General features: G+C 38.3%; 3 protein-coding genes across 4 annotated transcripts; 1 reads left to right on the forward strand and 2 right to left on the reverse strand.

The window, feature by feature from the left end:
• The first annotated feature begins 53,296 nt into the window (after positions 1 to 53,296).
• On the forward strand, positions 53,297 to 67,970 carry LOC5570839 (traB domain-containing protein). 2 transcript variants are annotated; one of them, XM_001653296.2, is made up of 4 exons: positions 53,297 to 53,493; positions 53,663 to 53,847; positions 54,269 to 54,771; positions 66,667 to 67,970. In XM_001653296.2, exons 2-4 carry the CDS (start codon positions 53,742 to 53,744, stop codon positions 67,597 to 67,599), a joined length of 1,542 nt encoding a protein of 513 aa, XP_001653346.2. In that variant the 5' UTR covers positions 53,297 to 53,493; positions 53,663 to 53,741; the 3' UTR covers positions 67,600 to 67,970. The 2 variants fall into 2 exon arrangements, with proteins under 2 accessions (XP_001653346.2, XP_021693036.1); XM_021837344.1 differs by having other exon boundaries at positions 53,668 to 53,847.
• Positions 67,971 to 69,209: 1,239 nt separating this feature from the next.
• Positions 69,210 to 380,537, reverse strand: LOC5570837 (metastasis-associated protein MTA3). Its single transcript, XM_021837345.1, has 13 exons — positions 379,141 to 380,537; positions 286,889 to 287,050; positions 218,248 to 218,355; positions 86,767 to 86,981; positions 86,315 to 86,635; positions 86,065 to 86,253; positions 85,664 to 85,942; positions 78,830 to 79,158; positions 78,505 to 78,767; positions 77,802 to 78,341; positions 77,610 to 77,737; positions 77,427 to 77,542; positions 69,210 to 70,632 (listed from the first exon to the last, which is right to left on the reverse strand). Exons 1-13 carry the CDS (start codon positions 379,166 to 379,168, stop codon positions 70,209 to 70,211), a joined length of 3,102 nt encoding a protein of 1,033 aa, XP_021693037.1. The 5' UTR covers positions 379,169 to 380,537; the 3' UTR covers positions 69,210 to 70,208.
• A 44,038-nt stretch (positions 380,538 to 424,575) lies between these two features.
• On the reverse strand, positions 424,576 to 519,167 carry LOC5570841 (protein hairless). Its single transcript, XM_021837346.1, is given in 5 exon segments — positions 424,576 to 426,605; positions 437,133 to 439,273; positions 439,275 to 439,686; positions 447,022 to 447,168; positions 515,893 to 519,167. Coding segments are annotated over 5 exon segments (3,237 nt in total). The 5' UTR covers positions 516,401 to 519,167; the 3' UTR covers positions 424,576 to 426,576.
• Positions 519,168 to 557,839: the final 38,672 nt, after the last annotated feature.

Here is a 557,839-nt window from a genome sequence, read left to right on the forward strand (position 1 = left end):
CTTGACTTCAGCAAACGAATATCGATGTATTTTGAAAATGCATCTACAATAATTAGAGCGATATGACCCTCGAAGTAGAACAGGTCTAGGTGAATCCTTTGAAGAGGACGTTCACACCTTGACCACGATGATTCTATTTGTTCGCGTGGCACTGATTGCCGTTGCTGGCAAACAACGCACTTCTGAACTACTTCGTTGAGGTCTTTATCCATATGTTTCCACCAAACATAGCTACGACCCAACATTTTCATTCGGACTATTCCATCGTGATTGGAGTGCAGTTGCTTAATGACAGCAGACTTTAAGCTTTCGGGTATTACTACTCTGTCGTCAAAGTAGATAACACCATCATCAACTCCAAAATGAGATTTTAGACTTGAATAGGGTTGTAAAAAAGGTTCAACTTGGTTCGGCCAACCACTTTGGAGAAAATTATACATTTCAGACAAAACTCGATCTGACTTTTGATGAGTACGAACAAGATCGAGGTTTACTATGCTAGACGCATTATTAAGGCACTAGATACCGAGACTGACGTGCTCAATATCAGTTTTTTCAGGAAGTGGTAATCGAGATAGAGCGTCCGCATGATTTAAAAGTTTTCCAGGACGATGCTCTATGACATATTGGTAACCTGCTACCAATAGAGCCCATCGCTGTAGTCTTGCAGCAGTGATAACGGAGGTGCCTTTAGATGGATTGAAGATTTCCTTCACGGCAGTGTTATCGGTTACCAAGGTAAACTTAGCACCGTACAGGTACTTGTGAAACTTCGTAATTCCAAACACAACAGCTAATGCTTCCTTATGCACCTGGGCATAATTCGCCTGAGCAGGTGTGAGGGTGGAAGAAGCGAAACATATAGGCTTCTCGACATTGTCCACTAAGTGAGAAAGCACGGCTCCGACACCATAAGAACTGGCATCGACAGCTAAAATGATTGGCTTTAATGGATCATACGGTTCTAGCAAATTATTTTCAACTAGAAGAGACTTTGTTTTCAGGAAAGATTGTTTTGGGGTCCAATTAAAATGACAGTTTTTCTTCAACAAATCGTATAAAGGACGTAACTCAATCGACAGATTGGGTAGAAAACGGTGGTAATAATTAAGCAACCCAAGATAAGCTTGCAGTTGAGCTACATTATTGGGTGCGGGGGCGTCGAGTATTGCCCTTACTTTTGATTCACTGGGGCGTATACCATCACTTGTGATAGTGTAGCCGACGTAATCAATACTATCTTCAAAGAAACGTGACTTGGTCAAATTTATTTTGACATTGTGGTCGTTTAGCTTCTGTAGGACTGACATGAGATTCTTTCTACAGTCTTCTACAGATGATCCACCTACGATGATATCATCCAGGTTGGCAATACCTGGTGTGCCATCTAAAATCTGGTCAATGATTGATTGAAATATCGCGGGCGCGGAAGTGATACCAAACGGCATTCTTGTGAAGCTGAAGAGACCGCGATGAGCATTTATCGTACAAATCGAACGCGACGTTTCTGACAACGAAACTTGCAAATACGCTCCGGACAAATCAATTTTACAGAAAATCTTCCAATTCGCTACACTAGCCAAAATATCGTCAATCCTTGGAAGAAGGTAATGTTCCGCGGTAACGTACCGATTTAGAGTGGCTTTGCCATCGAAACAAATGCGCACTGAGCCATCCTTTTTGAGGACACTTACGATTGGACTACTGCCCATACTCGCATAACAGTCCCATTTGAATTTTCATCACTTTTGAGATTTCTTCGTGAATCATGTTTATTATTAGTGTACTTCTAGGTATCATTCCTAAAATTGTATTTTTGTATGGACGAAATGCGAAAAAAATATCAAATCAGGTGCGTCCCATACTGAAAGTACCCGCATAACAGTCCCACTAGTAGTTTACGATGAAATTCAAGCAAACCTCTTCATGTTATGATTTCTATAATATTGGATCGTAATTTTCATCCTCTAAGAAAAATAAATAGTACAAATTACAGTATTTTGAACCATATTTACTCCATAACAAATATTGTTATTGCTTGAAATAACTTATGGTGCGATAAGTGATAGAAAAAATATCTCAATGTTAATCCTTATAAGAGTCTAAACTAAAACTAAGATAAATCGCTACCCTCCAAGTCAAACCTACAGCTGTCATTGACCTCGTCTTCTGACCAATTATCAACGAAATCTTCGGTAGGTTCATCTTTCTAAGACATGGATGGGAAGCCTTTTTGGGCCAACATGGGAATACGCTAATTACCACTACAGCGCACTGGTATCGTCAACTGGTCAAACTATGCTGAACAATTAATAGATCCAATAAGAAGGCAGCATTATGGGTTTCTAAGAAATGTCGAATAGCTCTGCCGAAATCAAGCTAAATAATACTTGCCCGCCTGGGTACCTGTGTTTCAAATCCAATATAAACGTGCTGCAAGTGAATCCAGAGTACCTTTCCTATCGGCCGGCCGCAACGCTTTCATCAAATCCAGGAATGTCTTCAGGACTGTCGCTATCTACCGTTAAGATTAATATTTTTCAAGAAGTTTTGTAACTAGAAGATAAGAGCACTAATAGTAGCAAAAGTAAAAGTGCCTTGGAATCTATAGTAAACTTGGCTTTAAATATATCAAGGTGCGCGATAACAAAGTAAGCGAGTCCCAAGTAATGGGACTGGTATGCGGGTATATTTTAATATGATGAGAAAAGTACTCGGATAACGAGTCCCACTTGCAAGTATCTTGGATTTGTACATTAAAAACAAACGTATTAACAATATTTTGGTTGTTAATCATTTTCTTATACTCTAATGATAATGTGTTGAGGGATGCCACTAAAATTTTTTGCTGCAGGCAGCGGCGTTAAGATTTTTTTTTTGCAATAATATTCAGTTGCGTTTTTCTCGACATGATGATTTTCCTAATGGGACTGTATTGCGAGTATGGGCAGACTAGCCCATGGAGAAGTTTTTACTGGAACCAGAATTCCTTCTGAGACCAACTTCTCTAGTCCACTGTCGACTTTTTCGCGCAACAAAAACGGTACCGAATAAGCTTTATGAAAGACCGGCGTCGTATTAGGCTTGAAGACAATTTCCGCGGTAAAACCGTTGATTGCATCCTTTGCGCTTTCGGACACAATCTTTGGAAATTTCGATTTGAGCTCAGATTCAAAAGACTATTGTAAGGTACTCACGGACTTATCGGAAAAGATTCTCCGCCATTCTGGATAGATGAGATCCAGACCATCTCGACCTAACAGCGGGTTCATCTCTCGATCGGTGGGAATCACTATCAGGCCCAGACGACCGGATATTCCAGATGAAGCGACGACGCGTAATGTGACACTACCCAACGGACGTATTTTTTGACCTGAAACGGAAAGATATTCTTGAGAAGTAGAAATTAAAGGAAAATTCGAAAAATGATTTCGATAAGTTCCTGCCGATATCACGCTACGACATGCTCCACAGTCCGCTTCGAAGTCAAGACGTTGACCTTCGCACACAAGAGGTACGAATTCTGGTAGATTTAGGCGGTTCAGGCCACTTGGACAGACTGCATTATCTCCGGGAGTGGACCGATATTCCTGGACACATGGTTCCGGGCTGGTAGGACGACACGAATTTGATGCTGGTACGTTTGCTTCTGGAACTTCAAACAGGTTCAACCGTAAGACCTCGAGCGCTTCAGACATTTCCGCTACACGATTGTTTCCTTTGGACTTTTTTCCCTGACCTTGACTCGTTGACGACTTTCTTGACTGACACACTCTTGACGTGTGACCTTGCTTGCCACATGTGTAACACATCCAACTCTGAGCAGGACACGTGGTTGGATCATGCTGCCGACTGCAGCGAAAACACGATTTCCAAGACTTTTGGTTCGCCGGCACTTTCCTCTGATTACTGGGTTGACTGCTTCGCTTATTTTGTCTTCTGTTTTGTTGGTGGACTGCTGCGATCTTCGACGACGACGTTAGACTGGACATTTCTTGGTTTTGGTTGAGTGCTGCTTCCCAACTCCTGGCTAGAGAACACGCACTGTCGAACGTTAGCTGGGCTTCCGTGAGCAACCGTTTACGAAGACTTTGGTCGTAAATTCCCGCGACGAACTGGTCACGTAGGGCGTCAGGTAGGAAATCTCCATAGTTGCAGGATTGAGACATTGCTTTCAGACTGATGATAAAATCCGTGATGGACTGCGAAGAGTGTTGCTCGCACTTCCGAAACTTGTATCTTTCGGCGACTACATTGGTGGTGGGTGCGAGATGCTGCTTTAAAAGATCTACCAGGACTTGGTAGGGCTTGACACGGGGATCTTCTGGTGCACACAGCCTTACAGAGACATTGTAAAGACTGGGACCGGCGACAGTAATTAACACAGGCACTTTCTTATCTTCCGGCGTATCGTTGACAAGGAAGAACTTTTCCAAACGATTTATGTATTCCACAAAATTTTCCCCTACGACAAACGGCTCTATCTGACCAAACATGCCAGCTCGAATGACTGGAGCGACCGTAACAGCATTTCCTTCCATTTTCACAGTATTCGATGATGTACCACTTGCACCACTACCTTGCGTATCAGTGTTCGCCATTTGGAGGTTAGGTTACTAACACGTGTTCAACTGACCGCACAAATTTCACTGTGCGAAACTTTTTTCGCAACCTATTCACTTTTCACTGTGAGGTTTTATCCTCGTCGCCAAGTTATTATATCTTCGGTTAGACAATAACTGCACGCGGACACACTTCTTTTAAACTACTTTATTACTTTAGAAATAATACAAGGGTTGAAGGAACTAATTAGGCACGACTGATCGGTCCAACCGCCGGATGGTAAAAGAGACCGTTCTCACTCAACGTGGAAGGAAGTAGCCTTTAGCCATAAAAAAACTAATATGATACTTGACGGTTGGTACCTCATTTATAGTAAGGCGAGGGACACTACACCATCAAAATTACTGGTATAAAATACATATAGAGTCGATGTACCATGTACATGTTGTTTTTTGAAGCCGCACAACCAAGAACAAATATAAGAAAAAAAATACAGAAATAAAGCCAGTGGCATTACTTTTCGGCATCTGAATCACATGTGCCTATAATACAAAGCAAAATACAAATCAAAACCGTTTTTTACAAAACTTTTATATTTTTCTTTTAAAGTTTATATCAAAAGCTTTCGATTGATATAAAAAGTTCTTACTTAATTAAATATTTTGTTTTGTGAAAAATTAGTTTATCTTAGTAGTGCTACTATAGGAACAATAGGTTTGCTATAGATGCAAGAGAGCTCAAATTATAATCAAAACTATACTTTGATATTTTTTGTAACAAAATCGAGTTGTAAGGGTTCCTTCACATATTTCAAAACGCTGAGAATGGCCAGTTTTGACACCCACTCACCCCCTCGTAACGGTTTTTGTATGAAAGGTCAACAAATTTTGTATGAGCCGTAACAACATGAGAACACCCACCCACCCCCTGTAGCGTTATGGAATTTGCGAATGAGCCCTAATGGTACTTAGATAAATAGTTCCTGAGCTTCATGTCAAAAAATATGTTTGACGATTTTCAGCAAAACGGCCGTATAAAGCCACTAGTGCGACTATAGGGAACTGTCTACTAAGGGAACATCGACCCTACACGAAAAACGAATAATTTGAATAAAAAAATTCCACCAAATTTGCTTTATTTTCACGTTTTTCAGAATTTCCCGGGAAATTAAAATTTCATTTCCCGTTTCCCGGGAAATCGAATCCCAGGAAATTTGAAAACTCTAGTGACTTCAATGCCAAACATCGGTCATGGAATAATTCTCAAAGCAATTCCAACGGCAGAATTTTATTTGATGAGTGCTCTTCAGGATATTTCTCAATTCAATACCCTGATAGCCCTACATGTTTTTCCTCTTCTAGAAATCCATCTACGATTGATTTGGTCTTATCCGACTCTAGTCATCTTTGTAGCCAATTAGTTACTCATGATGATTTTGATACTGACCATGTTCCTGTTACATTTCAAATATCCCATGAAGCGATTCTCAATACTATCAGCTCCACTTTCAATTATTTTCGAGCCGACTGGAATATATATGAAACATATAATGACTCTAATCTTGATGTTAACATTTCTTTACAAACAAAACTTGATATTGACAATGCTCTTGAAATGTTTACGAATTCCATTGTTCCAGGAGCATTGCAATACCAGAATGTGAAGTGAAATTTGAATCCGTGATTATAGACGATGATCTTAAACTCTTGATCCGTCTTAAAAACGTGAGGAGAATGCAATTTCAACGCTCTCGCGATCCTGCTATGAAAGTTATATGGCAGGATTTGCAGAAAGAAATCAAGAAACGTTTTTCACAATTGAGAAACAAAAATTTTGAAAACAAAATTTCTCAATTGGACCCTAGCGCTAAGCCCTTTTGGAAATTATCTAAAATTAAAAAAAAAAAACCTCAGAAGCCAATACCGGCATTGAAAGAGGAAAACAAATTATTATTAACTAATTGCGAAAAAGCTCAAAAACTTGCTATGCAGTTTGAAAGCGCGCACAATTTTAATTCAGGACTTACTAGTCCAATTGAAAATCAAGTTACTCAGGGCTTCGAAAATATTCTCAATCAAGAGAATTGATTGATTGACTCTTTATTAAGGGGAAATTCAGCCCGAGGCTGGTTCATCCCCGACAAATCAAGAGAACGTTTTCGAAAATGCCTGTGAGACTGATTTGGAAGAAGTGAGAACTATTATTAAAAAAATCAAAAATATGAAAGCTCCTGGCGATGATGGAATTTTCTACATCCTCATTGAGAAACTTCCAGAAAGTAGCTTATTAGTTGATATATTTAACAAACGTTTGTAATTAGCATATTTTCCAGACTAATGGAAAAATGCTAAAGTTGTACCAATTTTAAAACCAGACAAAAATCCTGCAGAAGCTTCTAGCTATCGTCAAATCAGTTTGCTTTCCTCCATCAGTAAACTTACAGTACAGTAGATATGTTGCAAAATATGCCCACGTACAGGCAATTAGAATACTTAAACCTAAATTGACCACAATCCATCGATTACCGAGACCAATCACCGGCATCAATAATGCCAACACCAAAAGTGTCAAGTTCAAAATAACACTCCATAACAGAAAGAGGAATCGTACATCGAAACGCTTTTTGCCAAACGCCAAAAGGCAAACCCCTTGTGCCCGAAAATGCGGGTCATTTGCAGAGGACTAACTACCAACCCATTTGCAATCGAAATATTGATTACAGCGGCGGCAACCATCATCCGACCGGTGTGCTACACGATTTACACATTTCGCTGTCCGAATTGCTCCCATCATTGAACCTTGCACTTACCTCTTATTTGCCACGATAATTCTTTGCGCCGTGCCGTGCCGTGAACTCCCGGGAGGCCACTCCACACGGTCACTCGGAGTATGGTCATTTGGTTTTCCCCGCGAAATATCCCCAATAGAGTGGCCCATAATGATTTAACATCAAACATGTTGTCATTCCCTTAATTTGAACCCCCAGAAGTGAAAATTTGGACGAAACAAGTCAACTCTAAGCGGGGCTCATGTATTCGTTCGATTCTCTGCATACAAAGTTTAAACTCGTTCAGGGATGATGAATATCGCCTAAATTTTCACAGTAGTTTCCGGTAGTCCGAATGAACAAATTCTGAGGGCTTAACTTAAGATTATAATTATTCGATTTTTTTTTTTCATTTACAATTGGGCCACCTCAATTCCCAACTTCACAGTATTATCCGGCTGTCCGAGTGCACACAGTTAGTACATAAATTATAGCAGCACAAACCCGAAATCGCATCTCATTCCCTGAAATAGCCTACAGTATTGGTAGTAAACCCCTGGTCCTGTTCCCCCTCGACCATAGCATCCCAACAATGACGATTCACGTTCACAGGGCTGGTAGTGACTGAGTGTTTCAGCTTTGGAGACCTCAAACTGGAAGAAAAAGATCAAAAAGAGAGTGGAAGGTATTCATAAAGAAATCATACAAGAACCAAGAAAACGAAAATAAAACAAACCAGGAAATTACAGATTTTATGAAAAGTTTTATGAGAATGGGACCTTCTTTAGCCTAATGGTAACGTCCACAGCTGCAAAGCGAAGCCATCGGGTATTGAGTATTATCGTGCCTGCCTCACGATATGCTAATGCGAAAATGACAATTTTCGCAAACAAAGCTCTCAATTAATATCTGTAGAAGTGCTTATTGAGCACTAAGTTGAGAAGTAGGCTCTGTGTCAATAGAGGCGTAATGCCATGAAGAAGAATCCAGCCAGACATTTCTACAAAACTACTTAACTCCTGAGGTAGTCTTGGAGGTAGAGCATCCTAATTAAATTGTTTTGATAGATAATCGAAGAAATGAATTTCTTAAAAAAAACTCTGGAATATAATCCTTTGAAAATTTTCATGGAGAACTTATGTCAAAATCGTTGGAAGCTCTGCTGAATAGAGCAGCTACTGAAGGAATGTGGAATCTAAGGCATGCGCACAAAAAAATCTAATCAAAGAGAAACTGGCAGTAAAAATAAACTGTTACAATTTATTTCAAAATCCAATAAACTATGACCAATAAACAGGTAAGTTAACGAAACATTCACCTAAGAAAAATCACCATTCTGCCTTGTTCTTGCAAACCTTTCGTTCGATTCCATGCATAATATTTTACACCTTGCCCTTAGTTACAGTTTCAAAATCCTTATCAAGCTTTTTGAACAAAAAAAAATTAAATCAATATTTGTCCCTCCTTACGTTTACGAGATTTTGCTTCACGATGACCTAAAATTTTTCAGTTGGTCATAGCTGTGGGACTGGGATTGAATTCTTAGAAAATTGGGAATATATTTATCTCACTTATTGCTCTCTGTAACATTCATGATCCGCAACACATCATGAGACTCTGTGTATCATCTTCTGCTTCAGCTTTGAGCTTTGGTTTGATTGGAGGGATAACAGTGTATGATAAACCCCATCTAAACAAGCTTCCAACCTGGGGGATACCATTTCCTTTACATGTTTGGAGCTTATTTATCATATTGGTAACATAAAACACCTACCCCTATGGTGAATAAGTGATAGAAATAGGTTTATCCTCGCTCTCTCTTTGGGGCGCTCGTTCACTGCTGTTATTCATAAAGCTAGTTACAACTTGCGAAACATTGCCGATCATGGACTGATACAGATAGTATACTTGTTTCGTTTGATTTGATCGTGTTTCAAAGCCAAATGAGAACGAATTCTGCAATGCCTGAGGTGTGTAGAGGATTATAATCTTTTGGCACAATTTTATTGTTTTTTTTTTCACATCACCTCTGAGTCATTTTTCCATAATATCATGACGCAAAACCAGACAGAATAATACAAAAAGCGTGTACCGTAATCCGGGGTAACATTGATCAGCGGGGTAACATTGATCGAGATGACTCATCTTGTTAAACGTTCAAATAAAGATTTATTGATGAAGCATTTTCGAACCATGAATGGTGCCTCTCTTTCGTATATTCATAAGCTAATGATAATTAAGGTTTTTGCCAAAATTGCGTTTAGTTCATGCGCAAATTTGTCAACTTTTTGAAACAATGATTTCTATCATTTTCACTGACACTACCGAAAATTCATGTCTCACATGAGTTCTGCAGACGATGTGATCAAGGAAAATGCGGGTGTTACTAAAAATGGCATCGCCGAAAACGATTCCGTTGTCAAATCTTTCATAAGTTTATTCATTTAGGCAACATTTACTAAATACTATTACGAATGTAGAATTTCCAGAGGAAATTGCTTACTTTTAGGCGTATTACGCGGTTCAAGGTGTTTTTAATTTTGAAATAACTCAAAAAGTAAATGACTTGTAAGAGTTTGGTCTTCATATTCGGCTTCAGGGGCCCTGATTTTAGTAAGTAACGACATTTCCAATATTAGCGAACATTGTTTACTTGGGTGATCAATGTTACCCCATATCAGCTGAATCGAAAAATCACTTAAAACATTTATTAAAACATGTTTAAATCTTTCGAAAAACAAAATAAAGTACATAGCTAGGAGCGGTGGGTGCCAGTACTTGTTTTAAAAATATGAAACTTGTAACATTTGTATTGTGAAATGAAAAATTTAAGAAAAACTAAAAAAAATGATCAATGTTACCCCGGATTACGGTACTTCTGATTAAACGGCAAGAGCCATTTCTGCAGACACTCTTTGACTTGAATTTACTGATTAATTGTGCCAGGGGTTATGAAGATCATGCTATTCATACGACAACTACTCATATCTTGCCAAACAAAGTAATCTTAACAAATTTCGAAAACTTGTTGGTCTTGAAATGATAATAGACCTTGCCTAGCTAAAGTGCAGTACAAAATGCAACACTTGAAGCTGCTTAAGCTCTGCTTTTACGTTTGTTTTGTCATGCATTCACGTTATACACGCTTTTGTGCAAATTTTTTTTAACGCATCTGACTCGGTTTTGAAAACTACAGTGAAATATCAGAGCACTGGATTTTTAGATGTTCATACATACAATTACATTTAGTTACTGGTATTGTTTTTGATTACATTATGACAAATTGCAAAGATTTAGCTGAAAACTTGTGGCTAGATTTTGATGTGCGCATACCTCACTGAAGTTAGATGCACATTGGTTTCCTGGAGCCAATATTGGAGACATTTTTGAAGAAATCTTCAGAAATGTTTTCTAACAAAAAGTAAGCAGACCCGTGATTTATAATAAGTGATTATTTATGGGGAAGGGGCGTTTTTTTCAAAGACCACGGTAGGGGTAATGGGTGTCTTAAACCATATAAAACCTCCACGTAGTTTATGGACAGCCTCTAAGTTACGATGAACCAGAGAAATAAGAAATGTATAATTTACCTTTATTAATTCTAAGGGCTCCTGGTCATCCAAAAATATTAGCCAGTGATCAGCATTAGGTGTCGTCCATGAACGACGAGGTCATTGAGGGAGAGAGGGGGGTGTCGGCGAAATGATCACCAAATGATAGGTGGATAGCAAGGTCAACCATGTGGTGTTCAAGGAAATATTGTTTTTTTTTTTTGGTAAATAATATTGTTTTTTTTTTTGTCGGGTATTCATCTGTCCATTTTGTCCAAATATTCTTGAAGGACTAGTCATACATAGTTAGTTGATAAATTATTTTGAAATTATCTTAATCCTAATATGTCTTAAAGTCAAAATTTTTGTAGGAAGTTATTAGCTTTCCAAATAACACATAATAATTTTAGAATTTGCCTTATTATACCAACGGATCCCGAATGGCCTTAGAAAAATATGTTTTTTTTTTCAAATAAACTCATGTTGTGATGGAAAATATAAAAGAAAATCGTGGAGCAAGTCTCCAGTATTATATCAATTGATTATCATAAAACTTTTAGGAAGATGTTTATAAAATTCTCTTCAAAATTTTTGGATGGAGTTTTGGTAGGTAACTTTAAAAATGTGAGTGAAGCTTTATTAAAACCTCTCGCAAATCAGCTTAATTCTCAGAAAAGTTTCTGACAAAGTTAGTGAACCCAGAAAAATCACCACAAGAATCATGGTTGATATTTGAGAAAAATCGCTGATTATTTGTTTATAGAATTGAATGTATCCAGCTTTTTACACTGGCTTTAAAACTACGAGGGGTGTATTGATTTTGACATGTTTTGCCAACACAGTTTATAGCATAATCTTAGTAAGCTATGTCTTCAGATTGTTGATCGAGCTGTTAATAATTTGCACTGTATATGATTTGGATATCATCTTGTTGTATTCGGAATAAACTAAATTAGAAGTTTATCATTTTTCCCAGTAACTCTATTTTTATACCATTTTAGATACCAGACATCGGAAGACCTTTGAATCTATAAAAAAGAGCTACTACTGAAGGATAATATTGTAAACACCATTGTTAGCTCAATTATTTAAAACGAAGTACAGGCAGGCCCAGCAAAGCTATGTTTGAACCGTGGATCACGTGAACATTTTGGATATTATATGAAATCTCGCCAATAGTCCAATAAAATTGTCATCCAATGTGTTTGTGTTTCTAGACAACCATAATGGCCAGTCCTTTCTCACCGATTCACGCTGAGTTTCACCACATGCCTAAGCCTGAAGGCAGCCATTTTGGCCATTATTTTGTCTAAAGTATGCAGGGCAGAAATGTTCTATATTTAAATATTTGAAAATTGCTCTACGTCACGGTAAAACTTGAAATTGGTATTTCCGGTTTTGGCTAGTACCGTAATACTGTTTATGTTAGAATGTAGGAAGCAAAGGCGGGGTATCATTCCGCACCTTGATCTGTCTTGTTTAATGAAAAAACTTGATAATGTATACAACGTCGTTCAATAATGGTGTGTAACAGGGGAAATTTCGGTAAAAAATTATTTCACAATAATTTCGGTACCGTTGTCTTAAATCCATCGGTAGATAAATCACAATATTCACATTAATATTAGGTACTCATTGTTCAATCCCAACTAAAACCAATTTCTGCATTATTAGGTAAAGAAAATAGGAAATTAAAATTGAATTTTCTTCAAACTCAGCTAACAAAAAAAGGAAAATATTTGACGTTACCTTGTCAACATAAAAATCATCATGAGCCTATGCATGCTATAAAACGTTTGACTTTCACTGTGCACCCTGTTTTTTTGAGTTGCCCGTGAGAGAGAGTGAGACAGCACCAACACATGGCGCAAAGTAAAAGTCAAAAGAACAAAAGAATTTGTGGCACGTACAGAGGCTCATGAGTCTCTGTACGTGCCACAAATTCTTTTGTTCTCATGACTTTTACTGTGCGCCATGTGTTGGTGCTGTCTCACTCTCTCTCACGGGCAACTTGAAAACAGAGCGCACAGTAAAAGTCAAACGTTTTTTAGCATGCACAGGCTCATAAACCGCAAAGCTTACTTCGACCTAGCTATAAAAATTATAGTGTCCGCAAGAAATGTCAGAAAGGATTCAAAGATTATAGCAAGCTAGCGTAAAAAGCTGGATAGGGGTTAGTAGAGCAAAGTTTGCAATCAACAAATAGCTTCTCATTTTTGTTGATTATTTTAACGATAGAACCTATGGCTTAATTTTTTTGAGTTCAAAGTATTGCTACAAGTTTACCGGACATCTTTATATTGTAGAAATCTTTTTGTCAAGAAACTTCGAAATAGACCTGTAGGAAGTAGATTTCTTCTCAACCACAACACAAATTCAAGCTGAAATATTAATTAAGCACATTAGTGTTATGTTAATTTAAATACAACAATTGTTCCATCAACCGATTGTTATCAATCTTAAAATATATTTACTGCAACGCTAATTATATTTTATGAAATGAATTCAACGTGTATTTTGTTTTGAATTAAGGTTAGGTTTTTAGGATTTTGGAATCTTTCACAAAGACCATTTATTTATTACTAGTGGTCCCGGCAAACTTCGACTCGCCATCAAGTAGGCTATTGAAAAATGCCCTGTAACGTCCCATGCAAAAAGATAGTTCCGTTCATTCTCGTTTTATCAAACATTCCCATTAATTATCCTATACTTTTTATACATACAAACACGTCGGAACACTTCAGGAACATAACTGTAAATGAATTTTCAAAATCCGATAGCCCGTTCTCAAGCCATTTCGTGACATACAAACACCATTCCATTTTTATTTATATAGATTCAACCCTTTCTTTCCCACAGCTTTGTTCGAAAATTTAACTATCAAAATGGCGTTTCTGATAGTTCCGCTTAAACAAAAGTTTTCGCTCATTGGCTAAATTATTCAAAAGCACTTAAATAATGTTTGTAAATCAATAGTAAGTTGACTGTGTTTCAATAGTTTTGCCTTTAGAACACTTATTTCGATGTTTGATGAAACAAATTAGCGGATAAATTTATTCCAATCATTATCGAGCTAACCGTACCAACCGTACCTGTGCTACCATGATAAAGAGAGGGTTAACAAAGCCTAAGAATTCAAAGGAATACGAAATAATCTTATTTCTTAAAACTACTCGTATTTCAAATACTGTTGTATGTTTAAATACAAAATATTCCATTAATAAAAAAAAAACCTGCATAAAACACCTGAATGGAGAAAACTTTCCTCGCTGTCAAAATAGTGCTAGACTGCTAGGAGTATATCTCACAAATTATAGCTTTAGAGAGGTCCTAACCGTTTTGTCCCTTTCGACGTTTTAGCATTCGACGTTCTGTTTTTCAACGTTTTGTCTTTCGAACCATCATAGAGAACTACCTGGATGAATTCCAGGACGAACCTCTGGTGGAATCCCTTGAGGAATTCCTGCAGGATTTTTAGTTGGAATCTCTCTAGGATTTTAGGGCGATTTTTATTTGGAACCCTTTGAGGAAATCCTAGCGGAATTTTCGAAGGAATTTCTGGTGGAATTACTGAAGGAATTCTCCCTGACAGAATTCCTTTTTTGCATCTCAGGAGGAACTCTTCATAGAGTCACTGGAGGATATACTGGTCGATTCCCAAATAACTTGTGAAATCCTTATAAGAAATATTTGGTAAAATTGGTGCAGGAATTCCTGAAAACCCCGAGAATCTCTGGAGACTTCCCGCGAGAAATTCCTTGAAAATTTCCGCAAGGAATCTCTTGAGTAATTCCGCTAATCAAATCCCTACGAGAAATTTCTGTGAAAATCCCAGGAGGAATAATAACCCTTGGAGATATTATATCCTTAAGGAATTTTGGAAGGTATCCCTTGATTAGTTCTGAGAGTACTCCCTTGTAAAAATCCCTAGGAAAACCCCTGGAAGGAAATTCTGTTCGAATCCCTTAATAAATTCCGGGAGGGATCCGTACTGAACAGCTTGATCGAACCCAGAAAAACACTAGAGGAAATCCTGAAGGAACCTTCAGAATAATTCCTGATAGAATCCCTGCCAAAACTTCTGATGGAATCCCAGAAGGTGTTCATGGTGGAGTCCCATGAGGTTTTTATAATGAAATGTTAGAAGTATTTCAAAACGAATCCATGGAAGAACTTCTGATGGAATCCCTGCAGAAACTTCTTATGAAAGCTATTGAAATACTCCTGATAAAATCCCTAGAGAAACCTCTGATGTAATCCTTGCAAGAATCTCTGATGTAATCCCTGGAGGAATTTCTGATGGAATCCTTAGAGAAACCCTTGATAGAATTCCTGTAGCAATTACAGGTAGAATATTTGAAAGATCTCCTAAAGGAATTCCTACAGTAACTTTAAGGAACTCCTGACAAAGAACACCTGATGTAATGCCTGGAGGAACTCCTAATGGAATCTCTCAATGAACTCCTGGTGGGATCTTTATAGGAACTCCTGATGAAATCCCGAAAGGGATTCCTGACAATATGCCTGACGAAACTCCTTATAAAACCCCAAGAAGAAATCCTGATGGAATTCCTTGAGGAATCCCTGATATAATCTCTAGATAAATTCCAGGTGCAACCTCCGAAGGAACTCCCTTCAATCCTTAGCGAAACTTCTAAAAAAAACCCTGTAGGAATTCCAGGTGGAATTTCTGTAGGAACTCCTGATAAAACCCCTTGAAGAACTCCTGATGTAATCCCCAGAATGACTCCTGATCCCTAGAAAAATTTGTGATGTAATCTCTGAACTTCTAGGTGGAATATCTAAAGAAACTTCTGATGTAATCTATTGATGAACTTTTTTATGCAACTCTATAGGAACTTCTGTTGAAATTGCTAAAGAAATTACTGATAAGATTCCTGAAGGAATCCTGATGGAATCCCTAAAAAGAATCCTGATGCATTTCCCTGAGGAAATCCTGATATAATCTCTAGAAGAATTTCAGGTGGTATCTCTGCAGAAACTTCTGATGGAATCCCTGGAGGAATTCCTGATAAGATTCCTGATGGAACTCCTGATAGAATCTCTAGAGGAACTCCTTATGATATCCCTAGAACAAATTCTAATGGAATCTCTCGAGGAACTCCTGGTATAATATCTGGAGGAACTCCTGATAGAATCTCTTGATGAATTCCAAGTGAAATCTATGAAGGAACTATTGATGGAATCCCTGGAGGAAATGCTGGTGGAATCCCTAGAGGAATTCCTGCTAATATTCCTGAAAAAAATCCTGATAGAATCTTTAGAGCTCTGAACGAACTCCTGATATAGTCTCTGGAGGAATTCCAGGTGAAATCTCCGAAGAAACACTTGATGGAATCCTTGGAGGAACTCCTGATGGAATCCTTGGAGGAATTCCTAAAGATATTATTGAAGGAACTCCTGGTGAAATCGCTGGAGGCATTTCTGATAAGATTCCTGATGGAACTCCTAATAGAAGCTCCGGAGGAACTCCTAATATAGTCTATGAAGGAATTCCAGGTGAAAATTCTGAAGAAACTTTTGAGCTTCTGATGAAATCTTCAGAAGGACTCTGAAAGGTACTCCTGATGAAATCCCTAGAGGAATTCCATAAGGTATTCATGAAGGAACTCCGGATGAAATCATTGGAGAAACTTCTGATGAATTCTCTAGATTCCTGATGGAATTCCTATAGTAACTCCTGATGCAATCCTTGGAGGAAATCCTGATAAGATTCCTGATAGAACTTCTGATACAATCCTAAGATCAGCTTCGTAGGATGTCTCTAGTAATAATTCTGATGAAATTCCTCGAGGAACTCCTGATGTAATCTCCAGAGGAACTCCTGATATAATCTCTGGAGGAAGTACAGGTGGAATCTGTAAAGTAACTCTTGTTGGAATCCCTGGAGGAACTCCTGATGAAATCCTCAGAAGAACTCTCAGAGGCACTCTTGATAGAATTCCTATAGGAACTCCTGATGGAATCCTTAGAGCAACTCCTGATGGAATCCTTGGTGGGGTTCCTTAAGATATTATTAAAGGATCTCCTGATGAAATCCCTGATAAGATTCCTAATGGAATTCCTGATAGAATTCCTAGAAGAACTTTTTATGATATCCATAAAAGAAATCCTGATGAAATTCCTCGAGGAACTCCTGAAATAATTTTTAGAGGAACTCTTCATAGAATCTCTTCCAGGTAAAATCCCAGAAGGAACTCTTGATAAAATTCCTTAAGGAACTTTTGATGAAATCGCCTGAAGGACTCTGATGGAAGCCCTAAAAATATTATACATTGATTTGGCTCCACTCACCAGTGGTCTGAGAAAAATCAAACTCGTTTGATGTAGGCAGGGAGTGAAATTATCGGTCACGGCGATAATCATAAGCCTATCGCTCAAGCCGATTTTCCGACGAAAAGAGACGTGCGATAATATCCTACCCGTCCAGTACTGCGAGAATGTGCTCTCACGAGATCTGCAGCAGCGAATTTATATTATCACCAGCAATGAAAAGTTGGCTTCCTTCTTTTCTTCTCTTGTTTCGTCGTTTTGAGTGTCCATCGCTTCCGCATGTAGCTTTTATATACCAAATTTCTCTCCCCCTTCGTTCAGCTGGCGTGGCCGAGTGGTTATGGTGCACGCGCATTTTGAAAACGTTTTTGTTCATGGGCATGGGTTCGAACCCCATCGGCGGCAAACATTTTTGTTATTTTCCGTCTGATAATTATCGCGATAAGTTTAGAGCCGATAAAGTTGGATCAGTGCATATGATCGGATCGATCTTGGCTTTTCGTCAGCACAATGATCAACAATTATAGCAGTTCACGAAATCTGTTTCTCGCAGATAAAGGCGGTAACTAATTGTGGGGTTGCTTGAAAAATGCCTATTTTCGTCTCATTTTCGCGATAATTTCATTCACTGGATGTAGGCCGACCGAATCGCCAAGCGTCAAATCGGTTTCACAAAATGTCAGATTGCTTCGTCAAGCAGCATCACCCACGGTCAAACATAGTACCAACATGAACATCAACCTGGGGGCGAAGTCAATGTTGGTCAAACCGTCTGAGCGTCTGTGGGGTGCATCATGCAGCCCACAGACGCTCGGATGGTTTGACCAACATTGACTCCGCCCCCCAAGTTAGTCAAACCGACGACATGGCTAGTGGATATGTGATTGTTAATTTTTCGTATTCTGTGGCTGTAGGGAACTTCCTATGGAATCCATTGAAGATAATGACGATAGAATCCCTAGAAAAACTTCAGATGGAATCCCTAGAGGGACTCCTGATGGAAACCACGACGGAACTTCTGATGGAATCATTCGTGGAATTCATGGTTGAATATTTAGAAGTATTCATGATGGGATCCCTGGACGAACTCGTGATTAATGCCCTAGAATAACTCCTGATCCGTAGAGGAACAGTTGATGGAATCCCTGTAGGAACTTCTGATGGAATCCTTGGAGGAAATTTAAATGGAGCTCCAGGTGGAATCATCACAATAACTCCTGATGGAAACCTGGAACCCTGGAAGAACTTTTTAAAGGATCCCTAGAAGAACTCCCTTGACGAACTCCTGGTGAAATCCCATGAAGGTGAACTATCGGAAGGAATTTCTAAAGGAATTCTTGCAGGAATTCCTTGTTAAATAACTAACAAAATCTCGATTAAATTTCTGCAGGAACACCTGGTGGAATAATGAAGGAATTACCGATGAAATTTTTGAAGAAATGTTGGTGGAATTCCTTAAGTAATTCCTGCAGCTTTACCTGGAGGAATGCCTGATAGATTCCTTGTAGGAATTCCTGGTACAATCCCTGGAGGAATTCCTTATTGAACTTTTGATGGAACCACAGATAAAACTGCTGAAGGATTTGCTAAAGAAATAAGTTAAAGATTGTGGGAAATCGCTAGCGGAATATTTAGAAACAACTCAAGAGTGCACATTTGCTAAACATATTTCATGTATTTTTACACTTGCAACCCACCTGCATTGGCAGTGCATGGGACGTTGAAGCTTCAATTTGACATACTGACGTCGATGTTTGTGCAGCCTCCCTACAGACATTACAATCAGTTCGTCAAACATTTGGCTCTCCCCACCGTTGATTTGAGCTAAATAAAACTCATTTGATTTTGGCCGACCGATTCGTCAACCGACAAATCGATTTCACAAACTGTCAAATTTGTTCGTCGAGCAGAATCACACACGGTTTGATCGTGCTTCAAAATCAAACGAGAACGAATTCTGCAATGCTTGCCCTACATTAATTTCTAATAAAATAAAACCCTTGAGAAATATCTGATGAACTCTTGAAGAGGAGATCTTTTACAAGGATCTCAGATGAATATTCAGATTCTTAAAAAAGTGTTGTTAGATCAAAACTTCCACGATTTACTTCAACAATCGTCGTAAGATTGCCTAGAAGAATTCTTGTAGGCTTATTTGAGAAAAAAAAAACTCCTGTGAGAATCTTTTGAAAAATGGATAAACCGGTTGAATTTTTGGAGGAATTTCTAATGGACATAGTAAGAGCGGGGGTGGCCCGTTTCGCATAAAAACGTTTCGCATAAGGCCATTTGGCATAAGGACGTTTGGCATAATGGACATTTGGCATAACGAGAATTATATGCCTTCTTTGAAATGCTACCTGTTCTTGTATGAGACTGCTTTATGCGAAACGTCCATTATGCCAAACGTCCTTATGCGAAATGTCCTTATGCGAAACGTCTTTATGCGAAATGGTAAGAGTAAGAGCACCCTTGAGAGGATTGTTGCAACAATACCTGTGGAAAATTCTGGATGTGCCCTTCAACGTATTTCTGACGGAATCTTTAGAATAACCTAATGAAATCCTGAATCGTTTGCTCGAGGATTCTGTGAAACGAACCTCGAAGAATCAGGGAAGGAGTCGGAACATTTTAAACTTCCACCAAAATTATGTGCAATAATCCAACAATCGCATACCATATCCAACTCAAAGCTTGTTCGTTCTTTGTAATTGTAGTTTAGCTTGAAAGCTATGTGAAAAAACAGCTTTGAGGTTATTTTGTCTACCCTACCAAATATCAGAGGAAATTTACTTGAAGAAATTAAAAAAGTGACTATAGAGACCTTCCGTCACAAATAGCGACTCTTCATAGACTCGCATCAATATAATGACCAACTCTCTAAAAAGAGACCTGCTACCAGCCCTGAATGTTCTCACGGTTGCAAAACACACGCACTCACTCGTGTTGTTCGGTTCATCCTCTTCCCGCCAGCCATACGTAGCAGCATGATCCTCCATGATTACATTGCGCCAAAAAACAGACCCAGTGACCCCTTCCTGCAGCTCCCCCGCCCCATTTCAGTGAGTAATTGCGACATTAATCATATTTCGCGCCACTTCCTATCTGTGTTACATTTCGCTCCGTATCTCTCTGTCTCGTTATATGGGCCAAAGTAACTCTGCTATCCCACTGCTGCTGAGCTGGTGGCGTGCTTCACACATAGCGGAGGCCGTTTGTATCGCCAAAGGTACTTCCGCTCGGTGTTTCGAACCAGGCAATGGCAACATTCATCAAGTTGTTTTGTCTCTACCGGTTTTAGGAAATATGTTGGGAAGGATACTGGGGAGGGTGAGAATGAAACATCGATAATCCACGATTAACTGTTTCCCCCCACACCTCGATTCGTAACGAAAGTTTTCGAACCCTCCTAAAGGGACATTCGAGTACCGTGAGAACTATTCTGATGCTTGATGAATGTATGTTAGGAAATCAGGAGCTGAAAGAACCAGACGCCTTCTGCACGTCATGTTCCACTTGGCACTGGCTTTGGCTAGGATCCAGGACCAGGATGTGTATCGGAATCCGTCTACGACTGGAAAGCGCTCGGGTTTTCTGTTTCCCCTCCAGGACGATTCCAGCCGACAAATGCGCAAGTCCGAATACGAACTGAAAGGCCTTCCCAGGGATTCAAACGAACATAAGTGCAGAAAAGTGCAAACGTGATGCAGACGCAACTGTTCTGTGGTTAACCTTATAGCAAAACTTTGCATCGCGACCTGCATCAAACTTATTTTGGGTGGTGAGGCCGCGTGGTGAATTGAGACATCGTATGCAGGTGCACTGCCAAACTCAGTTTATTCTGCAGTCGTTGGAGTTTTTGATGGAGACACATGGTTGTTTAGATCGTTCACGTAGTACAGCATTTGAGAATACGTTAACTTAATAATACGTTGAGTGAAATTATGCATTCATAGAACGCTATAGAGACCGAGATAGATGTTGCATCAACAATGTTGAAGGAATTTTAAGAAATCTTTCTACGATTGATTTGATCCTAACCGACTCTAGTCAACTTTGTAGCCAACTGTTTTGTCACGTTGACTTTGACTCTTAGCATGCTCCTGTTCAGGCTCTTTGATTCAAGTGAGGAAGTAAGTTGTTCCGAATTTGGGGGATTTAGGCAGGAGATCTTGAACTCCATTAGGGGAATCCAGGTTTTCTTCCAAATCGCAAAGAAAGGAGACTGTCGCGTTTTGCCGGAAACTCTTAAAGATCGCGAATTTCTTCTCAAACATCTTGAGGAGAAGAAGCACAATTTTTTACTTATGACGACAAAACTGAACGTTTGTTCAAAGTCGTCTTGAAAGGTCTCTCAAGCGGCTATAAGTCACCTGAAGAGATCAAAAGTGGAATAAATGATTTACTTAGATTTTCCCCAGTCCAAGTAATCATTATGCAAAAGAGAGGCCAATCTGGCATTCTTCGGAAAGGGCTTTCTCAAGAATATTATTTAGTTCACTTTAACAAAAAAGAACTAAATAATATTAAAGCTTTAGAAAAGCAAAACTTTTGTTCGATGTCCGTGTGACATTTCCCGAAACCTGGAGGAAATTACCAGAACCCCACTCAGTGCCGTCGGTGGCAAAAGTGGGTCATGGTGCAAAAAATTGTCGCATGGATGCTAAATGCATGATTTGCGGAGGTTCTTCTCACGCTAAGGACGTCTGTCCAGTGAAGGAAGATTCCACCAAGTTTATATACTCGAATTGCGGGGCCATTCATAAGTCAATTTTTTGGGATTGCCCTTCACGCAGGAGAGTCATTGAGGCTCGTGCTAGGCAGATGAATGATAATGTCCGTTACGATAACGGTCGTTTCCGGAATTTCCCTGGTAGAATACCGAACAATAGTCATGTTTCAGTTAACGATCGCTTGATCATGAATCATACCCATCAGGAAGATCATAATCGTGCTCATTCACAAACTAATTTTAATCCGTCGGGTAGGCGTTCGAATCTTTTAATTTCGAATGTATCTACCCATGGTAAACCCTTTGCCGATATCGTAGCAGGTAATTTGAACTCCTCCCTATTCGTACTATGAGTACCCATTCTACTTGTTTCAAATCAAATGAAAAAAAAAAAACTTACCGCCACAGGTAACTCCTACTCCGCCTCTTCGTCTAACGAAAATTCTAACGGAAAGCCATCAAATGTACCCACTTCAAATGATATGTCTGCCTCTGATTCTAATTTTATAACTGAACAATTGAATCTAATGATTGATGCAATGTTCAAAGCCACCACTATGACTGATGCAGTCCAAGTAGGTGTAAAATTTACAAATCAAATTGTTATTGGATTACGTTTTTCCAATGGATCCAAATAATAATTTAAATATTTTAAATTGGAATGCTCGTTCTCTGAATGGTAAAGAGGACGAGCTGTTTAATTTTCTTACAGCTAATAACGTGCATATAGCAGCTATTACTGAAACGTATTTAAAACCTGGATCTAAACTCAAAAGAGATCCTAATCTTTTTGTTTATCGTAATGATTGACTTTATGGGGTATGTGGGGGAGTTGCAATCATCATTCATAGGCGTATAAAACATCAACTGTTTTCGTCATTTGAAACTAAAGTTTATGAAATTTTAGGTGTTTCTGTTGAAACACAGCTTGGTAAATATACTTTCATTGCTGCCTATTTGCCTTTTCAATGCTCTGGAGTTAATTTGCTCCAAACTGACTTGCGAAAATTGACTCGCAATAAGTCAAAATTTTTTGCATTGGTGACTTTAACGCCAAACATCGGTCATGGAATAATTCTCAAAGTAATTCCAACGGCAGAATTTTATTTGATGAGTGCTCTTAAGGATATTTCTCAATTCAATACCCTGATAGCCCTACATGTTTTTCCTCTTCCAGAAATCCATCTACGATTGACTTGGTCTTAACCGACTCTAGTCATCTTTGTAGCTAATTAATTACTCATGCTGATTTTGATTCTGATCATGCCCCTGTTACATTCCAAATATCTCATGAAGCGATTCTTAATCCTATCAGCTCCACTTTCAATTAATTTCGAGCTGACTGGAATATATATGAAACGTATATTGACTCTAATCTTGATGTTAACTTTTCTTTACAAACTAAACTTGATATTGACAACTTGAAACTTTAACAAATTCCATGGTTGAAGCCAGGAGAATTGCAATTCCAAAATGTGAAGTCGAATTTGAATCCGTGATTATAGACGATGATCTTAAACTCTTGATCCGTCTTGAAAACGTGAGGAGAAGGCAATTTCAACGCACTCGTGATCCTGCTATGAAAATTATATGGCAGGATTTACAAAAAGAAAAAAAGAAACGTTTTTCACAGTTAAGGAACAAAAATTTTGAAATACAAATTTCTCAATTGGACCCTGGCTGTAAGCCCTTTTGGAAATAATCTAAAATGTTAAAACAAAGCCTTAGAAACCAATTCCGGCCTTGAATGAGAAAAACAAATTATTACTAACTAATTGCGAAAAAGCTCAGAAACTTTTCTATGTAGTTTGAAAGCGCGCATAATTTTAAATTTTGGACTCACTAGTCCAATTGAAAATCAAGTTACCGTAATCCGGGGTAACATTGATCATTTTTTAGAATATTTCTTAAATTTTTCGTTTGAAAATGCAAATGTTACAAATTTTATATTTTTAAATCAAGTACTGCCACCCATAGCTCGTGACTATATACTGCATTTTCTTTTTTGAAAGATTTAAGCATGTTTAAAAAAATGTTTTATGTGATTTTTTGATTGAGCTGATATGGGGTAACATTGATCACCTATGTAAACAACGTTCGGTAATATTGAAAACGTCGTTACTTACTTAAATCATGACCCCTGAAGCCGAATATAAAAGCCAAACGCTTACAAGTTATTTACTTTTTGAGTTATTTTAAATTTAAAATCACCTGGAACCACGGAATACGCCTAAAGGTAGGCAATTTCCTAAGGAAATTCTATTTGTTTTACAGTAATTCGTTGATGTTTCCTAATTGAGCAAACTTATGAATGTTTTGACAACGGTATCGTTTTAAGCGATGCCATATTTGGTAAGAATTGCATTTTCTTGCGCATATCGTTTGCAGAACTTATGTGAGACATGAATCTTCGATAGTGTCATCCCTACCCATTGAAATCATTGTTTCGAAAAGTTGAAAAATTTACGCATAAGATAAACGCAATTTTCGCAAAAATCTTCACTTTCATTAGCTCATGAATATGAGAAAGATAAGCACCATTCATGATTTGGAAATGTTCCATCAATAAATGATGATACGAACTTTTTACGGGATGAGTCATTCCGATCAATGTTACCCCGCTGATCAATGATGCCCCGGATTACGGTACTTAGAGTTCCAAAAGCATTCTAATTCAAGAGTATGTTTTTGAAAATTCCTGGGAGAATTCCTGATTTTGAAGAAGTGAGAACTATTATAAAAAAAATGAAAAATATGAAAGCTCCTGGCGATGATCGAATTTTCTACATCCTCATCAAGAAACTTCCAGAAAGTAGCTTATCATTTTTAGTTGATATATTCAACAAATGTTTTCAATTAACATATTTTCCTGACAAATGGAAAAATGCTAAGGTTGTTCCAATTTTGAAACCAGACAAAAATCCTACAGAAGCTTCTAGCTATCGTCCAATCAGTTTGCTTTCCTCCATCAGTAAACTTTTTGATAAGGTCATTTTGAACAGAATGATGACCCACATCAACGAAAATTCAATTTTTGCCAATGAACAGTTCGGATTCCGCCATGGACATTCGACCACTTATCAACTGTTACGTGTAACAAATTTGATCCGTTCCAACAAATCTGAAGGCTATTCTACTGGTTTTGCTCTTCTAGACATAGAAAAAGCATTCGACAGTGTTTGGCATGAAGGTTTGATCGTAAAATTAAAAAAACTTCAATTTTCCAACATACATTGCTAGAATAATTCAAAGTTATCTGTCAAATCGTACACTTCAGGTTAATTATCAGAACTCCAGATCTGAAAGACTTCTTGCAAGAGCTGGTGTTCCTCAAGGCAGTATTTTGGGACCAATATTATACAATATACAATATACTTCTGACTTACCTGAGTTACCTCAGGGATGTCAAAAATCTTTGTTTGTGGATGACACAGGCCTCTCCGCCGAAGGACGAAGCCTGCGTGTCATCTGTAGACGATTGTAAAAAAGTTCATACTTACAAAAATGGAAGATTTCTCCTAATGCTTCCAAAACTCAACTAATAATATTCCCACATAAACCAAAAGCTCTTTATTTGAAACCTTCAAGTAGACATGTTGTCGCGATGAGAGGGGTTCCAATAAATTGGCCAGATGAAGTTAAGTATCTAGGGCTCATGCTAGATAAGAATTTAACTTTCAAAAATCACATTGAGGGCATTCAAGCCAAATGTAACAAATATGTAAAATGTCTCTATCCTCTTATTAATAGAAAATCAAAACTTTGTCTTAAGAACAAGCTTTTGATATTCAAACAAATTTTCAGGCCAGCCATGTTGTATGAATTCAAAATAAAATTTTGAAAATGATTCTGAAGCTTCCTACTTGGTATAGTACAGTCACCCTACAGTTATGGATCAACTAAGGGTCATTTTTCAGAATAAAATATGATTAAAAAACATGGTGAAGCTGTACAAAACAAAATTACCTCCCTGGCACAGCGGAATATAGTTGTTTTTGAGAATACACCTCAAAATACCCGATTATTTACGAAAAAGTGTCGATTTCGATAGAAATAGCGAACGATGTCTACCCCACAGATGTGGATCAGTGGGAGTGTAGGATCCGTATTATCGACTCATATTATGGATCAAAACACTATAACAGCAATTTATCTGCGACATGAACGAATGGTGTACTAGTGAAATTTCGGAATCGTCTTATTTTTGATTCATAACGGTGGAATGTTTGCCAATGCCCCACAGTTGTGAATCAACGCTTCTGGGAAGATGGTTGACATTTTATTTCCTGCGGACGGAAAAAATATACTTAAGCGTATTATAATTGTTTGAGATGCTGTACAGATTTATGGTTCACGTAGGAACAATGTGTTCTGCGTAGTTGCAACTCTATTTGATAAGATATTCCCGTTGTAGTTCAACTTTGATCCATATCTGTATGCTATCCATAACTGTGGGGTGACTATACCAATGAGTTACATAGAATATCCAATGTTGAAACATTGGAACAAATGTCAAATAAAATAATCAATAATTTCAGGCAAAAATCGTTACAATCTCTATTGCCACGATTAATGCGTTATATGTTTAGGTTAAGTTAGGTTAAGTAAATTCAAAGCGTTTTTTTCTCTTATAAGCAGGTGAAATCAACTCACCTGTAAAAAATCTGAACTGCTACGGCAAATGAAATGTAATATGTTGTTAACAACATGTTTATAAAATCTTAAATTTGTTTTAACAAATTAGGATGATAGTGTTGTCTAATAACACAGAACACCTAGATATAAGAAATGAATGTAATGTTTGGAATAAAACTAATAAAAAAAAATTAAAAAGGGTTTTTGTTAAGTGCAAAATAATATTCAATTTAGAAGCATTTTGTTAGATCTAATATTTTCATAACATCGTAAAATTGTAGTTGAACGATGCGCAGAAAAAGATTTCATAAGAAAAGATAAAGCGTAAATATGGTGTCCAATTTATAAAATGAACAGTCCTTAACTTTGTTCCAATATCCTCTATTATAATGATGGACGTACGTCGATGGTCGCAAGTTTCTCGTTAAACAGTCAATGAGTGATCAAAATTCTATAGAAATGTTTTCAGAAATTCACAAAACTTTTTTTTTAAGGTTTCCTCTAGATTTTTTGCATGATATCTGCAGACAAATTATAAAAGATTGCTTGATGTCATACTTGAATTTTTTTAGATTATTTATTGAAGTTTCTGGCGAGATTCCTGAAGCAATTCGACGTTGAATTTTTGAACGAATTCATGAACAAAATTTTCAAACGGATCTTTTCGGGTTGGAAATTTTCTCGACTTCCCAGGGCATAGAGTATCTTCGTACCTGCCACCCGATATACGCATGCAAAAATGGTCATTGACACAGTAAGCTCTCAGTTAATAACTGTGGAAGTGTTCATAAGAACACTAAGCTGAGCAGCAGGCTCTGTCCTAGTGGGGACGTAATGCCAGAAAGAAGAAGAAGAAGACATACAAACTTGGAGGTATATGCTGGGCTTCCAGTCTGTGTACGTAAGGCTTATACCTTCCTTTCGCAAAATTCAGTTTATGGATATCAGTTGTCGTCACCGACTGTCGAGCCTGCACTTCCATCGTGGGAGCCTCCAGCAGGTATGACCCGCTGTAAATTGATCGTACACGAATATTGAGTGATTCTCCAATATTATTACCGCATGGAATCCTCGCCCAATTACACTGCGAAGCACGTTTTTGCCTCACGCACCAAACAACCACTATTTACTTAATTAAGGGCTGAATCCATTGCCGTTTTCGAAAATATCATAGAACGTCTAGTTTTCATCAGCCAATAGAAAATGCCAAATTTGACTATTTAAGCCAACTTGCATGCAAGATTGACAGGTTGTATAACAATGTTTTTGTTTAATTTGCCACAGAAAACAAACTACATATGTATAACAATACTTATCAGCAAAGTTCATAATACCTGCGATGATCAAACGTTATTTTTTGGTGATTTGGAAAAGTAGTGTATTTTGCCATATAAGAGAAACGATGAAACGATTTAATCTAAATTTCATCGTGCAGTTTTAACCAAATTATACCTGAAAAGAAATTTAAAGTCCTATTTTTCATACTATCGCAACTCCGAGTGAAGATGAGGTTGAGAGAAAATTTGGGTATTACTGTTGGTCTAGTTATAAGATAGTCACTCATTTATTGTATTCAAAATTGTAAGCAAATATTCCTATTTATATTCCGATAAGAAAGAAAATTCTTGATTCACTCCCACCGCCAACTGTTGGTTTGAAAGAAAAAAAACGATTGTAACGCTCATAACACATGGCACACCACATACACAAAAGGATACTGGAGTGGGAGGAGAAGTGGGCATTATTGGATCAAATGAAAGGAGATGGAAAAAGGAGGTGCGGGTTAAACCAAGTGGAATATAACAAAAAAATAATTTGATGAATCATACTTTAAAATTCATGTAAACATCAACTAAACCAGTGTTTTATACAACTTTGACGACCTGTAGCTAAAAATTGTGACGTGCAGGGACAGTTCTGAGAACGGCATCAGATTCAATGACCTAAAATCTACTAGTGACACATAATTTAATCCTTGAGACACGCAAAATTCTGTTTTTTTTACGCTGTGCAATTTATGCGGTTAGTTTGAATAGCTCTTTCTGTTCCTGCAGAGCGATAATAGGGCGATTTTAAAAATAGAAAAGGCAATAGATGGCTCCTTTTCAGTGGTAGTAAAAACGAAATCCTGAAGCAAAGAAAACACCAGGGAAGATGAACTTAACACAAAAAGATTTGTTTTCACATTACGCTTGATTTCTTATAACTAATTTTCGGACCAGTTTCCTAATGGATCATTAAAATAATCAAAACGGCCGCTATTAAAAACATAGATAGCGCCACCGTAGTCTTGTGTGCTTGACAGAACAGCAATGATGGCACAATGTTAAACAGTGCTTGATGCGTCACTCCGTCACACTCTCAATGCTGTCCATCGACCAACTTTTTAACAATCGATTCGAATATATCAATCCACCCGCAGCGCTTGCGTCGTTTTTGTTCGTGTTTGACGTTTAATAGAGATGGTCTGGTCTCGGGTTTTCAAACAGGCCGGGTTCGGGTTTGAAAATTTAATATTTTTCGGGTCGGGTTTGAAGGCTACAAAATAATCGGGTACGGATCGGGTTCGGGCTTGAAAAAAGTCGGGTTTAGTTGGGTTTGGTGAGAATGGTGAACAGAGTAACAACCTAAAAGCTTCCCTATGCATCAGAAACGATGAATTTATCATCTTTTCAAACTCGGGTTCTATTCGGGGTTTTTCTTAGAAAACATTTTCGGGTTTCGGATCGGGTTCGGGTTTGAACAGCGAAAATTTTTCGGGTTCTGGTCGGGTCCGGGTTTACTTTTCAATTACAGTCTCTTATTCGGGTTGGGTCCGGGTTTGAAGACATAAAATAAGTCGGGTACGGGTCGGGTTCGGGTTTGAAAAATGTGAAACCCGACCATCTCTAACGTTTACACACTACCGCCACCTGTTGGTCCATCGGCCACCTACAGTGGTTTTAGCATTGGGGTACATGTTTCCGTGACTATGATTTTGATCGCAATTTGTTCTAAGTGTTACGTCTGTTTCTCTGTGGAGTTACCTTCAATTATCGAATGCAAGTAATTTACGTTTTTTTTATTATTTTCCATACGTTTTGGCAGTTTTCGACTACCATTCTTCCATGCGCTTGTGTTGGAAATTTGAGAATCCAACGTAGCGCGATCACTGAGTGGAATACAAACAGAGAAGAAACTGAATGTTCAAAAGGTTGCTGTCTGTACTTTTTACCACTGGCGCCAACTGTTAGCGAGTAAGCAAAAAAAAATTACATGCATGAAATGGTCGAGAAAATCACATTTCTCTGATCGCAGTATACGCAGTCTAGAAGAAGTGCCATTACAAATGAGGCTCTCTGTAAGAAATTTCTTGATCCATTCAGTCAAGGAATTTGATTACATTTCTTGAACGAAACAGCATACTCAGCTTTATATAAAAAAGCTACAAAATAATTCAATGTTGCCTAAGGAATTTCTACAGGGATTGTTACAGAAATTCATCAAGGAATTTATCCAAGAATTCCTCTACGTATTCTTCTATCAACTTCAGCGACTTCCAGAATTTCTACATCAACGCCATCTTGGAACGTTCCAGAAATTCTTCAGAGATTTATCATGGAATACCTACAAGGATTTCTCCTTGGACTCTTTCAGAGTTTCCTCTACGAATTCCTTCAGATATTTTGTTCAGAATGCCTAATTGCTGGTCCTTATTACTCTAAGAACACTTACAGAGATTCCTTCAGTGAGTGGTTACGGATCTCATTAGATTCCTCGATTCTCCAAGAGTTCCTACAAGACACAACCAAGGAATCCTTATAGGAGTTCCATCATATATTCCTCAAAGAATTGTAGCTAGTTATTATAGTATAGGAATCATAGTCAAAGAAGTTTTTCCAGAGTTATCTCTCATATGTTTTTTTATTGGAATCTTCTAGTGATTTCTCTCTGCATAATTTCACAAATATTTCAAAGATTTTTGTTAAGAAACTCATTTGAAGTATCTGTAGAAATTCTTCGAAACATTATCTCATTAACAACTACCGAAAAGCTAAACATTAGGGGTAGGGGTAACGCGCCCTAACTAGAGATCAGGGAGTCGTGAGTTCAATTCTCACTGAGAAGACGTGTAACTTTTTCGTAAAACTTCACATCAATTTGTCCATTTAATCCAAATGCAAAGTATTTGTAATGTTTAGCTTTTCAGTAGTTGTTAAACTTCCACTCGGCTGGTTAGCCGTAAACCACGATTCATAATTAAAAACAAGTATTATCTCATTAATTACTTTAGCAGTTTTTGCTGCGATCTCTTTTGAAAACAATCGTGTTATAAAAGACAGTCCAGAGATTTCTTTAAAAAAAATCTTGCAGCAATCCTATAAACCTAAAAATAACCCTTCCGGATTTTTTTTCCATATGTTTCTGCACGAATTCCTCCAATCATTTATCTAACAAAAACTTCAAAAATTCCTTTAGTTATTACTCCGAACGTTGTTATAGGAATTCATCGAGAAATTATAGCAAGGATTCCTTGAAAAACCTTTTTTTCTGGAATGTTTAAAAGATTACAATTTAATTTATTCAGAACATTCTCAATCAAATCTCTTAGAGTTTCTCCAAAAATATTATCATGGATCTCCTCCATCGTTTCTTCAGGAATACTACCAAAGATACTTTTTGGACTTCTGTCTATTGTTCATGCAACATTTTTTTTTCCAAGGTTAATCCATTAAGGTTTGTTCCAGGATTCTTTAACAGTATTCTCTTGTAAAATCTCTATGATTCCCCATACTGTTCTTTCTAAAATACCTTTGGTAATTTTGACGAGAATTCTTTCAAGAAATTTATTAGGTATTTCTAAAAACACTATTAATTCTTGGCTATGGAAATTTATATAAGCGCACCTATATTTTCAATAATAATTTTAATTGAATTGATAGACTAAATGAGTAATCAATGCAAAAGAAAGTCATTTACTTGGTTTTTCATCAGAAAAATGTAAACTTTTTTAGTTGTTACACAAGTAAAAATTATCACATTTTATACCCAAAAATAACGTTAAGCACATTTTTATCACTTTCCGAGCGGATGGGTGAAAGATTTCTAAACTTTTTACTGACTTGACTACTTTTGTTGAATTAGGAATTGTATTAAGAGAAAATAAAAACAACAAATTGTTTATGAATTAACTTGATAACCAAGTCTATACCTTTTTTAGTTATTCATCGCCGCTCGAGTTTCGGATATTTTCCATAGTATGTATACAGTATTTAATATTGATATGCGTTGCGAGAAAAATATCGCCTATGATTCCGCATATAAATTTGTTAAAAAATGGTCATGATGCTCTAGTTCATGAATTACTTCACATTAATTTTCCCAAAAAAAGCAAACCTCTTCTATGCATTTATATAAAAATATTTCCTAAATTTTTTTTAACAGGGAATTTATTTAAAAAAAAATGTTTGTTTTGTTTTTGAACTGAACCGGAGATTCGTTTTAGAGTCACTCTAAGAACTCCTCAAACAATTGTTTAGGGATACTTCAATATTCTTCTTTAGGTAATACTCTAGTAGTTCTTCCAGAAAATGCTCAATGCGTTTCTTCAAGGATTCGCTCAAAAACATCTCTTGGGATTCTGAAACGATTTCCTCTAAGATATACCGTAATTTCGGGTGAAATTGATCACTTTTCACTGTTTTCCATGACTGTTTTCTATAATGTTGCCAATTCCAAACAACTTAATGCAGGAAAACAAGTACGACGGTGAGCCTCATTGGTTTATATGCTAAAATTTTCATACAGTTGTGATTTTAGTGCTGAAAATCATCTCTAAAATAAAAAATCAAGGATTTCCATTTCAGGGTGAAATTGATCACCTGTCAAAACAATTACTGTTAGATTTGAAAACAACTTTACTTATTTAATTTGGGCCCCCTAAATCTAAATATGCTTGCCAAATTCTTAACAATGCAAAATTTATGGAAATAATAAACAATTAATTTTCAACAATACCGCAGAAAACGCCTAAATGTAGGCAATTTCCGAAGGAAACTTCTGATATATATGAAAAAATTCAATTATTACAACAAAATGAACAAATTGGTACGAATTTTGATGATAAAAATCGTTTTGGGGATATATTTCAAGCATCCTTACAAATTTTCAGGTTGACACCATGTCCAAATCCTTGTTCAAAACTATAAGTTTATTGATGTCTGCCAATACCACACAGAACACGATTATGGATTATTTTCATAGAAATAAACATTCCTTAACACAAAAAGCTTCACAACATGCAATTCTACAATAGTTAAGACAAACAACGTTCATTTACAAAGGTTGTATTGATTTCTGTGCTCTATTAGAGGGAAATAAAATCGTGTGACACAGTGATCAATTTCACCCTACTGATCAATTTCACCCGAATTTACGGTACTCTTAAGATTCATCCCAGTACTCCTTTAGGTGAATATGAATCGAAGCCAAACCTCAAATTTTCAAGAGCACGAATCTGGAGAACCAAACATCCGTGTAAGCTGAAAATTTAATCGATTGGTCACTAGCTGGTGGTGACCAATCGATTAAGTTTTCAGCTCAAACGGGTGTTCGGTGCTCCCGATTCGTGCTCTTGAAAATTTGAAGTTTTTGCTTCGATTCATCTTCACCTTAAGTAATACCTACAATAATGCTCTCAAGATTTCTGCTTGTATTTCTGAAGGGGTTCCTACAAAGTTTTCTCCGGAACATCTTCCATGAAAGTCTTTATTAGCACATACATTGCAAATAGAATTTTGAAAAGGTTTTTTTTATTGCTTTGAGGATTTCTACAATCATTCGTGCAAGAACTTTTTGAAGAGTTCTCCCAAAAGTCTAGCAAAAAAAATTCCAAAGATTCTTCTCACAAACTTTTTTGATAAATCATTTTTCTGGTGTATTTCTCCAAAATATTCCTGCGAGTTCCTTTCTGGTTCTTTGAGTATTGTTTGTGGATCCTCATTGGTTTTTCTCAATGATTCGTCCAGGAACTATTTTATTTTTCGAGGTCTTCAAGATGCTTCAAAGATTCAAAGCGAATACGGGGCAACAATTGCGATCGCTCTTTCACCGATTCTCCTGTAGTTCATATTTATGCGCCTGAATATCCCAAGCGCTGAACGCGAAAATATTCAGCATGATCTTGGGTGTCTTCTTCAGGGCATAGAGTATGGTAATGTCCGCGGATACAAAGAAAAGCCATGCTGAAGGTGTCTGGTCGATTCCCGGCCAATTCAAGATTTTTCGTATAATAGGAAATTTCCATGCTTTACTTGGGCATAAAGCATCCACACGAAACACGTATATGAAAATGGAAACTTTGGCAAAGAAAGTTATTTAACATCTGTGAAAGTGCTTGTAGAAAACTAAGCCAAGACGGGTTTGTCCCAGTAGGAACGTACCGTCTGGAATAAGAAGAAAATTTTCAAACTTTTTGATGTCCAATTTTCTCCACGCCGATGTACGCCGCTGTCACCGCCGCCGAAACTTGTTAACGGTGTAACGCCGATGACGCCGCCACCGTCGGTACAGAAATGTCCTCACGCCGCCGACGATTGAAAATATTTCGGCGCACAGGTCTACTGCCACGCGATATACGAATGCAAAAATGGCAACTTTGGCAAAGAAAGCTCTCAGTTAATAACTGTGGAAGTGCTTATAAGAACACTGTAAGGACGTAAATGCCAAAAAGAAGAAGATATGATACGTTCAAAAAAAACCTGCCGAACTTACAGTCACCCCACAGTTATGGATCAACTAAGGGTAATTTTTTAGAATAAAATATGATTTCAAATCATTGTAACCTTGTACAAAACAAAATTATCCATTCGGCAATGCCGAATATAATTGTTTTCGAGAATACACATGAAAAATCGTGGTTCTTTACGAAAAAGTGTCGATTTCGATAGAAATTTAAAACGTTGTCCATCCCCATAGTGGAACAGGAGGGTCTTTATTATGGATCAAATCGACTCATATTCTGGATCAGAACACTATAAAAGCAAATAAATCTGTGAAGCAAACAAATGGTGTGTTAGTGAAAGTATACGTTTCGGCGTTTCTTTCGGAATCGTCTTATCGTTGATTCATAACTGTGGTACGGGTTTCAATGCCCCACCGTTATGAATCAACGATTCTATGAATACAGATAACATCCCGCATAGCCGGGAACCAAATGCGTACTGTTTGCTGAATTATCCACAACAATATCTAACCATTAATGAACAGTTCCACGTGTCATCAAATTTTACTATATCCCAACACTACAGTGAATTGTTTTTACAATACGGTATATTGTAATTTGTCAAATTACTATGTGGGGAATAGGCGGTTAAGTTATGTAACAATAAAAAAATGCCAATTTTCCCACACAAAATTTTGCCTGAACGGTTGGGGAAATGGTTGACATATTATCCATTTTTTCGTAAGATTGACTATAAGTGGAACGGTTGCGATTAAGTTGAACAATAAAAAAAACAAGCACTATGATCATTAATGAAAACATCGATTTATGGTGAGATACAGTAATCTTACCATTTACCTTGTTATTATGTTGTTGTTATACTATTTAAAACAATACCCCGTACATTTAGGTTATATTCCAACAGTTAGATCTAAAATAAATTAATTGACTATATATACATGCAATGGAATAAATAAGGACGTGCGGAAAACCTACTTCACTGTAAACAAAAACAAATAATGTTGAAAGTTACTTGTAAAGAGCACGCTTCAACGATATTTGTTTGTGAAATGAAGTAAATTCTAACCACACGTACTCACATATTCCATTACATCTGAAAGGGGGTTTTCCAACAGTGAATAAATGAACGCCAGGATTTCTCTGTTCAACGAACGAATTTATTTAGACGTTAACATATTTTGATAACAATGTTTTCCCATCACCCATTTGAAATGGTTAAATAAAATATCGAATTCAATACAATATATAACAGTACAGAGATTCAATCAATTTGACACTAAAGGCCCAAACGCAATGATAGCGGAACGACAACGGAAAGCGGATCCGGTACGCCAGCATGAATCACACCATCTCGACTGAGCTGTCAACGAATGAATGTGAAACAACACTGAATCGGCAAGCATATTATTGTTTATGCTGGCGAACTGGTTCCGCTTTCCGGTGCCGATTCGCTATCATTGTGTTTGGGCCTCAAGTCAGCATAAGCTTACTTCAAACTCGAATGTTTCCAGCATCTTGTCCGCTGCCTTCAACAATTCCCCGAGATTTGCGGACCTCGGCTGCTTTGCGCAAATTAGCGATTTTCTGGCAGATGTATTTTCTGATTAATGTTACATCCGAATGTTTTCGGATGGTTGCCATATTGTCGGGCCCAATCCTTATTGCGGTACGTTCAGCAACCTTATCTGTGAAAAAACATAAAAAAAACACTTAAAATAACTTGTGATTTTAATTAAATTATTTCGTAACCTACCGCAAACAAACTCGATGATGTTTGGGTCGATTTTCTCGGAGGCTGGATGGACCAAGCTTCCATCAGGGTTTTACAGATTCATGAAGCGGCGGCTAGCCTGTCCCGTCACACTCATATTTGCCAGCCTCGCTGGACCGATCAGCCGCGTAACTAAAAGACCAACAAATAAGCTATCATTACCGGCACGGCCGTTCAGTTCCTCCAGCTCATTAGTTGTGATTGCGATCCCGTCAGCCTCGGTAAAATGAACCTAAGAATAAAAATATAAGCTGTTATTTAATTAATACCAAATTTGGAAACCAATCATACACACCTGAGGAACCTTCTGCTTGTCCTTAAGTTGCATTAGTTCCTTGCCAAGACGCAAACCGTAGTCGTCTGATGATAATTTCTCTTGTTCCAGATTGGAAAACTTCTGTTTGAGTTTCTTATGCCTTGCAAATAGTTCGTTGCTGGGAACAAAAGTATCACCTTTTGGAGAAACGGTACCGTAATTCGGGGTGTAGTTGATCAGTGGGGAGAAGTTGATCATTCCCGTACCCACATGTATGAACTGCCAAGAGAGCTATTATCCGTTTTCAATTATCACAAGTTGTGTCATATCGTATTACCTGATTGCTGCTCTTGATGTTTCTGAATTCGGTTCGTCGTTCAATATAGTTATGCCATGGAAAAACAGATTTTTAAGGAAATGTTCGATGAACTGTTAAAGGGTTCTACCCCAAACATTCGTCTATTGCCAAGGCTATATAAAGACACCATTTAAATAAACTGTTTCGTACATTCCATATATTTTCTGTGAACCCAGTTTTATATTTGCATTGAGCACGGCATAAAAATTAACAAGGCAGTCTCTTCACTGATGTAAATATCGAGTTTCATTATAAACATGTGACGTCACTCCTATCGTACCATATATCTTCCGGACCACTAGATCATTTTTTTCGCAAATTTGTTCGAGGTGGATAGGAATGACGTCGTCAAGTAGCTGTCAGTTTTCGGAGTATATCACCTTCTTAATTTTAGTACACCGTGGCATTGAGGATAAAAAATCATTTTCAGAGATAAAAATGTTCTTTTTGTGAGCGAGTTGCCAATTTCAAAGAAAATTACATACCTTTAGGCGTTTTATTTGGAGTATTCTGGATTTCACAACATTTATTTCTAAAATTGACCGATTTATCAACAACTTGTAAGATTTTTGAGACTTGACCAATGTCTCCAGAAATGCCGCTAACAAACATCCAAGCCAGAAGTTCCATTCACACTCGAGAAAATCACATGCAGCCACCTGCATCTCAGCTACCAGTACCGACAGCTGGAAATACTGGCAGGACTAATAGCATTTTGCTGGAGATCATTCCGGCGATTAATATTCAAAACTCTCAAAACGACAAGCAACATGACTCACAACGCGTGTTTGATCAGGACAGCCCACAATTTAATGATGATCGTTGTCTCGACAGCTCTCAGCCACGGGTTGTACAGAACCGTTCTCCTTTGGTTGCGAAAAATACAAACCCACTTTCAATCCCATCAAGTGCTCAAATCGAAGTTCAGAAAAACACCGCTTCTCAAGTAGTTGTTATTGAACATCATAACTGTGAACAAAAGTATCACATTTTGGAGTACCGTAAAATGGGGTGAAGTTGATCACTTTTGAGCGATTCTGTTCTAAAATTCCTTGTAGGATGCATGTATTCTCATCCAAATATTTTTAAAACCTGTAATGGTTGGATGTTTATCGAATTATAGAAACGAATTTTTTACGAATTGTTATCATAATTACAAAAATATTTTTTAGAAATCAAAAAGTGGAATTTTTGATTCCGGGGTGAAGTTGATCAATTACTGTGACATGTTTCCTAAAATAAAGAGACATGCTAATTACTAAATTAGGGATCACTGATCCCGAATCAAGTCTCAAAAATCTTACAAGTTGTTGATAAATCGGTCAATTTTAGAAATAAATGTTGTGAAATCCAGAATACTCCAAATAAAACGCCTAAAGGTATGTAATTTTCTTTGAAATTGGCAACTCGCTCACAAAAAGAACATTTTTATCTCTGAAAATGATTTTTTATCCTCAATGCAAATATAAAACTGGGTTCACAGAAAATATATGGAATGTACGAAACAGTTTATTTAAATGGTGTCTTTATATAGCCTTGGCAATAGACGAATGTTTGCGGTAGAACCCTTTAACAGTTCATCGAACATTTCCTTAAAAATCTGTTTTTCCATGGCATAACTATATTGAACGACGAACCGAATTCAGAAACATCAAGAGCAGCAATCAGGTAATACGATATGACACAACTTGTGATAATTGAAAACGGATAATAGCTCTCTTGGCAGTTCATACATGTGGGTACGGGAATGATAAACTTCTCCCCACTGATCAACTACACCCCGAATTACGGTACCAAAACGTAATTTAGTAGATACGCTTCGGGCAGTCAGCAACTCTCGTGAAGTACCTGTTAATGGAGTTAAAGGAATTTCGCCATTAATAAGAACTCCTGAATTCGATGTAGTCCGTAACTGCATGCATGGCATACTTCTCGGGGTGTGCCGGCAATTCTGTCGCACGTGGTTTGAATGTCCTACTAGCCCCTGTTATATTAAAGATAAAATCTGCAGTATAGATGACATGTTAACAACGATAGCTCCATTCGGGGAATCCTCAAGAAATGCAAGAAAAATTTCAGACAGACATTCATGGAAGGCCAATGAATGGCTACAATGGCTGCTCCATTATAGTCCGGTTTGTCTCAAGCTGTATTTGCCAAAAGAATATTATGATCACTTTTACTTACTAGTTTCGTCAATCACTTTGTTGCTAGGGGATGAGATATCTACAGATGATTTTAAAATGAGCGAAACAATGCTTCAACAGTTTGTTCAACAATTTGAGCAACTCTACGGTTTGGATGAAATGACTTACAATGTACATCTTGTTTCTCACCTGGTTGACTGCTCGAGAGATTATGGACCTTTGTGAGCATTCTCACTATTTGTTTTTGAAGATATAAATGGTGTTTTAAAGACATTTGTGAAAGGTCCAAGGGAACCAATTGTTCAAACAAACAGATGTATCATGTCACATACAAAAAACAATGCTGATATTAATTTCATGAGTCCAAGTGTGAAAGCTTTTTGGAATAAGTTAGGTAGAATGCCACAAAATCGCAAAGAAAAAAAAGGTAGTTAACTTTCATTTGCATAAAAGCTTCGCCAACAAATACAGTGAAAACCGCATATTCAAGAAACAAAACTCATATACGCACAACAACTACATTTTTAAACCAAAAAGTAAAAATTAATATCCACATGAGAAAAAGGAACATAATAACTGTTATTTTTCGATACTTGAAGATTCTGAATTTCTGTATGGCGAAATTCACTGTATATTGAATGACACATTAGGAACGTACTTTTTTTACAAAGCTATTCAACCAGAAGAGATCACCAAACATTATTGTAAGGCTTAGATTTTAGAGGAATTTTATTTAGTAAGACTGAATGCGTCTCTAACGAAACAAATAAAAATGCGCGTAGATGGAAACGATTACCTAAGTAAAGTACAATACAAGTTACATATAGATTGAACGCAGAATATGAAGTGTATTCCTTCATGTATAAGACTTTAAATAAAATAATAAAAATTAACAATCTGAAAAAATATACACCTCTTTGTTTACATTTCCATAGAGCTATCTGACTTAAAAAAGAAAGCGATTGGAAACGCAACATTGCATCAGTTGATTTGATTAGTGTTTCCCTATTTTGCCATAACAAATCTTGAAAAATTTCGCATTTTGCTTAGTTTTGAATGCTTTAGATCAATATGTATATTTTCGGTATAAAAAATAAAATACCGCCGTGCGGGGTGACATTGGGCCTAGGGGTGACTTTGACCGCCCTTTTTGGTGCATCTCACGGCTAGTAAGGGAGTCAAAAAACTAATCCATGACCATCCATTGACTATTTCTAACGTATTCTTGAAGCTTGCCACATTGTTTTCATTATTCTGGTTTTAGTTTGCTGTAAAAAACTTGGCCCAAAGTCACCCTTATGGCCCAATGACACCCCGCACGACGGTACACAAAATGATTTAAAATTTGAAAACAATCATAGAACCACGTATAGCGAAACAGGGAAGCATTATGTTCATAACTAGTACACCTACCCTAATTAAGGATACAAAGTTTGACCTACGTGAGTCGTATTCGAACTTATATTCCATGATGGACTTATGGAACCACAGTGAAAACAAGATTTACAAGTTACTTTGATGCTCCCATTTCTGTTCCAAAACTATATTTCGATGAGCCGATGATCCCTTAAATATCGACTCTTACTTACAGGTTTGAATGTAATAACAGATGGGTGTTTAGATGAAAAGAAATCGTTTAAAAAGTTGTTTTAAATTGAATCTTTCAAAAGAAAATATCTGTTTACATCACACGATGATATCGAAACGTACCATAACTCTACCCCGTTTTGTTACTATTACTCAAATGGCCTCCATATTATATTTTACAGTCAAGAGGTTTGCTTTGTCGATATAGTAACACAATATTTGAATATTTTTACATATTGTCACAATTTGGAATACAGTATTCAAATTATTTTGTATAGCTGAGATGCAGGCTCTGTCCCAGTGGGGACGTAACGCCAGAAAGAAGAAGAACAATATACCGTAGAAGATTCTTATTGTTTGGATTTCAACCGGAATAGTTTTTTTCTATGCGGGATTTTATTTCATACGGACGAAGAAAATATGCTAGAAGATGCTATGATTGATTGCAATGCTGTACAGATTTATGGATCACGTAGATAAAATGTGTTCTGCGTAATAGGGTAACGACTGTTTATTTCGTTCATAACCACTAACAGTTGGCGCCAGCGGCAAAAAGTACAGGCAACAACCATTCGAACATTCAGTTTATTTCACCGGCCGCCGAGCGACGACACTGTTGTTTGTATTCCTCCCACTGATCACGCTACGCTGGATTCTCAAATTTCTCAAACTTTCAACACAAGCGCATGGAAGAATGGTAGTCGGAGAACTGTCAAAACGTATGGAAAATAATGAAAAACGTTAATTACTTGCAATTTGGAAACTGAATCAAAAAAGTAGTGATTAGAAATCAAGTGTAAAGTGAAAACATAACTTTTTGTGTTTAGTTCATCTTCCGTGGTGCTTTCTTTGCTTCAGGATTTCGTTTTTACTACCATTGAAAAAGAGCCATCTATTGCCTTTTCAGTTTTGAATATCGCCCTATTGCAACTCTATTTGATTAGATATCCTCCGTTTAAGACAACTTTGATCCATAGCTGTGGGGTGACTGTAATCCAAAGTGCCAAGAATAGAATCTGGCTCCATCTTCGTCTTCTTTCTGGCGTAACGTCTCAACTGGGACAAAGCCTGCTTCTCAGCTTAGTGTTATTTCGATTCGGATTCGAACCCACGACCTTTAGCTTGGTCTTGCTAATTAGCTATCTGGGCCCCTAATCTGGCTCCGTAGTCCCTAATAAAAATGTCATACGTCTTCTTCGTTCAGAAACTCTACTTTATGTTTCTTATGTTCCCAAACCTCGATGACGCGTTCTTATGCCTAGCTGAAGCAAAACCACGCAACGAAATTCCCACTGAAGAATATAACCCCATACTTTGGAAAAAATTAAAATCGAGACATGGGTAATGAATGTAATGAGCAGCATCTCCGTCGCTCTTCCTCGCATTTTGCGTATTCTTCTCAAGGAAACGACGAAGTGCTAGCTCTTTTAAATTTCATTTTCATTATGAGAAGTGACAGATAACGGAAGTTCACGAAAAAACACCACCGTGAATCAGTTCATCCTCTATCTAGAGACGTTGCTCATCTCCTGGCAAAGGAACGTGAACAATCAGACCGACAGAGACACTTCACACCAAGTTGATCCTGACAATGTCGCGCGGTTGGTGAGGCGCCTTTCTCTACTATCAAGCTGATAGGATCTTTTCTGGGTGCGATCCCCGAATAAAAAATGACAATGAATTTAATAGTTGAACCTATTGAAACACCATTAGTAGGAATTTTACCTTCAAGAATTGCTCATCTTTGATGGTCTTCTGAATTCCGAGATACAATTTCAAGAAAGACAGTTGAAAACAATAGAATAGCTGTTAAAACTATTGTATTGGACTAAATACATAAGTGTAACGAATAAAGTCATTGGGGAAGACGAGGTAAGACGGACCACCTCCAGTTTGACTTGAAAATGTACAGAGAGCGATAAGTGATAGAAACTCTCAATTTTCTCAAAATTCAACAATCGATTATTATTATATTGCGATATCTGCATTTCGTTTCATAAACACATCTCAATCAAACAAATCATGATATTAATATCAACAGTTGATATAATTGTGTATTTATTTGTTTTTATCCTGATCGGGTTCTCCCACAATCAAGTTGATAGGGTCTTCTTCGTGCACGGTCGTGCACCATCACACCCTGCAGAGAAAGGTGACGCCGAACGCAAAAAGAGAAGAAAGATTTCATAATCACTCGGATTATGTGTTAATTTAGGAAAGTTTGCTACTTATATGGAGAAGTTGACGTGGAAATTTCGTCTTCTTATCGTCGACGGCATCATCGTTCGTTCCTTTGGCGGCGGGGTGGAATTTGAATAAGAGTTCCACGCCACGAAAGTGGCAAAGGAAACGCAGTGAATTAGCGTTCCGATGACTTGGAAGTGTGGAGTGAGACGCATTCAATGAATAAAGCAGGAATCCAATTCTTTGTGGGGCTGACTGATTCTATTATTGCCATGCCATTGTCGTTACCATCAGACAGATGAAGATAGCAGGGAGTCGCTAGCTGGGAAGTTCTACTGAAGAACTGTAGAAGCATAATCGTAATGAGAAGGTCATCAAATAAAATAATAATTACATTTTTTTTATCTTGACTCAGTTTGATGGTTTAATTTGCGGTGGTCGAAAGAAGTTGAATTTAATAGTTCTAGAGTTTGTAAGTAATAGACTAATTCAGTTTTACCAAATTAAGATGATAGTAATGAGTAATGTTTGATCCATTGAACGATAGGGCCGGAAGCACACTCGTTTGACATGCAATGCATAATCGAGTAATATCACGAATCCGGTTAGGCGTGATTAAACTATTATAACACCATTATCACCTTCGGTTGAAGAATGGTTTTTTACTTAGGAATGATAAGTTCTACTATAACTTTTCTGTCAGGTATAAGCGACTAACTCTTTAAAATTTCATCAAATAATGGTTGTAGAACAGATTGTTTGTAAGGGTTTCAAAATTGATAAAATTCCATCAATTTTCAATATTCCAATATAAAGCTTCATATGTTATCGCTTCCAACAAAAATATTTCTGACATGAAGTACCTACATCGTCTTTGGGTCATCTTTAAATCCACCTTAAAAGCTGAAAATTACATGGTATAAAAAATATGGAAAATTGTATTTTCAAACTTGTTTAAATTTTGAACCGCTCTGTCAATATTGTAGGTTTTTGTTTTTTTCTCTAATTGTTATTTACACGACATTCATTTTCAAATTTATGCTATAGATCGTTGCACGCCTGATATAACCTCGAAACTCCATACAATAAAAAATGTCAACAATTCCAGCAGTGAATGTCAAAGAGCAGGACAGTCAATTCAGCGTGATGAATAAGCCCCAAGCACAATAGGCCTATTCACATGACGTCTCAAATCAGCTGATCGGGAAGCACTTTGACAGCTCTTCTATGAAAATGACAGGCCCGTGTTAGCACCGGTCCTCCACCGATGTAAACAAATGCATAGACGGATCTGTCACATGAAAAGGCCTATGTGAGCGGCAGCGCGGTACAACGGCAAAACGGCAAGCCTATCTTGAGCTACACTCTACTTGTCAAGTCAATGTTGAAAAGGATTTAGTCAACATGGGTACGGTACCGCTAGTTCTATTAGAGGCTATTTTTTAATATTCATGCCGACAAATGGCTTAATCTATCTGTAGGCTGTTGATCCGGAAGATTTCCGCCTTGAGGCAGCAGCAGCCGCGTAAGGAAATTTTGAGCGACTGTTGCTGCCTCTAGGCGGGAATCAGGCACAAAGCAGAGAGATCAGTCATCTGTCGACTACAATCATTGCGTTACAGAACCGTGTAGTGTTCGCCGGGTGCGGTCATAACCGGCCGAAGCGGTGAAGGTGGTTTCCGCGGTGATTACGGAGACTTCAGGAGCCGTGAAGGAAGGTGGGATCGAAACCACAACGGAGCCCATTATGATGAATGAAAACATAAACAAAAATCATCTGGTCATGCCAGCTGATCGTAAATTCACCACAACGTGGTGGCAAAATCATAGGGGAAAAAGGGGTCTGCATTATTTCGAGGTGAAACAAATTGTAGGGGACCGAGGGGTGAACTAACGTGCCGCAAGTTTTTCATTGTTTTCTAACAGTTAAAGGCTCCAAAACATATCGGTTCCTTAGGAAAGTTTATTCAGTAAATTGACAGAAAGCATATAAGCCAATAAAAAAATTTCACGGAAATGGTCTATTATTCCGCAAGTAAAAGTGACATTTCGCTCATACTGGATCAGCTGTCAAAATTACTTCGGGAAAAAGGAGAAATTTTACTTGAGCGCTTTACGTTTCAGGTGCATACCACGCATTAACGAGAACTTGCGACGATCGACGCGCCTCCATCACTCATATAACGGTGGGTATCAGAACTAAGTTGGTGGTGATGATTTTGCGTTTTGGAGGTAAACATCCTCTTCCTCTCCAAACACTTGCGATTTTGTGGTGTGGTGATAACTTTTAAAACGAATAGAAATGTCTGAAACAGAGAAGATCAGGCATCTGTCGACTACATTCCTTGCGTTACAGAACCGTTTAGTGTTCACCAGGTGCGGTCATAACTGGCCGAAGCGGTGAAGGTGGTTTCCGCGGTGATTTCGGAGACTTCAGGAATCGTGAAGGAAGGAGGGAGCGAAACGAGCGGAGCCCATTATGATGAATGAAAACATAAACAAAAATCATCTGGTCATGCCAGCTGATCGTAAATTCACTACAACGTGGTGGCAAAACCATAGGGGAAAAAGGGGTCTGCATTTTTTTGAGGTGAAACAAATTGTAGGGGACCGAGGGGTGAACTAACGTGCCGCAAGTTTTTCATTGTTTTCTAATAGTTAAAGGCTCCAAAACATATCGGTTCCTTAGGAAAGTTTGTTCAGTATTATTTTTCAAAATGTGGTGAGTATCCATGTTTTCAAAAATTTGTAAGAAAATCAGAAGTGCATATAAACAAAATCTGAAAGCGTTAATATTCATTGATTGTCTTTCGAAGAAAAATACAAAAACTGGGAGTTAGATCTGACGGAAATGGTCTATTCCCGAATTTTCAAAAATTTATAATAAAATCAGGAGTGCATATAAATTAGATCTGAAAGCGTCAATAATCTTTAAAAATAATCGTCTTTCGAAGAAAAATATAAAAATAGGGGGTAAGGTCTGACGGAAATGGTCTATTGACAGAAAGCATATAAGCCAATAAAAAAAATCACGGAAAAAATGTACTATTAGTACGATGATAGTTGATTGCATATAGTTCTCGATGGCGTAAACGTCTTGATGGTACATAAAAGTTTAATTTAGATAATAATTCTGGTGAATCAACTTTATGAGAAACAATATCATTTATAAATGAAATCATAGCATATTCGCGACGCTCTCTCGCTTATATTTACCCTCAAGCAGGAAAGAAGTTCAATACAAACTTATTCTGAACTTTCTAGTTGTTGACAGGTTCACGAGTTACTCTTTCGAGAATCAGGTTCCGTAGTGTACTCTTAATCAGCGAAAAAGTTTCACTGAAACTAGATTTATACCAAAAGTGATCTTCGGAGTTCACTGCTTAAGTACTATCCGAACTATTGGTTGCTTGGGCTCCTCTCTTCGGTGATTGATTGCTCTACAAATACAGTGGGGATTCGCTCGTTGGGGGTCCGCTACATGGAATGACTCGATAGATGGATGTTCACTGGTTGGCAAATATTCCAACTAAAAAGCACTCGAATGTCAAGAGTAGTTGTCAAACTGACTTTGACGTCTGAGCACCGACGTATTGAAGTCTCCATATATAGAACACATGTGTATGTATATGTGAGAATCGTGACGTTTTGCTCTCTCGATGCGTGAGTCTGCAGCATTTTCACCAGCTGTCCGTCGTTCCAACGAACGAGTCGGATTCGCTAGCTGGAAGGTAGTCGTGTTCCAACCAGCGAATCCCCGCTGTATGTGTGCGCAAGCCACGCATGCACGTCGAACGTGTTGCTGCCGGGAAGCATATGGTTGATCGACCATGGATCTGAATCGGATTGATACAATAAGATCATGATGCTCAATATAATTTCCGTACATGCACTGAATACGCTGAGACTACGAAAAGAGAAGAGGCAGCTGATCCAATCCAGCGAAAGCATAAAACATGATTCGGCAAAAAGACCGAAATACAGTTTTGTGTACCTCATTCCCTTTTTGTTACTTGAGCGTATTCAATATTGCAAGACAGTGTGACTCTGAAAATATCGGCTAAAATTATTGAGAAATAGTCATTGTGGAATTCTATATTTCTAAGCAGTGTCTCAGACACGCTTTTACTAATCATTCCACCGTTTGAACTATATTCCAAAGCTATATTCACGAATGTCCTATGTAACATTTGAATCGTGTTTATTCATAAACGTTACACTGTAAACTTGGCATTACCCTTTAAGGTGTAAAAAATACCCACTTTTTTCTGATATATGAAGCTGTCAAAAATAGGGGTATTTCAAATTTTTGCATAATGGGTAAATTTTGCCCATTTGTTAGTTCCAATCGTTTATTCTTTAATGAGTGAAAAAAATCTTTATCTTTCGTTGCGACCGAAGTCGTATCCTGATTGCAGGTTATTGAGCAGTATCTTGCAGGTTAGTGATAAATCGAGATTTGTTATCCATCTCGTTCTTAATTAAAGAAATATTGAAATTCTTACATGCAGGTGTGATATGGCATCAAAAATCCTCATTACGGTCTGGAGCGAGACGCCGCACAGAAAACTGCGACCATGTCCGAGGGCTAATTATATGAATAGAAGCACGTTCAGAAGAACGTTAATTAGTTGTTAATTAATAAGATTTATTAAATAAAATCCTAATAAACTGCAAAACAAAACGCCCAAATGATTAGTGTCCCAACTAACATTCACTCATTTAACAAATACCATTATGGCAGTTTTATCCAGCATCATGTTTTATAACATTTTAATAATTTCCATGGCCAACCTTTGTTAAAGCATTGTTCACACAATCTGGAGATACTTTAAAGCATGTCGTTGAATAACAACTTTATTTTTCAGCTTTAAAAACGTTTTACAAGCATTTAGTTCAGCTTTTATACGGCTGGTCTAAAAACAATTAAAGACTAATAAAAACAAAAAAATATTTTTCTAGGCACTTTATAAATGTAGTGTGCACTATTATTATGATAGTATAACAATCTTATTTAAAAATCGCCTGTATACTGGATTCGAACTCGAGGCCTTCCAATCGTCAGCGGTATGCCTTGCCATCTGCGCCATCCTAGAATTGATGATTATACCGTCCAGTGCAAAATATAAACTTCTCATAGCTGAATATTGACCATGTTCGAGCTTCTATTCGACAACGTCTAATCAACACATGGTACGCTAATCTACACCTGAACAAGCATATTATTCAGCTGCTGTTTAGTGCTGATCCACGTTGAGTTCAGTCGGCTATTTTTAGCGCACAGTGAGAAAATTTATGTCGATGTTGGTCAAAATAATGTTTATTTACACAAAGTAAAAACAGCCTGAAATGATTAATCTAATTTCATAATAAGTTTTAGTTTGTCAAAAATGATTAAATAACATAAATATTTTTATAAATAATAGTTTGATTATTTTTTTATTTGTATTTTTCATAAACCTATTACATATGTATTGAAGTTAAAGTTCTCTGTATAAATATATTTGAATCATTTGAAGGGTTAGTCCTCAGAACCCACCTGAATAGAAAAATATTCGAATATCTTGATGCGATTTTTATTTTTGGAAATGGCCAAGTAAATCATTTTTCTTAGAGCGCAGTATTTATTCAGTTGTGAAGAAATGTCATTTCAAATGTAGCTGGCTATAGAAATTTATTTAATCAATTCTGTCAAAGAAATTTCCATTTTTCTTGTACGGCAAAACATCCCGAGCAGGCGAAAAAAGCTTAGCAATAGAAAATATAATATGGATAGCTAAAAGTGATATTAACTTGATAGATATATGATATAAAATATCTGGAAATGATATCTAAAATAAATTACTAGAACAAAATTGGCATGTCATATTTAGATTCTGCAAGATTTTACCAATAGCTGCGAGCTATTCATTAGATCTGCGTGCATCAAATTTTTCACAGGTTTAGAAGTTCCAGGAACAAAATTTTGATATTGTCTTCAGATATTTTATCTCTTATGTCAATCAAGTCAATATCACGCTTTGTTTGTCAGTACTTTGCTCCTACTCGGAATACTTAGCTTAAATGTTTATTTTTGTTTTTCACAATAATTCTGCATTTCTGGAGACTGACCATGTTTATTTTCTGAACAGCTATTTCTAAAGTTTTAAGAAAACATAATTTATGAGCTTTGAAATGCATTCGGAACTCAACACGAGTTTCGGATATTTTGTCCATTTTATGAAATTTAGCTATAGTGTGATCGCTTTTACAAGGCTTATTTATTGCTGAACAATGTGTTTGTTAATCGTCATTTTGGCCTCTATTGGATCAACTGTTCTTATAATATACTGAAGCTGAATTAGGATTTTATAAGATACTTATTCAGCTTTTATTCATGCTTATGTTAAACATGTGGGAATAGCTGAAGTGCGACGCAAGTAAAACGTTAGTTCGTCTTCTGAATATCCTTTTATACATATACATTTGTTTAGTGAAATATTGGCTTTTTAATTGGGGGAAACATGTCTTGTTCAGCTCATTTGTAGATCAATCTTGACTAGTCGAATGAGAATCTTTGGAAACGTTTAATAAGTGGCGATTCAACTTTTGTCCATTCTAATGCATAACGTTGAACATTGATCTAAGTTTGTGTTAAAAAAGCACCTTCTCAGCTCTTTATAGAGCAAATTTTTTATTCAGCTGCCATTACCATTATTGAACAATAATTAAACATGCATGCTTGTTTGTGGCTCTGAAATTGTTAGTTGGGGTGCACATTATTCATAACTATTAATTAATTTCATATAATAATGAAGTCATAAAGGAGAGTAAAATTTACTCTCATTCCAAACAAAATTCATTTGGAATAAAGGGTAAAAATCACTCGTTGACTTGACGTACAAGCGGTTTACTCTTTAATGAGTAAAGGCCTTTTACTCTTTTTATGAGTTAAACTAGTTTCTCTCAAAGAGGGTACTTTTTTACCCTTTAAAGGGTACTTTAGTCTTACAGTGTACATAGGACATGTCGTATAGGTTCTCTGGTCAAAGGTCCGAGTAGTAGTAAGCACCAAACAAATACATAAATCTAGCTTCTCCTCTCTTTGGTGATCAATCGCTCTGCAAATGCGCGTGCAGGCCGCGCGTAAATATTGCTCGTGCTGTTACCGGGAATCACATGCTTGATCATCTCTGGATCTGGTTCGGATCGATACAATGACATCAGTTTGCACAATTTCATTTGCACTCAATACGTAAACTATGTGAAGAGAGGAGTGGAATCTGAGAAAATGTCGATCCCATCCAGTAAAACATTTAAAAAATTATTTTGGCAAAACGACCAATATTCAGTTTTACATACTTCATTCTTTTTTGGTTACTTGAGCGTTTACAATTTTGGGATGCAGTGCTGCTGTGAGAATATCGAATAAACTGATTGATAAACTATCAATGTGACCTTTTATTCTTATATACAGTGTCTTAGACACGCTTGTACACATAATTCTGGCATTTGAACTATATTCCAATATTCCAAAGCTATTCGAGGAATGTCGTAAGTAACCTGTTTGATCATGGTGTTCATTTACGTTAAAATCGATAAGTACCAAATTCGAAAACAAACTTGACTGCTAAGGTTCGATTCCGCCTCAGGCCGAAAAACTTTTCGAGAGGAACGTTTTCCGTCTGTGCCACGACGTTGAATGCTAGCCCGTTGTCTAGTGTGGTGCTTCCTTCAAAGGGCAAACAGAGCCTGTGGAAGCTAAACCTATACCTAAACTAAACCCCCTGTAATTGCGAAATCGTAAACGTATTTATAAATAAAAGTGCGGGATTACCGATGTAATCCGATTCAATGATCGGTCTGGTGTATTTCCCGCACTTTTATCCCCGGTCTGGTATATTTTTTCCCCGGGTTGGTGTTTTCCTGCACTTTTATTCTCAATTCCGCACTTGTTATATGCGCAATCTGTCGTATATTTTTTCTATAGTTGTTGATAGATATCAGTTGAAATTCTGCAATTGGTACAATGTTTTATAATACGATTGTCTTTTATTTTCCGTTCAAGTTTCATTACATTTTAGTTATTATTTAGTATGTATTATTGTTTAAGATTTTCTAAAGCCAAAACTGCATGCCCTCCATAAATGGCATTTGGCGCAGAACATTATCCAGCTCAGCATGAAATTCAATAAACTTGAGTTGAACTCATTTTTAATATTTGCACCGAAATCACTTATCGCAAACCTTCAAATTCCGCGCGGAAACAATTAAAAATGATTTGTTCCCGCGCGGGAAAGTTTGTGCAGAGTTTCATTTCCCTTCGCAGAGCAAATCCCGCGGTAGCGTCTACACTTCAGGAAAACTGTCATGCTCAAAATCCGTCACGGGATTTCCAAATCCCGCTCCCATTTAAAATACATGGGGGACAAAATCCCGTGACACGTTTTCCGAACTGTAAACCAGCCTTTAGGACGTATGGTTGATTCTCTGATCAAAGGTCCACATTAACAACTGGTAAAAAGCGATGCAGATTTGAACATTGGTCATTTTTTCAAGCTTTTAATAGATTATTTTATAGTATACGTATCATTATGAGTGTTCTAATGTGATGTTAAGTGGTGCGAAACGAATGCTTTGTAATGAAAATCTCGACTTGCTTATATTTGTTACTTAGGATACGTTTTGAAAAGTTACGCGAGAATTAATCCCGAAATTATGCAGTGTCTTGCTCCTAGGGTATGATACCATTCGTCATCAAACGTCAACATCCCACCACAAAATCGCTAGTGTTTGGAGGGGATTTTAACCTCCAAATTGCCAAATAACCTCCAAATGATCACCTCCAAGTTAGTTCTAATACCCTCCGTTATATGAAATATGGTGGCGCGTCGATCGTCGCAAGTTTATCGTTAAACAGTCAATATTGCTTGCTAAATTTTTTTTCCTTCCATACTACTTCATCTTCTGTTTGGTAGGAAGGTGGTTTTATTTGTTCTAATCCCCAATGAAACGTCATTTTCGAAACGAAGAACATTTTACCTTGACTCAAATGCCTATGTGACAGAGATTCAATCAGGGTTCGTTCATTTATTTCATAACGCCAAAAATGGTTATTTTTGGACACCCACCCCCTTTAGCGTTATGAAATTTGTGAATGAGCCCTCATGGGATTGAATCCTTGCATAAATCACGCACGCTGATATTGACTGTTTAAGGCTGGTTTGCTACTGACAAGAAAAGGAATCGCCTATCTCGATGCGTGGAAAATTTCTTTGCAGAAATGGTCCAGAAAATCACATTTTTCTGATCGCAGTACGCAGTTGAGAAGAAATGTCATTTCTGTAGGAAATTTCTTGACCCATTCAGTTAAGGAATTTCTTTACTTTTCTTGAGCGAAACAGCATACTTAGCTTTAGCGATAAACTTGCGACGATCGACGCGCCACCATATTTCATATAACGGAGGGTATTAGAACCTGAGACGAGACTCGCGAAGACGGTCTTCCTTTTCTGTGATTGCTGAGTTTTTTTCTTATTCCACTTTGTGCATACCAATTATGCGCATGCTGTTCAAATCCTCACATGAACCTCTCAGCAAAAAATGATTAAGTTTGCATCACATCAAATCATAAATAGCCATTTGAGTGAAATTTCATGCCAGCAAACGTAGCAGACATTAGAAATAATTAATCTTCTGCTTAGATTTATCAGCAACTTTGGAAAAAACTGCTCCGCCGACTGAGGTTTTAAATAACAGTTTACTTTGAACACAATACTTTTCACTTTTTCAGCCATAAAAACGGTGGGCTGCATTTGACGTTTCGTGAGAGGGGAATCTGGGCTGCATATGACGTTGATAGTTTTCCTCTTCGCGAGTCTCTCTCAGATTAGAACTAACTTGGACGTTATTTGGAAATTTGGAGGTTAAAATCCCCTCCAAACACTAGCGATTTTGCGGTGGGATGTTGACGTTTGATGACGAATTGGAAAAATCAGGATTCAAAACGCTCCCGCGCTTTAAGATGATTTCAAAGCATGCTTGTTCAAGATGAAGATAAATCGAAGTCAAACCTCAAATTTTCAAGAGCACGAATCTGGAGAACCGAACATCCGTTTAAGCTGAAAACTTAATCGATTGGTCACTAGCTGGTGGTGATCAATCGATAAAGTTTTCAGCTCAAATGGGTGTTCGGTTCTCCAGATTTGTGCTCTTAAAAATTTGAAGTTTGGCTTCGATTCATCTTCACCTTAAATCTGGGAGCAGAAGGATGCTCTTAGAAGACCGATTCCGCATCCATGGAAGGGAATGCTATCTGGTACCGACTTGATCAAATTCACCCCAATGATCAATTTTCACTCGGATTACGGTACTGTTACATTGGAATGTATGGTTTTTCTACATTGCTTTTATTCGGATATTTTGATAGTCTTCTACATTCAATTAAAAAATCAAGAATATTCTCAATTTAGCAGATGGGTTTCTTATTACTAAAAACGATTAAAAATTTCTAGCAATATTTAGTTTATTTGCTGATTTTTATATAATACTGTTTGAATGTAACAAAGCTAAAGTGCATTTTTCTACAGTGAAGCCTAACGTAATTCCCGCCACTGTGTGACGCTCTTCATGTAGATGCCCCTCGTTCGATTTCAATTTGAATCCACACCCCTGCAGCGGGAATCTGACACAACGACCTACACCCCTGCAGTTGGTTCTTGTCATTTTTTTGTTTGGTTTTGTTTCTCACTGACTGACAGGCAAACGAGTAAACAAAACGGTTTGTTGCTGTGAAAGGTCCATTTTTTTATTGTGTCGCGTGAAAACGAAACAATTTTTATTTTTATACCTACTCGGTTTTTATCTCACTATTTGACCGCAAATTATCAGCAGCGGTGTTATTTGACCAGCAGGAATTGAAATTCAGTGGATGCCACCCACGGATTGTAAGTATTTTGCGATAGAAATTTGTCCATATTATTTTGTGTTTTCGTCTCGAGCCAATGTTTTCAAAGTGGCACTAAAAATAGATTACGTGGAATGTTTTCCCATTTTTGCGATAAAGCTGATGAAACTAGTGAAAACAATCACTATTGTGTTTCTCGTTTGTTCCAGAGCAGATTTCACTAGGAATTTGGAACAGGAAAACGGATCCCCATAAGACAGCTTCGAGAAAAGGGAAAGTGCGTAGAAAATGTCCTCCCCGATTAGTTCTGCTTCCGAATATAACAGTGCTCTGGATGATACCATAAACTCGTCGCTCAGTCCGGAGAAGTTGGATTTTTCGTTGACGGAATCAGGTAAATCCTATTTTCAGAGCTGGTAGCAGGTATCTCTTTTAGAATTCTGGCGAAACTGACTGACTGACTGACTGACTGTTTTACAAAAAGAAAAAACAATACAAGTTTTGACTTTGAATTTTACTTGAGAGTGCACAACCAACCATATTGCAATGCTACAGCTCTGCCTTAAGGTGAAGATAGGTAAATCGAAGCCAAAACTCAAACTTTCAAGAGCACAAATCGGGAGTATCAAACATCCGTTTAAGCTGAAAACTTAATGGATTGGTAACTAGCTTGTGGTGATTAATCGATTAAGTTTTCAGCACGAACGGGTGTTCGGTTCTGCAGATTTATGTTCCTGAAAATTTGAAGTTTGGCTTCGATTCATCTTCACCTTAACGCTTTTTGATTTCTATTAACCACAAATATTTTGCTACAGATATAGAGAACTTGAACGTTTCCAAAGAGTGGAAAGATTTCATGAAATCCAATCAACCCAAAAATCAAGACCCTCGCGAGTCTTCCCGGCTGCTTCTGGACAGTTTGAAGAACAACAATGTGAACAACGCAGACGCCACAGGCCAACCGCAGAAGAGCCCTTCCAAATCGCTAAACAACGAAACACTGGACAGCACTTTGAGCACTGTAAGCTTGGACATGAGTGGAGTCGGATCCGCTAACGCAAGTTCCACGCTTTCGTTTATGTCCAGCTCGGATGAGGCGTCCGCCTTGTTGAGCGACGAAGAGGTCAGCGTTACCAACGGAGTGACGACCAGCAGTTCCAGTGTGACTGCTCCGAAGCCATCTCCGGTTAGCGGAACGGGAGGCGGAGGGGACGATAGTATGACCACGAAGGATTCCAAGGACACGACACACAATGTGTCGTTACTGCCGGCGGATGATGACCAGCCGACGGAGCCGGGGCACAGTCAAAGTCAGAAGGTAAGGTTTCCCATTTCTCTGCCTGGATTGAGAATTTAATTTAAAAAAATCACCCTGATGTTAATTTTGAACCGATTTATCAGACCTCCCTCAGAGTCAGAAACAATATAAAGCTTTTTTGAAATTCATAGGACACGGCATACACTGCTGAGCAGTAACATAATTTAATCTCATCAAATATTATCATAATTCACTGGGCTTGGAATTATAAATATTTTCCAAGGAGCGATGATTTCATATATTTGATTGCTGTATTTTATATTGTTGGTTAGAAGTTGATTAAACTTCCAATCAATGACAAAGCTTTTATTAAAATAAGATTTTTTTGGGTAGTCTGATTTAGTGATTTTTTTTTTTTAGTGTTTGATCCTTCGATTTTGACGCTTGCTCCTGTGGGGGCGGGCGATGAGGGCTGGATCAAACATGTCGCACGTCAGTCGAATGAAAGTGAAAAAGTGCAGCGTTCGATTAGTTCTTTTTGATACTTCGACCTTGACGCTTGCTCCTGGGCAGTGCGTCAAGAAAGCCCGAAAAGTCGTCAGTTGTTTTCCCTCTCGGGTGGCGCGCCTATTTTCTCTGAGTGTTTTTATATAGCCGAGCAAACAAGTGAGGCTGAAAGTAGATTGTTGCTGCTCAGTCAAGGATGACGGATCAATTGATGAGCTCGTTTCATGCTACTATTTCTAACCTATAAAATATGTATGACTGTACATTTAATCGTTACAACAACGGTGGAACGTAAATATGATTTTCCTACAAACTATGAATGGTTCGTCACTGTGAGCTACGACATAAACTCTGATTCATGAATTATTTATGTTTAACATTTTTTTTTTCAAAACACCCCTTTCTTTTTACATTTATTTTTGTAAATAAAAAAAAATTAAATGGTTCGATACTACAAGTGTAGACTTGCGAAAGGATCACTTTATTCAACAAACTTTGGATGGTTCGCCACTGTAAGTGTCAGCATAAGAATAAGAATGTTACAGTTAGATATTTGTTCAACAAACATTGAATGGTTCGCCGCCTCAAATGTCGGCATAATCACATAGAAATTGTTTATATCAAATGAAAATATTATATTTACATATATGCATTTTTATATCTCACAAACAATTATTTATCATGGTCTAATCGCTTATCAAAGTGAATCCTGTGACCCAACGATCCTCCCCATTGACAAACATCCCTCCCAGTAACATTTGTGGAGATGCAGAGGCAAACACGGTCTCGAAATAGCAAAGGTTCCACACTTACATTCCTTCCCCCAATCCCACCTGACTGCTAGGACGTGGCCGGCGCCGTTATTGATCCTGTATAAATAGACGTACTGAATTATGTACACTGAAGAAGATTATGGCCAATCCCAGCCAAACTTCTAGTTGATTCTTTGTGCATTTTCACTGACTTCGGTCAATCGCGGAATAGCAACCATTGATATGTGTAGTCAGTCTAAGGTCTAAGCTAAGCTAAGCTAAGTCTGATTTAGTGATCCTTTTCAAGCTACTGCATTATACAGTTACCATTCATTGAAATAATTTTTACTCCAGAAAAATACAATTTCAAGCTGTTGAGAAGATTACAAACTGAGGGTGGATTAAGAGTACAATCAGACCCTTGAATGTGCAATGTGGGTTAGCATACGGGAAACGCCATTGGCGGTTTATAATCTTCTACGAGGTTTTTCGAGTCTCAACAAGGCGCGTGCACCGGGTTGCGGATAGGTTGCAAAGGGCGCACAGTAGCATCAACTTAAAACAAAATGCCGTATGACTAGGTGATGCTATGTAATCTCCTATGGTGTTGTAGTACTGTAAAGCATTTCACTCTATGGGAATTCTGGCCTTGATATCTTTTTTTTTTCATTTATTAATTAAATAAAAGAATTTAATAAATATAATAAAATGGTGATGCTAAGCACATGGTGATGGCCAAGAATGGTTTTTGTTAGTTTGTTTTTATTAACGACACTTTACACCTACATGGTGCATTCGTGTCGGATTTTAATATTAATTCATTAATTAATTATTCTATCTACCTAATTAAATCACATTCAAATATAAACTTTTCTACATTTCCCAGACCTAGTAAATCTCCAGCCTAAATCGGGAGACTGGTCCCCTTCTATTTCTTTTTCCGATTCTTGGCCCAGACTGCGTGTGTGCGTTACTTCATTCTCTTCGCTCGATGGTCTTGTCGACAGCCGCCGTTTCGTGGTGGTTTCCAGTTCGTTGTCTTTTTCGCAATCGTCGTTTTCGTCGTCGTCCTCGTCGTGCGGTGATTGTGATTGTTTGTCGTTGTTGTTGACTTGGTTCGGCCAAGAATGGCCGATACAATTGTTATGTAATGATTCATTACGCAACTCAAAACGTTTGCGTAATGTAAAGGCGTTGCGTAATATTCATTACGCAACTGATTTCAGTTGCGTAATGACTATTACAGCACTGCCTAATTCAGTGCAGGAAAGCAGGACGCTTCATGCCAGATTGGCGTGATGAAAAACAGCCTATTACGATGAGAAATTGCAAAAATGTTTATTCAATAATTATAAGATAAGGACTACTAAGATGTGTTATTCTATGTTGCTATGCTCAAGGCTATCGGTTGCCATCCAACGCCCCTGCTCAACCGAATAATCCTAGCTTGAATCTTTGTGTTTCCAAAGGTCCCTTGATGAACAAGTCTGCCAACTGGTCTCTTGTTGGAATGTACTTGATTTTGAAAGTACCATCTTGTAGCTTTTCACGTATGAAGTTGTACCGTCCGTATGTCCACGTGCTTCATCCTTCTATGATCACGTGACTCCGGGGCAAGGTAGATGCACGACCGGTTGTCTTCGTAGAGAATTACAGGCTCCAGTTTCATGCCGAGATCGATGACAAGGTTTATCAACCAGATGGCTTCACATACCGCATGACTGAGTGAAACGTGTTCCGCTTCAGTTGATGATAGGGTGACGGTACTCTGTTCACGGGTCATCCAGGAAACCGTTTCACCAAATATTTGGAAAACGTTGCCAGACATTGACCGACGATCTCGATGGTTCCGATTCAGCATTCTTCTGGAAGGCCAGTACGTGATCAAAGGTTCCTTTAAGTATCGGAGAATGCGCTTCAGATGACTCCAATGTTCGCTTGAAGGATTGGATTGATATCTGCTAAAAAAGTTAACAGCTGCACCAATATCTGGCCGGGGTGCAAGAGCCAGATACGTTAAACAGCCTATCAGCTCACGATACGGTTCGGTAATCACAGCTCCATTTCTTCGTTCTAGCTTGAAGTTTGGTTCCAGCGTCAGGTCTACAGTCAGTCATGCCAAACCGATGTACAGTCAGTGACATAAATTAGTAACCAAATCCTGTTTTTCCATACAAAATGCCCAAGTTTGGGGTGCTGTATCTCAGCTTCTGGTAGTCCGAATTGGTTGAAATTTGGATGACGAACTACAAATAATTTGAAGTTTTGCCTGTAAGAGAATTATTACAGTGCAGTCATTTTACATAGAGTTTCAGAGGGTTGTTCAAAGACAAAAGTAAGTAACCGCGAGACTCTTCAATTTAATTCGAAAACAGTAAGTCGTGGAGAGTTGGTGTGTTCCACAAAGTTGTTCAATTTCAGAAGTCACGCAAATTTGCAGAACATACCAACTTTCCACGACTCACCGTTTTGGAATTAAATTGAAAAGTCTCTCGGTTACACCCTGTCCTTTGGTTCAGAAAGGGGTATGGGCGCGTTCTGCCAACTCGGTCGAGGCAGATTTCTTGTGTGGACAAATTACAACATGGACGTTCTAAAGTACTAGAATGAAGTGTTGTGCTTGTGGGGAGCACTTGAAGATGGGATGGAAGGTCATTACTTCGCGTTCGTGCTTTACTCCTGCTTATCTTAAAAGTTATAACAACAACCGACCCTAAGTTTAACTATCGAAATTAACAGTTGCAAATACAATAATCGTTCTGAGTTCACTAACATGTCGTCGCGTTAATTTTATCATAATGATCTTTTATCTACATCCGTCGAACCATTCTGAATGGCCGTTGTGAGAATATCACCAAGAACTTCTCACATGCATTAAAGCTGAATTGTCCTACATTGAAACATTGAGGTTTTCGCTCTTTTGGATTCATTTTTTGTTGTTCGTCCTCAGTATTGTTGAGATGTCCTGAATGCCGCACATGGCGTACAGTGATCATTGCCATGGAGTTTCTCGTAAGCTGCATGGGGATTGTTATCATGGGAATCCAAAGAGCGAATTTTCTATGATTTCATTGTAGGCCAATACAGCAATAAAGCATGTAACAATCACTAACATTTTTTCTCTCTTTATCCTTGTTTTCATATCTAACCCGCCATAACAACGAGAAAAAATCCATTGGAGAGGAAAGACATGGCAGCGTATTGGCCGAGAAAAGTTAAGTATCATGTTTTTGTAAATATTCTTATTACTGATTGCAAGGTGAATCACATTAACTAAATTTTGAACTAATAACAAACTTGTTCCACAGAGCTATTTACAAAACACCACCCAAAATCCCTCCTTTCCCATATCCTTAGGCAAAACACTTCACTACCGCTATATGTATGACTGATTCATGTTCTTTTGGCCTTGCATCATTCATACGTGTATTGCAAGTCAAGAGTAGAAGCAAAACTTAAAGAACCTTCTGGTCAAAGATGTTGCGTTGCCTACATCCTAAACTCCAAAACCCCCCGGTGTATTATGGACGGTGTGAGTTTTCAAACTTATGCTGGAGACTTCACAGTACCCCATCTTCATCGAACACCGGCTTCAGCTGATACAGCACGCTCTTCCGCTTCAGTAAATGTGACTGCCTTCCCTTATTGCGCTCCGTCTTCAATGCATGCAACTTGTCCGGGAATCCTTCGCTCTGCGCTTGCTTCCACAGCACCACCTCCGCCTTCTGGAACTCAGTCTGCTGAAACGGTTGCAGAACTACCTTCATCCCCGCTTTTATCTTCTTCACGTGCGCCTCCGATGCTTTGATCGTCCAAATTAGCTCTCCTCCAGCTTTTCGCCGACAGTTTCCAACGAACTGTAGCACTGCAGCTGTGATTCGCTCCAACTTTTTCCACCGATTGGTAACTCCCACATCAATCACCGGACCACCGCGAATTGCATCGTGCAAAAGGAAACGCGCCTTCATATCCTCGACCGTGTTTGCCGTTGGTATGTTTGGAACAGGCCTTCCTTAACCGAGTGGTTAGAGTCCGCGGCTACAAAAGCCATGCTGAAGATGTCTGGGTTCGAGTCCCGGTCGGTCCAGAATCTTTTCGTAATGGAAATTTCCTTGACTTCCCTGGGCATAGAGTATAATCGTACCTGCCACACGATATACGAATGCGAAAATGGCAACTTTGGCAAAGAAAGCTCTCAGTTAATAACTGTGGAAGTGCTCATAAGAACACTAAGCTAAGAAGCAGGCTCTGTCCCAGTGAGGACGTTAATGCCAAGAAGAAAAAGAAGAAGGCCATTCTTCCTCCGCTCCGTACAGAAATTCTGGTCCCCTGAACCGTTGGCTGTCCGACACCAGGGGAGGACCATCACCCCACTTCGTCAACACGTCCGCAATATTACATCGGGTCGGGACCCACCGCCAATCCGCTACGCTGGTACTTTCCAGAATCTCGCCTATCTTGAACGCTACTGCCTGTTTATACTTGTGCTGATCCGATCTTATCCAGCTGAGAACGGTTTGCGAGTCCGTCCACAGGTACTGCCTATGAACAGTAAGCGAATGATTTGTTTTTAGTGTTGTCAACAGCTTCGCACCTAGTACCGCCGCCATCAGCTTCAATCTTGGAATGGATTACTGCTTCAGAGGCGCCATTTTGGATCTGGCCATCACCAGAGAACACCGGACGTGATCACCGACAGCCACGCGAAAATATTCCACAGCTCCGTATGCGCACTTGCTTGCGTCAGTGAAGATGTGCAGCTCTATCGATCGGAGAGAAGAAGAGTAGAAATCTCCGAAGTACCTTCTGGGTATTCGCAGCGCTTCCACAGCAGACAGCAATCCAAAATTTTTTTTCGGTGTAAATTATTACGGGAACCGCAGTTTGTTGCTGATTTTATTGTTAAGGGCCTTGCGTGAATTAAACAAGTCGTTTTCATGTATTCATTAGTATTATGTATATTATATGTATAAATATTATGTATATGTATAAATATTATATGTATATGTATATATGTATAAATTAAAATGAATTAACAGATTACACGAAAACAAATTTTTTTTTACCAGGATATTTTTTTTTTTTTGAGTATGATCGATGAGTTTCTAAATGTTATATATAAACTTTAAAAGTTTTGGATTTGGGTATGCGTTATGAGATCATGAAACCGTTTTATTAATACTTATAGGTATATTTATTTATTGTTATTCAATTTTTTTTACAATATCGAACACTTTTGCATCATTATCAGTACAGTTCGAGTATAGTTTTGCTTTAATTTTATTTTCTGACAATGGAATGAAACAGTGAAATGTTTGGGTTCCTTGGATCGTTTTCGCGTTATTATATTGCTCGCTGAGCTCTGATGCCGTTAATTCGTACTCTTCAGTAGTAGTAAAACAAAATGATAATTTTGTTAAATCTTCTTCTTTTCTGCGATTCGCCCAATCAAATAGTTCTTTTGCAGTTTTAATTGGATGCTCACGTTCTTTGGCTAAACTTGCTCTTGTGGCCATGCGCTTTATGGTTCCTCCAATAGCATCACAAGGACCTTTGCCATGTGACGTAGCAAAGAAATGCCATTCTGCATAAATTCCGTACTTTGATTTAAATTGACATAGGCTCGAAAAATTCTTACGGTTTTTGTACTGCGATGCTGCTCCATCAGACATGAAATATATCTTTCTGATTTCTTTATCCTTATCAACGCGTAAAAAGTTAATCATTTTGGCAATGAACAAATTTACAGATACTGAGTCGTGTCTTAAATCTTCGGAAATTACAATAAAACTAAAATGTTCAATTCGCGTACTTCCATTGAAATAAATAACGAATGGATGAATTGTAGCTTGTTGTACGTTCCAGTGATGGGACTGCACTTCATCTTGCAATACAAAGCTATAGTTTTCAGAAAAATCACAAATGACTAAAAATTCACCATCTTGTAATGTATTTTTCGTATTTTTTAAAAAGCGGGATTGCTCTGTTTTAATAAAGTCGTGAGGAATTAAACTTTCTAATTTCAAGCAAAAAAATGACACAAACTCATCTACAGGTTTTACAATAATTTCTAGGTCACACCTATCCGTGGTCACCCATTGCTCAAATGATAACTGATCAATATAATTTTCTTCAAACTCAGCGATTAAAGTATTTTCCAATGATGAAGAATCTGGACAATCCGAACAAGATCGTAGATAGCAATTTGATGTTGTATTTTCACACAAAAGACTACCAGTTAACATTTTAATATCCTTTGATAAATTGATTCTTTTCAAACTATGTAAGATTAGGTTAATATTTTCGTGTGTTGTGCACACACAAACATTATGTGTTCCTGAATTGGATAGAAGCTTGCATTGCCTTGGACGAAGGCTTGCAAATGAGGAAAAAACTACCTTAATATTTTCGTTAATTTCCTTGAAGCGTGTATACGCTTCTTTCAAAGTAGTCATCATTAATCGTTTCTGGATTGCTTGACGCTTTCCATCTCTTTTTACAGATACATAATCTTTTTGGCCAGGCATAGCTCTACTTACTTCATCGTCTTCAAAATATTGAATTATTTTTTCTTTTGTCTCATCTGTTAATGAAGTACTCGACCTAGCATTTTTGGTTGCAAGACAGTTATTTTTGAATTGTTTTGCCTCTTTTGCTGTATTTCTATTGGTTTTGAACTCATCAATGGCGTCTTGAATAGACCACGAGCTTGGCAGCATCGACAAAATCAATAATTTTTCTTTCCTTGTCGTGGCTAGATTCGAGAACCTTTCCTTCATATTCATAATTACCTCATCGTAGTCTGTATTTTCCACATCCTCAGGTCCTAATTTGAAGAGGTTTCTTCGTACAGCTTCGTTGATTTCACGGTATTTTTTCTCGGGATAATTGACGTAATCCATCTTCGTCCATTTAATCGGAGTCACTTTTATTCCAGCTATCCCTTCGTTGAAGCGTTCGATGTTGACCTTCTGGATGCACTCATCTTCTGATTGATTTGTTGAAACAGATGTCGCTGATGGTACCGTGGCAAGACTATCTGCACTTGGTACTTCTGGTAACTCCTCAGTTGTTGTCGGTGCATCTAGTAATTCCTCAGTTGTTGTTGTTTTCGAACTTCCTGCAACCTGATCCACCGATGATGTACAGATTGCCCGTTTGTCAACGTTTAAACGGCAGGACGTACAAATGCGTAAATTTGTATTCAATGTAGACATTGGAGCATAACCAGCCGCATTCAGTTTATCTATGGTGCTTTCGGTGAGATTTCGTAGCTCTTTCGAACACTTTTTTTCTGCAAACGGCCTGCAACAGTTGAGAAAGCGACTACTCATGTTGCTCGTTACATTTTAATAAACAAAATCACTTTTAAGTTTTTACTGACTAGTTTGGTGTCGTTTGCTTGACTGAAGAAAAATTTTACAATTAAATCTTTTATAACCATAGTGGTAGTATATTTTTAGCTTTTTCGTGAGTATGTTCATGGTATGTACCTATCATGTTTTTGATGTTGTTGAAGTTACTCGCTTTCTCCCAAATATGATTAACAAAGTCTATTCTCTACCAAGGCGGGTCTATACCCAGGTGTAATCAGATTTTAACTTTGTGGAGAAAACCAGCGCCGAGAAAACCGACCTGCTTTACGTATACTAGATCACCTGGGTATAGACCCGCCTTGTTCTCTACGAGGTAAACTTTTTGCAGGTAAACTAGTCGTATACCTGTATAGAAAACTTTTTTTGTAGCTTTTGTCTTCAATATTAGATTTCTTATAGGTTTCTTTTATCAAAAGGTTTCAACACTTTTGAGAGAATTTTTCTTCAGTTACGTACAATAAAAAATATGACACTATCAAGACTTTAGATCACAACACTGGATCGCGTCTAACTTTCTAATAGATGCTATAATAGTTAAGAATAATTAAATAAAATATCATGAAAACAACTTGTTAACCTCATGTGGTACCCTTAACAAAAAATTCAGCAACAAACTGCGGTCCTAAAAAAAATTAACAATGAAAAAAAAAAAAAATTTCACTAAGTGTCAAATTTGTGAAATATTTGAAATGTCATAACTTTTTTGTTTATTGGCTTACCATCACCAAATTTTTATGGTAGATAGCTAATATAATGGACCGTTTTCCCTCAAAAAATTGATATTCCGATAGGGTTTTGAGATATTTGAGTTTTTGTGACAAAAATGATGTTTTTTAATGCAACAAAAAAATTTTTTTTACTGTTTTTATTTTTTTTTTTTTTTTGGATCTTTATTTAGTTGTCTAACTTTGTTTCTTTAGTTGTCTAACAATCGAACGAACCGTTTTTGCTGTGCAGCTTTTTGAATATTTTTGAACCATTTTCACATACACCCTTTTGAAAAGTTAGTCGTGACTCAACTTGAAGATTTGATATCGGAAAATGACGATTTAGATGGAACTGAAAAACTGTGCAAAGTTTCAGATATTTTTGAAATGGTCGATCAGAATCGACTTGCATGCCTCCGTGGAATCCCTCTCCATTCACAGAAGCACGGCCGTCCCACACTAAGCGAACCTTCCCTTTCAATGGATTCACCACGACGTCCAACGGTATGTACCACACTTTGTTGGGATTGGCGTTGGCGAGTTCCTCTGGTGTCGCCAGATGTGCATACCCTTTACACTGGTACTCCTCGATCTGCTTATGCACGCTCTCTCTGAGTGCCGGATTTTTACCAAGCTTAATCTCCAACTGCTTGCTCCGACGCAGGGCCATCGGATAGCTGTCTGGAAACTGTGGATCATCGGCCTTCCATAACAATCCGGTTTCAAACCGATCTCCAACTCTAACGGTCGTCGTCTCCAGAATTTCTTGGGCTCTTCTGTCTTCTTCGGACTCCTTCACCTTACAAATTACCGATTCCTCCAACGCATACTGACTCTTGATGAGATCGTGAATCTGCTCGTTGGTGACTTCACCGTGGTAACCGACAACATGAGCATTAGTCGATTTTGCTCCACGGTTTGGACTGTATATGGTCCAACGATGATTTGACTGGATTGCGGGCCCTTGGATGACGTAGCCTGCTGTTTTTTTGAAATTTCTCTTCCGTTTGTTGATTGCGAAAACTTGACTGTTATGCTGGTTGCTATGCAACGGTCGCTCCTGGGGAAGTTTTGTTTTCACGAAATCCCCCGTTTTTAGCGCCATTATCAAAAAAAAAAAAAATATAGCGCCATTATTATCGGTCGATATTCATCCGGGAGACCAGCCAGGAGGATCATTCCGACCCACCGATCCGGCAGCCTGAATCCAATGCCGCTCAACTGGTTTGCAGTCGAAATTATCTTTTTCGCGTACTCTCCCATCGAGCCGCACGAATCCAGATCAGACTTGATGAATCAAGACAATTTGCCGAGATAGTCCCTTGTCTTCGAAGGCCGTTTCCATTTTTTTCCTATGCCATACGCGCCGACTCCGCTTCTTCGATGTGCCGGGTCCAGGAGCAGAATGAACTTCAATCGGGCTTGAAGGTTCTTTTTCTTTTCGACCGCTTCAAATGTTACGTCTTCATTTTTCTTGGGCCCCATGGTTTCCCAGAGTCCTTCCAGCTGAAGAAAAGTTTTTGCCGCGAAATACCATGACGCCCAATTTTCTCGTCCTGCCAATCGCTCGAAGAGCTTGAAGATCTGCCGGAACTTGGAGTTGGAGTCGATGGCATTTTCTAATGCGACAGTCCCATAACCTCTAGAGAGTAGCTAAAGACGTCTGTCTTTGGTAGTGGTTAAAAAGGAACTATTTTTTTTTTAATTTTTTTCGTCCCGGAATAGGCGGGTTTGCTGTTTTTGCTTCAGTCTGTATCGTTCAACGTTTTGCCACGTACAATGCTGCAGCATTTCAACACGCGCTGTTTTCTTCTCCTCCAAAACCTCCTGGCACTCCTTGTTGAACCAATTGACTGTTTAACGATAAACTTGCGACGATCGATGCGCCACCATATTTCATATAACGGAGGTTATTGGAACTAACTTGGAGGTGATGTTTTGGAGGTTATTTGGCAATTTGGAGGTTAAAATCACCTCCAAACACTAGCGATTTTGCGGTGGGAAGTTGACGTTTGATCACGAATCGTGTCTTGAACTCCGTTCCACGTATCCGACAATGGACCGATGCACGCGTTCACTTGTTGACGTTTGAGCAGTGCCGTGTTATTTACGTGACCATGGCAACCAGTGAATTCGGCACCGCTCAAACGTCAAATTAGTGAACTCGTGCATGGACCGATGCACGTGTTCATTAATTTGACGTTTGAGCGGTGCCAAATTCACTGGTTACTATGGCCACATAAATAACACGGCACCGCTCAAACGTCAAATAATGTATGGACCTTTGCACGGGTTCACTAATCTGACGTTTGAGCGGTGCCAAATTCATTCGTTGCCATGGTCACATAAATAACACGGCACCGCTCAAACGTCAAATAATGAACTCGTGCATTGGTCCATTCGTGCATTGATCCATGCTCTCGGCAGCGTCGTTTATGGCTGCTTTGACTGTTCTCCAGTAGACATTTATAACATTTGTTTTAAGTTGAGCTAGAAATCTTAAAAAGAAACTCATGCCTCACTCGAACTTTTACCCCACTTTAATCTATGGGACAACTATGCTTTTATGGACAGAACAGACGTGTTCTAACGTAACCCATCGTTTCGTTACAGGACACCATCAAAATCTACAACAGCGTAGAGGAATTCGATAAAAACCTACCGGACACCGTCACACTTCTGACTACGCCGTTCGGCAGCAAGGTCTACCTGGTAGGAACGGCACACTTTAGCGAGAACTCCCAGAATGACGTTTCTCTGGTGATGCGCAATGTCCAGCCCAACGTGGTCATGCTGGAACTTTGCCCGTCGCGTGTTCACATCCTCAAATACGACGAGAAGGCCCTCCTTGAGGAAGCCAAGGACATCAATCTGGCCAAAATCCAGAGCATTGTCAAAACGAATGGTACCATCAACGGGCTGTTTTACATTCTTCTGCTCAACATGAGCGCCAAAATCACCAAAAAGCTGGGCATGGCTCCCGGAGGTGAATTCCGTCGGGCTGTGGACGAAGCTTCGCGCATTCCAAACTGTCTGATCCAGCTGGGCGATCGACAGATCAACATTACGTTGCAGAGAGCCCTGCGAGGTCTCTCGCTCTGGCAAACGGTGAAGCTGATTCCCAAACTGCTGATCATGGACGACGACATCAGCGCGGAAGAGGTGGAACAATGCAAGCAGAAGGATCTTCTGGAGGAGATCATGCTGGAAATGGCCGGGGAGTTCCCTGCCTTCGGTAGGGTTTTCGTCGAGGAACGTGACCTTTATCTATGCCACTCACTGCAGGTGGCTGCCTTGCCCCAGGAACTACCCAATGGATTGCTACGACCGGTGAACGTGGTCGGAGTGGTGGGAATCGGTCACGCCGCTGGAATTGTCAAGCACTGGGGTAAGGTCGAGAGTTCAGCCATCGCATCAATCGTTACCATTCCGCCGGCCAGTTTCAGCCACAAGGCTGCCAAGTTTGTGCTCAAGTACGGCACGCTGGGCCTCTGCGCCTACGGAGTGTTCCGGTTCGTGCGACCGAGGCTCAGCAAATGGTTATGATCCGTTGTCTACATCCTAGTTCTCGAAGACTTTTGAGAACCTGCTGCTGCACTAGAGTGGGGGTTTATTTTTGAAACATTTTTTTTTCAATTTCTGAAGGCCACAGTTTGCCAAACTGCATCGAAAGACAATTGTTGAAAAAGTATTTCCGTGTCCGACACATGTCTGTTCCGAAAGTTTGACTGTACAATGATAATAAAGGTACATTACACAATTAGCAGAGCACCGATCGGATTTAAACCGTTCCGTATCATAGGATAGTAGGAATGCAAATCAAAATATTGTATGATTTGATGTTGATAACATAATATATCGGTTAACATAATTAACTTGTTTAGGTACTTATCAATAAAATCGTTCATCTAATCAAATGGGGTCAAATTTATCATATTCGAAATTCATGTTGCTGTGTCTTGTAGCAGGGGTTCTCAAACTTTTACCGCAATTTTTATCCCCGCAATCCATCTCCAAATGCATGGTCTTAAAAAACTTGAGCATTTTTTCTCCCTCTACGTTGGACGCACCGCACACTATGAAGTCTTCATGCTTTATAAAACAAATGGGCTTATTCTTCGAGTGACGTGAGGTGAGAATTGTCGGTCTTGTATAATGAGGTGACAGTACTCGACTCGAGTGAAGTGACTCTCCATTTGATTTGCACGGCGAGTCATTTTGTTATACGAGAGCGACAATTCTCACCTCACGCCACTCGGAGAATAAACCCAAGTATTTTTTTTTAGTTGATTGCTCAAGATTCACAGCACAACGGAGCGAAATGTTTGAAAGCAGATTTAACCCTCTAATACCCAAATTTTTATTTTCGATCTAAATATCATTTATAGTTATCTAAAATAGCGTTATCTAAAATCGTTCTAAACACGTTTTGGGCAATTATTTATTTGTATTCGCAAATCTATGAATTTTGGTTTTTGATTTTTATAATTTTTATTTTTAAGCATCCCTACCCTTTTCCATTTTTTCTTGAAGCCTCTTCTAGTTACTGATTTTTTGCAATAATAAAAATTCAACTTTTTACGGTACTTTTTTACAATATTAAATTTTTAATATTTTTCTGGGAATATTTTTATTTTCCGTGCAGTTAACGGAAAAACAGGTTTGAAATTATTTTAATACCATCAAGCTCTTCTTTTGTGATAGGTTGATCGTAGAAAAATATAAAAGGTACGATTTTTTATATTACACGTTAAATGAAGCCCGGGCATTTATAGGTTACATAAGAATACAATTTTTCGAACAATTTTCAAAAATACAAAAAAGTTTCAAAAGTCATAAAAAAACTTTTCTTATTTGCGTGTTATGAGTCAAGGTTTAAGCCAAAAATAATATCATTTTGATTTCCGAGCTACGAAAAAATACACAAAATTCCAAAATGTACCCCGTCTTAAGGCGGTGTTGGGTATTAGAGGGTTAAGGTCAAGATGAATCGAAGCCAAACATCAAATTTTCAAGAGCACGAATCTGGAGAACCAAACATCCGTTTGAGCTGCTTAAGATACTGTGCCATCACAAAAGCACATAAGCTTGCTCATAATCTGTGATACATCACAAACTATTGAAACAGAAAGAACGCATCGCGTCCGTCAAGGTTGTTGTTTTTTCAATATTTGCTTGTATATTTTTGAGAGAGGGTTTCACTTTTTGTTTCTTTTCTTGTTTTCAATAGAGGTGGAAAAATCAATGATATTCCTTTCTGTCTCACACCACCAGTGTGTTGCCTTACTTTCTCAATCCTTGCCTTCATTCTGTTATTCTTTTTTTGTTTCGTTTTTGCTTTAGTCTGTATTCTTCTAAATTTTTGTAGTAAATTGGATTTAGCTTTTATTATCAGTTTTTGCTGTGTTCTTTTATTTCGTCACACCGTTCACATATCTGTTGAAAATTTTTCTGTTTTGAGTTTGTTTTTTCTTTCGTTTCACAATTTATTTTAAGAAGTTACTCTTAATTAAGAGGGAGCGATGTTTGTTGAATTACTTTTTACAAAAAATATATTTAAACTCACATTCCAGCGATCTGCTCTCGGCTGGGAGCAGACTTTTTCACACTGTTTTTAGTTTCCTTCCTTCCAACGCATGCAACACAGAGCATGCCTTCTTAACGCTTTCTTACCTTTTTTAGTTTTTTAACCTCTTGTGTTTCACTCTTTCTAAAACAATGCTCAGGCATTGCCATTGTTTTTTGTTTATTACTCCATACTTTTCCTTTTTTTGCTACTACAGTTTTTTGTTGTCTCACAGAGCATCAATAGTTTACAGTTTAGTAATATTTTAAATAGTTTTTTGAGGCATGTTTGCTCAACAGCCTCGCGTCCTAAAATTAAGATAAAATCGAAAAGAAAAAACGAAAACGATTCCTTTCTTTCATCATCATTATTACCATTAAAGAGCATGCTAGCTGTTTTTAAAGTGTTTGTTTGTTTCAGTGTTTCTTTTTACGAGTTAATTGAGCAGTGCTTCCATGGTGTATGGATGTGGCGGCGGCGGCGGCTGATGTTGTGTTGTCGGCTGCTGCTGTTGAAGTGGTGGCGGTTGATGCGATACCACCGCCGGATGTGCTTGCTGATTCTGTTGCAGATGTTTCCGAGGTTCGGGTCAGTCTAGGATTACAACCTGAAGATCACTGTTCGCTTTGTTATTGCTACTACTGCTATTGTTGTTTGTGCTGCCGGTGCTGTTGCTACCAGCGGTGACGAGTTGGGCCGCCAGCGGGTGGACACTGGCCAGGGCGGCCATGTTCGTTGAGTTGAGATTAAGGTTAGCCGCCGCAACGGCTGCAGGATGCGGAAGTTGACCCGTGGCGGTCAGTTGCGCCGTCAGCTGAGGTGGAAGCGTTGAGGGTATCTGAGGAATGCCGGCTGCAGCAGCGGCGGCGGCCGCGGCCGCAGCTGCCGCCGAAACTGGCGCAACCGGTGGCAGCAGAGTGGCGATGATTGCCGCATACTTGGGCACTAGATGGCGCCAGGGCTTTCGCGCCGAACGTCGGAGTTCGACGATCGGTATCTTGCGGCGGGTTTTTCTGCAAGTAATGAAATGCTGTTATAGTTATGACTCTTGATGTATAATACGCATTGTAGTAATGGCAGAAATTGGGCAACTCCTCGACAGAGCTATTGAAAAGTGTTGATAAGAAGACTGTAAAAGTAGTTTATGGAACAAGTTGCAGAATGATGATTTTTACAGTACGAGTTGTAAAGTTATCCTACGAGGCTTGCCGAGTACAACAACATTTGCAACGAGTTACGTACAACATTTTTTGCAATTTCGTAGAAGACCACTTGAGAGTATCAGAAATTATATCAGAATGCATTCACCATTATTTTATAATTTCTGAAAAAAGTTGTATTATGATTCATAACGCAACTCAAAACAATTGCATAATGAGAAAGCGTTGCGTAATGACTATTCCCGCACTGCATTCTTCAGTGCAGGAAAGTAGGTCGTTTAATGACAGATTGGCGTGATGAAAATCAGCCTATTACGATGAGGTATTGCAAAAAAATCAAGAGTCAATCGTCTATGGACCAATGCACGAGTTCAACCGTTGACGTTTGAGCGGTGCCGTGTTATTTACGTGACCATGAAAACTAATGAATTTGGCACCACTCAAACGTCACATTAGTGAACTCGTGCATCGGTCCATAATCACGGATTCACTTCACATTTTGGAATTGCAATGCTCCTGGCTTCAACAATGGAATTTGCTATAGTTTCAAGAGCATTGTCAATATCAAGTTTAGTTTGTAATGAAGTGTTAACATCAAGATTAGAGTCAACATACGTTTCATATATATTCCAGTCGGCTCGTAAATAATTGAAAGTGGAGCTGACAGGATTGAGAATCGCTTCGTGGGATATTTGAAATGTAACAGGGACATGATCAGAATCAAAATCAGCATGAGTAATCAGTTGGCTACAAAGATGACTAGAGTCGATTGAGACCAAACCAATCGTAGATGGATTTCTAGAAGAGGAAAAACATGTAGGGCTATCAGGGTATTGAATTTAGAAATATCCTGAAGAGCACTCATCAAATAAAATTCTGCCGATGGAATTACTTTGAGAATTATTCCATGACCGATGTTTTGCATTAAAGTCACCAATGACAAAAAAAAATGACTTATTGCGAGTCAATTTTCACAAGTCAGTTTGGAGCAAATTAACTTGCTGTCCAGAGCATTGAAAAGAAAAATAGCCAGCTATGAAAGTATATTTACCAAACTGTGTTTCAACAGAAACACCCAAAGTTTCAAAAACTTTAGTTTCAAATGACGAAAACAGTTGATTTTTTATACGCCTATGAATGATGATTGCAACTCCCCCACATGCCCCATCAAGTCGATCATTACGATAAACAAAAAAGTTAGGATCTCTTTTAAATTTGGATCCAGGTTTTACATACGTTTCGGTAATAACTGCTATATGCACGTTATTAACCGTAAGAAAATTAAACAGCTCGTCCTCTTTACCATTCAGAGAACGAGCATTCCAATTTAAAATATTTAAATTATTATTTGGATTAGAAAAACGTAATCCAATAACAATTTGATTTGTAAATTTTACACCTACTTGGACTGCTTCAGTCATAGTGGTGGCTTTGAACATTGCATCAATCATTAGATTCAATTGTATAGTTAGAAAATTAAAATCAGAGGCACATCACTTGAAGTGGGTACATTATCTGATGATATTTTCCATTAGAATTTTCGGTAGACGAAGAAGCGGAGTAGGAGTTACCTGTGGCGGTAGGGTTTTTTTTCCATTTGATTTGAAACAAGTAGAATGGGTACTAGAGTGATGCAAATTTTGAAATTTTAGCTCCCCTATGCTTAAACGATTTATATTATGGTAAATAGCATCCTCCCGAAGTTTGAAATGATTCGGAAGAAATTTGGTTGTGCACACGTCATTTGAAGTTTATATGGAGATTTATATGGAAAAGGCCAATCTTTTGTGTTCAGCTCACTATCTCTTCGTCATAATATTTTACGGAAAAGTGAACACACTCATCTCATGTGAAAACTTCCCTGCTACAACTTTGCCGAAGACCACTTTTTGATTGGATGTCAGGATAAATTGTTATTCATCATCATAAAGTTGGTTAGCAAGTAACATGCTTCACCAACTGTTCGGCAGGCAACAGTGGTGCTTTTGGCGGGAAGAATAGATCAAAGTAATCCAGGCTACTATGTTCTACAGCAAAAAAGCAGTGTTGCTTTGAAAGTAATCGAATGATCATCTCAGCATGATATAGACTTTGGTATCACTAATAACAAATTATCCTTACGGCCCATCAAAATGTGCTCTTCGGCAAAGTTGTAGCTGGGAAGTTTCCACATGAGATGAGTGTGTTCACTTTTCCATAGATTATTATGACGAGCTGTTAGAGGACTGAACACAAAAGGTTTGCCTTTTCCATAGTAATTTCCATATAAACTTCAAATAGCGTGTGCACAACCAAATTTCTTCCGGATCATTTCAAATTTTGGGAGGATCATTTCCATCATAATTGACATCGTTTAAGCATAGGGGAGCAAAAACTTCAAAATTTGCATCAGTCTAATGGGTACTCATAGTACGAACAGAGGAGGAGTTCAAATTACCTGCTACGATATCGGCAAAGGATTTTCCGTGGGTAGATACATTCGAAATTGAAAGATTCGAACGGCTACCCGACGGATTAAAATTAGTTGAGCATGATTATGATCTTCCTGATGGGTATTATTCATGATCTGAGAGAGAGGAGACCGCTGGCTTTGATTGAAAGCGCCCAAAAGTCAAGGGAACCTGTCATTAACTGTCACTGGAAAACCGTACATTCGAAGGGCAGAACGTGATAAACCGTCAAAATTCAAGTAACCGTAATTGAAAAATCTAGATGTTTTTCGATGATTTCACATTTCAAAAAGTTGAATACCTTAATATAATTGAGTGTTGGCAGACTGCTATAGATTTTTTTATATTAGGATCTTTTTTCATAGCGAATGACAAGAAGGTAATTTGATTTTGACCAAATTTAGTTCATCTCACCGTTGTGCACAACCGAAGAATTAAAGAAAGAACTAAAAGAAGGCAAGAAAACATGCCAACTGTCAGTGAGCTGTCTCCTCTCTCTCAGTTCATGATCAAGCGATCATTATCTGAAAAATGAGTATTGTTCGATACTCTACCAGGCAAATTCCGGAAACGACCGTTATCGTAACGGATATTATCTTTCATCTGCCTGGCACGAGCCTCAATGACCCTTTTGCGTGAAGGCCAATCCCAAAAATTTGACTTATGATTAGCCCCGCAATTAGAGCATATGAACTTGGTGGTATCTTCCTTCACTGGACAGACGTCCTTGGCGTGAGAAGAACCTCTGCAAATCATTCATTTAGCATCCATGCGGCAATTTTTTGCACCATGACCCCACTTTTGGCACCGTTCTGGAAATGTTCCCATGTCACACGGACATCGAACATAAGTTTTGTTTTTTCTAAAGCTTTAATATAATTTAGTTCTTTTTTTGTTAAAGTAAACTAAATATGTAATATTCTTGAGAAAGCCCTTTCCGAACAATTCCAGATTGGGGTCTCTTTTTCATAATGATTACTTGGACTGGGGAAAATCCAAATAAGTCATTTATTCCATTTTTGATCTCTTCAGGTGACTTATAGTCACTTGAGAGACCTTTAAAGGCGACTTTGAACAAATGTTCAGTTTTGTCGTCATAAGTAAACAAATTGTGCTTCTTCTCTTCAAGATGTTTGAGAAGAAGTTTGCGATCTTTAAGAGTTTCCGGCAAAACGCGACAGTCTCCTCTCTTTGCGATTTGGAAGGAAACCTTGATTCCCCTAATGGAGTTCAAGATCTCCTGCCTAATTCGCCCAAATTCGGAACAACTGACCACGATAGGCGGCACTCTTTGCTTCCTCACTTGAATCAAAGAGCCTGGGCTAGAGGCTGCTTCGATTTGGTGTTCGGAAAATTTGTCTAGAGCATCGAACTGATTGCTCATTTCGATACAATTATTCATTTCACCCTTGGAAGAAAGTTCGCATTCCGGGGAAACGTCCTTTCTTCCATTCTTGCCACGTTTAGTGACAGTTTTAAATCCCACTTTTTTGGAAGGAAGTTGTGAATTCAGAGATTCACCCTTCCTTTTGTTTGTAGTTGCAACCATGTTTAGTGAATAAACGAAAGAAGACGTGGCCTCTCGAGAGGTTTTTTTTTCCCAAGACGGTGTACAAGAAGGATTACCACCGCTAGATTTCGCCAACGGGTCCAACGAAAAATCGAAGGCACGTAGGACAAATCTACGACTCGTGCTGTAAAAATCATCATTCTGCAACTTGTTCCGTAAACTACTATTATGGTAAGTTGACACCTACGAGACCACCCAAAACTATCCGTCATCAACGATGTGCGGTACCGACAACCGCCTGACTGAAACAACCAAATGTCGAAAAAGGTATTCACGCAGCATATTTGGGCAGCTATACTCGATGAGGGCGAGCTCGATGAAACCCCTCTTAGAACAGTAAAAGTAGCCTGTTTACGCAAGTTCAGATGGAACCAATGAATACAGATTAGAATAGTCAGACTGTAGTGTAACCGTAACTAAATCTCATGGAATTGTTATGCACTCAGTCACTCAGTACTGTTACCGCCAAAACTTAGCATTATGTACAACAAACTTCCAGTAATAGGTCACTGAACTCATCAGAATTGTTTTTAGAAATAGTTCAGAACAATTAGTCTGTACAGCAAGATCAAAGTTGAGTACATTACAGTTAATAACCAATCAATAGTTAATGTAGTTAGTCCGTGCGCGTCCAGTTTGTAATCGTCCAGAAATAAGTGAATGTTCAAAGTTTATGTGAACAGTTTACAGTACAAAACAGTGGTTAAATCCAAATCCAGACAGAATAAACCGTAGTTGAAGCTAAGTTTGCAATAAATAGCCGTATTAATACAGAAGATTATGTGTGCCACTTCTCCGTCAAATAAACGTTGTGTTGTAGTTCAGCAATTTCGTATGCTAATTCTGCTACAGTTCCGATTATCACCGCGACCATGAATGAAAGGTGTCCGACAAGATTCCGACTACCACACAGACGCTCTTATGTGCGCAAACATAGCCATCACTGATGCTACCAAAAGCATAATAGGATACGTGGAACAAATGTTATGGAACGATTAGTTCGACGAGGAGTGCTGGAAGGTTTTGGGAGATAAGGATGGTGCAGCTTAGTACGCGTCAAAGGTTTCGTACCGCGAGCTGAAATGTGCTGGGATAAAGATGGGATCATCTTAACAGAAGGACGCGACGTAATCGAAAAGTGGAAGTTTTTTTTTTATCTTTATTAACGAGATTTTTAGCCCTGGGCTAGTTCATCTCGGGAAGTTGACTACGATGAACACCTGAATGGCGTAGTACACAAGCACAGAGAGAGGGTGATGGCTATAATCAGCTCTCACGATGGGGGAAATCGATTTCAAGGCGGCATACGACAGTATTGATCAGAGCTATGGAAGATCATTGACGAGAACAGTTTTCCCGGCAAGCCCACAAAATTGAGCAACACTGGACCTAAAACTGGACGGACTGCGTCAGCTAAGAAATGTCAATCCAAGTTTCAACGAAAATGAAATGCTGTTGAGTGGTTATGGTTGTGTCAAATATTTCGATTTGCCGACAAATAAGAAACATCAGATGTTTCATAGATTACGTCATCGAAGCACTTCACAAGGAACATTTGAATTATTGGCAAAAATTCATTTTTTGCTGGTGAACGCAATGCGCACCATCAATGGAGTGCAAACTTCTTGTTGTCTGGGTTGGTAATAAGAAGCGAATCTAGCTCACTACAATTTCAGTTTGATCTATGCAATATTTAACGTCGGTCGTTTTAAGTAATCGTGCAATTTGTTATGAAAAAGTTTAGTATCAAAAATAGTTCAACCCTTATTTATATGATCCATCCGATCCGATTCATCCGATAATCTTAGAATGAATCATAATTTTAATTTTAAAAGGTCACACAGACTTAGTAGACTTAACAACGAATTTATCAATTGTTCAACATTTCGTTCCATGTTCATCAGCATAGACATCTGTGTTTACCCTTACAAACCTAGAGGTTTTTCTCAGGGCAATTATTTCTGACAAAATATAACATTTTTAATTCTGAAATGGATTATTTTTTATATGTTATTTGTGCCATTCCCAAACAAGAAGTGAATGGCAAATCTTTAACAAAGATCAAAGGTATAAAATTAATCAAGTATTTCAAATATATTCGGCAAGATGTTTTTCTAAAACTCGTGAAAGAGGTGTTTCTATATCTATATTTATATGTTGAGTTCATCCAATACATGCTTTTGAAAAGTTAGGTAAACTTTCCCATAAGTTGTTTCCGATAAATGGTAGAAATAATGTTTTCTAAGCACTTCTTACTAAGATTCATAGAAAGTTGTAAATTCAATTAATTTGACCTTTGCGAATTGAAAGCTGTTTAGATTAATGTAATTGATAACATTCAAACATTGTAGTATGTAACATGAAATGGTTCATAAAACTTAAGAAAAAAAAAAACACTATTCGGAAGATGTTCTTCATTAAAAGTTTTTAACTTACTTACTAATTAATTACTGCATTAGAGCAAATGGTAATATTTGGTATGTATGAGCAATTCAGCGAGAATTGTCATGTATAGTGCACGGGCTGGTGTTAGTGGGTAGTCGGTAATGCGGCATCCCCACACTCCCTGAGTTATCTTCTCCAAGGGTTTAACGACGTTTATCGTTTGTATTTGCCAGATCACTTACCTGCTAGCTTCGGTTGATCGGTAGTACACATCGTCAGGGGCATCCATCCAACTGATGACCTGCTTGCGCCCAGAACCGGTCCGGGCCATTTGTGCTATTTTTGGTTTACCATTCATCTGAAAGTCAGTCATCAAAAAATTGAGTTAGATGCCAGATGCTCTAGGAATATCATTGGCCACTTACATGATGTCGCGGGAGGGGTTGTCCTGCTGCCTGGGCAGCGGCCATCATAGCCGCGTACTGTTCAGGCGTAGGTCGATGAGACGGCATTGGGTCTTTGTTCGGTCGTTTCGTTGGAGGCGCTACAGGACCTGTAATTACAATAAAGGTTAAAGACACCCCCCTTTAACGATTTCCTTCTAGCTTAGTTCTCACCATCGATTCCGTTGGCATCTTCATAGTTCCGCCGCTTCAGTGATGCAGGTGGGATGGGGGTTATGGGAGTGCTCGCTACCAGGCCAGGGCCAGTGGTGGCTGCATTCGGTGTAGTACGTCCAGCTGTCACGCCCGCCGTGCTTCCTAGGGTGGGTATTCCTGGTGGCACCGCAGTCGATCCTACTCCTCCTCCACCTCCGCCCGGTCCTCCGATTGCATTGACCGTCACTCCAGGCAGGGTACTGGCAACTGCCGCAGCAGTCGCTGCCGCCGCATTCAGCGGTTTCGGTTCAGCCTCGACTTTATTTGGTATCCGATCGTAGATTAAGCTACCATCGGGAGCCTTCGGTGGCTTCGGGAATGCAACCACTTCCGGTTTTGGCATTTTGTCCTTCGGGGTCAGTATGAGCCAGTCTCCGACGGTTGGGCCGGGATTGCCGAGACGGTTCGCTATGTGCGTTACGCTTCCTCGATCTCGCTTCTTGTAGGTGAGCAACCTTCGGATGTCCGCTATACTCTTTCCAGCCTCAGCGATGGTGACTAAAGGAAATCAAATATAAATTTCACCGTTCCCGAAATCGATTCTAGAGCATTCCACCATTGCACCATACCCAAGAAAACTATACACAGTATTGCTGAGGAATTGTTTCCTGGGGTATGATATAGAATCCCCGAAATCACAATATGTAAAAGACAAACTTACATTCCTGTTTCACGGCAGCGGTGTTGATTGCGTACGACGGTTGGCGGGCGGCCTTTTTCGATCGGACAATTTGTCGACACAACCGCCTCGATAACCGCGTCGTCAAATTGGTGAACAGATAGAATGCCGTCCGGGTTTTCATGATGGGCCGGGGCGATCCCGATCGGATCTGAATTCCGTGTGCCTGGGCATAGTGTCGACCTAGTTGCGCCTTCAGCTTGAACTCCTTACCACAATTGACGATGGAACATTTGAACGATGGACTGGGGATAGAAAAGCGAACATTCAGAACAAGAAACCCCTCATGTCGAAGTGTCGCACTTACCTATGCGGTCGATGATTGCTCAGCCCGCCGGTTCCTAAACTACCGATCGGTCCACTACTCGCCACAATGGTCAGATCATCGTCGATATCACTTCCGGCACTGCCACCGCCGGTTCCTGGGCCACCGCTGGTTCGTTGTTTCTTCAGCGACACGGCATTTCCGCCGACAGGAGGCGTCGTTCCGGTGTTTGCTGCCGTCGTCGTTGTGTCGACAATATCACCACTATCCGCTAACCGGGATGCTACTTTAAGGCCTCCGTAACGCTTCCAATAGGTCCAACAGATCTGACACAGACGGCAGCTCATGTGCGACGGACCCCACGAGTACCACTGGGAAGAAATGAGAGATGAGATAATCAGTGGTGTTATAACAGACGATTATGTTTTCGGCTCCGTAAAGATAGAAACGCGATTCAGCCTCAAATAAATGAGAATAGTTTAAAAAAAGCTCTAAAGCTTCTGTGGAGAAGCTTTCAGTCTTCTGAGGAGAAGCTTCTAAGCCTTTCAATAGAAGCTTCCAAGCTTCTCCTCAGAAGGCTGAAAGCTTCTATTGAAAGGCTTAGAAGCTTCTATGGAGAAGCTTGGAAGCTTCTATGTAGAATCTTGGAAGCTTCTATGGAGAAGCTTGGAAGTTTCTATGTAGAAGCTTGGAAGCTTTTATGGAGAAGCTTGGAAGCTTCTATCGAGAAGCTTGAAGCTTCTATCGAAAAGCTTGGAAGCTTCTATCGAGAAGCTTGGAAGCTTCTATCGAGAAGCTTGGAAGCTTCTATCGAGAAGCTTGGAAGCTTCTATCGAGAAGCTTGGAAGCTTCTATCGAGAAGCTTGGAAGCTTCTATCGAGAAGCTTGGAAGCTTATATCGAGAAGCTTGGAAGTTTCTATGGAGAAGCTTGGAAGCTTCTATCGAGAAGCTTGGAAGCTTCTATCGAGAAGCTTGGAAGCTTCTATCAAGAAGCTTAGAAGCTTCTATCAAGAAGCTTCCAAGCTTCTATCAAGAAGCTTCCAAGCTTCTCCTCAGAAGGCTGAAAGCTTCTATTGAAAGGCTTAGAAGCTTCTATGGAGAAGCTTCCAAGCTTCTTGGGAGAAGCTTCCAAGCTTCTTGGGAGAAGCTTCCAAGCTTCTTGGGAGAAGCTTCCAAGCTTTTTGGGAGAAGCTTCCAAGTTTCTTGGGAGAAGTTTCCAAGCTTCTTGGGAGAAGCTTCCAAGCTTCTTGGGAGAAGCTTCCAAACTTCTAGGGAGAGGCTTCAAAGATTCTGGGCGAATCATCAGGAATCTGATCGAATGTTCAGAAGAGTTCTGAACGAATGTTCAGGAGGTCGAATCATCTGGACGAATCCTTGGAAGTATTCTGGACGAATCTTTAGCAAAACTCTTAACGATTCCTCGAGGCAATTCTACACAAATCTTCGGGACGGTTCTGGGCGAATCCTTCGAAGAATTCGTCAGGAGGACTTTGAACAAATCCTCAGGAGGATGTTGGACAACTCCACAGGAGGATTCTTGACAAATCCATAGGAGAACTCTGAATGAATGATCAGGAGATTTTTGAACGAATCTTCAGGAGGGTTCTAAATTAATGTTCAGAGGGATTCTGGTCGACTCATTATTAGAATTCTGGACCAGTGGCGACTCGTAACCTAACTTTCTACCTGTTCTACGACTTTAAAATTGACTATTTTGGCAAATTTAGATTATAAATCAAAAAAATAATTATTGAAATCGTCTTTTCTAACAAATCTCTATTCATTACATGCAAATTTGTTGCTGAAATTCAAGAATTTCTATTCGTGGAACAGGTAGATTTGAGGTTAGGGAATCGCCACTGTTCTGGACGAATCTTTGCAAGGATTCTGGAAGAATCTTTGAAAGTATTCTGGATGAATTCTTGTAAGGATTCTGGGCGAATCCTTGGGAGGATTTTGGACGAAACCTTGGAAGTATTCTGGGCTGGGAGGATTCTGGACGAATCCTCGCAAGGATTCCAACGAATCCTCGAAAGGATTCTAACGAATCCTCGAAAGGATTTCAACGAATCTTCGAAAGCATACCAACGAATCTTCGCAAGGATTCCAACGAATCCTCGAAAGGATTTGATTTGATTTGATTTTTATTTCTCCGATAGCTTAAGACTAATGTCTTTTTAAATGCTACACAGCATACTGGCATGGATTTTCAAGCATCTCATCAAAGAACATAAACAAAAATACAATAAAATACACAATTTTGATTCTTGACTAATTAAAATACTCCTGACATTGCTTTTTGAACACATACACAGATTGTTGATTTTTCATGTAGTTCGGTAATGAATTCCACAGAACAACACCTCTAACAAAAAATGTTTTGCCATAAGCGGAGGAAAAGTGCGTAGGAATGATAAATTGTTTTGCTCTTGGACTATGAAATGGTCGGAGTTTATCATAGAGATACATTAGGCATTTTGGCATTTTGGTTGTGCTTATTTTATGCAATAATATGCAGCAGCGAGCTTTTATAAAATTTTGAAACGAGTATCCCAGAAGCATAGGTTGCAGGTGCGAAACAGGATCTAATCTACGGAGATTAAAAACAAAGCGAATACAAGAATTCAAAGCTATTCTCATTCTACTCTGAACATGAACAGAGGTAGAGCCGATTAAGAAATCGCTCGATATGAAATGAGGCAAGATAAAGCTTTTGAATAGTTTTATTTTGGTAGAGCGATTTAACAAATTTCCGTTTGCATACAATACTCGAAGGTAAGCGTAAATTGTACCACATTGCTTCAAAACATATTTATCCCACTTGAGATTATTCTGTATCGTGAACCCTAGAACGTTTGCCGAATCTACGAATTCGATGCTTTCATTGTCGATTCTCAGTAAAGGTTTTTCTACATTGGTTTCTCGACTGATCATTATACCATAAGTTTTTGTCGCATTTAGTTTGAGGGTATTTTCTAGTGACCAATATCGAATTGCTTCGAGGTCAAAATTTACCAGTCTTGTGATTTCTTCAATACTTTTCTTGGTGCAGTCTAAATATAATTGAACGTCATCTGCAAAAAGGTGAAGAGAACAATATTTTACAACGTTTGGCAAATCATTAATATAAAGACTAAAAAGAATAGGGCCAAGAACAGACCCTTGGGGAACACCAGAGGAAACGGGATGGAAACTGGAATGAGTATTGTTACAGAAAACAGCTTGTTGGCGATTATTGAGATAAGAATGTATTAAAACCACTGCATTTCTGCTAAAGTTGAAAAGATTTTCTAATTTGTGACACATAATAGAGTGCGAGATCGTATCAAATGCTTTCGAAAAGTCTAAAAGTACAAGAACAACTTTACTATCTCTATCTAATACGACGCCTATATCGTCACAAACTTTCAACATCGCAGTTTTGGTACTATGACCCCTACGGTAACCAGATTGCAAAGATGATAGCATGTTATTTTCGTGAATAAAGCAGCATATCTGGTTTCTCAGAATTCGTTCAAATGCTTTTGATATCGCACTTATTATACTTATGGGTCGTAAGTTGTTCAATGAACAAACGTTAGATTTTTTCCTGAATGGGATTATTTTTGTTAGTTTCCACACTTGAGGGTAAACACAGGATTCAATGATATTATTGAAAATATGTGAAAGGGGTGCCAACAACAATGGTAGTAGACTCTTTATCAGTTTTATTGGAACATTATCAAGCCCAATCGCATTTGATTTAACTTCATGTACTGCGTTAATAATCTCGAAAATTCGAACCGGCTGGAAGGCAAAACGTCTGTCATTGTTATTTCTGGGATCATGCGTAATAGTGCGTATCTGCGATGTAAAATGCCTTTGAAATGAAGCATTAATTTCATCTGCATTAAAATCGCTTTCTATGTTGGAATTTGGCTTACCTAATCCTGTTTGACGAATTCTGTGCCAGAAGTCTTTTGTAGTCATCTCTCCACTAAATTGCGCATTATAATAACTTCGCTTTGCTTGAGTCACTAGTCGATTTGATAAATTTCTAAGTATTTTATAGCGTGCAAAATCATCTGAATCAGCAGAATGCTTCCATTTTTTATAAGCTCGATCTCGATCTATGAAAGCTATTTGGATTTGACTGTTGAACCAAGGGTTAACCTTATTCTTAGATTTTCTAACTTTACGTAGAGGAACACATTCTTCATGGATTGAATTCAAAGTATTGTTAAACATATCGATTAATACATCAGGATTAGTGATTGAATAAAACCGCTGCCAGTCAGATTCGTTAAATTTGTTGAGAACAATTTCCGGATCAAGTGCCTTATAGTCTCTATAAAAAACATCATTATTGGTCTTCGTAGTATCGAAGTCAAGCGAAGCGAAGATAAGATCGTGATGGGATATGTTGGGAACACTGATTTGATTGAACCTAAGAACGTTTTCTACGTTGTCTGTTAACATAAGATCTAGTTGGGACGCACCAGTGGGGTGAAAAAAGGTGGGTTCCAGTCCAACATTAAATAGTGAAAGAGACATGAGGGTATCTTTGAAGCGATTTGATTTGGGACTTGCTTTCATAATATTTGTATTGAAATCTCCTATCAGAATCAAATTATTATAGTGAGTGCCATATTCGATCATTTTGTCACTAATAAGATCGGAACAGTCCAAGTCGGGGTGGTTGTAGAACAGACCTAATAATATTTTATCACTTGCGGTGGAAAGTTCAACGAACATGAATTCTATAGTTTTCCTGCGGGTATCTACAAAGGAACATTCTAAAAGCTTGTATTTTAAAGATTTCTTCACGTAAATTAGGAGTCCTCCTCCGATTTTCCCCACTCTATCACTTCTCAAAGTGTGGTAACCTTCAACTTTGATCATGTCACTTGATTTCGTTTCATTCAGCCAGGTTTCGCAAACACATGCAACGTCAACCTCTGAGATATTCAAAATCTGACTAAACTCTTCAAATTTTGTCATTTGTCTAGCACACATACTTTGCATGTTTAAGCAACAAATAGAAAGCTTTCCGGGAATGAGAGCTGCCTTGACAACAGCTCCCGGCAAACATATGTTTGTTGAGGCGTTGTTTAGGATCATACTAGCCATTATCTCTGATAATTGTGTTCAATGAGCAATGCAAAGCAATCAACTGGTCAAGAATCATATAACTACAGTCTACTAAATTAAACATATTGATTTCCATTTTCGTTTTCGCGATGCCAATAGACTTGAAATGCAACTAATCTAGTGAATTTACAATGCAAACAATTTTCAACAAGAGTATAATTTTGCACAAACGTACGGTATGGTTCTTCCATTCATTAAATTTCATATTACGAATTGCACACAAAGCAGCAGCAGCAACAGCAATGATGTCATCCTCTCCGATCCAACGCAACAGCAATAACAGCAACAACTTTTAGGAGTGGATACATGAACTATAGTCAGGAAGGATTGGAAGGACAGAGGCCACTTCGCAGGAAAGGCAGTTTATAATTAAATCTTGACTTTTAGGATTGGAAACATTGGAAAATTCAAGGATGGTATCAACAAGGAAAGAGATGGCTTATTAGGAAAGGTCTAGCATGTTTGTGTGATCTTCAGTAGTTCATCTTCAGTTTCCACCCGGCGGCTCTCACTCTCTGAGGTCTTCTTGACGTAGATAATCCCATCTCGCGTGATGACCGAGTACAGCTTCCCATTCTTCTTGGCCAAGAGAGCCTTGCTTTTGATAGATCTAGCAGTGACGGTCAGGTTTTCGTTGACAAAAATCCTGTCCCTTGAAGAAAAGCCTAGTTGATCCAATGTAAACGATCTTGATTGTAAATACTTGAAGTAAAAATCTTTGCGATGGTTTGTGATCGCAAATTGGACCAGTATCATATAGGTTTTTCCGGGAACCATAACTGATTTGTGCAGCCGGCGGATATCCACACTAGGATGATCATTGTTGTTAAATCCCAATGCTTGGCACCACTTCTCGAAGTACTCGCGAAGATTCTCTCCCTGCACGAATGGTACTCCGCTGATAACAAGATCGTTTCGTAGATGAGAACGTGATATAGCATGGGCATTGTGTTGTATGCTCTCCTTGTTTAGATCAACACAGCGACTTAGCTCGGATACCGATTTCTCCAATGCAGAGCGCATTTCTTCCAAATCAGTTTTGATGGTTTTTTTAAGACCACGAACCTCATCATACAGTTGTTGCGATATTTCTCTCTTGGTGTTGGTTAGCTGCTCCGATATTGAGCTAGCTAATTGGGAGATAGTCATTTCGTCGGTATCATCGTTGTACACCTCACCAGTCTTCACGTTGCCCACGCGCTTGGACACTGTTGTATCTCTCCTCGACATCATTTGGAACTCAGCAGTTCTCTTCGGTTGGATATCGAAACAAGTATCAGCGTAATGGCGTCGACGATAACTACAGTGATTCTGACGATTATTTTCCAGCTAATATCACAGAGATATAAGGATTTTGGCCTGGTGCACCGCTTTCCCTTTGTGGTATATAATATGACGTGAGTATCTAACTTCACTAGGAGGATATTTAGAGCGTTTTTCACGATTTCAAGCAATTAGCATCGCGAGCAAGAATGTTACTACCACTCCATACCACAGTCACTCAACCTTTTTTTTTTTTTTTTAGAGATTCCATCGAATTCTCGACAAGATTCTGATAAATCCTCGAAAGGGTTTGTACGAATTTCCGACAGCATTCCGACGAATCCGAATCGAAACGGTTTCATAATTTCATCTAATTGTTACGAAATCTCGACACAAACAATAGAACAGTTATCTCCTTCTATTGTTTCGAAAGCGAATTTAGCATGAAGGTCATTTGTCCCTACAACGGAATAGTCTCTTACCTGTGGCGACGCTAGCGTCGAGCAGGACTCGCACGGCTTTCCGCCACTGATCGTGAGCACCTCCACGCCGCCACTGCTCCCGTTCGAGTTGCCGTTCAGAATGTTCTTGTTGTTGTTCGTGATCAGCGCCGGGCTGGGTTTGGTGTAGTTGGGAATGTAGACCTGCTTCAGCTTCGATTCGGCCTCGACGGCTTTCACCCGCTTCTGCTGCACGTACCGGTCCGTCGTCTTCCACATGTAGTAGTACTCCACTATGCTTTTGAGCGTTTTCCACGGAAGCTGCAAATGTTCGGCAAATGATGTAAAAAGGTTAGTAAGTTCTGAGGCGAGTGGAAAAGGGATTTTGAAGGGGCTGGACACCGCATACCAGTCGGAACCCTTCCTCGATAGGTACTACTCACAAAGTCGTTTCGAATGTCGTTGAAGTCTTTGCCGTACTTTTCCAGCGCGTCCTCGAAGAGATTCGCCTCGGAAGCACTCCACTCCTCCATCTCGTCTCGACATAGCACCGGCCCACTGGAGGGCACTAACGAACACATGGCGTTCTCTATCGAGTAACTATGCTTGTGCAGGGTATCCATTGCATGAAACTGAAAAGATTTGGATGGTTATTTCAAATCAACGCAGTATTTCGGAATTTCCAGGCCTTACCAAGGTAATATCACGACTAGCGGCCGCAGCCGACATGTGCAGGGACGGTTGCTTCACTGAGCTGGTGCAGTCCAGGGCTCGGGCAAAGGTACCAACGGACCGGGACACCACCAGGAACTGGTCGATCTTCTTGTCGCTGAGCGAATGCCGGGGCGTCCACACCAGCGTTTCCATGTCTTCGAGATTTCGCTCGTACTTTTCGCCGTCCTTCAGCATGGCTTGCACCTCCGTCTGGTACCGACTCCCCACGCGAATCTCCCCCTTGTCCGCCAGCAGCGTTTTCTGCGTCGGATCAAATACTAGGCAGTAGAAGAAGGTATCCTAAAAAAACGAGATGTTTGATGAGTATGCGTTCAACCGATATCTTAGGGTTTGAACTATTCGACGACGTTCGGATGTCGATTCGCTTGCAATCGACTCGTGTTGGAAATCGATCCTTTACTACTACTCACGTCTTTGTTCAGATAGCTGAGCAGCGATTCCTCCTCGTTGAGCAGCGTCACCGAGCACTTGCCCCGGATCTGGGTGGCGGGCAGGGTTTCCACTTGGCGGGACAGGAACAGTTCGCGGTGCTTCATCTGGTGCCGTTGCTTTGGATTCAGCTGTTCGCCCCGGTCGTTCCCGCTGCCGGTGCTGTTGGGACTATTTCGCTCCTCCTCGAGGGCAACTGAGGAACAGAGGGAGAAGGAGAAAATAATTGATCATTAGAAAATTGCAGAACAGAATAGGATAAGTTTTTCAATTGATTACGACACAAAGAAATGTGACAAAATTAAGGTTTATGTTGTAACTTTAATTGTTGATCCCGGTGGTGTTTGGTCCATCGATTGAGCGTTTGGCATGCAAAACGTAATCGATAATATCAGGAATCCGGCTAGGCGTGATTATATCATGAATCGCATAACCATTATCATCAACTTATCCTACTAACCCAATATACTTTCCATGACAACTGTGGAGATGCAGAGGTATATTCGGTCTTTAGTAACAATGGTTGTCTAACTAACATTCCTTCCCTTCTCCGATTACCGCATTGGGCGTGACCGATGCCGTTATTAATTTTTAAGCTTCAAACTCTCGATTTATGCACTTTGACAATGGGTTGCCAATCCCAAGCCACATTCATTGAATCTCTGTGCAACTTCGATTGTTCTGGTCAATCACGCAACTACAAACCGGTCATCCATGCTCAAGCTCTCATGCTCATGCTTTGGTAATTTTTGTTTTCCAGTGTGTTTTGTATTTGAGAACGGGGTTGGTGGTCTAATGGCCTACCGCTTCAGCTTCATAAACAGAACGTCCCTTCTTCCCCCGTACTTTGAAGTTGTGTCTTTCACCTGTATCTATTTTCCACTCAATCTATCACATATGGAAATATTCGATCATAGCATTTCCTACATCCGAAGATGGACAAAAACCGTCTCCCTACGCTTCCATTCTTCCATAATTATTGCACACCTTTCCTTAAGCCTCATACAAAGGCAGTCTGCCAACCACAGGCACGCCTATCTGCCATAAAATTACCTTAACCCTACACCTTCCCGCATGAACTGGCGTAGATGCCAGGTTATATCCGGTCTAAGGACAGGACTCGGAAAAAATAGACACACAAAAATGATCACCAAAAATTAATTTTAAATCGGATACTTCTCAAATTTTCAGGGATTAAATAACTATACATTAGCTATGTTTTGGCATAACTTATTTATTGAATTTCCTCCCCAAGCTGAATTCTCGTACATTTCTTTTAACACTGCTCATGAGATCTTGGGCGAGATTTTGCCCTTTTTTTACACAATCTCTCCAAGTTTTTCTTCAAAGCTTCATCGGTTTTGAATGTTTTTCCGCTTTTGTTCAACTTCTTCTTTATTATAGCTCGAAACTTTTCGATCGGACGAAGTTCGAGTTTATTTGGCGCGTTCCCCTTCTTCGGAATCACATTAACGCTCTTCGCTTCGTACCAATTTGGCTTGGCGTAATGGCACGAAGCGAGATCCGGCCTCTGCAAGCATTCCTCTCGATAAATCTGCCCGTTTATGGTTCCGGTTGTAACGAACGGCTTGCTGTACCGTCCGCACTCGCAGATGGCCTGCCACAACAAGTACTTCTTCGCGAATTTGTCCATCTTTCTCTTCCGGAACCTCCATGCGAGACGTACCGACAAAAATCTCGAGGCCGGGGATTTGTTTGGTGTCCGCCTTGATGTATGTCTCATCGTCCATGACGAGACAGCCACTCACGGTACAGCTTCCGCGCAGGCAATTTGGCCGCCGTGTTTTGCTTGTCAGTTCGTTTTAGCGCCTTCCTGACTTTGAAAACACGTAGCCCATATGATGTCAGTACATGCTGTCTTTGAATAATTCTGCTTTTCGGTCTTTTCGGTCATTTCACTCTGCCTTGTGATTTCCTGCCTTTCGTTGATAGATTTCAGATCTTTGTGGCCATCTCTCTGGTCGTTTGATGCCAAATGACACGCCAGAAAAACATTAGGAGAAAGAAATTTTGAATCCGATCTGCACGTAGTAGAAGTTAAATTATAGGTCCAAGGACAATGTTTAGAGATGGTTCACGATTAGCCCTCTAGAATGAATATTCACGATTCCGGTTTTTTTATTTTTTTTTTTTTAATTGGCAACACTGGTCAGTTATATCGAGGCGTTACATTGAGGTACCGTCGAAATCAGAACATTATGACTACGAATGGTTAGTTTTAAAGTAGAGGTTGTATACCATCAGTCTGCTGATACACAATGTTTCATATAGCTTGAAATAGGTCCGAAACGTAATTGGAATAAGCTAAATATCCGAAACTCACAAAAAGAGAGCAAATAAAAGTCGAATATCATATAATTTTCAACGAACGTTATAAAAACATTTGGTAACTGGCAACATTCCTTAAGTGTACAGGGGGACAGGAAGCATGTTTACGAGAAAATTTGCATTACAAGTAAAAAAAAATCAAACAAGAACTGCCTTCTGTGAAGCTGTTTGTATTTGTCAAGCCCTTTGTTAAACATAGTGGTTCATATTTTCAAAGAAATAGAATAGTCAATTTTATTATTTGTAGAAATTATAAGAATATGAACTCTTGCAGGACAACTTCAGCAAGGATCTGAATTCTAATTTCTGATTATTTCTCGCATAACAATTCGAAAGAGCCAATAATCAAATTGTAAACAAATCGGGTTTTGGTATCATTAGCATCTCCTAACACTAAACTATGCAAGCATTGTCAACATTAAACAAACTGTTGGTCATTCGTTGAAAACTAAAAGGGCCTAGCCTTGGGCTAAGGCACGCAAACAGACTTCAAGTTGGAAATCGAATTCACAATTTTTTCCACATTTTTGGCACTTTTCAGAATAAAATCGATTATTAACGTATAGTGACAAGAAAGAAATCACATTGATTTAATAAAATATTGCTGTGTGCATTTGGAATGCAAATATCAAATGCGGGAACATCAAACACGGTAAGATTTTTCACAAGAAATGCGATGGCAGAGATAGATTTTTCTTACTAGGGCGGCGGTGATTTATGTAATCGTTGCTAGGTGTCCTTTGATTATTTTGTGTTACCGCATTTGGAGGACTTTAACTCAATATATGCGTCTCAAATGCAAACAGCAATACTAAGAAATAGGAATTGAGAATGTGGTGAACAGTATTCACATATTTTTTTCAGAATCAACGATCTGAGGATTGGCCCTTTTGAATTGTTATGCTAAAATTCATGGATTATTCTCCAGAAAAATTGCAATAATAATGATTGGAAAAATTTCTAATCGAAACCCTAAAACCCTAAGGGATTTTCTTTAAAAAAAATCCCTGATAGAATCCATCTGAAAAATTCTTGGAAGGAACCCTTGAAGAAATTGTGTATGCAATTTATCGGGAAAATTACGGGAATGATTGATCTGGCATTTTCTTATCTGAAACCCTATATAAAATATTGAAGAATCCGTGAAAAATTTACTTAAAAATAACTCCAAGAATCTTTTGAAGGAAATTGAATTTATTATGAACTTTCCGCAGTTGCTACTCCGTCATTGCAAGAACATCTGTACTTACACAGGGAACTGATAGACGCTACTCGGGATCAGTAGCTGTTCCGTACGGAACGAGCCATAAACATGTGCGACTCAAAGTGTATCCGAATGTAGCCCCTTCTCGACCCACCCTGACTACGCCACTGAGTGCACGATTATCAACAGTGAGCGTGAGTACCATGTGAGTTACCAACAGGAACTCAAGTGCCGTGAGTTCCCTATGAGTGATGTATCCCCGACGAGAGTTCCAGTGAGTTCCGTCAGTGAGTGCTTTTTTAGAAGCTTCGAGAATGAGTACCTTCGAGAATGAGTACCTTCGAGAATGAGAACCGTCGAAACTTCTAGAACAGGAATGCACTGATATAAATACCGAACTGCTTCGCACTAGGAGTTAGTCTTGTTTCAACCGCCGCGAGTATACTATCGACCGAAAGTGACCAAAAGTGAAAGTAGGTGAACAGTAGTGTAAATAGTGAAGAGTAGTGTAGTGTAGTATTGCAGTAGTGTACTGTGGACTAGCAGAATCAGTGGTGTTGTTCCTTTCATTCCGAAAATACAGTCCACCCCGACCCGATCGGAGTTGGCCACGGTTAACGCGCCAACAGTAGCATCACAGACAAACAGACGTAACACGAGCGCTGCGGGTGGTGGATTGACCACCTACCATATTTTCAAATTGATCGTTTAAGAGGTGGTTGATGAACAACAACGATAAGAGTGTGGCGTCTATTTGTATGTTGTAGCATCCTCAATGTTTAAGTACTAATGCTCTCATTATTATAACAAACAATAACGGCGCCGGCTACGTCCGAATGCAGGTCAATTTGGGAATGGGAGGGTAATGTTGACGTGTTACTTGCTTTATGAAAGCCGAGGAGCCCTCTGCACTTTCACAAGAAAACACTGGGAGTTAGGATATGGAAAAGAATTTGGTTTTGGTGAACCATAAAATATAATTTGAAATGAATACGTGAGCATACACACGGATGACCGATACCGATAGTTCAGTTACAACGCAAACCGGACACGATCCACTGATTTCGAGCATGCAAGAGATTCAACGGATCAAACACTACTCCGTAGGAGAAAGTTTCACGGAATAATCCCTGGAAGAAGTCATATAGAAATACCTGCAAGGGTTCATGGAAACCCATGAAAATGATTGGAAGATTTACTGAAAAAAATCGGATACAGGATTTCCTAGAATAGTTTCTGAACACTACGATGAACCTTTGTGGATTGGTCCAGGAAGAATTGCTCAGGGTGTCTACTCATTTACAGAAATGAAATTCCCTGAGATTTCCAGGTGTTCCAGGTCAAACAAATCAAGGTTGTATAAATTCTTCAAAATGCATAAATGATTAACGAATAGTTCATTTTCATTATTTTAATAAACAAAATTTTTATTTTCGGTTTGTTCTAAACGTGTAAACAGCATCAGAAAAACAAAATTAATATTCGGTGATTTTTTTTTTTAATTTCCACAAACAACAATTATTTTTATCAAATGATCTAAAAATACCTTTAATGATCAAAATCAGACATGAAGAAAATAGTCTATCCGAACTTAAGGGATAAACCTTTCCCTTGAAATGGAATTTTGAATTATGGACATCAGCGATACACCCACAAAATTTCTCTAGAGTGCGTTTTGTTTTATTTTTTTCAAGATTTTGTCTTGAACAATGCAGAACCGGCATGAACCAAAAAGAATACAAAACAGACATGAATCATGAATATTAAAATAAACCCAACATGAAACCACGTCATGAGATTTTGGTTCCTCATTTGAACGGACAGTCCTCTAAGAATGATTTTAAGACTTTTTTTGAGTCCCTTGAGGTTACGACAAGTTATCTTGCTTGTTTTACTGTGGATTTCTTTCACATCTCACTCCAACAATCTATCGAGTTTTTTTAGTGGTTTTTCAAGAATTTTCTAAGAAACTCATCCAAGAATTTACTTTTGGATAATTTCAAGAACTCAATCTGCAGCTTTTCTGGGGATAACCATAGAAACTATTTCGGATATTCCATCAGGAATCCCTACAAAGACCGAGGAGAAACTTCCAAAAGAAGTCTCAGGTTCTCAAGAAATATGTCCATTGATTTCCCTAGGACTTTCTTCAACATTCCCGTTGAGAGCATCTTCAAAATTCAAAATTCATTCAGAAATTCCTGTTATTTTTTTTTTATTTCCCAATTTCTGTCTTGCAGAAATTTTACTAGGGAAATGTCAAGGATTTGATTCAGATTTGTTTGGCAGAAATTTTGAGAAAAAGCCGCGTGGAAATTTTTTGTTTGTGTTCTAAGTATTCCTTGATGAATTCTTACGAGGATCTCTGAGAATACTACTGTATTCTTAATAAAGTTATTCTTAGGATTTTTCGATGCGAAACCTTGAATGAAGTTTTGAAGAATCCATGGAGATTAGAAATATTATTTGAAAAATTGTTAGACAAATGTTTGAACCACAGCAATAATAGTTTTTTGAAATGCTGAGAGAAAGTTTTGGAGGAACTTAATGAGGAATTCCAGGTCAAATTTTTCAAGGGATTCTTGGAAAAAATCATAAAATATTTCATCGAATAATGTCTGAAAGAAGCAATTCTGTGCAATTTCTGAAAGTAATCGTGGCTGAATGTTTTATAGAATACATATGAAAAATGAAAAAATCGGCGTTTCCGAAACTATGGAAAAATCCTTTGTGGAAGAATATCATTAGGATATGTGAATGAATCAGTGGAAAAACATTTGGAAGAAATCCTGGGATAATCACTGTAATTTATTTTCAGAGTGATCTATGTGAAAATTACTGGAGGTAATAATGTTCCAAAGCTCTACGATTTTCTTGGCAAAATTTTTGAAGAAATTCATTTGAGCAAATTGCTGATAGCATCCCACGAGAAGTTTATAAAGATATTCCAGAAATAATCACTAGAATACCTGAAGCATACCTGGAAATTTCCTTCAGAACTTGTGGAAAAGTCGAAAAACATTTTTGTGAACAAATTTAGATTGTTTTCAAATAAGTTTTATATGCTCATGAACGACACCCAACTGTAAATGGGAACTGTACTTGCCTTTCCCAACTTTTTAATCTTAAGTTAGGGTTAGAGTTAGGTAAGCAGTTAAGATAAGGACGCTATTATCTATACATGTTTTTTGTCGGATAAATAAAAATCGTTAAAAAAATTTGAGGACTGAACATATCTAGTAGCTTCTTGACAGCGGTGCAGCCGAAAAATTTTATGATTGAAAAGATTTTCTGTCACAAAAAAGATATATTCTACCTTGTATCACTGATTCAACAAAATTTCCCTGATTATGGCCGAAATTCCCTGAGAATTCCAGGTTTTTCCAGGTTGAAAAAAAAAATCCCTGATAATTCTAGGTTTTCCAGGTTTTTCCAGGTAGTAGACACCTTGATTGCTGTATAGGAATATTGGGAAGATATCCAGAGTAACGACTGAAGAAATTGACAAAACAAACTACTGGAAGAATATCTGAAGGAAACACTGGAAGAATTTTCGGAATGAACCCGGTAGATATTACAAAAGGTATCAACGTCGGAATGCAGAAGAATGTCGTGAAGCAAATGCTGTATTAGGGCGATTCAAAATTTAAAAATGTTTGAAAATTCAATCTCCCATATGCTCCTTACCATCCTCACAAAAAAATAGTGTTCTGTGAAATTTCCAGCTTTCTAGGTGGTCCAAAGACAATGTCGGTTTATATGGAAATTACTATGGATAAATTTTGGAAAATGTTCCAAACACGCTAGTACTGTAATGTAAGTAGAAACATATCATCCCATATTGAAAACTCATTCTTCAAACCTTAATGAAGGATGTTGCTGAAGAAACAAATCCCTTTTGAGCTAATTTTGTTTGGGATTTTTGTACACGTTTGCAGGGCTATAATCCCATATTGAGCTGAATAATAACAAACAAACTCATGGATATCTGCTGCTATCCTTCGGATTGAATTTCTCTCTTCAGCAAATTTCTTTATTATGGTTTGAAGAACGAGTTTTCAATATGGGATAATAAGTTTATATTAATATTACAGTACTACCGTGTTTGGAACATATCTCAAAATTTCTCCATAGTAATTTCCATATAAACCTATATTGTCTTTGGGCCACCTTTAAATCACCACATAGAAAGCTGAAAATTTCACAGAACACTATTTTTATGGTAGGGATAGTAAGGAACATATGGCAGATTGGGTTCTCAAACATTTTTAAATTTTGAACCGCCCTAATGCTGTATGAACAGCTCTTGGAGGGATCCCTGGAGGAATCTCTGAATGTACTCCTGGATAACCTCATGGTGAATTTCTCGAGGAATCTGTAAAGAAATTGTTGAAGAAATTATGGAATAGTCTCGTAAGAATCTCTGAAGCCTCAAGAATTTTAACCAAGATTAACGGCAAGTATTAAGAGGAATAAAGAGAATCTTCTTCTTTCTGGCGTTATATCACAACTGGGACAGAGCCTGCTTTTCAGCTTATGGCTTGTTCATATATTTCATAGCGCTTAAGTTAGACACCCATCCACCCCCTCGTGACGCTTTTTGTATTGCTACTCTACAATTTTTGTATGAGCCGTAACAACGATAGGACAGCCACCCACCCTCTAAAGCCTAACAAGGCTCTTTAAACAGCTTTTAGAATGTTTTGCGAAAGTGCAGTGGACATTAAGTGCTTTTCAATAAATTCCATTGTGAAGCTGAATATTGTCTCTTCCGAAAATGCTAATATAAAATGAAGAAAAGCTAAGATAACAAGATAGCAAAAACTTTACAATTAAAACAATTAGGAGTGGTAAAGCACTATGTAAACTTAACCTGCTTGATTCTAAAATATTGTAATTTTAATCAATGTCAGATGTTGTTAAATGTTTCTAATTAGGTATAACCAAATTTCTTGAGAGAGTTTCAGATATCTTTTCAAAAGATGTTCAATGAATTGCTCCAAAAATTCTCGTGGCTTTTTAAAATTCCAAAATCAATGACAGAGCCTGCCCCTTAAAAGATTGCTCTCTGCAAAATATCTATGAAAAATATTGGTTTTTCGATTATTGACTATTTTTCTAATTTTACTGACATTTTCGGTAGCCCATATACCCAGTATGATTTTAACAGTTTTAGTGAGTATTCTTTCAGGGATTTCTGAATCTTTCAGTTTTGATGGACTTGCTCAGAGATACATGCAATCTTTCAACGTCAAGGGCCAAAAGCCGTAGTGGTAGACGCGCATCTATTTAACAAGATCATGCTGAGTGTGGTGAGTTCAAATCTCACTAGTCAAAAATATTTTCGAGTTGAAACTTTCGGTGAGAGTTTGTTTTTTGCTTTTATTCAGGTCCATACGGGTTAAAAAAGACCGCAGCGGCATATTACTCACATCGATCTCAAAGATTTCCTATGGACTATGGACTACCATGCAAAGAAGGTAGGAATTAAAATACTTTCTTGAATGTTTTTATCTTTCAAAATTTGTAATTAGTACAGCAAAGCCCTATAGCATACTCCATCTGGCTTTTACAGTCAAAGTACAGACTAGGTTACTCAAAAGGCTCACATTAATTAAAGGAAACCAAAAACCTCTCAGTCGCTCTATTGAAGGCAACTCATCATGAAAAAAATCGAAACATCAAATGTTTATCTGTAGCTGTTTCCCTTTCGCAGAATTCCAGTTTCTGTCCATTCAGATCCTGAACCCAAATGTGAAACTGATGATAGCGCACCATAAATTTCGTCAGGATAGTATCAGCACATAGCGAAAAATCTGGAGAGACAAAAAATCTGCACCAAAAAGAACGCAATTGATGCACCTCGCAAATAAATGAATTTCGCGCCATCCTCCGGAAATCTCGCACAACGCACGTATGAAACGTACGAGAGCAAAAAAAAAACGCATTCCTAGGAGCACCCTGGCCGGGGCAGAACTTTCCGTTTTCTTTTTTTTTTGCGTTTCCCGAAACTTTTTCGGTGTTTTATATGACCGACCAAACTCTAAATTACCACCCGCCACTGCAGGAACGACATGGACAGGGTGGTGCTTTGCTTGCATTGCTCGAGTTCTATCATTTCACTTTGGCTCACTACTCTTTCCACTAAAAGGTTCGCAAAATACGCGTGTAGTTGTTTTTGTGGGTCTAGGAAAGGGTCAGGGCCGGATCTACGCTATTTACACCAATGTCGGATGAAAAAATAATGTGTTTTCCAATTGATTCTTGCATGCTAAAATTCTGATGAGATATTCACAGCCGATGAAAAATCGAGCTGTAATAATACCAAATAAAGTGCGAAGCTGTTCATAAACCACTTGGTCATTGATTGCCCTTACGAAATTAACAGTATTTTAATCTTATTCACACATACAATTGCATATTTTCTCAATAATCATTTATGTTTCAAGACCAATTCGAAGAATTACAAATGTTGGGAAAATTTCTAGAGAAATCTTTAAAAGAACTCATCTTGAATTTATTGAGAAATTCGTTTTGAATTTTTAACAGATTTCCTCCTTGGAGGAATTTTTGAAGCAATTCCTGGAGGAAAATTCAAGGAATCCATATTCTCTAAGGGAAAATGTGAGTTAAAACTTAACTATGACTTAATTGTGTTATAATTTTGTTTCTTCATCTCTACATCCAACCCTGAACTCGCTAGGCACCGCAACATACCGTGAATAGTGGATATGCCTGTACTGGCTATTCAATTTCCGCATCACAGTTTCTCACTACGAACAAAAACGAAGAAAAAAAAACATCTTCACCCAAAAAACCACCCTCAGATGGCCACACAGCTTCTGCCCATTCCACCAATAATGCAGGAATATCATGCGCCTCCACCATCATCATCATCTGCGTTCGTTACTTCGCTCGCTTGCCACCCTCCGTCACTCACCCAGCATTGCCCAGATCCTGGATCAGGCTAGTTCAGTGCTACGCCCCGAGAACCCTTCTCTACGTCCAACGGTGGACGGACGTTGTCGTCGAACCGTCGGTACCGGGAATTCTCATTTTATAATAAACCCCAAATGATAGAAAACCCGCACGTCCTTTTCACCTCCCGGCCATCCTTCTTCTCCACCAGCACTTTTCAACCGAAAAACAACCCAACTTGGTGATGCACAGTAGTTTCATTTGTTCTACGAAGCGACCATAAATTATCTTACACAATATCTAATGAAAAATACCAGAAGGAATTACCAAATCAATTAAATTTTGATTAATACATGCTCGAGGTTGTTATCATTGAAATCACTTCTGATCACAAAAAACTGATTAGGAATTTCTTTACAATAAAGAAAATATGTGAATGAAGTGACTTTTCCCTTTCTCTGTTCGAATATAATTCACCAAAACTCGAGATTTGCTTCTGCAAAGTTTTGATAATAGTTGTTAGAGTGAGAAAAAAAAGATGAGGAAAATAACACGGTCTCCCGTGTCACATTAATAGAAATTTCTGCTTGTACATGTGGATATATGAAGCTTTTATAAACTTTTTTTGTCCAGTGCGTTTTTGCGCTCGCTTTTTTTTTTTTAACTAGCGCTTCCGGTGGACTCGCAACACTGCTGTGATTCAACATCGATTTCATCGCACCACTTTCGGTTGCAACGAACCTTTTTCTGACATGTTAAGGATTTTTTCAATAGTAGAAAACGAATACGAATTCGGTGAACCTGCTCAACGTTTTATCATGAACCGTATTAGGCGATTACAACTAGTGTTGACGTTAATGTATCGCTTGTTGCATTTTTTTTTATTTGCTGTCTTTATAGAGCTCGGACCTAGTTGATCCATCTCGCTCATGTTGCAGTTTATTGCTACTTCAATTATCATTTAGACTCATAATTCCGATGATTTAAACAAACCAATTCGGTTGGCAGTGATCTGCGAAGACCCAAGCTTTCTAGTTCGTTTTGGCAGCTCTTTGGAGCGATTTTATATCTCAGTTTATGCGTGTTGATGCCGAGACTGTGACTGTTCAGTCGAGGATGGATTACCAACTGGTGAGCTCGTTTCATGTCTGTGGTAACACATTTGTATCATGGCAACGTTACTTCTATGTATTTGTGTAACAAACTATTAATGGTGCGTCACTATAAGTGTCGGCATCAGCGCTTATTAACCCCTCTACCGGCAGCTTCATTTTTTACCACTAAAAAAATATTCATATTGCAATAACTTTTTTGTTTCTCGATATTTTTGCACCATTTTTTCACAAGCCCTCAAAAAACTCTTCTAGTTTGAGAATATGTGTTGATATTGATAATTAGTCGTGTGGATCCGGAGATATTCCAAAATTCCTTGGGGAACCGACGCGTATCCATAATTTACTTAAATATCTCAGGCCACAGAATTTTTATCGTATTCGGATATTCACTCCATGGAATGATATATTAATACGAGTGAAAAAATGAAGCATATTGGTGCAGCCGTCTTTGAGTAATGAGCATTTGTATTTTTGGTACCGTGCTGGACAAATCAAGATCTTGAAAACTCTAAAAAACCTCATTTCGTAATTTTCAGATATCTCGAAGAATACTGAACAGATTTGTATGATTTTTTCAGGGTAGTTCCTTATAACCTGCCATTGTATAGTACACATTTTATTTTATTTATTTTTTTTTTTTTTTGATAAATTGACTAAAAACAAATTGGCCGCAATGACATTTTGTATGAAAAATGTCGGTCCTCCAAGGAACATCGGAATATTTTCAAAACTAGATCAGCAATGATTAATAACGACACGGATTCTCAAACTAGAAGAGTTTTTTGAGATCTTGTGAAAAAATGGTGCAAAAATATCGAGAAATAAAAAAATTATCGCGAACTGAAAAATTTTTTAGCAGTAAAAAATGAAGCTGCCGGTAGAGGGGTTAATGTTTCATAAAGTCGATCCTTTGCATAGTTCGACATTTAAAATTTCGACGTACATAATAAGGTGTCTACTTGTTTACTGAAATGAAATTCCTTGATATTTCCAGGTTTTCTCCAGGTTTGACATAATAATTCCAAGTTTCATAAAACTATTAAAATACATACAGTATTGGACAAAACATTTGCAACTTTTTCGATTTTCCATACAAAATAACCAACTTTGGGTAGCTATATCTCAGTTATTTATAGACCGATTTGAATGAAATTTTGGCAGAACATCAGACATAACTTGAATTTTAACATATATTTTTGAGTAATTTTTCCAATCACAAGTTAAAAAGCAGTAACGGTTTGACTAAAGTCAATTTTTTGACGATTTTTTATAAATGACATAACTAAACATATTGAAGGAATAGCTTCATGGTATCTTCAGCAAAGTTGTAGATTTTAACGAGGTGAACAAGTTTGCTGAAGACAGTTTTTGTGTGGGGCTATCAGATTTTGAGATAAATAGTTTTGAATTTTTCGTCGAAAATTACACTTTAGATAAACCGTTATAATTTATAAACCCGTGATTGAAAAAATCACTCAAAAATATATGCTAAAATTCAAGTTATATCTGATGTTCTGTGAAAATTTCATTCAAATCGGAAGATAAATAACTGAGATCTAGCTTACCAAAGTTGGTCATTTTGTATGGAAAATCGAAAAAGTTGCAAATGTTTTGTCCAATACTGTAGGTGATCAGCGAAAAGATATTTTTAGGTGAATTAAATATCATTTGCATTGATAGTTCTTGCCGAAACCTAACAAAAAAAAAAGCAATAACAAATTTCAAAGTGTTTTTGATTAGCTTTTGAATATCTTTTTCTATATTCTATATAAATACAACTGAAACGGTGTGAAACTCGTGACATAAAGTAAGGTGGAATGATCAATATTTCCTGAAAAACTATAACCGATAAAAAGAAATAAATACCGCACAGTGCACCTTGAACATATTGGCTACAATTTTGCTGAACAAAACTTGTGGCGAAGAATTTACCCATTTTAGCCATAATAGTTTTAAAATTCATTGTCTTAAACGAACTTCGAAGAATCTCCCCACACTAGATTCGAACTTCGTTTAAGTTCGCTGACTAAAACATATTTTTATGACAGTCAGGAACACCTTTACATAAAAATTTCAATTTAATTTTATTCCATGCAATGAAAACTTCGACCAAAAATTACTATATTTACATCTAATAACAACAAACAGTCATATTTTTTTCTAAATCTCAATTGATTTCTATGATTCACGAAATGGATTGGAAGCCACATACTTGAAAAGCATTTGAACCGCGATGACATTTATAACAGTTGATTTGGATTGAGCTAAAAAAGCTTTACTCTATAGTTGACGATAGAACGGTCAACGGATTCACGAAAATCTTCCACTGATGGATTCGTAGGAGAAGTGTTGGAAAATGAACAGGGGTGGTAATATGAACACCGTGCCTTCCATCGAAGAAAAACGAATTACAATGAATTTTAGCACGCACGGGCGATTTAGAGCAAAAATCAGAATGTTCGGGTTGATACGGGGTCAATTGAAGTAAAAATATCAACGAAAATAAGGATTTTAGAAAACCACGTTTGAAAATTAGAACTGACGTAACTTTTAGCTTAGGTTTTTCAGTATGGTGAGTATCGTTATGTTATTAGGTCAAATCCAGTGAATCAAATTATCATCAAAAAAGACGAAAAACAAACAACAAAGCAAGCGCGCTCACAACCGTTTGTCGCAACTGTTGCGGATGACAATCACAGAGCGCAACATTGTTCCAACCTTTTCAACTCGCGAATACCTAATCAGTTATTCTAAACACAAAACCAAATTTGTTTTATGGATGCTGCTTGATAATGTGTCAATGTTTACCAACACGAAGAAAGTTCTCGAAAATTGCAATGCGGAGCCCAGAAAATCGCTGCGCACGTGGTGATCGATCTTTGTCATATTCTGTTCAAGGGACGATAAACTCATGTTGCGGAATAAAATTGTTGCAACAAGAATAGGAGGTGACAATGTTTGAATGGGTTACAATTTCGTTTTGAATGGGTTACAATCTATTATGAATATATTTTCGGAAATGTAATGAATTGTTTTTAAATAATTGTTTTGCTCAGGTTTTTACCAACATAGTGCAGGTAAAATGAACACTTGCATGTTTTTTCTGTTTCCGATAAAAATATATGAAAATTTATCTATTTTAGTCTGAATTCTCAGAAATGTTCCAGCGCGTCACAATTTTGCGCTGCAGGTCACCAGAGTTTTATTGATGTTATTGATGTTTACATGGTACGATTTATCAAAATAAAATCGTTATCTAATGCATTATGTATGCGAAAAAGGACTTCAACTCTTGTTTATGATAGCATTTGCTTTAAAATACACGATAAAATTAATGTAAAACTCAATTTTTTGACATGTTTGCAGTCTGAATACAAAATTCTTAATTTGTTTTATATGGCAAAATACAATACTTTTCTAAACCATCAAAAAATTAATTTTGGGCATCAGCAATTTTATGAACTTTGTTGGTACCGTAATCCGGGGTAACATTGATCATTTTTTTTAGTTTTTCTTAAATTTTTCATTTCACAATACAAATGTTACAAGTTTCATATTTTTAAAACAAGTACTGGCACCCACCGCTCCTAGCTATGTACTTCATTTTGTTTTTCTAAAGATTTAAACATGTTTAAATAAATGTTTTATGTGATTTTTTGATTCAGCTGATATGGGGTAACATTGATCACCCAAGTAAACAACGTTCGCTAATATTGGAAATGTCATTACTTACTAAATTCAAGGCCCCTGAAGCCGAATATGAAGACCAAACTCTTACAAGTCATTTACTTTTTGAGTTATTTCAAAATCAAAAACACCTTGAACCGCGTAATACGCCTAAAAGTAGGCAATTTCCTCAGGAAATTCTACATTCGTAATAGTATTTAGGCAATGTTGCCTAAATGAACATACTTATGAAAGATTTGACAACGGAATCGTTTTCGGCGATGTCATTTTTAGTAACACCCGCATTTTCTTTGATCACATCGTCTGCAGAACTCATGTGAGACATGAATTTTCGGTAGTGTCAGTGAAAATGATAGAAATCATTGTTTCAAAAAGTTGACAAATTTGCGCATGAACTAAACGCAATTTTGGCAAAAACCTTAATTATCATTAGCTTATGAATATACGAAAGAGAGGCACCATTCATGGTTCGAAAATGCTTCATCAATAAATCTTTATTTGAACGTTTTACAAGATGAGTCAGCTCGATCAATGTTACCCCGCTGATCAATGTTACCCCGGATTACGGTAAATACTGTTCATCACATAAAGTTTGAATTCTGTGGCAAACTAGTGAATTTCATGTAAGTTGGCTGGAATCGACAAATTATGCATTTCCAACAGCAAATATCTTAAAAACTTGACGTGTTATGATATTTATGAAAACGGCAATGGATTCAGCAACCCAAGATTAGGTAAATAGCGGTATTTTGGGAATTGAGAAAAAACAATGTTGCGCAGTGTTACCTATCGCCGTCTGGGATTTGATTTTTATAGAGGTCAAATGGAACCTCTGGCAATTTTTCAATGTAAAAGTAAGTTTTGTCACAGTTAATCTCCTTCAAACTTTGAACGTCTCTGGTGCTGAAGGTTCGCGTGGTACGAGTGCGCAAAAAAGAATCGCGTTAGTAGAGTGTGGTCTTTCGATTCTGTTGCATGCTCCTGTAGGGTGAGCGATGGAATCAAGACCAATCGTATTCAGTTCGCTTGGTGCGAGGGCGGAAAAAAGAATCGCACTGTATGCTTTAAGTAAAGCTGAAAATGGATTGTGGTTGCTCAATCAAGAATGAAGGATCCGTAGGTGAGCTCATTTCATGCTATTATGTCAAATCTGTAAAATATGTGTGACTGCACAATTAATCGTTACAACGGTGGGACATAAATATGATTTTTAGCAAACTATGAAAGGTTCGTCACTGTGAGTGTCGGCATAAACTCTTATTCATAAAATATTTGTTTCACACTTTTTTTCCAAAACACCCCTCTCCTGTTACTTTAATTGTGTAATTATAGAATGGTTCGACACAGTAAGTGTAGTCTGTAGGTTCACTTTATTCAACAAACTTTGAATGGTTTGCCACTGTAAGTGCCGGTATAAGAGTGTTCTGTGATGGTCCAGCCAATCGAGTTTTATTTCTTTTTATGTGAGTAAAATATGATAACTCATGCTTTCGTCCTGACAGCTATAGGAATGTTGCGTTTAGCTATTTGTTCAACAAACTTTGTTCACACTTAAAGCGTCGACATTTTTTCTTCTATTTGGAAATCACATTAATTGAAAATGTTATATTCATAAGCATGTTTAAATCTTACAATTGTTTATCATGGTCTAATCTCTTATCAAGATGAATCCTGTGACCCAACGATCCTCCCCATTAACACTTCAGTCGTCGCGCTGTTGTATTTTGTACAACACTGGTCAAAAAACCTCGCTTCTCGTTCACAACACCAGCGTGGTGGTTCTGACGGTGTCAAACCGCGCGACGACTGGAAGGTTAACAAACATCCCTCCCAGTAATCTTTGTGGAGATGCAGAGGTAAACACGGTCCCAATTAGCAAAGGTAACACTAATATTCCTTCTCCCAATCCCACCTGACAGCAAGGACGTGACCGGTGCCGTTATTGACCTTGTATAAATAGAGGCACTGAATTATGCACACTGAAGAAGATTATGGCCTACCCCAGCCGAACTTCTAGTTGATTCTTTGTGCATCTTCACTGACTTCGGTCAATCACGGAATACCAATCATTTATATGTGTGGTCAGTTTAAGCTAAGCTAACTAAGCTTCAAACTTTGAATGTCTGCTTCTCAGCTTAATGTTCTTATGTGTACTTCCACGGTTATTAACGAAGAGCTTTCTTCTCCAAAGTTGCCATTTTCGCATTCGTGGTAGGTACGATGATACTCTACGCTCAGGGAAGTCAAGGAAATTTCCATTACGAAAATATCGTGGACCGACCAGGAATCGAACCCAGACACCTTCAACATGGCTTTGCTTTATAGCCGCGGACTCTAACCACTCGGCTAAGGAAGGCCCTGGGCTATTGCAATACTCAAAACTGGCGTTGCAATACTCGGTTGAGCGATTCCGTACTTTTGGTGGGTAGTGTATGTGTTTCTACATTTTTGAGATCATAATTGATCCGTGAAAAAGTGAGGAAGTGGAATACAAGGTTTTTCTTATATTTTTGACCTATGTTCGATGCCACTGTGCTTTGGCTACGTACGACGACTACGGCAAACGGACGGAGAGACAGCAGGCTCGGGATCCATTTTCCGCCTGAGCCTTTATTGCAATATAGTTTTCCCTCCTCTTGCCACCCCCGGCCCATCGCCCCTTGATTCAATCTTGCTGCATGCACCCACCGTTCGCGAACTGCTGGCTAGTACGGTGACGAAGCTCTTACCACCACTCTGGTTTGATGTCGCATTTTCGGTCGAACGAGTTTTCGGTGGGGGATGATGGGCCGCTGCAGCATAACCCGGACGGGAACGAATAACTCGTACCTATCTGTGCATACCATACTTTGGTATTATTATATCTAAACTAGGTATTGTGCAGTAAAGCAGGTATGGTCAAACCTAAATTTGGTATTATGTTTGTTTTGCAAATGTTGTTTAAAACAGTTAAAAATATTTCATTGAGGTATTAAAAAGTTGCTTGAGGTATTAAACTACAATTACAAAATTTCACCACTAGGGAAAGTGTACCAGTTATGGCCATAGTGGTTCCCTATTTGGCCATACGTGAAATTTCGCTAACTTTCACATTTTAAATCTTTTTGAATGTTTAAACATCAAGATATATCTCAAAGTTTACAACTACAACACAAAAAATCTTTCAAAGTGTGAAAACATTCAAGTAATCCCGTATGGTGAAATAGGGAACCACTATGCCCATAACTGGTACACCTACCCTATATGAAAATGAATTATGTACTATTTAGGTATTGCAACACCTAATCCAATTATCGGTTTGGTGTTTGTAGAATATGCATCAGATATTATTTGAGTTATTAAGCCATTTACGCAGGGCTCTTTCATACCTTATTCAGGCAGTAAGTATTAGAAATTATCTGGTATGGAATACATACCGTTTTGATTCATATTACGGACAGCTTCGAATTCCGGACACTCTACTTTGTATGGGAAACATTTCACGCAACATGTTTCAATTTTTGCTGTTCAAAAGTTCTCAATTTCAAGGCTCTTTTTAGTAAACTTTTTCCATTAATATCTTTTAAAATTTATAACGCCCAACTACCTTAGATGTCTCTTTGGTTGTTTAACGATTTCGATTGATGATTTGACTGTTCCATTGATGATTATCATGAGCTGTCCGGAATTCGATTCAAAGTGTCCGGAATATGAGGCAAAAGTGAGAAAGCGTCCGGAATAAGAATCATGAAAAGGCCACACATTTTGATTTATTTAAAATTATTGAAGTTGCGGAACCGTATTCTTCACCCACCGTTCGAAAGTAAAGGGCTTCCGACGCTCGATAGTGCTAAGGAATCATACAGAATGATTTATTTTGTATGCTCTATGCTGGGTTATATTTCCCTGAGTCCTTAAGTGTCCGTAATATGAATCAAAACGGTACCTTATTTTGGTATTTTCCAGCAATTTTCTTCTGCTCGGGAATCAAGGTATCTACCTAGTACATGCATACGACCGACAGGACTGTGGTTCTGCTTCCCACTCTTCCGAAATTATGTATTAGTTGATGAAAACCTGCAGAACCCAGAGTAGCAGACAAACGGTGACAAACCCAAAGAGGGCGAACTGCGCGATAAAATATTGAAAACAACGACAGATTCTCGATCGTGATAAGTTTCGGGAACTTTCTCCGAGATTATCGTTTTTGGTTCGTTGCTTGGAACTGAGACATTATGAATGGGGCTCACTAGGTAATTGGAATAATCTTTGAAGGTGCAGGGAACTATCGAACAAACTACAAATTTGTATCAATTTTGTTGCGGCTGCGTATGTAAGATAATCCATGAATTATCATCACGAGACAGCTCCAATACTCTGATGGAAGCTTTTCCAGCTTTTGGCTGGAAGCTTTTCCACCTCTTGGCTCTTTTGGCTGGAAGTAATTTCAGCTCTTGACTGGAAGCAATTCCAGTTCTTGGCTGGAAGCTTTCTAGCTCTTGGTTGGAAGCTTTTCCAGCTCTTGGCTGGAAGCTTTACCAGCTCTTTGCTGAAAGCTTTTCCAGCTCTTGGCTTGAAGCTTTTCCAGCTCTTGGCTGGAAGCATTTCCACATTTCCAGCTGAAAGCAATTTCAGCTCCTTGCTGGAAGCAATTCCAGTTCTAGGATGGAAGCTTTTATAGCACTTGGCAGAAAGTTTTTCCAGCTCTTGGCTGGAAGCTTTCCAGTTCTTGGCTGGAAGCTCTTCCTGCTCTTGGCTGAAAGCTTTTCCAGCTCTTGGCTGGAAGCTTTTCCAGCTCTTGGCTGGAAGTTTTTTCAGCTCTTGGCTGGAAGCATTTTCAGCTCTTTGCTGGAAGCTTTTCCAGCTGTTGGCTGGAAGCTTTTCCAGCTCTTGGCTGAAAGCTTTTCTTACTCTTTGCTGGAAGCTTATCCAGATCTTGGCTGGAAGCTTTTCTATTTCTTGGCTGGAAGCTTTTCCAGTTCTTTGCTGGAAGCTTTTCCAACTCTTAGCTGGAAGCTGTTCCAGCTCTAGGCTGCAAGCTTTTCGAGCTCTGGCTGGAAGCTTCTCCAGCTTTTGACTGGAAGCTTTTCCAGCTCTTGGCTGGAAGCTTTTCAAGCTCCTAGCTGGAAGCAATTTAAGCTCTTGGCTGGAAGCTTTTCCAGCTCATTGTTGGAAGTCTGCAGGAAAATTTTTCAGCTCTTTGCTTAACGATCAACGCTCCGTCATTGTAATCATCGTCATCATCGAAACTTCAAAAGCAGTTTTTCTGTTCAAAAATAAAAATTGTTCGATGAAAATGTGTTCACTGTGTTTTGGTTGGGGAATAGAGTACAGTGAACACATTTTCATGTATTTTTTCTTGATTTTGAACGAAAAAACTGCTTTTGAAAATTCGAAAATCAATGACGGATCCTGCCCCCTTAACCTTCAGGCTGTCACGCTGTTGTACTTTGTACAACAGTTGTGATTTATATGCTATCATTTTGTAACAAAGATATCTATCGACACCAAACCAAAATGTATTCCTCAAGAATCTTCTTAAGAATAATACTCGACGGTTTTTATTTACAGTATGATCCTTTATAATGCGGTAAAATCAACAAATGTACATGCAAGTCGCATAATAATGAACGCACTATATATGGTTCGAGTAAACCACAGTTTGAAATCGGTATATCTCAAAATCCAGATAATATAGAAACTTGAGGTCTTTGGAAAAGTTGTTCTGGATGTGAAGCGTTATCTGTACCGCATTTAATTCGAAATTTGACCGCTAGGTGGCACTAGTGAGCAAGGAAGTTTTACTTTTGTTTTGCAAATATATCATGATCATTTAGAAGGATGGCACCTTCGGCAAAGTTGTTTAGTAAGTTAAGGACTATCATTGTTCGAGCTAGTTGATTCAAAATTTTGCCACTAGGCGGCGCTAGTGTGCATGAAACTTTTGTTTGCAGATATCTCAGGAGCCTGACCACTTAGAAAGATAGTGTCTTCGGCAAAGTAGTTCAGTAGCTCAAGGACTATCATTATTTGATGGAAGAAATAAAATATTCTGCCACCAGGCGGCGCTAGTGAGCATGAAATTTTTGTTTTTCGGATACTGCAGGATCTTGACTTTTTAGACAGGATCCTTCAGCAAAGTTTTTCAGAAGCTCAGGAATTATCAGTATTTTACAAAATCTTGAACTTTAAGGACTAAATAAAGAAATAATTTGAACTACTGAACAACTCTGCCGAAGACGCCATCTTTCTAAGTGTTCGGGCTCCTAAGATATTTGAGAAAACAAATGTTTTATACTCACCAGCGCTGCCTGGTGGCAAAATTTTGAATCAACTAGCTCTAACAATGATAGTCCATAAGTTACCGAGCAACTTTGCCGAAGACGCCATCTTTCTAAGTGGTCAGACTCCTGAGATATTCGCAAAACCAAGGGTGTTGTACAAAGTACAACGCGCGACTACTCGCGTTACAAAAATTCGCGCGACGACCGAAAGGTTAAAGTTTTTCCAGTTCCTTGATGGAAGCTTTTCCAGCTCTTTGATGAGAGCTTTTCCAGCTCCTTTCTGAACACTTTCCAAGCTTTTCCAGCTTCTTGATGGAAGCCGTTCCAACTCCTTAATAGGAGCTCTTCTTGCTCTTTTCTGGAAGTTGTTTTTTCAGCCTCTTTGATGAAAGCTTGCCCAGTTTCTTGATAGGAACTTTTCCAGCTCCTTGATGGGAGCTATTCCATCTTCTTTTTGGAGATAGAAATCTTGATGGCAGCTTTTCTAGCTCCTTGCTGGAACTTTGTCCAGCTCTTAATTGGAAGCTTTTTTAATTCATGGCTGGAATATTTTCCACCTCTTGCCTGGAAGCTTTTCCAGCTCTTGGCTGGAACCTTTTCCTAGATGGAAACTTTTCCAGCTCTTGGCTGGAACTTTTTTAGCTCTCTGCGTTTCTGGCTCTTGGCTGGAAGCATTTCAAGCTCTTAGCTGGATGCTTTTCCAGCTCTTAACTGGAAGCAGTTCTTGTTCTCGGCTGCAAGCTTTTACGACTGTTATAATTATAGCTTTTCCAGCTATTGATTGAAAGCTTTCTCAGCTTTTGCCTGGAACTTTTACAGCTCTTGGCTGAAAACTTTTCCATTTATTGGTTAAGGATACAAACTCTAAAAAGCTTTTCCCCCTCTTGGCTGGAAGCTTTTCCAGTTCTTTGCTGGAAGATTTTCCAGTTCTTTGCTGGAAACTTTTCCAGGTCTTTGCTGGAAGCTTTTCTAGTTCTTTGCTGGAAGCTTTTCCAGCTCTTTGCTGGAAACTTTTTCAGCTCTTTGCTTAAAGCTTTTCTAGTTCCTTAAGGAAGCTTGCCCAGCTCTTTGATGAAAGCTTTTCCAGCTCTTTGATGAGAGCTTTTCCAGCTCCTTGATGAAAGCTTTTCCAGGTCCTTGATGAGAGCTTTTATAGTTTTTACTGAAAGATTTTCCAGCTCCTTGATGAGAGCTTTTCCAGCTCATTGCTGGAGGTTTTTCTAGCTTCTTTCTGGAGGCTTTTGCAGCTCCTTGCTAGAGGTATTTTACATCGTCATGCTGGAAACTTTTCCAGCTCCTTGTTGGAAGCGTTTCCAGCTTCTTAATAGGAGCATTCCCAGCTTCTTGATAGAAATTTTCCCAGCTCCTTGATGCGAGCCCTTTTAGCTCTTTGGTGGAAGCTTTTCCAGTCTTTTTGATGGAAGCTTTCCAAGCTCCTTGATGGGAACTTTTCCAGCTTTTCCATCTTCTTGTTGGATGCTTTTCCATCTCTTGATGGCAGCTTTTCTAGCTCCTTACTGGAACTTTTTCAAGCTCTTAATTGGAAGCTTTTTTAATTCATGACTGGAATATTGTACAGCTCTTGGCTGGGAAGCTTTTCAAGCTCTTGGCTGGAAGCAATCCAGCTCTTGGCTGAAAGCTTTTCCAGCTCTTTGCTGGAAGCTTTTCAGCTCTCTGCTGGAAACTTTTCCAGCTCTGGATTTTTTTCCTGCTCTTTGCTGGAAGCTTTCCCAGCTCTTTGCTGGAAGCAATTTTAGCTCTTGGCTGGAAGCTTTTCCAGTTCTTGACTGGCTTTTTAGACTTTGTTCAGAAGATCATTAAATTGAAGATGAAAGCCATATTTCAGTCGAACAATAAAGCCACGTTTAATGAGCATGTTAGTCAAAACAAGTTAAATAAGTCAAATTAAATGGATGATACGAAATAATATTCAAACTCTAACGCAATCTCATTGTGGAAAAAAAAAACAAAAACATAATAACTACATAGCTTATAAGCATCACAAATAACTGTTTCCCTTTCCCTCAATTTTCTACTCATTTCTGCATGGTACGGTGGTATAATGTGTCGAAATCGAAATTTAAAAATTGGCTAATTGATATAAACAAAAAACGATATTGATCATATGAATGGGAGGTAAACGGTCGCCGCACAAATATTAAAGGGCCGAAACAAAAATGCGCTTCCACGAAAAATATTAAAAACCTCGGTCACACACGTGCTCATAACAAGCGCTTGCAAACGTTTACAAACAAGTGTCCATCTGGCACACAGGTAATTCACCCAATTTCGAATGGTAGAGAAGCACCACCATCATCGAAATCGATCATAATAATGCACCCTCGCACAGTGGTCGCACTCCATACAACTGTTGGCCAAAAGTCAGAATCTTATTCAAACTATCCAAAAATCATAATTCATTGACAAAACTTGATTTTTGAAGACAATTTGATATAAATGAAGAAAAATCGATATTTCTGGTACTTCCTGGTATTTTACGCAACAATAAAGAACACCCTTTATATAAAATCGCACCACGAAAAAAAAACGTTGTTAAAAATTACCCATAGGGTATTTTCTTTCAAAACTTTTTGTAAAAGTAGTTTAGAGTGTACTGTTTACGCTGTATTTTTATCGTTGTCAGTTGTTCGACAATTGGGAAAACTGGCGTCACCCGAAAAGCAACGTCACGAATTGATTTTGCGCAAGCACCTGTAAAATGCTCAACGCTCTCATCTAACCTCGCTTTTCCCGTGTTTCAATCTGATGTAGGATACCCTTGATTTCAAATTTTCATGCCTTGACCAGGCATTGCAGAATTCGATCTCAATTGATTTCGAAGCTCGATCGAAGCAAGTAAAGAAAAACATCGCATCTGTATGGGTCCATGATCGGCACTGTTTCGCAAGCTGTAACAAACTTGAGAAATAGGAGCAGCGGGGTCTCCCAAAGAGAGAGCGATGAAAAAGACTATTTTTCTCGCTTATTTGCCATTGGGGGTAGTGTTTTACTTTACTGACATGACAAAAAAAAATCCCAGAACATCCTATAACAATAGTGTTAAGATTTATCATGCACTGTTATCCCCCCGATATAATCAGAGCTGTAGCAGGAGTTGATAAACAGACTCCCATGATGTGTAGCGGATCATGATTGTTGCAGAGCGCGATAAGTGAGAGATACTCTCAATTTAATTCCTGATATTAAAACAAGCAAAAAGAGCATCAATGTAAATAATTTAAGCTTCATTTTTTAATCTTTTGGCTAGCTTTGGACCACTGTGCACCACCGCGGCATGAATGGGGTCCGATTGCCCGCTCTGCTTTTAATTGACCATTTTTTGGCACAAAATCATCCAATCACGAGCTATGAGCAAAATCACGGCCACGGTCATCGGTCTTCCCGGCCGGCGCCCCACGCAGTTTGCTCCATTTTGGGGGATAATTCGTTCCCGTGGGGGGCTCGACTCGTTCGATGTGATTATATTTTGATTGCCGCCTCATTGAAACACACAAAAAGGCACACTACACATACAAAAAAGGCGAAAGTGATTTCGATTTTTGTCTCCATCCGAGCGCGATTGTGCGAATCGGTGATGTAATACAATTTTGGTTCAGTTTTGCGCGGATGGTGACATTCAGTGTCCACCACCAGCTGATGATGTGTGTAGGTAGATATTTATGAGTAATTGAATGACGAGAGGAAAATGTGTTGACAGTGAATTGGCAGGTGAGCTGACAGTCAAGCTGTGGAAGGAAAGTGCGGAGGACGAGGTTTCACCGAGAGCAGGCACTTGTACGGTAATTGCTAGTAATGAGTTTAAATGCGTGTGAACACATTGACTGGCTATATGGGTTACTGACCTGATGTAAACTATAGTTTACTATATTTAACGATGGCAAAGAGGCAATTGGTCTGTTTGAATATTTAAGCCGACGTATCTAGTGATAGTATTTTGGTCTTAAATGAAACCACTGAATTGGTAACGACTGAAAAGTAGGAACTTCAGAGAGCTCATGCCTGAAAAAGGCAATTTAACAGAAACCAAGCAAGGAGCAAAAAGGGACTAAAAGAGGCCAAACTGGAACAAAAAAAAACAAAATGAAAACAAATGAGAATTATTCAGAGAATCTAACCTTACGCTTCACTAAATATGTTTCTAAAAGTTATTTATTTTGCATCTCTTGCGAAGTTAAGACTAATATTACTGTATTTATTTTTTATGATTTTCCCAGGAATTTCATCAGTAATTAATTCAGATGTATTCCCAAAAATTGTTTCAGATATTTTTCGAAGATTTTTTCGAGAGTTCTTTTAGTATTTTTTACGGATTTCGAGAAGGGTTCCTCCAAGAAAGGATTCAAAATACCTTCAATAATTTTACCTGGATTTTTTAAAGAATAACTTCTAGACGTTCAACCAGAATTATCCACGATTTTTTTTAAATAAATTTCCCAAGAATGTTTTAAAATTACCAGGAATTTATTCGGCGATTCTTCCATCAATTTCCCTAGTATTTGCTCCAAGATTTTCATTATGGACATCTCTCTAAAATACCCACATGCATTTTTAAAGATTTTCTCCAAAATTGGTGTTCAGGATTTCGTTAGATTTTCAGTCATAAATTTCTCTAAGGACACTTTTAGAAATTACTCCCTCTTTGTCTCCAGGTAATTTATCGGAAATTATTAGAGTGATGTTTGAAAACATTCGGGAAGTATGTCTAGAGAAAATCAGATGTAATATTAGATGAAGCATTTGTAGAAATTCCTGATGAACTCCTGTAAATATTTCTAAACAGCTCCTGGGCTCTTGAACAATTTTTGGAATTTTTTGATGTTCTTTAATATAAAGGCTTTCAGCCTTAGGCGGGTTCTTGGAAGAGTTTCAATACTATTATTATTGGAAAAATAATGAATTGAATCTCTGGATAATACTTATCTTATAGGATTCTCAAAGAAATTCATTGAACAACATAGAATGGAATTGCTAAACAAATATGTGGAGGAATAAGCTGCAAAAACTGTGGGGGAATAACAACAAAATCTTATAAGGTCTCTCCAAGAATTCATTGAGATTTAACTTTAGAAATTACTCGAGCAATGTTTGCAATAACTGCAGGAGTAATCCCTGTATAAGTTGCCCGAACCTTCTATGATTTGCAGGAAAATTCCAGACCATTGATTTGTTTTTCAATTTGAATCAAAATAAGTATGTGTGCTTTCACTAGGTATATTATAATATATTGTTAGAAACCAATAGATCCATTTTAAGAAATGTTATTTTTTTACAAACAGAGTTCAGTACTCTAATTTTTTGGGACATATTCTATTGACACACAACACAGCAATCAGCAGAGCAAGTTGAAAACAATAATAATTCTCAGAATAGTACCCTATAGATTTGTGAACAGACTCACATTCTAAGCATCGATTTTGTAAGATACTCTCTTTTCTATGGTAGTTCAAGAGCTCCAATAACTTTCAACGAAAGCGAGTCAAATCGATTCAGATGAATACTATGTCATACTTTTCAGAATAAGATTCTATGTCCATCAGACCAATCTAATATCAATCTAATTCAATAGACTTGTATTAGTTATTATTTAAATAGTGAAACTGTTGCTGAACAAACAAATTACTATTGATAAACAACTAAACCGATTACAAAAAAATTGCTCTTATGTAACATTTATTTGTTCCACCACTTTCCAAAGAAAAGGTTTTTTGGTGTACAAATAATTCATCCAAGCTGTGGGAAAAAGAGGGTTAAGGAGAAACATTTTGGAATCCAAATTCAATAATGTGCCAAAACTTTGAAGTCACAAATCTTGCAAAAGAAGCATCAAGCATGTGCAATTTCTATTTTGGCTTTGTGCACTAGTAGATAGTTCAAAATAAGCAGATCGACTTCGTACGTTTATTATTTATGCAGATTAGTGCTTTTAAAATTGTTAGTAGAAGCACAAGTCGGCCTTTGTGACAGCCATGTTTAGACTCCGATATGTTTCACCTTAACCTTTTCAAGCATCCTCAAGCAACAGATTAGCTAAATGAAAATCCTCAATAGGTGTATTTCAAATGCTGTTCTTGGATTTACCTAAGAAATCTCTAAATATTGATTTCAGGAATAACACTAAAAATGTAAATGCTTGTAATTTTCGAAAATTAAAAATTTTGTGAATAATTCATTTACTATAAAATTGACTGTTACTCGCTTTGTCAAAATCAGGAGATTATACAAATCTTATGTACAAGAAGAGGAATTCCATCCAGAATGAGTCGAAAAACATATGAAATTGTGATTTTCGAATTGAATCATATTTTGCACATTTCTTTGGTATGGTAGAAGTGGTTTCCATTGAAAAATCGATCATTTCGACTCAAGAATAACTTTTGAAAATGACCTATAAGTTTTTTCATGCAATTTATATGAAAAATGAGTTAGAATTGAAACTGTTGATTTTATAGAATAATGTTGTATGAAGTTGGAGTGAATCGTTTAGACTACAAGAAAAATATATACTCTGAAAAAATATAATTTTTTTTTTCATGAAAAATTGAAAAATAAAACTTTAATTGTGAATTACATAAAACCTCTATTTGTAATATTTTTTAAATTTAAACCATAGAATCTTGACAGGAAATAGATGTTTTTTTTCCTAAGAACAACTTTTGCTCGATTTTCTACACCTGTTTTTTTTTTTGTCGAAATAAATACGTTCTGATTTTACAATAATAATCCTAAAATTATTCTAAACCATAATGATTATTATGATCACTTCTTTAAAAGTAGCAATTTATAAATTATATCAAGTTCAATGCAATAAATATTAGAGAAACTTTTCTTTTCGCGTATTTCGACTACCACTTGCATTACGCGTATCTGTCAAAGATAAGCATCTAGAAGCGGAATTAAAAGGTACACGGTACTCCATCTTCTTTTAAGTTTCTCTATTGAGATTCTGCTCAGAGGATTCGAACATTAATAAGAGGATAAATATTAATTAGATATTAAAATAGGCCACTTTCATTAGTTATTCGCGATCCTCCATCAACAAGAGTGGAGAAAATGTGGCCTATACTCTCAAAAACGCATTTCTAGATGTTAATCTAGATATTTTAAACGATTGTACCCCGTTTGGCATGAAGTCTTTTGACATAAGGTCGTTTGCAAAAAAGCCGTTTGGCATAAAGACATTTGGTATAATGGCCGTTTGGCATAATGATTGACTTAGAATGAATATCGGCATTTTCGAAGCTTTTACCGAGATCAACACCACCGAGCCCATAGCAAACATTTTTCGTAGGTTCTCAATAAGCGTGGTGGTTGTTCAGAAATATTCCAAACTATGAATGTCAAAAGTTGTAGTGAGTGTAGAGAGCAGAACTAAATAAAACTAGTGACGGGTCTGGTGGACAATCTTTTCGGAATAATGATTTTCTCCACATCCCAGAACTTGAGCTATACATAATATAAAATGGTAAATTGACAAAGAAAGTTCACAGTTATCAATAAAGGGAACGCTCATAGAATATTTCGCTACAGATCAAGCTCTGTCCCAGGTTGGACGTAACACTTGATGAAAATTACTTGATAAAAGAAATGAAAATTTATTTGCAAGATATTAAAAGCTTTTATCCAAAGATATATTATTGCAGAATAATGCAAAAAGAGCCTATATACGAGAGCAGATTATTTTTCGTACCAAATGTTTAAGACTCTAACACAAAAAAAAATCTTCTCACAGCATAACTCAAATGAACAACACATTTTTGAAAGAAAATATATTATAAAATAAAATATACATCAAAATTTGTGATTGAAGTTATATTTTTTCATGTGATTGCAACAAAAAAATGTTGAATATTGGCAGGTTCTTAAATAAATATCATTCTATTAGCACGTCTTGCTAGAATTGATAAAACAGCAAAATTTAAAAATGTGTAACATTTAGCTTAACTAAATAATAAAATTTTAAACAGTGAAATTATAAAGAACAGCCTATATTTAAAACAAGACAAAATTTTTGATTAAACCAATAGAAGACTGGACGCCAAAAACTATTGCGACATAATAATACGAAAAGACATCAATAATTGCGTTCAGAATCATCGAATTGATTGTGTTACTATTCCCCGAATGCCAGTTCCCCGAATGACCCGTTTCCCCGAAAAGTGGTGCAGTTTAAATAAGTGCTATAATAGTCTTCAGTGGCTGCATGGTGAACTAGAAATAACAATAAGCAATCAAAAGAAGGAGGTATTCTGTCATTCTCGGCTCATGCTGAGGGTGGTAAAACTCGAAAGAACCGCCAATTAAATAAAGAAGGGTGCATATCAGATGGCCAGTTCGGTCACCACACTGAAATGTATAAAGTTACGACAATTATGAATGCCAAAAACTTTTCTGGAAAGTGGGTTATTCGGGGAAACGGGTTATTCGGGGAAGCGGGATATTCGGGGAACTGGCATTAGTGGAACTGGCGTTTGGGACACGACATTCGTGGAAACGATTTTGGGGGCAAAGTAGCACAACCCATCGAAGAAACTGCAGTAATCGCTTTTTCGTAATTTCGTATTTTTTTTCGCTGATAACTTGAGGAGCTCAATTCTATCGATGTCAGTTGGAAACAAAAAAATATCTAAAAAATATAGCTCCAAAGAATAGCCCACGTATAAAAGAAAGTGAAATTCATTTACATTTACCAATAAACAGTTGTATACCTCTAATTAAGTATAATTACATCATATTTAGAAATGAAAAAACATGGAAATAGAACATATATGTTTGAAAGAAGGGTAAATTTGTGCTAAATATATCAACATCTTCAGTGCAAAAATTTATTTCAATAGCGGAACTCAAAAGAAGAATTAATATTTAAAAGAAGGGTAATTTCTGGATTAGTAATAAAATACTATTGGCAATAGCTTTCTTAATATGGTATAGTTTATTCAAGAGCATGTGATTGTTGAATAAAGTGATAAACGTAATAAAGTAAAAACGAATGTCATCTTAAGAAATTCTTTATTTCAGACTTATTATGCCAAACGACTTTTATGCCAAACGACCATTAAGCCAAACGACCATTAAGCCAAACGACCATTATGCTAAACGACGTTATGCCAAATGACCATTATGCCAAACGACCGTATGCCAAACAGCCTTATGCCAAACGACTTTATTACAAATGACTTATCACCATTTTAAACCTATATCGAGAGATTTGCTAAATTACTGTCCTTGCGACAACCAAATTCTCAGTTAAATTATAATTAAAGGTGTCATCCAAAAATGACGTCCATCATTTGGAGGTGGGGGAACCTCCCTTTCATAGAAACCAAGTGTGACAGTGCATGTATTAGATACTGGAAAAAGCGTGAGAGAGGGGGGGCGTCTAGAAATCCCGAAAAACGATGGAATATTTGAATCGTCCCAAAGGTTTTTATCTCATTGACATTGGAAACGCTTGGATATGAAAATATGGTTTGTAAGCATTTTTCCCAGACCTCAAGTAAAATTTCGACTGTTCTTGACATTCCTGAACAAAAATAAAATTCTCTGACTTTCAGATAGTCGATACCTAGAATATCTTGAAAAAAATCTGAATATGCTACTGCTACATGAAGTATTCTTGATAGATTTATAAAAAAAAATGGTGCAATGGAACTCGGGATGACTTCTTGAAGGAATCTAAAAAATCGCTGGCTGGCTGAAAAATCGGCGTTGGGACTCATGGAGGACATCCTACGCCACAAAAACCTTAAATCCCAAACGATTTTTTTTAAACTCTGGGATAAACCTGTGTAACTTTCTTTGGAAGAATGCTCCTGCAATTCTTGAAAGATCTCGTAGAGAGTAACATCTGAGAAAACCGGTCGAAAAGTTGGTGAAAATATCTCCGGAGGAAATCCTGGTTTAGTCCCTGGGAAAATTTTCAAAGCAATTCCTGTAGAGTAAGAGCAGCTATTAGGGGTAGTGGCGTAGAAGTGCGCAAGAATTTCCTGGAGCAAATTCTTCAGAAATTCCTATAATTCCATGAAAATTCTTAATGTATCTGTCCACGATATTAGTATATCTTCCAAAATACATGCCCAACATTTTTTTGACTCGGCCTGTCACCAACATCTATAAATCTACTAATAATTTCAAACACAATTAGCCAAGGACCTTTTCTAGAACCTACTAAAAACCTTATTATTAACCTTATCTACTAATGATCTATCCAGTGATCATTGAAAGAACTTTCAATAAACAGCAAAATTATCGGATTTCCCTTGGAAACCTGCAAGGATTTCATTTAGAATTTGCCATAAATCTAAATGGAAATCTAACAAGCACCTTGCCAAGAACCTTTCCACGAATTCCTAAGTACTCTTCTAGATGTTTCAAAGATCTTAAACTTTTTCTCTACCAACTCATCAAAAGTTAGTCATGATGAATCGATTGACAAGCAGTCGTAAACCTTCTGAAAAAAAATCTAGTTTTGCCCATAGTGCTTGACTTGAAACAAAGCGGAAATCTAAGTACATAATTTTCCGGTAAATGTAACTACATAATTTCCCGGTGAGTTCTCCTAATTCCCGAATATTTCTCGTATTTTTCCCGCTCATTGGTAACTCCTGGGTTTTTCCTGCTTTTCACGGATGAATGGGCAAGTAATGCAAGTAATCTTAATTTTGTTTTTGAAAAATCAATGTTGAATTGACCTGCATCAGTTTTGAGACTCATGCATACAAAGGCAAAAAATGGTCAAATTTCTAAGAAAGTTCTCATGTTAGTAATGTTAAAGTGTGATGAAGTCAGTTCACTTTTGTCTGAAACATCATGATATTCAAGCTGCTATGCGACAACGGCAGAGTAGGTTCCTTAATTCCCTTTATGCAACCTTATCTGAATTTGCCAACGAATATCCGGAAATTGTCAGAACCACTTAATGAAATGATATTCAATTACTTCTGGATGAAAAATCAAGAATTTTGGACCATCAAACTGTGCATCACACTCTGGAAGTGTCCCTTTAATCCAAACCGGAACCGATATCCGGTTTCTCGGGTTTTCCCATAATTTCCATTTCGACATACCAAAAGTACCCCAAAAAAATTGGACCTAAATCCGGAACCATCACCGAATTCAAAATATTTAACTCATATATCGAAAATATTACTCATATGTGATTTTGCCTGAAAATCTAATCAAAATCGATCGAATGAATTTTGGAGCTTTGAAGTCGGTACCCTACTGTGAAGGCAAAAAAATAAATCAACAAAAACTGAACTTATCAAACATAGATAAAAATCTTCTGATTTATTTCTAAGTTTTAACTGTATTAAGTCAGTGGTCCTCAACCTAACTGATAATGCGGCCCCCCTGAATGCTCTTAAAACATAGCGCGGGCCGCAAGATATGAATAAATTTATTTAAATGGCTTCCAAGAAATATCATTACCGGATGTTGCACAGAAAATTCTCGGGCAGAAGATCTTGAAAACACTTGTAGGTTTTCACAGTTATTCAAAACTTTTTTCACAAGTGTCGGCTTGTTCAATAATATTCTTCACCAATCAATGTATGGACATTAATGTAAACCACTATTAAGGTGATGATGAATCGAAGCCAAACATCAAATTTTCAAGAGCACGGATCTGGAGAACCAAACATCTATTAAAGCTGAAAACTTAATCGATTGGTCACAGTAATGGAGGAAGTGCTTTTTTGAAAGATTCAATGATTTTATTATTCTTTGATTATTTTTTACGTGAACAAGTATAGAAAAGCTATTAAATGGCTTATTCAGATATGAAAAACGAGCTTTCGTTCTTGTTTGGCAATTTTTTATTCCTCAAACCGTTACTATTTCCTCTATCACTGATACATACGTCCAATCTAGATCTGTGATCAGAATTTTCATAGAGGGCGATGGGCGACCTCTGGCGATATTTCTTTGAAAAATTATGTTTTTCCATAGTAAATCCCATACTAACTCTGAAGGCTGGCGCCAAATTATATTTTCACCCATCGAGCTTAAATTTTGCACAGTTTTTATGGATCCCAAAAGCAATCCAAAAAGTGGACTGGATCGAGAATCCGACACTAGTGATCATTCCTTAGACAACTTGGAATAATCATCCAGAAGACACCGAAAGAATGGCAAGTAAATGCTGATATCCAAATACATGAGGTATGCGCCACGAAAACTTTTGGCGGGATGCACAATATGAACACAAAGGTGAAATCTCTGGGTTCTCCCATGCTCTTCCCATAAGAAACTATTGAAGAGATCAAACATCTGGATTATCATGAAGTACCCGTAACTTTCAAAATCTCTCAAGATTATCGACAAAATCTCGACACCAGAATTGCTAATTCAATTTAAGCGCCGATGCAACTTAGGAAAAACGTTTCTTCGATAGAAATTAAAAGACATCAACAAGCAGAAAGCAAAAGTTTTCGCAAAGTCATCCAATATTTGGAGATTCGAAAAAAAATCTGAAGCCTTCAGACTACCAAAGCTTTGTTTGTAGATTCCAGAAAATTTCGAAATTGGACGAATAGGGCTTTAGACAGAATTTCCAACATGGACAACGCAGATGCAGACTGATTTGAAAGACAAGTTTTCCGAGAACTTAGTTGATGAAACAATCTAATATAACCCCGGTCACCAAGTAATTACAGTTTACGGGCCACATAACACTACTATTCAAAATCCTTACGCGGGCCGCGCTTTGGTGACCACTGGTATTAAGTACTCAAAGTTATATGATCAAGTTCAAATCTCTTAAGTTATCTATCAGTACAATATACATTGGATAGGTGTTTGAACCCCATCCAAATCGTTCAAGTGTATCCATAAGGTTTCAGAACAATTTGTTTGTGCATATGAGCGTTCAAAGTGTATAAAATTAACATGATCCGATAATCTAGTAATCTGGTAGATTAATCACGATTGGAAATGTGGTTCTTTAGTACAAAAAATATCCAAGAGACCAAAAGTCCAAAGAACATCTTGCATTACATTACACAACATACATTAAGAAGATACACAGCTAAAATATGTTGTAAATTTAAGTTTATTTTCATGCATATATTTGGAGCATTAAAATAAACCTAAATTTCAACGACCAAACCATTATTTTTCAATCGAATTCACTTTAAATTTATACGATCATGTAATATTCAAGCATTTTTAGGTGAAAATTGAATGTATGTTCATTGGAGTTTACATGATGCTGTAACAAAGCACGAACTTGATTTATTTTTACAGTAGACTTCAGTTTACACTACATTGAAACTTAAATATTTTTTCCGGTGTATGAACTCTTTCAATGTTTCTATTAATATTAATATTAATGCATATTAAAAGCAGTTATTGTGATTATCAATGCATCTTAGAAGGGTTACGAAAGCATCATAGATGGATTTTGAAAGCGTCTCAGAAAGAGTTCAGAAAAAACCGAAATATTTCGAAAGCATTCTTGAAGGATTCTGGGCATCGAAGAAGGTGGCTAAAAGTATCAGAAAACATCTCAGAAGGTTTTTGGAATTATTATAGAATTATTTTCGAAACATCCTGAAAATGATTCCAGAAACACTTTTTGAAGGATAGAAAAATAAAGTATCATATAAAAATTCTGCAACTAACTTAGAAGAGCATTTTGGACGGATACGAGAAAGCATCCTCCGTAGAAGGATTTTGTGTTCTACAAGTATGGCAGAATATTCCGGAAGCGTTTCAGAATAGATATGCAATTAAGTTAAATATGGCCGAACCATGTGTTTGAAAGCAACCCCTAAAATACGTCCTTGAAGGACTTTGGATTCTCAAGAACAAGATTCCGAAAACACGTCAGAAAAATTCAATACGAATGCAAGTGCTGAAAGGCAACTTGCTTCTTTCTTTTTTTGGAAGCTAGAATTGGAATAGCTAGATTTGCCGTTTTTATTCGGCTTCTCAGTTATATGAGTATCCTATGAGCACTTCCACAGTTAATTATTAAAAACTTTCTTTGCCAAAATCGACATTTTCGCATTCGTACATTGCATGGGGAATGAACGAACTCTATTCCCAAAGAAGTCAATGAAAATTCCATGGCCCGGTCGAACCCAGACACTCTCAGGGCTTCGCTTTGTAGCTGTGAACGTTACCACAAGAATAAGGAAGGACCCTAGACTTTGCATTGTTTATATACATTGACAAAAGTAATTGATTTGTGATGAGTTGACGGTTGAGCTCACAAGATTGATCAGAGCAACGATGGACGGTGTGCAAAACTGCGTGAAGATCTCGGGTGAACACTCCAGTTCGTTCGAGTCTTGGCGGGGACTACGACAGGGCGATGGACTTTCGTGCCTGTTGTTCAATATTGCGCTTGAAGGTGTCATGCGGAGAGCCGGACTTAACAGTCGAGGCACGATTTTCACGAGATCCGGACAATTTGTTTGCTTCGCGGACGACATGGATATTATTGGGAGAAAATTTGAAACGGTGGCAGATTTGTTCACCCGCCTGAAACGCGAAGCAACAAGAGTCGGGCTAATGGTGAATGCGTCGAAAACAAAGTACATGCTGGTTGGCGGAACTGAGCGCGACAGGACCCGCCTAGGAAGCAGTGTTACGATAGACGGGGATACCTTCGAGGTGGTGAACGAGTTCGTCTATCTCGGATCCTTGTTAACGGCTGACAACAATGTTAGTCGGGAAATACGAAGGCGCATCATCAGCGGAAGTCGTGTCTACTATGGGCTCCAGAAGAAACTGCGGTCAAGAAAGATTCACCCCCGCACCAAATGCACGATGTACAAAACGCTCATAAGACCGGTAGTCCTCTATGGGCATGAGGCGTGGACTATGCTCGAGGAGGACTTGCAAGCTCTTGGGGTTTTCGAACGCCGAGTGCTAAGGACGATCTTCGGCGGCGTGCAGGAGAACGGCGTGTGGCGGCGAAGGATGAACCACGAGCTCGCTCAACTCTACGGCGAACCCAGTATCGTGAAGGTAGCTAAAGCTGGAAGGATACGCTGGGCAGGGCATGTTGCAAGAATGCCGGACAACAACCCTGTAAAGATGGTGTTCGCCACGAATCCGGTCGGAACAAGAAGGCGTGGGGCGCAGCGAGCTAGGTGGATTGACCAGGTACACCAGGACCTGGAGAGCGTGGGTCACAGTCGAGGATGGAGAGAAGCGGCCATGAACCGAGGGAATTGGCGAAATATTGTTGGCGAGGCTTTATCAAGATAATTGATGTAAAGCCAAATAAATAAGTAAGTAAGAGTTGACGGTAAGCCCACAATCAATTCGGTTTCGTTATCATTTACATGGTGCCGCATCGCCGAATATATTTATTCAGCAAATCGAAATTTTAAATCTACACAGAATATAATTCTATCCCGAAACGATATCGCTTTCGTCACATCCATCCCACAAACTGATTCTCACCAGTTCGCGTATCCTATTTGCGTCCCCGTTGTTTTTGTTCCTTCTTTGCAATCAACTCTCCAATACTCAATTTTCTCGCGAGTGCTCGCATTCTATCCCAATAAATTGTCGTTGTTTGCTGCAGTCGCATCGACGAACCAACGTCACAAGCACACTATGCTATGTTAGTGCTGCTTCCACCCATCCGAATATATAGAAATACCCCCCCCCCCTTCCTACGCACTGACAACTTCAAGCACCCTTGTTCAAACCTCGAAACCCCACGCAAAACATCCTGGTTGATGCGTTGAAGATCTACATTTTCTCTCCGTACATACAGTTCCGCTTTCCTGCCTTCCAAACGAACCCCCCACCTTCCTCTTCAGCACAGACAGCATCCGCGTGTCGCACGTGTATTCGACAGAACCGCCGCTGCTGCAAAACTCTACCCCCACCCCACCCCACGATTCTCGTTCCCACCGTATCGACATAGGACTAGCATAAATTCCACTGCCATGCCGGTACTTTCTCCGATCCGGGCCCACAACAACACAACGGGCAACGAGAATTGCGCTTAGGGGCCGTCCTTTAACTACGTAAGGAGTTATGTGGGCAAGGAGGTTTTGAGATTTGTTATGCGTTATACAAATAAGTTTTATTTTTCATACAAAAATCTCACCTAAATATTCACTAAAATTATCTTGCGTAATTAATGGACGACCCCTTACTGGCTGACTGCCGCCATCCATCCGATGCACACTGGGTCAGGTACATAATTTAGCCAGACAAAATTTGTAGTGCAGGGTTTCCCAACGTACGGCCCATTTATAGGGTGTCCCAGAAAGTATGGGCACTAGCCTGGGACACGGTTATATGAAAAATTAGATTCTCGCTCCAGTCCACTTTTTGGATTGCATTTAGGTCCCATACCAACTGTGCAAAATTTCAGCTCGATCGGAGAAACTATATTTTATCGCCAGCCGTTCAAAGTTTGTATGGGATTTACTATGAGAAAACTTACTTTTGCAAAGAAAAATCGCCTCAGGTCGCCCATTGACCTCTATCAAAATTCTGAACACAGATATCGATAGGTATTTCTACGACGAACAACATTGCCGAAGACCACAAAGCAATCCGATATTGGGGGCCCAGATAGCCGTAGCGGTAAACGCGCAGCTATTCAGCATGACCATGCTGAGGGTCATGGGTTCGAATCCCGCTGGTCGAGGATCTTTTCGCAATGGAAATTTTCTCGATTCCCAGGGCATAGAGTATCTTCGTACCTGCCACACGATATACACATACAAAAATGATCATTCGGCAAAGAAAGCTCTCAGTTAATAACTGTGGAAGTGCTCATAAGAACACTAATCTGAGAAGCAGGCTTTGTCTTAGTTGGGACGTAACGCCAAAAAGAAGGAGAAGAAGAAAGCTCTAGTAGACGAAATAAAAGAAGCTTGTATCACAGCGCCACCAATGCCAAGAAATTTCCAATCAATTGTTATCATCAAATTAAAGAACCCATAAATCCTAGATAAGTCTCCGAAGACCTAACCCGGAAAAATGCACTCCCAAGATTTTGTCAGATTAAAATTGGTTTCTGACCTAGTGTGTAGGTAATGCTGCTCTGTGCTTGGAAACTACACGATGACGATACGGTAAGCAGCGTTCGAAGGGATAAGGGATGGCAGGTGGTACTGGGTGATAAAGAAACGGAGCGCATCAGCAGCAGCAGCAATGTCGATGTGGAGTAGTTGACTTGGATGTGCAGCGCGAAGCGAGGGGTTTAACAATGGTCATGTCCGTTTTGATAACGATTGTGTCTGATTTTTTTGTGTTTTATGAAATTCGTTGCGGTTTAAAAACTTTAAATTGTATAAACTTATGAAATAAGTTTCCATAGCAGATTTTATGCGATTCATTTTCTGGTTTATAATTTTCGTCCATAGATAACACTGCGGAACACGTTTTTGTCTCCAGAACCAAAATACCGCTATTCACTTAATTAAGGCTTGCTGAATCCATTGCAGTTTTCAGAAATATCATAGCACGTCTAGTTTTTGAGATATTGACTGTTGAAAATGCCAAAAATGACTATTTCAGCCAACTTACATGCAAGATTGCGAGCTTGTAAGGGCAATTTATTTGCTTAATCTGCCACAGAATTCAAACTTTATTTGTATAAAAATACTTATCATCAACGTTTATAATATTTTCGTACGGAAAAGTTATTTTTTGATGATTTAGAGAATTATTGTATTTTGCCACATAAGAGAAACGAAGAGTTTTGTATGGAGACTGCAAGCATGTTGAAAAAATCGTCTTAATCGAATTTTTTTCTTTCAATTTCAATCAAATTATATCTGAAATGAAAGTTTAAGTTCTATTTTGCATGCTTGGTGGATTAGATTACAGAAAAGATTGATGAATTGTACTTTAACTTTAATGTAAACATCAATAAAATCAGTGTTTTATACAACTTTGGCGACCTATAGCTGAAAATTGTGACGTGCTGGAACATTTCTGAGAATGACATCAGAATCAGCAACCCGAAATCTATTAGAGACACATAATTTGATCCTTGAGACACGCAAAAATGCCATTTTTGTTACGCTGTGTAATATGTAATGTAAGTGTACCGGTTTTCACCATAGTACTTTAGCTACTTCAAATATACACCGTTTTACGATGTAAAATAGCATACGACTCACGCTTCAGCCACTGAAGCTTTTCGTCAGGAATTTTTCTCGGCTATGCCATTGGAGCATGCTTCTTTGTTGTTTGTTGTCACACTAAGCTCTTACGGTGAACTTCACCGTAATCTCAACAGCTGAACAGTTCGGTAAAAAAAAACACCGTAACTTCGTCGGAATTTAACGGATTCCGGTGATTTTTTTTACCGAATACTGTAAAAAGTTATCGTACTCCGTTAATTTATGTTACCGAACTGTTCAGCTGTTGAGATTTTACAGGGATCCGTAAAATAATTTAAGTGTGTAGTGTTAGCCCTCTCTTTTCCATGGTAGCTCCAGAGTTCCATTGATTTTCTAGAATATGATTCCATACTCGTCAGATAAATTCAAAAGTCAACTAACTATTTTAATAGTAAAAATATTTATGAAAATCAATTTACTATTGAAGAACAACTTTCTTCCAATATCGAAAAATTTAGCCTATTTGCAACATTGTTCAAGCACTTTTTTTTATTAAAACGCTTTTTTCGTAAAGGAAATAGGGTCCTGTCCAAATTTTAGTACCAAACGCTTAAGTTTAGGCCAGAAACACATGTTTACTCAATTTTGAAATGTTTATCGTAGGTTTAAGTCCAAAAAAAAACAATTTTTATGTTTTTTTTTTTAATTTTGTCACACCCCTTAGTTTCAACTCAAATTTTGGGTATTTTTTGTTTTCCGTGTCTCTTCCGAAATGTCAGACAGGAACTACCCCAGTGTTAAAACTATAACCCCTGTGGCGTTTTTGTCGACTAAATGAACGTCAAACATGATCAAAAATGTCAAAGGTCATATTTGGACTCATTTTTTAAATTAAAGTTTAAATATGACATAACCGTTATTTGAGCGGGAAAAATTGCTAAAGTAGTTGCAAGAACTTGCTCTTTCATTTTATTAAATAAAAACAAGATTTCAATAAACATTTTAAGACCAAATTGTCGATCAAAGTCGTGAGAAGAATTGGCAGTATGTGCAGCTAAATGGCTGAAGACGGAGACCGTGTCTTTTTAATCTTTCAATATAACAAGTGTCACTAACAGGAGCCATATTTGAACAGACGCAGAGAGAAAGGAACCCAACTAAGAATATGAGATACGAATTTGCGTAACAAATTGATTGTTTAACGGATATGAAACTTCATTGGTCAGTGAACCCTTGATACTTGCGCTCAATCCAAATAGTATCCAACGAAATGTATCCAACGGATGATGCCTTACCTGCAATAGAAGAAAAATATATTTTTAGTAATTAAATCTCATAAGGAATGTAGAATTTATGAATGAAGGATTCTAATTTATAATAAAAATTCAAAAGCCAAACGTCGAAAAGCAAATAAAACTGGAGGGACAATTCAAAAAAAGGGAAGGGATTTCCGACCAAGCAAGTGATAGTCGAAATACGCGTATCTGTCAAAGATAAGCATTTAGGGTGGAATTAAAGGTGCAAGGCACTCCCATCTACTTTTAAGTTTCTCTATTGAGATTGTGCTCAAAGGATTCGAATACATTAAAAAGATTTAAACCTATCTGCTTGAAAGATATCTTCAATGTGACTTTGGGAAATGTCTAAGGACAGCAAGTCGAAGAACAAACAGTCGTAGGAACAAATCCCCAAAAGGCATTCAAAAAATACAAGAAATAGGAAAATTTCTTCCAAAGAAAATTTTACGTATCATGCTTGTGGTTTTTTTGTGTTATTAGAAAAGCGTCAAGAAAATAAAAAAAAAAAAAAACGAAGGAAAATTTCAAACAAACTGTGAAGCCAGTATGACAAAATTTATCAAGAAAAAATACAATGAGATATGAACGGGCATCATTTCGAGAAAATAGAATCTAACATGAATACCTTATAATTGTTTTCTCTCAGTGTAATTTCAATAATAATGCTTGTAATTTCCCAAAACTTTTCATTTAATACTGGCAACCAAAACGTCAAAACCGTTGCGTTGAGTCTCGGGGTCAAAACCATCTTTTTTTATCGGCTCACCTCAGCAATGGTAAAATCTATTTTCGAAATTCTCTGTTCTCGTGTCTTTATGATTGAGTAGATGAAAAACCCGAATTTAGTACTATACCATTTAACTCCACTAGAGTTTGTATCCTTTGACAGATACCGTAAATTCGGGTGAAATTGATCACTGTGTAACTCGATTTTATTTCTTCCTAATAGAGCACAAATATCAATGTAACCTGCAGTGAATGAACGTTGTTTGTCGTAAGTATGTCCAAATTGTGTGTTGTGAAGTTTTTTTGCGTTCAAAAATGTTCATTTCTATAAAAATAATGTAAAATTTCAAAATCTTGTACGGTGCAGTGATGACAAACATCAATAAACTTCTATTTCTAGACAAGGATTTGGACATGGTATAATCCTGAAAGTTTGTGAGGATACTTAAGATATATCCCCAAACTAGATTTCATAACCAAAACTCGTACCAATTCGTTGATTTGGTTGAAATAATTGAATTTCTGGTATATATCAGGAAATTCTTAGGAAATTGCATACATTTAGGCGTTTTCTGCGTTATGCTTGAAATTTAAACATTCATTATTTCTATAAATATTGTATTGTTAAGAATTTGGCAATCATATTCGGATTCAGGGAGCTCAAATTTATTATGTAAAGTTGTTTTGAAAACTAACAATAATGGCATTGTTAAGTGATCAATTTCACCCCGAAATGAGATCTCCCGATTTTTTATTTTAGACATATTTTTTTAGCACTTAAATTACATTTGTTAGAAAATTTCGATACTTGAGTCAATGAGGCTAACCTTCATACTTGTTTTCCTGTATTCAGTTGTTTGGCATTGTCAACATTATAGAAATCCGACAAGAAAAACCGTGAAAAGTGATCAATTTCACCCGAAATTACGGTACGTGTATTTCGCCCTCAACTGTAAATCCGCCTTCAGTTGAGGTCGAAATTTAGTAGTATTCCACTAAACAGCTCGAAGATTTATTATCTTTATTTTTGAGTTTTCACGATTTAAAAAAAATGTTCCTAGAGAGTTTAAATTTACCTTTTTTTTAATTGGCTACATCTTTGGGACTAATAAGAACCGTTTGATGGCTTTCAGAACTGTCCCATTGAACACTTGGTAACTAATATATGCCTGAATTACTAACATAATAAATGGGTACCGTCAAAAGGGGTAACTTGCAACACTTTTCAACTTCCATGTTATGGGGATGAAAAATTTAGGGATTCAGGTGTACCAAAAACAATCTGGTATCCTAATCGCCACGTAAAGAATACCACGCGGTATTTGTCCTGGGATCAGGAAACACTGAAAACATACATTTTTCATACTACTCCTGATGTGGGGTAACATGCAACACACAGTGCTACCTAAAGTTAACCATCAAAATCTTTACTAATACTTTTCATTCAATAATTTACTACAGTAAAAACATGACAATTAGCAAAAACAAGATACCATACTCTTTGAAAACTAATTAAAGATGCTTTAATTAAGAGTATTTGACCTATTGGGATATTGGGAATCCACACGTGAAACTTTTGACAAATTACAGCCGTGGCGACTAGTGAAAAGCTATTTAAATATTTACGAGCTACTTTTTCTACAAATACAATAGTTTTAAGGTTATGCATTACATAATTTATTGTTTATGCATTTTTTAACCAAAGTAACGTATCATCAGCAAGGGTTCGAATCCCACCGGTCGAGGATCTTTTCGGGTTGGAAATTTTCTCGACTTCCCAGGGCATAGAGTATCTTCATACCTGCCAGACGATATACACATGCAAAAATGGTCATTGGCATAGTAAGCTCTCAGTTAATAACTGCGGAAGTGCTCATAAGAACACTAAGCTGAGAAGCAGGCTCTGTCCCAGTGGGGACGTAACGCCAGAAAGAAGAAGACAGGTCGGACTCGATTATCCGGAGACTCGATTATCCGGGGACTCGATAATCCGGGATTTGATTATCTGGAATTTTAAACTCGATTATCCGGAATTTGTTTTTATGTTCCTGTTTTACAATTTTTATGCATAAATTTGAGATAATTTGGTATTGCAATATACAACATGAATGGTTTTGCAGTTTTGAACGTATTTAAGGAAAGGGGGGTTTGAAAAAGTGTTTTTTTGTGTATGCTGGTCAATTTTTTTTTTTTTAGTATAGACCCCTACTGTTTCTAGAAATACTTTCTGGCTACACCACCGCTCCATATAAAAAAATAACAACAAAAAATAATATTTAGGTTCTTTTATCGAAGATTTCAATTTTTTTCTTAGTGATTCGATTATCCAGAGGATTCGTTTATCCGGAGTGAAAAAAAATCGATACTCCGGATAATCGAGTCTGACCTGTACTACAATTTTAACGTAATTCATCGATCAAACAATCAACTGATGGAACATACACTTCGTAGTTGCTACTCCGTGATCAATCAGGATATTGATATTGCACAGAAAACCATTCAGATGAAGCTTGGGTTTTAGTTTTCATCTTCAATGTACAATCACACTACCCTTGATATTTTTCGATTGATAACGGCGCCGGCCACGTCCTTATGTCCACCGGGGAGAGGAAGGAAGTTAGTTAGTTAGCTGTTGTTACTAGAAAACCGGAGAATCTCCTGCATTTCCCACAGCTACCTTGGAGGTAGGAGTGTTTTGTTAGTGATGGATGAGGTATTCGACCGTATGGATACCACTGTGGTAAGCGGTTAAGTCGATATATTCAATTCTAGCGATAGATCGAACTGATGATGTTTGCACCATAATGACGCAGAGAGATAGAAAAAGACAGCTATTAGAAAGAGTGTTACAAATATGTGAAAGGGACGGGCCTGGGATTGAACCCACGACCTTCTGCTTGCAATGCAGAAGCAATAGCCATTAGTCCACCAACCCCGTCTTGTACTACAATTTTAACGTAATTGTACAAATAAATGTTAAATTTAGCTTTTTCATATGTTTTGGATGACAATCGATGAGGAATATGGTGCAATTGAGAATAAAATTGCTGTTGCAAGTTACCCAACAGGGGTCGTCAAAAATGTTTTTGAATTTTTTTAGTGTTTCAGCATGAAATTTTCAAAACTTGTATGTAGTCATTTTGTACATTATAAAATACTGTAACATATAGCAAGCACCTCAAATTGCATGATTCTACCGTTTGTGTGGTACTGAGAACGTTTTTCAGTCTTGTTTTTATACGATCAACCGTGTGATATGATTTTCACCTCCAGCAAACCAACCAAAATAGAAAACATACTCAATTCATAGCCAAAATCTTCTGTTTTATACCTAAGGTAAATAACCAGTGTAATAAGTTGAAATAATTTTGATCCATGCTATAGAAAACGTCAATTCAATTACATGTCAATGTGTTGCAAGTTTCACCCCTGTTGCAAGTTACCCCGTTTGACGGTATCTTTGTGAATGCATTCACCATACAGTAAATCTTGTTTAAGCAACAAATGGTGACATGTATTCAGGAAAACGGTGGCATCGAATAATGAGACACGAGATAATCGTTGAACTCTACAGCGAATCAAGCTTATATAAGCAAGCCAAAAAATGCTGGAAAGATTCGTTGGGTAGGGCATGTTGGAAGTATGCCGAACAAAAATTCTGTACATATGGTAGTCAATCGATCAAGATTTCAGCGCAGAGAATTGTTATGTCCTCTGAATTTGTGCTTCGTTTTAAGCTTCACCTTAACAATTTAATTAACAAAGCATTGCGTCACCCCTTGTCAAAACAAATTCCCCCCTCACCCTTCCGCAAGGATTCACCGCTATCCTAACTTTCACGGCTCTTCTTCAACCTGCGAGTGGTTGGTTCACCCCCCAGAACTGAAAGACACAACCGACAACGGTGCGGTGGCCGCAGCACCGTACGGATATTTGGCAGAAAGAAATCGATATTGTGCCATGCATTCGAGAATGGTATGTATACCGATGTATATAACGTTTTAAAATAAAAGAAGAGGAATGCAAAAATAACGAAAGCAAAATAAAACACGTGAAGCAAAAACAAAACATCAAACGCGTGGCAGGCCCACAGTTCGATTGATGTGATTTATACGATTTTTGACACCGGAGCGGATCGCGGCGGTATCGATGCTTTGTTGTGTAGAATAGCAATGGATAGAGGGAAAAGTTACACATTAGATATTTATCGCGTTGGGAAACCTAATAATTTCCAATTCGATAGCAGTGTCAATATCATGTTTTGATTGCAAAAATGTTAACATTAATTAAGATCTCTATCACTAAAGCTGTTAAAGTGAACTCAATGATATTCTTGAGATGTCAGATTGGGTTCTCTTTTTTATAATGATTAATTGGACTGTGGGAAAACCCAAGTAAATCATCTATTCCATTTTGGTCTATTCAAATGACTTGAGAATCACTTGAGAAACCTCTCAAAACGAAAAAAATGTGCCTATTCTCTTCAAGATGTTTAGGAACAAATTCGCCATCTTTAAGAGTTTCCGGCAACAACGCAAGCAAATCACAAAGAAAGGAGACTGTCGAGTCTCCTTTCTTTGCGATTTGCTGGAAACCTTAATTCCCCTAATGGAGTTCAAGATATACTGCTTAAATTCTCCAAATTCGGAACAACTGACCACGATTGGCGGCACCCTTTGCTTCGAGCCTGGGCTAGAGGCTATTTCGATTTGATGTTCGAAAAGTTTGTTTAAAGCATCGAACTGATTGCTCATTTTGAAACAATTATCAACATTAACCGTTTCACCCTTGGAAGAAAGCGCGCATTCTGGAGGAAACAAGAAGGATTTAACCGTTAGCTTTCGCTAACGTTAGTTTTGCTTGGGATTTATATGCGGTGTCAGTCAGCAGTCCGTATATTTGGAGTGCATAACATTGCATAATTTTAAAATTCAACAAAAATCTCGCAAGGTACAAACCCGGCTGATTATCCTACGAAATCAGCTAGAAATCTCTTGTTTCTGCGTACCGCGCATGGTACCCACATCCGATGCTCGCTTCTGTGTGTAATCAGTGACCACCCAACTTCCGGTTCAGTCATCTAAGTTCATGTATACCAGAGCAACCCCATACTCCCGACAGGCTCGATTCCTGGTTCCGTTTTCGTCCACATGAGCCTGGCTCAATTGCGGTATTGTTGGCACATGCTGTATCTTTGTGCAAGGGTAGTAGGACGAAAGTTCTCTATAGCAGGATCCACACTAAGGTGGCTCATTTTTATATGGGACAATCAAACTTAAGTTAGACCCCCAAATTCGCTTATTTGGATCCCCAGAAACTACTGAGAAAGTTTTAGTGAAATATGTAAACTCTATGCGCCAATAGTTGAAAATGTAGTTAAAACTGTTTTTCCCATATATTTGGTCGATTTTCTCCATACAAACTTCTAGTTCGTTTAGCCCCCCTTACAGTTGACGGATTCCACTCAAACATTCATAGTAGCTTTTTAGTAACTTAATATTTCCGTAGTTTGATCATAATGGACCACCCTAATCCACACGGTGTGGTTACCAGTAGCAGCAAGCAAGCAAGCCGATGTCGAAGCTGGTTGCCACCGGGAATGGATGGTCATGGGTGTACCTACCTACTACCTATACCTCAAGCTATCGTGAAACATTACCCCGGTCTAGTGTGTATTCGGTGTACACCATCATAAATCTCCATTTAATTCATTGTTCATCTTCTGGTCTTGGTACTCTTCCCGGTGTGCTTGGTCGTAGTTATCAAACATATATCGTATCCTGTTTTCGATGATCCTAGTTTTTTTTTCTCTTGTTCGAGCTTTATTGTCGATATAATTATGGCAAATGTTAGGAGTAGTTAAACAAGGATGAACTTTAGTTTCGATCATGAGTGCACCTTTAGGGTAGAAAATTAATTTGCTTGTCCATATCTTCATTGTGTCTTATTATTGCACTACCATCAGAGCTCATTTCTAACATATTATTTTGTAAACTGCATAATTTCTGTCCGACGGAATGATATCCTCGCACACGAATTATCTGAAATTTGTATCTCTTGCGAGGTTTCACTGTAGTCTAAACATAACTCTTTTTAGGGGCAACCGACAAGCACTGAATTTCCTAAACGACACACTTTCTAGAAGAGATGTCGATTTTTAGCATTTATTAAAATGCACATGTGTAAAGATAGACAAATTATGATTAAAATTATGAAAAAAATCCACGTACTCAGGCGGAATTTGTACAGATGACTCTTGTATGATAGACGGGTGCTTTACCAACTGAGCTACTGAGCCACTTGATGACTCAATAACTCAGAAGCTTCTCATATATAAACATGCGCGCATGTTTTGTGTTATACAATTTTTTTTTTCAATTTTTGTTTCGTAGATTTCTTCACGAATACTTCTTCTATGGATTCATTAAAAGAATGTCATAAAAATTACTTTAGGCAAGCTACTTTAGCATAGCTACTCCATATTGAGATTTCGTAAAAGTATTTCTCCAGACATTTTTGCAGAGATTCCTTCAGAATTTTGGAGCTTTTTCCAAAAAATCTTACACAAATTTGCCTTTTGATTCTTGCAGTTATTTCTTAAGATGCTTTTCCAAGAAAGTTCATCCAAATAAATACCCTTATATTTCTACTGAAATATCTGGGGGTATTCCTTTAGGAGTTCCATTAACTTCGAAAATCATATGAATGTAAATTAAATTAACTCATTACGCGTGGTCAGGCTTTGCAGAATTCGCTCTCATTTGAGTATGAAGCACGATTAAAGCAAGCAAAGAAAAACATCCCATCTGTTGCGGTCCACGATCGTCATTGTATCGCAAGGTGTAACAAGTCTGATAAATGGAAGCAGCGAGCGAGAGCCCCAAAGAGAGAGCTATGATAAAACCCATTTTACTCGCTTGTTTACCGTTGGGGATAGGTGTTTTTCTTTACTGGCACGATAAACAATCCACGAACTTCCAATAGCAATAGTGTCCCCAGGCTTGGAGCATGTTTAGAGGGGTTTTATCATACACTACTATCCCCCCAATCTGATCAAAGTTGTAGCAGTATACGATAAACAGTCTCTCATAATGTGCAGCATGTTATGATAGTTACAGAGAGCGATACGTGAGCGATTCTCTCAATTTTCTCAGGATTCAATCCCTGCGCGTGGTAAAGATGGATAAATTATCGTACCTACATCGCTTCCACAACAACTGTATTGTGGAAGAGTAAAGATGCGGGAAGGCTATGAGCTTGTCGTTCTCACTCAAGTGACGACATGACTACTACAGAGAGGCAGTAACACTCTAGGGTTCATTCATTTATTTCATAACGCTGAAAATGGCAATTTTTGACACCCACCCACCCCCTCGTAACGCTTTTTGTATGAATATTCTACAAATTTTGTATGAGCCGTAACACCAGCAGAATACCCACCCACCCCCTTCAGCGTTATGGAATTTGTGAACAAGCCCCTAATATAAATTGAGGCTTATATTGAGCTGTTCGGTAACCCAATCCGCATGGTTATTAAATTAAATTAACTCATTACGTGTGGTAAAAATGGATAGTTTATGGGTGAAATTATGAAAAAAAATCCACGTACTCGGCTAGGATTCGAACCCAGGACTCTTGTTTTTCATAATTTCTCCCATAATTTATACATCTTTACCAGACGTAAGGAGTTAAATAATTTAATAACCCTGCGGATTGGATTACCGAACAGCCCAATATAAGCCTCAATTTATATTAGAGTGTTACTGCCTCTCTGTAGTAGTCATGTCGTCACTTGAGTGAGAACGACACGCTCATAGCCTTCCCGCATCTTTACTCTTTACAGTTGTTGTGGAAGCGATGTAGGTACGATAGGCAAACAGTTTCAACACTAAACATGAATGTGGGTTATGAAAAAAGGTCTGCGTGGTCTGTGAGGATTGTAATTCTAAACTTGTAACCAACTGAGTTATTAGGTCACCAAATGGCTCGGTAGCTTAGTTGGTAAAGCACTCGTCTAGCATATAAGAGTCCTGGGTTCCAATCCCAGCCGAGCACGTGGAGTTTTTTTTTCATAATTTCACCCATAAACTATCCATTTTTACCACACGTAATGAGTTAATTTAATTTAATAACCATGCGGATTGGGTTACCGAACAGCTCAATATAAGCGTCAATTTATATGAATGTTTTTACTTTTTGGCACAGGAAAAAGTTATAAAATGCACTTTATAATACATTTTATAAAAAGTTTGACCAAAATAAAAAAAAAATCACAGACCTTTAGAAAATCTACTCGCTTAGAAGTAAAAATATGTGCTCAATCTATGCAGTAACGATTCATACTAAGAGTTCTCGTTTGAATTATTTAATAGGCACGTGTTTATGAAAATCTTAGCCGACGTATCTTCACTGTTAAATTCTTGCAGAAGTTGTCAAGAATTCTTCTAGGATTTCCTCCATACACTCCATAATCTTATAAGTAAACTAATCATACATCCTTAATCAGTGGTGGAAATGTTTGCATTACGAATCACTTCACAAGTGTAAAACAACGCAAAAAAAACATGACAGGCTCGCGAACAGACTTGGTATGAGTAATTTCGCGAGTATCCAAACAAGGTGTGATTCATAATGGGTTTGACAGACAAATCAATTTATATTCATCAAATCGACAGTAAACTACCAGTGTGAAGACAAAAACCCTATAAAACTAGAAATCTCGGAGAGGAAATAGCTTTTTCCAAAAGTGCAATTGACTATGGATTGCCCAGATAACGTTCACGAATCACTTTAGCTTCGTTTACTCGCGAGCATGGCAGATGTTCGTGAGCATTTTGTTTTGTTTTTGCTCCGGTTCAGCAGATATGCTCGCAACTTCCCATCACTGCCCTTTTTTTTTTTTTTGTTTTTTACAAGGGGGAAATCTGCAAACAGATCCCCTGAGAAGATAACTCAGGGAATGCGGGGATGACGCACCAACGACGACCCGCTAAAACCAGCCTATGCACTGTGCATGAGCAATTCATTTAGAATTGCTCAAGTGGTGAACAGTGCATCGACATGACCCTTGGACTCAGACCCTCATCTCCCCGGAACCACCTTACGGTATTTCTTCGGGAAGGGACCAGTGCATATAGCACAACACGTGTAGCAGAAGTAGCCTAGGCAAACTGCTTCTCCTAGCCGACTTAAACAATGTTACAAGGGACCAGCCTCGGCAGGGCTAATCCTCTGCAGCCAACTCTTGGTCGGCGCGCCATAGACGCTGTAATTCTAACATAATGTGAGTGACAGCTGTAGTTACTGCATTCCAGCACTCGGCATCCGCACACATTCTCTCTATAATATTGTCGGGGGACGTGTCCCCTCCGCATGTAGTGAGCATGCGACCTCTCACAACAATGAAACGGGGACAATCGAACACGACATGCTCCGCTGTTTCCTCTACACCAGCACAATTGGGGCACGCAGGAGATTCTGAGTGCCCGAACCTATGCAGGTACTGTCTGTAGCAACCATGTCCTGACAGAAACTGCGTCAGGTGGAAGTTCACTTCCCCATGGCTTCTACCATACCAATCTGACACATTTGGTATTAGTCGATGGGTCCATCTACCCTTAGTGGAGTTATCCCATTCCTGCTGCCAGCTTCTGAGCGTTTCCTCTTTACACGTGTCGCGGACTCCTCTGGTACCCCTTTGGTTGAAGCATTGAACATCTTCCTTGATGATGAGCCCGATGGGCGTCATCCCGGCTATGATGCACACGGCCTCTTTAGATACCGTCCGGTATGCACTTGCTACTCTTAAGCACATTATCCTGTACGTGCTTTCCAACCGCTTTAGGTTTCTGTTCGTTCTAAGCGCTTTTGACCAGATTGGTCCTCCATACCTTAGTATGGATAGCGCCACGCTTGCCAGCAGCTTGCGTTTGCTGGCAATTACAGCAGAGCTGTTAGACATCATCCTCGAAAGCGCCGCTATAGCCGTAGATGCCCTTTTACAGGCATATTCAACGTGGCTAGCGAAGCTCAGCTTGTCATCGATCATTACCCCAAGATGCCTAAGGGATCGCTTGGACTCTATGGTGCAATCACCTACCGAGATAAGCGCCCGTTGCTCGGACTTGCGGTTGTTGACCACCACCACCTCAGTCTTGTGACGGGCCAGTCCTAGTTTCCTAGACTTCATCCACTCCTCAACCAGGGAAATAGAGTGCGCTGCTGTCAACTCTACTTCCTCCATCGATTCACCATAGACCACTAGGGTGATATCGTCGGCGAAGCCAACAATCTTAACACCCGTCGGAAGGGGCAGCCTCAGTACGTCATCGTACATCGCATTCCATAACAGCGGGCCCAGGATTGAACCATGAGGTACTCCCGCGGTAATTCGAACGCTTTTCTGCCCCTCCTCTGTGTCATACAGTAGAATCCTACCATCAAAATAGCTTTCTAGAAGCTTACACAACTGCACCGGTACCTTGAGGCGGTGAAGCGCGTGTGCTATTGCTTCCCAGCTTGCGCTGTTGAACGCATTCTTCACATCCAGAGTGACAACCGCGCAGTAACGGATGCCGCTCCTTTTATGCTCGATTGCCACCTCAGCTGTTTGAACGACCGACTGGATGGCGTCCAGAGTAGATTTACCTTTTCTGAATCCAAACTGGTTGTTGGACAGGCCGTCCGCACTCTCCGTATACGGTACTAGTCTGTTGAGAACCAACCTCTCCAATAACTTGCCCGTCGTATCTAGTAGACAGATAGGTCTATACGCCGACGGGTCACCTGGTGGTTTCCCCGCCTTTGGTAGTAGCACCAATTTCTGTCGCTTCCATACATCCGGGAAGATTCCTTGATCAATGCAGCGTTGCATCGTGGTTCTGAACATGTCCGGATCCGTGTTCACTGCCGCTTTTAAGGCAACATTCGGGATACCATCGGGTCCCGGTGCCTTGTTTGACGCGAATGATTTCACGACTTCTGCCAGCTCTTCGTTCGTCACTCTCGCCACTTCTTCTCCTTCATCTGCCGCATACGGCGCTGGGGGCCATGGGCTTATGGGATGGTGCGGGAAGAGTACATCGATTATCGATCGCAGCAACTCGGGCGATTTCTCTTGGGGCGCTATGGCTCCTTTGGTCTTAGCCATTACCACTCTGTAGGCGTCACCCCATGGACTAGAATTAGCACTCTCACATAGACTTTCAAAGCATGCCCGTTTTCGACTCTTGATTTCCTTTTTGAGAGCCAACTTTGCCTCTCTGAATGCTGCACCGCGTTCCTCTCTTTGTGCTTCTGTGCGTGCGCGTTGCATTCTTCGTCTAGCCCGAAGGCAGATTGCTCGAAGATTTGCAATTGATTCGCACCACCAATACACTGGCGGCCTGTTCTCTCTAGGAGGGGCTTTTCTCGGCATGGAAGCATCACACGCTCGTGATATCACAGCAACTAGCTCTTCACCGTTTAGGTCCAGAGTGTTTCGTTCGCGCCTCAGGGCTTCAGTGAATACTTCGCCATCGAAGCGCGCTGTTTTCCATCCTCGGGCTTGGGTCGAGTTACATCGCGCTGCCTTCTGCCCGCCTGGTATTATACTATAGCGAATCGATTGATGATCGCTATGAGTATAACCGTCATCAACGCGCCAGTTCATGGTACCTAAAAGGTTAGGACTACAAAACGTCACGTCGATGATCGATTCTGCACCATTTCTGCGGAAGGTACTCACTGTACCCACATTTGCCAGCTCTACATTTAATGCGGCCAGGGATTCCAACAATAGCTGGCCTCTTTGATTGGTGCAGCGGCTACCCCACTCCACTGCCCATGCATTAAAGTCGCCAGCTATCACTACTGGCTGCCGATTAGCTAGTTCGGCCATCATCCTGTCAACCATGTGGGAAAATTCCTCAATCGACCACCTTGGGGGCGCGTAACAACTGCAATAGAACACGCCGTTGATTTTTGCTATCGCAAAACCGTCATTTGAGCTAGAGACTACTTCTTGGATTGGGTATCGTCCTGTCGTCCCTATAGCTGCTAGCTGTTGAGACCTATCCGCCACCCAGTTCCCGTTGTTGGCTGGTATGCGGTATGGGTCCGATAATAACACCACGTCAGTCTTGGTTTCCGAGACTGACTGCCAAAGCAGCTGCTGGGCTGCATCACAGTGGTTTAAATTTAACTGTGTTACTTCCGTTTTGGCTGCTTTGATACTCCGCTTGTGCCCGGACATTTGGGTCCGCCCGTTAAGTGTCCGTTGTCTGCTCTGTCGACACATATTAGGCACTTAGCGATTTGCTTACAATCGCTTGCCCTATGGCCTTCAGCGCCGCATTTTCTGCACATCTTACTTCTGTCGGGACCATTGCAATTCCACGACTTATGGCCCTTCCCGAAACACTTGAAGCAAACTTCAGGAGGCTGTTGTATGCTCAGCCGGCAAACCGACCAGCCTACCTTGAGTATGCCCAAGTTCTTCGCTTTGTTCGCCTCTGCGACCGGCAGCCTGATCGCCGCCACCTGGGTTCCCTGCGGGCCCTTTCTAAGGTGGATGGCCTTACTGGCTACGTCGATGTCACACTGCTCTTTGAGGGCAGCCGAGACCTCCGCTGCATCGGTGACCTCATCCAGATTTTTACACTGGAGAGTCGCTTCAGCAGTAAGGGATCTTACATCAACCTCGTCACCAAGTACTTCTTGTGCCAGTTGCTTATAGACTGCACCCTTTTCCTTGGCGTCCTTCTTTAAGACTAGGATCATTTCACCAATCCTAGTTCGCCTTATGCTTCGCACGTCTGCGCCCAATGGCGATAGCTTCTCTGTGCTTCGCATCGCCTTCAGAACCTCGGCGTATTTTGCTTCCTCCGTTTTGATAACGAGGGCTTCGCCTAAATTCCTACGTTTCGCTGTTTTCGGTTTAGCGCTCTCCTTGGGCTCCGTTTTCGGTTTCCTCTGTTTTTTCTTATTTCCAACTCGTATCCACGGGTTGCTGTTGCCTTGCGCCCGTGGTTCCTGTGGATGCACTGCCTGGTTCCGGTTAACCCGTGGCTCCTTTTTCTTGGCTTTCTTGGCCTTAGGATTGGTGTTGGCCTCTCCTTTGTTGCCATGTCCTCTTGATCGCGGGGCTTGGCTCGTGCCAGCTTTTCCGCTTTGGAGGACGGCCGCGTAGGTCACTTTTCCCTTAGCAACCATACGTCTTTTCGCCACGTATTCATCCCCGGAAGCTTCCCTCTTCCGCATCGCGTATCGAATAATATCATCAGATATATTCGCGTTGCCTGTGAAGGAAAACACTTCGGTCTGACACGACCTAGTGTCTTTTTGGCCTTCTACCTTGCCAAGTTGTTCCTTGGCTTTCTCGTAGTCCTGCTTTGCAGCTAGGACTGATTGTCGCAATTTCAGTAGACTTGTTTTCAAGTCTTTGCTGATATTTGTTTTGCTTTTAACATATTCGATGATGACATCAAGTTGCTCAGCAGCTACCTGCATTTTAGGGAGGTACTCCCTATTGCGATCCATGGCCTCGATTAGTCCCGGGCCATCGGTCACCACACATGTTGCACTGGAGCGGCCAGTGCCTGCCGTCGTCACAGTATCTAGGCTTTTGCCCACACTGTTTCCAATAAAGTTGGTCGCCTCCTTCCTTGGCGGGAACCTTAGCCGGTTACTGATAGGTCCAGAAGCCTCTCCTTCACATTCCGCTAGTTGTTTGTTTTGGTTGATCATCTCATATGGGTCCCCCTAAGAGCCGCTATCCATCTCCGCTGGAATAGTCGCCTTTATAATCCCATGGTTATCTATGCAAGCAGGGAGGCCATGCTAGGGTTGACATAGTCCTTTATGGGGTACTATGTTCAGAGCCGGATCGGCGCAGGTCAGGTAATGGCATCTGAGCCTACTCCCGCCCAGTTGGAACAACCAGGCGACGGATTTGGAACGTACTCTAAGGCCTGCCACGGTTTTACGGGACGGGGGCAGCCTGCGCCATTAACCCACTCGCCGTTTCGGGCCAGTGTCACCCGACCCTACTAAGGGAGTAGAATGTCGCCGCTGTCAGCCTCAAAGCATATTATCCAGTACATATACCGTTACTTGTCCTTTGTCGTGCGCTGCCAGTATACATAATTGGGGCCGTACTGGCGTTGGTCCCAATGTGCTCGAAGCACTCCTACTCGTAATTCCATGCCTTGTCCGTTTGTATCGCGACCAGTATGCCATAATCAGGATCTCACTGGTATCAATCCTGATGTGCCGGTTGGCACTCCTGTTAGTTTGGGCTAGGGTACTTTAAGCGGCACCGGTCGCTGTGACAGAGTTGCATTCGGATTTTTGTGGTTTTTATGAAGGTTCATCAGAGCCCACTGCGAACTTCACCACATCCTGGGCAACTCCCCAACTCGCAGAGGTCCTGGGGGGGGGGTCCGTTAAGCCCCTGGACTGTCGTCCCTGCTGCCCCAACAAAAAAACGCATAATGCGAAGCCATAAGGGTGAAAAATTTAAACTAATTTACAACATCCTTATAATCCCACCCTTATTTAACCTCAGGTTTGAGACTGAAGAAGGGAAGCCGATTGTCTCGGAGAAACACAAGGTCACCTGCACCATTGCTCCGGGTAGCACAGGAAGGGCACAATACTGTAGAGGGCGCCCTGGTACTCCACAGGCTCCGTTTTCGGTTAGGTTTTGTTTAGACCCCCCTAACCATTCATTCTTAGGCACGGTAAGCTTAAAGCGGCATGAATTAGGGGTCACCTGTGAGATGGACTTATACCACCGGAACAGGCAGTCCGTAGTGTTAATTCTTAGCCAATTGAAACAACCGCTACCGACACTACACGGCTATCTAGGCTGTTCGGGAAAAGGAAGTTAACATTGATGATTAACTCCTGACGTGCCCAAACAGCCCATAAAAAACCATCACTGCCCTTTATACCATTCAATCGTCGTATATGAAAAAAATGACGGTCGATTATATCGACTATCCTTGGCTCAACGGTGATAGAAGGTAATATTGATGGTAGACTTGCAGCGTGTCTGTAAGAGTACAAGGACTTTATAATTATGAACCTGAACAAATAAAACTAACCTTACTAAGTGGTCCAAAAAAAGTCAGAGAATCAATGGAATTGTTTCAAGAGTTCTTCCAGTGAATTCACCAATATTTCTTTTTTTAGTCCATGGAACTCCAGCATGGTTTCCTTTATAATTATGTGAGAGTCTCAGATAATTACTTCCAAGGATTCTATCAGAAATTTCTCCAACAAATTTTCCAGATTGTTCTCAATCAATCAATTTCTCCAAAGATTCATGCAGTTTTTTTATTATTCTTACGAGAATTCCTTCAGAAATTCGATTAAAACATTCGAATCCATTAAAAATGCCTGGAAATTCGTATTGGATTCTTCCAAGATTTTTTTCCAGGGAATTGAGATTTCTAAGAATATTCCGTAAAGGGTTCTTCTAAAAGCTTCTCCAAGATTTCCTCATGAAAAAGTACTTCAGATTTGATTAGCAACTTTGCAAATCATGTCTCTATAAATCCCGCAGGATTACAAGGATTCATGCAGAAATCCTACCAGGTATTCCTCCATCATTTTCTCTACAAACTCCTATAGACATCCCATTACTTTTCAAAAAAAAAAAAAAAAAACTTCTCAGATAGATCTCTAAGAAGAATTTTTGCAAAAGAAGAATTTTTGCAAAAATATGTCCTAAGATTTTAGTAAGAATCTCCACAAACATTATTCCTCTACAGATTCTATCAAGGATACCTGACGATTTTTTTTTCTTAGAATACCTCCAGCATTTCTCCAGAAATTCTTTCAAAAAATCTCCAGAAGAAAACACTTCAAGAATTTCCATAAAAATTTCTTCATTTCTTGACATTAATTTTAGCTTCAAGAATTTCTTGGAAAACAAGATTTTTTTTCAGACATTGTTCACGAGTTCTTTCAATTGTAATAGATGGGATTGTTTTTCAACGCGAAATTTATCATTTTTTTACCCAATGATATTTGAAGTAATTCATCGTGATGATTCCTGAAACATTTCTCATGAAAATTCTTCTGGGATTCTACCAAGAATAACTCCATAAATTTTCCGAAGGATCCTGTAGAGGTTTCGGAATATATTGAATAGAATAAAAATTATATTGGTAATAGTTGTATTGAAGTAACTTCAGGAGTATGTCCAATAATATCCCTTGAAATTCCTCCAAGGAATAATTGCAAGGGTCAATTTGAGCTTTCTTCTTCAGAAAATCCTACAGCAAATTCTTATCTCAGAGATACCTTTGGACGATTGTTTTTGAAAAAACTTCGGATTCATTATAAATCTCCAAAAGAAATTTGTAAAAAGCATTGCTACTTTACAAATCGATGATTCTTCTAAAAATCGTTCATGAATTTTTTGAATAATCTACAAGAATTCTTCAGAAATTCACTCGAGCGTTTCTCTTGAAACACTTTCAAAAAAATCTCCAGTAACTTTCCAAGCATTGCCATAACAATTTCTTCATTTCTTGACATCAACTTATAGACAACCATCCTTACTAAATTTAGCCAGGCTTGATAATACTCCTCAACATCATCAAAGTTCGGTGAAATATTCAAGAGTAGCGTGCTACCTTTGCCTCTTTGCGAGGGAGCGAAAAAATGCAAAGAAGAGAGGCAACGAAAAATGATCGAGGAAGATCCAGCACAAAACACAACAGAGTAAAATTCCATCAAAAAAGGGTGCTCTCACAACTCCCCGAGGACTGTCTTGTTCGGGCGGCAACTCAAGAGTTCTTGTGAAGTGTGAGTAAGGGTGAGCATCGCAACAAGAGAGAGAGAGAGTACCTGAAAAATTGCTCGCATTTTTTTGCACTCTCACTCGAATCGCTTGAGGATCTGTGTTGAAAATTTTGAGTTCAGCTTTTTCTTCTCAGAAAAACGACAAAATCGCCTCCTCTTTGCATCGCAGATGAGTTTCTATCAAGCCTGACTTTAGCTTCGAGGGTTTTGTCGTAAAACAAGATTATTTTCGGACATCGTTCACGAATTCTTCCAAATGTAATGTCCGGATTAATTCTAAGGGAAATTTCATACTTATTGTGAAAATTCTTCGCAATTTTTTTTTTTGTTAACTACACACTTAAATTATTTTACAGGAATCAGTGAATTTCACCTCAATAGCTGAACAGTTCTGTAAAATTAAACACCGTAATTCCGTCGAAATTTAACGGATTCAGGAATTTTACCGTACTCCGTTAATTTATTTCAGTGAATCTTTCAGCTGTTGAGATTACGGTGAAATTTACGGATTCCTGTAAAATAATTTAAGCGTGTACGGATATCTTAAATAATCAATCGTGATGATTCCTTAGAAATTGTACCTGGCGATTCTTCTGGGTTTCTACCATGGAAAACTCCATAAATTTTTCCGAAGTGTTATGTAAAGGTTTCGTGAAAACATTGAATAGTCTAAAAAATCTATTGCCATTGGCTGTATAGAAGCTACTTCAGGTACACATCCAAGAATTCCTGTAAGGAATTACTGTAAGGGCCAATTAGAGATTTCTCACAGAAAATTCTACAGCAAATTATTATCTCAAAGGTATCTATGGACGATTGTTTTTAGAGAATTATTTGGATCCATGATGAAATTCTAAAAGAATCTCTTAAGCAAAGAATCTATAGAAAAATTTTTGGTCAAGTTCGGGCTTAGTGAAATATTTTGAGAATATCTCAAGAGACGCATAGAATGAATTTTAGAAAGAATTCCTGTAAATCTTGAAGTGATTCCTGTATAAAATTTTGAAAGTATTGCTGACATTATTCATAGAATAAGTTTGGGTGTAGTTCCTGAAAGAATTCTACAGGAAATACCTGAAAGGATTTTATTTATGAAAATCTATTTCTAAGATATTCATGGAAGTGTCATAAGCGAAATTATAAGTTGGCAAAACACATTTGAAAAATCTCTGAAGCAATCCTTGGATTTGGACGAATATTTGCGAAAATGCTTGAACAATTTATGCACTATTTTATGTGTTATCAAGGCCATACTTTTGGTGAAATTTTTCAACGAACTGCTGCAGGAACTCCAATACGAGTTTCAGTAGAAGTATTTATACATCAAAAACCTTGAAGGAAAAGTATTTAAATTCAAAAAAAAAAAAATTCCTAGTAATTTGATCAGAAATTTATTTAGGTATTTGCTTCAAGTTTTCTTCATATTTTATCAAGCAATTTTCCTGGGAAAATTTAAGAGGTATTTATTTGGGAAATCTTTAAGTAGTACTGTCGCAACTTTCGAATAAATACCAGATGAACTCCTGCAAGGTATTCTAAAGGTCAAAGATCCTTGAAGACGTCTTGAAAACGGCCAAACGAAATCTTGCAGAATGTGCTGGAGGAATTCTTTAAAAATCTCCGGCGGATCCACTGGAGAAATTTATAAAGGAATAAAAAACCTTTAATGAAACTGAAAAATCCTTAGAGAAATTTCTCTTCACCTAAGGAAGCGTCATAAGGAGTCCCTAGAAGATTTCTGGTAAGAATCCCTGAAGAAGTTTCTGGATCAATTCTTGGAAATATCCGTGGAGGAAGTTTTGTAAAAAATAACTGAAAACCCTAGAAAAACAATTGGATAAATCAGCAAAGCAACTGTTGGATGATTTTCTAGAGAATTTTCTGAAAAAAAAATCGTAAACAATTTTCTTAGAATACCCTGTAAAACATCTATGTGGGGTTTCGTTGAAAAATTCTTGGAGGAATCTTCGAAAGATTTTCGAGCGTAACAACTGTAGAACTCCATGAAAGAACTACTGAAATAATCTCTGCTGGAAATCCCTGTAAAAATTACCGGAGGTATCAACATTGAACTGTTAAAGCGTATGTAGCAAATTCTGGATGAATTCCTTTTAACATTCCTTGGGAAATTGCAGGAGAAGTTTTCGGATGAATTCCTAGACTGATTTCTGAAGAAATGTTTGCACGAATTTCTCAAGGGATCCTGGAGGAGTTCCTAAATGTATTCCTAAAGAAATCACTGTATGATCTTCTTCTTCTTGGCATTACGTCCTCACTGGGACAGAGCCTCCTGTTCAGCTTAGCGTTCTTATGAGCACTGCCACATTTATTAACTAAGAACTTTCTTTGCCAAAGCTGCCATTTTCGCATTCGTATATCGTGTGGCAGGTACGATCATACTCTATGCTCAGGGAAGTCCAGGAAATTTCCATTACGAAAAGATCCTGGTCCGGCCGAGAATCGAACCCAGACACCTTCAGCATCACTTTGCTTTGTAGCCGCGGACTCTAACCATTTGGCTAAGGAAGAACCCTAGTTGCAAATTGTCTATTTGATTCGAACAGCAATTGAACTCACAAGATTTTTTTCCAAATCTCAAAATGTATGGAATCACAAATTTGTGCTGCTCTCCTATTACTGGCATAGTAACTGAAACAAACACACATTCTTCTGTTACAGTAGCCACCATACCATTCTGTAGAATCGGTTTATGCCAACTGAAACATATCTTCATCATCGGATAATTACTCAGGTGGAATGACTGTAAACCACTTCCTAAAGTGGAACTATGCAGTATGCAGCACAGCATGCGTAGAGCCGTTAGGAAGTGCTTTTTAATGTTTCGCTTCTTACTTCATTGCATTCGTATGATAGCATAGCACAGCGTTGCGTATAGCAACATCTTAGGGTAGGTTGGAGCTTTCTCGCGAGAAGGCGAATGATAATCCGAAGTAAGTAACTATCATGATAAATACCTCAACGTACACGTGTTGTCGCATAAATCTTACCTGAAAAGAGAAGAGGGAGAAAAACGTAATATTAGAATCATAAGCCTGTAATAAGAACATCTTTATAGCTGCGAAAAAAACATGACTCTTCAAACATCTTCTGTAATATAGAAACTAAGAACACTGTTCTCGGATGCTTTCCTACTCTCTACCAGTAACTGCCTTCAACAGCTAACAGCTATGCTCAACCAATAAAACCACTGAATCCCCGCCGAGACGTAATGGCTTACTGAGTGCATTCTGCACGCCTTGTACTCATAATCGGTCAGTCGACACAAGTCACGCTGCTGCTGCCGTGAGCCGAGAGCCAAGTGAACCAAATCGGCACAAGACGTCATAACTCTACTTCTTTGCACCGCACCTGATTTGAAGCTAACTACATGCGTGGTCTACAGCTACTTCAGTTATGTCAACGAAGTTAGTTCAGCATTCTGGCTTTCAGTACTGATTTGGAATCATAAATTAATCAATAAAACCATGATATAACCAGATTGATGACTAGAACTAGGGGTCCATACTTAGCCATTAAGCTGCAAATCCAATGTAAGGCAGTTTTCACATGTTAATGTCGCATTTCAGCTTTTAAAACTGTTTTATAAGAGATTTCTATTCATGAAATGGCCTTTAAAACCTTCTTCTTCTTCTGCTTCTTCTCAGCTTAGTGTTCTTATGAGCACTTCCACAGTTATTAACTGAGAGCTTTCTATGCCAATTGACCATTTTTGCATGTGTATATCGTGTGGCAGGTACGAAGATACTCTATGCCCTGGGATGTCGAGAAATTTTCCAACCCGAAAAGTTCTTCGACCGGTGGGATTCGAACCCACGACCCTCAGCTTGATCTTGCTGAATAGCTGAATAGCTGCGCGTTTACCGCTACGGCTATCTGGGCCCCTTTAAAAACTTATTAAAACAAAATTACAGAATTGTTATCATTTTCGGTTCTTCGCGATTCAAAATAATACTTTGATGAGAATCTGCTGCGTAAAAAATAAAAGAAATTAGTGCAATCGTTTTAGAGTAGTGAGCATTTATGTTTTTGTTACCACTCTGCTGTTGCATCGTAAAGTCAAGTAGGCAGCTTTGCAAGTAGGGAAAGATGAGGTAAGGGCATTATTCCGAAACAGTTCTGTTGATATTTATTACAAATCTTCCCTAACAAAAAAAAAGATTTTGTTAGTTTACTGAAACTGATTTGAAACCTGGATCCAAACTCAAAAGAGATCCTAACTTTTTTGTTTGTTGTTATGATCGAATGGATGGAGCATGTGGTGGAGTTGCTATCATCATTCATAGGCATATAAAACATCAACTTTTTTCGTCATATGAAACCAAGGTTTTTGAAACTTTGAGAGTTTTTGGTTGAAACACAGATTGGTAAATATACATTCATAGCTGCCTATTTGCCTTTTCAATGCACTGGGCAGCAAGTTAATTTGCTTCAAACTGACTTGCGTAAATTGTAGCATGGTCACTTTTTTGTAAATATTATTTAAAGATTTATTCAATATAAATATAGATGTACATAAATTGTTATATAATTATATTGTTTTTCATGTTCTTCAATGTTAATTTATTATTCGTGTTAATTTATTTTTCATTTAATCACATATTATTTCATTGTCAAATTTAACAAATTCAAGAGTTCACTTAAATATATGCGATATTCAATATCACAGTTCAAAATGAAATGCACTTTTCCAAAACCGCATACAAAACTTGCATACAAGTCGCCATCTACCAATACTATATCAAATAAAAGTCCCTGTCGCCTTACACACTACACCACGAAACACGAATAAGCCTAAGGTTCAAAGTTCAAGCCCGAACGTTAACGATCGTTATAAATAGATCGGAGTCCAAAAATAGACGGAACGATACAGGTCATTCAGATGGAATGGTAGCGAAAGAGATAGCGCTTCAATCGGTTCTCATTCGTAGTTGATGAGGATCGTCGTTTGAAAAGGTCGTGAAATTACTTCGGTGATTTTACGTACTTCCGTCCACGAAGATGTAAAATCACACCTTATCTGAGGACTTTCAGAATCTCTACTCGTCCATTTTGACCTGGACCGTGGAAGAGGCGAGAGTGCGTGAATAATCGTTAAGTGTCGCGGTGTGTTTCATTTGGTAATAAATTAAAATGTGAGAAGTTTGTAGATTGAAATTAATGTTACTTTTTGTTCCTTTTCGTTAGTCAAGTAAAGTTCGTTAGCCTAAAGCCAAGAAGGTTAAGTGCGGTCAAGTTAGTTTGTGTGTGCGTTTGTGAATAAAAAAGGTAATTGTGAACTTTTTTTGTGTGGAGAATTTTTTGTTAATGCGTCGAACAGCCGTTCGACGGCTTTTTATTTAGGATCGGAATCTAGCGATCTACGGCCCAAGCTCGGCACACCGCATCTGCAAGCTAAACGCTACTCTCGACCCCACGCTTCAGCGTTCAGAAGTCCCGGTTTGAGGGGAAAGCCGGAAGGGAACAAACCGTTCCGACAGAGCGGCCACCACCATTTCTATTACCTCGTGGACAGGCCACGTGTGAAGCCCCCGACGATCCCCACCGTCGTCAACTGCGTCATACGTCACCGACGCACGTGATTTCCGGCGTGCGACACTTCATCAAGGAGTAAATCCAAAAAGTCGCAGTTCGTTGCCGTATTTGGAGTAGTAGCCGCAATACCACCATCGTCGATGTGCTAATTTCGGAATCCTGCTTTGCCGTCCCATTCTTCGTCCAGCACTTCTGCTTTGCCAGCCCATTGAACGGCCGTCGCTTCTGCTTTGCCGGCGGCATTCATCGCAGCATCTAAAAGGGTCCGTGAGTACAAGCCAACCAAACTAACCATGCGCATGCGTTAAAACTCCACACAATAACCGAGCTCGAAGATAAGAAGAAGATGATCGATAAATGTCGATAGAATTAGTTTAGCAAATCCGCACACACATTAGGGAAAGTAGGAAGAAGAAGTAGAAGGGGAAAGGAACACACAATTATGAATAAAACCTAGGTTATCAAATTTGAATAAATTTCTAAATGTTTTTGCTGTTCTCAACCAGATTATGTATTTTTGTAATATGTTAGAGCTTTCCCTGTAACAGTTTTTTTGGTCTTCGAGATTTCTCACGTTTCGCGTCGTTCTACCTGTTTCTTTTTCTGTTTTTTGTACGCCAGGATAGACTGCCTGGGAAATCAGTCTCTCCACTCACGTGTCTGAAGCGGACAGGGAAATTTGAATTAGTGAGTTCTTCCAGTGATGATACTCGTGAGTGGTGTCCTTTTTGTGTCGGTAGAACGACGGTCAACATCAACTATTTTTTGAGAATCGCTTAAGGCGACCTCTATAACTGAGAAATCTCGATCCACTATTCCTTTGAGTTTTCTGTATCGTTTCCTAAATTGCTATTTGGACTCTTATAAAACAAACCCGCCCTGAGGTTGGGTTTCTTGCCGGGCAAACATAACTCGACAGACGGTCCTCTCCGGAGGTGGCGCTAAAGCCGTCTGTTTCTTGAGCCAGGGAACGAAACAGGAGACGGAAAACCTTTAGCCGTATTTTTACGTGCTACATTTTGGCGCCCAACGTTTAGAAGGCAGACACATTTTTTGAATTTTTGGCGCTTATTGGACAATTGCACATTTTTGAGAATTTCTTTCGTTTTTTGCACATAATACTAAAACAAAAACATACATACACAATACAAATCAATTAATTTATTATCGTATGCGGTATTTTTCATATATAATCCTTTTCATAATTTTTTTTTACACATAATTCACACACATATATATATATATATATTATCATATTTATATCATTACAATTATAAGCATTTTGTTGTGTGAAAGAAATATTCGTAGTTGTATGTTGTGTACAAATTTGTGCCGTTCTAAAATTTTCTTTGTAAATAGACATTTAAAGTGAACTTGTAGTTATTTTTTTTATTATTCATAAGCCTTGCACATTCTCTAATAATAATAAAAATGTCGTTTCCACACGCTGATTATTTGACTAATGAGGAAATAAATTATGAGCTGGTTCTGCGAAATTACAAAGAGGAAACTGACAAGGATATTCCAACAAAATTGCGGTTGTTGCGTAAACTGTTTCAAACGGATCAAAAAGAGGGAAGGGATTACAGATCACCTTACAGGTTTGAACAGGAGGTAGACATAATCTCCAATAGGGTTCTACTGATTCAACAGGAATGGCAAGGGAAAGAAGGGGATCCTAGGCTAGTCTCGCGATTAAAACATTACTACTTGCGAGTTCGAAGGGGGAAAACTACAGACAAAGAAGTAGAAAATACTAGGAGGGAACTTCTTAGGTCTATTTCAGAGACTCTTCGCACCGTTACCGATAAGTACCCAGGCGATGATGAGAGCAAAACGAACCCGGGTACACTGCAAGGTAACGAGAATCAGACTGCTAAGGATTTGGGTGCATATCCCAAGAACTTGCCGTTGCAATCGAAACCAGACGATGACTTTAAGGATCCAAAATCATCTCAACCGACATACGAAGAACTACAGGAGAAGATTCGTGAGCTCCAATCTGCTATTCAACAGATGCGAACACAGGGTAGCCAAGGCCATGAACGGAGATCTCGAAATTGGAAGCAATCTGAGCCGACTGGTCTGATCAGGACAATTACGGAACGAGATGACATCGGTAGCGGCATCAGTGAACCAGAAATGGTGAAACAGCACGATGAGGAACGCAGGTCACACCGGCACAAATTGGGCAGTAGTCAGCGTCACAGAGCAACGAGGACTCTTGAGGGAAGGTCCGACGAATCTGACAGCGAATGTGAGGAGGTGCGTCAAACAAACCAACAGTTTCCGACAGCGAACCAGATTCCGAGTAGGAATAGGAATTACAGGTCTAACCCGAACCGTATGCATGAACAGCGGAGGAACAGAACACCGAGCGATGATCGGTTTAGCGCAAGAGGTTCATATTCATCGGATGGTTATCAGCACAGGAACGGTCGACAAATCCGAAGGATCGAACATTGGAAGCTCTCTTTCTCGGGAGATAACAGGACAGTTTCAGTCGAAAACTTCCTGTACAAGCTGAAGAAGATCGCTGCACGTGAAGGAGTATCTCAGCAGAATCTGCTTCGAGATATACACTTAGTCCTAGAAGGCCTAGCCTCGGACTGGTTCTTTACGTACGTGGACGAGTTTGAAGATTGGGAAGATTTCGAGGAGAAAATAAGGTTTCGGTTTGGAAATCCAAATCAAGACCAAGGGATCCGTCAGAAAATCCACGAGAGGAAGCAACTCAGAGGCGAGTCTTTCAGCGCTTTCGTATCGGAGATAGAGCGTCTAAACAAGATGCTGTCGAGACCACTCTCCAAACGGCGGAAGTTCGAAGTGGTGTGGGACAATATGCGCCCACACTATCGTTCAAAGATCTCCATTGTTCGAGTTCGAGATTTGGAGCACTTGATTCAACTCAACCATAGAATCGACGCAGCCGATAGCAGCTTCCAAATTCATAACGAATTCAGGAATACGGAGCAGAGGAATCAGCGAAACGTCCACCAGATAGAATGTGCATCTTCGCAAGACGAATGCGACGAACCGGAAGGAGTAGATGTGGTAGATGCAAGAATGGATCATCGGGGACAGATGTCGAGAAGAAGAGTCCAACCAACGTTTGCGCAGAACACGAGCAAAACGAATCAACAGCAAACCAGCGAATCAACAGGGAATGCATGTTGGAACTGTCGGAAAACAGGCCATAACTGGCGGGACTGTAAAGAGCCACGAGCAATCTTCTGCTATGGTTGTGGGGAGTTAGGGCGAACCATCCGTTCATGTCAGCGTTGCGCTGAATCGAACCGAAGATGGAATGCACCAATCCAGGGAAACCAGTAAGGGAATGTGCGATGGGAACTACGGACATTCCAATAGAAATTAAGGTTCCCACCGAAAAAGGCTATTTCGACCCAGTTGACCGCATACATACGATCAAAATTCAGACAAAAAAATGTCCTTATTTAAGAGTAAACGTTTTCGACACCGAGATCCTAGGATTATTAGACTCAGGAGCGGGAATCAGTGTGGTGAACTCGTTGGAGTTGTCGGAAAAGTACGGTCTGAAGCTCCAACCAACCAGACTTAGAGTTTGTACTGCCGACAACACCGAATATCGATGCCTAGGATATCTTAACGTTCCGTATACATACAAGAACGTGACAAGAGTTGTACCAACTGTAGTAGTCCCACAGATATCTAAACCCATCCTTGGCTGCAATTTCTGGCGAAGTTTTGGAATTTCGCCTATGGCAGATTTAGGGAACGGGCCGGAACAAGTGGGAAGTTTCGCGGAAACCGAAGAGGCATTCGCTTTCACCCTTGAACCGATAGGAGAACTTCCAAGAATAGAGTCCACGGGAAATGATACGACACTTGATGTACCAACCTTTGACATCCCAGAAGAATCGCAGGAGCCAACGGTAGAAACGCTGGAGGTAGAGCACGAATTAACCGATAAAGAGCGTCAGGAGTTAATTCAAGCTATCAAACAGTTTCCGTTCACCAGCAGTAATAACTTAGGCCGGACGCACTTGATCGAACACGAGATTGTGCTTAAGGAGGGAGCAAAGCCTAAAAATCAGGTAATGTACCGCTCAGCACCGGCTATACAGAAAGAGATTGATGCAGAAATCCAACGATTTAAGGACATGGACGTCATAGAAGAGTGCTACAGCGAGTGGACGAACCCCTTAGTGCCGGTCAGGAAATCCAATGGCAAGATAAGGGTTTGCCTGGACTCGCGTAGACTTAACACGATGACGGTTAAGGATAGCTATCCCATAAGGAACATGTTGGAGATTTTCCAACGATTAGAAAATGCGAAATATTTTTCAATCATAGATTTGAAAGATGCCTACTTTCAAATCCCGCTTAAAGAGGAATGCCGGAATTACACAGCCTTCCGGACGACTAAGGGACTCTTCCGATTTAAAGTTTTACCATTTGGAGTGACCAACGCCCCTTTCACCATGTGTAGGTTAATGGACAAGGTCATTGGTTTCGACCTGATACCTTCGGTGTTCGTCTATCTTGACGACATCGTGATCGCGTCTAGAACTTTAAAGGAGCATTTGAGACTACTGAAAGTTGTGGCTGAAAGGTTGAAGAACGCCAACTTAACAATATCCCTCGAAAAGTCTCGATTCTGCCGAAAGCAGGTCAAGTATCTAGGGTATCTGTTGACCGAGCGCGGCGTGGCAATAGACGGCTCTAGAATCTCGCCAATTTTGGACTACGCAAGGCCAAAAACCGTTAAAGATGTACGCCGATTGCTGGGGTTAGCAGGTTTCTACCAGCGGTTTATACAAAATTACAGCCGAATCACCGCACCCATAACTGACCTTTTGAAAAAGGCAAAGAAAAAATTTGAATGGACGGAGGCTGCGGAGGACGCGTTCATGGAATTGAAGTCAGTTCTGACTTCTGCGCCAATACTGGCCAATCCAGATTTCGCTAAACCGTTTATAATCGAAAGCGATGCTTCAGATACAGCGGTGGGCGCAGCTTTGATTCAAGAACAGGAAGGGGAGAACAGAGTAGTGGCGTTTTTTAGCAAAAAGTTGAGCCGAACTCAGCGAGCGTATTCGAGCGTAGAAAAGGAGTGTTTGGGTGTGCTACTAGCGGTTGAAAACTTCCGCCACTATGTTGAGGGGTCACGTTTTAAGGTGATTACTGACGCACGAAGCCTTTTGTGGTTGTTCACCATCGGAGTAGAGTCCGGCAACTCGAAACTTCTCCGATGGGCCTTAAAAATACAGTCATACGACATTCAACTTGAGTATCGGAAAGGAGCGAATAACATCACTGCAGACTGCCTGTCCCGTTCGTTGAATGTGCTAGATTTATCATCACACGATGAAGAATATGAAGAACTTGCCGAGAATATACAGGCCGAACCGGAGAAATTTCCTGAATATCGAGTGTCCGATGGAAACATTTTCCGCTACGTAAAAAGTAAGCATCGAACGGAAGATAATCGGTTTCGATGGAAGCTGATACCGAAGGAGGCAGAGCGAACCGAGATCATTAAGAGAGAGCACGAGATAGCACATTTTGGGTTTGAGAAGACTTTGCAGGGGCTCAAACGTCGGTATTACTGGTCGGGAATGGCCAAAGAAGTCAGGAATCTCTGTCAAAAGTGTTTGAAGTGCCAGACGTCAAAATCAGGAAACACTAACGTTAACCCTCCGATGGGAGGTCAGAAGGAATTTGTAGAGTATCCCTGGCAATTTGTGACGCTGGATTACGTTGGTCCTCTGCCAGCTTCAGGGAAGGGAAGACACACGTGCTTACTCGTTGCCACCGATGTTTTTAGCAAGTTCGTGTTAGTCCAACCGTTTCGTGAAGCGAAAGCCAGTTCACTGGTTGAATTCGTACGAAATATGATTTTCTTGCTCTTCGGAGTTCCAGAAGTGATACTGACGGACAATGGAACTCAGTTCACTTCCAAAGCGTTCCGAGATCTCCTGTCTGAATATGGGGTCAATCATTGGCTTACCCCGTCGTACCACCCACAGGTGAACAACACAGAGAGAGTAAACCGGGTGGTAACGACAGCGATACGGGCCACGATTAGGCAACACAAAGATTGGGCGGAAAATCTGCAATCGATTGCGTGTGCGATTCGAAACGCAGTACACGAGTCCACCAAGTACACCCCGTACTTTGTAGTGTTCGGTCGGGAGATGGTGTCGGATGGGAAAGAGTACCAAAGATTGCGACAAGGTTCGGGTAACACAAGTGGTGAAAATTCTCAAGACAAGCGAAAGAGACTGTATGAGGAGATAAAACAGCATCTCTCGAAAGCATACGAACGCCACAAGCGAACATACAATCTGCGATCGAATGCGGAATGTCCTACTTACATCGCTGGGGAAACGGTACTGAAGCGAACCTTCGAACAGTCGAGCAAGGCAAAAAACTTCTGCGCGAAGCTAGCACCGAAATACGAACTCGCCGTAGTCAGGAAAACTTTAGGAAAACACTGCTACGAGCTTGAGGACCTTCAAGGGAAACGGCTAGGCGTCTTTTATGGGAGTCATCTGAAGAAGATGCACCCACAGTCTTAGACAACTTTTTTTCAAGCTATGAACCTCTTCGGAGTGACCTTTTATAGAAAAACACGCCTACGGGTTCATAAATCACCGAGTCACTAAGGTGACCAACGACTTTTTTCAAAGCTATGTAACGTGAGAGACTATTTTCAAAAATACCTTCGGGGAAAGTCATACGTCACAGTCGATTTGATTAGGGTGAGGAAATGGTTTAGGATCACCACTGTCGATTAAAGAGTGTCCCTGGGCGATGATTTCTCACTGAAGTAGTAAGAATCATCAAGCATAGAAGGAGCTGGGCGATGATCTGGTAAGGAGTAGTGGCAACACGAATACTACAGAGAGCCTAAGTGATGACTTCCGATCCTTAGTACTCAGTACTAAGTTAGTACTGATTCTTATGAAGCAAGGAAGGAGCCCATGTTTGACCTCTGGCCCCAATTGACCATACGGTGGCTCTAAATCACCCATCACTGTGATTGATCGCCTATAATGACGTCATCTCACATGGAAAATTCGATGGACATTGATAGCTCAAGCTATGAACACTTCCCCCCGAAGCAACTAAGGCATTTCCATGAAAATCTCCACGAAAACACCTTCAAGGGCAAAGTAATCCAAGCATATAGGGAGTTGAGACTACGAAACGTAATCCTCCCATGTACATAATGTAAATATTAGATAAGTTAGTTAGTACGCGCCTAACGCCCTACGGTAATTCTATTATTAGTAGCTTACACTTAGATTAGTTAGTAAATTGAATTCACTCACGATTTCTTATTAGAATTAGCCCATGTTTCGTACTTCAATTATGAGCCCAGTCCTAGTTGCGTTTTTCGTATTCGTCATCGTTTTGGCTGTTCAGTCCTTCTTTATCGTCATTGTTGTGTGCATATTCGTCCGTCGTCATTTGGGTCAAAAATAGTCCTCAAGTCCATCCTTTTCGTCATTTTTCCGTCCTTTGTGCTATTCGAAGCAGTTCTAATCATCATTCATAGAATCTAGTAGTCGCAGTAGTGATCGTTATCCATCGCTAGAATTAGCTTCCAATTGCATCATGCCATGTTGATTTACTTTCGCACTCGTTGCTCAACCTAAAAAGATAAAAAAGATCCCTCCCCAAACCCAAAAACAGCTCAATTTACAAAACAATCACAAGATACAGTAAAATTAATACTTTCCGTAAAGTTTTCTCCATCCTGGTTAAGTTTCCATCCAAAAGTAGAAATTTTCTTCGCCAGCTCATAATCCAACTTGCACTTTTCCAATTGTTTTTCACATTTTGTTTTGTTCGTGTTTAGTTTTGTTCCGTTACGTTGGCAGCGCATGAGTGGGTGAGTTACAAGGGAGTGAGTGACGGCTCGTTCCCGGAGTGACCGATCGAGGGGTGATTCATTGTTTGTGGTATTGTACGTTCTCATAATATTTCGAATGAAATATTTATGATGAAGATTTTAAAACTTATGTTGTTTGTGTGTTGTGAAATGTATTCGGACTTATGTCTGGAGTATTTTCGCAGCACACTGTTTAAAGTGGAAAGCGGCTGTGATCATATGTTTCGGGTAGAATATCTGGAGAGATCGCAGCCAGGATTCACTAGTCCATTTATTGTGGAAAGTGAACACAGTCAAGGATTCGGAACATGTTCTGGAGTAGACTGACGTTCAGGATTCACAGGTTCTTGTTGTGGGAGTTTTACGGACACTGTCTTAGTTTTCGGCTCATGATGGCTGGAGTAGAAGACAGGGGTCCTAGTTCATGTTTACTTCTCTGGAGTGAAGGCCTACTCCAGATGCAAGTATTTTACTGTCACGTTTTTTTTTTATATGTTGTTGTGTGTATGCGTTGCCTGCCAACTGTCATTTTTTCAATTCAATAGCCCAATCACTTTTCTTCAATAGAGTCAAATATCAGCTGGAACATTTTTTAAGGTTTAACCCTACGAAAATTTGATTGAAATTTTCTCAATTTCAATCAAATTTTCGTACCTTTAGTAGAGGATAATGTAGCATGGTCACTTTTTTGTAAATATTATTTAAAGATTTATTCAATATAAATATAGATAGCATAGCATAGCATAGCATAGCATAGACTGACTGTACATGTCAATGGTTGCTACTCCGTGATTGATCGGAACTGGTAAGAATTGCACTACGATCCAAATGAATAAGGGATGGGAGTTTCCGCTTACTCTCGAAGTGCAATTTTAGCAGATCTAATATTATTGATCAATAACGGCGCCGGCCAAGTCCTTACAGTCAGTTGGGATGGGGAAGGAATGTTAGGGTGTAATGATTGTTGCTTCTAGAGACCGAGAATACCTCTGCATCTCCACAATCACCACGGGAAGGGTGTTTATTAGTGAGGGAGGAAAAGATCTGGGAGTCACCTCTGGTCGGTGATGCGATCCATGGACAAGGGGGAAATATACGACTTGTATTTAAAGCTAGTTTTGTATTTTTGTCTCGAGAAGTTTTTGGAAAAATACGTCAACATCTATAATGTCGAACAATTCAAAAGACGTTTTTATTAATGACGAAAACTGAAAATTACATGTATATATTTTAACTTATATGAAACAGGAATAATGCCGACACTTGTAGTGACGAACCATACATAGTTTGTTTGAAAATTACATATAAGTATTACTGTGCATTTTGTCTCGATATGGTAGAAGTTTTAGAAAATACGTCAACATTCACAATGTCGAACAATTCAAAAGATTTTTTTTAATAAATAATTTTTAATAATGTCAAAAAGAGAAAAATATATGTATATTCAAATTGTATAAGAAAAAAGCATAATGCCGACACATATAGTGACGAACCATACAAAGTTTGTTTTAATATTACATAAAAGTTACGCTTTCAAGAAAATATGTGTTATCATAAGCATGAAACGAACTCACCAGTTGGTAATCCATTCTCGACTGAACACAAAACTGACACTGACAGCAAAACTTCTTGGCGTCCCGAAAATAAACCGTCTTGCTTGGGCCTTCCCAAATACGTACCCAGCAAGACGCTCCAAAACAGGTGAAAAAGAAAAAAAAAAATTCTCCGGCGACGAAAACACGCGCGAATCCGTCAGCAAAATCAATCGGACGACGCAAAACCGAACTGTCCTGCTTGGGCTTCACGAAGCACTACCCAGCAAGACGCTCCAAAACGGGGGAAAAAAATTCTCCGGCAACAAAAACGCGCGAATCCGTCACCAAAATCAATCGGACGACGCAAAACCGAACTGTCCTGCTTGGGCTTCACGAAGCACTACCCAGCAAGACGCTCCAAAACGGGGGAAAAAAAATTCTCCGGCAACAAAAACGCGCGAATCCGTCACCAAAATCAATCGGACGACGCAAAACCGAACTGTCCTGCTTGGGCTTCACAAAGCACTCATTTAAAGATTTATTCAATATAAATATAGATGTACATAAATTGTTATATAATTATATTGTTTTTCATGTTCTTCAGTGTTAATTTATTATTCGTGTTAATTTATTTTTCATTTAATCACATATTATTTCATTGTCAAATTTAACAAATTCAAGAGTTCACTTAAATATATGCGATATTCAATATCACAGTTCAAAATGAAATGCACTTTTCCAAAACCGCATACAAAACTTGCATACAAGTCGCCATCTACCAATACTATATCAAATAAAAGTCCCTGTCGCCTTACACACTACACCACGAAACACGAATAAGCCTAAGGTTCAAAGTTCAAGCCCGAACGTTAACGATCGTTATAAATAGATCGGAGTCCAAAAATAGACGGAACGATACAGGTCATTCAGATGGAATGGTAGCGAAAGAGATAGCGCTTCAATCGGTTCTCATTCGTAGTTGATGAGGATCGTCGTTTGAAAAGGTCGTGAAATTACTTCGGTGATTTTACGTACTTCCGTCCACGAAGATGTAAAATCACACCTTATCTGAGGACTTTCAGAATCTCTACTCGTCCATTTTGACCTGGACCGTGGAAGAGGCGAGAGTGCGTGAATAATCGTTAAGTGTCGCGGTGTGTTTCATTTGGTAATAAATTAAAATGTGAGAAGTTTGTAGATTGAAATTAATGTTACTTTTTGTTCCTTTTCGTTAGTCAAGTAAAGTTCGTTAGCCTAAAGCCAAGAAGGTTAAGTGCGGTCAAGTTAGTTTGTGTGTGCGTTTGTGAATAAAAAAGGTAATTGTGAACTTTTTTTGTGTGGAGAATTTTTTGTTAATGCGTCGAACAGCCGTTCGACGGCTTTTTATTTAGGATCGGAATCTAGCGATCTACGGCCCAAGCTCGGCACACCGCATCTGCAAGCTAAACGCTACTCTCGACCCCACGCTTCAGCGTTCAGAAGTCCCGGTTTGAGGGGAAAGCCGGAAGGGAACAAACCGTTCCGACAGAGCGGCCACCACCATTTCTATTACCTCGTGGACAGGCCACGTGTGAAGCCCCCGACGATCCCCACCGTCGTCAACTGCGTCATACGTCACCGACGCACGTGATTTCCGGCGTGCGACACTTCATCAAGGAGTAAATCCAAAAAGTCGCAGTTCGTTGCCGTATTTGGAGTAGTAGCCGCAATACCACCATCGTCGATGTGCTAATTTCGGAATCCTGCTTTGCCGTCCCATTCTTCGTCCAGCACTTCTGCTTTGCCAGCCCATTGAACGGCCGTCGCTTCTGCTTTGCCGGCGGCATTCATCGCAGCATCTAAAAGGGTCCGTGAGTACAAGCCAACCAAACTAACCATGCGCATGCGTTAAAACTCCACACAATAACCGAGCTCGAAGATAAGAAGAAGATGATCGATAAATGTCGATAGAATTAGTTTAGCAAATCCGCACACACATTAGGGAAAGTAGGAAGAAGAAGTAGAAGGGGAAAGGAACACACAATTATGAATAAAACCTAGGTTATCAAATTTGAATAAATTTCTAAATGTTTTTGCTGTTCTCAACCAGATTATGTATTTTTGTAATATGTTAGAGCTTTCCCTGTAACAGTTTTTTTGGTCTTCGAGATTTCTCACGTTTCGCGTCGTTCTACCTGTTTCTTTTTCTGTTTTTTGTACGCCAGGATAGACTGCCTGGGAAATCAGTCTCTCCACTCACGTGTCTGAAGCGGACAGGGAAATTTGAATTAGTGAGTTCTTCCAGTGATGATACTCGTGAGTGGTGTCTTTTTGTGTCGGTAGAACGACGGTCAACATCAACTATTTTTTGAGAATCGCTTAAGGCGACCTCTATAACTGAGAAATCTCGATCCACTATTCCTTTGAGTTTTCTGTATCGTTTCCTAAATTGCTATTTGGACTCTTATAAAACAAACCCGCCCTGAGGTTGGGTTTCTTGCCGGGCAAACATAACTCGACAGACGGTCCTCTCCGGAGGTGGCGCTAAAGCCGTCTGTTTCTTGAGCCAGGGAACGAAACAGGAGACGGAAAACCTTTAGCCGTATTTTTACGTGCTACAAAATCGACTTGCAATAAGTCATTTTTTTGTCGCTTATGGAAAAAATCACAAAAGAATTCCGAAGGCAGAAGTTTGTTTGATGAGTGCTCTCCATGATATTTATCAATTGAATACCCTGATGGCCCTACTTATTTTTCCTCTTCTAGAAACCCTTCTACGAATGATTTGGTCCTAACCGACTCTAGTCATCTTTGTAGCCAACTGGTTACTCATGCTGACTTTGATTCTGATCATGTCCCAGTTACATTTCAAATGACGAAAAAAGTTGATGTTTTGCACTACTATGAATGATGATAGCAACTCCACTACAAGCTCCATCCAATCGTTCATTACGATAAACAAAAAAAAAATGGATCCAGGTTTCAAATAAGTTTCTGTAATAATAGCTATATTGCTGTTATTAGCTGTTAGAAAATTAAACAGCTCCTTTTACCATTCAAATAACGAGCATTCCAATTGATTTGTGCTCTTGAATATTTGAAATATGGCTTTGATTCATCTTTACTTTAATTGAAAGCAAAAAAAAAATCTACCACACAAAAGTAGCGAACAGCAATCCAAAAAACCTCCATTCCAAACCATCCCCGCTGTGCAGAAAGGAAATTTGATGCAATATTTTCCCGCAACCGCAGTGCGTTTTTTGCGTTTCGCCAAAATTTGCATATTTGCTGCGATAATCAAATTACTAATTGTCAAGGCAGTAGGTACCTAGTAAAATCACAACCAGGGGATCAGCAAATTCCAACCATCGTCGTCATCGTCGTCGTCGTTTCGAACGCATTCGTTGTTGGTCGATGCATGTGAACTTTCGACATACGCACGCATATGCTGCTCGGCTCGGCTCTGCTCCGCTTCTCACCCACTGCTGCCACGAAATTGGGAATGGAATGAGGCATTAGGTGCTCTCCATCGTATCCTGGGGCTACGCAAAGTGCATTCGCATCCACTGAGATCCGTCCATGTGTCTAATGCTGCTGCCACGGTGCTCCCCAGATCGATTTTATCAGGAAAAATCTCCATCAATGGCTGCATGCATACAGGCTCAAGTACTACAAGGAATTACGGAACCGATTTCATCATGTACAGTAGGTCCATAAAAAAGTGCAAAAGTTGTTTTTAACGTGAATTTAGCATACACAAACATTATTTTTATTGTTTTCGTGAGTGTATGTAATTTCTGATTACTGTAGTATATTATAACATAACTTCGATATATGATACAATTTTTGTCATATTTTTATTACTAACCTAAATAATGTACTGAAGCAGAAAAGTTCTCTAAAAGTCAGAAAAAGCGTTTGTCCGACGTTTACTCTGGTGATGAACTTTCCACTTTCAAAAATCACATTTAATTATAGAAAACACTAGTTTCTTTGGTATCAGAGGATGGAGGAGTTCTTAGACAACGTGTTTCCATGTTCACAATAAATATGGTATGGTTTTGATGTGTCTTTACTAATTGTTAAATTTTAATGAAAAATTAATGCAGACGTCTATAAGAGTATTATGAGGAAGTTTGTTCCTCTAGTTAGAGACAACTTTGATGAATACCAGCTCATAGGTTTAAAGCAAAACAGAGCCGTTTATCAAAATTATATGAAGGTTCAACCAGGGTTATCCAGAATGAACCATTTATTCTAAAATATGCATAAGTCTCCTGCGCTACATGTATAAATCCATTCTATCATTCGACATGGGCGAATGTTCGAGACAAAGCCTGTGAAGAATCTCATCCAATTTTTGACGTTTTAAAAGCTTCCATCACAAAGATATTGAACTCAATGTCTGCAAGATGACCTTTGAAGGTATGCTTCCAATTCCTCTCTAGTAAGGAAAAAGTAACAAATAAAAATCATTTCAAAGGAGAAAAACAAATTCCAAACAGATTAAACAATACAGATAATGAATAACTATGTTGTTTCGTTTTTTTCATATAAAAACTACCATATAACATGATATGATGATTTTCTTATGGGCTATACTGTAACTATGTTAGACATAGTTCTGGATAGTTTGGCGAACCCATGTACTCACGTTACAATATATTAACATGCAACATGGGTACATGTTATAGAACAAAATTCAATTATACACAGAAAGAATAATCCATGTAAGTTTCAGCATTAACTCATACACATAGAGGGAATCACATATGTCACAAATTTACATGACACATCGTGTAAAATTACATCAAAGTCATGTAAATTTATGCGAAATAGCGTGTATCCGATCAGAATCTATGCCAGATTACACCGATGTAAAACGGAAACTTACATGATGTTATCTTAATTTTACGCGGTGTGACGTGTAAATTTGCGGCATATTTGGAATTCTATTCATGTGCATGATTTTACGCTGAAATTTACGTGGATTTTTCTCTCAGTGTTCCTCACAGAACACGTCCGGACTTTGGGATTCGATTGTAGGCAGCTAACCATTATACTCTTTTAGTTTTGTCTATCCGATTGATATTTTGATTTGAGTCCTACTTAGCCATACAGAAAAATCAAATGTTGTTATTATTGAAAATTTAGTTTCGGCAGTGTATAAAATAAGAGGAATAATGCAACTGTATAAAAATGAATAAAAGTGTAGAGCATCCAATATTATTTTGTTGCAGCTCACAATTAAACAGCTTGGGAAAAGTTTAGTTTCTATAGTACGCCTATAGTTTGTGGCTACAGGTTATAGAGACTCTTGTACAGTGAACAAATTGGAGTCCGACATGCAATTTTGTTCAATTTGTTGGCTGAGTAATGGATCCATCTAACGCATTGGAAAATTACAGATGTCAGGAAGAGGTCTGAGAGATCGATATTGGTAGAGTTCCCTTTGACTTACAGTTTCAACTGAAACGGCATATGAGGATTTCATATAGTTCCTCCAAGAATTCCCTACGAAAGATTCTGCCAGCATTTCTTCTAAGAATAACTCTAGTTTTTCTTAGGCATTCTCATATGAATCCAGCAGAAATCCCCAGGAAAATGTCTACAGATAGCTGCATAGATATTTCTAGGAATTGTTTTTAGTATCCCCACCGGATAACTTGATCGATTTAGAGACAAAATTCATTAGTTCAACTATACTAACATTTATTGTACTGCTTAAACTACTCGAACATTTTAATTTCTTCCAGGATTCAACTAAATATTCTGTACAACATTCAATTTAGTAACAAGCTACACTCGAAATTCCTCTAACGATTGATTCAGGGGAACTTTTAATGTTATTCAGGAATCAGTTCAAAACTTTTTCAAAGAATGCTTCCAAATATCATCGAACTTATGGGTTTAGGGACAAAATATCGAAAGACAAAACGTCGAATGCCAAATCTCAAAATGTCGAAAGGGACAAAACGTCGAAAGGACAAAACGTCGAAAGCGGCGAATTTTAAACATTGCTTGTCAGACTTCTTCTTTCACATCAGGACGGATTGAATATGCTATGAATAACGTTTGGCAAATAATGTTTTATTTATTCTTTCGAAAAAAAAAATTTATTCAAGAAAATTCGTTTCCTTCATTTTTTTTTTTACTTTTTGACGTTTTGTCCTTTCGACGTTTTGTCCTTTCGACTTTTTGGCATTCGACGTTTTGTCAGCCAACCTTTCTTGAGATGATATTTCTTTAGACAATAGTCTTGGTAATCTTTCATTTGGTCTTGGAATATAGTAGAAATACAATTTAAACGAATTTCTCCAGAATTTTATGTAGATTTGGCTTCTACATAAATTTTCCAAAAATGCTTCGAAAATATCTCAAGGTGTTTCATAAGGACCTGTTCTAGAACTACTTTTTGGAAATTCTCCAAGGATTTCATCAGATTTTTTTTCTGACACTTTTGGCAAAATCTTGTGAAATCCTAGAAGCAAAATGTTGGAAAATTTTCTTTGAATTATTCAGATGATTTTTGGATGTTTTTAATGGTAACCATGACAGTAAATCCTGAAATAAGAATTAGAAGAAGCTAAGAAAAATCTCTGAAATGATTCCAAATGTATGTTTGGAAGAATCCGGAGAAAAATGATCAGATTTAAACATGAGGAAATCACAGGTTGATTTCTACTCAAATCAATGTGATACGTTTTAGATAAGATTTCTGATTAAACCCAAATTATATCACTTGTGGTTAAATTCTCTACAATTTTCCCCAAAAATACTTTGAAAGTTTCCGATTTCTCTATAAGAATAGTGGGAAAACTTTTTTAGAGTACTCAAGGCAAATCTATGGAAAATTGCTATGTTATATTGTTGAAAAAAAAAATCTGATGGAATCTCAAAGGAATGTCTGGATAAATTTATGCAGGAATCGTCATAGGATGTTTTTGGACAGAACCAGGAGCCATAATATTTTTACCTGTACAATAAGAAGGGACACACAAAAAATGTATAGGAGAATTCCTTAGCAAATTCCAATTATCATGCAAAAAAGATCAACAGGAATATCTTGGGAATTTCCTAGGATAGTGTCCAAAAACTATTAAAGACAAAGTACTTTGAAGAATCCTTTCTTGAGGAATCCTCTACTTAGTAATGCTTGAATTATTCATGAATTCCAATAAGAGTTATCAGGACTAACTTCTAAAGGATTATCTGGGAGAATACACAATATGCATAATGAAAAACATGAAAAATTTACAAGGAATAAATAAACTTTTTTGATTCCATAAAAAAGTTGGGAGACAAGACGTCGAAAGACAAAATTTCGAATGACAAAACGCCGAATGTAAAAACGTCGAAAGGAAAAAACGACGAAAGACAAAATGCCGAATGCCAATACGTCGAAATCCAAACGTTGAAAGGAAAAAACGTTGTAAAAATGAGTGTAATGTCAAAAAAATTCGAATTATTTCATTAGTACGGAAAACGATAAAAACCTATAAAAATATAAGGTATAATCCAAATACTCAACAATAATGTAAGCAGTTAAAACAGTTAAATGAAGTATTGGGCAGAATAACGTACAAATAGGTAATTTTTCATTCAAAATGGGTAGATCTCGGTTTTTAGTGGTCCGATTGAGGATAAATTTTAACCACAGCTCAGAAATAACATGAATTTCACCTAATTGGAAAATCACAATGTTTGAAACACAAAATTTTCAAGTCATTGAAAATCTCCCCATTTTACAAAATCCAGCATGAAATATTTTGAAAACGAAGTTGCACTCAAAAATCTTAATCTACAAACTTGTGTGACTTATCATTTATTTTTTTTTTTTTTGCGGGAGGGCATATAGCTATTTCCATTTAAGAATTATTTTCAATTCAAGACTTTAATCATTTTTGTCAAAATTGCAGAGTTGCGTTAACTCAGTTTGATTATGAAAAGCTCTGAATTTTGAAACTGCGTTGAAAATTTTAGATCAATCTTTGCACTAGAAGGCGAGATCCATGTTTACAAACTTGACCATTTTGTATGGAAAAATGGCCATTTTTTAGCTGGTCTCGGAAGCGAAATGAAAATTTGTAATTAATGAGTTTTAAATACATTAATTAAATCAACAAAGTATATAGGAGTCTCTCATCAAAATGCTACTTATAGTCAAACAATAAAAGGAGGATGCGAGGGAAATCTTTTGTTTAAAACTATCAATGGATGCTTGCTTTTTTCTTACTAGTTGGTAGTTATACAATATGACTTTATACGCTCCCGTGCAAAAGTTTGGGTTTTTTTGGGCGTAACTCAAAATTTTGTTTTTGTTATCATTAAAAACTTAGAAATTAGAGAATTAGAAGGTTACTAAAGAAACCCACTTTGAACTGTTTACGCATCTCTGATTTGTTTCCAATTTATGGACTTAAACCATCAAAAAGGCGTAACTTCAAACCGGGCCCTAAGATGTATTATTAAATTTTGCCCAGACATGCGGCTTTGCCATAGAAAACGACTAATGAGTACAGATTTGATGGAAACTTTTTTCTGATAATTACAATCTGGGGAGCACCGTGACTGCAGCTTCTATATTGCTGCATCTGCTTCCTCTAGTATGATGCACCCGGCATCGAGGTATCCCTTTCCTCACACGGCCTGACAGGAGGTGGAATGAGACGACTACATCGGACACAGCCTCCCCCGACAACGGAGAGAGCTTTGTTGCAAATTTGCAGGTCTTAGTTACGACTAGCAGCCAGCCGGAAGTGCGTTGGCGTTGGCGGCGGAAACGGTGACGACGCATCGTCGTCCTTCCAAATCAAGCCTGATGCTGTCCGGCCTGGGCCCGGGATGATGTGCACTAATACAGCGAGGTTTACGCGCACGCACGCACGCACCCACACACAAGTGCAGCTGCATCGACATCACTGGGAAAAGGATTCCGGTGCAATATGCAGTTTTGGGCGAACCATGTGCAGTGGCCTCCCTGAATCGATCGATGCCACCCACCGTCGTTAACGTCATCGAAATAACGCAGAGGTTCAGCTGGAGGAAGCGGGTAAGTTTCAACAATCCGCGAATAGTTTCGCGATTGGGGTGGCAGTCTTTTGGTGCGATTTTTCGTCAAATCGGATGGGCTTTTTTCCTACTACTCGGGTCTGGAAAGGACGAGAAGCGTTTTGGATCATGCGGAGCGCACGCATTACGGAAGGGCAGGGGTTCTCAATGCAAAGATATTCGCAAGGGCCTTTGGTGACAATCTGAGAATTAGTCAGTCAGATAGATAGATAGATCAATCAGTTCAATGGTCTTTGAGTGATACTCTTCTTGGCATTACGTCCTCACTAGGACAAAGCCGGCTTCTCAGCTTAGTGTTCGATGAGCACTTCCACAGCTGAGAGCTTCGTGTAGCAGGTACGATGATACTCTATGCCCAGGGAAATCAAGGAAATTTCATTTACGAAAAGATCCTGGACCGACCGGGAATCGAACCCAGACACCTTCAGCATGGAATTGCTTTGTAGCCGCGGACTCTAACGACTCGGCTAAGGAAGCCCCAAGTGATACATATTCTACTGCAGAGGTTTACTGCAGAGGGAAATGTATAAGCAGTTCCACAGTCATTAACTGAGACCTTTCGTCGCCTATTGATCAGATATATCCGAAAAGATCCTCCTACTTGGCAGTACTAAGTATCCCAAGGCAATAGTTTGTAAATACAAATTGAAGTCTATTATATGTAGAGAGCGGTTCCATTTGAATTCGAATGTCGGTTTACTTTTGTATTTTTTGATTTGGATGAAATTTTGCACATGCTTTCTTTATGCCCAAAAATGCCTTTTTGCATCATCGGCTCGCCATCTTGACTCTAGCCTTACTTTTGAGAAGGGCCTAAGAAAAAAATCCTTAATAATTTTCAAAAAAATATAACTTAGAAACGGTTTGTCCGATCAGTTTAGTGCCTTCCGCAAAGTTTTAGGTTATTGTTGGGATTATCTGGAAAAATATACACTGTAAAAAAAATGTTGTAATATTTTATATATCGAAAATAAAGCTTAAAAATCAATTTTCTCAAAAATCGTATTTTTGATTTTTTTATTTTTTTATATGTTAAAGTAGACAAAAAATGAAGTCTTTTGCACAGTGGGGCAAGATGAAGAAATCATGGACAAAAAAAATTATGATTTTTTGAAAATAGGTTAATTTTTGAAAATAGTCATAATAAACTTTTTAAATATTTTTAAACTCAATTTTATGAAAGTACGCAAAATTTACAACAAAAAAGGTATACGGAAAAATCAGGCTAGTACCGTTTTAAAGATACAGCGATTTTAATACAAAATTGTGATATAATTTTCAATTTTCGGTCATTATAATATAACTTAGAAACGGTTTGCCCGATCAGTTTGAAGTCTGCCGCAAAGTTTTAGGTTATTGTTGGGACTATCTGGAAAAAAATACACACTGTAAAAAAAATGTTGTAATTTTTTATATATTGAAAATAGAGCTTAAAAATCAATTTTCTCAAAAATCGTATTTTTGATTTTTTTTTATTTTTTTATATGTTAAAGTAGACAAAAAATGAAGTCTTTTGTACAGTGGGTCAAGATGGAGAAATCATGGACAAAAAAGTTATGATTTTAAAAAAAAGGTTGATTTTTCAATATGGTCTAAATAAACTTTTTGAATGCTTTTCGACCCGATTTTATGAAAGTACGCAAAATTTTGGGAAAAGTTCCAACGTTGTCTTGATCCGTATGAGGTATATAAAATTTTTAATGTAAAAAACGATATAACGATGATCTAGAGGACGATTGAAAAAAGTGCAAAGATTGATGTTAAAAAATACTAAAAAATTTAACATATTTTTCGTTTGAATTTGGTTGTTTCTTATTTATTTTTATCCCACTTCATGCAGTATTGGACATTTAAAATGTACCAAATACGTTTCCCATAAAAAATGATCAACTTCGGAGAGCTATGTCTCCGTCGTTTCTCAACCGATTTTTTTTTTCATTTTTGCTGTGACGAACTACTAATTACTTCAATTTTTGATAACTATTGAAACAGTTCTGTGAAAACTACTGATTCAAAAGATACAGATTGGTTGAATTTGGATATCTCTTACCAAGGTGAATCCTGATCTTGTAGGTTTTGAATCCTCCCGCTAACAAAACTTCTTACTGTGCAAAACATGGAGATGCATAGGTGTTCTCGATCTCTAGTAGCAATGGACGTCATACTAACATTCCTTCCCTCCCTCGATGACCGTAAGGACGTGGCCGGCGCCGTTATTATGATTACTAAGTTTGGAGTTCTCGAAATTGTACATTGAAGATGGTATGCTAATCCCAAGCCGCGTCTGCTGGTTCCCTCGATCGATTATCGATCCATATCCATATCCAATATCGATTATTCTGGTCAAACACGGAGTAGCAACTACGAATTGTACGGTCATCAATGCTTAAGCTTATGCTATACTATCGTACAAAGTTTATTATTTTTGTGGAATAGGCGAAAACACATTTTGGTAAAGAAATTGAAATGTTCTCAACTATGTTTCACATGCTCATGAGCGACAAACACTGTCGAATGTCAACGAAAACGTGTTGACTACCATTATTGTTAACAAAATTGGTTTCGAGTAATTAATTTTCGATGTGCTCGACCTGTTGAACATTTTTTTTTTGATGATGGTACCTTCAGATAATGGAGATTTCGGGATATATTCAGCTTGAGCTTGAGCTTGAGCTTGATTGGCCGCCCGTGGATGCTACTCCAGTATCGCTAGATCAGCTGCACTTACACAAGGAACCAACCGAATGACTGCTTGGGACTAACAGGCATCCTCAGTGTATAAGTGCTGGTGATCTTCTATTTTTAGGCGACAATGGTGCCTGCCACGTCAGAATGCAGACCAATGTGGGGAAGGGGGAGGAATTGATGATGCATTATACTGGCTCCCACGTAGACCGTATATACCACTGCATCTACGCCAGTTCATGCGGGAGTGTATGGATTGGGGAAAAGGCACGGCAGAGAGGTTTGCTTTTGTTGTTAGCAGACTGCCTATGAATCAGGCGTAAGGAAAGGCATGCGGAAGAATGGAAGCGTTAGGGAAACGGTTTCTTGTCCGTCTCTGGTTCTAGCGTTTGCTATGAACGAATAGTTTGAGTGTGATAGATTTAGAATGGAAGATAGAAGCAAGTGAGAGATATACACCTACAAAGTACGATGAAAGGGACGGGCCTGGGATTGAATCCATGACCTTCTGCTTTTGAAGCAGAAGCGGTAGCCATTAGACCATCAACCCCGTCATTTCGGGATATATTCAGTGTGTTTGATTGCAAGTATTGCGAGCCTGTAATTATGGCTGGTGGATTAGCTGGAGGAATTAGTAGAAAAAATTGTGAAAATATTCTTCGAGAAAATCCTACAAATCAGTTTAACATCGTCAACGCCTGAAGAAATAATTCGAGGAAGGGCGAACACTGGGCATTATAGGTGCAGGAATCTCTGTAGGATGTATAGGTGCAGGAATCTCTGCAGTAAATTTATTTTATTTATTTATTTATTATCGTTCTGATTTAACGGCTACGCAGTCTTTGAGGGAATCAAACGAGGTTTATTACTTGCCCAACGTTTCGACACGGGGTTAGTGTCTTGTTCAGAGGGAAACTAATTTTGTCGTTTTTGGTCTTAAGTTTTGTCTAACTGTAACTGTCTTGTAAATTGGTTTTTGGTACATGATTTGGATGGTTTCTATTAACAACACAGTTACAGTTAGACAAAACTTAAGACCAAAAACGACAAAATTAGTTTCCCCCTGAAGAAGACACTAACCCCGTGTCGAAACGTTGGGCAAGTAATAAACCTCGTTTGATTCCCTCAATGACTGCGTAGCCGTTAAATCAGAACGATTAAGAGTTACAGTCGAACTTCCACCAGTTTATTTATTATATTTGAGGGAATCTCCTTCTTCTTCTTGGTATTACATCCTCACTGGGACAGAGCCTGCTTCTCAGCTTAGTGTTCAATGAGCAATTCCACAGTAATTAATTGCCCAGGCGTGTGGTCGGCCCCAAAATGTGAGTGACGTTGCAGAGACAAATTGCAGCCAGATCCAATAGAGCAAGAGGTGACGAAAAGGCGTAGAGGCATCAACATGCCCTCTGCTTCCTGAAGTAATACCATGAGGTAGTTCCATGAAGACATCGGACTTGTAGCCCAAGCCAAAGAAAAGTGGCGTTGTATAGAGTTGTTTTCCCCTTTTTTTCTCTGTTACCGCACTCGAGACGTGCATCCGCAGTAGACTCTTTTTTTACCAAAGTTGCCTTTTTCACATTCGTATACCGTGTGGCAGGTACGATGATACGCTATGCCCAGGGAAGTCAAAGAAATTTCAATTACGAAAAGATCCTTGATCGACAGAGAATCTAACACAGACACGTTTAGCATAACTTTGCTTTGAAGCCGCGGAGTATAACCACTCGGCTAAAGAAAGCCCCTATCTTTGAGGGAATGGCTGAAGGAATTTCTATAAGAATTACTTGAGGAAACCCCGGAAAAAATCTACAATGAATTTCTGGATGAATTTTTGGAAAAAAAAACCCTGGTGTTAATGCACTGAAATTATCATAAATATCCGTTTCCTGATTAAAGCACCAGTGAATCAGAACTCTGAAATAGTTTAACAGCAAGTCTAACATTAGTGTAGTTACATCAGTGTCTTTGTAAATTGAATACTCGCAATATTCTTTTGATAATCTCATTTCTAACTGTCAGAGTGACCCCGTTCTACAACATGACGAAGTTACAAGTCGCCTTACTTCCCACGACCCAGTCAGAATCAGCTGTTGGACACCCTTCCAGAGTGATTCGCAACTTCCCTGATGAGGAACTTCTGCTACTACGAGGGCGCTTTCGTGACCGCACTGAGCTGTGCCCATTGATCCGTGTTGAAATGCGAGTAGAAAGGTCGTGGCATGTGATGGGCGTTGAGGTTTTTCGGATGTTCGGCAACTAAGCGGTGCCGACCGAATCCTCGATGTGTCGGGGTCGGGGATTTTAAACTAGATGGGTTTACTTTTACCCATTCCGGTGGCCCGTGGAGATGCCGGGGATAGCCTGAGCCCGGTACGGTACGTATGTGCGCCCCGAGTTTGGGTGATTTGATGGGTGGTGGGTTGGGTGGACTTTTTAGGAAAACTCCACGCCGCTCGCCGAACATGCAGCCAAAGAGCCTCCCGTGCTATAAATACAACTACAGTGAATATATTTTATACATGGTTCCGGCGGAGAGTGTGTGTTGTGCACATATATTATTCCGAGCAGTACCGTCATCGTCATGCCAGACACAGAGGGCATAAATACAATCCCTGTCTCTCTCTGGTTCGTTTGTTCGTTGCACGTTGTTGGAGGAACGCTTCTATGCCAGCGCACCTTCTACATCCCACTAGTTTCCTTCCTACTCTGGGGCTCTGCACACGAATTTTCTTTTACCACCCACAAAATATCCACCCACGGCCATCCATTCCCAATCTCTCCCGGACAGCGCAGGCAGATCTCCCCACTTCAATTTGGTTGTTGGAACCTTTGTTGGCATGAAACGAGAAGCAGCAGCATCAACAGCAGCAACACCATCACCCCCATTCGTTGTAGCTCTTCGATTCCATTATCATCACAGTCAAGTGAAAACACTCATACACACACCGAACTCACCCTAACTAACCGAGGACGAGCAGCTCCGCAGCAAGCGAGATGTTTTATCCTCGACCCTCGACCTCCCTACTCCCCCAACCCCTCGTCAAACTACTGCATTTCTCAAGATACAAGGCTCGCGATGTCCCAGTTGCCACCCGTCAGCCATCACACCCTCAAATTCTCAAACTACAGTTTGCATCATAGTTCTTGGCCAAGATCTTCTATGCACGAATAATGTAAACTGCATCTTGAATCCACTATCGCCACCCACCTGCCCCTTAACCCGTAAATACCCAGGCAGGACGATCTTTATTTTCAAAAAGAGCTATAATTTCATGGATTTCAGATACAATTTTGTTTAAAATCAAACGGATCAGTTGTGCTAGTATGAACATGGTGCGTGGCACTGCACACTGCTTTTTTTTCTGGCTTCTTTTCAATTCGTCCAATCATATGTGTTATACAGCGGGGGACCGAAATCCGTACAGGCTCAAAATCCGTACATTTCATACAAATAGTAGGCATTTGTATGAAGTGGACGAATTTAGATTCATTTCTCAGGTGTTTGGATTTCGATCCAGCACGGTAATTGTGCATTGTATCATTGAAGGTTTGTACTGATTCACAGATAAGTAATTAAATACTACCCTTTATAATCCATTCTAATTTTTGATATCAGACTTATCCTAATGCCTCCAACATACTTGAAAGTTTGTACTTCAATTGAAATTAATAAAATTAATTGCAAGACGAGTTTGCTTTCATGGTTCATACATTAGGGTGATTCAAAATCCAAAAAAGTTTGAAAATCCATTCTCCCATTTCTTCGTTATTATCGTTACCCTAAAAATAGTGCTCTGTGAAATTTTCAACTTTTTCTGTGGTGATTTAAAGGTGACCCAAAGACGATGTAGGTTTATATGGAAATTACCACGGAAACATTTTGGAAAATGTTCCAAATACGTTAGTACTGCAAGCTGGCGTACGAGGGTCCACCAATTTGACAATACCGAGAGGACCACCCTCTAGTTTTAGCATATGCTAGTGATCAATTACATAAAATTGAAATTCCAACGATGATGTTATCAGCGAGAATTGCTTAAGTATGCCTTCACTATGATACAGTCATACATAGATATAACGTACTATTACTGCAGAAATTCCACCATTAAATTTTTCAAGAATTCCTCCAAAGATTTTTTCTTAAGTTTCTCAAGTAAATCCTAAGTTTTGTAGAAGTCATGAGGGGGTGAGACATTTCGGATAAATAAGTTTCGCATAAGGTCGTTTGGCATGACAAATGTTTGGCATAAAGGACATTTGGCATAATGAGAATTATCTGCCTTCTTTAAAATGCTATTTGTTCTTGTATGGAACTGCTTTATGCGAAACGTCCATTATGCTAAACGTCCGTATGCGGAACGTCCCTATGCGAAACATCTTTATGCGAAATGGGCCACCCGCAAATCATGAAGTGATTTTTCTATCTATTCCGCTAGAATTTTGTCCAAGTGTCAACTAGTAATTTCTCCAGTAATGCTTTTACTGATTTCTAAATATTTCCTTCGAAATTGGCGTTACATATTTTTTTAAGTTTTCAACAAGAAATTTATCTTGTTTATTCAGGAATGCTCCCAGGGATTATCATAGATTATATTTGGAAATTTTTGGAGAAATTCTTTTAAAAATTCGAGACATCTAAAACAAATCCTATCTCAAAAAAAAAACTTCTATAGAAATTCCTGATGAACTCTCGGAAGGATCTCTGAAAGAAATCACTTACTAATCAGAAAGTCATAGTGGTTTTTCTAAATAAATGCCAAGATATTTATAAAGATAATCAATCAGATTAAATTAAATTTGAAAAAAAAACTATGGTGAATTAACTTGGAAAATCACTCAGGTATGATTGGACGAAATTTTGGAGAAATTCCTAGAAAAAAATCTAGAGGAACATAATTAATGAATTCTTGGAAGAGCCATCAATATAGTTCTTGGTAGGAATGTTTTTAGCAATTCGTGAGACAATGACAAAACATTGATGAAACCATATGAAAAATATTTTGAAGACGAAATTGAAAAATAAGCGTAGGAACTTCTTGAAAAGTTTTTGTATGGTTTTCTGGAAAACGCCCTTAACGAATTTCTTGAAAAACACTATCTATATTATATTAGGAAATGAACCAGCCTATGGCTGAAAATCTCGATAATAAAGATAATAAAAAATAAATATATATATATATACTAGTGGTCCCGGCAAACTTCGTCTTGCCATCAAGCAGGCTTTTGTAAAACGTCATGCAATTCTTCATACAAAATGACACATTAGTCTTCTCTCGATTTCCCGAATATTCCGGAGACTTTTCCAAACTTTTTCCTCGCACGAACACGTCGCATCTCTTGTCGAGTGCAACAGTGAAAACCTTACATCAATCCGCTGATCCGTTCTCAAGCCATTTCGTGACATACAAACACCACTCCATTTTTATTTATATACTAGTGGTCCCAGCAAACTTCGTCTTGCCATCAAGTAGGCTGTTGAAAAACGCTTTTGATCGTCCCATATAAAATGACAGTTTCGTTCGCGCTTGTTTTTTCAACTTTCCCGGTGAATATCCTGGGATTTTTATACACACAAACACGTCGGAACCCTTGACGAACAAAACTGAGTAAGATTCATTCAGATCCGTTGACCCGTTCGTAAGCCATTTCGTGACATACAAACACCATTCCATTTTTATTTATATAGATAGGGTCAGTGTTCCCTTAGTGGACAGTCCCCTATAGTCGCACTAGTGGCTTTTTACGGCCGTTTTGCTATGAATCTTTTCAAAATATTTTTTGACATGATGGTCAGGAGCTATTTATCTAAGTACCATTGATACACAGCTTGATTTTGTTCAAAAAAAGATCGAAATAATTAGTTTTGCTTAAAATTTGAGCTCCCTTGCGCCTATAATTAACCTATTGTTCCTATAGTAGCACTACTGAGAGAAACTATTTTTTATTATACGAAATAATTAATGAATTAAGTACTTTTTTTACATCAAACGAAAGCTTTTGATCCACACTTTCAAGGAAAAATATAAAAGCTTTGTAAAAATTCGGTTTTGATTAGTATTTTGCCAACGCTGTGATGCTAGTGCAACTATAGGAACAGAAATCAGAAATAGTGCTACTATAGGCACATGTATTCCTATAGTGGCACAAGCGATAATAAATGCAAACATATGAGTTTTCGCAGTTTTCATATTTTTCCCACAAAACCAAGATAAAAAGCTTTCAGATGATGTAAAAATAATGACGCTAGCGTTATTTTTCGATTTTATACGAATATTTGTTCTTAGCTATGCGGCTATTGGTACATCGACCCTATAGATATTATTAATTATTGAGGATTTTCTTGTAAGAATTGTAGAAACTTTGGAAGATCTGATAGAGAACTACTGGGGTAATGGGTGGAATAAGTAGAGGAAAAATCTCTGGTGGAAATCCTGGAACAGTGTCAGGGAAAATTTTCAGGGTAATTCCTTTGAAAAATACCGGAGAATTTTTCAGGATTAACCCTTTTAATTGTACCTTATAAAATCGTGTTAATTTTGCTTTTGTTGCAATAAACGTTGACTGTTGAATGTGTGTATATTTGCATGAACTGACCAAATTATCTACGAAAATCTGTTAGTACAATAACATAGAATCTTACAAAGGTAATTACATAAATTCTCAGAGAAATCTTATTATTGGTTATGTGGTCGAAAAGCCGAGTGGACAATTAAATTTAAACTATAATTATTCGGTCCGCTATATTTTGGAGCAGTATGAATAGTGCCTTCTGACCACAGACATCATATTGCTGATGGCCAACAGATAAATGACATCAAGAGTGCCCTGTAGGAATCGGAGTCCTTAAACACATTTTAGCTATAAAGACAGTATAGGATGAGCTGTCGACTAAAAGTACTAAAGCTTAGAAACCATAACCATGCTTAGGACCCATAACATTCTATAATAAACATCGTTATCCCGTTGGGTTCGAAGAGTGACGAAAGAATTATGAACTAAAATTCACTGCAAGGAGAAAGAGGAAAATAGTAACTTTAGAGATCGTGTTCTTAAAAAAATGGAGACCTTGCATTTAAAATAGAGACTTTTTAGTGACTTGCATTTAAATAGAGACCAATTTTCTGAAAACAGACCTGCTACCAGCCCAGTAAAATGTCGATAAATAAAAGTTAGAACATGATTTGTATAGAGGGAATTTCATTCTTCTATGAAATAATATGTTCCACCTTTTGTCCCTTTATTTTCCGCTCTTCGATTTTTTGTTCTTTTGGCTTTCGGCCATTTGTCGCTCGATCTTCTATCTAATCGAAGTTTTGTCTTTCGACTTTTCGTCACAGAATCGTCAGAGTCATACGATCATTGAATACAATATGGGTTTTCAAACCGGAATTTTTGATATGTTCGAGCGGGGATCGAACCCAGACACCTTCAGCATGGCTTTGCTTTGTATCCGTGGACTCTAACCACTCGGCTAAGGAAGGCCCCTTTACGTGATCAAAAACATACAAAAAGCTTTCGATAATTGTTTGAGCCTAAGCGATTCAATAAAGAAAAAGAGCCACAAAAACCGCCCTGTCTATTTACGGGTTAACCTAGTTCCGGACCGCGAAGACACAACACACACCGCGGAGCGAGCGTCAAAACTCTCCGAGCTCATCTCGTCCCTCTGATGTGACATGCGGTTTCATGTTCCGGAAAGTCTTTGCCCGACCCGGCCCGGCCAAGAGCTGTAACTGTGTATGATACCGAAGCGAAGATGCGCCCCGTGGGATACTGCTGCATATTGCGGTGAAGTTTCCTCCAGTAGTGTAAAGGTACCATTTGCCAGTCAGCCAGTCAGTCAGGTGCAACCCCCGATGGGGGGGGGGGGATTGAACGCCCGGTCGTCCTTTGAAGTGGTTTATTTCGGGGAAATTTCATTGTCGTAACCAGCTGGGGATGGATCGAAAAGGTTAATATTGTGCATTGATGTGAGAATGTTGAGGTACACGCTTTAGATTGACGGTGCATAATTTGTAATTTGTGTACTTTCAATAACTTTGTGTTAGCAGCAGTCGTTCGAGGAAGGCGAGCAATAATTATTTCCCGGGATGTTGTTGGCGAAGGATATAGTTACACTGTAGTTTAAGAAATGGGAAATGAGAACCTAATTCATCGGTACTGAGAGATGGATAAATGTGACATCGATCCTCTCATGATACGGAAACACAGAAGCTTTTCTGAAAGTCGAGCAGTTCCCCTTCTTCTTCATGGAATTACATTTTCACTGGGACAGAGCCTGCTTTTCAGCTGTTCAATGAGCACTTCCCTAGTTATTAACCGAGAGCTTTCTATGTCATAGTTGCCATTTTTGCATTGGTATATCGTATGGCAGGTACGATGATACTCTTTGCCCAGGGAAGTCAAGGAAATTTCCATTACGAAAAGATCCTGGGCCGACCGGGAATTGAACCCAGACACCTGCAGTATGGCTTTGCTTGGTAGCCGCGGATTCTAACCACTCGGCTAAGGAAGGCCCCGAGTAGTTCTCATGTAATACCCCAAACATGAGTTCAGATCCTATTAAACATTTCGTGGGTGTCCAAGGGAAGTAGCCCAACAAGCTGAACTTTGGCAGGAGACATACTGAAGTAGGAATCGATCCCGATAGGAAGAATATTCCAACTTCTAATTGAGGAGTGGATTGATCATCCATTCTACCTTCTGGAAGAGACAACAGATCAAAGAGATGAGATGCTACTTGGAGCATGCTTTTGGGAACACCTACATCAGCGTTTTGAACGTTTTGGAACTTCTTCATACAGTAATGGAAGAACTAAAGAACAAAATTGACTGTTTTCCGTACAAACAACATCCGTGCAATTAATGTCATACATTTCAATCGAAAATATGATCAAAACAACCAGATTTACGAAAGAATTAGTTGTACAAACTTGATAGTCTTACCAAATTAAACAATTTTGTAATAAGGATCATCCATACCTACAATTTTACACTTAGTTTAAAATTTTGTCAAAATTTACGATTTACGACAACTTAAAATTAATATTAATATAATAATAATAATATTATATATTAATAAGTACTTATTTTCGAGCTGTGGTAAAACATTTGAGGCCCATCGGGGCACTAGAAACCGAAATCCAAAATAATTAGCTTGCCTGTTTTGTATGGGAAAACAGCCAATGCATACTATTGTGTCTATCGTCGATGCATTTTCAAAATCATGCTAAATTCAAATTCAAATTCATGGCTACCTCGATGATCCCTTGTATCGCAGTTGCACTGGTTTCATGTTCTATAACTCGATACCTCCCTAACTCGATAGTTCCTTCAATATCGAGTTATGGAGAGTTTACTGTATGACAATTCCTGTTCCTTAATTTTAAGAAAACATTCTTGGCTAAAATTAAAAAATTACCGAAATAAAAAGCAAACAATTGTTTATAAAATTTATAGAAATATGGAAAAAAATAAAGAACGAGCTCACCAATTATTCCACGACATTTCCATTCTTAACTTCAACTATCTACACAGCGAAGAAAAGGTATTGTTTACGCCGAAACGCAGAGAATCCTTTTTTAGCATACAATCTTGACATACACTGCCATAATCTGGCAGAAAGACGTAAAAGCAGTGTCCATTTATTTCGTAACGATAGAATCGAAAAATCCCCCACTTTGAGGGAGGTTAAGGATGTCATTCACCAGCTCAAGAACAATAAAGCTGCTGGTAAGGATGGTATCGGAGCTGAACTCATAAAGATGGGTTCGGAGAGGCTGGCCATTTGTCTGCATCGGCTGATAGGCACAATTTGGGAAACAGAACAGCTACCGGAGGAGTGGAAGGAAGGGGTAACATGCCCCATCTACAAGAAAGGCGACAAGTTAGATTGTGAGAACTTTCGAGCGATCACCATTCTAAATGCGGCCTTCAAAGTATTATCCCAGATCACCTGTCACCGTCTGTCACCTGTAGTAAACGAGTTCGTGGGAAGTTATCAAGCCGGCTTCGTTGACGGCCGATCGACAACGGACCAGATCTTTACTGTACGGCAAATCCTCAAAAAATGTCGTGAATACCAGGTCCCAACGCATCACCTTTTCATTGATTTCAAGACAGCATACGGTAGTATCGACCGCGTAGAGCTATGGAAAATCATGGACGACAACAGCTTTCCCGGGAAGCTCACGAGACTGATAAGAGCGACGATGGAAGGTGTGCAAAATTGTGTGAAGGTTTCAGGCGAACACTCCAGCTCGTTTGGATCCCACCGGGGACTACGACAAGGTGATGGACTTTCGTGCCTGTTGTTCAATATTGCACTAGGAGGTGTTATTCGAAGAGCCGGGCTTAACAGCCGGGGTACGATTTTTACGAGATCCAGTCAATTTGTTTGCTTCGCGGATGATATGGACATTGTCGGCCGAACATTTGAAAAGGCGGCAGACCTGTACACCCACCTGAAACGCGAGGCAGCAAAAGTTGGATTGGTGGTGAATGCGGCCAAGACAAAGTACATGCTAGCTGGTGGGGCCGAGCGCGACAGGGCTCGCCTAGGTAGCAGTGTTACGATAGACGGGGATACTTTCGAGGTGATCTACGAGTTCGTCTACCTTGGATCCTTGCTGACGGCTGACAATAACGTTAGCCGTGAAATACGGAGGCGCATCATCAGTGGAAGTCGGGCCTACTATGGCCTCCACAAGAAGCTGCGGTCAAAAAAGATTCACGCCCGCACCAAATGTACCATGTACAAAACGCTCATAAGGCCGGTAGTCCTCTACGGGCATGAAACGTGGACGATGCTCGAGGAGGACTTGCAAGCACTTGGAGTCTTCGAATGTCGGGTGCTTAGGACGATCTTCGGCGGTGTGCAGGAGAACGGTGTGTGGCGGCGAAGGATGAACCACGTGCTCGCCCAACTTTACGACGAACCCAGTATCCAGAAGGTGGCCAAAGCTGGAAGGATACGATAGGCAGGGCATGTGGCAAGAATGCCGGACAGCAACCCTGCAAAGATGGTGTTCGCGTCGGATCCGGTTGGTACAAGAAAGCGTGGAGCGCAGCGAGCTAGGTGGGCGGATCAAGTGCGAATCGATGTGGCGAGCGTGGGGCAAAACCGAGGATGGAGAGATGCGGCCACGAACCGAGTATTGTGGCGTGAAATTGTTGATTCAGTGTTATCTGTGTAGATGTTAACTAAATAAATTAATGAAGAATCGAAAAATCCTGAAGAAAATTCGACTGGAATCCCTGAAGTAGTTGATAAAGCAAGTCCATGGTGAATTCCAGGAGTAGTACCTAAAAGCACTTCTAAGTATTCACAGAGGGATCCCTCAATGGTTTATAAGAAAAAAAAACTGTACAGAAATTGTTCAATCAATTTTCGTTGGTTTTTTAAAGTTATTCATAAAGAAATATTTCGAAATACTTTAGATGTTATCGTATACCTATCCTAGTATCAAAGAAGGAGTTCCTGACAGATTTTCAAAAGATCACCAGGAGCAATTCCTCAAAACACACATTGAGGGACCGTTTAGAAACTTTTGACAGGAATCCTGAACCAAAATGTGCAGGATGGATTTCTGATCAAAGAATAACACTTTCATTCTCAGATCAATCATTTTATTCCTGGGAATTTTTGAGAATACCATGAGAAGTCTCTAGAGGCTTGTTTGGTCTAATACGTGGAGGAATTCTAGATAAGTCGCAAAAGTGGTTTTAGAAGGAATCTTTCCGTGGGCGTAGCCAGGATTTCCATCAGGAAACCCAATAGACCCCAACATTTCATTCACGCAATACGATTAATATAGACGATATCTAGGGGCCTTCCTTAACCGAATGGTTACGAGTCCGCGGCTACAAAGCAAAGCCATGCTGAAGGTGTCTGGGCTCGATTCCCGATCGGTCCAGGATCTTTTTTCATAATGGAAATTTCCTTGACTTCCCTGGGCATAGATTATCATCGTACTTGCCACACGATATACGAATGCGAAAATGGCAACTTTGCCAAAAAAAAGGTCTCAGTTAATAACTATGGATGTGCTTATAAAAACACTAAATTGAGAAGCAGACTCTGTCCCAGTGAGGACGTTAATGCCAAGAAGAAGAATAGACGACATCTGCACCCTGTTTGCATGAAGCGTTAAAATATGAAGAACATACGCCTTATCTTTTGTTTCACAGTAAATTCTTCCATCGATCTCTTTGCTGAGCAATTTTCTGAAGATTCTCAATGAAGTTCATACAAGGGTTTCAGAGTTGCCTCTTAGTAGTTCCTACAGTTTTTTTTATTATTAAATTAAGTTTTTTTTTAAATAGTTCCAACAGAAAGTTTTTCTCGGAACTCCTTTAGGTATAATTAAAAAAAATCTTCTGAGTTTCAATCAGGCATTTCTACATAATTTTTCCCAAGAATAAGCCATTTAAGGCCGTTTTTAGGCATTTCAAGCAATTTAGCCGTTAGTTAGTTAGTCTTTAGCCGTTTTAAACTACTTAAGCCAGTTTAAGCCATTTTGAGCTGTTTTTAGCCATTTTTAACCATTTCGTATTTAAACCCGTTTTTAGCCATTTTGAACCAATTCAAGCCGTTTTAAATTATTTTAAGTCATTTTAAGCCATCTTAAACCGTCTCAAGGCCATTTTAAGCCATTTTAACGGCCTAAATAAAAAATAAATAAAATGGCTTAAAACGGCTTAAAATGATTTAAAATGGCTACAGACGGTCTAAAATACATACAATGGTTCGAAATGGCTTGAAACGGCTTAAAATGTTCCAAACGGCTAGAAACGGCTTGAAATTACTAAGAATTGCTTAAAATTGCTTTAAATGGCTTAAAACGGCTTAAAATGGCTTAAAAGGCATAAAATGACTTAAAATGGCATGATTTGGCTCAAAAGGTCAAACATTGTTTTTTGGCTTAAACGACTTACACCTTTAGTGATTTTATATAATTCCTTCTATAAATACTGCAAGAATTCTTTCAGGCCTTGGAGGAGTCATCTCCATAAATTCCCTTGAAATTTAAGAAGCAATGTGTTGAGAAGTTTCCTTTGATTTTGCAGATGATTTTTGGGTGTTCCAAGTGGTATTCATAGATAAATGATTGTAGAACCTGAAGTCATTTAATGAAGTCCTGAAATTGTTCCTAATGCATTATTAGAAAATTACAGATTCAAATTTCACTAGCGGTTTGCCAGAGATTCATCCAGGAAAATTTTTTGTTCGCTACCAGGTTTTCTAGACCGGTTCGGATCGGGCCTTAAAAATACTTTCAGGAATTTTGCCAGGAGTTTCTCCAGGGATTCCTCCTGTAATTTTTGCAGGGATATTTTTAAAGGATTGTTCTAGAGATTTCACCAAGTGCTTCTGTCGGAATGTCTCCACTCTTCATTGATTCCTACAGTTGGTTGGTTGGTTTGACTTTATTAACGAGATTTTTAGCCCTGGGCTAGTTCATCTCGGGACCAACGGCTTTACTTCCCTTCCGAAGGAAGTCGTCACTATAACTTTTTACGTCATAAGTGACTATGTCGGGGATGGGATTCGATCCCAGGTCCTCGGCGTGAGAGGCGAGTGTTCTAACCACTACACCAGGTCCGTCCCCCATTCCTACAGTAAAATCTTTACTGAAACTTCTCCAGGAATTTCTCTAAGGATTACCCAGTGAACTTTTCCAGGATTTATTGCAGAGATTTTCAATTTCTTCAAGGATTACTTCAGATATTTCTCCAGAATTTCTTCAGGTAGTCCTCTCGAGTTTACTTTACGAATTATTCCTGAAATTTCCCCCTGAGATAGCTCCAGGAATGTATTCTTCCGAAGATTCCACCAGAATGAATTCATGAATTCTTATAGCGATTCCTCAAGAATTTCTTTCGAGAATTCTGCCAGGGATTCCTTTATTAAATTCTCCGAGAATTCCCCTTGAAATTTCTTCAGAGATGCGTTCTAGGCCTCCAAAAAAGGAATTCTTTTTTGAAGTAGTTTTTGAGAAATCCCTGGATAAGTTCCTGGAGCAATCCCTGGAAGAACCACTAGAAAAAATCTAGATAAATCCATGGTTAAATTATTTGAAGAATCCCTGGAGAAATTCATGCAGGAGCCTATGGAGGAATTTCCGACAAAATCTCTGACTATCCAGTCTTAAGGGGGCAGGATCCGTCATTGATTTCGGAATTTTCAAAAGCAGTTTTTTCGTTCAAAATCAAGAATGTTTTCAGGAAAATGTGTTCACTGTATTGTATTCTCCAACCGAAACACAGTGAACACATTTTCATCGAATATTTTTTCGTTTTGAACAGAAAAACTGCTTTTGAAGTTTCGATGATGACGATGATTACGATGACGGAGCGTTGATCGTTAATTTTTTCAACGCGTTTTCTAATAAAGACTGCGTTGTCAAAAAACATATTTCATTAAAATTAACAGTCGATTATCTACCAGCTCACCTCTGAAGCAATTTCTAGAGGAAGCCATGTAGGTTGTTTTCTGGACCAACCCTTGGTTAAATTCCTAAAAAATAGTTTGGAAAATTTTCTCAGGAATCCTGATATAGATTTTCTTAGAGAAATTCCTGGAGGAGTCTCTGGAGAAACTCCTGTACGAATCTCTGAAGGATTATCTAAGTTAATTAGTGAAGGATTCCTTGAGGCATCTCTGGCGGAATTCAGCGGAGTAATATCTGGAAGATTTTCCAGCAGAATCTCTGAAGCAACACTACAAGAAATTGCTAGGATAACCCCTGAGTATGCCTGGAAGAGTTTCTGAAACAGATCCTGTAGGAAGCTTTGGAAGTATCCCAGGAAAAAATTAACTGGAGGAATCAATGCAGGAACTTCACGCGAAATCTCTAAAGGAATCCTTATAGGAAGAATTCCTTATCGAATCCCTGGAGGAATTGCTGAGGTATTTCTGGAGCCCTATCGGAACTGGTCTGTATCATCATCTGTGTGCCTGTATGTATCCAAGATGTATCTCAGGCAAACGCCCTAGTGGAGAAATCGGTTTAAGGATTACGGTAGAGATTATCTTTGAGAATGTTCTGGTAAAATCCCTGGAGGAATCTTTGAATAAATTCCTGGAGAAATCTTTGGAAGAGTCACTGGAAAATTTTCCAGAGTAATTTTTTAAGGCCCCCCGGGAGGTTTTCCTGAAGGAACTCCTGGAGCCCCATTTAAACAGATTCCAAAATTGCGATTTCTGTCAAAAATTAAATTCGTCAGTATTTTTACTTATACATAAAAAAACATGAATTATGATTTGCCGAATGATGCCTATTCGTTGTATTTTTTTTCTAATTTGCCCTTAACGGAAATGAAAATTGGGGAACCATATAGCCGTAGAGGATTTTTCGTCAAGCATGCTATCGAGATTCGAATCTGTCATCCTCAGAATATAAAATTGCTGGAAAACTTTCTGTGGAGTTTCTGAGGTTATAGGTGGAATTACTAAAATTATCATTGATTTGTTTGGCAAAATACCACGGTCCATACAATTTTTAGCGGAATTATATGGCAAGATTTAAGTGGAATTCCTTAAAGAATATCTGGTAAAATCCTTGGAGAAATATTTGAAGCCCTTGAAGACTTCATGAAAAAATACATTGAGAAACTCTGAGGAAGGCCGTTCTCTGGAGGAATCATTGAAGTAATTTTCTGGAAAAATTGTGTAGTGTTTACAGAAGAAATCTCTGGCGGAAACTCTGGGAGAAATCCCTGGGGTAATTCTCGGAGGAGTCTCCGGAGCAATTTCTGGAACATGTCAGAATTTCTTTCTTTGTGAAATATTTGAAGAAATTCTTGAAAGAAATACTGGAATCCATGTAGAAGTTCTCGAAAATATCTTATTCTTTGCAAAAAGATCATAAAGAAATTCCATGAGAAATACTTTTAGTAGCTTATGGAGAAATACCAGAGGGAATCCTTGGAAAAAATCCATAGAATTCTCGGAGGAACCCATGGAAGAGTCTGTGGAGAAAATCCTTGAAGAAATTTCTGGAAAATGTCAACGTTCAATCTACGGAGGAATTACAAAAATCTCTGCAGGAGTTTTCAAAAAATTTCTTTATTATTTATTGCTTTGACAAATTCCTAAAGGAGTTATAGGAATTCTGTGAAGTAATTCCTGAAAAAAATGCTGGAATTCCTGAAAAAAATGCTGGGATTTCTCGGAAGAATTCCTGGAAAAGGTGTACCCTTTTCGAAAATATCTGAAATATTTCATGGAGAAACTTTTGAAGAAATTCTCTGAAGGATTTACTGCATTCTCTGGACAAGTTTTCGAAAAAATAATTGAATCATTTCCTGTTGAAATATTCCTATAGAAGTTGAGAGCTCCCTGAAAGAGCTTCTGGAGTAACTCCTGCAAAAATCCTAGGACAAATTCCTAAAAAAATAGTGGAGAGATCCCTAGAAAAATTTCAGAAAGAATTCCTGGAGGAATCTGGTATCTCTCGAGGAGCTCTGACGGAGTGCCATGAAGAATTTTCGGAGGAATCTCTGGACGAATCCTTGAAAAAATATCCAGAAATTGAATTCAGATATCCGTCCATTTGAAATCTTCGAATGAATTACTGAAATGCCTGAATTATTTCAGTAGGGGTTTCTGAAGGAAACTGATGAAGAATCCTTTAGAGAGTTCTTTGAAGATATCTTTGGAAGAATTACAAGAGTTTTCTTTAGAAGAATGTATAGGAAACATCTGAAATATTTCTTGGAGAAAACTTTAAAGGAAATCCTTGGAAAAAGTAGTGTAATCCCTGAAGTAGTTTTCGAAAATATCTCTGAAATATTACCTGGGGGAATGTTACTAGAAAAAATCGTTTAGAAGCCTCTGAAGAAGCTCTTTGTGGAATGCTAGGACAAATTGCTTTTGAGAAATTCTTTAGAGCAGTTGCAAAATAGAAAAAGTGCAGATGGAATTCATGGAGGAATCTTTGGAGGAACTCTGGAGGAATTCTTGGAGAAATTTCTGGAGGAATAACTTAATTATGTCTAGGTCCAGATGAAATCTTTGAAAAAATAACTGAAATCCAATCTATGAATTATTTCGTGGTGAAATTTCGCTAGATAAATTCCTTTCCCTGAAGGATTATTTTGAGGAATACTGTGGAGATATCTCTGGAGACATTTGCATGAAGGATTTCTGGAGGAAGCCTTGGTGAATTCCTAGAGGAATCTCCATGGGAATTTTCGGAAGATTCCCTAGATAAATCTTTGGTAGAATTTCTGGAGTACTCTCTAGAGGAATTCCGGGTGGGTTATGTTTAAATTATTTCTTGGTGAATTCTTTGAAGAAAGCCTTGAAGAAATTACTGGAACACCCGAAGGAGTTTTCGTAAAATATCTCTTATTTCGTGGCAAAATGAACTTAGAAAAAATCCTCGAGATATTTTTGAAGTAGATTTTTGAGAAATTCCTGAGGGAATCACTGAAAAAAATCCAGGAGAAATGCCTGGAAAATCCTTTTCAGGAATCCCTGGACAAATTGAGGAAAAAAATCTTGGAAGAATCTCTGAAGGAATCCCTGGTGAAATTCTAGAGGAATTCCAGGAGGAATATTCGAAAGAATCCTTGGAGAAATTTCAAAATATTTGAATTATGTCGAGGGGAAATCTATGAAGTAATCACTGAACTCCCTAGAGGGGTTTTTGAAAAAATCTAATTATTAGGCGGTGAAATGGCTGAATCAGTTACTAGACGCATTCCTAAAGGAATTAAGTAGATTAATTTTTCGAGAAAATGCAGAACACGCTGATGGAACCCTGAAGGAGTCGCTTTGGGATTTCTTGGAAGAATCTCTGGAGAAATCTGTGGAAGAATTCGGGAAGGAGTATCTGGAGAAATCCTCGGAGAAATTGTTGGAAAGCATCTGAAATATGTCAAAATATTTGTTGGAAAGCATCTGCAATATGTGAAGGTATAAATTTTTAAAACAATTACTGAAATCCTTGCAGAAGTTTTTTAAAGAATCTCTGAATTGTTTGCTTAGCTTAGCTTAGCTTAGACTGACTACACATATCAATGGTTGCTATTCCGTGATTGACCGAAGTCAGTGAAAATGCACAAAGAATCAACTAGAAGTTTGACTGGGATTGGCCATAATCTTCTTCAGTGTGCATAATTCAGTGCCTCTATTTATACAGGGTCAATAACGGCGCCGGCCACGTCCTTGCAGTCAGGTGGGATTGAGGGAAGGAATGTTAGTGTGTAACCTTTGCTATTTGGAGACCGTGTTTGCCTCTGCATCTCCACAAAGGTTACTGGGAGGGATGTTTGTTAATGGGGAGGATCGTTGGGTCACAGGATTCACTTTGATAAGCAATTAGACCATGATAAATAATTATTTGTGAGATATAAACATGATTATGCCGACACTTGGGGTGACGAACCATTCAAAGTTTGTTGAACAAATACCTAAATGAAACATTCCTAACACTCCTATTCTTATGCCGACACTTACAGTGACGAACCATCCAAAGTTTGTTGAATAAAGTGAACCTTTCGGAAGTCTACACTTGTAGTGTCCAACCATTCAAAGTTTTTTTTATTACAAAAATAAAGGTAAAAAGAAAGGGGTGTTTTGCATAGCATAGCATAGCATAGCATAAACTGACTGTACATGTCAATGGTTGCTACTCCGTGATTGATCGGAACTGGTAAGAATTGCACTACGATCCAAATGAATAAGGGATGGGAGTTTCCGCTTACTCTCGAAGTGCAATTTTAGCAGATCTAATATTATTGATCAATAACGGCGCCGGCCAAGTCCTTACAGTCAGTTGGGATGGGGAAGGAATGTTAGGGTGTAATGATTGTTGCTTCTAGAGACCGAGAATACCTCTGCATCTCCACAATCACCACGGGAAGGGTGTTTATTAGTGAGGAAGGAAAAGATCTGGGAGTCACCTCTGGTCGGTGATGCGATCCATGGACAAGGGGGAAATATACGACTTGTATTTAAAGCTAGTTTTGTATTTTTGTCTCGAGAAGTTTTTTGAAAAATTACGTCAACATCTATAATGTCGAACAATTCAAAAGACGTTTTTATTAATGACGAAAACTGAAAATTACATGTATATATTTTAACTTATATGAAACAGGAATAATGCCGACACTTGTAGTGACGAACCATACATAGTTTGTTTGAAAATTACATATGAGTATTACTGTGCATTTTGTCTCGATATGGTAGAAGTTTTAGAAAATACGTCAACATTCACAATGTCGAACAATTCAAAGGATAATTTTTAATAATGTCAAAAAGAGAAAAATATATGTATATTCAAATTGTATAAGAAAAAAGCATAATGCCGACACCTATAGTGACAAACCATACAAAGTTTGTTTTAATATTACATAAAAGTTACGCTTTCAAGAAAATATGTGTTATCATAAGCATGAAACGAACTCACCAGTTGGCCATCCATTCTCGACTGAACACAAAACTGACACTGACAGCAAAACTTCTTGGCGTCCCGAAAATAAACCGTCTTGCTTGGGCCTTCCCAAATACGTACCCAGCAAGACGCTCCAAAACAAAGGGAAAAAAAAAAAATCTCCGGCGACGAAAACACGCGCGAAACCGTCAACAAACTCTATCGGACGACGCAAAACCGAACCGTCCTGCTTGGGCTTCTCGAAGCACTACCCAGCAAGACGCTCCAAAACAGGGGGAAAAAATTCTCCGGCAACGAAAACGCGCGAATCCGTCAGCTAAATCAATCGGACGACGCAAAACCGAACTGTCCTGCTTGGGCTTCACAAAGCACTACCCAGCAAGACGCTCCAAAACAGGGGGAAAAAAATTCTCCGGCAACGAAAACGCGCGAATCCGTCAGCTAAATCAATCGGACGACGCAAAACCGAACTGTCCTGCTTGGGCTTCACAAAGCACTACCCAGCAAGACGCTCCAAAACAGGGGGAAAAAAATTCTCCGGCAACGAAAACGCGCGAATCCGTCAGCTAAATCAATCGGACGACGCAAAACCGAACTGTCCTGCTTGGGCTTCACAAAGCACTCTTAAAGAATCTCTGAATTGTTTGGCGGCAAAATTACCCTAGAGAAATTCCTTGAAAGTCCTAAAGTATTGTCTAAAGGAATTCCTGTAGAAATTGCAGAAGGAAATCTGGAGGAACCCTAGAGATACCTCTATGAAAATCACTGGAAGAATTTGTGGTCGAATAGGTAGAGAAATTTTTGGTTTCTGCAGGTATTTTTTGAAGAATTTGTAGAAAATATCTGAATTATTTCTTGGTGAAATCTATGAGAAATCTTACAAGAAAACACTGGAGTGCCTAAGGAAGTTTTCAAAAATATCTTTGAATTATTTCCTGGCAGAGATCTTTGTGAAATCCATGAAGAAACTTCTGGAGAAATTCCTTAAAAAAATCTCAACAGAACTCTCATGAGGAATCCAGGTTGGTAGAGTACTCGGAGAGGTACCTTGAAGAATCCATAGATAAAATTCTGGAAAATGACTACACTATGTCTAGTTGAAGGAACTATTGAAATCCTAATAAGATGTTTGCGAAAAAAAAATCTCCGAATTAATGGTAGAATTTTCCAACACAAAATCCTTGATAAATTACCGTAAAGCAATTCTTGAAGGAGATTCTGAACAAAAAATTGATACATTTTTTTGAAACAGCAGAAGATTTTTCGTAAGAATCTCTCGAGGTATTTGTATTGTATTGGAGAATTTCTGGAGGTATTGGAAGAATTTCTGAAAAAATATCTGACATATTTCTTGGTGAAATTTTTGAAGAAATCATTGAAGGAGATACTGCATTATCTGGACGAGATTTTGAAAAAAATATCTCAGAACTATTGCCTGCATTGTTCTTGATAAATTCCCTAGCAAAATTTTGGAGAAATGAATTTTTACTCTGATATGGTTTATATTGACTCTTCCCAGCTATTGTTGATATGGTAGACAAACAAGACATTCCTATCACCCAATGAATTTTCATTTAGAATATGCAAGATGTCCAACTTTGGAAGTTGAGACTATGAATGCACTTCAGACTACGAGAAAAAAAAACGTACCGCTTCCCAAGTCGGATACGTCGCGCACTTCGAGAAAATCCATTCTTGGTTGATAGAAAGCAGTAATCGCCGTATGCGCTATCACAGATCGCTCCAAAAATGTTTTTGATTTTGTTTCACTATTAGACAGGAGAGCTGTGGTTAAATAAATGAAAAAAAATATTTGAAACTGAATTTAGATCAAACTACGGTGGAATCGGATGAAATTTATTCTATTTTTGGTCTACTTTTTTGAAACGGTTACACAATTGGATCAAAATAATGGAGCATATGAGAAAACGACCTTAGTAGAGTAAAGTGGGGCAAAAGTTCGAGTGGGGCAAGAGTTTCTTTTTAAGATTTCTAGCTCAAATCAAATTAAAACTTAGAAATGTCATGGTGGTTCGAATGCTATTCAAGTAAGAGACTTTCACTCCAAATATCATAAAAATCGATTGGATCGATTTGGAAAAGTTATGGTTATTTGTTGTTTTTCGACGCAAATATTGTAATATTTGGTCAAACTTTTGCTGCAAATATTTTATGTAAGGGCGTTTCTAGGCCTATCATAAGGATTCTTTGACGTATCGGAATCAATTTTTGGCCCATAGCGGGGCAAAAGTTCGACCCATGTATAAATCCACGGAAAAATTTTCAAATATCCTGAAAGCTACATATTATCTTCAAATTTAGCAAAATTTGCCTGATCATGCGAAAAATGTCACAAAAATTTTACATTTCCACTTAGTTTTGCAAAAAACTGCTATTTTTTGGGTGTATTACAATTAACCCTGTTTTGGGCATTTTTTTTATGAAAATTTAGTGTGTATTTTTCGGCAAACATAAGTATGCCTGGCATAAAAGTATTGATATTTTGTGTTTTAGCCAACGAACTTTTGCCCCACCGGGCAAAAGTTCGTTTAAGACAATTAATTTTGAAACTGTTAAAATTATAGCCAATATGTTGGAGGTGCGCTGTATGGTTTTTGTTTTGTTTCATCTGCTATTATTTTCCTGGAAACTTTGATTATACCACTAAGGTCGTGCCCCACCTTACTCCACTCCGAATATTTTTTTTTGTAGATTTAACTAATCTACATTTAACCCAAGTATGGGATATTACTGCGTATGCCAAACCACATTCCAGTTACAGGGCAGCCACCATGTTTCTATGATTTCCGAGTGTGTAACGAAATTAGCCACCACCACTTTTTCCCAACAACCGGAATTGATTATCATTATTATTGCGCCCATTGTGACCGAAAGCGTAGAAGTGACGCTATTTGCACCTACTCTCTAAAATAATGATACACAAAATGGGGCTCTTCTGGACCAACACACTATGTGTTTAACTTTAACATCCTGAAACCCCGATTTTGTGTTGATTTTTGCTTCAGAAGCAGATTTGATAAAATTACACACATACAATTGTGTTGGTTCTGAAGAGCCCGATCTTGTACAAATCGTACTCAATTTTGAGTAACTTCGTTCAAGCGTGTAGCTGCGTTCTGATCCATTCTTTGGTCGCCGGCACAAAATGTCACACTCCCCATTTAGCCGACATCGTTTCTCTTCTGATGCGTGCACTGAATAATTCATGATTTTCTGTTCTAGAACAGCAGAACACCGGATTCGAAAGAGAGCTCTAAGTCTTGGTTGAGCGAGAGAGAGGAAAAGTGACCGAGCGCCACCATCCACCAGATATCATATGATTGGTTTTCATTGGGTTACGTAGGGATTCTGTTGTAATCAATTATCCGAGCGCGCAAGGAATCGACCCGGACAACATGAGCAGCCAACCTCAAACCGATAATTAAGTTCGCGTGCATATCGGTAATCTTGTCGTTCGAAGCCCCCTCGTCGTAATGAATCGAGTTCCAGTTCACCAACCAAGGGCTACCGTAGTTCACATTTTTCTCGTGACCATCATTGGCTGTTACCAACTGACCATGATCACTGTATAGCATGGTTTCCTAAACGATGGGTCGCGACCCACTGGGGTTATTTAATTTATTCAAATTTGTTAAATTATTCAACAAGTTAAAAAAAAAACAATTTTTTTTTTTTGGAGAAATCGTACAAACATTTAAGAACTGTCGCGAAAAACAAATCTAGCGGCAAGCTGGACCGCGTGTCCAAAAAGTTTGGACACCTATGCTGTGTACAGCATATGTAAGGGCGTACGGGAGCGGATGCCTCCACTGAAACAACCTCATCATAACTGGTCGAACGTTGATGATGATTCGCAAGGGGTCTGTGCCTGAGATGGATCTTCGGTGCCAATGATGCTTTTGGACGCTTAGTGTCGTGACGTGGAACAACTTTCTGGATTGACCCACAGTGGCGGTCCTTCATACAAAGGTCGGACAAAACCTCAAATACGTCTCAAAATGCTTGATAATGGCAATCTAATAATAATCTTGCATACCTGATATCATCCCGTTGAAAATAACAGTCAAATTGAAAATTCGATTTTCTTGTGAAATTGGTCCAAATAAAGTTTTTTCATCTAATCGTATAAAAAGGCTATTACTACAATTTTTTTTTGTTGTAATGCAGAAATTTGAGGATAAACCCAAACTAGAGATACAAATTTAACTTCCTTTTAGTAATTCCACTAAAGTTTCAAACGAATTATGGCAAATAATATAGATTTGAATGATGATATCGATAAATTATAATATAAAATGAAAATGGAATTTTCACCTCTAGGGGCAAAGAGGGGCAAGAAAAACTATTGCACGTTTGAAAGTATGGATGATTAGCTGCTTCATATTGAGTGACTCATTTTTCCGAAACACTTCACATAAAACGTACGAAGTTTTGAAAATTTAACAAAATTTTGGAGAAAGATTGTTTGAAACTTTTTTTGCTACAAATAACAACTTGATATGTTAAAATTTATATAATTATAGCCAAAACTAAGGCTTATAACTACGCTTTCAAATGGAACCTATTGAACCTCAATCGGTTATGATTTCGTTGAGATACAGCTGTTTGAAGTTTGCTAGGTGAATCATAGTTGATGAATTTCGAGCAGTCCAACTTAGCTGACTTTCCCACACTAACGATGCTGCCAAAATTCGAAAACAGAACAGATCAATCTCAAATTTTGAGAAATTGTCGCTCAATAGTATAGAAGTCTATAAAAAATATTGACGAGTGATTTTGAGAACATGAATTTTCGAGGTTTTGTCCGGCCATGCGCCACTGTGTGACCTCGCAACCAAACGCAACGTAAGCTCTAGCTAGCAGCCAGCGTCCGAATCTATTTTAGCTATATGATGAGATGAAGCCACCGTACACAGAGGGCGGGGGAAGCTTTGCGCATAGTAATTAAAAGCAAACAAAACATGATTTATATTTCATTATAACGCGGATAATTTGCATTTTCAAACCGGCGATTGTTTCCGGCCGGCGGTCGATGTGCGTATTGTTTAGTTCCTCCGTTATGGTTAGCATTTGGTGAAGTTAGCTTAGAGGCGTTTGGTTGCTAATTGAGAAGAAGCTATTGAATAGGATTGAAGATTTTGAATGCTATCTACTATTCACTAGAAGGGCGTTTTAGATTCGAGCTTTTCTCCAAATATGCCAAATTATTGTCCATAACTTCAACCAGAGATATGACACTAGCGAATATAAAATATCCTTCCGTCTGTTTCAATTACTATTTAGAGTAGCCCCCAGAAAGAAGTATCTTGTACATATTCTCTCAGCATCTCAACAAAGCCCAATCGGTCAGCCAGCAATCTTTGCCAACCTTCAACCCATCTAGCGGCCTTTCGAACCCAGGGAAGGTAGCGGCTAAGTGGTTTTAAACAAATCGTCCACTGGAAGCATTAACGTGTCGGTGTCTTTTTTTTTTTTAAACTAGGATCTCTAAAACTAGGGTCTCTAAAAAAGAGTCCAAAATATACCAAACGAAAACCGTACAAGAAACGAGGAAACAAATATTATCAAAATACGAATCAGAACATTAGAGTTTTCATATGAATTTTTCGTAGAATCTTGCCAGACATTTTTTTATGACCATTTTTAATTTTTGGGAATTACAAGCATTACTGCTCGAGGTATTTATTAAAAGATTTCTACAGACATTACACCGATTTTTTTAGCTGCAATTTATTGAATGATACTACAGAGGGATCCTCCCTTGAATTAGGTTGAATATACAGTGAGTGACCAAAATTAGTAATGACGAACTGCAAATTGAAATTATGTCAGTAGTGTATTCATTAGATTGCAGTTATTATTCAATAAGTTTCGGAGGGTTGTTTAAATACAAAAGTAAGTAACCAAGAGAATATTTAACTTCATTAAAAACGGTAACTTTTAGTGGTTAGTTTGTTTGGCAAAGTTGTTCACCTTCAAAAGCAGGGCAAATTTGCAGAACCATTGTTGCAAGCAATCACGGTACAAACGAAAGTACGAAAGAAAAAATGTCAATTGTATGCAACTGACCACGACGGCGTCACGGTTTTGTTTATTTCTATTTTTCGGCCGTTTGACATAACAAGAAACATATCACTTCTTACAAAAGACGGCTGTTCTTGATGAGAAAATGTATGCCAAATGACATTATGCCAAATGGCATTATGCCAAACGACCCAGACCCTTCGGTAGTATACGCTTTTCTTACGTGAAATACAAATTCTCTTTGAGTGCTTTGGCGTATCATACCATCAACTTGGTACGGGTCGCATTGCTAAATTCCTAGTAGTGAGAAAGCGGACGCACTGGCCAAGGTGTTCATTGTTTTATTCGAATGTGGTTTGCGGACAGTAATCAATGTGATCGTGGAGCGGACATCAAATCTATACCTCAGGAGCCGAGAAAAAAAAACAGGTTAGACCAACAACAGATATGTAACTAGACTTTGATTACAAGTTCCTTTACAAGTTTAGTTGACATGTTTTTGATTCCTCCTGAATTTTACACTGAGTTTTCTTCAAGAATCCCTTCGGGATTCAATTATTTTTTCAGAGATTGCGCACAAAGCTCCACCTAGAATTAAATAAATTACGCAGAAGTTCCTTTCGGAATACTTTCAAGGATTCTTAAAAGCTACTTCTAACAATACTATCCGGGATTCTCGAAGAAGTTTCTCCACAGGCCTCTTCAGAAATTGCTCTAGGTGTTCTTCCGAGAGATCGCCCGGCGGTTACTTCATTAAACGCAGCAGGGATTCCTCCAGGAATTCCTTTTGGAAGTCAACCAGGTATTGCTCCATGAATTCACTCAAAGATTTATCAAGTGTTTTATTCTCTTTCAAGGAATCCTACCAGAGATTCCTCTAGGAATCCAGGGACTCGTTCTAGTATCACCCCAAGGATTTTATTTTTGAGAACCATACAATGTGTTCCAGAAATTTCTACATTGACTTCTCCGAGGCAGGAATTCCTCAAAATAAATATCCTGGAATCCGTCAGGAATCTATCTAGGGGATCTGCCAAGAATTTAATGGTTTTTTGAAGCAGACATTCTGAAAATCATTTCATCTCGAATGCTTCCATGCATATCTCAAAAGAAAAATTCCAGAAATTTTTAAGCAGATTTTTTCATGATTTTCCAGGGATCCTTCCAGGAGTTAAATCTGGAATTTGTCCAAATTTGTTTTTTCAAAGGATTGTTCTAGAAATATGTTAAAGGACTCCATTGGATTCGGAGGAATGCTATCGACTGAGGGAAACTGGCAGTAATCTGTTATTGGCGTTGCAGTCAGTGTAAATCAAAAGCTGATTCGTTTCAATTGTCCGACGTTTCGATGTATTTAACACCTTTTTCAAGGATTCTAAAATATAAACATTTAGGTACATAAATATCAGTTGGTCAAGGAATTTTACAAGTCTTACAGAAACAATAGCTTTTTCGTCAGGTGGCTCTAACTGTCGAGCAGTGGTCATTACACATTTAAACATTCAAAAAAAAAAACTTCCTACAAACATTACAGAAAACATTAATCATTTATACTAAGTCAAAATATTCTAAATATTATAATTACTGGCACAATAAACTCTTAGTTGTAAAACACTGATTCTAATTTAGTTTTCTTTGTCGTAAATCTACTTGTCCAACTGTCGTTTCGTTCTTAATTAACTATACTATGTTGTATGCAAGCCGGCTTTCAAGTTTGGTTGTGTGTTGGCTGTTCTCGGTCTTCTGCAAGCAAATGGCGTTCATCTCTCTCTGTGTCGTTGTGTTCTCTTCTTTGGGTTTTGATTGTGTGTAAGACACCAGCATACTGTGAAGATAAACAGTCAACATCTGATCGTTTGTTTACCGTATGATCAGTGTTGACTATATGGCAAACTTCCAATATGGGTAATGCAGAGGAGCGACGATGTTGGTCAAGTATTTTGACTTTGTCGAATGCGAACCTATGATCCTTCTCTATGCAATGTTGGAGTAAGGCAGTTTTCTCCTTCAAGTGAGCAAGATCATATGATGTTGTCGGACTTTCAGGATTGCGTTCTGTCATCTTTTCCAATTTGTTTATGTCTGATTGGTGGTTGGAAAGACGTTGTTTTAGAGTTGTGGTAGTGAGTCCAACGTAGCTCGCATCACAGCTGTTGCATAGAACTCTGTATATGACATTTGTTTTCATGAGAGGTGGGATGACGTCCTTGGTATTGGTGAAAAAAGATCCTACGGTCCGTTCATTCCGTGTTGCCAAAACGATGTTTGGATAGTCTTTCTTAAATAGCGTTTTCAAACGACTGGTTAAATGTTCAACATGAACCAAAGGTTTGTACAATACTTCAGTTGTAGGTATTTCAGACAAATCTCGATCCCGTCTACTTTTTTGATTGATTAACCTTTGTCTCAGTGACCTTGGATAATGGTTAAGTTTTAATTGCTCATCGATGATTTTATCCACTGCATTTTCTGTTAAGTTTGTGCTTAACAATCGAACTCGTTTTATAAAATTGTTAACCATGTTAATTTTCATGTGCAGTGGATGGTTAGAAAGAAAATCTAGAAAACGTCCGGATGCCATTGGTTTGGTAAACCATTCGGTAGAGACAGATTGGTCCTCGTGGCGCACTATCACCATATCCAAGAAGGGAAGGCGTCCATCTTGTTCAATTTCGCAGGTAAACTGAATGTTTGGATCGAACTGGTTGAATATTGCAAGAAGCTCGTCAATCTTGTCTGCTGGTATTGCATATTTTAGAATCCTTGAAAAAGGTGTTAAATACATCGAAACGTCGGACAATTGAAACGAATCAGCTTTTGATTTACACTGACTGCAACGCCAATAACAGATTACTGCCGGACTCCATTGGATATATTTCAAAAATGTTTTCCAGATTTCCACCAGACGAATTCCATCCAGAATAAGTCGAAAAAAATAAATAAAAATCGTGCTCGATAGTCTGCGATTTGGATTAAATTTTGCACATATTTTTGGTATGGTTGAATAAGTGTTTTCCATAGAAAAAATGATCATTTTGACTCAAGAATAACTTTTGAAAATGGCCTATAAATTTTTGCATGCAACTTATTTGAAAAATTCTAACTCCGAAACTGTTGATTTTAGAGAAAAATGTTCTATGAAGAAGTTGTAGTAAACTGGTTGGACTATAAGAAAAAAATAAACACTGAAAATATATTTTATTTATTTTCATTAAAAGATCAAAAATAAAACTCAGTACTGTATAACTGACCTGATTTTGTCTGCCCCCGATTTTGTTTACCCCCGATTTTGTCAGTTTTTTGACCCGATTTTGTCAGCCTATTTTAAATTTGTCAAAAAATTGTAATCGTCATAGAATTTCGATAGTAAACAGATGATTGGGACAAAGTTTCCTAATGAAATTTTTTTAATAAAACAGTTTTTCTAAAAACAACTTTTGGCCGATTCTCAAAACTTTGATTTTTTGTCAAAATAAATACGTTCTGATAAAACAATAAGAATCTTGAAATTAATTTGAACCATAATGATTACATGGATAATTTCTCTAGAAGTGGTCATTTTTGAATTATATCAAGTTTTATGCAAAAAATATCAATTCTATATTAAAATAGGCCATTTTTATAGTTATTCTCGATTCTTTATCAAGGGAACTAAATATGGTCTTCACTCACGAAAACGTATTATTATTGATAGAGAATCGCAAATAACTAATGAAAATGGCCTATTTGAATATTTATATAATATTTTTTGCATTAAACTCGATATAATTCAAAGATGGCTTCGGCTAGAGAAATTATTAATACTCATTATGGTTAAGAATCATTCCAAGATTCTTATTATATCATCAGAACGTATTTATTCTGACCAAAAAAACAAAATTTTGAAAATCGACCAAAAGTTGTTCTTGAAAAAACTTTTTTTTTATTACAAATGAAACTTTGTCCAAAACATCTTTTAACTATCGAGAATCTATGGTAAAAATTTAAAAATATAAAAAAATGGGTTTTTGTGTAATTTAAAATTTCGGTTTTATTTTTGAATTTTTCATGAAAGTAATTAAATATTTTTCAGTGTATACAGGTCGGACTCGATTATCCGGAGTATCGATTTTTATTTCACTCTGGATAATCGTATCCTCCGGATAATCGAATCACTAAGAAAAAAATGAAACCTTTAATAAAAGAATTTAATTGTTATCTTTTTTCGTTGTTTTAGTTGTGGCGTAGCCAGAAATTATCTCAAGAAAAAAAAAATTGATCAGCATACACAAAAAATACTTTTTCAAACCTCCCTTTCCTTAAATACGTTCAAAACAGCAAAACCATTCATATTGTGCATTGCAATACCAAATTATCTCAGATTTGGTTATGCATAAAAATTGAAAAACAAGAACATCAAAAAACAAATTCCGGATAATCGAGTCTAAAATTCCGGATAATCGAATCACCGGATAATCGAGTCCGATCTGTATTTGTTTTCTTGTAGTCCGAATGGTACGCTACAACTTCTTCATAGACCATTTGTCTCTAAAATCAACAATTTCAACAATCAACAATCTAAGATTATCGAGCACGATTTTTATTTTTTTTCATCTCAAACTGGATGGACTTCGCACAGTGGCGGTCCTTCATACAAAGGTCGGACAAAACCTCAAATACGTCTCAAAATGCTTGATAATGGCAATCTAATAATAATCTTGCATACCTGATATCATCCCGTTAAAAATAACAGTCAAATTGAAAATTCGATTTTCTTGTGAAATTGGTCCAAATAAAGTTTTTTCATCTAATCGTATAAAAAGGCTATTACTACAATTTTTTTTTGTTGTAATGCAGAAATTTGAGGATAAACCCAAACTAGAGATACAAATTTAACTTCCTTTTAGTAATTCCACTAAAGTTTCAAACGAATTATGGCAAATAATATAGATTTGAATGATGATATCGATAAATTATAATATAAAATGAAAATGGAATTTTCACCTCTAGGGGCAAAGAGGGGCAAGAAAAACTATTGCACGTTTGAAAGTATGGATGATTAGCTGCTTCATATTGAGTGACTCATTTTTCCGAAACACTTCACATAAAACGTACGAAGTTTTGAAAATTTAACAAAATTTTGGAGAAAGATTGTTTGAAACTTTTTTTGCTACAAATAACAACTTGATATGTTAAAATTTATATAATTATAGCCAAAACTAAGGCTTATAACTACGCTTTCAAATGGAACCTATTGAACCTCAATCGGTTATGATTTCGTTGAGATACAGCTGTTTGAAGTTTGCTAGGTGAATCATAGTTGATGAATTTCGAGCAGTCCAACTTAGCTGACTTTCCCACACTAACGATGCTGCCAAAATTCGAAAACAGAACAGATCAATCTCAAATTTTGAGAAATTGTCGCTCAATAGTATAGAAGTCTATAAAAAATATTGACGAGTGATTTTGAGAACATGAATTTTCGAGGTTTTGTCCGGCCATGCGCCACTGTGCTTCGTCTCAAGCAATATTTTTTCCAAAGATGCCTACACTAATTTTTTGGGTTCTCCTCCAGAATCGTCGTTCAGTTTTTCTTCAGCAGTCCAATTAAAATTTTTTATAAGGAAATCTTCAGAAATTACTCCAAAGATTCCACTTATGATTACCTCAGGAAGTCCTGAAGAAACCCCTTAAAAGATCGGAAAATATTAATATAACATATCCTATCTTTGATGAAACTTCCCTAGAAATTACTTATAAACTATTGTGAGGTTCTTTGAAAAACTCCCTAACTTCGAAAAAAAAAATCATGTAGTTCAAGTTAAATTGCAAAGAAAATTATAGAAAAATATATCAATAAAATCCCAGGATTTTCTGAAGGCATTCCTTTAAAACATTGAACCAAATTGCTGCTGAAACTTGTTCAGAAATTATTGGAATAATTGCTCTATTTGCTGGTGTGAAATCTCAAATGAAATTGCAAAATGCAATTTCTATTGCCACTAGCAAATAACCATTTTGATCACACACATCGTTATCGTTATCGCATATTGAAATAAATGTCAAAATTTTAGTTTTGATGTATTTTGAAAAGTATGAATTTTACAGAAAAAATTGGTTCTACATACTTGTTTCTCATGTTAAATCAAACATTTTTGCCAAAGGGTAATGTAATCAGAAGACCCAAGATGATTCCTTAGAAATATTTCTGGAACAATCTTTGGAGAAATGCAATAACTGGAGGAATTATTTCAGTATTGCATGAATCCTTGAAGGGAATCAAGCAAGAGGTCTTTAGCAGGAGTCTTTAAGAAATCACTTTGAAAATTTTGTGGTAAAGTCATTGAACAAATGCTTTAGTGACCTTTTGTAGGAATAGCTAGAAAACACATAGCTGAACTGAACACTTGGAGGATTTCCTTAATAAATGCATGTAGCTGACATTTCTGGAAGAAACCTGGGAAGCTTTTTTTTCAGAGTTTTGCAAGAATCCCTGAAGAAATTCAGGAATAATAACTTCTAGATTGTTTTCTAAAAAAATCACTAAGAAAAATGAGGAGGAATTCCTGGAATATTTCATGTAGAGATATAAAATAACAATCTCAAGGGATCCCGTTAAAAATCTTGAAGCAATCTGAATTGAATGGAACTACTGAAAACAAATTCTGGACATAATTAAACTTTGTGAAATTCCACGAAGAAGCCCTAATGCAATTCATAGACGAATACTTCAATAATTTCTTGGACTAATCCCTTCAGGATTAGAGGAAACTTTGAAAAAAAAAAACCCTTGTGGAGATCCATGCAATTACAGTCCACTCTCCATAACTTTATATTGAAAGGACCACCGAGTTAGATATCGAATTATAGAACATTATACAAGTATAAATTCAGGTTATCATAGATACCTCGATGGTCCCTTGGATTGCATTTACTCTGGTTTAACCCTCTAATACCCAACACCGCCTTTAGACGGGGTGCACTTTGGAATTTTGTGTATTTTTTCTTAGCTCGGAAATTAGAATGATTTAATTTTTGGCTTATACCTAGGGTCATAACACGCATATTAGGAAAATTTTATACGACTTTCTTATAGAAAGTTTCTATACATTTTTGTATTTTTGAAAAATGTTTGAAAAATTGTATTATGTTATAACCTACAAATGCCTCGATCTAATGTAACGTGTAATACAAAAATGTGTACATTTAATATTTTTCTACAATCAACCTATCACAAAAGAAGAGCGTGGTGAAAACAAAATAATTTCAAATCGATTTTTCCGATAGTTACACGGAAAATAAAATATGCGCTTAGAAAAATTGTTCTCGAAAGAACTGCAAAAACTCAAATTTTTATTATTGTCAAAAATCGGTACCCTAAAGAGGCTTCAATAAAAAATGAAAAAGGATAGGGATGCTCAAAAATAAAAATAAAACAAAATTGATAAATGTACGAATAAAAATAAATCATTGTCCAAAACGTGTGTAGATCGATTTTAGATAGCGAAAAATGATACTTAGATCAAAAATAAAAATTTGGGTATTAGAGGGTTAATGATCTATTGCTCGATACCTCCCTAACTCGATAGTCCCTTCAATATTGAGTTATGGAGAGTTTACTGTAATTGCATGGATTACCACAAGGAGTTTTCCAATGTTTCCTCCAATATCTCTTAAAGGAATTTCCCACGTGGATTTCCCCATGACTGATTTTCTCAATAAATTTTCAGGAATTTGATACGGGGGTACGTCTAAAATATCCTTAAGAGATTGGTCAAAAAAAAAAAAAGAATGTTGAAATATTCGTTAGGAATTGCACTAGGGTTTCTCCAAAAATTTCACAAAGATTATGTCCAGATTTTTTTTTCAGTAATTCCATTCAATGCAGGGTTTTTCTTTAGAATTTTTTTTTTTCAAGTGACCCTTTAAGGTTTCTTTACTATGATTCTCTAACTCGATATCGAGTTACGAAATATTGAGTGAAGGAAAGTTGACTGTTTATCTGAATCCATTCCTAGTACTACTCATAGATAATTCATTAGAGGAATTCCTAGAGAAATTTCTGACCGAATATTTTTATGGATGCCTAGTTGAATATATTTTGATATTCTTGAAATAATCCCTGAAATAACCTATGAAACTTTTTCTGGAGAAATTCTTACAGGAATTTCTTGAGAAATCGATGTAGAACCCTGGAATTATTCATAGAGAAATCTCCGTAGCTGCAGAAATCATTACAGCAATCCCTGGAGAGGGAATTCTTGAAATGATTCGGTGTCGTGACGTGGAGTCGCACAAGTCTAGCTTTCAAGTGAGTAAAGTAGTGGATCATCTTTATCGAAACGATGACACTAACGAGGTGGAGGCATCGAAACAAGGGGAAATCGGCAGCTATATCGCGACAATGTGGCTCTGATTTGAGTATCACATCGGCGGGTCATCGACTGTGTGTTGAGCGTGGTCGAGAAGAAACCATCGCAGCAGGAGAACACTGATACTGATTTGCATATATCTGCCAACATTTGGCGGCGGCACTACGTTGTTTCTTCTTTCGCACATTGCGCAGCGTTTTTTTTATCGATTTTTGGAAAGCAGTGAGATCCACAACCCCTACGGAGGCTATCCATAAATCACGTGGTATTTTTCCCCAGATTTTTAGACATCCTCCCCCTCCTTCTGTTAAAATTTGATATTGTTCAATACTTCTCTACAGTCATTTTAAATATTATTTTTAATCTCTTATCTCCAACTAACCAACAGCTGTTTATGATCTTCAGTAATTTACTTTAGAACAACAAATTATGATCCTTTTTAGCTTTTTACGTCATCTCGGGTGGTCAATGGCCACACACCTCCCCGCTTATATGGCCACGTAGCTTATTGACGGCCCCTTAAACCGTTTCCCAATTACCCACAAATCTTTCGGTTGGAAAGAAAATGTCACATTCAGAACATTCGGAACACCCTTCAAATGAGACAATATACAAATTCAGGAAGTACGCTGCAGGTACACATTCTACGTCAACCACCTTCTCGTTTTGGGGAAATTTCGAGAACAAAAAATCCCTCGCCGAGCAAAAAAAAAACTCGTTTATCATTCACAAGCGAGCGACCACTTCTTCCTATCCCTGCACTTTCCCCCATTCCCTCGGAAGGTTTGATACAGCCACATTTATTTCCAGAGTGGAGAAGGCACCGCCGTCGAAGAACTCGGTGCTACAGGAGAGAAATTTTTAAATTAAAACTTACGACGACGAGAGCCCTGGATGCTGCTGCCGTTTCTGTGCTGATACCATTTGCTCACTCGGATGGATAAATGTGAAATTCAGAAAACAAAAAGGATGAAACCGGAACAGAGACATGAAAACGGTGAACATGCGTGATATTGTGTTATCTGCTCGGTATTTTTCAATTGTTGGATGTTCTTACACACCAAATTTTTATTGCTGACAACCAGCAAAAAATTGCTGATTTTTTTTGTGCTGTAAGTCCAGCAATCCTTCCAGCAATATATATTTTGCTGATCGTTCAGCAAACTGGATTGTCAGGAAATTGACAGATCTTATGCTGAACTTTCAGCAATGCGCAAACCCGTTTGCTGAATAACCAGTAATTAAATCCCAAACAATATTTGCTGTACAACCAGCAATTCGTGAATTCGGTTTGATAAATCAATTACAATTTGATTCCACATAAAATAACATATTTAATTGCGATACATATTTAAATTATACAAACATTTCAATGGATTACTTTCAGTATTTGGTTTTTCATTACGCTGTGACTTTCCCGTTTGCCACAAAGGCCTCCGTGATGAATCTCTTGTGTCCAATGGGTTTTTATCTTAGAAATGACAAAATCTTCAACTTTTCTATGAAACCGTGTAAGACTAGAATCAATGCCTGGAAATATAAACAAATGTCTCCAATTGTTTGCTGATTTTACATTTTGAAACAATTTTTTATACTTACAAACATCCATTGTTACATGGAGAAGACATCTTTTGAACGAGATGAAAAAAAAACTACGTTTTTGACAGTTGTTTTGCTGATCATTTCAGTAAACTACTAGTTTGCTGATTATGCAGCAAACAATATTTACTTTACTGAATAACCAGTAAAATATAAATTGCTGAAGCCCTTCCAGCATTTCATTTTGCTGGAAGGCAAACTCAAAATTTGGTGTGTAGTGTAGTTCATAATATTTTCATCATCCAGCAAAATGACATCTAATTTAATAATCAAACGATTACCGTACATTCTCCTCAATTACATCAATTTTGCCTAAATCTATGAAATTCTAACCATCAAGCACTGACAACGTATTGTATCATTCATGGAAACTGGAGAAAATGCAGAGGTCTTTTCGGCTTCCTAGAAGCAACTGCTGTCTGACTAATATATCTATCTCTTCTTAGAATAGGAAGATGTTTCGCATAATAGACATTTGGCATAACGAGTATTATATGACTTATGTAAAACGTTACCTGGTCTTTTATTTAATTCTAATACAGTGAAACTTTCATAAGTCTATGTTCAGATATCGACTCATGGAACCATACTAATAACAAAATTTCATAGTAGCTATGATGATTCCTTACAAATGGATTCAAACTGGGTTCAAACTACATTATAATCAGTTGTATATCTATAGGTTTCACCTGTATCCATGAGTAGTCAAACGAGGAAGCTTTAATATGGCCATTAGTGTGGGACAAAATTTAGATCCTCGCTCAAGTCCACTTTTTGGATTGCATTTAGGTCCCATAACAACTGTGCAAAATTTCAGCTCGATAGGTGAAACTGTATTTACGCGCCAGCCCTTCAAAGTTTGTATGGGATTTACAATGGGAAAACTTACTTTTGCTAAGAAAAATCGCCAGAGGTCGCCCATTGACCTCTATAAAAATTCTGAACGCAGACTTCGATAGGTATTTCTACGATGAAGAATATTGCCGAAGACCGCGAAACAATCCGACACTTGTGAAAAAAATTATTCAATGAAAACCTATTTGCAAGTTGACGTTGATTAATACGTAAAGGAATAACAATAATAATAAAATTGGGCAAAATTTACAAATAATATTTGTTTAATAACTTTTTTCACAAGCATCGGATTGCTTTGCGGTCTTCGAAAATGTTGTTTATCGTAAAAATACCTATCGAGATCTGTGTTCAGTATTTTTATAGAGGTCAATACGCGACCTCTGGCGATTTTTCTTTGCAAAAGTATGTTTTTCCATAGTAAATCCCATACAAACTTTGAACGGCTGGCGCGTAAATATAGTCTCACCGATCGAGTTGAAATTTTGCACAGTTGTTATTGGACCTAAATGCAATCCAAAAAGTGGACTGGAGCGAGAATCTAATTTTTTCATATAACCGTGTCCCAGGCTAATGGCCATATCGGCTTTTTGTATTGCTGTTTGCGTTTGACGTGCAAATCTAGTCTAACTGAGCTTCAAATGCGGTAACACAAAGTAACCAAAGGATACTTAGCAACCATGATGCATATCACCGGCAACCTAGCAAAGAAAATCAAATTCTGACTTCGCCTTCCTTGTTGAAAATCTTACCGCATTTGGTGTTCCCGCATTTGATATTTGCATTTCAAACGCACACAGCAATACCATTTAGAACCCTATTGTCTTTGAAAAAGTGAAGGGTATATGGGCATATGAAAAAATGTACCAATTATGGCTATATTGAACAACAATACGTTTCAATAGCTTGGTTGCAAATTTTCGAATGTCAACTTTACCGACTAATTAAACTTGGTTAAAATACCGGTGAATAATTATGCTGATTGATTTGTGGGTGTAGGCACTAAATCATAAATAAAAGTTTGGTTTTGAAAATTTGTAGAACGATGGTGATTATTTTCCTCATAATATGCTTTGAACGGCTCAAAAGACACAGAAGACTCAGAAAATCAGAATACTAAGAAAGCTCAGAAGACTCAACAGAAACAGAAGTCACAGAATAGAGATGCAGGAGATTCAGAAGACGCAAAAGACTATCAAAACTCAGATAATTAAGTTTTCGGAGAACACTCAGAGGATTCAGAAAACTCATAAGATGCATAAAATTATAAAACTCAAAAAACTATGAAAAAAATTGACTTAGGAGGCACAGATGGCTGAGAAGACTCGGAACCCTCAGACTTAGAAGGCTAAGAAACTAAGCGAGCAGCAAACATGATATAATTAAGCATTTTCAACTAATATATGACCAACTCTAGTAATATATAGTAACAAACTCAATGGACTTGGTAGAATCAGAAAGCTTCAGAGCCTTCAATCAGAGGACTCTCAATAGACCCAGAGAACACAGAATGTTCAAAAGACTCAGAAGTTTTGGGATACTCAAATGTCGCGGAAGCTTCAGAAGACTCAGTAAAATCAAAGGACTAAGAATACTTAGAAGGGAATAGAGTAATAAAGAGAAGCTTCAGACATTTAGATGGACTCAAAGAACGCAGAAGATTAAGAAAACAAAAGAAAACTAAGACTCTGAAACCTTGCAAATCTCCGCAGAGTTAGAACACTCAGAAAACTTGAAAAACTATTATCTTCTCGTCTTCTAGTTTTCTTGTCTTATCGTCTTCTCGTCTTCTCAATAGTTTCGAGATACTCAGATGTCGCGGAAGCTTCAGAAGAATCAGAAGCCTCAGAAGATCTAGAAAACTCAGAAAATTCAGAGGACTCAAAATACTTAGAAAAGAGAACAATTACATGGACTCGCAAAACGCAGAAGACTAACAAAAACCAGAGGAAGCTAAAACTCTGAAGCCTTACAAATACCCGTAGAGTTAGAACACTCAGAAAACTATAAAAACTCTTGTCGTCTTCTCTTCTCATCTTCTCGTCTTCTCGTCTTCTCGTCGTTCCGTTTTCTCGCCTTCTCGTCTTCTCGGCTTCTTGTCTCCTTGTCATCTTGACTTCTTGTCTTCTTGTCTTCTCGTCTTCTCGTCTTTTCGTTCTCTACGCTTCTTGTCTTCTTGTCTTTCCAGTTTCTCTTCTACTCGTTTTCTCGTCTTCTCGTTTTCTTGACTTCTCGTCTTTTCGTCTTATTGTCTCATTGTCTTATTGTCTTCTCTTCTTCATGTCTTCTCGTCTTCTCATCTTCTCGTCTTCTAGTCTTCTCGTCTGCTCGTCTTCTTGTCTTCTTGTCTTCTTGTCTTCTTGTCTTCTTGTCTTCTTGTCTTCTTGTCTTCTTGTCTTCTTGTCTTCTTGTCTTCTTGTCTTCTTGTCTTCTTGTCTTCTTGTCTATTTGTCTTCTTGTCTTCTTGTCTTCTTGTCTTCTTGTCTTCTTGTCTTCTTGTCTTCTTGTCTTCTTGTCTTCTTGTCTTCTTGTCTTCTTGTCTTCTTGTCTTCTTGTCTTCTTGTCTTCTTGTCTTCTTGTCTTCTTGTTTTCTTGTTTTCTTGTCTTCTTGTCTTCTTGTCTTCTTGTTTTCTTGTTTTCTTGTCTTCTTGTCTTCTTGTCTTCATATGTTTATTCCTTTTTGCGTTTAGGGATCTATTCATTCCACAACGTTGTTTTTATTATCTACAGTTGTGTTCAGAATAATAGTAGTGAAAGCCGATTTTCATACAAAATGGTCAACTTAGGCATGCTGTAACTTTGTTTCCATACGAGCACTCGGCATGAAATTTTGGCAGTGAACTACAAATATACTCAATTTCATTATCACAAAATTTGAAAATTTTCACACTATCGGCTTAAAAGTTAAACACCAGGTGAAATCGCTCAAAATAATAGTAGTTTCAATAATTTTCGGTTATTTCTTCTGATATGCCTCCAAAATTTTCTCGTCTTTATAAGAGATGTTTTCGTAAATTTTCGAGTTTTGCAGGAATATCATCGATGATTCCTTCCAACATTCCCCCAAGAATTTTAAAAGAAACTTTTTTTTTTGTTTCCAGAATTCGTGAATGATGCTTTGAAGCGTTTTCCTACATTTTCTTCAGGGAATTCTACAAAATTTTCTCAAGAGACACTTGTAGGAATTTTTTCTGTAAATTTTCGAGTTTTTCAGCTTTCAGGTATTCTATCGATAAATTCTCCCTACATCCTTTCAAAAAATAACTGAATTTCTTCCATGTCCATGTTCATGTCTGTGAGATTTCACCAATTTTTTCACAAAGAGTGGAGCTTTTGATTTTTTCCAGAAGTTGTTAAATTTGGTTTCTGCTTTTCGTTTTATGACCACCAAACTATTTTTCTTCGATTTTTTCTAGAGATTTAGCGTAAAAATATCACGAACATAAAATTTTGCTCATTCAAAGACTGATAACATAATTTCAAATCTTTTTTTTTTACTACAAATATAAGTGGTTTCCGCATACCTCCACACCTTGTTTAAAAAATTGCTGAGGAGTCCATGGTGCGAGGATGAACAATAGTTGTTTAAACAAACATGAATGAACTTCTTAGCCTTGTTGCCAGTTGATCAGTGCTATGTATAGTGCTAGTTTTTTTTTAATATTCGAACATTTGGTTTTCAAGTCAATTTCGAACAACGAGTCTGAAAATAAGAGAATCTTAACACCCCTCAGAAACCCAATTGATCAAAAAATCCTTTTACAAATTGCTGGGGGAATTACTCCAAATATTCTTGTAGGATATTTTCCAGATTCCTCTATTATTTTTCAATAGATCATAGGTACTATCTCAGAACTATGTCCAGAGATTATTACCTGAATTTTCGAAGAGTTGTAAATGAAATTTGTAAACAGAATTAATCCCACAATCTGTTTAAGTATTTTTGCAGGAACTCATACAAATGCGCAACAAGTATTACTTCAGGAATTCCCGTAAGATTTTTTTCCGAGATTTATGGGTTTATCAGAAATACTTCCATGAGTTCCCGTCATGTGAACTCCAGCATAGATTCCTATAGGGCTTTCACCAGAAACAAGTAATTTTGGGGTTTGCTGCATGAGCCTTCTATAGGAGTTTCCAGATATTTCAGAAAGAATAATTACTATGGTTTTATTCAGACATCATTTCACCTCCTAGGATTCCGCCAGTGATAACAGTGATGCATTCAAATCAGGAATCTATCTAAGGATTTCTTAAAGAAGTTGAACCCTTCTGAATCTTTTCATGAATTTTAACAGAGATTGATTCAAGAATTATTTCAGCGATTGCTTTTTAAACAGCTTTCTTGATAGTAATTGCTGATTGAAAGGAAGACAACTGAACGTTATCATTTGAATAGAAATTTTAACATTTTTTGTTGTTTATTTATTATTTTGTTTAGAGGGGTAGAGGGGGTTTACCGGCAGCTTAATTTTTTACTGCTAAAATATTCAAATCGCGATAACTTATTTGTTTATGGATATTTTTTCAACATTTTTTCACAAGATCTCAAAAAACTCTTCTAGTTTAGGAATCCGTGTCGATATTTTTCATTGGTGATCTAGTTTTGAAGATATTTCTATGTTCCTTGGGGGACCGACATTTTCCATATTAGAGGTGAACGATCACAAGATAATTAAAACCTCTCTAATAAAAAAAAATCACCGTATATTTTTTTTTAGGTGGCCATTTTGTTTTTGGTTTTATCAAAAAAAAAAAAAAAAAAAATATGTGTACTATACAACGCCAGGTAATAAGCAGCTTCTGAAAAAATCTTCCAAATCGGTTAAGTATTATTGGATAAATCTTAAAACTACGATATGAGGTTTTTAAGAGTTTTCAAGATATTCATTTTTCCAGTGTGGTACCAGAAACACGAATACTCATAACTCAAATACGGCACCAAATTGCTTCATTTTTCCACAACATAGGGGAACTTACGTATTGTCGGCAGCCTAAGCAGCTGAACTTTTAAGGACATATAGGAAGGAATCCTTGTCATGGCAGGAAGAATGGCTTCCTCACACATACAAACACATTTGATGCTGGTTCACATTTTTTTCTCAAATTATTTCACTTACCTATAATTGCTCACTCCCAAAATGCTAAAGGAACATCAGAACACTGCTACCTTACATTTTTTATAGTTTTGTAACTAGTAACTAGTCTAACTTTCACAAATCGTGCTAATTTTCAACACGAATGGCAAACTTTCTACGTTTGATTACACTTATTCACCCGCGAACGGAGGAAACTTTTCGCACAATTGTATCATTTTTGCTACACGTAGACCACTGTACACAGTTTACTTTCATTACTTGTTTATTGAAGAACACTTTCTAACTGATTTCTGAAGAAAACTACTTGAAACTTTGCAGAACCGTGCTTGAAACAATCACCCGATCACAACTTTTCACTTTTTTTATTTTTCTAATTTTGGGTCGGTTAACCAAATGCAGTGCTGTCAGGATTATTGATGATTGAGTATGACATCAAGCAATATTATTTAGTTGAAGTGAAAAATACTCAAACTGATGCATTGATAACTGGCAACTATGCATTATTAATTATAACTTCACTATTACCAGCATGTTTCTTGTGTACCACTACTTTCACACGGAAATGTACGGATTCAACGGAGTTTCACCTTAAGAAGGCAATTTTACGCAACAATAGAGCACAACAATTAGCAGGAGACACCTAAACTACACTTGAGCACTTTTCTTTTATTAATTATTATTCATAAAACACTATTTTGTTCTCTAAATCTTCTATTTTTCCTCACCAAAGCCACGAGGCACTTGTTCTTTTATTGGCAATGCAATTACTATTGTCGGCAACAAAACTGTTCACTTCGGCAATCCAAAACTGCGCAGAAACTAGTTTATGTATTGGTAACATTTCGTATTTGTTGACAATTCCTGAAATTAAACGTCACTCATTATGTTCTACTCGTTGAAAGGGTCAATGCAGAAAAATACAGACTGCACTGAGAAAAGAATTGCAGTTATAAATAGAATAGCGGAGAGTCAAATTGAATACACAACGCCACTAAATTTATGCAGACTAAGGCGGCGTCCACATATTACGTAACGCTCTAGGGGGAGGGGGAATAGGCTCAAACGTTGCGGCTCAAACACAACTTTTTTTTTTGCATGGTTTTGAAGCTTATTTAACTGTGTTCAAACTTTTTATACGCCACATTTTACTGTTTTGACCAAGTTATTCAGTTGCACAAAAACATGATTTTAGACGAAAAACGTCAGTGTTTTTTAAATTTTGTCAGTTAAACAATATTCTTAAAGCTGAAACTGGTTTTCCTCATTTGTTAAACCTTTGAAAAGGACTTGGCAACATTTTTCAAATAATTTTTAAACAATAATATATTTGCGCATGCTTACTAGCGCCGCCTGGTGGCAAAATTTTGAATTTCATAACTTTTATAATGATAGCGCTTGAGCTAATGAACAACTTTGCCGAAGACGCCATCTTTCTAAGTGGTCAGAATCCTGAGCTATCCGCAAAACAAAAATTCTATGCTCACTAGCGCCGCCTGGTGGCAAAATCTCGAATCTCTTAGCTAGAATAATGATAGTCCTTAAGCTACTGAACAACTTTGCCGAAGACGCCATCTTTCTAAGTGGTCAGGATCCTGAGATATCCGCATAACAAAAGTTGCATGCACACTTGTACTGCCGGTGACGCAATTTCACTTAAGCAGTGTTGCTAGCTACGACAAAATTTTGAACCCTTCATGAAAAACTGGATTACATTTGAAGAGTATTGCTATGTTGCTAAGCATTAATTCTATTTATCTGTTTCGCTCAAGTTTTATGGTTTTGATCTTTCCTTTATTCTTCTTGAACAGTGTTTCCAGCGACATGAACATTTGTGATTCGGCCGACTGTATAGCACGCAACACTTCCTTCAACTTTGGTGAACATTCGGTACCGTCATCTTTAAAAATTTTTGGTATTTGCATATCACACCCCCATAAAATTGGCTCTTTTGATAACAATCGAGCAGTGTTGCCATCTATTACCAAAATATGAAAACTTTAACGGCCATTTTGGAAAGTTCTCAACCCATGCTTCAACTTTGCCGAATATCTCGAATCAGTATTTCCGCATATAGACGTTTCAAAAACATAATTATTACGCTGATTTTTTTAACGACCGATTTTTTTACGACCTCCCGATAACGGTCGTAAAAAGAGGTTGGGGTGTATTAAAAAAAATCCGATTGCGATGTCCCAGATTTTTTTTTTAGTTTTTGAATAGCACTCTCCGAATATGGTTCGATCAGCTAATTCGGATCAAAATCCAAACCTTGCCAGTAACTTTTAAGGTTCATATTATTCTCAGTGTATTAGAAAATCAGAATAGACCCTTTTCAAATCTACTCACTTTTGATTTGACACAATTACATCATCCACTGATTGCCTGTAGAACAACAGGAGTGTTGCCAAAATAGTTAACCTATTAACAGACGTATATTTTATATGTTTCTCAGTATATTGAAGTTTATGCGCTACAATCTTCAAATAAGGAAGGCATTGAAAGGCTCAATTATTACCCATGCATGCTTTGTTGCCTAATTCCAATAAATTAATTAGTTGTGTTCGATCTTTTCTGTGAATTTAAATCATGAATAATAATTACACCGCAATTGAATATGGTTTTCTGGCAACCTGGTGCAGTAATAAAAAGTGATTGCCGAGGAAAACAAAGTTCATTAATTTTAACTTGTGATTTGTAGCATAAAAATTAAGTATTTTTGAGTGCTTTATAGACCAATCAAAAGTATAATTGTGTATAAGTGATCGGTGCGTATATTTTGTGAAAAAATTGGCATTAGAGCGGAGAATTGGACCTTTCGAAGTGGTGAGTTTTTCTTAAGCTGTTCTTGTGTTGTTCTATTCGGCAGCTCACGAATGACGATGATTTCGTAAGCATTTATTTCATTTAATTATAAAACCCATGTTATATAATATTTTTGTGAAGGATGTGATTTATATGGAAGATTATAGTTCAAGGAACATGTTGAGTACATTGAAGGTAACCCTTGTTCCGTAGATAAATTCTAACAAGGACGATAAGTTTGTGTTGCCGAAAATACCCTCAGGGTGCCGAAGCCATCATTTATCCTACTACATTAATGTATCATTTCATTGAGTGAATATCCGAATACGACAAAAAATTGTAGCCTGAGATATTTACGTGAGTTATGACTACGCGTCGGTCCCCCAAGGAATTTTGGAATATCTCCGGATCCGGATGACCAATTATCAATATCGACACATATTCTTAAACTGGAAGAAATTTTCGAGGACTTGTGAAAAAATGGTGCAAAAATATAGAAAAACAAAAAAGTTATCACGATTTGAATATTTTTTAGCGGTAAAAAATGAAGCTGCCGGTCTACCTAAAGCAACGGAGACTTTATCGTCGGGTAATCGTTGTCTGTTTAGAGGTGAGAAAGAAGAATAAGAATCACGATAAGAAACTCCTATACGTCGGTGACCGGCCGGTGAATGCCACTTTCGATCGACGGAAGATGGATTTCTCAAGACGAAACACGACACGCCCTTGACGCGCATTCATTTCTTGCCTGGTCGCTTTGCAGCAGCCCGCGTTTGCCAAAACGCTCCTCGCTTCTCAAAACGACCAACCAACGATTCAGCGTTGTTCTAATTTATAGAGTCGCCGCAGCCGAATGCACGCATATAATTATAGACATCGAACGGCATTTCGAGACAAAGAGTAGGAAAACCAAAAAGTAGTTTAACCCTTTCGGGACTGGTGAGGTGGGATGGGGAAGGAATGTTAGTGTGTAATAACTGTTGCTTCTAGAGACCGAGAATACCTCCGCATCTCCACAATCATCGTGGAAAAAAATCAATGAGGCTTAGAAACTCCAATCCGTACGTAATCTACGTGTGGAAAAACTTGTCTTGAAAGGGTTAAGAGACTAGTTTGATTTACTGAAGAAACAAGCAAAAAAATGACCCGAGCCCAAACGTGTATGTGTGCTATTGGCTGCATTTGCAACAGCCAGCGCATCGAACTGCATCGGTTGCAAACTTTCGATCTACTTTTCTGTTGCGATGATCGACGACGACGATGCCCACGGTAGACGGCAGACGGCAGACAAGATCATGGTCATTCTCATGACGATGATAAAAAGCTCACAAAGAAGCAACTAATAGCGTGATTAGCTCCTAATAACAGGTTTTGTCCCATGGATGGTAGCCAGCAGCAGTGGTGATGCCTTGTTTTAAGCGTTTTTTTTTCTTGCTTCAACGATTTCATCATGAGCCAACGGGAGGTTGACCGTCGAAGACTACACAGCAAAAAAAAATCAATTAATATCGAGCGACGTGCTTATTTTGATGCTTAATTTATGCTTAATTTATTGCTATGTATAAAAAATCGGACATAAATTGATTCTATCGCATCCATTTTACAACAATCTTCTTCTTCTTTTTGGCGTTGCGTCCCCACTGGGACAGAATCTGCTTCTCAGCTTAGTGTTCTTATGAGCACTTCCACTGAGAGCTTACTATGCCAATGACCATTTTTGCATTCGTATATCGTGTGGCAGATACGAAGATACTATATGCCCTGGGAAGTCGAGAAATTTCCAACCCGAAAAGATCCTCGACCGGTGGGATTCGAACCCACGACCCTAAGCTTGATCTTGCTGAATAGCTGCGCGTTTACCGCAACGGCTATCTGGGCCCCTTTACAACAATATTCCACTCAAAACGTAATCGGACAGAGATGGCCGAGAGGTATCGGATGCGACTCTAACTCGCTAGACCAGGATTGAAATTCCCGGTCAAGCTTTTTTACATTTTTTGTAAACTTCTCAAATCGGTTCTGTTGACTGTAATAACTTGCTTGATTTTCAGCAGTCACTGCAGCAGATTTACTTGTGCACCACATTAGCGACGGGACTGATCCACAACTGATATGACGTGATATTACAACTTATTTTTCGCTGTGTACGGTCAATAGAGAGATGGATGGCGTGCACTTACCTAGGGCAGGATCTAGTACTACTTGGGCGGCTTGTTCCTCGCCGACCGGTGTTTTCAGCCACATCTTTTTCAGCTTCATTGCTACGGGGGATTCCTCCGATGTGGCCACTATTGGGGAAAAGTAAGAGAAGGGAAACGGAATTAGAAACGAATGGTGTGATGATACGATTAATTTGGTAAGAGCATTAAGATGGCACGCACACGTTGCTCCCGAGTGGTTCAGAAGCAATATTGATGGGATTTAGAAGTCTTGTCGATGATCCGATCAAAAAATCTATTTGACATAATCTTTTTAAAGCGATAGCTTGATAATAATCTGCTAAACAATATCTATTCGTTGAATGGTTTTGTATTTCTTGGCAGGTCTTTGCCACCAAGCTCCAAAAAGAATTTTCAATAAACTTGCTAATGGCCTAGCAATTGCAACCTACTTAGTTGTTGTTTCGTTGCCAAATAATATCAAAAGCCCACTAAGTGTCATTGTTGTTCCATCAAACATGCAATTCATCACGTGTGTGACAACTTACACATCCATTCAAATGACATGACTTTCTGCTAATGATCTCTACTGGCAGCATTAAGGTCAAGTTTCCCCAGATGTTCACTGTAACGAATCATACACATTATTGCAACAGCTTCAAACAAACTGATCTGTGTGTTGTGTTTTATTCTAAGAAATCATAACCTACGTTGTTGCATTCAAGTTGCGTTCATACACTTTTTACTTTTTATTTTTCGTCACCGTCACTGATAGTCTGTCGAATCCGGCGACTAATAACAACCCTGCCCTTTGCAACTTGTAAGCAATTTCATGGAAAACGAAACATGTTGCAAACAGGCTCTACCTCCAACAATTAACGGATCTGATTTTATTTGAAGATATTCTGCGTTTCTGCAAACTGTGCTCCTTGAGATTTTTATGTGAAATCATCAGAATAAATCAATCTGCACCCTATTTTATTGGGATTTTCGTAGCTATCCGTATGAGGCGAGTGGTGCATTCAAAAACTTTGACATGACGTGTAATCTTCATTATTTTTAACTGTGCAGACACCCTCAGCATGGCTTTGCTTTGTAGCCGCGGACTTTAACCACTCGGCTAAGGAAGGCCCTAGCCAATCATTATTTTGTGAATAAGTAAAGAAATGCAACATTCATACCGTTTTCGTCATAAAGATATGTGTAAACATATTACACTCATTTGAAATTGAAGCATGAAACGAGCTCACCAATTGATAATCCATCCGGCTTACTTAGGCTTTGGGAATCACTGCCCGGCAAAGCGCACGAGAACAACGACGCAAAAGCGAGCCGATATGCTTGGACTTTTCAAAGCAAATAAATTGAAAACATATTTAATAGTTCCAAAAAAGTAGTGAGAGAACTTATACTGAGAACTTCCTTTGCTGATTGACCATTTTTACATATGTATATGGTGTGGCAGGTACGAAGATACTCTATGCTCTGGAAAACCGTGAACATTTCCAATCCAAAAAGATCCTTGGCTGGTGGGATTCGAACCCATGTCCCTTTGTTCTGTCTCGCTGAAAAGCTGCTCGTTAACTGCGGCTATGGGCCTCCAAAACATAAAATAATCAGGCTTGAATACCAAAAAAGATAATGTAAGGAATCGGCGTTATTCGACAAGTCATAATTCATGTTTTTTTTTTTATCTATAAGTAAAACGACAATTTATCGCTGACAAATTATAACTTTTGACTACAAATTCAATTTTGGGACTAGTTCAAATTGGGCTCTAGGAGTTCTTTCAGGAAAACTTCCAGAGATTCCTGCAAAAAATCCTCTTCTAGAGATTTCTCCAGGATAATCTTTACAGCGATTTCTCCAGTATTCCTCCAGAGATTCATCCAGGTCTTCTTTTGCGTTCGTCATGAGACTTTATAGACCAGTTCTGAAAGGGCTCCAGGATTACCTTCAGCAATTCTTCTAGAGAATTGTCAAAAGATTCTTGCAAGAAAATATGTACAGGGATTGCTTTAGAGACTTCGCAAGGATTTCCTTCACGAATATACCCAGTGGTACCATCATAGATTCCTCCAGTAAAATCTTTAAAGGAGTTCTTCCAGGAATTTCTTCAAGGATTCCTCCAGGAATTCTTACAGGAATGCTCCGTAATTACTGTGGAGACTTCTCCAGCGATTTCTGTGATATTCCTTTAGAAAATTTTCCAGAGACTCCTGCAATGATTCTTCCAGGAAAATCTCTACAAGAATTTTTGCAGAGATATCCTCGAGGCTTTTTCCAGGAGGTACAATAGCTAGGACAATCTCTTTGAGGATTACTCAAGATATTTCTTCAGCCAGAATTTTCTTCAAGTATTTCTCCACCGAAACATACGAAAATATCCCCAAGTAGTCATCTCGAGATTCGTCCAGGAATTATTACGGATATTTTTTCTGAGATTCCTCCACGGATCTCTCCAGCGATTCTACTTAAAATTCCTCAAGGTGTGCTACAACTCACGAATTCCTCAAGGGATTCTTAAAAAATTTCAACCAGAAATTCCCCCAGAGCTACCAGCAGGAAAATCACTACATGACTTGCACCAAGGATTTCTTCATGGATTCCTCAGGAATTTCTCCAGTGATTCGTTATAGAACTAAAAAAATTCCTCTGGGGATTCCTCCAAGAGTTCGTCTTTAAATTCCTCCAGAGATTGAACTCCTGCTGGAATTTAATCAGAAATTATCCTAAGAAATTTTCCATTACAAAAATCTCAACAGTGATTCTTCTTGGAATATCTCTAGGAGTGTTTCAGTAATTAACTTAGATAATTCTTCAGAGATTCTTACAACAGTTTCTCCAACATTTTCTTTAGAAATTTCTCAATGGAGTACTCCAGAAAAATCTCTACATGGATTCCTCTAGAAATTGTTCCAGGGATGAGAGCTGGTCGAATATTACAATGTATGTTTTAACGAAATGCGCCCTTCGTCTATGCAGTATTTATTATAATGAAGCCAATGAAAACATATAGATTACGTAGCCAAAAAGCATATTTGATGTTCCAGGGATTCCTTCAGGAATTCCTCCAGAGATTTCTTTGGGAATTTTTCCAAAAGCTCCTGCAAGAATTTCACCAGGGGTTCTTCAAGAATACAATCAGGATATCATCTGGGGATTACTCTAGATTTTTTTTTCTAGAGGTTCTTCCAGAGATTACTCCAGGAGCTTATCCAGGGATTTCTCAAAAAACAACTTCAGGAAAGCAGTTCCTGGAGGAATCTCTGAAAATTATCGTTGAGGAAATACTGGAGGATTTTTTTTTTATGAAATCCCTGTGGAATTTTATGGGTGAATCTCTGTGGTCATTTATAGATGAATTCTTGGAGGAATCTCCGGAGCGTTTTATGGAGGTTCAAAAAGAATCTCTGCAGAAATTTTGAGGGATATCCCATGAGATTTGTGAACGAGACTCTTGAAAAATCCTCATAGCAATTCATGAAGATATTTTTCGTAGAATTCCTAGATGGATTTCTGGTGGAATCTTCGGTACAATACCTGGAGCAATACCTGGATGGAATCTCAGGAATAATTCCAAGAGGAATCTCGACAGGGCTACCAGAAGAATCTGTGGAGATATTTGAAATTATTCTTGAAGAAATTGCAGTAGTGTAACCTGGAGAAAGCCTTTAAACATCTCTGCAAAAATCCCTGTAGAGATTTTTCTGGAGAAATCCAAAGAGGCTCTAGAAGATAGAAGGAATATCAGGAGAAGAATCTCTGCCGAAATCTCTAGAGGAGTCCTTGAAGTAATCCCTGCTGATTCTTGAAGAAATCCCAGTCAAGTTTCTACTGGAGGAATCAATGGAGGCATTCCGGGGAATCTCTTTCAGAAACGCCCGACAAAATCGAGAGAGGAATCCCTGTAGAAATATCACTGCAAAACTTCCTGGAATAATCCTTGAGGAATCCCTGGAGGAACTCCTGAACGAATTGCTGAAGATATTTCTGGAGCCCTATAGGAACCGGTCTGGAAAATCTGGTACTGAACAAAAGTTTTTCATGTTGAAAAACCGCTTGTGGAATCCCTGGATAAATCGCTGTAGGGATTACGGTAAAGATTATCTTCGGGGAATTTCTGGTAAAATTTCTTGAGAAATCTATGGAGATATTTCGAGAGGAGTTCTTGAAGTAACTTCTGAAGATTTCCTGGAGCCCTATTTGACAATCACCATATGTCTTATTCGATTTGGTCAAACCTTTAAAAAATAATAAAGACCTGAGTTGCACAAAGATGTTCGTAAAGTTCTCTGTAAATTATGCTTACACATTCTAAAAAATATTTATCTTCATTTTATTACAACAACAAGTATTGGAAAACAGAGGGTATTAGCATCCTGCTTCTCCATGAAAACAAGAAAATTTTAACGGCGATCACTACGAACAAAATATATTTTTTTATAATTGGATATCATTTAAAACACAATGAAAACCGAAACTGAGAGATTTATTCAGTTTTGAGATCAAAGGCCTTCAATGCTTCCAACTCATTACCGAAACATTCCTTTATGTTAAAGGTCTTTCTACGATCCTAATCAATAATAAATCTATTGTGGAGATTGATTGAAGATTACCGGGCAAATTGGCTCTTGCAGAGTATGAGCTAGCCCTGAGTATAGTATCTACGCATAAAATAGCATAGCACTGACAATACGCATAAAATAGCATAGCACTAGCAATACGCATAGACTGACTGTACACCGATGGTTGCTAATCCGTGAATGATCGGAACTGGTAAGATATGCACTTTGATTCAAATAAATAAGGAATGCGATTTTCCGCTTATTCTCTATGAGCACATTTTAGCAACTCTCATATTATTTATCAATAACGACGCCGGCCAAGTCCTTACAGTCGGTTGGGATGGGAAAGGAATGTTAGTGTGTAGTGATTGTTGCTTCTAGACACAGAGAGAGGTATTGCATATCCACAACCATCACGGGAAGTTTGTTTATTAGGGGGGAAGGAAAAGTTCTGGTATTCATCTTTGGTCGGTGATGCAATCCATGGATAACAAGAAAAAATATTACTCTTGCTTAAAACTAGTTTTGCATTTTTGTCTCGAGACGAAAAGCTATTTTTAGAAGATTACGTCAACACTCTTCATATCCAACTTTTCAAAAGATGTTTTAATAATGTCGAAAAGAGAAAGGTATGTGTCAATTAAAATTATATAAAACAGGAATAATGCTGACACTTTTATTGACGAACCATTCATAGTTTATTCAAAAATTACATAAAAGTAACGCAGCCACGAAAAAATGTGTTATCATAAGGATGAAACGAGCTCACCAGTTGGTAATCCATCTTCGACTTAACACAAATATCTTTTCGCACTCGCACATTGCGAAACGTGCACGATTGATCATAATTCGTTCGTTTGCCTCATAGAAGCATGCAACAGAATTGAGGAATCAAACACAACCCAACAAAGTTTAACGGAGGAAAAGTATAGAATTTCAAATATACGATCATTATTATTAATCTGTTGTGTAGTTAAAATTAAGTTCCACGGAAGTGTTTGGTTTCCCTTCAATTCTTTAATCGTAGAACCCAATGTTCGATACAGTATGGGTATATGATCTTTTCATCAAAGATTAAGACATAATCAAAGAACTAGATATATTAGACTTTTCAGTAATCAAGTACCGAAACAATCGAATCACAGAATTATCTGAGATGACCCACAAAGCATCAAACGTGGAGCAGAAACCTTTGCTTCGCATCGCACGCCCTTCATGATTTCGTCGCCCTACAGCACACAGTCAAACCACATATCCCATTCAATCTTCCGCACTCCCAGAAGACCCCACACCATTCCGACCAAACACTCTCCGGTAAGAACGAACACCGTCAGAGAGTTCCAAACGCCGCCGTATCTACTCCTAGCATGGCATCGACATCCAGAGGCAGCAGCATCATCGTTCTCAACGTTTGCGAATAGCTCGACATAAACTTGAGGTGGGGGATATAGCACACACCACAATTCGCTTTCGCCATCGTGATATGGTATTATATGTTTTACTCTCGCTATCTACGTCCACGTCCAGACTACAGCACTTCCCTGTGCTCTTCTGCCGCAGTTAATCAGCGTTCTTCTATAAAGTATATGCATTATGCAAACGTTCTGCCAATGTGCCAATTTTTGTAAAAGACTACTAAAGTGTCTAGAAAGACGCTTACAGGTAGTATCGAAGGACTTCCACTGGATATCGGTGACCTTGTGTGAAACTCATCTCATCTCCTCAAATTCGATTCCAGATTTGGGAACATCTGTTAAAATATATAAGTATAGAAGCCAGAGACGAGCATTTCCAAATTACACAAGCGGATACGCCATCCAGAAAAACGGATACAAAGGACGAAACGAACGGCTCTTGTGGTAGACGCACTCGATGCTGTACGGAAAGTCCAGGAACGACCTCTCTCCAGCAAATGCATATCCCAGGGAAAGCCCAGACCGGTCGGCCTCTCGGTCGTTTCCACTTTTCGGTGCGATGCAAGCTTGCACAATAAACAAAATAGTTTTGTGGAGGGATGTAGGCTTTTTTTTCTGCTACGAGGGGGGTTTCTACTCAGCTGAATCTGGGGTGTAGAGTAGAGAAGCATGACATCGGTCCCATCGTCCCCCCATTCAAGTCTCGGTCCCTCCCGTCGCATTTTGATTACTTTGCACCTGGGTTCGCTTCGAGTGAGATGGGATGGTGGGTGGGGTACTTGTGCCGTCCGAGGCTTCCCGTTTCGGGGATAGTGCGTTTTACGAGTGCAGTAGCCCCAATATGTCACTATCAGTGCAGAGTGTGTCCTGGTCCTAGCATCGAATTTCGGGAGTAGGCTGACTGGGTGGTAGTCACTCGATGGTTGGTGCGTATGAGACAGGCAGAATGCTGCATCAGTAGGAATTATTCTACATAGAAGTTCTAGCGAAATGATTCAGACGAGTGTTAAGGGAGAATATCGAAATGGGTTCGTGGTGTCGGAAGAATAAAAAAGATGCTCTATTTAACAATTGATTTAACCTTTGAGTTTCTTGGATCTAGATGATAGAATTCGAGTTCGCCTTTTCACTCGCTGGAGTTAGTTTAGTTATTTACAATTTGAAGACATGGCTTTCAATAAACTATTGTCGCATTGTCGCCCAAGTATTCGTTTTTGATATGTCCAATGAAGTCACGTGATAATTCATAGCGACGCTGGTCCATTTTCAGCAATAATGGAAAATTGACCAGATACACAAATTCAAGTTTTACTGTGCAGGTTTGGTAGCGACTGTTTGTCGGCACCGACCAAGTCCTTAAAGTCATTGGGATGCGGAAGAAATGTTAGTGCGCAGTGATTGTTGCTTCTAGAGACCGAGAATACCTCTGCATATCCACAATCACCACGGGAAGGGTGTTTATTAGTGAGGGAGAAAAAAGATCTGGGAGTCACCTTTGGTCGGTGATGCGATCCTTGGAGGAAAAAAACGACTCTTACTTTAAATACATTAATGAATGTTTGCCCTTTACTGGCATAAACCAGATTTGCTGGTATGTCTGAAACATAGTATTTGGAAACTTGCAATCAGAAGACACAGTGTGTTTGTTTGACAAATTGAGACATGAATTTGCGAAAAAATACGCGTTCTAGTGAGACTCGAACTCACGACTCCGTGTACGCTAGACCGGCGCTTTAACCAACTAAGCTACAGAACACCTTATGATTCTGCGGAATAGAAAGCCAAACTGAATCCGAGTACTAACTATAAACACATCTCTTTTCGCAAATCCATGTCTCTTTCGGACTTAGATGCCAAACCCCCAACACGCTCACGTTTGTATCTCCCGATCGCAAGTGAGAGCGAATTGTTTATGGATACTGAGTTCTTACGCTCTACAGCCGCATACCTATAAGCCGAATGCTTGCCGGCACGAAATTCAGTATGCGTTGAGCTCTCAGTGCGGTCGCACGCTCTACGACCAACTGCGCCAGGAGGACGCAACTCGGGATACATTAATGAATGTTTGCCCTTTACTGGCATAAACCAGATTTGCTGGTATGTCTGAAACATAGTATTTGGAAACTTGCAATCAGAAGACACAGTGTGTTTGTTTGACAAATTGAGACATGAATTTGCGAAAAAAATGTTGGGGGTTTGGCATCTAAGTCCGAAAGAGACATGGATTTGCGAAAAGAGATGCGTTTATAGTTAGTACTCGGATTCAGTTTGGCTTTCTATTCCGCAGAATCATAAGGTGTTCTGTAGCTTAGTTGGTTAAAGCGCCGGTCTAGCGTACACGGAGTCGTGAGTTCGAGTCTCACTAGAACGCGTATTTTTTCGCAAATTCATGTCTCAATTTGTCAAACAAACACACTGTGTCTTCTGATTGCAAGTTTCCAAATACTATCTTACTTTAAACTAGATTGGAATTTTCATTTCGCGATGAAAATATATTGGTAGATATTAGTAGAAGATTAAAAAAAATGTCGAACTATTCAAAGGTTTTTTAGTAATAATGAAAAAAGAAAGGTAAGTGTATATGAACACTGTTTGAAACGGGAATAAGGGTTTATGTCGACACTTGTAGTAACGAACCATCAATATTTTGTTTGGAAACTACATAAACGTAACGTTGCCACGATGAAATGTGTTATCATAAGCATGAAACGAGCTCACCAGTTGCCAATTCAACCTCGACTGAACACGAATATCTTTTCGCACTCGCACAACGCGAACCGAACACGATTGGTCTTGATTCCGTCGCTCACCCCACAGGAGTACGCAACTGAATCGAAAGACCACACACTACTCTTTTCTGCAGGAAGATTTTGAAGACGATTCAGAGATTCCAGATTTCACACTAAACTTTTTCAAGAACTCCTCCATAGATTTCTTACAATTTTTTTCCAAGAAAATGCAAAGTCTTTCAGGAATTAATAAAGTGAATTTCTCCCCGATTTTGCTAGGGTTTTGTCCATGTATTCCGTTTAGAACATCTTCAGCGGTGCTGCTACTCATTCAAGATTTCTCCAAAATTTTCCCAGGATCCCCGTAGAGGACGTTAGCCACAAGGAAGGACGTTTCAAGTAATACTGTTTCATATGGTATGCCCATCTAATCCATAGCTTCCCAAACTATGGGTCGCGACCCCCAGGAGGGTCGTGAACCTATAGATAGGGGTCGCGACAAAAGTTCTAACCTAAGGGGTGCGAATTCGAACATTTTGGTCTTTCAATTTAAACACAACTTTTTCCACCAGTGATAACAGTTGCTTGTTTGCTTGTCTCGTAGGAAACCATTTTCAAGGTGCACACTTAACATATTTCAAACAAAACCACCGCAGTTTGATGCTGGTAATAAGTCCAATAAATCGACTTAATCAGATAGTTTCTGACCGTACTTTAGTAAGAAATATATATTACCAGACTTTTGATAATCTTATGCATAAATAAGACCAAGTATATCGTCTTTTAAAAAGTAGAAAGTTCTTGTGTCACATAAAATGCATAACATTTTTTAGCGTGATTAAGTAGTGACTCCACACTCGGATCATTTTCATGAAAAAATTAGCTTGACAGCAGCCTGGCTGCTTGTTGATATCCAGCTCGCACCCCCCAGGTTCTAACTATACCTCTTTTTTTTCACACACGTTTCTAAATGTTATTTTTAAACATTTTTATGTAGAATAGGATTAAAAGCTATTTACTATTACAGTTCATTGTCAAAATTGTTCTTTCAAATTACTGCTCTTACATTACTGCTATTTACCTCTACCATTTAGTAATTGTTGGTGAACAACGTGTAAATGTTTGTAAAATTATCGAATTGATAGTGGAAATTCTTTTTTAATCTTCATAAGCTTGAAGTTAAATTTCGTATTTTTTTCTGATATCTTAAAAAAAGTCTATACTTATGGATTTTTTAAGTTTCTTCTCTTTCAACTTGACCAATTTTGAAAATGTATTTGAATTCTTCGGTTGATGAGGAATTAAAGACCATCCTTGAAGATAAATTAGTTACCAGGATTTTAAACAGTCTTGTCGAATTGGCAAAAATTTGATTAATTTTAGGATGTTAAAACAATATTGACTGAGCAGTTTTTAGAGAATTAAAAACGCTAGTTTTTTTTACGGTCCGTAAATCACTACGGTTTTCTAGTCAAAATGGCTTAGATAATCTCTAAAATGTCGAATTCAGGTTAACTTCTGCGTCCATGAGTTCTCTCGTAGTGTAGGGGTAACGCGCCCTATCTAGTGAACAGGGAGTCGTGAGTTCGATTCTCACCGAGAAGACGTGTAACTTTTTAGCAAATTTCACATCAATTTGTCCACTTAATCCAATTGCTAAATATACGTAACATTTATTTTTTGATAATTTTTAAATTTCCACTCAGCTGATTAGCCGTATGCAACGAATCACAATTAAAAGAGAATTTTTCAATGGTGGGTCGCAAAAACAAAGCAATGTGTCTAGGTGGGTCGTGCAAACAAAAAGTTTGGGAACCTATGATCTAATCCATTTTTTCTTTCCTTTGCCTTACGGTCCCTATCCATCTAGTTTTCATTGCTTTCTTTTCCTTGCTCCCTATTACTTTGCGTAAAAACAGGCCGATATGCCGGTGAACAATTTTTTTTGTAAAGTTCAACTAGGTATTTCTCTTAGGGTTCAGAAATTCAGAAATCACTCCGACAACTTATCTCAAGATTCCTTTAGGAAGTTCTCCAGAAAATCTTTGAAACAATTTCATGGAAACTACTCAAAAAATTTATCCAGGAATGTTTCGATGTATTTCATGTATGTCTTCAGAGCATTGCCAAGGATTACTTTGTTGGAGAAATACCTTTAAAAATCTTGGATGCAATTCTAGAAAAAAAACCTACAGTAATCTCTGAAAAAACATCCTAATGAACTCATTGAAAGATCTCTGAAAGAACTCCCTAGTATTTGAGACAGGCATGATGGATTTTCTAAAAGAATTGCTAAGATATTTATTGAAATAAAAATCAGTCTAATCCCTGGATAATATCCTGTAGGAAAATCTTGAAAAAACGTCGAATACAATCCTGGTGTGAAACCTTACATGAAATTTGGAAAAATCCATGGAGATTTGATCTAATAAATTACTCGAGAAATGTTTGGAAGAACTGCACGAGTAATTGTTTGACGTTGAATGTTGGTAAAATTTGTAGAAAAAATCTGGAGGAACATGATGCCGGAGTTCCTAGAAGGGCGTCCAATAGATTTTCTGGTATAATCCCTGGGAGAATTTTGTAGCAATTTCTGAGACAAACTGTTGATGAATTTGCGAATGAATGAAATGAAATGAATGAGCATTTGTAAGAACAGTATAAATCTTTGGAAGGTCTTCCAGAGTATCTACTAGAGAAATCGGTGGAAGAATTAGTTGAACAATCTCTGAGATAAATCTGAGAATAGTCTCTGGGAAAATTTCTAAAGGAGTCCATGTGAATCCCTGGAGAAAAATCCAAATAACATTTCTGAAGCAATATGTGGACGAATTCGAGGAGTTTCTGAAAAATAACCGGAGGAATTTCTGGAGGAATGATTGGAGGAAAACTTCTGTACGTACTCAACAAATATCTGGGAAGCGATAAAAGGATTCCTAGAGCTTTTCTTTCGAGGAATTTGCAAGGGGAAAACATAAAATAGTGACTTAAGCTACCGAAACATATGTCCTAGAAATTTCAGTCCAGTATGGAGTCCCAGAAGGTAGCTAATCTGAACCTTTCGATGAAATTACTCGGATTTTTGCCCAAAAACCCAAAATGGCATCCAACTTTTTATGATTTTTTCATGTTTGGATGTTTTTCGCCACAACAATGAATAGATTGTTATTCTGGTCCTTTTGGTTAATATGGGATCACTATGTTTCAGCACCCAGACTAGGCATGCGACAGCTCAATCTTCCTTAATTTGAATACCTGTGACTCTTCTAGTTAAATTATAGATGAATGACCACTCTGGCTCATTGTGACCACCGAAATAACCCAGGAATGACCACCAGAAATACCCGTATTGTTTAACATTTCAGTTTTTATACCATAACTAGGCATGCGACTGCTCAATTGGATAGCTGTGACTCTTCTAGTTCATAGATCAATGACCACTTTGGTTCTTCTTGACAACCGAAATAACCCGGGAATGTCCACCGGAGATAGCCGTATTGTGGGACATTTCAATTTTTGTATCAAAACTAGGCATGCAGTAAGAAAACCTCTAAAAGAATGGTCTAAAAACCGTTGTAATAAGGGTTTTCGCGTTGAGACTCCCTCTTAGGGGCATCCGCAAACACTCAATTTCCGAATTGCAGCTTGACTTAAGTCCGGACGTGAGGTTGTTTTTGAAATTTTGATGTGTCCAGTTAGCAATCGTTGTATGTAACTTATAACTCCCTGAAGCTTCCAATATGGCATCGAAAGACACGTTATCAAAAGAACCTTCGCGATATCGAAAAGAACGCCTCATCAGGATAATATTTGGGTGCGTTCCCGATATCATATACAACTTTGTGTGAAAGAATAGCAGTAGCAGAGGACTTTCCAGATGGGCATCGAGGATGTGACCTGAACCGGGAAAATTCATCGGCGTCGCGTGCCGTGCAAGGCTACTTTCGATATACTCAGCAGACTTCGGACCAAATCATTTACAGATTCCTAAAGCAATGTTTGTGAAGTGTGAATTCCCTAAATTTTTCAAACTTTGCATAGGTTTTTGATTGAATACTGGCAGATAGTCTACTCTGCAACTAACAGGCGTGAAGCATGGCGGATTCTTGACACTCTCCTGACGAGATCTTTATCGATCTGTTTGCAACTTCCCTGTTACGAACCTTGTTCAGCTTCAAACCGTTCAATATTGAATCATCAAACCTATAACACTTGTCCTATATCCTAATATTTCGGGATTCATCCAAATGAAATAGAAATTTAGCCCTCGAAATCACATGAAAAATACTCTCGGCAGAGGTAAGTCATTGCACAGTGGGACGGATTGGGGTTTTAGGAGGAAAGATGGAACTCACGCCTTCAATTGTGATTTTACGTAAAAATGATATTCTACAAAGTTGTTTCTATTATAAAAACAATTTTTTTGGTCGGAACGAAAATTAGGGTGGCCCTTTGTAAAAAAAGATAACCATCAAAACTTTTTTATTTTAAGGAATATTGAAATAGTTTGTTCTACAAAGTTGAAGATCGGAAAATTTTAAGCTGATTTGACAAGAAAAGTTTTTTCCTAGCTCAAAAATTGACCGTTTTAGAGCATTTTTCGCTATTGATGTAGGGTGGCCCATCAAAAATTGGTTGTTGTGTTTTATTTTTATTATTTCAAGTTTCTCAGCAAAAATGTCTTCCCATCACTTTTCGAGCTAATTGAAACGCAAACATAAAAGATATAGCTAATGGAAACAAATAGAAACAAGAGTGTTATCGTAATGAAAATTTAATTTACTTCCTTGGACATAAAGTATCATCGATACTAATGCATACGATACACGAATGCAAAATGACAAAAATGGCAAAAAAAGCTCTCAGTTAAAAACTGTGGAAGTGCTCTTAACAACAATAACCTGAGAAGTATGATCTATTCCAGCGGGGACGCAATTAAAAAAAAAGAATATTGATACCATTTTTTTCTGATGAAAAGTTAAAGACTTCTTAATAACAAAAAAAGAAAATTTTCTATATGTTGGTTTAGCTGGGAAAACAAGAAAAAGAATGTGTTGACATGACGATAGCTTGAAAATGTGAATAAAAATCGTATTATTCTTCGATGGATCTGTTTGCTAACGATTTGACTGGTTCATATGTTAATAACCGTCAATAAACGATTTTTAAAAGAAGTCTCAAATTAACTATCTCTAAATTATAGCCTTAATTAGTCAAAACATTTAAACATGATCAAATAATGCATTTAGTTATTCTCCTTAATCTAGGCTTGAAAGTCAGCGTCATAATCAGGAATCGTACTTTAGTAATATACCGTTTCAGATACGATATATCTCCTACGGTGGACAAATTACTTGTAAACTGATTTGCAGCAATTAAGCATTCGTAATTTCCAATCAGAATGTTTCCCAAAAAGCCTGACAAATCCCAAAACAAAAGTTTTTGGATGTTTGGGAGGAGCAATGCCGGGAAATTCAACCGTGTGGTAAATTTAGAATTTATTTTCAAAAGACTTTTCTCCTTATTTTTATTGCTGAACTCTTTTGACGTTTGTTTTATATGAAAAATGTTGATAACTATACACCTACAAAATTGTACAGACCTCAAAACAAGCGTCTCAATCAGCTCTAAAGATGAAGGGAAGACAACTTTGCTGAGAAATCTAAAAAAAACACACAAAACCTTTTTTCGAAGGGCCACCCTACATCAATAGCGAAAAATGCTCTAAAACGGTCAATTTTTGAGCTAGGAAAAAACTTTTTTCGTCAAATCAGCTTAAAATTTTCTGATCTTTAACTTTGTAGAACAAACTATTTCAATATTCCTTAAAATAAAAAAGTTTTGATGGTTATCTTTTTTTACAAAGGGCCACCCTAATTTTCGTTCCGACCAAAAACATTGTTTTTATAATAGAAACAACTTTGTAGAATATCATTTTTACGTAAAATCACAATTGAAGGCGTGAGTTCCATCTTTCCTCCTAAAACCCCAATCCGTCCCACTGTGCATTGGAACGTTTGGTAAAAAAAAACTGATATTTATTAAATAAAAAATTATAATCAGTTCACAAGGCTTATGCCTTCAAAATAAGAACCTGACCAATCTCATGCCTTATAACATAAAAGACCTAGCAGGAACCAATAAAAGACAAGGAAGGAATTAGAAAACCAAAAATCATCAAAACAGAAACAAGGATATTGAAGTTTTATAAGAATTGTTCAGACTTTTTTCTATGACTATCTTTCTTTTAACAACAAGTATTACTGCTCGAATTAGTGTAGGCATTTTCTTTCAATATTTTTTTTTCCAAGGATCTCATTTGAAACTAAAAAAGACACCGACACGTTAATGCTTTTAGTGGACCATTTGCCCTTTGAAGGAAGCACCACACTAGACAACGGACTAGTACGCAACGCCCAGTGGCACAGTTGAAATACATTTTAGACGAAAAGTTTTCCGGACTGTAGCGGGAATTGAACCCCCACCTTTTGACAAGATGCGGCTAAAAGCTTGGTAACACTAACCGCACGCCCCAAAGAATACATTAATTGATTCTAACGGCTTTTTTTAAGGAATTACCCATGACATTAGTTCAATATAGGGAGCAGTCTCCTGCTATTAGCACTTTTGATTTACTTCGGCAGGGTTTAAAGCTCATATTTGGCCACCATATGCGTCGTATTGAAGTGCAAAGTTTTAGACAACTCGGCCGAGAAAAACCGTCCATGCCGAAGTGAATCATAGAAGCGTCTAAGTAGTTCTTTAACCCACCTCCAATAATTCAACCTGGAGTTTTTGAGGGACACCGTAAGAAATTACTCCAGATTCTCTACCTTACTTTTTTTAGTAATTATTTCAAATATTCTTCAATAAAATTATCAACAAAAATCTGGAGTTCATGCAGTGATTTATCGATCGATTTTGTTAGTATTTCATCCAGGATGTTCGTTTAGAACACTTTCATGAGCTCAAGCAATAGGTAATTGCCCTAGAGATGGCTCCCCTGATTTGTATTTTTTTTTTTCATAAGAATTGCCGTTTAGTTTATCCAAGATTTTTGCATAAAGCACCTTGAGAAAATTACTCCAACGATTCCACGTATGATTGCTTCAGAAAATCCAGCAGAAAATCTTCGAAAAACTCCTGAAAATATTTATCCGGGAATCTCAAAGACAATTTTAAGATAAGAGAAATTGCTCGGACAGATCCGGAAATAATTGCTGAATCAAGAAAAGATAAATCAAATAATCAATTGAATTCCTGGATAAATTCCAGGATTTTCTTGAGTTATTCCTTGAAAAATATTTAACAGAACCCCTGAAAGAACATTTGTAGAAATAGTCGGAATAATTTCTATAGTATTTGCTGGTGTGAAACCTCAATCAAAATCATGAAGATTCCATAATAAATTGCTTGAAAAAAATACTCGAGTATTGTTAAAAAAAATGCAGGAGTAAACGTGGATAAAATATTGGAGAAATTTTAAGATAAATTTCTGAAGGAACTTAATCATTATTCACTAGTAGATTATAAAGTCCATAATTGCATCGGCCACGTCCTCACGATCATTGAGGAAGGGAAGAAGAATTAGTGATAGAAACCGCGATCAGCTATGCATCTCTATGGTTGCCACAGGAAGAAACTTATTAGTGAGGAGGGTTTAAAAGCTACATGGTAAATGATGGTACCTTGGTAAGTGCTGCGATTCATGCAACCTTAGTTTAAAAGTCACCTATCAGAATTTGAAGACAATAATGAGAACCTATAGTCAGGGAATGGCAGAAAACTCAGAGCGGTGCAAAATATGCATGTGCTGCACCCGACTTTTGCGTGCGTCTCCTGCTTTTGTTGAGTAACACAAAAGAAGGTGTGAGTTTTGTCGCTATTGTGTGAGAGACAGAAAATAGCTCAAGCTCTACTATTTAAAACTCATGGAGTAAAGCACAATGTGCTTCGTTTGGTGCTTTTCATTGAAAACATAATCGAGAACGAATGTGACTGACGACGGTGTCGAATTATTTTTTGCTTGCTCTACACTTCAAAATCACAAATTATTTACAAATTTCATAACGCCGAAAATAGCCATTTTTTCGACACCCACCCACCCCCTCGTAACGCATTTTATATGAATATTTTTCGAATTTTGTATGAGTTGTAACATCTTAAGGACACCCACCCACCCCTTTCAGAGTTATGAATAGGGACAATGGAAATTCGCTAATTCCTTCCAAATGTAACGCTAGAAGAAACGTAAATAAATGGGCCCACCAGCAAGTTTCAAAGCTTGTAAACAAACGGAAAACATATGATTCGAAACGTCTCATAAAATGGCTTATTTCATACAAAAAATCTTCCCTCGGGAGAGGAGGTGTCAAAAAACCGACAAAACTCTTGACACTTTCGTGGAAAAGCAATTCTCGACTTCGCCTTCCTTGTAAAAAATCTTATCGCATTTGATATTTGCGTTTCAAACGCACACAGCAAAAACAAATGTCGAATTCGTTATTGAACCTTTAGGTTGAAACTGGCGCAACCCGTTCTGAATCACAGTTTCAACCCCAACCCGATTCAGGTTCGACCGAACTACAATTTGCTTGAAGTTGGTTTGTTATGTGTTGATCACCAACCCAGTTCCAAAAACAAAAACGACAATAAACACAACGATCACGCGAAAATTTTGTCAGACATATTGAATCTAATCACAGCAATCGTTTTTTCAGGAAATTGTCAAAACTCCTGGTCAACACGAAAAGTATACCGAAGTCGTCGGAATTATCGAAGTATATGTGAGGCGAAATCATGTATGATATATGAAGTAAATAAACGTTTGTGTGGTACGTTTGAGAGTGGCGTCCATCCGTACTCCATCATCAAAGCAAAGTGATGTTATTTGAGAGAGCCTTTCCTAATGCTCAGAGAGATTCTCAGCAACGGCACATGGGAGTTTTAGCACACAAAAAAGAATGGGTGCAACACAATTCATATTGCACTAGCACGTCTCTTTCAAATTGAACGTGCTGTCTCCCGGCAGCGGGTGCTTCACCGAAAGAGTTTTGAGTCGCACCCTATCCCTGCCTATAGTAAGTCGTCACTTTTAGTGTCGAATCGTTCAAAGATTTTTCTTTTACCGGCAAAAATAGGCAAAAGGAAAGGTACGTGTATTATGTTATGCATAACATGAATAAGAGTTGTCGAACCATTCATATTTTGTAGAATAAATTCATAACATACGATTGAATTAAAATAAAAGCGTGAAACGAGCTCACCATATCCTTGACTGAACAGCTAAAAGCTACTTTGAACTTTTTTGTCAATATGTTAATGCACAAAAAAAAACAACTCGAACTCGATTGCTTGGGCTATAAAAACATAGTATTTCTAAAATGTTTTTCTCCAGCGATATTGGGCTATGTCGAAAGTTGACCCATAGGAATCAAAATTTGACGATGACTCCATAATCTTTGACAACACCTTGATACGCCTATGTCCAGCCCACTGACAGATACATTCACACACGTACACACATCCGAGAGCGATGCATCTTTGTGTGATGCAAAATCGGTAACCGACTAGTAGGAGAACGAACCTCAACGTATAGGCCGACGCATGTGAAGCAAATAATTAATCAGAGAATAGATATTCGTTGGAGCATATTATATTCCTTTCCCGGAAAAACTCCGGTGAGTCCTGTAGAACTCTGTGTGTTGTGACACCTTTCCCCTTTTTGTTTGGTGGATGATATCAGATGAACGACAACCAAGCCGAAATTGACGTTGATACTTACGACACATGATGGAATTAGACACACGAAGCAGCAGCTACTCAGGATGAGTAAACGAGCCTTTGAAAATTTAATTCGGCAGCTTGGACAGAAATGACGGTAAGAAAAAATTGGACCATAACAGATGGACTGTTTCTTCCTTAATGGGGAAAGTCAGTTTCACCCCACCCTATATGTGGACACACATTCCGATATCGTTTGATGTGTCTAGGCATCCAAATGAAAGTGGAAACATAAAGGCGGAAAATTTGGTACATTGGGTTACATTCGGTGAATGGAATTGAGGATGTTTGTGATTAGATACAGTATTGTAGGTTTTTCATTTGCTACTTCCGATTTTGAAGAAATTTTAACATGAAATTGACATATGCAGCACAAACCTTTAAGTAGACATGTGTCACGATGAGAGGGGTTCCAATAAATTGGTCAAGTGAAGTTAAGTATCTAGGGCTCACGCTAGATGAAAATTTAACATTCAAAAATCACATTGAGGGCATTCAAGCCAAATGTAACCAATATATAAAATGTATGTATCCACTTATTAACAAAAATTCGAAACTTTGTTTTAAGAACAAGCTTTTGATCTTCAAACAAATTTTCAGGCCAGCCGTGTTGTATGCTGTACTAATATGGACTAGCTGTTGTAATACCAGAAAGAAAACTGTGTCGAAGATTCCAAATAAAATTTTGAAAATGATTCTGAAGCTTTCTCCCAGGTACAGTACTAATGAGTTACATAGAATATTCAATGTTGAAATTTTAACAAATGTCGAATATAATTACAATTAATGTTAGGCAAAAATCTTTGCAATCTTCTATTGCCACGATTAAAGCGTTATATATTCAGGTTATGTTAAGTTAGATTGAGTTGATTGAAAGGGTTTTTTTCTCTCTTCTAGGAAGCTGAACTCAACTTTCCCGTAAAAATTCTGGATTGATAACAAAATGGTAATAAAAGCTTAGTTTGACCAAATTAGGATAATAGTGAAAATTGTGTAATATTTGAAATAATACTAATAAGGTAATTGAAACTCTCAACTAGAAATATCAGATAAGGTAGATCTTCAAAAATTTCATTCAATAATCCCTTTGAAACAGGTATTCATTAATTTTCCTTCAACTGAATCTGGGCTTCTAAGCCTCCTGGAGAATTCGAACAAATTCCCAGTACAAAAGCTCCATCATCAATCTGACCCTCTTCCCTGACAAGGATAGAGCAAAGGACCATTCATCGGCTTATTCAACGGGAAAATCCTCGCCACCGGGATAGTTCGAGAAATATGTATAATAAACAAATCCAGCACCCCGAAAATTCCTCCACCACACATCCGGCATTGATGTGTTCCCATGGAAACCATGGATGCGTGTTCTCGTCCCAAAGTGCATCCGGAATGTGCAACAGAACAGCATCCAACGGTAGTGCATCGGCGCAGCACAACTAACTAGGCATTCACCTGTAGGATGCAAGCGGGCGGGCTTAACGGAGTTGGTAGCGAACCGAACGGCAAACTCCCACACATGGATATAGGAGGAACAAGTTGCCGCCACCGACGACGACGACGACGACCACGACGACGAACCGTTATTCCCGATGTTGAACTATGGATTACAAATCAAAATTACGCGACCAAACTCCAAAAAGTGCTGTCTTTGAATGAAGTATAAGTTTTGAAATGTTTATTATCGTGAGCATGAGAGATTTTATACCGTTACAGAATTTCTAAGCACTTTATGGAGTTGAAAAACTTAATTTTCAGTATAATATTAAAAATAAGATTCGTGTGTACATTGCCACCATCCTAGCTTGAGTCTTACTCTGCATGCAACAGTGAAACAGTGCAACCGTACAGTATGATCAATTTTCATTATTAATTTGTATTCGTAAAATCGTTTTATGAAGGGCCAAAAGGGGAGTGGCGGACCCGCAAGCAGAGACACTTACGTGAAACCCAAGAGAATCGCCTTCCAACAGCATAATCCAACAAATATACTAATTAAAATCTCAATATTTAATGCTTCACGGAGCAGAGATTCAGGTTTTGTATTTTAGTACAATTCAGTACAATTGTGCAAATGAGCGTCTCGCGAATGAAATCCCGACTTACATCTAAACCATTCCACCAAGAAAGCTCTACAATCATGGAATATAACCACCGTCCCAGTTAGCCATTTAGCCACTCGCTTTGTAGGCTTCGTGGCCGTGCGGTTAGTGTAACCAAGCATTTAGTCACGTCGAGTCAAGGAGCGCGGGTTCGATACCCGCTTCAGACCGGAAAACTTTTCGTGAGGAATGTATTTCGACTGTGCCACTGGGTGTTGCATGCTAGTCCGTTGTCTAGTGTGGTGCTTCCTTCAAATGGCAAATCTTCCACTGGAAATATTAACGTGTTGGTGTCTTTTTTTCTTTTTCAAATGTGAAGATAACTTTGACGTAGTCAATCATGTGAAATACTACTGTAATAAATGCTCTGCGCCCATTCTTGTGAGAGAGTCCGCTTCCTCATTGTCATAAACTAAGCAATGTGAGGAGACCCATACATAAGTAATCTCGTATGATCTGCCAACCATTCTATTTCTATTATTTTTTGTAGGAAAATGGGATTCATGTTTTATGGATTTAATCGATCGTAGTTCCTCAATAGAAATGAGACTATCCGAGAAGAGGAAGAAGTGGTCTGTAGGCATTATTATTTCAGCAATATGTTCAATGTTAATGAACCGTGCAAGGTTCCTGAAGTTTTCGGAAGGCAGAAGAGTTCTCATTGGAAACACTGAAGCCAATGCAGGGCTGGTAGCGAATGAGTGTCTTGACAATAGGAACTTTAGAGATCTGTTGTCTCGAAAAAGAGCAAGAAGAGACCAAACAGGAACCAACATGAATATATTGAAGTTTTTTTGAATTCCTCATGACATTACGACAAGTATTAATGCTCGTATTACTGTATGTATTTTTCATTATTTTCTACATGAATAAATTAAGTTATTTGTCTGATATTTGCTACAGATAATACTCCAAAAATTTCCTCAGGAGTTCATTTAGCGCTTTTTACGAACTTTCCAAGGAATCCCTCCAAGAGCTTGGTTTTAGAATTAAAAAAATGCAATTTTTTAAGCATAAATACAGAAGTTACCTCGGAGATTATATTATAAACTTCTTCAAAATTTCTTTCTGATTTTTTAAGGACCTCCTGGAGTTTATCTAATAATTTTACAATCGTTCTCTCAAGATTTTCACCAAGACAGGGTCCATTTAAAACCAATTTTCCGATTCCCGGATTTTTCCCGGTTGCCCAATATAATAACAAACTGATAACAAAATGATATTTGGACTTGATTTTTTTATATAAATATGGTAGACTTAAACTAACGTAATGAACAATTTTTATTTATTTTTATAAAATGCTATAGGCTTCAAATGGTTTAAATTTGGAAAACGGATTTGTGCGAAAAGATATAAACTATTCATTGAAATATATAAATACAGTCTAGAATTTATAGAAGGTTCAGATAGTATTCGGAATTACATGAACACATTTCTGCTCTGTGTATCTAAATCTATATTTCCTCAAAAGCGTAACGCTCATTAATCAATCTTTTACCTTCTGAGAATGCCTTCGGAACTATGTGTAAGACGTGGCCCTTTCTTGAGAAATTTTTGATTTAGTGGAACTCATGTTGAATCGAAGGAGAGATGAACGTAAGCGATGTCCCCAAATATATTTTTTGATCTACTAGGAAAATGGCTAATACTTTTAACATAAATCCAAAATTGCATCTTCCAAGAATCATTTAAATAAAAAATCTGGCTAAGAATTCCTAAATGACTTCGCTATTTCTTTATCCATCAAAATGTTTACAATTCAATTCATAAAAGAATAATTCAATAAATTTGTTGAGGATTATAAGAAGAAGATAAGAACATCCATCCATTATTATAGATCAAGGACTACTCCAATTAGTAATCGAGATAAGGCTTCACCAAGAATCAGTATCATCAATAACCAAAGAACACCTCCTAACGGAAATTAATCTGACCATAATTTGTTGAGAAATTTGCCAATTTTTTTTTATTTAGTTTTCTACTAAGAATTTCAAGCAATATCAGCCAAGAGACCCTTGACTCCTATAACCCTTGGCCTTTGGCTTCTAATACCCACTGAAAAACATAATAGCAATCTACTGATAACCTTTTCAGTGATATCTCAGAAAGAACTTTCAAGAAATTTATCAATTATCAGTTCGATATCCGTAAGGATTTCAACAGATAATCTCATAAAAAAATGGCTATGAATCTAATCGGAAATCTTACAAGAATTCCTAAATATCTATCTTGTAATATTTCGAAGAGCTTAATCCATCTGTCTACCAACTTATCAAAAGTTAGACATGGCGCGAAATTCTAGTGACAAGCACTTCGTCGTACTTGTGTAAAAAAATCTATAGCGCCCATAGCCCATAGTGCTTGAAATCGAAATTGAAACAAACCGGGTTTTCCGGGAATACCCTTGGGATTGTTACGAATAATTTTCTGGAGTTCTTCCGAAAACGTTTCTAAGATTTTTCAAGGAATTCTGTTAGAGTACTTCCGGGTGTTTCTTCAGGACTCTTCACAAAATCCTTCTGGAATTCTTCCGAAAATGTCCATGGGGCTTTTCTTTAGTTTCTTTTGAGATTCTTCTGGAAATTCTTCTAGGACTTTTCCTCTAGAGTTCTTCCGAAAATCCTATTAGAAATCTTCAAGACGTCATACGAGAATTCTTCCAAAACATTCTGGGGATTCTTCAATCAATCCTTCTGGGCAGCTTCCACAAAATCTTCGGAGGTTTTTTTTTCTGATATGCCTATGCAATTCTTGCGCAAATCTTCTCGAGTTCTTCCGAAAATCTTGTTGATATTCTTCGGAATATCTTTCAAAGATTCTTCCGGGCAACCCTTTGGGATTTGTCCCCTATTGTTTTTAGGATTCTCCAAGAAATCCTGCTGGTATTCTTTAGGATATTTTTTTTGATAATTCTTTCGGAAATGCTCTTGAGATTCTTCTACTAGAAGGATTCCTCTGAAAAACTTCCTGAGATGCTTCAGGAAATTTTTCTCTTACTCTTCCGTATGCTTTCAGAAATTTTTCTACAATTCTTGCCGAAATCTCTTTGAGATACGTCTATAAATTCCGTTAAGATTTTCGCGGAAATTCATCGAGAATCATTTTGGAAATACAAGAAATCCGTAAAAGATTGGTTTCCCGGTGTGATTCCCGGATATTTCCCGTATTTTCCCCGGTCATTTGTTATTCCCGATTTTTTTTTTCGCTTTTCCCGGATTTCCCGGATGGATGGACACCCTGCCAAGATTAACCCGTATTGTCTCTAGGGATTTCCTGCGATTTGCTACAAAATTGTGGTTCAGAATTTCTTTAACATTTTAACCCGAAATTTCTCCAAGAACACCTTCAGGAACTACATTTCTGATTCGAAATCCGGACACTCTATATAAGAAAAGTTTCAGATGAAATCTTTCAAAATTAGTCTTTATAATGGTTTGATGTATGTGCCTGAGGAGTTGTACTTCATTGGTTTGTCCGTAATATGAATCACAACGAATCTACGAAGATACCTACTAAGATTCTTTCAGCAGTCATTTCACACACTCAGTTGAGCTCGGCTTATTTTTATTCTTTTGCCGAGATCCGCACAGCCGAGCGATCAGCAACTCAGTTTTAGCTGATATCACAGCAAAAAATCAAGTTTGTTTATAGCAGCACCTGTGGGTGCCGCTTACATCAAACTTCCTTTTTGCTGATATGTCAGCAAACGAACTTTAACCGAGATTTGCACAGCTGAGATCGGCATTCTGATTTAAGCGTGCAGAACATCCATGAGAAATTTTCAAAGATGGTTGGAAGGAGAAAGACTGCCGTCTTGTTAGGACGACATGAACAGCGCCGCTCTGGTGAGTCAAAAGTCATATACATATCAGCTGTGTTGTTATATTCACCAAAATGTTTTTGATGAGAGAATTTGATGGATAGCGCCGACAATTTTTGTCGCATAGGAGTCATCAAATGTAGCGCGGTTTTTGCACCAAGGACGGATTAATTTCTCGAGCGCGTACATAGTAAAAATAACAATTAGAATTGAACACTAAGACAAAAAAAAGACTATTTTCTATTCTCCTTTCATTTATTCTGGGATTCTTAGGGAAGCTTATCCAAATTGAATCACTTCTCAGGAAATCCTTCCGGGCTTCTTCCGCAAAATTTCTCTGTAACTCTGTCGAAAATGCTTCTATGATTGCTTTTCAGAGGGATGGAATTCTTTAAAAATATCTGAGATTCTTCAAAATATTTCTTGAAGATTTTTCCCGAAATCTTTCGGGGTTTCTTACAAAAATCCCTCCGAATTTCTTCCGGAAACCCGTCCGAAACTATTATATTAAACCCTCCGAAATGTTTTCCAAAAATCCATCAGTAATTCTTTCGTGAATGTCTTCTTCTTATTATAATTGGCATTACACCCCTTTTGGGACAGAGCCTCAGCTTAGTGTTCTTATGAGCACTTCCACAGTTATTAACTGAGAGTTTTCTTTGCCAAAGTTGCCATTTTCGCATTCGTTGATCGTGTGGCAGGTACGATGATGCCGTATGCCCAGGGAAGTCAAGAAAACTTCCAATACAAAGACCCTGGACCGACCGGGATTCTAACCTAGCCATCTTCAGCATGACTTTGCTTTGTAGCCGCAGACTATAAGCACTCGGCTAAGGAAGGCCCCTCGTGAATGTGCTTGGAACTTTTTTGGATGTCCCTCTTAGATTCTATCAGGATTATTTCGATTCTTCTGGGATTCTCCTAAAAATTCGTCTTAAACTATAGTAAAAAAAATCTATTATTTCACTGTCAGATTATTCCGTTCAAATTCTTGGGATTTTTTCGGAAATCTCTTTGGAATATTTCTGGAAATCCTGTTGAAACTCTTACAATTATCTCTCGGAGATATATTTAACAATCTATTTTATGGAAATCCATCCGAAACTTTTCAAGAAGTTTCTCCGAAATTCTTCCGAAAACTCTTCAGAAATTGTTTGTCCATTTCTAGAAATCCCTTTTCAATTCTAATGGAAATCCTGCTTTAGTTTTTCCAGAAATCTTTTGGGGTTAATTTCGAATTTGGGGTTAATTCCATCTGGAATTCTGACATTGTGATACAATCTCTCTGTGATTCTTCGGGAAACGTTCTTGATTTTTTTTTTTATGATTTATCTATTAATTTCCTTGGAAATTTTCTAAAATCCTTGGTGAAATCTCCTGAAAACCCTTCTCGAATTCGAATGGAAATTCCGTAAGAAAACTTCCGGGCAGCCCTCTGGAAATCTTAAAAAATACCTCTGACATTCTTTCGGGAATCTTCCTGAGAATCTTCTGAAAGTTGCTCTTAAATAGTTCTGGAAATTCCTTTTGGAATTCTTCTGTCAATCTTTCTGGAGTTCCTCTGGAATTATTCTGGAAAATATTCATGAATCCGTCTGGATGTCTGTGAATTTCCTGAAAACCTTTCAGGGATTCTTGCGAAATAACTTTTCTATTGGGATTCTTTTGGATATCACTGTAAAATACATTCCGAAAATCCACATGGGATTCTTTCAGATTTTTACGAAAATACTTGAATAATTCCTTTAGAAATCCCCCTGAAAATCTGTCAGTAATTTATCTGTAATTCTTTCGCAAATCTATCTGGTTTGCTTTGTTTTTTTTTTCGAAAAATACCAATCAAGAAACTTCCGGTAGATCTTGAAAAATTCCAGAGAAAGGTCTGGAAGAAACTGGAGATATTTTTGAAGCCTTCCAGTAGAATTTCTGAAAAAAATCTAGGGGTATTCCAGAAGAATTTCAGAAAGAATCATAAGGTGATTCTCGAAAGAATAATCACAGAGTTTTCTTGAAAAATTCGGGATGCTCCTGGATCCGAGAAGTAATTTGGGAATTTTGCATAGTATTTGCGATAGAATTTTCAAAAATTTCGAAGGGTTTAATTTCTAGGATTTCTTAACTAATCCTTAAGGACATACACACAAAAACCACAGAGGGATTTCAGCAAGAATTCTTAAAATATGCCCAGTTCCCCAGAGAATCACAAAGGGAATGGAAGAGTCTCTTGAGTAATATCGGACGGGTTACGAAATTTTCTTTGGAAGAATTACAGAGCGATATGTGGAGGAATTTTGGACAAATTTCTGGGTGAATATATGCATGTCACTATCAATTTGTGTGATTTGTGCTAACGTAAGAACAACACGACATTCACGAAACGCGACGCGAGACAAGACATAACACTTATAGTTCTTACTATAGTCAACAAGTTTTAAAAATTACCTTTCTGTCGACCGGTTTCGGGCGCGATGTAGACCATCTACGGGACAATGTCCGACTGACTGCATTTCGTACGTTGCTCGTACACGTCCGAAGAGAAATGCTACTGGTGCTTCGTGTCTACCAAATCGAATAGGCACGATGTGATGGGGGGATCGTCTTCATTCATCAGCGGTCCTTGATTGTTGCTGATAAACATGGATTCCCATGCGTTTAAGTGTGAAGCTTTCCTAATGCTTTTGATGAGCTTCGCACTTTCCCAAAGGATTTCATGATTTGTATTTACCGCATGAGCTGCTACACTGGATTCGTTTGTTTTACCGCCCGTTACGGCATTTTTATGTTCTCTCAGGCGGTGTTTGACTTTCCGGCGGGTTTGACCAATGTAAACTGCTGGGCAATCCTTACAAGGTATCTGATATATTCCAGATTGTTCGTCCGGTGGAATCTTGTCCTTAAGGTTGCACAGTAAGTCGCGTAGGGTCTTATCGCTTTTGTGTACAACTTGTAGGCCTTGTCGATTTAGTGTGTTTTTAATAGAATTGGTTACTTTCGGAAAGAGAGTCAGTCTGCCTTTCTTGCCTTGGGGCGTGGGGCGAATTCTGAGGAAATTCCTCTAAGCATCCTTTGAATTGCCAAGAGGAGAATTTCTGGAAGACTTGGTGGTGGATTAACAAGAAAAAATTCTGCACGGTGCTCTGGAGGGTTCCCTGAAAGTATTCCAGTAAAAATTTTTGTCGAAGAGACTAGAATAATTCCGGAAGCTTTTCCTCAAAATACATCTATAGTATTTATGACCAAATGTGGAGAGCAATTTATTCACTAGATTAAAATTGAAGCGTTTGTGAAACAGCAACAGAACTAGAAAGTATGTAATTCTGATAAAATTACACATTTTTGTAACTGATTCTATGGTGATACTTTAGCTTTGACACAGGATATGTACAGCAAAATAATGCGTTATAAAGTTTTAAAACAGGGGCTCTTATAAATGAAATGCAAATATACTTCGAAATATCGATAAATATTTTCACAATATGTAAAAGCAATGGTTTGTTGTCATGTTTTTCAAGCTTCGCAAGCAACGTAGTAAGAAAGCTTGCATACAAGTTGAAAATAGGAGGTATACCTGTAGGCGGAAGTCAATATATATGGATGGAAGGTAAATAGGGTGCAGAGTTCTATGATTCACTTTGGCATGGGGTTTTTTTTTCATGGCCGAATCGTATGAAACTTCGCAATAAGAATCACTTCAATACGACGCATATTGTGGCCAAATATGAGCTCAGTAGCTTTCAAAAAACACTACTGCCGAAGTGAACCAAGAGTTCCAAAAATAGGATCCGGCTCCCTACTAACTTCTTTATAACTAGTTGTCTAAACAGTCCAAACAATTATGGCTTCCCGATCACATTTTTGGTGTATTATGATGTATTCTATGGAACTTTATACTGTGTCTTTAAAATGCGAATTTCGATGCAAAATATCACAATTACCATTTTTCTCAAAATTCAAGGCTCGTGAAATCAAATATTCCTAATTTACTTCAAAATGAATCCTAATCATTCCAATCAGGACATTTTCATGGATATTTTAATTTGTGTCACTTTTAGATTGATTTTGAAATTCATGAATCAAGAAAGTGCTTGGAATTTTGTCCCGAAATTTTGATATCTGGGCCCATAGTGGGCTGCTGAGCGACCATGGTGATACACTTTCCACGCGGGCGGACAACAAGCCAAGGACAGACGCGGCGCGGCGGCAAAGGGATCGAACGGAACAACCGACCAAAGGCAGAAGCAGCAATAACGAGCTTTTAACTAGAAGGGCTGACTGCATGCTGCTGCGGAGGCCCTTCTCGCTGGATGCTGTTGCTATTGGTGTAAGCGTATTGGTGCTCTTGTATCCCTTATCGCAGTCGATGTAGTGAGATGAGGCAGGGCTTCGGTGGTAGAACAAAAGAGCTGAGCATTAGGGTGTATTTTTCGAAAGTTCCAAATATTCTTGGACTCTTGAATTCAAATCAAATAAAAAAGAAACCTCAAAGGATGAGCCAAAAATGTTAAGATTTGGAGGTCGCGCCAGCGAATTGAATTGAATTGAAGATCAAAAAAAATTTTTTTTTTAGTAATATGAGATAAATTTAAATTTTTTTTTACAATTTAAACTAGTTTTCATTGTTGACAGAATGAAACTAAAAGATTGAAAAATGGAATCCAAAATACTAAAGTTGTATGAACTTCACTAAAGATCATATATGGAAACTCGAAAATTATTCTTCAAATAGCTAGCGTCACCTCTAAATCTTGATATTTTAGCTCAAAATTTGAGGTTTATCTTTTTATGTGATTTAAATTCTGAAGAGCACTCGAATTTTTCGTTTTGAAAACTTTTGAAATATAAGCCGCACCCTATTAAGCATTGATCAGAGCAAGGGGTCGAGGACGCTATGTGAGGCGCAACCGGGATGGTGTCGTCGCGAGCCGCTGCTGCTCCTGGTAACCGAGCGTTCGTGTATTAGCTTAGGTGGAATCGCCGATCTTGTTTCGCAGGATGGCCGGATAGGCGGGCAAACGGACGTCGTAGGGATGGTGCCAGCTGACGGTTCACCACGTGAGATGTTTAGAAGGCCATATAGAGCGCTTCTCGAATGGTCAATAAGCTTGTTGTTTTGTTATTTCGAATCAATGCAATGTCCTACCTACTAAGAACAGATATGTGAGCTAATTGGAGAATTCACTTATTAATTATTTTACCTTATCACGTTGTTAGTCCATTTCTTTTAAACAACTTACACATGGCTTAGCGAAACGTCCATTATGCGAAATGAGTCACCCCCTATAAAGGGACGGGCCTGGGATTGAACTCACTGCCTCCTGCTTGGGAAGCAGAAGCGGTAGTCATTATACCACCAACCCCGTCAGGACTGATTGTGAGTCCTTTGTGGATACAAACTAATCTAAACTAATCAATGCCAGAAATTGATATTCGCAGTATTGTGTTCGGGGAGAACACATATTTCAAGAATTAATTAATATAATTTATTTCAAGATCATAATCTTCTGGATCGATTTCACATTATCTTTCATCGACAAAGTACCATCAGTTTCCAGTAACAAAACTCTTGCAAAGATAGCGCTTCGCTTTCTTTGCATACACAAACATCAAACACAAATGCTTCCTTCCCGAAAATCGGACCTTCAACCGTGAAATTTCTACACATGGCATGAAGTCTATCTCTCCTTACACACATATATTCAGCCACACTCGGGGCCTTGCCTTAACGGAAAGCTATCAACAACTTTGTCGCCGAAAGTCCTTGAACTTTGATCAAATTTTTGCGTTCATCCTCTTGTCTCTTGGAAGGGCTCACAAGTCACAACATACCACCATCAGTCAAGAAAGCACACAGTTACCCCAAACTTTTCATCTCGCATGCTCCATGTTGTGAAGCTTATCATATCAAACACAGAAAGCGGTGCTCTTCTTCTTCTTGGCAGTCAGCGAGCGCAAACACGTTACTAGTCAACGTTTCCCGATCAAGCCAAAGAAACAAGATGTTTCCCTGACGATATTTTAAAACCACCGTTTGTTATAAACATGTATCGTTAGTAGTTAAATAACAATAATTTTAAAAAAGTTTGCTCTAAACAAAACAAAAATATAACAAATCCAACTATAATTACAATCACATTAATACGGAATGTGTCTCAAGGATGTTTCAAAATAAAAAAATCATGTTCATAACTTCGGATGTAATTTACGACAAGTTTAGATATGCTAAGTGAAAAATTTAACAAATGTGTTATAAATCGATTACAAAAAATATACATAACAAGTTATGATGATAGCCATATTGATAACAAAGTTTAGGCATTGCAGAATTCGTTCTCAATTTATTTCGAATGTTGTTTAGATGGGATTTATCATGCGGGTTATTCTCCCGATATAATCAGAGCTGTAGCAATAGACGATAAACAGACTCTCATGATGTGTTGCAAATCATGATTATAACAGAGAGCGCTAAGTGAGAGATACTCTCAATTTTCTCAAAATTCAACCCCTGACAGAGTTATATCAACTTCTGATATTTCTAACTGTTATTGATATAAATGTGATACAATCATGTTATGTGATACTGGTCGGGATGATGGATGTTGTTTTCGTATCCACATCCTTGGCGCTTCAGGTCGGTACCGTCTTCCAGTGTCTACTGATGGCGGTATCGTCGCTTCGAACCGCGACCATTCGAAGAGGCGGAGACGATTCCAGGAATTTGACTAAGACGACAGAAGGAACAGCGATTGTATTGGGCGGTTGAGCAAAAAATGATCGATTTTTTGGTACTATACTAAAATAATCTTATCGTTTCTGTCTTTGCTTCAAATCTTTCATCATTATAGCACTCCTTTTCTTGATACATTGGTAACCTGCTGAGCAAAACAAATCTCAGTCATAGATCGCCTAAGTAAATAAATATGGTAAAAAATACGTTTCCATCGTTTTATCATACTTTTTTTCAATCGGATACACTCAAGGGGCAATCAACAAATTACGTAAGAATTTATGATTCGAAATTTGTTACACTTCTTACACATTATTTTAAATATTCATACAAAAGTTGTATTATGTGAGAGAGGTAAAGTAAAATTCTCTTACGTAATAATTGATTCCTCAAAGTTTTTCGTAGCAATCCTAAAAGAGGCGATTTTAAGCATATGAAACCTAACTAAATGCTTTTGGTTGAAGAACTAAATAGCTTTTCCAAAAATTTCAAAGCAAAGCTGTTCTTCAAAGTTGAACATTAGCATTAACTAAAATCCTTATTTTTATGAGCAAATTGTATTTTGTTATCCTTTACTATTTCACCAATCTCTGACACTAGGTCACTCTAGTGATTTATCTATTTATAGCCAAATTTGCTGAAATACCATCCTTTTAATTCCAGCAAAAAAGTAAAGAAAAAAGGTTGCTCAAAATTGATTCAGACTACTAAAGAAACTATATTTATTTGAGAAAGACCTATACCAAAAGTTTTAACCACATTCTAAAGCTTAAATATAACTCTGATGGTATGTTTATTGAAAAAACTCATACTTTTAAAAACATGTACGCATATTTACAGATCTACCGTAATTTGTAAATGTTTTCCTCCAAATATTTCGTTCGGTAATCTCAGAATAACAAAAAAAATGATACATGGAAAATAAGTTCGATGTCATTTCAGCAGTGTTGCCAACTTTTAAGATTTTTATAATGCTTATGCTTTAAATAAGACGTGGGACTTAATAAGCAGCTCTATGGAGGCGCAGGTTATTTTTCATATAAAGACTATATTAGTACTTCCGTCAGGACCAACTTTAAACTTTAAAAACATCGGTTTATTTCAGTTCCCTTTACATTTGAAATATCTTTCTCTTAAATAAAATCAGTGAGAACTGTTTTCATAATAGGGAGCTTGATCCTATCCTAGGCACTTTTGATTCACTTCGGCAGTGGGGTTTTTTTTAAAGCTACTGAGCTCATATTTGGCCACAATATGCGTCGTACTGAAGTGTTTCTTATTGCATAGTTTCTGACAATTCGACCGAGTAAAACCCCCCATGCCAAAGTGAATCATGGAAGTGACCAAGTAGCTCTGGAGAATTGTTGCTTCAAACCTAACTTGAATTTATGGAGGCTTCTTATTCATGATGATTTTGAAAATCAAGCCGTTTTTGAAAATATGCGATATTGATTATCAAATATTTCAGCCAATTTCTAAAATCTTTGATTTTGAATAACTTTCAAAAATCGACCGTTCCCTTATTCGTGTGAAATTTAATTATTTTTGAGGGTTTTTTTAGTATCACGACATCGTACAATACATTTGAACTATGTTCAAAAAAAAAGATAGCTATTTCATTGATACATTTTAAAGTTATAGCATGCATAAGGTGTCCATTTCATAAAATCACTAGTCCTTTGTTTTCCAACCCAAAGGCAATATAATAGCAACACTTTCAACTCATTTTTTTATCTACTTATTGAAAAAAACTAACACATTACAAAAGAAAATATTTGAGGATGTAAAAATTCAATGAACTGGCAACACCGTTTTTTTTCTTATCATATTTTGTTTACACTAATAGAATGAATGAATGAAGCTTTTGAAATTAAAACAATTAAAAGCTTTTGAGAAACGATCAATTAAAACAATCGATTTTTTGATATTTGTAGATTTTTGTAGGGTAAACGCCGGTTTTGGCCATAGCTTTAATTGTAGCCACAGTGGATTATAAACCGACTTACAAAGAAAATTTGCATGAAACATTTCGTGTTTATTAGAACTTATTCACATGAAAGAGATACATTAATTGATTCATTTAATTTGATTCAAAAACTTGAGAAAAAAATCAATTGCGTAAGCCAGTTCTGCTAGGGCACCTTTGGGGACATTTCCGTTTCATGTGCAAAACGTATCGTGCGACGTCTCAATCTTCATGAATTCGAGAGAACTTGTCAATAATTAAAAAAATAAACTCAGTACGACCACTCAAAAGCACAGATTCCACAACGACTTTTTTGGGGACATTTCCGTTTTATGTACAAAAAATACCGTCCGATATTCTAAATCTTAGTGAATTCGAAAGAATCTGGCCTTGGCGGAACCGGCTACGGTGTTTGGAATGAACAACTAATTCTAATTACGTCTAGTTGATGACAATCGATAAGATAATGACGTTTTACATAAAATTTTCGGTGTTGCAACTGCAATAAATCAAAATAAAATAACCAAGTTTGTCAGATTTGACACCTCCGTTGCCTCAAGTACAACCCGGAATATCTTTCGGTATGGTTTATAATTCAGCAATCTCCATTTATGAAAAACATTTGATACCTTTTTTAAATTCAACTGAGAGTGGTTTCAAAAAACTCGAATGAAAATTTACGGAATGGCAGCTATTTGAAAATGCGATGTCGGGGGACATAGAGACATTTTTTGGAAACTTGCATTGAAATAGAGATCATGTCTCTCAAAAGAGACCTGCTACCAGCCCTGCAATGCAAAAGCTATTTATCAACAACGACGCCAGCCAAGTCCTTACAGTCAGTTGGGATGGGGAAAGAATGTTAGGGTGTAATGATTGTTGCTTCTAGAGACCGAGAATACCTCTGCATCTCCACAGTCACCTTTGGTCGGTGATGCGATCCATGGATAAGAAGTAAAAATATGTCTTTTACCTAAAACTAGTTTTGCATTTTTGTCTCGCTGAAGAAGATTAAGGAGATACGTCGACATTCAAAATATCGAACTATTCAAAGTTCTTTTTCGTAATGACGAGAAAAGAAAGCTAACCATCCATAGTTTGTTCAAAAATTGCATAAACGTAACTTTGTCACGATAAAAATGTGCTATCATAAGCATGACACGAGCTCACCAGTTGGAAATCCATCTTTAAAGAGGCTTTGGACATTTTCAGTAATTTTCCACTTCAACAAACAGAATAGGAGGTAAAAAGTAGACTTATTAAAAAAATTAGAAATCTTGAAACTCGATAAATTACACAGCGTAACAAAAATGACATTTTTGCGTGTCTCAAGGATCAAATTATGTGTCTCTAGTAGATTTGGGGTTGCTTAATCTGGTGCCATTCTACTAAATGCTCCAGCACGTCACAATTTTTAGCTGCAGGTCGCCAAAGTTGTATAAAACACCTGTTTTATTAAAGTTTACATGAAATTTAAGGTACAATTTATCAAACTTTTTTATAATCTAATCCACCAAACATGCAAAATAGAACTTGAACTTTCATTTCAGACATAATTTGATTGAAATTGCGCGATTAAATTTCGATTAAACCGATTTTTTCAACATGCTTGCAGTCTCCATACAAAATTCTTCGTTTCTTCTATATGGCAAAATACAACAATTCTCTAAACCATCAAAAAATAACTTTTCCGCAATGAAAGTATTATAAACTCTGATGATAAGCATTGTTATACATATAAAGTTTGAATTCTGTGGCAAATTAAGCCAATATATTACCTTACAAGCTGACAAACTTGCATGCAAGTTGGCTGAAATAGTCTTTTTTTTGCATTTTCAACAGTCAATATCTCAAAAACTAGACGTGCTATGATATTTCTGAAAACGGCAATGGATTCAGCAACCCTTAATTAAGTGAATAGCGGTATTTTGGTGCTGGAGACAAAAACGTGTTCCGCAGTGTTATTAGGAAAGTAAGATAATGTTCAACTGACTCTAACAAATCGAACAACTTAACGAATCGCCCACTACTATCCAGAAACGAGTGCAATCCAAAGACAAATAAACCACCATACAGGTATACAAAAGAATTGAACACAGAGGTACCATCACAACGCACATACACAAGATTGGAACACACTTGAGGGAAATAAAATAAATATTGGCGAGGCGCATCGTAATACTGTCGTAGTCAGTGACAACCCTGGATTGGATGGGACGTTTTTTTTTTCACAGAGGGGAAGGAAAGTATATGGAAAATAATGGGACAAAGTCGTCCTGTTTTCTTTGTGCAGCTTGCCCGAGCTTGGAGTTGTGTTGTATAGAGAACGAAAGTTCAAGCGAACTTCTTTCCGGTTTTGTAGCAAGTTTATCGCGATGATTGAGGTAGGGAAATGTATCACACGACGCTTTTACATTAGGGTGGTTCAAATTCAAAAAATGTTTGAAATTCCAGTGTTTCATTGCTTTTTCATATTTCCTATAGAAAAAAATGTTGCTCTGTGAAATTCACAAATTAGTCGATGGTAATTAGCTCAAAGAAGATGTATCGTTATTAAAAAAAATATCATTTCAAAGTGAAAACTCATTTTTCAAACCTTAATAAATAAGGATGCTGAAAAAAGAGATATCCATAAACTGGTTTGCCTTTGTTTACATCCTAGTGGTATTATAGTCCAGTAGTGATGTTCAAAAATGTATAGAATTCAATGTAATAATTAGACTTTGAAATATGTATTCCGTAACCTTCGCTGAAGATCTTTACGAACTTGAAAGAACTTCTCTTTACTGGTCGAAACTGTCTCACTCTATGTGCCCCTCTAAGCGCAAGCCTTAGGATCTAGACCAGGACTGCGCTGTCTTGGACACAATTCCACTCCACATTTGATCTCAATCCAATCCGTCCGAAGCTCGTCCCGTTCGCCGCGAGTTGGACCCCGAATCGGCCCTAAACCTGTGCCCAATGGTTCTAATCGGTTCTACGAGATGGGTTCTCTCTCGCCCGACTACAATCAACTGGACAGCCCTTCGCTAGTTGGATCCACCTGGAAGAGAGTGAACCCGGAAAAAGAGAGGAATCATTTTCTTTCAGGTTATGGGTCTTTGCTGTTGGTGTCTCCACAGTTCAGCAGCACGCACAACGTCGACGTACTCTGAATTCGATAAATCTGGGACGACACCGTTTTACAACCTAGGGCCAATCGATCCATCGCAGCTACTAAGGCACGAGTCTTCTGATCGGATTACGGCAGGGTATTGTACATCGCCAATCGCATTCGAGCGTCGATATGCTCTAACAAAGTCCCGAATCTCGTTTGGGCGATGCCTTACGTTGATCTATGTGTCCCCCGCCTGCGGAAAGCTCTACGCAATCTCTACGAGCTCCATAGGCTTTAACACAATAACACTTACGATTTGGGTTGATCTGTACCTTGCGGATTCGATCCAAGTCTAGGACACCTTCAACGACTTGGACTTTTTGCCACAAGGCCCCCGTAGGGTTGTTCTGTAGGTTCCCCGCCGGCAAAAGTTCTATTCGTGTGAGAAGAACTCCGCTGTTCAAGAACGCACTTTGGATTTTTTTATGTTCGGACATGTCGTGAGACATTGTATGGGGATAAAAAATGAAACTATAGGCGGTTCGCAGGATTCGGGAGCACCTTTGAACCAGGTTCAACGGTTTGCTCCCAGCACTGCGAAATGGAGTTGGATATTACCGAGTATGGAAACTCGAACCAACTCCGACTGTTCGTGTCAAGTGGCAAAGCAAACCTTCAATCTTGTAGGAGTGCGAATTATGCGTGGACACGGTACGCGGGGAGCAAACTGCGTTTGAACTGGTTTTAAAGGTAAGGAGTAAGGATTCGGGATGCTTCACAGGTGTAGTTTTGACAATCAGTTCACTCGGAATCGACTGAACACAAATCTTTATAAAAGCTTAATACAGACAATTTAAGCTTTTAACACAAAGCTGAATATAAATCGAGTAATGTATGACTAGTATACAGTATACTATTTTCACATCTAGCAGCCACTGGTTGGAAATTAAAATGGTACTTCTAAACACTGAAATTAAATAATGACTTTGGGGAAAGTAGTGAATACTGATGAATATATCAACGATAGGTATGTTAAACACATAAAATGTACTCATACCCAATACAGGTAAATGGGATTAGAATAGCTACCTCCACCAAATTTTAAAAATAATCTACCCAAAAGAAGAGACTCACAGTAGTGTGTAGACTGTTTGATTGTGTTATTTATTCCTGAATGTCGTTTACCCGAATGTCTCTTTCCTCAACTTACCAATACTATAATGAATTGAAACAGATCCAAAAAATGCTCTTTGAAACCGAAGTAAATCGAATGTGCTATCTGGGTAGGATGATCAAATGAATATCGGCTCCGTTATGCTTTAAATGCGATTGAGCCTCAAATTACCGCAATAGATGAAAAAGCGTCAGGAAAGTGAAAGACGTAAAAACAACAAATACATGGAGAGAAGGAAATCATAGCCAAGCTACGCACATGTACAGTACGGATAACTTGTAAAACAGGATAAACTAGGGCGACTTGTTGGCAGTGTTGTTCTCTTCGTCATGGGTGTTTCTCTTAATTCTAAAAGGTTATTGCAGGTTGCTTTGAAATATGGATTTTCGATGCACTTCGTTGATCACACCTATTTTCTTGCTCGAAGGCGGTTGCCGATAATCATTTAACAAATTCATTCAAAAACAAACTTTTTCAATGGAATTTATGGAAAAGATCTCATAACAGGCAACCTTGCTCGCTCTTCGGTGGTGGGGGAAGATCGAAAACCAAAACAGTGAAAGACAAAGGCTAAATTGGTAGCACTTGTCAGGTCGCAAGGTTGCAATTTGCTGTCACACTTCTAAGTTTCAGACTTGTGCTGTTCGATTTGGTGTGAACAGCGCAATAAAAAATATTTTTAGCGTACATGCGCATCTTACTGCTAAATTCCAGAAGATTTGTTCGACAAAAAGAACAAACTGTCGGAAATACCTATGTTTCCCTATTTAGCACATTGAAGGTATTTTAAAAATCGTAACACTTTAAGAACGGTAAGATGGCAAACACATATTTTTAAGTGAGTTTTATGTGAAACCTGCATTGTTACATGAAACCCCTCTACTAGCAGCATTATTTTTTCACAAAAAAATATTGACATCGCAATAACTTTTTTTTGTTCCACGATGTTGCCCCATTTTTTTGTTCTCGATTTTGATCATTGGTCATCTAGTTCCAGAGATATACCGAAATTTCTTGGGGGACCGACGGATAGCCATAACCCACGTAAATATCTCAGACTACATAATCTTTCTCATGTTCGGTTATTCGCCTTTCGAAACAATACTTTGCTGAGAATCTGTTGTGAAAAAATGGAAAACATTGGGGCAACCATTTTGAGTAATGAACATTTATGTGTGATGTGTGATTCCCTTCTGGCCGTTGAAAGATCTTGAAAACTTCAAAAATATCATATTTGTTTCAGTTTTCTTGGAGACAACTCAACCGATTTGAATGATTTCTTTTTCGGAGCAGCTCCTTATTACCTGATATTGTATAGTCTACATTTTATATTTTTGATAAATTGTCTACAAACAAAATGGCGGCTAAATAAATTTTATATGGAAAGTGTCGGGTCCCCAAGGAATATCGGAACATCTTAAAAAAAAAAAAGATTCCAAAAGTAGAAGTGGTTTTTTGAGAACTATTGTTTTAACACACCGACAGGTTAATGCTTTCAGTGGACGATTATGACTTTTGAATGGAGCACCACACTAGACAACGGACTAGCATGCAACGCCCAGTGGCACAGTCAAAATACGTTCTTGACGAAAAGTTTCCTGGACTGAAGCGGGAATCGAACCCACACTCCTTGACTCGATGCGGCTAAATGCATGGTGACACTAACCGCACGGACACGAAGCCCACAACTTGTGGAACATGGTGCAAAAATGAGCTTGAGCTTGAGCTTGATTGGCCGCCCGTGGATGCACTCCAGTATCGCCAGATCAGCTGCACTTACACAAGGAACCAATCGAATGACTGCTTGGGACTAACAGGCATCCTCAGTGTATAAGTGCTGGTGATCTTCTATTTTTAGGCAACAATGGCACCTGCCACGTCAGAATGCTGACCAATGAGGGGAAGGGGGAGGAATTGATGATGCATTGAACTGACTCCCACGTAGACCGTATATTCCACTGCATCCACGTCAGTTCATGCGGGAGTGTATGGATTGGGGGAAAGGCATGGCAGAGAGGTTTGCTTTTGTGGTTAGCAGACTGCCTATGTATCAGGCGTAAGAAAGGCGTGCGCGTGGAAGTAGGAAGCGTTAGGGAAACGGTTTCTTGTCCGTCTCTGGTTCTAGCGTTTGCTATGAACGAATAGTTTGAGTGTGATATATTTAGAATGAAAGATAGAAGCAAGTGAGAGATATACAACTACAAAGTACGAGGAAAGGGACGGGCCTGGGATTGAACCCATGACCTTCTGCATATGAAGCAGAAGCGGTAGCCATCAGACCACCAACCCCGTCTTCCCACAACTTGTGGAACATGGTGCAAAAATGTGAAGAAACAAAGAAAGTTATTGCGATTTGAAAAAAAATGGTGAAAGTATTAGCAGGGGTTAATTATAATCCAAATTTGTGATTTGGGCATGTTTTGCATATCAACAGACATTAAATATCGAAATAAAATAATGTAACGCATTTGACTATTCTACGCACTTAAATTATTTTATGGATTCCGGTAAAACATCAATAGCTGAACAGTTCGGTAAAGTAAATTAACGGAGTGCAGTGATTTTTTTCAGTTTTCGGTTATAATTCACCGGCATCAGTGAAATTTCAACGGAATTACGGCATATTATTTTACTGAACTGTTCTGCTATTGAGATTACTGTGAAATTTAAGAATTCCGGTAAAATGAGTTTAGTGTGTAAGCTAAACGTCGCAACTTCAGTTTTTACGATAAACAATACAAAGACATCAAAAGGTATGGTTTTAGAGAATTTAGTCTACCGTATCGATTCACTATGATTTTTTCTCTCAGTGTATTTATTGAAAGTCCTAGCCCTTACAAAGTGGCTTCAGTGTAAAGCTTGTGTACAATATTTCATGCAAGAAATTCTTTCGTGTTAAATTAATACATTTTCATTTTGGTTGATTGGTAGAACAAATTATTCTATTAATATCCAGTCTTGAGAATGCATTGTTCCAGTCATTAATGCCTCAAAAAGTAAGATAGCATTTTATTATTTAACAATTGCCGAATTGTGTGTTGTGAAGTTTTTTGCGTTAAAGAATGCTTATTACTATGAAAATAATGTAAAATTTCAAAATCATGCACGGTGAAGTATTGACAAACACCTATGAACTTCTACTTCTAAGCAAGGATTTGAACATGGTATAAACCTGAAAGTTTGTGAGGATGTTTGAGATATATCCCCAAACCAGATTTCATCGCCAAAACTCGTACCAATTAGCTCATATGGTTGAATTAATTGAATTTCTGTTAGATATCATTGAATTCCATAGGAAATTGCATACATTTAGGCGTTTCCCGCGTAATTCTTGAAATTTAACTATTCGTTATTTACATAAATATTGCATTGTTAAGAATTTGACAAGCATATTCGGATTCAGGGATCTTAAATTTGTCATGTAGAGTTGTTTTGAAAACTAACAATAATGGCATTGACAAGTGATCAATTTCACCCCGAAATGAGATCCCCTGTTTTTTTTTTATTTTAGAGATATTTCTTAACAGTAAAATTATATATTTGTTAGAAAATTTCGGTACATGAGTCGATGAGGCTCACTTTCGTACTTGTTTTCCTGCATTTAGTTGTTTGGCTTTGTCAACATTATAGAAAACAGACTAGAAAAAACGTGAAAAATTATCAATTTCACCCGAAATTACGGTATTAGGTTTTTGAATTTATTTGATATGTTAGGCTATTTATGGACTATTTCGAACAGGAGCTAAACTCCTTCGATTTTTGAAAATAATTCTAAGATCCCTAATTCTGCAATGATTTCAGCCTTTCCCATATGTTAGTTTTGATTTTTAGAAATACTGTGTGATTAAATATTAAGAAAATCATGGAATCGCATATGGCAATTTACTTAAGAAAGTTTCAATATTCAGCGGAAATTAAAATATTTTATACAAATTAGGGATTTTATATATGAATCTTGATATTTTTTTTTTTTAACGGACGTAAGTAACTTCCACACGGTGGATTTTTTTTTTCTTAATTATATTCAACAACCTCTACTCAATCGATCAATGTTACCTGAATCACATTACATTTGTACGCTTGTAATTATTTCGAAGCAACCCGTGCAAAATCGCTGAAAATTATAGGAACCTTTTTTGAGAAATGGCTCATTTATAGCTTGAGTAAAAATTGTGCGAACAGCGAAACACTCAAAATTCAGCAGAAATTCAAATTTGAAGAGTTGATTGCATTACAGATATCTGTTAAAGATCTGTTCCGGTGTCCTTCCAGGTGACAAAGAAATTCGTGTAATTCAATCATATGGGACAGAATCCCTTCAAAGGAAAAATAGTTTGATTCAAACGTAGCAAGAGATCAGTAGTTATAAATTGCATAAACATATAGGTGTCAGAAATAAAATGGAAACTTTTCGATATTTCATGTTTTTTTTTCAGCCACAGGTAAAATGGTGCCTTATCGCAGTAAACACTAATAAAACACAATCCAAGATGGCTGCTCAATCTCTATTTTTATTATACAGTGGGATTCCGTTTTTGGCGTGCTCCGTTCTCCATTTTTGACACCCCTCGATTTTGGCAACAAAATGGATCCGTTTTTGGCAACATCAATGTCTATAAGTATCTCAAATATAGTTCTAACATCTTTACTGAGGCATCCATATTGTGCGACCAGCCCACTTGAGTATGCCAGTACGTATACTTAATAAAACCACTTTTCTTTAGATTTGAAACAACACGTTCGAACAAAGCACAAACATTGTCTCACCACAAAGCACAAATTTGATCTCGGCTTTTCAGCTCACAACACACAGCTTTAAGAGTATACCCCAGTAGTAGAAACAAATGAAGCCAAAAAGTCGTGTCTCATAACTTTATGGAATTTCGCGAAAAAAAAACTGCGTTATTCAAGTAAATTTCAGAATACAAGAAGCTGGAAAAATTAATAAACCACTGTTTTTTTTTTTGGCCTATACTTTATGTCGCTTATTTTGTTACTTAAAATTTAAAAAAAAAAATGATCAAAATAAATGAATATTGTGAAATAAGTGATGTGATACGATGGGCCAAAACAGAAGCCAGTAAAACAAAAAGTATCCGTTACATTACTGAGTTTTACTATTTGTCTTTGTCGTTCTCTTTTTGTTAGTGATTCCGCATGACGTTCTAAGAGACTTGTCCAACATTCTATACTAGTGGTGTTCTGTCCGGAGTATACTACGTACCATATCACGAATTTAAATCAAGGATGCGAGCCACACAAAATAGACAAAATGTTTCTTACGAGATCCTGGGATCCTTAACTGGGTCTAGGAGTTTCCAAACTGCATCCTAAAAATCCTTTTGGGATTCAAGTTTTTTCTAATGGACTTCTAGAATTTTTCAGCGAATTCTTAAGGACACTGAGTAGAATCTTAGAATTTACATTATTTACGTAAAACAATTTTTTTTTTTTAACCGCATCGTCACATTTAAGATTTTTGTATGGAGAATAAAAATAATTTGAATGGCGAGTAAAGAGCTATCCATTAGCTATGTAAGACAATTTTGACGATTTTTCGAACCACAATCAAAAATAATTTGCATGGCGCGTAAGAAATAACAAACCTCCCACCTCCATAATCTCTTGCGTAATTAATGAACGACTCCTAAAGAAAGAAGCTTAAATCCCTCCTCCCTCCCATAATCCTTTACGCAATTAATGGACAGTCCATTAATTGGAATGCTGCGTGAAACCTAGGGATTCCAAGTAAACTTCTGAGATTTGTATGACGTTCTGTGAACTCCTAGCAGCGGGATCCTGTGGATTTCTAGTTATATCTAGCGTATTTCCGACACAATCTCGAGGTTTGAAATAATAATAATAATAATAAATGAGTAGGTTTCCAGCGGAATCTGGGGATTACAAGCTTGGGAATATTTCTGAAAATTCCCATCGGAGACGAGTATTTTCAGCCATATTGCAGCGGAATTTGAAGAATCTAGGCGATAGCTTCAGGATTCCTAATAAGCTCTTGGGCATATGCCATTATGGTTACTCAATTCCAATGATAACCTAAGTAGATTAGCTCCGAGATACTTTTCTCAAGGATTGTCTTAAATTCTTTATAATTTTTCTGCCTTTCTTGATACGTGACCAAATGGATGAGTAAACTTTGAAGTTTGTAAAATATTTAAGGCTTTATCTTTTAACTTTGAAAGAATATTGGCGGGAATTACAACAATATAATGCCATTGAAATTTATAAGAGAACACCAGGAAGAACTTTCCACGATTTTTCCATAGCAATATTTAGATAAATCTTTGGAGAAATATACCAAAATTCATTAAGGAACTGCACAATAAGTACTATGACGCACTCCGTTAGAAATGAAGCACTGTTTGGATAACTCTGGGAAAAACCCTTGCAAAATCCCAAAAGAAATCTATGTTAAGCAAACATGTTGTCTCTCAAAGTGTTATTCCTTAAAATCAATAAAACTAAACCGTCAAAATTCGTGGAAAATTTCCTATCGGAATCCTGAGGCGCATTTATGATAATTCTAGATGGAATACTGTAGAATACTAGCGAGATACTTCAGAGCAGGGGCCTTCCTTAGCCGAGTGGTTGCAGTGCGCGACTACAAAGCAAAGCCATGCTGAAGGTGTCTGGGTTCGATTCCCGGTCGGTCCAGGATCTTTTCGTAAAGGAAATTTCCTTGACTTCCCTGGGCATAGAGTATAATCGTACCTGCCACACGATATACGAAAGCGAAAATGGCGACTTTGGCAAAGAAAGCTCTCGGTTGATAACTGTGGAAGTGCTCATAAGAATACTAAGTTGAGAAACAGGAACTGTCCCAGTGAGGACATTAATGCTAAGAAGTAGAAGAATATACTTCAGAGTAGGGCTGCCAATTGTATATATTTCTCTTTATTACACAGATATTTTTATACTGACACAGATTCAATTTGTATGGAACACAGATTTTCTATCAACATTTTTTTTTTTGCATGGACACAGATTTTTTGTATGGGACACAGGTTTTTGAACCTCGTTGATACAGATTTTCTATCAAATAATTTGGCAGCTCTGCTTCAGAGTCCTAGCGTGTTCCTGTGGATTTCTTACAAACAACTGGAGATCTATATCGAGCTCTTCGGGTTCCATTGCGAAATCTCGAAAATTTCTATTGATTTATATGGTAGGTTACTGATACATTAGACTGATGCAAATTTTGAAGTTTTTGCTCCCCTATACTTAAACGGTGTCAATTATGATGAAAATCATTCTCCCAAAATTTGAAGTGATTTGGAAGAAATTTGGTTGTGCACAGGCCATTTGAAGTTTCTATGTAAATTACTATGGAAAAGACAAACCTTTTGTGTTCAGTCCTCTAACTGCTCGTAAAATTAATTTATGGAAAAGTGAACACACTCATCTTATGTGAAATCTTCCCAGCTACAACTTTGCCGAAGACCACATTTTGATGGGACGTAAGGATAATTAGTGATAACAAAGTCTAAATCATGCTGAGATGATAATTCAATTACTTTCAGAGCAACACTGCTGTTTTACTGTAGAACATAGTAGCCTGGATTACTACCCGCCAGGAGCACCACTGTTGCCTGCCGAGCAGTTGGTTAAGCATGCAAAATGGAAACCCACTTTATGATTAAGAATAGCAATTTATCCTTAAGTCCCATGAAAATGTGGTCTTTAGCAAAGTTGTAGTTGAAAGGATTTTACATGAGCAGAGGCTGTTCACTTTTCGATAAAATATTATGTCGAAGAGACAGAGACCTGAACACAAAAAGTTGGCGTTTTCCATAGTAATCTCCATATAAACTTCAAATGGCTTGTGCACAGTCAAATTTCTCCCGAATCATTTCAAACTTTGGGAGGATGCTATTTACCATAATATAAATCGTTTAAGCATAGGGGAGTCAACATTTCAACATTTGCATCACTCTACTGATACATGCGTATGTAGTTTATCTTCTGAACCACATTTATAACTAATTTAATTTAAAGACCCAAGCAAGCTAGTTCGGTTTTCGCGTCGCCGGAGTGACGTCTATTTTTCTGCCACGCGTTTCGTTTGCTGGGCAGTGCATTTGAAGGCCCAAGCAAGCTAGTTCGATTTTCGCGTCACCGTGTATCAAGTATCCTGATAAAGTTGCATATGACTGCTTAGTCAGGGATGAAGGATCAATTTGGTGAGCTCGTTTCATGCTTTCATTTTAATGTATATTTTATTGTGAAACACGTTTTAATCATGACAACGATAGAAAAGTCACTTTCATGTATATTTTGTTTTCAACAAAACATGAATGTTTTTTTCACAATAAGTGCAAAGACTCTTGTAATTGTTTAAAAAGCATTCAAATACGCATATCTTACCTCTTATCCAACATTTTTCATCACAGAAATCGTTTTGAATGGTTCGACACTGACTTACTTTAGGAACACGTTGTCTGTAGTGACTAATAGGTGACTGTTTGAACTAAGGCTGCATGGATCGCATCACTTACCAAGGTGAATCCTGATTATGTAGCTTTTGAACCCTCCCCACTAACAAATTCCTCCCTGTGACAACCATGGAGATGCAAAGGTGATCTCGGTCTCTAGTAACAATAGATGTCACACTCATAATCCCACCTTTCCCCGATGACCGTAAGGACGTGGCCGGCGCCGTTATTGACTTTATAATGTTTGGAGTTCTCGAAAGTGTACATTGAAGATGGAAAGCTATTCCCAAGCTACATCTGTTGGTTCCTTGTGCAACTTTGATTATTCTGGTCAATCACGGAGTAGCAACTACGAATTGTACGGTCATCAATGCCTATGCTTATGCTTAAACCACATTCAAAACTAATTTGAAATTGAAATGATAAGATGCTTATTTGTGTATTCAACGAAATAATGAGTTGCATTTATGGATCATGAGGATTTCATGCGGACCGCAGGTTGCAGGTTGAGCACTACTGGTCTATACCATTTTGAAATCATTTCTCTATGAACTACACATTCAAATTTCTATAAAAAAAATCCTTAAGTTTTGTGTACAGTAATTGCAACACATAATTCAAAGGAGCCATTCTCAACTTAACATGGTCGAATTTGACGCTAGAACTTGAAGGATAAACTGAGCATTGCGATACTCAGATTCAGAACATTTCTTTGTAAATACGTCTTTGTAAGAATACAGAAATACGTTCCATCGTATTTCTGTGTTCTTACAGTTTGAGGGAATGCCCTATTCTTGAATAAAGGTTACTTATGCGATGATTGTTCCAACATAACTCATACATACAAATTATGCACACAAAGCTTATAAAAATCATTGAAGACATATAGGCGATAAAAAGTATGCACAATCTTTGTCACAAATATGCTTCAAAATGGGTCATTTCGAAGTTTGGCTATCTCTTGATTCCATGAAAATGATGTAAAAACATCCTATAAATATTCAAAAATAAAATAGAAAAAAAGGATTTCGATTTTGGCCCTTTTCAGTTTTTGGCAATTGAAAATTTTGACTTTGTTGCCAAAAACGTAATACAACTGTATAATCTTATTCCTGAACGTAGATAAGCGGCAATAATAAATGTTTTATTGATCAAATCTGATTAAATATAATTGAAACGGTGATTTTATGTCACGAGTTGGCAGGAAGTTGAGGAATACCCCCGGGAAAGTGAGGAAAAACTAGAGTAAACAATACTTTAGTGAGGGACTTTATAAAACCTCGACGAAGAGTCTGCTACGTGGCAACACTACATTCGCCGGGACAATTATTTCATACGAATAAAAATGGAATTGTGTTTGTATGTCACGAAATTACTTGAGAACTGGCTATCGGATTTTGAAAAATCGTTCATAGTTATGTTCCTAAAGTGTACCGACGTGTTTGTGTATTTAAAAAAAGTCGGAAAAAATGGAGTGAACAAAACTGTCATTTTGTACCGTACAAAGTTTGCCGGGACCACTAATCTATATGAATAAAAATGGAGTGATGTTTGTATGTCACGAAATGGCTTGAGAACGGGACAACCGATTTGCACAATTCTTTCACTGTTGTCTTCTTGAAGGGTTCCGACGTGTTCGTGTGATGAAACAGTTTAGGGAAGTTCTCGGAAAATTTTGTAAAACGGGAGAGTACTAATATGTCATTTTGTATGGGAGGTTCCATGACATTTTTCAACAGCCTACTTGATGGCAAGACGAAGTTTGCCGAGACCACTAGTTTTACATAAAAATGTGCACTACTCGAAGTTTGCACAAGACAAGACTATCGTCAATCGATGGCACGTGATTTTTTACATAGAAAAAAAAATATTAGAATGTTTTAAATCAGCGGCCCTCAAAATTTATTGTTTTAGGTCCGTTTGGTTTGAGTGAACTTAGTAAAAATTTTCAAATATAATCGAATTCAGATTTGCCAAGAACTCCTCCAAAGTTTTCTGTAGGTCTTGCTACGAAACTTGGATATTATCTTTAGAGAAATCTTACAAGGGTTGAGTGAAAATATATGTCAGGAATATTCCTTTTCTTCCAAGATGATCATACTAGAAATATAAACGTCGTCTGTTTATTCATCAAACATGAGAAAACCAGCTATTGGCAACTGTTTCGCATCCCTGCACCCACCATCTCATGCTTTCATAATCTAAATGTCTTCACAGCCCTTTAGGGTCTGTGAACTACTAGTTGGAAACTCTGCTATATGAAGTGCAAAAAAGGACATTTTTGTGTTTAACCCTCTCTTTCATAGACTATTTCTTTACGGGAAAAAGTGTTTTTATAATAGGAACTTGAATAAATAATAATCTAAATTGTTCGTAATCGTTTTATTTATTTTTTTATTGTTTTTCAATAGTAAATTAATTGTTCATCAATAGTATTACTATTGAAATAATAAGTTGACTTTTAAATTGATCTGATGAGTATATTCTAGTAACTATTACTAAGTGTTCATCTGATTCTTCATCCAAGTTCGTCAAAAACCAGTGAAGCTCTGGGAAAGAGAGGGTGTCGATTGTTCCTGACTATATCCTTGCTAGTATTTAATTAAAATTTCAATCAAAAAGTATTTCACTTAATGAATGATGTATAATAGATTCATTATTATAATCTGAATGCAATTGTTCTAGCCTTCACGTTTGAAACAACTGTGCCTTTGGACCAAAACACGGACTCAAACCGCCATTTTGCTCTACCACTAAGAACCACGCCGTTTCATTCAAGTCAACCCAAAAGGCACGAAAAAGTTGCTACGCAAAATCCCTCCACATTAGAACAACAAACCCGAACCGGGAACATAACCTTGCACTTAGCGTTTCGCGTAACATCCCAAACCGCCAAACGACTCCCACGAGCATTCGTTGTGGGTCCTCGGCGATGGTAAGTTTCACCGGACAAACAACAGTTCTCTCGGATACTTTTTCAAATCAACGTAAGTAACTTCCATACAGGTTCGCGAAAATTAGTTCAGAGGAAACTAAACCATTCTTCTAGAAGTGTTTTAACATTTTTCCGTTGTGTACCTCGTTTAAGATTTGCGTTCAATTTGCTCGCGTTCAAACTTTCGGATTTCCTATTACTTTCCCCCGAGAAAACTTGATAACAAAATGATGCACCATTTTTTTCAATTATTTACAACGTTTTTCTACCAGTGTACCAAACCCTTACTTACATCGCTTTGTGAATCAGGAAATTAAACGTTTTAAAAGTGAAAAGCGAGTACACAGGTAGAATCCCAAAATCATGATTATGACTCATGATATCATGACCTAACCAATTCATGGATTTAATGACTTGTAAATCATGATTCAAGAATCGAATGTTTATCTGTGTAGCACCAAAGTGTGTAGAACTTAGTTTGCGGGAAACGATAAATCAAAGTTTGTTTATTTTTCACTGATAAGTCCCTTTGAAAACTTTTTCGAGAGTTGATGCTAGTGCCGAAAAAGTCGTCACTTGACAAATGGACCAATATACCTAGAGAGAGAGTCCCCGTCCCCATAATGTGATGCTGACTGATGGAAGGTGAAGGAGGTGGGCGGCATCAGAAGCGGTAGCAACGGTCGGTGCAAGCATCACTTGACAAATTGGTCTTCCCTGATGGCGTCACGCCGCCACCAGCCTCAGCTTCCACACTTTCTCCCCCTCAACAAACTCGAAACCGGATGTTGTAATAATGGTAGCACTGAATGAAAAAAAAACACGTGTGCGAGAGCAAATGTGCTCGGCTTGGGTTTGCGCTCTTCTTTTGCTTTTTCTCGGAAAAGTGTGCGGGGGGGTTGCTATCGATTTTATTCGCCACTACCACAACCACCCACCGATGAGGACCGTGGCAGCATTGACATACCGCACCATCAACTATTCGAGTGAGAAACTTTTCAGCGATATCCTTTGTCGATCTTTCATTTTGTTACAAATCAGTGAATAATGCCTTTACGATTGTTCGTCCCCTCATGAAAATCCTGGCTACGCCTATGAACAAATCACCAACTACCCTAGTGAGAAGCTTTTCAGCGATATCCTTTTGCCAAGCTTTCGGCGATACAGCTTCCACTGTTAATGTGCTACGCTCCAGAAACCGATTTTAAGCACTGGCAAGTGTCTAACTGCACCCTCGACGTAGCCCGGATCCGGAACGCAATTTGCGTAATTTAAATGACCTTCTGATCAAAGGCGAGAATCAGGAAGCTATCGTCACACGAAATAACATCGGAGAAAACATGGTCGCGCGAGGGTACAATTTCACCAAGAACGGGAAAAAAGCATGGCAAAAATACAACCACCCCATAGCGATGCGAACCGGAGGAAAGAGAAGGCAGAAAAGGTTGAGGAATGTCTACACAGTATTTCATCCTTCCTCCTACACATCCGATTCACAATTCCACCACACAGCCCAATGTGAATACGGGAGTCCTAGCTCAACCACCCAACCAGTTAGAGCTAGCCCACAACTTTCATCCCCATTCCAGCGTAAAACCACCCACACGCGTCCCTCGATGAACCGAAATCTACGCGAAGAGCGAGCTTCCACCCTACCACAACCACCAGCCACATCCACTCCCCGGCAACCACCCAGAAACTTGTATTTTAATATATTTATATTTAATACAAAAACCTCCCTCCCCCCTAAGGCAATCTTTCACCCCGTCTCGCAATAGCGCAAACCATTCGTCGACGTCCGTTCGTCTGCCCGTTCGGTAGTACCGTAAAATGGGGCGAAGTTGGTCACTTTTGAGCGAGTCTACTCCATAAGATCCGATGGGATACATGTATTACTAACTAGGGCCCAGATAGCCGTAGCGATAAACGCGCAGCTATTCAGCAGATTGTGCTACTTTTTCCCGAATGTCGTTTCCCCGAATGTCGGTTCCCCCGAACGCCAGTTCCCCGAATGACCCGTTTCCCAGAATGCCATTTCCCCGAATGACCCGTTTCCCCGAAAAGTGGAGCAGTTCAAATGGGTGCTGCAATAGTTATCAGTGGCAAGATGGTGAATTAGAAAAAAACGATAAGCAATCAAAAGAACGATGTATTTGGTCATCCTAGACTATACGCATTTCGCCAAAAATGCTGAGGATGGTAAAACTCGTAAGAACCGCCAATCAAATAAAGAAGGATGCATATAAGATGACCAGTACGTTCACCACCCTGAAATGACCACAGATATGACAAATATGTGTGCCAAAAACTTTTCGGGGAAGTGGGCTATTCGGGGAAACGGGATATTCGGGAAAATGGCGTTCGGGGAAACGACATTCGGGGAAAAGTAGCACAACCATTCAGCAAGACCGAATCCCACCGGTCGAGGATCTTTTCGGAATGTAAATTTTCTCGACTTCCCTAGGCATAGAGTATCTTCCTACCTGTTACACGATATACGAATGCAAAAATGGTCAATTGGCAAAGAAAGCTCTCAGTTAATAACTGTGGAAGTGCTCATAAGAACACTAAGCTGAGAAGCAGGCTCTGTCCCAATTGGGACGTAACGCCAGTAAGAAGAATAATAATGTATTACTAACCAAATCTTTTTAAATCTGCAGGGTTTTCATATTATGATAAACGCACTTATGCCAAACGGCCTTATGCGAAAACGAAAAATCAACAATATTTATAGGTTGATTAGAAGATACACTCCAACCTCTTTTTACGACGGTTCTTTTTACGACCACTTTTTACGACCGAAATTCAGTTTAACGACTGTTTTTATAAATGATCAATATCTTAAAAAGTATTCAATATAAAGGTATGTTCAGCAAAAATGTTCAGTAGATTAAGGGTGGTCAAAAATGCGGAATTCTGCCACCAGGCGGCGCTAGTGAGCATTAAACTTTTGTTTTGCGATTATCTCAGGATCATGACCACTTAGAGAGATGGCGTCTTCGGCAATGATTTTCAGCAGCTCAAGGACAATCATTGCACACTGGGCCAGGAGCAGAATTTAGCCAGACAAAACCTCTAGCGCTTTGGGAGTGCATTTTTTCGGGTTGGTGTCAAAGGAGACTTATCTTGAATTTGTTTGTTCTTCAATCTGATGATAAAAGTTAGTTGGAAATTTCGCCGCATAGGTGACGCTGCGATGCAAACTTTTTTGTTTTGCGTCCTAGAGCTTTCGTGTCTTCGGCAATGTTTTAGAACGTGTAAAAAAATGACAAGTTGTCGAAAACACCAAAGTTCTAGGACTTCAAATAACAAAGATATGGTAAAAAATGTATAAATCACTTAAATTTTACGTTTTTTTTCTACTTTTTACGTCAAAATCGTAAAAAGTTTCATTTTAATAACCATGAGTCGCTTAATTTCGATAACATGCATGTACTGGATGAAAAAAAAAATCTGAGTTTTAAATAAATATTTGAATTTTTAAACAAATTATTGTAAAAATATCATAATTTTAAACATAACTTTACTCAAAAAGTTGCAAATCTTTGCAAAAACTTATCAATGTTCCGAAATACGCTATATTTCATCTACCAAATGTCAAAGTTTGCCAGATGTATATTTTGATATATTTGAGATTTCTAAATTCAAAATAAGCATCTCTTCACATAAGTAGAATGGACTTATTATTAATTTTATCATTATACTATACAATTTTAGACACATTGCGTCAGTTAAGATTTGTTAATCAAATACTTTTATTTTGAAACTTGTGATTTATTTCAGAGAGAACTGTCTCGACACGGTCATAACAGGATGTGAAAAATGAATTATAGCAGGCCACACCGAAGTTCTAATTAGACAGTTGCTAGAGATGACAAAAGAGCCACACAACAGTATGAAAATATCTAGATACTGTAACACCTGACTAATAAAAGATATTTGAATAATGAAACTTGATTGACGCAATGTGTCAACAATCTTGTAGTACAATGATAAAATTAATGATAAGTCTATTCTATTTATATGAAATATGTGGTTATTTTGAATTCAGAAATCTCAAATATATCAAAATCCGGCAAACTTTGACATTTGGTAGATGAAATATAGCGTATTTGGGATCATTGATAAGTTTTTGCAAAGATATGCAACTTTTTGAGTAAAGCTTTGTTAAAAATTATGATATTTTTACAATAATTTGTTCAAAAATTCAAATATTTATATAAAAATAAGATTTTTTTTTTCATACAGTAGATGCATGTTATCGAAATTAAGCGACGCATGGTTATTAAAATGAAACTTTTTACGATTTTGACGTAAAAAGTAGAAAAAACGTAAAATTTAAGTGGTTTATACATTTTTTACCATAACTTTGTTATTTGAAGTCCTAGAACTTTGGTGTTTTCGACAACTTGTCATATGTTTACACGTTCTAAAACATTGCCGAAGATACGAAAGCTCTAGGACGCAAAACAAAAAAGTTTGCATCGCAGCGCCACCTATGCGGCGAAATTTCCAACTAACTTTTATCATCAGATTGAAGAACAAACAAATTCAAGATAAGTCTTCTTTGACACCAACCCGAAAAAATGCACTCCTCAAGCGCTATAGGTTTTGTCTGGCTAAATTCTGCTCCTGGCCCAGTGTGCATTGTTTGAGCCATGAAATTTGAGATTTTGAAACCATATGGCGCTAATGAGCATGAAACTAGCGGTAGCTGGTGAAAAAATCTCGAATCTCTTGACTAGAATAATAATAGTTCTTGAGCTACTGAACAACTTTGCCGAAGACGCCATCTCTCTAAGTGTCAGGATCCTGTTCTGAGATATCCGCAAAACAAGAAAATCGTGCTAGCGTCATCTGGTGGATAAATCTCGAATCTCTTGAATCTCTAATAATGATTGCCCTTGAGCCAAAGACACATTAAAGACCTCTATGTCCCTTGCAGTTGCCCAAAATTGTATGGCTCATAAGGTAATCTAAAATGCCGTGAAAAGTGTACTGCGATCTGTTAAACTTGGGTACCTTTTGCACTACCGAGGGACCAAATGCAGTACTAGAAGTAGTACCCAATCTGAGCCCGAGTGGTACGGACCTGGTTGAGCTACTGAACAACTTTGTCGAAGAGGCCATCTTTCTAAGTGGTTAGGATCCTGAGATATCCGCAAAACAAAAGTTTCATGTTCACTAGCACCGCCTGGAGTGAAAATCTCGATTGACTAGAATAATAATAGTCCTTGAGCAGAGTTGCACAATATCAATCATTTCAGCTGATGGCTGATGGAATAAAACTATCAATATCAGTTGCGAACTATCAATATCATTTTGATCTGACAACCAACAGCGGTGATGCGACATCGCACTCTAGATCACAATCACTGCAGAATGAGTGATCACATGGTAATTACCCACACTATTAATGTTTTTCAGTGATCAACACACAGTCTCAATCCGTCTGCAGCATTATCAAGAATATCGTACTGATAAATTGCCATTTTAGTTGCTTAATTTAAGGCTAAACTTGACCCATCAGTGATATCCATGGTCTATCGCCATCAATGCATTTGTCATGGAGTAGACAGCTTGATGTGATAAGGAAAGATCCGAATGGTATCGCAGTCGGCCTGTACAAATCAGCAAATTTCAAGCGTTGATAGTGACAGCAAGCAACTCTGTCCTTGAGCAACTGAACTGATGATGGTGATGGATTTTTATATTGTTGACGTAGCTTTAGCTTAAAACCTATTTTTTTGTAAAGTCTACAAAAGTTTGAGTCTCGCGCGCGATATGCAGGTATAAATGACTATTTTATGATTTGTAATCAAAATTGGACAATTAAATTGTTGAAGGATTCTTTGGATTATTAGTAGGGTCTCTGGTTTTCCATCCTGACAAGGTTTTGGATTTTGTTGGCATTTCATGATCACCGGTTATGCTTACGAACATCTGTGGTTAAGATCAAAGGTGTTTACAAAATTTATGTATTGCTTTATAGTATGAAACTTTCTATGTTATTTATATCAGTAGTAATCAGACCATTTCGTTTAGCAATATCTGATTAAATTGATCATAATAATTATCTTAAAGATATATCGTCTAGCTCAAATCTTTGTAGGGGTATGTGGCGGGACCAGCATCTTCATCATCATCATCATCATTAGCAGTGTTGCCATCTATTACCAAAAAATGAAAACTTGAATGGCCATTTTGGAAAGTTCTCAACCCATGCTTCAACTTTGCCGAATATCTCGGATCAGTATTTCCACATCTAGACGTTGCACTTTTCAAAAACATTATTATAATCCTGACTTTTTTTTGCGACCGATTCTTTTTACGACCCCCCGATAATGGTCGTAAAATGAGGTTGGGGTGTATCTACAAATATAATTGATTTCACTTTATGTTGTCGAATATAACTATATCTCCTAGTTATTAACAACTATTTTAACAATTAAAATTACGAACGCCAAACGTCAAATATGAACTATATTTTAGTTGGCTGAAATCAATTTTTATTGAAGATACAATATTTAGCAATGATTACTAATTTTTTCTGCTTTATCGATACATCAGAGTAGATAGCTTCTTTATTGACCTGTTTTTCTTGACCATTTCATGCAAGTAATTTCCCAAGCATTGAGATTGGCGATTACTTTTCTAGTCAGCAGCAAATCAGCCTTTATAGTGAAACCTCGATATCGACTCATAGACAGGCTTTATTCTGCTCATCTTGATCTGATAGATGAAGCGATCTCGTACGCTAACAACAATTATGAACCAGCATTCGCTGTTGGTTGAATAATCCGTGGCTGAGAGAGTGGAGAGAAACGTTGGCTCTATCCAAACGCACATCTTCAATTTGACAGCTCTAGCTTACTGCGAGGCTCTGCAAACACATCATCATTGCTTTTGGGATGAACTGAGGTTGGTTTCTCCGTCAACGCAAGAGCATGATTTCGCTTTCCTCATTAGCCTTTTGGGCAAAGAGCTACAAAGAGACAACGAAGAGCTGTCTGAAAATGCTCTTCCCCGATCTGAGAAATGGGAAAACATGCTCTCCCCCTAACTGAGAAAGGGAGAAAATAATCTCTTTCTCTTTTAAGCACTGAGGTTGTCAAAACAAACTCTTCACCACTGTGGGAATGAAAATAACAAAACACAAACATGTGAACTCTTCATCCCGCAAAGCTCGTACGCTCAGTTTGTGTGTGGGTAAAATCGCTTCTCTTTTGTAGTTGATCATTAAAAGGGGGAGAAAGAGGATAAGTCAAGAGCAAGGAAGAAGCCTGCTCATAGAAGCATATTATACACAAAACTTTAAACAACACACAAATTGGAAACTTCAATAAAAACAGAAACTCTTTTGAGTTTTTTTTCGTGATTTTCTCCAACAATTTAATCAAACGTTAGTTCAGGCACTTTCTGAGAATTACCTACAAGATTTTTGTTTAGGATCCTCCAAGAATTTAACCAGTAATTATCTCTTGAAATTGTTCTTGAGATTCCGCTAGGATTTTTCCACAGATCTCAGCAGAAATTAAAAAAAAAACCTCTTTGAATTGCTCAAATCATTACTTCGGTCATTATTGATATCTCTAGAATTATCCTACAGATTCTTCCAGATGTTTATCCAGGTATTTTAGGCAAAATTTTCTAATAACTCTACTTTGAATTCGATTACAATTATCTAGAGTATCTTGCACAAATTTCTTTCAGTAATTCATATGAAGTCTTCATAGGATTTGTCCATGATAGAATTAACAATTATTTGTTCCCCGGTAATTGTTGGAACCCGGAGGATTTTTAAGGAAATTAGCTTGTTTAGTGGAATGGAGTTTATTTTAATTTTTAGTTTATACGTTGAGAGTTGAATCAGAATCCAAAGTTTTAAAATTTTCCGTGCCCTGGAACTATTTTTAAAACGCGTTTTGAAAAAAAAAATAGTGTAATTAGTATGGAAATCACTTTTGAATTATCCCTCGGAAAATATGCTAAGGTACGAGCTTTAATTATGAGAATTAGAATGTCATTTTGTCTACACATTTTAATCTTCTTTGATCATTTATAATATCAAAATTAACTCATATAATCCCAGCGTCCTAAATAAATTGGACATAGTGGTACTTGTAGTGCTATTATCATGGTAATGAAGACATTTAGGGGAAAACTGTGTCCCGCAAAGTTGATCACAGGACTGCTGACTTCCACGTGATAAATATTTTAATTCAGAATTCACTCACCAGGTGACGCACAGACGCCAACCAAAGTCGCTTGGGAGAGCAATATATGAAATACATTTTCGGCGTACAAATATTGGTTTTGCTCGTATCTCACTCCAATGATGAGATTCAAAATTTTTGTGTTCGACAAAGTTGTACAACTAATTAAGTCCTATTTTCGCCTGAAACCTCATTAGTTCGGGAAACACTTCCAAGATGGCGCTAGTGGGCTAACGTTTTATTTGCTCTTATCTCTGTCCAGTGATGAGACACAAAATTGGTGTCTTTTACAAAGTTAAACAAATAACCTTATCAGTTCGCAAAAAAACTTCAAAGATGGCACTAGTGGGCAAACATATTATTTTCACACATCTCAATCCAGTGATGAGTTACAAAGATGATCAACTAAATAAGACCAATTTGCGTGTTAGTTTGCAAAACACTCCAAAGATGGGGCTAGTGGGCAAGCATTTCATTTGCTCATATCTCAGTCCAGTGACCAAATCAAAAGTTGGTGTTTTCAACAAAGTTGATCAACTATATGAGACCTGTTTGCTTAGAACTTAATTAGCTCAGAAAACGCTTCCGAGATGGCACTGGTGGGCAAAAATTTTAGTTGCTCATATCTCAGTTCAGTGATGATATACAAAATTGGTGTCTTCGACAAAGTTGAACAACTAATTGACACATATTCACCTGAAACCTTATTAGTTCGCAAAACACTTCAAATATGGTGCTAGTGGCAATCATTTTTTTTTTTTTTTATTCAAGCTGAATCCAGTGATGAGATACAAAGGCAGTGTCTTCGACAAAGTGGATCAACTATATGAAACCTGTTCACCTAACACTTTATTTGTTCGGAAAGTACTCCGAGATTGCGCTAGTGTTCAAGCATTTTATTTGCTTATACACCACTCCAGTTATGAAATATAAAGTTGTTGTCCTGGACAAAGCTGATCAACTAAATGAGACCTAATCGTCTAAATAGTTAGAAAATCACTCCCAAAATGACGCCAATAGGTAAGCATAGCATTTGTTTATATATCCAGTGATTAGATACAAATTCGATCAACTAATTGAGACTAAAGCTCCTAAAACTTATTGGACAAGATTGACAATTCTTTAGTTTGTGTCTCAGTTCAGTGATTAGATACAAATTTGATGCCGTTGACAAAGTTGACCAACTAAATGAGACCTATTCGCCTAAAAATTTATCAGTTAGAAAATGACTACCGCTACAGGAAAACATTTTATTCGCTTATGTCTAAGTCCAATGAGTAGATACTAAGCTGGTGTTACATCGAACTAAAATGAACTCCTGTAAAAATAGTTGGAAGAATTGGTGAGAAATATTAGCATAGAACCTACTGGAGAAATTTTTGTAGGTTTTTTATTACAAAATCCATGAACAAATATCTCCAAAAGCCCTGGAATAAATGTTGGGTCTTTTTGGAGGAACTAGGAATCTCTTCGAGAATAAAAACTGGAGAAATCACTATAGGAATTATTCCAAAACTCCCGGTGGAAACCAAAGGATAATTTTCAGAAGAACCCATGCGGAAATTGCTGGATGTATCAGCATTGTTCTACAGAAGGATTCTAAAAATTTCTTCAAGAATACCTAGTGATATCGTTAAAGATACAGTATTGGACAAAACATTTGCAACTTTTTCGATTTTCCATACAAAATGGCCAACTTTGGTAAGCTAGATCTCAGTTGTTTATAGACCGATTCGAATGAAATTTCCACAGAACATCAGATATAACTTGAATTTTAACATATAACTTTGAATAATTTTTCCAATCACGAGTTTATAAGTAATAACGGTTTAACTAAAGTGTAATTTTCGACGAAAAATTCAAAACTATTCTCAAAATATGATAGCCCTACACAAAAACTGTCTTCAGCAAACTTGTTCATCTTGTTAAAATCTACAACTCTGCAGAAGATACCATGAAGCTATTTCTTCAACCTGTTTAGTTATGTCATTTATAAAAAATCGTTAAAAAGTTCACTTTAGTCGAACCGTTACTGCTCTTAAACTTGTGATTGGAAAAATCACCCAAAAATAAATGTTGAAATCCAAGTAATGTCTGATCTTCTGCCAAAATTTCATTCAAATCGGTCAATAAATAACCGAGATATAGCTTACCAAAGTTGGTCATTTTGTATGGAAAATCGAAAAAGTTGCAAATGTTTTGTCCGATACTGTATTTTTGGAAAGGTTTCTGCAATAATTTCTGGAGTAATCCTTCTGGGTCACTGAATCTGAATCAAGTCGTGAAAACCTAACAATTTGTTGATAGGGAGCCGGATCCTATTCTTGGCACTTTTGATTAATTTCGCCATTGGGGCGTCGTATTGAAGTACTTCTAATTGCAAAGGTTCAGACATTTCGGCTGAAATAAACCCCCATGCACCCTAAATCTACTAATGAAAATTTGTAACTGGGTTCAGAAAACAAATCTGGAATGTATGGAACAGATCATTTAAATGGTGTCTTTAAATGGCTCTTGCAATAGTCGATGGTTTGGAGGAGAACCCTTCAAAAGTTCATCAAACATTTCCAGAAAAAAAAAGTTTCCATACATTTTCCGCCAAACCCCTATTTTTGCATGAAACGTCGAGAAATAGTGTTACTTTTTTAACACGGTTTTTGAAAGTTTGAATTGAAAACTTTGTGCACGTTACGCATCCCCCGTGCAAAAACAGAATCAGGTGTACTTTTATTTTTAATGTTAAATTAATGTGACATCACAAAAATGTTGATAATTCGAATCGAATTAAAGCTCCCCACTCTCCCCACTGATCAAATTCACCCAGAAATACGGTACGAAATATGTACGGTTCTCGATTGCAGTTAGGAAGGAGGCGGCAGAGCCATCGTCAATGAACAGCGCACTAGCTTGCTCCTCGCAAGCACACTGACGGTTTTCCACCGGCTGCCTTTTTCCATCAAAGAGAAAGCTGAAATCCTCGTCCTCCCTCATCCCCTCCTCCTCCGTAAGACTATATGGACGAACGGACGGACGAACCAACGAACGAACGGTGTAGGTTCACAGCCACGGACGAATGCCACCGCGCGAGCACACTGTGGGTTGACTGCGTTTTATAGTACGCCTGTGCCTGGTCAAGCAATCAATCAAAAACAGGAAATGTGACACAAGGAATCGTTAGCTATCAAGCTTAAATTCGGCAGACTACAGTGGGCAGGGTATAATGCTGTTTCGGGCTAACAGTAGGTTGTTTACTGCAGAAACTTCTTGGACATCCCGTAATTGTTGTATATCCTAGATTTTTTTTAAGAAACTCCATAGAAAAGGGGTCTTTATACGCCTTTTGGCGGAGCACTTCATATATTTTGTTTTACTTAGACGAGTGGTTAGAGTCCGCGACTACAAAGCAAAACCATGTTGAAGGTGTCTGGGTTCGATTCCCGGTCGGTCCTGGATCTTTTCGTAAAGAAAATTTCCTTGACCTCCCTGGGCATAAAGTGTCATCGTATGAGATATACAGATATACACACGATATACGGATAAGAAAATGGCTACTTTGGCAAAGAAAGCTCTCAGTTAATAACTGTGGAAGTTCTCATTGAACACTAACCTGATAAGCAGGATCTGCCCCAGTGAGGACGTAATCCCAAAAAAGTAGGCAGCACCTTGTTGAATGACCGAGGAAAATCAGAATCAAGTGTTATTTAATCTACAGTATCTAGAAGGCCTAACACCTGAGAACTATTTGGATAAACTCCCAAGCAATTTTCCCACTATCCTCAGTAGGGATGCTGCCAATCCGCTCGTCATCGTTGGCGGTGGTGTGACTAAGGAAGGTAACCCGAAAAAAAAAGTAAAAAAAACACCCACCACCCAATTCTATTTTCTCGGGTGTACACGCTTTGCCTTTGCTAGCATAGCATACTTTCTTCCTTTAATCTACGAACCCAAGCGAGTGCAATTCAGCATCCACTCCCTCCTTCTTCCACGCTCGGTTGTCCCCTTTAACAACAACTACATCTCCTCCACATCCAACCCGCAAAGTCTCCCTTTCTCCCTTTCTATCGGACTGCAAACCTAGCTAGAAGCTACCGGAGATAGAGGAAGGTGCCGTTCCCCAGTACAGAGGAAAGGGAACGCGCAAAAGTTTGCAAACACGGCAGAGAACCCCTGTTCATTAGGGTGCGGTTTATGTTTCGAAAGTTATCGAAATCGGAAGTTTGTGAGTTCTTCTGAATTCGAATCGCAGAAAATGAGGAACCTCAAAGTTTGAGCTACAACTATCAAAATTTAGAGGAGGCGTAAGCAAATTGAGGACGAATTTTCGAGTTATAAACTTCAGTAAAGTTTACATGTGTTTGATATATTCCAACAAACATTTTTTTTTGTTGGGATTTGAACCACTGCGACCATTAATTGATCTATTGTGATATTGTGTTGGTATTTCCAACCAACATAGATTGATTTAGTAAATAAAATATATGAAAAGTTTGTAGAGATCAATCTACTCCGAAACATGATTTTTTTTCATCAAACCAAAAAACAAATTTGATGCTCTTTATGAATTTAGTGCTAAATGGATATATGCCGAGCGAATAAAAATGGTTGAAATATTACAAAGTTATGTGAACTTCACTATTCCAAAACTTGAAAATTAACCTTGAAGTCACTTGAACCACCGGTAAATCTTTATATTTCTGACTCAAACTTTGAAGTTTCTTTTTTCATGTAATTTTCATTCAGAACAGCTCATGAACTGTTGATTGAGAGAACTTTCGATAAATAACCCGCACCCTACTGTTCCTTCCTTCATCTCGAACCACTTGTGTCACATCTACGTGCACATACACAGCCACACAAACATTCATCCACCTCAACCATCCCTTGCTTTTAGCTAAGCGGGAATCCTTCTACACCCACCCTCGCCTCGCATGTCACGCTCCGTCCGTGTATGGTCCAAGCTCCTACGGTTGACTATGTCGATGCGCCGGAGAACAACAAGCATTTTGGGATTGCCCTCTGGCGGGAAATAACGACTGTAATGAGGAACACAAAATAAACTTTCCGCCAGGGCAAACCGTACTCTGGATCATCAGGCTCTGGAAGCTAGACTGGAAACTGGAGATGAGTATCCTATTGGATAAACCCGGCGAGTACAGAACCCGTATTCAACGGAAATATTTGGGTGTCAAAACTTAGGTATCCAACCGAAAAGGGGGTAATTGGTTTTCAAAACGGTTCTACGTTTTGTGGCTCATATGAAACTACAAATTCGATTTCAAAAAGGTCACTATACTGGGTTATTAACATGACAGGCATTGCAGAATTCGTTCTCAATTGATTGAGAAGGCACGATCAAAGCGAGCGTAGAAAAACAACCTATCTGTATTGGTGCATGATCGGCAATGTTCGCAAGTTGTAACAAGCTTGATAATCAACATCAACGAACGAGAGCCCCAAAGAGAGAGAGAGAAGAGAGAGAGAGAGAGAGAGAGAGAGAGAGAGAGAGAGAGAGAGAAGAGGAGAGAGAGGAGAGAGAGAGAGAGAGAGAGAGAGAGAGAGAGAGAGAGAGAGAGAGAGAGAGAGAGAGAGAGAGAGAGAGAGAGAGAGAGAGAGAGAGAGAGAGAGAGAGAGAGAGAGAGAGAGAGAGAGAGAGAGAGAGAGAGAGAGAGAGAGAGAGAGAGAGAGAGAGAGAGAGAGAGAGAGAGAGAGAGAGAGAGAGAGAGAGAGAGAGAGAGAGAGAGAGAGAGAGAGAGAGAGAGAGAGAGAGAGAGAGAGAGAGAGAGAGAGAGAGAGAGAGAGAGAGAGAGAGAGAGAGAGAGAGAGAGAGAGAGAGAGAGAGAGGAGAGAGAGAGAGAGAGAGAGAGAGAGAGAGAGAGAGAGAGAGAGAGAGAGAGAGAGAGAGAGAGAGAGAGAGAGAGAGAGAGAGAGAGAGAGAGAGAGAGAGGAGAGAGAGAGAGAGAGAGAGAGAGAGAGAGAGAGAGAGAGAGAGAGAGAGAAGAGAGAGAGAGAGAGAGAGAGAGAGAGAGAGAGAGAGAGAGAGAGAGAGAGAGAGAGAGAGAGAGAGAGAGAGAGAAGAGAGAGAGAGAGAGAGAGAGAGAGAGAGAGAGAGAGAGAGAGAGAAGAGAGAGAGAGAGAGAGAGAGAGAGAGAGAGAGAGAGAGAGAGAGAGAGAGAGAGAGAGAGAGAGAGAGAGAGAGAGAGAGAGAGAGAGAGAGAGAGAGAGAGAGAGAGAGAGAGAGAGAGAGAGAGAGAGAGAGAGAGAGAGAGAGAGAGAGAGAGAGAGAGAGAGAGAGAGAGAGAGAGAGAGAGAGAGAGAGAGAGAGAGAGAGAGAGAGAGAGAGAGAGAGAGAGAGAGAGAGAGAGAGAGAGAGAGAGAGAGAGAGAGAGAGAGAGAGAGAGAGAGAGCGATTTCGATTATTCATCATTGGGGGTAGGTGTTTTCTTTGACTGACATGGCAAACAACCAGAGCTGCAGCAGAAAATGATAAACAGGCTCTCATGATGTGTTGCGGATCATGATTGTTGCGGAGAGTAATAAGTGTGAGATACTCTCATTTTTTCAGAAAACTCAATCCTTGAATCATGGACAGACATTGGCAGATTTCATGCAAAATGGTGAGACGGAAAATCACAGCATTTTATACTCAAACTTTTAAGTTACCACTAATCTCCATTTAAAAAAATGTCAAAAAATGGAATTAGTAATATTTTTTAAATGGACATATTTAAAGCAACATTACCTTCTACAAACTGATCAATTTAGTAAGACAATCAAGTTTGTATAATAATATTTTTCAGTACAACTAATTGATTTATTATTACAATTAATTCAAAATTGGGGTATTTAGGGTGTGACGTAGGCATTTTCAGGCAATCATGCGAAAGCTCAAAAGTCATGATTTTTATCGATATCTAAATAGGCACCCTGACAAAAAACAAACAAAAAAAAAACTTCTTCTTGTTTGTCTTGTGTAGTGTGGCAGGAACGACGATACTCTTTGCTCTGGTAAGCAAAAAAACATCTACAATCCGTAAGTGTAGAACTAGCCCTCGTGTGTTAAAATACACTCAAATAAAGATTTAAAAAAAAAAAAAAAAATCTACAATCCGTCCTCAACCGGTGCAACATCATCCGGCAGGTCATAATTCATGCTTTACCTACAAGTAATAAGACATTTTATCGCTGACAAGTTATAACTTTAAACATAATTCGAAATTTTGGGACCAGTTCAAATGAAGCTCCAGGAGTTTCTTCAGGAAAACCTTCAGAGATTCAAAAATTCCTCTCCAAATATCTCCGAGACTCTTCCAGAAATTTCTTCAGGAATTCTTTGGAAGATTCTTCCAGGGATTTTACCAGAAATTCCTCGAAGATAATCTCTAACGTAATCCCTACGGCAATTTCTCCAGGGATTCCACTAGGGCTATTGCCAGATATTCCTCCATGAAGAACTTTCGTTTGGCATGAGACATTTTAGACCGGTTAGGGCTCCAGGAATACCTTCAGCAGTTCCTCCAAGGATTCCTGCAAGAAAATATCTACAGGGATTCTTTTAGAGATTTTGCAAGGAGTTCCTGCAGGGATGTCTCCATCGTCTTTATAGATTTTTCCAGCAAAATCTTTACTGTAATTCTTTTAGAAAATTCTCCAGGAACTGTTTCAGGAATTCTTACAGGAAAATCTCTAAAAGGATTCTTACAGAGATATCTTCAAGGCTTTCTCCAGGAGTTACAGTAAGACAATCTTTTCAAGGATTTCTCCCGAATTTCCCCCGAGGATTCATTAACGGATACATACGGAGATATAATAGTTTTCTCGAGATTAGTCCCGGAATTATTCCGGATACTCTTACGGTTTTCCTCCACGGATCACTCCACGGATTCTAGCAGGAATTCCTCCAGGGATTCCATCAGGAATACCTTCAGTAGAGTTTTCATTCCCGGGAAATGATTTTCTGTTTCCCGGGATTCCCGTATTTCCCGGGTAGCTTTATAAAAAAAGAAATTACTATCTATTTTCAAACAAAAACTATCGCACCATTTACTTATCATATAATTCTAACCAATGAACTCACTACATCACTAGTTATATTTCGATGCGGATTTTTTGTTTTTTCTTTAATGAAATAGTTGTTCATAAAATAGATATCGTTGTTGACGAATTTTGCAATATAAAATAAAAGAATTTTCAAGGGATCTTTTCTATGAATTCAGTAGGCTTATAAAGTTTTCGTGGATGTAACAGTCACAATTTTTAATATAAAGACTCTAGTTGGATGGATCAAGAATAAACTCCACGAGGACTTTTGCTTAATGCTATAAACTTTTTCAAATTTAATTACCGTAAATTCGGGTGAAATTGATTAGTAGGGTGAATTTGATCATCGTGTCACACGATTTCATTTCTTACTAATAGAGCACCAATATCAAGTAAAAATGTGATAAATGAGTGTTGTTTGTCGTAATTATTGTCGAGTTATATGTTGTGACCTTTTTTGCGTTAAAGAATGTTCATATCTATAAAAATAATGAAAAATTCCAATATCATGTTTGGTGTGGTATTGACAGACATCCATAATCTTTAAGTTCGAAACAAGGATTTGGACATGGTGCCAGGCTGAAAGTTTGTAAGGATGCTTAAAATATATCCTTAGAACAGAATGTATCAGCGAAATTCGTACCAATTTGGTAATTTTGTTGAAATAATTGAATTTCTGTTAGATGCTAGGAAATTATATTGGAAATTGCCTACATTTAGGCGTTTTCCTTGGTATTCTTCAAGTTTAATTATTGAATATCTCCATAAATATTGTGTTGTTAAAAATTTAAACAGTATAATCGGATTCAGGGACCCCAAATGTGTTATGTAGAGGTGTTTTCAAAACTAACAATAATTGCATTAACAAGCGATCAATTTGACCCCGAAATGGGATCTCACGATTTTTTTTTCAATTTTTAGCACTAAAATCACATTTGTTAGACAATTTCAGTACGTGGGCCAATGAGGTTCACCATCGTACTTGTTTTTCTGCATTCAGTTGTTCGACATCGACAATATTCTAGAAAACACACCTGAAAAACCGAGAAAAATGATCAATTTCACACAAAATTACGGTAATCATTTTGTTTTATGAAACAAATTAAAGAAATTCTAATTTAATTAATTATTTTGTTTTATGAAAAAGTTTTTTTTAGTAGTTATTATTATTAGCACTACTTAGTAGTGCTATGGGAACAATAGGTTTACTATTGATGCAAGGGAGCTTAAATTATAAGCATAAATTATTTCGATCATTTTTTTTAACAAAATCGAGTTGTGTATCAATGGTGCTTAGGTAAGCTTCACGTTAAAAATGTATTGCATCGATTTGTAGCAAAACGGCCGTAAAAAGTTACTAGTGCGACTATAGAGGACCGTCTGCTAAGGGAACACTGACCCTACACGAAATACGAATAATTTGAAAAATAAAATTCCACAAAATTAGCTTTATTTTCACGTTTTTCAGAATTTCCCGGAATCCCGGAATTTCCCGGGAAATGGTAATTTTATATCCCGTTTCCCGGGAAATCAAATCCCGGGAAATTTGAAATCTCTAACCTTCAGGTGTTCTACAACTCACGAATTCCTCGAAAAATCTCTCAAGAATTTCCTCCAGCAATTCTCCCCTAGTTACCACCAGGAAAATTGCTATATGACTTACTCCAAGAATTTCTCCAGATAATCCTCCAGGGATTACCAGGGAATATCTCCAGAGATTCGTTCTGGGTTTTTAAAAAATCCTCCGGAGATTCTGTCTAAAGAGTTCGTCTTGAAATTCTTATAGAGATTGGATTACTGCTGAAATTTCAACAGAAATTATCTTAAGAATTTCTCCAGGGATTACATTAGGAAAACCTCTACGAAAATTCCTCTAGTAAAATCTCTACATAAATTCCTTTCGAAAAATCTCTTCATGGATTCCTCCAAAGATTTCTCCTGGCATTTCTCCAGAAATATCTCCATTCCAGGGATTCCAGCAATAAAATCTTTACAGTGCTGCTTCTGGGGGTACCTCCAAGGATTCTCCAGGGATTCTTCCAGAGATGCCTCCAGGAGTCCTTAAGTAATCAACTTAAATAATTCTTCAAAGTTTCCGATAGGAGTTTCTTCAGAAATTTTTCTAGGGAAATATCTACAGGGATTTATGCAGAAATTTCTTCAAAAAGCTTCAGGAGTTTCTCAAAAGATTGCTTAAAAAAGTCTCTACATGGTTTGGATGAGATGCTACTTAAAAAATTTACTGTATATTTTAATGAAATACGCCTTTCGTCTACCCAGTCTTAATTAAAATAAAGACTACGTAGCTAAAAAGCATATGTGATGTTCCAGGGATCTCGTCAGGAATTCCTCGGGAATCCCTACATAAGTTTCTCCAGGGATTCGTCGGGAATTTAACCGGGAAATCCTCTAGGCATTACACTAGTTTTTTTTCTATAGGTTCCTTCAGGCATTGCTCCAGGAAATCCTCCAGCAACTTAGGCAGTGATTTCCCAAAAAAAAAATCAAAAAAACGAGTTCCTGGAGGAAACTTTAAAAAAAAATATCTCGGAGAAAACCATGGAGGAATTCTCATTCTTTTTTATGAAATCCCTGGAAAAATTCATTGGCGAACATCTGTAGGAATTTCGATATCAATTCTTGGAGAAATCCTCGAAGGATTTTTTGAAGGCCCAGATCGAATCACTGGAGAAATTTCGAGGAGAATCCCTTGAGGATTACCTCGAAAAAAATTGGCCGCATTTCTGAAGTCTTCCGGACACCTCATTTTCTCAGGAAAAAAAATAATATATGGACCGGTTATAAAGCAAGGCGTGTGATATATCAATCTTCAAGATTGAACGTATCAAGTATGTTAGAGACTATTTCAAATGAAAATTCTGGAAGTCTCTGTACAAAGTTCAGAACAATTCCTGTGCAAATTACTGGGAGTAGCTGCGTTGAGGTGGAGGAGTCCCTAAAAGTATTACAAAAGGATTCTCTGGAGAAATCAGTGAAAGAGTTCCTAAAGCTTTTCCGTGAGGAGTCTGGGTAGAAATTCACAAAGAAAATCAAGAAATACCGCTAGCATAATGTTTAAAATAGACTTTAGAAACCTTCCATTAAATACAGAGACTTTTGAAAGACTTGCATTAAACTAGTGGCCAAGTCTCTAAATAGAGACCTGCTACCATCCCTAATGTAGGAACGGTACCTGGAATTATTGTAGTACAAGTTCTAATAACTATTTTAGCCAAGACCATCCAGTAGCTAGTATTAAATTCCTTAAAGTTGCCCCACCAATAAAAGTCGAATTCCAAACAAAACTTCAACAAATGAGTGCAAACCCGAGACGTAAACTCAACGCGCAAACAGGAAGCATAATCATTTGAGTACGTTTTTACAGGTTTATGATCTCCAATCCAGTCGTCAGTCCTTCGTTCTTATACCGCATCGTAAACGGGTGCCATAAACTTAACGACTTCTCACGTAGCATTACTGACCTACTTCACTGCGTCGTCGTCGTCGTCGCCGTCGTCGGCGAGTGAACGAAGAGAATTTCTCGATTCGAGTCGGTCTGTGCATATCCGACGAATCGATCCCAATATTACCCAGAACCAATAAAGGAATGACCCCCCCGAAAAATCAGATGGTTGTGTTGTCTACTCACTTTGATGCTTATCAGCTAATTGCACGAGCGGTGTGGGCAGATCTCGCCTCCGGTAGAAGCACATCACTTTCGCCTCCACGTTGCCGTTGGGCGTTTTGTTGAGCTCGTCGATCCGCCGGATCTGGTACGGGGTCGTCGACGATGTTTCCACGTAGACATAGTCTGCAAGTCAAGGAAGAGAGAGAAAAGTTGTCCGAACATTAATTAGGTTTGTTTAAGTAATACCGCAGAAAAACAGCCGAAGAGATTTGTTTTTAAGCCGAATTCAAATAAATCATCAATTGTAACTCACTGGAAAACGAGTTGCCAGGAGCTGAACTAAGAAAAAGCCAATAGAATAATTAAACTTTTGAAGTGAATTAGCCTATAAACCAACCAGAGAATTTTAGATCAGAGCGTTATGGGTTTTAGTTGAAAAAGTATTATAAAACGAGCTCACCAATGAATCATTTTATTGCATAAAGCATAAGCATTGATGACCGTACAATTCGTAGTTGCTACTCCGTGATTGACTGGAATAATCAAATTTGTACAAAATGTACAATTTCGAGAACTCTTCTTCTTCATCTTGGCATTAACGTCCCCACTGGGACAGAGCCTGTTTCTCAGCTTGGTGTTCAATGAGCACTTTCACAGTTATTAACTAAGAGCTTTCTTTGCCAAAGTTGCCATTTTCGCATTCGTATATCGTGTGGCAGATACGATGATACTCTATGCCCAGAAAAGTCAAGGAAATTTCCATTAGCCGCGGACGCTAACCACTCGGCTAAGGAAGGCCTGGAGAAAAGGTAACCCCGCACCAGCCACGTGTTTGACGCCACCTTATCGATTTTCTATGCAACTCCTTCTGCTTCCACGTTGCGATCATCTTATCGACGGGTTCGATGTCGCAGTTCAGCTGGTAATCCTCCTGCGCCAGATGCAGTGCGGTAAATTTCATGGAGGTTCTGTATTTCTACGAAATATTCCCGCAGCTGCTTGATATGGGAGACACATAGTGCCCGGATATCGTTGAAGCCTCTTCCTCCTGCTGCACGTGGTGGATAGAAAACTCTTAAAATACAGTTGGCACGGGACAAGAGCTTTTCCTGCAACGCTGACGCATGCACACTTCAGGATTTTAGAGAAATTCTAAAAACATTGTTGAGTTAACCATTAACGCCTACAGAGATGGTTTGAGGTTACTTACAACCGTGAAATTTGAATTATAAGTAAAAGCCTGAGATACATACTACATACTAGATACATACATGGGAAAATGCTAAATGCCACTTTCACCTATCTAACATGTTTTGTAAAATGACTCCAAACTCTTGTCCGCTCCAGTGACATACGATTAGTTAACGAAATTTAATAAAATCTTTCTTATATCTTATAGGAGAATCCACCCAAATCGGAATAAGACGAAGAAGACAAGATTACACAACGCTTTACAGTTCGGCGGCATGCATGCATCGATAACGAGACTGACAAGAGCAATAATAACAACCATAACGACGGCCAATGCATTGGAGGAGGCCCGACTTGGTAGCCATAACTCTCCACCGTTTTACGAGCGACTGTCGTCACAAAAGATATAAAACAAGGCTTTTATGATCTCATCTATCGAGGCGGCGGCGGAAAGATGCGGAGATGGAGGCGAGGATTTGTCTGTCTTCTCCTACTTCCATATGGGAATTCTCTGTGATGAGAATGACCGGGGCTTTGATTAGCCTAGTGGTAAGCAAAGCCCCATGCTGTAGGTGTCTGGGTTCGATTCCCGTTGGGTACAGGATCTTTTTGTAAGGGAAATTTCCTTGACTTGACGAATTAGAAATCGACAACTTTGGCAAAAAAGCTCTCAGTTAATATCTGTAGAAGTACTCATAAGAACACCAATCTGAGAAGCAGGCTCTTCCCCAGTGAAGACGTAAAGCCAAGAAACAGAAGGAGAGAAGAATGGCTATTATGCGTCAACGGAGACGGTGTGTGTTTCTAGTTTTCCCTAAGTTGATGAAAAATGTATGTTAAACAGTGATGATGCAGCGTTTCGTTTGATCACCGATGGACTTCGATAATACGATTGACTTAACAAAAAAAGGGAAGGTGAATGGTATTGGAATGGAAAAAGTGGGAACTAAAGCGGCATCGATATCACCTGTTTAAACAGTTGGATGTCTGGTGAATGTGGGTCAAAGTGATACATAAATTTGTGCAATTGTACAAACTGGTACCTTTACAAATTGTATCTATTTGAAGTCCGATGTTTGAGCTTGTCTCAAAAATCATAACTATATTCAAGTACCAGAAATGTGAAAACTTACCAGGTAACTATTAAGCACGAGGAATCATATTTTTCTCCAAATCAGGCATATAGTGTTGAACTACTTATAAGCCCTGCATTAGCACTATAACGATTTGGAGCATTAAGTGCTTAAATGTTTACATCACAATGCACCTCACGAGTGTAAACCAACACGAAACAAACATGACAGACTCACGAACAGGCTTGGTATGAGTATCTTACCCGTCTGATCGGTTGAACATACCAAAAGAAATAGCAAAAAGTTCGCGAACATTTACGAGCGAATAACCGAACAAAGTGTGATTGATAACGGTTTCGACAGTAAACTACCAGTTTGTAATCAAAAATCAGAAATCTCGGAGAGGGATATAGCTTTTTTCTCAAAAGTGCAATTGAATCTCCGATTACGCCTCCGAATCACTTTAGTTTCGTTTACTCGCGAGCACGACAAATGCGAGTAAATCAGCACTTAGATGTTCGCGAGTATTTTGTTTTGCTATTATTTCTATTCAGCAGATCCATGTTCACCCATTTCCATCACTAGTGGTTACTAGAAAGATAATTTTAAGTACATTTCAGAAATATACTCAGTGATGATCACTTCAGGTAGTTTGTCGTGCACACTGATTTTATTATTGGAAATCTAGATCACAGGTTAAAGATCATATTATTGTAGCATATATTATTGGAAAACAGAGCTAGATCAGTGAGACACGATTTTTCAATCGAAATGTTAATTTTAAGTTTGAAGCATTATTAATTCAAAAGAATTCGTGGAACAGAAAACAAATACTCAATTCCGAAAACCGGCAACAACCAATTTTAAAATATCATAATTAAAACATATGTACAGCTTTGGTTGGCCGCAGTCGCACCTACTGAACCACATCCAACGCACAGCAGCAAAACCCGTCGTCTATCGGTGCACTGCGGCCAACCGCAACGGCTAGTTGGTGGATTAGTAGTGCTTCAATGCGATGCGAATTATGTTTTTTTTTTCATTACATCACGATTTAATAGGTACCTACTCTTCAAAAAGGGAAAATAATTGTTATGCTGGAGGCATAAGCTTTTATGCCCTCATAAACTATTGAGTATCAATCAGATTGAATTCCCATCGATTAGTGAGGCGGATGCTTTTGAAATCCATCCATTTGTAGTACGGATAAACTAGTAAACGGATAAATTTACATGACAGAGTTAAAACTAACTTAACGGTAAAAGGTTGAAATATGGAAAGTTTAAAAGTCAAAAGGTCGAAGTTAAAAAGTATAAAAACGGTTTATATTCGACGAAATCTCTCTTTAATCACTTACCACCAAAGTTCAATTCCCTGCCACTTCATCTCACAGGCATTGATGATGGAAAGCAGCGAACATGTCTGCTGAACTGGAATAAGAACAAAATAAAATGCTCGCGAGCATCAGAGTGCTGATTTACTCGCATCTGTCGTGCTCGCGAGTGAACGAAGCCAAAGTGATTCGTGAACGTGTTCGAAGCTGTTCAGAGTTAATTGCGCTTTTGAGAAAAAAGCTATTTCCCCTCCGAGATTTCTAGTTTTCATTGGTTTTTGAATACAAACTGGTAGTTTAGAATCGTATAGTAAGGATATACAATTGATTTGTCTGTCAAAACCAAAATAATCACATCTCGTTCGATTAATCACCAGTGAGCGTTCACGAACTTTTAGCTATGTCTTTCGGTATGTTCTACCGAGTAGGCGGATGCGAACTTACTCACACCAAGCCTGTTCGCGAGTCTGTCGTGTTTGGTTTGGTACTCGTGATATGCTTCGTGATGCGAATATTACCACCACTGCTCACAATCGATTCAAATTTGTATTTAAGTAGCGATTAAATCTTGTCGATTTATTTTCAACTCATCTCAAAACATTAACGAGTCACTTTAACTCGAATTTTACTCACAATTGACTCGTTCTCGATCAAACATACCAATGTGAGCGACTTAACTTTTTTTCACTGCTTTTTTCTTCGAACTATAAATCCAATCAAGGTAGAAAAAAATCACAACTAGCAATGATCCTTGATAACCTCTTGACGAGGTCTTTATTGGAATCTTTTAAGGGATGACGAGATACCGATTCCTGGTGTAGACCCTATCATTCTAGGTGAGTATCTGTGGTATCTATCCTCAGATCAACAGCAAATTATTTCCGTGGTAAGAAGCGAACTACTTTAATTTTTTTTCTGGTTGGACTCGTGGTGACATTTTTCAGATTTTCTTTCGAAATCTCTAGCAAATTCTGCTAAGAGCTCCTTGACATGGACAATTAGATATTCAGAATATTACATGAACTAAGGAATGTTTTCTGAGGCTTGAAGTAAATTCGCGGCTTGAAGCAAATTCTTAACAATCGTACAGGAATCCTGCCGAGATCTTCGTCAGTTTACTATCGACTTTTTAAACAAATTTTTGTTGATTCTCTTGACATATTTTATCCAAAATTTTGTGTAGATCCCTCACAAAATCTCAAGCATCCTTGATGAATTATTTTCGAGCTATTTTTTATAGATTTCTGACATTTGACGAATTGTCTGATGAATTTCTTGCGAAATTTTGACAGTTTACAACCAAAGCTTTCTGAAGGACTTCCTTCACGATCCTTTTTTGGATGTCTGGAGTAAAAATTGACACGATTTGCTTTCAATATTTTAGTGAGATATTTTCTATTTTTATATTACATAATCACATGTAATTCAATTCCTCATGAGCTTCTAGTGGATTACGATCACAGGGTGGCCACCAAATTTCAATTTTGAAATTCCCGCTTTTTTCCCGGTTTTCCCGGTATGTTTCACCTAATTTTCCCGGTTTTTGACCCTTTCTTTCCCACGACTTTAATTGAATATTTCTATATCAAAAATCGTTTTTATGAAAGAACTTTTTTAAATCGGGTCAAAAAATGTTGATTGTAATTTATCAATAATTTTACTATTGGAACAAAAAATTGACTATTAGATTGTTCAAGTCTATATAAAATCTTATTCTGAAAACTATTGCATAGAATTCATCTGCATCGATTTGTCTCGCGTTCGTCGAAAATCAATGAAACTCTGAAGCATGTAAAAGAGATGGTGAATTCTCGCATAATTTATGATCTCGCCCTAAAAGCCATTGGTAACCATGTGTGTAGCTCGTTGTATCTGAGAATTTGAATGGATTTACACGTTATTCAACAAATCTATCGTGAAGAAAGGATCTTTACACTGCGGAACACGTTATTGTCTCAAGCACCAAAATACCGCTATTCACTCCGTTGCCGTTTTCAAAAATATCATAGCACGTCTAGTTTTTGAGATGTTGTCTGTTGAAAATGCAAAAATTGACTATTTTAACCAACTTGCATGCAAGTTTGCCAGCTTGTAAGGCAATTTATTTGCTTAATTTGCCACAGAATTCAAACTTTATGTGTATAACAATACTTATCGGTGAAGTTTATAAGTATTTCGATGCGAAAAAGTTATTTTTTTATGGTTAAAAAAAGTATTGTATTTTCCCATATAAGAGAAACGACGAATTTTGTATGGAGACAGCAAGCATGTCAAAAAAAATCGGTTTAATCCAATTTTAATCGCGCAATTTCAATCAAATTTAATCCAAAATGAAAGTATAAGAGCAAAATAGCATGCTTGGTGGATTAGATCACAAAAAAGTTTAATAAATTATACTTAAAATTTTATATAAACATCAATAAAACCAGTGTTTTATACAACTTTGGCGACCTGTTGCTAATAATTGTGACGTGCTGGAACATTTCTGAAAATGGCATCAGATTCAGCAATCCCAAATCTACTCGAGACACATAATTTGATCCTTGAGACACGCAAAAATGTCATTTTACGCTGTGTTATCTACCTGCCAGTGATGTTGGTTTGAGTGCTTATTCATTAATTTGCTCAGAAACACCGAGCTGCACACGTGATTACCAATGGCTTTTAGGGCGTTATTTCAGATTATGTGAGAATTGTGCTAATAAAAAACCTACTCTTGGCACGGCAGGGGTTTATTTTGAATACTTCTAAAACCATTTTGTTGGTTGGCCTCTTAAGGTGGTTTAAAAAGCGAAGCCAAACTTCGAATTTTTAAGTTCAAGTTTTAAGATCTAGAGAACCTAATAACCGTACGCGTTTAAAGTTTGATTGATTGGTTACATTCTGGTGATGACCAAACGATCAAAATTTCAGCTCAGAGCGCTGTTTGGTTCTCTAGACTCGTGTTCTTGAAAATTCGAGATTTGGCTTTAGTGCCTTACTACTGAGTTTCAAATAATGTTAGCCCCAGGTACCTAAGCAAAATCATCACGATGCCCAAGTAGTTCATTACCGTAATTGACAGTATTTCATTATTATTCCTTGGAATTTTCTTCATAAAAATGAAGAGTTTCTGTAGAGAGCAAATAAGTTCAACGAAGGTATGATACAAGGATGTAAGGATGTAGAAACACTTACTAAGGGCTCATTCACAATTTTGATAACACCGAAAATTATCATTTTTGACATCCACTCAACCTCTCGTGATGCTTTTTGTATGGATATTCTATACATTTTATATGAGCTGTAAAAGCTTGAGCGTTATGAAATCGTAAATGGGCCTTTATCAAAACTTAACTCTGACAATGCGAGAACAAAAATAATATTCGCCGAGAGAGTGGAACATTTTAAGAAATATATCGAAGCATAGTATAAATTAAATCATTACTGTTGGATTTGTATTGAAATGTACTGATAAACGTCGTCAAAAATGGAATATTTGGAAATCATTAATGTTTGAAAGATATTTGTTCAAAATTACGGATGCCTCATAACAATGACATTAAATAGAACTGCTCTCTACAACTTATTTTGAAGGTTGGTTTGTAGATTGCAGCTTGAAGATGTTCGTTCAAAACTATTTTCCCGGTGATCTTCTCAAATTCCCGGTTTTTCCCGTCTTTTTCCCGGTGGATTCAAATTCCCGTCTTTTTCCCGCATTTCCCGTTTTTCCCGGTTTGGTGGCCACCCTGCGATCAGCGGTCTGAAGGAATGATCCTTGCCGGATTTTTGCTTTTGGTAGTCTTTTAAACTAATTAATCTAGTCCAAAGCCGGATCCGAATCAAATCCAATAACAAATTATCAAATTCAATCCAAATCCAATAATAATCCACGTCAAATCCGGTTCAAAAACCATTTTAAGACCAATCACAATTCAAGCCAAATCTTATCTTGATCCAATCTAATTACAAAATGAATTAAAATCCAATCTAATCTAAATCCAATCCAGTCTAATCCAAATCCAAACCCATTTAAAATCCAATCCAAATCCAATCTTAAGCCAAATCTAAATCCAAATGCAATCCCAAACCAACCCAAATCCAATCCGAATCCAGTCCAAATCCAATCCAAATCCAATCCAAATCCAATCCAAATCCAATTCAAATTAGATCCAAATCTAATCCAAATCAACTTCAAATCCAATTCAAATCCAATCCAAATCCAATGAATACCCGCTCCAAATTCAATTCAATCCATACCCAATCAAAATCCAATAAAAATCCAATGCAAATTTAATCTAAATCCAAATCCAATCCAAACCCAATCCAAATCCAATTCAAATCCAATCCGAATACGATCCAAATCCAAATCCAATCTAAATTCAATCCAAATCCAATCCAAATCCAAATTCAAATCCAAATTCAAATCCAATCCTATCCAAATCAAAAAACCAAATCCAATCCAAATCGAATCCAAATTCAATCTAATCTAATCCAATTCCAAATCCAAATCCAAGTCCAGTCCAGCTACAATCCAAAAAAATCCAATCCAAATCCAATCCAAACCCAATCCAAATCCAATCCAAATCCAATCCAAATCCAATCCAAATCCAATCCAAATCCAATCCAAATCCAAACCAAATCCAATCCAATCCAATCCAAATCCAATCCAAATCCAATCCAAATCCAATCCAAATCCAATCCAAATCCAATCCAAATCCAATCCAAATCCAATCCAAATCCAATCCAAATCCAATCCAAATCCAATCCAAATCCAATCAAATCCAATCCAAATCCAATCCAAATCCAATCCAATCCAAATCCAAATCCAAATCCAATCCAATCCAATCCAATCCAATCCAATCCAAATCCAATCCAAATCCAATCCAAATCCAATCCAAATCCAATCCAAATCCAATCCAAATCCAATCCAAATCCAATCCAAATCCAATCCAAATCCAATCCAAATCCAATCCAAATCCAATCCAAATCCAATCCAAATCCAATCCAAATCCAATCCAAATCCAATCCAAATCCAATCCAAATCCAATCCAAATCCAATCCAAATCCAATCCAAATCCAATCCAAATCCAATCCAAATCCAATCCAAATCCAATCCAAATCCAATCCAAATCCAATCCAAATCCAATCCAAATCCAATCCAAATCCAATCCAAATCCAATCCAAATCCAATCCAAATCCAATCCAAATCCAATCCAAATCCAATCCAAATCCAATCCAAATCCAATCCAAATCCAATCCAAATCCAATCCAAATCCAATCCAAATCCAATCCAAATCCAATCCAAATCCAATCCAAATCCAATCCAAATCCAATCCAAATCCAATCCAAATCCAATCCAATCCATCCAATCCAATCCAAATCCAATCCAAATCCAATCCAAATCCAATCCAATCCAATCCAAATCCAATCCAAATCCAATCCAAATCCAATCCAAATCCAATCCAAATCCAATCCAAATCCAATCCAAATCCAATCCAAATCCAATCCAAATCCAATCCAAATCCAATCCAAATCCAATCCAAATCCAATCCAAATCCAATCCAAATCCAATCCAAATCCAATCCAAATCCAATCCAAATCCAATCCAATCCAAATCCAATTCAAATCAAATCCAAATCCAATCGAAATCCAATCAAAATCCAAATCCAATTCAAATTAAATCCAAATCCAATTCAAATTAAATCCAAACCCAATCCAAATCCGATTCAAATCCAATCCAAATCCAATTCAAATCCTATCGAAATCCAATTCTAACCCAATCGAAATCCGATTCAAATTCACTCCAAACTAAATAAAAATACACTCAAAATCAAATCCATATCCGATTTAAATCCAAATCCAATCAAAATCAAGTTCAAACCTTATTCAAACCAAATCCAAATCCAATCAAAATCAAGTTCAAACCTTATTCAAACCAAATCCAAATCCAATTAAAATCAAATTCAAATTAATTTCAAATCCGACAATAATCCAATCAAAACCCAATTCATATACAATCCAAATCCAATCTAAATCCAATTGAATCCAAATCCAATTCAAAGCTAATCAAATTCCAATTCAAATCCAATCTAAACCCACTTACTTCAAATCCACTCCAAATCCAGTCCAAACCCAATGAATACTTGCTCCAAATCCAATCCAATCCAAATTCAATCAAAGTCCAATTCAAACCCAATCCAAATCCCATCCAAATCCAGTTCATATCCAATCAAAATACAATCAAAATCCAATAAAAATCCAATCGAAACCCAATCCGAACCCAATCCGAATCCAATCTGAATCCAATCTAAATCCAATCCAAATTCAATTCAAATCCAATCCAAATTCTCTAGAAATTTCATCAGAAGTTGATTCATGAGTTGCCAAAATATTCAATTTTATTCCGGATTAGATTCTTCAGGAATTTATTTAGTAATTATTTTCCAAGGCATTCCTCCAAGAATTTTCCAAATGAATTTGTTCTAAAATTCTGTTTTATATATTTCAAGAATTCAACCGGGATTTTTCCAAAGATAACTACAAAAAATACCTCAGACATTCCATAAAACATTCCTCCTAAGGTGGTATCTCAAATTGTTGTATTAAATTTGATTTTGAAGATTCCATGGGGATTTTATGAGAAATTTCATCAGGAATTTTTGGAAAAAACTGAATGAATGATCTTTAGATGAAATGTTAAAGAAATTCTAAGAAAAAATCTAGACGAACTTTTTGACGAAATCCAGGTTTAATTTAATGAGGAAGAGTACTCGAAAGATTTCTTCGAATAACTTCTGGATTAATTCCTGGGAGTAACCGTGGATAAGTTCACCAGGAAAACCGTAAGAATTATTGTAGCATTTATTAAAATTCTCTAAACGACTCTTCAAACATTTTTGAATTTTCTTGGGAGAATTTCGGACAAGGATTTCCTTGTGCAAAATTCTCTAAGCAAAAAGAAGAGAGAAATAATTTGTTGAATAGCCGAGTACTTCATGAGTCTGAAGATTTCTCTAGAACTTTTAAAATTTTACATCAGGATTTACTGCAAGGAAAAGCAGGAACTCGCGTAACTTTTCAAAAGGATGTATGTATTAATGAGATATTTTCTCCTCTCTCGCTCTCTTTCGATTATAACAGTGCAATACTAAAGCTTTTGCGACGTTTTTCACTATAGATCGAAATACCATGTCCTTGGCTAGCGTTTTATACACAACAGAAGAGGTTAATATAGTTCAGTTATCGATTATAGAGGAAGTAACCAAAGAGAGCCTGTCAATGTTAGATAGGTCTTTTTGAAAACTTACTCGAGAACTACTTGTTTAGGGTTTAGAAATTTAGATAGAATTTGCAATAGCCTAGATACCAGGCGAGTTCGGTCGAAAAATTTCCGAAGTTTTAAATTTGGCTCTTCGAAACCTGTTACCGCTTATTCGCGACAAATGTGAAAAGCGTTCCCCCCACATAATTCGCGCCTGACCAAAAGTGTCGCGTACCATATTTATGCTTTAATTCTTTCGATTTAATTTAATGAATGAACGAGTGTCATATGCTTTATGTCCACTCATTCGTCTGACACACTGACGACTGTTTCTGTATTATAGTTATCTCTACGAGCAGCAGCCATCGAACGAAACCAACAGGTGCCGGGTCGCATTATAAAACCTCCAAGCCATCCCGATGATTACGCTCGCAACACATTCTCTACATCGCGGTTCAACAGCACATGGGCAATAGGGTGGTTCAAAATTGAAAATTAAAAAAAAAAAGTTTGAAGATCCAATCTCTCATACCTTCCTAATTATCTTTACCGTAGAAATAGTGTTCTGTGATTTTTTTAGCTCTAGAGGTGGCCCAAAGTCGAAGTAGATTTATATGGAAAATAATATGGAGAAATTTTGAAAAATATTGCTTTAGTACTGAAATGTAAGTAAAAATTAATCTACTCGTAGTGAAAACTCATTCCTTAAGCCATAATCGAGTTAGTTGATCAAGAAAAAAAAACATTTTTAAGCTAATTTTGGTTGAGATTTTTGCAGAAGTTTGCATGGATATAACGAATTATGTAACAATGAGAGATTCTCTCCTCTCTCGCTCTTTTTCGATTATAACAATGCAATACTAACGCTCAGAGTTTGAATTCTGAGAAAATTGAGATTTTTTCTCACTTATCGCTTATTGTAGCAATTATGATCCGCAACACATCATGAGGGTCTGTTTAACATTTTCTGCTACAGCTCTGATTTGATCGGGAGGATGACAGTGCATGATAAAACCCATTTAAACAAGCTTCAAAGCTGAGGGGCACTATTGCTATATCAAATGAGAACGAATTCTGCAATGCAATGGTTTGAAGAATTAGATTTCACTATGAGATAATAAATTCGTTATGACATTTCAGTACTAACGTGTTAGGTACATTTTTCAAAATTTCTCCATAGTAATTTCCATATAAATCTACATTGTGTATGGGCCCCCCTTAAATCACCACCGAAAAAACTGAAAATTTCACAGAACACTATTTATATCGCAAGAATTGTAAAAAAATATAAAAGTCTGGATTTAAAAAAAATGAGATCTGAACCACCCTAACGGATGACCAATTGAAGCTGGTTTTACGATTGGTCATTTCTGGTTACCGGGTTATCAACCAGTTCACCAGCCACCACAAAGCGTTAGGTGCCGGCACACTCACACAACGAAAGCACACTCAAACAGAGGCGACACGCGGTCAGTGCCATTTAATTCAATTCAACAATAATGCGCCTCTGCAGCGGTTTTTTTTTTTCATGCTTTTCGATCTTCTCTGTCACCGATGTGTTCCGATGAATGGCACTGGGGGACAAAATTCAAACGTTCAAACGCACTTTCAATGAATGAGCTTTCTCTTGAGAACAAACTCAATAAATAGAAAGAACATAGAATAGAATAATACAAAGTTACCTTGCAAATCGTACACTTCAGGTTAGTTATCAGAACTTCAAGCCTGAAAGACTTCCTGTAAGGGCTGGTGTTCCTCAAGGTAGCATTTTGGGAACAACATAAAACAACGTTTTCACATTTGACTTACCAGAGTTACCTCAGGAATGTCGAAAATCTTTGTTTGCAGATGACACAGGCCTCTCCACCAAAGGACGAAGCCTTCGTGACATCTGCAGTCGATTGCAAAAAGGTTTGGATATTTTTTCTTTAAACTTGAAAATGGGACATATCTTTTAGTGCTTCCAAAACTCAACTTATAATATTCCTACAGCTCTCTATTTGAAACCATCAAGTAGACATGTTGTCACAATGAGGAGGGTTCCAATTAATTGATCAGATGAAGTTAAGTATCTAGGGCTCATGCTAGATATACATTTGACTTTCAAGAATCATATTGAAGGCATTCAAGTCAAATGTAACAAACATATGAAATGTCAGTATTCAATTAATAGCAGAAATTCGAAATCAGCGACCCAATATCCATCGAAACCATTGCGAATGAACGAATTTCGCGAAAAAACACTTTTGATTTCGTCGCCTAGTGTAACCAAAACGCGTTGTGATCTGGTTGTTCATACAATGTTGTTACCGGAAGCGTTCCCATCTGCCAGGTGGATTGCTCATTTTGGCTCGGTGCAGTGTGCACTTAATCGTCCTGTTATGCGAGAGTGATTATTTTGTTTCAACATACAACACCACACACTACCGGTATCCGATCAATGGTTGTCGATGTTGATGATGACGATAGTGATAAACTGCATGAGTAGCTTGACCACAGAAAATTCGTTTATTACATGATCACCACCATCGACACTGAATGGTGACCACCTTCGTGTGTTTGTGTGTGTGAGAATGATTAAAATTTCAAAGAATTATTAAGGGGAACGAGTGCGGAAGTGGCGAATTAAAATATGTTGAGCGTCGATGGTTCGATAAGGGTGTCAACAGAGGTAAATAATCGCTGAATGCACCTGTTTAGGTGTCCTCTCGTTTTTTCTTTTCTCTTTATTCAGTTGTGTGCTGAAGAACCGGTTGTTGTTGCGACAACAAGATGACGAAGACGGCGCTAGTTGGTTATTAAGTAACAGAATAAGGACTATCAGATGCGGAGGCATTTAGCAACATGAATTTCGTTGATTGCAATTTTGAAATTGATACGTCCAAAGTGAGGGACATTCTTGACTCAGCGGTAAGGTTTGAGGCTACAAAATGAAATTATCCAGGATGCTTTTGGATTCTTTCACTTCGCGATCCTGCGGTAGACGATTGCCAAAATCGCAACATTGATAAAGAAAGCCCTCAGTTAAAACATTTGAAAAGTTTCAAAGCATGTGTTCTGTTCTGGTTATTATATAATGTAAAAAAAAGAAGACCTGAAGAAAAATAAAGTTTCAAAGAAATCATTGGGCATCAAGAACTGCAGTAATTGAGAAGCGATTCACAGAACACATAACTAAATCTTATTTCTTCCCAATTGACTGTTGTCCCAACTGAACCTCAACCGTTTTTTAATTACTTCTAATTCATCACTAGCCTCCATATGGACCTAACCCGAAATCATCTTTGAGTAACTTTAGTATTTTTTTATTCAAGTACAATAGTTCAAAAAATGTACGGTTAACAAATTATACAAAAAAAAAGGCGAAAATGGAAACAAATTTGATGTCTTTTTTGGTTCTGTAAGTGAACACGCTGAATACAAATCTTTAACTACATCTCACTTCTCTTTCGTCTCACATGTAATTCAACAATAACTAACTCTCTACTATCCCTCTTTCGCAATTCTATTCGATCTCACCTTCAAGTAAATGTGGATCAATGGTAGAAATGATCGCATCGCGAAGCACCTAATGAGTGTTATCCAACGCAAAGTGCGAACCCGCCTGCTCGGGAGAACATACAAAATAAATAGCAAAAAGTTCGCGCACCTTTACTCGCGAGTAACCGAACAAGGTGAGATTTGTTACGGTTTTGACATACAAATATATCTATCGAATTGACAGTAAACTACCAGTTTGTAGTCAAAAACACTTGAAAACAAGCAATCTTGGAGCGAAAAGCCATTTTCTAAAAGCGCAATTGACAGCTCTGAAGACGTTCACGAATCGCTTTAGCTTCGTTTACTCGCGAGCACGACAAATGCGAGTAAATCAGCACTCTGATGCTTGCGAGCATTTTGTTTTGTTGTTGTTTAGGTTAGGCAGACAGATTCAATCTCGACTTATTGCGGAGTCACCTTCGGTTCATCGCAGACTGATTATTTACTCTATTCATTTTAACCTTATTTGCGAATAAACCCTGTAATATCCAACCCTGCCTTTAGACGTGCTTCCCTTTGTGATTTTTATTTTTATTTTTTAGAAGCTTTGGAATCTAAATTATTTGTTGCTAATAAGTAGGACTATAACACTCTTATAGGAAAGTTTTAAATAATATCTTCAACATGTTTGTATTTTTTTTTATAAATTGAATAATTTAATAACTTAAAAGAGAGCCCAGATAGCCGTAGTAATCCCACCGATCAAGGATCTTTTCATTTTGGAAATTTTCTTGACTTACCAGGGCATTGAGTATTTTTACACCTGCACACGATACACAAACAGCGTTGCGAAAATTTCAAATGTCCATACCTCAAGCTTGAGATTTTTCACGCATGAGTTGTATTTCATGCAACTCAAAAGCCAAAGTCCAAAACATCATGGATGAGTCGGCTAGTTCGCTCAATCTACTAATTCAGCTTCAAAAGTAAATCAATTCATGGAGAGAAAGATTTTTTTTAATTTCACTTCTAATCGATATTAAATTTTGAGTAATTGCTTATTTTGAGTAAGCGGTTCATATAATAACAAGATTTAACATAACACTTCGATTTTCATTATTATAAAACTATTTCCAACTGAAGAACCAATAAATGCATAAGTTTTCTTATATGCCAGCTCAAAAGTGAATCGGTAAAATGAACCGGTTTGAAAACAAAAAAATCTGTTGTACGAACTTCACGGTTTATTTTCTAAAAGAAAAGTTGAACGACTAAACTTCCATCAAAATAAAACAAAAATTTTACAGGTTATCTTCTAGACTAAAATCACATATTTTACCGGTATAAAAGTGAATCGGTAATATGAACCGGTACAACATACATTAAGTTACACATTACATACATAGGAGAAAGGTATCGACCGTGATTGTTTTATATTATTTTTGTTTATGGCTATATCGGTCATGCGACTCAAAGGAAAAGGGAGTCTATAGAAGATTCAAATGATAGAAATGAATAGGTGGATAGGCGTCGCTAGGGAGCGACAGGATTGAAATGTTATTAGGAGGTGACAATTGAGCAAGCCATTTTAAAGTCAGTAAGCATCGAAGCGTCCTGTATTCTACCTAGCTTCTCTACTGGAGAAGGTTTGGCTCAGCCTGTGTTGGTAGCAAAGCTCAAAGCTTTGAGCTTTATTACCTTTACTACCAGCGCATGACCGATATAGCCATAAACAAAAATAATGTTACACATCACAGTTGTACGATTAACCTGCTATCAAATGTTAACAGTGAAATTCACGGAATATTTTCTGAAATAAAAATAAATAATTTAAGGTGAAGGTAAATCGCGGCCAAATTTCAAATTTTCAAGAGCACAAATCTAGAGAATCGAACACCCGTTTCTCTAGATTTGTGCTCTTGAAAATTTGAAGTTAGGCTCCGATTCATCTTCACCTAACCCGGTTCAAAATTGAATCGGTAGAATAAAACGGATCACAAAGTTACACATTTCAGTTGTACGATTAAATTGTTACCAAATTATAGCAGCAAACTTCAGCGATTGTGTTCTGAAATAAATATATTTGATTTTATCGGTGAACCGGTTAATAGAACCGGTTCATCGAAAAACAATTTAGCATAACATTTCTCCTCCCATCAAAATTATTGTTTTATCTATAACAGTTCACTTTTGGGCGCTGAAGAATATAGTAAAAAAAATCGTTTAACCCCTCTACCCTCATTTTTTACCGCTAAAAAATATTCAAATCGTAATAACTTTTTTTGTTTCTCGATATTTTTGCACCATTTTTTGAAAAGACCTCAAAAAACTCTTATAGTTTAGGAATCCGTGTCGATATTAATCATTGGTGATCTAGTTTTGAAGATATTTCGATGTTCCTTGGGGGACCGACATGTCTTTGACGGCCATTTTGTTTTTGGTCAATTTATCAAAAATATAAAATGTGTACTATACAATGCCAGGTAATGAGAAGCTAATCTGAAAAATCATACAAATCGGTTCAGTATTCTTGGAGAAATCTGAAAATTACGAAATTAGGTTTTTAAGAGTTTTCAAGAGCTTTATTTGTACCAGAAACATAAATGCTCATTACTCAAAGACGGCTGCACCAAATTGCTTCATTTTTTCACAACATACTCGCATTAATGTATCATTCCGAGGAGTGAATATCAGAATACGATAAAAATTCTGTAGCCTGAGAAATTTACGTGGGTTGTGGTAAACCCGTCGGTCCCGCAAGGAATTTTGGAATATCTCCGGAACCAGATGACCAATGCTCAATTTTGACACTAATTTTAAAACTAGAAGAGTTTTTTGAGAACTTGTGAATAAATGGTGCAGCAAGATCGAGAAACTGAAGAGTTATCGCGATTTGAATATTTTGTTGACGGTAAAAAATAAAGCTGCCGGTAGAGTTTCTGCCTAGAGTTTCTGTAATAAATTGTATTAACCCTTCAGTCGTCGCGCGGTTTGCCACCGTTCGAACCACCACGCTGAAGCTGTGTACGATAAGCGAGGTTTTTTCACCACTGTTGTACAAAATACAACAGCGCGACGACTGAAATGCTAAAGCAAAAGAACACATTGAAGACCTTGTTAGCGTTATCTCGCTGAGTGCATCTAGTCTATTAATTTTTGTCTAGGACATCTTCAGGAATTTCTCAGGGGTTTCTTAGGATTTCATCCAACATTTATTTAAGCCCAGGACCACGAATTTCTCTAAATTACTTCGGAGATTTGCCCTTAGAATCCTTCAGGGATTTCCTCCAGAAAATCCATAAGATATTTGTCAAACCAGTCCTCGAAAAAAAAATCAGGAGTTTTTTCAGAAATTTTTGAAAAAATCCTTGAAACATATTTTTTTTTCAAGAAATTCTTGGTAACAAATCTTTTAGGAATTTCTCAATAAAACCCTAAATTAATCCTAATGAAACCTCAGTACAATTCCCAGATAATTTTCGAAAAAATCTGAAAAATATCTTGGACTATTTCAGCATTTCCTGCTGTGGAATTTTAATGAACCCGTAAAGTGCCGGGACGAACCTACATTCTGGATAAACACAAGATAAACAAACAAGTATCCGTGAAAATGATAAATTCCTGAATGGTATCCTAGACAGCTGGTGTGTTTTTTTTTCAAATTCATCAGAATTCATTATCATACAACAGAATTGTTTATCAGCTCATCGTGAAAAACGAGAAAAAACACAGACATATTTGCATCTTCAAAAAAGGCAGGGTTTCAGTGGGGCGGTAGTTAGTACAACTATTCCCCTTCACTAGAAGCCAAAACATTTGAAAATTGAAGGTTTGTCCCGGCACTTTACGGGTTAAATTTTTGAAAAATCAATGGAGTTGTTGATAGATTTCCTGGAAAATTCGTTAAACAATTCCTGGAAGAAACTGCAGTAGAATGCTTGAAGAAATTCTTATGAAAATGGCTTGACGGAATAGAAAGCCCTAAAGAAATTCTTGTTGGGGGTCTTGGAAAAATGTAAACATTTTTTTTTTTTTCAATCTGGAATTAACCTTAGTGGATTTTCTTGGAAGAATACCTGATTTTTTTTTCTGGATATATGGGTATTCCTGGAGCGATACATAAAACATTACCAAAATGTATTCCTGGAGAAATCACTGGAAGAATTCCTGAAGCTTTTTCTCGAATAAACTGAAAACAATTTCCTGAAGAATCTTTTAACAATCTTTGTGACTCCAAATTTTGCACCAGTTCTGACGGAAATTTGTCAGAATTGCCAGAATTTTTTTCCGGAGTTGATTCGGGCTATTTCATCAAAAATGGATTACAAACGATTTTGGATTTATGAACTGTTACTTTAAATTCTCAGAAAGTGTCTCAGTCATTTTCCGAGAACGTTTTCTATAGTATCCACAGGAACTACCTGAACAAATTTTATTAAAAATGTTGCAAATATTTGTCTAGGGATCCCTCAAAAATTCCTATAAATATTTATTCCCTCTTATCTGCCTTCGTGAGCAAAAGCAACACCATTGGGCATCATCGTGACGTAGAATAAAGACGACATCTTTGCCCAAGACTTCACACGTATGACGCAGTCCACGTTTCCATACATTTATTTTGTCGCGCGATACGAAACCACTGATAAGGGACGTGTCTGTGCTGCTCGAGGTGCTCAGCTGCATGATTGCACAGGTCATATTCCAGGAACAGGCCCAAGGTTCGTTTACTTTCTCCTGGCACTATCTGTCCACAAATAAAAAATGCGAACGACAGCTGAATGGAAGTAAAGAAAGAAGGGAATTGTGAATACACACGGTATGAGTCATGTGCAAGCACGAACACGACCGGCAGACCGGTTCAATGAAAGCAGCAGCACAGGAGTGTCCCTTTTGGCTCGTGCTGGACCATTCAATCTTGAGCAAGCAAATCCCTTTCTTTTTTTTCGGCACCCTCCTGTAACGTAACGCAGGCAGAAGATTCAATCGTACCGATATGCAAATGGGAGGAAAGCAACACGCACAGTGGTTCCATTTGTTCTGCAAAGCGATCATAAACCAGATTACACTGTATCTGATGAAAAACGTCATTTGAAATTGCCGAATCGATTGTGATATGATTTTGTCGTCTTCGACAAAGTTGATCCGTAGCTCAAGAGCTATCATTTTATAAGCCAAGAAATTCGAGGTTTGGCCACCAGGCAGCGCTAGTGGGCATGATTTTTTTCGGTGGGTTGAAGGACGAATCTGATCTTCCTCGCTGCCGCCGCTTCCGAACTGTGAACGAGAGCAGACTGGGCCCCTGTTTTTCTTTCTTTTTTTCCCTGCTGCAGTTAATTTCATTCTCAAAGCAAGGGCAAAAACCCGAAGCAGGTATATATTGTGAAGGGATTATATCTTCTTGTTGCGGTACATCCAAGCATTTTGCGACCGACGACGCTTTACCGGAATCTTGCTGCCGTAATCAACAGAATAGGGGGCGGCGGTGGTGGGAAAAATGAGCGCTACAGGCCGGGACTGAAGAGTAAAAATCAATATGATAATGAACCCGTTGAGTATAAACAAACAAACGAACACACAAACACACGCCATTGAACCATTCAGGGAGCAGGCAAACTGGTACACAGCAAAAAATATGTAATGACATGACATGACATTTTACACGGGTAGAAATCAGTAGCCCCATGATATCATGAGCCAGATTGCAATAACCAGGTGTTGAATTCTGATAAAATTGAGAGTATCTCAATCATCACTCTCTGTAACAATCATGATCCGCAACACATCATGAGAGTGTGTTTATCGTCTACTGCTACAGCTCTGATTATATCAGGGGCATGACAGCGCATGATAATACCCTAAACAAGCTCTAAACATGGGAGACACTATTGCTATCAGATGTTTGGAAATTGTTTATCATGCCAGTAAAGTAAAACACCTACCCCCAATGGTAAATAGGCGAAAATATGGGTTTTTCATCATCGCTTTCTCTTTGGGGCTCTCTTTTGCAATTGCTATTTATCAGACTTGTTACAACTTGCTTGGACCGATACAGATGCGAAGTTTTTCTTCGCTTGCATAGATCATGCTTCGAAATCAATTGGAAACGAATGCTGCAATGCCTGGCTGTAACGCAACTCACGCGTTATGTTGTTGTTGCTGATTACTCGGAATCATGAATCAGATGCCTAAAATCAAGACGTTTATGTCCGACAAAATAAAAAAGGGCTAGAGCGAGATTCAAGTCAGGAACCTTTAAATTGAGAGCCACGTAGTCTATCGCTCTACCAATTAGAATAAGTTGAAGCAAAGCGCACCGCTTTGTGTTGTAATTCTGGATGTTACGCCTATGATGAATCATGATTATGACTCCAGGAACCATAATTTGTCGTCTTGATATCATGACCCTATCAAATTTATGAATTCAATAATAAATCATGATTGAAGATTCGAACCTAAGTGAGTGAGAGTCACCACCGTTTATGTTTGGAGTGAAATATTGTTGGTAAAAGGATGTGATTCAATTCACTTACGTCCGATTATTCATACAAAGCCATACAAAGACAGCGAACGATATTAATTTATTTTTTGCTGTGTAGCTAACCTGTCTTCTGAACCGCAATCGCTCGTCCTCCGGGCCTGGGATGTAATGTGACGTGTTTGTGAAAAAAGGTGAATGCTTTGCCGATGGTGGAGAGTAGCCTTGGTAAATTTGGCGAGAGATGAATCGGTGAAAAAGGTACAGGACATAGTTTAGCAATCATTATCTCCGGCTCATTCTAGGGATAAATTTCCTCACTTCGGTGACGATGATGCGTTGAGGCTACCCAACATATTTTTTTTTTGTACAAACGACGGTCCGAAAAAATGTTAACTTTGATTTTTTATTATCTTAAGGCGAAATACCCCGTCATTCGTTTTGGCAGTAATGAAGACTGTGCTGCGTGCAATTTCAAAGTGATAAAACTCATTCATGATAGTTTATATTGACTTGAAAAAGTATCACTGTACGCGCTAACATGCATAAAGTATGCTGATACTTTTTCAGCTGTGTCAGTGCAAAACCAACTGATTTTCTTTGATTCGAAATCGTGAGATGAATTAGCATCAATCATCAACGGTGCGTACAAATTTCAATGACGGCCTACTTTGCCTTAAAAGTTCATTTCTATTAGAAATCATCTGAGAGTTTGCCTATAAATCTCGCAAGAAATGTTTTCTGAGTTTTCATTCACAAAATCCTTCTTCTTCTTCTTGGTATGAACGCCCTCACTGGGAAAGAGCCTGCTTCTCAGCTTAGTGTTCTTATGAGCACTTCCACAGTTATTAACTAAGAACTTTCTTTGCCAAAGTTGCCATGTGGCAGGTACGATGATACCTATGCCCAGGGAAGTCAATGAAATTTCCATTACGAAAAGATCCTGGACCGACCGGGATTCGAACCCAGACACCTTCTGCATGGCTTTACTTTGTAGCCGCGGACTCTAACCACTCGACTAAGGAAGGCTCCACGAAGTCCGTAGGACGTTAATCCACCAGTTTCGCTGGATGTCATATCAAAGGTGTCTTCTTCTTCTGATTACATAAATATCCTGTTTCTAAATTTTAAAGAAGTTCTGTTGAAAAACTTAAGCCTATGAATTCTATCTAAATTTCATACTGGATAATTTTGCATAAACTCTTCCTTTCATCATTATTGAAATTTCTTTCGGAAATTATGTTTGAAATTATTCCAGGAGTTGTAATTACGTGGGCTGTCAGTATTGTTTCGTAGAATTACACCATAAACTTCTACAGAGATGTATCCAAGAATACCTAACGGCAAAGCAAGCGAAGAAAAATATCGCATCTATATCAATCCATGATCAACATTTTTTCACAAGCTGATAAATATCAGCAGCGAAGTGATGATGAAATCCATTTTTCTCGCTTATTTACAATTGGAAGTAGATATGAGTTTTATTTTACTAGCGTAATAAACAATCCTCGAACATCTGATAGAAATAGTGTCCCGCAGGTTTGGAGATTGTTTGGATGGATTTTATCATGCACTGTTATCCCCCCGATACAATCAGAGCTATAGCAGTAAACGATAAACAAACTTTCATGGTGTGTTGCGGAGCATGATGGTTACAGAGAGCGATAAGTGAGAGATACTCTCAATTTTCTCAGAATTCAATCCCTGACCTTGGCCCGATCGGGATTTGACCTCAGCTTGGTTTTGCTTTGTAGTATTGAGTGCTACCACTAGGCTAAGGAAGTTGATGAGTTTAGCAACTTCATGTTTTACCTCTTCACCTATTTTTAGGCAAACGAAAGTCAAAACAAAACGGTGATACGTAAATGAGATTTATCAAATCTAATAAAAATGTAGATATCATTTGTAAGAGATTCTTTCGCTATGTATTATAATCTCTATCCTCTATCCCTGGACACTGTTAAGGACGAGACATACAGTGTTATACATTTGAAACTTTTTCGATTTTCTGTACAAAATGGTCAAAATTGGTAAGCTTGATGTTTATAGACCATTTTGAGTGAATTTTGTACAGAACATCAGACATAACTTGAATTTAAACATATGTTTTTGAATTATTTTTCCAATCACGAGTTAAAAAATGATAACGATTTTGCTAAAGTGTAATTTTCGTCGAAAAATTCAAAACTATTTATCTGATTCTGAAAATCGAATAGCCCTACAGAAAAAAAAATTCAGCAAACTTTTTCGTCTCATCAAAATTTACAACTTTGTTTTAGGTACCATAATGATATTTCTTCAATTTATTTAGTTATGTATGTCAATTATAAAAAATCGTCTCAAAATTCACTTTAGATAAAGCGTTATTGCTTTTAAACTCGTGGTTGGAAAAATCACTCAAAAATAAATGTTGAAATTCAAGTTATTTATGAAATAAATGACTCAGATCGAATCCCCTAAAGTAGACCATTTTGTATGGATAATAGAAAAAGTTGTATATGTATAACACTGTATGTCTCGTCCTTGAGAGCACCTCTATTAACAGTGCCCAGGTGTCTCCCTGGATATCTGAAAGATTCGTTTCGATACCGTGCAACCAGAGCGTGGAATGATTTGCCAAGAAAGTGTAGGTGTGAGAGGAGCTATCTATTATTCAAAAATAATGTTGATACATTTTATAATAAGTAGCAAAGTACATTGCACAATGCTCCGAATCGACACTTTTAAGCCGAGTGGTTAGAGTCCGCAGCTACAAAGCAAATCCATGCTGAAGGTGTCTGAGTTCAATTCCCAGTCGGTCCAGGATCTTTTCGTAATGGAAATTTTCTTGACTTCCCTGGGCATAGAGTGTCATCGTACCATCGTCACCTGTAATTCACTAATAGATCCCTGGAGTACAGTATTGTGGAAGTGGTGGAATAATCTAACATCATTGAAGAAACCAAGGTTACCAAAAATGTACAGGATTGGAAAATGATTGAGAGAATAAAAGTAAAATTATATTAATACTACTTGAAGAAACTTTCTATTAACTAAGAGTAGAACTAATAGGTTCCACATTTTTATTTTTTTTTTTTTTGCTTCACATTTCTACATAATGTTATGATTCAGTTGTAGATTCAGTCAACCTTTCGGTTGTCGCGCGAATTTGTGTAATGCGAGTAGTCGCGCGTTTTACTTTGTACAACACGCTTGGTTTTGCCTGACTACTTAGAAAGATGGCGTCTTGGGCAAAATTGTTTACTAGCTCAAGGGCTATCATTGATCGCGTTAGTTGATTCCTAATTTTGCCACCAGGTGACGCTAGTGAGCATGAAACGTTTGTTTTGTAGATCTCAGGAACTTGGCCACTTAGAAAGATGGCATCTTCGGCAAAGTTGTTCAGTAGCTCAAATCCTTACTTTGTTTAATCGTTGAAGTTCGAGATGAGCTAAAATAATGATACACATTAGTCCAGATATTCAAATAGCAGGCAAAAACCCAATTTCTAAACTTAGTTTTTAGATAGAAAACAAAATCAAACATTCATCTACTATATCAGATAGTTTTCTACATGCTCAGACGTTAAATAGCAGCACATGTCCAAAACCCTTAATTTTTGCTTCAAAGCTTAACTAATCAATTTTCACCAAAACCCGTACAAATTTGGGATTTAGCATATTTTTTTCTGGTCGATAGCTCATTCTTATATAGATTCAACATCTTTAAAATACAATTAAAAGACAATTTACACCGTCTATAGCCAAGGGCTGCACAGACTGAACAATCACTAACATTAGGCAACGGACAACACGAAACATCCAGTAGCCCAGTGAAGAATTTTTCGTTTGACGAAAAGTTTCCTCCGTCTGGAGCGGGAATCGAACCCACGCTTTGTGACACAATACGCCTAAACGACTGACGCCGCTAACCGCTCGACCACGAAGCCCGCATCTTCGGATGTAAATTTATATTCAAGTTTAGTTAACCTTATTAAATTAATACTTATTGTTGTAGGTACTTCAAACATTCAAAGAAGAGCTTCTTCATACCGTACAAATCGCTCCTCGCCACTCCCCACGGAGATATCTTGCTTAAACGCGCGTTCAAGACTAAGTAATCGATTGAAGACAATTCTTCTTGCTTAAGTTTGCCTAAACGACAGTTGTTTGAAAAATTTTAGAGCCAAAAAACGTATGAAAACAGCATTTTTGTTAGAATTTTGCTCTATGCCAACCAAAAAAATGTGACTATGCTCAAAATAGAGTCTTCAACCCTAGATCATGTTCCAAAATACTTGTAATGGGTAAAAATAGTGAAATATTGAGAATACGCAATTTCTGCATGATTTTTCAAAACTGCACCACTGCCCTTGAGCTACGCATCAACTTTGTCGAAGATACCATCTTTCTAAAAGGTCAGGATCCTGAAGTATCAGCAAAACAAAAGTTTCATGCTCACTAGCGCCAACTGGTGGCAAAATTTAGAATCAACTAGCTCGAATTAACTTATTGAACAACTTTGCCGAAGATGCCATTTTTCTAAATGATCAGGATCCTGAAATATCTGCAGAACAAAGGAAAAATTTCCATGTCAACTAGTGCCAGCTAGCGGTCAAATTCTGAAATAATGATGTACCATCAGATAGCGCTCCACCTCTAGAACAACTTTACTGAAGACACCATGTTTCGAAATTATCTGGATTCTGAGATATACCGATCTGAAATCGTGGTCTACTCATTATTATGCGACATCTATGTATATTTGTTGATTTTACCGCATTATAAAGAGCCATACTGTTAACAAAAACTATTGAGTATTGTTCTTAAGAAGATTCTTGAGGAATACATGTTGGTTTGTTGTCGATAGATATCTTTGTTCCAAAATCATAGCATATAAATAACAACTGTTGTACAAAGTACAACAGCGCGACAGCCCGAAGGTTAAAACCTACAACTTTGCTGAAGGCAGAACGCTGTTAACTTTAAAATCTTGTTAGTTACAGGCAAATTTTGAATTTGTTAAGTGTATTTTTCAAGTAAATTTTCTCAATTTACAAAAAATACATTCTCGCAGTTTTTGGCCTTTCAAACGCCAACCAACTCCATGAGTTATGGGCATTCAACGATTTCACAATTTCTCACTTGAATTTGCTTATAACTTTAAAATCACAACAATTACAAACTTGCAGTGTTCAGCAAAACTGTGTATCATTCCTTCTTCTACAACTCCTCTGCAGACCCTAAACCAGACCAAAACTGTCTGCGACAAAGTTGTTCAAAACAACATTTTCTAAAAGATTGCAGAACAGCGCTGCCACAAATTTTCTCAAACGAAAAAGGTTCGTGTCAAAATTTATGCTTAAGTGCCACCGTATTCATTCTTTTTCGAAGAAAATGCAAAACTCAATTACGAAATATTTCTCTGGACACATCATACGTGTAAAATCGACGAGAACAGAGAAAACACTTTTTTCCTGCTAAAATGGCGATTCGGACCATTGTGCATTGATATAAGTCGTCCAATAATAACTTTGAAAACCGTTAGAAGGTCACTTGTGCTGTTATATTTTAGTTGGAAATAAATAAAATAAAAAAATAAACGATATCTAAAGATGTTTATGCAAAATGCAAATGTTTGAAGATTTTCTGTCAAGCGTCCAGGATGTGTCACACCTTTGGAACAAGTTGCACTCTTACTAGTTCAATAAATTGAATGGATCATTGCGTCTTTGACAGAACAGCAACTAATATCATAATTATGGCTCATAATGTCATGATATCATTCCAATGTGTTTTTATCTTATGAAAATACAACATGTTTTGAATTGACGGGGTTGGTGGTCTAATGGCTACCGCTTTTGCTTCCTAAGCGGAAGGTCATGGGTTCAATCCCAGGTCCGTCTTTTTCCTCGTACTTTGTAGTTATATCTTTCACTTGCTTCTATCTACCACTCTTAAAATATCACAGTTAATGTATCTATCACAGTGCTTTAGAGAAATGTATGTTTTACAGGCACTTTAAAGAACAGAAATCAATTTTATTTGGTCAAAACCATCTCCAATCGGCATACAGTGTTCCCAAAAGTTGTAAAGTACTTATAATACGTTCAAATAGTGGTATTTATTTTGATTTTTATTCTTCCAAATTCTAGTTAGAATTTTTTGAATGTAAAAAATAGTCAAAAAACACAAATTAGACTTGAGGCACCTCCTATTCTTCTCTGGGCTGATCTGGGGATACTGGAGTAGCAACCACGAGCGGCCAATCAAGCTTAAGCTCAAGCTCATGAAAATACAACATGTTTTGAAATCATGATATCATGATTTAGATTACCGTGACTCAACACACGCGATACGTTTTTCTCGCTGATTGCTCGGAATCATGAATGAAATCATGACTTACGCATCCATTTATAGTTTTTTTTAGTCAACCCGATAAAATAAAAGCTAACAAAACATATGCCAGAACGCGATTCGAGCCAAGAACCTTCTGATTGAGAGACACATACTCTACCACACAACCACTTATAAGCGGTTTCCTTCACCACCGCGTAGGCCTTAAACCTAGTTTAATCATATGGGCCTTAGGGCCAATTTCTTCACCTTCGCTTAAGCCGTAAACCACGTTTACCCATACGATTACACCAGGTTTAAGGCCTAAGCGGTAGTGAAGAAACCGCTTATTAGTCGTATTAGATTAAGGGTGATCGATCCGAACGAGTCACTAAGTGTCGCCACCCTGGTTGTTACGGGTGAAGAATCATGATCTGTCGTAATGACCTAACAAATTTATGAATTGCATGAAATGTAATTCATGATTTAAGAATCAAATGTTTACACGTAAAGGGATCCTGATAGCCATAGCGATCAACGCGCAGCTATTCAGCAAGACCAAGCTGAGGGGAGTGGGTTCAAATCCCACCGATCGAGGATCTTATCGTAAAGGAAATTTTCTCGAATTCCTAGTACATAGTATCTTTGTAATTGCCACTTGTTATACAAATACAAAAATGGTCAATTGGTAAAGGAAGTACTGAGCTAATAACTGTGAAAGTGTGCATAAGAACACTAAGCTGAGAAGCAGGTTCTTCCCCACTTGGGACATGGCGCCAGAAGAAAGAAGAAGAACATTAATATTTTATAACTGATAATATTATCTTTTCGAGAGAAAGGTGTCATTCATGGATATTCCGGTAGGTGCGAAAATCAGTACATATTGCTATACTGAAAAACCAGCCACCAAAGGGCCATAACGAATACAGCGCATCATATTTATGCATTCAACCACTGGCTGAACGCTTATGGTAGACGTGTATTTTACGGCGACGTAACGATGACCAACAAGCCATAGGAAATTAACTAATTTAATAGCATTTATAATTACTACTCGCGTCGACAGAGTACTCCGATATTCCCCCCCACACTCAAACACACAACGTGTGGAGCTTACTTAAGCTTGAACCGTCAAATTCGAGCATAAGCGTTTCGGCTACCACTCGGAATGAGTGACTGCTGCTAAGTCTACCAAACCAACCCAGAGCCCCGCTAATGGTGCTTATGATTTATAGACACCTTAACCCATCATCCGGATGCGCGTTCGTTCGGTTTGACCTCGCTTCGTCGCTCATTGGCTATAGTTCGCGCGTGGTTCGTGTGTTCTGTTAATTTCGCGCAGAGCAAATATGGCTGCCATCTTTCCAGGGTAGCCGCCTTAGCTCCCGTATGCTGATGATTGGAAACAAAACCAACAACTATACTGGAGTGGGAGTAGCCAGGATTTCGATTGGGGCAGGGCGGAAGACCTTGAAGTGGACGTTACTACTAGGCTTAAAAAGGTGACGCAATACTATGAAAGACTTAAACCCCACTTTTTGTATTACAGTTAACTATGCAACAGCATTAGCTAACGGTTTTGGACAAATCAGAAAAGTCTGGAGTGTTTCATCCAACTATAACTTCAAAATTTCTGCATTTGGAAGAATATCTGAAGAAATCCCTTGAGAAATTCCCTGACAAACCCGCCGTGCATCCTTCATGAACGGATTTATTCAAAAATTCTAAATTGTGGTGAATTTGCATTACTTCAATTGTGATAATATTCATTATGCCATCTTGACAGAAGAAATTCACCATGATGAAATTTGTTTTATAAATATGAATGTTGAAGATAATGTTTAAAACATTCAAACAATTCGTTAACCTTCCCAAAAAACCAGTTAATTTTGTTAATTATTTTGTGTCAACCTTGGGAGGCAACGCAGCGGCAGGGACCCTGCTTCCCCGAGCTACGCCCATGACCACCGGCCATCGGACGGTCGAGAGACAGAACCCGATTCGGACGGACTTTGCTGGCTTGGGTATAAAATTAAAATTTCCACCCGCCGACCCATGTCTCCCCCACCTCCTCTCCAGCTATCTTTATCAACAGACCCGAGGAAGAGTGGCAGGCTAGCAAATAGGCATCAGCATCGGAGCCATCGAGCCGCCGCCGAAGAGCTCGAACCTAGGCAGACGAGTTAGAGAGATAATGGCGGTGAAAATCAGTCACCGGAAATAATACACGCACTCCGCGCCACCCCACCGGACCCTTCAAACCACCCGCGCTAGTGCCCTTACCATTACTCGCGTTTGCAACCATCGCAACGCACCAGCAACGGTTAGAAGAACACGGTGTGCGTAAAACTGTTATTAACGGAAAAATTAGCATCTTGAAATTCTTGGATTTACCGTTTACAACCAATTAAACAACCCTGAAGTTTACATCCAACACTCAAAAGCATCTTTTTTTTTCCTGTTTTCAAGCGTCTTGCTGGGTAGTGCTTCGTGAAGCCCAAGCAGAACAGTTCGGTTTTGCGTCGTTCGATAGATTTGGCTCACGGTTTCGCGCGTGTTTTCATCTCCAAAGATTTTTTTTCTGTTTTGGAGCGTCTTGCTGGGTAGGTATATGGAAGGAACAAGCAAGACGGTTTGTTTTCGGGACGCCGAGAAGTTTTGCTGTCAGTATCAGTTTTGCGTTCAGTCGAGGATGGATTACCAACTGGTGAGTTCGTTTCATGCTTGTGATAACACATATTTCCTTGAAAGCGTAACTATTAAGTAATTTTAAAACAAACTTTGTATGGTTCGGCACTATAAGTGTCGGAATTATGCTTTTTTCTTATACAATTTCAATATACATATATTTGTCTCTTTTAGACATTATTAAACATTATCTTTTGAATTGTTCGACATTATAAATGTTGACGTATTTTTTGAAGCTTCTACCAAAAACTTCTCGAGACAAAAATACAACACTAGCCTTAAATATGAGTCGTATATTTCCCCCTTGTCCATGGATCGCATCATCGACCAGAGGTGACTCCCAGATCTTTTCCTCCCTCTATAATAAACACCCTTCCCGTGGTGATTGTGGAGATGCAGAGGTATTCTCGGTCTCTAGAAGCAACAATCATTACACCCTAACATTCCTTCCCCTTCCCAACTGACTGTAAGGACTTGGCCGGCGCCGTTATTGATCAATAATATTAGATCTGCTAAAATTGCACTTCGAGAGTAAGCGGAAACTCCCATCCCTTATTCATTTGGATCGTAGTGCAATTCTTACCAGTTCCGATCAATCACGGAGTAGCAACCATTGACATGTACAGTCAGTCTATGCTATGCTATGCTAACACTCAAAAGCATCTTCTTAAACATGAAGACTTTTTTTTCTCTAGGGAATCACATGTTGCGGTAGTTTGTGTATATACAATGATGTCAGGCATATGTCTTTTAAGGTCCATTTTTACTAAAATGTTAAATCCATGGATCAAAATCTAATATCTGTAGGATTATCACTCGACATTCAAAAGATATAGTATTTGAGCACGTTCTCTGAAAATTGGACAATATTTCATAAGAGGAATGCAAAACCATCGTAATAACACAATGTAATTTTATTCAAGACAGTAATTTTGGATCATGGTTAAAATTTTCTGGAACATAGGTCCAAAACTTGAAATCACTATAATTATGCAAAATCCTCCATAATATGAAGTAATTATAGTGAGGATTTTGCATAGATGTATGCGTTAATTAAAAGTGGTTCCGAATAATCATGTACCAACGACGATTTAAACATAGGACAGTTAAAGTTGGACCAAACACTAGACAAAAAACGACAAATTAATCTCCCCTGAGGAAGACACAATCCCCGTGTCGAAACGTTGGGTTGAAATAAAACTCGTTTTAATCATTCCAAGACTGCTTAGCCGTAAATTCCACAATTAAAATATACAGTCGATTGCTCCACAAAATTAAAAATCGATTTTGTGCTGATTTTTTGCATAATTTTCTCAAACTTCACGACGCACAAAGATGCTTAGTACAGGGTGGCCACCAAATTTCGATATTGAAATTCCCGCTTTTTTCCCGGTTTTCCCGGTATATTTTACATAATTTTCCCGGTTTTTAATCCATTCTTTCCAACGACTTTAGTAGATTTTTTCTATATCAAAAATCGTTTCTTTGAAAAGCACTAACATTTTTTTTTAAATCGGTTCAATTTTTTAGTTGTTTTTCCATAGTAGTTTGATTGTTTATCTTCACTATTGGAGCAATGAGTTGACTATTAGATTGTTCTAATCTATTTAGAATCTTATTCTGAAAACTATGGCATAGTATAGTATTAATCTGAATCGATTTATCTCGCGTTCGTCGAAAATCAATGGAGCTGGAGCTATCTATTATGGGAAAGAGATGGTTACTTGTGCTAATAAAACAGATCCTACTCTTGACATGGCAGGGGTTTAATTTGAATGCTATTTGAACCATATTTACCAACAATTTACCAACCAAGTTTGGTTCAAAAACTTCAAATCTTCAAGTTCAGATTTTAAGATCTAGAGAACCTGACAACCGTTCACGTTGAAAATTTAATGGATTGGTTGCATACTGGTGATGATAAAACGATCGAAATTTCAGCTCGGAGCTCTGATTCTCTGCTCTTGAAATGTAGAGATTTGGCTTTTATTTATAATTATCTTAAGTGAATCTTAATGCTGAATTTCAGATAATTTGGCCGACAAAAGCCCCAGGTGCCTAAGGAAATCATTAAGATGCCCAAGTAGTTCTTTACCGTAATTAAATTTATTTCAATTATTTATCTTTTGATTTTTTTTTCGTAAAAATAAAAAGTTTTCGAAAGCAAATGAGTTTAAGATATGGATGAAATAAGGCCACACATTTAGAAGCACTTTCTAAGGGCTCACTCACAATTTTAATAACAACAAAAAATATCATTTTTGACATCCACTCACCCTCTCGTAATGCTTTCTGTATAGATATTCTACACATTTTATATGAGCTCTAACAGCTTGACCATTATTAAAATCTTAAATGAGCCCTTATTCAAAACTATGTCGCTTAGATAACTATAGACATATTAAAAGTTTTTATAAATAAAGGTTTGTTTTCAAGATTAGTTGTGGTATTCAGCAATTACAGAAGAGTGCTAAACCAATCTGCAATAAGTAATTATATTTTGATTCAAAACGTCGAGCAAATTAGAGAAAAGTGCAAAACATATTAGCCCTGACAGTGGAAGAACAAAAATTCAAAAAAAAATCGAAACATTGCTATGAACTGAATGAAACATTTTTAAGAAATATGATAATAACATTAAGTCATTAATGTTTGAAGGATATTTGTTAAAATTGCGGATGCCTCATGGCATGGGGTAAGACACTCATTAATATTGGTATTAATATCCGTTAATACGGATTAATATACCTATATTATTTTTATGATATCATCGAGATAGCCACGATTTTCCTAAAGACATAGGAGACAGAAGTATCTTGAATTTAAGTCAATGTAGGGGGCTTATAAACAAGCGGCTAGGGATCATGGATTGTACGTCTTGCGGAATTGACATACCGCAGGACACATATTGTATCGGAATCGAGTTGCGGAATGGCCCGGAAATCGTAGAAAGATGTGGGGCATTGATGACAATGAAGCTTCACCGAATGTGATGCATCGTCTCTTTCTAGCCAGAAAAACAGTGGTCTATGTTGCATTTCTCATATATTTTGCTCAATATAGAGAATGGAGGTGAGGAAGTTCTAATCATTGAATTTTTTAGAGGTAGTATGGGGTATATCCTGGTCTGCAGAGACCGACTTCCGTTGAACACTTATTCTTATGAATTAAGCTCTTCCCATCGCTATAATTAGTGCATTTGGGTCAATCCGTTTAGGCTATTTTTACCAAAAACACAAAGCTATTTGGTTATGCATGATTTCAATGAATACGGAATTTGTTTGAGTGGAGAAAATCTATGCGGGCTTCTCATGGCGGTATCTAGATTTAGCAAGTAGGTACATGAAACTCCCATAACATATTGAACATATTTTGACTAAAAGGTAATTCTGATCCATTCTCTCATCATGATATGAGCATATGGATCTGAGCAGACTGACAATAAACAAAACTTGTTTTTTCATATAAATAATCAATTTGCCTTGGCAACTCCGGCCACAGGCAAACAGCAAAACTCCATGCATACTTGATAATCTTCTCAATATCAATATTAATATCGTTAATAAATATTGATATTTTAATACTGGATCTAGTGTCCTGCCCCATGCCTCATGGCAATATCATTAAACATAACTACTTTCTATAACTTATTTTGGAGGTTGGTTGTTTGAAGATTGGAGCTTGAGATGTTCGTTCAAAACCATTTTCCCGGTGATCTTCTCAAATTCCCGGTTTTTCCCGTCTTTTTCCCGGTGGATTCAAATTCCCGTCTTTTTCCCGCTTTTCCCGTTTTTCCCGGTTCGGTGGCCACCCTGTTAGTACTGCGGAGCTTCTTTATGTATCATATACTTTACAAAAAGAGATGAAGAAATCATGCCAGGTTTACAGCATGTGTTAAAATAACGCACCTGGTGTGTTGGTCCAGAAGAGCTCGGTTTTGTGTAAACCGTTCTCATTTCGTGTAACTTCGTGTAAACATGTAGTCCTCTGTTAGAGTGATAAAACTAAGGGTCAAACAAACTTGGGGTTTCCTGCGGCTGAAAGTCTCTATAATAAAGCAAATCAACCAACTTAGGGTTCATCGAATTTATATATTTTTAGCGAAACATTGGAAAAGGGCCTATCTGCAAAACGTAAACAGTGAGACATTTTCGATTGAAGTTCAAGATTCTGTGCCATATCAGTTATTCCTATTTTAAACCTATACGATTTTTTACTAGTTTTATACTTGTGTTAGATACACATTAGGGTAAATTGCCTATTGTTGAACGACTAAAATGCTCGCTAATTGTCGAACACGCCATAAGGAATACACGTACTGTTCAACTAGAGAAGACATTTTTAGCCATACAGCAATAAGCGAAATACTCCATACACCCGATTCTGTTTTTGCGTACCGTGCAAAAAAAGTTTTCAGTTCAAAATTTCAGAAACCGTTCTAAAAAAAAGTAACAGCATTTCTCGACGTTTCATGCAAATATAAGATTTTGTAAGAAAAAAAAAGAATGGAAACTTTTTTTGCACGGCCGTGTAAAAAAAACGTGCAAAAACAGAATCGGGTGTAGTCTATTGGCCACGTAAACGTTTTAAATCTCAAATAACACAACAACTCGTGAAAATTGTTGAATTCGAACAACATCGGCAAATAGGCCTTTCACGAGTTTTCAAATCAGTTGGGCCCTTTCATTGAACATGGTTATGTGAGAAAAAAAAACAATATCGTGCACCCCCTGTTAATTATGATTATAATTTTAAAATTATAATTAGAACGATACCTCGTGCAAACCATCGGGACTCATTTTAAATTTGAACTCCTAGTCACCCCAAAACCGTGTTCCTGGTTACCTTTTTGACTGTTTTGAGCTTGAGCTTGATTGGCCGCCCGTGGTCGCTACTCCAGTATCGCTAGATCAGCTGCACTTACACAAAGAACCACCCATATGACTGCTTGGAATACACCCTCAGTGTATAAGTGCTGGTGATCTTCTATTATTAGGCAACAATGGCGCCTGCCACCTCAGAATGTAGACCAATGAGAGGAAAGGGGAGGAGAGTTGATGATGCATCAAACTGGCTCCCACAGTAGACCGTATATACCACTGCGTCTACGCCAGTGCATGCGGGAAGGGTGTAGAGAGGTGGTAATTTTTATGGCAGAGAGGCTTGCTGTTTGGTTAGCAGACTGCCTATGTATCAGGCGTAAGGAAAGACGTGCTATAATGATGGAAGGATGGAAACGTAGGTAAACGGTTTTTTTGTCCGTCTCGGGTTCAAGCAAGTGCTATGAACTGTGATAGATCAACTCTCGCATAACCTGTGATCTCGCCCTAAAAGCCATTGGTGACCGAGTGTGTAGTTTGTTGTTACCAAGTAAACGAATGGATTTACACGTTATTCAACAATACTACGATAAAGAGAAGATCCTTCTCTATCTCCCGGTGGTGATAGTTTTCATCCTGGGCCATTCATTTGCTTAGAAACAAGAGCTTTGCGCAGAGCTACACACTCGGTTACCAATGGCTTTTAGGGCGAGATCACAGATTATGCGAGAACTGTGATATATATTATGAGTGGACGACAGGAGCAAGTGAAAGGTACAACTACAAAGTACGAGGAAAGGAACGGGCCTGGGATTGAACCCATGACCTTCTGCTTATGAAGCAGAAGCGGTAGCCATTGGACCACCAACCCCGTTCCGTTTCACTACGTTCCATTTCACTTCATTGCATTTAATGAGCTAAATAACGTTGATTCTGAAGATAATCCTTAGAAGATTCAGATGAGAATGCTGAGACAATTCCAATAAGAATTCTGATGAGAATCCTGGAAAGATTCACATGAGAATCCAGAGAGGATTCTGATGGAGAATCTCGAGAAGATTCTGATAAGAATCCCGAGAGGATTCGGATGCGAAATCTGAGAGGATTTTGATAAGAATTCTGAGATGGTTTTGAAGATAAAGCCGAGAAGATTCAGATGAGAATCCTGAGAAAAATCTTATGGGAATCCAGGAAAGATTCTGATGAGAATTCTAAGAGGATTCTGATGAGAAATAAGATAATATTCTGATGCGAATCCTGAGACTATTTTAATGAAAATCCCAAGACGATTCTGTTGAGAACTCTGAAAGAATTCTGATGAAAATCCTGTCAAAATTTAAATGAGAATCCATCCTCTCTGGATTGATGAAAATTTTGATAAAAATGTCGAGAGAATTTGAATACGAAATCCGAAAATTTTGATGTGTATCCAGAGATGATTCTGAAGATAATCCTGAGAAAATTCTAGGAAAGATTTTGATGATAATTCTAAGAAAATTCTTATGAGAAGATTCTGATGAGAATTTTAAAAGATGCTGATGAGGGACATGAAAGTGCAAACAACTAATTCCCCATATAACTATAACTTTCATTTAACTCGATGAATCATTTTTTCACAAAAAATGATGCTAGATTACCATATAATCCAATGGTAGGTGCAGAATTGATGGTCATTTTTCTTCGATAATTATGGCTGCAGCCACACCGTTTGGAAGACATACGCTCCGATACCGAGCAGGCACTGAGGTGTGCAACGGCAGCGGCAACAGCACACCCACGGTCTGGCGCATTAGAAGAGAAACCACGCATCTTTCCGGACTCGGCACTCGGCCCCGGCCCCGGATAGGACTAGTGGAGCACCGGTCAGCGTCCTCGTCGTCGTCATCATCATCATACTGCGCGTCCACTATCGCGCTGTTGGCTAATATATGTACTACTATCAACCGATTTCTAATATACATGGGAGTTTGTGCGGCGCCGTGCCTCTGTAGTAGTGAGAGTAGCCTTTGTTCTGCTCTGCTCTGCTACAACAGTATGTGGGATAGCGGAGTTGCCAAATTGGGTTCGTTCTTGATTCACAGCTCTTTCAAGGTGGTTGCATAAATCAGCGGTAATTATCGTAATGGGATTTGATATAAAGTTCGAAGCTTTTCTGGTCAAAGGCAGCGATTCTGGGGTTCATTTGGATTACTGTCCATTCGGGGTTTAGTAATGACAGCAGTAGTTGTATTGAGGATTAGTAACGATTTTAATTGTAGTAAATGATTTCCGATGATTTTATTGGGAAATGGTTGAAATTGTTCAAATTCAAATCCATGATATCAAATAGATAAAAACCATGCGCGTTTTGATGCTTTAGAGGCCTAGTATTACTCCCTGAGAATTGAAATGCCATGTGAAGACTGTTATCGATGAATTCCTCTGATTCGTGGCATCTTAGCATCAATTATTTTATTTGGATCCTAGCTAACTTTCTGCGCACTGGATTTGTTAATTTTATTTGCCAACATCTTAGGCTCCACTTGTTTTTTATTTCAATAGTTAGCCTGCAAAGAACCTAACAATAGCATTTTTTTAAAGGATAAATGAAGGCAAACTACAAATCGCTCCTTAATCCCCCTACACCCCAGGAAACCCAAACAAATTGTATCCAAAATTTGTACACAGATTCGATAGATAACTTGGAGGAACTCGTTTTGAGTGTTCTTAAGATTTATGGCCGAATTGTTGTACAGAACTGAAAACTTCATTGATATAAGAGGAAAATTTAAGTATCTTTGAATATATCACCCATTCGATCAGTTTATTTCTCAGTTTAATACTTGCGCTCAATGTGGATTGATCCTTACCTGAAATACAGAAGAAAAAAAAAATATTATTAATAATCGAAAAAAAAAAATCATAATTCAATCTGTGAAGAATAAATAAATATTATATTACAATATTCAACTCATATCAATAACCCAAAATTTGATTCCATAGTTAGGGTAAACCATTTAGCATTAGTATGCTTTAAATCGTATTGAAATCTACAGTATTGCTTATCAAAATATTTGAATTTGTGCATTTTCGGGACAAAGAACTGTAAAAACTTCGATGAAATTGTTTTAAAAGATGGCGAAATATTTCAAAAGTATACAACACAATCCGCATAATAATGCTTCAATGCCCTACTCCATGCCGATTTCACAGTTACCAACGACTATCATCTGGCCATCAATCTGTCCATAAAAAGGTACCAACAAGCATATTACCGCTCAGAACCGAACGCACATATCCTCACTATGGTATCAGTGATTTTACAGCATCCAATGGTAATGTGATGAAGCCCACAATGGGTCAATCGATTTTCCGGTCAGTTTGTTTCCTCACCTGGAATTATTTTCAGCCAATTTACGAAACATGGAAAAAAATCCAAATGGAATCCCAACATCAATGTCAACTGCGTCCCACATAACGAACGAGCGTTCACTACAGGAACAACCACTCTCTCCGACTCATCCTGGCCTTTACACGGCCTATGACGGCCAGCTGATTGGTTTTGTTAAAGCACAATCAGATTTTATCGAGCGCAAATCAACCCACATCGCCCCGAGCCCTCCACAGAGTCAATATCCATCGGCCAGCTAGATACAAGTGTCAAAGATATGATCGCCCATTGACAGCTATCTATTAGTGATAGACCCATCGGGAGAACTCCGACCAGAATCACATAACAATATTTTTACACATTTCTAGCAATACACCAGTTAAAAATAACAGAAGATGATATACTTTTGTTCTGCACTCAATATCTATTTTTGTTGTGGATTTATAACAACTTATGTTATATTTGTGACATTGCATCTAAGGGTTTGTTGTGATTCACATTCGAAATAATGAACATTAACACAATTTGCAATAATTTCATTTGTTTGTATCATTCTTGAATCACATTCTGTATTTTTTTTTCAATTATAATAAGATTTTTTTGTGTTATTGTTTTATTTGATACAAATTTCGTTATTTTTTTTTTTTTGTAATTTTAACTAGTAACGGTACATCTTTTATACCAAATGATGGTATAAAAAATCATATCAGAGAAACACATTGTTATAATCTTGTCTTCACCGTCTAGTCGGGAATGGACTCCTACTGGACATCGTCGTTTGTCGGAAATGTAAAAATTTGGATAACATCTAATCCGGTTGAATTGAGTACCATCAGCCTTGTTGATCGTAGACATTCAACGAGTAGGTTAGGGAACTTTCACTCCATTCGGTCCCTAGATGACTTTCCCAAGCATACTATTTCCCTGATGGCACACGACGAGCATCTTTCAGTGTTCAGATGCGACAGATAAAGAGCCAAAGCTTACCGGATATCAAATCAAGTGCTTTTGGTGGTTTTTGTCTTGTGGTGGCTCCTAAGAAGGGAGTTGAAGGCTGATAGGCTGAGCCACAGCACGGTTGATTCCGATAGACGGTTGATGATGCTATTCTGATTACTCCTGTCTTTTACGTAAGATTAGAGGCTTAAATGTCAATTGTCGTGAAGTCTTAACAAAATTAGGCTGTTTAGTAGTAGTTCTAGTTAATTTCATTTGTTATTGTTAAAAGTATTTATTGGTCATTACGTTCATATATACTTAAAGAAAAAATGCATTTTCCTTGTCTGTTAAACAATTTCTCGAACCTAGCAAGTGAACCCTAATGATCGATCTCAGCGTCTTACTTTCCATAGTTATTATTATAGTGAATATTTAAGAGTAAAGTTACCTTAGGCTTCTATTACAGTCTCCTACAAGATTCACTTTTCGGTGGCAAATGCAATGCTTCACAACGCCTACTTTCTACTTGTAAATTTTGCGAAAATGAAGCTGGAATTATATTATTTATACCGTTGTTACAAAAGAGGTATTTCTTTTTATGGCATTGTAAAAACCATATTATAATAAGATTGTCGCCACTTATTTCTACTCAGTGAATCTACTAGTCATTTTCCTCAGAGTAATATTCCCTACGTCGTACATGATAACGACGTGTCTAGCTAGCTAATAGTAAGAGAGGCTACGGATCAATCTGGTTAGCAAAAGGCAAACTGATCGTCACCAATAGTATTAATGTCCACTTCGAATAGATTAATTATTTGAAATGGGCATCAATTCTATCAACGACGCAGAATGTCCGTTGGATCACATCCGAGATATTAGTTCGTCTATGTCATATGAATTACGACGCGGCTTTTAGCAAAAAAAATGCCAAAATGTGATACCACCACTACAGGTTACGCCTTTGGTTTTGGTAGATAACTCGAACTTTCGATTTTTAGAGTTTAATTTGTCAAAACATAAATCTTTTTTTTTTATGGTGTTCAGTTGGAGCTGCCTGACAGCTTAACTTGTCAAGGCTGAACCCTCGGTCTGGCTTTTGCCAAGTTTTCCCTCTACCAGGACTAGAGCTGCTCGCTGTCACTATCAACGCATAAAATTTGCTGATTTGTACAGGCCGACTGCGATACAACTCGGATTAATCTGTATCACATCAACATCATGCTGTGACTCCATCACAGTGCATTGATGGCGATAGACTATGGATATCACTGATGGGTTAAGTTTAGCCTTAAATTAAGCCTTAAATAACATGGCAATTTATCAGTACGATATTTTTGACAGTGCTTCAGATAGATTCTTTTATCCATTCGCACCGACAGACTTGTTAAAAGCTTTTTTACAACGCTGCGAACATCTCTTGTCAGTGTGACTATTGTCGGCAGCCTCATTCTGTTCGGCAGCTTTCCCATAAGAGCTGCAAACGAATCACTTCGGCAGCTTCAAATCAGTCGCATTTTGAGGCGTGTTCATTTGAATCGCTGACATCTTTGGCGAAATTGTTTGTTCCGTCTCGGAAATCTCGTTAGCGGGTAGCTGACAGAACGAAGAATTATCTAAATGTTTTCATTGGTGTGTTTTGATATTAAAATACTGTGTATTTGGCGTTTGAAATTTGATTGCCGATAATAGTCGTAAGGTGCCGAAGCCGTAAGTCTCCCTACGTTTCGTCGTCTATCACGCAGCAGCCATATTTTGTCAGCACCTTCTCGTAGAGCTTCCGTGCCCAAGTTTTAGCCGTCGATTGTAGCCGCTCATCGCGGTTTGGTAAGTTCTGTACCTTGTATGTACATATGTAGTCCAGCTCTCTTCTTTGCATTCTGGACGTAGCTCTGCGATATGCCGATCTTTTTAGCCAAATCACGGCTTGAGACGTTGGGATTTGCTTTAATCATCCGCTTCACCTTTCCCTCCGTCTTTTTGTTCTCCGGTCCCGCTTTTCTTCCAGCTCCTTTGCCGTGGTCCAATGTCAACCGCTCCTGGAACTGCTTCAACTCTCTGGAGACGGTTGAATGTTGAATGTTCAACATTTTTCCCAATTCCAGGTGTTTGGAAAGAATTTGTTCTCTCGACTCGCGTTGGTTCACCTCTATTTTCGTTGAATCGAAAAACACGACTTCGAGTTTGACAGCATGTAAACAATACACATCAATGAGAAAGTGTGCAAAATTTGATTGATTGTTCAATAATGGTAGAAAAGTTATGCCTTGTTGAATGTGTCGCAATAATTTCGCGTTCGCTTTTTACTGCACACCAGCGGTTTTCATATCGTGCTTCGCGAAGCCCTAGCAGTTGCTCCGCAATAGTTAAAAAAAATGTGCCAATGCTTTGAAATACCTCAACTTTTTGCTCTGAAATACGCTTTTAATTATACTACATCAAGGCACACCTAAAATTTTCAAGAGTACATATTTAAAAACAAAATAACCGACATCGCTTATTTTGGGGGGTACCCTATATCGCATAAAGACGTTTGGCAAAAAGCATACTGTTCCCGCGGATACGATCCGGTAGGGAATAATTAAAACGAGACAGAGATACGTTCTAGTTCACGATTTATTTTAGACTGATATGGAACAGATTTTGGCCTCCTATTTATATTCCACTCTTCCCTATTTTGTTGCATGGAACATTCTAGTCGACTATTGTTTTATACAACAATGTATTGGGGCTAAGGTTTTGTAGTTGGAACATTTTCCTACGCATTTTATATGGGACAGTTTTATCTGCAAAATTGGATTTTCTTTAATTGGATGAATGGAAAACAACTAAAGTTGAAGAAATCCAGTTTTCCCCGACAACATATTTTGGAACTTTCAGGATGTGAACGTTTTGTCGGGATCAGTGTTGTATATATATCACGACACGTTCAAACGAATGTCGAAAAGAAAAATGTCAATTGAATGCCAGTGTCCACGATAGCTTCGCTAGGAAACATTACGGTTTTGTTTGTTTCAGTTCTGCTTTCACTGCATGTCTGTCACATTAGACATAACAGGCAAGATCAAACTATTCATGTTGTTCATGATCCGATGTCTGAATTATATGCAAAACTTATTATTTATACAAATGTCATCGTGTCAGACGACACTCAATTGACACTTTTTTGTGTTTGTCGACGTTCATTCTAAAGCTCGTGCTGTGACTGCTGACCATGGTAACGAAACAAACGCAGCGCAAAGTGTCGAATGTTTACAGCATTGGTCGGGATACTTATCACCGTCGAAGAAAAAAAAATTAAGGAACTTGCAACTTTCATGATAATCAAACTTGATCGATTGCCCAGACACTAAAATGTACGTATAACGAAATCACCTAAAGGCTTTGCATGTGCAACATTTCACTTATAAGATTTCGCCGAAAGGTCCCTCTACATATAAAAGTTGAGGCAGTATACGTGCAAATATTCTGTGGTGAATAATACCATACAATGCCAGTGTAGTTCTACCGAACTAACCTGTGATCTTATGCGACTTAACTTATGATAACAAAAATTGATTTGACAGCAGCTATGGATTGATTCGACTTACTTTGAACGAGTGTACGGGACCGAACAAATTGACAAATTAACTCAGAAAAAATGCTTTTCATGCAAGGAAACTCAATCTGACGATTTTATCCACCGTATTTTGCGGGTTCGATATAATTTGTATGAATAAACAAAAAAGTTATTATGTAAACTTGCATGCAACTTCTGGTTGTCTGAGTGATCACATGCTGTTGGTGTCTAATCGAACATCAACAATTTTTCAAAAGACCTTGTGGCCATGCGGTTAGTGCAGTCAAGCAGTTTAGCGCATCGTGTCATAAGGTGTGGGTTCGATTCCCACTGCATCCATTGAAATTTTTCGTGAGGAATGTCTCTCGCCTGTACCATTGGAGCATGCTTTTCCGTTGTCTAGTGTTAAGTTACAGTCTGTGCAGCTAAATGGCTGAGGATGGTGCCCGTGTCTTTTTTTTTAATTGATATACCGAGATAGAAAACTAATAATATTTCAAGAGGTTTATTTAAATAATGAATATTTCCGTGCGTTCTGAACTTGTGATTAATCCATTCAAACACATTAATAAAGAGTCATTCGTCCCGAATAAAGAAAAGTGGGGCCACGTGGGGCATTTTTGTTGTGGTGGTTTGAAAACTTGATGAAAATATGATAAAAAATGCTTATATCTGAGAAACTTTTCATGAATTTATGTTTTTCAAATAAAGTGTCATTCGTCTCGAATAAAGAAAAGTGGGGCCACGTGGGGCATTTTTGTTGTGGTGGTTTGAAAACTTGATGAAAATATGATAAAAAATGCTTATATCTGAGAAACTTTTCATGAATTTATGTTTTTCAAATGTATTTCTAAAACATATTGCATGTTGACGAAGTGATTTGAAACAGAGTTTAGAGATGACTTCTTCAAAACACTTTGTCAACATGCAATATGTTTCAGAAATACATTTGAAAAATATAAATTCATGAAAAGTTTCACAAATATAAGCATTTTTTAACATATTTTCATCAAATTTACAAACCACAACAACAAAAAATCCCCACGTGGCCCCACTTTTCTTTCTTCGCGACAATGAAACTTATGTTCATGGCTAGTCGTATACAAAAATTAGCTGCCGCCATCTGCCGCTCCATGAGTTATCCTGGATTTTGTAAAATACTACTTTTAGACTGTTTTTACCAAAAATATAAATAAATCTGAAAATTTTGCTAGTATATAATGTAAATTTACTTTGTTATAGTTAAGCTTCTAATACTTGATGACAAAAAATGTTTTAATATTTTTTTTTATGAAAAAATGGTCAAAATTGATTTTTTGACTGTTTTGACTAAATTGTCATACATCGTAATCCACGTCAGTGATAGAGTGTAAGTGTCTTCCGAAGAAATGTCAAAAATGCCTCAATGAACAACTTTGCAGAAGAAAGTTTTTTGCTAGGACGCTCCTATCAAAAGATAAAACTGATCTAGATCAGTTTTCTCTTATCTAGATCAAATCTGAATGTGTCAAAATATAGTACAAGTTATTCCAAAACACTTTGTCGAAGACACCAAACCTCTAGGGTGCATATCTAGAGTACTAGATGTTTTGGCCGTCGAAAACAGCGATCTGCTCCAGTGTGCGACGTTACAGCATATAAAGTAGAATGCTCAGTGGTTGTAGAGAATTTTAGTTTTTACGCTTCCACTCGTCCACTAAGGAATAGACATCTATTTTACAAAACCAACCAAAGAAAACAGTACGACAAAAGTGGCCCAGTCAACAGGATGATGTCCTGTTATAGTATATATAGTGATACAGTCGACATAACAATGTTTAATTCATTAATGCACTCAAAATTTTCTTCACGATAGATTAGTAAGATAGATAAAAATATATGAGATATCTCACTGCAATTGATACTAATGTTTATGTTTTGTTTTGTTTTTCTGTAAACAGTCTACGATTGACAAATAAACAAATAAATAAATTAGGTATTATCAAAAGCATAACAGACGTGGAAGTGTGAAATTAGAAATCTCGAAAAACGATGGACGTAGTTTTTGAATCTTCCCTTAGGCTGTAGAGAAAGTACAAAAGCTACGTTTCTCTTGACTCAGCTGTAGTACTTTGATTAATCGATTGCGTAATCGCAAGTAACGAATCAGCGTATTCTCCCAGTCACCATTTATTGCCGGCGACATTTGCTCGTTTGACAATCGGTCACCATTTGTATGAGAAACCACGAGTGAACGAGAAAGAGAGCGAGATAGAGGATCAAAGATAAGGCAAACCTTATGAATCCCATCCATATACGCAAATCACATTTCGTTGCACTTGTACTCTTTGCATTGTGTGTTGGTCGATCGAATTACGCCGCAACAGTATGACTAATTTAATTGCATCCGAGTTAGAAGGACGGATGGGTTATCACTTGGTTGGGTTAAGAGAATCCCTAAAAAGATGCGAAATTTTAGGGAGAAGGACCATTTTTTCGTATATGAAGGAAACAATAGAACCTAGAGGGAGTGCAAGAGGTGCGGGGGATGCGATGGGATGAAAACTTTCGCGGGGAGGTCATCCCGAGATAGAAGAACCACCGCATCAGAACACAGAACCACTTTACACATGCGCCACGAACCGGCGAAGAGTGTATGGCTTGACTGGCTGCAGCCGCGATTTTCACTGTGGTGGGTGCTATTTTGGGGTGACGGCCGGAAGAGGGTGGGAATGGGGTGGCGATGGAAGCAAAACGGAAGAGGACAGTTGTTTGGATACGGTTGGATGGGCGGTGGGTGGCCCGGTTTAGGTCGAAGCAGGAGAGAGGCGATTTTCGATAGTTTATTAGCCGACGATGGAGAGATGTCGAAACTACAACAGCACTCACTGGCTGGCCTTAGAGGGGGGCAATAGCGCAGTAGCGAGGCACTCCAAGTGGCATGGGAAGGTAGAATATGTGTGTGCAAATACATGTTCACCACCAAGGAAAACCATCGGGGCTGCTTTTCTAGAAAATTCGACTCTATTCGAGTGAACGAACGGAGAACCGGTTGCTGCAGAGCTGCATTGTGTCAACATTTTACACGTTATACAAACGATGACCTGGGGATTCGTTCCGGGTTAACGATGTTAAGCGGATCGATATCGCTGACCACACAATATCCAGCAACATCAGCATAATTCCGTGTTAAAATGCCTTCATCTTGCCGAATCGCTCCATTCGGCAAGCCTAAAATTAAAATCCTCTCCCTTTCGTTGTCTAACGTCTTCCTCGTCGTCGTCGTCGTCGTCGCTCCTAGAAACCACTCAATTCGATTTCGAGTTCCATATAAAAACCCCTCTACCCATACCCGTTGTGGACTCTCTCTGGTGTGAGAAAAAGACTCATTAAAAAACTCATCCTCCTCTCATGATTGCTTTTTTCCCAAGGTCAACAACTTTCGGCTCGAAGTCCCGGTAGAAACCAACTTCAAACTTCGAAAGCATCGCCAATAACGTGTACGCAAGTAACCACACCAATGCTGCCTTGTGCTATCGGTGCCTTTTCCTTTTTATTCATTTTTTGGCCGTTCTAAACCAATCGCACGGTGTTTCATTTACCGCTATTTTCGAAAAAAAATAACTGCCAAAATGTTAAACTAATGTTCTTATAATTAACCTGAAGTGTACGATTTGACAGATAACTTTGAATTAATCTAACAATGTATGTCGGAAAATTAAAGTTTTTTTTTTAGTCAGAGACGAACCAGCTCAGGGCTGAAAGTCTCTATAATAAAGGAAAAAAAAAGTTTTTCTAACTTTACGATCAAACTTTCATGCCAAACACTGACGAATGCTTTTTCTATGTCTAGAAGAGCAAGATCAGTAGAGTAACCTTCAGATTTGTTGGAACGGATCAAATTTATTACACGTAAAATTTGATGAGTGGTCGAATGTCCATGGCGGAATCCGAACTGTTCATTGGCAAAAATTTAATTTTTGTTGATGTGGGCCATCATTCTGTTCAAAATAACCTTTTCAAAAAGTTTACTGATGGAGGAAAGCAAACTGATTGGACGATAGCTAGAAGCTTCTGCAGGATTTTTGTCTGGTTTTAAAATTGGAACAACCTTAGCATTTTTCCATTTGTCAGGAAAATATGCTAATTGAAAACATTTGTTAAATATATCAACTAAAAATGATAAGCTACTTTCTGGAAGTTTCTTGATGAGGATGTAGAAAATTCCATCATCGCCAGGAGCTTTCATATTTTTGAATTTTTTAATAATAGTTCTCACTTCTTCCAAATCAGTCTCCCAGGCATTTTCGAAAACGTTCTCTTGATTGAGAATATTTTCGAACTCCTGAGTAACTTCATTTTCAATTGGACTAGTAAGTCCTAAATTAAAATTGTGCGCACTTTCAAACTGCATAGCAAGTTTTTGAGCTTTTTCGCAATTAGTTAGTAATAATTTGTTATCCTCTTTCAATGCCGGTATTGGCTTCTGAGGTTTTTTCAAGATTTTAGATAATTTCCAAAAGGGCTTAGTGCCAGGGTCCAATTGAGAAATCTTATTTTCAAAATCTTTGTTTCTTAATTGTGCAAAACGTTTCTTGATTTCTTTCTGCTAATCCTGCCATATAATTTTCATAGCAGGATCGCGAGTGCGTTGAAATTGCCTTCTCCTCACGTATTTAAGACGGATCAAGAGTTTAAGATCATCGTCTATAATCACGGATTCAAATTTTGGAATTGCAATGCTCCGGGCTTCAACAATGGAATTTGTTAAAGTTTCAAGAGCATTGTCAATATCAAGTTTTGTTTGTAAAGGAATATTAGAGTCAATAAATGTTTCATATATATTCCAGTCGGCTCAAAAATAATTGAAAGTGGAGCTGATAGGATTGAGAATCGCTTCTTGGGATATTTGAAATGTAACAGGGACATGATCAAAATCAAAATCAGCATGAGTTCAGCAATCAGTTGGCTACAAAGATGACTAGAGTCGGTTAAGACCAAATCAATCGTAGAAGGATTTAGTCCCTTGGATGAAGATGGAGACGTTTTAGAAAACCCATTGTTAAATTTAGCGTATTAACACTTGAGTAAAGTGGGACAAAAGTTCGAGTGCAGCAAGTTTCTTTTTAGGATTTCTAACTCAATTCAAAACAAAGCTCATAAACGTCATTGTGGGTCGGATTCTATTCAAGTAAGAGACTTTCACTTCAAATATCTTACAAATCGATTGGAATTTGGAAAAGTTATGGTTATTTAATATTTTTGGACGTGAAAATTGTAATTTTTGGTCGAACTTTCTGGGCATGGAACCAAATAAGGATAAAACCTTCTTCGACTTTTTATGTTTGGGCGTTTCTGGGCCTATCATAAGTATGCTTTGCGGTTTATTAGTTTTAGCATAAATGCTAAAAAATAATTTTTGGCCCATAGTGGGGCAAAAGTTCAACCCCTATATAAACTAGCGAAAAATAATGTAAATTGACTTGAACCTACATATTATCTTCAAATTTGACGAAACTTGCCAGTTCATGCGAAAAAAATGATCAGTAATCAGTGATCTTCGAAAAAATGCTATTTTTGTTTTTTTTTTACAATTAACCCGGTTTTTTTTAACAATTATGGCGATGAATAATAATTTATCCTGACGTCCAATCAAAATGTGGTCTTCGGCAAAGTTGTAGCTGAAAGGACTTCACGTGAGAAGAGTTTGTTCACATTTCCTTAAAATATTATGACGAAGAGATAGAGGGCTGAACACAAAAGGTTAGCATTTTCCATAGTAATCTCCATCCCAAGTAATAATTTGAGTTTTACGAATTACTTCCAGAGTGCTATACATACATACTCAACATTTATTGGTTTGATTGGGCAGTAATTGTGCTTTAAATTATATTTAATCAGATTAATCATCATACCATAGCATCTTATAAGCAAATTCATGGAGATAATATGATTTGAAAAAAAAAATGAAATTGTGGCAACCGAAGTGAAATTAAAATGTCGGAACCATAATTGATAGATTGTCATCGACAAATGCTGTTTTGTCATCATAAATACACAAATAAGGGCAAATCGTTATGCTTCGGCATTTGTGGATGTAAAATTGCCTTAATAAATGCTGATCGAAAATGACTCAGCTTTTTTTTCGCTTTTTATGGTAGCTAAGCAGCATTCTACAAAATTAGACAGTTTGAGGGTGCTGCTTTGGAGAATATACGCAAAAAAAATGAAAACTGATATTAGTTTTGCATTTTCCCATTAGGAATAAGGATAAAAGAGTAATAACGTAATATTAGGGATGCTATATTGGTGTGGAAAGTATTAAATTTGCAATACTAATGGTGTTTTCGCATCTTAGGAGTCCAAATACTGATTTGAGAGGTAAGGTAAGTTATCAGAAGTCAAGGGGAATTCATGGAGGTTAATAGCAGCATTTATGACAACAATGTGTATTATTTGAGTCTTTTATCATAGCCGTAACAAATACGAGTCATTTAGCCACGGCAAGCAGTTTAATTAAGGCATTGTATGTTGCAATAAAGCTGGTTTTGTAACCACACAGTTTTGACTTCATATTCTGGTATTGAAAACAGCCAAGAGCAGAATTACAAAACTTCATCTTTTGGCAACGTTAAATGTCGCCTCTAACTATTATAGCATTCACGCAACTGTCGTAAAACATTAATAAATCCACACGAAAACCGAATTGCTGTTAAATTGTTACTTTGGATATAAACTTCACATGTCGTGTGCACAGTCAAATTTCTTCCAAATCATAGCAAACTTAGGCAGGATGCTACTAACCATAATAAAAATCGTTCAAGCATAGGGGAGTCAAAATTTCAAAATTTGCATCACTCTATTGTTTGGTCAACAGCAACCTTTTCCATCTGGAACCATTGGAGGGTTAAAATGCTTATTAGTTTCATGAAAAATACTGTCTTCATCTGAATTACGACAAACCTGTCAACCAAACTCACACCCATCATTTTATCGAAAAATAATTGATATTTGATACTATAAAATATTCAGACTTTTAACTTTTTGTAGAAAAAAGTTTGTAGAAGAAAATTACTTTATTAAGTAAATGACGGATTTCACGCCAACTCGACAAAGGGTTTGGCAGCACCCCTTCAGAATTCAATGAAACTTTCTGGGTGTGAAGACTGTGTGAAACTAAGATACTTTGCATACTTTGTTTTTTCAAAATAGATCTAGACTAACATTTGGAAAGGGTCAAAGTTTTTTTTAACTTTTTTTATAAACCCGTATAACTCGAAAACGTTAAGACCTACAAAAAAGTGTTGTATGAGGGACTGTCGTGAAATTTCCTGACGTTTTAGTAAAAAATATTAAAAAAATAAAAACACATTTTCTACACTGAAAAAAAAAATTATTCAAAACATCAAAGTCGATTTAAAAAAAACGACCACTTCAGATTTTGATTATCTTTAAGCAAAAAGTTACGTAATTAAATTTACTAAAAGTCGTCCATACATTGCAAATTGGGCATATTTTAGGGAAAAAAGTTTTTCTAACATCGAATTTTTTAAGTCTCAAAGTTTTTTTTTACTTTTTTTATAAACCCGTATAACTCGAAAGCGGTAAGACCTACAAAAAAGTGTTGTATGGGGGACTGTCGTGAAATTTCTGAAGCTTGAGAAAAAAATATTGAAATAATAAAAACACATTTTCTACACTGAAAAAAAAATATTCAAAACTTTAAAGTCGATTTAAAAAACGGCCACTTCTGATTGTGATCATCCTTAAGCAAAAAGTTTCGTAATTAAATTTACTAAAAGTCGTCCATACATTGTAAATTGGGCATATTTTAGAGAAAAAAGTTTTTCTAACATCGAATTTTTTAAGTCCAAAATGAACTTTTTATTTAATTTTTATTTCGCTTCAAATCGTCAAGTATGATCATATTTTCAAGTGATAAATGAGTTTTAATCACAAAATAGATTATATTTGTTTTATTTCGAGTAGTTAAAAGAAATAAAACGGAATTATACCGATAATAAATCTTCGAGCTGTTTAGTAGAATACCTATAAGTAGATGAAAAAACCGAATTTAGTACTATACCATTTAATTCCACTAGAGTTTGTATCCTTTGACAGATACGCGTATTTCGACCTCAACTGTAAGGCCGTCTTCAGTGTCGTGTACTAGACTCGACTCTAGTACACGACACTGAAGACGGCCTTACAGTTGAGGTCGAAATACGCGTATCTGTCAAAGGATACAAACTCTAGTGGAATTAAATGGTATGGAATTATACCGTTTTTTTTAAATTGAATTCAATTGATCTCGCATCATACCGCTTATGAGAAAATCAACTCCTTCTAACAATCCGATGGGTTTTTTTATGGTTGGAAAGATATCACAATAATATTTAATTTCTTATTTGGTCAAAGCCAATCTTAACAGATGTCTGGAAAGGGTCAATATTATGCTTATGAAAAAAGTCGTGGTTTGTTTTTTATTTTTATTATTGCTATATATATCCTAAAACGTAGTATCTGCACATGAATATTTACATTATTTTTGGGCTTTACTGAATAAATTGAATATTCTTGGTTCATCCTCTGAATTGGTATACCGTTTGGCTGCAATTTGTGTATCACTAGTAGGCATAAAACAATGATATTTTTGGGTACCAGGGACAGTTTTAACCTTATCAAACAATTTCACCAATTCCTCTGACATTTTAACTATTGTTCATTAGAAATATAACAGAAATTTAATTTGGTGATACATGTATCAGTTTGTTTCACTGCCCAGTCGAACAGTTCTCGCGGAGTTGCGATTGTGTTTCCATAGTATTTTGCAAGACTTGCTTTTTTTGCCATTCGCTTGAGAGTGCCACCAATAGCGTCACAGGGGCCTTTGCCGTGGGATGTGGCAAAAAGTGCCACTCTGCTTCCAATCCATGTATTTTCTTGAAATTACATAAGCTGGCAATTTTTTTTTTCTATTTTTATAATGAGCTGCAGCTCCATCTGACTTAAAAATAACTTTTGATTTGTTTAACAAAATTTATCAATTTTGAAATAAATAGCTGAACTGCTACTGTGTCATGGGTCTGATATTATAATAAAACTAACATTTTCCAATTTATTATCTTTTTTATGATATATTTAGAATTGGGAATTATTCCATTGATATCCTTGAGCAGCGTTATAATTTTCAGAAAAGTCGCTAATTACCAGTATTTAACCTTGTTTTAAGGAGTCTTTTTTGTTTCGTGAAAAAGAAGACTATTATTTGCAAATAAAATCATGAGTTATGAGCTTATCAACTTTTTTTAGGTAGATAACAATACAAACATATTCATTATTTCTTATTCATCTGGCGTTTAACGCAGGTACGTTTAGTAAGTTATTTTTCACAAAACTTTTCCTAGAAGAGAATTTAATGGGATATGGATAAGGTTGTAACTTTTCAATGTTTGCAATACTGTTGTGATACCTTTAGAACCATAAAAATCCGTCGGATTGTTAGACGGAGTTGATTTCCTCATAGGCAGAGGCGAAGTCCATTGATTGCCTTCATTTAAAAAACATAATCACTGTATAATTCCGTTTTTTAACTATTCTCAATAAAAAAATACAATCTATTTTCTGATTCAAACTCATTTATCACTTGAAAACACGATCATATTTGACGGTTTAAAACAAAATCTTTGAAAAAAAAAAACAGTTTTGGACTTAAAAAACTCGAAGTTAGAAAAACTTTTTTCCCTAAAATTTGCCCAATTTGCAATGTATGGACGACTTTTAGTAAATTTATTTACGAAACTTTTTGCTTAAGGATAATCAAAATCTGGCCGTTTTTTTTAAATCGACTTTGATGTTTTGAATATTTTTTTTTTTCAGTGTAGAAAATGTGTTTTTATTTTTTCAATATTTTTCTCTAAAACGTCAGGAAATTTCACGACAGTCCCCCATACAACACTGTTTTGTAGGTCTTACCGTTTTTGAGTTATACGGGTTTATGAAAAAAGTAAAAAAAACTTTGACCCTTTCCAAATGTTAGTCTAGATCGATTTTGAAAAAACAAAGTATGCAAAGTATCTTAGTTTCACATACTTTTGACATCCAGAAAGTTTCATTGAATTCTGAAGGGGTGCTGCCAATCGCGTGTCGAGTTGGCGTGAAATCCGTTAAATGTTCAGTTCGATCAAAAAGCTACTTGTCAAAACTATTTGCACTTCTTTTTCTTAATGCTGAATACTAAAATAACCTCAGGCGTATAAGGTTGCTCTTAACTTAAGCTTTTTGTCAATGAAATAAGGAAATTCAGGTTCGTTTATTACAGGGTGTCCATTCAAAATCAGTTTTGCAATCCCCGGATTTTTCCCGGATGCCTAAAAGTTTAAAATCGGGTGAAATCATGGTACAGTGCCTTCATCTTTTTAGACATTTTTTGAAGGAAAGTTTTGAATTTGATTTGTCTTTCAAAATATTTGTTTTTAAACAATGTTTTCTTTCGCCGATCAAAGCTCTATTTTGTTCGATAACATCAGAACATCATTTAATTTGAATACTATAAATTGTCAAAAATTGGACTATCAGAAACACCATTGCAGTTCCATAAATCTCGCATAACTTGTGATCTCGCCCTAAAAGCAATTGGTAACCGAGTGTGTTGTTACCGTGCAAACAAATGGATTTATGCGTTATTCAACAATGCTACGATGAAGAGAAGATCCTCCTCTATCGCCCAATGGTGATAGTTTTCATCCTGGGCCATTCATTTTCTTAGAAACAAGGAGCTACACACTTGGTTACCAATGGCTTTTAGGGCGAGATCACAGGTTATGCGAGAAATAGTAAATTAAATAGTGTACAGTATTATTTGAATCTAATCACTAAATCTTAGAAGGATTTAAAAAAAAAATTGCTTTTGAATGTCAAATTTTAAGTACCTAATACAGAACATAGAGAAGATATCGACCATGATTGTTATATATTATTTTGTTATGGCTACATCGGTCATGCGGCTCGAATGTAAAGGGAGTCTGTAGAAGATTTTTGCAAATGATTAAATGAATAGGTGGGTAGGCTTAGAGGCTTACTGGTTCCCCGATGGCTTGCTCAATTTTCACCACCTAATAAAATTTCAATCTTTCGTTGTACAGACTTCCTTTACCCTCGAGTCGCATGACCGACATAGCCATAACAAAATAATATATAACAATCACGGTCGATATCTTCTCTATGTTCTGTATTAGGTACTGATAATCTAATACAGAACTAATCAAAACAGGTGCCATTTTTTCGTTTTGTCCTATAAAATGCTCAACTTTTTTTTTTAAATAATCTATAGGAAAAAAATGGAGAAATTTTTAAAATTCTGTGGATGAAACATCTATAAGCCCAATGCTTTACTACCCAAACTGTCATGGATAGTCAGAACTTCAAGTTTGCTAAAGTTTCCCTTAGATCAGATTTTTGATTTTTTAAGAGGAAAACTACCATCATCGTTTTAAAAATGTTCAAAACCGTTTTTTTTTTGCTCAAAAGTGAAGCAATGTTCAAGATAGGGTACCAATAGTGGAGGAACTAAGCACGATTGAAATTCATTTAACCGCCTCAATTCAAGAAGCACAATTAATGTACATGTAAATGTTGTAACGGGAAATGAAGACCATTGAATCTATGAGAAAAAATATTTCATCGCAGTAATCCATGGTATGTCAGTGAAAAATAATACCTCCACTATTGGTACACTGTTCCTTTAGTTGCGGTATATTTTTAATTTGTGATCCTATTGTTGCGGTATCCGTTGTTTTCTTATGGGATTATCCACTAAAGGAACACTTTACCGCAGCTATTGGTACAAGTAAGAGAAGTTTTAGCAATTTTAGTGATATTTCATCAGTTTGAAAGCAATTTGAACGCTCTTTTCAACTATTCCGTGTATCAACAAGCCAACACGTCGATTGGCAGTGTCGGCTCTGTAGGTAATGTAGTAAAATCAGTTGTAACGGCACTACTGCAACTATAGGAACACCCACATCTAAGGGAACACTTACCCTAATCTATCACTGCACTGTATTTTCTATCTGTAATGCGATGATAGAATTTCATGAGGATTTCATCGAATTTGAACGAGAAAAAGTGGTTTATCATTCTTGATGATTGCTGATGATTGATGATGGATTCTTGAGCCTTAAATATTTCAATTCAATTTATTAGGTCAAAAAATCGCATTTGATTTTAGAATCCGTCGAACCTACCTACCGTAAAATGGGGCGAATAGAAACACTTTCCGACTTGTTTGAATGTGTACAACTTAAACCGTGCGGACAGGTCCGTCACACTCGGGCTCAGATTGGGTTCCACTTCTAGTACTGCATTTGGTCCATCGGTAGTGCAAAAGGTACCCAAGTTTGACAGAACGCAGTACACTTTTCAGGGCATTCTAGATTACCTTATGAGCCATACAATTTTGGGCAACTGCAAGGGATATGGAGGTCTTTAATATGTCTTTGGTGCGGATAAAACCCAATTTTTTTAGCCTTAAATATGGGTCGCGTCTTCCTTTGCTAAGACTCCAATCGCTGTTACAAAATATAAATTATATCGTACAAAGATTTATGAAAATGTTGTATGTTTCTATTCACCCCGCAAGGGGGCGAATAGAAACACTGTTCAGTAAATATCAATACTTTTTTTCATTTTAATGGAAAAATAAACACATTTTTAAGTGCATCTAGAAGAAATATCAAAATGTATTTACTTAGTGAAGAAAAAAAAAAATTTTTTAAAATTAAGTTCAATTTTCGATCATTTTTGAAATCAGCAAAAATGGCGGATGTTTCAAGCTATCAAAAATGATTGAGATTTCAATATTTTCCTCTCAATTTTTTAATGAGAAATGTAGCAAAATTTTTAATTTGAAAATAGTCTAGTTTTACTCTGTTGCTTTTCAACTAATAGGAAAAAAGTATTTCAGTAGGTTTTTAAAGGTTATAATTACATAATATTCAAATTTTTAACTGAAAGTCGCTTTGTTTCTATTCGCCCCACTTTTTCTATTCGCCCCACTTTTTCTATTCGCCCCGTTTTACGGTACTAGTATTTATTTTCAATCGAAAGGCCCAAAATAAGGAGGATGTTTGTAATCAAATGCTGTTTTTCTATACAAAATGCCTAAGTTTGGGGCTCTGCTTCTCAGCTTCTGGTAGTCCGATTTGGCTGAAATTTGAATGACGAACTAAAAACAACTTGTTATTTTGCCTAGTGTGTAGTGAGCTCATAACATTGCTGCCATTTTCCATAGAGTTTCAGAGGGTTGTTCAAAGAGAAAAGTAAATAACCGAGAGATTTTTTAGTTTAATTCAAAAACGGTAAATATTAGGTGTTTGGTCTGTTTGCCAAATTTCAGAAGTTACACAAATTTGCAAAACATGCCAACCTACCACAACTTACCGTTTTCGAGTTTAATTATAAAATCTCTCGGTTCATTACTTTTCTCTTCGAACAACCCTCTGAAACTCTATGGAAAATGGTAGCAAAGTTATGAGTTCACTACAGGCAAAACTTCAAGTTATCTGTAGTTCGTCATTCGAATTTCAGCTAAATCGGACAACCAGAAGTTGAGATACAGAGCCCCGAACTTAGGTATTTTGTATGGAAAAACAGCATTTGATTAATAACTTTTGTCACTGACTGTATCTGCGGGTGTAATTCTCGTAGAATACAAGTACAGATTTTTATGACAGAAACAAAATCTCACCAAAATCATTTGACATAACTCCAAACAAGATTCTTCCCAGGGATTCATCAAAGATTTTGCCAATAATGTCGTCAAGAAACATACAAAGTCTGGCCAAGAATGCTCAAAGGAACTTGCCATTTATTCATCCATAAAAAAAACATAAGGATCTCACTAGCAATACGCTACGAATGACAGGAAGAATTCGTTGTAAATCTGTAGAATTCCATTCAAAATCTCGTCCGATATATCATTGTCATAGATCACGGATTCAAGCTAAAAATTCAAATAAAGCTTCTTCAAAATCCGAATCAGTTCATCCGGGAATCCGCCAAAAAGCAATTCTTAATGATTGTGTCCAAAATTTAATTGTACAAATTTCCCAAAAACGTGTTAGCTCAGCTTTTTACCAACCGTTAGGAATTTTCCCAAAATTGCAAGAAAAATCCGCCAAAACTCTTTCAAATGTCATGAAAAATGTGCCATTAACCATAATAGAAAATCATAAAGCATAACATTAAGAACCTTGCCAACAATCCCTGAATACTTAAACTTTTTTCAAGGATCTCAATAATATTTACTAAAACAAGTTTGAATGTTCTTAATTATATAGAAATTCGCAAAACATGTTACAAGAAATCGGTAACAATTGTGAAAATACATCTGACAAATATCCCTTCCTGAAAGGTTCAACTATCTATCTAGCAACTCAGTTGTGTATCTCTTGTCGATATTATCTAGCGCTTTTCCCGGTGTGTTCTACAATTTCCCGGGTATTTCCCGTATTTTTCCCGGCCTTTTGTGATTCCCGGGTTTTTCCCGCTTTTCCCGGATTTCCCGGATGGATGGACACCCTGTTATTATCTTCATTAACCCCTCTACCGGCAGTATTATGTTTTATAACAAAAAATGAGAAAAACTCTGAAGCCTTAGATTGTGTATTAGTGTAGTAATACATTTTGTTTAAATTTTAGTAGGTTTATGTAATATTATAAACAAATAATTCAATTATCAGTATATTTCAAGAGTATTATTTTTTTATTTCATCAAAATAAAAGTCTGATATTTTGCAAAATTTTAAAATGTCCTCCTTTCTTAAAACCAGTAATTTAAAATGTCCGACTTTCTGAAATATTTCCTTCTGGTAAGCCTAGCTGTAGTTCATGATTTTTTTTTCGTTATTGATTTGAATATTCTTCAGTCAAGAGAAATGATGAGCTGCAACAAACCGGGAGGTTTTGGTTGAAACAAAAAAGAAAAATTGAAATGGAGTTTTCCCTGGGCCTAGTAGTAACGTCCGCGGCTACAAAACTGGAGATACTTGGGTTCAATTCCTGTGCAGCATCTTTCCTTAACAGAAATTTCCTTGACTTCACTGGGCATAGAGTATATATATATATATATATATATATATATATATATATATATATATATATATATATATATATATATATATATATATATATATATATATATATATATATATATATATATATATATATATATATATATATATATATATTTTTTTTTTTTTTAATTTCTTTATTAGTAGTATCATTCCAAACATTACATTCATTATTTCTTATATCTAGGTGTTCTGTGTTATTAGACAACACTATCATCCTAATTTGGTAAAACAAATCTAAGATTTTATTAACATTTTGTTAACAACATATTACATTTCATTTGCCTTAGCAGTTCAGATTTTTTACAGGTGAGTTGATTTCACCTGCTTATAAGAGAAAAAAACGTTTTCAATATACTTAACCTAAACATATAACGCATTAATCGTGGCAATAGAAGATTGTAACGATTTTTGCTTGAAATTATTGATTATTTTATTTGACATTTGTTCCAATGTTTCAACATTGGATATTCTATGTAACTCATTGGTACTATACCAGGGAGGAAGCCTCAGAATCATTTTCAAAATTTTATTTTGAATTCTCTGCAGAGCTTTCTTCATGGTATTACAACAGCTAGTCCATATTGGTACAGCATACAACATGGCTGGCCTGAAAATTTGTTTGAATATCAAAAGCTTGCTCTTAAGACAAAGTTTTGATTTTCTATTAATAAGGGGATTGAGACATTTTACATATTTATTACATTTGGCTTGAAAGCCCTCAATGTGATTTTTGAAAGTTAAATTCTTATCTAGCATGAGCCCTAGATACTTAACTTCATCTGACCAATTTATTGGAACCCCTTTCATCGTGACAACATGTCTACTTGAAGGTTTAAAATAAAGAGCTTTTGGTTTATGTGGGAATATGATTAGTTGAGTTTTGGAAGCATTAGGAGAAATCTTCCATTTTTGCAGGTATGAAGAAAAAATATCCAAACTTTTTTTCAATCGACTACAGATGACACGCAGGCTTCGTCCTTTGGCGGAGAGGCCTGTGTCATCCGCAAACAAAGATTTTTGACATCCATGAGGTAACTCAGGTAAGTCAGATGTGAAAATGTTGTATAACATTGATCCCAAAATGCTGCCTTGGGGAACACCAGCTCTTACAGGAAGACTTTCAGATCTGGATTTCTGATAATTCACCTAAAGTGTACGATTTAACAGATAACTTTGAATTATTCTAACAATGTATGTTGGAAAATTAAAGTTTTTTAATTTTACGATCAAGCCTTCATGCCAAACACTGTCGAATGCTTTTTCTATATCTAGAAGAGCAAGACCAGTAGAATAGCCTTCAGATTTGTTGGAACGAATCAAATTTGTTACATGTAACAGTTGATGAGTGGTCGAATGTCTATGGCGGAATCCGAACTGTTCACTGGCAAAAATTGAATTTTCGTTGATGTGGGCCATCATTCTGTTCAAAATAACCTTTTCAAAAAGTTTACTGATGGAGGAAAGCAAACTGATTGAACGATAGCTAGAAGCTTCTGCAGGATTTTTGTCTGGTTTTAAAATTGGAATAACCTTAGCAATTTTCCATTTGTCAGGAAAATATGCTAATTGAAAACATTAATTCAGGTTCGTTTATTATCTTCATTAACCCCTCTAACGGCAGTATTATTTTTTATAACAAAATATGTCAAAATCGAGAAAAGTTTGTTGTTTTTCGATAAGTTCTCAAATACTTTCATTTTTTTTCATAATTTCTTTACCCCTCATATTATTCTAACTTAACTTATGGTACCAGATACATGTTCATAACTTAAAAGCGGTTGCACCAATTTGTTTCATTTTTCTCCGCAGTCAAAGTATTGTTTTGAAAAGCGAGTAGCCGAACATGAGAAAAACTCTGAAGCCTTAGATTATCTATTAGTGTAGTAATATCTTTTGTTTTAATTTGAGTAGTTTTATGTAGTATTATAAACAAATAATTCAATTATCAGTATACTTCAAGAGTATTATTTTTTTATTTCATCAAAATAAAAGTCTGATATTTTGCAAAATTTTAAAATGTCCTCCTTTTTTAAAACCAGTAATTTAAAATGTCCGACTTTCTGAAATATTTCCTTCTGGTAAGCCTGTAAGCTGTAGTTCATGATTTTTTTTTTCGTTATTGATTTGAATATTCTTCAGTCAATAGAAATGATGAGCTGCAACAAACCGGGAGGTTTTTCTTGAGAAACAAAAAAGAAAAATTGAAATGGAGTTTTCCCTGGGCCTAGTAGTAACGTCCGCGGCTACAAAACTGGAGATATTTGGGTTCAATTCCTGTGCAGCATCTTTCCTTAACAGAAATTTCCTTGACTTCACTGGGCATAGAGTATCTACGTATCTGCTACACGATATACGAATGCGAAAATGGCAACTTTGACGAAGAATGTTCTACGAGAAGAGCTCTGGAAGTACTCATTGAACACCAAACTGAGAAGCAGGTTCTGTCCCAGTGTGGTCGTAATGCCAAGAAGAAGATGTTATTCAAAACAATATGATTTTGGTGTTAGAATACAATGTTCATGTAATGGAAATCAACGATTTTGACTGTTACACCTTCAAAAGGGCGTAACTAAACATTACGTCAGACGAACAACAATATGAATAAGCTTACAATAGTAGTTTTGATAGCTTTTTTATAATACTTAGCGATAAATGTAGCACCGTGATTCATCTCTCCACCACACCACTTTCCATCGTTTGCTCATTCTCGATCAGGCGCGCGAAGATCAGGGAAACGCAAACTAGAAAAACTCACCTCCTTTCTAGTACAGTAGAGGGGAGGTGGGTTTAGGAGTGGAACAAGCGTCCACCGTTAATGCTTTCTCCCTTGTTCACCTTCTCATTTGCCATTCCTGCAGCAAACAAACATACTCGATTCCCTATATGGGAGTACGACGGCTATGGATGGGCACCGTATTCGCCAACCCGGTTGTTGTTCACTCGGTTCAACAGAGAATATCCAAAGGAACCGGGAAACAGACAGAAATAAGAAAACCGCCACAGCCAGTCAGCATCGAAGGAACGAAATTCAGTCTCCCGCGGCGTCCGTAGTCGTCGTTCACCGTACAGCCGTAGCAGCTAGATAAAAAATCGATAGACCGCATGTGTGCACTTATATGTAGAGGCACCTATCCACTCCTCGACAATACAATACAAGTGTATCGTTATGATTTCTGGATTGATTCCGAAAAACAAAGCTGTCACACGTGATGATGACTGGCTGTGCGGTTGTTTGAGGTCATGATTTCGGATTTATTGAGCCAAGGTCACCGTCGGCGGTGTGCATGGATTTCCGAAAAAATGAAACGATGAATGTCTTAGTGAATGAGAACTCTCGGTAACGTGCAGCCGAAGGTCAACGAACGTGAGATGCGATAAAAGTCGCTGCTCAGATTAGAGCAGGGGTTCCCAATCGTTTATCATGTTGAGCAGCCCCCTTAAAGTTTGATGGACGGTCCTTTGATGACAACTCAGAAGAGTATATCTCACAAGAACCACTTTTTTAATTCTTATACTGAAATAGTTCAAAGTACAGAAAAATATCAACCTATCAGATCATTTATCATGTTTCATCATGTAAATTTAACTAAATTTGAACAGGAGGCGTGGACATAACGAAATGTGATTGAAAGGTGGAAGCAGTACTTCGATGAACAACTGAATGGCGCATAGAGTACAAGCAGTCAATACCGCGGACAAGGAGGTCAACTTCTATTGAGTGAGCAGGAGATAGTCTATGTAGGTTAGGGAGTGATGCACCCGGATTCAAATGTGAGTGTAATTGAGCAAATTTTGTTGGTTGCTAACTGGCCAAAAGGTTTCCTAGATCTCGACTGGTCAAGCATCTAAAGGCAAGATTTTGGCGACACTTCCTCGAATGATGAGACCGCAGGAATACTTCTGCTAGTTCGACTATCGATTCCCATATAGATATATACAGAAGATCTTTCAAAGCGTTCTCTTGAATTTCAACATCAATTTCTAGATGTATTCGTAGATGTCCATCGATGATCCATAATGAAAATTTCTAAAGTTTAAGTTAATAGTTAAAAGCAAGATTTTACATCCCCTGGAGGTAATAAAGTGGGAATGCCTAATTGAAATCCTGAAAAAAATCTTCGATGATTCCCTGGCGATATTTGTGAAAGACTAAGAAATTTCTGATGGAATTACGAGTGTAGATTCTAAATTTCAATTTTTATTTGAAGAAAAACATGTTTTATACAATTAATTGAATTGCGTTTATCGAATATGTTTTATTCCAAATACAATTTAAGCCGATTTCAAAATACATCTATTTGAAACAATGACATTTCCAAGCATACTTTATGATTCTGTATCAACACTGCATTCCAAACTAAACCCAGTGTAACATTTCTCTCACCGGTTACAGCACTTTGAGTTCCATGTCATCCACAGGTATCACACTTATCGAACTTGGCAAGAGATAACGCAAGACACGCGGAACGGCTATGGAATTATAAAACCAACGATGAACAACACACATGGAAGGGTGTCTAGTATAATTCCGGCTATTAAAATTCGTCCACCCTCGCGCCCTCTGCCCCCTCCGAAGTTCAGCAAGCACCAAAAAGGCACTCGGTGTGTGTGTCGTGGACGTCAGGTTCTGCTCTCCATCGTTCGCTTTTGTTTCGCTTGTTCCAACCTGGAGTTTATCGTTGGAAACGCCACTGTCCGATCGTTTTGGGTTTCATTGCTGTTCGTCTCCCTACTCACTGTTCGTTCCCTTTTGAATGGTGCGAGTACCAACAGTACTGGGTGACACCCTTGCAACTTTTTCGTTTTTTTTTTCTCAAAATGATCAACTTTGAAGACCTAAATGCAAGTACCTATGAAGTTTATGGGTTGATTGTTGAATTTTAATCAACAAATTTATTTTTGTAAGGTTGAAAATTGTAACTATCTGATTTGTAGTAAATTTTGTGACTAAAATGAATTTGATGGATATCAATAAATTCTCGACTACATTTGTAAATGGACGTAAGTTACTTTTAAAGGTTTTGAAACAAAATTGTAAAGAATCAAATCTTCTAAAAATGTTTTGAAATAAATCCCATTCTTAATCTGTGTTTCATCATGTACATTGCTCAAACTTTGCAGACAATAAGCTCGCGTTTAGCTATTTAACAAGACCAAACTGAGGGTCGTGGGTACCAATCCACGACTGGTATATGATATTTTCGTAAAGGAAATCTCGCGTGAAAATTCAAAATAGCCAATCTTCAGATCGTTGATCCTAAGAAAATTCGGTGTGAATATTGTTCACCACATTTTCAATTCTTATTTCACAGTATTCAAATCAATCACTGTGATTTCCTGCTCATTAAGTCACGATTTACTATTATTATTATTTTAATAATTAATTTTATTCTGAAAACTGCTAAAAATTTGGTAATAATATGAATTTAAATGCTCAGCCCATTTTTCATTTTTAACCAGACGTTGGCTTTTTTTAAAGGCCCACTTGAATTTTGTTATCGTGTATTGGCCCAAAACTAGGCCCTTTTAGTTTACAAGGAATGATTATGAGAGGGTCATTGACCTCTCACCATGCTAAGGCCAATGTCAGTTTGCGAAATTTTCCGATTGTAGGCCCTCTTGATAGAGCGAGAACCGATCATTGGCCGTTTCAAGCAGGGGGCCAATGAATGATTTGAAAAAAAGCGGTTATTGGCCGTTTTGGAAATCGAGTTTATAATGGTAAGTTTTATGATTATGTTGACATGAGGTGCTATCGTATGGTATCAAAACCCAAATTCGTTTACATCTTGATCATTGTCCCTTTAGAATTGTGTTACGCGAGTAATTTTCACGATTTTTCAGAACATAGAGTATCTTTATATGTGCCATACGATGTACACATGCAAAGAAAGTTCTCAGTTAATAAGCACAAAGCTGAGAAGCAGTCTCTATCCCAATCAGGACGACATGCTAGAAAGAAAAAGATACGGGTCGAAAATCAGCATGTTGGATGAAGATGTCATGGGTGATACACCATTTTGTTTGATTACCTACAAAGTTTTATCGTCTATGTTAGACGCAAGTAGTGTTTTGGTTTGATTCGTGCTTACATCGCTTTGTAAGTAGTAAATAGGTTTCGAAAGTGGAAAATCTTACGTCGTTTTCTAAATCCGGAAATTAAACGTTTTAAAAGTGCAAACCGAGTAGGTTCAGAGTGCTGCGGAATACAGCCAATCCAAAATCTGTGTTTGTTTAGGTGTTCAGGTATAAGTCCGTTTGAATACCTATGCGAGAATTGTCAATTCAGATTGATTATACCCGACCAAGAGAGTTACTTTTTTTTGCTACCCCCACATGTCGCTGGTTCTAAAATGTAAACAATCAAACAATATATCACGACTAAAATATGGTGAAGACGTAACCAGTTGTCTTGAAAATATATATTTTTTTATTAATTTAGCAGAATTAGCTCTTTAAATGGCCAACTGTTCGATAGAGTAGAACATAGTATATTATTTTTCCAAACAATATCTCTCAAGTACACCCGATTCTGTTTTTGCACGGATTTTTTTTACACGGTGCACGGCCGTTTCCATACATTTTTTTCCGCCAAAACCTTAATTTTGCATGAAACGTCGAGAAATGGTATTACTTTTTTTGCACGGTTTTTGAAATTTTGAACTGAAAACTTTTTTGCACGGTACGCATCCCCCGTGCAAAAACAGAATCGGGTGTATAGTGATTAGCTGCAATTGTTCATATAATAATTTTTACTACACCACGTTAAGCCTTAAAACTGGACTTAGATGATCGGTTTTTCAATTTCACTTTTATTTTGGTTACTAAGTACGTACGTTTTTTCAACCAAATTATATAATAATTTCAACTCGCTAGTAGTATAAATAATCTTGAAAATAACACGATTCTCTCTACATTAAACAAAATTTGAACCAAATAGCTTGTAACCTAAGCAAATATATAACACATTATGTTAAGTTCCACAGCTGCACAGTAAAAAAAATGTTATTTTTAAAGACAAATTAAAACTGCTGATTTCTATGCCATTTAAAAAAATCAATATTATTAGGTCGGTTTCAGTGGTTGTGGACTATTACAAATATTGACAGTTAAATAGACCAAAACAAAGTTCTGCAAAAACAGTGCGCATCGTACCTTCGTGCTGTGCGTACACGAATTCTCTCTGCTCTTGGAAGTTTTCTTAAAAACTACCTAAAGCAATAAATCAGTACTTTACAGTGCTACATAAACAGTACTTTTCAGTGCTAAAATTAAAAACGGTACTTTTCAGTGCTACTAAAACAGTACTTTTCAGTACTATTTTTTCTACTATTGATTTCTTTACGATCCTTGTTTGGACCCGTGCCTTCGATTTTTCGTTGGACCCGTTGGCGAAAGCTAGCGGTGGTAATCCTTCTTGGACACCGTCTTGGGAAAAAACCTCTCGAAGGTCACGTCTTTCTCGTTTATTAACTAAACATGGTATCAACAACTAACAAAAGGAAGGGTGAATCTCTGAATTCACTACTTCCTTCCAAAAAAGTGGGTTTTAAAACTGTCACTCCCGTGGCAAGAATGGAAGAAAGGACGCTTCCCCGGAATGCGAACTTTCTTCCAAGGGTGAAATGAATAATTATATCGAAATGAGCAATCAGTTCGATGCTCTAGACAAATTTTCCGAACACCAAATCGAAGCAGCCTCTAGCCCAGGCTCTTTGATTCAAGTGAGGAAGCAAAGAGTGCCGCCTATCGTGGTCAGTTGTTCCGAATTTGGGGGATTTAGGCAGGAGATCTTGAACTCCATTAGGGGAATCAAGGTTTCCTTCCAAATCGCAAAGAAAGGAGACTGTCGCGTTTTGCCGGAAACTCTTAAAGATCGTGAACTTCTTCTCAGACATCTTGAAGAGAAGAAGCACAAATTTTTTACTTATGACGACAAAACTGAACGTTTGTTCAAAGTTGTCTTGAAAGGTCTCTCAAGTGACTATAAGTCACCTGAAGAGATCAAAAATGGAATAAATGATTTACTTGGATTTTCTCCAGTCCAAGTAATCATTATGAAAAAGAGAACCCAATCTGGCCAGTTCACTTTAACAAAAAAGAACTAAATAATATTAAAGCTTTAGAAAAAGCAAAACTTATGTTCGATGTCCGTGTGACATGGGAACATTTCCAGAAACCTGGAGGAAATTACCAGAACCCCACTCAGTGCCGTCGGTGCCAAAAGTGGGGTCATGGTACAAAAAATTGTCGCATGGATGCTAAATGCATGATTTGCGGAGGTTCTTCTCACGCTAAGGACGTCTGTCCTGTGAAAGAAGATACCAGAAAGTTTGAATGCGCCAATTGCAAGGGCCCTCATAAAGCTAACTTTTGGGAGCCCTTCACGCAAAAGGGTCATTGAGGCTCGTGCCAGGCAGATGAAAGATAATATCCGTTACGATAACGGTCGTTTCCGCAATTTGCCTGGTAGAGTATCGAACAATGCTCATTTTTCAGTTAACGATCGCTTGATCATGAATCATACCCATCAGGAAGATCATAATCATGCTCATTCACAAACTAATTTTAATCCGTCGGGTAGGCGTTCGAATCTTTTAATTTCGAATGTATCTACCCATGGTAAACCCTTTGCCGATATCGTAGCAGGAAATTTGAACTCCTCCCCTGTTCGATCCATGGGTACCCATTCTACTTGTTTCAAATCAAATGAAAAAAAAACCCTACCGCTACAGGTAATTCCGCTTCTTCGTCTACCGGAAATTCTAATGGGAAATCACATTGGATTACGTTTTTCTAATGGATCCAAATAATAATTTAAATATTTTAAATTGTAATGCTCGTTCTCTGAATGGTAAAGAGGACGAGCTGTTTAATTTTCTTACGGTTAATAACGTGCATATAGCAGTAATTACCGAAACGTATTTAAAACCTGGATCTAAACTCAAAAGAGATCCTAACTTTTTTGTTTATCGTAATGATCGACTTGATGGGGCATGTGGGGGAGTTGCAATCATCATTCATAGGCGTATAAAACATCAACTGTTTTCGTCATTTGAAACTAAAGTTTTTGAAACTTTAGGTGTTTCTGTTGATACACAGTTTGGTAAATATACTTTCATAGCTGCCTATTTGCCTTTTCAATGCTCTGAACAGCAAGTTAATTTGCTCCAAACTGACTTGCGAAAATTGACTCGCAATAAGTCAAATTTTTTTGTCATTGGTGACTTTAATGCCAAACATCGGTCATGGAATAATTCTCAAAGTAATTCCAACGGCAGAATTTTATTTGATGAGTGCTCTTCAGGATATTTCTCAATTCAATACCCTGATAGCCCTACATGTTTTTCCTTTTCTAGAAATCCATCTACGATTGACTTGGTCTTAACCGACTCTAGTCATCTTTGTAGCCAATTAGTTACTCATGCTGATTTTGATTCTGATCATGTCCCTGTTACATTTCAAATATCCCAAGAAGCGATTCTAAATCCTATCAGCTCCACTTTCAATTATTTACGAGCCGACTGGAATATATATATATAAAACGTATGTTGACTCTAATCTTGATATTAACATTTCTTTAGAAACTAAACATGATATTGACAATGCTCTTGAAACTTTAACCAATTCCATTGTTGAAGCCAGAAGCATTGCAATTCCAAAATGTGAAGTAAAATTTGAATCCGTGATTATAGACGATGATCTTAAACTCTTGATCCGTCTTAAAAACGTGAGGAGAAGGCAATTTCAACGCACTCGCGATCCTGCTATGAAAATTATATGGCAGGATTTGCAGAAAGAAATTAAAAAGCGTTTTGCTCAATTAAGAAACAAAAATTTTGCAAATAAAATTTCTCAATTGGACTTTGGCTCTAAGCCCTTTTGGAAATTATCTAAAATCTTGAAAAAACCTCAGAAGCCTATACCGGCATTGAAAGAGGAAAACAAATTATTACTAACTAATTGCGAAAAAGCTCAAAAACTTGCTATGCAGTTTGAAAGTGCGCACAATTTTAATTTCGGGCTTACTAATCCAATTGAAAATCAAGTTACTCAGGAGTTCGAAAATATTCTCAATCAAGAGAACGTTTTCGAAAATGCCTGGGAGACTGATTTGGAAGAAGTGAGAACTATTATTAAAAAATTCAAAAATATGAAAGCTCCTGGCGATGATGGAATTTTCTACATCCTCATCAAGAAACTTCCAGAAAGTAGCTTATCATTTCTAGTTGATATATTTAACAAATGTTTTCAATTAGCATATTTTCCTGACAAATGGAAAAATGCTAAGGTTGTTCCAATTTTAAAACCAGACAAAAATCCTGCAGAAGCTTCTAGCTATCGTCCAATCAGTTTGCTTTCCTCCATCAGTAAACTTTTTGAAAAGGTTATTTTGAACAGAATGATGGCCCACATCAACGAAAATTCATTTTTTGCCAATGAACAGTTCGGATTCCGCTATGGACATTCGACCACTCATCAACTTTTACGTGTAACAAATTTGATTCGTTCCAACAAATCTGAAGGCTATTCTACTGGTCTTGCTCTTCTAGACATAGAAAAAGCATTCGACAGTGTTTGACATGATGGTTTGATTGTAAAATTAAAAAACTTTAATTTTCCAACATACATTGTTAGAATAATTCAAAGTTATCTGTCAAATCGTACACTTCAGGTTAATTATCAGAACTCCAGATCTGAAAGACTTCCTGTAAGAGCTGGTGTTCCTCAAGGCAGCATTTTGGGACCAATATTATACAATATTTTCACATCTGACTTACCTGAGTTACCTCAGGGATGCCAAAAATCTTTGTTTGCGGATGACACACTAGCTGTTGTAATACCAGGAAGAGAAAGCTCTGCAGAGAATTCAAAATAAAATTTTGAAAATGATTCTGAGGCTTCCTCCCTGGTATAGTACCAATGAGTTACATAGAATATCCAATGTTGAATGATTGAAACAAATGTCAAATAAAATAATAAATAATTTCAGGCAAAAATCGTTACAATCTTCTATTGCCACGATTAATGCGTTATATGTTTAGGTTAAGTTAGGTTAAGTATATTTAAAGCGTTTTTTTTTTCTCTTATAAGCAGGTGAAATCAACTCACCTGTAAAAATATGAACTGCTACGGCAAATGAAATGTTATATATTGTTAACAAAATGTTAATAAAATCTTAAATTTGTTTTACCAAATTAGGATGATAGTGTTGTCTAATAACACAGAACACCTAGATATAAGAAATGAATGTAATATTTAGATACTAATAAAAAAATTAAAAAAAAAAGTTCTGCAAAATTTTCTAAATTTGATTTTCGAACAGTTCGTTCCAAATAAATAAAACTGTCACACGGTTTCGTTTCATTCTGTGCAACATTCATGCCCGTTCAAAATTTTGTGAACCCTACAAAAGCAAATTGAAATATGCTCTGTTTGTGTTGAAGATGTGATTCTGATGTTGATTTCAGAATCGATGTTATGGGCGGAAACGTATGCTGCGTTGTAGCAGAAAAGCGTTGGTTTTGTAGAAAAGCGATAACTTTGCTGCCACATCAGTATCTTCTCTTCATCGTAGCATTGTTAATTGACATGTATCCATTCGTTTGCTCAATAACAAGAAGCTACATTTGGTTACCAAATTGGCTTTTTGGGGCGAAATCATAACGAAATCGAGATTTGTCCAAATAATTTCTCCTGCGTCGTTGTTCCACAAAGATCTCCAGAGTGATTACTCAAAGTATCGATGGAAAATTCATGGGGAGGATTTCCTAGAATAATCCTAAGAATTTTTTTGTAGCGATTATTTGGGAGGGTTTTTGGAAGATTTTTGTGATTATGGCTTAAAGAATAACAGAAAAACGACATAAGAAATCCTGGAAAAACTCTTGCAGGATTTGAACGATTAATTGTGACTACTGCAGAAAACGGTGGAAAATTCCCTGAAGGAGAGCAGTGTTCTGAAATTCATTAGGCTTTCTTCGAAAAATTACTGGAGGAGTTCCTGATCAAATCCCTGCGAGAGTGGGTGGATGAGTTTCTTAAGGATTTTTAATGGTATCCTTGGATGATCCCCTATATGAACTCCTGAAGAAATATTCAACGAGTCACTGTAAAAGTTTCTCAAGCTCTTCCTCGAAAAGTCTGGAAGGAATTCCTGAAGAACGTGTGGAGGTGTCATGTGAGAATCTGAAGGAAGCTCAGTAGCCCTTTTCATTTTTTTTTTCCAAGGTTCGAAGTACATTGAAAATGTTCCATCGAAAAATGTTGATTCTCACTTTTTATGAGGAGGTTGGGACAGAGCCTGCTTATCAGCTTAGTGTTGATAGAATTGATGGAGGAATCTTTGAAGGAACCCTGGAGAAATTCTCGGAGCAATTTCTGGAGGAGTTTCTGGAAGAACCCGTTGAGAAAATTCTGCAAAATATCTGAATTATGTCTATATCTAGGTGAAATCTTTGAATCCTTGGAGGAGTTTTCGAAACAATCTCTGAATTCCGTAGAGAAATTCCTTTCTCTGAAGGATTTTCTTGAGGAATACTGTGGAGGTATCTCTGGAGACATTTACATGAGGAATTCCAGGAGGAAGCCTTGGTGAAGCCCTATAGGAATGTCCATGGGAATTTTCGGAACATTTCCTTTGGAAGAATTTCTGGAGTATTCTTTGGAGGAATTCCGAGTGTGAGATTTTTAAGAAATTCCTGAGTGAATCAGTGAAAAAAATCTAGGAGGAATGTCGGGAAGATCCTTTTTAGTAATCTCTGGACAAATTAAAGAATTAAATCTTGGAAAAATCTCTGGAGGAATCCCTGGTGCAATTCAAGAGTAATTCCAGGAGAATTCTCGAAAGAATCCTTGGAGAAATTTCGGAAAAATATCTGAATTATGAAGGAATTACTGAAATCCCTGCAGGAGTTTTCTGTGAATTATTAAGCGGTGAGATTTGCCTTGAGCAATACCTTGAAAAATCGCTGAATCAGTAATTAGACGAATTCCTGAAAAAATTCTGTAGATGAATCCCCCAAGAAATTGCACGACTCCCCGGTGGAACCCTGGAGGGGTCCCTTTCGGATTTTTGGAAGAATCTCTGGAAAAATCGGTGGAAGAATTCGGGAAGGAGTCTGTAGAGAAAACCTTGGAGAATTTTTTTGCAAATTATCTGAAATATGACAATGACAAATTTTTGAAAGAATTACTGGAATCCTTCTATGAGTTTTCGAAAGAATCTCTGAATTATTTGGCGGCGAAATTCCCATATAGAAATTCCTTGGGAAGCCCTGAATGAGTTTTTTGAGAGAAATTGCAGAAGGATATACTGGAGGAATTCTTGGTAGAACCCTACAGGAATCATTGGTAGAACCCTAGAGAAATTTCTATAAGAATCACCGGAAGAATTTCTGGTCGAATCTGTGGAGAAATTCATGGAGAAGTTTCTGTATGTATGCTCGGAGGAATTTGTGGAAAAAATCTAAATTATTTCCTGGTGATATCTTTCAAGAAACGCAGGTATATTTCAAGGAAACACTGGAGTGCCGACAGAAGTTTCCTAAAATATCTTTGAATTTTTCGTGGCAATATGTCCCTAGAGATCTTTGAGAAATTCCTGAAGAAACTTCTGTATAAAATTTCTGAGGGAATCAATGGACATTTTTTTCTAAATCTCAACAGAACTGTTATGCGGAATCCCTAGTGGAGTTCTATGTAGAAGGAATTGTTGGAGGAATCCCTGGTGGAAATCTGGAGGAATTCCAGGTAGAGTACTCGGAGAATTCCCTGGAAGAATTCGTAGATAAATTTCTGGAAAATGTCTGCACTATGTCAAGTTGAAGGAATTATTGGAATCCTTGGAAGAGTTTTCGAAAAAAAATCTCGGATTTATTTCGTGGTGAAATTTTCCAACAATCCTCCAAGGAGTTTCTGAATAAAAAATGAGGCATTCTAGAAGGAATATCTGGTAGAATCTTGAAGAAGTCTTTTTGAGAATTCTCGTCACAATCTCTCGAGGAATCTGTGGAATTATCAGAGGAGTCTCTGGAGGTGTCATTAGAAAAATTTCTGACAAATATCTGGGTAAATCTATTATATCTTGGTGAAATTTTTGAACAAATCATTAACTACTAAATTCTCTGGACGAGTTGTCAAAAAATTAGTTAGATAAATCGCAGACTTCGAGAAAAACCATTCTTGGTTCATAACTAACAGTAATCGCGGTATTCACTATCACAGATTGCCGTAAAAATGCTTTGATTTGATGGCAAGAGAGCAGACAAATTTATTTGAAATGGAATTTAGATCAAACTGCGGTGGAAGCGGATGAAATTTGTTCTGTTTTTGGTGGTCTATTTTATTGGAACTGTTATACAATTGGACCAAAATAATGGAGCACCGGTAAAAACGACCTTGTAATCAATGTGGTTTCAATTATGTTATAATTCCTTCCACCAACTTAAAGTGATTCTTACCAAACTTGTTATTTTTAACAAACTTAGATAATTCAAGTACATTTTTGTAGGAGATTGTGTGAAGGTTTTTATGATTTCAAACTAAATCGTTTATAATTCAGATTCGAAGGTTAGGTTTAAATTAAAACTAGTAATTGTTTTGTATGAAAAATCCAAAAAGTTTCATATACCCAATACTGTACGACTGCGTTGTTTAAAAGGGGCTTCCCGACCAGAATCATATAACAAGATTATCAACAACATCAAAATACAACAGAAGCTGATATAATTTTGATATAGGATGGCTTTGTTTTTAACTTGTTACATTTTTCATAACAGACTTATAACAACATGGGCCATATTTTTGACATGGCATTTGTACGGTTGTTAAAAATCACATCAAAAATGATCAACAGTTTAAATTGCATCATTTGCAATAATTTTGTTATTTTTTAACATTCTTGGAACATTTTCTGAAATAATTTTGTTATAATTATAATAGAATTTGTTATATGCTTGAGCTTGAGCTTGATTGGCCGCCCGTGGATGTACTACAGTATCGCCAGATCAGCTGCACTTACACAAGGAACCAACCGAATGACTGCTTGGGACTAACAGGCATCCTCAGTGTATAAGTGCTGGTGATCTTCTATTTTTAGGCAACAATGGCACCTGCCACGTCAGAATGCAGACCAATGAGGGGAAGGGGGAGGAATTGATGATGCATTGAACTGGCTCCCACGTAGACCGTATATTCCACTGCATCCACGCCAGTTCATGCGGGAGTGTATGGATTGGGGGAAAGGCATGGCAGAGAGGTTTGCTTTTGTGGTTAGCAGACTGCCTATGTATCAAGCGTAAGAAAGGCGTGCGCGTGGAAGTAGGAAGCGTTAGGGAAACGGTTTCTTGTCCGTCTCTGGTTCTAGCGTTTGCTATGAACAAATAGTTTGAGTGTGATATATTTAGAATGGAAGATAGAAGCAAGTGAGATATATACAACTACAAAGTACGAGGAAAGGAACGGGCCTGGGATTGAACCCATGACCTTCTGTATATGAAGCAGAAGCGGTAGCCATCGGACCACCAACCCCGTCCAGTTTCCAGCATTTTTCCCTAAGAAGTGCCAAAACACTATAATAATAAAAGATTTCTATAATAAAATCGAAAAATGATCGAATCGGAATTGTAAAATTATCAAGTTGATCGTAGATAAATGGATAAAATAAAAAACAGTTTATTATTTCGAATGGGCCAAAAACTGTGTAATATTTCAGACAAACAGTCCAGTTTGTTCCAATCATGTCGGCATTACACAGTGTTGGTCTTCTGTGCCAATTGTTAAATGTTGTGCTAGATGGTGTTATGCAGAGAATCGAGTTTAACAGCCTAGGGATGATTCAGTCAATTAGTATGATTCGCAGATGATGTGGACAATCTCGGCCGGACATTTGAAATAGTGGCATACAAAAAGGAAGAGGGGGATAGTGCACAGATCCTCAATGCAGCATATTCTGAACAAACCAAACTCATTGACTTAATTTGTAACAAGGTGGTACTAACTTACACACTGATTCGATATGCTTACGCATTCCCACACTCGCTTAGACGATTTGGGACAAATCGGGAAATCTCCAACAAGAATGCGCGACGACGCGTGATTTCCTAACGAGTCTATTAATAGACTTGCCGCTAAGCAAAGCCAGGAGCTGTTGCAATTATTTCTCTCTGGCCAAATTGGAATATCAGCGTGCAATTGTTTTCCCGTCTTCGCCGTCGTGTGCTCTCGAGAGTATCATAAGAAGGAAAAACCCAAATGTTGTATTGCCATTTTCCATTTGGAACGATAGCCGCACACTCCGATTGATTAACGTGGGGACCGGCTCCCGGGTATCACAATTACGGATTTATTTCCAATTTTGACGAATCAATGAACCCCCGGCGCGTTGGGTCGTGGCGTTGGCTTTTGTTTTTATTTCGGAATCAGTATTTGATTGGATGATGATGATAGAGATGGCAATGAAGATAATTTAATCTGAAATGTTGTAGATGTTCTACAGAGTAAGACAAGTGAAGAAAAAGGTTGTATTGTCTTATCTCCGAATAGTAATCAGATTTGCATTACGGATGCATTGTATGCCTTAGAAAAAATTATACACAATTCAATTTAAACTTACATGGTTTTCAGCACTTTTTGAAGGTTTAAATTCCGGATTTACAAAACGACGTAAGTAAGGTTTTCCACTTTCGAAAACGAACCACTACTTTCACCGCTCTATTATATGGATAGTGACTTAACCACGAATCAAAACAAAACACCACTTGAGTCGATTTTCCACTGGTACAAAAACGTCGCATTAAAAAAAGTTAAAAAGGGGATTCATTCTAAAACAGTTTTAGAGGACAGGCTGTGATCGTTAATGACTGTTCTCAAAACCGTAATATGAAAATTGATTTGAAAAGGCAATCAAGAATTGAAGGGATTCGTAAAGATTTTGAACCCTACCAAAACTTGCTCTTAGACAACATTAGACTGAGAAATTAGATGCTGGCCATAACGATCGGATTGAAATTTTAACATTCTAATGCAAATGTTTCTCGTACAGGTGATCAATTGTGCACTGGCGCTACTCCGCATGCCTCTGTTACAAAGATATCGCATTCGCACAAATATGTGTGTCTGCTTGTACGTCACTGCTTGTAGCCGGTGTCGTTATGGTGTTGTTATGTCATATATCGGATCTAGCCGATATATAGAGTGCAGCGAATTGCATCAAACGCGACAGTAGTGAGTAACGCGCTCACATAAGGTGAAACATGTCGAAATCCAAACATAGTTATCACAATGGCCGGCTTGTGCTCCTTCTAACGATATCAAAGACACTAATCTGTAGATAAACCTTTCTGATAGTGCACAAAGCGAAAATGGAAATCTCACTGTCGTTCGATTTGGATTCTAAACCGTTCCACCTTAAAAACACAAACAGTGTGAGTGTGACTAATCCGACTCGAGTGTCAATGGATTAATTTAAATTACTTCCGCTCTGGTCTGAGTCGTGAGTGTTTTTGTGTTATTTGTAGTTATAGTTTGCGCTATCTTCGCTGCCGACTACAAGCCATACGCCTTATCTGTATTATCTCCAAACAAAGTATGATAGGGGAGCGTTCTTACGACGAGTAGCTTTGAATTGGTTTCTCCCATTATGGGACGTTAAACTCTGTTGAGTGATGTCACATTTTTTTTTCTATGGGTTCAGAGTTTCACCGTTCAGTAGACAAATTTGAAAACCAAGGCTAATCCCCTTAGCAGTGTTAGTCAGAGGAAACCTAGAATAGTACTCTTACTGCCTTCCGATAAGATTTAACTGATCCCACAATTTAGAGTCATTTTCTTTGTGTCGTTCTTTGTTGCTTAAAGGAATTTCTTCTCAATTTGCTCCAGGAAACTGTTGAGTACTCCTATGTTTCTATTTCTAATAGTTTCTTAGGTGTTACATACACTATTTTTCTTAAAAGACTATACTTTACAAACATTCTTGCAAGAGTTCTTCCAATCCACACAGGTTCATTCAGGAGTTAATTACGAAAGTCGTTTTGGGAGTTTTCCAAGAAGCCTTATTAAAATATCTTTGAGATATTTTCTCGTTATCCTTCCAGGAATTTTCATTTGGATTCCGTATTTCAGCCATGGATTCATGGAAGTCTACTAACAACTGTACCAGCAATTCCTTAATACCTGGGATTCCTTATGAAGGTGCTCCAGAAAAATGTCTAGGAATTTCTTCAGCACTTCATACAAGGATTACTCTTGCAGATATGAAAACCTCTATGGGTTCATTTCAAGCATAATTTTTCAAATCGGCGTAACTAACACTCGGAAGGTTTCGAGAAAAATGCGATGCAATATATTGTAAAGCATTTTAAATCCTGTTTAAAATGTTTTGCATATTTTCTATTGATGACTATAAGATGAAAAAAAGAACACTGTTTCTAACCACCATTGAAAAAGTTCGATTTGTTTTGAACTAGATTGAAAAACTGGTAAAAATATCGAACAAACCCTTTTGTTTTGTGCTGCTCACATACACCATGATGGTTCGTCGATATCATACCTTGATTGATAAATACACCTTGCTTGATGCGTCGTTTTGACAGTTCGTGTTGCACATGCGTCACGTCATATACACCAGTATTGTTTTGAAGTTGCACATACACCGGTTTGCAATTTCCCATAAAACCTAATAAAGTTATTTAATTCGTCAGTTTCTACGTTCAACTACAACGAATATTGGTTTCCGATTGTTTCTTATTTCAACTCGACTAACAGGAGCACCGGACGGAGCCGTGAGTAACCTAAGTAGAAGAAGAACAGTTCTTGTGAGAAATTTGGTGAGAAATATTGTCTAAAACCAAATACTGATGATGTTCCACATCAGTTTGCCAACCCGTCAGCTGTGGGAATCCGAATCTCTCGATTTCCAACATGTTTAGTGATTCAAAAACAGTATGACGTATCAGCTGATTGAAATTTCATGTTTTGGTTCTGCATATAGGTCGTTTTACTATAAGCATATGTGCGGTGTATGTGCTAGCATGAAAAATGTTGACAGTTGAGTCGCTTTGAAAATGTAGGGTGTATGTAGCCAAATTAAAAACATTGAGTAAAGTGCACATAGGGCATAATTGAAATTCATTTTAAAAAATCAAAAAATGGTGTTAGGAATACTTTTTTAGACTCAATATGTAGATTATGCGTGTGTCGAGCCCATGCAAAACAAATCACGATTTGTTTATTTTTGCAGATACGTCGGATTGAAGAATTATGCTTGATTTAAGGTCTTTCACCAGATTATAATACCGCAATTATTTCAGTAACTCCTCCAATCATTCCAAAACAATTTTGTTCTGGCATTTCCTCCGATGTTTTTGAGGAAATGTTTCGGAAAATTTTGCCAGAGGTTCCATTGTTCTTTTTTGAATGGCTTGGTAATTATTTAACTCATTATTTTAAGAAGATTATTTCTAAGACTTGCAGGAGTTCTTTCAGCCCTCCTTGTAGGCGTTCATCAACCTTAGAACTTACACCAGTTTCATCAGAGGTTGCTTTGAGATTTTCTTAAAGAAATCCTTGAAATTAAAAAAAACTTCCGGAGGAAATTTTGAAAAGAATCTCAAGAAGAATATCTGATAGAATCTTAGGATCAATATCTGGAGTAATTCTTGAACGTATTCCTCGTTTTCATTTTGAAGAGATCCTGAACGACGTTTCTAGGAAATCGTAATATTTTTTTTTTTAGCAATTTCTGGTCAATTTCTTAAAGGTCTTCTGAACGGAAATCTCGGATGTTATAAAAAAAATCGAATTATTAGATAAATTCCTGGAGAACTTGTGACTTTCTGTGAGTCTGTGAGTCTGAAAATTTTTTGGAGGAATTCCTGACGAAGTATCAGAGGTGTAATTTATGTTGCTACCATAAGAACTTCAATCCATCTCCGTAGAAATTTGAAACTAAATTAACTCAATCTGCCCCCCGTCGTGGGAATTCCCGCATCTATTCAGCCAAACCAGGCCCCAAGGGTGTCGGAATATTTAATCAATATTTTTCACAATAAACAAATATTTATTTGCGTTCACTCCCACCTCCGTACATCATATCCCAGTCGGTGCTCTCCATTTGGCTTCCCTAAACACTCACTCGCTCTCCAGTGATTTCGTCGAAGTCATATAACAGCAAAATCGTTCCTCAAGTTTCCGATGTCCATCGGAACGAGAAACCAACCAAAGTGCGTTCGTTCAAATGGTTGCTCGCTCTTCTCCACTACTGGTAGCCACCATCATCATCATCATCATCCCCCTTTAAACATCCCTTCGGCATGCAAATATACCTACATTCTCCAATGGATATTGTGTCACGATATGGCAATTTTATTGTATGGGTTTGCGTCGCGAGCGCGCGTTTACCGAACCCCAACCGAAAATTACTCCGAATTGGTTGGTCTATGAATGGGATATATGTGTGTATTAGAGCTGGAGCACCAAACACGACCAGATGGAAGAAACAACATTATAATAGAATGGGTTTTTCTAATAAATATGTCTTAAGATCATCAGTTGTTATAAACAAGTGCTGTTGGTAGTCAAAATAACAAAAATTCCAACCAAATTTGCACTAAATAGAACAAGCATATAACAAATTCTATTATAATTACAGTCGACTCTCCATAAATCGATATTCAAGGGACCATCGACTTATAGAATTATCGAGTTATAGAATATACCAACGCAAAAAATCCCAAAATCGAAGAAACAAATTTCTGTATTTCCAATACATATATGATTACTACTGTAAGAAAGCAATAATATTTTGTTGATATTACCTTACATCCAATTATTTGAAAACTTTTTCAGAAATGTTCGAAAAATCCCATGTTTTTACCTACAATATTTTTTTTTATTTTAATGGTTTTAAACATTTATTACAACTTGCAAGTATTTATTCACATCCAAACATGAATTAGTCCAAGTTTTCCCGTATAAGAAAGATTTTAAAATGGATATCGAGTTATGGGGGGAAATTTTCCTTTCACGGGACATCGACTAATGGAGATATCGAGTTATAGAAATATCGACTCATGGAGAGCACGATGTATGGGAATTTGAAGGGACCGAAAAATTCATCGAGTTATAGAGTATATCGAGTTATAGAATACCGAGTTGTGGAGAGTCGACTGTATAACAAAATTGATCGATGGATCTTTTTTGAGCTCAAAGAGCATGTCACCTTTCTGGGTGCGCCTGGTTCTCACCACGTTTTCACCCAGCTCCGGTTGTTTCTGTCGCGCTAGATTGTACCGAGGCGGGCGTCTTTACCGTACATCGTTGATGACGGATAGTTTTGGGCGCAGTTTCACCATCACCAGGTAGTGGTCGGAGTCAATGTTAGCGCCACGATAGGTTCTGACGTCGGTAATATCGGAGAAGTGCCGTCCATCGATCCAAACGTGGTCGATTTGTGATTCCGTCTGCAGTGGTGATCTCCAGGTGTACCGGTACGGGAGGCTGTGCTGGAAATAGGTGCTACGAATGGCCATATTCTTGGAGGCGGCAAAATCTATCAGTCGTAGGCCGTTCTCGTTCGTCAGCCGGTGGGCGCTGAACTTTCCAATCGTCGGTCTGAACTCCTCCTCCTGGCCAACCTGAGCGTTCAAATCTCCTATGATGATCTTGACGTCGTGGCTTGGGCAGCGGTCGTACTCGCGTTCGAGCTGCGTGTAAAATGCGTCCTTGTCATCATCAGTGCTTCCGGAGTGTGGGCTATGCACGTTTATGATGCTTAAGTTGAAGAACCGGCCTTTGAGCCTCAACTTGCACATTCTTTCGTTGATCGGCCACCACCCGATCACGCGCCTTTGCATATCACCCATCACTATGAAAGCTGTTCCCAGCTCGCGTGTGTTGCCGCAGCTCTGGTAGATGGTATGATTACCTCTAAACGTTCGCACCAATGCTCCTGTCCAGCACACCTCCTGCAGCGCTACGATGTCAAAACCGCGGGTCTTCAGTACATCGGAGAGTATGCGTGTGCCTCCAATGAAGTTGAGAGATTTGCAGTTCCACGTACCGAGTTTCCAATCGCTAGTCCATTTTCGTCGCTGTGGTCTTTGCCGATTGTTCCAGTCTTTCCGGTATTCTCTCGATGACGTTCCTGTGCTGATGTGTTTTTACGGTTGGCTTGCAGGGCCCGACACCAACCCCCTAGATTTCCGGAGGACCATTCCCCCTAAATGTTCGGAGGGCCATAGTGCGCAGTTTAGCTTAGAGTCCTTCTTTGGCACTCGGACGATGATCAGCCGCCCCTGACATGGGGAACAGACGCTGTTGTGAGCCGCTCCTAACATCGAGTACAGACGCTCCAGGTTTGCAAAAGCAAAAGCAAACAGGAGACATATAGTATTCTTTTGAGCCTCAAGGACATGATTCACTGCAAGATTTTTTCTTGATTACTCAAGCGATTTTTCTAGGAATCACCAAGGAATACTTACAGTGACCGGCGAAAAAAAAGAACATTTTGACGTTCTTCATACAAAGTGGTCAAGTTTGAAAACTTGGATCTTGACTCCTAGAGCTCCGATTGATCTGAAAGCCACTAGAAAATAATTTGAAATTTGTGCAGTAAAAAACTCACACCATTTTGATCACACACTTTGAGTTCATCGCAAATGTTCCATATTGAAAGAAATCTCGATTACTTTCTCAAATCGACGTACGCTCAGGCAAATGGACTATCGATAAACATAGGAACCCCTTATGAAAATTCGCCACAAGGAATCGGGTTGAAATTCATAAATTTGCCTTATGAAACCGAAATTTGAAAACAAAAATAGTTTTCGCGGCAACCTGGAATCGAACCAAGGACCTTGCGATAGATAAGCCCGAGCGTACACCACGCGCCTATCGACGCCTTGATGTGGAGTGATGCTAAAACGATACATAAAGCGTTCGTATTGCGATAATCGTTCCATATTTCATAAGGCAAAATGTATGAATTTCGATAGTCCAGTTCGCTGCGTGGTTTTGAGAAAATTATCGATTACTTTTTCGAATCGACATAAGTAACTTTCATACGGTTTTGAGAAAATTAATTCAGAAGAATCACAACCTGTCTTCTAAAACTATTTCAAAATGAATCACCTTTTTGACATGTTTTCGCCGTGTACATTGCTTAAATTTGGCATACAATAACCCGACCAACCAGTCCTCCGATAACGATCGCCAACGATTCCAAACGAATCGGTATCGATCGCTATCGAAACTCGCTGACTGGTTGACCAGGAAGCTCGCATTAAAAAACTAGGCAGTTCCTGTTATTTCCCACACAAAAATCATTACAATATGATAAGCCGATTTATTCAGTTACTTCCGACGTTTTTGTACCAGTGTGAAATCGACTCAAGTAATGTTTTGTTTTCATTCGCACACTTTGTCTTTCCATACAGCGGAGCGGCGAAAGTAGTGGTTAGGTAGCGAAAGTTGAAAATCTTACTTTCGTCGTTTTGTAAATCCGGAAAGTAAACGTTCTAAAAGTGAAAAATCGGGTTGGTTTAGAGCAAAATGTGTAGAATTTCGTTTGCGAAACACGTAGAATCGATAAAGTAAGGTTGAATACTTTTTTGACTTGAGTCTGTTAGAATAAGTTTTCGAAAAGTATCAAAATTTTGTTTTTTACAGAGATCCATAGTTTTTTTTCCATCCATTGCAAATAATCCATAGTTTTCAAATTACAATGAGGATGTAATTTTTAAACCGCAATAATAGACAAATTACCCTAATCAATCGGATTCAGTAAAATGTCCTGAAAGAATGCTTTGAAAAACGCCGGACGGAACTCCGGAATAAACTTGTCGAGCAATTGCTGGAATAAATGTTGTAGACTACAGTTGTTGCTGGCGTGAAACCTCAAATAATTTTTTGTAGAAATCATAGAAACCACCCTATTTAGTCATATGTGAATTCTCGATAACTTTCACAATTTGAATATTTTTGAATGTTTTACCATCTAGATATATTTGATGTGATTAAAAACAAGGGGCGGGACAGCTTTGCACAGAGCAACACTTTGGACATTGAGCAAGCTTGAGTTACTCACATTTTGCTCAAAATTTGGTGCGATTACTTGGATCTCTGACCAACCGACATAAATTGTGCGCAGTAGTCAATATATCAAATCGATTTTTCGCCAACATTGATTAGTACTGAATGCGAAGTTCCTAATACTGATACTGAATATCTCGTGAAGGTAATATTTTTCATCCCAGCCAATGTAAGTAAACCGGAAAATTATTTGAAATCAAATCAAAATTGATCGAAACTCATTTTTTAGCTGTCTATGTCTGTAGGAAATCTATGTCAGTCTTCACAGAGGCAACAAGAGCTCTAAGCTGAGGTAAATGCAGTACCGCGAAGATCGCCTGTCTCGTATTTACCAATGAAATCCAAACTACACATACCTAGGTCGTGCGCGATCTGATTCATGAGGTCGTCGTACATGCCACGTTCAAGAAGAAAGACATGCAATTGCTAAAGGTGTTCCAGAATAAGATTGCCCTGGGGTTTATGAGTGACCCATCGCAAATCCGCACCTGGAGTCAGCATGAGAAACTGTCCAACAACCTGACCCATATGCGGAAGACCACCCACAAGTAAATAGCAGCATCGGCTCTTGTGTGTGAAATTTAACCATTCTCTCCGTTTGGAAATTGAAGGAATCCTTCTGGGAAGAAAAATACTTTTAAAGTATCAATGAAAAATTCAAAGAGTGTAATAAATTAACGTCAATAAAATATGATGAATTATGAAAAAATTCTGAATTTTGGATGGTTTTTTATTTTACCCTATAGGAAAATCACACTTGGGAACGTAATAGCGTGTAAGACTCAATTGGAACAGCCAGGAAAAGTTATGTTTTTAACAATATGTTTTCGGAATGAGGTTAGCGTTCTATCCCTATGTTGATTGAGATAAACTTGAATTACATGATACATTTATCTATAAGAATAGTCTAGGGCACAGAATATTTTTGGAAAAGCCTGCCATATCAGCGAAGATCTCGGTGTTTGATTTTACTTATTCAGCCAGTTCATATGTGTTAGTTACATGACAACAGACAATTCGTGCGTAAATGTTAACTTCTACGTTAATCCCTTTTGATACTCGAGTCAAAGGCAGTGTCGGAACTTAAGTAAACGAAACTGCATTCTTCAATGTACCTCATTGACGCCTTTGTTTTCACCACACTAACGGCAGGTTACATGGGTTGCTATGCGCGCTTGATATCGAGCAACAAGAGTTACTCAGAGTTACTCTGTATCGAGCTCAAGAGCTTGCTCAAAAGCAAAAGCTGTCTCGCCCCTAGATTAAAAATTTCAAAACAATTAAATTATCAGGAGCCCAAATGCAAGAATGATCAATTGGCAAAGAAACCTCTCAGTTAATAACTGAGTTAATAAGCTGAAAACCAGGCTCTGTCCCAGTTGGGACGTAACGTCAGAGAGAAAAAGAAGAATTTGATTTTTTTATGAATTACTGGAAGAGTTTATAATATAATTTTGCTAGAACAGTTCCGAAGCAATTCCTGCTAGAAAGCATAGATGAATTTTTGAAGGAATCCACATGAAAATTACATAAAACAACTGGACAAATCAGCGTAGGAACTCCTGGATAAATGTTTATAGGGTTAAAAGAATTTCTTCAAAAAATCTAAAAGAAACTTTTAAGTATTTTCATGGAAGAACTTCTGAATGAATCTTCTATATGTTAACAACAGTTGAATCTGTGGAAAAATCTTGTGATTGTCTTTGGGTTTTCCCTGAGGAAATTAATAGAGTTCCTACAGCAAATTTTGGAGAAATTCCGCTAAGAATCCCTAGAAAATAATTCGCTGGTAACGACGAGCACACAAATGACATATTTAGCATAGAAAGCTCTTACAGTCGACTCTCCATAACTCGATATTCAAGGCACCATCGACTTATAGAATTATCGAGTTAAAGAATATACCGACGCAAAATATCACAAAATCGACGGAACAAATTTCTGTATTTCCTATACATATATGCACGGTGCTCCAATTAACGTTATTATCAAACAAAATATACCATCCGGCAGTCGGCAGTTGATTACTGACGTTGTTCTGCACCTCTGTGCCGAATTTGAAAAAAATCCTTAGTCAGAATTTTGAGTTACGCCCTTTTGAAGTTTATATGATAGAAATCACATGAAATATGCTACTTTAACTTGTTCCAACAAAGATATCAGAATAAAATTTTGTATTTTTAATTTTTTATATGGTTTGAGATATTAAAAAAATGCTTTTTCTAAAATTTTTCTAGACCGACATTTGAAAAGGGTCAATGCTATGTTTTGTTATTACTAATAAACCAATACACGAAAAATTATATGTACCAAATTAACGCCTGTTAGTGATTTTAGGAAATTGTCCAAAGCATTCAAATTTGTATAAAAAATACTTGGACAGGATATGCAGATACGCCCTTTTGAAATGTATGGAAAGAATATGGAATATGAAATACGGTGGATTCTGCTCCATCTATAATCAACGGTTAGCTAGGTGCATACATAATAATTACACCTTTGCGGTTGTTCTTATTTCATTCAATTTAGCCAGTTGCATAGAAGGAATGATTCAAATATAATGTAACGCAGAATTTCCCAATTTGGGACCCCCTTTTCTCCCCCACGTTACAGCTTTTGAATGGAAAATGTATGAACCGTAACACTACCGAACCGCCTCGTTACGTAATATTTGAATGATTCCAAATTTACACATACACATAGTGTCTATACTGACATTGAAAAAGGACCAAAGTATAATTGAAATATACACATTTCAATATAGCTGAACAATGACTGTATCAAAGTTGACCGAAACACTCGAACATCACTTATCTGTATCTATATTATACATCTGTATTTATATTCCATTCTATTTAATTCTTTTCTATTCTAATCTGTTCTATTCTATTCAATTCTACTCTACCTTAATTTATTCTTCTCTGATCCACCCCACTTGTTCTTATACATATTTTTACAAATGGACACTGTATTAATTTACAAATGCGCGCAAAAGATTTAAACGGTACACCTTTCGATATTTGTACGGCTTTTCAGCACTCCCAGCTCTGTAAAAAAATGCTATGCAGATTCTGACTCCTAATGCGTGCTTCTCATATGAACCAAGAAAATGAAGATTTGAATTATTATTTCACAGTAAGTCCAAATAAGAGTTTCAACCTATGTATGATAATTTGTATGTATTTTAAGGAACTGAAGCATTTTGTATTAAGTGCTTTTCATTTGAGCTGGATCCTTGTTTTAAAGGTAATTTGAACAAGTTTGTCGAGAGCTGGGAAGAGCAGAGTCTGACAAAATTGTTGATTACAACATTGGTATTTGTAAAAATATGTATAAGAAAAAGTAGGGTGCATCAGAATAGAATGAATTTAAGTAGAGTGGAATAGAATAGAACAGATTAGAATAGAAAAGAATTAAATAGAATTGAATAGAATATAGAATATAGAATTATTTAGATACAGATATGTTATGTTCGAATGTTGCGATCATCTTTGATGTTCAGCTATATTGATGTGTATATATTTCAATTATACTTTGGCCCTTTTCTAATGTCAATCTAGACAATATGTGTACGTGTAAATTTTATGCAACTTGCTAAATTTAATGTAATAAGAACAACCGCAAAGGTGTAATGATTATGTATGCTCCTAACCGTTGATTATATATGAAACGGAATTCACCATGCAATATTCTTTCCATATCCTGTACCGTGTACGCACCTAACTTTGCGCAGCTCCAAACTTTGCGCATTTTTAAAAGGCATGACAAAATGATAATTAATCATTGCTTTTTTCAACAATTCTGTGTCAGCAACATGTTCGTTTGTGTGAAATAAGTATTTGACATAAATTTGTTTACAAAGAAACCCTCGTGAATGTTAGTAAATAAACAAAAAACCTTATCGACACACGTATAAACGTCAACTTTTATACCGTCTTAGCACAAGCGCTAAGGAGTGGCTCTGCCAAAAATCAACATTTTTCTGAACAAATCTGTGTTGTGAGAAGTATATTTGCAATGTATTTGCAAAAAAGGGTAGTATTCTAGTAATTCCATTAATTTTTCATACAATGTGTCGAATTTTTATTTGAAAAAAGCGATGCGCAATGTTAGGACCCATAGTTTACATGAGGGTCTTAATTTTTGCGCACTTCTAACAATTCGAAATGGCACGTAAATACATTACGTCCTTGCAAATGACAAAAGCTGTCGATCTTACCAGGAATGGTCACTCAATCCATAAGGCAGCGGCTACATGTAATATTCCTGAAAGTACCTTTTCTATAAAGCTTAAGGCAAGGTGTGCATCGAAAAATCTCGGAAAACCCACTGTTGTATTGACGCAGGATGAGAATATCCGGTACGTATGGCAATATACAATAATGAATCGCTAAATACGATGAAGCTTCAGTCGAAAGTAAGGGTTCATCCATTAAGGGACAGCTCTTAAGCAACCTGCAGCTTGAAATACTAATGAAAAGTACGGCAAACGAGAAAACTCTCTTGCATAGCTTGCCTGCGCTTCAGTTAAGCACATCACTGCTAAAGACTCGTCAAGTTCATCTGGAAATCCTCCACTTCCAGCTGACGACATGTACCGTAAAGTGCCCTAATTCAGCGCAGTGCCTAATTCCGTGCATTTCATACAAAATTATTTATATATGGAAATACACAATAATATTTCAGCAACTTTTAATGCTATTCGAGGCTACTTTGATTAAGAATAAGTTTGAATCACAAATAAAAGCAAAAAAGGCATTTTTTCGCGGCATAAGAAAATAATCAGTGAAGGCCCGTCGGAGTAGACGTTATTTTTCTAATTTTCTTAGCGTCCGCGCTAAGACTGTAGGACAACAACAAACGCGATTTCTTTATTAAAAATGTTTTATTTTTTATGCAATATTCCATGGAACTACTTGCTACAGATATGTTTCATGGTGCTTCTATGAAATCTTATCAAATATTAGCATAATTATTGAGTTTTATTCAAAAAAGTATTGCGCGGAATAAGGCCACGTCTTTTTTCATAATGCCCCAATTCCGCGCACTGTTCTTCGCATAACAACAGACAAGTAAAACATGCTATATCCATCTTCACATCTGTCTATTTCTCTGAAAAGTAACTTTATGCATACATACGTTTCATGTACAAGCGGAATATCGGGAAAGCCCACTTAGGCAGCGTCCATAAATGACGTAGCATCTTTTGACCAATTTTTGACACCCCTTCCCCCTTCGTAGCTTATTTTCCCATACTTAATACATGGTTCGTAGCTAAATCGTAGACTCCCCCCTCCCCTCTAAAATGCTACGTCATTTATAAACGGTCCCTTACAGGAAAAAACACCACGTGGTTTATGCACAGCCCCAACAAAATAGTCTACACACTTAGATTTTTTCACGAGCTCGGCTGTGCGGATCTCGGTTGAAATTAACCGAGATTCGGCATTCTAAATTAAGTGTGTACATCTGTGCGCACAAAATTTACTTAGCATAATGAACCATTATGATTCTTATTTATATTATACAATCCATATAGAATTATTGTAAAAACAACATATCGTTCACATGTTCAACAGGTCGTAATTTGTAGAAGATCCCATAAATTACGACACACTCTCGGGAAATGATTCACGGAAACTTTACGATCTCTACATAATTTACGAAGCCTCCATACAAAAAGTATGATAATACGGGGGAGAGGGATTGAAAATGGCCATATTTTGTGTGACGTAATTTATGGATGACCCTTAGGTTCTTCTGAGGTTGCTTTTTGCTTAAAAAAATAAGTTTCAGTTACCCGTGGCATTAGTGGATACCATTAATTGATTTGCTTAAAACCCTTTGATTCCAAGCAATAATGCGAACTGGTCCTTGTATTGTATGAACAGTGCTTCAAAGCAAAGCCATGCTGAAGGTGTCTGGGTTCGATTCCCGGTCGGTCCAGGATCTTTTCGTAGTGGAAATTTCCTTGACTTCCCTGGGCATGAGGTATCATTGTGCCTGCCACACGATATATCTTCTTCTTTCTGGCGTTACGTCCCCACTGGGACAGAGCCTGCTTCTCAGCTTAGTGTTCTTATGAGCACTTCCACAGTTATTAACTGAGAGCTTACTATGCCAATGACCATTTTTGCATGCGTATATCGTGTGGCAGGTACGAAGATACTCTATGCCCTGGGAAGTCGAGAAAATTTCCAACCCGAAAAGATCCTCGACTGGGATTCGAACCCACGACCCTCAGCTTGGTCTTGCTGAATAGCTGTGCGTTTACCGCTACGGCTATCTGGGCCCACACGATATATACGAATGCAAAATGGCAACTTTGACAAAGAAAGCTTCAGTTAATAACTGTGGAAGTGCTCATAAGAACACTAAGATGAGAAGCAGGCTCTGTCCCAGTGAGGACGTTAATGCCAAGAAGAAGAAGATAGGGGTTTTTTCTCGACCGAATTGTCCAAAACTATGCAATAAGAAGCATATTTAAGCTAAATATGAGCTCAGTAGATTTCGAAAGAGTATTTCATTTCTAAACTTTCCAGTTCAGTGAATAAAATACACCGGGGATTCGCTGGTTGGAACACGACTGCCTTCCATCTAGCGAATCCGACCCGTTAGTAGGAAAGACTGACAGCTGGTGAAAATGCTCCACACGAACGCATCTGGACAGCAAATCGCCACAAAACGCACATATACATACGCATTTGTTCTATATATGGAGACTTCAAAGCGGCGATACTCAGACGTCAAAGTCAGTTTGACATTTTCTGTTGACATTTGAGTGCTTTTAGTTGGAATATTTTCCAACCAGCGAACATCCAACCATCGAGTCATTCCATGTAGCGGAACCCCAACGAGCGAATCCCCACTGTAATTAAATTGTTAGATTCTATGGGATAATTTCACAACATAAAAAAGGGTGCTCATATCATCCCATCGACAGAAGAATCGACGAAAAATTTATTCGTGTTTTTTTTAAGACGACGGAAATCGTGCGAATCTAGTGTATTGATCTAAAAATTTCAATAGCTGTGTTCAACGAGCTGCTCGAACTTGGTTGCAACCACTTGCGAGTCAGCTTTTGGTGTTCATTGAGCCACTCCAACCTACTTCGAGTCGCTCGGGTTTGTGTTCATTGAGCCGAGTCCAACCAACTCCGAGTCGCTCGAAACAGGTTGGAAGCTAGAGTCCGAGCTAGTTCAACCAGCTCGCAGTAGCTCGTGTTTTTGACGTTTAAAAACGTAAACATTGAGAAAAAAAGCAAAATTCCGAAGCGATACGGATTGTTAAGTGCGCGAATTTTTTTTCACGTGGAATTCCGGTAAATTAGTAAAAAGAGTAAAAAGAGCGTTCATTGAGAAAGCAGCTTGGAGTTGCTCGAAGTAGCTTTGACAGTTATTTGTTGACAAAAAATACGAGCTAGTACAACCAACCCCGAGCAAGTTCGATCAAAGTCATTGAACACAGCTAATTATTACGACTTTTCGTAAGATGGCCAAATTGCCCCACTTTCCCCTAGACGAAATTCACACGTATCAATGCCACGGTTTTGGTTATCTTCATTTCATGTGATAGACAAAAAGTTTATTAAAAAAAACGGAACGTAGACTAAAAAGTTACGGTTCATACAAAACTCTACGTTTTCTCATACAAAAAGTGTTACGGAAGGGGAGGGGGTTGAAAATTTTCAATTTTAAGTGTTACGTAACTAATGGATGCAGCCTTTTATCAAAATCAATGTTAATTTGATTGTTTCATGAGTGCGCGGAATTAGGCATTCTTCTGCGCGGAATATGGAAATGCGTTTAAAAAATGTGCGGAATTAGGCAATTTCAACGAGTGAACTATTTCAAAAAAATCACAATTGTAAATTATGAATACAGTCTAGTTTATATTTTTCCCATAATCTTAATTAGATTTGCTAGCGATCCACCCATAAAGCTTTTTTGTTGATGCAATACTAATTTTTAATTAACAATTTGAATCGTTTTATTCCTTAACTGCGCTGAATTACGGCACTTTACGGTACAACAGTGAAGATTTTTTTTAAAACTTCCAAACTGTGCGAAATCGAATCGTTCACGACCATCAGCAGTGGATACGAACGTCGAATTCCGATAGTTTTTCAAAGAGATGGAATAAAATTAAAAAAAAACGAGAAACGAAAAAAACGAGAAAATATATTTTTTAGAGTTAAAAACAAAACTAGACAATACATTATATAAAGCAACGTACAAAAATAAATAAGCATGAGCTACGGCGGGACGGACCTGGTGTAGTGGTTAGAACACACGCCTCTCACGCCGAGGACCTGGGATCGAATCCCAGCCCCGAGATATTTACTAATAATTTCAGTGACGACTTCCTTCGGAAGGGAAGTAAAGCCGTTGGTCCCGAGATGAACTAGCCCAGGGCTAAAAATCTCGTTAATAAAGATAGAAAAAAAGCTACGGCTGTAAACTATATTGCTCAGATTGTAATCTTGTGAACATATAATCACTATTCGTGGCCGCTCTATGTTTGAGATGGATGAACAAATTAAATTGAAATTCACGGAAAAACTCCTGATGAAACTCCTATTAGTTGTACTTTTTTTTTATTTATTACAAAACTAGTAAAAAATAACATTATTTGGAGCAAACGAGCATTTTAAAGCATGCGCAAAGTTAGGCACACCATGCGCAAAGTTAGGAACAATTCAGATTTTGTGCGCAATGTTAGGCACAAGGTATTGTACCACCTTTTGCATTTTTTTTTAATTTTTTAATTAATTATTTTTATTCTTTTTAAATCATGTGTTCTACTGAAGGGTTAAAAGCCTATCGTTGACAGAAGTTTGAATAAAAAAATATATATTTTAGCCTTATTTGAAGCAAAAATAGGATGATAATTTCTTAACTACGCAAAGTTTGGTGCGTACACGGTATATCCTGTCCAAGACTTATTCATTCATATTTGAATGCTTTGGACAATTTCCTAAAATTACTATCAGGCGTTAGATTCTTAGATATAATTGTTCGTGTATTGGTTGATAAGTAATAACTAAACATAGCATTGGCCCTTTTCAAATGTCGGTCTTGGAATTTTTAGGAAAATGTGTTTTTCAATATCTAAAACCAGATACAAAATTTTTGTTTAAACAAGCAAAGATGGCATATTTTATGTGATTTCTACCATATAAACGTCAGGAATCAACTGCTGACTGCCGTTTGAATGGTATATTTTATTTGATAATAACGGTAATTGGAGCACCGTGATATAATTACTTCTGTATGAAAGCAATTATATTTTGTTGATAGTATCGAAGATGATTTCGAAGAAACAGAACATTTGAATGTAAGGGGATTTCCGCATCATATCATAAGCTGTAATAAGAAATTCTGGAGTCTTACAAATCAAGCCAAACTTTTCAATCCGACGTATCTGCAAAAATAAACAAATCGAGATTTGCTTTGCATGGGCTTGACAAACGCATAGTCTACCTATTGTGTCTATAAAAGTATTCCTACATCCATTTTTTGATTTTTAGAAATAAATTAAAATTATGCCCTATGTGCACTTTACTCAGTGTTTTTAATTTGGCTACATACACCCTTCGTTTGCAAAGCGACTCAACTGTCAACATTTTTCATGCTAGCACATACACCGTACATATGCTCATAGTAAAGCGACCTATATGTAGAATCAAAACATAAAATTTCGAACACCAGATACGTCATACTGTTTCCAAATCACTAAACATGTTGGAAATCGAGAGAATTGGATTTCCACAGTTGAGCGAGCTGACGGGTCGGCAAACTGATGTGGAACATCATCAGTATTCGGTTTAAGACAATATTTCTCACCAAATTTCGCACAGGAACTGTTCTCCTCCTGCTTTTGTTATTTACGGCTCCGTCCGGTGCTCCTCTTAGTCGAGTTGAAATTGGAAACATTCGGAAACTAATATTCGTTGTCGTTGAAAGTTGAAACTGACGAAATTGACTAAGTTTAATAAGTTTTATGGGAATTTGCAAACCGGTGTATGTGCAACTTCAAAACAATACTGGTGTATATGACGTGACGGATGTGCAAAACGAACTGTCAAACCGACGCATCAAGCAAGGTGTATGTATCAATCAAGGTATGGTATCGACGAATCATCCATGGTGTATGTGAGCAGCACAAAGCAAAAGGGTTTATTCTCTAATTTTACCTGTTTTTCAATAAAATTCAAAACAAATCGGATTTGTTTAATAGTGGTTAGAAACAGTGTTCTTTTTTTCAACGTATAGTAGACATCGCAATAGAAAAAATGCAAAACATTTTAAACAGGATTTAAAATGCTTTACAATATTTTGCATCGCATTTTTCTCGAAACCATCCGAGTGTTAGATACGCCGATTTGAAAAATCATGCTTGAAATGTGAAATTATACCAAACGAATCTATCTATAGCTTGCCAATGAAAAAACTTTCAAACATTGTTTGCTTTCCCTGTTTCGATTTATAGTTGTATAACTAACAGGATACCGTACGTTAATAAATTACAATTACAATTATTATAAAGTAAGTACTCAAAAAAGCTCATTAAATTAGCCACCTACCTCCGACCCGATACATGTTTGTTGTCATAGTGGCCACGGGGTTGTTTTCAACGTTTTTCTCTCAAACAGCACCACCACCAATCACCCCGCCTCACTACTCCCGGCTGCTCTTAGGGGGGAAAGACAACCACAGGAACACACGCTCGAAACGGCTTTTGGCCACCCTCTTCTCCACGTACTCCCTTTTCTGGCGCTGTTCTTCTTCTTCACCGACTCAACGCGCGTCTGTTTCTCTTTCTTCCTGCTTTGGCTGTTGTTATCTTCCAACAACTTCACTTTCTCATTCACTCGCGCACCCCTCGCTAGGGGGGCGATGGAAGGCAAAAAGTTGGCCACAGGTCGGTGGAAGCGCGCGCGAACCCGAATTTGCTCTCGGTGCCTTTTGCCCGGTGTGCGATTTTGAACCGAACAGGGAACGGGTTTCCTCCGCGAGGGACACAAACACAATCACAAGATACCCTTGGAACTAAGGGTGAGGAGGGACAGTGGACACAGGACACCGGGTGCTCTTCCGGAAGCACCTGGAGGAACTCACTCGATGTTTCTTCACATAGAAAAACGGAACTTGTTTCGTTTGGCGCTTTTATCGACAGTGGCAATACTTTGACCGTGTTTATCTCGGTGGCCTCTGCGTCAAGAAGCGATTCGCGATTCCCAGGACGTCTTTCGCCCTCACTTTCGGCTACTAATACCGTTCAATTAGCATCGATTCACACTCTCACTCGCGCGGTCTCGATCTCGTTTTACATGTTTTCATCAGAGTTGCCTCACTACTTTCTTCCGGGTTGTTTTGCTGCGGTGGTCCGCTTTTCTTCACTTTCTCGCGCTGCTCGCCTCCTGCTGTAAACTGGTCCACAATCTTTTAACTATAACGGACAACGGTCCAAGATTCCTTGCCCAGTTTCAATCCGGATCCAAAAAACGCATCCCAATCCCAACTTTTCGCGTTTCGGTATTGACGCTTAGCGGCACGATTCTGGTCTTGCTGGTTTCCTGTTGCTGTTACACTTCCTTCCCGTCAAACTGTCCCAAAATCGGACCAAAACTCGACCCACAGCTTTTTGCTCCCGAGTTCGGCGCGATGCACAGCAATCTTCTTCCTCTTGGCACGACTTCTCTTACTCTTCTTCCTCCCGCTGCTGCTGCTGCTTGCTTTCTGTTCTGTTCGCGACGGACAAAAATCGCCCCAAATTCGCGGTTTTCCCACGGATTTCACGCCACTTTCGGACACAACCGCTCTGGGGCAGCAGCGATACACTTCCGGCCCGGTTTCGCACACAATCCCTTTCGTATTTCACTCGATCGCAACCCGAATCACCCGGAACACGACACACAGAGCAGGACGCGTCTCTCGTTTTTGCCAAGCTCCGCCATTTTGGCTTTTTGCGGCCGTCAGATGGTTAGTTCCGAGGGTGGCCACCACGGCGGTGAGATGGCGCTGCTGTTCCAGAGCGAGCAAGCATCACTATGTAGCTCTTTACTCCTACGGAGAAATCCCGTTTGTTTGACGTTATCTGTGCAGGTTTTATCGCCGCAAGCATCTTATTCAGTCGCTCTACTGAAAAATTCTATAAGAGACTGTCATTCTTTGCGTAACTTTCTATAGCCAAAAAAAGCAACGAAAATCTGACGGAGGGGAAGTTTGGGTACCCGGTACTGAAACACTTTGACAGCGCGCTGGACATGTGAAATATTTCACATGACGTTTTGATGCAGTGAAACCTTTCATTAATCAAGGCGTGCCTTTGAAGAGGGCCAAGCCAAACGTAAACATTAACCTTAGTAAAAACTTTGGGTCTTTTTCGATCCATTACAATATTCAAATCAATGTAACTTTTGATTGAAATAACCTAGCAATTTGAAATTTTCTTACAATTATTTTTTGTGGGACATGTTGTTTTTGCGCAACAAAAAAATTGAATGACGCCTAGGGGAGCTTCCATAAAAAAGTTACAAATTGTGACCACAGAGAAACAGACGCAACACTTAGAACAAATCTCGATCAAAATCATAGTCGTGAAATTATGTACGCCCAATGCTAAAAACGCGGTAGTTGGCCGATGAACCAACAGGTGGCGGTAGTGTGTAAACGTCAAACACGAACAAAAACGACGCGAGCGCTGCGGGTGGTCGATCGACCACCTACCCAATATCAAGCGTGTGCTAGAATAAAGGCGTAAGTCGCATGATCGATTTCTCTTCGTCGATGCTCTCTTCTATGAATAAAGGTGACAAGATGCGGGTTTGTCATATTTTTTTCACCTCAGGACGCAAGATTGCATCGCTGCCTAGCGTCCTGAATTGAAAAAATACTAACAGACCCGCTCTGTTGACGGCGCCGAGCTCTACCCCAAGCTCAGGAATAAGAGTGAGAAGTGAGAAGGGTCACCGAGACAAGTGATACGCGCGACCGGTCAACTGTGGTGGAAGGTCGTTGATGATGATTGTAGTGGATATAAGTTCCATTGTACATATTTGAGTTGCAAATGTTTAGCGTATCTGGTGCAATTGGAAACATGCCATAAAAAGGAAAACCGAAATAATGCGATAAAGAAGTAGGATTGAAATGAACCCCGTATAAGGGTTATGGTAGTATTTGTTCGCCTTTCACTGCAAAGATCGGCGGAATGTGATTCGGGAATTGAATCGTGTTCGGTTGGAGACGAATGCTTCGTCATGGGAAAGAGCGAGAATTAGACTCGACCTTATTAGAGTTCGGCTTCGGATCGGTACCTAGCTTCGGGCTAGAGGTTGTAAGCTGTTCGATGATGCCGAGACAAAGTCAGTCTGTTGGAATATGTTGGCACGATAGAACGTGTTATTTTTTAAACGCAAGCATTCTGGCCGTGAAGTTGTGCTTGAACTTGGGTAGTTCGGCGGATTGCCTTTTAAAATGCAATAAGCACGACAATGGCGTAGTGTACGCTCCCGTTTAGTAAATGTGGTCTAGAACGTTATAGTTTGAGGAAAAAAAAACTCGAAGAATGGATACGGGATGTAGTGCTAGCAAAAATGGCGGTAAGTTTTCTGAGCCACGTGGAGTGTTGGAATTTTACTGGTGGATTTTTTGGTGGCGGAATCATAGATAGTGTGAAAACTGATTTTCAGAAAGTGATTAGAGTTGAATTCAATTAATTTTCGATGTGACGGATGAGATTCAGATGTTTAAACCATTTTTGCAACAAGTAGCATAGCGGAGCGAGCGGTCTCCAAGGAAAAAAAAAAAAATGAAGCGGGAGGTCTTCATGAAAAAATAATTCAAAAGCGGAGCGAGAGGTCTCCAAAAGCGAAATTTGATTCCAGAGCGAGAGGACTCTGCGAAGAACAATAAAAAAAATAGTGATTTTCGAGACATAAAGGAATGGAGCGAGAGGACTCCTAGTGAATTATTATTATATTGCCGAAGTTATGTTGATTTATGTTGATAAATCGATACATTGATTATCTACTCATCAATAGAAATGGACGCTTGCCACATCCATTGTTGACTGAGTGGATTTTCAATAGAATCGCTACTATCGATTATCGACAAAAACATATATATGCCGGTATAATTGTTTGAATTTGGATTGAATTTGGATTAATTTTGATTGGATTTGGATTGGATTGGATTTGGTTTGGATTTGGATTAAATTGGGATTGGATTCGAATTGGATTTGGATTGGATTTGGATTGGATTGGATTTGGATTGGATTTGGATTGGATTTTGATTGGATTTGGATTGGATTTGAATTGGATTTGGATTGTATTTGGATTGGATTTGGATTGGATTTGGATTGGATTTGGATTGGATTTGGATTGGATTTGGATTGGATTTGGATTGGATTTGGATTGGATTTGGATTGGATTTGGATTGGATTTGGATTGGATTTGGATTGGATTTGGATTGGATTTGGATTGGATTTGGATTGGATTTGGATTGGATTTGGATTGGATTTGGATTGGATTTGGATTGGATTTGGATTGGATTTGGATTGGATTTGGATTTGGATTTGGATTGGATTTGGATTGGATTTGTATTGGATTTTGATTTGAATTGGATTTGTATTGGATTTGGATTGGATTTGGATTGGATTTGGATTGGATTTGGATTGGATTTGGATTGGATTTGGATTGGATTTGGATTGTATTTGGATGGGATTTGGATTTGGATTGGATTTGGATTGGATTTGGATTGAATTTGGATTGGATTTGGATTTGAATTGGATTTCTATTGGATTTGGATTAGATTTCGATTGGATTTGGATTGGATTTGGATTTGGATGAATTGGATTTGGATGGATATAGATTGGATTTGGATTGGATTTGGATTGGATTTGAATTGGATTTAGATTGGAATTGGATTAGATTGCGATTGGATTTGGATTGGATTTGGATTGGATTTGGATTGGATTTGGATTGGATTTGGATTGGATTTGGATTGGATTTGAATTGGATTTGGATTGGATTTGGATTGGATTTGGATTGGATTTGGATTGGATTTGGATTGGATTTGGGTTGGATTTAGGTTGGATTTAGATTGGATTTGGATTGGATTTGGATGGGATTTGGATTGGATTTGGATAAAATTTGGATTGGCTTCGGATTAAAAAAAAAACCTTAAAGAGTAGAGGAGGGGAATATTGTAGTGGATATAAGTTCCATTGTACATATTTGAGTTGCAAATGTTTAGCGTATCTGGTGCAATTGGAAACATGCCATAAAAAGGAAAACCGAAATAATGCGATAAAGAAGTAGGATTGAAATGAACCCCGTATAAGGGTTATGGTAGTATTTGTTCGCCTTTCACTGCAAAGATCGGCGGAATGTGATTCGGGAATTGAATCGTGTTCGGTTGGAGACGAATGCTTCGTCATGGGAAAGAGCGAGAATTAGACTCGACCTTATTAGAGTTCGGCTTCGGATCGGTACCTAGCTTCGGGCTAGAGGTTGTAAGCTGTTCGATGATGCCGAGACAAAGTCAGTCTGTTGGAATATGTTGGCACGATAGAACGTGTTATTTTTTAAACGCAAGCATTCTGGCCGTGAAGTTGTGCTTGAACTTGGGTAGTTCGGCGGATTGCCTTTTAAAATGCAATAAGCACGACAATGGCGTAGTGTACGCTCCCGTTTAGTAAATGTGGTCTAGAACGTTATAGTTTGAGGAAAAAAAAACTCGAAGAATGGATACGGGATGTAGTGCTAGCAAAAATGGCGGTAAGTTTGCTGAGCCACGTGGAGTGTTGGAATTTTACTGGTGGATTTTTTGGTGGCGGAATCATAGATAGTGTGAAAACTGATTTTCAGAAAGTGATTAGAGTTGAATTCAATTAATTTTCGATGTGACGGATGAGATTCAGATGTTTAAACCATTTTTGCAACAAGTAGCATAGCGGAGCGAGCGGTCTCCAAGGAAAAAAAAAAAATGAAGCGGGAGGTCTTCATGAAAAAATAATTCAAAAGCGGAGCGAGAGGTCTCCAAAAGCGAAATTTGATTCCAGAGCGAGAGGACTCTGCGAAGAACAATAAAAAAATAGTGATTTTCGAGACATAAAGGAATGGAGCGAGAGGACTCCTAGTGAATTATTATTATATTGCCGAAGTTATGTTGATTTATGTTGATAAATCGATACATTGATTATCTACTCATCAATAGAAATGGACGCTTGCCACATCCATTGTTGACTGAGTGGATTTTCAATAGAATCGCTACTATCGATTATCGACAAAAACATATATATGCCGGTATAATTGTTTGAATTTGGATTGAATTTGGATTAATTTTGATTGGATTTGGATTGGATTGGATTTGGTTTGGATTTGGATTAAATTGGGATTGGATTCGAATTGGATTTGGATTGGATTTGGATTGGATTGGATTTGGATTGGATTTTGATTGGATTTGGATTGGATTTGAATTGGATTTGGATTGTATTTGGATTGGATTTGGATTGGATTTGGATTGGATTTGGATTGGATTTGGATTGGATTTGGATTGGATTTGGATTGGATTTGGATTGGATTTGGATTGGATTTGGATTGGATTTGGATTGGATTTGGATTGGATTTGGATTGGATTTGGATTGGATTTGGATTGGATTTGGATTGGATTTGGATTGGATTTGGATTGGATTTGGATTGGATTTGGATTGGATTTGGATTGGATTTGGATTGGATTTGGATTGGATTTGGATTTGGATTTGGATTGGATTTGGATTGGATTTGTATTGGATTTTGATTTGAATTGGATTTGTATTGGATTTGGATTGGATTTGGATTGGATTTGGATTGGATTTGGATTGGATTTGGATTGGATTTGGATTGTATTTGGATGGGATTTGGATTTGGATTGGATTTGGATTGAATTTGGATTGGATTTGGATTTGAATTGGATTTCTATTGGATTTGGATTGGATTTGGATTAGATTTCGATTGGATTTGGATTGGATTTGGATTTGGATGAATTGGATTTGGATGGATATAGATTGGATTTGGATTGGATTTGGATTGGATTTGAATTGGATTTAGATTGGAATTGGATTAGATTGCGATTGGATTTGGATTGGATTTGGATTGGATTTGGATTGGATTTGGATTGGATTTGGATTGGATTTGGATTGGATTTGGATTGGATTTGAATTGGATTTGGATTGGATTTGGATTGGATTTGGATTGGATTTGGATTGGATTTGGATTGGATTTGGGTTGGATTTAGGTTGGATTTAGATTGGATTTGGATTGGATTTGGATGGGATTTGGATTGGATTTGGATAAAATTTGGATTGGCTTCGGATTAAAAAAAAAACCTTAAAGAGTAGAGGAGGGGAATATTGTAGTGGATATAAGTTCCATTGTACATATTTGAGTTGCAAATGTTTAGCGTATCTGGTGCAATTGGAAACATGCCATAAAAAGGAAAACCGAAATAATGCGATAAAGAAGTAGGATTGAAATGAACCCCGTATAAGGGTTATGGTAGTATTTGTTCGCCTTTCACTGCAAAGATCGGCGGAATGTGATTCGGGAATTGAATCGTGTTCGGTTGGAGACGAATGCTTCGTCATGGGAAAGAGCGAGAATTAGACTCGACCTTATTAGAGTTCGGCTTCGGATCGGTACCTAGCTTCGGGCTAGAGGTTGTAAGCTGTTCGATGATGCCGAGACAAAGTCAGTCTGTTGGAATATGTTGGCACGATAGAACGTGTTATTTTTTAAACGCAAGCATTCTGGCCGTGAAGTTGTGCTTGAACTTGGGTAGTTCGGCGGATTGCCTTTTAAAATGCAATAAGCACGACAATGATGTGTTGTCAAACGAAAAGTACAAAACATAAACAAAAACAAACTCGGAAGATAGTTGATGTGGAGTTTGAGCAAATCAATAAGTTTTTCTGTGTGAGGCAAATTAATTAGTTTTCTGTGTGAATATATCTCGAAAACTTATTCAAACAGACTCAAGTCAAAAAGTATGCAAACTTACTTTATCGATCCTACGTGTTTTGCAGACGAAATTCTACCCATTTTGCTCTGTACCAATTCGATTTTTCACTTTTAGAACGTTTAATTTCTGGATTGACAAAACGACGAAAGTAAGATTTTCAACTTTCGCAACCTAACCACTACTTTCGCCGCCCCGCTGTATGGAGAGACAAAGTGACTTAACCACGAATCAAAACAAAACACTACTTGAGTCGATTTTACACTGGTAGAAAAACGTCGCAAGTAACTGAAAAAAACGGCTTATAATTTTGTCATAAAAAATCTTGTGTGAAATAATAGGAACTCCACGGTTTCTGAACGCGAGCTCATTGTATGCAAAATTTAAGCAATGTACACGTCGAAAAAATGTTGAAAAAGTGGTTCATTTTAAACCAGTTTTAGAAGACAGGTTGTGATTCTTCTGAAATAATTTTCTCAAAATCGTATGCAAGTTACTTACGTCGATTTGAAAAAGTAATCGAGATATCACGAAAAAGAAGTAGGTGAGATCGGTAATTATCCGAAACGATTTATTCGTAAGTAATTATAATTTATGTATAACAGGAAGGACTTGTAATCGAAATCAGTACCGCATCGTTGTAAGAGGGAAAGAGAGTGAACTATTTATTGTAAGTTTGAAATCAATTAGGGTGGACTATGTAATTAAAATAAAATATTTTCAGTTTGAGCTGAGCGTAAAACGACTGCTACGAAAAGGAAGTTTTCATCTCGATCGATTCCGAACATTCTCAAAAATAAATATCGGACGTAACCTCAAAAGCGATGTCGGATGTTGGAGAGATGATGATCACGGCCTGCAGCGCCTGCGGAACAACTTCCGAAGTGGACGAACGGATGATTGGGTGCGACAACTGCAACCGCTGGTTCCATACGCGGTGTGTTGGCATTACGGCGGCATCGGAGAAGGAGTGCAAATGGTTCTGTCCGGCCACCGAGTGTCAGCAGCAGTACAGTGAGTACTTAAAGAAAGTAGAGAAGCAGGAAAGGAAGAAGAAGAATAAGACGAATAAAGCGTTAGGGGTTGATTCCGATAGGTCCAGTATTAAGTCAGCTAGGTCAGTCAGCAATCCCGGTTCCGAGTTGGAAAAGCGCTTGAAAGAGTTAGAAAAGGAACAGCAAGCGAAAGAAAGGGAAATAGAGATTGAAATGATCCTGTTAGAGAAGCGAATGGAGATGGAAAGGGCTTTGAAGGAGAAAAGGATGAGGTTGGAGAACGCCATCAGGGCAAAACAGCGAGAAGATGAGAGAGAGCTTCTGGAAAAGGCTTTGTCGGATGAGAAGAACCACATGGCGGAGTTGAAGAAGATGCGTGACTCGTTTGAAGCGAAAATGAGTAGTGTGCAGAAAGAAATGAATCAGCTACAAATGAAGGGAAAAGGAAGTCAGCAGAAGGAAAAGGTTTTGAGAACGCCTCTCAGGAACCCGAGCAAAACGGTGCCGAGGCAGCTGAAGAATAAGAAAAGGAAAGAGAAGCTGGCGCAGTATCGTTGCGAGGAAGAATTGGACGATAGTGAGGGAGACTCCGAGGACGAAGAAGAAGAAGAAGACTCCAACTCGGAGGAAGAAGAATCAGAAGAAAAAAGTGAAGAAGATAGTTCGGAGGAAGAAGAAGAAGAGCAGATGAAGAAAAGCAAGAACGCGAAGAAAGAGGTCGCAAACGGGCTGGGGCGGCAGCGCAGCGTGCCGACAAAGATGCAGATGGCAGCGAGGAATGGAGTAACGAAGAAGTTACCGGTATTCACCGGCAGACCGGAGGAGTGGCCGCTGTTTATCGGTTCGTACGAGGCATCCACTGAGGCGTGCGGATTTACGGACATCGAAAATTTAGTGCGTCTTCAGGAAAGCTTGAAAGGACAAGCGTTGGAAAGCGTTCGAGGGCAGCTACTATTTCCGAAATGCGTTCCGAAAGTGGTTAGCAAACTTCGGCAGCTATATGGACGTCCAGAGCAACTGCTTCAGTGTCATCTGGAGAAAGTGCACCAGCTAGAGCCGCCGAAAGCAAACAAGTTGGCGACCTTCATTCCTTTCGGGACAGCGGTTGAGCAGCTCTGCGAGCACTTGGAGCCAGCAGGTTTAAAGCAACATCTAGTGAATCCATTGTTGTTACAGGACCTCGTAGATAAGCTGCCGTCTAGCGATAAGCGCGAATGGGTACGATATAAGAAGAGAAAAAGGACAGTTACGCTTCGTACATTCACCAATTTTTTGTCAGATATCGTTGCCGAAGCCTGCGAAGCTAACGTGTCCATCGAGTTTAAACCGGAAGGGAATTCAGGTAGCTCCGGTTTCGAGAAAGGGAGGTTTCAGGAGCGAGGTGCTGTTTACAACCACAGCGCAACAGAGGCAGTCATAAATGAGCCGGCAACAATGATGTCAGCAAGAATGCGTGCAAAGTGTGCAAGCGCACGGACCATCGCCTGAGATTTTGCCAGGAGCATGACACCGGTAGATCGCGTGAACTTCGTGCGAAAATGGAAGCTGTGCGGCATTTGCCTAAATGATCACGGCAATGCAGAGTGCAACTTCAGAATGCGGTGTACGATAGGCGGGTGCATGGAAAGGCATAATCCTTTGCTGCACGTCGGATCCGGATTAGTCGTGATGAACGCCCACATCCGATTGGAGAGCAATATTAAATACCGAATGATTCCAGTAAACCTGTCGTTTCGTGACAAATCCGTAACGACGTTAGCGTTTTTAGATGAGGGAGCATCGGTCACAATGATCGAGAAGGAACTGGCTGATGAGTTGGAAGCTGAGGGCATTCCACAGAAGCTCGAAATCAGGTGGACTGGAGATGTTGCCCGTGTCGAGGAGGACTCGAAGCGAATAAGTCTGAAGATATCGGGACTGGGAGGAGCGCATCAGCTGCTGATGAATGAGGTGTGCACCGTTGGAGAGTTGGCGTTGCCTGAGCAATCGCTAGATGCTCACGAGATGGCAGAGCGATACGACCACCTTCGGGACATACCGGTTACATCGTATAATAAAGGCCGCCCAAGGATTCTTATCGGATTGAATAATCTTCATACGATGGCGCCAATCGATGCCAGGTTAGGCGGATCAAGAGAACCGATAGCGGTCAAATCACCGTTGGGATGGACAATATACGGTCCGAGTAATATAGTTGAATCGTCCAATGCTCATGTTGTTGGTTAGTTTGGGCAAGATAGCCGGACTTTCGTTAATGAAGCATATGCGAAGTAGTAGTGTTCTGGCGAAAGGTAGTCAACCGATATAAGAGGAAAAAGTGACTGGTAGGTAATTCCGGAGTAACCGGTGAACGGCTACCGGAGTTACGGGCTGGGGAGTGTTGACGGCGCCGAGCTCTACCCCAAGCTCAGCAATAAGAGTGAGAAGTGAGAAGGGTCACCGAGACAAGTGATACGCGCGACCGGTCAACTGTGGTGGAAGGTCGTTGATGATGATGTGTTGTCAAACGATAAGTACAAAACATAAACAAAAACAAACTCGGAAGATAGTTGATGTGGAGTTTGAGCAAATCAATAAGTTTTTCTGTGTGAGGCAAATTAATTAGTTTTCTGTGTGAATATATCACGAAAAAGAAGTAGGTGAGATCGGTAATTATCCGAAACGATTTATTCGTAAGTAATTATAATTTATGTATAACAGGAAGGACTTGTAATCGAAATCAGTACCGCATCGTTGTAAGAGGGAAAGAGAGTGAACTATTTATTGTAAGTTTGAAATCAATTAGGGTGGACTATGTAATTAAAATAAAATATTTTCAGTTTGAGCTGAGCGTAAAACGACTGCTACGAAAAGGAAGTTTTCATCTCGATCGATTCCGAACACGCTCCTTCCCGTATAAATAAGAACCGTACGAGTACTGTTTCCCGTAGTGTTTACAACCATTTGCGATCGTATATGAATAATTTGTAATAACATGCAAAATAACAATAAACCAACCCTACGGCAAACGATTTTGACAGTTTGGGAAATTGTAAATTGACAAATAACAATGTGGGTAATAGGCGGTTAAGTTATGTTACCATTTAAAAATGAAGATTTTCTCGAACAAAATTTTTCATGGATAGTTAGCCGAATGGTAGATATTCCATCCATTTTTCAACAAATCCACTGTAAGGCAAACAGTTCAGAAACAGGCAAACCATAAGGCCGTAATAAAAACGAATAATGTATGTATAATGACTAGTTTATAGTTGTAAACGGTAATTTAACCGTATACCGTATTGCTCTTTTGTATTTTTAAGTTTGGAAATAATAAACATATTTGAGAAAAAAAACCAAACAAATGGTACGTTGTCTATTTTTACTTCAATTTTAACATGTACAACATTAACAATTAAATAATCATGATTTTTTAAATTATTTTGTAGCTGTTTCTGTTCAAATTAAAATTAGATCTAACACACTACTTGTTTCATTGTTGTTTTTTTTTCTATAAAATAAATAAAGAATCAATAAGCATTATCATTCTTATTATTCAACAATTTAAATAACTTCCTTAACTATTTTTAATCACTAATGATCTTCAAAAAGTTCGCGTTGCCCATATGCTCTGCATCATCAGGATCCGTTTCATGTTTTAGACTAGAATATCCATGAATTTATCACCATCAACACCAGCATTGTTTAATTTTCATCGGATGCCTGCTATTAGTTGGTATCACGAGTATAAGGAAAGCGACGTGAAGAGAAGATCATCCAGTTTCTATCCTAGAACACAAGTTACCGAGTTAGTATTTGCATTAAATTGTCAATTCCGGAACACATGTTTGATCAAATTTACAATTACTTACTGATTAATCATGGAGCAATCCAATTGTCGCATAACAGGTGTAGATTCTAGTGGTTGGACAACGTTCGTAGATGGACGACGAATAACAGCAGCATCGGTTACAGTTGGTTTGAGCAGTCGCCGGGGAAACAAGGTTTATTACTTCGATGATAAAAGGTTCCAAGCCACCGGAAATACGGACAATCTTCACGGAACTGTGGAACCCTTCTCCGATCTGCATTCCTGCTTACTTTTTCGCACCGACTTTCAGTTTTTTTTTCACTCTAGTTTGATCTTTGCAAAACAACAACAAAAAAATGCACTCTCAAAAAACATATACATAGCTTTGCAAGATCCACAAACCGAAAAATAATCTATTTTCGACAACATTTTGACGGAAACAATATACAACGTAAGGGATTATTCAAATATTACGTAACGCAAAATTTGACAATTTTAGACCCCCTCCCTCTCCACATAACAGCTTTTATACGGAAAATTTTAAATTTTTGTATGGACCGTAGCACTATGTAAGACCCCCTTTCTCCCCATTTTGCGTTGTGTAATATTTGAATGATTCCGCAGGAAAACTCGTTTTTTATTTTTTATTGGTTTATATGTATGAAGAGATGATCGTTATGTGCATAATTTACACACCTTCTATGAGTTAATTTTTGAGCGTGTGTAACAAAAAGATGATAAAACCATTTGACGAAATATGATGCTACACGCTAAGAAAATATTATACTAAATTGCTTAAATACCATTCTAAAATCATATTCGGTCTATTCACTCATTGCAATGCATTTTAGCGTATTAATCTTGGCTAGTATAAACGTATTTTATTTTGATGAATGATTTTTTGGAAATTATGCGTTTGATGCTTAAAGTTCAAAAATCCAGTGCTTTGAATAAAATTAGCATTTTTTCTTCTTTTACAGTAAACAAAGGCCAGACAAAATAAAAGAATGTGCATTTTTGCATGTAACTAATTTATTATCATATAAATCATGTAGTTCTCTCCGTTTTTTGCTATCCATAGCTGATGCTTTCTCCAATCTGTTCATTTTTGTTACGCACACGACGACTGGAGTGGATTAGGCGCATTTTTAAATGATCTGGAAAAAAAATGGCAAAATGATGATGAGATTCCGAAATGAATACGACAAACGAACTTACCGTTTCTTGTGGCAGCTTTTCTGGGAAGAATATCCTTTGAGGATGCTGTTTTTGATGTGAGCCAAACGCGGCACAATCGCGGAAAGACCGGTGTTGTGTCGGCATAATACATTGCAGCTTTTCTCTCCAGAGTTTCACTTGATATCCATAGACAAAGAAAGTCGAATTGTCACGACTCTTGGATTAAAAATAGAAACTTGCTTGAACACGATGTGATGTTGATACCGAACTGAACAAAATGGCACTTTATTTTGAATAAGTCCCAAGCGTAGCGTGATCCACTGCATAAGCACATAACAAAATAAATCGCGGATAAGCATGATAAGGTATAAAATATAATAATTCGGCGATTAAGTTTTAAGCTTCTCAAAGATTAAAAGAACAAAATATTGGAAAAGTAATATTTCGTACACTAACTAGTATTTTCGTTTTTCTCCGTGTATGTTTAAACCGTTTGATACATGTATTCATACCAATATCATTTTACAATATCTGCACGGTATCATGAACTGTAACTATTTCGTATATATCACCTAAACCGTTCAGTACAATTCACAGCTTTAGGTATTTTATAGTCCAACATAAAAACGACTGTTTCTGATACTTTGACCGTACCAGTTGAAAGTGAAATACTGTAATGACTATTAGACGAACTGTATTTTTCTATGCGGGTTGTCACCTTCATTGACAGACGAGAGGATCAATGAAGAGAAATCGATCATGCGACTTACGCCCTTATTCTAGCACACGCTTGATATTTGAATCGATCGTTAAAAAGTTGGTCGATGGACTGCGATGAGAGTGTGACGTCTGTTTATCTGTGTTGTGACTTAAGATCAGTACCAGTGTTTTTTTTTTCTTCTTATTTATTTTCTTAAGCTGAATTCGCCGTTAGGCATCACGCCAGCTGAATACAGTTTGATATCTGAACACTTGAACAGTATCTGAATACACACTACTACTACTATAATGGTCTATTTTTGGATCTGACCGCGACGTTGCTTCTTTTCCTCTGTACGCATGTAGAATGAATAGCACACGTACACGGAAAAAACAATTTACCTAATTTTTTAGTTAACTTTACCCAAAAATAAGTATATCGATTATTCTCTCAACCCAAAATCTCTCGGTATTCTCTCTCTTCCCCACCAATGTTGTCATAAACAGAGAGAGCTGCACCTACCTAATGGGGGTAGTTGGGCCCAATAAGCCAAATTTGGGTTAATGCATTATTCTCAAGCTTGGGTTGAATGAACTCAATTTTGCGTTGAATGAGGGGGCTGGAAATCAAACCCATGACCATCCGCATATGAGCGAACGTGCAGCCAACTGCGCCACGTCGACCCCCAGTACCAGTGTTGTAAGCAATCATGGTTTTTACAAATTTATTTGGTCGGTACGCGCAATAGAAATATTAGTAGTAGAACAGCGCTGTCACAAAACTGATTTTAATTATTGTTACTTTTAATTATGGTTTTTCATTGTTTGTTTCAATGCCTTGTCGTTGTTTATGTTTTTATAATTAATTTGACACTTTAAGCCCGGTACTCAGGCTGTCAGTTCGTGGCAAACTAGATGTTGGTAACACGAACAGCAGCGACAGTAGCATTCTTAGGTTAGTGCTTCTACTGTACACACACGACATATGGCAAAGTGTGTACTGAGCAGTTCTGTAAACATTCGACACTTTGCGCGACGTTCATTGCGTTGCCATGGTCAGCAGTCACAGCAGAGCTTTAGTATGAAAGTCGACAAACACTAAAAAGTGTCAATTGAATATCGTCTGACACGATGACATTTGCATAAATCATAAGTTTTGCATAGAATTCAGATATAGGATCTTAAACAACATTAATGGTTTGATCTCGCCTGTTATGTCGAATGTGACACACATACAGTGAAAGCAGAACAGAAACAAACAAAACCGTAACGTTTCCTAGCGAAGCTATCGTGGTCAGCGGCATTCAATTGACATTTTTCTTTTTGACATTCGTTTAATCGCTCGTGTTGTGAATGTTTAAGGGAAGCGCTGCCGAATATCAGCGAAAACGTGTCGACTACCATGATTGCTTACAACACTGGTACTGGGGGTCGACGTGGCGCAGTTGGCTGCACGTTCGCTTCATATGCGGATGGTCATGGGTTTGATTTCCAGCCCCCTCAATACAACTTTTCGTCAAGCCGCATGAAAGCGGCTTGGCACTTTGCCTATCTTCTAGAGCATCTGCTTTTAATGATCCTGATAACCGGAAACCAGACCAATAGCAATGAAAATGGACAACTTCTCATCGTTTCCTTCTGATGGACTGACAACAACAATCGCAAACAACATCTACACGGCAACGCCGATCTACTCAAATCTGAGTTGTTTCAACGCAAAACCGTAGTTGAGCCCAATAACCCAAATTTGGCTAAATTTCCAAAGCCTCTATTAGGTACTTTGCCTTTGAAGCCATAAGAAAAAAAAAAATACTTAAATTTGGTTTGATTCAACGCAAAATTGAGTTCATTCAACCCAAGCTTGAGAATAATGCATTAACCCAAATTTGGCTTATTGGGCCCAACTACCCCCATTAGGTAGGTGCAGCTCTCTCTGTTTATGACAACATTGGTGGGGAAGAGAGAGAATACCGAGAGATTTTGGGTTGAGAGAATAATCGATATACTTATTTTTGGGTAAAGTTAACTAAAAAATTAGGTAAATTGTTTTTTCCGTGTACGTGTGCTATTCATTCTACATGCGTACAGAGGAAAAGAAGCAACGTCGCGGTCAGATCCAAAAATAGACCATTATAGTAGTAGTAGTGTGTATTCAGATACTGTTCAAGTGTTCAGATATCAAACTGTATTCAGCTGGCGTGATGCCTAACGGCGAATTCAGCTTAAGAAAATAAATAAGAAGAAAAAAAAACACTGGTACTGATCTTAAGTCACAACACAGATAAACAGACGTCACACTCTCATCGCAGTCCATCGACCAACTTTTTAACGATCGATTCAAATATCAAGCGTGTGCTAGAATAAGGGCGTAAGTCGCATGATCGATTTCTCTTCATTGATCCTCTCGTCTGTCAATGAAGGTGACAAGGAGCGGGTCTGTTAGTATTTTTTCAATTCAGGACGCTAGGCAGCGATGCAATCTTGCGTCCTGAGGTGAAAAAAATATGACAAACCCGCATCTTGTCACCTTTATATATATATATATATATATATATATATATATATATATATATATATATATATATATATATATATATATATATATATATATATATATATATATATATATATATATATGTATATATATATATATGTATATATATATATATATATATATATATATATATATATATATATATATATATATATATATATATATATATATATATATATATATATATATATATATATATATATATATATATATATATATATATATATATAAGGTACCGTGGGGTAAGTGGATACATAAAAATCAATAATTAACTTCATTGTTATGTACAGCTAACGTGAATAATGTAATTCAAACTTTTTTCTGTGGATAACAAATGAGGGACTATTATACTTCAAATCGTCATTTATTTTTATTTTTCTGATTGTTATGTATTGAGTATGAGAGACTTAAAAATTTGCGCCAAATGATCCACTTGTCCCACCATGGTGGGGTAAGTGGATCACCAATTAAAAAAATCTGTTCTCGAAACAAATGTGGTGTGATTATGTATAATACAAATTATATTACTCTCGTTCTTGTTATTAGTGCTAGTAATGTTACATTATAATACTTCAAAATTAAAAATAGTTCCTTTATTTAATCAAAATATAATAAAAAGTATGTATATATTAGTTCATACTAAATCTAACAAAAAAAAACATTGACTCTAGAAAAATTTAGAGAAAATTCATCCATTTATACGCATAAGTTATACAGAAGTATTGTTGGATTATTCCTAACGATATTTTCGAAAAACACTCTTAGTTTAAAAATATTAGTTACTTTTACTTTGGAATAACAAACTGATATACTTCTATTTTAATTATGAACATATGTATATCATCTGTCTAAAACAATTTCTATGGTCAAATAAGGTACGATACTAAGCGTTCAATTAGAAAATTAGTATATTTTGCTCTTTTACAAATCAACTTGGATAAAACACGAAAAGTTTCGTGTACATTTTGAAATTATTATTCTTTTATTTTTTTTTATGCCAGAAAGGGTTTAAAAAAAACTTTTAGGTGGATTAATTCAAATTTTTTATGGTCAATTTGACAAATTCAAGCTGAGAATGGAACAAAATAAAGGAAAACAACATTTGCGGATATTAAAGTTTAATAAAATTCTCGTAAGCAGTCTGCCAATAAATGATAATAATTATTGATCCACTTACCCCACCCCATTAAAAAGTAGGGGTAAGTGTACCATGTCCAATATATTCGTATTTATTTATAAAAATCACATATTTTTCATTGTGATTCATTCAATAAGAACTGAAGTGCTCACCATGTGTCGAAAAAAATAATAGAATTTGGTTTAAGACAGAGATACAATGGATTTTTGATTGATGGAAAACAATTTTGAAGTTAATTACTTTTTGCAGCTAACAAGTTTGCTTGTGTTAGTGTACGTGTAGTACCAGTTTTGCAATAGTATCAGTGTGGGCATAAGAATAAAAAACATTCAACATATTCAAGCATTTATGCTTTATATTGACAAATGATCCACTTACCCCACTGATACACTTCCCCCACTGTACCTTATATATATATATATATATATATATATATATATATATATATATATATATATATTGCGAAAGAATGCAAAAACAAATTTTATTTGGTCAAAATTGCAACTCCTTTTAGTTTTCGAGTGGCAAACATGGATAAATATGAGTTTGTCAGATGTTTGTCCACCGTGTACTGACCTTTGACAAATAAAAGCCAAACGGCAAATATTGGCCAAACGTCTGAAATGTCAAATAGCTTCCATAAAAAAATACAAATGAGCCATTTTACGAAGCTGGTCAAATGACAGGAGACCTGCGACTTTTCAATCATCGTCGTCAATTTTCGCGATGGTGATGGTTGATGACTGTGCGCATTTCTAGCGTAGCTTTTCATACAGGCGAAAACTTAAATGGAGAAAAATTATCAAAATATTTCTGATTACAAAAGTGCCTTATGCAGCCCAGATTCAGCTGTCACGAAACTTCAAATGCAGCCTGTCGTTTTTATGGCTGCAAATTTCTGCTACGTTTGCTGGCATGAAACATTACTCAAAATGCCATTTATGCTTCCGTGTGATGCAAACGCAATAGTTTTTTGCTGAGATGATCATGTGAGAGCTTGAACGGCTTGCGCAAGATTGATATAAACACTGAGTGGAATGAGAAAAAACTCGCAGAAAAAGAAGACCGTCTCCGCGAGTCTCGTCTCAGGGTGTAATGTTGCAGTAACGAATATTTTTGGATCTCTTTTTTTTTATTTTCTCAATGTCCTCGTTTCGTAAGATGAGGCGTTGTTAAAAAATCACGCTGGATTTAATCCCAGTTCTCCTGTCAATTGACGCGCTTGCGGTGATCAGCTGTTCCGAAACGTCTCGAAAAGGGTTCATTCAAATATTACGTAACGCAAATTTTTCCAATTTTAGACCCCCTCCCTCCCCAACGTAACAGCTTTTGTAAGGGAAATTTAAAAATGTTGTATGGACCGTAACACTATGTCAGACCCCCTCCCTCCCCCTATTGCGTTACGTAATATTTGAACGATCCCAAAATAGCTCATACCTATCATTGGGTTGTTTCCATTTGACAGTGGGGCATTTTTTTAAATTATCGGACAGGTTTGGGCCGGAGGTTCTCCGATTTGCATGAAATTTTCACCAGATGTAGAGCTCGTGGATACATGACCAAAAGTGAAATTCAAAAAAATTATAGTGGCCTATTTTCCCGGAAAACTCTAGATGAATTTTCACGATTTCTCTATATACCCAAATATATTATATTAACAATATGAGTCACTCTCATATATTTCTGGCGACCCCCTTTTTTGGGATTGTAGCGCCACATAAGGCAAACGTGGCAACTAATACACTCAAAACATTCGAGCTCATCAAAGTGACACTGGTGACACTTCATATGTTATCCAGTGTAACATATGAAAAGTACCAAGCTAAAATATGAATGAACTTTTGCAAAGTTTCAAAATAATGTGTACACATACGATAGAAGACCATTGTGTATTATTAACAAAATTATTTGCTGGAATATTGGACAGACTTAGAAAAAGGGACAAATAAACAAAGTACTACGTAATTTATACGCCATGCCATAAGAGTTTGTAAATTAGGGCGTAAAGCATTATGTGTCGATTTCAGACATCTTAGTTTTCCAGCTTATAGGCTGATTTATGTGACTAATTTATTGCAGAAATCTGTTTTTAGGTGCTAAAATATACGAAACAACTAAGTTTGTATTGATTTCGTTACTAAACCTATTTTGGATGATTTTGAAATGTGTTGTATCTGGCAATATAGGATAAACAACGAATTTTGTATGAAAGCCAGTGTTGGTAGACTCACACTCAAATCTCATTTATTGAGTTCATCCTCGAGAGTAACCTCATTTCAGATCTGCTTCGCAAAACTCACAATCGAGATTTTGATGAACATCCACTCATTGAAATTTGTGCGCATCGTTGGTGATTGTTGTTGATTTTTTTCACGATTTCAAATTAATATCAGTATTAGCATGTTTTCTGCAAGTAAGCGCATATAGTGATACTTTTTTGAATCCTTATCAGCTTTGCAGACTGATTTTCATTACTTTGAAATTACGAGTTTAAAATTCAACACGGCTATTGTAAAGAAAGACGGGCTACTTAGCTTTAAATAAAGTGAAGTATACCAACGTTGAAAATTGTACGCGTCTACCTATATCGAAGTATGCATCATTACTGTCATAGTTGAAAAAGTTACATTTACGGAAAATCAACAATAGCTAAAATTAGGCCAATGAACGGGAGTTAATTTTTATGACAATTTTTATGTTATTTCATGTGTAAAGTAATAAGTAAATAATTATTCAACGGTCATATCCTAATTGAAAACATAAAGTGCCGTAATTTTCACGTTATCATAAGTTGAACCAATCTTTTTTACGTTCATGACTTTGGTTGTGAACGGTGTTTTTACAGTAAGTTTTCAAATGTTAAGCTCTAATTCTACAAATCTAAAATCAAAACAATGAGAAATGTCACCAAGGGACGTCAAACCAGTGTACACGATCGAAAGGAATTAATCAAAGCATGGTTTAGTCGCCTTTTCCGTCAACAGATGGTGCTGTTGGCAATGTTAAACGGGTCGCCAAATTTGTGTATGGGATAAGTGGAAGTGAACCATATTGTTAATACAATATATTTGATATACCTCAAACTTTGAAAATTCATATCTCCTGAACTATGCAACGTAGAACAAAAGTTTTTTAGTGAAATCGAAAGGAAATTTTCTCAGCAATCTATTAAAAATATAAAAAGAAAAACATTTCTCGGAAAATTTTTCACCATGGAGAAAATTGTCGGAAAAAATGCGAGAAAACTATCGTCATTCATTTTCATTTATTTAGTTAACATCTACACAGATAACACTGAATCAACAATTTCACGCCACAATACTCGGTTCGTGGCCGCATCTCTCCATCCTCGGTTCTGCCTCAAGCTCGCCAAATCGATACGCACTTGATCAGCCCACCTAGCTCGCTGCGCTCCACGCCTTCTTGTACCAACCGGATCCGAAGCGAACACCATCTTTGCAGGGTTGCTGTCCGGCATTCTTGCAACATGCCCTGCCCATCGTATCCTTCCAGCTTTGGCCACCTTATGGATACTGGGTTCGCCGTAGAGTTGGGCGAGCTCGTGGTTCATCCTTCGCCGCCACACACCGTTCTCCTGCACACCGCCGAAGATCGTCCTAAGCACCCGACGTTCGAAGACTCCAAGTGCTTGCAGGTCCTCCTCGAGCATCGTCCACGTTTCATGCCCGTAGAGGACTACCGGCCTTATGAGCGTTTTGTACATGGTACATTTGGTGCGGGCGTGAATCTTTTTTGACCGCAGCTTCTTCTGGAGGCCATAGTAGGCCCGACTTCCACTGATGATGCGCCTCCGTATTTCACGGCTAACGTTATTGTCAGCCGTCAGCAAGGATCCAAGGTAGACGAACTCGTCGACCACCTCGAACGTATCCCCGTCTATCGTAACATCGTCTATCGTGAAGCAAACAAATTGACTGGATCTCGTAAAAATCGTACCCCGGCTGTTAAGCCCGGCTCTCCGCATAACACCTTCTAGCGCAATATTGAACAACAGGCACGAAAGTCCATCACCTTGTCGTAGTCCCCGGTGGGATCCAAACGAGCTGGAGTGCTCGCCTGAAACCTTCACACAATTTTGCACACCTTCCATCGTCGCTCTTATCAGTCTCGTGAGCTTCCCGGGAAAGCTGTTCTCGTCCATGATTTTCCATAGCTCTACGCGGTCGATACTGTCGTATGCCGCCTTGAAATCGATGAAAAGGTGATGCGTTGGGACCTGGTATTCACGACATTTTTGGAGGATTTGCCGTACAGTAAAGATCTGGTCCGTTATCGATCGGCCGTCAACGAAGCCGGCTTGATAACTTCCCACGAACTCGTTTACTACGGGTGACAAACGACGGAAGATGATCTGGGATAATACTTTGTAGGCCGCATTTAGAATGGTGATCGCTCGAAAGTTCTCACAGTCTAACTTGTCGCCTTTCTTGTAGATGGGGCAGATTACCCCTTCCTTCCACTCCTCCGGTAGCTGTTCTGTTTCCCAGATTGTGCCTATCAGCCGGTGCAGACAAATGGCCAGCCTTTCCGGACCCATCTTTATGAGTTCAGCTCCGATACCATCCTTACCAGCAGCTTTATTGTTCTTGAGCTGGTGAATGGCATCCTTAACCTCCCTCAAAGTGGGGGCTGGTTAGTTTCTATCTTCCGCAGTACTGACGAAGGCATTTCCTCCGTTGTCCCGTCCTTCATTGCCTGTGCTCTCAGCACCATTCAGGTGCTCGTCGAAGTGCTGCTTCCACCTTTCGATCATTCTGATAGAACCTACGCGTTTCCTGAGACCGGCACAGCTGTTCCATCTCCTCGCACTCCGTCTCCTCCAGGCGGCGTTTTTTCTCCCGAAAGAGGCGGGTCTGCTGTTGCCGTTTCTGTTTATAGCGTTCCACGTTCTGCCGGGTCCCTTGCTGCAGCATGACCGCCCGCGCTGCATTCTTCTCCTTCAAAACCTCCTGGCACTCCTCGTCGAACCAATCGTTCCGTCGACTCCGTCCCACGTACCCGACGTTGCTCTCAGCTGCATCGTTGATGGCTGCTTTTACTGTTCTCCAGCAGTCCTCAAGGGGGGCTTCGTCCAGCTCACCCTCATCCGGTAATGCAGCCTCGAGTTGCTGCGCGTATGCCGCTGCGACATCCGGTTGCTTGAGCCGCTCTAGGTCATACCGGGGCGGCCGTCGGTACCGTACGTTGTTAACGACGGAGAGTTTTGGGCGCAGTTTGACCATCACCAGATAGTGGTCAGAGTCGATGTTAGCGCCACGATAGGTCCTGACGTCGATTATGTCGGAGAAGTGCCGACCATCAATCAGAACGTGGTCGATTTGCGATTCTGTCTGCTGTGGTGATCTCCAGGTGTATCGGTACGGAAGGCTGTGCTGGAAGTAGGAGCTACGAATGGCCATATTCTTGGAGGCGGCAAAATCAATTAGTCGTAGGCCGTTTTCGTTCGTCAGCCGGTGGGCGCTGAACTTTCCAATCGTCGGTCTGAATTCCTCCTCCTGGCCAACCTGAGCGTTTAGATCTCCTATGATGATTTTGACGTCGTGGCTTGGGCAACTGTCGTACTCGCGTTCAAGCTGCGCGTAAAAAGCGTCTTTATCATCATCAGTGCTTCCGGAGTGAGGGCTGTGCACGTTTATTATGCTGAAGTTGAAGAACCGGCCTTTGATCCTTAACTTGCACATTCTCTCATTGATCGGCCACCACCCGATCACGCGCCTCTGCATATCACCCATCACTATAAAAGCTGTTCCCAGCTCATGTGTATTGCCGCAGCTCTGGTAGATGGTATGGTTACCTCTAAACGTTCGCACCATTGATCCCTTCCAACACACTTCCTGCAACGCTACGATGCCGAATCCACGGTCCTTCAGCACGTCGGCGAGTATGCGTGTGCTCCCGATGAAGTTGAGAGATTTACAGTTCCACGAAACTATCGTCTGTATCATGAAAAATTTTCAAAAAAAATATGTTTTGTTTCATCAATCCATACTCTAACTTTCGTCCATAGACGCCAAAGTGGTATCTTTTACCGTTTAGGCGACAGAACTGAAAAACCGATGACCACCCGCACGCTTCCCATAGAAAAATGTGTTCTATTGTGGGCCTAACGGCGGCAGTAATTTACACGCATTGTAAGTGTAACACAGTAAACCATCCTTTCCTTTCCAGTCAGAAGAAGCTTTTCGTCAATCGGACCACTCTCCATTGGTCAGTTGGGTGTTTTGTGTGCCCTTCATCAGCAACGTTATTTAGTATTAAAGCTAACAGTCTTTATGAAAGCCGCACGGGAAGTTCTTGTTACAATCAATCATTATGGTAACGTTTGAAGGATCAAATCTCTGGATCCACTTTCTTCGAAAACTTATGAATATATTGTTAATATGTTGTTATGTACAACGGACGGCAAATCAAGCGAACGACTTCACTTTAACAGATTTATTACCACTGAGAGGCAGCATGCCTACTCGGTGGAGAAACGAAAGAAACTACATTCTTACAAATTCAATGGGTGCGCCTTATATAGGCGCACGATACGGCCAGACAAAACATACAATAATTATTCATTACGCGCGTACGCTTCTCAATACAGTTTGGCGCGCTGTTGGGTTGGCGCCAACTGTAGAGGCTGCAAGCTGACTGGCAGTGGAATATTCCACAGCAGCCATCAATGGAACAATAAATAGCGTCCCTGAGTGTTATACAGTTGATTGATATTATATACACTCCCGTGCAAAAGTTTGGGTTCACCCCCTCAAAAACATACAAAAGTGTTCTGTCCACATCTCTGTGATTACACGTCCAATTGAAACTCTTTAAGTCGCATTCGAAAGGCAAAGAGTTATTCTTACTTCGTATGTATTTTTCCAAAAACATTTTTTGAATTTTGTATACTAAATTTTTACTTAAAGTTGTGACATTTTTCAAAAAACACACTGAAAAATCATATTGAATTTCCTCAGCATTGGGTCGACCAAAATTTTAAATCAAAGTGTCATTAGAATCGTAATCTTATATTCTTTGAAGAGACCCCACGAAATTTTGGCGGAAAAATCTGGAAAGTATTCAAAATCAATGAAACAGTCAGTCAAGTCATCGTGCAAAAGTTTGGGTTCACCCCTCAGTATGATGCAAATCGTGCAAAAGTTTGGGTTCACCTGAGCCGCACGCACATAATTTTTGTCAATATCTCTGCCATTTTTCAATCGATTTTAATAGTTTAAAGCTTTTTTGAGCACAAATAATGGAGCGTACATGATTGGTACGAGATTTCACAGAATAAAGTAAGTTCAGGTGAACCCAAACTTTTGCACGATACACCATACTGATGGGTGAACCCAAACTTTTGCACGATGACTTGACTGACTGTTTCATTGATTTTGAATACTTTTCAGATTTTTTCGCCAAAATTTCGTGTGGTCTCTTCAAAGAATATAAGATTACGATTCTAATGACACTTTGATTTAAAATTTTGGTCGACCCAATGCTGAGGAAATTCAATATGATTTTTCAGTGTGTTTTTTGAAAAATGTCACAACTTTAAGTAAAAATTTAGTATACAAAATTCAAAGAATGTTTTTGGAAAAATACATACGAAGTAAGAATAACTCTTTGCCTTTCGAATGCGACTTAGAGATTTTCAATTGGATGTGTAATCACAGAGATATGGACAGAACACTTTTGTATGTTTTTTAGGGGGTGAACCCAAACTTATGCACGGGAGTGTACATGCAAATACTATACTATAAGCCATTTTACGAGACGTTCAAATGACGTTTTCTGGCGGGCCGCTCATTGTTGTTGTTCAAAAAACTAGCATAATATCTGAATGGCGCTGGTCACATTTTTGTTGGCAATGACGTCCCCGTCTCTTTCAGCGCATGTTTCTACCCGGTTTACATGTATTATGTTACCAGTAGATGAAAAATATCTTCCCTGCCTGCTGATTTCAATTTAACATGCGAAAATTAAAAACTTTGTGGCATTGCCACCAGCGCCATTGATGAATAAGCTCCTTCCAAATGTAGCGCTAGAAGAAACGTAAATAAATCGGCCCGCCAGAAACTTTCAAAGCTGGTAAACACACGGAAACCATATGATTCGAAACGTCTCATAAAATGGCTTATATTCTTCCAAGGAACAATCAGAATTTATATCAAATATATCACATTGTTTAGAAAACAAAACTGAAAATTTATTCGCGCGCTTTTAGTTAATTATCTAATTATTTGATAAATTGAACAAAATTTGAAAAAAGCAATAAAATTACAAATAGCACTTTATGTAGGGTCAGTGATCCCTTAGTGGACAGTCCCCTATAGTCGCACTAGTGGCTTTTTACGGCCGTTTTGCTATGAATCTTTTCAAAATATTTTTTGACATGAAGGTCAGGAGCTATTTATCTAAGTACCATTGATACACAGCTTGATTTTGTTCAAAAAATGATCGAAATAATTAGTTTTGCTTAAAATTTGAGCTCCCTTGCGCCTATAGTTAACCGATTGTTCCTATAGTAGCAGTACTGAGAGAAACTATTTTTTATTATACAAAATAATTAATGAATTAAGTACTTTTTTACATCAAACGAAAGCTTTTGATCCACACTTTCAAGGAAAAATATAAAAGCTTTGTAAAAATACGGTTTTGATTAGTATTTTGCCAACGCCGAGATGCTAGTGCTACAATAGGAACAGAAATTAGAAATAGTGCTACTGTAGGCACATGTATTCCTATAGTGGCAAAAGCGATAATAAATGCAAACATATGACTTTTCGCAGTTTTCATATTTTCCCCACAAAACCAAGATAAAAATCAGTGGGGGTTGTGTACAAGACACGACCGCATGATGTTAACTACGCCAAGTGATTTTCTGCATTTGAATTTAAGTCGATTGTCATAGTTGCAGCCTTCCTTTAGTTCAAACTCTAACATAATATCGTGACGGTCGCAACATTTTAGATTTTCAATTGACACCTAGTTTATTGCTGTAAGACGTAGTTAACGTCAAAAGAAGAATGCGCGAAGAAGCAGAAATTGGTCTGCTTTTATAGTGCACTAGCCAACCCAAAGGAATCGTGGAAGATAATATGAACGAGTTTGGTTGCATAAGAAAGGGGTCAACATTTTCCCAATTTTCGACAGTTTATCGTTAATAATCAAAAGTTTTCTCCATTTGAGTAAAATGTTGTATAAATTTCCGACCGATTGATGGGAAAATATTGAAAATCTACCAATAAATAGGTTGGGGACGGACCTGGTGTAGTGGTTAGAACACTCGCCTCTCACGCCGAGGACCTGGGATCGAATCCCATCCCCGACATAGTCACTTATGACGTAAAAAGTTATAGTGACGACTTCCTTCGGAAGGGAAGTAAAGCCGTTGGTCCCGAGATGAACTAGCCCAGGGCTAAAAATCTCGTTAATAAAGTCAAACCAACCAATAAATAGCTGAGTTATTAGTATTCAAAATCTTACATAATTTCGTGACGGTCGCAACATTTTAGATTTTCAATTGACACCCAGTATATTGCCGTAAGACGTAGTTAAGGTCAAAATTTAAAACCTTTATTACATGGGGAAAGAAGGGAAACCAAAGCTAGAAAATTTTGCGTTACGTAATATTTGAATCATTCCTAAACAATAGAAAATATATTGCATCCCAACGGCACAGCAGCAGCGTCCTCGGAAACATCCTCAAATTGCCGTATTGTCAATTATTCGTAATAAATCAATTGTTGTATGCTGCTACGAGATGAATCAAGAAATTATAGCAAGTATGTGGTAAACACATTAGGGAATATTACAAAATTAACTCTTTAAAACACAATTTGTTGGCTCTGGAAAGGGCCGATTGAATTGTTGAATTTGCGTAACACGGACACATTTTGACGGCGCACTGGTTGCAATCCTCCTCGCCCGATGAGATTTGCGGTGCGGATGGCGATGTGCGCTTCAACAAGCGGCTTTTGTCGATTTTCTTCAGCCATCTCGTACAAACAGCTTGCCTCTGGTAGCGAGGAGCTGAGCAGGTTTGGAGGAGCTCTTACCAGCTCGAAAGCAAAAACAGAATGAAACCGAATTCAACGAAGAAGGAATGCTTTACACCCTTAGAATAGCAGGTGATGCTCCTCCTTTCAAATTCTTCGTTTTCTTATCTGGGAAATAGGCTATATGAAACTGATGTCTGGGTAAGGGAATTACAAGATTAGCATTATGCTGTTATTGCATCCCGTCGGCACTGCAGCAGCGTCCTCGGAAACATCCTCAAATTGCCGTATTGTCAATTATTCGTAATAAATCAATTATTGAATGCTTCTATGAGATGAATTAAGAAATTATAGCAACTATGTGGTAAACACATTAGGGAATATTACACAATAAACTCTTTAAAACACATTTGTTGGCTCTGGAAAGGGCCGATTGAATTGTTGAATTTGCGTAACACGGACACATTTCGGCGGCTTTAGTCGCTTTTCTTCAGCCATCTCGAACAAATTAAGGAATATTACACAATCAACTCTTTAAAACACATTTGTTGGCTCTGGAGAGGGCCGATTGAATTGTTGAATTTGCGTAACACGGACACATTTCGGCGGCTTTAGTCGATTTTCTTCAGCCATCTCGAACAAATTAAGGAATATTACACAATCAACTCGAAAACACATTTGTTGGCTCTGAAAAGGGCCGATTGTGTTGTTGAATTTGCGTGACACGGACACACTTTGACGGCGCATTGGTTGCAATCCTTCTCGCCCGATGAGATTTGCGGTGCGGATGGCGATGTGCGCTTCAACAAGCGGCTTTGGTCGATTTTCTTCAGCCATCTCGTACAAACAGCTTGCCTCTGGTAGCGAGGAGCTGAGCAGGTTTGGAGGAGCTCTTACCAGCTCGAAAGCGAAAACAGAATGAAACCGAATTCAACGAAGAAGGGATGCTTTATACCCTTAGAATAGCAGGTGATGCTCCTCCTTTCAAATTCTTCGTTTTCTTATCTGGGAAATAGGCTATATGAAACTGATGTCTGGGTAAGGGAATTAAAAGATTAGCATTATGCTGTTATTGCATCCCGACGGCACTGCAGCAGCGTCCTCGGAAACATCCTCAAATTGCCATATTGTCAATTATTCGTAATAAATCAATTATTGTATGCTGCTATGAGATGAATTAAGAAATTATAGCAAGTATGTGGTAAACACATTAGGGAATATTACACAATTAACTCTTTAAAACACATTTGTTGGCTCCGGAAAGGGCCGATTGAATTGTTGAATTTGCGTAACACGGACACATTTTGGCGGCTTTGGTCGATTTTCTTCAGCCATCTCGAACAAATTAAGGAATATTACACAATCAACTCTTTAAAACACATTTGTTGGCTCTGAAAAGTGCCGATTGAATTGTTGAATTTGCGTAACACGGACACATTTTGACGGCGCACTGGTTGCAATCCTCCTCGCCCGGTGAGATTTTCGGTGCTGATGACGATGTGCGCTTCAACAAGCGGCTTCAGTCGTGGCGGCATGTTGTTGTTCCATTCGCGTTCCATTGAAAACTGAGCTGAGAATGCGAAAGGCTCTCGAGACTTGCTCGCCGACCATGTTCACAGTCTGACGGCAAAAAGAAGAATGAGCGAAGAAGCAGGAATCGGTCTGCTTTTATAGTGCGAAGCGCAAAAGAAGCGTGGAAAACTGCTTGCACGTGATTGGTTGCGTAAGAAAGGGGTCGACATTTTCCAAATTTTCAATAGTTTATTGTCGATATTCAATAGTTTTCTCCATTCGAGGAAATTGCTGTATACATTTCCGACCGATTGGTGGGAAAATTGTTAAAATCTATCGATAAATGACTGAGTTATTAGCGTTCAAAATCTTTCATAATTTCGTGACGGTCGCAAAATTTTAGATTTTCAATTGACACCCAGTATATTGCCGTAAGACGTAGTTAACGTCAAAAGCTTCCAGATGATGTAAAAATAATGGCACTAGCGTTATTTTTCGATTTTATACGAATATTTGTTCTTAGCTATGCGGCTATTGGTACATCGACCCTATGCATAAATATCCTTTTTGCTTGGCAACTATATGATACTGAGGGTCAAGTATGGGAAACACTCACTCAGTTATTGTGTTTCCCTCACTCGCTTCCACGCACAGTCGGGAGCGAGAAAGCCGTTATTTTAACCAATCCGAACGTTTCAATTTCCAGTGCCCATTCTGCTTCTTCGACGAGCACTAAGCGAAACAAAAATCGGCATCTGCACTGAACGAAAACTCCGGTCGCACATTGAATGATTTGTAATTCACATGATTATAAAACTTTACATTCCACATTTTGAATGACTATGAAAGAATATGATGTATCCACAGTCTGTTGAGCAAAAACCATCCAATTCAGAGATGAATTTTAGATCACAATAGAATGGTATTAGGCAGCTAATCGAACAATGATAACACAAATGAAGAGCATGCAATTTATGACGGATTTTAATTTCTTCCATGTCCCAAACCAAAAATCATTCAATTACTGTCTGAAGTACCAGACGAAAAGGGGATGGTCAAATGTCAAATCAATCTTCCAAATCTATACGTAAACATAACAACGGCAGCGTGGTTTTCCAAGCGTTTCTGGGTGAATTTAACAGGTAATTGCACTTGAAATCTTACATTAGCCCCTTCGGTATCATTTATTTCACACTTCTTAATGGTATCTACCAACCACAGGTCGCTAATATGCTGGTATTCCATGGAGCTCATACAATGTGTTCGGCAGGTTGGCATCTGTTCTCGAAGACTGACGAATAATACATTTTATAACCTCGTAGTGGAAATAAATAATAATGTACATTCATCAACAAAGTTCTGAAGTTGATTTTTTTATTTGAATTCTTTTAAATTATTAACTAGAATGGAATAAGGATTGTTTACATGTGTGTATGATAATCATTCAGGCATCTATTTGAAAGATAAAAATCATTCCAAGACTGGATGATTTTCATTCGGAGTAATTTGTAAACAGATGATTTTCGCGCAGATGAAAATCATCTTGATTGTGTCTGAAAATAGGTATGGGGCTCGGATGAGTCAATAATCATTCAATGTGCGACCGGAGTTTTCGTTCAGTGTGATCAGTCGAATGCAATACCAAAATTCGAACAAAGGAAAAACATTTGAAAAGGGCCCAAGAGGTCTTGAGCCTTTTTTCAGAAACGTTTCTGTTGAGCCCTTTTTAGCCCGCCCACGCAAACTAACCCCACTATCAGAAAGACTGGTGTTAGCTCTTCCTGATAGTGGTATTGGTGAGCGTGATCGAGTTGAATTGGGTTCAACAGCGGCTTGCAAAGCCAATGTTTACCAATGTCGATGCGCCCTTTTGAAATGTTTGTCCAGGAATGTTTGTTTACATTCTGATTCCGTTCGAATGGCATTCGGGTTTGAGTGCTAATGAGCGTTCACTGACTGGCAGTCCACACCACGGAATGATTCAGTGAGTAGGAATCCTCTCAGTCAGTTCAATGCATTCGGCGAATGGATGCTAAGTGCATTAACTCGTGCCTCGCAGATATAAGTGTATTGGTATTCACTTCTCTTCGCGTTCCTTCCGATTGTCGCTTTTACACAATCGGTTTCGACGCTTTCATGCTACACTCCGCCTAGGACGGTTCAGCTATCACTGAATGTTCGATTGCAGCAGATTTTTTGCTATTTTTCATCGGTGGCGTTCGGGTGAGTGAGTGAATTTTCCCATGCTTGCTGAGGGTCAGTTCCTATTACCTATATTATTGAATGTTAGGATCGTTTTCAATTAAAGACTGTTGGTCTCAATAGTAAAGGTTACGAATAAAGGACATACAAAACACCCAACAGACCAATGGAGAGTGCTCCGATTGACGAAAAGCTTCTTCTGACTGGAAAGGAAAGGATGGTTTACTGCGTTACACTTACAATGCGTGTAAATGGATCATTAAAATAACCAAAACGGCCGCTATGGAAAGCATAGATAGCGCCACCGTAGTCTTGTGTGTTTGACAGAACAGCAATGCTGTAACAATGTTAAATCTCATATACAGTGGCGCCTTTGTTTTGATGCGGTGAGCACTGACAAAAACTACCTTCAATGATCCATTACTGCCGCCGATAGCGCACGGTTATGAGGCCCACAATAGAACACATTTTTCTATGAGAAGCGAGCGGGTGGTCATCGGTTTTTCAGTTCTGTCGCCTAAACGGTAAAGGATACCACTTTGGCGTCTATGGACGAAAGTTAGAGTATGTATTGATAAAACAAAACATATTTTTTTGAAAATTTTTCATGATACAAACGATAGTTTTTTCGCATTTTTTCCGACAATTTTCTCCATGGTGAAAAATTTTCCGAGAAATGTTTTTCTTTTTATATTTTTAATAGATTGCTGAGAAAATTTCCTTTCGATTTCACTAAAAAACTTTTGTTCTACGTTGCATGGTTCAGGAGATATGAATTTTCAAAGTTTGAGGTATATAGAGAAATCGTGAAAATTCATCTAGAGTTTTCCGGGAAAATAGGCCACTATAATTTTTTTGTATTTCACTTTTGGTCATGTATCCACGAGCTCTACATCTGGTGAAAATTTCATGCAAATCGGAGAACCTCCGGCCCAAATTGTCCGATAATAAAAAAAAAATCCTTGCCACAACTCAGTGCAAAAAAAATCTACCCAGCGTTAGCTTTCGAAGTCTCCGTGATGGGTTAAAACAACTTAACGTTAGGTAAACTCGAAAGAACCCAAATTTGGCTTATTCCATTGAACTTCGACGCTGTGTCGGTGCTTCTCTCTCTGTTTTTGACAACATTGCTGTTGCGAGTGAAGCAAAATAACCCAACCGTGGGTAAAAACTAAATGCAGTTTACCCAAATTTGAGTAAAAAGAACTTATATTTGGGTATTCTGATTTCTCCGTGCTAGTGTTTGGAGGTGATTTTAACCTCCAAATTGCCAAATAACCTCCAAATCATCACCTGCAAGTTAGTTCTAATAACCTCCGTTATATGCCATATGGTGGCGCGTCGATCGTCGCAAGTTTATCGTTAAGGCTAAGTAGCTCGTCATTCGTTTTGGCAACAATGATGACTTTTCAGCTTGCATTTTAAAGTGATAACACTCAGTCTTGATAGTTTATATTGACTTGAAAATATATCACTGTACGCGCTAACATGCATAAAGTATGCTGATACTTTTTCAGCTGTGTCAGTGCAACACCAACTGATTTTCTTTGATTCGTAATCGTGAGATGAATTAGTAACAATCATCAACAGCACGTACAAATTTCAATGACGGCCTACTTCGCCTTAAACAGTGAAGTGAGTCGAGTGAAGTGACTCTCCATTTGATTTACACGGCGAGTCACTTCACTCGAGTCGAGAACTGTCACCTAACTATACTACCGTAAAGCTGCCATTCACCGTGCATTTAAGAAAAATTTGCACTTCAAAAAATTATATAACTTTTCCGAATAATTTGAAGCGTACTAGAGCATGAGCATGAGCATATATGACCGTACAATTCGTAGTTGCTACTCCGTGATTGACTAGAGCAATCGAAGTTGCACAGGGAATCAATGAATGGGGCTTGGGATTAGCTAACCATTCTTCAATGTGCACAAATCGAGAGCTCAAATTTTAAAAGTCAATAACGGCGCCGGCCACGTCCTTACGGTCATCGGGGAAGGGAAGGAATGTTAGCTAGACAACCGTTGTTACTAGAGACCGAAGAATCTTCTGCATCTCCACAGTTGTCATGGAAAGGATATTGGGTTAGTGGGATAAGGTAAAGATCTGGGAGTCACCAGCGATTGGTGATGCGATCCATGATACATTCACGCCTAATCCGTTTAACGCCACTGTCTATTCATGCCGCGCGAGCGACGCGCAACACGATTGATCCTGCTCACATCACCCGCCCCCGCAGGAGCAAGCAACGCGAGCAAAGGATCAAACACTACTGACCCTATCCGCGAATCACTCCACTATTTATTCGTGCCGCGCGAGCGACGCGCAACACGATGTATCCTGCTCACATCACCCGCCCCCGCAGGAGCAAGCGACGCGAGCAAAGGATCAAACACTACTGACCCTATCCGCGAATCACTCCACTATTTATTCATGACGCGCGAGCGACGCGCAACACGATTGATCCTGCTCACATCACCCGCCCCCGCAGGAGCAAGCAACGCGAGCAAAGGATCAAACACTACTGACCCTATCCGCGAATCACGCCACTATTTATTCGTGCCGCGCGAGCGACGCGCAACACGATTGATCCTGCTCACATCACCCGCCCCCGCAGGAGCAAGCAACGCGAGCAAAGGATCAAACACTACTGACCCTATCCGCGAATCACGCCACTATTTATTCGTGCCGCGTGAGCGACGCGCAACACGATTGATCCTGCTCACATCACCCGCCCCTGTAGGAGCAAGCAACGCGAGCAAAGGATCAAACACTACTGACCCTATCCGCGAATCACGCCACTATTTATTCATGCCGCGCGAGCGACGCGCAACACGATTGATCCTGCTCACATCACCCGCCCCCGCAGGAGCAAGCAACGCGAGCAAAGGATCAAACACTACTGACCCTATCCGCGAATCACTCCACTATTTATTCATGAGGCGCGAGCGACGCGCAACACGGTTGATCCTGCTCACATCACCCGCCCCCGCAGGAACAAGCGACACGAGCAAAGGATCAAACACTACTCATAATTTGAAGCGTACTAGAATACCACTAAGTAGCGTGCAATTATAGCATAATTCAGGGAAAAATCTAAAACTAGTGATGCATAGCAAAAAATTACTCAAAAATTATGTCTGAAAATGTCATGTTACGGTCGCCTCGTACCGTTCTATGTCACCATTTACCGTGCACACTAGTGCACCATTCACCGTGCGTATAATTTTCGTCGTGATTTTATTTCGTATCTTGAAGAAACGTTGTTGACGGAGCAACTATGCTGCTAGTAGTGTGCGCACTCATTTTTAAGAGTATTCAAATCTTCATTTACAATAAAAACCATACAATGTTGAAAAATTGGCTAAATAGTTTTTTTTTCATTAAAATCGTTATAGGAGGTTTGACTGTATTGTCCAAACCATTCCATATTCACTCAAAAACTAATTATGAAGTAATTTAACCCTCTAATACCCAAATTTTTGTTTTCGATTTAAGTATTATTTTTCGTTATCTAAAATCGTTTTAAACACGTTTTGGGCATTTATTTATTTTTATTCGCAAATTTTTAAATTTTGGTTTTTGATTTTTATAATTTTTATTTTTGAACACCCCTAGCTTTTTTCATGTTTTCTTGAAGCCTTTTCTAGTTGTTGATTTTTGGCAATAATAAAAATTTAAATTGTTACGGTATTTTTAAAAATATTAAATTTTAATTTTTTTTTCGGAGCGTATTTTATTTTCCGTGCAACTAACGGAAAAACAGGTTTGAAATGATTTTAATACCACCAGGCTCTTCGTTTGTGATAGGTTAATCGTAGAAAAATATAAAAGGTACGATATTTTTTATTACACGTTAAATGAAGCCCAGGCATTTGTAGGTTATATAAGAATGCAATTTTTCAAACAATTTCTAAAAATACAAAAAAGTTTCAAAAGTCATAAAAAACTTTTCTTATATGCGTGTTATGAGTCAAGGTATAAGCCAAAAATAAAATCATTTTGATTTGCGAGCTAAAAAATACACAAAATTCCAAAGTGTACCCCGTCTAAAGGCGGGGTTGGGTATTAGAGGGTTAATCACGACATAACAATAAATCTAATATTACCGAATAATTTCACTATTGCACGGTAATAGGAACCATATACTCTATAGCAGCGCATGTCGATTATCATACAAAATGCTCAACTTTGACATGCTGTAGTTTTGTTCCCTTTCAAGCAATCGAGTTGAAATTTTCTCCACAGAACTACAAATATGCCCAATTTTGTAAACACAAAATTTCAAAATTTTCTAAGCCCCTGCCGGAAAGTGAGATACTAGGTGAAATTGTTCGAAAAAATAGCAGTTTTAAAAATTTGAATTTCGGCTTGACATTATAGTTTTAAATTGTATATCACTTACCATTGGAACAATCTCCTCCTACTTATCAAACCTACACCTAAACCGAAAATGTTTAAAATATTTGTAGAAGAAAAATTTTAAAATGAAAAACTGCTATTTTTTCGAAAAATTTCACCTAGTATCTCACTTTTCGGCAGGGACTCAGAAAAACCTGAAAACCTAGTAGTTACAAAATTGATCATATTTGTTGTTCTGTGGAGAAAATTTCAGCTCGGTTGCTTGAAAGGGAACAAAACTACAGCATGTCAACGTTGAGTATTTTGTATGAAAATCGACATGCGCTGCTATTATTCAGAACAGCACTGTATATATTGAAAAGAGTCCATTCACCGTGCATTTGGGTTTCGACTGACACACAATAAAAAAAATCTTATTTGCATAACATCTCATTGCTCATACGATGAAACACACACTTAGGCAAATGGACTATCGATAAACATAGGAACCCCTTATGAAAATTCGCCACAAGGAATCGGGTTGAAATTCATAAATTTGCCTTATGAAACCGAAATTTGAAAACAAAAATAGTTTTCGCGGCAACCTGGAATTGAACCAAGGACCTTGCGATCGATAGGCTCGTGCGTACACCCCGCGCCTATCAACGCCTTGGTGTGGAGTGATGCTAAAACGATACATAAAGCGTTCGTATTGCGATAATCGTTCCATCTTTCATAAGGCAAAATGTATGAATTTCGATAGTCCAGTTCGATGCGTGCATCTTACTTATAGTATCCACAGTGAAAACTTGTTGAAATTTTGAAACATTTCATACTCTGACGTTAAAATGAAAAATGTGAATTTTTGGCGTTTCTACTCTGTTGAAAAATCTCATTATTAAACAGAATTCACATGATTTTGACTACATTAACTAGGGTTTTCAAAATGCTTTGTGACAAAAACTACTTCATTACATCAGTTTTATCTTATTTTGCTGACAAAAGAATAATTTGTGAAAATTATATGATTATTCTGTAGGAATTTGTATATGTGCACGGTAAATGGAGGCCGCACGGTGACTCTTGACTTAACGGTACACCGAAATTGAATGAGATTTCTTTGCTTTCTATTTTATTAGAGTTATAAAACCGGTAAATTTGAATCGTTTTTATTTCTTCCATCTTATTTCTGTTGTTATATCATACTTCTTTAATAATAATAGTAATTAATTGATACGGATAATAAAATATATTCATATGAAAAAAAAAATACTGTACAGCTACGTTTCCATAGAGAATGGTTTTTCTTTTAACCCACATCTTGAATGTCTTATCCAGTATATATTCCAACGATCTATCGTTTTCATCTCTTTCGCGAAACTAAACCTAAAAGGCGGAGACCATCGCTAATGAATCAGTGAGATGGTCCCACCGGCAAAAAAAAATCGGCGAATATTTTCACCCGAAATCAACCGTTGACTTCCGCGCAAGTTGTATTCTAAAATAATATTACTATCCTCTGTAGCAGTTCTGGTTTCCTTCGACAGGAAAGACGTGAGCGTTGATCGCGTGGACGAGACAAAAAAAAAACGAACGAATAATAATATAATAACTTAAAACTCGAACTACGAGAGTAAAAAAATAACTAATGAAATCCTACCGTGTTTTCCGCTCACATGTCGTGCAGCTTTGCGTTTGACTGTTTGTTGTCCAACTGTTTCAATTGTTTTCGTTGGATTTGTGTTTTTCTTTGCATATTGCGACATAAAAACGATTTTTATAATTTATCTTTCTTTGTATTGGAATAAATATACACAAGCGAGAAAATAAAGTCTTCCATATTTTTATACAACTAGGCATAGTTTTTAGTTTAGAACAACGGCAACACTTTTTTGTGTGTGGTTGTGTTTTCTTTCCACATCCGTTTCTTCGATTCATGTCTTTTCGTTCAAGTTCGTTTCTTCGTGTGTGCGTGAAACCAAAATGTGTGTTTGTGTGAGTGTGCAATTTTTGCCAAAAGTGATCAGTGTTAAGTTAAAATAATACATGTTGTCCTGAAATTTCTACGGTTTCGTAATTTGATGACCAGAGCAAGCCATGCGCGATTGTCAAAGCTAACTAGGTTGCGATTCTGGTAGTCATTTTGTTGCAACAACCTATTTATAACCAAATTTGGTCATATAACAGTGGCTGTAACCTATTAACAACATGAGTACTATCCGAAGTTGAACAAATACCAAGAAAATTCAGGACGAGCATTGTTCAACTGTCAAATGAGATAGATTGTGTCGGTTTCTATTGGTTTAGGTTTTATAAAGCATGTCAATACGCAGGATAGAATGAGTGATTAGCTGCTAATAGGCGTTTGGTTGAGTTTATGAAAGCGAAAGGAAAGCCATTGATCCACTGATAAAATAATTCTTGCAGGGAGAGTTTTGCCCCTTGTTTCGATTTAAAAATCGTTCGATACACGAGTAACTCGAGTACGCGTGGATTTGTGAAGCTTTCCGACTAATATACATACTATAGCATACTTTATACAACGAAATCTTTTAGTTTGTTTCACATTTTGTCCTTCAAATTCAGCAGTGCTGTACACTCTTAAATTATTTAACAGTGTGTTTCTTTGCGCGTTCCTATCCTTAGGCCATCCATTGATAGTGAAAAAAATTCCGACAATAATTTACATTTTGTAAAAAACGATTTTTTTATGCAACTTTTCCTAAAGAAAACAGTGTTTCAGCGTCCAAAATCGACGATTTCAAGAAAACAAAAATAAATTAAATAAATTACCGTATCATAAAACGAAACGAAGGCTCTTCTGTACATGCAAGTTTGTGGATGCATTTTTGTCCCGGGTGAGGTATGTGAACTTTTGACGTAAGGCTACGCCATTTTTGTATTTTGTTTTTCCTAGTGAGTGGATTGATCGTTAAGCTAACTACAAAACTGGATGTTTGTTGGATTCCGAAAAACATGTTATCGAAAATTTTTGGTGGGTTTATAAAAATGTGTGTGTATATTCAGCGTAGTTGTGTGAATCTTTCCGACAGTGTTCCGAATAAAATGCATTAGGACACTTATATGTTAAGTTACTGTAAATGCTTTCTGTATGAGTACACGCTTCTATTGTTTCCAATCTTTTTCTCGTCTAAAAATAAACCTTCCCTTGGAATGTATCTGTAAGTGTGCGTAAAATGTTTCGAAAAATACATCGGTTTTAGGGTAATTTCCTTGGACTCCTGGTTTCTGATTTGAAATCTGCGATTACTTTCTATAAATAGATGGTTTCACTTTCGGCAGGGCGTGTTCATTTTTGAATAGAGTCATTGGGCATTGTCGTTGATGGATTAATTGTTATGATGTCTCCTTTAATTTTTGTTATATTTTTAGGCACAGCTTGATTCTAGCGATGCTTTACTTCAATGAGAAATTAAAATTGCAATACTCAGCTAATGGTAGTGAGAAAAGTCTATTCGAATGAAATGATTTGATTTAGCAGGCGAGTCACTTCACTCGCATCGATTTGTCTCATCTAGTTTCACGAAATCGAGATAGCTCACCTCACCTCACTCGTAGAATAAGCATGCTAGGCTTATTCTAAGTGTTGAAATGGGGTGAGACATATTTATCTCGTATGACAGTTGAGAGTACTCAACTCTAATTATATGATTTACACGGTGAAGCAACTCATGCGGATCGAGTGGGGTTTTGTCATCTCATTATATACGACTGAGATATCTCGCACCTCAATCTGCTCGTAAAATATTTTACGAGTGGCGTTAGATGAGACATCTCGTTCCCATCTAGCAAGTAAGAACACTCGATTGGATTGAGATGAATTCCAATTTGATTGCGAGTCACCTCATTCAAAGTTAGTTTTCTGATCTCATAGGAAATCACGCTTAAGCACACATGTAACTGAAGCTTGGTGAGAATCTTGGTATCGTATTGTGCACACTTAAACGGTTTCGCCGAGAACCCAACAGCTGATATCTCGGTAATAATTTGACGATTCTCGGTAAAACTTTTACCGAGATCTCGGTAAACGTTTACCGAACCTCGGTAACGTTCGCCGAGATCTCGGCAAAAAATTCGGATTGCCGAAATCTCGGTAAAATAAGTACCGAGATTCGGCGTTAAAATTTACCGAGCTCTCAGCTGTTGGGTTCTCGGCGAAAAATTTTACTGAGGTCGGTGAAATAATTTAAGTGTGTGAAGTAACTACTCGACCACAATGAGGTTATTAACCTTCTTAATTTACATGACGAGTCACCTTATTCAAGTTTTGACGCCTTGCTATACGACACTAAGATTTTCATCAAGTGAGAGATGAATTCAATACTCGTATTCGTCTAATGAGAAGAATGAGGAAAGTCTACTTGATTTAACAGGCGAGTCACTTCACTCGCGTCGATTTGTCTCACTTAGTTTTAAGAAATCTAGATATCTCACTCCACCTCACTCGTAGAAGAAGCATGCTAGGCTTATTCTACGAGTGAAAATAGGGTGACCCATCTCTATCTCATATGACAGTTGAGAGTACTCAACTTCAATTATATGATTTACATGGTGAACCTATTCAACTCACTCGAACCGAGTTAGTTTTGTCATCTCACTATATATGACTGAGATATCTCACCTCAATTTACTGGCAAAGTGTGTTCTACGAGTGACATGAGATGAGACATTTCATTCCCACCTTGCAACTGATAAAAATTGATTGGAATGAGATGAATCCCAATTTGATTGCGAGTCACCTCATCCAAATCTATATTTTCTAATAGGAAATCGAGGATGATAATCACACTCTAGCACTCATATAAGTGTAACGTGGTGAAAAACTACTCAACTTCATTTTGATTTACACGGCAAGTCATCTAATTCAAGTCGAGTTTTGACGCCTTCCTATACATACGAGACTGAGATTTTTATCAAGTGAGAGATGAGAATCGTAGAATGAATCAAAGTTTGAAGTGAGTCTAACTCAGCAATTTGTTATTAAACCACATTCAGAAGAGACTCATATCACAAAATAGATCTCTGTATCGAATTGAGTGGCACTCCTCTCCTAATGCCGATTGACAGCTCACGATCTTCGATTAATTTCGGGAATAATGAGAAAATGTCGGCTTGAGCTACTCGTACAGTGAGTAAATCGAACCAAGATTTTCTGTTATTGTGATTTGTATTTAACCTAACCCTTACTTAACTGTTTGACGGTTAAAAGCTTATACAAATTACCCGCTTATAAAAACTGCTCGATTAAAATAATCTAGATGAGATGAAAATTGAAAAAAAAAAAACAAAAAGTTGTAAACATTTGTTACTTGGGTTTATTCTACGAGTGGCGTGAGGTGAGAATTGTCGGTCTCGTATAGCGAGGTGACAATTCTCGACTCGAGTGAAGTGACTCGCCGTGTAAACAAATGGAGAGTCACTTCACTCGAGTCGAATATTGTCACCTCACTATACCAGTGATGGAAAGTGGCGAACGCTTCATCTGAACTGGAACAAAAACAAAACCAAACGCTCCCGAGCGTCAGAGCGCTGGCTTACTCGCATCTGTCGACTCTCGAGTAACTGAAGCTAAAAGTGATTCGCGAACGTGTTCGGAGCTGCTCAGAGTCATATTGTGCTTTTGGGAAAAAAGCTGCTTACCCTCCGAGATTTATGGTTTTCAAGGGCTTTTGACTACAAACGAGTAGTTCACTGTCGATATGATGGTTATACAATTAATTTGTCTGTCAAAACCATAATAAATCACACCTTGCTCGGTTACTCGCGAGTAAACGCTCGCGAGCTTGTTGCTACTTCTTTTGACATGTTCTCCCGAGCGGACGGGTGCGGGCTTACTCACACCTAGCCAGATCCCGAGTCTGTGATGTTTGTTATGCGTTGGTATACACTCGTGAGCTGCTTCGTGATGCGAACTTTTCCAGCACTGCACTATACGAAACCGACAATTGTCACCTCACGCCACTCGTAGAATAAACCCAACTATAAAAAATAAGGTTTTTTAAGTACGTAACAAACGAATAGAACTTTTTGTGGAGACAAGCGTCTGGACTGAAAAAAACATATTTGGGTTTATTCTACGACTTTTTTTAGAAATTCTCCACTTTCTTCATGAGATCAGCACAAAATGCAAGCAAAACTCGACTTAAAAATATGAGTTTATGAACTTTCACTCACTTTGCGACTGTTTTAAAAAGGAAAAACGAATGCATTTCTACCTTTTATGATAAAGGATCTTGCATTCCTTCTTCCTTTTTGAATGAAAAGAGTTGAGTTCGATGCACCGATTGCTGTAAACACAAGATACTTAATACGATTTAATAAGATTTCATACCTCAATTCGTCGATCGTAATCTGCTCTCGTTCTCGGACAACGAAAGCTTCTACTTGTCTTCACTTTGAGAACAGATTATGACCAAATCAATTAAGTATGATTTTTCTAGATCAAGTTATTCGAGCAGTTGGACGAGTATATCATATAACCTTAATTACCCCAAATGTTTACCAAATTTCAATTTCCAAGACTATTAGAGATCGTGAGTAAACTAGAGCAACCTGAAGTTAGACAAATTCGGAGAATAGTCGACCTACTTTGGAAGACTTGTCTAATAAGTACATGTTCAAAAGAATGTCAATCAGGGGTCTATTTTGTAAATCGAGAGGATTCATGTGACTCGCCTGTCGTCATTGTCGATCAAAGTAAGCATGCATATTTCAGATGTCACCCGTCGACTCCCATAGTAATCTAGTCACATAGAGTGACAACTGTCGATAAACTCGAGTGACAGAGCCGTGTCGAGCGAAATTTTTGGTCGACAGTGACTCCAGTCGAGTCGTTTTTGATCGACTCGACTTATAAAATAGTGCCCTCAATTTTAGACAGCTTGTCGACTAATTCGGAAAACCTTGACGTCCAAGATCGGTTCAAGAAGTCCAAAGGTCTCGTCAACCAAGTCTGGAGACCTCGGCGATCAAGTCCTGAGAAATTGTCGAAAAAGGCCAGAGCCTTTGCAGAAATGCGGATGCCTTGTCGATCAAACCAGGGAATCCTCTCACCAAGTCCAGCGTCCACGTTGAACAAGTTTAGATCGGGGACCATGTTTAGTCTGAAAGTCCTTCGACCAAGTATCAGATCCTATTGAACAAGGTTCAGTGGCTTTGTCGACTACCCTAATCTAGCCAGGGTGTTTCTCGCAGTCAGTAAACCCAGAGGATCGAAAAACTAGTTTGGATACATTGTTGAACAAATCAAATCTTAAAATCTCTCTAGAAAGCCTAACAGTCTAACAGTCTAACTAACAAGACCAGAGGTCTTGTTGAACTAATCCGAAAATCTTGCTGATCATGTCCAGAGGTCTCGTTTTGATAAGCCTAAAGGAGTTGTGATCGACTAAATCTAAAAATTCTCTCACCAAGTTCAGATACCTTGTCAAATATGTCCAAGGACCTGTCGACTAGATTCGTTCATGATCAAGTCCGAAGGCCATGTCGATCAAGCGTGGAAAACCTCTCAGCAAGACCATAGGTGTTGTCGATCAAATTCGGAGGTCTTGTTGGTGAGGTCTGCAAAGACAAGTCTCACCAAGTCCAGGTCTTATGGAACTTAAAAGCAGCCTTGTCGAACAAATCTTGAGACCTTGACGGATCAAGTCTGAAAATTATTGAAAAAAAAATCGAAAACTTGCTCTCCGAAAGCCTTATTCAACAAATCTAGAGGATTTGTCGATCAAAACCGTAAGTTTATCGGCATTTGGGGCGATATCCGTTGAATTTGTCGATCAGATTTCGAAGAGATTCTGAGGCTTTGTGCCTACTTCAATAAGAATAATTCCGGAAGCCTCTCGCCAGTGACTTCGTAGATCAACCCCAGATGCTTTGCTAAACAAGTACAGAGAGCTTGTCGACTAAGGCAGAAAACCTTGCCATCCAAGTCTGCATACCTTGTCAAAAAGTTCAAAGGTCTTGTCGACCAAGTCTGGAGACCTTGGCGATCAAGTCCTGTGTGCTTATTCTGCGCGGCGTGTGAGTCGAGACGAGTCGCTCTCACCGCGAGTGACGTGAGACGACTAATGTTAATCAAATGGGAGCGAGTCGACAATTGTCACCTCATTCGACTCGTGTCACCTCACACGCCGCGCAGAATAGGCACGACTGAACTAGTCGAGAGCATTCTTAGGTTTGAACGACAAAGCATTCAGACGTGCCTATTCTGCGCGGCGTGTGAGGTGACACGAGTCGAATGAGGTGACAATTGTCGACTCGCTCCCATTTGATTAACATTAGTCGTCTCACGTCACTCGCGGTGAGAGCGACTCGTCTCGACTCACACGCCGCGCAGAATAAGCACAAGTGTCTTCGTTGAACAAGTTTGGAGCGGAGATCTTGTTTAGTCTGAAATGTCCTTTGACCTAGAATCTGATCTTGTTGAACAAGTTCAGTGCCTTTATTCATCAAAAGGGCAGTCCAATAAATCCAGAGTTGTTTGAGAACAGATCCTAAGGCTTTGTCGATCAAATCTGAAATTGTTTCGAGCCAATTCGAGCTAGATCAAACACGATGTTTGACGACCTATTTGAACGAGAACAAGTCCGGAAGCCTCTCACCACTGACCTCGTAGATTAGGTTCAGAGACATTGACGAACAAGCTCAGAGAGCTTTCGAATAAGTCCGAGGGCTCTTCATGTCTTGTTGAATAAATCATGAAGACCTGCCATATCATGAATGAATCCCTATCCAGCTTTTTACGAGCGTTAATGGCTACCTCAATCAGGCTCACTTTCTGGTAGGGAGCTTTCGTCTTGACGTTTGGCTTGGGTCGTTTTGTATAGGCCCTGTAGAAAAGACCTATTTTACGGACCAAAGCCAAACGTCATATTGTTTGATCCCTATCAGAAAGCGAGCCTGATTGCGGCAACCATTGGCGTTCGTAAAAAGTTGGATTGGACTCATACGAAGACAGAGTGAAGAACTAATGAGGATGAGTTAAAATTCACACAAATAAAGTAAAAAAAAAAAATCATACTTCAACCCAACCCAGTTGACGATGGTTTCCTGGAGAGCAGAGACCCTTTCCAAATCAAAACTATAAATCAATCCATAAACTATATGCCCAAATCGACATCTGTCCAAGCTTTTGTAACCATCTTGGTTTCCGTTTCCCTACTAAATTGAACACAAAAAAAACATGCCCTGCATACCTTTGGTTGGAATGTACTCTGAAGGTTACAATACACTTATTAACACACAAAACGACCATTACAACATTAGATTCGCTGTCATAAGATTTCTTGGCGAAACATCTTCATTTCTCCTATACATCTAGCGCTCTAATTCGATGTTCACTCTTGTGTTGTAGTTATGTCTGTAATTTCACCAAACATTTTTTGACTGATATCTCTTTGAATTCGATTTTCTGCTCCTTCGTTCAGTAGGCTGCACTGTATTGTATGATAAGATCCATCTTTGTCACTATAATTTGTTAGTTAGTTGATTTTGTTTGTTTTTTGGTTTGTAATTTTTGTTGTTGTTTTGAAAGGCACACTTGTTGTTCTTGTTTTTTTTTCTCGTTTGTTCTCCCATGTTACGATTTGTTGTTTTGTTTTACGTTTGATTTCTAATATGCTTTCAACTTTGTTATTTTGTTCTTTCGCTTATGCTGTATGTTTATATTTAGTTATATCATCTCTATTTCTCTGGTACTGTTTCTGTCGTTATTTTTAAAACTGGAATATTGGCCGAAATGTGTTACTCTTTATATTTTTTAAGTTACGTTATCTCTGATCTACAGATGTATAAAAAATAGCACAAAAATATCTTATTTTTCTCTCTTTCTTTTACTCTTGATTTTCCCTCTACATAGTTTGTTCTTCCCATAAGGATTGTTGCACTTTTTGTGTTTTAGCGAATTTGATTGGCTGTTTTTTGTTTCTTCATCAAGAATGTTATAGTTTCAAGTTGTTTTTATTTTTTTTGATAATTTGATTTCATCTCACACCGTCGAGTTTCCTCATCTAAATGGCCTTTCAAAAGAAACAGATTCGCTCTCGCACTCGCTCTCAAACACACGAACACACTCTTCCATGTACAGAGTATATATTAGATATTGATACAACGCAAACACTCTCACGCACACACGCAAACGAGCGACCCCACCTAAAGTAATAGTTCTTTTGTTTCAGTCTATGAATAGAAATATACACATTACAAGTTCGTGTAATCGACAATTCTTGTTTAGCACAAAGTACTCCTCTTTATAAAAATATTACACGCGTCGTTTCTCTATTACACGGCATTAGTGGTAGTGTGGCGATGAGAATGAGATTCTTTTGTGTAAACGTATCTCTCGCTACTACGCGCGCAGAAGAAGAGAGGAACGAACCGGAAAGCGGTCAGGGATGGGAACAGTACACGGTTACACACCATAGAAGACATTCGACAGACACGCGGTATTCGGGGCGATTAGGGGAAGAAAAAAGCGATTACAATGCACATTCAGTTGGGATTAGTTGATATCGGTTATAAACATATAGCGTACTTGCATGTATTAGTGTGTTACGATTTTTTTTTTTAAGGAACAGTACGAAAGAGAGGCCGCCTCTCCCCGACGAGATTCGTAATGCTCGCCAAGAGATGGCGCACCATTTTTTCTTTGTTTGGGATGATTGAGAGATTTGAGTTAGTTTTTGGATTTGGTCTATTTCCGTGAATTGCGCCGCGGTGCGAATCTTGTAATTGACTCGTCTGGTTCTTCGTAAGAATGTCAAAAATACACGTTCGCCAAAAGCATTATCGAAAAATTTCAATAGGTTCAGTACTAAAATGTACCGAATTAAAAAAACTCATTGTTTGTTACCTTTTCAAGTGTTTCCATTCTTGTATATATATAATATTTCTGTTACGTGTATATATGTAGATGCGTGTATATATGTTACATGTATATAGTTTCTCCGTTTGATTTCTTCATCTCACAAATAATTTATTACAACTTTTTTTTTTAGCAAAAATAGTTCTTTTTCCTCTTGTTTGTCTTCCTTTCTTTTGGAAAATAGTGTAAACCTTGGGTTTCATTTTTTTATATTATTTTTTGTAGACTGGACCCTTCTCCGAAATGTCTCTTGTTCTCTGCTTTTCTGCAAATATATATGTATATATATAGATATATATGGGCTCCTTAAAAACGATATACCATAAATGTATTCAATCAGCGGAATCACACAACACTAAAAAGCATACAGCAATATAGTTTCGATTTTCGTCTTATCCCTTCTCCGATAAATATACACAAAAAGACAGTTCCTTTGTTACAGTATAATGTTTGTTCTCTGTTTCATTTTCGTTTCTCATTTTTGTTAATATGTTTTACCTTTTTAGTTTCTGATAAGGCGATCTACCGAAAAAAGCCACCACAATTACACTTAGGTACATGAACAGCTTTCAACATTGGACGACGAAAATGCGCTTCGAATGGTTGGTTTTCTTGTGTACGCTAGGCGTAGTTTTTTTGTTTCAACACTTGTAGGATTGCAGCGCTCCATGCAGTTACTGATCCGTCTTTGCTCCTGTTTTTTCGATTGTATTGGTTGGATCCTCAGTGCTTCGACAGGTTGAGCGGAACATCTGGAATTGGATTGGTGACACAATATTAATATATAGGTTAAATCATAGGGATTAATAAAATTTGTTATCATTATTATATTGAAAAAAAAATTTTTTTTACAAGGTCGTGGCCGTTGGATAAAACGTATAAGTAGGCGCACAGTAAGCGAGACTATCAATAGACCGCTGCACGAGTTCACTCGTTAACGTTGACCAACAAATCTGAAAGTCCCTGGACCAATAATATAACCCTGCTGAACGAGTTCAGTTGTCTAGTCTTGTTGACCAAAACCGAAGACCTAGTCGATCAGGTCTTCGAAAGGCTCTCATCAAGTCCAATACTGAAGTTTTGTCGATCAAACCTGCTGAAAACCTCTCTGTCTATAAATATTCTAGTAGAACTGATCCTGGGGCTTGTCGATCAAGCTTGATGATTTCTCGACGAAGTTTCGAGGCCCCATAGAACAACAAGTTAGAAGACCTTGACCAACAATCTGAAAGTCCCTGGACCAATAATCATCTCTTGTTGAACAAGTTCAGTTACATCGTCGACCAAAACCGAAGACCAAGTCGATCAAATCCAGAGTTGCACAATATCAGGAAGGCTCTCATCAAGTCTAACACTGAAATTTTATCGATCAAACCTTAAATCCTCTCTGTCTAGATACAGTCTAAAGGCTTTGTGTAACAAGACCCAAAGTGGTCATTGAACAAATTCTTTGAAATCTTTCCGATCAATTTGGAGGCCTTGTTCAACAATTTAGGGAATTTGCCAATCCAACCTAGAAGTCCCTTGACTAAGTATTTGGTCTGGCCTTGTTGAAAAAGTCCAATTACCTTATCGATCAAAATGTCTGGCTCCATCGATTATAACCAAACGCTTTTACGATAAGATCCTGAGGTTAGCCTGAAAACCGTTAGTCGCAACCCAGAAGCCAATTCCCATAAGTTCGTAGGCCTTTTCCAGCGAGTCAGAAAGTCCCTTGAGACCATGTACCAGGTTTTAATAAACAAGACGGGTAGTCTTACCTATTTAGTCTGTAAATCCCTCAAGCAGGTTTAGCCGAATATCTGGCTTGGTCGATCAAGCCTGGAGATTCTCATCATGTTCAGAGACGGAATAAATAAAGATGCCTTGTCGACCAAATCCGAAGGCTTGTTCGATCAAGTCTGGAAGTCTTATTATCAAATCCAGATATGTTGTCGAAACATTTCGGAGGCTGTTAGCCGTAGCCCACAAGCCACTTCGCATAAGTTCCCAGGCCTTTTCCAGCATTTCAGGCCCTTGAGATCAAGTACCAGGTTTTGTTGAAAAAGAGCGGTAGTCTTAACGATTTAGTCTGTAAATCTCTCGAGCAGTTTTAAATGTTATGTCAAATATCCGGAAACTTGGTCGATCAAGTCTAGATGTCTTCTTATCATATCCACAGACGGAATAAATAAAGATGTCTTCGACTAAATCGAGAGGTTTGGTCGATCAAGTCTGGAAGTCTTCTTATCAAATCCAGAGACGTTTTCGAAAAAGTTCGAAGGCATTGATGATCAAGCCTAAAAATCCTAAACGCTGCCCTGAAGCCACTTCGCATAAGTTTGGAGGCCGTTTCCAGCAAGTCTGAAAGCCCCTTGATACCAAGTACCAAGTTTTGTTTAACAAGACCATTACCGATTTAGCCTATAAATCGCTCAGCAGATTTTTAGCCTATAAATCGCTCAGCAGATTTATAGAATAAATCGAATATCCGGAGAATCGGTCGATCATGCCTAGAAGTCTAATCAAGTGCAGAAACGTTGTCGAAAAACTTCGGAGGCTTCGTCGATCAAGCCTGAAAACCGTTAGACGCAGCCCAGAAGCCACTTCGCACTTCGCACTTCGTTTCTGTCAGGACATGGTTGCTATAGACAGTACCTGCATAGGTTCGGGCACTCAGAATCTCCTGCGTGCCCCAATTGTGCTGGTGTAGAGGAAACAGCGGAGCATGTCGTGTTCGATTGCCCCCGTTTCGTTGTTGTGAGAGGTCGCATGCTCACTACATGCGGAGGGGACACGTCCCCCGACAATATTATAGAGAGAATGTGTGCGGATGCCGAGTGCTGGAATGCAGTAACTACGGCTGTCACTCACATTATGTTAGAATTGCAGCGTCTATGGCGCGCCGACCAAGAGTTGGCTGCAGAGGATTAGCCCTGCCGAGGCTGGTCCCTTGTAACATTGTTTAAGTCGGCTAGGAGAAGCAGTTTGCCTAGGCTACTTCTGCTACACGTGTTGTGCTATATGCACTGGTCCCTTCCCGAAGAAATACCGTAAGGTGGTTCCGGGGAGATGAGGGTCTGAGTCCAAGGGTCATGTCGATGCACTGTTCACCACTTGAGCAATTCTAAATGAATTGCTCATGCACAGTGCATAGGCTGGTTTTAGCGGGTCGTCGTTGGTGCGTCATCCCCGCATTCCCTGAGTTATCTTCTCAGGGGATCTGTTTGCAGATTTCCCCCTTGTAAAAAACAAAAAAAAGAAGCCACTTCGCATACGTTCAGACTGTTCGGGGGCCTTTTCCAGCAAGCCTGAAAGCCCCTCGAGACTAAGTATACCAGGTTTTGTTGAACAAGACCGGTGGTCTTGTCGATTTATTATGTAAATCTCTCGAGCAGGTTTGAAGGTTTCTTCGAATATCCAAGAGGCTTGATCGATCAAGCCTGGGAGTCTTCTTATCAAATCTAGAAACATTGTCGGAAAAGTTCGGAGGCAGTTCAATCAAGTCTGAAAACCGTTAGATGGAGCCCAGAAGCCATAAGTTCGTAAGCATTTTCCAGAAATTTCGGAGGCATTGTCGAAAACATCTTGCGACTTTATCTATCAAGTCTAAAAATCTGTCTAACTGTCTAATGTAGCCCACAGACGCTGAGACGGTTTGACCAACATTGACTCTGCCCCCCAAGTTAGTCAAACCGATTTATGTTGATGCAACCGTTTGACCGACTGTCAAGGTTGGTTGCAGTAACACGATACATGTTTTTACACTTGCCGAGACTCTAGTGAATATGTGATTGTTATTTTTTCGAATGCTGTGGCTGTGAGGGAAAATCTTTAAGCGATTTTCTTGTAATAATCGCAGTCAGGAAGAGCTGAACTTTCAACATTTAAATACCGGAAGAAATAAATATTTAAGGGGAATTCAAGATATAATTCGTGCGAAGTATTCCGGCAAAACTCTGGAATTATGAGGGGTCTCTTTCGGGGAATTTTCTGAGCAGCCATTGATATGATAATGGGAAATGGGATTTTTTTTTCAATCATTCTATCCACAATCTTTTAGTGGTTTCCTCTAGTTATTTTACTTTGAAGTTTTTCCAGGAATCCTTGAGTTTTACTAAAGATTCCACCAAAATTTCCTCCTGAGATTCTACCACGAATGTTATCAATAATTCCTCTGGTAATTTATCCACAAATTCAACCAGAAATTCCTTCAGGTGGCATCAAGGTTGCCTCCTAGAATTCATCCATAGATTGTTATAACATTTTTTTTTTTCAAAGATTCTCCTCTCCGTAGGATTCCTACTTTGAGAAATTCTGCAAGGAATCTCTTGAATAATTCCAGTAAAGAAATCCTTACAAGAAATTTCTGATAAAATCCCTGGAAGAATTCCTTAATACATTTCGAGAAGAATCCTCAATAAGTTGCCTAATGGGGTCCAGAATAACCTTAGAGGGATTGCTGAAGGATCCTTTATAAGAATTCCAGATATAATCCCTGACAGAACTTCTGATGGAATCCTAGGAAGATTTTCTAATGAAGTCTTAAAAGTTTTTTTAACGGAATCCATGAAAGAACTTCCGATAGAATCCCTACAGAAACTCCAAATGAAATCTATTGAAGAACTCTTGATGAAATCCTAAGAGTAGTTCCTGTGGAATCATTAGATAAACTCCTGTAGAAATTCCAGGTAGAATCTCTGAAGGAACTCCCAATGGGAACTCTTGAGGAACTTCTGATAAAGTACTTAGAAGAACTCCTGATGGAATCCCTTGGGAACTTCTGTTGAAAGACTCGGGGGAACTCCTGATGGAATTCTTACATAAACTCTTGATAGAATCCCAGGAGGAATTCCAGGTGGAATGTCTAAAGGAAATGCTAATGAAACCCCTGAAGGAATACTTCTTGAAATCTCTAAAAAAAACTTCTGATGTAATTCCCAGAAGAGCTCCTGTGTTATCCCTAGAAGAACCTTCTAATGGAGGAGTTCCGGGTGGAACCTCTGAAGAAACTTCTGATATGGAATCTCTATCGGAACTTCTGATAAAATATCTGAACAAAAATAATGATGATTCCTGAAGGAATTCCTGATGGAATCCTTGAAGAAACTCCTGATTGTATCCGGAGGAACTCCTGATGGAACTTTTGTAGGAATTCCTAAAGATATTCTTGCAGAAACTACAGGTGAAATCATTGCAGGAACTCCTGATTAAATCACTTGAAGACTCCTAATGGAATCGATATAGGAACTCCTGATAAAATCCCTGTAGGAATTCCTGATAAGATTCCTGATGGAACTCCTGATAGAATGCCCAGAGAAATTCTTTATGATATCTCTAGAAGAAATGCTGATGAAATTCCTTGGGGAACTCTTGAGAAACTCCTGATAGAATATCGGAAGAAATCTCTGAAGGAACTCTTGATAGAATTCTTATTGGAATTCCTGATAGAATACCTGGAGGAATTCCTGATGGAATCCTTGGAGGAATATAAAGATATTGTTGAAGGAACACCTGATGGAATTATTGAAGGGACTCCTGCCGATATCTATAGATGAACTCCTAATGAAATTTCTGGAGGAATTCCTGGTAAGTTTCCTGATGGAACTCCTGATAGAATTTATAGAGGAACTCCTTCTGTGAAGAAATATTGATGGAATTCCTCGATGAACTCCTGATATAATCCCTACAGGAACTCCTGATAGATAGGTTAATTCTACGAGTGGCGTGAGGTGACAATTGTCGGTGTCGTATAGCGAGGTGACAATTCTCGACTCGAGTGAAGTGACTCTCCATTTGATTTACGGAGATGAACCAGCCATAGGGCTGAAAATCTCCTTAATAAAGATAATAATAATAATCCATTTGATTTACACGGCGAGTCACTTCATTCGAGTCGAGAATTGTCACCTCGCTATACGACACCGACAATTGTCACCTCACGCCACTCGTAGAATAAACCCAAGAGTCTCTTGAGGAATTTCTGGTGAAATCTCAGAAGGAACTCTTGATGGAATCCCTGGAGGAACTCCTGATGAAATCCTTAAAGGAATTTCTAAAGATATTGTTGAAGGATCTCCTGATGGAATCAATGGAGGAATTTCTTATGAACTACTGATGGAATCCTTAGGAACCCCTGATTGAAACCCTGGAGTAATTCCAGTTGGAATCTCTGAAGGAAATGCTGGAGAAACTTCTGATGGAATTGCTAGAGATGGAATTCATGGAGGAATACCATTTGCAAGGGACTCCTGATGGAATTCCTGCAAGAATCCTTATGATATTCCCAGAATCAGGACTCCGATGTGATTCCTCAAGAAATTCCTGATATAATCTCTGGAGGAACTCCTGATATGATCTTTGGAGGAATTCCAGGTGGAATCTTAGAAAGAACTCTGGAGGAACTCCTGATGCAATCCCCAGAACAACTCTGATGGAAGCCCTCAGGGTATTCCAGATAGTATCCAGTAGGAAAACTCCTGATGGAATCCCCGGAGGAATTTTTAAAGATATTCTTGAAAGAGCGTCTGATCATTGGAGGAACTTCTGATGAAGGATTCCTGATAAGTTTCCGGATAGAATCTTTAGAGGAACTGATGATATTTCTAGCAGAAATATTGATGGAATTCTTGAGGAATTCCGGGTGAAATCTTAAAAGGATTTCTTGATGGAATCCCTGGAGGAACTTCTGATGAAATCCCCAGAATAACTCTGATGAAAGCCCTAAGGTACTCCTGATAGAATCCCTACACGGAGAAAACGGAAAACCCATATTTGAGTATTTTTTAACTTACTTTTGAGTTATTTTTCTCTCCCTATTTCATTCGCTCTTTCTATTGTTGTCAGAGAGCGAAGAGCAAAACAACCCAAAAATCAAACCTTAGTGCGTTACCTCAAATTTGAGTAAGTGGCACTGTACTGGAAGTTGAGTTATTTGATCAGCCGATTGAGTGAAAAGAACTTAGCCAATAGGTATTTCAGGTGGAATCACTGAAATATCTGCTGATAGAATCCCTGGAGAAACTTCTGATGGAATCCCTAGATGAATTCCAGGTGCAATCCCTGAAAGAACTCTTGATCGAATCTGTGGAGGAATTCCAGAAGGAATCTGGATGCATAATGCAGCCCACAGACGTTCATACGGCTTGCCCAACATTGACTTCGCCCCCAAGTTGATGCTCATGTTGGTGCTATGTTTGACCGTGTGTGATGCTGCTTGACGAACCAATTTGACAGTTTGTGAAACCGATTTGATGGTTGACGGGTCGTTCGGCGAAAATCAAAAGAGTTGATTTTGCTCAAACCATCGGTGGGCGGTCCTTTTCAAGGGATTCCTCGCGAAAAGGGATGAAGAAGAATTCCTCAAAGTATTCCTTTCGGAATTTTTATAGGAATATTTCCAGGCATTCTTAAGGGTTATCAGGAATTCCTCCAGGGATTATATCAGAAATTACTCATAAGGATTTTACCAGTAATTAATTGGGGAATCCAATAGTGACAGTGACAGTCACAGTGACAGTGACTCTATCAGGAGTTCCTCCGGGGATTCAAAAAAGGAATTCTTTTAGGGATTCCTCTAACAATTCCTTCAGTCATCCCACGAGGAATTTCTTTAAACAATCCGCTGGGATTTTCTCCAAGGATTCCAATTAAAAACCCCTATATAAATCCTCCACGGATTTCTCTAAGAATTCCACTTGAGGTTGCTCCTCTGGAACCCTTCCAGGTAATTTCCCAGAATTTCCATTAGGAAAACCTCCAAAATAGTCAGCTGAAATTCTTGTAGGGATTTCAGTAGAAATTCTTTCAGAAACTCCGCCAACTTTTACCGTGAGTTCAATAATCCTCCAGAGGATCTTCCAAAACATTCTGGAAAAAAATCTCCAAGGTTGTTCTCCAAGGATCCTTTAGCGAATTTCTCAAGGGATTCGACCACATTTTTCTATGGAGATTCCACCAGTAATTCCTTCAGAGACTTCACCAGTTTCTTCATTATTTCGCCAGTAATTTTTCGAGAGAGGAGTTTTTCCCAGGAGCTCTTCCAGAGTTAACACTGGGAACATCACCAGAGTTTCGCCAGAATTTTCACCAGAAAATAACTCCCAGAGTTTCGTCTGAGGTGCTACCAGAAAAAACCTTCAAAAGTTTTACTAGGATTTCTATTCATAGAATTGATTCAGGGTCATCAGATTTTTTTCCAGGGAATCAACCAAAACCACCAATATTTCCACGAGATAATCTACTAGGAATTCTGTGAAGAACCGATCTAAAATTTCTTTCTTTCTCTACTCCAGGTATTTCATCAGGGAGCTTCTACAGAATTGCAAAAGATTATCCCTTCAAAGTGGAATCTTATTTACTCCGAGGATTAAACAAAGTATTTCTCTGAATGCCGATAGGTTGCATCCCTGGAGTAAATCCGAAAGTTTTTTTTTGTACAATTTCTAAAAAAAATCATGGAGCAATTCCTTGAGAAATTCTAGGAGAAATCACCGAAGAAATCACTTAAAAAAATCCCAGAGAACTCTCTGGAGATATTCCTTAAAATTTCTCTGGAAAAACTGTTGAAGCAATATCTGAAGGAAGGAGTTCCTAAAGGATAATATAAAATTATTCTTATTGAATAGAGTAACGACTGTTTATTTCGTTCATCTTCTTTCTGGCGTTACGTCCCAACTGGGACAAAGCCTGCTTCTCAGATAAGTGTTCTTATGAGCACTTCCACAGTTATTAACTAAGAGCTTTCTTTGCCAATTGACCATTTTTGCATGTGTATATCGTGTGGCAGGTACGAAGATACTCTATGCCCTGGGAATCGAGAAAATTTCCTATACGAAAAGATCCTCGACCAGCGGGATTCGAACCCACGACCCTCAGCATGGTCATGCTGAATAGCTGCGCGTTTACCGCTACGGCTATCTGGGCCCCATTATTTAGTTGTTAAACGCTAAAAGTTGGCGCCAGCGGCAAAAAGTACAAACCTTTCGAACATTCAGTATCTCTCACACTGATGTTTGTATTCCACTCACTGATCGCGCTACGCTGGATTCTCAAATTTCCTAAACTTCCAACACAAGCGCATGGAAGAATGGTAGTGGAGAACTTTCAAAATGTATAGACAATAATGAAAAACGTGAATTACAAGCAATTAGCAAACTGGATCGCAAAAGTAGTTATTAGAAATAAAGCGTTATGTGAATATAAGTCTTTAGTGTTTAGTTCATGTTCCACGGTGCTTTCTTTGCTTCAGAATTTCGTTTTTACTGCCACTTAAAAAGAGCCATCTATTGCCTTTTAAGCTTTAAATAGCGCCCTATTCCTTGGAAAAAATCCTACATGAAATACTGGAAGGAAATAATGGATGAATTCCTTTAGGAACCTTCGGAGGAATTTCTGGTAGACTCTTGAAGTAATTCCTGAAGAAATCCCAGGACGAATGCCTCGTAGGGTTCCTTCAGGGATACCAGGATGAATACTTGACGAAAACACTGGACGAATTTACAAGAGAATTTTTTGAAGATTTTTTCGAAGAATCCCCGGAGGATAATCTGGGGAATTCTCTCAAAATCTCAAAAAATTGAAACTGGAATCTCTGAAGGAATTCCTGCTGGAATCCCGTGCAGGAAGTTTTGATGAATTCTTTTGCAGCATTCATTATGGAATCCTTGAAGGCTTCCTGATGGAATCCTTGGAGGAATTGATTGATCCTTGGATAAATTCTGGGTAGAATCACTGTGAGAATTCCTGGAGTATATCTCTGCAGGTATTTCTGTAGAAATTTCTGAAAGAATTTTAGAGAAAGTCTTGTAGGAATACCCGATGCAATCCTTGGAAGAATGTTTGGATCAAACGCTGAAGGATTTTCTCGAGGAATCTGTTTTAGATAAATTATTAGTAGAATCACCGGAAGATTTTTGATAGGATTTTTGATTCCTGGTGGAAATTCATAGTGGGATATTTTATGGAATCCTCGTAGTAATTTCATAGGCGGGATTCTTCAAGCAATCTCTGAAGGAATTGCTGTCAGAATTTCTGAAAGAATTCCTGGTGGAATCTCAGGAAAAGAATTCTGAAAGAATTTGTTTAGGAATTCCTGGAGGTTCGCAGGATAAATTCTTACATAAATTCCAAGAGGATTTTTTGGTGGAATTCTAGAAGGAAGCCTAGGAAGAATTACTGATGAATCCCTTTAGGAGTTTTTGGATAAATCTACGGAGGATCCCGTAGAAAAATTACTGGGAAGAATTGCTGATGGATTCGCTGGATGTCTTGGAAAAAGTCCCCTGGGTAAATTTCTAGTTATGAATTTCTTGAAGAATCCCTGGAGACGTTTCTGGAAGAATTCGTGATTTGATTGATTGACTCTTTATGATGGGGAAATTCAGCCCGAGGCTGGTTCATCCCCGTATTTGAAATCGTAATGTGATTTCTGGAGTAATGCGTGATGGAGAACTCCTAGAGATTTTTTTTGAAGAAATTGTTATAGAAATTTCTGGACGAATTCTTGGAGGCAGCCTCGGAGTAAGTCCTGAAGAATTACTCAAGAAATCACTTGAGGATTTTTGATTGATCTTTGAAGGAATCAGTGGAGCAAATCCTGAATAATTCGGAATAGAGGAACCTTTGAGAAATGTCTGGTAGAATGCATGGAAGGTGTCCCTGACGGATTTTCTCCGGATAAATTTCTGGTTAAATCTGTAGATAAATTTCTAGAGGGATTATCGATAAAACTCCTGGTAGAATCCTTTTAAGAATTTCAGGTGGAATCCCTAGTAATCCCTGCAAAAACTCCAAAGTAGAATAACTAGAAGAAACCAATAAAAGATTCTGGAAAGAATATTTGGAGAAATTCCCTTAGCCATTCTCATATTGTTCAGAATAATCCCCGACAGAGATGTACTCGGGACCTAGTTGAGCAAATCCGGTGGAGTTGCCGATGAAACCTGGAACCCTCTCATCGAGACGGGAGACCTTGTCCTGAGGCTATGTAGACTCTAAAACATCTTGAAGAAATCTAGCGGCCTTGTCTCAATAAGTCACCCATAGGCTTTCGAGAAACCTTGCCGGTTAAATCCAGTGCTTAACAAGTTTGTTGTCCGATAGAATCCAGAAAATTGGTAATCAAAGCCTGGGATTCTCTCTCCAGGTCCAGTGACTTTGCTGATCAAGTTCTCGTGCTTGCCAAATCCGCGAACTAGCAGAACAATTTTAAATGCTATATCGACCAGGTCCGTAGGACTTGTCGACTACCTCCAGCGACCCTGTCAAATAAACCCCCCAATTTCAGAATTGCGACCTACCTGCTCCGTGGTCTTCCTTGGTGGCCGCCGTTCCGCTCGTCCCCGTTGGTGGTGCATCGTGCTGTGCACCACTCCACGGTCCTGCTGCCGCCAGGCTATGGTGGTGCGGCGTTGGATGATGCGGATGTTGATGCTGATGTTGATGATGAGGATGGTGGGAGGACGCTGCCAGGGCTGCCGCACTGTAGTTCAGTGCCATTGCACCAGGCGATGGGGAAGAACTGCTTCCGTGGATGTGGCTACTGCTGTTGTTACTGCTGTGTGTGGAAGTGGTTGTTGAGGTGGTGGCGCTACTACTGCTGTTGGCACCGTGGTTGTAACCGGTAGCAGCTACTGCTGCGGAATGTATTCGATTGGAATCTCGTTGTTGTGCGTCTCGGTGGATACTATTGCTAGTACCGGTACTGTTGGTACTACTACTGCTACTTGGTGGCGGATGAGGAGCACTGGGTGGCGAAACGGCTGCCGCGGCTGCAGCAGCTGCTGCAGCATGCGGCGATATGCCCTGATAGTGCATCCAGAGCGGATTTCGATAGGCCGCTGCCATCGCTGCCTGGTTGTACATGTGCTGATAGTACGTGAGCGGCGATGCCGGCAGGAAAGGAACAGCACTGGACTGCTGGGCAGCTAGTAGCGAGGCGGCTATCTGAGGCGGGTACATGTAGAACGGATTCGGAACGGGATGGTGCGGAGTTGGCGAAGCGATTACCGTACTCGGGCGAATCACGGGACTGGGTTGGGAAGTGGAGAGCGTCGGTGGCAATCCATCGACGACATCAGAAGCGGCTGACCGTTCGGCATAGTCCAGTTCCTTTTTGAAGTGGGCCGTACGGGCAATTTCCGAGGAAGTTGATGAGGCATTTGAATTGGAACGTTCACGCCTTGCGGCATCAACGGCGGAAGGGGATGAGGAAGGTGAGCCGAATTGTTGCCGAAGGGCAGCTGTTTTCTTTGGCACAGTTCGGATGGTGGGAGCCGAACTAGATGAAGTGGGCGTTGTTGCCGGCACCCGGATTGGTTCTACGCTTGGCGATGCTCGAGGCGATGAAGCAGAGTCTTTTCCGTTGTTCCGGAGACTGTTGCTCGGTGGGTAGTTAGCTTGGTGGGAAGGAGGCGGAGATCGAGCAAAGTTCAGTGGGGATTGCCGGGAATAGTGTTGAGGGGAGTTTGCCGTCGTCGGGTTGGAAGATGAGGGAGGAGAGCCACCGGAAGCTAGATAGGCCGCCCGGTATTTCGCACTTCCGCTGTATGGCGAACTGGCAGAATCGTTGGTACTAGGCGAAGGAGAACATCGTGACACACTAGAATAGCTGCTCGGGGACGATACTGTCGGATGGATACTGTACGGGTGCTGTCGATAGCGTGTAAAACTATGGCCTTGGTGTTCCGGACTGGGACTGAGGTTTGGTGACCGCACCATGCCGTAGCTGCTGGCACCATAATCGGTAGCAGAATTCGGAGAAGCTGCATTCTGTGAACCATAGCTGGGGGATTTCTTCTTGCCGTAGTACCTCTGACTTAGATGCGCTTCGGAGGGAGATTTGGGTGACGTAACAACGTCCTTACCAAGATACTGATAGTGCGAAGAAGCTTGATGCTGCTGGTACGGATGATGACTAGTGGTTGTGTTTGTTTCATGCTTCGGTCTACTACTGTTACTGCTTTCGCTAGATGAGTTATGTCCGAGTAGCGAGGTTATACTGTAGCTACTGATTGGGCGCGAAACCGGCGTCGTTGGGACCGACGGTGCGCGCGATTCTACAGCTGACGCTCCGTTGGTCAGCTTACCGTTTGTATTACTACTGCTACTAGTGGAATTGCTAGGGCCGTTCCCATTGCTGCTAACCGATGCCAGTGGAGTTGCAGTCGTCGCCGTAATCACAGTGCTATTACTACCAGGTTTCGAACGAGATCTTTTCATAGTACTGCTATCTTCCAGCGAGACCTTCTCCAACTCTCTGAGTATTCTTTTCCGAGGAGACACGTGCTGCTGATGGGACGAATTGAACACATTCCTCACGCCAGCCGGTGGCAATCGAGGTGCACTGTTCGTACTGTTCGCTACCCGTACAGTCAACTGCTGCACTATCGCGGTCAGTTCTTTCCTCCGTTTCAGCAGTCCCCTTCGCCTGCTAGTTTTTGAAATCTTTCGTTCCGTTCTCCACCGCCTTGGCCACTCCGTTCGTTTGCTGCTTTCCCCTATCCTCGTCCTCATCGCTGCCAGTCTCCGATGATTTGCCGTTCATCTTGAAATCCATCGCATCGACGTTTGCCTGCGCCGCAGGTGACGTCGCATCCCCCGGAACTCTATCCATAATAATCTCATAGTGCAGGGCTATCGCGTTGGCATTGTGGACCGAAGCCGGCTCATAAGGTCGTCTCCGTTTCAGCCGTAACCGTTTCCACTCGTCGCGCGACAGTTTGAACCGAACGCAGCTCGGTCGGTGGTAGTACAGAGCCATCTCCCGGGAGATGTTGGAACGAGGGCTGGTCTGCTTCCAGCAGTGGTCCCGCTGCCACGGCGAAGACTGTACCGAACTGTTGTCGTCGGAAACTGGAAGGAGATAGGAAAGCGATTAGTTTCGAGTTGAATGGTTTCGAACTGTATGCATGATTTTATATAACATCCCCTATAATCTCGTCCCCAAATTCTCATTTCCCATAAAACTTTCGAGACTGTTCAGCGTACGTTGTGTGAATGGTTTAGAATATTGTCAGGACTCATCAAAAAGGACAAAAATGAAGTCTCATTCTAAACTCTTTATACCCTCGAAGGCTCTGGCGCTAGTCAATTTTATTTTCTAATTATGAAATACAGTCAACTCTCCCTTATTCGATATTCCATATCTCGTAAGCTTGGAGAAATCTTCGTAATCGGTTACATTCATGAAGTTATAGTCAAACAAAGTTTACTGTTTTCGTAAAATGCGAAAACAATGGTTGGCCCTAATTTTTATAATTGCCGGTTAATGTCTTTAGACAAACTTAAGATTGTTCAAACTTTTTGTAAACATTTAAAATTGGTTGAAAAAATAAGAACAACTTACGTAAGCTTTACTGAGCCTCATATTTTATAACTTGGAAATAACGCTTCCTTCAAATCTTAAGGCCTTTTGGTGCGTCATCACAAAATGGCTTCTTCCAAAATCATTAACATATTGTTATGATAGTATTGGTATTTGCAACATTGATGAAATATAACTGCTTATCACCTGATTTAATGGATAATTTATGCGAAGAAAAATGCTTCAGGTGGTATTTCAATATTTAATCAACACTTTCAGGTACAGCATTATCAATTTAGCTACAATATACATGAGATTTATATTCTCAAAAAAAAATCTCCAAATTGCTAGAAAAATCTGTCACCAATCACCTGGCAACACCGTCCTCCCTTGCAAACATAAACCGTACCGATGCATAACAAAAATATGCGATAAATACAATTAAAAACAGAGAAATTCCGTTGCCCTTCATTAAATTGTAATGTTTTCTTTTGATATGTACGATTGAAGAGTTGAATTTGGTTTCCAATACTCGTCAATCTACTAAATTTCCCATGTGTTTACATAAAAATATGCCTAACACAAATGTTATATTTTTTGTTTGTTTGTTTTGAAAATATACATGGAAAGGCGACACTACAACTAATACATCAATGATGATTCTAATGATTCTTTGACTTACACGCCGCTTCACCTTAATATTTTTAGCTCAAGTTTTGAGCTTTCTTCTATCATAGAATCTATGCTGAACAACGATCGGAAACGCGAGGCATGATGAATTTTCGTAGGCATCAAAATAAAATCTGCGAATAAACACAAACAACAGTTCGGGCGCTTCATTCGTTCGTGTTTCATTTTCGGATCGCTGTTTCTCCCGACGCTATCATCGGGTGATTTTCCATCGCTCGGTAATGTGAACGGTACGATCCACGCTGCCTGCTCTTCGCGAAGAACAGGAAAATATTCGTTTCGATCATCTTCATGCGGGGTCGCAACAACCACGCTAAACTTGCTCCGCTCAAAAATGAATGCCGAGCGCACAAAATTGACCTTTTTTCGTGCAGCTCAGATTCTGTGCAAAGGGGCTCTACACAGTTTTGTGCATAGGGGCGGTCCATTAATTACGTAAGGGGTTATGGGGGGAGGGGGGTTTGAGATTTCTTACGCGCCATACAAATTATTTGTAATTTTCATACAAAAAATCTTACCATGGGGGGAGGGGGGGTCTAAAAACCGCCAAAATTGTCTTACGTAATTAATGGACCGCCCCATACGGTGGTAAACAAAACTGAATGAGTGAAATGCGCACAGAGGAGGAACGCTTGGAATGCGGAATTCGCTTCCATTTTTGTTTTGCTTCTGAAAACATAAAAAAATCCAGTTTTAAAGTTTTTCAGATATATTTTTATTTGAATAGCCGGAGCGGAAGCAAATGGGGAACAAACTTTCGTATTTGCGACCATCTTCCGTCTTTTCACTAGAAAACAACTCAGAAAACTCCCCATCTTACCAATGGCCAACTGTTTGCTGCCGCGCGGGAGATCATTGACAGTTCCGTTTTCATCGATCCCCGCACAGCCGAAGGTCAACACGTCGGCAACTCACAGAATGAGTGCGACCTACACAGAATTTTCACTCAGTCAACCAGTTCTGCATAGGTTGGCTCATTCTGTGTAGTTTTAACACATGCGCTGCGTGGAGCTGACTTAGCGTGGAGTGTTTGCTTGACTTTACGGGAAGAAGCAACCTTGCAATGAATCACGAGAATGAACAGCGCGTGGATAAATGAATCCTACGAGTGAAAAGGCTTCACGAACCACTTATCGGTGTGTTCGTTTTGCCTCTTCGGCGTTGTATTCGTTCGCTTTTTGCGATGCTCTTCGTGACGCAAAAATGAAAAATGAATTTTGGCGAATGTTGGATCACGAAGATGCGTCGATCATTGTTCACGAAGAAGATCCATCGCAACCCTGCTTCTATGTTATTTGAAAACGGAAGAACACCCGAATTTTTGGTTTTTAGGGACATTCGAAAAGTTCTTAATGCACCCCACAGACGCTCAGACGGTTTGACCAACATTGACTCCGCCCCCCCGGTTGATGCTCATGTTGGTGCTATGTTTGACCGTGTGTGATGCTGCTTGACGAACCAATTTGACAGTTTGTGAAACCGATTTGACGGTTGACGAATCGGTTCGCTAAAATCAAACGAGTTTGATTTTGCTCAAACCACCGGTGGGCGGAGCCAAATGTTTGACGAACCGAAAGTACCGTCTGTAGGGATGTTGCACGAACATCGACGTCATCATGTCAAATTGAAGCTTCGACGTCCCATGAACTGCCGCTGCAGATGGGTGCAAAGTCAAAATGCGTGAATTTATGCAGCGTCGGTGCCATATCAAATGCGCACTATTGATTTTTTTCTATATATTTCACTATCGTTTCCAACAATCTCTTACCGTTTTTTAGCAAATTCACCAGGGATTCTTTATCTATTCCTCAACCAATTTTTCCAGAAATATCTTCAGAGAATCAATCAGCAATTTTACCTGTGATTCCATCAAAAGTTAAACTAAAAAAATCCATCCAGGGATTGTACCAGGATCTGTACAACAGAGATTCCATCAGGAATTTTACCAGGAATTTTTCCAGGTAATCCTCTTGGAATATCTTTAGGAATTCTACCAAAACTCCTTCATGATTCCACCAGGTGTTCTTCCTGAAATTTAATTAAGATTTTATCTAGTAAATTAACAAGAAATTTCTATAAGAATTCCTTTATAAATCCTTCCGAAAGTTCACCTGGAATTCCTCATGGAATTCCATCAGGAGTTTCTACAGGGATTCCATCAGGGATTCCTCTGAGAATCAGGAGTTCTTCTTCTTCTTGGCGTTACGACCTCACTGGGACAGAGCCTGCTTCTCAGTTTGCTATATGCTAACAGTTATAATGTGTTCAATGAGAACTTTCACAGTTTTTAGCTGTGTTGCCATTTTCGCATTCGCATATCGTGTGGCATGTACAATGTTACTCTCTGCCCAGGGAAGTCAAGGTCCATAACGAAAAGATCCTGGACCGACCGAAAATTGAACACAGAAACCTTCAGCATGGCTTTGCTTTGTAGCCGCGGACTCTACACACGGCTAAGGAAGGCCTCTAGAATCAGGAGTTATTATTAAACACGATTTCATCCAGGCATTCCATCAGGAGAACTTGTAAAGATTCAACATAAATTTAACGAAGGATTAATTCAGGAGTTCCTTTAGGTTTTTTTTATCAGGATTCCCTCTAGGGATTCCATCGGACGTTCCCCTAGGAATTCCATCAAGAGTTCTTCTGGGGATTTCATCAGATGTTCGTCTAGGGATTCCATCAGGAATTCTTTCATGGTTTCCATCTAGAATTCCTCTCAGATTTCATCAGAAGTTCCTCAAGGGATTCTATCAGGAGATATTTCAGCGATTCTAACTGGAATTCTCCCATGGACTCTGTCAGTAGTTGCTCTCGGGATTTCATCACGAATTCCTCCAATGATTCCATCAAAAGATCCTTCAAGAATATCTTCACAAATTCTTCCAACGATTCCTTCAGGAGTTCTCCCAGCGAATCAGGAGCTCCTGTAGGGATTACATCAAGAGTTCCTTCTGAGATTTCACCCGAATTCTTCAAGAGATTAAATCAGATGTTCCTCGAGGAGTTTCATAATTTTTTTTCTAGAAATTTTATCAAGAATTTCTCTAGGGATTCTATCCAGAAACAGGAATTCTTTCAGGGATTTCATCACAAGTTCCTAAAGGGATTCCATCGGAAGTTCATCTATGGATTTCATCAGGAGTCCCTCCAATGATTAGGAGCTCCTGCAAGAATATCTATAGATATTCTTCTAAGGAATCCATCAAGAGTTCCTATAGGGATACTATCAGGAATACCTTTAGGGTTCCATCAGAGTTCTTCTGGGGATTGCATCAGGAGTTCCTCCAGAGTTCTTTCAGAGATTCCACATGAATTTCCTCCAAAGATTCAATCAGGAGTTCCTCCAGAGATTATAACAGGAATTCCTTGAAGAATTCCAACAGGACTCCTTCTAGGGATATCATAAGGAATTCTTCTAGGTATTCTTACAGGAATCCCATCAGGAATTCCTCCAGGGATTCCATCAGGAGTTCCTCCAGGGATTCGAATGTTCCAATTGGGATTGTATCAGGAGTACCTTTAGGGCTACCATTAGAGTTCTTCTGAGATTCTGTTAGAAGTGCCTCCAGAGATTATATCAGGAGTTCCCCTCTACGAATTCCATCAGGATTTCTTCTAGGGATATCATAAGCAATTTCTCTAGGCATCCTGTCAGGAGTTCCATCAGGAATCTTATCAGGAACTCCTCCAGGGATTTCATCAGTAGTTCCTGTAGCGATTCCATAGGGAGTTCTTCAAGGGATTTCAACAGGATTTCCTCAAATGATTTCATCTGGAGTTCGTGCAAGAATATCTTTTGAAATTCCTACAAGGGTTCCATCAGGGAATTCCTGATGGTATAAAAAGGAATTATAATTAAATTCTTTAGAAATTTTAACAGGAGTTTCCTTAGAGATTCCATCTGGAGTTCCTCTAGAGATTATATCAGAAGTTTCTTCAGAGATTTTACCTTCATCCTCCAGGAATTACACGAGAAGTTTCTTCGAGGGATAACATCAGGATATCTTCTGGGAATTACATCAGGGAAGGGTTCCTTCAGAGGTTTCATTAGCATTTTCTTCAGATATTCCACCTGGAATTCCTTATGGGATTCTATCGAGAGTTTCTCTAATGATTCCATCAATGATTACTCAAGTTTTTCCAAGGATTCCATCCGAAGGAGTTCTTCAATATATTTCATTTGGAGTTTCTGCAGAGATTCCATCGGAAGTTCTTTTATTTAATCCACCAGTATATTATCCATTGACTCTATCAGGAGTTCCTCTTGGGATTCAAAACAGGAATTCCTTCAGGGATTCCACTGGGAATTTCACCAGAGGTTCCTTCGTGAATGCTGCCAAGATGAACTCCAATGATCCAATAACGAATTTCCTATGCGACTTGACCACAATCCTACATAGATTTCACTAGTAATTCCTTCAGATACTTCAACAGTATTTTCCCTAATTATATCACCTGTAATTTTTCGCGCGAGAAGTTTTTTAAGGAATTTCACAAGTAGTTCTTCTAGAGTTAACACTGGGAATATCACCAGAGTTTCGTTAGAATTACCACCAGAAAAATCTACCAGAGTTTCGCCAGAAGTTCAACCATAAAATACTTCTAAGATGTTACTAGGATTGCGCTTCAGGATTATCAGAAATTCCTCCAACTGATATTTACTCAGAGGATCAAACAACACATTTCTCTGAATGCCTTCAGGATGAATCCCTAAAGTAGAACTAAAATATTTTTTTTTAATTTCTGAAAAAAAAAATCCATGGAGTATTTTTTTAGAATTCCTAGGAGGTATCACCAAAGAAATCATTGGAGAAATTTCTAGAGAATTTTCTAGAGAGATTCTTTATTATATTTCTGGAAGAACTTTTGAAGCAATCACTGAAGGAGTTTCTCAAAGATTGTGGTAGATTCCTAGGAAAAAAAACCGTTAAGAAATACTGTACGGAATTGATGGATAAATTCCTTTAGGAATCCTCGGAGAAATTTATATTAGATTATTGAAGTAATTCTGGACGAATGCCTCGAAAGGTCCCTTCAGAGATACAAGGAAGAATCTTTGGAGAAAACACTGGTGGCATTTATAAAAGAATTTATTCCCTAGAGAAATACCGAAAGATCCTGGGGGATATTCTCAAAAAATTGCAAGTGAAATCTCTAAAAGAATTGTCTTGGAACCCTTGGAGGCACTCTTGGTGGAACCCCTGGAGGAACTTGATGAATCCATGGATAAATTGTGGGTAGCATCTGTATAGAAATGCCTGATTTTTTGGTGGCATTCTTGAAGGATGCATTGCATGAACGACTGAAGAAATCCCTTGGGAAGTATTTGTATAGATCCCTGGAGAAATCTGTTGAAAAATTACTAGAAAGAATCGCTGAACAAATTCCTGGTGGATTTTCTGAAGTTACTCCTTGTGGTCCTAGGAGCAAGGCCTTAAAAAAAGTCCCGGTGAAATCCTTGGGGGAATATCTGATGCATTTCTTGAGAAATCCATTGAGAAGTATCTGAAAGAATTCGTGATGTGATTCCTGGTTAACGCGTAATGGAATCCCTAAAACTAACTACTAGAGAAATTTCTGAAGAAATCTTTGAAAAAAAATGTTATAACAATCTCTGGAGGAATTCTAGGAGGCAGCGTGGTAGAATCCCAAGAACCAATTTTGATGGAATCCTTAGTATAACTTATGGATTCCTGGAAAAACTTCAAAGCTGAATAACAAGAGGAAACCACTAAAAGATTCTGGCTTGAATGTCGAAAAAAAAATCCAATAGCCATTCCCGTATCAATGACTGCTCAGAATATTTCCCGAAAGAGATGATTTCAGAGTTTTTCCGGAATATTTCGTACGAATTTTAAATATTCATTTTTTCCGGTACTGCAATGTTGAAAGTTCTTCTCTTCCTTTCTGCGATTATTGCCAGAAAATCGCTAAAAGATTTTCCCTCACAGCCACAGCATTCAAAAAAATAACAATCACACATTCACTACACTCTCGGCAAGTCTAAAAACATGCGATGAAATATCGAGTTGCTGCAACCAACCTTGACAGTTGGTCAAACGGTTGTATCAACATAAACTGGTTTGACTAACTTGGGGGCGGAGTCAATGTTGGTCAAACCGTCTGAGCGTCTGTGGGCTGCATAACGCCTAGTAGTGATCCCCCCCTCATTAACGATAGTAGATACTTACAGCTAAGCGACGTCGAGCTCTCGTGTTTGTGGAAGTTGGCATTGGTCGAGCTGACCGTCGGCGGCCAGAAGGTTTTGCGGGGGACCGAGATCCAGCTGGTCTTTTCGCCTTCGCGGGCACGTGCCAGCTCCAGGATGAATTTTCCATCTGAAAGAGAACAAACAAAGAGTGAGATATTTTTCAGTCGCAGTCGATGTCTATGGGTTTTAGTATTTAGCTTTAGGTCACGCTCGGATGCGCCAGCGAATTTTTCACCCATGACTTTCCGTGTCGGATGAGATCCTCTCTCACAACCAAACTCCCTTTGCTTATGGTGGAACGACGTGATGACTATATGGCTTGATTGTTTCTTTCACGCCATTGGAAGGCAAGATGATATCGCAATTCAACTCGAGTTGCATTTCTAATTTTGGGTTTTCTTCGGTTTCGATTGTCTTTTCAGTGCAGCGAATCTGAGCTAAACAAAGTTTTCATAGTCTATTGTTGAATAACTTAATAATTAACTGTACCATACTTTAATTGCAATTTTTTTCGATAAAATGTCTGTGTAGCATTTGTAACTGGAACCCAAAGCATCGAAGTTTCAGTTTTGTTTAGGCCCTTGATATGGAAAGTTGATTACACTGGCCGTTAAACAGAAAAGTTGTAAAACTCAACGTGCTTTAGATATGTGCCTTAGGGTAAGAAAAAAGCTCTCTCACAATTTCAACTCATTTGGTTGCACCCCCAGCTGGCGCATTCAATTCGAAGTTTGTGTGGAATATTCGTTTCAAATATTTTGAAAATTGACCCTATGTCACTGTTTCGTTCCGTATTCTAGTAAATCGCGTTCAATTGAGTCCAGAATGACAAATTCACTAGTTGATACTCTAATGAACAGAGTTGCAGAAGGTTGTATCTGGATTTAACCCTCTCTTTCCCATGGTAGCACAGGTGATCCACCGATTTTCAACGAACGCTACCTAAACCGAATTGGTACGAGTAGCTCAATAATTATTGGAATAAATTTATACGCTCATTTGACTTATCAATCGAAATAAGTGATCTAAGGGTCAAACTATTGAAAAACAATCAACTAACTATTGAAAAACAATCAAATTTTTTTATTGTGATTTTGAATAATATAGCTTATTTGGAACAACTTTTGTTCAAGCACTTTTTTTAGAAACGCCATTTTGATAGTTAAATTATCGAACAAAGCTGTGGGAAAGAAAGGGTTAAGCTAATTTTCATAAACCTTTCAGTTGTTGAAAGTTAGGCTTAGATCAAATTTCCCGTACAATCACATTCTTGTACCGCAGCTCGCCCAGCGTCATAGGTGGCTATGATGCGCTTAGTGGCTACCACCCAGCTAAGTTGAAGAAATACTAAGCAATATAATATTGCAAATCTACTTCAGATGGTTAAAACACCAACTTTCTCTATTTTAATCATCAAATAACCTTCTACAATATTGTTCGCTATGGTATTAAGTAGTGTTTTTGACATTCTGGTTTCAATTGAACGCGATCAACAATTTTCCTGACCCAAAACAGGAGATGATGTGCTGTTTCCCATGTGTTTGAGCTTGAAATGCCATATTAACTTCAATTCAATTGCGCCAACTCATAGAACGACCAAATGAGCTGAAATTTTCAGAATTTCAACAAGAAATTTTCTAATAATACTTTTAGAAAGGAATCTCTCTTCAAAGGTTCTTACACAAATTTTCCCAAAAAAAAAGTCTCCGAGATGTCATCATTTTATGAGAAAGGCTTCTTTTCAAGATATCTTTAAGAATTTGATCAGGAATTTGTTCTTTAGAAAGCTTCAAAGATTCCTCTTGGGATTCTTACATAAATTCCATCATGAGTTTCTTGATATTTCCCACAACTTCTACCAAGATTCTCGTTAGGGACTACTGAAAAAAAATTCAACCAGTATCTTCTATTCCTCTAAAAATTTCTGCAAGATTAAGATTCTGAACTTCTTTAAGAATAATCAATACTTCTTCTAAGGATAGTCTTAGAGATTTCTTACAACAATTTCACGGGGGAGTTTTTAATGAGCTTCTCCAGGAATTCATCTGGCATGATTCTAATCAGTTTCCCTAAAATTTCCATCAAAATTCTCGCTAAGGAATTCTTTAACGATTCAGAATATCTGCAGTAATTCCTACAGACATTCGTTAAGGAATTTCTCCAGAGATTTTTCCGAAAAATTTCTCCTGATTTTGTTTTGTGATATTTTCATAAATACATCCTGTGATGCTCGACAATTTTTGCAGATTTTTTTCTATGAATTTCTAACCATAATCCACGAGGCATTCTATAGGAGATCTCAAAGTTATCTGTAATCAAACTTCTTGAGAAATACCTGTAAAACTCCCACAGGAATGAACTCATGCAATGATATCTGAAGTAATTTCTGGTTCCTTGAGGATATCTTGTATGATTCTCTAGATTAGTTTCTGGAACATTCATTGCAAAATCATTGAGTCCAGATAGTCATTACAGTAAACGCTCAGCTTTTCAGAGGATCTTTTCAAAAACGGTCCATTGGCAAAGAAAGCTCTTAGCTAATAACTTCGGAAGTGTCCATAACAGCACTAAGCAGGCTCTGTCTCAGATTGAACATAACACCAGAAAGAAAAATACTTACTGGAAAAAGTCTCGGAGTTCTCGGCAAATTTTGTGCTGGAGTAATCGGAGGAATTACTGGAATAACTGCTGTAGTAATTGATGTAGAAATTTGTGAAAGAGTAATCGGAAATATTACTGGGAAAAATGCTATGGATTGTTCTGGTGGGAACCCTAATTGAGCATCCACGAAGAACTTACATTAGAAATTTCTTGAGAAATCTTTGAAAGAAACTGATTCCTGTATAAATTACTGGGAAAGTTTTCAGCGAGAATTCCTGGTTAAATTTAATGAGATATCCTTGTACGGTATTATTAGAAATTGTGGAGGGATTTCTGTGCACCCTCGATAAATTTTAAAGTAATGTCTAACTTATTGAATGTGAAAATTCGTGGAAAAGTTCTTAATGGATTTCCTGGAATAATTTTTGGGGCAAGAATTGATGGAACAATAACTGGGAGAATACGTACAGGAATGTTGAAGGCGAAAAACCCCTCGAAGAATTCTTCTACGATTATCTGGAAATACTAAACGAATTTCTTCATAGTGAAAATTTTGTAGATTTGCTTATGAAACTTTGATAAATCTCCTAGAGTAACATTTCGGAAATTGGTAAAAGGATTGCTGATAGAATTTCTTGAGGAATTCCTGAAAACAATTCCTGTATAATGAATGATTCCTTTGAGCAAATCTGGGAGAATGCCTTCACTAGACTCAAGACGCCTTTTTCTTATGAATCGAGGAAGAATGGAGGAATCTCTTGAATCATGTCTAAATATACTCCTGAAGGAACAATTATCGAAAGAATCCCCATGGTTCTCCCTCCCTCAAATATTGTGTTCCCTGAAAAACTTGTAAAGAAGTTATACATTCATAATTTACTCAGGAATGAATGAACCTACACAGGAACAAAAATTTAAATTACAATGTAGTGTACACTGAAAATTGCTGTAAAAATAAACAAGATTCATGTGTTTTTACAGCATCATGAAAACTTAAATGAATATTGTTTCTATTATCAACTCAGAATGCTTGAATGTTACATGATAGTGTGAATTGACAGTGAATTCGACTGAAAAATTAGAGATTGGTCGTTGAAATTAATATGTGCATGAAAATAAGTTTGAATTTACAACATTTTTTAGCTGTGTAAGCTGAGAAGCAGGCTCTTTCCCAGAAGGGATGTAACACCAGAAAGAATAAGTAAATACTTAACAGGGAAGCAAACTTTGGCAAAAAAAAGCCTTCAGTTGTTAACTGTGGAAGAGCACGTAGAAAACTTAGCTAAGAAGATGGTTCTATTCCAGAAGGAACGTAATGCCAAGAAGAAAAAGCACTTTGACAAGCTCGCAGTGAATAACTGTGAAAGCGCTCATACCGCATTAAGTAGAGAATCTGACTTAGTTGGGATGTGATGCAATGAAAGAAAATCATATTAAGTTAAAATATAAACCTTATTAGTTTATTTGCAATTCATAGGTGACAATCTCAACTACCTATTATCGAGTCCCTACAATTTATAGCTCAGAACCACTTCCACATTTCTACTGCGACTGTTCCGTGCCAACTTATCGCCCTATAAATGCACATTAGGGCGTTTAATGCCCTGCAGTTCACTCAGTGCACGTACAACATGCCGTCGTGTCATTATGCACTGCTTGGCTAAACTTGGGCAGGAGGAGAGTCGGCTGGCCGCTTCGGATGGCCACTTTCCTCTTGTGTGGCTATTGTTGTGCCATGCGGCTATTTACGATAGGAAATGAAACAAAACAAAACCCCTTCGTGGCATGTGTCTTTGGTAAAACCTCCGCCATCACCGACCACCAACTTCCGCAGCCCCTTTAGTTGCCACCAATCGAAAGGTAAAGGGCTCCAGCAGCCGCCAGCTTTTCGAAACTATGGACTCATTTGTCGGTAAGCAGGCAGGTATATGTAGACAGAGGCTGGCAGGCTGAAAGGTGGCTTCTATTATATTGTTCTACGCTCCGTGGCATGCGCTGCGCTACCCATTGTACACACAACTCCTAATAACGAGCAACAATCTCCCCTTTCACTGCTTTGTCCGCGCGCGCGCCTACAGCTGAGAGCACAATATTACGGGTGTTAGGGAGCCCACTCTAGTGGAAAACTATTCCTTTACCCCAGGCCGCACTTCCACCGCGCCGCCTTCAGTTTCATGAACCAAAACTTGGCAAGGGAAGTAAACTTATGGTTCAAATGTTGCTGCTGCTGCGACGCAATGGGTAACGTAACGACGGTTGTGACCGTATTCTCAATAGGGTGATCCGTATTGAAGAATTACCGAATTGTTCAGCATGATCTAAAACTTTGTGATGACATATCGTAAATTTATTTGGTGTATGATCGTGATTCTCCATTCTCCATTAGATCTGCTATTATTTCAGCTGTTCTGCCGACCATCCGCGAAGCAAAAAACTGACTGGATACTGTAGAAATTGCGTCTCTATTGTTAATTTAAGCTCTACACAGGACACCTCGCAGCGCAGTGTTAAACAGCAGTCAATCAAACACCTTGTTGAAGTTCCCTGCGAGTTCTAACGAACTGTAGTGTTCGTTGAGATTTTCGGAAAAGCTATACTCATCCATGATCTCACATTGCTCTATTCGGTCGATGCTGTCAAGTCCGATAAACATATGAAGCGTTGGATACTTGGAATATTGGGATTCATAGCAAGTTTGAAGAATTTGCCGTACAGTAAATATCTGGTCCAGACGCGCGTCCACGTTCGAAATCATGAGTAGAACAAACATGGACAAATAGCTAAAAAACATGTTCCCTGAACTGCAAATTGAATGTTACTATATTTAAGGAGCTCAAACGCAAAAGGGTGTAAGTAAAATTTTGCTTGGTTTTGAGTTGTGTTGATTTGAGTTGAGGAAATTCTACTGTTTCCAAGCGTTCTTACGTTCTTCAGTTGACTTCCGCTCGTCAGAAATAATAACATAATTCTTAGAAGTCTGGCTATTTTTTTTATTGCCATACAATTTAACTAACTTAAAGTAGATTTTTTTAAAACTAGGTTTTTGTCACAGACACCCCTTCGCTTCTAACCCCTTTATTCATGCCAGTCGTTACAACAAGAGTGGAAAGATATTCAAATCAACTTTGGTTACAACAACAATACTATGAAAGCACAGGGCTGGTAGCAACTGAATGCCTTAAAAATAGGAAATTAGACTTCTTTTCAGATAAAAGAGATCTGGTTTTTGCGCTGCTGGACTTTTTCGTGCTGAGATTGCAAAAAGCTTTATTCTGCCTAGTTTGGGTAGTGGTTAGATTAGCTCAGATCAATCTTCAGCACCCAGTTTTTGCTACTATCAGCAAACTTGAAATGGCAAACTCGCGCTCTATGCCTTGCGCATGCGTGCTCGTTAATAAAGCAATCGTTCCTACACTCATTCCTGAGTTAACTACCAGAGATGTATGTGCTGTCACAATCGATGTTTCTGACCTGAACAAGAAATACGTCTATTGTTCGGTATAACGGACCAGTTGTCGTACACTGCGCAACAAAAGGCCTTCCGCTGATTGTGGGCAGTGATGCCAATGATCATCACATCATCCAGTCCAGAGGCTCCAGTCTGATGGAATAGTCGCCCAACCTTCATGGTATCTAATAGAGAAGAAGTGTTAGACATAACGCTCTGCTCGAATAGAATCAGTCACGAGTTGAACAATTGGCAGTTATCGGATTCAGATCATTATCTGATCATCGCTACAACTTCTTTGAACATTCAAATGTAACTGCGCAGACTTTGCGTTTTAGGAATCCCCGGTCAACAAACTGAGGACTCTACGCTGAATTGGTTGCGACCAAAATTCACGGATATTCTCCGTCCATTGAAAATCCATGTGATTTGGATGATGTCGATGATACTAAAACATCATTCATTATGGAAGCTTTTGAAGAAGCATGTCCTCTGCGGTCTGTAAAGACTACAAGAGGGACCCCAAGGTGGAATTCCGGTGGTGGACTAGACTCAGGAAACTATGTACAAGGGGTTGGAAAAGACGCCGTTCATCTGGAACAGAGTCGTTCAAGTCGGCTCGCAAGGCTTACAAGAAGGCTCTTCGTTCTGCTGAATGATCCGGGTGGAAAAAGCTTTGTACAAATGTTTCCAGCTTGAGTGAAGTCAGCCGGCTAAACAAAATCCTTGCAAAATCTAAGGATTTTCAAGTGAACGAAATTTGCTTACCTAATGGTGACTTTACTTCTTCTGATGAAGAAGTTTTAGAATGTTTATTCAATACACACTTCCCCGGATGTGTGGACATAGCATCTACGGATGAACCAAATGTCTTTTCATGTAGTTACGAGTCTCTGGCCTCGGCTCGCAGTATCGCAACTACTGAATCGATTCAATGGGCACTTAATAGTTTTGCTCCTTTCAAATCTCCAGGAGCGGATGGGATTTATCCTGTTCTGCTCCAAACAGGATTAGAGTTTATCAAACATGTTTTGAAAAAGCTACTTGTAAGCAGTTTTGCTCCTGGGTATATTCCCAGATCCTGGCGTGATATTACTGTAAAGTTTATCCCGAAAGGAGGACATGCGTCGCATGAAGAAGCGAAAAGTTTTAGACCAATCAGTCTGACCTCTTTTCTTCTGAAATGTCTGGAACGCATTAACGATCATCACATCCGTGATGTTTATTAGGCAAACATGCCTCTTCATGTTAATCAACATGCTTACCAATCTGGAAAGTCCACTGTGACTCTTTTACACAAACTTGTATACGATATCGAGGAAGCATTCGCTAAGAAGCAATCCTGCTTGGGTGTTTTGTTGGATATTGCGGGTGCCTTTGATAATGTGTCGCTCGATGCCATATTGGAAGCCGCACGAAACCATGGGCTACCTACAATGATTACCAATTGGATTAATCAAATGCTCAAAAACCGACATCTCTTCTCGACATTGCGTTAAGCAGCGATTCGAAAATTAAGTGTTTGCGGATGCCCCCAAGGGGGAGTTTTGTCACCACTTTTGTGGAATCTCGTAGCAGATACGCTATTAAGACAACTCAATAATAGCGGTTTTTCAACTTATGGATTTGCCGACGACTATCTAGCTTTAATAGTTGGTATGTGCATAAGCACCCCTATTCGACCTGATGCAAAGTGCTCTTCAGGTAGTCGAGAGTTGGTGTCGCCAATATGGCCTTTCGGTTAACCCGAAAAAAACATCTATTGTTATTTTTACGGAAAGACGAAACCGCGATGGAATTCGACCTTTACGTCTTTTTGGTACTGAGATGAATGTAACTGATCAGGTAAAGTATGTTGGAGTCGTTCTAGATTCCAAACTTTCTTGGACACCTCACATTGATTTCAGAGTCAAAAAAGCTTACATGGCCTTCGATCAATGCCGGCGAACCTTTGGTAAAGCCTGGGGCCTCAAACACAAGTATATCAAATGGATTTAGACAACAGTTGTTCGACCAATATTGGCATATGGATGTCAACTCAAGGTCGAAGCTTGTTTTCGCATGTCGAACTCAAATAGAGGAACTGAATTCAGTCAACTCTGTAAACCTTGTATGGGTACCTGTCCATTCTTCCATCGCTGGAAATGAATTGGCTGATAAGCTAGCTCGCGATTGAGCATCGCATGACTTCATTGGCCCTGAGCCGGCTATTCCAATTTCGAAGTGCTGGGTGAAGCTTCAGATAAATTCTTGGGCGGCAACTTAGCACAAGCAATATTGGAGTCCGGCTGACATGCTCATGAAATATCTGGAGAAATCTGTAGACTGTGCTTAATAAGCGGATCTATGGAAAAACTTACGCAGAATTCCTGTAATCAAACTGTAAGGATCGTAGCAGGGAATCCTCGAAAAGTGAGATAGTGACAATTTTCGAAATCCTGTAGAAATTCATTGATGGGAATCCGTGATCTAACTGGAGAAATCCCAGCAAAACCCTAGGAAACAAAAATCCTTGGAAACATTTCCTGGATATAAAGCTGATGAAAATCTAGGAAGAATGCAAGTAAAATTTCTGAAGAAATATCTGGACAAATACTCGAAGGATCCCCTGGAGAAATTTCTGACAAAATACTTCGAGGACACCTTTAGGGAATTCGAAGAATAATTGCTAATGAATTTGCTAAGGAATTTGTGCAGGAATTTCCCGAGGAATCTTTAGAAAAATTCCTGGAGAAATCTCTGGAATCATTTCTAAAAGTATTCGTAGATAAAATGAGGAAATCCTGGAGCAATACTTCGCGGAATCTCGATTTAAATTTCTGGAGAAATTCTTGGCGGAATACTTGAAGGTATTATTGGAAGAATCTCTGTAGCAACCCTCAAAAAAATTTTTATAGAATCCTTGGAAAAATTCCATCAAGCATTCTCGGAAGAATATCCGGAAGGTTTCTCGATGCAATCCGAAGAGAAATTCCTAGAGAAAATCCTTAATGAGTTTTTGTAAGAAACATCGCAGGAATTTCTAAAGCAACATTTAAGCATTACCTTACATTACACTGCTCACAATACTATGGATCACCTAGTCACGATTATTAGTCAATTTTTTTCCCATGCAATTCAATCGTAATAAACCATAATAGTGGCGGACCAGTAGTGTGACCACTCATAATTTCCTTCAAAAAAATGTGGAACGTAATGAAAAAAAGAAATGTTCAGGGAATTTTGCCAAAAAATTCCAATCATTATCCCTGTAACAGATCAGTATGGTCTTATAAATGTTTTCAAATATACCAACAATAATTGAAATACTTGGATATTATGGTTGTTTTCCTAAAGAATCATTGGTTACATCTCTTATGAAATTTATGAAGCTTCCCTAAGAAGGTTTTCCAATTTGTACAATTGTGCAGCACCCTAACGTGCCGAGCATTCGGTTCGGTACTTCGATAATTCGGTTTCCATTCATTTATGTTTTCTTTCAATGGTTTCAACCTAAGAGAGAGGAGACAGCTCACTGACAGTTGGCATGTTTTCTTGCCTTCTTTGACTTCTTTTTTTCAATTCTTGGGTTGTGCACAACGGTCAGTTGAACTTATTTTGGTCAAAATCATGTTCACTTGTTGTTGTTTGCAATGAAAAAGGATTAGAATATAAAAAAATCAACAGCAGTTTACCAACACACTACTATATTTTGGTATTCATTTTTTTAAATGTGAAATCATCGAAAAACACCTAGAAATTTAAATTACGTTCACTTTAATATTGACGGTTTTTTACGCTCTGTCCTTCGAATGTGCGGTTTTCGAGTGACAGTTGGTGACAGGTTCCCATGACTTTTGGGAGCTCGCAATCTAAGCCAGCTGTCTTCTCTCTCTCAGGTTTCAACCATTGGCATCGCATCACGCGCGTCGTACAGATGTAGGCTGAGAGAGAGTAAGTGCAGGTGAGGGAGTCACTGCAGAAGGGGGCACTCGAGCGGAAATCACTGAATTGTGTGTATTATGTTATGCCTTCTCTACTGCAGAAGTAAGCAGGAGAAGCAGCTAGTGCTCCGTCGTCGGGTCGGTGTTACAGCCGGCGAAAGGTTGCCTGGATTGTATACTGCAACCATATGCACCCGAAGCACCAGAGCGATGCGCAGTGTAGCGACGGAGAAAAAAAATCGAGGGGGAAAGCAAGGCAGCCGGTCCGGAGCACACACTATGGCGGAATTAACATATTAAAACGGTGACACGTGCCGCCGCCACCCCCGCAGCGGCCTGCTCGGCGGTCGGTTGTAGTTCGGTTGATAGTTGTTGACTCTCGAGTTTTCGTTTTGTAGGCTTCGGGGTACCGCTATATCGGGTGGACGATGGGAAAAGTTTGATTCCGGTGAGAATTTTTTGGATTTCCATGTATTTTGGGTGTGATTAATGCGGCCTTTGTCCAAATTCCTATGGAGAATAAAAACCTATGGACATAATATACATACATAGGTCACTTACTCACGAAGATTAAAAATAAAAAGGTTTTTGTCTTATATGACCATATTACAAAAAGGTTTTCATGATACCCAAGTAACCAGTAAGTACGATAATGCTACATTAACAACAATGAAAATAGGTATCTCAAAAAACAAGCAAAAATTAAATTAGTTGCTGTTCAGACAGACCGGACTAGATGATATTTTTGCGTTCAAAAGATACGCTTAGTATTCCATCAATTCACTTAGTACTCCATCAATAATGCAAATATCTTGCGGTGTAGAGTGCCTGGCGTACGTTTTTGTTGAACCATTAAAAAAACACTTGGTTCAGTCTGTCTGAATACCGACTAATTGATTCAGAACTTCTCTGTACCATTAGTTATTACTACAGTCGAAGCTCGTTATAACGACAACTTTTATTGCGACAAATCTCTCTATAACGACATTTCCAATGGTCCCTTCAAATTCCCATACTAAGTTCAACTTTAAAAGTGACATTTCTCTGTTTCGACCGTTCTCTATTGCGACATTAGTCTTATATTCAATAGTTACTCAATATAACGACAATCGTTTAGCTATTTTAGTACATATTATGATCGTTTTATTCCTCCATGCTCTATAACGACATCCAACCTCTTTATAACGACAATTTTATAGCGACATCTCCGTATACCGACGGTCCCTTGCGATGTCGTTATAACGAGCTTCGACTGTAATACGTTTTTCGGCATTATTACGATGATTGCCACATTCTGATCCATGTTATTGTGATGAAAATTTCTCATTTGTGTCTTAAATCTGCGACATCCGTAATTTTGGATTGTCAAAGTCCTGCTCCTTTAATTGCTCCTTCAGACACGGACGATAAATATTGTTGTGGAGTAAAGAGACCAATTTAAACCATAACTTTGCCTTTTCATAAAATCTACGGTTGTAGTAGTGGGAAGATTTATGTTTTGCTCCCTTTTATCACTACATGGGAACACGTATATATTAGTCAAAACACTAGATAGCATTGAAACATGCCCTATGTGTGAATGTAGATCCATTGTAGTGCTTATATAATACCTATACGCAGCAGGCTAAGCAGCATTAATTGTGCAGTAATAGGATTCCTGCTGTCCTAGCTGTTATTAGACGAGTAAGCATTTGTAGTGCTATTATAATGCCTGTATGCATCTATGAAGCTAAATTAGGGCTTGCTATTAGTGCTTATGGTTACTTGACAATGTATGACAATGTATGACTTGACAACCATAAATTTAACAGGAAAAAGGTTTTTTATCTGTGCTCGTTGATTTTAAACGAATGATGTTTTAAAAAAAGTTGTTCGTAGTTACATTCTTATTAGTGAAAAATAAAATAGGGTCGACCTTATTTAGGTTTAAATTTTGAATCAAACATTTTTGTTCAAGGAGATTGCGTTTTTCTGTTATTTTTTGAAATTGTTATCAATGAACAACTTTGCCTCAATTCTTTATTTTAGTTTAGTAATCGGATTGTAAATGAGGCCTTCCTTAGCCGAGCGGTTAGAGTCCGCGGCTACAAAGCAAAGCCATGCTGCAGGTGTCTGGGTTCGATTCCCGGTCGGTTCAGGATGTTTTCGTAATGGAAATTTCCTTGACTTCCCCGCGAATAGAGTATCATCGAACCTGCCACATGATATACGAATGTAAAAATGGCAACAATTGCCAAAAAACGTTAATAACTGTGGAAGTGCTCATTGAACACTAAGCTGAGAAGCAGGCTCTGTCCCAGTGAGGACATAAAGAAAGAAAAAATCGAATCTAAAAGTTGGAACTCAGAGTGGACCGAAAAACAATTTTTTTGGTCTGTTTTCAGATTTATGTGATTGTGGTCTTCAGATTTATGTGAAGGGTTGTAGAAGAATTACCAATACAATTTTTTTCTGACCATCAGTAAAATTGAAGTGAAATTCGATTCAGACATTAGTCATCATTGATTTTATTTCATATACTTCCATATAGCAATTTTATTATTACCTTACAAGTACTCGTAAGATATACTTTTGGCTGGTGATGTTTGTTTGAGCTATAAACTTCCGGTTAACCCGTAGTGAAAGCAAAAACACTAAAACCCTCACTGCTCAGCGAATACTTAACGGATTAAAATTATGTTTTGTCAGTATACTGGCCCCCATATCTAGTTTCTAAAAGTGGCCAAGGGATCTCGGAAATTTTCTTGTGGTCGGAGATATTTAGGTGGGTCACTGGGTCAGGTCGGGTAAAAAAGGGGTTATTTTGTGGGACACGCCAAACTGTCTTCATTTATTTGCAATGGCAATAATTTTAATATGCGTAAATCATTAAGATCTGATATTCAACATAATCAATGAGGAGGTAAGCGCTGTTTAGAATGTACTGGATGTGGCCACTTGGGCTTAATGCCCTAAAGAACCGACTATAGATTTGTTGGATACTAAACCGTTTCAATTCTCTAACAGTAGAGATCAAACATAATTATTAATAATTTACTGAAATGCGTTTCCATGGGCTTGACACATATTTTAAGATAAAAATTAACCACTTTGTCGTAAATTTGGGGCATCCTGGGGACCCAAAATGGTTATTTCAAGAGTCAAACATATGCAGGGCACAAGGTTATCCAATTCATTCGTTTCTCAAAAGGTTTATGCTGATGCGTTTTTCTTGATATAGTGGCCGATTCAGGAAATTATCTATAACTTGAAATTTGCCTACCTCCAGGGGCACAGAAGTACAGCACCCTTTTCAGCCGACCTGACCCAGTAATCCACCTGAATAACTCCGGACACATGAACACTCCCGAAATCCTTTGGCCACTTTTAGAAACTAGATATGTGTGCCAGTATGCTGACAAAAAAATAATATAAATTCGGTCAGTACTCGATGAGCGGTGGGAGTTTTAGTAATTTTTCTTTCACTCAGGCCTATACGGGTTAATTTAATCCACATCGTCAAATTGAATCACTCGCAAGGAATTTATTTGAAAGCCTCTGAAAATTATCCAATGTTGGAAAACGGGGCTTTTATCAGAGGTTTATGGAGCAATCGAATTCGACCAATCGATTTATGATACTTGCGCTGAATCTGGTTTGATAAGCTTGCTGCCGTTCAAGATACGAAGCCTTACCTGAAAAGGAGAGAAAAAAGTTGCAATATTAATTATAATGGCATAGAACGAGGAAATATGATTGTACGAATTCCCCGAAGGAAGCTGTATAGGTATTATTTTTCGGAATATCACAATGTCATATACTTGTGTTCGTTACTAAATTATGTTCAATTTGCTTTTTTCATGTAGATTATGTTCGCTAGGCATCTACCTGGTTTCCAAATTTAACAATTTATGTTGTAGGCTTAAACGTCATCGAGCATAATGGAGCCAATTGATTTAATTCTCAAATGAAAAGAGAGCAGATTCAATATGCTCTGATAGTGTGATGTGGAATCCTGGCCCTTCGATGTCAAAAGTAATTTTCCAAAGATCTCAACAAGAAGTTGTGAAAGATGACATTCGTCAAGTATATAAAATTTGTCCAGATATCATCCAAGACTCCATAAATATCTCCTGAAGCGTCCATCAAAAATTTCTAGATTTAACACCCTGAAGATATTCGAAAAAGTCTACCAAAAATATCATCGGAAACACATTAAGAAACTTGTAAAACATTCATAACGAATATCATTTAGAATATCACTAGAGATAAATTCGGAGTCTTATCAGATCCTCTCAGGACAAAGAGATTTGAGTCGAACCCATAACCTTCAGTTTGGAAGAATCGTTTAGATTTCTAACTACGTCACATAAACAAATTGTAAGATACTGTTGATTACCAATTCCAACACTTTTTCTTCTAGGCAACACATACGAAATTCTCCACCCAATCACAACGAACAAAACATATAATAAATTTTCGCTATCTTCACCCAATTGAATTACGAACCTTGTTCGATTGGTTCCGGCAGATTTCGACTGGCTGCAGCAGCAGCAACAGCTTTCTTTCCCACTAGCCTAATATCTCATATTTTCGAAAACTCCCAATTGGCCCAATCACTGCTTCACCCGCCGTTAAGTGGCGTGTTGTGCTCAACAAAATAGACAAAAAATTAAACACCAATCGATTTAAAGTAAATCATATTTTTGTTTATTGTTTGCGCCTCGCTTTTACCTCGCATGCTGCTGCACCAATAAACGCGAATCGGCTTCCACTATGCACTATATTTAAGAGGCCAACCCGACCAGTGTGAAACAACAGACTTGTAACTACTTTGTTACTGAGTTAACATGTTTTTGCTAACACAATCTATCTATCTTCTATCTAAATAAAAATGGAATGGTGTTTGTATGTCACGGAATGGCTCTGATTGTTTTGCCAAATTGTGTTGTAAATTGGTTTTCTGTTGAATCAAATTTAAAACTGATTGTGTTTTAATTATGAGAAATAATTTTGTTGTAATCCACTGGTCGGGAAGCTGGAGCATCAGGTTTCCCGGGCGAAACGGATTGATTTGGCGTTGGTGGTGTGGGCCCATTCCGGTTACCGGCGGCTATTGCAGCGGCAGCAGCTGGTGGCATTGAAATGCTTTTGCTCGGAAAACGAAAACCTAAAGTGGGAGACTCAATTGCTGCAAGGTGTTTATTGTCTAAAAACATTTTCCACCGCTAGCTGCATGCAAACAGAGTTTAGCAGATATGAAAGATGTTTCGTTTAAATTTGGTTTGATTGTAAATCCATTTATGCTTTACATTTTTTTTTTAATTTAACCGCACCATTTTGAATCCGACTAGGCATTTTACTTCGAAAAATTTTAAGAGTATAATACTGCTCGTAGTACTGTATGTATTTTTTCATATTTTTGCCCAGTAAATTTTGATGCTTGCTTAAATTTTAATCCATGTTTCATTCCGAAGATTTCCTAAAGAACAAGAGATGTTTTCCATTTTTTCGAAGATACTTCTAAAAATTCAACCTCGATTCGAAAAACAATCCAGAGATCCGGATTTCTGCAAATGTTTTTTTTTTTCAGATATTTCTTAAGAAGTTTCTAAAATCCAGCGAGTTTCTCCAATATTTTCTTTTAGAACATCTTTATCTTTTCTCCTAAGAATACTTTAGGAATTCGTATAAACAGAAGCGCCAACTTCATAGAAATATTGAGGAGGCAAAGTTAACCATTCGAAATCGAGAAAAAGAACGTTTATTTTCTGCGTAAATTTTCAAACATTTTTAAAGTGTATTAATTTGATTGTTTTTATATCAATGAATGCTTATATCGCAAAAAAAAACCCATAAATTAGAGTAAACACATTTATACATTCCAATTACACGCATGGAGTCTGAAAGTTAGGTGCAAAAATTATTATTAGTAATTATTTAAGCATGTGAAAGTTTAGGTTTTTCTTGTATGTTGTATATTGTTTTGCAATATGAATTAGAGAACTTGTACTGTTTTCAGCAGCATATTTCATACGTTACCAATGGTTTTCCAACCGAAGTGATTACTTGTCACCTCCATAAAGTCTACTCTGTTTACTGTGATTACTTGTGATCACCAAGATTACTACTGGTTATCAGAAATAACTGGATGATCAAAATGGGCTACTCTTGATTACCCTTATTTATTTGATTATTTGCTTGATAGTAATGCTTTTAATACGAAATGATTACTGTTGATTACTTACAATTAATAACGATTACTTTGAATTTTCAATGATTATTTATTGATTATTAATGATCTGTGGTCATCAATCGATTACAATTGATATATTCAAATTGCTTCGATTACCTTGATTACTTATGATTACATGAACATAATACAACAATTTTGCAACATTGAGCATAGTCTTGGATACCTTTTTATATTGCATTTCAATTGTATAATTTTTGACAACCTGACCTGACTTCTTGAATATTTATAAAAAATAAACATAATCACTGAACTTTTGTCATCAATTGTTTTGTTGGAAACCCTTTTTTCGTTATAGGGGTTTGTTTAAAACATATCGCATTGAATTTTGACTTTGCGACATCAAAAGTGTCAACAGTAATACTTTCCAAGAAGCTAATCTATAAATAAGCAAGGCCAAGCTTTGGAAGTATTGATGGCTTAACGTTCGGGTCAAGATAAACAAAGTGTTATGATTTCGCCACCCACTAAAAAAGCTACAGTGCTGTTCTGAATAGTAGCAGCGCATGTCGATTTTCATACAAAATGCTCAACTTTGACATGCTGTAATTTAGTTCCCTTTCAAGCAAACGAGCTGAAATTTTCTCCACAGAACTACAAATATGATCAATTTTGTAACTACAAAATTTCAGTTTTTTCTGAGTCCCTGCCGAAAAGTAAGACACTAGGTGAAATTTTTCGAAAAAATAGCAGTTTTTCATTTTAAAATTTTTCGTCTACAAATATTTTAAACATTTTCGGTTTAGGTATAGGTTTGATAAGTAGGAGGAGATTGTTCTAATGGTAAGTGATATACAATTTAAAACTATAATGTCAAGCCGAAATTCAAATTTTTTTAACTGCTATTTTTTCGAACAATTTCACCTAGTATCTCACTTTCCGGCAGGGGCTTAGAAAATTTTGAAATTTTGTGTTTACAAAATTGGGCATATTTGTAATACTGTGGAGAAATTTCAACTCGATTGCTTGAAAGGGAACAAAAACTACAGCATGTCAAAGCATTTAGTATGAAAATCGACATGCGCTGCTATTATTCAGAACAGCACTGTAGGTACACGCAATTTAGCTGAAAAGGATTTACTCATAATTTGTACTTTACTTACAAAAGTACATATCTTGCTTTTTCACCAGCGTACAAACTTTAAGCCTAGAAGTATCACAAATGGCCCAAAAATATATTTTTTTGCAAGATGTATTGCTACCCGACTAAACTAGCATAACAAAAAAAAATAAAACTTAATCAGCATACGAATATCTTATTACGATATAATTTTGTTAACAAAAATATAACATAGGTACTGTATTTTACTTCTATTGATCATTCTTTCGTTTATTATTCACAATTTCATAATAAAATTGTATGCGTTTCAATAATTAACAAAACTTACTTTTTCTTCTAGTCTTACTTATGGCTTTTGGATTTTTTTTTTCATCTAGCTTATTTCAATCAGCTTGAGTTTTTTTATTTACGACGCGGAATATATTTTACTAGTGGTCCAGGACAAAAATATCCTGCCACCAAGTAGGCTGTTGAAAAACGCCATGAATCGTCCCGTACAAAATGACAGTTCCGTTCACTCCCGTTTTTTCAGACTGTCCCGTTTAATATTCTGCGTTTTTATATACACACACGAAACACTTGAGGAACATAACTCTGGAAGAATTTTTAAAATCCGATAGCCCATTTTCAAACTGTTGCGTGACATACAAACACCATAATATTTTTGTTTATATAGATAGATAGATTAGGTGTCTTTGATCACTATTCTTCATAATTTCAATATTTACATATAATCTCAACCGAAATCAAAATCGATGCTTATCAGATCATGTAATGTTTCAATAAATCTATCTATAGAATTAAAAAAGGGAATTGAGTTGATTTGAGAAGGGGTCAACAGATTCACATGCTTTTCACAGTTGCATTTTATGCATAATTTTGACGTGTTCGTGCAACGAAAAAGATCGGGAAATCCAACGAAAAATTAGTCAAAATCGTAAAATACAAATTTGACATTTTGTACAGGGATTTTTTTTCCAAAATGAGCCCATTGGGCAACGTGTGTCGAGACACATATTTATATAAATAAAAATTGAATGATGTTTGTTTGTCACGAGTTAGCTTGTGAACGGGTCAATGAATTTGAATAATTATTTAACTGTTGGATTCGCCCAGGACTCCGACGGGTTTATGCAGAGGAAAGTTTAGGAAAGTCACCGGAATAGTAGGAGAAACAGAAAAATAGTAATGTGTCATGTTGCATGGGAGATTTCATGGAATTTTTGAAATTTGACACACATTGTGTCTTGGTCCAGTAGAGCCCAGTCCAGTAGGATGTACTGATGCGAAACTTTACATGAACTTATGAGGAATGAAGATTTTACTTCAGAAATATTTGGAAGAACTGCAGGAATAATATCTGAATTGAATTCTGGAGAAATACTTAGAGAAATTTCTGAAGACACTTCAGACCTATTGGGGACTGGTAAAATTTATTGAGGAGGGGTTAGAATTCATTAGGAGTCATGTGAAATTTCTACCTGGAATAATACCTGTAGGAAGTTTTGGAGCAATTCCTGTGAAAATCTGTAGTTGCAATCTTCTAAAATAACAACTGGAGACATCGGTGGAAGAGTTAGTGAAAAAATCTGTGGATGTAATTCTAGAATAACCTTGATTATTTAATCTATACAGTAGGAGTTGTAAAAAGTATTCCAGATGAAATTTTTGGAGAAATCAAAGCTTTTCCTCGAGAACACTAAGAAAAAAAAATCCGGAAGAAATGTAGAATAGTCGCGCGAGAGCTTCTTGAACATTTAGAACTAGAGATTTGCATTATAATCTAGAACTATAAACTATAATGCAAGTTTATAGTTCTAGATTATAATGCAAATCTCTAGTTCTATCTCTAAATACAGACCTGCAACAACAGCAAGCAACCCATTTTTTTAAATTGAAAATATTGAGCAATGCGTGATTTTCCCTAGAGTGCAAAGGTTCGCCGTTTCCTGGATGGATAATAATTATCCAAAAAAAAATACAATTTTTCTTAAAATCATGCAAATAACAATACATTTTGTTAGTTTTTATTAGAATCTTGTGTATTTTCAATTTATCATTGTTTCAAATTTTGAAGTGCTCAGTTTAATTTTTTCATTGGAATTTTTGGTGCTATTTAGTGCTATTTTGTATTTTTTAATGCTAGTCTTGAATTTTATATTGCTAATATAATTTTTTTCACAGGAGTATCAATTGTTTTTTATTGCTAGTTTTGAATTTGTCATTGCTTATTCTTATCGATTTATTTTGGCTACTTCTTTATAAACCACAGTGTTCTCGTTCTTTACATGTTTGTCAAGTTGACTGCCATCCAGTAATAATTGTGCCATATATGCTAAGATAAATGCTGTATTCCAGAAGTATCACGACATGGCACACGGAGGACTGGTAACCGAAGGAAGGGAACAGATCTACATAGAAAGAAGTTGGAACTATAGTAGGGAACGGTTCGGTTCGTCAGCTAACGCGATGTTGAGCCTTTGGACTGAAGCGCTGGATGGCGTGTGGTAATGTGCTTGACGTTGAATGAGTGCTGTTGTTAAAGCGTGAAGAAAAGGGGGCTGTCCGGAAGTTACGCGACCTTTGAAGAGGGTGCACTGATGGGATTACCGCGAAGAGGCGAAGAAACCTGTATAGCATAGTAAACTGAGATAGATTGCGATGGCGTCATCTAGGGAGAGTTCCGTCAGTGGTTTACGGCCAGTGTGGAGGAGAGAGAGGCCTCAGTGGAATTGCTGTGCTACTGCCGCAGAAACGAAAGCGTGGAAATTAGCGGTGGTGTGCCGCAGATAGCGAACATCGGTGTTGCTAGGTGTTGTTAGGAAGGTGGTGTTCGTAAAAAAGGCGTCACCAACGTTAGAATGCTTGTCAATGGAGGAAGCCATCAACGTCTAAGTAGCGTTCTTGACAGGCATCTACCACGAGATGATTGATTCATAGATTATTCTGAACAGGGGTTGAATTCTGAGAGAATTGAAAGTACGCTCTCTGTAACAATCATGATCCGCAACACATCATGATGGTTTGTTAATCGATCTTGCTATACTCAACCAGTAGCTACAAGATTTGAATACAATTCTGCAATGAGAATCACACAGCTATTATGTAATATCGTCGTGAGAATTTCTAGAAAAATTAATTGAAAATATCAGCAATGACATTGCTGCTAGCTAGGGGGTGCGAAAAACCTCGCTGCGCCACTGCAACGCGAGTGGGAAACCATCACACCAGATCCATTCCACAAGCAAAATCACCACCAAACGAGAGCCAAAGAGAGCACGGTTTTGAAACGGATGACGGCGCGAGCCTAGAGCTTGCTAGAGGTATGTGTGTCTGTGGGCTGGCAGCTGAGTGTTGACTGTGAGGCAAGGGTCGGTCGGTCCTCGGTGATGGTAATGATGGAACGACGAGGGGCAGGTTGTGGTTGGTGAGGTGAGTGAAAAGTAAAATTGTTGATGTTTTCATTACCCTCGGCGCGTGCTATTTGCTCGTTGAGGCTGGTTTTAATATGTACCCCAGGTCGGTAATGGTAAGAGCAGCAGCAACAGCACCGGAGTTGAAGCGATTTGGTTGCGGGGTTTGGACGATTTGAAGAATCGCGGCAAGAGAGTGTACTGTGGGTATTGATCGGTTGATCACCACCAGCGAGGAAGTAATCAATCAAGTTTTCAGCTTGGTATCTGGTTCTCCAGATTTGAGCTCGTGAAAATTTGAGCTGTGGCTGTCGCATTAACTTCACCTCAACATTTATGTACTTGTTCATTGCAATTTTGTCGCGAAATTTCAAGTGCTCGCCCATAGTGTAGTGGGTGCAGAAGGGGGAGGGTGAGGTTAGGGGTTGACTACACAATGCAGTGCGCGCTGTATGCGGATGATGGTGATATGTGTAGTAATGTTTGCGCGAGCGCACCGCTTAAGGGATTGACAGCCTAGCTAGCTAGAGTGACTTCGCTGGTGCGGGAGGAAGGCGGGCGGTGGATCGCGGGAAGACTTAAGCTATTGGCATAAGTTGGTCGCAAGCGGTCGGTGCGCGGGGTTGGGCGGAAGCTGGGGAAAGGGGTAGCTCAGGTCGCGATGGTGTGGTTTCCGAAGGGGGACTGAACTTAACATTGTGTTGTGGCTACGATGAAGGCGACGACGATGATGATGAGGAGAAAGAGTTAGAGTTAGAGAGCACAGTGGTTCGAGGGTGGCCAAACCCTCAAGAATGAAAGGAGTTTTCTCTGATCGGTAGTATTCGCCTCGGTAGTTGAGGCCTTCCTTAGCTGAGTGGTTAGAGTCCGCGGCTACAAAGCAAAGCCATGCTGAAAGTGTCTGGGTTCGATTCCCTTTCGATCGAAGATCTTTTCGTAATATAAATGGTACATGCCACACGATATACGAATGCAAAAATGGCAACTTTGGCAAAGAAAGCTCTCAGTTAATAACTGTGGAAGTGCTCATTAAACACTAAGCTGAGAAGCCCCCTTTCCGCCTTGGCCGCCGTCGCCGTTATTCACTTTGTTGCTTTAAATTCTCGAAGTTGTACTCTGAAGATGGTTGATAAACATCATCAATAAATATTAGATATTTATCATCAATATTGTTGTACACAAATACATGAATAAGAATTATGACATTCAATTGTAGATGATGTATTTTGGTACCAAACTTGCCAATCTTTGAAGATGGTCACCAATACAGGACTCAATCTTGATGTCAAAGTGGTTAAGCAAAATCTTAAGCAGACCAACTTAACTATTATTCGTCGTATCAAACTTAGAATGTTCGGATATTCCAACTTACCTACAACATAGATTCATTTTCCAAGTGTAATTTTGTGAAAGTTGATTATGGTTTGTACATTTGTACACCAACAATGCAATAAAAGTACTGTATTTCGTTAACTGAAGTCAATTATCCACTTTGCACATTTTCACCGAAATCGCATGGACGAACACGATTTGAGAAAAATGCTTAACGATCGACACCAGTCACACCACTTTCTTCAAAACCTTGTCTGATTTACTTCGCCGGGCACTTATTTTCACTTCGTACTTCTTCACTGATGGAGTTCATTCCAATCGCACGCCGTAAAAGTTCTATAATTCACGAAATTTTATGAAATTTCCTCAACGACCGCGTTGAGGTTCAATTCGTCATACTGAGAAAAAAAAGCTTGTGCGCATCAATGTGTGCGCGATGCTCGACGTAAAAATACGGTTCCTTTGATTGTTTTGTTGCTAAAGCCATTTTGAGAAAGAATTGTTTAGCATCTGATGCTGATCATTCACTACAATAATGGGAAAATTGCAGTTCTCATTGATCAATGCTTAATACGATGGATACTAGCACATCATCCTGTTCGAAAATGGGGGAGAATACATGTAAGTATACAATTTTGGTTTCCACAGTTATTTTATTCATGGTGTAAAATGTAATCATACGTCAATTATTTCAATATACTTTGCTTGTATTCAAAAGCAAAGTTTGTTAAGCCTCAATGTAAGGTAATATGTCGATTTTGAATCGGATTCCGAAACCTGTATTTATTTGGAAAAGCATGCATATTTCAAGGAGTTGTTATTTGCTTTTGCTGTGGGTTAACAATATTTGCCGGAGGATAACTGATTCAACACAAAAAGCATAGTATTTGAGAAACATCCGATTTTCAGGATGAAAACTCAGACTGTACAAGTCCTTCAAGGTGTGTATGTAAATTATTATGCGAAATAAATCGTTCAATCGATTATAGTGTTTGTCCATGTGCCCTTGAGGATTAATAATATGGGGGTAATACTGTTGGATATATTTACCAACTACATTTTTGTCGAAGACCGTTTTCAGTCATTAGTACCGTAATAGGGTTCAATTTTTTTTTGATAAAACCTTTTAATGAATAACACGATAGAGCGTTCTTGCTACTACTTTGACAAGATTTCCTGCTCAAAAACGTCTATATCATATTTGAATTTTATTTTTAAAATTAGGTCCAAATAGGACCCTAAAGCCCTGTCCCAATTTTAGTGCCCAGGAATCTTACGGAATCTTATCATAAGCCTTGCGTAGAATTCTGTCAGAATCCTTCCTAGGATTATGTGGATGCCATGCCCAAAATTGTATGTGTATTTCGCCCTAAATTCAGTATACATCCTGCCGAGGATTCTGAGAATCTTGCCGAACGCTAGTGAGCCTCCTTCCCAAGAATTCTAAAAATTTATATCAATGATTTTGAGAGAAGGAATTTTCAGATGTTAAAGGGAATCCGGGTTTTACATCAGTACATTTTAGAATTCTGTGATACTTACAATCAGAATTTTAGGAAAATCCAGTCTATGATTCAATGAGGATTTGTTTTATCAAAACAGTTAGGAAAAAAGTCATGAAAAGGCAAATTGATCTTGTCAGGGTTTGGAAAAAATCTGAAATTCACTCTACAGTAGTCAAACATAGCCAATCACAGTCAGCGAAGCCAGTGAAACCCACGCCCATCGATGCAAAAAGCCTTGAAAATTGCAAAACACCCGTTGCTAAGGGCATGGTTTTAGCCGACATTTATTCTAGTTTGAACCACTGCGTTAGCGCCTGGTGGCTCGAAGGCGTGTTATGGTAGGAAGGATTGAGAGCAAGCGCGCGCCAACCAGGCCGGCTGCGCTGAAGCTGAAGCTGAAGGCTGATATAAGGAAAGAAGAACGACCTGGACGGTTGTTGCGTCTGGTTGGGTGGGAGTATTGTAATTGATGATGTGGGAATATTGGCGGAATTTTTCTCATACTGATCTCACCTCACCAAAAGGATCCGAGCTGCGGCGCAGTGCTTATTCAATGCAAATCCTCCGGATTTTAGCCCATAACGGCACCCTAGCGATCCAACATTCCACAGCGCTTTGAAATTCTTTGTCTAGACATTTGTGTGACTACGCGAAGCGAAGAATTAGCTCATTGTCTCCTGCAACAGATATCGCGCGCTGCACATTGTTCGCGTTCTCTGTCATTCTGAAGTCATGAGAAGCTGCACGACAAGGCATGACTCGCATTTTCGCAGGCGAAATGCTCCATTGTCTCTAACAAGCTTTGACAGTTATTCCGACCTGCCCCCGTCACACCTAAGGAGCGTTTTGTGATTAGACTCGAGCGCGAGCATTTGAAGCTTCCGCGCAGTGTAGCGTGAGCAAACCATGCGAATTTCGAACAGTTCCCATACCGAGGCAAAAATCTACATTTTCCTCCTCAAACATTTGCTGACATTAATTTCTTTTATTATCTCTTTCCTTGTGTGTGCTTTTCTCCGTCTTTTCTGCGCTCTTCTTCCAGTTTTTTTTATCATAAGCTCTTCAATCACCATATTTGAACATATAGTGTTTTCTTGCCCTCCTCCTAGTTTTCTTGCGCTTTTGCCCAGCTTTTTTTTTATCACCGACAGACTCTTGTTGTTTTCTGTTGTTGTTATTGTTATTGGCCGTGTGCACCTACCTCAATCGCACGTTCAAGTCCGCCGATCGCACGGACCTTAGGGGTCAGGGGGTTTTGCACGTTTACTAACGGATCACTTTCCCGGATCTTGAGCTTGAACGTTTTAACCAAATGTCTCACTCGAAATTCACACAATGATGGATCAAACAATTGTTTTTTGAAAATATCCTAAACTGAACTTATTGCGCAGTCAACGACTTTAAAATGCTGAACTTTTTTCAGTAATACCTAAGCTTTGACGGAATTATATAATTGCGTAATGATTACAAAACCAGGAGAGAGCGTAACTATTTAGTGGATGATAGATTTGATGTTTTACGCATTCATCACAAGCCACGGTGGTTTTTTTTTCCTGATAAAAGAAGGTTGACAGTGAAAGTTAGGTACAAAAGGTAGGAATATCCTTTCTCGATGTTCTACATTCGTCAGTTCTTCATATTTTCCGGCGTGATCGAGTCAGTAGTGTTTGATCCATCAGTTGTGTCGCTTGCACCTGCGGGAACGAGCGATTGTACCGGAAAAATAGTCGTTTGGCATGCAATGCGTATTCGAGTAACATCGCGAATCCGGTTTTAGGCGTGATTTTATCATGGATCCCATATTATCCCACTAATCCAATATGCTTTTCATGACAACTGTGGAGATGCAGAGCTATATTCGGTCTCCAGCAACAAGGGTTGTCTGACTAACATTCCTTCTCTTTACCGATGACCTTAAGGACTTGGACGGTGCCGTTATTGACTTTTAAACTTTGAACACTCGATTTGTGCACATTGATAATGGTTACCTAATCCCAAGCCCCAATAATTAAATTTCTGTGCAATTTCGATTGTTCTGGTCAATCACGGAGTGCGACTACGAAGCGGTCATCCATGCTCATGCTCATGCTGAGAAGCAGGCTCTATTCTAATGGAGAGATGATACCAAGAAGGAAAACAATTTTCTCGAGAAATTTTGTCAGAAATCAACTAAGATACTTGCCAGTTGCATTCAGGTCCAACTCCGAATGTTAAATGGAATACCTAAAGAGGTTTGTTTTACTTCTTGCTCCGAAGTTTTCTTTAGGAATTCATCCAGTAATTCTTTACCGGATTTCCCAAGCAATTCTTCCAAAATGTACATTGGAAGTTACTTCAAGAGTATAGGGCTTCAAAAGTTCAACCAGTCTCTTCTGTTCTTCTAGGAATTTCTGTTCAAACTTTTTAGTGTATTCAATCAAATAAGATAACTTCAGAAATAATTTCAAAAATTCTTCTAAAAATTGCTTTGGAAATTTATCTAATTAATTTATTTATTTCCGACATTTCTTAAGGAAGACAAGTAATCGAATTCCTTCATTAGTGTATCCAATAACACAGCGTAGCAAAACTGACATTTTTGCGTGTCTCAAGGAACAAATTATGTGTCTCAAGTAGATTTGGGCCTGCTGAATCTGATGCCGTTTTCATAAATGTTTCAGCACGTCACAATTTTTAGCTACAAGTCGCTAAAGTTGTGTAAAACACTGGTTTCATTGATGTTTACATAGAATTTAAACAATGATTTATCAAAAAATGTGGTGATCCACCACTAATCCACCAAACATGCAAAATTGGACTTCAAATTTCATTCCAGATATAATTTGGTTAAAATTGCACGATAAAATTTAATTTTAATCAAGTTTTTATACATGCTCGCAGTCTTCATACAAAATTCTTCGTTTCTCTTATATGGCAAAATACAATACTCTTCTAGAACAACAAAAAATATATTTTGAGCATCGGAAGTATTATTAACTTTGTTGATAAGTATTGTTATACGCATGAAGTTTGAGTTCTGAGGCAAATTAAGCAAATAATTTGCCATACAAGCTGACAAACTTGCATGCAAGTTGGTTGAAATAGTCAAATTTAGCATTTTCAACAGCCAATATCTCAAAACTTAGACGTGCTATGATATTTCTGAAAATGGCAGTGGATTCAGCAACCCTTAATTAAGTATATAGCGGTATTTTGGTGCTTGAGACAAAACCGCGTTCCGCAGTGTAATTAATTCATGGGATTTTCTTTCAAGATTTTAATTCTGGACTAACTCAAAATGTATACTAATATTTATCGTTTTCCTAAAAAATACTTAACGATATTCGCTTAGGGGGCCCAGATAGCCGTAGCGGTAAACGCGCAGCTATTCAGCAAGACCAAGCTGAGGGTCGTGGGTTCGAATCCCACCGGTCGAGGATCTTTTCGGGTTGGAAATTTTCTCGACTTCCCAGGGCATAGAGTATCTTCGTACCTGCCACACGATATACGCATGCAAAAATGGTCATTGGCATAGTAAGCTCTCAGTTAATAACTGTGGAAGTGCTCATAAGAACACTAAGCTGAGAAGCAGGCTTTGTCCCAGTGGGGACGTAATGCCAGAAAGAAGAAGAAGAAGATATTCGCTTAGAACGTCTTCGAGAATTAAACTAGTAATTTATATAAGAATATCTCTGATGAAACTCTTGCAATAAGAAACTTCTGCAAGGATCTCTGAAAAAACATGAATCATTGTGATTTTTTTTTTGAAAATGGTGGAAAATTATTGAATATTATATTTTGTATGATTTTCTGAAGTAATATTTGATCAATTATTCCACCCAAATCCCTTGAGAAATTCGTTTGAAGGAAATCGGAAGACTTACGGAACAATTTAATTCCTGGTGGGAACCGCAAATGAGCTTTTTGAACAATCCATAGAAACTTATTCGAGAAATTACAGTCTACCGGAGTAAGTTTTTGATGGGAAGCTGAAAAAAACATCTAGAGAAAATTCGTGGAGGAATAAAGAAAGGAATTTTTAGACGAATTTATTGAGAAATCTTGAACTTTTTCTGTAGAAATCTCTGGCAGATCTTAATAAATTTCTTAATAAATTAATAAATTTCCTAGAGGAATTTCTGGGAGAATCTGTAAGAATGTTTTGAAGCAATCCTTGAGATTTTTTTTTTTTTTTGAAGAATAACTGTAAAAATCGGCGTTGGAACTCCTGTATTTTTTTAAAAAATAATTCCTAAACAAATCTCTTTTTATTTTCTTTCTTTTATTTGAAAAACATTCTGTGCACTAGGCCACTAATTTGCTTTTGATCAAAGTATTTTTACAGCTCTCATACAGCTACAAAATCTATTTTCAATATGATCCAATCCGCTGTCACTATCAACGCCTAAAAATTACTAATTTGTACATGCCGACTGCGATACAATTCAAAACATTCTATATCACATCAACATCATTTCGTATGCGCCATCACCAGTGCATTGATGGCGATAGACTATGGATATCATTGATGGGTTATGTTTAGCCTTAAATTGAGCAAATAAAATGGAAATTTATCCGTATGATATTTTTGACAGTAGTGCTGCAGATGGATTGAAACTATGTGTTGGACACTAAAAACATTAATAGCTTGGATAATTACCACGTAATAATGGATAACTCATTCTGCAGTGATTATGATCTAGAGTGCGGTGTCGCATCACTGTTGTTGGCTGTCAAATCAAAGTGATATTGATGGCTCGCAAGTGATAGCGATAGTTTTAGAACATCAGCCATCAGCTGATATGACTGATATTGAGCAATTCTGGTTCTTAAAGGCACGGTCCTTCGTGTGGTGGCTTAGGTGACTTGATGAAGTTTTTTATTTTGTAGAGGGTTAGCATTGTTATTTATGAACAACGAGATTTTGCTCATGTTTTGTACAAAAGCGCAACCATTAGTGTTGAGTATTTCTTAAGAAATCGCTAAAGAAAATTCTTGACAAATGACTGCGAAAATGGGAGCAGCAATCGCTAGAGGACTGACGGACATTTGTTGACACTATAAATATTTCGCTAGTTTTGAGCAGTCCTTCTATTAGATTTAAGTTAATTATTTGACTCCGTGTACCGACACCATGTTCGCTTAATTCAATCTCACAATGAAATCACCAATATCTTGCAGGGAAGCCCAGAAAGAAACTGGGAAAAATCTACCAGATATCTACCAACTAATCAATCAAATTATTCAAATTCTTAAAGAGAGAATTTTGTAGATTACAGTGATGTTCTAACTTCCATCATATTAAGCTGTGATCAGTGAGAACCTACAGTTTTTCTAGTTTTGCAAGTAAATGATGCTGATACAAACCGATGCCAAACAATTATTTCCCAAAGCGGCTTTCGTTTTGTGAAATAAGATTTTGATGAATCTTGATCGTTTGTTTAATGCTATGAAATTATCTCTTTCTGTTGCCTATATCCGTCGTATACGTTTTTATTTCGGTCGTAATTAGTTTTGATTCGTCTCACAACTAACGGCTCACTGTGATATTGCAAGTGGTAAAAATACAACAATTCAACTATCTAAGGGCATCTCCTTCCATTCTTACAATATGGTGAAATATGTGGATTTCCCTTGAAATTCATTCGACCCGTCAAAATACAGCCCAAACATTTTTCACATCTTTCTATGCCGAACATCACGCACACATTGATGCGCACAAGTTATTTTTCTTAGTCCGAACGATGAAACACTTTGTTTACATTCTCAAGTATATACGATTGTTTGGGAAATTTCTTGAAATTTCGTGTATTATAGAAGTTTTACGGCGTGTGATTGGATTTAAATACTTTAGTGTAGATTTATGAAGTTTTCCATAGTGACGCCCGGTAAAGTAAGTCACAGAAGGGCAGGAAGGAATATGAATCGTAATGTGGCGTGGCTCAGTCGATCGCTAAAGTAGAAGCATTAACCTAAGAATGCTAATGTCGCTGCTGTTCGTGTTACCAACAAACTAGATGCCACGAATTGACAGCGCGAATACCGGGTCTCAAAATGTCAGATTAATTATAAAAACCAAAACAACGACTTAGTATTGAACAAACAATGGAAAACCACAATTTAAGATAGTAAAATTAAAATCAGTTTTGTGACAACAACGCCACTAGCGTTCTACTATTAATATTTCTATTATCGCTAATCAGATTTCGTTCGGTACGTCTTCGTCTATGTGTTTTCGATTAAAAAGTGCAAATTGGATAATAGAAGTGAAACTATTTATCGCAATAAGAATTTTGGCATTGTTGGTGTACAAGTAGCAGAACCATAACACCTTACACGGAAGTACACTTGGAAAATTAATCTATATTGTAGGTAAGTTCGTTTATCCACCGTAGTAGAACATTGGAGGTTAATACGACGAATATTGGCGCTTGCGACGAAGTAGATCGAAACCCTACTGGAAGCCGTCATGTTGTTTACCCTAGTTCAATTCCTCAGGAATTGCTTGGAAAGGAGCAGTTATCCGATCGGAAGTCAGAGATGAAAATTAATAACAGCTTCCATTGCCGGCCACGCCCGCCTTTACCGTTACGAGAGGCGAGCGTCCTACTTTAGTCCTTATAGAATTTGAGGTATTGCTAATGCTTTATTGTTAACTTAAAATAATTATTTGAAATATTTATTTAAGAAGGTTTCCTTTTTTGCGGTTTGAAGACAGTAGTTGGAGCACAAATCCCTGCTCGCTCTTAGGATATACTTCATTTACCTAATCAGCTGGTCACAGTAACTCAAACGAGCAAGTGCTCCGTCAAACAACAAAGCTGAAACTCCCTGCACACATAGACACAGCACCAATACAACGCGGGGTTTGGCTGGCCGTCGTGGGTCGCTGCCACCGCCGGCCGCGGCAAACATGGACCGAACACCGTGCTGCACCCTCCGCTCTTTCCACCTTTTTTTCCTATACCGTGGGGCGGAGACCACAAAACAACAGAAGGAAAAAAAACTAAACCGAACCGTGCCAAACCAACACCAGCAATAATGTTGGAACGTGCGCGCGGTCAATAAAAAGAGAGTGTACCGCGCAATGGGTAATAGTCGTTCGTTTCGTTTCCTCTAGCACCTTTCTTTCCCCCCCTCCCTGTACACATTCATCAGCAGCGCCTCGGTAATTCGGTGAAGTTTTATGACGGCAAGAGGAAGCAGAAAAAAAGCGCTACCACCAAATAGGCAATAACAACCATAATCTACACCGCGTGCCCTATCAATCCCTACGCGTTTAAGTGCAGAGTGGATCGAAGGGGGCTGGGGGTGAAAGGGCAGGTGGGGTAGGAGTGGGTTTCTCGCTTGGCCAAGTAATGTTTCGAGCAATCTTTCTCTACTGCTGCTGTTTCATAAACGACTCACCTCAGATCTACTCATAGGCGTAGCCAGAAGACAGGGCTGGTAGCGACTGATTGTCGTAATAAAACACAGAAAAAAAATCCGTTCTCGTATCCGTGAACAGCAGACGTGAACTCATCAACAAGCAAGAATACACCGTGAACTAGATCATGTTTATGTGACCGTTGGTTCACGGTGTATTTTTGGCAGTTCACGTTTTCCAGAACTCTTTTTTGAGCGTGTAGGAATTTCAGATACCTCATGCCAGAAAACCGAAACCTGTATGGTTATGATTTCTGAAACACATTTTAAAGAAAATACCTTGAAATAGCTGTATTTGCTTAACAGATACTTATATCGAATTTCTTCAATTAATTTGAAAGGATACTTAGAGCCTCTAAGTTAGAAGTATTTGTACCCAGGATAGTCTTGAATTCCTCCGGTAACATCTGAAAGAAATTCTGGAGGATTCTCGGTGCGAATCTAAAGGTAAAATCCTGAGCCGTTTTTAACGGGTTAGTTAGAGGGATCTTTCAAAGATTTTTTTTCACAAGAACAGCGCAAACAACCCCCATTTGTGAATCCTAGTTATACCCATGGACCTACCTAGGCAATACGATCGCTTCGATTGTTCGGTGGCCAGACCTAAATGGACTACATACATACCTAGTTGTCTCGCTTGGTTCTAGCGAGGGTAAGGTAGTCGCCGCAGCTGACGAACCCAGGGACCATAACCAGGGAGGGGACCGAGACTATGTTTGGCTTATGTAGGTACGCGACGCACACGTTCCGCAGCCGAAACTCCCCCCATTGTATGCTAATTCGATTCCGAAACCAAGTGTGCCGCTCGCGGTAGAGTTATTATCGCTTGGTGATTTAACTGATCGTATAGGCGATATATGAAGGGAACGATGAGATCGGTACTCTACTGGATTTGGGAGCAGTTTGAGGAGAGATTGAATGAGTTTAGTTTGAGTAGTTTGTAGTAGATGTACTCGTTGATTTAAATATTTTCTAGTGTTTAGTATCATATAGACGTATCTGCAGTGATCTTCGTCGATTTTATCTTTGGATTAGTACTCGAAGTTCATTTTACGATGTAAAATGACTCAGGATTTCGAAGTTCTGTTGAAAGTCTTAGCAACCTCCATTATACTATGAAGGTTATGATCCTTCGAGATAATTCATGATGCTCATTAAATTATGTTCGGGAATTGCATGCTCGAATTCAGGTTGAATATCAAAGATAAGACACTGACACGTTAATGCTTCCAGTGGGCATTATGCCCTTTGAAGGAAGCACCACACTAGACAATGGACTAGCATGCAAAGCCCAGTGGCACTATCCGAAAACATTCCTCACGAAAAGTTTTCCGGACTGCAGCGGGAATCGAACCCACACTCCCTTGCACGATGCGGCTAAATGCCTGGTGACACTAACCGCACGGCTACGAAGCCCACAATTGTAACAATATTGTTGTGTTTCAGATTAATAAAAGTTCTAAGATTGAATTGGTTTGAAAAATAACAATAGTGATCAGGGGTTGAATTCTGAGAAAATTACTCTCACTTATTGCTTTCTGTAACGATCATGATCCGCAAAACATCATGAGAGTCTGTTTATCGTCCACTCCTACAGCTTTGATTGTACCGTGGCGATAACGGTGCGTTATAAAATCCATGTAAATAAGCTCCGAAAATCAATTGAGAACGAATTCAGCAATGCCTGATAGTGATTCTTCCAAACACTTAAGGTTCAAATTAGGGATTAGGTGCACTCGCTCTCTAAAGAGTCCTAATTCTAGTAGCTTATAAATGTATATGGGTCCCCTACAAGTTTATCAGTTTTGTTTCCATCATATAAACATATCGTAAGCGGTAAACATTAGACTAGGATCAAATCGTCGTATCTGCATATCCCAGCAAAAAAAGGCAATCATATATTTAGAACACCGCCATTGGGGGTCCAAGCGGCACTAGCAGATACTGTTTTGATTCCTGGAAATAACAGACTTACAGCGCAACTTTGCTCCGGCTTTCTTCGAGGCACCACGACAATTTCCATACAACAACTACGACTCACAGATTCAACTTCCCCTTCCAACAACCCACCACTCAAGTTGGGATGGATTGGGTCCGGACAGTAGCACTAGGCGGCAGTAGTAGCGCTGCGCACATCGCGCAACTTTAATTCACCAGTGCACCGCACCACGTCGCACAGTGGCACATGTTAATATTTTTCATAGACTTCTGTACCATTGAGTGGCAATTCCCAAAAATTTACCATTGCAGATCTATCAGCATACTTTTTATCAAAAGAATGAATCACATAACGGCCTACCTCTCTCAACAACAAAAACTGTACGGAACAGTGCTACTTTTTAGCACCGTTTCAAAATGGTGAAAAGTAGAACTTTTCAGTTCTGTTTCGGGAATTGGCAAACTATTATCTCAGTGGCTACATCGAATTGCTCTGTATTTCTCAATGACTTAGCCGACTAGCTTCTGATTCTGCATCATCTGGACGATCCGAATACGACTCAGCTGAGGGATTCTGAGTGAAAATAAGATCGATGTTGCTAAAAATAATCCAACTATAACGACCATTTTCGTTATGGCAAAAATTGCTGCATCTAACACGTTTCAAAACTAGATATTCTCAGTACTCGTCGTATTTATCTTCGTTGGATCAATGTACGACTCGGGCTGAACAAATCTTCATTTTGCAACTTATTGTGCAGATAACTATTTCATATTGCATTATGATTAAGCATTTAAATCAGCATCCAGTTTCAAAACTCGTTTAACTGAAATTACCAAAAGGAAGTTGAACTTGTATCTCTAGTTAAGGTTTATATACAAATGTATGCATTACAGTCAAACTTTATGTAATAATAGCCTTTTTTATCTATTTGGATGAAAATACCTGATCTGGTCAAATTTCACTAGAAAATTGAATTATCAATTTGATGTTCATTTCCAATGGGAGTCGAGTTCAAAGTAAGTTAAAAGATCACCATTCCCAATCGATTTGGAACACATTTAAGGTTTTGTCCGAACTTTGTAAGAAGGCTGCGCCACTGTGCATCGGCCTGCCAGCCAGCACCCGGAGCCAGCGAAAGTCCGTTGTCTTTTTATTCAGTCATGCTCTAAATAAATAATTATTTTCTTCCATTATTGCTACACTTGTTTTGCCCTCGCGCTCGAGCGTTCTTTTTTCTTTTCTATACACTTCTCTCTTTTGGTGCACAAACCACTCTGCGCCAAGAGGAGACACCGCACTCCCCGAATCGCCTTCAAAGTAGGGGTGGAATGTATAAAACGGCCCAATAGCAGAGGTGGTAGCAACTAATTAGACACCTGAGAACTTTAGAGATCTCATGCTAGAAAAAAGATACTTTGAAGATTGAACAGGAATCAAAAAGCGAGGTACTATGACATACTTTTACATTTTAGTAAAAAAAATACTCTTTGAATTTTTAGTAATATTCTCGAGAAATTTCAAAAGAAATTCATATATTTATCTTGTTTTTTAAGGAACTATTCCAAAGATTTTTTGATTTTTTTCAGGAGCAGATCTTGTGATTCAAGAACTCCCCAAGCAACCATAGGCAATAATAATAGGCACTAAATAAGCATCATAGATGCATACAGGCATTATAATAGCACTACAAATGCTTACACGCGAGACAATAGCACTTCCACAGCATATAAACCTTATTACTGAATCATCTAAGCCTGATGCACATAGGCATTAAATAAGCACTATATTAGCTCTATATTTGCATATAGGGCAGGTTCCAATGTTATCAAGTGTTTCGATAGATACACCACGTGCATAGTGCTTGTATGGATTGGTAAGAGGGAGTAAAACATAAATCTTCTCACTACTACAATCGCAGATTGGTCTCTTTTCTTTCCAACATTGTTCATCTTCTGTGACCGAAAAAGCAGGACTTTAGAAATCCATCCAGAGGCGTGGCGTGCCCAAACCTACCACCTCTTGCTTTAGCTACCCACCTACCACCTGTTCAACATGAAATATTTTTCACATAGCTTATTTAAACAGTAAATAGGGTCCTAAAGCCCTGTCCCAATTTTAGTACCGAAAGCTTGAATTTAGGCCAGAATACTCAATCTTAAATGTTTATCGTTTATCGCTGGTTTGAGTCCAAAAAACATTTTTTTACGGTTTTTGAGATTTTGTCACATCCCTTGGTTTAAACTTAAGTTTTGGGTGTATTTTGATTTCCGTGTCGCTCCCGAAATGTCAGATAGGAACAACCCAGGTGTTAAAACTAGACCCCGTGGCGTTTTTTGTCGACTAAGTGAACGTCAAACATGATCCAAAGTGTCAAGGTACATATTTAGGTCCTTTTTTTTCAAATTAAGGTATAAATATGACAAGCCGTTTTTTGAACGGGAAAAAAATGCTAAAGTAGTTGCAAGAACATGCTCTTTCCAATCATTAAATAAAAAACAAGATTTTATTTAAAAATGAGGATCCTTTTGGTTATTAATTAGCTACAAAACTTATGAGAAATAGCTAAATGTATCAAAGTGAGCAAATATGCATTTTTGCATTTAGTATGATATCTGAAGGCTGCAGCGATTGTTTGTTTTACAATTACTGTGATGTTTTACTTAACTTAGACATATTCTCAGCTACACATTTTTTTTTGTGTATGCGGCAGAAGCTATGTATAATAAATCTTCGAGCTGTTTACTGGAATAGGTATCTTTAAATAAAAGAAAACCTACTTTGTTACCTACTATTCAATCCCACTAGTGTGTATCCAGATACGCGTATTTCGACCTCATATGTAAGGCCATCTTCAATGTCGTGTACTAGACTCGACTTATTTATTTTCCCTATTTTCAATTATATTTTTCTCATTCTACAAGCATTACAACTAATATATGAATATGCAGTGTACTGTGTACGTGAAAAATTTAAGAATACAGTGTCATATTTCAAACATGATCATAAGCAAGTTCGAGCGCACAATTTTGGTCTGTTAATCTTTCTTCAATCAACAACATGGATCGATCCATAATCTATAGAGAAAATAAACAAAGGAGAATAATTTTATAATTTAATTTTTGAATATTATACAAAAAAAAAATGGTCGAAACAGTGCACGAAGATAATAAAAAAAAATGCACTACCCTATTCAATTATATCAATGAGCTTTTATCATCTTACTCAGCCTGTTCAAGCGGCTGGTTGAACGTGTAGAGAGAAGCCGACGTCGTATTGCATGATAGTTTGCTTTACGCTATAACAATTTTCCATTTTAGTTGCACTAACTTCGCCAAAGCCCAAAATGTGCTAGTCTAACAATGGATGAATAAAATTTACATGTACATGGTATGTCTTTAATTTTTGTTATCATTTTGATATTGATTATTAGATTACCTCTCAAGCTATAAGGAGCCGAATATTATTCTTGGCACTTTTGATTCACTTCGGCAGCGGTTTATTTAAAGCTACAGAGTTCATATTTGGCCACAATATGCGTCGTACTAAAGCGCTTCTTATTGCAAAATTTCAGGCAATTCGGCAGAAAAAAACATGCTAAAGTGAGTCATGAAAGTGCCTAAATAGCTCTGCACCATAACATCCTTCTAAGTTGGTGAACGAACACTTGATCTTTTTCGTACAAAATATATTTAATTGTGAATCTTTTTAGCGTGCACAAATCTAACGAAAAAGAGCAACCTGTGCTATTTATTCGTAGAACAGGTTGGTTCCAGACGTGTATGCTTCAGAGCGTATACGTATTACCAAGCTGTGAATGTATGTGGGAGCTTCGATAAATGGGATTTGGTTCAACAGGGGCAGTAGAACAGGCAGAAGAACGGCATGTCCCTTCAGCTTTTGCGCTGCACCACGCTCGTGCTGTGGATATCAAGCGAGCTATTTTCATAGTGAATGTATACGACGGGAACGATCTTGGCGTGTAGAGAGAATTGTCATGCAACTTTCTATCTATTTGCACATTTTTAATTCAAATGGTCTACCTGTTCTATGAACAGGTTGAACAGGCTAACGATATCGTAGGTTTGAGACGCAAATGAGAAGTTTCCATAGAACAAGGATCAAAATATGGCAATCGTCGTAAAAAGGACGACAAGAAGGGTAAAACAACAGTTCAACAGTTTTTTGGGGTGCAGAATATCGTTCCAAAAAAAACTATTACCTTATTATGATATTTCAACGAGACGATAAAACGAATATTGATTGATGCGATGATTGATCGCATTGTGAAGACAATCCATCGCATCGAAAAACTTAAAAGAGCATTCTGTACCACTCTCCCCTAAAACATGCAGCGAGCTTGGATTGCCCAGGTCGGATTGGTCCAGTCCAGCCACAACATCGCCCACCAACTTCAATTCGTCTTTCTTGATGATTCGTTGCTGACGGTATTTTTCGCTCTCTTTCAATGCACTACTAGAGCTCTTGCTATAGGTGCTTGGGTGGGTGCAGATAGATACTACTTTCCTTATAGTTAGATAGGCAACTATGAGGAACAAGTTTAATGCCATTTGCATAACGTTCTGAGCTGAACTAAATCAATCGAAAAAAATCACAATCATGGCTCATTCCATATTTGATTGTGATTTTGTGAAAAGCCAAATATGTCATAGATGGACGAGACTGATCAATTATGAAGCCGAAAAGTCATGTGCACTTTTTGGGAGCATTGATTGAACGACTTCGCCCTGGTGACTGGCTGGTGATATAGCTTTCGTTTTATGATCCAGTACAATTAGTTTCGTACGACCTCGAAGGTCATCTGCTCAATGCTGCTAAGAGAAATATAAAATCTCCCTTCCATTTCTTTTTACCATATAATCAATTGATGGTATCGTGGCTAATTGGAAATACCCATAAAGCTGCAGATTTGATGCGATATTTACGGGGCTCGTTTGGCTGATTGGAGCTTGTTGTATTATTTCCGTCCAAATGTAAAGGTTAACAAGTGTTGGCTGTATAGACGTTATGGAGACAGTCGGTGGTATTGATGATTATGCCTTACGGTCCAATTGCAATGGAAATTTATTTTGTTTGGAAGAATTCAGAAATGCATTCGTAAAGAGATTTTGACAGTAATCTTGAGGAAAAAATCTGGAGGAATTCCAGGGAGAAGAATCCGAAAATCTGAAAAATCAGGGTAATTCCCATACAGAATTTGTAACACTGTATTTCAAGAAGATCTTCTCGAGATAACCCAGATTGGAAGAGATAACCCTGGAGGAATTGAACATCTTCAAAAGAATTACAAGATGTATGTATAGAGTGATTATAAAGAGAGATTGGCAAAATGAATATCTAGCAGTGATGGAAATCTTCACATCACGAGTGTGAACCAACGCACAACAAACATGACAGACTCGCGAACAGAATAGGTGTGAGTAAGTTCTAACCCGCCTGCTCATAACAAACATACCGAAAGAAACAGAAAAAAGTTCTCAAACATTTGCTCGTGAGTAACCAAACAAGGTGTTATTTATTATGGTTTTGACAGACAAATCAATTGTATATCCATCAAATCGACAGTAAACTACCAGTTTGCAGTCAAAAACCCTTAAAAACCAGAAATCTTGGAGCTCACAGGAAATAGCTTTTTACCCGAAAGCACAATTGACTCTGAACAGCTCCGATCACGTTCAAGAATTACTTTACTTGTGAGCACGACATATGCGAGTAAATCAGCACTCTGACCGCTCGCGAACATTTTGTTTTGTTTTCATTCCGGTTCAGCAGACATGTTCGCTACTTTCCAGCACTGATCTCTAGAGCGCTGTCAACCATACTTGGCGATCACGGAATAACGAGTTACTTGAGGCGTGGGTAAATTTGAATCAAATGTCAAAAATGAAAATGCAGTTTTCGTTCTTGAAATCAACAAATCGGAAAAAAATAATAACACACAGCATTTTAACTTGGGCCTTGAGAGTACGCTTTTCAGCAAGCCGTATAACAACGGTTAGATGGATTGCCAAAGAAATCTCAAGAGCGATTCCAGAAGAAATACTCCGGAAGAAATCTTTGGAAGAATTCCTTAAGAGGCTAAAAGGAAAATCACTGGTGGGATTTAAGGAAGAATCTCTGGAGGGATTAAAGTTGACTTTTTAAAAGATTGCAGGAGGAATTCTTCAGGGAATTGGGATAGATGTTCCTCTGAGGATTTGAGGAAGATTTTTTTTGTGAAATTGTAAGAACATTACAAGGAAAATATTTGAGAGAACAAAAAGGATTGAAATTTAAAGTGAATGAAATTCAGAACTAGAGCAGGGAATATTGCTTCGGTCCAACGTGAGAAAGTAGGTATACTTGTCGAAAACACAAAATCGCAAAAAAAAACTTCTCCATATCTACTCACATGTTATGCAAACACAATATTATTGACGATTTTAATTAACACTCATGTTGAACATTATATGCAATAGACTATGAAATCGTTACGTTTATGTTCAATTTGCGAAACTATTAAAAATAGAGTCATAAAAAAGTTTAAGCACAAATAAAGGGTCTCCTTATTTTTCTTGACATTACGTCCCCAGTGGGGCAGAACCTGCTGCTCAGCATAGTGTACTAAAAACACTGCCACATCTTTTGAAATTTGAATCCAAATTTATCGTCCCAAGGTACTTAATTACACTTACATTGATTTAATAAAGAAGATGTCGAATTATTGTGGTACATACCTGAAATGAGAGAAAACATAATGTTTAGTACAGTACGCTGTTAAAAGATATCGGTATAAGATTGAAAAAATACTCCGACAGTCATCATATCGAAGTAAAAAAAGGTATGTGTATATTACAATAATATGAAACAGAATTTCGTCACTTTTGATGACAAATCATCCATAGTTTGTTTGAAAATTACATAAACGTAACGTTTCTACGATAAAGTGTTATCATAAGTATGAAACGAGCTCACCAATTGGCAATCCACCCTCGGCTCCCCCGTAGAGCATGTAACGGAAACAAAAGGCCAAACACTTCTCAACAAAAATCTATATGAGAAATTTGTTTAAAAATAATTGAAGAGTTGGCTTAGACACACAATTAGGATGATCGAAACTAAGTGTAGGTATCTTTCCTCGTAAAGATGCTTTCTGGATCATTATGCAATAAAGCAGAATTTGAGCTACCGCAGAGCTAAGGATGTTCCACTGATTGCCACATAATTGATGTTACAATAAACCCTAGTAGAAGAGTTGGCTCATTACTTCCCCCTTTTATTTGAGACTTCGTTTGCTGCTGTCTCCGGTGCTCACGAGGACCGCAGTTCAGTAGCAGCAGGGCAGATTCAGTTTGTAACCCGTTGAGGTTGTTAAGCCTCTGATAGCTATTGCAACCGCAACCCTATTCGTACTTCTTGTTCCAAGATGTAAACTTTCCTTCGCCAATGTGGTAGGAAAGACCGACGACGAGAGCATCCCGAACAGAAGCAAAAACTTATTAATAGCAAATTTTTAAACAAAAAAGGAAAAAGTGATATTGACTTGACAGCTATCTATCTTCTATCTTCTATTTTATATTTTCTATATCTTCTATCTTCTATCTTCTAACTTCTATCTTCTATCTTCTATTTTCTATCTTATATCTTCTATCTTCTATCTTCTATCTTCTATCTTCTATCTTCTATCTTCTATCTTCTATCTTCTATCTTCTATCTTATATCTTATATCTTCTATCTTCTATCTTCTATCTTCTATCTTCTATCTTCTATCTTCTATCTTCTATCTTCTATCTTCTATCTTCTATCTTCTATCTTCTATCTTCTATCTTCTATCTTCTATCTTCTATCTTCTATCTTCTATCTTCAACATACATGTCAACGATTGTGTGCACTTCGCTTCTGCTCGGGATCACACAATTTCGCCTCGTTTTTTTCTTATAATACCTCATAATAGCAAATAATAACAATAATAGTACACGAGTACATACGTACTAGAGAGCAAACATAATCATATCATCTTGCTTTCTTTCGCTTCGCGGTTATCCCCCGGTCCAGTTCTTCAGCTGATGCTTCAGAGACGAACAGGAACTTGGTCTCGGACCTGGCGAAGGTTGCGCTAAGTAAAATGGTAGCTTCAAATTTCCTCTCAGCGGATCACACCTCACTTGTTGTTTAGTCGGTTCGCCACGCTCGTGCTCCCATATCATCTGTACTGTGTAAAAACTGTGGCAGGGTCGGACGGTGCAGTTATGCCTAGCCTACCCGACCAGTGGAGTACAACAAAGTTGTAACTCAATTAATTCGAAATTTGTTACAAACAAAAAAAAATCAATTTTGGTAGAGTCACTATAAATTGGTTGATGGAATCATAACATCATTGAACTATAACAATATTTATATAAATAGCGTTATGACAAACTTTTTTGGATTATTATAGAAGTCCAACTTAACATTAGACGTCTGCCAAGGATCTTTCCAGAAATTATTCATACAATTTGGCGTTGGCAATACGATACGATGTGGACAAAACATCGCTAACTTGGTAATACTTATATCTTATCATAGTTCTATTGCAATTCCCTGCTCGGGTATGCCTTCATTACATCCCCAGCCATCATCATCGGATCGTGTGCCACAAATCTCCACTTACTGTGGTGGCGTGCCACAAGTTGGTAGGTACGGATACAGAGCGAGCGTGTGCCCTCACTCTTCACACAAACATCACACCGATCAACGATGCGTGAAGTTCAAAATTGGGCTGCCGTTTCCAGTGTAGGTAATCGTTAGGCAGGTCGAAGAAGGAAAGGCGTATGTGGCGACGTTGGCGTATAGTCACGCATTGGGCTCCGCAGTTTGTGAGTGGTAGCACGTTGATAAGAAGTAGGGATGGGAGATGCACCTCTTGAAATAGCTTAGAAAGTTGGTCTTGGTTAGCTAAGTGCGTCCCTTTTAGCAGTTCGTTGTATTAATCATCAAACGTGGATAGTAGATTTTTTGGAATCCTTTTCTACAGCATGCTTGATTTGAATCCAAACTCAGAATAGATGTTTATCGTAATGATCGACTGGATGGAACATGCGGTGGAGTTGCTATCATCATTCATTGGCGTAAAAAACATTAACTTTTTTCGTCATTTGAAGCCAAAGTTTTTTAAAACTTTGGGGTTTTGTTAAAACACAACTTGGTAAATATATTTTCATAGCTGCCTATATGCCTTTTAAATGCACTGGGCAGCAAGTTAATTTGCTTCAAAATGACTCGGAATAAGTCTTTTTTTTTTGTCATAGATGACTTTAATGCAGAACATCGCTGATGGATTAATTCGCAAAGCAATTCCAATGGCCGAATTTTATTTGATGAGTGCTCTTCAGGATATTACTCAATTAAATTCGCTGACAGCCCTACTTGTTTTTTCCTCATCTAGAAACCCTTCTACGATTGATTTGGTCTTAACCGACTCTAGTCACCTTTATAGCCATCTGGTAATTCACGTTGACTTTGATTCTGATCATGTCTCTGTTACATTTCAAATACCCCATGAAGCGATTCTCAAACCTTTCAGCTCCCCTTCAATTATATACAAGCTGACCGGAATACATATAAAACATACGACGATAGTAATCTTGATGTTAACATTTCTTTGCAAACAAAACTTGATATTGACAATGCTCTCGAAAGTTTCTCAACTGGACTGTGGATCTATGCCCTTCTGGAAATTATCTAAAATTTTGAAAGAAAACAGATAATTCCAGATATTGTTTCTTCATACTTTGGCTCCTCATACCCACACGCAACCGATTCCATTGTTTCTCTCATCCGTGTCATCTTAATGTGGCACAACTGCGTATATCCCCATGCGCGCTGCATATGTAATGGAGGGAGCCCATCTCATAAGCTTCAACCATATTTTTGCTTCCCGATGTGGCGTGCTTCACTATACCCAGTATTGTACCAGGTCGTCGACGTCGTCGTCATCATCGCACAATGGTCGAGCAAAACTACCAAAAAGCGATTTTGAGACTTTATTTTAAGAGTCTGAAATTAAAACATATCTTGTTTACTAAATTCTTGTGATTTTTTATTAAAATCGGTTAAAGTCAAACAAAATAATAATAAAATATTTAATTTAAATGGAATACACGATTCATAAATTTGGATTGAAAAAAAATCACTGATGGTAAGTATCATCTGAAAATTTATGGTTCAACACTTTTATCGCACATCAGGACAAAAACAATGTTTTTGTTCGAATATCAGAAATCTTTAACCTTAGTAATTTTGATAACTTTAACTGAAAAAAAAACGTGTCGCTTCATATCACCGTCATTTTAAACAGTACACATTGAAAAGCATTTTTGTATCTAGCAGAATCTATAAGAAAAGGTCAAAGACAAAAGATCGGATAAAAATGAAGGAAAAAAGGTATATTTCTTCTAAGTCCAAATACCAAACAGCATATTAGGCTAAGATATTTTTTCGATTAAGGCGTTAAAACAAGTTTTGGCCAAACTTAACATTGTTCCAAACCATTGTGCATCGTGGAAATCCGCTCGCTTCCTTTCCAAACCCATGATGAGCTAACAACGCCCTAACGGCGCAGAAAGGCACCCAGCTGGAAAAGTGTGTATTGTTCTTATGTGTATTATTTTCCTTGCGATGGTCATGGGCCACCACAAACGACGAAGGTAGGTGGATGCCATTCTTTTTGTCCGTGCGCCAATTCTCACATATTAATGATTCACCTCGCACCTATATAGGAATAGGAAAGAAGCCAAGGAGAGGGGCTTTTAGAACAATACTGGTTTGCGCCCCGATTCTAAATTATTGCGTGGTTGTTTGCGTTTCGCTCACTACGCCAAATACTCAACCCCATGCGAAGAGATTGCTCAGCTGAATCGAATCTGAGAGCACTCACTGGAAACATTACATATCTAGGAAGGAATCAGATTATGGCAGTGTATTTTTTTGTGACTAGCAAGCATTTTAAAATAACAATGATTCAAATGCCTATAGATTGTCTTGATTTGGATTAACCGCCCAAGATGACAATCAATATCTATATCTATACTACAAGGGCGCCTACCATGTTATATTGCACTATTGTATGTCATTGTACGAAAAACAAATTAAATTATGACAAATTTTATCCACTGCAGACCGGATATGCGTCCACGACTGCGTGATCTCATTAGCACAAATGATAAGCCCCGAATCAGCATGCATATAGGCATTACAACGGCACGATAAATGGCTGGGCATAGCGTACCATTGGTACCTCGCGTACCTACAGGAATAAAATAGACCCCATTGTGTGGTCGTTAGCCTCTTGCCCAGCAACTCCTATCCCTACCTCCTCGTGGTACTGGCCGGGGTACGAGTAACCTTAGGGAAGATCGGGTAGCCAACCCCGTCTGTTCCCCATGTCACAGGCGGCTGATCATCGTCCGAGTGCCAGAGAATGACTCTAAGCTAAACTGCGCATTATGGCCCTCCGAAAATTTAGGGGGAATGGTCCTCCGTTTTGTCAGTTGAACAATATTTTGAAAGCTGTAACTGGTTTTCCTCATTTGTTAAACCTTTGAAAAGGACTTTGCAACAATTTCTAAAAAAAATTGAAGCAAAAATATTTTTGAACCTGTTAAAAATTGCAGGAAAAATATAATTTTCGGGAAAAAAAACTTAAGTAATCCAAAGAAATTGGATTTTTTCATTGAAAATTCATGTTTTTATTACAAACTACCCAAAAACCAAGCCAAAAATATTAAAAAAAAAATGTGTTGTATGAACAGTTTGGAAACAACTAAAATGGTTGAAACACATGTAAAAAGATTTGAAATCGGTTGATTTCTTATGAAGTTATGGTCAAACAAATATGATTTTTTGAGTAAAATGAAGAAGCATTTGGAGAAAACTACTTTAAACTTAGACTAACTTTGGATTTTGGACAAATTTGATGTTATACAAAGTTTTCATAAATTTAATTTTGTAGATAATGGTGCTTAAAGTTTCAAAAATGGTTAGAAATTACCGAATTTATAGTGACTTCACTGAAGGCTATTTTTTATAACTTGAAAATTCACCTTCAAAACGCTTGCGCCACCTCTAAATCTTAATATTTTTGGCTCAAACATTGAGTTTTCTCTGCTAATGTGATTTGAATTCATAAGAGCACACGCATTTTTGGTTTTTAGAACTTTTGAAAAATAAGCCGCACCCTAGTAGACAGTCTTTGGCTGCATAACAGTATACGAATTTCAGACTGATAGCCAGGGTCGTCAAATGTCATGAATATCACGTGACTTTGACAATTAAACATCGCTAATATCATTCTTTCCCTGTGGAAAAAAGTCTTCGTAAAATGTTTTCTCCGGTAACTTTTTCCGAATTACTAAGGTGGTAATATATGCTGATGGTATATTTCGCATGGTACGGTGCCATAAGCATTTTAAATGTTCCAAAATGTTGACGTTCAACATACATAAATACAAATGAAACTTCAAATAACAATCCATAGCCTACATGTTTTTGAACCAATAGATATCTACTGCAATAAATTAGTGATTGATAGTTGATTAAAATTAGCCTTTGATAGTTGATTAAAAGAAAATGAAAATAAAATATATCATTGTATATTTTTGAATCAAGTATTGATATCTTCAGCTACCGTGCGGGATCGAAATCCGTACACCTAAGAAATGAATCTAAATCCATCCATCATTCAAATTTTGAGCCTGTATGGATTTCGCAAGCAAGCATGGGAAAAATCACCACTCATACGAACGCCACCGATATAAAATAGCAAAAAATCTGCTGCTACCGAACATAGGCCAGGAGAAGTGGATGAACATGTCATTCATTTTCCTGTCAATTTTCATACAAAATCTACTTTTTCTCTGCTATAAATTCACTCTGGGTGAATTTCCCCTGGCCTATTCAGTGATAGCAGAATCGTACTGGATAGAGTGTAGCATGAAAGCGTCGAAACCGATTGTGTAAAAGCGAAAATCAGAAAGATCATGAAGAGAAGTGAATACCAATACACTTGGTACACACGAGGCACGATTGCGCCATTATGAACGCATTTAGCATCCATTTCAAGACTAACAATTCAAAAGGCCTCATTTCCAAAAAGTAAACAATGAGAAAAATGCAATCTTGTTTTGTCAAACAATAAATCAAATTTAAATTATGAATTTAAGCATTGTATGTTATTTTATCGTCCAGAAAGTCGATAGATAAACTGATTTATAGCTATGAATATTCATTACTATCATTTTAGCAAAAAATCCTGCTAAAAAAACGAGTCAAAGAAAATGAGGCTTTTATTTCACCAAAAGCTGTGCAGCCCTTTTCATTTGTGGCCATAGACGCCGGCCGACGCTGATGAGGCCTGTGAGTTGACGCCTTTGTTTACTCTAAAATGTGTTGAGGCCTTCTAGTTGTGGCTTGTTTTTTCATCATCTTCTGATGTGGCCTTTTGAAAATCATTCAAAATTGATGATGAAATAAGAAATTTGAAGTGTAGAAGAGTGTTAAGTGGTGAAGTGAAGTACATGGAGATCCCTACAGCAAGAGAAGATTCGTGCGGTTGATTAAATATGTGATTGATTGAACCCTTCGTCATCCATGAACATTATGTATGTGCTACGCGAGTTTGTCGTCGAGAAAATGTATGGAAATATTCGTTCAATTGAAATAATATTGCAATTGAACGTTATTTTTCATGCAATTGAAACCAAATCGTGTTTTTGTTGATAATTTGTGAAGTACAGACAGGCTGACACAGGTGCTATTAGGTAGTATGATACAAAATACATCAGTCTACAGGAACCCGATAATGTTCGCCGTTTAGATAACCACTGTATAAAATAATACAAGGAACAGTCGCTCCGTAGTATAACCTGCATCTACTTAGTGAATTTGGAACGTTTTTCGCAATCTACATAGCAATTTTGATGTTTGTTTAACAGGCCTCAACTCGGTTTCCGTCAGATATAGAAATGAGGCCTTTTTGAGAAAAGGCCGCATTTGCGATGAATATCCTGGTTAGCGGAAAATGAGATGGGGCCTTTTAGAAAAATGTTATTTTTTCAACTTTTATGCATATTTTTAAATGACTATTGTATGTTTTAGTAAGAATAGGCTCTTATACACTGAAATCAGCAGAAAACCGATTTGTTTACATTTTGGACTTGAGGCCTTTTCAATTGTTGGTCTTGATTTGAAGTGAACGCATTTAGCATCCATTCGCTGAATGCATTGAACTGACTGAGTGGAATCCCACTCACTGAGTCATTGCGTGGTGTGGATTGCCAGTCAGTGAACGCTCATCAGCACTCAAACTCGAATACCACTCGAACGGAATCAGAATGTAAACAATCTTTCGGTATTGCATTCGGCTGCTTTCGGCTTTTAGAATCGGTAACGAGTCAATCAGTTGCCGTTTTTGTTTCGCTTAGTGCTCGTCGAAAAAGCAGAATGGGCACTGGAAATGAAACGTTCGGCTTGGTTTTTAGGAAACGGCTTTCTCGCTCTCGACTGTGCGTAGCAGCGAGTGAGGGAAACGCAATAATTGAGTGAGTGTTTCCCATGCTCGACTCTCAGTATCGATTGTAGAAAAATGCTTAATGGTCAATTTCAAATTGAACTAATACATATCAAATTCAGGTTATCACGCTCTAGTTGGAGTGTCGATCCCGGGACATCCAGGGACAAAAATACCTGGATTTGACAAATTTTGGGATATCCCGTTTCCCGGGATTTAAGTTCTGATGTCCCGGAATGAACGTAAAAGTGGATAAAACCTACTTAATTACAATTCAAACAATGACATTTTTCTCTGAACTAAGCCTTGTTCGATAAAACGGAAAAGCTTAAGTAGCTTAAAATGAAAAGAATAATTAGCTAATTATATTCATGAAAAGACCAATTTATCAGAGAACATGTGGTTCTATTTGTCTAGTTGTAAAATTATTTATTGCTTTCCTATTCAACATTAGCCGTTAATATAAGCCTAAACTGAGAAAGTAAATCTGAAAGTACACTAAAATTTTAGTCGATAATTTTCAGTAATCACCTTAAAGCATGCCCTCAACGATCCTATATCGATTCCTTTGTTCTTGTGTTTTGATGACTTTTTAAACTATTCAAATTTGAATTGCAAATGTGTCTGAAACAAATTGTTTTCAAATTATGACATATAACAATTTATGTATACTTTAATTCCATAACATATGAATTATATGAATTAAAAAAAATCCCTAGCAAACCCGTAATAAGTCAGGTTTAGTTACTTCATCAGCATAAAAGAGTCATAAATAAAATGTAATATGTATTTAATTACTAATCTTGGAAAGTAACATTTTGATTTTATTGTGCTGTTTAATTTTTACATTTATTTTAACAAAAAACTAGTTTTATTGAAAATCTGAGAAATCTCGGGATCCCTTCGATTTTTGTCCCGAATCCCGGGACATGCAAAATGGTCGTGAAATGGACATTCAAGTGTATGACAGCCCTTATGGAGATGTAGTAGTGAAACTCAGAGTTAAACAATATACACACTTCAAGCCTGAGGTTAAAACACTGCAGCAGTACAGTCGGGTCTCTTATTAAACGCATTCCTATAACGTGCACTCCTATTATGCTCACTCCTATAAGACACACCAGAACGTTATAGGAGACCCAGGGCTTATGGGATTTCATCACTTTGGGGGTGTTGTTGAATATCTCGTATGCCAAAAGAGATAGCCCAGTACTGTCTTCAGCGAAGTTTCAGTGCTTAGTACGATCTACCTTTAGGCAATGTTGCTGAACAACGATCGGAAACGCGAGGCACGATGAATTTTCGTAGGCATCAAAACAGAATCTGCGAATAAACACTAACAACCGTTCGGACGCTTCATTCGTTCGTGTTTCATTTTCGGATCGCTGTTTCTCCCGACGCTATCATCGGGTGATTTTCCATCGCTCGGTAATGTGAACGGTACGATCCACGCTGCCTGTTTTTCGCGAAGAGCAGGAAAATATTCATTTCGATCATCTTCAAACGGGCTCGCAACAATCACGCTAAACTTGCTCCGCTCAAAAATGAGTGCCAAGCGCACAAAATTGTCCTCTTTTCGTGCAGCACAGATTCTGTGCAAAGGGGCTGTACACAGTTTTGTGCAAACGGTGGTAAACAAAACTGAATGAGTGAAATGAGCACAGAGGAGGAACGCTTGGAATGCGGAATTCAGTTCCAACTTTTAAGTTTTTCAGAGATTTTTTCATTTGAATATCCGAAGTGGAAGCAAATGGGGAAAAAACTTTCGCATTTGCGACCATCTTCCGGCTTTTCGCTAGAAAACATCTCAGAAAACTCCCCATCTTACCAACTGTCAACTGTTTGCTGCCGCTCGGGAGATCATTGACAGTTCCGTTTCCATCGATCCCCGCACAGCCGAAGGCCAACACGTCGGCAACTCACAGAATGAGTGCGACCTACACAGAATTTTAGCGTGGAGTGTTTGCTTGACTTTACAAGAAGAAGCAACCTTGCAATGAATCACCAGAATGAACAGCGCGTGTATAAATGAATCCTACGAGTGGAAAGGCTTCGCGAACCACTTATCGGTGTGTTCATTTTGCTCCTTCGGCGTTACATCCGTTCGCTTTTTGCGATGCTCTTCGTGACTCAAAAATGAAAAATGAATTTTGGCGAATGTTGGATCGCGAAGATGCGTCGATCATTGTTCACGAAGAAGATCCATCGCAACACTGACTTTAGGAGTTGAGGATCATTCTTTTAGTTGAGAACTTGGCTGGTAGGGGCACTTTTTGTGATTTGCACTATATGAACCATGAGGGATAAGAATGCAAAATTTTGTAACATATGATATCTCTAGATCCAGATGTTTTGGAAGGTTGGTGTCTTCGGAAGAGTTGATCAGTAGCTCAAGGGCTGACATGCGGGGGTCATTCTGATACGGAATTATGCCAACAGGCGGCGCTAGTGTGCATGGAATTTTTGTTTTGCGCATAGCTCAGTAGCCTGACCACTTAGAAAGATGGCGTCTTCGACAAAGTTGCTCTGTATCACAAGGGCTAACATTATTTAAGCCGAAAGTTTCGAAATTTTGCCACTAGGCGTCGCTAGTGAGCATAAAATATTTGTTTTGTCTATGGCTTAGTAGTCTGACCACTTCGAAAGATGGCGTCTTAGGCAAAGTTGCTCAGTATCCCATGGACTAACATAATTTGAGCCTAAAGTTTCGAGATTTTACGGCAAGATACGGCGCTAGTGAGCATTGAATTTTTGTTTTGCGGATAGCTCATTAGCCTGATCATTTAGAAAAAAGACGTCTTGGGAAAAGTTGTTCAGTACCACAAGGGCTAACATTATTTGAGCCAATAGTTTCTCGATTTTATATATACGTAGAAATCGAGAGAAAAAGTTTTTTTTTTATAGGATTGAATTATCGTTATGAAAAAGAAGGTTATACTTTAAAAATATTCATACAAGAGTGTCGTGTAACTTAAGAGATAAGGCCAGTCCTATTTATCTCATTAAGATTGTTAGCGAATGGATTTCCCAATTTATTAGTAATGACTGACATTCCAACTTAACTTCATTTCCATCCAATCCATATCTTGGAAATATGGAGTTCATGCAATAACGAAATAAAAATTTACATACATATTTTTTTTTTTTGATTCATATAAATATTTAACAATCACACACTTGAGTAGTAAACGCATGCTAACTCTTTCTCATATCATATTGATTGAAAATTCTCCCAATCCGTTGGAAATACTAGGATACTAGCCACACTTTTATCCGATTGTAAAATGTAATGTATGAATTTTTCTCTAGGCACTTTTACTTAAACGTGACAATGCGAGGAATCGATAGCCCTTGTCATACTTGTCATTTGGTCAGGCTACTGAGCTATCTGCAAAACAAAAATTCTTTGCTCACTAGCGCCGCCTAGTGGCAAAATTTCGAATCTTTCGGCTCAAATAATGTTAGCCCTTGTGATAATGAGCAACTTTGCCGAGGGCGCCATCTTTCTAAGTGATCAGGCTACTGAGCTATGCGCAAAACAAAAATTCCATGCCCACTAGCGCCGCATAGTGGCGTAATTTCGTATCAGAATGACCACCGCATGTCAGCCCTTGAGCTACTCTCCGAAGACACCAACCTTCCAAAACATCAGGATCTAGAGATATCATATGTTACACAATTTGGCATTTGACATGACATATAGTGCAAATTAGAAAAAGCGCCCCTACCGGCCAAGTTCTCAACAAAAAGGATGATCCTCAACTAATAATGGTAGATCGTACTCAGCACTGCAACTTCGCCGAAAACAGTACTGTGCTATCTCTTTTGGCATACAAGATGTTCAACAACACCCCCAAAGTGATTAAATCACATAAGCCCTGGGTCTCCTATAACGCAGATTCCTATTACGCCCCCCAACCATGTGTCTAATAGGAGACCTGACTGTATTCTGGCAGCACGCTTAACGCACATAAAGCATACATTTCTGCGATTTCGCTATCAATAAATGCGTAATATTTATTAAGGTTTTATTGCATGATAATATTTCATTTCATGGGGCCTAGATAGCCGTGACGGTAGACGCGCAGCTATTCATCAAGACCAAGCTGTGGATCATGTGTTCCAATCCCGCCATCGAGCATCTTTTCGTAATGGGAATTTTCTCGACGTCCCAAGGCATAGAGAATCTCCGTATCTTGTCACACGATATACAAATGCAAAAAAAAATGGTCAAACGGTATAGAAAGCTCTTAGTTAATAGCTACCCAAGTAACCAATAAGCCATTTAAATCGGCACCAAGTCTGTTCTATAGTCGATTTAAAGGCATGGCCAACAGGGCTAATTGGAACTATATCGTGATTAAAAGCCGCTCAAAAGCCATATTTGGCAAATTATTCGGCTGATAAACGGGCTACTCGTTCCGAGTCCCTGAAGTAAGAAATGTCAAAACTTTTATAACACGTGCGAAAGAAAAAAGAAAAAAAGATTGTTTGTCTTGCATGTACTTTTCTTTCTTTTTATATCTCATCCGAATCAATGTTTTTTGTTGAATGACTTGACGTGAGATTCAGACTTATTTGTTCGTTGCAATGGATCCACGTAATTTAACCGTTAGGGCAATTCGCCTAATGTTGAACGGCTAAAAACCTCGCCTATTGTTGAACAGTCCGTGTATTCCTTATGACGTGTTCAACAATTAGCGAGCATTTTTTCGTTCAACAATTGGCGAATTATCCTACTTCTGTTTGTCTGTGATTTTACACTTCTCATTTCCATTAGTACGTAGCTAGCCACGTTTGGTTAGCAAGTTTTTTTTTATCAAATCGGTTTTGAGATAACTTTGATAATGGTTATGCACCAAGTTCGTAGTGAATCAAATTGTCATCAAAAAAGACGCATAACAAGCAACAAAACAAGTGCTCTCACAATCGTTTGTCCCAACTATTGCGGATGAGGATATAAACTCAAAAAAAAAATTGTCATGACATACACAAGGAGCAACATTGTTGCAACCTTTTTAACTAGTGAATCGTAAGTTATCTTATAGGTACACATAATCAAATGTGCTTGATGATTGTTATTCGATAATGTATACCAACACGGAGAAATTTCTCGAAAGTTGCAATGCAAAGCCTAGAAAATCTTAATGCGATAATTATCATGTCCTGTCAAAGTTGCAATAAACTTTTGTTGCGGAATGAGATTGTTGCTACAAGAATAGGAGAAGACAATGTCTTTTTCGCTGCCTGTTTGTTGGTTCCAACCAAACTAGTGGTTGCCATCTTTTCTGCTGGAACTTGATTGGAGAATCGTGATGGAGAATGTGGATTGAATTAGCAAATTTTTAGCCAAAATCAGCTATCAAGGATGAATGACAAATTCTTCAAAACCTCATCAAATGGTGACCGAAAAACAGAATTCAATAAAAAATTGTTGAATTCTCTATTTACTGGCAAACATGATTTATCAGCTTTAAATCATTCGGACGCAACGGCAGCAAGATGAATAAACCTATAGCAACTTTTTCTGATAGGATTCGAGAAATTTCGGACTTTGAAATATCTGCTCAAGTTCACATAATTTTGAAATGGGCGAATCCTTCCTTAACACGTATGTGAATCGATATGATACACGAACTATTCAGAGTCAAATCGATCCAATCATCGATAAACACCTACGAAGAGCGTACAATCAATCAAGCTTAAGCCAATAATACCTATGGATCCAATGCAAATCACATTCCATGTTTAGTCATTATACCGTTTAGTGTAAGCTCTTGAATCACCATCACCAACGTTTCCGTCCCGTGCTTTGAAGTAGACACTCTCTGCTAACCAAAACGATGATCCACGTAGATGATAAACGTTGGTGGCAGCCGCGGCTTCGACAATCACTGCTGAACTCAGCTGCATTAACTATTTCGAACCGCCGTTCGAGATTCAACGCGGGCGGAGATAACCAAAGGAAAATGTACCGCAAATACACACCCGGTCGGCCGAGGTTATTATTATTGTTGGGGAGAAAGACTACCACGATTTCCAAACAAGCCGCGGCTTAGAGAAAGAGGCAGCGAATTCGAAAACATTTCTATTTGGCAGATTTGATGGAAACGTTAACGTATGTGAATGCAGTTGCTGATACTGTTATCAGAGATAAACATGCGTAACATGGACGAGCTTTCCATCGAACAGAAAAATAACTAACGTTCCAAATTCGTTATGTTAAAAAACTCACAACCAGAGGCGTGCGAATAATTTTTTTTGTGTTTGACTTTTCACACTATGACCTGTAGGTCTTGTCGCACTAAACAGTAATTCGTGTAATTACTGACAAGATAAGATTACGATGTGAAGTGGGCGATGGATTTTAACGAATACTGTTCTAAGTGTTACGTCTGTTTGCCTGTGTTGTCACCATTCAGAATCAACAAGTGGGTACCGTGAAAGGAAAACAACCTCGACAAAACTAATTTACAAGATTGCAGAAACGATGCCGGAACTTGTGAGTCTCTTTGGTTGTTGTGGCGTTGTGCCTTAACTTAGTAGTTGCCGCTGATAAACAAATGAAAGTGATTAACGTTATCATCGCCTTCATCGTTAGACAGAGGTGTATCTCTGTATCTCTCTCTCTTTTAACATGAATACCGTGACTGTCTGGGCTATCTGTAGGGTTGGTGGTGGCAACACAATATCAGCATCAGTCAAACACGACAAGAAGATTTGCTCGATGGATGTGCATTTTGTGATTGAACGACGTGGAAATGTAGATCTTCTTCTTCTTGAGATTACATTTCCACTAGGAGAGAATCTTTCTTCTTGGGTAAATGTTTAAGGCCGGGTCATTCTCAAGAAACTCGTCGAGAATTCTATCAGCTCCAAGCTTCGCACCTTCAGCCGGCTTAACTATTCTGGCGGGCGGAACAGCACTTCGACAAACATCTGAATGGCAAGGAGAATACAGTCACTAAAGACTAATGCGACAAAAATAATAAATAGGAGACCAAAAAAGAATAAAAACATACTTGTTTGCCAAGAAAACCAAACAGGAATAAGAATAAGAATTTTCATCGGGATTTAGCAAAGAATTCGATCAAACATTTTTCTTATAATATTTACGAGTTTGTAGTTTTTTTTTTAAATTTCTCGTTACACTACAAAAAGTATTATTGCTCGTATAAGTATATTTTTGTGATTTTCTCCAAAAAATAACTAGGGTTTTGCCCAGAGTTTCCATCTGGTATTACACAGTAGATTTATTCAAGAGTTCATTAAGTGTTTCTCTTTCAGACTTCCTGAGGAATTCCTCCAGGATTCACGAGCAAGATACCTTCAAGACTTGACCTGGAATTTTTCTATGAATAAACCATGAAATATCATCCTCAACACTTCAGATTTTTTTTTCAGGAAATCTACCAAAGACTCATAGATATTTATGCAAGTTCACCTGTCTCTGAATAGCTGTTTGTCAGTGAAATTTCCATTTTTATCGATCTTGTTATATTTGCCCCACATTAATCAAATCAAATCAAATGGCTTATATTCAAAACATAGTTCAACATTAACCGCCACCTCCGTATACCTATTCTCTACCCACTAACTGTTTGAGGTGTGCCAACTAGATAACGACATTTTACGACCAAGATTACATCCGTAATAGTAATGAGTAGCGATGTTCCTGCGGTCGCCTTTCTTCGACATGATTGGCAGCCCGCTGCTTCCCCAGCACCCCATCAAACCCAAACCCGAACCAAACCCAAGCAGTTGAGATAGTTAGTAGACAGTCCGCGGTCGATGGCTACAATAGCCATAAAAACGCACACGACCCATTCCGGTAATCACCGGCAACTAAATACGACCCACGCCAGCCACTCTGCTTCAATTTCACATCATTACCTCGTGCTGTGGATCAACCGACCGACCAACCGACCAGCTGCTGCTGCCGCTATGCACTAGGGGGAGGCGGGGCAAGATGGCCACCCAAATTTTTTCAAAAAATTATCCGGGAGTCTGAATAACTTGATTTTCAATAGGACTTAAAATTGTGCGCGCTTCCAAACTGCATAGCAAATTGAGCTTTTTCGCAATTAGTTGTTAAAAATTTGTTTTCCTCTTTCAATGCCGAAATTGAGTTTTGCGTTATTGAGACATTTTATTTGTGGTTGTGTTTTTTTTTTAAATTTCTTTTTGTTGATTCTGCCATATAATATTCATAGCAGGGTCGCGAGTGAATTGAATTAGTCTTCTCCTCACTTTTTTAGCACGAACCAAGAGTCAGAACCATTGTCTACAATCACGGATTCGAATTTAACTTCACATTTGCAATGTCTCTTGCTTAACATCAAGATTACTATCGATGTATGTACTACAGCCGGCTGGTAAATAATTAAAAATGGAGCTTAAAGGATTGAGAATCGCTTCAGGGGATATTTGAAATGTAATAGAGACATTACCAGAATAAAAGCCAGTGTGATTAACCACTTGGCTACCTAGGTGACTAGAGTCGGTTAAGATCAAATTAATCCTAGAAGGGTTACTAGAAGAGGAAAAACAAATAAGACTATTAGGGTATCGAATTGAGAAATATTCTGAAGAGCACTCATCAAATCAAATTCCAGCCGTTAGAAATGCTTTGCGAATTATTCCATGGGCAATGTTTGGCATTAAAGTCACTAATGACAAAAAAATGACTTATTGCGAGTCAATTTCCGCAAGTTAGTTTGAAGCAATTTAACTTGTTGTCCAGTGTATTAAAAATGCAAATAGGCATTTATGAAAGTATCCAGCTTTTACGCTAGCTATAAAATTGCAGGGGGTGATTCGATTTTGACAATTATTGTCTACAAATTTTATGGTTTGTTCTTAGTAGGCAATGATTTCAAATTGTTTATTGTACTATCAAATATTTTCACTGTATCCATTTTTGGCTACCATTTTTCTTTGTTCTGTATAGATTATCAATAATTTAATTATTATTTCACCATTTTAGGCACCGTAGGACCAGGTCCGTCCGACTCGGGCTCAAATTGGGTACCACTTCTAGTACTGCATTTGGTCCCTCGGTAGTGCAAAAGGTACCCAAGTTTGACAGATCGCAGTACACTTTTCACGGCAGTGTAGATTACCTTATGAGCCATAAAATTTTGGGCAACTGCAAGGGACATGGTGGTCTTTAATGTGCCTTTGGTAGGACCACAAATTAATAAATGGAAACAGCTGCTACACCAAACCAATGGAAATTTCAATAGTTTTTCACGGAATATGATCGATAATGACATTTTACCGTTTAGCAGATTTGTGGCTCGGTCGTTCTGTATTTAAAAAAAGCGCAGGATCAGAAAAAGAGACCGCCCAAAGTTTATCATCTTTACAAATTGTCTGTAAGGGGGGGTATTTTTAAAGAACTACGCTGAAAATGACCAGCGCCAGCGTCATACATTATGTATTATGCATTATGCTGCCGTATTGGGTTAACCATTCTCATCTTCGGCTTGTTTGCGCATGGGCTTGTTCTAACATACATCCAACATGTGTGGGATGACAATACATGTATAGTGGGTTGATTATAGATTTTAGTACGTTATGTTGTTACGACTCAGTAAACGCACCAACATGACAAAAGCACTGATAAGAAAAACTAACACGATCTAGAACCACCACGTTCGAAGGTCCTCTTAATTTCCAATTTATTGATTCACTAAGTTCTTCCAGTAGAAATAATAAAATGGCATACACATGATCTGTGAATAAAACATTGAATGTTTTATTTTTTTTATTTTCTACTTGTATTTCAACTTTGTAAGACTACCGATAGTAATGCCACGTTCTCACCAGCTTCAATCTGGACCATTAAGTTATGTTTACCAACTTAAAACAATCAGAAAATTAGAATAAAATAGAAAATTTAAAGATTATCGATACCCATTTCTAAAGAACAAGGCTGCAATTTTTGACATCACTTTATCAACATTAACAATTTTCAAGTTCTAGAAGCTTACTTAGATCCAACCATAAAAATTATAGTGTTGGCAAGGAATGTCAGAAAGGGGTGTATCAAAATTTATAGCAAGTCAGCGTAAAAATCTGAATATTTACCAAGCTGTGTTTCAACAAAAACACCGAAAGTTTCAAACAAATTGGTTTCAAATTACGAAAAAAGTTGATGTTTTATACGCCTATGAATGATGATAGCATCTCCACCGCATGCTCCATCCAGTCGATCATTACGATAAACAAAAAAATTTGGATCTCTTTTGAGTTTGGATGCAGGTTGCAAATAATCTATCTAAGGGCCGATTTCTTCACCTTCGCTTAAGCCGTAAACCTGGTTTACCCATACGATTAAACCAGGTTTAAGGCCTAAGCGGTGGTGAAGAAACCGCTTATAAGAGCCTTCCAATTTTGGAGCTTAAAATAATAATGTCAAATATTATGGTAAATACTAATTTTACCAAAATAAGATTGTTTAAGTAGGCTTCAATCAAGCGCTTCCTAGGGATGTTCATCTTACCCCGTCTACCCCTATCAATGTGTCGGAACGGTTGCCCCGCGTGCGCGGATCCCCGTCGTCAATGCCGTTGCGTTCGCGCTCGCTGGCCAGTTTGGATACCCTATTAGTATAATGTGATAGCGGTATCTTTCTCTCGACCGTCGTGGCGTGGCGTGGCGTGGACACTGCTGAATCCGTGAGCTGAAAGCTGTTGCTGCCGGCAGCGTGGTCATCACCGCCATCATCATCACCAGCACTATTCTCCAGCCTCCAAAATCGCTCGCGAGATTGCTCTAAATGAGTGAAAATTGTTAATCCTCCCACGTCTTATTAAGACGTGGCCGAGGCCGGCTACAACTCTGCGGAGGAATTCGTTCGTTCCTAGCCTACATATATAGCTTGCCAAGCCATGACGGCATGGCACGCGTCCCGAGCCGGTTTTGTATTACTTTGATAACCGAGGTTGGCGACTGAATTGACAGATAATTCAAAATGCACACCCGTGAAAGCGATCAAAATATGTATTGTATATCGAAATTTTTTACCAAACTAAGTGCTTCAATGCTTACATCTCAACAGAGATAGAATGTACGTTCCAGCATAGTTTTTAGCAGGCACAATTCATAACTAACAGATTTCTGTACGAGCAGCCCAAATGGTTTCCCATTATGTGAGTTACACAGTGTATTCTGTGCTTTTTCTCTTTTGGCGGCACTCAACAGATACCGATTTGATTACTTCTCAGGTGTTTTTACGGTTAGCAGGTTAGTTGACACTAGTTCAATAACTTTACTTTCTTAAGACGAAGTAGGCCGTCATTGAAATTTGTACGCGTCGTTGATGATTGTTGCTAATTCATCTCACGATTTCGAATCAAAGAAAATCAGTTGGTTTTGCACTGACACAGCTGAAAAAGTATCAGCATACAGTGATACTTTTTCAAGTCAATATAAACTATCAAAACTGAGATTTATCACTTTGAAATGCAAGCTGAAAAGTCATCATTGTTTCCAAAACGAATGACGGGCTACTTAGCCTTAAAAGTGAACTTCCATGTAGGTAACCTTGTGGGGACAGTTTTTGCTGTTTGCATTAAGGGGGCAGGATCCGTCATTGATTTGACCGTGAACACATTTCCATCGAATAATTTTCAGTTTTGAACAGAAAAACTGCTTTTGAATTTTCGATGATGACGATGATTACGATGACGGAGCGTTGAGCGTTAAGCATGAAATGGCAAACGGCTTACATGCATGGCCTGATTCGCTTACTAACCACATAGTAACGCACATGCGCTAGTGTGTATGAACAAAAAATCGCTAAAAGGTAACGCCAAAAATATTTGCATGGCAAAATGCATCTAACGAATTATTTCTAAAAATTGGGAACTATTTTCGAAACAATATTTGAAATCGGTTGTACGTAATGATAATGACTATCACGCCCAAAAAAAATTTTTTTTCGATTAATGGTTCCATTTACGAGAAATTTGAAGTTAGATGACTTTCCCCATACACAATAAAACGAGAAAACTCCTGCTGAAAGCAGGTAATCCATTGATAACGCACTTGTTGCTACACCGGTTTCTGAGTTATCTGTAAGAGATAAATGTGAGGTCAGTATTGTTCATTTTACTGCCCAAAATCTGCATATTTGTAACTTTCGACAAATGTAACCACTGAGGAAACGACACTTGAAGCGGACACATCCTAACAGTATGAAGAAAAAAATACCATAAATTTAATACCTGGTGTACTAATTTGAAAGAAGTTTTATTATTAAAAAATAAAAAATATGAAGGCCCTTGATGATGATGGATTTTGTTACACCCTCATCAAGAAACTTCTAGAGAATAACTTATTATTCTTAGTTGATATAGTTAACAAATGTTTTCAGTTGGCATATTTTTCATATGGAAAAATGCCAAGGGATGCCAAGACAAGGACACGTTAGTACTTCCAGTGGGCATTTTGCCCTTTGAAGGAAGCACCACAATAGACAACGGACTTATTTTTAACTTTCAATAATCACATTGAGGGCACTCAAAGCAAATGTAACAAAAATATAATGTCGTTGTACACTAATTAACCAAAATCAAAATTTTGTCTTAAGAACAAGCTTTTGATCTTTAAACAAATGTTCAGGCCAGCCTTGAAATATGATATGGACTAGATTTTGTTATACCAGGAACAAAGATTTGCAGAGGATACAAAATAAAATGTTGAGAATGATTCTGAAGCTCCCTCCCTAGTATAATAGTAATACGTTACATAGACTATCTAATGTTGAAACATTGGAACAAATGTCGAATAAAATTGTAAACAGCTTTAGATAAAAATCGTTGCAATCTTCTGCCACGATTTATGTGTTATATATTTAGATTTAGTTAGATAGGTTGAATTAATTGAAAGCTTTGTTTGTTTTTCTCTTCTAAGCAGGTGAAATCAGCTCATCTGCAAAAAAAAATCTGAAAAATTAAGAAAAATTAAGTTTTACCAAATTGGGTTAATATTTTTGCCGAACACAGAACACATCTTCATCTTCTTCTTGGCATTACGTCCTCACTGGGACATAGCCTGCCTCTCAACTGTTCTTTTCAACACTTCCACAGATATTAACTGAGAGCATTTTTTGCGGACTCTAACCACTCGGCTAAGGAAGGCCCTTAGCTCCTCCTTAAAGTTGATATATTCCGCTCGACGAAAGACAAAACGGCGAAATCGACAAAACGTCGAGAGGACAAAACGTCGTAAGCGGTGAATTTCCAACATTGTTTGTTAGACTCACACTTTTACATTGGGACCGATTGAATATGCTATGAACTTCGTTTTGCCCATAATTAATTATTTAATTTTTTTCGGAAGAGATTCCTTTTTCCAAGTAATTTTGTTTCCTTTCGTTTTTTTCTTTTTGACGGTTTTGTCCTTTTGACGATTTGTCACCCAACTAATTTTCACAGTAGCTTCTTGGACCTTAAAATTGCGTTTTGTTGCAAATCTTCTAAAGAACATTATAAAACAGAAGCGGACTTCTCTTGTACAATTCGGTTTCATTATTCTTTGAAGACAATAAACCTAGGAAGAACAGTCAATGTTCAAAAGAAGGGAGAATATGCTATAAAAGCAATTTGTTTTGAGAATATAAAACATATAACACTAATACAAATCACTTTTTACAATCAGAAAGAACATCCATTTATTAAAAGAAGGCAGAACAGTCTATGAAAACAACAAAATACAGTCAACTCTCCACTTCTAGATATTGAAGGAACCATCGAGATAGAGAGAGATCGAGACAAAGAACCAGAGCTGGGAATGGTAATAGTAGTAGGCTTGAGTTTTTGCGAAAATCTCATCAAGTAGCCTATGTTGGGTACATGAATTTTCTTAATCTGTAGTGTCATTGAAGGCTGTAAATGCGGGAAATGCAGCGGGAAATAGAACATTTTTCTACAGTAGTTTTGGGTTGCCCTTAGCAACGGGTGTTTTGCTATTTTCAAGGCATTTTGCCTACACGCTCAAAAAAAGTTCTGGAAAACGTGAACTGTCAAAAATACACCATGAACTACCACCAACGTTCACATAAACATGATCTAGTTCACGGTGTATTTTTGCTTGTTGACGAGTTCACGTCTGCTGTTCACGGATACAAGAACGATTTTTTTCTGTGTACAGCAGCGATATGCGTGAGTTTCACTGGCTCCGCTGACTGTGATTTGCTACGCTTGCCTACTGTAGTGTGAATTTCAGAACTTTTCCCAACTCTGCAAAGAACACATTTTTAATGAATACTAGATTGAAAACCACTCCGTTACCAGTAAAATAATAAAACAAGCAGACGCCACTTCGTGTTCCCGAACGGTTTTGAATCAATGAAATCGGGTCTAGTAACCTTCGATAATAGTCATATAAACATGTACTTATCCACAGTCTTCTTTGATTGTCGATTTTCTTTTTCTTTCCCGCTCTAAATGCGGGACGTGTTTACATAAAATGACATCCGGACCAACATCCAGGGCAGGAATGTTCACCGGATGAACATTGAGTGGATGAATGCGCAATGAAATCGTTCATTTTTTGTAAACACGGTCTGCAGTAAGGGTTTTCTTCCCGCTCGAAGTTGCAACGTGACGTCATCGTAGATTAGTTCATACGGAGAGGAAATCGAGAACGAAAATAAACCAGGAACATATCGAGATATAGAGGATATCAAGATACGGAGGGTGAAAATGTATGCAGAAGGAAGGGACCGAAGAAGTTATCGACAGTGCTGGGAATGGTAACAGTGGTAGGCTTGAATTTCACGAAAATCACGTGGCTCCTCCCACTACCGTGGTGCATCAATACCCGGACGCTTAAGGCGCCCCGAATGTTCAAAGTCAAATATGAGTGTGTTGTTTTAGGAAATCCTAAATTAAATATTGTTTCAAAGATTGCTTCAAGCCAGATCTCCACGATAGTGATAAACTTTCGAGTAAAAACTATGATTTTAACATAAAAATCAGTCAAATATTGAAGCATGTCTTGTCTTTAAATCCGGACACCTCATGCAAATGATGTCTTTAAATCCGGACACTTTTGGATCAAAATCCGGACAACTGTGTTACAGCTGCAATAGCCGTTTGATTTGAAAGGAAATAATATCGACACGCAAATGAACAACAATCTCTAATAAACTTGATATCTGCGTTTGCCCTGCAATGGCAAAAATAATAGCATATTTGTAGTAATATTAGTACGATTACCTACCTTAGCTGAAGAACATGTGGCTTACACTACATCAGATGCGGCTTGAACTGTTATCATTGAAGATATAGACTATTTATTGATCAATCAATTGAATTCTGAAAACTCACTACGCTATCCATAGTTGTTCTTCAAGTTTTCACTTATGTTTTCTTTCAGAAAGCTCACTTACACCAGTCAAACGAGGGTCATTAAAACGATGTCCGGATTTTAAAACACTGGCTCATAATCCCGGACAGTCTTTTTACACACCGATAAATGTATATTTCCAACATATTCAACAATCGTGGAGTCACTTAACTTTCAAAATATCTCTTTTCAAACACTTTTGGTCAAAACATTCTATGAAAATTCATTTTACAAACTGTTCCTTTCACTTTTCTTTGTTCGCGCGTTAATCGATCGTTCAACTTGAGTTGAATTTGGATCGCGACGACATGACGTCCAACGTGAGCAAATTATTTGTTTTTATTTTTAATAATTATTTGACAATGGTTACTAGATTAGAAATGAATGTAACATAATCAGCAATGTTAATAAAAAAAGGAATGAATGAAAACCAAACAGATTATCACTAAATTTTAGCTCTAATTAGTTAATATAATGAGAGTGTCCGGATATCGGTACCGTCCGGATTTTAATTCACCACGGTACAGTAGTTCAAAATCGTGAATCTCATCAAGTAGCCTACCGTGATGCATCATTACCCGGACACTTTAGCAACGCCGAAACTTTTAACACTATTTTGAATATGTTTGTGTCACTTCTGGTATAACTGTTATTGTTATTCACATAGATTCATGTTAAAACTTTGAATCTTGGACAAAAAAAATACTGAAAAATGTAATAATAACATGTAAAACGTTAAATTAATGAGGCATATCGTGTTTTTAAATCTGGACACATGCATCAAAATGCCGGACGCTTTTGAATCAAAATCCGGACAGATGCGTTTGGGTTGAAAATACAAATGAAAAACTAATATAAGGCACTTCACTTTAACTGAAAATCTTCAATATAATAAAACTAGATACATACCTTTGCAAACATAGATCAAAATATTGGGTAAAACTATTCTTGTTGTACCTTCACTCCTGTCAACATCCTGCATTTGAGGTTCATGGCAATGATCCTCAATTTTAACACTTTTCTTCCGTAAATCTACTCACAAGAGGTAGATTATACTATTTGTAATGTTATTATATAACTTTGAGTCAATTCACATTGTTTTTTTTTCTAAACGCACTAAATATTAGGTGTCCATGAAACGTCCGGATTATTGATCACTTGCCTATAAATCCGGACAGCGTTTGAGGCAGCCTTTTTCTACACTAAAAATGATTATTTTCACAAGTTTTCCTACTCTTTCGTGCACACACTTGAAAATTATTACACCATACACTTCTTAGAGACGTACAGTACCAAAATTGTGTAGTTTAATAACTGTATCGTATGTCAAATGTGGCTGATTATGTTGTCGAAATTTTTACTATAGGATTTCGTTCTTTGCAGGAATGACGCCGAACTGATGCAGCCAAATTGTTTTTATTTTTAATATTTTATTGCAAAGGATTACTAGATGAAAAAATGAATTGAAATGAACAGCATTATTAAAAGTTAAGAATAGTTATTACAAACCAATATTTATTGTTCGATTTCATATTTAATTTAATAAATACAAGCAGAGTGTCCGGATATTGGTACCGTCCGGATTTTGATTCACCACGGTATGTTGGGTACATAAGTTTTCTGAATCAGTAGTGTCATTGAAGGCTGTAAATGCGGGAAATAGAACATTTTTCTACAGTAGTTTTGGGTTGCCCTTAGCAACGGGTGTTTTGCTATTATCGAGGGTTTTTGCCTACAGCAGCGATGAGAGGCTTCGCTGACTGTGATTTGCTTTGCTTGTGGCTACTGCAGAGTGAATTTCATGATTTTTCCCAACCCTGATTATCGACATAGAGAAAGAGATATCGAGATATAGAACATCGAGATGTGGAGAGTCGACTGTACTTAACTTCTTCAACAGCTTGGGTCAAAGTTAATAAAACATAACTTAACGTATAACGTATGTAAAAAAAAGCGCTTTCCGCCTAAGATTTTAATTAGTGCGTCAGAGTACTGTGGATGCGGTTTTTTTTCACAGCTATCTCCCTACCTGTCCATACAAACATCTTAAAATTTCTATTGGCCATGCTAGACCTCCCTGCCTCGCTCCATAAATGACTAAGTGGTTTATGAACGGTCCCTTAGATGACTTGTCTCTTTCGATAAATGCCATATAACTTCAACAATAAATTTTACTTAACACATATAAACACACAACTGAGCAATACTTTAGACAGATATCTTGTATATATTCCATGGAACAAGTTGTCAAGAAAATTATTCCAAGTTTGACTTATTTGAAGGCAATTATCAGTATGAAACTCATTTCAAGATAATTGTACCATAGTACGTATGCCACCAGTATGTCATAATTATAAAACGAGTGATTTAAGAATTATTGAACAAAATAAAAACTGAAACGAGCTCTCTAAAGCAAAGCTATAAAGGATTACAAGACATACATTCAGACTAAAAATGAGACAAGGGACGCTAACACTCATCTTCTAATAGTTATTTATGCAACAAGTTGCAAAATGATGATTTTTTCAGCTCGAGTTGTACATTTATCCAACGAGGCTCGCCGAGTTGGATAAATACAACGAGTGCTGAAAAAATCGAGTTTTGCAACGAGTTGCATACAACATTTTTTGCTATTATAAAAAAACCGTTTAATCGGGTTGTATCAAGGATCACAATCCTATTTCAAAAGAACCCACGTGGCCATCCATGCGACGTACAGGCTCAAATTTTTTTTTAATCAGGTAGGCTGTGATACATACATACTAGAAATCCTTTATAAGAGAGATTCGCTGACATTTCTGTCAAAGTGTGAGCCAATCGAGCAGCGAGAGCTGTCAAAGTGTGAGCCAAACGAACATGCGTTATGTTTGTTTTGAACTTTTCTTGAGGAGTAATGTTATCCACTTGAAATTATATCGGTAAAAGTAATTTTGCATGAAGCAAAAATATGAAATATTTTTCTTTTTGAATTTTATGTCAATGCGATTTTTAGTTGTTGATTTTTTGGGCTGTTTATTAGTTTGAATATGTAGCTCAAAGATCTATAATGAAACAAAATATTTTTTTAGCAATGAGGAAGTCATGTCCGTGTTACAATATTGTTCTCGACGCCGAGCAAAATCAGCACTGCTGGTCTGTTGCCAAATCTTTCTATTTTACTTTCGCTTATCTCTCTATAAAGGATCACTAATACATACTACATGACTGTCACACATTTTCACGCTTTATTGGTATCAGCGTGGAGGTGATCAAGATTTAACAGATATTCGAGGACAGAGCTGGTAAGATGCATGCAATTTTATACCAAATTATATACTCACTATTCATGTGCTAAGTTGTCTGCACGCATTGGATTTTTTAGGAATTAACTAGATCATCGTTTTCAAAACTTGGCTTTCGCGACCCTCTGACCTCTCGTCGCCTCGCTCGTTTTATCAATAAATAGCGAACTGGTGAGAAGTGGGGGGGGTCACGAAATTCAAGTTTGGGAAGCTATGAACTAGATAACTCTACTACCTCCGAATCAGAATCGCACACACGAATGGTATTCGGATCGTCCAATGGATGAAGGGCAAGTGACAATGGTGAATACAAAACAATTCGAAGGATGGTTGCAAAAGCCATTCAGATATTCATTTTGCGATTCTCAAAACAGTGCAAACTCACGGCGTCCCGAAAACAAACCGTCCGCTTGGGCTTTCCGAAGCACTGCCCAGCTAATGTGCGAAACGAAAAACAAAAACAAACTCCCGGCGTCCCGAGAACGAACCGTCTTGCATGTACTTTCCAAAGCAATGCCCGTCTGGCAGATCATTTTTAACGAAAATTCAAAAAAAAAAACTGAACAAACCCAAATTTATTTTATTTGTCTGTACCTTTTAAATGAATGAAAACGATTCTGAGGAATATCCCGTTCATGGGAATGGAATTCTGGGGAATATCGTTCTGGAGTTTGGCTTTCTGGGAAATGTCCTACAACCTTGTATTTGAACTGGCGGAGACGAACCAGCCACTGGCTGAAAGTCTCCTTAAGAAAGATAAAATAAGAAATAAATAAAATTGTATTTGAACTCAAATAGTTTCATATGTCTGCTAAATGTCATAGTTCATACATATTTTATAATTGTGCTACAATCAAGTGCATGAAAACAGCACACAATTTGACACAGTTAAAAATGTCGATTGTAATATATTGTCGAAAATTCTTCTCATATCAAATCCGTTTACTAATTTGACAACATGAAGTTACAACATATTTCAATTTTTTTGATTGAATTTCAAGAATTACAAGCATTTTTTTTCTTCTAAATATTTTTCAAAATATAATTTATATTTACTCTAAAAAAATTTTGGTGCCAAAATTATAAATTGATTAAATACAATCTTATGGAAATTTTGACTGTATTCTAACAGAAACTTGGACAGTTTTGTAGAGTCTTAAGAGACATTAACGTAAAATACTGTACAGGATTCCCACAAAAAGTAAATATATTTTTAACATGATTTCTACGAAAAATTGTACAGTATTTTCATAGAATATAAAACATGATTTGCATAGAATTTCCAGCAGGATTCTCGTAGAATTACTAATGATTCTCCACCGAATCTTGAACAGGATTTCAATCCTAAGTAGGGTTCAACAGATAATTTGAGTGGATTTTTTACAATAGTTCCATAGAGATTCTTGTAGTATCCTGGACAGCTATCTAGAAAAATCTATTTAATTTCATCTACACTCCGTCTTAAAACAAAATAACATATGTAACCTTGAAAATAGTTTATCAATAAAATAAGCTCAACCCTTAAAAAGCAGTCAATTTACTACAAAACGATTGGTGAGGCTCAACCGTTTTGAGTAGTAAAAAATATATTACAAATATATTTCAAAACTCAGTGTTGTTCGTCAAAAAGAAGAATTTTTTAACCCAAAATGATAAAATATTTTTGAACAAAACTGCATACTTACCTTTAAAGGTGAAATTTAAATTTGGTTTCAAACTGTAATTGTTTGTTAATTGAGCTTATTGCTGAGGTTCATGTATTCATATCTCAATCAATGAGCTCTTCAGTGAGAGCAAACCCATTTGAGATCAGCTATAACTGAACTAAGATACGATAGAATCGTCAATCCTGTTAGAAAAGCATCAAAAACTAGAAATTCCCACAGTATGATAGGTACAGATTCACTTATAGATGATCAAAGTGAAAACGCGATACCAAACGAAAATAAAATCCCACACTCAAAAAGATTTTTGGTTTGCATATCGCGTTCATTCCGTCCGGCACCTAAGCCCTTCAGAGTCTTCTGAAATGAGTGTTTTACTCTGCAAAATGATGCTCAATGGACATCTAGGCTAAAAAAAGCGGCACAGCCGATTTTTGTTTGTTTTTGAATTCGTGATCAAACGTCAACATCCCACCGCAAAATCGCTAGTGTTTGGAGATGATTTTAACCTCCAAATTGCCAAATAACCTCCAAATCATCACCTCCAAGTTAGTTCTAATAACCTCCGTTATACGAAATATGATGGCGCGTCGATCGTCGCAAGTTTATCGTTAAACAGTCAATAGGTTGTGTAGGGTAGTTTAACCTCTAGAGTTTAACCCCAAAACTACAGTGCAAGTCAGCGTCAGAATTTAACGAATCTGCACAAAATTAGTGGCTTGAAATAGTTATCAGCATTTATTTAAACGAATTCGAGTTAAACAAAGTCTGTGAATTTGCTAAGTGTAGTGTGCAGTCTATAATTCTAGTTCGAGGTTCCTTTAACAGTCACTGAAACTTTGTGTCCGCCAGTAACGCTTTCCCAGTTAGATTAAATTAGTAGATCGGGCGTCAGAATAGGTTAGTTGATTGATCAAAATTGTATCCTTAAACTTACTGTAAACATATTACACATACACAGCTTAGCGTCTCCTGAAGAGCCATTTACGATTTATCATCAGACCGTTTGAGTCTGTTATTCGTTCCCGCGTTATACAGATTCGTCATTAGAGCGCGTTCGCTCAGAAGAGACTCTTTTATCAGTCCGCTTTCAGACGATCATGGTTGTTAAATCGAACAATAGAGAAAACTTCCATCGACTCACCTTTGAAGAACTGCAGCCTTCCGCCGGGTGCACTGGTGGCACTGATCGGTGCTCCGTTGCCGTTGATCTTGCCGTTTCCGGCACTACCGTGCTTCCCCGCAGAACCGTTCACTCCGCCGTTCGATCCCGCCTTTGCCTTATCCCTGCCGGCGGCCGTCACCGCCGCCGCCCCAAAGCTGCTGTGCGGATGTGGCCCATCGGCCGTCGGTGACGAGGCCGACGACGAAGCGGACGACGCCGGTGAGGATTGAGGCGATACGCCCACTAGGCCGCCGTGCTGCCGCGCAACGCCCGCTGGTGACAGCAGTATGGTCGCAGTGGCACCCGTGGACGATGATTCAGTGTCCGCCATCGTGGCACATTTTGTCAGAATCTGACTGATGATGATCTCCTGCGGTCCTGCTGCAGTGCTGCTGTTCACGGAGCTGCCAGTTCCGGCCGTTCCGGTGGTGCTAGTCGGATAGCTGTTGGGGATTTCCTTGCCGCTGCTCGGGTTGATAACGTACATGTTCCGCGCACGCCAAGGATCGGATCGCGAGGCGAGGCCCGCTCACACAAGGTATGTGTTAGTCTCTCGTTCTCTCCTGGTGGGTTTTCTGTTCTGTTTTTCGTTTATAATACCTTTAATTTGTTGTGCTCCAGCAGTGCGAGAGCACACAACCGTGTGTGTCGTTTCAGCGTTTCGGCGTGTGAGTGTGAGAGTGTCGGTGGCGGTCGCCTTTTTCCTCTTCAACCGCCGCTGCCGCCGCCGCCGTGGAATGTCCGATTCAAGAATCTTGCCTCTTGTCTTATTATTTCTGTTTTTTGATATATTTTCTTCCAGCTCATTCGCTGAATCGCTCTCGTTCTCGCTCTTTCGTGTGTGGCGGCGGTTCGCCTTGCTGTGCGGCTTTAATTTTCACTGGAAGAGGACATTATCAATTAATTGATTATTTTGACTGCTGCTACTTGATTCCACACGGGGTTTGCGACTCGCTCGCAAGCAAAAGGAAATCGAAAAGACTGCTGATGTCTGCAGTACTGCATTCGAGCGCGTTTATGATGATGATGGGGTGTTTCTAGGTGGGTAATTTGACTACACCGATTCCCATTGCTTCTTGGCGGTTTTACGCGACGATTGACAGGATGCGGTGAGCTATCTGCCATTAATCTACATGATGTCGTCGTCGTCGTCGTCGGAAGGCTTCTACATCTGCCTGTGCGATTCTGCTCCGTCTATTGTGGGGGTGTGCGTACGTGTTCGTTTGACGAATTGTAGATTGGGTAGGTTTCCCTACACTACTGGCTGTGCCACCGACTCCCGACTGGTGGTGCTGTATTTCCGTTTCACACTTCCTGCCACCGACTGCCTCGGCTACGGCGTCGGATCATCCAGAGCAATGAGTTTCCCCCATCTACCGACTAAGGCAGGGCGACTCAATCCAGCAGCAAAGCCATGCATACGAAGGGGACACCGAGAGAGAGATAGATCCAACGTCGTCGTCGTCGTCGTCACGTCGAGGGAAAAATCGATTCTCCCCAGCGCACTGGCACTGGCTGGCTGGCCGTGTACAAAGAGCCCTATGTCACCGATACACACATACGCCCTACTCACTCACACGGGGACACGGCCCTCGTTCCACACTCGCAATCTGTCAACTTTTCTTCGCTCTAGCTCCGCAGCCTTTTTCTGTGTTTGGTTACTGAACTTCCCTTCGTGTGTTTGAATGGTTTTCACACTCTGGAGTTTTTCAGAGCTTCGTCACCATTTTCTTCTTGCCTCAAATGCAACACACTTATCATCGAAATATGCTTAGTATTCTATATTAATCCGCTTCTGCCATTCCAACGCAACTGCACTGCTTTAGATCACTACATGAAATCATTCGGAAAATATAAGCCCTGAGATTGATTGAACATTCTTCTTGCTTCACAGCCCTGATTTGATTTTTATGAAATATGTTCCCCCACAAGATTTCCTTTCCTGTCACAGTTTTAAGCCTTCTTCTGACAAATCCAAACTCATCCAAAAACCGGGATGAATCACGGCCACTTTAGAATACACGATATCCGGACTACTATAATAATACAGAACAAACACTGTTTTCAATTACATTCACGATTCAGCCCTTGTATTTATTTTCATTCCTTCTTCTGTCACAATCCCAACTTAACTGAATCCTGAGCTCAATGTCTCCGATGATCGATCCAATCTCTATATTGATGCGTGGCGTAAGACCCTACCACCCCAGCGGGTCCGACGTTTTCCCTTTGGTAATCAAATTCCTCCCGGAACAACTGGAAGATTTGCGCTCGTTCCGAAATTGGCACATACGGCAAGTGGCCTCCGGAAGGCTGACAGCCGTCCGGATTCCAGCGGAAAATTCACCTGCTGATAACACCCCGAACAGTGAGTGTTGCTCCAGTTTTCACGATCCGGCTGCCGCCCATATTACACTCTAGCGGCCATCATCGGCCGCTCACACCCCCGTCAACCGAATACAATTCTCAACCAGACGGTTCTTCCGGACGAACACCCGAAAAACTGTATGTCTCCCCCGTCTGTCAGTCAGTGCACTTGAAACCGAGCAGGAGCTGGGACTATTTGGATGACCAGTGCTGTCAGGTTGCCAGATTCTACCTCGAGATAATGGCAGTGTTCTCCGCAGAATCAAAAACCACAAAACATCCCGAAAACAGAAAAACTTTCACCTTTCCCTCATCCGGACGAGGGTATGCACTGATTTTCCGGCCCCCCGAACCAATTGCAATCCGATTTCCACGGAAATATGCTGGCAGCTCTCTTGGATCGAAACCAAAAATCCACACACTTTGCCTTCTTTTTCTTCTTCCAGCTCCAGCAGAGCGCCTCCGCCTCTTCTGGTGTTGCACTTTTTTTCTCACTTCTGCTGCGCTTCCACCACCTAGCTAGTTCCCTTCTCGCGCAGGATTCACAAACCGAAATCGGAAGCGGCCACTTACTTAATCCGCGAGAAACTGAGCCACTAATCCACGGAATTGCCACTCATTCAAAACCGAGAAAAAATGTCTTTTTCTTTTCCAGGCGCTGCCTACTCGGATCGGGATCGAGGATAGTGATGTTGGTTGGTTGGTTGCTTTTCTTCTTCTCCGTCGTCGTCGTCGCCGTATTCGGCTCTTGCTTCTGCCTTCTGCTCTGGTCGTCAACACACACAACACAACATCGCTCGCTTCGTTTGATTCGTTCGTCGTCGTCGAACCAAAATTCCAGTTTCCAAACGGACACCCAGGTTCATTCATCGCGATGAATGAATGAATGCAAAGTGCGAGGGCGAGTGGGCGAAAGCGAGCGACTTTCGCCGCGCGGCTGCCATTTTGATAATGTTTGCCTTTTTTTGTTGTGATTTTCCGCGGCGGTGTTTCGGACTGGTGTTGGAGCTTGCTCGTGACTTTAATATAATGTTGACAATCAGGATGACAAAATATAGGTTCGGCAGTCAAAACCTCGGCCACAGATAAATATTGTGCATTCAGATTAACTTTAGACCGAAGTTCAAATGAGAAATGAAATATCACCGAAAGTTCGGCGTCGGCATTCTACCGAAGTGCTACGCCGACAAAGGCAATCATTATGCGTCGGCGAAGCACCAAATTAGAATGCCGACGCCGAACTTCGCCGAAGTTTTGACTGCCGAACTTCTAATTGTCACTCGAATTGTCAATAGTGCTTCCGCTTTGATGTTGCATAAGGGCTCATTAACAAATTTTATAATACTAAAAGGGGTGGGTGGGTGTCATCATGATGTAACAGCTCATATAAAATTTGTAGATTATATTCTGCCTTATACAAAAAGCGTTACGAAGGGGTGGTTGGGTGTCAAAAATGGCCCATTTTTGGCGTTATGAAATTTGTGAATAACAGCATCTTTAACGGGGGTGACTATTCCGGTGAGTAAAATGATCACCCACAGAGCTATCATTTTAGTTTAGTCACTCATTCTCACACCGGTCGCTACTATATTTAGTAACTCGTTTCCGTACCGGTTGTTGCCTTTTGGATCAACATATTGGGTTGGAAATTGTTTTGGAACTCTACTGGAATATCTATTATCTGTGGTGCGGAATCATTATAATTCAATTGGAAATTCTTGTGAATCTGACTACAATTCTTGGGATTCCGACTGGAATCCTCGGGATTCCGACTGGAATCCTCGGGATTCCGACTGGAATCCTCGGGATTCCGACTGGAATCCTCGGGATTCCGACTGGAATCCTCGGGATTCCGACTGGAATCCTCGGGATTCCGACTGGAATCCTTGGGATTCCGACTGGATCCTCGGGATTCCGACTGGAATCCCGGATTCCGACTGGAATCCTCGGATTCCGACTGGAATCCTCGGGATTCCGACTGGAATCCTCGGGATTCCGACTGGAATCCTCGGGATTCCGACTGGAATCCTCGGGATTCCGACTGGAATCCTCGGGATTCCGACTGGAATCCTCGGGATTCCGACTGGAATCCTCGGGATTCCGACTGGAATCCTCGGGATTCCGACTGGAATCCTCGGGATTCCGACTGGAATCCTCGGGATTCCGACTGGAATCCTCGGGATTCCGACTGGAACCTCGGGATTCCGACTGGAATCCTCGGGATTCCGACTGGAATCCTCGGATTCCGACTGGAATCCTCGGGATTCCGACTGGAATCCTCGGGATTCCGACTGGAATCCTCGGGATTCCGACTGGAATCCTCGGGATTCCGACTGGAATCCTCGGGATTCCGACTGGAATCCTCGGGATTCCGACTGGAATCCTCGGGATTCCGACTGGAATCCTCGGGATTCCGACTGGAATCCTCGGGATTCCGACTGGAATCCTCGGATTCCGACTGGAATCCTCGGGATTCCGACTGGAATCCTCGGGATTCCGACTGGAATCCTCGGGATTCCCGACTGGATCCGGAATCCTCGGATTCCGACTGGAATCCTCGGGATTCCGACTGGAATCCTCGGGATTCCGACTGGAATCCTCGGGATTCCGACTGGAATCCTCGGGATTCCGACTGGAATCCTCGGGATTCCGACTGGAATCCTCGGGATTCCGACTGGAATCCTCGGGATTCCGACTGGAATCCTCGGGATTCCGACTGGAATCCTCGGGATTCCGACTGGAATCCTCGGGATTCCGACTGGAATCCTCGGGATTCCGACTGGAATCCTCGGGATTCCGACTGGAATCCTCGGGATTCCGACTGGAATCCTCGGGATTCCGACTGGAATCCTCGGGATTCCGACTGGAATCCTCGGGATTCCGACTGGAATCCTCGGGATTCCGACTGGAATCCTCGGGATTCCGACTGGAATCCTCGGGATTCCGACTGGAATCCTCGGGATTCCGACTGGAATCCTCGGGATTCCGACTGGAATCCTCGGGATTCCGACTGGAATCCTCGGGATTCCGACTGGAATCCTCGGGATTCCGACTGGAATCCTCGGGATTCCGACTGGAATCCTCGGGATTCCGACTGGAATCCTCGGGATTCCGACTGGAATCCTCGGGATTCCGGACTGGAATCCTCGGGATTCCGACTGGAATCCTCGGGATTCCGACTGGAATCCTCGGGATTCCGACTGGAATCCTCGGGATTCCGACTGGAATCCTCGGGATTCCGACTGGAATCCTCGGGATTCCGACTGGAATCCTCGGGATTCCGACTGGAATCCTCGGGATTCCGACTGGAATCCTCGGGATTCCGACGGAATCCTCGGGATTCCGACTGGAATCCTCGGGATTCCGACTGGAATCCTTGGGATTCCGACTGGAATCCTTGGGATTCCGACTGGAATCCTTGGGATTCCGACTGGAATCCTTGGGATTCCGACTGGAATCCTTGGGATTCCGACTGGAATCCTTGGGATTCCGACTGAATCCTTGGGATTCCGACTGGAATCCTTGGATTCCGACTGGAATCCTTGGGATTCCGACTGGAATCCTTGGGATTCCGACTGGAATCCTTGGGATTCCGACTGGAATCCTTGGGATTCCGACTGGAATCCTTGGGATTCCGACTGGAATCCTTGGGATTCCGACTGGAATCCTTGGGATTCCGACTGGAATCCTTGGGATTCCGACTGGAATCCTTGGGATTCCGACTGGAATCCTTGGGATTCCGACTGGAATCCTTGGGATTCCGACTGGAATCCTTGGGATCCGACTGGAATCCTTGGGATTCCGACTGGAATCCTTGGGATTCCGACTGGAATCCTTGGGATTCCGACTGGAATCCTTGGGATTCCGACTGGAATCCTTGGGATTCCGACTGGAATCCTTGGGATTCCGACTGGAATCCCTTGGGATTCCGACTGGAATCCTTGGGATTCCGACTGGAATCCTTGGGATTCCGACTGGAATCCATGGATTCCGACTGGAATCCATGGGATTCCGACTGGAATCCTTGGGATTCCGACTGGAATCCTTGGATTCCGACTGGAATCCTTGGGATTCCGACTGGAATCCTTGGGATTCCGACTGGAATCCTTGGGATTCCGACTGGAATCCTTGGGATTCCGACTGGAATCCTTGGGATTCCGACTGGAATCCTTGGGATTCCGACTGGAATCCTTGGGATTCCGACTGGAATCCTTGGGATTCCGACTGGAATCCTTGGGATTCCGACTGGAATCCTTGGATTCCGACTGGAATCCTTGGGATTCCGACTGGAATCCTTGGGATTCCGACTGGAATCCTTGGAATTCTGACTGGAATCCTTGGGATTCCGACTGGAATCCTTGGGATTCCGACTGGAATCCTTGGGATTCCGACTGGAATCCTTGGGATTCCGACTGGAATCCTTGGGATTCCGACTGGAATCCTTGGGATTCCGACTGGAATCCTTGGGATTCCGACTGGAATCCTTGGGATTCCGACTGGAATCCTTGGGATTCCGACTGGAACTTTTCCTTTTGGGATTCCGACTGGAATCCTTGGGATTCCGACTGGAATCCTTGGGATTCCGACTGGAATCCTTGGGATTCCGACTGGAATCCTTGGGATTCCGACTGATTCCGTGGGATTCCGACTGGAATCCTTGGGATTCTGACTGGAATCCTTGGGATTCCGACTGGAATCCTTGGGATTCGACTGGAATCCTTGGGATCCGACTGGAATCCTTGGGATTCCGACTGGAATCCTTGGGATTCCGACTGGAATGCCGGGTGTTCCGTGGAGTGAATTTCGGCTCTTCTCCAAGCAGTTGACACACTGGGTAAACTCCTGAGCGCAGGACTTCTTAGCTTGGCCAGGTCAGTCGCACTCGGGCTCAGATTGGGAACCACTTCTAGTACTGCATTCGGTCCCTCGGTAGTGCAAAAGGTACCCAAGTTTGACACATCGCAGTACACTTTTCACGGCATTCTAGATTACTTTATGAGCCATAAATTTTGGGCATTTGCAAGGGACATGAAGGTCTTTAATTTGTCTTTGGCTTGGCGGAAGAACTTCAACGCACAGTCGGTCACAGCATTGCTTTTTATAATGCAAGCTTGCGGGACCCTCTACTCTTGTCGACAAAGCATCTTCTTGATATTTTCCGCCTCGGAAGCTTTGCCCAAACGAAGGGCATTGGCCAGCAAAGCAGGGTTTGGAAGATCCATCTCCGGAACCATGAGCTCTTGCTCGCTAGACTCGCTCTGCAAAATCATGCAAAATTTAGAATAAAAGTTTAACATGATAAAATAGTTAGATATGATTAATAATCTACCTGCAAAACGAACAAAGTTCAGTTGATCACAAGGGGGTGGTCACTCTACACACTTCGTTGGCGCATATTTTTTTCATGCTGTGCCTTCAGAGCGCCAAGGTGCGCCTAGCGTGCCAGTGGTAATGGTTTCGCTCCACCAGGGATTGACTTCTTATTAAGTGACGGTATTCCGGGATACGTTCCACATAATCGAAAGAGAAAAGTATGGGAAGGCCAAATCACTTGTGTGACACATACTTCAATGGGAAGGTTTGGGAAACGGATCTGTTGTCTTGAGCCGGTAATGAAATATGGAGCATCAACTGTTATATACGGGATAAGATATACATGTACGGGAGGCATGGTGGTGGAAAAATGAGTGTATGGGGAGCTGTGAGTAAAAAATTGAAAAATATTACGTTTGACTGAGGGACCCAATGAGACGTAAGTCATGTTAGACCACTGAAAACAGATGGACACATGACGATGTTGATACAAAACTTTCAGAAAGACAAGGGAGGATATTTCCATAGAATTGTGATCATATTTGGGTGTTCGCCATAATATTTTGTATTCTACTTGGTCTTAGGTTTCCCAATATTTTTTACTCATTCTTTCCGACTTTGGGATTCGATATGAGTTTCATCAATAAAGATAGATCAAAGATGAGATAAAATACTATATGGGACAAGTGCAACTAGTGTGTCTTCAGTTCTCGTACTAAAACAACTTTTTCACGTTACAGTCCGCTTATCTCTGTGAGCAAAAGTTGTTTTAATTGCGTCACCTGTGGCATTTTCTTCTATAGTTTATTATTTCTATTATCCTATAGCGTCGATCTGAAATGAAATAAATTGATAAATGGCAAATATATCACAATAATCATAATAAATAAGTGAGATTTTCCTGCTGAAATCAAATTAATTTTCCCATTATTTGACGGGAAGCAAACAACAAATAAATCAATGCTTGCTAAGAACGTAATTTCAGTTCACTGTGATTTTTATAGTGACCTTTTATGGAAAACTGTAATACTTTATGGAAGTGCGCCAAGATGTGCCCAACCAGCGCCCGGCACATTGTGTAGAGTGACCACCCTCTTGGTTGATCATTATTTACCATCTTGACCGTTGCAATAGACCATTTCCGTGAAAATTTTTTATTGGCTTATATGCTTTCTGTCAATTTACTGAACAAACTTTCCTAAGGAATCGATATGTTTTGGAGCCTTTAACTATTAGAAAACAATGAAAAACTTGCGGCACGATAGTTCACCCCTCGGTCCCCTACAATTAGTTTCACCTCGAAAAAATGCAGACCCCTTTTTCCCCTATGGTTTTGTCACCACGTTGTGGTGAATTTAAAATCAGCTGGCATGACCAGATGATTTTTGTTTATGTTTTCATAATGAGCTCCACTGGTTCCACTTCCTCCTTCCTTCACGGTTCCTGAAGTCTCCGTTATAACCGTGAAAACCACCTTCACCGCTTCGGCCGGTTACGATCGCACCCGGCGAACACTACACGGTCCTGTAACGCAAGGATTATAGTCGACAGATGCCTGACCTCTCTGTTTTGTGCCGACGATGATTGAATAAGCTGAAAGATTCCCGCCTAGAGGCAGCAACAGCCGCTCAAAATTTCCTTGCTCGGCTGTTGCTGCCTCAAGGCGGAAATCTTCCGGATCAACAGCCAACAGATAGATTTAGGCATTTGACGGCATGAATAGTAAGAAATAGCCTCTAATAGAATTAGCGGTACCGTAACTGTTGGGTGGATGAGAGATTTGTTATTAGGGGTTGATTTTGAATTTTGAATCTGTGGAGGAAAATATATTTTCCTAAAGGAAGACCTGAATCGGATTGGCGCTCCTGTTTGGGGCGCCCTGACCGGAATCACGGTCAGTTTGAGCGCGCACCTGATTTGACGTTTCCAAATGTAAACAAGCATCCCAATGCAGGGGTGGAATCGAAAACTGTTGCAAAATCACCACGCTGATACCCATAGGGTTGAACAAACTGTGCCGCATCTCGAATTATTTTACAAAATGTGGTGAGTATCCATGTTTTCAAAAATTTGTAAGAAAATCCGGAATGCATGTAAACAAAATCTGAAAGCGTTAATGTTCATTAAAAATGATTGTCTTTCGAAGAAAAATACAAATACTGGGGGTTAGATCTGACAGAAATGGTCTATTGTTTTCACAAAATCAAGCAAACGTGAAAACATGTTTGGGCAAACATAACTCATAACTATTAATCGTTAATGATAATAATTGTGTATGCTCATAAACAGGTCAAATAGGGTGATCAAAGTAATTTGGAAAGACCGTTACGCGTATATCCAGCTTTTTACGCTAGCATGCCATAAATTTTGAATCACCCCTTTCTGACATGTCTTGCCAACACCATAATGTTTTTATAGTTGGATCGTAGCAACCTTTGTAGTAAAGCAAATTTTTGATGTTGACGAACGTGTTTCCTGGAGACCAAAAACAAAAATAGTTTCCAAAACTTTTCTTTTTTTTTATAGATTTTGTTCTAATTCTTATTTATTTTAGGTGAAATGGACAGGATTACTAGTAACCAAATTGGCCATCTGGGAATTATGATCGCAGAAACAATAAATGCTTTCAGGAAAATTCATTCAGTCGCCAATTATCCACGGAGTGATATGTAATGCTCTATTTACACACAAGACAGTCCAATGTAGGCCGGAAATTATCATTATTTATCAAGAAAATTAATTTAGCATGTCTTTGACTACCCAGCCGATACTGTTAATGTAAACGGGGACGATTGACAGGGTTTCTTTTTTTGTTATTTGTAGATACGTGCAAGATTGATCCAACAATTCATCGTCACTAAAAGTCCTCAAATACTAAATTTGTCAAGGAGTTTTGTTTGAATAGAATATAACATTGAACTCGGGAGGGCTTTCTTGGTCAAACCTGTCACAAATGTTCGGAAGTTGGCTCTGTGGGTTTAGGTCGTCTAATAAAGTAGACTAAAGTTGTGAGAATATAGCGTACGGCTGCTTCCCATGGACCTTAGAAATGTATAATGCATTTGACAATATTGCTTTCCTTGATAAGAAACTTCGTTGGTAAAAGCAATTGGTTTCCATGCAATGCTTTCGTTTTGTTTCTGTTGAAGCAAAATTTTCGGACTTCTCTGAATATATTTTCTCGGTAGGCAATTAATTAAAAAACGTAAACCAGCAGACAATTTGATTGCCAGCTTAAACTGCATTGCTTCCGTAGAAAACCGCTAACTATTCGCATTCCGCAATCCACATAAAAAAACCCAGGAAATTCGTGCACTTCAGCTAACTTGTAATGGATCATTAATGGCCTGAAATCATACAAAATCATTTAAAATTATAAGAAAATGGTTTATGTAAAAATAAAAAAGTTGAATACGAAGTTTTTGTAGCTGCAAAACAAATCAAGTGAAAATTAATGACAGTTCCTCCAACAAAATAAAATCATTGCTTGCTAAGACTCTACTATAAAATCTGTATGTAATAAATGTCAGAATTGAATCACCCCATGTTGATTTATAGCTAGCGTAAAAAGCTGGATAATTTGGCCATTTACGGCAAAATCAAATGGAAGTGGCCAAATTATATACGCGTAATGGTAAAGCAGACCCTCCAGAGACTCTCTACGAATCTTCGTAAAATTCTTATAATATTCTCCCAGAAGATTCTCCACAGATTCAAAAATATATTTGATCTGAAATTTCTCCGACAAATGGTTCAAGTACTCGTTATCTCATTTTTTATTTCGCCTAGGATACATCCTCGATTCTTACCATGTGTTCTACTATTTCCATGTAGAATTGTTCAAGCATTGTTCCAGAATATTTGAACGGAGTGATTTATTTGTAAATAGTCTAAAATGTATTGTGTAACATCAAACTGCAACTGGGAAACCACCCATCACATAGATCACCGTCTCGGAAAGGAAACACTCTTCTTCCTTCGTAAAGCCTGAATTGCTACTGAAAAAAAATTTCTCGCCGGTTCCTTGCAGAAATTTTCTACAGCGACTCCCATTTGAACTGAAAGTTCTTTTCAACTGCGTACTGCGATCAAAGAAAAATGCTTTTCTTGACCATTTCTTGCAAGAAATTTTCCACGCATCGAGATAGGCGATTACTTTTCTGTTGAAGTGCATACTTCTCTTAAGTGTAAAACACATCAATCGATCGTTTAAAACCAGTCGCTATCGGTAATCCGAATTCAAATGTAAAACACGATAATTTACAAATTTTGATGTATTGATTTTATGATACCAGACACCCATTACGGGCACACGGTTTCCCCAAATATAACATATTTAAAAGGCACATGTAAGTCCTTGTCATGGAAGGCAAACTAGTTCCACTAGTGATTGATTTCGCAATTGTAAAACATGTTGAAATTGTGTAAAAGCCTTTGCTATCACACCAACTCAAACCTTACCAGAATTACAAATTTTACACGTTGAAAAGAATATGGATCGAACGTGTGTATTATTTTCAGTGCAGTTAAACCTTCATGAGTCGATTCATGAGATTAAACTTGAAAACAATGGTGCCAGTACCTGTCAACTCTGACAGGTACTGACACTGTTGTTTTTAGATTTTCCGAAGGAGGGAAAGAGAGCGATTTTCTGATGACGTCACCGTGCAATGGGCAACAATCCCTTAATCGACTCAAATACACTACCGACCAAAAGTATGGATTCGTTGCAATATTGAGTATTGCAGCACTTTTAAGTTTAGCATCACCCAAAACCTAGTGAAAAAAGTTTTCTCAACTAAAATTTAAAAAAAATACTGATCAAAAGCCGCATATTAAAAGACATTCCCGAAAAACAAATTGAAATATCCCTTTGCAACCCAGAAATCATATTCATTTTAGGTGATGCATTCAGATTAACTCTAGATCGAAGTTCATAAGAGAAACGAAATAGTCCGGAATTTTTTTTTGCACGACCGTGTAAAAAAAATCCCTGCAAAAACAGAATCGGGTGTACTCGATTACCAGGGCTCGGCGGACCACAGGTTATGCGAGACTTGTGCATTGCGCAATGCGAATCTACTCAGCTTCTTTTAAGCTGTGTTGGCAGCTCTTATTCATACCGATCATTGCTCTACCTCGACAGTTATACGACAAGTAGCTGTGTAACATCTTCGGAAGGCGCTTTCTCAACCATTTCGCAACTGTTGAATAATTATTATACAGCTTCGCTGTATGTGGCTGTATTATCGATTAAATATTATTTTCAAGCTGTTTCACAGCTTCCGGAATTCAGATCATAAGCACAGACAAACAGACGTAACACTTAGAACAAATCTCGATCAAAATCATAGTCACGAGGACATGTACGCCCAATGTTAAAATTGGTGTGTTTGGCCGACAGGCCAACAGATGGCGGTAGTGTGTAAACGTCAAACACGAACAAAAACGATGCGAGCGCTGCGGGTGGTGGATTGGCCACCTACCATATTTTTGAATCGATCGTTAAAAAGGTGGTCGATGGCCAATGATGAGAGTGTGACGTCTGTTTGTCTGTGTCATAAGTATCTGAATTTAATGTTCCCAACGTTACCTGCCACCGCTTGGAATCAAACTCACGATCTCTGCATCCACAAGTCTCTACGCTGTCCTTGTTGCCACCACAGTCTATATCGAAAGGCAAAGAAAACACAACGTTTTGTTCTACATCTAAAACGGTTCACAGAATATTTTATAATGATCGTAAAAGATGCCATAGCCGCGCTTACACCACTTCATCAGGCTGTAAAAGGGTGCGAAACGTCAAACACAATGTTTACATCCAACAAGCTGAGTAGATGCGCCACAAGTTGTTGTTTTACAGCATACTGCTGTATGCTCGCTGTATAACTAACGACAAAGCGCTTCTTAAATGTATATTGAGCAGCATAACAAATCATATTGTATAGAAGCAGCCGGATTGATGATGGCGAGTTTTATTCCACATCATTAGGTTGCTATCTTTTACGGTGTTGAGTTACAGCTTAGTGAAAGCAGCAAAAGCGATAACTGACGAAATTTATTCAGCTAAGATTTGTAGCTGCAAAACGTTTGCGTTACAGCTGTATTAACGCTAATCGTTCTATTTTTGACAGCTTTCATTTTTTGCTGCGTTTGCTGCTTCAATTCAACTGTTATACAGCACAAAGCAAATAATCATGGCTTATAGCGCTAAAATTGTTAGTTGGGTTGTTTTTAATTATGAATCGTGGTTTACGTGTAACCAGCCGAGTGGAAGTTTAAAAACTACCGAAAAGCTAAACATTACATATACTTTGCAATTGGATTAAATGGACAAATTGATGTGAAGTTTTTCGAAAAAGTTACACGTCTTCTCAGTGAGAATCGAACTCACGTATATGATTAGAAAGCGTTGTGTTTGGATGGGCATCTAATTCTTCCGAAAGAGGTGCACTTTGCGAAAAAGGACCACGTGATTATTGAGCTGAAATCGAATTCAGGTTAACTTCTGCGTTCATGAGTCCTCTCATGGCGTAGAGGTAACGCGCCCTAACTAGAGATCAGGGAGTCGTGAGTTCGATTCTCACTGAGAAGACGTGTAACTTTTTCGCAAAACTAGCTTTTCGGTAGTTGTTAAACTTCCACTCGGCTGGTTAGCCGTAAACCACGATTCATAATTAAAAACAATAATTTATAATGATAATGCGGGAATTGCAAGATGACAATACTTCTCAATGTGCTCGTTTATCGCTGTGAGCTGCGGCAAAGACCGATCGTCTCAACATTAATGGAGCATTTCCAATTTGATTGATTTTTTTTTATAAATTGATCTATGAATATAGCTTTCTAAGGACTTATGAAATAAAAATAGAATGTTTTGTAGTTTTTTATCTCTAAATTATTCATTGAGAAGTAAAGATTCAGCAAAACAAAAATCTAGCGTAACATTTGAAAAGGGCCTAACTGCAAAATGTAAACAAACTTGATTATTCATTATTCGTATCATTTTTTACGTAAATTACTCCTACATACTCTTACGGTCATGCAAAATGCATTATTAATGGTAATTTTATTCAAATTTAAAAGGGCCTATCTGAAAATGATAAAACTAAGAGGGCCTAACTGGTCATAAAAGGGCCTAACTGAAAATTTCCATCAAAATCAGATTGGCCCTTCCGTGCATTTTTAATTTTCCTCCATATTTTTCAATATTTAGCCATTGTATAGTGTTTTTCTCACATAATGGAACCTAGTGAAATATTTGAAAAGGGTCTATCAGCATAACGTAAAAATTGAGAAATTCTCGATTGAAGATTCTGTAACATATTGATTGTTACTATTTTAAACTCATTGCTATCTAATAGTTTTAAACTTTTGTTCGACACTCATAGTCTATTACTGGGCCACGTAACGTTTTAAATCTAACATAACATAAAAACTAGTAAAAAATGTTGAATTCAAACATCATCGGCAGATAGGCCCTTTTACGAGTCTTCAAACCAGTTAGGCCCTTTCAATTAGGCCCTTTAATTGAACATGGTTTCGGTTAGGCCCCTCCAATTAGGCCCTTTTATTTAACATAGTTCCAGTTAGGCCCTCTTGGAATTTGTTAATTTTTTTGATTATTGAATAGATTTTCAAAGTTTTAGAACAAAATCAATCGATTATGTGAGAAAATCAACATTGAATATTGAAAATTCTTTATTGAAGATTCAGTACTATATTGATTATTCATATATCAAACCCTTTCTCCTATTTACTAGTTTTATACTTGTGTTCGACACTCATAATAGTCTACTAGGTGGCCCATAACGTTTTAAATCTTAAATAACAAAACAACTCGTGAAAATGGTTGAATTCAAACATCATCGGCAGATAGGCCCTTTTACGAGACTGCAAACCAGTTAGGCCCTTTCAGTTAGGCCCTTTGCTTGAACATGGTTTCAGTTAGGCCCCTCCAGTTAGGCCCTTTTATTAAACTTAGTTCCAGTTAGGCCCTTTTGGAATTTGTTAATTTTATTGATTATTGAAGTGATTTTCAAAGTTTTAGAACAAAATCAATCGATTAGGTATGTGAGAAAATCAACATTGATTAACAAAAATTCTTTATTGAACATTCAGTACTATACAAGGGGGTGGTCACTCTACACACTTCGTTGGCACATGCTGTGCCTTCAGAGCGCCAAAGTGTGCCAAGCTTGCTATTATTCCAAGTGCTATAAAAATCCATTGAACTGAAATTACAGGAAAACATTCTCAGCAAACATTGACATCTGCAATTTTTTTTTCGTTTGCATCTCGTTCGGCAAATTTTAGAAGCCTTAGATAGAGTCATGATTGCTTGGGTGGGTAGAATTACACGGTATTAATTACGATTACTTCGGAGGTAACGGATGGCTTTACTTCACAAGGAAAGACTTTTTATAAGACGACGGCATTCCGGGATACGTTTCACATAATATTGATAGGATAATAGTACGGGAAGGCCAAATTACTTGTGTGACAAATATATTACTTCAATGGGAAGGTTTGGGAAATGGCCCTGTTGTATTGGGCGTGGTGGGAAGGGATTGTATGAGGATCTGTGAGTGAATAATTTAATAATATCTCCTTTTTTCTGTGTTTAATTTGGTCTTAGATAATCCAACATATTTTTTACTTATCCATTCCAACTTCGGGATTCGATATGAGTTTCATCAAAAGAAAAAAAAAACACTACATAAAAAAAGTGCAACTGGTGTCTTTTGTTCTCGTTTTTGAACAACTTTTTCACGTTTTAGCCCGCCTAGGGATGGTACACAAATTATGTCACGCTAAATTTCAACTTTTTTGACCCCCCCCCCCTATGTCATGTTTTTTGTATGAGTCCTCTGAAAATTTTGTAAGGGTTGTCACGCTTGGTTTGACCCCCCCCCCCTTGGAGCGTGACGTAATTTGTGCATGACCCCCTATATCTGTCTGCAAAAGATGTTCTAATTGCGTCGCCTGTGGTATTCTTCTTCTATAGTTTACTAATCGATCTGAAATAACAAAAATTGATAAATGGGAAATAAAAAAAAAAAAATTACCACAATAAATAAGTAAGATTTTCCTGCTGAAACCACATAAATTTTCTCATCATTTGACGGGAAGCAAATAACAAACAAATATCAATGGTTGCTAAGAACAAAATTTCAGTTCACTGTTATTTTTATAGCGACTTTTCACGGAAAACTGTAATCTTTTATGGAAGTGCGCCTGGGTGTGCCCAAGCAGCGCCGGGCACATTGTGTAGAGTGACCACCCCCTTGGTACTATATTGATTCCTATTTCAAGCCCATTATCTTTTTTACTAGTTTTATCATAATCTTAATGCGCAGTTAGTTGAAAAACTGATTTTTTATCCTGAAAAAAAAATCAATTACATTAAAAAATTTGAATAATTTTTATTTGTTGCCTCTAGTTGTGGATCGAGTTCCAAAAGTCGCGATTTTCACAAAAACAAATTCGTTTGTTTTTGTAACAGCCCTGCAAGAATTCATCTCATACTTCTTCTTGGCATTACGTCCTCACTGGGACAGAGCCTGCTTCTAAGCTTTGTGTTCAATGAGTACTTCCACAGTTATAAACTGAGAGCTTTCTTTGACAAGTTGCCATTTTCGCATTCGTATATCGTGTGACAAGTACGAAGGTACTCTATATTCAGGAAAGTAAAGGAATTTTCCATTACGAAAAAACCTGGACCGAGCCATTCTGAAGGTATCTGAGTTCCATTCCCACTCAGATACCTTCAGAATGGCTTTGCTTTGTAGCCGCGGACTTAAACTGCTCGGCTAAGGAAGGCCCTCAAGTATAAAACAAGTAAAAAAGTGAATGGGTTTGAAATAGATATAATCAATAAGGTACTGAACCTTCAACCGAGAATATCCAACATTTAGCTATTACATTGTTTTTCTCTCGCTTTATTTTATTTAAGAACTATGAAAATCAACAAATTCCAAAAGGGCCTAACTGGAACTATGTATAATAAAAGGGCCTAACTGGAGGGGCCTAACTGAAACCATGTCCAATCGAAGGGCCTAACTGAAAGGGCCTAACTGGTTTGAAGATTCATTAAAGGGCCTATCTGCTGATGATATTTGAATGCAACCATTTTCACGAGTCGTTATGCTATTTGCGATTACTAACGTTCTGGGCCACGTAATAAACCATAATGAGTGTCTAACACAAGTATAAAACTAGTAAAAAAAGTGAATGGGTTTGAAATATCAATAATCAATATGTTGCTGATTTTGAATAGAATAGTTTCTAATATTTAGCTTGTATGATATTGTGTTGTTTTCTCACATAATCATTAAATGTTGTCGAAGAATTATGCAAATCACTTCAATAATCAATAAAATTAGCAAATTCAAAAAGGGCCTAACTGGTTTGAAAATTCGTAAAAGGGCCTATCTGCGGATGATGTTTGAATTGAACTATTTTTACAAGTTGTTGTGTTATTTGAAATTCAAATCGTTGTGAGCCACGTAATAGACCATTATAAGTGTCGAACACAAGGGATTGTCCTAAAAAAAAGTCCATCAATTGGGGCCTCCTCCAATGGGGGAATGTACGAAAATGTGACAGTGCATGGATTGGGTATTGGAAAAAGCGTGACAGAGGGGGTAGAAGGGTTCTACAAATCCCGAAAAACGATGGACGTCATTTTTAGATCTTCCCCAAGTATGAAACTAGTAAAAAGCGAATGGGTTTGAAATAGGAATAATCAATATGGTACTGAATCTTCAACCGAAAATTTCCAATATTTAGCTATTATATAGTGTTTTTTCACATATTCGCTAAATTTTGTTCAAGATTTATGCAAACCAATTCAAAAATCAATAAAATTAGCAAATTATAAAAGGGCCTAACTGAAACCATGTTCAATTAAAGGGCCTAACTGGTTTGAAGATTCATAAAAGGGCCTATCTGCCGATGATGTTTGAATTCAACAATTTTTACGAGTTGTTGTGTTATTTGAGATTAGAAACATAATGGGCCACGCAACAGACTTTAATGGGTGTCGAACACAGGTATGAAACTAGTAAAAATGCGAATGGGTTTAAAATAGGAATTATAAATATGGTACGGAATCTTCAATTGAGAATTTCTCAATGTTTACGTTTAGCAGATAGGCCCTTTTCAAATGTTACGCTAGAAATCATAACACGCATCCTCTCTCACATGTCAAAAAATCAACTGACAGGAGGCGAAGTTCACTAGCCGCGAGCGAAAGCCCGCTCGCGTTCATCCGTTCCTCTTTCCGAGTGGTTCATTCGCCCGAAAGGCGGGTGAATTTCCCTTTCGGCTAACCGAGCCGCTCTTGCCCGATGCTGGGAAAATTCCCATCGGCGTGGGAAACTAATCGCCAACGATCGCAGTTGAGCGTGGGAAAAAAGAAATTCTTATGAGAATATAAATGTATTCCCGGGTAGGCGATACATTTTTCCAACCGACACTTTCGAGATGAGCGCGATCCGAGCGATGCGCATGGCTTGCTGCGAGGGTTCTGTAATTCATTAATTTGGTTGGGTTGCCTAGTTAAATTTTATCTGGATCAAAATTTTTTTTTGAAAATCTATCGGAATATCCTTAATTTCCCATCTAGTAGCCGTCGCCGCAATCACGAATCATGATGATGGTGCCTCTGGTTTCGATACGCTCTCTCCCATAATGGCGGACGCGATGACGGCGGCGCATATGAATGAATAATGGCAGAATGCGTTGCTCTCACGAACGACTTGGTCGTCGCTATGAATGGCCGCGGCTCGCACGGGAGCGAAAAAACTCTCACGGGTAATTCAAAAAAGGATATTTTCGTATCTGCATTTTTTGCTTGGCAAGAAGATTATCGGGTTGCTTCTTGTTCTTGTACTTCTTGGGTCGATCCTATGCTTGACAAATTTCCCACAGAAAAAGGATCATCCTTGGCAACGTCATCCTTGCTTTTCTCCCACGGTCAACTCTCTTTTCCCATGCATGCATCGCGCACATAAAGAAAAGATCGTGCGCACACACATTCAAATGCAAAAACTCGCACAGGATGCAAACCATGATGCATTTTTTGCTTGCATTGGACTTTCGTGCGCTTGCTTATGGGGATGCAAGCTATGAGCGTGTATTTAGGCACACCACATACATCCAACGGTCGTTCCCATCGAAGTAGTCGTCGCCGCTGTCAGCGATTTTATGCTTTGCTCGTGGCAACGAAGGCGGCGGTGGTAATAAAAGTAGGCGATGCGATGTGTATGGTGTGTCAGCAACGCATGCAGCGGGAAAAACGACCGTTGGCGGAGGGAATCACGCGGGTTGCGATTATAATCGGTAATGACAAAATATACTAAATGTGACTAATAATACAAATTAAATTGACAATATTTTTAACGGAAATTTATTTTAAATTTAATACAAAATCTAATCTAAGAACATTACATAATACGGCAAAAATTTAAATTTATTGAAGTAACCATTTTAAAATTCAAAATAAAAATTCAAAATTAAAATTCAGAATTCAAAAATCAAAATGACTTTAAATGATTTAAAATGCCTTCAAATGGCTCATATTGGCTTATAATGACTTAAAATAGCTGGAGATGGCTTCAAATGGCTCTAAGCAGTTGAAAACGACTTGAAATGGCTTCAAACTGCCTAATACAGCTTAAAACGGCTTAACATTGCTTAACTGTCTTGAAACAGCTTAGAATGGTTAATAATGGCTTCAAATTGCTCAAAATGGCTTAAAGGTGAAACAGTTTGGAATCAACTTCTAAGATTGCACTGAAACTTCAAAGGCACAAATCATTCGAAGAAAGCATCCAACTACAGTGAACTTTTTATTTTGGCTATGTGCACTAGCAGAAAGCTTAAAATAAGAAGATCAGAAACGTTTGCCAACTATTTAGCCTTTGAAAACGTGAGTAGGGGCACAAGACGGCCATTGTGACGGCCATCTTTGGATTCCGAGATGTTTCACCTTAAAGTTGCTAAAAATGGCTTGAAAACGCTTTGGATTCATTTGAATGGATTTAAATGGCTTTAAATTAGATTGAAAGGCTTCAAATGGTTTTAAAAGGCTTTGAATGGCTTTAAGGTGAAACATCTCGGAATCCACAGATGGCCGTCACAATGGCCGACTTGTACCCCTACTCACGTTTTCAAAGGCATCCAACGCTTTCTTCGAATGATTTGTGCCTTTGAAGTTTCAGTGCAATCTTAGAAGTTGATTCCAAACTGTTTCACCTTAAACGACTTTAGCAGGCTTTAGGCTTAAAAATGTTTTAAGTGGCATTAAATGTCTCTTCAATTTTCAATTTTCAATTTTCAATTTTCAATTTTCAATTTTCAATTTTCAATTTTCAATTTTCAATTTTCAATTTTCAATTTTCAATTTTCAATTTTCAATTTTCAATTTTCAATTTTCAATTTTCAATTTTCAATTTTCAATTTTCAATTTTCAATTTTCAATTTTCAATTTTCAATTTTCAATTTTCAATTTTCAATTTTCAATTTTCAATTTTCAATTTTCAATTTTCAATTTTCAATTTTCAATTTTCAATTTTCAATTTTCAATTTTCAATTTTCAATTTTCAATTTTCAATTTTCAATTTTCAATTTTCAATTTTCAATTTTCAATTTTCAATTTTCAATTTTCAATTTTCAATTTTCAATTTTCAATTTTCAATTTTCAATTTTCAATTTTCAATTTTCAATTTTCAATTTTCAATTTTCAATTTTCAATTTTCAATTTTCAATTTTCAATTTTCAATTTTCAATTTTCAATTTTCAATTTTCAATTTTCAATTTTCAATTTTCAATTTTCAATTTTCAATTTTCAATTTCAATTTTCAATTTTCAATTTTCAATTTTCAATTTTCAATTTTCAATTTTCAATTTTCAATTTTCAATTTTCAATTTTCAATTTTCAATTTTCAATTTTCAATTTCAATTTTCAATTTTCAATTTTCAATTTTCAATTTTCAATTTTCAATTTTCAATTTCAATTTTCAATTTTCAATTTTCAATTTTCAATTTTCAATTTTCAATTTTCAATTTTCAATTTTCAATTTTCAATTTTCAATTTTCAATTTTCAATTTTCAATTTTCAATTTTCAATTTTCAATTTTCAATTTTCAATTTCAATTTTCAATTTTCAATTTTCAATTTTCAATTTTCAATTTTCAATTTTCAATTTTCAATTTTCAATTTTCAATTTTCAATTTTCAATTTTCAATTTTCAATTTTCAATTTTCAATTTTCAATTTTCAATTTTCAATTTTCAATTTTCAATTTTCAATTTTCAATTTTCAATTTTCAATTTTCAATTTCAATTTTCAATTTTCAATTTTCAATTTTCAATTTTCAATTCAATTTTCAATTTTCAATTTTCTATTTTCAATTTTCAATTTTCAATTTTCAATTTTCAATTTTCAATTTTCAATTTTCAATTTGCTATTAAAAAAAACTCGAAACTCCTGTAAGAGTTTGACAAGCAGTTTCCAGGAGAATCTCTTAATAGAATCCCAGGGGTGTTCCAAAGGCAGCTCTTGCAATAATTCCAAGGACAGTTCTGTGAGTATCCCCGAAGCAACTTCGTTGGTGACTTTTGTAGGACAAGAGTTTCAGAATAAACTTCTGAAACAAACAAACACAACAGAAGCAACACCCGGAAGGATTCCAGAAGTAACGCAGAAGCAATTCCTTCAGTGTAAGAAGGAACACTAATGAGTTTAAGAAGCAACTTCAGAAGGATGTTTAGAAGAGTTTCATAAAGGAATTCCAGAACCAACTTTTTGAAGAACTTCAGAGACAAATCTATAAATTTTTGGAGGAACTTTTGAAAGAGTTCCAAAAGAAAATGTTGAAGGAATTCCAGGAGGAACTCTTGTAGTAATTTCAGAAGCAATACCCAGAAAAGTTCCAGAAGCAACTTCTGAAGGAATGCCACTAGCATTCTATGAATAATTCTAGAAGTACCTTAGTAGCATTCCAAAAGGAAGACTAATAGGAATTCTAAAAGCAAGCCAATGAAAAAATCCAAGAAGCAACTCATTAAAAATTTCCAGAAGCAACTTTTTGATTGATTCTATAAGTAACTCCTGAAGGAATTCCAGTAAGAATCCAAGAAACATCTACTGGAGAAATTATAGACGAAACTATTGAAACAATCCTTTTTTTGCGCAATTGAATCAATTCCAAGAGCAACTCCATGAGAAATTGCAGAATCAACTCTCGGACGAACTTCAGGAGAAACTCTTAAGGGAATTCCATAAACAACTTCTTGAGAAATTCCAGAAGCAATTCTCTGAGGAATTCCACTACAAGGATAACAACTTTTTGAGGAATTCCGGAAGCAGTAATTGAAGAAATTCTAAGAGTGATAACGTGAGAAACTTCAAAAGCAACTCCTTGGAAAATTGAAGAAGCAATTCCTGGAGAAACTCCAGGAGGATTGCTTTAAGAGATTCCAGAAGTAATTTCTTAAGACATTAAAAAATATCCTAGTTCCAGAAGAGTTCAAGGAATTCCAGAAGCAACTCCCTGGAGAATTCCAGAGTGATCTTTTGAAGAATTTCAAAATTACCTTTCGTGGAATGACAGGAGGAACTTTAGGAAAAAAAAAACTCTTGAATGAGTTCCAAGAGGAAATGTTGAAAGAATTCCAGAAGCTACTTCCAGAGAAACTTTTCAAGGATCTCCAAGAGCAACACCCGATAAAATTTTAGAAGTAATTCTGAAAGAATTCTTAGAGCAACTCCGTGGAAAATTACATAAAGAACTCTAGACGAACATTCAGAAGTGTAAATTGTTCGATACTCCGACCACACAGGAGCTTACGCGCGTTACGTCTGATCTCCTCTAGCTGTCGTACTCAATTGATTCAACCTTCGTTCGTCCATTGCGAGAGCATTGTACCACATTCCAGTGTTCCCAAATGTACATCATTTCCTTCACTGAAACTAAAGTCTTATTTCGACTCTTGTAAATTGTTACAAGAAGCATGTAGCATTCCTGGAGAATCTATTGAAGCTATCCGAGAAACCACTCCTTGAAGAATTTCAGAAGTAGCATCTTGATGATTTGCTGGATAACTTCTAAAATAATTCTTGAGGGAGTTCTAGAATGAATTCCTGGAAAAATCCAGATGGAACAATCGATCTCGAATACAACATCGGAAGGAATGCCTTAAGAAACTCTTGAAAGAACTCCAGAAGTAACTTCACTTCTGAAGGAATTCCAGTAGGAACTCGTAAGGGTATCGGTATCAGAAGGCCGGCTCCAAAGGCACGTTCCCCACCAGTTGGGAGATTTGTGCCATCGCCATATTTGAGCCTATTTCATCATCTACCCGATGGGAGAGGAAAGGGAAGGGAAAGATGGGAGGAAATAGGAGTGGGGTCCCTTGAAGAGGGAAGATCGCATTAGCGAAATGAGAGCATGTAGCTCCATACCACAATGGGTTCGAACAGCGCCCTAAAAAGGGCACTGCAAAACGCATGAGCGTAAAGAGAGCCTATAGCTCATTACCACAGCGGGTTAAGAATAACAGAATGTCCTGAAGATTCAGGCTTCTGAATTCAGTTTCACTTAATAAGTGTTTGCCAAGTAATTGGAATCGCATTTGCGCAAAAACTGGACAGTTACATATCAGGTGATACGAAGTTCCATAATCGGAGTCACAACTATCACACACAAATGAGTCAGCACGCTGAATATTTGCCATGTGATAGTTGAGTCGGCAGTGGCCTGTCAACGCTCTGACCAAGAGACTGCAATTCTGCTTTGACTGATTTGTTAAATACTTCGCCATCCTTGGAGATGGCTCAGTAATGTACAATTTTGTTTGACGACACGACTCCAAACTATTCCAATATTGCTTGTGCTGAGTTGCCGCCCAAGAGTTTATCTTAAGCTTTACCCAGCACTTCGAAATTGGAATAGCCGGCTCAGGACCAATGAAGTCATGCGATGCTCCATCGCGAGCTAGCTCATCAGCCAATTCATTTCAAGCGATGGAAGAATGGCCAGGTACCCATACAAGGTTTACAGAGTTGACTGAATTCAGTTCCTCAATTTGAGTTCAACATGCGATAACAAGCTTCGACCTTGAGTTGGCCGAAGCGAGAGCTTTTATAGCAGCTTGACTATCTGAACAGAAGTATATGACTTTACCCATTACGCGCTGATGAAGTGCTGATTGCACTCCACACATAAGAGCAAATATTTCCGCCTGAAAAACGGTGCAGTTTCTACCAAGTGAGTAAAACTGATTCAGCCTTAGCTCACGAGAATATACTCCTGCACCAGCTCTACCATCAAGAAGGGAGCCATCAGTGTAACATACTATATTGTTTGATATACTTCTTTCCAAATAGCCAGACGTCCACTCTTCCCGTGAAGGGAATTGTGTGATAAATGTCCTGTAAGGAAAGTGACAAGCAATTGTGAGATCACTTGGAGCAAGGACAATTTTGTCCCAATTCACCAAAAGTGGAAACAACGAAGTGTGTGTAGATCTACGATTCACTGGATTTTTCTCCAGTAGATCCAGTACCCATAAACGGTAAGAGCAAGAAAGTGCTTCTTGTTTAAGATATATGTGTAGTGGCGCAACGTCGAAAAGGGCCTCGAGCGCTGCTGTGGGAGTTGTAGAGAACGCACTAGACATCGCCATCAAGCACATCCTTTGGAGATGGCCCAATTTTGATTGGATTGTTCTCACTTCGCCCTTTTGCCACCACACAAGACATCCATATGCCAATATTGGTCGAACAACTGTTGTGTAAATCCATTTGATATATTTGGGTTTGAGGCCCCAAGTTTTACCAAAGGTTCGCCGGCATTGACCGAAGGCCATGCAAGCTTTTTTGACTCTGAAATCAATGTGAGGTGTCCATGAAAGTTTGGAATCTAGAATGACTCCGACATACTTTACTTGATCAGTCACATTAATCTCAGTGCCAAAAAGACGTAAAGGTCGAATTCCATCGCGGTTTCGTCTTTCCGTAAACAGAACAATAGATGTTTTATTCGGGTTAACCGAAAGGCCATATTGGCGACACCAACTCTCGACTACCTGAAGAGCACTTTGCATCAGGTCGAATAGGGTGCTTATGCACATACCAACTATCAGAGCTAGATAGTCGTCGGCAAATCCATATGTTGGAAAACCGCTATTATTGAGTTGCCTCAATAGCGTATCTGCTACGAGATTCCACAAAAGTGGTGACAAGACTCCCCCTTGGGGGCATCCGCAAACACTCAATTTTCGAATCGCTGCTTGACGCAATGTCGAGAAGAGATGTCGGTTTTTGAGCATTTGATGAATCCAATTGGTAATCATTGTAGGTAGCCCATGATTTCGTGCTGCTTCCAATATGGCATCGAAAGACACGTTATCAAAGGCACCCTCAATATCCAAGAAAACACCCAAGCAGGATTGCTTCTGAGCGAATGCTTTCTCGATATCGTATACAACTTTGTGTAAAAGAGTCACAGTAGACTTTCCAGATTGGTAAGCATGTTGATTCACATGAAGAGGCATGTTTGCCAAATAAACATCACGGATGTGATGATCGATAATGCGTTCCAGACATTTCAGAAGAAAAGAGGTCAGACTGATTGGTCTAAAACTCTTCGCTTCTTCAACGACGCACGTCCTCCTTTCGGGATAAACTTTACAGTAATATCACGCCAGGATCTGGGAATATACCCGGTAGCAAAACTGCTTACAAGTAGCTTTTCCAAAACATGTTTGATAAACTCAAACCCCTTTTGGAGCAGAACAGGATAAATCCCATCCGCTCCTGGAGATTTGAAAGGAGCAAAACTATTAAGTGCCCATTGAATCGATTCAGTAGTTACGATACTGCGAGCCGAGGCCAGAGACTCGTAACTACATGAAAAGACATTTGGTTCATCCGTAGATGCTATGTCCACACATCCGGGGAAGTGTGTATTGAATAAACATTCTAAAACTTCTTCATCGGAAGAAGTAAAGTTACCATTAGGTAAGCGAATTTCGTTCACTTGGAAATCCTTAGATTTTGCAAGGATTTTGTTCAGCCGACTGACTTCACTCAAACTGGAAACATTTGTACAAAGGTTTTTCCAGCCGGATCGTTCAGCAGAACGAAGAGCCTTCTTGTAAGCCTTGCGAGCCGACTTGAACGACTCTGATCCAGCTGAACGGCGTCTGTTCCAACTCCTTCTACATTGTTTCCTAAGTCTAGTCAGATCGGAATTCCACCATGGGGTTCCTCTTGTAGTCTTTACAGACCGCAGAGGACATGCTTCTTCAAAAGCTTCCATAATGTAGGATGTTGTAGTATCAACGGCATCATCCAGATCACTTGGATTTTCAATGGACGGAGAATATCCATGAAACTTGGTCGCAACCAATTCAATATAGAGTTCCCAGTTTGTTGAGCGGGGATTCCTAAAACGCAAAGTCTGCGCAGTTACATTTGAATGTTCAAAGAAGATGTAGCGATGATCAGATAATGATTCCTCATCTGATACATGCCAATTCGTCAACTCGTGACTGATTCTATTCGAGCAGAGCGTTATGTCTAACACTTCTTCTCTATTAGAAACCATGAAGGTTGTGCGATTGCCTATGTTATGTAATCCAAGGTCTGTACTACTTAAGTATTCCATCAGACTGGAGCCTCTCAAATTGATATCCGAGCTGCCCCAGATGATGTGATGAGCATTGGCATCACTGCCCACAATCAGCGGAAGGCCTTTTGTTACGCAGTGTACGACAACTCGTTTGAAGTCATCCGTTGGGGATGGTTCATCATGTGGTAAATATACCGAACAATAGACGTATTTCCTGTTGAGGTCACCAACAGAAACATCAATTGTGACAGCACATACATCTCTGGTAGTTAACTCAGAAGTGAGTGTAGCAACGATTGCTTTATTAACGAGCACGCATGCGCGGGGCATGGAGCGCTAGTTTGCCATTTCAAGTTTGCTGAAAGTAGCAAAAACTGGGTCCACAAGGTTATCTAGATAGAAGTTTCCTCTACGAAAGTAGGGTTCTTGAACTAGCGCCACTTGGGCTGCACCATTTTGCATGAGTCTGCAAAGATTGATCGTTGCTGTTCTTTTATGCTGAAGATTGATCTGAGCTAACCTAACCGTAGCCACTACCCAAACTAGGCAGGATTAAGCTTTTTGCAATCTCAGCACGAAAAAGACCAGCAACGAGAAAACCAGATCGGTATCTATTTGAAGTCGCCAAAGGCGAAAGAGCACAGAATACACTGTGTAAAACGCATAATGCGAATCCATATCCAGCTTTTTACGCTAGCAAGCCATAAATTTTAGAATCACCCCCGTTAGACATTTCTTGCATATACTATAATTTCTATGGCTTGATCAAAGCAAACTGAGCGATGAAAAAGTTATTATGTTGATATAGAAAAGTCAAGCCTAAAATTTGTGTTTTTGGAAATTGGAATGGAATTTTTTTTAAATTAGGTACCTATTTTATTTGTATCTTTTTACTTTTTAGGTCGATGTTCAACTGTCCGCCATCAAGGAATTTTTGCCTTTGATTCAAATTCATGCTAGATACACACCAAATTTCTCAATGATCCAACAACGTCATATTTTAACGTGCGTTGTTTCAGTGCAAGACAATCTGTTTCGGAAAGTACTTGGGAGTGTTACTGCATTATGTGAGATTGTGCAAGGTCTCGTCCCCTCAACTACGTTAGAAGTAGCGGCGCATGAGGACAGAATCATGACTGCTATCAACAAATAATTCCACCAGCCCTCATTTATGATGGAAGTTATCCAAATATTATCAATAGTAATCATTCAAATTTTCATATCAATTATTGAAGATTTAAGAGATAAGAGCCTAAATCTCCAGATTCTAGGAGCTTGATCTCATTTAGATTTGGCATAATCACAACGGAACTTCCGTTGATTCAACCAAGTATGAAGAAAATAATGTTAATCTGCCGAGTAATAGAATACGATATGCAGGAAATGTTGTGCTCGGAAAAGTATGGATTTGTGCTATGTTTTGACCTTTGGGAAGACACATCGGAAGCCATGACAAAAGATAAATTCTATTGAGGCTGCTTCTATAACATTCGACCAATTAAGACCCATCCTTCATAATCCTCTTGGAAAACCTAAAATTAGGGTAGGTGTACCTGTTATGGCCATAGTGGTTCCCTATTTAGCCATACGTAATATCTTGAATGCCTTCACATTTTGAAAAATCTTTTGTGTTTTAGCAGTAAGATAAAGGATAAATCTTGATGTTAAAACATTCAGAAAGATTAAAAATGTAAAAGTTATCCATATTTTGCAAATGGCCAAATAGGGAACCACTATGGCCATAACTGGTACACTTTCCCTATGTAAAATAAATTAGTTAAATGAACGAATTTAAAAAAAAATAGAGTTTCAAATTACAAATCCTGAGTGCATTCCAACTGTTGTGAAAATTTTTGACATTCTAATCAACAAACTAGAATTACAGCCTACTTTGATTTAACTATAAAATCTGTTTGCAATAATTGTCAAAATCCAATCACCCCTTGCAGTTTTATAGCCAGCGTAAAAAGCTGGATAGGTGATAATTTAAATTAAATGTCAACATATTCATAATCCCACCCTTATTAAGCCTCAGGATAGAGACTGAAGAAGGGCAGCCGATTATCTCGGAGAAACACAAGGTCACCTGCACCATTGCTCCGGGTAGCACAGGAAGGACTCAATACTGTGGAGGGCGCCCTGGTACCCCACAGGCTCCGTTTGCGGTTAGGTTTTATTTAGACCCCCCTAACCATTCATTCCTAGGCACGGTACGCATCACACCATAAATTAGGGGTCACCTGTGAGGTGGACTTTTACCACCGGAACAGGCAGTCCGTAGTGTTAAGAAACTCTTGAAAGAACTCCAGAAGTAACTCCACTTCCGAAGGAATTCCAGTAGGAACTCGTAAGGGTATTTAAGAAACAACTTCCTGTGGAGTTCTAGTGCGACCTCTTGATGAAATTTTATAAGCAACTACTGAAGAAGAAGCTTTTTAAATAATTTCAGAAGCATCTCTTGGAAGAATTTAAAGACGAATTCCTGGAACAATGCCAGAAGGAATTCTCGAAGGGCATCCAGAAGCACCTTTCCTCTGGCATTCTCGGAGGAATTATTGAAGAAATTCCAGAAGCAGTTCTTGAAGAAACTCCTTGTTAAAAGTTCATTCTTGAAATATTCTAGAAAAAAAAGACTTTTCGGTATATTTTACATGAAACAATCAGAATGTTCGAGATGGGACTCATAAAGAAGTTTCGGAAGCAACTCTTTGGCGAACTCATGACGTTAACTCCCGGACGAATTTCAGAAGTAACTTCAGAAGGATATCCAGAAGCAACTTCTGGAATAACTCCAGAAGAAGCTCTTCAAGGAATTCCAAGAGCCGTTCCCGGAGGAATTCCAATAGGAACTCCCCTAAAACTCTAGAACTAATTCGTTGAGAAACTCCAAAACCAACTCGTTGAATAATTCCAGAAGCAACACCTGGAAGAATGCCATTGGGCACTCTTGAAGGAATTTTAAAAACAATTCAAATAGGAACTCTAGAAAAAAAATCCAGAAGCAACTCTTTGAAAATATTCAGAAGCAATAGGGTCCTAAAATGTTTGATAAAATCTGCATTTTAGTAAATACCACGGTAGAGCGGTTTCCTTGCTACTACTAAAATTGGTCGAACCTTGACAATGTTGACTGGGGTTTACTTTAAAAAAAAATGCTAACGCTGGTGTTGTTCTTATATGAGTATTCGTGAAGGACACCCAAATACACCCAACATTTGAGTATAAACCAAGGGGTGTGACAAAATATCTCGAGCAAAAATATGTTTATTTAGACTTAAACCAAAGAAAAACACTGAAAAAAGAGTAAACATGTGTTTCTGGCCTAAACTTAAGCGTTTGGTACTTAAATAGGAACAGAGCTTTAGGGCTCTATTGTTTAAGGATTTGCCTTCGACTCACTGAAGGACAAACGAAAAAAAGAATAAGAAACTTTATAAATTAATCAAAATCGGTTTGAATGTATTTTGAAATAGTAATCGACTAAACCTACAATCTATGGTAAATCGTTTTGAAGGGTTTTTATTTCAGAGTGTAATTTCTATTATTCGTGATTTTTTAGTTAGATGTATGTATATTATATTTATATTTGTATATCTAATAAATAAACATTCAAGTGTATAGGTACACAAAACACGATAAAAAAAATCTCAAAGAGAAAGCGAAACCAGAATCCTCTACTCTTGGGATCGGTTAATTTCCTTCCTTGCTTCCTTCCGTTGCAGTCAGTCGTTTCGAGCCGATCACACGCTCGCTTCCTTTTTCCCACACACGTATCACCTGAATCATGCTTTTTAGGGGGCCTTTCGTAGCTCAATGCATGAGGCATGCATATGTAGGGGGTTTAATATCGGATTCGATCACAACTCCCCTTTTCTATGAGAGTAATTTTTATCATGTCACATTTCTTCTCCTAAATTCCGAATAATATTATATTATATTGGAAACAAAAAAAAACTTTAGATAGTGATTTTTTTAAACATTACTTGTTAACATTGGCTTATCAATTGTTTTCCTTGAAAAATCCTTCAGAATAAAAAATTTTCAAATTAATTATTCTTAGTTCGGAGAGTGAGTCTTGTTTGGATATTAACACAAAACGATACTGTGTAGGAAGATAAAGTGAAATCTCTGTGAAAGCATTAAGAGACTAGCAGAGGCAGACACTTATCCTAATAGGAACGATATGCCATGTGAAGAAGAAGGAGATGCATCGCTTGAATAATCAAACGACCAAAAATGAACGGTTGATGCGGTGGGCTTTATGCGCATCATGCACACACATAATGTGTGTATCTTGAATATAGGCTGGCGGTGATGATGGGATACATAGATATGGGTAAAAAAAATTATACAGGAAGTGCAACGTCATAAAAAGAACGACAAGAGCAGCAAGAGCCTGAGAACAAGACTCAATCTTATAAGACTTTCTAGCACTGAAAAATATGAAACACAAGTTAATAAGTTTGATCAAATTCCAACCATTAGGTCCTCACTGGGACAAAGCCTGCTTCTCAGCTTAGTATTCGTATGAGCATTTCCACAGTTATTAACTGAGAGCTTTATTTGCTAAAGTTGCCATTTCCGCATTCATGTATCGTTTATACTCTATGCCCAGGGCAGTCAAGGAAATTTCCACTACGAAAAGATCCTGGACCGACCGGGAATCGAACCCACACTGAAATAAGCTTGATGGTGAAAATTACTACAAAGGGGGTTAGTATTGACAGACTCGCACCAACGATTTTCAACCGAAGTGATTACATGATCAACATAAAAACAAGTACCGTAATCCGGGGTAACATTGATCAGTTTTTAGGATATTTCTTAAATATTTAATTCAAAAATGCAAATGTTCTGCGTTTTATAATTTTAAAACAAGTACTGCCACCCATAGCACGTGACTACATACTGTATTTTGTTTTTTTGAAAGATTTAAGCATGTTTACAAAAATGTTTTATGTGATTTTTTCATTTAGCTGATATGGGGTAACATTGATCATCCATGTAAACAACGTTCGGTAATATTGAAAATGTCGTTACTTACTTAAATCATAGCCCCTGAAGCCGAATATGATGTCCAAACGCTTACATCTCATTTACTTTTTGAGTTAATTTAAAATTAAAAACACCTCAAACTGCGAAATACGCCTAAAGGTAGGCAATTTCCTAAGGGAATTTTACATTCTTAACAGAAATTCGTTAATGTTGCCTAATTGAACATACTTACAAAAGTTTTGACAGCGGAATCGTTTTGGGCAATGCCATTTTTAGTGAGAACCGCATTTTCCTTGCTCATATCGCTTGCAGAACCTATGTGAGACATGAATCTTCGGTAGTGTCATCCTTAACCATTGAAATCATTGTTTCGCAAACTTGACAAATTTACGCATAAAGTTAACGCAATTTTAGCAAAAATCTCAATTTTTAATAGCTCATTAATATAAGAAAGAGAAGCAACATTCATGCTTTGGAAATGTTTCATCAATAAATGATGATACCAACTTTTTACGAAATGAGTCATTCCGATCAATGTTGCCCCGCTGATCAATGATACCCCGGATTACGGTATTGTATTTTTTATCATTATGGCAGGGGGTTTTCAAGGTTGTTGCCTCTACTAACGAATCTACTATTGAGTAGTTAAATTTACTAGGAAATTGTTATTTTCATATTGTTGCAGCATGGTAATGTTATTTATGGCATTCGATGACAAATAAATAGTTATTTTTAGAAAATTCAGCATAGAGAACAGTTTATTGTATTAACCCCTCTACCGGCAGCTTCATTTTTTACCGCAAAATTCAAACTCAAATCGATATAACTTTTTTGTTTTTCAATATTTTTGCACCATTTTTTCACAAGCTTTTAAAAAACTTTTCTAGTTTTAGGATCTGTGTCGATATTGATCATTGGTCATCTGGTTTTGAAGATATTCCAAAATTCCTTGGGGGACCGACCCGTAACTAGAACCCCCCGTTAATTTCTCAGGCTACACAATTTTAATCGTATTCGGATATTCACTCTTCGGAACAATACATTAATGAGAGTATGTTGTGAAAAAATGAAGCAATTTGGTGCAGCCGTCTTTAAGTAATGGCCATTTAGGTTTCTGGAACCTCGCTGACCAAATAAAGATCTTAAAAACTTCAAAAAACATCATATCGTAATTTTCAAATATCTCCAAGAATACTGAACCGATTTGTATGATTTTTTCAGAGAAGCTCCTTTTTACTTGGCATTATATAGCCCACATTTTTTTTTTTTTGATAAATTGATCAAAAACAAGATGGCCGCCAAAAACATTTTATATGAAAAATGTCGGTCCCCCAAGGAATATCTTTAAAACCAGATGACCAATAATTAATATCAACACGGATTTCTAAACTAGAAGAGTCCTTCTTGAGAACTTGTGAAAAAATGGTGCAAAAATATTGAAAAACAAAAAAGTTATAACGATTTGAATATTTATTTTGCGGTAAAAAATGAAGCTGCCGGTAGAGGGGTTAACAGGTACATCGAAACGACATAGTATCGGATACTATACGCATATTTGATTTGGGGCATAGGCGTTCTGCTGGTGAGTTCGATCGATTGGGCACCATGGAAATACTTCTCGAAGATTGATTAGCGTCTGACAAGGAGTTAACAAAACCATGCTGAACTGAAAAAATAAAAAAAAGCACTGAATGAGCGACCATAAAATATGCAAACGGATACTATTTTACCGATAACATCTTTTTCATCAGCAAACATTGTAAGTGGTACCAGATGATCTTGTTTATCTATCTGTTACGAATACATTTCTAACTGGGTCAGGAAGTGGGGTTTATTTGCTGGAAAGAAAAAATCGCCAAATGGACTCTGAATTGAAACACATTTAATCGTTTAACTTCATGATGTATTCGTACGTTATGTTCACCTATAAACTTCTATACTTCCCGGCCAGCGCTACTCAGTTAAACAAATTCTAATATCTTTGAACATTATTTAGAACAGAAAACTTCAAAACTTTGCCGGCGTTTCAACATTTGCACAACCAGATCGAGAATAAAATGGAGGCCAGTGTGTTTATAAACGTGGTTGGAAAATGAACATCGATGTTGAAGATTTAAACATGAATACCGTCAAATTGAGAATAACATGATATTATAGACAACGGAAATAGTTGATTAAGCTATAAATTGTTGAAATTTGTATAAGCGTTTTGAAGACTTTGTGTTGTTAAATTTACTACGAAAGGATGACTATAACAATTGTGAAAATAATTGAATGTGGATAATTTTAACTGATTTTATAGTAATGTTGCAAACATTTGGCCATAGTGCATTTTACTATTTGGTGGTCGTTCGTTTGACGATGCAATTTGTTTCAGTGCAGACACCTTCAGCATAACTTTTCTCGATAGCCGCGGACTCTAATCACTCGGCTAAAGAAGGAAGGTCTAAGGAAGGTCAAATGTCCTTTATGCTAAATGACTCAGACCTACTTAAAAGGTATGTACACTATTAATTGTAAATACGTCTTGAGTTCTAGTTAATTTCACTTAGGCTAATTATTTTATTCTCTCACTCATCACGACCCATCTAGGGGAAAAGCACACATTTTTGACCTACAACAAACCTGCGCCAATTTTAAGATTTTGGTGCTCTTCCCCTACTGGATTTACTCAGCCATTGTAAATCCACTTTAGGGATGGTGATGAGTAATAGAACAGCCTTCATCTAAATGAAATTGACAAACTCGAGATATAATTCTATCAAGGTCGTAGTTTCTGGGGGGTTGGTTGGCCCCAAGTATTTGCCCCACATTTCAGGGGCCTTCACGAATGACGACTTTTCAAATCAACTAGGTATCTCAAAATAAAAACTGAAACAAAATATTCAAATTTTCATGGATAAGATTTAGTTTACTTTGCAATGTTAAAAAATATATAAAAAAAAAACAAAATTGATTTTTATCCTAATGTTAAACTGTCATGTTTATACTTTAAATATTAAGTTAAATCTGAATCATTTAAAGCGTGCGTGTCAAATGCAGAATATTTGTCTCATTCTGATATCATTCATTTCATTTATTTAGTTAACATCTAGACAGATAGCACTGAATGGGGGTGACCCATTTCGCATAATGGACGTTTCGCATAAAGCAGTTTCATACAAGAACAGGTAGCATTTTAAAGAAGGCATATAATTCTTTCTATGTCAAACGTTCTTCTTCTTCTTCTTTCTGGCATTACGTCCCCACTGGGACAGAGCCTGCTTCTCAGCTTAGTGTTCTTATTAGCACTTCCACAGTTATTAACTGAGAGCTTACTGTGCCAATGACCATTTTTGCATGCGTATATCGTGTGGCAGGTACGAAGATACTCTATGCCCTGGGAAGTCGAGAGAATTTCCAACCCGAAAAGATCCTCGACCGGTGGGATTCGAACCCACGACCCTCAGCTTGATCTTGCTGAATAGCTGCGCGTTTACCGCTACGGCTCCCAAACGTCCATTATGCGAATCGTCCACCCATATAATTATGCAAAACATCCTTATGCAAAACGTCTTTATGCGAAATGTCCCACCCCCGCCAAATCCATACGCACTTGATCCACCCACCTAGTTTGCTGCGCTCCACGCCTTCTTGTACCAACCGGATCCGAAGCGAACACCATCTTTGCAGGATTGCTGTCCGGCATTCTTGCAACATGCTCTGCCCATCGTATCCTTCCAGCTTTGGCCATCGTCTGGATACTGGGATCGCCGTAGAATTGGGCGAGCTCGTGGTTCATCCTTCACCGCCACACACCGTTTTCCTGCACACCGCCAAAGATCGCCCTAAAGGGTGTCCACGATGAAATTGCCACACACAAAATTGATTCGCAAAAATCGAGTTTTCATCCGATTGCCATCAAATTTTCAGGGATTGAAAAATAACTATTAAACTTCAGTTTACCATTTTACTCGTATTTTATTTACAGTCCATACGCAAATGCCCGCACCTTGGCCTTAACCCCGGCAATAAGATTCTCCACAACCTGTGAATCAATCGTTTTTTGCATGTAAACCCATCCAGCTTTTTAAAAGCGCTAATGGCTGCCGCAAAGAGGCTCGCTTTCTGGTAGGGATCGGTCAATTTGACGTTTGGCTTGGGTCGTTTTATATTAAGTGGACCCAAGCCAAACGTCAAATCGACCGATCCCTACCAGAAAGCGAGCCTATTGGCGGCAGCCATTAGCGCTCGTAAAAAGCTGGATACATTCTTCAGTTCCTCGACTGTTTTCACTACCTTAGGTCGTTTAAGAAGGTGCTGCTTCATAATCGCCCAGTACTTCTCGATGGGGCGGAGCTCCGGAGTGTTGGGAGGATTGAACATTTTCGGCACGAAATTGACCTTATTGTCCGCATACCACTAGCACGTCCTTAGAGTAGTGGCATGCGGCCAAATCCGGCTAGAAGATTGTTGGGACGTTGTGGGCCTTCAGGAGAGGAAGCAGCCGCTTCTGGGGCACACTTTCATGTACACCTGTCCGTTCATCGTGTCCTGGGTCACGAAAGGTGCACTCCACTTCCCGCACGTGCAGATGGCTTGCCAAACCAGAAATTTCTTCGCAAATTTGGACATCTTCTGAGTGTGGACATGCTCCGGAATGCTGAACTTATCCTTGGCCGTGTAAAACAGGTTGCCGGGGATCTGTTTAAAGTCGGTCTTCACATATGTTTCGTCGTCCATGATGCAGCATTCAACTTTCGTCAGCATGTTGAGGTAAAACTTCCTGGCACGGGTTTTGGCGGACTTGTTTTGCTTCTCGTTGCGATTAGGGGCCTTTTGTACCTTATGCGTTCAAAGCCCAGCCTTAGTTTTGGCCTTCTGGACAAAACTTCGGCTTAGGTGCAGGTTCTTAGCCACATCCCAAACGGAGGCGTTCGGGTTTCGGTTGAAGGCCCCAACTACGTGGTTGTGATTTTTGGTGTTGTACGGAATACTTTTTCCTTCACTTCTGGGCTTCCGATCGGTAGTCAATCGTTCCTCGAACCGCTTAATCACTCGCGACACCGTGGAATTCGCGATTCCCAACGTTTTAGCGATGGAACGATGCGAGAGATCCTTGTTCTTGTGATGAATTCGCAAGATTTTATCACGCACGAGCTGTTATTTCGACTCCATTTCCACGAGTTTTGATCACAGAACTTTAAAACTTGCAGGATGTAAATAATGCACTATGAACTAAATCCACCCAAATTTTCATTAAATTCTACCCAACGGTTAAAAAGTTAGAGCAATTTCATAGTGTGGCAATTTCATCGTAGACACCCTTTAAGCACCCGACGTTCGATGACTCCAAGTACTTGCAAGTCCTCCTCGAGCATCGTCCACGTTTCATGCCCGTAGAGGACTACCGGCCTTATAGGCGTTTTGTACATGGTACATTTGGTGCGGGTGTGAATCTTTTTTGACCACAGCTTCTTGTGGAGGCCATAGTAGGCCCGACTTCCACTGATGATGCGCCTCCGTATTTTACGGCTAACGTTATTGTCAGCCCTCAGCAAGGATCCAAGGTAGACGAACTCATCGACCACCTCGAACGTATCCCCGTCTATCGTAACACTGCTACCTAGGCAAGCCCTGTCGCGCTCGGCCTCACCAGCTAGCGTGTGCTTTGTCTTGGTCGCATTCACCACCAGCCCAGCTTTTGCTGCCTCGCGTTTCAGGCGGATGTACAGGTCTGTCACCTTTTCAAATGTTCGCAAGACAATGTCCATATCATCCGTGAAGCAAACAAATTGACCGGATCTCGTAAAAATCGTGCCAAGCATAACACCTTCTAGCGCAATATTGAACAACAGGCACGAAAGTCCATCAACTTGTCGTAGTCCTCGGCGGGCTCCAAACGAACTGGAGTGTTCACCTGAAACCTTCACACAATTTTGCACCATCGTCCATCGTCGCTCTTATCAGTAAAGCTCTGGTCCGTTGTCGATCGGCCCAGATTGTGCCTATCAGCCGGTGCAGACAAATGGCCAGCCTCTCCGAGCCCATCTTTATGAGCTCAGCTCCGATACCATCCTTACCAGCAGCTTTATTGTTCTTGAGCTGGTGAATGGCATCCTTAACCTCCCTCAAAGTGGGGGCTGGTTGGTTTCCATCTTCCGCAGTACTGACGAAGGCATTTCCTCCGTTGTTCCGTTCTTCATTGCCTGTGCTCTCAGCGCCATTCAGGTGTTCGGGAAGTGCTGCTTCCACCTTTCGATCACCTCACGCTCGTCCGTCTAAATGCTCCCAATCTTATCGCTGCAAATCTCGGCTCGCGGCACGACGGCGTTGAGCTTCTGATAGAACTTACGCGTTTCTTGAGACCGGCACAGCTGTTCCATCTTCTCGCACTCCGTCTCCTCCAGGCGGCGTTTTTTCTCCCGAAAGAGGCGGGTCTGCTGTTGCCGTTTCCGTCTATAACGTTCCACGTTCTGCCGGGTCTCGTGCTGCAGCATGACCACCCGCGCTGAATCCGTCCCACGTACCCGACGTTGCTCTCAACTGCATCGTTGATGGCTGCCGTCACTGTTCTCCAGCAGTCCTCAAGAGGGGCTTCATCCAGCTCACTCTCTTCCGGTAATGCAGCTTCGAGGTGCTGCGCGTATGCAGCTGCAACATCCAGTTGCTTAAGCCACTCCAGGTCATACCGGGGCGGCCGTCGATACCGTACGTTGTTAACGACGGAGAGTTTTGGGCGCACGATAGGTCCTGACGTCGATAATGTCGGAGAAGTGCCGTCCATCAATCAGAACGTGGTCGATTTGTAATTCCATCTGCTGCGGTGATCTCCAGGTGTACATATACGGGAGGCTGTGCTGAAAGTAGGTGCTACGAATGGCCATGTTCTTGGAGGTGACAAAATCTATCAGTCGTAGGCCGTTCTCGTTCGTCAGCCGGTGGGCGCTAAACTTTCCAATCGTCGTCTGAACTCCTCCTCCTGGCCAATCTGAGCGTTCAAATCACTTATGATGCTCTTGACGTCGTGGCTTGGGTAGCGGTCGTACTCGCGTTCGAGCTGCGCGTAAAATGCGTCCTTGTTATCATCAGTGCTTCCGGAGTGAGGACTATGCACGTTTATTATGCTGAAGTTAAAGAATCGGCCTTTGATTCTTAACTTGCACATTCGTTCATTGATCGGCCACCACCCGATCACGCGCCTTTGCATATCACTCATCACTATAAAAGCTGTTCCCAGCTCACGTGTGTTGCCGCAGCTCTGGTAGATGGTATGATTACCTCTAAACGTTCGCACCATCGAACGTGTTCAGCACACCGCCTGCAGCGCTACGATGTCGAAACCGCGGTTCTTCAGTACATCGGAGAGTATGCGTGTGCTTCCGATGAAGTTGAGAGTTTTGCAATTCCACGTACCGAGTTTCCAATCGCTAGTCCATTTTCGTCGCTGTGGTCTTTACCGATTGTTCTGGTCCGTATTCTCTCGTTGACGTTCCTGTGCTGGTGTATTTTTATGGTTGGCTTGCAGGGCCTGACACCAATCCCCTAGATTTCTGGAGAACCATTCCCCCTAAATGTTCGGAGGGCCATAGTGCGCAGTTTAGCTTAGAGTCCTTTTCTGGCACTCGGACGATGATCAGCCGCCTCTGACATGGGAAACAGACACTGTTGTGAGCCGCTCCTAACATTGAGTACTTACGCTCCAGGTTTGCAGAAGCAAAAGCAAAAGCAAACCTCCCCTTTCCCTGTCAGCATACGGATACGACCAGAGTTCCCACCGGGGTTGGTTACCCGATCTTCCTTAAGGTTACTCGTACCCCGGCCAGTACCACGAGGAGGTATGCTCGCGATTAACAATAGAAAACGGAAATAATTTTCGCTTTTTAGGTCAGACATTTAAAAATAGTGTTCGTTTACATTTGAAAAAATTGAAGGCATAAATTTCTGTGTGAAACGCGTAGTGACGGTTGTATGGTTGAATTAAATTAATTTTGTGGTCTATTTTATAAGTCGAGTCGATAAAAATCGACAGTTGTCACTCTATGTGACTGGATTACTGTGATATAGTCACATAGAGTGACAACTGTCGATTTTCATCGACTCGACTAGACCATAATAGACCATAAAATTAATTTAATTCAACCATACAACATACAACCGTTACTACTCGTGTAACACGAGTTCACTAAATTAACGTTTATAGCACGGCGCGGCTCAAACCAATGAACTCGTGCATTGGTCCATGGGAGTGAACGGGTGACATTAAAAATACACATGCTTACTTTGATCGACACTTATTACAGACGAGTCACATGAATCTGCTCGATTTACAAAATAGACCCCTAGTCAAAAACATTTGGGTCTATTCTACGAGTGGGGTGCGGTGAGAATTGTCGGTCTCGTATAGCCAAGTCACAATTACCGACTCGAGTGAAGTGACTCTCCATTTGATTTACACGGCGAGTCACTTCACTCGAGTCGAGAATTGTCTCCTCGCAATACGAGATCGACAATTCTAACCCCACCCTGCTCGTAGAATTGACCCAAATGTATATACATGTACAAACGGTTGATGCAAGTATGAAACAGTCCTATCTTTCCAATTGACTTGCGAATTGAGTTGATATTTTTATTTAAACGGGGAAATTTGTTGGAAAATGGCCCAGGGGGTCCAAAATATATAGAGATCCAAAATGTATTGGTTACCTTATCACATTTTCCCTCAGTACTAGACAAAACAATAAAGAAATAATATTTTCGCTAAGGTTTTTTTTTGTATTCTAAGAGTCTGCTAATTCTGAGCATCATTGAATTCTGAGATGATTGTAATTTTCACTTGTTTAGTTTTGTTTCAAAATGACACGCTAAAAAAAGTTTATATTAGAAAAACTTTGTTTCCTTAAATGTTCGGTGTTCAGACAGATCGGACTGGATGATATTTTGGCCTTGCAAAGATAAGTCAAATCTGATTTTCCGATGATTTTTTGATACAGCTGTTTCATCAAACATATAAGTTCCATTACTATAGCAAAAAATGCAAATATTTTGTTATTCTGGACGCTTGGGGTAAGTTTTCCTGAAATCATTGAAAAAAAAAATACTTGGTTCAGTCTGTCTGAACACCGACCAAATGTGCCCATCTCGCGGTATATAGACGTTTGGTAGTAAAAATCTTGAGACAAAATTTCATTGAAATAAAACATGTTTTTTTTTTAATTTACTTTAATTTTTGAAAATATTTTTTTTTTTTCATTGTGGCAACAAGCGAGATTTTTTTAGTATTTTTATATGAGAATTTAGACAATTATCTACAAGTGTACAACACGTTTTATTAAAAAAAAAATGGGTAAACATTATTGGCCCTTTTCAAATGATAGTCCAAACCAGATAATATTCGGAAAAACTAAGTAATGCAAAGTGGCTTATTTAGTCAAGGTCTACCGATTCAGAAAATTTCATAGACATTTGAGAGGGTTTTGCCAACATCTCTTCGAGTTGGCACGTTATGATATAACGTAGTCTCTTTTGCTGTCGCGATAGTAATATGAACCATCTCATTTGAATCGTTTGAAACAGAAGCATGAAACGAGCTCACCAGTTGCTATTCCATCCTCGACCGTCAAATAAGAAG

This window comes from Aedes aegypti, chromosome 1 (assembly GCF_002204515.2).
Source record: "Aedes aegypti strain LVP_AGWG chromosome 1, AaegL5.0 Primary Assembly, whole genome shotgun sequence".
NCBI classification, from domain to species: Eukaryota; Metazoa; Arthropoda; class Insecta; order Diptera; family Culicidae; genus Aedes; species Aedes aegypti.

Coding starts and splice junctions, on each gene's coding strand:
- LOC5570839 (XM_001653296.2), top strand. CDS start 53,742: ATGTCCTCCCCGATTAGTTCTGCTTCCGAATATAACAGTGCTCTGGAT. Junction 53,848..54,268: donor TTTTTCGTTGACGGAATCAG/GTAAATCCTATT, acceptor ATTTTGCTACAG/ATATAGAGAACTTGAACGTT. Junction 54,772..66,666: donor GGCACAGTCAAAGTCAGAAG/GTAAGGTTTCCC, acceptor GTTTCGTTACAG/GACACCATCAAAATCTACAA.
- LOC5570837 (XM_021837345.1), bottom strand. CDS start 379,168: ATGACAACAAACATGTATCGGGTCGGAG. Junction 86,982..218,247: donor AGTACTAGATCCTGCCCTAG/GTAAGTGCACGC, acceptor TCTGTTCCTCAG/TTGCCCTCGAGGAGGAGCGA. Junction 86,636..86,766: donor TCAGCTATCTGAACAAAGAC/GTGAGTAGTAGT, acceptor TCGTTTTTTTAG/GATACCTTCTTCTACTGCCT.